The sequence below is a fragment of the Dryobates pubescens genome, chromosome 25, assembly GCF_014839835.1.
Source record: "Dryobates pubescens isolate bDryPub1 chromosome 25, bDryPub1.pri, whole genome shotgun sequence".
Lineage (NCBI taxonomy): Eukaryota > Metazoa > Chordata > Aves > Piciformes > Picidae > Dryobates > Dryobates pubescens.
The window spans coordinates 8,943,482-9,520,197 of NC_071636.1; the positions used below are offsets into that span (position 1 = coordinate 8,943,482).

At 44.0% G+C, this 576,716-nt stretch overlaps 6 protein-coding genes and 5 non-coding genes across 14 annotated transcripts; 3 read left to right on the top strand and 8 right to left on the bottom strand.

Moving 5' to 3' along the window:
- Positions 1-70,082: 70,082 nt before the first annotated feature.
- Positions 70,083-90,055, bottom strand: SCARB1 (scavenger receptor class B member 1). Of its 2 annotated transcripts, none has more exons than XM_054173045.1 (12): positions 89,861-90,055; positions 85,675-85,832; positions 84,084-84,225; positions 83,420-83,623; positions 83,042-83,137; positions 82,402-82,514; positions 80,657-80,823; positions 79,975-80,093; positions 78,271-78,344; positions 77,015-77,066; positions 76,405-76,551; positions 70,083-70,573 (listed from the first exon to the last, which is right to left on the bottom strand). In XM_054173045.1, exons 1-12 carry the CDS (start codon positions 89,996-89,998, stop codon positions 70,451-70,453), a joined length of 1,533 nt encoding a protein of 510 aa, XP_054029020.1. In that variant the 5' UTR covers positions 89,999-90,055; the 3' UTR covers positions 70,083-70,450. The 2 variants fall into 2 exon arrangements, with proteins under 2 accessions (XP_054029020.1, XP_054029019.1); XM_054173044.1 differs by lacking the exon at positions 70,083-70,573 and adding an exon at positions 72,965-74,076.
- Positions 90,056-94,211: 4,156 nt separating this feature from the next.
- On the bottom strand, positions 94,212-96,257 carry UBC (ubiquitin C). Of its 2 annotated transcripts, none has more exons than XM_054173211.1 (2): positions 96,161-96,257; positions 94,212-95,635 (listed from the first exon to the last, which is right to left on the bottom strand). In XM_054173211.1, the coding sequence occupies exon 2, from the start codon at positions 95,628-95,630 to the stop codon at positions 94,257-94,259; it is 1,374 nt and encodes a 457-aa protein (XP_054029186.1). In that variant the 5' UTR covers positions 95,631-95,635; positions 96,161-96,257; the 3' UTR covers positions 94,212-94,256. The 2 variants fall into 2 exon arrangements, with proteins under 2 accessions (XP_054029186.1, XP_054029185.1); XM_054173210.1 differs by lacking the exon at positions 96,161-96,257 and adding an exon at positions 96,112-96,154.
- A 3,676-nt stretch (positions 96,258-99,933) lies between these two features.
- On the bottom strand, positions 99,934-100,005 carry TRNAA-UGC (transfer RNA alanine (anticodon UGC)). Its single transcript has one exon. It is a non-coding gene; the product is annotated as a tRNA-Ala (tRNA).
- Positions 100,006-100,367: 362 nt separating this feature from the next.
- Positions 100,368-100,439, bottom strand: TRNAD-GUC (transfer RNA aspartic acid (anticodon GUC)). The gene has a single exon. It is a non-coding gene; the product is annotated as a tRNA-Asp (tRNA).
- A 223-nt stretch (positions 100,440-100,662) lies between these two features.
- TRNAF-GAA (transfer RNA phenylalanine (anticodon GAA)) lies at positions 100,663-100,735 on the bottom strand. Its single transcript has one exon. It is a non-coding gene; the product is annotated as a tRNA-Phe (tRNA).
- Positions 100,736-101,162: 427 nt separating this feature from the next.
- TRNAD-GUC (transfer RNA aspartic acid (anticodon GUC)) lies at positions 101,163-101,234 on the bottom strand. The gene has a single exon. It is a non-coding gene; the product is annotated as a tRNA-Asp (tRNA).
- A 255-nt stretch (positions 101,235-101,489) lies between these two features.
- Positions 101,490-101,561, top strand: TRNAA-UGC (transfer RNA alanine (anticodon UGC)). Its single transcript has one exon. It is a non-coding gene; the product is annotated as a tRNA-Ala (tRNA).
- A 1,734-nt stretch (positions 101,562-103,295) lies between these two features.
- Positions 103,296-122,484, bottom strand: DHX37 (DEAH-box helicase 37). Its single transcript, XM_054173042.1, has 27 exons — positions 122,374-122,484; positions 121,070-121,239; positions 119,878-119,990; positions 118,686-119,013; positions 117,844-117,992; positions 116,990-117,082; positions 116,449-116,545; positions 115,974-116,087; positions 114,645-114,746; positions 114,016-114,130; positions 113,547-113,645; positions 112,778-112,854; positions 111,888-112,026; positions 111,574-111,650; positions 110,759-110,991; positions 109,968-110,079; positions 109,278-109,384; positions 108,685-108,873; positions 108,453-108,577; positions 107,502-107,618; positions 107,217-107,389; positions 106,718-106,832; positions 106,158-106,295; positions 105,716-105,810; positions 105,264-105,337; positions 104,273-104,370; positions 103,296-103,681 (listed from the first exon to the last, which is right to left on the bottom strand). The coding sequence occupies exons 1-27, from the start codon at positions 122,477-122,479 to the stop codon at positions 103,599-103,601; spliced, it is 3,438 nt and encodes a 1,145-aa protein (XP_054029017.1). The 5' UTR covers positions 122,480-122,484; the 3' UTR covers positions 103,296-103,598.
- Positions 122,485-126,852: 4,368 nt separating this feature from the next.
- BRI3BP (BRI3 binding protein) lies at positions 126,853-129,362 on the bottom strand. The gene is made up of 3 exons (XM_054173068.1): positions 129,156-129,362; positions 128,111-128,213; positions 126,853-127,465 (listed from the first exon to the last, which is right to left on the bottom strand). Exons 1-3 carry the CDS (start codon positions 129,345-129,347, stop codon positions 127,047-127,049), a joined length of 714 nt encoding a protein of 237 aa, XP_054029043.1. The 5' UTR covers positions 129,348-129,362; the 3' UTR covers positions 126,853-127,046.
- A 6,990-nt stretch (positions 129,363-136,352) lies between these two features.
- Positions 136,353-178,526, top strand: AACS (acetoacetyl-CoA synthetase). The gene is made up of 18 exons (XM_009909547.2): positions 136,353-136,505; positions 139,569-139,672; positions 143,917-144,037; positions 146,916-147,029; positions 155,416-155,513; positions 160,256-160,370; positions 161,405-161,486; positions 162,152-162,299; positions 165,896-165,976; positions 166,366-166,490; positions 169,116-169,180; positions 169,381-169,503; positions 170,830-170,943; positions 171,437-171,562; positions 173,051-173,120; positions 174,101-174,159; positions 175,056-175,258; positions 178,360-178,526. Exons 1-18 carry the CDS (start codon positions 136,388-136,390, stop codon positions 178,495-178,497), a joined length of 2,004 nt encoding a protein of 667 aa, XP_009907849.2. The 5' UTR covers positions 136,353-136,387; the 3' UTR covers positions 178,498-178,526.
- Positions 178,527-202,484: 23,958 nt separating this feature from the next.
- Positions 202,485-462,815, top strand: TMEM132B (transmembrane protein 132B). 2 transcript variants are annotated; one of them, XM_054173165.1, is made up of 9 exons: positions 202,485-202,538; positions 278,374-279,253; positions 320,919-321,059; positions 386,826-387,012; positions 420,633-420,776; positions 450,051-450,256; positions 458,034-458,307; positions 459,520-459,711; positions 461,134-462,815. In XM_054173165.1, the coding sequence occupies exons 2-9, from the start codon at positions 278,397-278,399 to the stop codon at positions 462,286-462,288; spliced, it is 3,156 nt and encodes a 1,051-aa protein (XP_054029140.1). In that variant the 5' UTR covers positions 202,485-202,538; positions 278,374-278,396; the 3' UTR covers positions 462,289-462,815. The 2 variants fall into 2 exon arrangements, with proteins under 2 accessions (XP_054029140.1, XP_054029139.1); XM_054173164.1 differs by lacking the exon at positions 202,485-202,538 and adding an exon at positions 202,877-203,008.
- Positions 462,816-576,716: the final 113,901 nt, after the last annotated feature.

The following is a 576,716-nucleotide window of genomic DNA, read 5'->3' on the forward strand; positions in this document are numbered from 1 at the left end:
TGGTTCATCCTTGGTCCCTGTTCCCTTGCATTATATCTTCACACCAGTCACCAGCTTTCTGTCTCCAAGGGATCATAGAAACACAGAATTAAGCCCAACTGTTAACCCAGCACTGCCAAATCCACCACTAAACCATGTCCCCCAGAACCACATCCATGCATCCTTTAAATACCTTCAGGGATGGAGACTCCACCACTGCCTATTTGAGGGCTTGACAATCCTTCTGGGGAAGAAGTTGTTCCTCATGTCTGACCTAAACCTCCCCTGGCACTACTTGAAGCCATTTCCTTTTGTCCTGTCACTTGTTACTTGGAGAAGAGAACAGCCCACACCTTGAACAACCTCCTTTCAAGTCATTGTAGAAAGTGAGAAGGTATCCCCTCAGCCTCCTTTTCTCCAGACTAAACAACACCAATTCTCTCAGCCGCTCCTCTTAAGACTCATGCTCTAGATCCTTCATAGCACCCTTTGGAAGGGTTCTACAAAGTGTACCAGCTTCATTGTTGTTCTTTGGACGTGCTCCAGCATGTCCATGGTGCAATTAAACAGAGGTTTTCTAGGGAAGGGAAGAGGCACACTGGAGATAGGGAGGGAGCAGCTTTCCACACTGTGAGCAGTCACACCATCACAGTCTTTGGGACCAAGCCACAGGCTTTGATCTGCATCTGTGCAGCCAGGACACTGCTAGAATGGGCATCAGAGGAGGGCATTGGTGCTCTGCAAGTGCACAGGCATGAGCTGCATCCCCCCTGCAAGAACCACATTTTTTTGTTCTTGGTGAGCCAACTAAGAAAAGTGATTCCATAGAAGTGCTTCATTTTGCATCTTGTATTCCCAACTTTCCCAAGATATTGAAAGTGCTTGTGTGTTTTTACTTTCTGTTCTAAACAAATAAAGATTTTTGTCCCCAAGAGCATGTCACCACCCTGTTTAGACCTCTAGCCTGTGCAGCTGAAGTGGCCTTGAGGAGGGGACCTGAAGGGATGGCACCAACAGGGGCTGATTATCACCTTGTGATACCCACAGGCACTGCCATGGCCACTTGCAGAGCTTCCCCCTAGCTACCACCACATGGATGGCAAATGTAGCATCTTAAGTGGACGATGGCCTAAAGAGGAGGGGAGAAAACTCTCTGCAAAGTCACTTCCTGCTGTCTTCTATTATTCTGATGGTGGAGTTTCAGGAGTTTCAGGTGTGAGTATCAGGAGGCTGGAGCCAGGCTCTGCTCAGTGATGTCCAGTGACAGGACAAGGGGCAATGGGTGCAAGTGGAGCACTGGAGGTTCTGCTTAAACATAATGAAAACCTTTCTCACTGTGAGGATGGCAGAGCACTGGAGCAGGCTGCCCAGAGAGGCTGTGCAGTCTCCTTCTATGGAGACATTCAACACCACCAGGATGCGTGCCTGTGTGATCTACTCTGGGTGATCCTGCTCTGTCAGGGGGGGTTGGACTGGAGAATCTTTCAAGGTCCCTTCCAGCCCCTAACATTCTGTGATTCTGTGAGTCACCATCCCTGGAGCTGTTCAAAAACCATGTAGACATGGCACTTTGTGACATGGTATAGTGGACATGGCGCTGGGTTGATGGTTAGACCAAATTAGAGGTTTTTTTTCCCAACCTTTGTGATGCTATGATCCTGTTATCTTTAACGTTATTCCCATTGAATTTATAGGAGAAATTGTCTGGGAACATGACTTTACCTCTGGTTCCTTCTTAAATTTTTTAATAGGGCAGAAATGGGATTTTAAAAAAAAATAAAAAATAAAAAGAAAGAAAGGAAAAAAGAAAGGGAAAAAAAAGAAAGAAAAAAACCCCCGTTAGCGGCAAACTCTGGCTCTATTCATAATTAATTATACTTTCAGGGGGAGGGGAAAAAAAAAGAGGAAACATAATTACAAGCTTCTAGTGAGAACATTCATTATCATGCTAATGCAGAAATCAGTACTGCTGTGCCTGGGTGTGTGTGTGTGCTGGTCTAATTACTCCGCAGTGATGTGTGTCAGTCCCACATTTACCTCCCTGCAGCCTGGACTTGGAAGGACGCTGCACCCCCAGCAAGACAAGGGGCTGAGGTTTGCCCGGTGCTCCCCTGGAGTTCCTCAGCATCAGACCCTCCCAGCCCAGGTGCCCATTGGCAAGTAACATCCTGGCTTCAATATTTTGGACTCACAAACCATTAAAGGGTGTGAGGAAGCATTTTGAAGGTGTGAAGAGCAGCACACAGCAAGGGAGGGAGAAACAAGCCAAGCTGGGGAGGAAAGAGGCCAGAGGGAGGTGGAAGTGAAGAAAAACAAGGCCATATTTCAGCTATTTAGTTCCTAACAAGTTCCTGGATGTGGCATGCCAAGGAGATGCTCACCTTGGGAAGCAGTTCCTGAGCATTCACCCCCAGGAGAAGCATTTGGGCTCAGCTGGGCTGCAAAACTATCCCCAGCAGGGTGATCTGGCTGGACCCAAATGCTAGGGAGAAAGGGCAATTTTCTACAGAAGAAGAAAGGCTCAGTTTAACCCTAGAGCACTGATATTGCCAGCAATAGGAGGGGTTCCCTTTCCTATCCTGTTCAATGCCAGCACAACCAATGCCAGCACCAAGGCTGGCAGCTTGCCCCAGCCTGAGACCTGACTACCCAGCTTCCCCCCAGCATCCATGTGAAGAAAACAAACTAGAACCACAGAAAAACACCTTCCCTGTCATCACAGACCCTCTGGTGGTGTCCAGAGGGGTCAGGCACAAGATGAGCCTGGGCACATCCTGCTGTCACTGGGTAAAAAAAGCTCCATCTGAAATCAGGAAGGAAAAATCACCGACTTGGATCCATGGCTCAAAAATCAGGTTCAGTCCCAGACATGTTTATAGACATGAGTTATCTTAATTATATTAAACCTAAGTTAGGCATCTGCACAATCTGAGCATTTCTGTGGGATAATTAAACCAGTCTCCCATTATTTCTCAAGCTGCCAAGCAAATGTCCTACTTCTGTAAGTCACAGCACTGCATTTCTCCAGCAATAAATCCTCCTGCAGACTGCAGGAGACACAGCCTGGCAGGCAGAGCAGAACCAAGGGGACAGGGTGGTGGCAGGACATTCAGCCCTCCTGGATGTCTTAAAAGCCTTAGAGCAAAAGAACTCTAAGGGCTGTGCCACCTTATGTTTCTGCCTGCCACAGCCAGCCAGGGAGAGTGCAGTAATGGGCAGCTGGAGAAACCTGGGGCCAGGAGCAGCCAATGCTGCAAAAATCACAGAATCACAGAGTCGTTTTGGTTGGAAGAGACCTCTAAGATCATCATCCAGCCGTTAACCCAGCACTATACTACATCCCTCAGCACCACATCTACATGCACATCTACCTCCAGGGATGGGAACACTACTGCTTCCCTGGGCAGTTTGTTCCAGGGCTTGACAACCCTTTTTGGGGAAGGAAGTTTTACTAATCTTCAATCTAAACCTCCCCCGGTGAAACTTGAGACCTTTTCCTCTTGTTCTACTGCTTTATATTTGGGAGAAGAGACCAACTCCCTGCTCACTCCAACCTCCTTTCAGGCAGTTGTAGAGAGCAATGAGGTCTCCCCTCAACCTTGTGTTCCTCAGGCTGAACAATCCCAGTTCCCTTAGCTGCTCCTCACAAGGCTTGGGCTCTAGACCCTTCTCCAGCTTTGCTGCCCTTCTTTGGACATGCTCCAGCACGTCAGTGCCAGTGTTTGGAGTGTGGCCTCACCAGTTCCAAGTATAGTGGGGAAAAAAAATGGTATTAAAGAGGAGAATAGGTGTAGCTGAGTGTCTGTGCAGTTCCATCTCTAATTCCACGATCCCCTGCTTGGAGAAGGATGGTGATAATTAAAGCAAATCATCATTTCCTTTATTCACATGGGGAAAGCAACTTATTTAGTAAATTGGAGGAGAGAGAAAAAAAATGCAGCCAGGGATGAATCCTCTGGGATTCACCGTGTCCCTGTCTGCCCTTGGTCCCCTGCAAACACTTTGTTCCCAAAATATCCTCCAATGCAGGAAAAAAAAAACCCTCTTGGGCACTGCCAGGATCTGGGCTGTCTGCCAGGCATTGCAGCTCCCAAGTTGCAGTGATACTTCTGGAGAGCTGCCGGGAAGGGCCAACAAAACTTCCTTGGAAAGATTCTCTCCCCAAACCTGGGACAAGGAGAAAGTGCTGTCCCCAAAACCAGTAGGTGCTCCAGCACCCACAAGCCTGTGTTTGAGAACCTCAGAGCATCCCCAGCAGCTGAGCATCCAACATCTTAAAAATTAACCGAGTTCTCTTGGTGTAAAAGCAGCTGCTGGCACAACAGGATGAGCACATTCAATTTAAGTGGGAAAGTATTTTTAAGAAAAGGGGGTGGGGTGGGGAGGGGCATTGTTTGCATAAAAAGCCATCATTACCCAGGCACAACAGAACTTTCCCATCCAAAGATGCTCAGCTAGCAGCGTCAAGACTGCTGTTGCCATGAAGGGTGGAAAGAAGGGAGTTAATTCCTGAAGTCCCAAGAATAAAATCAGACTTTTTAACAGAGGTGGGCTTAGCACAACATCTGGGAGCCATTCCCTTTCATGTGGGCTTGGGCAGCTGGGAAAGGGGCTTCTTGGCCTCCCTTGAGCTCCAGCCATGCCTAATCGCAGGCTTTAGGGTTGCCTGCGAAGCTCCCGAAAGACGAGCAGACCAACGTGGTGTTTCAGACAGTGCCCAAGCTCAGGGCTGTTCGGGAACCTGGACCATAATTGTCCTCTGAAGTCTGCCAGATGCTTTAAAAATATCCACCCCACCCCTGCAAACCAACGTGCCCACTTCATCCCAGAATGTGCTTGGAAGGCAGAGGCTAAGACTAGCACCGGGTGCTGTGGCCTTGACAAGTGCTGCTACAGGCACTGCAGGGAAAATAAAGGGTGAAAAGGACACTTTGGCCATTTCTGCAGCACTGTGCAAGCGGTGGGGGGCTCAGTGTGGCACGTGGTTAGTACTCACCAACCTGCCTGGTCCTGGAGCAATGGCTCCTCAGCATCCCCAGCCATAAGGGCACCTCCCCAAGTCATAAAGCAGATGTCAGGTTTTATGTGAGGGTCTAAAATGAGTTATCACACAAGGGAGAAACACCCCTGCCATGCTCCCCTCCCCAAAAGCCCTTCCCCAGCAGATAAAAGGGCCTCACTGTTCTTCAAAATGCTGAAATTGGAGCCAAATCCCCTGAAAGAAAACAGATGACCCTTGTTCTGGGAACAGCCACAGTCCCTCCCTTTAACTGGATCACCCACTGAAGCCTGCCCAAATGAAAAGCAATAAGCCGTGACACGAGCATCCGTGTCCCAGCTGCGGGAGGGATGGAGGCCTTGCTTACCCAGCCCCTAATGAAGCCCCTCATTAGGACTAATGGGGCTAATTCACCAACCAGTCTGGCTGCCTGTGTCCCCATGGTAGGGTCAATATTTGCTCTTACGGTTCAGGCTGAAGTTTAAGCCGTTTGTGCAGCCCTGGGTGCCTGCAGGAGCTGTGGATTTATGTGGAAAGGTCACACTGAGCATCTCTGCCCCCCACCAGAATGTTGCTGGCTGCAGAGTTTGGCATTTCCACACCCATATTTCATGTGAAGTGGGTGCAGCTTACCACATTTCAAGACTTTTTGTGTTTGTAACCAATGGGAGAATAAAACCAGACTGCACACACACTTTTTACAGATGTCTTATGATGCACAAAAATAGCTCTAAAGCTTTTCCCAAAAGTCTCCCTGATGGGATTTGGGAACAACCAGCCAGGGATGGTCTGGCTGTGCTGGGGAACCCATATCCACTGAGCATCCCCATCCTCTGCTCTCTGGGCAATGGCAGCAGTTAGTTTTCCACCGCAAAAACTGTGCTACCAAGAAATGGTGTTGGGAGTAACTCCCAAAATACCAGCTCATGATGGGTTTTGGCAGGACCACGGGCTGTTTGGAACAGGATGATGTGCCCAGGCTGCCCCAGAGACAGCATCCTTCCCGGTGCAGTCCTGTCTCAGCTTCCCCATGCCCAGGCCAGGACATCCTAATTAGGAGGGCATGGCTGGCTCTGTTTTTTTCTTTCCTGTTGCACTGTCTCCATCTGTATCAAATAGCAGGGCTATGAATATTCACGAGCAAAACATGTTAAAGACTGGTGACATTTCCAGGATTGGCTCGTGCTAGCCAGAGAACATCATGCGCAGTAACTACAAATAAAATCCACAGCCCTTCAGAGATGACAACAAATCCAAATGGCCTATGTACACAGTGAAAATATTAGCCTTAACACTTCCCCCCCCCCCCCCCCTTTTTTCTTTTTCTAAATATCTTCCAACCAGTTGCTGCTTTCACAGGCACCTCCAAAGGAGCCGACGTGGGGAGAACTTCTCCCGCTGCGGTTGCGTTCGCTGCCTCGTACAGAAAACGAGGAGCACTCTGCCGCTGCTGTCATCCCTTCCTCCCTCTCGTTGGTGAGTTTTCTTGCTAGGGATGAAACCACGAAACAGAAGGCTGCCTAAATGAAATTATTAACCCAGAGAAACCACTAAAGGAGCTTGATTAATTTGCCAAGTAACAGAGCCCGGTTTGTTCTTTCAGGCAACACATCTTAAAGTAATTGAATCGCCCCTTGAAAAAAAAACAGTAGATGATTGAGCCCTGAGGTACGCTCGTCCGCTCTCCTTAATAAATCTCTCTTTATGAAGGAGGCACTGTGCTTTCCTCATCAGAAACCTGTTAATTTCCACCACCCCCAGCCCCAACTTCTGAAGTAATTGAATACAAAGTTCAAAATCTATCTGCAGCATCCTTCAAGTAGGGGGAGAAAAAAAAAGTTAAAAAAATCAAAGGTTTATCTGCTGTTTCATCTCAGCAAGTTAATTATGCTCTCATAATTGAGTTAAACCAGCAGGTTATTAAAAATACCACAGGATCATTGTTAGGCTTTTTTATAAAGTACTGTGAGCTCCACATCTTTGGCAGAACCAAGGATCCCCAAACCTACATTGCGCCCTGCGTGCCGCAGGAGGTGCCCAGGGAGGACCAATCCAACCTTGTTTAAGTTTAAAAAACGTGGCTGGAGTGGGTTTTTTCCTTTTTTCCCTCCTTTTTCTGAAGCAGAAGGACAAGTCTGTCCTCAGCTGTGTTATCATAGCCTCCACTGGAGCTGCAGAGCCACTTGGCATGCCCACAGCCTGATGGTGGCTTGCTGAAGGCTATGGTGTCCTCTCCAACTCTGGACAAGCACATCTGGCTGCACAGGTTCCTACTATGAAATGGAATCATAGAGTGGTTTGGGCTAGAAGGAACCTTTAAACATCATCTAGTCCAATCCCCTTGCAGGGACACATTCAAGTAGATCATGTTGCTCAGAGCCCTGTCCAGCCTGATCTGGAATGTTTCCAGGGATGGGACAATTACCACCTTTCTGGGCAACCTCTGCCAGTGCATCACTACCCTCACAGTGAAGAACTTCCCCTTTGTAGCTAATCTAAATCTACTCTTTTTCAGTTTTAGACTGTTACCCCTTGTCTATCACTACGCTCTTTGATCAAGAGAGTCCCTCCCCATCTGTGTAAACATGAGGGAAATGTTTTTTCACTGTGAGGGTGATGGAACACTGGAACAGGCTGCCCAGGGTGGTTGTGGAGTCTCCCTCTCTGGAGATATTCAAAACCCACCTGGATGAGTTCCTGTGTGACCTGGTATAGGTGATCCTGCTTTGGCAGGGGGGTTGGACTAGATGATCTTTCAAGGTGCCTTCCAGCCCCTAACATTCTGTGGTCCTATGCTTCTGTGATCTATCCCGCAGCCCCCTTTAAGCATTGAAAGGCCACAATAAGGTCTCCCTGAAGCCCTCCCTTCTCCAGACTGAATAACCCAACTCAGCCTGTCCTCATGGGAGAGGTGCTCCAGCCCTCAGATCATTTCTGTGGCCATAACTGAAATACATTTTACTATCTCCCAAGAAACCTTGAGTTTTGCTGTGCCCTGGGATGGAGGAGGAGCACCCAATTCTCCACCATGACGTGTATGGTGCTTCCAACTCAAGGATATTTCTAATCAGCATTTCACTTCAAATTTTACCCATTCAACTAATTCCACTAATTCTAGGGAATTAGAGAAATAATTGCTATTTTCCAATAGATACAGGCCTGCCTCCCGAGGAAGGGAAAAAAAAAACAAGGAAAAAAAATCAGTGAAGCACTGTTTAAGGAAAGTCAAAATAAGCTATTTCCATCTCCTCATTTGCAATTCACTTCAGAGCATAACACAGTGGGAGGTGGTTCATGGGAAAAGTACGACTTCATTGTAATCCTCCCTCCTTTTAAAGTGGAAAGATCGGTGAAGATAGGATGTGCCCAGGCAGCTGCTGCTCCCTGACAGGCCACAGCCACCTGCTCCCTCCTGGAGGAGGTGGAGATAACTAAAGCTGCCAGCCCCACACTGCATCCCTCCAGTGCTGCCCTGGCAGAGTGAGGGGTGGTGGCTGGGCTGTCTCTGATTGCCTGTGGTCATCACCTCCACTATGGGACACAGTGGTCCTGCGTGAGATGTTCCATCCTCATCTCCATTCTTGTCCTTGTCTCCATCTTTGTCCCCATCCTCATCCTCAGCACCATCCTTGTCCCCATCCCCATCTCCATCCTTATCTAGCACCATCCCTGTCCCCATCCCTGTCCCCATCCTCATCCCTGTCATCGTGCACAACTCCATCCCCATCCCCACACAGATCCCACACCACAGTCCTCAGGGAGCATCATCCCAGTGCCAAAAGAGGAAAGGGGTGAAAAGCTGGTAACAGACTGGAAGAGCAACCATTTCCCCTGGGCAAAGTAGGAGCTGGTGTGGATGGGGTTGGAGCTGGCAGAGCAAGCACACAACAGGGTGGCAGGATGGAGCTGCACTTGCTCTTGCTGGGCAAGACTTTTTCTCAGCACTGTCCTTTTCTTCTTCCCCACCAATGACAGTACCACCCTGAGAAGTGGCCCAGCATTGTGTCCTTCCCTGGAGAGCGCTGGGTACCCCTTGTAGCAGAGTCCCAGCAGGACTTTTGCTCAGTGAGGCACTTTGGCACCACTTTGCCTTGCATCAGCTCTGCTTCACCTGAAAAAACCTCTCCACTTATGTGCCTTTCTGCTACATTTCCAAAAACCTAGGCCAAGAAACCATTTGAGGGTGAGATGGACCTGAAAGAGCTGGTTCCCTAGCATTGTCTGGCAGGACTGGGAGCTTTTCTCTGCCCTCCATGCAAATGTTCCCAGGAGGAGGAGTCACAGACCTTGCCAAGTGCTGGGAACCTCTTGCCAGTCTTTGCCCAGAAGCAGAGAATGGAGAGGAGGATGCTCACCGTGGGCCTCATCTGATTTCTGGATTGTGAGTGCTCATTAGCAGTGACAGCACCCGGCCTGATCCTGCACCATGGCCCTGCTGCAAACAAGAGCAGAAACTTGCTGCCATTGCAGTAGCCATCCTCAAGTTCTCTTTCAGTACCCAGTGACCTTGGCTGGAGAGAAGAAGGGTGCTCCATCCTCCAGCAAGCACTTTCCATCCTTTGCCCTACAATATTAAAAGCTCTGCTGACGTGGCAACCTGCTGATCATGCATTAAATATTCACCTACGTGCTACTTCTTTTGAAGAATTTTCCTTTTAACTGTTCTATTTTCATCGGTGTCCTTATCTCTCCATAATGCTCCTTCTTCTGCTTAAGTGTCATCTTCAGATTTTGTTCCCAATTAATATTTCTATGGCAACTGCATTTAATTTTGAAGTGGCAGAACTCACTCTGCATGGGGACTGGAGCCTCCTCCCCACCCACAGCTCGGTGCCCAGGGTGGGCATTTATGCCTTTCTGTGTGTTTCCAAGAGCCTTGCTGCCCCTGCCTTGCCTTCTTGATGCCAGCCTGGGCACAGCCAGCAGGTTGGTCCATCTGTCATCTTGTGGATAGCTTAGCACCAAGGATCTTGATTGGCTACAGCACAGGGTAAGGCACAAATATTTGGCAAACACATACAGTAGGAAGGAGATTTGGGGAGCAAAATACAGATGCATGTGGTACGCCCTGGGGAGCAGGGGCTTCTCATACAATCAGGGAATTGTTTCAGCTGGAAAAGACCTCTAAGATCAACATCAAGCAGGACAGTCAGCATGCTGTGAAACAAAAAGTGTTGGGGGATGCAGGAAGCGGCAGGAGGAATTGCTCTATCTGACCCAATATCTGACTCAGCCTGACCAGATGTCTAGCTCCAGATGATGACCAGTGCTGGGTGGAGGGCTCTTGCCCTGCCATCCTGAGTGGTGAACTCAGTGTGATGTGGCACATCTCTGGCCACTAGACACAGCCCACAGTGATGGGGAAGGAAGCTATTCATGTCACATGTGGATCTCCTTCTCATTCAAAAGGTAGAAGTAATTCATGAAGGTGACCAGCAGCAGTGGGATGGGGAGGTCTCCTCAGCTCAACACCACTAAATGCAAGCCAGGCCCCTGCTGTGGGTTCTGTGCTGGCAGGAGGATAAAAATGGGCACTGAGTGGTTAAGATGACCACTGGGTTATGGCCTGGAATGAGAAGCATTTCTGTGTGCTGGTTTCCCTGACACAGCTGCCTTTGGGCTGCGCTGAAACCTTGCAGGCATCTCTGGAATGACAGAAATGCTGAAGGTCCTGTAAGGGGTTTTGCATCCTCAGCAGAGCACAGCCCGGCTTGTTTGTGTGGAGGAACCTGTCCCGGATCTGCCGGGGGGGTTGGCAGCCTGACAGATGTGGAGCTGGGCTGCTGCATGTATAACATGAGAGTTCAGAGATTAATCTGTGCAAATCCACCTTCAAAATCGTTTTGCCTGAGCCAGCATCCCTGCCTTTGCCAGTTACCTCCTGGCATTATGAAAGCATCTCCTCTGGGGATGATGCATGTGCAGAGGACACTTTGTCACCCAGCTGCTCCTCCAGCAAACCTCTCCCATGGGGCAGCCACAGGGATGCACTGGGCCATTGGGATTGTAAATGCACATCCCTGATGGTGCATGAGCTCAAACTAGAAGAGGGGACTAGATCAGACTAGATCTAAGACAGACATTTCTTACAGTGAGGATGGTGAGACCCTGGCCCAGGCTGCCCAGAGAGGCAGTAAATGCCCCATCCCTGGAAAGTTTCCAGGTCAGGTTGGATGGGGCTCTGAGCAACGTGATCTAGTTGAAGATGTCCCTATTCATGGGAGGAAGGTTAGACTAGATTACTCTGAAATTTCCCTTCCAACACAGAATATCCCATGGTTGTATGAAACAAACCCAAGGAGCTTATTTTGCCCCTTTTGTTGCCACAGATGGACCAGGGCTTTCATTCAGTGAGCATAGCCAGCAGGAGGCTGGTTGGGATGTTGTTGCTTATGTTCTGCCTACATTGCAAAATGGGACAACATAGCTTGTGTCCTTTTGTTGTGTGCAGGCTGTTTTCTGCACCACCCCTGGCAATTCCCTGATCCTTTTCTTCCCAAGCCATCTCAGACATCCACAGGGCAGATTCTGGGGGTTGCAACAGTTTGAGCCCCATGTATAAAGATAGCATCCATCTTCCTCATCCCAGACTCTGTTCCCTGAAAAGTCGCTGGCTGAATTCCTGCCTCCACCTGAAGCCTCACAGGCTGGGACACCCACCTGCCTGCTGCTCCCACTGCCACCCACCGAAATGCCACCAGCAGCACAAGTGCACCCACCATGGCTTTGGTTTTCTGTGTGCCTCCCGGGCAGGCTGTGCTCACAATATCTCCACTATTCCACATTCAAATGAGGGAACCACAGAAAAATGTCCTTTTGGAAGCCCAGTAACTTAACTCCCTGCAGCTGTGCCTTGGGCTGGGCTCCAGCTGCTCGGCCACAGCAGGGCTCCTCCACGCTCACACAAGGACCAGATTCCTCCCCAGATTCACTTCCCAGGACTGGCACTTAATGTGAATGAAATGTGGGATTTGGGTGTCTGTCCTGGGCCAGCTGGGCCGCCCCGCGGCGGTGGCACGAACGTGGATTTTACTGAGCTCACAACTGGGAGGCAACAGTGCCGGCCGCTGCCCTTCCCCATAACTGCTGTTACCCAAGTGAGCCAAACGAGATGCAAACTCTGGAGAGGAACAGCTTCCTCCTCTGTGCTGGTTGAGCATGTTTTTCCCCTCTCACCCAGCCCCGCACCACCAGGCAGGGAGACGCCTTGCAAAGCCTGTACCTAGACCCTGGCCGTGGCTCTGACATTGCCTCCTCTGCAAAATAATTATTGTTACTGCAGTAGCACACCTGGGTCCTACCCCAGATTAACCCCTCACACCACAAGGCCCTGTGTTGGCCTGAAATTGTGCCAGGGGAGGTTTAGGTGTTCAAGAGGGGATTGGATGTGGCACTTGGTGCCATGGTTTAGTCATGAGGTCTTGGGTGACAGGTTGGACTTGATGACCTTCGAGGTCTTTGCCAACCTTATTGATTCTATGAAATTAGGAACAATTTCTTTACTGAAAGAGTGGTCAAACATTGGAACAGGCTGCCCAGGGAGGTGGTGGAGTCATCATGTCTGGGGGAATTCAAGAAATGTGTGGACATGGCACCTGAAGACATCGTTTAATGGCCATGGTGGTGTTAGGTTGACAGTCAGACACAATGATCTTGGAGGCCTTTTCCAACCAAAACAATTCTATGATTTTATGTGCCCTGGAGACAAGACACAGCCCAGGGCAGGGTGACAGACGGGGGACAGCACTTGGAAGGTGAGGTCATGCCTCCACAATGAGCCCCTCTCTCCTTCCTCTGATACCAGTGATGATGATGCAGCCTGGAGCAGAATCACTGAGGTCCCTGAAACACTAACTGCCCTTCTCATCACATTACCCAGCTTGGTGGTGAGGGGCTGCCATCCTGCCCCAGCTTCCCAGAGTAATGTGCCCACCAGCTCTTGCCTTGGGGGAAGGTTATTAATGCCTTTCTCCTGCCGCCAGGTTCCCAGGCAGGCTGGTGGCAGCACATGTCCCTCAGACACAGTGCCACAGTCAATCAGGTCCCACATCAGAGGCACGGCAGGGAGCGTGCCACAGCACCCTGTCCCCGTCACCTCTCATTAGCCTGAAGTGAGCGTTCATACAGCTTGGTGGGTCGGGAGCTTGCCAGGTTCCTACACCCAATGTCATCCCTGGAACAGAAGCACATCTTCCCCCAGGGCCCCATGTCAGGACATCTCTCCAGATGCATCATGAGGGCAAGCACAAACAGAGGCAGCTCGCTGTGATGTGAAAGGTTTTTCTCTGCTGTATTTTCAAGTGTGGTCCATCCCTTCTGAGCTTCCCAGAGCATCCATGCCCTGATGCCTCTGCTCTGGCTCACGTGGGGATGACCACGACTACGGTTTACCCATCCAGCAGTGTGGCACTGGCACCCCATCCCAGGGTTGGGGTGCCACTTCCCAGACACTCCTATGAGTTTATCCATTCTGGTGACCACAGCGAGATGCCACTGTGTGTCTGTGAGAGCACAAAACCCCAGCTCATGCATCAAAACCTTCCTCCACACCTTCCCTGCCCAGGAGACAGCCCCATAGCAAGAGGCAGCAGCTTTCTTTTTAACCTGAGAGCCTCAGAGTGATCAGCAACTTTGAGAGGCCAATTAAGGAAAATCAGCACTTCATTAGTTTCCTGAAATGTAGCCACCCCTGGACTGAGAAGCAGCAGAGCTCAGCAAAGTGCTAACCCTCAGCAGAAAGCAGAGCAAAAAAATTCTCCAACCACTGCAGGAGTGCCACAAGACTGTGAGTGGCAGAAGTGGGGAGTCCCGCGCTTGCCAGACACTCTGTCTCCAGGAACCTGCCAGCAGCCAGGCTGCAGACCAGCACTGGCGTAAAAGTGCAAAAAGGCATGTCTTGTTAGTGGTGTAAAACACTTCCCCACCACTTGTGCAGGCTGGCATCTCTCCATCCAGTGAGCTCATTCTCCATCCCACTTCCAAACCACTCTGCGGTGGCCCCAGCGTTGGGAGCTGGCAGAGCCACAGTGCCACCAGCACAAGTTAACCCCAGTCCAGCACCCAGCTCCAGGCATTGAAAAGTCCAACTTCCCCAGCAGACCAAAGGGAAAATCCTGAGGTTAAAACTTGGCAGCAAAGATGCTTCTCCCTCCCCTGCATCCCTTCCCTGGGTTATGGCAACACTTTGTTTCTAAGACAGCCTTGCAAAAATGGCATGCAAATTTAATCTCCTCGGCACAAAATGGAATAGCTGCTCCTCACATGCACTTCACCACCATTTATTCTTCTGGTAAAGGTTTCAAGCTCACTACTTGTTTAGGGCAGCTCTGCCATGCCCAGGGAAACACGGCACCTGCACCACCCAGCCCTTCCAGGGGCTGCATCACTGGTCCTCAACACTGGTGACAGAGCAACTCCAGTGCCACGGGAGGTGAAGGGGTCTTTAGGTGCAAAGAGCTTTTTGCACCTCTGTGAGTGTTGCTGTGAGCACAGTGGGGGGCTGGTAGAGTGTGAAGCATATTGGAGTGGGCCTGGACCACCCCAGGATAGTAGCATCTTCCAGGCAGGAGTCCCATGAATCACTCCTAGCCTGCCAGGGAAAACCCCTTTGTGGAAAGAGAATGTTTGTGGTGAGACATCCACTGCTGCAGGTGATGGGCTTTGGCTCTTTTACCTTCCCCTGGACTTGTGCTCAAAGAAAGCCATGACATTTATCACAGGAATATCCTTGGGTTAAAACCAGAGCCCCTGATCCTGTTAGCAATTTGGTAATGAATTAATGACATTTTCCAGCAGAAAAGAAACTGTAAAATTCTCCTGGGAGCTTCTGATTCAACCCAAACAATTTATCAAGTCAAGCCGGCAGCAGTCTGGCCACTTGGTGTCTTGCACTGGCTCTGAGCTCATCACCAGCCCAATGAGTAATAAATAAGAAACCACATTGGTGTTGGGCAGCAGGAATGAGAAGGGAGGTCTCTGGCTCCATCAGCACCCCTCAGCAAGAAGACCTGATGTGGGTGGAGATACAGGTTTGCAGGGGCTCAGTGTTGGACAGTGGGTTTCTTTAAAACACGGAGTGTCTAGTGTGAGGTGTCCCTGCCCATGGCAGGGGGGTTGGAACTAGATGATCCTTGAGGTCCCTTCCTAATAACTCTATAATTCTATGATCTCAATATCAATGTTCTTTAAAATATCAATAAACCTATGGCTGGGGTGGAGGTGCTGCAGTCCTTCCAAACCTGGATTGCAGTACATCCAAACCCAGCCCCATGTGGTGAGACCCTCAGCTTTAGAAAGGACAGCACTGGCCACTGTCACAATAATACGAAGCAAGAAAAGATGCTTATAGTGACTAACAGCTGGAGCTAAAGGAGATATTCTCATTATCCAAATTGCCTGCTCCTTGGAGAGGGATGGGCAAACTTCCATGTAGTGAATCCTGTTTCCCTGGGCAGTCAGGGGGATGCTCTGTGCTCACCTGAACAGGACAGCTCCGTGTTGTCACCAGGATGAGGGGATGAAGGGCTGAGTACCGTGACAAAGTAACACCCCATGAGATGCCCCCAAACCAGGAGGCACTCTGGGAGAAGATTTCTGGGCTCAGAAGAGGTTTGGGGCTCATTGCAATTCCTTAGCAGCACCTTGGTTGCATTAGGATGGAGTGAGAGCTCAAGGGTGCTGTGAATCGCAATGCTCAGCTTAAAACCAGGCCAATAAATGCTGATTTCTTGAGAAGATTCACCACTGTGTCAGTCCCCACATCCCAAGTCCCCTGATTTACAGTTAGAAAGTTTGCATTGACTGTGCTCGGAATCATTAAGCTACAAACCATGCACTAATTACGTTGCCCTCGGCAAGAACGTTAATCCAAAGAGCATAAAATTATAATGACTTTCTTGGCATAATTAGACCAAACAAGATAAACAGTCCAAACAGCAACTGCAGCTTTGGCACATTCACACTCCCAGCTCAATCCACAGTGTGTCTGCAGGATGGTGGTGGGGAGCACTGTGAGAAGTGACATCCCTGTGGCAAGGGGATCATGTATCATTGCTGTCTGACCCCATGGTGCCCATTCAAGCTCATGCTGAGCCCAGTGTGGAGGCATGGCGGTGGGGATGTCCCCATGTCTCACATTGAGAAGAGTTACCCCACAGTCCAGCATTTCCCCAGGGACAAACCCCAAGCCGCCAGGGGGGATGCAGGGAGGATACAGCCATCACCACACTGTACATCTCTTCTGCCACACCTCCACAGGGACAGCATACCTCAGCATGCAAACCTGGACCAAAACTCATATCAAGGCATGCATAGTTCACCCCATCCACTGAATTCCAGAGGGGCCACTCAGGTTCCTATGCCTTTTACCAGCTCCATGCTGAGGGGCTGGTGGCCGAGCCCTGGGACTCAGGGCTGTGGCCTCAGGCAGGGTCAGAGGAGCCGTTTCCAAAAGCACGGCTTAAGCGTAATGCTCATTTTATCTGCCTCTTTATTTATTTATTGCTGACTGGGAAGTGCAACACAAAAGCTAATTATTTGATAAAAGCTTTTGGCAGGGTATTAATGAGCCAGACTTCTAAGCAGATTTCTAAACCTCTTTTCTGTCTCTGGCTGCAGAGAAGAGGTCACTGAGTCAAAGCAGGTTGGGGTGGCACAGGCCCCCTTTCACACGTGGCTGAGGTTTGCCCTGCTAGGGCACAGGGTGGTAGGGCATGGGGATAGGAGTGCCCAGCTTCCACTGAAGCACCAAAGGGTTGTTATTCCTTTTTTTCTCCAACTTGGAGGAACACCAGTTATTCCTTGTGCCAGGGCTTGAGGGAAGAGGGTGGGAAGATGATGGGAAGTGATTCAGCGACTGAGCCACCAACGCACTTGTCTGCAGTGTGCCTGCTGCAGTGCAACAGGTCCTCTCAGTGCATAGCCCACAAGATCATATGTATTTATCAGGGCCATACACAGGTAGTAAGGCTGTTACATACAGAGCAAGAGTGAAGCTGGGTAGCCAGGAGCTGTGCTGCTGAGGAGGTCTGGTCTAACGTCAGCATCACCCTGCACTAGAGCATCACAACCTCAGCGCACAGGGTAGGGGGAGCATGGGGGCCCTGCACAGTCCGTAGAATCATAGAATCATTTAGGCTGGAAAAGACCTTTTAGATCATCTAGTCCAAATATTAGCCCAACACTGCCAAGTCCACCACTAAACCTAAGCAGGTATTGAAACACCACTATAAGATCTCCCTTTTCTTCTCCAGGCTGAACAAAGCAACCTGAAAAGTCAATTCCAGCTCCTGGGCTAGCAGAATGAATTGTTCTTTAAAAAACCAAACCAACTAAACCCCCAACAAAATCTAATCAAGAACTTTTCCTTTCTTCTTTTTTTTTTTTTGGTGTTTAAACAAGGACACTGTGTGATGTGTAGAGCCTCAAAAGGAGAATTTACTAGACACTGCTGTGACTAAGGCAAGATGTAATTAGGAGAGGGGAGGAACATTTATCATTCGCCAGAGTGAATTAGGCATTTTGACTTCTCAAAAGAATTGAACACAGAGGGTGAATTTTTTTTTCCAATTTCTCTCACATCTCCAATATTATTAAGTTCAGCTAAAAAACACTCAAGACAAATTGACTCATCTGAGCCCATCTCTTTATAATTGTTAGCCGCTCTAAATTGGCGGAGTTGAAGGAACGCTTCGCACGGCACTTGACAGGCTCCGTTGTCTGGATGCGATATTAAAAACATCAAAATCAACACGAGAGCTGGAGCAGAGCTTGGGGATATTGCTTTTCTGAGCGCTGTGTATTGCTTCACTTGAAATGTAGCATATATGTACAACTTTAAAGGTGCTTCCAGACATAGATGAAGAGATATTATTCCTTTCCTATTACCGGCAGGGCATTTTTTTTCCTCTTTTCTTTCTACTTAGCAAGAAGTTTATAAGCTCACGCTCTAAATGATTGGGCCATCAGCCATGGGTACGTGTACAGAAATCATCCCTGTAATGCATATTCACCCTGCAAGCCTACACCAAGTGCAATGCCTTAACCTATATTGCATTTGCAGTGCTTTGCGTGGGATACATTCCTCTTCTCTTGCAGCAGTCAGGAACCTCGAGCTGCCCAGGTTTTAATGAATCCAGCAAGTGAAGGATAGGGACAACCAGAGATGAGGGCACCAAGGCAGAGAGATGGAGATGCTCAGCATCTCCCCAGAGCCTGGCAAATTGTTTTCTCCAGTTCATTTCCCTGGTGTTGGTGTGCACATGAGATGCTTCACATGTCTTGTCCAAAGGCTACTGAAAGATTCAGAGAGAAGGGAAGAATTTGGGTCTGTGCTTTGCCAGCATGATCTCAGACTGCACTTGCAACACTCAAGAGCTTCATGAAAACCCTAAGCCAGGCAAAATAATTGCTGATACAGAAACATTTGAGCAGCTCAGGCATGCATTAGATAAGGGATCTTGTTTCTTCTCACCCTCCCCTTGGCTTGCGTGCTTCCTTTCCACATTGTTTTATCACGAACAGAAAATAACCAGAGAGACAGAAAGGGAGAGCCTGCCAACTGTGTGATTTATGTTGACTTTAGAGCTGAAACCCTTGATAAAGCATCCAAAGCCTTGGATGAGTCTGAGTGGGGGCTGCAGCAAAACCAGTACCAGTCACCCCTCTCACTGGCCATTGAGCTGGGATTGAAGGCAGAAACACCACAGCTCTGCTGGTTATGTGCGGACAGCCATCCAGAAACACAGCAATGCTGATCATGGGTCAGGCTGTCCCAGCCTCAGGGTCCCTTCCTGAACTCACACCTACCTCTGCCTGAGATGGCAAATGCCCCATCCCTGAAAACATTCCAGGTCAGGTTGAAAAAGGCTCTGAGCAACCTGCTCTAATTGAAGACACCCCTGCTTGCTGCAGGGAGGTTGACCTAGATGACCTTTAAATGTCCTTTCCAACCCAAACCATTCTATGATCCCAACTGATGATCCTATGTCTTTTCCAACCCAAACCATTCCATGATTAATAAATATCACCCAGTTGATCAATGTCTTGCTACAAAATCCTCCAAAGGTGGAGATGGAGACCACATGTCTACAGTTAGGGAGGGAGGGATGGAGGGATACCTCTCTGCAGGGACAGGTCAAGGGTGGGACTGAAGGCTCTGTAGCTTCACAGCCCGGTTTGCTGAGAGTTGCACAAATAAGCACGGTGGCAAATTTTTTCACAGGGCCAGGATGGAAGTAAATGGGTTACCAGAGCCTGATGTGTATTTATTCATTCCTAGACCAGCAGCAAGTTTTCTCCCTTATTTAAATAGTGTCTCCAAGGGCCTTCCCCTTACTCATTTAATAAAGCAGCGTGTCAACACCAGTTCTGCATTGCAAAATGAAGGGCACTCAGTGATTACCCCATGGGACACTTAAATAAAGAGAGAAGAAAACAAAAGATCAGCTCTGCACGATCAAAGGCAGCACTGCAGGGCCAGGAGGAGCAGGATTTAACCCTACCTGAAGTGGGCATGCTGGGGGAGTGCTGCCCTGCCCAGCTTGGAGGGCAGCAGAGCTGGATGGGGGAAATAAAGGCTTTAAACTCATGAAATAAAAGCTGAGGGCTAACCCTCCAGGTGGGATGGATGGGGAGCTCCAGCAGTAGCACAGGGGTGCCCAGCACCTCTGTGCTCACTGAGAGGGAAGTCAGCAGCACTTGGAGGCTTCAGTGCTTAAACAGGACTTAAAAGAAAGATGGGGACAGTCTTGTTAGCAGGGCCTGTTCTGATGGCACAAGGGGTGATGGTTTTAGACTAAAAAGAAGGAGATTCAGACCAGATATAAAGAAGACTAAGGGTAATGAGACACTGGCTCAGGCTGCCCAGAGAGTTTGTAGATGTCCCATTCCTGGAAATATCTCACACCAGGCTAGACAGGGCCCTGAGCAACCTGCTTTAGTTGAAGATGTCCCTGCTTACTGCAGTGGGGTTGGACTAGATGACCTTGAAAGGTTCTTTCCAACCCAAACTATTCCATGATTCTATTAAATGGGAATTTGATGATTTAGAGCTAAAAGCAGCAGAGCCATGCAAATCATCTCAGTTTTGTGTTAGGCTTAGTGACCCTCATCCTTACACAGCCTGCCCACAGCCCATGCACCCTTCCCCTGCCCTGCCCTTTCCCTGCTCCAGTTACTTGCAGGCAGGACCAAGCACCCCTGGGTGCTTGGGGTTTTTTAATGAAAACACTCAATTGCTTTTTGTGCACACCTTGGCGATGTTGGTTGCTCAACAAACCAAGGGCTCAGAGGCTAAAGCTGTCCAGAGACATCACCACCACTGGGAAATACAGCACTGGGATCCCCTTTGCAGAAGGGAAGGGAGGGAATGCTTCCCTTAAAGTGCCTCAAAATGAATTTAATTTAGAATGGATTTCACATTCACATTTGATGAATTAAACCCAGTGTGGTTTAACAACTATGTAATGGGTTATATATATGATCTGTTAAACAGGTGTTTGAGGTTTAGCAATTATCTAATAAGAGACTCATACATATTACAGTAGATAAACTTCAATAAATATGTTCTTAATCAACCAGAGAGCACTCAACATACAATTACCGTCCCTGCCACATCTTGTTGAAACGAGCAGCTGATTCAGTGCACGATGGGATTTTATGGGCTGCTTAAAAAAACCCCCATGCCTCTTCCTTGTGGTACAGGGGTTGGGGAATGCTGCTAAGGGAAGGTCTCTGTGCTTTCCACCCAGGAGCTGGGGCAGCTCCGAGACCTGGGGAGGAACCTCAGTGGCTGATTATTGTCCATGGGATATCAGTGATGGGGATCCCTGTGAGCAGCACTAGCTCCTGCTCTCCTCTCTCCACCTCACTACTCTCACACCTTCATTCACAAAGAGAAATGGAAATGGATACAGGAAAGAGAGCTTAAAGGCAGAGAAAGATGGGTTTGTTCAGCCTGGAGAAGGCTCCAGAGAGACCTTACTGTGGCTTTCAGTACTTAAAAGGAGGAGACAATCTTTTTAGCAGTACATGTTGTGACAGAACAAGGGGTGATGGTTTTAAATTGAAAGAGGGAGATTTAGACTAGATTAAGGAACAAATCTACACTGAGGATAGTGAAACACTGGCCCAGGTTGTCCAGAGAGGGTGGTACATGTCTCAGCCCTGGAAACATTCCAGGTTGGATGGGGCTCTGAGCAACCTCATCTAGTTGAAGGTGTCCCTGCTCACTGCAGGAGGGTTAGACTAGATGACATTGAAAGGTCCCTCCCAACCCAAACTGTTCCATGATCCTGACAAATGGATTTGCATTAGGAGGCATCAAGAGTGGAGCAGGAGGCTTAACACACACCACACCACCTTGAGATTTCCCCCTTGGCTAGCTGTGCCAGCGATCCATGCCACGCTCCTGCTTCCCAGGTTGCTCTGGGGAGGGATGCAGAAGCCCAGCTGTGTCAGAGGGTTGACACTGGGAGGCTTTGGCTAATTTGTCACATCCTCAGCTGGTGTGTTAAACCTAATTACCACCTTGGTGCTGGCTTTCCCATCCATAAACTAGAAGGGGAATCCCCATGAACTGCTGGAGACAGAGGCATGCATCACCTCAGGGTTTCCCCACATTCCTGCACCCAGAAAGCTGCTTTTCACCTCAAAGTGGAGCACAATAGACAAAGGCACTGGTTGCTCAACCTCTCATGCCCAGGAAAATAAACATGAACTGTTGTGTTGAGTGGGAAAGTACCCAGAAAGAACCATGGGGTAAGCAGAGCTCGTTTGCTTTTGTGCACAGACCTTGCACTAAAGTTCATGGTGAATCATTGCTGAGACAGAGCAAAGTTCAACCCAAGGGGATAGAATCATGGAATTGTTTTGGTTGGAAAAGACCTCTGAGGTCAGCAGGTCCAACCATCAACCTAAGATCACCATGGCCATTAAATCACATCCCAAAGTGCCATGTCCACAGGTTTCTTGAACACCTCCAGGGATGGTGATTCCACCACGCCCCTGGGCAGCCTGTTCCAATGCCTGACCACCCTTACAGCAAAGAAATTTTAACTAATCTCCAACCTAAACCTGCCCTGGCACAATTTCATGCCATTGCCTCTCATTCTATCACCTGATACTAGAGAGAAGAGACCAACCCCTCACTCCAATCTCCTTCCAAGAAGTTGTAGAGAGCAATGAGTTCTCCCCTCAACCTCCCTTTCTTCAGGCTAAACAACCCCCATTCCCTCAGCTGCTCCCCACCAGACCTGTTCTCCAGACCCTTCACCAGCTTTTTTGCCCTTCTCTGGACACTCTCCAGCATCTCAGTGTCTTTCCTGTAGTGAGAGGACCAAAACTGAACCCAATATTTGAGGTGTGACTTCATCAATGCAAAATTTTCACTTTGAACCACAAGGATCTTTTCACAAAGAGGCTTTTGTGCATCCTGACAGAGAAGCAGCACATCCCTGGGGAGCTGCCCTAAATCACAGAATCACAGAATCACCAAGGTTGGAAGAGACCTCAAAGATCAAGTCCAACCTGTAACCACAGACCTCATGACTAACCCAAGTCCCACATCCAATCCCCTCTTGAACACCTCCAGGGATGAGGACTCTACCACCTCCCTGGGCAGCACATTCCAATGGCTAATGACTCTCTCAGTGAAGACCTTTCTCCTCACCTCAAGTCCTCCTCTCACAGTATCACAGTATTATCAAGGTTGGAAGAGACCTCAAAGATCATCGAGTCCAACCTCTCTTTCCCATCCTGTAATCCCCACAAAACTTATGTGCAATGGGGGGCCCAAAGGGCTTCCTCTGGATGTTGCAAACATCCACAGCAACATCTCCCAAATTGCATCCACCCCTCCATATTCTGAATGGACCTCTGTCAGGTACTTTTCAGTCCATGTTATACCTGGGTATGCATCCCCTCTGCTGAATCAAAATCCTCCCCTCTGGAGCCCTTGCTGCTGAAACTGGGGAGGTTTGAGCCCCTGCAGAGGTTGCAGGAGCCCCTTTTCCCCATCTGCAGTGCAGGACCCTGAGAACAGGATGCTGCCAGCAACACAGGTGGGGTGGCATCACTCCCTCTTCCTGGGGAACTTTTGTCTCACCCTTTGGCTGCACAAGATGAGCACATTTTGTAAATATAGCCCTGGAGCTGCCTAGTAGCTGGCTCACTCTGACTCGGAAATCTGAGTTGCTCTCATTGATTTCACAGCAGCTAAATGCACAGATACCAGGAGTGCCCGGGGGACACGCAGCTCCTCTGGCACAGCCTGCCCCAGCTTAATGACCTCTGCCAGCACGCCGTGGCTGCAGAGCGCTCCCTCACTGTGCACAAGTCAGGGCAGCTTGATATTCTACTGGTGGTACTTTTTTCCCATCATTACCAGTGTAATTTTATCGATGCCTGTAGTGCTGCCTATTTAATTATTCCCTTTTAATCCCTTCAAGCAGATGAGACATAAAAGCAAAGGCCATTAGTGACTCAGGAGCAATGTGCAGGGGCATGAGCCTGGCAGGCAGAGCAAATCCCAAACCTGATCATGCTGCCCACCTACCATCTCCATGCTGGACAACCACGTGAGAGAGAGCATGCCAGAGGGAGCAGTGCTTTAAATAGAGATGTCAAAGGGGGAAAAACAAGGTGGAAAGTGCCAAGGGTGCCCTGACCCACCTTCAGGGGCACCCCAGCCTGCAGACATTACCCATTACAAAAAGCAGCCACGGGCTGAGCGTCTCTGGTGGGTTTTTCTGCTGAGCCCATATTCACAGCACCCAAACCCTTCAGTCCTGCACTAGAGACAGTCCCACATGGCTGTCACCCCCATAACCCCTCGAGGACAGCTGCTGTGGCCCCCCTAACTTGGAGCTAATGGGATCAGTGGAGGGAAAGCAAAAGACGTTTGCTTCTTTTTTTAGACCTGAGCAGAGAAGTTGTACAATTTCAGCTTATAAATAATTGAAGGCCTAATGTAATCTCAAACTGAGCACTTATTAAATGGAAACGTCCCTGTTGACAGATGAATTCCTGTAAGTTTTCTTTGGTTGAGCTCAGATGCCCATTTTCTGCTTTGAAGCAGATGAGGTCACCCTGGCTGGACAGCACATGCTGTGCCTGGCAGGGATTTAGGCCTATGGAAGGGGGAAAAAAAGAGAAAATAACAATAATAGCAGTCATAAAGGACAGGTTTTAAAGGCTGCAGGATAGCATATGCAGGAGATCAGCACGCTCAGCTATGTCCAGTTCTGTAGTCCTCAACACAGGAAGGGCATGGGTCCAGAGGAGGGCCACAAAGATGATCATAAGGTTGGAGCACCTCTCCTACAAAGAGAGTCTAAGAGAGTTGTGGTTGTTCAGGCTGGAGAAGATAAGGCTCCAGGAAGACCTCCTAGCAGCATTTCAGTATCTGAAGAGAACCTACAGGAAGGCTGGGGAGGGATTGTATAGAAAGGCTTGTAGACATAGGACCAGGGGCAATGTTTTTAATCTAGAGCAGAGCAGATTTAGGTTGGACATGAGAAGGAAGTTTTTCGCAACGAGGGTGGTGACATACTGGAATAGGTTGGCCAGAGTCGTGGTTGAGACCACATCCCCGGTGACATTTAAGGTCAAACTTGGTGGGACCCTGAGAAACTTGATCTAGGTGGAGGTGTCCCTGGTCACAGCAGGGGGGCTGGACAAGATGACCTTCAAGGGTTGCTTCCAACTCAATGCATTCTCTGATTCTATATCTGCTTCCTCTCTTCTCCAAAGACCCAAATAAAGTCCCCTGGGACATCTCCAGGCACTGGCAAAAGCCCAGTGCATCATGCAAGGGTTCACAGTTCCAGTGGTGTGGGAGGCATGGGGGAGGAAGGTCAGGACCCCTCACAGATGGGCAGCCTGTAGCCACGGCATGCCGTGCCCTCCCCCCTCGCTGCCACTGTGTTTACGTTCTGCCTTCCTTCAATTATAATTAATAGCAGCTCATTATCAGGAGGGGACCGTTTATAAGATTCAATTAGAAGCCATTTATTTTAATGCTTTTGAACACAAAATGAGTTTGATCTCAGGAAACATTTCATTAGCATAATCTTCCCATAACAAGATCATCTTCTGAGCTTGACATATTTACAAGCCGGTACCAGGAGAAGTCCAAGCAGTCATGGCCCACAGATGTCAGAACCAGAGGAGGTGAGCAGGGCACTGCCTGCACCCTGTCAGCTTTTCCCTCTGTTTGGGGATGGGCATCCTTGGTCAAGGTCTTGGCTCTTTTCATAGAATCATGGAATGGTTTGAGTTGGAAGGAACCTTTAAACATTACCTAGTCCAACCCCCTGGCAGGGAGCAGGGTCATCTTCAACTAGATTAGGTAGCTCAGAGCTCTGTCCAGCCTAGCCTGGAATGTTTCTGGGGATGGGGCATCTATCACCTCTCCAGGCAACCTGGGCCACTGTCTCATTAACCTCAGTGTAAAAAATGTCTTTACTCTGTCCACCCTGAATCTCCCTCTTTTAGTTTAAAGCCATCACACCTTGTCCTGTTGGAAAAGGCTCTGGTAAAAAGATTGTCTCCACCTTTCTAATAGGTCCCCTTTAAATCAAAGGCCACAACAAGGTGTCCCTGGAGCCTTCTCTCCTTCAGGCTAAACCACCCCAACTCTCTCAGCCTGTCCTAGCAAAGGTGATCCAGCCTTGGATCATTTTTGTGGCTTCCTCTGGACCTGCTTCAGCAGGTCCATCTCTTTCTTGTGTTCTTTTGTGGGAGTTTGGCTCCCACCTCATACTTCTTCCTTGTCACCAGCACCAAAGGTTGGCTCATCTGGCAGGCACCAGCACTGTCCATCATGCCAGAGCCACAAATCCAGAGCCGAGCCACCAACAACCCTTTGCCTTTGAACAAGCACAAACCAGGGTCTGATGGCAATGCTCCCATTGCCCTCCCTGGCTGGAATCCAGCCTGCTCCAGCTCTTGTGCAGAGCAAGAAGCTCTCAGCAGACCTGTGCCATGGCACAAAGAGGGAGTGAGATCATTTTATTTGACTGTTCAGTTTAAGGAAATTCAGTCATGAAGGAGGAATGAAAACTTGCATCTACTCCAAGTCAAGATACTCCATACAGCATGGCCATTTTTTTCCCCAAGGATAATCATCCTGGAGCCCATATGGAAGATGTATGGGTTTTCCATACACCGGATGAGTTATACATTTCATAAGCTACACTGCCTGTATTCTCCAAGTAATGTGGAATCATTCACTTACACTTAAGCTGCACACAGCACCACCACATATTTTGGGTATAAAATAATGGCATAAACATATTTTTAAACACTTGGGCTTTATCAGAGCCCTGTCTGGAGCTATTGCCTTACAGAGAATGATGCTCACGAAGCTCTGTGACATCCACAGTTGACTGAAACATCCCAACCCTCCTTGCTAGCACAAGGGGCAGGCAACAAGACCAGGCAGGACCTGTTCCTGGCAGGGGATGGTTTGGCTTCAGGGCATGTGGATATAGGGCTGGAGAGTGCAGCAAAGCCATAGATTGTTTGTTGGGTGGAGAAAGAGCCCCCTTTGCCCAGAGTCCTCTCAATCCCCTCTCCAGGCTGGGCTGACCCTGAGCTCAGATGTGCTTTCCCACGCCTTGTGCTACCTCCCTGCTCCCAGGGACGGGTGGGTTGTAAACAGGCAGGGATTTAGGTCTCCAAATTGCTGCAAATGGAGAGAGGAGAGGACAAAATGGGTATTATTATCAGAGCACTGGCATTAGAGAGCAGGTGTAGGCAGGGCCCATGCTGCCAGCCCCTTTGTGGCCCCACGCATTTGCATGCTGCCCAGCTTGGGCACGGGGCACAAAGCCAAGCACACCCTTCCCAGCTCTGCATTTCCCAGGATCTGTGTTTTAAAGCCACCTAAACCACAGGGAAATAAATTCTCCCCCAAACACATCTCCAGTGCCGCTGCTCTGGATTATCTGCTAGTCGAGGAGGCAGTTCTCCAATCTTTTAAACGTCTGGGCCATACGTTCTGGGAAACATAACATATACAGTGAAAAAAATATTGCTTCCCCATATGGGCTTGGAGAAACCTCGGATTACAGCGCGCGGAGCCAGATGGCCGCTAACTCAAGGCAGCTGAACAAAAATCTCTGGGCCAAATTCGTCCCCACCACAACCACGCCGAGCCCCAGGGGCTTACACTACAGTTTCACTTAGCTCCTCACATTTGACTCCTGCAGTATGTGAGTTATCTACTCGTGGAAGTCATCTTATGATGGGTAGCTGGGAATCTTGTTTCTGCAGTTGTTCCTCCACCTCTTGTGCAGATCTACCCCTCCTCCCCGAGGTGCAGGAGCAGATGGAGAACCCTCCTCTCTCCCACTGCTGGGCTGGGAGCAGGGCAATTTGGGTTCAGAAATGCTTTATTCCACCAAAGCACTTCATGGCTACTCTATGGTCTCTCCCTCCTTCTTGAGGTACTGGTGTCCCTGGTTTAAGGCTGAGCACATCCATCCCCCTGCATTCTCAGCAGCAGCCCCTTCAGCTCTGTGCTTGCTGGACACCCCCACCTGCAGCTTGTGGCTTTTCTTCGACACTTTGGCCAGAATAAATTAACAGAAAAATCTATTTTCACGCTCAATTTGCCACATAGCTCAGGCATTGAATAATCCCCAAGCAGGCCCTGAAAACCCTCTCAACACCCACACCAGACCCAGCCAGCACCTGCCTGCCAGTGGCACATGGCTGCAGTGGGACCCAGGCAGCGCTGGCCTGAACTCACTTCCTTGAACGTCCCAGGATGACCAAATCCATGAGGGACAGCTGGGCTCCTGCAGCCCAACTCTCACACCAACCACACCCCTGATGGGATTAAACAACTGATTGCACAAAGGGACTGAGAGCCAGGATATTTCATAAAAGGCGATTAAAATTCCCTCTGATACCACAAGAGATTTGTTTTCAGCTGTTACACTGATGAATAACTGGCTGAGGAAGGAGTGAAGGCTGAAGATGGAGCTCCCCAGGTGATGCCAGTGCTGCTGGAGCAGGCTAAACCTCCTGCTGCCTTCGAGTCACTGTTTTTTCCGTGGGAAGCCAGAGCACTCAGCGTGCCGCATCCTGCCTGGCATCTCGCCGTGACTCACCCAACGAGTCCCCCCATGGAGGCACCAATCCTGCACCTCTCCCTTTGCTCTCCATGCCTTACTGTTGTTATGAATCATTAGTCTGAAATAAGGACACCAGATGCAAGCAAAGATGAGTCATTTGAAGGAGGTGAAGGGAAAACCAGAACCAGCCACATATGAAAACTCTGCAACAATACAAAGACTGAGCACGGAAATTGCTTTGACTATGGCGATAATGCTTTGCCAAGAACACACCAACTCGTGGAGAAAACACCAAGCCCAGGCATGATTCTGCTCCCCAGCCAAGGACACTGCCTCAAAGGCCACCCAACATAGTGGCTTCACTTAATGTAGGGCTGAGATGGGATGCAGGGACCCCATGTGGTCTCAGAATGGGCACCAGGTCACACTGCAGTGCTGCCAGGATGGATTCTGCTCTTTTCAAATGGATACGAAGAATCTCCATGTGCATTTGGCACTTGTTAACACAACCCAGACACTTGGGCAATGACTTTACCTTAAAGCTGAGTTTAAATGTTACTTGGGGATGGAATGGATCCCTCGGTGCAGTGCTGGCGCATCCAGGTCCCATCGACACCATGCATGGAAGCCCAGGTCCTGCTGCGAAACCAGGTCCTGGGGCTTGGAGACAGCCATCAAAAAGCCAGCCAAAGAGAAAGAGCCTACTGGCACTATGGGTAGCTGCTGCTGAAGCCAAATATGCCCAGTGAAGGGAAGGCAGGAGCTGTGATCACAGGATTAAAGTCAATTTACTTTGTGACATGGATTTAGATTACCGCCTGGTTACGGTGTGATTAGAGGGGTTCAACGTCACCCCGGAGGGAAGGGAGATGCTGCAAGAGCCTGGCCATGCATTTAATGGAGAAAAAGTGGAATTTTATGGGATTTCTTGGAGTATTGAGCACATTCACACAGCAGGGCTCTCCAGCAACTCCAGGCCCTCAGTGCCCCATGTCCTGCTGGGTGTTTTGCTGATGCAGGGCCTTGGGGACCACAGCTGGCCAAGGGAAGCCTGGCCACGCCAGCCAGCACCCCAGTACTGCAGTCTGGTCCCAAATCGTTCGCATTCCTCCCCTAATCTCCAGAATACCCATCAGGCATCTTGGAGGAACTGGGTTAATTTTTCTCCCCTGCTCTCCCCAGCATTGTTGAAGGACCTTTTGCCCCAGAGAAAGCAGAGGATAGGATGGAAACTGACTTGAAGATCCAAAATGATGTGGGCAAACATGCCCTTGCTAACACTCTCCTTCCTCCAGCCAACAAAATTGCTAAATCAGAGCAATTTGCTCCTCCCAGACCATGGAGCCAAGGCAGGCACACGAGGCAAGGCTGTGTTTGCACACTCAGAGAGGCAGGGAATAACCAAACACGGCCCTCCAGCCCTCGCCTGCCGCCTGCGAGCGAAGTTCCAGGGAAGAGAGCTATTGCCAAGCAGCAGGATGCCAGGATTTGTGCCTACCCAGTTCTTGCATGGGTAAGACAGAAAAGAAGATGATTTCAAGCTGCAGACAGAGGTTCAGAAAGCTCTCTGCAGTCCCTCTGGCTTCATTTCACCAAGGTCTGTGTTTACCAAGCCATCTCCCTCTCTGCCAAATGCAAACATGATCCTTAGGGGAATAACAGAGTGAAGAATTTGGATGAAGGAGCTATTAAAACAAAAAAAAAAAAAAGGAAGACATCCAACAAATACTTAGGGGAACAACTGAAGGAAAGATTTCCAAATATCCAGAAGCACAAAAGGTTGCTCTTTGGGGAAAGCCAGTCTGAGTGTTCCCAGGAGCTGCTGTTTCAGCCCTGTGCTGGGATACCCCTGCCTGCTCCAACAGCCTCCAATGCCCACTAAGGCTGCCTTTATTTCTGAGTATGCCCAGTGGTTACCCACTAACAGAAACCACAGAAACAACTTCAGGGCATACACAGCAGCTTTTAAAAGAAAGAAAAGAAAAAAAAAAAAAGAAAAAAAATGAAGAAGGAAACAAGGCAAAACCAGTTCCTGCCCTCTTCATGTTGGAAGAAGTTTGAGGTCCTTTACTGCCCTGTCCTGCCCTTGAGCAAACCACCATGAAATGTTTTCTGCAGGGCAGACCACAGCACAGCCTCCCACAGAGTGAGAGTCCCTGGGGACTGTGGATAAGCCAGCCTTAATTACCTGCCTATCTTCCTTCTCCAATTTTCCCACCTTCTGGTCCTCTGTTTCTAGACCACAGCCACTCCTCATCCTTTGTGGCAGCAGGATGCAGTGGTGTCCTCCCCTGTGGCCCCATGTATAGGATGCTCTGTCTGTTGAGCACATGGGGGGCTTTGAAACATCAACATCCACCCCCAAGGTTCATTCTCTGCCTGCCCAGCTCCCAGCTGACTGACAGAGATGAATGGCCACCAGCCTGCGAGGCCTGAGCAAACAGGAGAGGGACAAGAGGAAGAGAGCCTGCCCTCGCTTTTATTTGCCTAGCAGCAGGGTCATGCTGGGGGTTTGGGACATTAACTCTGCACTGGTCCTGGCTCTGTCTCTCTGGTGCCATTTTCAGTGCCCCTGCACCACAGCATCCTCCTGCCACACATGCCCCCACCAAACAGACATTAAAGACCATCGTTCACATTCATTTAAATAACTGATGCTGCTGCAATATTGATTCAGCTGCCTGGTCCTCTGAATGCCACATTAGTGTCCTATTAGTGGAGAGAGAAAAACCTCTCCTTGCCCCCAGCTGGGACCCAAGAGCTGTAGAGCAGCCCGGCAGCCATCGTGGCTGCTCCCTTTGGCAGGGCTGACCACAGCACTCAGGAGGATTGGAAGGGAAGTCAGTTGTCAACTCAGCTCACTCCAGGTTTCTGAGTTTTCCAGATGGTTTGGCTGTCTGGGGATGTCTCTTGATACCTTTCACAGAATGAGCCCTCCCTGGAATACGGGAAATGTGAACTAACATTAAAGCCCAAAGACATATTGCAGGAATCTTTCCTGCTGAAAGCAGGAGACTGAAAATGCAGATGTCTCAAGCGATGGAAGGACAGCTTTCCCCCTTCACCACTATGGTCCTGGGATTCCTTTTATAGCCCAAATATTGATGTAAAATGAGTGTTTCCTAAAATGCCTAAAGTTAAGAGCCTGTTTCTGCAGAGGAAATTGCTATTTCAGTGCAGGGTACAACTGTGTGCAGGAAACAGGAGGCTGGAGCAAAACCAGGGGATTCCTGGGGAGGGCATCCCTGGATGAGCCACAGACACCAAAGGGATGTGTAATATTGCATGTGGACTAGATGATCATTGTAGATCCTTTTTCAGCTGAGCAACTTGATTCTGTTATACTAGTGCTGGAGACACCCTCTAAAGTAGCAGGAAGCATCTCCAGATGCTGGTACTGTGATTGGGGAAGCATGGGATGGGCTCACTCCAGACACAGCATCCCCAGCAGCTCCCACTGAGTACGTGAGGAAGCACACAAGCCACTGCAGTGTTCCATCTGTCACCCCTGGAGCTGGTAGTCATCACAGAATCATTAAATGGTTTGTGTTAGGAACCTTTAAAGGCCATCTAGTTCTCTCCCTTGACAGACAGCAAGGACATCTTCAGCTAGACCAAGCTGCTCACAGCCTTGTCCCATCTGACCTGGAATGTTGCCAGGGATTGGGGCATCAATCACCTCTCTGGGCAACCTGGAACAGTATCTCATCAACCTCAGTGTAAAAAATATCTTCCTTAGACCTGGTCTAAATTTCCCTCTTAGTTTAAAACCACCACCCCTTGTCCTGTCACAACAAGCCCTGCTGGAAAGATCGTCCTCATCTTTAAGAGGGACAGGGACCTGCTGGGGAGGGTCTACGAGGATGGTTAGGGGACTGGAGCACTGAGGAGAGGCTGAGGGACCTGGGGCTTTTTAGTCTGGAAAAGAGAAGACTTAGAGAGGATTTAATAAATGTTTATAAATATCTGAGGGCTGGGTGTCAGGAGGGAGGGGGCAGGCTCTGCTCACTTGCTCCCTGTGATAGGAAAAGGAGCAATGGATGTAAGCTGCATCACAGGAGGTTCCACCTCAACACAAGGGGGAACTTCTTTACTGTAAGGGTCACAGAGCACTGGAACAGGCTGCCCAGAGGGGTTGTGGAGTCTCCTTCTCTGGAGACTTTCAAGGCCCATCTGGGTGCGTTCCTCTGTGACCTGAGCTAGATTGTATGGTCCTGCTCTGGCAGGGATTTTGGACCTGATGATCTCATTGGGTCCCTTCCAACCCCTGACATCCTGTGATCCTGTGCTCTTTCTCATCTTTCTCCTTTTGAACCCTGAAAGGCCACAAGGCTGTGCCACCCCAACTCTCTCAGCCTGCCCTCCAAGCAGAGGTGCTCCAGTCCTCGCAGGGAACTTATTATGCACCCACATCCCTTGGAAAATCCTCTGCTGCTTTCAGGGAGAGTTTCTGGAGCTCCAGCATCAACCCCATGCAGAGGAGAAGGCACACTCACTGCCTGCTTTAAACAAGAGAATCCATACATGGTAGGAAAGTTTTTTAAAGGCATCATCATTTCGATCTCAGAGCCAGCATGGGATGGAAAGAATTTCACAATTGGCAGGGCAGAAGAATCAATTTAAGGTGTTTACACAATGCAAAGCTCCCAGTGTATAATTATCATTTTATAGTCAATCAATTGTAATTCTGATCCAGGAGTGGAGCACGGAAAAATTAGCATTCAGGAGCATCTTTGATAAATTAGTGAGGATTATGGAGTCTGTGTTTGCAGAGATTTTGGTCTGGCACTAGGGGAGGATTTTAGAATGGCAAAGTTTTTACCTCTGCAGCTGAATACACCAGGGGCTGAGGAATTTAAAGCTGTTTAGTTCTGGAAAAGAAGTAGGATTAAAGCTATGGAGAGGGCAGGGATCTATTCACTGTTTGATTAGGAGTTTTATGATGCAAAGAAGCTTTGGAGAATGCTTCAGCTCTCCTTGCGTGGGATTATATACATCACTGTATTAATTATTAGTATTAGAATAACACCTAAAAACCCCTCACAGCATGCAGAGCCCTCCTCTTCAAGGCACTGAATACTTTGGGTTTGATCCAAATCCTGCTGAAGTGACCCAGGATCTGAGGCCTGGAGTCAGGATAAGGCCCCTGGAAGGGATGGCTGGACCCAGGGAAGGTGCCAATGAGCTTCCCAGGGACTCCTTGCTTCCATTGCTGCAAGTCAGGGCAACCCCAAACCAGGCACAACAAGAAGGAACAGCCAGATAACTTTGAAATTACCCCAAATTACCTGAGTGAAGTCACAAGTCTCTCTCAATTGAAATCTCAGGCTGGGGCTGCTGAAGTGTTTCCAAACCCAGGTCTTGCCTCTCAGCATTTACCCTGCAAGCCTCCAAACCCCATGTCATACTTTGCCTAACACAACAGCTTTGCAAAAAATGAATGCATCCTCGGCAGGGATGGAAAGCTAAACCCTCAGAAGCTTCACTGGGGCCAAAATCAGCCAGCACTTGTTGTCAAGAAAGATGAGACAGACTCATGTCAGACCAACAGCCCAACTCTGGGGAAACCCCAGCTCTGCCCACCCACCTCACTGGCTCTCAGGACTGTACTTGCAAAAAACAGCATCAAACTAGGCCAGTAAAAATATCCAGTAAAAAGAGGTGGGTTTCTAGCAGGTGAAGAGGCTCACAGACTCTGTACATCAAAATGCAGCTTCCAAAAGCTGCTGAAGTGGAGGTGGGGTGGGTGTGTGTAGGGGGTGCTTTCAGGAGTGGGCTGTGTAGGAGCATTTGGGGATAGGCAATACCGTGCACAGCAGCTCTTTATCCACCTGCCCCTCGGAGCTGCAGAGCCTGTTCCTTTGGAAAAAGGAGGAATCTGGAAACCCCAAGCCCCAGAGGGGCCAGACAACCACTAGGCTTTGCATCCCTGGCCTGTCTCATCACACTCCTTTCCTAAAGAGTGTTTTCACAGCACAATCAAAAGACAAAAAGTGACCGGGGGAGCGGAGGGGGAGGAGAGGGTGGGGGAAGGAGAAGAAATAGGGCCCCAAGCAGCAGCTGGGTACAGGAACTGTGTGACCAACACTCCCTCATCAGCCCTGTCCTTGGGGAAGCCACTGTGGACTCTTTACTGCAGGGAGGGGAAGCTGCTCTGTATGCACAGCTCACCCCTCATCTTCTGTGCTGGCTTTATAATGGTAATATTGGGAGCCCAGTCTGGTGGCAATAATCTCCTCATTCTCTGCCGTTTCCTCAAGGGGGTAAAGATCATGGAGCATTAACACAACGGATGTGCACTTTGAACCAGAAGCTGTTCCCTGGGCTATAAATCAGAGCCTGCCACTGCAGCACAATGGCCCTGAAATTAATTACCCCCTCGCTTTGCCAAAGAGAAAGGACCTTGTGTCGCTGCGGATGCACACACCGGCAGGCACACGGACCTGTGAGACAGCCCTGGGGACATCCCACGGGGTGGCCAGACCCACCAAAGGTGCCCAGAGCCACCACCAGCTCCTGCCTGCCGGCTGGAGACAAATCCTCACTGCCAGCCCAGGGGTTTTTGGACATGTATCTCCTCTGAAATCCCTTTGAGCATGTGGCTGTGACTGGAGAGGTCCGTCCTGCTCCTTCCTCAGCCCTATGATTTTGTTAGAGCTCTAGGAGAGCAATAAAGATACCAAGTTGGGCCACGGAGCCCAGACATTCATCTTAGGTTAAACCCCTACAGTTTTGGTCCCCGTAATGACCCACAGAGCTCATCCACAGACTAGAGAGACCTGCTTTCTGAAGGCTTGACAGCCTGGGCTTACAGGGAAGGCTTATTCAAGAACAAGCTGATAGCAAAAAAAAAGGCAGGGAAGATTTTTTTTTTTCCATTAAATCCTGCAAAGTCCAAGACATTTCTAACCCTTTTCAGTTTAAAGTGTTATCTGCTCTTTTTTCACCTTTCCCATCTTTTTCTCAGAGGCAAAAAGAAAGGGAAGAGGGAGGAGGCAGCTCTTTGCATTAAGACTCCCACAGCTCTTCTGAGTGATTGAGTCCAGAGGAGGGTCAGGAAGATGGTCAAGGGTCTGGAACACTTCTGCTATGAGGACCCTTGAACAGCCATCACTTGCTGAATTTCACGCCCAGGAAGAGGAGGTGCTGCAGCAGGTGTGCTAGCATCAGCAGGCAGGAGACTGTCCAGCAGACCTCATCTGCAAAACAGGGTTACCCTTGGGATGCTCGGGGAGACACTTCCCTCTGCACCTCCTGCTGCCACACACGAGTTCACTGTTTAAGAGAAACACCAACCTGCTTTCCCTTCCCCACAGCCCAAAAGGTCACATCAAATAAGTGGTGAGATTTCCAGCTTGAACAGACTGTTCGGGGGCTGTTTGCAGTCTTGTCTTTTTTTTTCCCTATCTTGAGAACTGGCACAGCAGAGTCCACACACAGCGCTGAGTCCTCATCTCACATGAAACAATAGAAAGAAAGATAAAGTTGGTGCCCCATCCACCTAGAGCATCTCCTGCCTGACTCCAGAACCTCCTCCTGCCCACTGCAAACTCCCACCTTGGCTCTTCCCATCTCACCCCTGATGCCAGGGCTGGCAGTGCCATCCATCCATCTGTGCACCCCGGCAGGATGACTGCTCCTCCGAGACACGCCGACAGCAGGCATGACGAGGAGCCGAAAACATCACTGCCCTTGGGAGCCAGCAGAGCAAAATTTATGTGAAAACAAGACCTAAAAACATTGGTGCTAATGGAAGGCAGAGGTTGTGTAGCACAAATAAAAACGCAATCCAAGTGATGCACAGTAAAAAAGCAGCATCCATCAGCTCAGAGATGTTTGCTTGCAAAGCGGGGGTGCTGGCTGGTGGTTTTGTGACCATTACAAAAGCAAGAGGGGAAATGACCGTGCTTTTTCAGCCTGGCTTTCCTCCCATCTGTGCAGCACAACCTGTGTCTCTCTGCACAAAAAGGTGTAAAAGGACAAAGAGAGCTGAACCAGGCGACTAAAACACAAGCCAAGTCCATTTATTTAACAGACATTTATGTTTAGGAAAGGAAATTAAATCCATACCCAAACAAAGAGCAGTTTTTAGCTGCCGCTCCTCTCCCCAGCCCAGTTGCAGCCCAGTGCCCACAGCTCAGTAAAGAACACATCACATCCCTTTCTCAGCCATCATGATACCCAAAGACAAATCAGGTGACATCTCTTGGAAACTTCCAGTGAAGCTCTGCTGGTCTATGGCCCAGTGTTTGCCATAATGAATAAGGAAATCGTTTGATAGATCACAGGATGATAGATAGATAGATAGATAGATTATCTGAAAAAATTAAAATAGAAAAGATGGAAAAGCCAGCAAGGCAATGCCTCACACCCCTGCCCATGCAGGAACGGCAGTGCTGCGGAGCTCAGCTCCAAATTCACCACAACAAAACCCATTAGGATGTGCCAGCACGAGCTCCTCTGTGGAGATGGTGTCTCAACAGGGCAATGCACTGCAAAACTAAGCAGGGGTGGCCAGAACGTGGCCTTCAGAACCCGTGTCCATGCTATGAAACAGGGCAGCACCAAGAGGAAACCCCACTGTCAGCTGCCACCAACAGGACACTGCATCCTGGGTGCATCTTGGCCAGGCTGTGTTCAACATCCAGGAGCTTCCTGGAGATACAAGTTTTTAATTGCATACTGTTCTTCAATTAAGAACCACAATGTCCCTCAGAAACACCACCCAGCTCTGCCATCATGCCTGTTACCTACCACAGCATGCATAACATGGGTGGAAATGTCTTTAGCACGGAATCATAGAATTGTTAGGGTTGGAAGGGACCTCAAGGATCATATAGTTCCAAACCCCTGCCATGGGCAGGGACACCTCACACTAGATCACGTTGCTCAGAGCCACATCCAGCCTGGCCTGGAAAAACCTTCATGGATGAGGCTTCTACCACCTCCCTGAACAACCTGTTCAAGTGTCTCACCACTCTCATGGTGCAGTTCTCCCTAACATCCAGTCTGCATCTACCCATTTCTATTTTTGTTCCATTTCCCCTAGTTTAGAATAGAATACATAAAATACATAGAATACATAGTTCTATCACTACCTGACACCCTAAAAAGTCCCTCCCCAGCTTTCTCATAGCCCCCGTTAAGATACTGGAGGGCCACAATTAGGTCTCCTTGGAGCTTCTCTTCTCCAGACTGGATAGCCCCAACTCTCTCAGTCTGTCCTCAGAGGAGAGGTGCTCCAGCCCTCTGATCATCCTCATGGCCCTTCTCTGGACACACTCCAGCACCTCTCAGGTGCTGCAGCTCTGCACCCAGCAATATGAAGCCACCATCAAATACATTTTCAGGGTAATTGCCCTGTGTGGTGGGTTGAGGTTTCCCCCAGCATTAACTTTAGCCAGACTAACTCAGAAGCAAATGAAGCTGTATTTACAAGCAAAAACTACACTCTACAATGGACCTCTACCCTGGAAACACCTCTGTGCCTGACATTTGCTCTTGCAGCATTAACTCTTTCTATGCTGCCACTCTGTAACTGGAACAGGGACCAAAGCAGTTTGTACACTGAGTCTGTCAGGAGAATCTCCAGTAGCTGTTGACAGTTGATGCGCTGGAGTGAGAATAAACCCCCTACGCTCGGCAAGGCGAGGAACATCTCGCCTCTGCGCTGCTGCTTTTAGCTCTCTGAACACACATGAGCATTCAAAGGCAGAGCCTGGGGAAGGGTCCACTTCTCAGCCAAGGGTCTGCTTCTCAGCGCTGATGGAAGAGAGGAGGCCAAAGCCCTACCTGGCTGCGGGGATGCTGTGCCTGGGCTGTGACTAGCAGCAGAGAACAACTTCCAGGAAGAGAGCTTTCATTTAAGTTAAACTGTTTCCTGCTCCCTCATATCCATTGGCAACCTGAGCTGGTGTGACCACTTTATGAATTACTTTTTCCCCTCTACGTACAAAGGAGACCCCAAAGGAGAACAGTGCTGCTCTTCCTCAAGAAGACTGCTGTCACCTGTCCCCTCTTGCTCCCTGCTGAGTTGGACTTGATGATCCTCATGGCTTCCTTCCAACCCAAGCTACACTATGATTCCATGAGAGTTCATGCTGGTTTGGAGTCCAGGGAAGACACCACTGCCTCAAACCCTACCACCTCCTAGCTTGCACATCCAGACATTGCTATCCCTGTAGACACCTTGGTACTGATGTGCCTTCAAATAACCTCTCAATGGGCAGAGGGAAAAGACATTTTTAATTAAGTGTTTGCAGCTGAAGTTTTTATAACTGAAAGGCCCCAGAACAAGAACAAAGGCTTCCTTTCAGGCAGAATAAACTTTCGATGAGGAATTTAATCAAACCCAGCACAGCTTTGAAGAAAGGGAAAGGGAATGTGCCGAGATGGCATGTTGCTACATTTTGGAGGACATGAGGCCACCTGGCCCAGGACACACAGGACTCTTGTCCACTAGGGCAGTATTCCCTTGAGTGCCCAGTACCTCCCATCCCATCATCCTGATTTTACAAAAGACAAGCAACCAGACCCTGGGCTCCCCTCAGAAGCCCAAAGGGACCACAGCTGTTTGCTTATGGGGGACCCAGGACTGGTCCCACATAGGACTCCACTCCACAGGGCAGTTAAGCCCCACCAGATTCTCACCTTCCCAAACCAAAACTGTTACTTCAAAGCCCCAGTTCAGCAGGAGGCAGACAAAAGTGGGGAACTGACTCTCTGCTTACAGGGATCCCACACCCCTTTATCTACTGAATAGGATGATTCAGGCCTCTTTTCTACTCTAACAGGTGACCCATACAAGTATCACCTCATCCTGCTGTAGGAAAAACTTTCCCAAAACCCTGTATCAAAGACCTGCCTTGAAAATGTAAATATATATATAAATATATACATATAATTTCCTTCTAATAATAAAACTTTTAGTTCTAGGTCACTAAGCAGAGGAGACGGAAGAGGAGAAGGAGAGCTGCTCTGATTTCTTTTGCAGCTTTTTATAGAGAAATGTTCTGCTTAACTGCCTTTCTGGAGAAAAAAAAAATGTTCAAGATCTAAATGGGGGCTGGCCATCAGCCAAGCCTGCCCAGCTTTAACCTGCTGGTGTTACCAGCTTCGGGGTCTCGCTGATACCAAAGGTATGTAGTAATTTAAAGGAGTGGTGTAAAAGCCCATTTTCCCTGCCTGGAAGAGCTAGATACTCACAAGAGAACCGAACAGCAACAATCAGCCCCCAAAACATCCATCTGCAGCAAAGCCTGAGCAAGGAGATGGGGAGGAATGGCTTCAGATCAGCTCCAGTTGAGAGGAGTTGAGTATCACCTGGACCAGGATCCTCTGCACCACGGAGACCGAGGACCCAGCTCCATCCAGCAAACCATCACAACTCCCTGGTGACATGCTGTCCCTTTTCCCACACAGGTCAGTTATTGATATTCCACATCAGTCACACTCTTCTTCACTTCATTGTTTTTATAGAATCATAGAATTGTTAGGGCTGGAAGGGACCTCATCTAGTTCCACCCCCCCTGCCATGGGCAGGGACACCTCACACTAGATCAGGTTGCTCAGAACCACATCCAGCCTGGACAGAAAAAACCTCCAGGGATGGGGCTTCTACCACCTCCCTGGGCAACCTGTGCCTCACCACCTTCATGGGGAAGAACTTCTTCCTAATATCCAATCTGAATCTACCCATTTCTAATTTTTTTTCCATTCCCCTTGCCTAAATTTCCTCTGATTTGTTGGATTCTCCTGGCATGAAGGAATGGTGGTTTTCTCGCTGCTGTGAGCTGTGGCACATTGTGGGATTCTGGGCAGGAAGTGAGGCATCAATAAAGCAGACAGGGACAAGAATGGAACAGTAGATGTCAAGTACCAGACACAGGCTCAGACCCAAAACCCCACCAGGGACCATGATATGGTCACAGCCAGGTGCAACCTGCTGGTGAGACCCTGAGAAGCTCTCCCAGCTGGTAAGACATGGCAAACCTTCTCTGAGAGCACTGACCACAGCAAGCCTTTCACTAACACTTACATGCAAACACTACAAGAAATCAACTTGCTTTGCCCCAAATCACTGAAGGAATAACGCTGGAGAATAGGCTGTCAAAGGAGGTGATAGAAGCCCCATCCCTGGAGGTCAGGCTGGATGGGGCTCTGAGCAACCTGATCTAGTGTGAGATGGTCCTGCCAATGCCAGTGGGGTTGGAACTAGATGATCCTCGAAGTCCCTTCCAACCCTGACAATTCTATGATTCTATGAAATAAAGGGAAAGGGAGCACAAAGCCAGCAGTGGGATTTGGCTGGATTAAACAGAATATGAATTTAAAGTCTGGGAAGTTGGTATGCTCCTGCAGCAATATCCCATAAAGCTTCATGCATATTGACTTAGATAAAGAAGAGTTTGCTTATTTTTTATTCTGCATTATGAACCAATAAGCAAGAGAAACCCAAGTCATTACTGACAAGCAGGCACTCACGTAAAGCCTTACAGAAAATGTCTGTCTCGTGGCTTGATAGCCATAACAAAAATGATTAATAATCTGCTGCAGACACTTATAATTGCCATAGCTTCCTCTTGTGAATTTAAATAGCTTTCTTGAATTACTGCCTTTGACATAATCAATAAAGCTGAGTTATTGCTTTATCAGGCGGGTCTGAATGGGGGAGGAGGGGAGGAAGCAAAAACCTGAGGAGCCAAAAATCCCTGCAAAAATTCAAAGCTAGAGGTTTGTCCCTGGCAGGGCTGGGCCACCGTGGCTGCAGAGCCCCTCCAGGCTTGTTTATATCCCTTTAAACAGACTTGAAAGTGAGCTTGAGAGAGAATGGGAACCCATCACAGGCCAGCAACAAATATTTAATGACGACTTATAAACCCAAGCGATATGTTTAACTTTACCCATTCCTTATAAAAGGGCTCTTATTTAGCCTAAGCAGGCTCTGAAGTTACATATAGGGTGCTACAGCATGCCAGGGTCTCAGGGGGACACAGGGAGAGGTTCTTGGCCAGGATTCCCACCCTCTCGACATGGAAAATGGCATGAGCTTCCCCCAGGGTAACCTGCACCAGCAGCACAGGGCAGTGATGCTTCCACATTCCCAAATGAGATTTTTCACAACAACCAGCAGCAAGGAGAAATATTTTACTCTACAGTTTCAGATTAAACCCAGGAATTTATAGATTTTTTTTTTTCTCCTCCTCTGAAGAACATAATAATATTTCTTTCTAATAGGCAGGAAAAAAAAGCAAGAACTCATTTCGAGGTTTCAGGAAAGTGCTTTGATTTGGCAAAACACCTCTCTGATTCAATACCCTTTCACACAAACTTCATAAATTAAAATAAACACTCCAAACCCATCAGCTAAATAACTTGAAGGCCAGAGCAGAAAGTCCCACAGAGAAGCTGCCCACTGCACTGCCCCTCCCCACTTGCCAACATGACCATTACAGATCTGCTTCTCCTCCTGCCCCCTGTAAAGATGAGTCAGGATGGGTTCCAGCCCAACACCAATGAACTCCTCAAGCAGCTCAGTGATGCCTTGGGAACAGATCCTGCTTTCTGCCCTACCCTGTTCTGGCAGGAAGAAGCCTACATCTGAGATTGCCTGAAAATAACCTCCCTGAGGTCAGCAGCATCTTGGGGAGCAAGCAGTGTTGCAGAAGGGAGCAGTTTCCACTTTGGAGGCCAAACTAAATGTTGGCTTTTCATTAGTCTAGGGCTTTTTCAAAACCAGTTATCTCATTCCCTGACCAAGGATGGAAACAACCACCCTGGTGATAACCTAGTTTTGAATCTGGCTACCCATCACAAATAGATAATATATTGACAAGATTTTATAGTCAGATAAAGTAATTCCTTTTTCTTTCTAATTTCTTGCTTTTGATAGACTCTTTGAAGTGTAAAATATTTCCTTTTAATAAATGCTGTGCTATATTAGCATTAAACTATTTATTTACCCAAGAGAATCCTCTGCTAGATCTCCACAGCAAGCAAAAACATCCCCAAAATTAGGGGGGGGCTGGGGGGGTAAAATCCTCTTGAGGTTAGTGACTTCCCATAAGTCACTGTGACTCTGCCCTAATAGAGATGGATGAGTCACAGGTGGGGCCATGCACAGAAAGTCACATTTTTCACTTTGATAGCACCTTGTAACAGGAGCTCTTAAAGTGCTTGGAAAACTGTCAGTGCAGCTTCCCAGGCGTGGGTCAGGGGGGAAAATTCCCCTGCAGGGTGAGGACCAAGACAAGCTTCTTGGTTTTGCTCTCCCCCTGCTCAGCGCAGCCCAAACACAGCCCAATACCATAAAAGACTCATCAGTGCAGGGCAGGAGCTCGCTCCCTGCATTAAAAAGTCAGTGTCCTGGGTCAGCATTTACCCAGACATGGATGAAGACACACCCAAGGTTTCCTGGGATCCAAAAAACAATAAATAAACAAACCCGCTGCCATTCTCCTCCATCTCTACCCTCAGTACTGCTGTGGAGAGGGCACAACAAATACTTCCATTTCTATTAAAGAGTTAAACGAGCAAAGTCGTGTTAAGTTTTGTTGAGTTTTCCCATCTGGGAAGGAAATGCTCCTTCTTCTTGACTAGCCAAAATATACAGCATCTCCTCCCATTGCCTTAATTCCCCAGTCACTCACACCACACGCTGAAAGCCTTGCACAGCAGGGGAGCACCTACCACGCTCCCTGGAACATATCCTCTGGGGGGAAAAAGGGGATTAATACACATAATCAAATCTCAGTTCTAGCAGAAACCTTTCTTTAATTTAATCAGCATCACAGATATTACACTAGCAATGTGCTAAGCTAATAGAGGGGAAGGCTCTTGCTAAAGAATTAAAATGATCAAAAAGCAGAAGTGACACCAGAATGGTGAGGTGGTTCACGGAGATGCTCAGCATCTGCCCGTGGCTTTTCCCTGCCCACAGCCCAGGCAGTAAGTCTTGTAGTGCCCATGAAGAATTGCATGGATGGGAGATAACCATTTAGGAGCATTATTATGAGCAAGCAGATGGTTATTTCTCTTAGGGCTTAAGTACTAACACAAAACTGAGGTGTGGAACCCAACCAAATACCAGCTCAACGCCCTCAGCAACACACCCATATAGGGTTGGGTCCCACCAGAGGTGACAACCAGACCTCAAAACTACCAACTATACTACCCCAAATGCAGGCTTCTTTTGGCAAAGGAGGTCGTCTGTGCCCCAAAGCAACTCCTGTACTCCTAGCTCAGCCTCAGAACATCTCAGGAAATTCAGAATAATACAAATAAAAAGCCTACTGCATCAGGGGCTGCCACTGAGGAGGCTCGGCGGAACAGCGAGTGCTGGCGAGCAGAAGGCAATGTTCCTGTGGTAACACTGGAGTGATGACATCATCTTCAGGGACAAAAATGAAGATAAAGTTCCCATCCCTGGCCAAAATGATTGATGGTGGCAAGGGAAGGCAGAGATTCTGGGGAAAGGAGAAAAGCAACCTGAAAATGCCTGGAAATAGGAGATGCTCCCTCAGGACCGCTGCACAGAGTACGCCAGGCCAGATCCTGCCCCACATGGGGTCATCCCAGCTGTGAGTCTAGGCTTCTCCTCACTCCCCTTCATCCTGGCTTGTGTCCCCCACCATGGCCTCTTGGCACCAACAGCCTCTCTCTCTTCCTCCCCCTACACTGTATTTTGTGGGATTGTGAGTTTTTAGGTCATTTCCACAATAAAATGATTTAACAAGCAGAGGCCAGCTCCTGCTCTCGGCTGCACAGAGGAAATTCCTGTCCATCTCTCAGGGGCTTGGCCTCATCCATGTATCAGCAATGAAGTTGCTCCCACCACCACCACCACCTTTTAATCATTTTTAACTCTCACTCCCCCCCCAGCTCCTTGTTCAGCTGCTCTGATCACCACATTTCATGAATCCCCGAGAGCAACAGAAAAAAACATTCCCCCAAACCTATTAATGCTGAAAATAAACTTATTTAAAGGCTGCAAATATGGGACTGAGCGATGTGGAGCAGCAGAGGAACAGTCAACAGAGCCCTCCAAGTCCTTGAGCAAAAATGCTAACCATATGTAAGACAGCCCTGAACTGATATCAGAGCATTCCAGGGACCACCAGGTACAGCCAGGGTGAAAAGCTTGCTCTGAATGAGGGACAGACTTATGGCAGAGAAAAGACCTTGGATTTCAGGCACAGATACAGCAAACAGTACGGCACAAAGTCCTTCAGCTTCCCCCTCTGCCTCGTCCAAACAGAGGGGGAAAATGCAGTGAGAAGAGGCACGGTGCTGGATTTAAGAGGATGCCTTGGACCTCTTGCTTTCCCCAAATGAAGTCATCAGCTGAGGATGAGGGAGGAAGACAGGGGCTGAATCCAGGCCTTGGGGATGATTAAGGAAATATCCCCTCCCTCCAATTAGTGAGGCCTGGAAAAGCCCCAAGCACAGCTCCGGATGGAAAGTCTGGAGGTTGACGCATTGGGTTTCCTCTCCCTGCTTCATGTGCCTTCTGCCATACCGCCATCATCTCTGGAATGTTCACATCTCTCAAGCTGTAACCCACACAAATGCCAAGCAGGAATATTTTAAGCAACCTTGGCACCCAGGTGCATTCATACATAGAGTTATGGATGGAGGGGATGTGTAGAAATGACGATGTGCGGAACACTCGGCAGAGCCTGATGCCAAAACAACTGACAGAGTTATAAGCTGGCTGTAGGAACAAGCTTTCCATAGTGCCAGAGTTATCCTCTAAAGAACAGGCAGGGATCTGGCAGATCACACTCATGGACAGCCAAGCAGTCCTCCCTGGTCAGCCTGTTCCCCAGGCACCCAGCCCTGTTTGGAAGAGCAGCCACGTAACAAGCCTGTTTCTGTTTATTAACACATATAAACGGTTTTATGCTGATGTTTTTACAATCCCTTTAGCAGAAAAAAATGCAAACAGGGCCTGAAGATATGCAGGGTCTAACTGTCTGCCTCATGAGGTGGCTGCAAGGTCTAGTTGTTGCTGCACACCATGGCTTCATGTCACCTGTACACGTATCACTGAGTGCCAACAAGGGCACTCAGTGGGCTGTGTACACTCCAATGCATTTGAAACTTGCCAAAAATCCTGCAAATGTCCCAAAGGCCAAGGACTTCTGCCTTTGGCTTCTTGGGAGGTGGCTGCCCTGGGACACTGACTTGTTGAGCCCCTCTGACTCAGCCCAGACCCAAAGCACAGAAGAGTTAAGGGGATAGCTAAGGAAGCAGGGTTTGGGGGAGACAGTTGGTTTTTAAACCGCAAAAGGGCAAAAGACATCTTCCAAAGCTTGTCCCTGTGACACAGACTCTGGAGCTGGGGAAACACCCAGGCTTGATGTTTCCAAGACTCAAACACGGCTTGCAGCCCATGGGTGGACCATGGAAGAGCATTCAGGATTCTCCATAGCTCCTGTCACATGACCATGTGTGGGACCAGGCATCATGTCCTGCCTTCCCACAACACAGAAAGGGAGAATAAGAGAAGCAGCATCTGCCTGACAACTGCCATCTCCCATGGACACATCTTCTGCACTAAGAGCAATTCCTCCAGCAAACACCCACAGAGCTCAGACCACATAGTTAAAGGAGTAGATGTAAAGGCAGCACCTAGTAAAAGTGAGCTGGTTTTGACGAGAACCAGTTTCTCTGTTTCTTGGCTCTTACCCTGAACTTGAAGATATCACCTTCTATATTAAGCATGATATGCAGCTTAATGGCCAAAAAATGCAGCTCTGGCCTTCTGCCTCCTCTCCCACCCATGCTCCCAGCTCTTAAATAATTTGCTCACTTTAATGTTTTCATGTGAACAGGTTTTCAGGTATGGCAGAGAGCCACCACCAGCAGTTTCGGAAAGAGAAGTAGAAGGAGACAAAGAGACACAGAGACACAGACAAGTTCTGTAAAGCCAGGCAAACTCCTTCTGCAATACAAGATAGACAGGCACTGTATAAATACAGAGCCAGACTGTGAATCCCTGGCTTCCCACAGCTTTGGGACCTGCCCTGCTGTAAGGGCACACTCAGGGCCAGCCCTGACATCACAAGCCCTCTCATGATACGCCAGAAATTGGGCATCCCAAAATAAAGGCATGAAAAGCCTTTTGATTGCCATAGAAAAGGAGAATTCAGCCTCCAGCAGTGAGGATGAGTCTTCACAGCAGCTTCCCACATCCCAGGAGATGGGGAAGCAGCCCCTTCCAGGGCTTATGCCAATTAATGGGTTAGTTGAAATACAAATTGCTTAACCAGCAGCTGGAGGTACCAGGGGACTGGTGGGACTGGCGTCCATCTCCCCCCGCACCCTGTCAGCTTCAGGCTGACAAGAGCTTAATTGCAGCTGGGGGCAGAGAGGAGCCCTTCCTGCTGGCAGGGAAGCTGTGCATCCCTGGAGGTATCCTCCCTGGTGAGCACATTGGTTATTTAATAATCTGCTGAAGCCAGGCACGTCCCCAGGCCCATGAAAATCCTCTTCATTAAGGGAAGAGAAAGAACAGCTTTCCCAGCTCCCGAGCAGCACTGGGGCTCACACCAAAGCCCCTCTCCCATGCCACAGAACACGTTTTTCTCATCCAGGAGATCACTTGTCTCTGCTTTTCATCACTTCACTGGAGTTCTTTTTTTTTTTTTTTCAGGAAATAAACCAAGAGCATCAGTGCTGTGTCCCCGCAGCCATTTGGCTACACTGGATCATCCTCCAGCTCAGCACAGCCCCACTCCCCGTAGTGTTGGGCATCCCTCCTGCTTTGGCAGAAAGGAAAGGGAAGTCTAGGGAATTAATCTGTGTCAGATGTATTAGTGAGTTAAAAGGGGGAGGGAAAGGACCACAGATAGACCTTAATGATCTAAATGTATCCTATAATTAACAGTTAACATGCAGGGAAGAGAGCCCTCGGATGGAGTCATTGCTAGCAAGGAGAAACACGGTCATTTATATTCCATGTAGGTCCAGGAGCAGGCGAGGAAGCTCCCACACATGCCACAGGCACTTGCATGTGTAAATAATGGCTCCTTCCAAGGAGAGGAGGAATATACAGCAAACAAATTTTTGTGTGCTTGCTCAAGTATTTTATGTTTAAATAATATGATCTAAGCAATGCATTCTGCTCCAGCACTAATCACTGCCAGTGGCCTGTGGCTCCGTTAGGGAAATTGCCTTCCTCAATCATTTAGGACCATCTACAGCCTCTCTGGACCCAGGGCTGTTCATTACCAGCCTCGGTGCTCTTGCTCACACATGGGTTTGGGGGAAGAAAGTCACGAGTGGAGATTTAATAGCCCACACATGACTGACAGCCAGCCTGGCATGCTCTCAGCATCCCCCTGCCATGACACCAGGAAAGAGGAGATCTGGAGGAGATGTCATCCCTCACCTTCTTCCCATCATCCAAGCTTGCAACACAGCCCCAAACCTCAGTCACAGCAGGGAAGCACTGCAGTGACCTGTGAGTGGAGGTGAAGAAGTTTGCCCAGAGGGGACATAAAGACCAGAGTGGCTGAAAGTCATTTCCAGTGAATGCAGCAAGTGTCTTTTCCTCTGCAAGCACACTCAGGGCTTTCATTGCCAACCTAAACATTATTCTAACTGTGGAACAGAGACCATAATACATGTCATGGCTGGAGACTAGCAGCCTTTTATAACCAAATCTGGAGAACAACAGTCTCACACTTATTTTTAACGCCTCTCAGCTTTTCCCTAACCAGGTAAGAGGAGGAAATCCTTCCCCCAGGGCCTCATGAGCTGCTTGGAGATGGCAGATCCCCGAGTAAACCAGCTGAGGGGCAGAGAGGACACAGAGCCATCACACTGCTGTTAAGGCTTTTGTACTTTTCCAACAGCTAAAATTGCAAGTACACATTAAATATCTTATTGAGACTATCAGCACATACAATTTGTGGTCATTAAATGCATTTCCTTTATGTTTCCCTGAGGCTAGAACAAACCTTACTTTCAAATCATTTGCAAGAAAACTCTCTGAAGACTATAATTTACCTGCTGCCAGTGCCATAAATCTTTAAAATTAGTTAGTTGACTGCTTGCTAATGACCATAAACACATTCCCTAATACAGCTACTTTTTAATTAGCTCACAAGAAGAGATTTGAGTGGAGAGAGAACCTCAGATTCTTTAATGGAAGTCAATACTATCCCAAGATACCCAGGACAGCACAAGTTAAAGCATGAAGCTTCCTTCCCCCTCCAAGTCCAGTGGTTTGGGGGGTAACAGCCTCATCCAGGCCTGGCTAGTTGAATCCAGGCTTGTTTCACCATCCATGGATGGCAGCACACAGGTACACCCAGTGAATTAGGGAACTGGAGTGGTTTAGTCTGGAAAAGAGAAGGCTGAGGGGAAACCTCATTGCTCTCTAACAATTACCTGAAGGGAGGTTGCAGTGAGGTGGGGTCAGTCTCTTCTCCCTAGTATCAGGTGATAGAATGAGAGGAAATGGTCTGAAATTGTGCCAGTGGAGGTTTAGGTTGGATATTAGGAAAAATGTCTTTTCCTGAAAGAGTGGTTAGGCATTGGAACAGGCTGCCTAGGGAGGCAGTGGAGTCCCCATCCCTGGAAGTGTTCAAGAAACCTGCGGACATGGCACTTTAGGGCACGGTTTAACGGCCACGGTGGTGTTAGGCTGGTGGTTAGACTCAATGACCACAGAGGGCTTTTCAACTGAAACAATTCTATGATTCCATGCTTATGGAAAATGTGGGATGTTCCCACTGTTGGGAGGGACTTGGGAATGCGAACAGCAGCTTGGTCCAGCGCAGTGCTTGGGCACCAGCGAAAGGTAAAGGGACCTGTGGGGTTTCCCTCAGCCCCTGGCAGCATCCCCACCACAAAACCATTTGCTTCAGAGCTGGCTCCATAGGGTTGTGCTCCACTCCTGTGCAGGCCAGCAGTTCTGCCTGAATTCCCACATTTATTCTTAATTACCTGCTGAAGAAGTCAGATCTATTGACTGCTGCCTGTTCGATCTATAATTCATGTGGCTGGAGAGGCAATTTCCAGAAGTTCACCTTGTTGGATCCTTGCAGGGGAAGGGAAGCAGGGTGGTTTTTCCTGGGTGTCAGCAATTGCATGCCGTTAGCAGAGATGGGTCCCTGCACTCCTCGCAGGGGCAGCAGATTTCCACTCGTCCTCACACACACACACACAAGGAGGGGGGTGGGGGACACACACTGCAAATATGAAGGCTCAGAGGCATTTTGCAAGGCAGACATTTTAATTCAAATCGATGAGTTATTGATTCATCTTTCACACTGGAAGGAGAGAGCACACAGTGTGTATTTCTGCCACTCGATCTGGACTCCTGATGACCTCAGGCGTACAGTGTAAGCCTGATGTAAAATATTTCCTTTCCTAATAGGGGAGCTTTTTATGGCCTTGGACCTGAGCAGCAGAAAGTCATCTGGGAAAGGATGCCTGAATAGGAAACCGTGGCAAGGAAGGTAATTAATGTTCAGCACATACTCTCAAATTAGCCTATCCCTGAATAGGAAGGAAATGAATCACAAGTTCAACTTTTATATAGCCTCAGGGTCTTCTCAGACACTTACAAAATTTCCTGGTGTACTGAAGCTGATAAAGGACTTGGCTCCCCACGCCCACAGGCTTGGGGAAGAGCAGCGCAACAAAGCCAGGGAGGAGAAACCTGTTGCCCCTCAGGAAGCCACCCAGTGCCCACTGTTTGTTTCTGGAAATGAGGAATCTGGCATGGATTTTTAGGGGAGTATCTGTACTGGGAAGCTCAGGAAACAGAGGGAAAACTGTCACATGAGCAGAAATTGTCAGCACAATCCCTCTGCAATCCCAACCCAAAGCATCATCAACCCTGCACACTTACTGATGGGAACTAACTCCATGCCCATCAAGAGCATTGCTTGCATTCCAGGCAGGGTGCCATGCTGCATTCAGCTGCAGAGAAGGAGCAGGCACCTTTCCCTTGCCATACAGAGAGGCAGACAGCTGCAGATACAACGCTGTCTCCCAAACAACACAAGATTTGGGAAGACATGTGAAGACCCAGCCCAGCATGAATATCTGCTGGAGGAGATATCCAACCACTCCTGGGATGCTCAGTTAGCAAGTACCTACCCTGCATTTCCCATTCCTGAGCTGGGACCAGGGTCTGGGTGTGAGGTCCCTAAGGAACGGCAAACTCCCACCTCAAGGACCTCATCAGAAAGCCAAACCCCATCTGGAGAGAGGACATGATGCAAGATAGTTAAGATTCAGCAGTGCCTAGTGCTGCCTGCAGTGGGAGCACTGCCCAGCATTTATGGGAAAGACATTCCCCTTTCCAGCCATTTTGCACTTTCCTGAGAATTCTCAAGCAACAGCTCCTTTGTCTCCCATAAATTCACCCTTTTTGATCCTGAAACCGTCATCCAACATTGGCAACACTACAGTGATTTCTAAAGCCACTCCTGCCACATCATGGGGGATGAGAATGTCCAGGCAAGGGAGGGACTGATAACCACAGACACCAAAGACCTTGAATGATTGCAGTCTTCCAGAGAAATCAAAAATATCAATCAAAGTAACAGAAGTACAGCCCAGCTGTAGAACAGGCTCTGAAGAGCTGGGATTTTCCACAGTTTTCCATGAGATACCAGCAGGTCTTTGCCCAGTCTGCATAATTGTGTCCTTTGAAGTCAAGCTCATAAAACAGCAACAACAACAAACATCACTTTCATGTCTCTCATAAAGCAGAACTATAAAACCAGGAGCCAGCTCCCATGAAAGGCTGCCCTGTGCGAGTCAAGGCGCCAGCTGGGGTTGGCTCTTCTGGGGAGCCTAGGAGGAGCTGGAGGAAGCTGGGACAAACATGAGCAGAGGAGCTGTGCCAGGGGAACATGTCCCATACCCACAAGGGATGCAGCACAGCCCTGGGACTCAGTCTTACTGCAGCTGAGGGTGTTTACACTGGGTGCTGTGTCTTGGCCAAAGCAGTGGGCAGAGTGGGGCATTAACTGCCCCAAGGTGCTGGACACCTTGGAGGAAGGTGGGGCTTTGAAAGCCAGAGATGAAAGTCACAGTTTGAGAAGAGTGCTCAGCATTGTTCTTCTGGGTGCTGCCAGCATACCCCAGAACATCCCACACAAGCTGGTGCACCCCAGCGTGGCAGCCAGTTTCCCCTGCTGGCTCTGCCAGGTTTGCTTCCCCCTGGGTGCCATGCAACACCTCAGCACACATTTGCAAGAGCAAGTTGTCACTACCACGATAAGCGATGCGCATGGGGAGGATCAGGCTGGATGTTAGGAAAAAGTTCTATACAGAAAGAGTGATTGCACATTGGAATGGGCTGCCTGGGGAGGTGGTGGAGTCGCCATCACTGGAGGTTTTCAGGAGGAGACTTGATGGGGTGCTAGGTGCCATGGGTTAGTTGTTTGGGCGGTGTTGGATTGGTTGATGGGCTGGACACGATGATCTTGAAGGTCTCTTCCAACCTGGTTTATTCTATGTATTCTATGCAAGATCTGTTTCCAGGGACACAATAACCCTGTGCTAGCCCCCTTGCACCCTCCAGGGGTGTCCAGGCACCCTGGGTGGCCCTTATTCACCCCCAAATCCTTCCTCCATGGAGATTAATAAGGTTTAAGGAAATGTTTCCTCCAGCTGCCCGATGAGAGATGCCAGTGGGAAGGTGGAGTCCTGAAAGCCCCTAAGGCAACACTTTCTGCTTGAGCACGGGTGTGGGAAGGTGCCACATAGGGCCGGACTTGGCTGGTGCTTAATGAAGCTTTTTGGTGAAGGAGACATCACACGAAGGGCAGTTATCGTCCCCAGCTCTACAACAGAGACCAAACAGCCACAGAGAGAGACCTTTGCAGGTGAAGGGAATTGCTACCCAAGATAATCCAGATAATCATTTGGGGAATGTTTGTAGAAGAAACCCCTCTGGTAATATTAAATGACGAATTATGTGCCAATAACTTCCACGGCACCGGTCAAAAGACATTTCAGAGACGAGCAGGAGATGGGGCCAGGCCTGACAGTGACAAATTGGAAGCGCCGTCAGACACAGCGCCCTTCCCGAGGAGCCGCTGAGGAAATGCCATGTGTCAGCATTTACAAATGAAACCTGCGAGCCTGCCGCAGCCCTGCCAGCCACAGCCACCCTTCGCAAAACAAATCCCTCTGAGTCACTCCGGTTCAGAGGCGGCTCTCTCCCAAATTAGGCTGACTACGGGGCTCATTTGCAGAGGGAAATGCAAAAAAAAAAAAAGCCACATTTGTCATGCACCAGTGTCCCCAGCTGGCGGTAGGGCTCTGCTTTTAACCCTTTGTTTTCCTCTCCAGGTACCTTCTCAATGGGCAAGCTTTCAGTGTTGCGTTTTGACCGAGAACCCGAGTTTGAGGAAGGGTCTGATGCTAAGGAACAGTAAGAGATTTAACGCCAGAAAAGACATTAAGAGATCAAGCCCAAAGCTCGGGAAATCGTTCCCATGGAAAAAAAAATAGCCAAGGGAACTCTCAGATCCTGTCCCTGCCAGGGGCACTTCTCAGTGTAGGCTCACTGTGGAAAACTTGAGGTCTGTGATTAGACAAGGGACAAGAAAGAAAATCCAAGCAGTGCCTCTGTCAAGGGACAAAGGCTGCTGCAGACACACCTGCACTTGCCAGCAGAGCAGAAGGACCCTTGGCAATCCCACAGAGCGCTCCAGAAGCAGAGCTACCTTGCCAGAACACGGATTCCGGAGCAAACAATAGCTCTTTGTATTGCTAAAATGCACCAGATGGCTGACGTTGTGAGGATCCAAGTTTAAGAGATGCGCTAAGCTGTTGTAGAGGAGCAGGGGTGAGGAGCGGAGCAACCTCCAGCTCAGCCAGTGCCTGGGGTATGGAGCCATGAGGAGAAAGGGCTGCAGAGATAACACGGTGTAAAATTCACCCGTGGCTCACTGAGTACCCTTGCAGGGAAGCTCCTCCTCTGCCAAGACCTACAAATGTGTTCTAAGTCGGTGAACATGGTCTACAAAGGGACCCAGGGAAGAAGCAGAGCCTAGAGGAGAGATGATTTACCAGGCTCCATAGTGAAACACACTTATGCTGCATAAAAGCAGAATACAGATGCAGGAGAAGTAAACACCAAAGGAGAAAAGCAAAACAAAACAAACAGCAAAGACTGGTCCCCAGTGTGCTCCAGAGAAAAACCTCTCCTGGAGAAGTGCCCTGCCTGTGCTCCCCCCTACAACGCTTCAAGCACAAGGACATTTTGCCAAAGTTAGCAGACCAAGGCGGGAGGGAAAGCACCAAGCAGTGAGTCAGAGGGAGAGATTTTGCCTATAGATGGTATAAATGTGACACAGAGCGTGTGAGATGCGAAGGGGGCAAGCAGGGGGTGAAAACGGCCACCAGATGAGGTGACACACCAAGAGGAAAAACACGCCACCAAATGCCAGCTGTAAAAGTGGGACAGGCATGGGAGCTGGCCTGAGGATCTCTGCATTATGCAAGGCAGGGCAGTAAAACATCAGCCCAGCCAAGGAAGTTGCATTCTGCAGTGCTGTTGTCATTGTCCCAGCAGGCACCATAAAGTGCAGAACAGCAGAGGGAAAGATACTGCCAGATATTTTGAGCAGTGGAAAACCAGCACTAATATTAGTTATAACCAACTGAATTCATGAATCAGATGAGCCCAAAGTTAAAATGAGTGGTTCCTACAAAGGAAACACCAAAATTCACACCCAGAGCTGCTGGGATCCAGAGAGATCTGCACTAGGGTTTACCAGAGCATTGCTGGAAGGGCTGGAACATCTTTTAAGTGCAAGAAACAGTTTGTGCTGGAAAGTGTGAAACTGTGACATCAGCTCTGAAAGACGTGAGGTTGCACCCTCTGACACCTGGGGCTGAAGAGATGGAGCTGCACAGGAAGAGAGGACCAGCCTGATGGTCTTGTGATGCAGGGGAGGAGAAGAAAGGCATATGGACCACCCCCTCCAAGCACAGCCTCCCAGCTCCAAACACAGCTACAGAACAGAAACAAGCAGTTTTCGACCTAAACACTCTAGCAGAGCCACACACAAGTAGGAGCCTGGGTTAGGGAAAAGAGCTGCTCAGGATGGTGGGTGCAGCACCACACCAGGGTGCTGGGTCCAGGAGCTCTGCAGCCACTGCAAGGCACAGGAGCACCCTCCCAGCAGCTGGGTTTGGAGGATGGCCAGTGTGAGCTTGTGTTTCCACTCTCTCATACCTGGCACCCAGATAAACTCACCCAGAACAGCTTGCAAAGACTTTAACACATCCCTCAGCCACCAGAACACAGCAGGTTTGCACCCTCAGAGCTCCAGCTGGTTGGGGCCACCCAAGACTCACCCAGGACAGTTGTCCCTCTGCTCCTTGATAATAACCTTGAGTTCGTGCTAAGCAACAAGATGATGCTTTCCCATGAATTCATGTGATTTGCCCTGGCAGCCTGTTTGTGCTCCTTGCCCACAACATGAGCAGGACGGTGGCAGGGAGCTGGCAGCACCAAGGGTGCCACGATGCCACACATGCCGGGGCTGTCATGGGACAACACACTTAATCTCCTGCCAGCCTTTGATTTCTGCCTCCACTTCACTTTTCACCCCCAAATCAGGCATGCTGTGGCTTTTGCCAAGCTGATCTCTTAAAACAGAGGGGGGGGGGGGGGGGGGAGGGAGGGGCTGTGGTAAATTGTGGTGATTTATTTCTCAACCCAAAGCTATCCTTTTTGGAAGAGGCCTCCCATGCCAAGTTCTAACTAAAAAAAAAAGCAACACAAAACAAAAAAAATCACATTCATTAGTCAGCTCACTTGGCTGGATCTGTAATAAGAATGTAATAAACTTTCCATATGTCTCTGATAAACCAGACAGCTGAAGTTATGAGCAGAAAAAGGCATTCATTTTGTAAATGTCAACATTTGCCATCCAGCTTGGGCCAAGCACTTGTTCTTAACGAGCTGGTGGAAAGAGTTGGATCCAATTTAAGAGTCAAAGGAGCCAAGGAGGACATGTCAGCTCACCACTGGTGGCTCCTTTTAAAGCCCCTGCTTTCAGAAGACCACAGAATGCATTGGGTTGGAAGGGACCCTCAAAGGTCTAACCCCGCTGCCATGAGCAGGGACACTTCCAACTAGATCAGGTTGCTCAGGGTCCCATCAAGTTTCACCTTGAATGGCTTCAGGGATGGGGCCTTCACCACATCTCTGGGCAACCTATCCCAGTATTTCACCACTCTCATGGTAAAGAACTTCCTTATGTTCAACTTAAATCTACCCTGCTCCAGTTTCAAACCATTGCTGCTCATCCTGTTGCTACAGGCCCTTGTGCAGCAATGTCTGTGGTGAGTTCATTCTCCTGGCACTGATGGCTGTCTCTCCCTGCTCCCAAATGAGGACATGTCCCCATCCTCATTACAGCCGGGAGATGCTGGTGACTTTGTCAGGGCATCCTTCAGTACAGAATTCAGCAGCCCCATGGGCAAGATGGTGTCCCAGGCATGGCCAATCCTTTGTGAACACAAAGCTAGAGTCTGATGAAGAGGCTTTGCATGTCCAGTGGGAGACTCTACTCTTCATCTTCCAGCCCCAGGCACTGGGTGCATTTATGTTCACACTCATCCCATGGCGGGAAGAGGAGAAACAGTGACCTTTCAGGCTGATGCACACCCAAGGCTCAGTACCCTGAGCTCAGCTTTGATGAAACACTGTATTTTCATGTGCACAAAGCTTTCTCTGGAAAAGAGCTATTGAGAACTTCTGAAACCCTCAGGAACAGCTTAAACTTATTCTACTGGTCAGGCTAACACAGACATTCTGGGAGACTTTGGCCTGCCACATTCCTGATGCTGAGCCCTGTGAACAAGCTGTTAGAAGGATGGGGGAAAACCTTCAGCCTGGCCCCCAAGTGATGGGCACCATGAGTGGTATCACAAATGGCATCACAAGGCATGCAGCAGAGATGCAGATTGGGACCGAGTGGTCTATCAGCCTGTCGGGGGCACAGAGACTAATCCCCAGTTCCCATCGAGCTGTGGGGCAGCAGGAGCAGGATGAGAGCAGGCTGGGACCATGGCTTTATCTATTTTTCAACCTGCCCTGCTTGCAGCTAGGCACAAAGCCTGACCTCACCCAGGGGGTGAATCTGAGCACGATCAGCCTCAAAGAGTGATGGTCTTTCAGCACTTTAATTACAAAGCAGTAGGCGAGAACAGCCCGCCTGATGTTCAGCAGGAAATTGAACTGCACAAGCAGGGCAGACATATTCCTGCACGGCTCCCCTAGCAACTCTGGGAAAGTTTCCAAATTCCTGCACCATTAACATTTAAGGAATCGTCTCTGAACTCTGGTAGTTAAACAGTGAGGAGAAACAAGACACTCTAAATGGATTTGTTCGGTGGAGGTCAGTTACTGAAGGGGCTGTTTAAATCAGGGCTTGCTGTTTCACAGTGACAGCAGAGGTCTGGCTCAAAGTACTTCATCATCTTAAGTTTTCCACCTATTAATTTTTTTCTTTGACCATCATCAGGTAATAGCAGTGCTTTACAGTCAGACCTTCCTGCAGCACACAGTGAAGGTGAGTGGACACAGAGTCTCTCAGGTGTGAGTGGCTATTCCTATTCACCCCGAGGCCATGGTGACAGGCGGCTCAGAGCAGCGTGACTCCTCTGCAGCGACCTGGTGGTGACATCCCAAATGTCCAGGATGGGTCAAGTCAGTGGCGATGCACAACCACAGCTGGCAGTCCTGGTGGGAAGGAGCTGCAAGCAGCTTTGCCCAGCATGGGCTGCACATGTGAGCCCTTGCTCCCAGCACAGATCTGCTATCACACCTCATCTCTTCTCTGCTCTCCCTTACACCACACCAGAAGACTTGATGCTCTGGGCAGGAAAAAAAAAAAAACTGCTGTGATTTATTTCCCTGCACAAATCAGCTTGACAACTTTATTGGTGTTTGCAGCAGGAACAGACCTCGGCAAGGGAGAGGGACTGCACATACAGATCCTGACATGCAATCGTGTATCTCCAATGCCCAGCACAGGGTCCTCCAGGGTTTTGGAATGGCCTTGAGCATCCCTGGTTTGGAGTGAATCATTTCCTGGCTAAATTGCTGCATGGCTGTGGCTGCCAGGATAACAGTGTGTGCAGGAGCTCGCTGTGCCTCAGCCTGGGGTTGGCAGCTACAGGGCCAGGCTTCCTTCTGGGTTTTTTCTAGAATGCTTATTTCACAGCATCATAGAATCATTTTGGTTGGAAAAGACCTTTAAGATCATCAAGTCCAACCATTATCTAACTACCAAGTCTGGTGCTAAGCCATGCCCCTCAGTCACACATTTCTGCATCTTTGAAACGCCCCCAGGAATGGGGACTCAGCCATCTCCCAGGGGAGCCTGTCCCAGTGTTTGAGAATCCTTTCAAGGACGATGATTTTTCTTCTAATATCCAATATAAATCTCCCCTGGTGCAATGTGAAGCAGTTTCCTCTCATCCCACCACTTGTTACTAGGGAGAAGAGACCGATCAACTTGAGCTTGGTCTGAGTGCCTGCTCACTGAAGCTGAGTAGGTGACAGTGGAAAGTGTCCCTTTTCAAACGAGTTGGAGCTCTCTGCTCTCAGAGTTTAACACACCCACAGAAGATGCCTACTTTCTTCCTGTCCCTTTTTTAATTTGTGTGCCCCATGCTACATAATTACATTTACAAGTTCCTAATTCAATATCTTCAATCCCAGATGGAGAACCAGTTCTCCATCTCCACTATCCTTATGCAAAGGTACCAAAGTCTGTGGATTTGGATGTCTAGGTCTAGGAATCCTATTTCCTTATTAACCCTATTTCCCCAAGTGCAAAGAGACGCAAAAGCCACTTGCAGGTGGCTCCAGACTTGCAGCACTGACCATCACTGCATTGGCACAGCCACTACCTGACCCCTGAAGATCTCTGCTGCTGCTGTTCAGATGTCAAGCACGTTCATTTCTCCTTCCTGCACAGCCAGCTCTGCAGACCTCCCCAGAACAGGCAGCCTCTCTGCCAAACTCAGCTCAGGTGATCAAACCCACAGCTGGGAGCTGCAGGGAGACTAAGACCACCCAGAGCTTCATAAGGCAGTCTCTTCCCCAAACTCTATGTGCAGCCCAATCCTTGTCCTGTGTCCAAGCTCCTGACAGCATCTCAGTGCAATGTACTGCAATGGAGGACTGACAACCCAGGAAGAGATGAGGACAAGTTATCCTAGCAGATTGCTCGCCTGGACGCTGCCTGCCACCACGGTGCTTCGGTTGGGTTTGGGTTCTTCAGACCAGGGGACAATTTAAGAGCAACCCTACGTAAAGAAGTCAAAGTTAGCTGCAGTAAGTCCTTCCTGAGCCACCCTGTATATGAAATAATCTTTTTTTATGCTCCAGCCTAATCACCTTGCCTCTCCCACGAAAGGCCCAGAGCAGTGGAGAGCATACTGGCAGAGGGGACCATCCCCCGGTGTGGTGGGCTGCACCCATCCTGAAAACAGGGGGGAGGGCTTGTGAGAGTTTTTGCCCTCCCTGGAGGGTGTTTTCCCCCCTGGGAAACTGACTTGGGCTGTTCCACTCCCACCCACCCCCACCTTGTCCAGCAGGGGTACCCAGCTCGGCTAGGGCTTGCAAGAGCCAAACATGCCTGTGCCAGCCTGCAGCTTCTGTGCACAAGGTGCCAGTGGCTGCCTCACAACTACAAATTGGGCATTTGGAGATGGTACAAAGCACCTGTGCTCCACTGCAGCTCAAATGTTTGCTGCATGTGCAATTCTCCCAAGCCAAATATCCAGGAAGGAAAAAAAAATAAGTAATAATTATGGAAGGCTTTTGTATGCCCTCCTGGGACTTTGTTTCATGCCTAATTGCTACTTATATGTCTTTAATTTCAGGTGTTGAGCTTGCAACTCCTCCTAATGCACTCTGAGGCTGGACTGCAGAGTCTGCTCCCTCCTGCCTAGCCCCTGTTGTGTCACACAGCAGCAGCTTGCTCAACCTCCTGGCCCTCCACAGTGTCAGAAACAGAGCTGAGGCTGCCCCAGCCTCTGCTGAAGGGCCTGTATCCACAGATGCTCATCTTCACTGGGCTTTGGACATTTATATACAACAGCACTTCAACAAACACCTAAAACCAGCAAGGTGCTGAGCCCCATACCATGACCCCAGACAAGCCCCAGAGGGCACGGCTAGAGAAGGGCTCACAACCCCTCCAAAGCCATGTGCAATCAGGCCAGGGATAGGAGCAGGCTCTGTGATTAGCCCTGGATGGTTAATGAAGAAGCAACCCCTCAGCAGCTGCCACACCATGGCAGGCACAGCCCTGAAACACACCCTGGGCAGCCAGAGCCAGCAGGTACACAGCACTGTTCACCTTTAGAAATAAAAATCACACCTGCTAAAATGGGAGGCTGCCAGGATGACTGAGGGACTGCAGCACTGCCCTGTGAGGAGAGGCTGAGAGCCCTGGGGCTTTTTAGTCTGGAGAAGAGAAGACTGAGAGGAGGTTTAATAAAAGTTTATGAATATCTGAGGGCTGGGGGTCAGGAGGGAGGGGACAGGCTCTGCTAAGTTGCACCCTGTGATAGGACAAGGGGTAATGGATATAAACTACAGCACATGAGGTTCCAACTCAACATGAGGAAGAACCTCTTCACTGTGAGGGTCACAGAGCACAGAAACAGGCTCCCCAAAGAGAGGTGGTGGAGTCTCCATCTCTGGAGACTTTCAAGACCCATCTGGATGCATCCCTGCATGACCTGTGCTAGATTCTGTGGTCCTGCTCCAGCCGGGGGATTGGACTCAATGATCGTCAGAGGTCCCTTCCAACCCCTAACACCCTGTGATCCTGTGTGACACAGCACGACACGATCGAGCCCGCCTGGACTGACTGTGGTGCGTGGCCAGAGCTGAAAGCTGAGCTGGTGAAAAGCGCTGCCGTGCGAGGCCAGGGCTCAGGCGCGGCCAGGGCTCAGGCGCGGCCGCGGCTCGCAGGCGCGGCGATGCTTCCGCATCAATCACCAAGCGCCGCGGAAAGAAAAGCTCCGGAATATTGTTGTCCCAGGATTAATGCCTCTTGCTGTGAAAACAAACGTCCCAGCCTCGCCTCAACATTCATTTCTGATAAATGATTTGACTTTGCCTTGACACTCCTGTAGCAGCAGGAGACCATTATCCTGAGACAATGTTTTATTCTATTGACATTATCTCTTAATTATAATGTGAGTGATATCAAAGAGAGCGAGAGCCCACCAATTCCTCAGGCAGAGTTTCTGCAGTTTCTCCTGTCAGGGTGTCTGAGATAGATTTTACCACAGCAATTCACTGATCTGCTCAAGTCCAGCCTATAAAGTGCCTGTCAAGGAGGGGTAGGATCCTTTCCTGACACACCTCCATTGCAGCCAGGGGAGCTGCACCACGTCATTCGAGCTCAAAGACTTTATGTTTTTATCCTGAGGCTGTTTAGTCTTGAGAAGACTACGAGGGGATCTGATCAATAGGTACAAATATCTGAGGGGTGGGTGTCAAGTGGAGGGGGGCGAGCTCTTTTTGTTGGTGCACAGCAATAAGACAAGGAACAACGGGTTCAAGAATGAACAAGAAGATTGCACCTCAACAGGAGGAGAAACTTCTTCACAGTGAGGGTGATGGAGCACTGGAACAGGCTGCCCAGGGAGGTTGTGGAGTCTCCTTCTCTGGAGACTTTCAAAACCTAACTGGATGTATTCCAGTGTGGACTACCCTAAGTGATCCTGCTTTGGCAGGGGGGTTAGACTGGATGATCTCTTGAGGTCCCTTCCAACCTCTAATGTACTGTGATCTCATGATAGAGCAGCAAGTGGTTTCGCTTTGTTGTTCTGGGGCTTGTTTTTTTTTTTCACTACACAGAAGTAGGGAACTTTTTATAAAGACAGCAAGGATGCTTGCATATTTTAACATGAGATTTTTTAGCATGATTCAAAAGGAATTTGGCATTTACTGTACCTCAGAATAGAATTAATATTCAGATAAAGATTTTGGAAGGGATCATAAGCATTATGCTCCAGGATTTATGCCAGTTACTCACCGCTAGCCGGCGACTGAGGAGGTGATTTACACCCTCATCTTTCCTAATCTGGGGTTAGTTCCCCTCCCTGGATGCACCTCAGAGCAGGCAGAGCCTGAGTGCTCTAATCTGGGGTTAGTTCCCCTCCCTGGATGCACCTCAGAGCAGGCGGAGCTGAGTGCTGCTGTACACAGCCCATGCTCTGAGCAGCCAGGGCCAGGCTGTCAGCAAGGCTGATTGGCGTTAATTGTTTGCAAGGTTTTGTTTTCCAAAGCCGTTCTGCACACAGTGAATAAACAAGACGGGGAACCAAAGTGCTCTCTCATCCCTGAATCCCTGATCAGAGCAAGCGTGCCCGCTCCCGTCCGAGACCGCTGGACATCGCTGCTCTGCAAGGAGAGTGTCAGAGAACAGCCAGGCTTGTATTTGAACTGAGCCAACTTAATTAACTTGCAAGCAAAAATGGCACAGCATTTGGTACTGGGATGAGCCTTCTCTCCAGCAGAAAACAAAAGGCCCTGTCTGGTGGCCAGCTCAGGCTCCCATCAACACCTCGCTCCCAGCAGGGCTGGTGCTTGGGTTGTAGGTGCCTGTGTAGTGTGGCAAGTGGGCAGGCCCAGGAAAAAAAACAGCTGTGACATGCTCAGCCAAGCAGGATCAGAGGGAGATGATGAGGCTCATCATAACATCTTCATTCCTACTCCACAGCCTTAAGCCAAGGCATCTTTGTTGGTGACAAGCAGCAGTGCAAGTCCCCCATGTGCTGTGAGGCAGAGCAATTAGCGGTGCCCTACCAGCGTGGGCAGGGTCAGCATCCCAGAGTTACAAATTATGGGGAGCACACCAACAGGTAAGGACATCCCTCAGACAATTAGGAGCTCCATCACTTGTGGCTCATGAAGACCAAGTCCTGTCTCAGCATCACAGCAGCATTTACTGCTCTTGTATCTGAGCCATACCCTGCTCTCTATCAGCAGTTTGAAACCAGTGTGTGAAGCTCTCCATAGGGAGCATGTGTTGATTTGTTTCACGATTTCCATTAATTACCAGGTAAATGAGATCCCTGCACACTCCTTGGGCACCTTGCCTCATCTGTTCAGGCTTTTGACAGCTGCTGGAGCAGTAACTATGTTCTCATCACGTGACACCTGGCAGGGCATCCTCTTCTTTGCTCTGACCTCCAGAATCATCCCAGCTGCTTTATTTCAGCATCCCCACCTTGGAATTTATTCTCAGCAGCTAAACCTCACCCTGGTGCAGGCAGAGGAGCTCTGAGCCCTCAAAGCTTCCATTAACTGGGGACAAGCACCTTAGGCCTCAAGACCGACCATAGCTCTTGAGCAAATGCCACCCAGGACGCTGAATTTAGGACCTGGCAAAGGGCTTGCATCAGGCTGAGCTAATGCAGGTGAGGCACCAAGCGAATCGATCGCTGGTGCGTTAAACTTGCTCTGCTGAAACCTTTCCTGGAAAGCCCATTAACAGCACCTAGTGCCTGCTCCGGCTGCTCTTATTTCCTAATTAAAGTCAGGCCACAGCTGAGCAACAGCGACCTTCAGGGGGGAGGAGAGGGGGAAGAGGGGAATGATCTTTGATTTATTACACGAGAGAAAGCCCAGAGCCCAGCTGCAGATGGGACTTGTGGAGTCACACCAAGATCAGTGACTGCACAACGGGGGCTGGGGGTGATGTAGGGCTGCTTGCACAGGGCAGGGTTCCTTCTCTGGTCCAGAGGACTTTCAGTTACAGAAAGCAAACAGAGTAGGGTGGGAGGCACAGGAGGGGCACAAGTCTGTATCTGTACTCAGCCACAGAGCAAAGAAGCAACTGAAGGAGGTCCTGGGGGAGGCAGGCAGGGGTGAGCCAGGAGCACCCAGACACACATCCAGGCACCTGGAAGACACCAAAACCGTCCCCAAACTGCATCCCTAAGGACCTGCCCTGTGAGATGAGCGCCCTGCCCAATTCCCACATGGAAATGCACCTCCCAGGCCAGACATGCTCCCACCCCACTGCGTGTAAGGATCCCAGCAAGCAGCATTTCTGATTTAACAAGGATGATTTCTTCCAGGGGCAGGGGGATGTTTCAGCCTAGATGAAGGGGTGGGTGGGACATGCTCATGTACCCACTCATTTACAGCATGTGACATGCCCCAGTGATTTACAGGAACGCAGAGGGCCTGCAACCCACTGTGTATTTCAAGGATTACTTAACACAGGATGAAGTAGATCAAATGCAAATGGCTGGATGGTATGTGAAGTACTCCAGCCAGCCAGGGCTGCTAAACCCTCTGGTTTCTTTCACAAGGCTTTGAAATGGGGAAATGTAGCTTCAGATAATTTATTTGCTTGGGGCACTAGGGAGGGCAGGGGAATATTTATGAGCCAAAGCAAATCCACAAGGTATGTCTCTGGGGATGCACCCGCCAGCACACCAAGCAGGGAGGGAATGTGATCCCTGCCTTCAACCCTGGCTGCCAAGGAGAGGGGTCACCTCCTCAAAAGCCTAGCCACAGCCCCCCAGCCATGGGCACTGGGGGCATGGAAATTAATGCTGTGCACACATCATCTTTCAGAGAAGTGGGAAGAGCAAAGATGAGGCTGTTCGGCAGCTCCCTGCGGGCAGTCAGGGACTGCCCCTTGGTCTCTGTCATCCCTCCAGACCAGACAAATTAGCTTGTTATCAGGGGTGCAGGGGAGGGGGATCCACTCTACACCACTCCAGGATGCTCAGCACACCTGGACCCTATGCAGCGCTGCCAGAGTCCCATAAGTGAGGGACTGAGATACTGACACCAGGAACTGCTATTTGCTGAAAGAGTGCTCAGAAAAAAACCCTAATCACCACTTTTTTTGTTGTTACTGAAGGTAGCTTCACTGCTCCTCTTGGCATCCAGCACACTGGAGACATGATGCTCACAGGGGAGATAGCTGAAAGGGAGTGGCTCAGCCTTTTAATTAGGAGCACGCAAAGCAGATAAGAGCCACACAGGGTGAGCCTGGCCAGCACCGACCTCCAGCCCCCAACGTTCCCATGCATCTGCTCTGGTTTCTACATCCATGGCCCCAAGCCAGAGACTTACTTGGAAAAGCAGAGGAAGTCTGCAGTGAGGGGGAGAGGGTAATTCCTTGAAATGCTGTCTTTGGGGATGGGATCTGCAGTTGCTGGAAATTCCTTCCCTAGAAGCTCAGTTGCAAAGCTCAGCTCCCTTCCTCCCCACCCCGAGGGCTGCCAAGCCTGTGTGATGCCTTGTGCTCTGCCTTTTGTGCGGCAGGACACCACGACCCACAGCCCCACACTCCATGGGCAGAAGGCAAAGCCTCCTGTCCAATGCACCAGTGACTCGGCAAGCAATTGCCTGCAAAAAAAAGGTACAGAAACGTTCAGATGGAAAAGGTAGAAAGCAGCTGGGGCATGTAGGGAGGTGTGGGTTTTAACAGAGCAGTGCAGACACAAGAACATTATTAAGCCCAGAAATTCAGCTAGAGATCCCTGAAAATAGTGCTCAGCAGCAACATCTGCAGTCACAAGGGCAGAGAGCAAAAATGGGAAGGATGCCAGCCTGGGAACCAGGCAGGCACTCTCACGGTGGCTATCACCAGCTGAGAATTGCCTCTACCGAGGACGCCAACCATGTGGAACTGGCAAAGCCCCCAGTCTGGTATCAGCTGCTAAGGATGATCACTAGCCCTGCAGAGCCCAGCAAGCAGACACAGCAGGTCAGACACATGCAGAGCCTCCTCATCCTGCAAACACTGCATACATGCAAAGCAGCAGCCTGTACCATCAGTATAAAATCTGAGACCAGCTCATGTCTGGGAAAATCATGAACTTACAAAAGTGGAACATTATAAACTTATAAAAAGAAAAAAAAAAAAAAAAGATTAAAAATTCCCTCTAAAATAGCCTTGTGTGTCTATGTCCTAACCCCCAAGAACCATGAGTTGAGAGATCAAACCTTATTCCTCAAGGGACTGATATGACCATTTGGTATCCATTTTCCATCTGCCTGCTCCTTTTTAGGACTTGTTTCTCTTGCTCCAGAAAACAAGAGCTCCCAGGGAGCCACCAAGCACAAGGAGCCCTGGCTCTTTGCCAGCTGCATGTCACTGCTCCAAGCCCTGTGGATCTGGGTTGCAGTGGGACCAGGCACACACGCACACCATGGTGGGAAAGCGAAACAAGGACTCAATACAGGGCCATGGTCCATCCAATTTGCCCCAATGGAACTGAGGTCCTGTACGTGAGCTGCCATGGAAAAGCGAGGGCAGGGTGACCTGGGGAATCCCAAGCCCACCACAGCAAGGATGGAGCATTTCTGATGCTCTGTGCAATGGGCTCTGGCTCACTGCCAGGACACAGCAGCACCTCAGTAAAAGTAACTGCTCAAAGCACAGAGTATATTACATTTTTTCCTTCCCTTTTTGAAGGGCAGCAGATTTTCTGACAGCCCTGGGTGGAGGAGCTAGTGCATGCACAGAATATTTTCCCAGAAATGATCCAGCCCCTATTCTGGTGTCTAGAGAGGCAGTAAAATGAAGCTGCTGTGTTCTCACGAGCAGGACTAAGAAAGACATTTAGTCACACTCTTCAAACGAGGCATTGAGCACCATAAAGCTGAATGCCAACATCCAACACACACTTGGGAGCAAAGACTTCACTACCAAAGCCCAGCAGCCCTTATTTACCTTCTGCAACACTAACACTCAATGCAGGTCTCAAGACATTTGCATGGGTAAAGGCTGCACCCATGGCACAGCTCACGCTAGGGCAATGCCAGAGTCACCCACCACTGCCCCTCTGCCACACTGAGAGGGAAGGGATGAAGGGAGGTGAGTAGAGAGCTCTGTGGCATGGGGTGCCTTTTGGGCAGGCTGGTTGGCAGCCAAGGAAGCAGAAGGCTGCACAGAGCTCTGCACTGGCCAAGCACAGAGGGCAGCTGAGGGCCACGGCTGCTGGGCACTGCTCATGCCAGCACTGCGGTGCAGAGTGGAAAAACACTTTCTGCTCTGTGTCACACTGAGAAAGGGCTTAAACCTGAGCAGATCCCCATAACCACCCTAGAGATGAAAGGCCAGGATGAGTCCTCAGCTTACCTGCAGTTGGTTGCATGCACCCATTCGTGACCCAAGTCCTGCACCACAATGTGAGAAGGAGAAGAACAAAATCTTGCTGGGTCTCAAACCAGAGCTTTCTCTGACTGCTGGGGTTTCAATCCAGCACAATTAGTGACAGGCACCTGGGTGCACTGGCACACAGGTGAAAGCGATAATGTAGATGCTGCTCCCACTGCAGGAGATTCTGATCTGGGTCTGAGCCCCTTCCCCAGACCTGCAGCCCCAGAAGATGGGTGAAGGTACCTCAGGGAAAGAGAAAGGCAACCGTTCCTGTGTTGCATTTATACCATGTCCATAAAAGCCTCCCACCCTCAGTGCAGATGGGAAGGGCTGTGTTATCCCTGTCCTGTCTTCCAGAGGAGCTGGTGGAGGCTCTGTCATGCAGGGGGGGGAAATAAAGTAGGCATCAAAGCCTGACATTCCTCCCTCATCCCTTCTGATTTCTCTAACCTGTGCTGCTGTCCAGACCAAAAGTCAACTGCTCTCAGCTGGATACACTCTCACTGAGGAAGCACCTCACGGACAGAAAGGACTGCTTCATCTGCTATGGCTGTGCCAGGCTGGGTGAAAGGAGGCTCCCAAGGCTCTGAATGATAACATGGAATTGTGATAATTACTGAGCCTGTGGTGGCCAATTAAAATCCTTGGGAGAATATAAATGGCTTTAATATGGCTGCTGTGGGGGAGGAGGTGTTGTGCTGGTCTCCTTTGCAGTGATGGAGGGTGTTGCACCAGGGGGACTGGCTGTGTCTTGCTGGTGTTTGAGTTGTAACAACTCTGAACACCGTGTCCAAAGGCAAAGGGAATTGGCAAGCAAGAATGAGTCAGAGCCAGGAAAGGACTTGGAGGTTATGAGAAGCATTTTAAAATGAATTGGAAACTTCACAAGCAGCCAACAAGGTGACTGAAGCACAGGAGAAATAGAATTGGAGTGCTGTGAGCTGATGAATAACCATATTGCAGTGTGGCTGAGCAGCTGTGGCCACAGCCAGTACATGGGGAGAGGGATGAATGCTGAGGAGCTCTGCTGATCAGTCCAGCTTGGCAGTGGTGTCAATCAGGCAAGTGGAACACACACTGAGGATGGGAAATGCTCTAATTACTTGCTGTGCTTTCTGTGCTCATCCAAGCTCTTGTCAGTGGACTGGGACCTGGGGCTTTCCCTTCCCAAGTCAGTTTCCCCATCTTCAGGGGGGCACGTAGAGCAGGGCTTGCAAAGTGCCCCGGGGTTAATGCACGGGTTATACAGAGCCATGAAATGGTTGGGGTTTGGGAGAGACCTTAGAGCTCATCTAGTTCTAATCCCCCTGCTATAGGCAAGGACACCTTCCACTGACCAGGCTGCTCAAAGCCCCATCCAGCTTGAACGTTGCTAGAGACTGGGCACCCACAACTTCTCTGGGCAACCACTTCCAGTGCCTCCTGACCCTCAGTGAGGAACTTCATCCTTACATCTGAACCTAGCCTCTTTCAGTTTAAAGTCACTACCCCTTGTCCTATCACTACATACCCCTGTTAAAGGTCTCTCCTCGTCTACCCTGTAGCTTCTGAAGCACTGAAAGGCTGCAATAAGGTCCCCCCGGAGCCTTCTCCCCTCCAGGCTGCATAAGCCCAGCTCGCTGAGCTCACAGGGGAGGTCTCCAGCCCTTGATCATCTTCATGCTGCACTTTCCCCCGGGCCGCGGTGCTGCGTGGGGGCTTGTTCCCCGCACCCCTCCAGCTGGGTGGCTTCAGGACACTCCCGGGGACACCGGAGACAGCACCGACATCACACACAGGCAGGAGGGGGCACCGGGGACCGCACCGAACCCCACCGCCTCAGCCCGGGCCAGGCGCGACCCGCCTCGTCTGCGGCCCCACAGCGCTTCCTGGCGGCAGAGCTGCCGCACTGCAGCGCGCAGAGCTCCCCCCGCACCCCGGCTAATCCCCACGGGCTGCCAACGACTCCCACGACACCTCACCTAACTCCCCTGCACCCCGGATAACCCGACACGGCCAGCCAGGGTCCCCCCTGTACCCCAGCTACCCCACCTCCCCGGGCAGCAGGAACCTCCTCTGCACACCAGCTAATCCCCCCACCCTCGAGTAGCACCCAGAGGCCCCCTGCACCCAGCTATACCTCCCTGGGCAGCCAGGGACCTCCCCCCCACAGAGCCTGGCTGTAGCAGGTAGATCTGCATTAAAAAGACGAGGTTTTTGCAACGTACTTTCCTGCAAAGACCAAAACTAAGGCTGGCACAGCAACCTGTACTGCAGTGTTTTATTTGTTCTCACCTGTACAAAAGCCATCAGCACCAGTATGTCACTGGAGCCTCCAGCAGCTGAGCCCAAGGGCAGTGCTCCTGGATCTACCTTAGCTTTACTGATTGTCTCGCCATCTCAACTGTGTGTAACTTGATAGATACAATGATGGTTGGACTTACCTTAGAGATCTTTTCCAACCTTAATGACCCTGAGATGTGTCCTACAGTGCCTTGAGACAGTGCCTTGTTCCTGCTTCAGTCACTATGTGCTGAGGCTGCAGGTTCTTTTGGTGGGTAATTTTGGAATCAAGGCTGGAGAGTGTTTACAGCTGCAGTTTGAGCATCACCCTCAATGTGAGGACTAATGCCACAGAAATAATCTAAACATACTGGCCACAAGAAGAGGCTTGGCTAGTCCTGTCCTACCTGTGATACATGCTTTGGGCATCTGGGCAAATCCAGCCTATGGACCAAGTTTTGGGTAGTTGCTACCCTTTTACCTGGTGACCTGGGCTATATCACAGCTGCTTCCAGTAAACAAGCCAAAACTCAGCTGCAGCACTGGGGATATGGCCAGGCAGGCTAAAACTGCCAGTGTCAGTTTTAGCTCCTGCACTCTGCATGTCCAGTAAGAGGGACAGAGTGTGACAGGAAGAGTATTGCTTACTCCACTGGTAGGTCACAGGGCTGTCCTAGACTATTGCAACCGCTTCCAGACTTCAGCAGTATTCATGCCATATGGAGTACAACAGGTCCTCTGGTCCAAGAGTGACCAGTGGCTCCCCCAACTCTGTTTTGTCCTTGCCAGAGGCACCAGCCCTGTCCCCTTTCATTTTCCCAAGGTGTACTTTGGCTCATGGTGGGAAACAGGGAAGGCAAGTGTGGTAGCTGTTGGTGTGGGACTGAGTGGCAGCTAGCCAATAATATCCCTGGGCTTTGGGCTTCTTTCCCACTAAGGAGTGACCCCAGACCATCTACCCCCAGTTTAACAGCCAGGCCCAGACCCCCCAAGACATCATTTCAGAAATCTGCAGTATTTGAATCAAACTCTTCTAAGGCCATCAGCCCTTTCATGATTGCACCCAGCTGCCTCCAGCTCAGAAGCACAAGTATCGTTGTTAGTACTCAAGGTCACAGCCGAGCTTCTGCCAGCTCCCTTCCTGCCTGCAGGCAGCATGGGCCAGAGTGATGCAATGGCCTCCAGCACAAGGGTGCATGACCAGCAGCAGGGACAACTGTCAGTAGCTGAGTGACAAGCCAGCTGTACTAGTAACTTTTTTGGCAAGGCTCATCTCACACAGTCACCTAAGGCAAGGAGAGGCTAAAAGGGCTAATGCTGCACTGGAGCCCAAGGTCATGGCACAGAACTGGGTCCTACAGAACGGGGGCCATGAAAGTCACCACTGTGCTCTCCAGCAGATGCAAAAGCTGCAGCGACCCCATGTACCTTGGGAAGAGCCATCACTGAAGTGAGAGCACACAGAGCTGATCTGTGGTGTAGCCCAGTCACATCAAGAGGCAATAAAACCCCAAGTGGCTTCAGGCTAGCAAGCCCCACTGGTGTGAGATGAATGGTTGGCTTTTAAAAAGATCACTGAATCCCATCAGCACTACTTACACAAACCCCATTTATTTTAAGGTTCCTCTTAAAGTGCCTTTTATCCCCAGCAACAGGCAGGCTTATATTACAAAATAACTTCTCACATCAGCCAGGGATGGTCTTTATTCCTGCTGCCCCATGAGGAGACTGGGGCTGTGGCAGCAGTCAGCCCCGTGTGGACGAAGGTTCTTGAACACTGTGTTTGGGTGTCTGGAGGAGGTCTCTCCTTCCCTGGTGTGGGAGTGCCGGTGCAACTGTACTGTCCTGCGGCTTTGCCATGGCGTGCAGGGTCTCCACTGAGTTGCCCAGGATGGCTTCACCTTCCAGAGACCTCTCGGGCCTCACCCCCAGCACTGACGTGTCCTGGCAGGCAGTGTAGCAGGGCCGGTGGCTCAGGCTTCGGCACTGTCCTGGCTCAGCGTCTCAGCGTCGTGTAGGAGCGGGGTGGTCTCAGAGATGGGGCGTGCTTTGCTCTGTGGGGTGGGGTGGCATGGGCTCTTCTCGATGGTGGTTTCCTGAAGAGGAGAGGACAGTGGTTACAGCCACGCACTTGGCAGTGCCACCAGGCGCACCTACCGTGCACAGGTATCACCACATCCCCGCTTGGGGCACACACGCCCCAAACCTCTTGGACTTCCACGTGGCCAAGAACCTTTTCTTGAAGATTTTTGCATCTCTTCCCCTACCAAAATTTCCATTTCTTCCCATCTACAATTGAGACACCCCTGGAACGCTCAGCCTGAAGAGCAGTGTCACTAAGTGGAAGAGCTACAGAACAAAGTCAGCATGCTGCACAGCATCAGAGAAAATGCAGGGCAGATGGACAGTGACTTCTTGCAGACACGACAGCTTGAAGACCCCCAGATCCCAGCTGCAGTAGAGACATAGGCAGCACCCATCCCTAGTATAATGGAAGTGCAACCTCTAGGGAAGGTGCAGGATGGAAGCTGAAGGATGGAAGCTCGTGTCTTCTGAAGACTCCTGCTCCACCCAAAGGCTTACAACTATGAAGTATGTTCACTACCCTCAAAGTTGAAGAGGAGCCAAATATGCTTTCAAGCAAATCATGCGGGCCCCCCTCCTAACCCCAAGTCATACAAGACCCCCATGAGGAAGCAGTGAGTGACAGCAGTGGTTCACTCCCTGCTGCTGGGGACAGAGGCACCCATCTGCTCATCTGACTAGGTATCTACAGACATTTGCTGCTTGTTGAGGATCTGGATTTGGGGCATTGGGGAGGGACTGTCAGGTTTATCCAACCCTTTGACTATTACCCACTGCTTCTGTGCAGGCACCAAGCATAACACCCGGACCAAATGGAAAGTGACTACAGACCTCAGGTTGGGGGATATAGTCAGGGCAGAAAAATGATTGATATTCAAGAATCACCTCCTCTGTGCTTAAGAGTGGTCCATCTCAACAAGCATCCCAAGTCAGTTAAAAAACTAGCAGGGCTATGCAGATGAACAAGAAGTTCCAAGCCAAAGTCAAATGCAAAAAGGAAGCCTACAGAAGGTGGAAGTAAGGACAAGCAGCCTGGCAGGAATACAGGGGGACTCTCCCAGCATGCAGGGATGAAGTCAGGAAAGCCAAAGCTCAGCTGGAATGGAATCTGGCCAGGGATGTCAGAGACCATGAGAAAAGCTTCTATAAGTACACAGATACTTATAGAAGTAAGAAGACTTCTAAAAGCAGAAAAGAAAGACTAGGGAACATGTGAACTTGTTGCTGAATGAGGCAAATGAGCCCAGAGACCACAGGAAAGGCTGAAGGAAGGAAGACATACCCTTTGTGGAGAAAGAATGTAGTCAGAAAATATTTAATCAGCCTAGGCATATATAAATCCAGGGACGTTGATTAGATGCAGAGCTGAGGGAGGTGGCTTATACTCACAGTAAGGCCATTCCCCATAACCTTTTAACAATCCTGGCAACTGGGAGAGGTGCCCAAAGACTGGAGGAAAGCAAACTCCAGAAGTGAGGTGCCCAAAGACCGAAAGAAGTAAGTCCAAAAAGTGAGGTACCCAAAGACTGGAGGAAAGCAAGAAGTTCAAGAAGGAAGACCTGGGGAACTACAGACTAGTCAGCTTCCCTTCAATCTTTGGAAAAGTGATGGAATACCTAATCCAAGAAAGCACTCTCAGCCACATGAAGGACAAGAAAATCATCAGGGAGTCAATATGGCTTCACCAAGGGGAAATCTTGCATGACCAATCTGATAAACTTCTATGTTTAAGCGACTGACTCCATCATTTTAGTTGATTAGATGGTGTTGGATGATGGGTTGGACGTGATGATCTTGAAGGTCTCTTCCAACCTGGTTTATTTTATTCTATCATCATAGGGCAGAGCAGTGGATATTGAATGCCTGGACTTCAGTAAGGCTTACAACACTGTTTCCCATATGAACCTTGTGGAGAAGCTATGAAGTAGTGGCTTGATGAGCAGTGAGGTTGAACAGCCAGGCCCAGAGGCTCATGAGAAGTGGCAAGAAATCTAGATGGACACCAGTAACTATAGCGTACACCAGGGCTCAATACTGGGTCCAGTCCTGTTTAATATCTTTATTATTGATCTGCAAACTTGCTGATGGCACATAATTGGTGGAGTGAATGAAACACCTAAGTGTCACACTGTGTCCCGAAGGACCTCAACAGGGTAGAGAAATGGGCCAGCAGGTACCGCACGAGTCTTCCACCTAGAGAGGAACAATCCCATGTACCAGCACCTGGTGAGGGTCACCTAACCCTTAAGGAGTATGGCAGACAAGGACCAAGGTTCCTGGTGGACACAAACTTGAATATGAGCCAGCAGGACATCTGTGTAGCAAAGGCAGCTGTCTTCTAGGCTGTGTTAGGAGTGTTTCCAGCAGGCTGAAGGAGACGATACTTCCCCTTCTACTGATGAGGCTACACATGGAATACTGAGTCCATTTCCTGGCTTCCCAGGACAAGAGAGATGGAACTACTGGGAAGAGTCGAGCAAAGGGCCCCTAAAATGATTAAGGGAGTGGAGCATCTCTTTTATGAGCAAAGGCCAAGAGAGTTGGAACTGTTTAGCCCAGAGAAGAGACTGCTCTGGGGGGATCTTATCAATGTATACAAGTATCTGAAGGGAGGATGTAAATACAGAGCCAGGCTCTTCTCCGTGGCATCCATAGGACAGGACAAGAGCCAGTGGGCAGAGACAAGCTCTATCTGAACATTGGGAAATACACTTTTAAACCATGGAAACTGTAAAAAACTTGAACAAGTTGCCAAGTGAGGTTGGGGGTATCTCCATCCTTGGAGAGATTAAGAGACATCTGGACATGGTCCTGGGCAACCAGCTCTAGATGACCCTGCTTGCACAGGGTGGGTAGATTAGATGACCTCCACAGCTCCCTTCCAATTTCAATGATTCAGAGATTTTGTGATCCTGTAATACAAACCCAGATATTTCATACATCAGAAATTCCCTCCTGAAAGCCTTTCCCTCAAGTCTTGGTGCATCCAGGAGGAGAGTGACACCCACCAGTTGACTACCTCCATTATCCACAGAAGTTTATACTCATTCAAACACTTACCTCTCGCTTTCAAACACTTGGAGAAGGATCAATAGGCAAGGAAAGTGTTTCCTCACACCAATCCTACTTCTCACCCTGTTCCCTGCTGATATTATTAGGGCTGCACTTCAGGTACACCAGGAGAAACAATAAGAACACGTGCTTGCAGCATGGTTGAGTGTGAGTATTAAAACATCTAAGGCCATTAGCCAACATCATTATGTGAAAGCTTGCCAAGAGGGCGTGTCTGGAGGATATGGAGAGTAGATGTTTCCATTTGATTGGTTTAAAGCAAAGTTTAATCAAATCAGGATGAGAGAAAAGTGCATTACCTTGGCCGGGTACCCACCTACAGTCTGGCTTCCTGCAACACCGTCCCCTTAACCGGAGGCAGCTTTTTGGCAGAGGTGGCCTGGTTGGCCTTATTACTGTTTGAGTTCTTTTTATTGCTACTCCAAAATAAAGAGCATTTTTCCTAAAAGACAATCAGGCTAGTTTATGGTGCACTTGGACATAAATTCCATGAAGGTTCCAATTTTAGGAGATTTCAAATCACTGTTTAACTAGAATCTAGTTATTAATAAAGATTGAAAAATTTAGGTTAAACTAAGTCCTATTTAAGATTTTTGGTCAGTGTTAAGCCAGTTTTAAACTAGTCTGTTTGCCTTATAAATGTGTCAGCCCACAGGCTTTAGGCCCCATTAGCAGAGGACAGCTATGATGCTGCACCTGGGCTTGGTTTATGCCTAATTTGTTTAGAGCTGCAGGTCCAACAGATGCATTTCAAACTGGCTCCACTCTAACCTAGACTATGATTTTAACCTAGACTATGATTTAAGTGTTTCACAGGACATCATCTAGACTTGCTTTAGACCACACTGCTCCCTCCAGAAGCCAGAGGCACACAAGGTACTCCAGGGAGGAGCTGGGTTCAGGGAAGATCTTCACACTGGTAGACATGTGAAGGTGTGGACAATGCCCCTGCCCAGTGTCCCATCTGACAGCCTGTAACTTCAAGAGGGAGGACTGTTGGTGATTCAGCAATCATCACTAGATCAGCAACACTTTAATCAAATGAGGAACACACCTTGGCTGCAAATTGCTGTCTTCCAGTTTCTGCTCTTATCTATTCATCAGGCAGACTTACATGTGTTGTTGTACAACTTCCTTGGAGATATCTAGGGTCACTGATGCTGTTCAATTGCTTTCCAGGTAGTCAGGCACTTCTCGCAGTTGATTTCTAGTTGTAGCACTTCAGGGGGTATTTGGCTGAGCACCCAAATACAGGTGGCTTACAGCTGGGTTTGGGATATTTCACAAGCAGATCCTCAGTTCACTTGAGCCAATTTGAAATCCAGCTTTTCTTTCGCACCCTTTCTGTCATGGTTAAGGCTCTTTGATACCAGGAACTTAAGACCTGCACAAAGCAGGATGAGGAAATGCCAGCCCAGGGCTGTGTAAGTTCTTCTAACTAGCTTTCCCAGCAAATACTGACATTTTTCAGACGTGTACAGAAGTGAAACCTGCTGGCCAGTGCCCACTTGCATTTATGGAAGCCAAGAGCTTCAGGACACAAAGCCTGACTACCTCGGGGGTACAGTAAGGGTTTACTGCTGAGCCCTTGGCCCCAGCATCACTCCCACTCTTCGGGGAAGTGGATAGAGGAACAAGGGGATTTGGAATCATGTGTTTAAGTCAATTAAGCAGTTGTAGGCTTGGTTAAAATCCAATTACATGATACCCCTAGAACCCTGCTGCTATTTAAAGTGGGTTTGCTGTGGTGTTTCAGCACAGGCAGTCACAGCAGCTTCAGCAAAAGCAGTCCCTTGCACGTGCCCCCCCATTTGCCCACTCTCATCCCAAGCATTGCCTTTTCATCCCCACAAGAGGCCTCTTCACTTCTGCAGCTTTAGAGCCAGCTCAAGCTGTTTGACTACAGTGCAAAACTAACTAAGCTTCCTTTGATATAGGCTCGGGCAGGGAGCTAGGTCTTTACTTCAAGAGCTAAAGCTTTTAAAGAGCTTAGTGTTATCAGATGAATGTTTTACAGCCAGAACCACAGCTCTCCATCAAGTGTTTTAGCTGGTTTGTACTCTGTCCTTACAGCTCAGATGAGACTTGTATGCCAGCCAGGCACCCTCACTGCCTGCCCCATCACAGGCCAACTTCTGCCCAGCTGCCAGCAGGCTTCAAAGGTCTTTGCTTCTCAATAACCCCAGATCCACAAAGGACCTGAGGGTTTTACTTCCAGAGCTCTTTGGAGTAGTTTGCAGAAGAGACAAACGAGTTTCCAGGGAAAGACAGAATTCAGTATGTGTGCCCATGCCTCTTCTGCAAGAACACAGCAAATTCACTTCATTTGTGAACAAGCTGCATTTAAGAAGCTCAATCCCCTGGAGAAGGCTCTGTTCAGATTAGAAAACTGCTGGGGCCCCCCAGAGGTGCATAGGTCTGTGCAATGGCACAGCCCTGCTGCTTTCTGTGGAGGCTGGGTTGATGAACTAGGCTTGTTCTTGCATTAGCTGGATGAGGTGAGAAAATACCTCCTCTGACAGGAACTCACTTCCATCACTTGTGCATGGAGAAGGCCAGAAATGCTTTTATGTTCTCTATTTGCAGCCCAATTTCTGCATGGCTGAGGAGGTCCTCCTGCTGTGTGCTGGCACATGGCCCCATTTGGACATGGTTCAATGCATCAGCCAATGTTTCCTCAGGAGTGTTAGATTGTCAGCCCAATCTGCATCAACTGATTAAGTTTGATTTGACTAAGAGCACTTCCCATCAGGCATCTACAAGCTCTTACCTGACTCATTGCCATGAGTACAGCTGCTGAGATAATGAGTGGGACACTCAGCCCAAGGATGATATACTGCAGGTAGTCCAGCAAGGATGGGATCAGCACCAGGTTGGTGTAAAACTGCTTAAGAACTGAACCTTCGATGGATCCACTCTGTTCAAAAAAGCAAAGTGGTCACTGGCATTTCCCTCCCATCCAGAGCTGAGACACACCAGCTGCTTACTCAACTCCTCTCCCACAAAGATGATGGAATTTATGCAGGATTCAGTCAGGCTAAAAGCTTTTCCTGAATAGCTGCAGGCAGCTGGGCATGCACACAGCTGAAGATTGCATTCCCTGACCCACATTCACACAGGGATGCTGGCAGCTCTGTTCTGGGCCCTATTTAACCCCACATCTAGGACAGAGCCAGAGGTTTACTCAGTATAGTGCAGGGCTTGTGCAGCTCAGGGGGGATTAATGACAGAGCCAAGTGTTGGAAAGCCTTCTGTTGGTGCATAATTAGTCTGTCTGGCTTAAAGCTTTATCCAAAGTGGCATTTCCCCAGCACTGAGGAAGCAGCTCCCCCCTCCCATAGGAAAAGCTCTGCAGAATCAGGTCAAGGAAGGCAGCTCACCTCTGCAAACCACAGAAGTGGCAGGACCACTGGTTTAATCTTCCCTGTTTGACTGGATGGGGAGAAGGAGAAAAGAAAAAGAAATACACACTTAGATCTCTGGTTGATCAGGCTACAACTAGTGCCAGATCTCTTCCTAAAGGAACAGGCCTGACAGACTGACAGTGGCCAGGAACCAGTGTGTAAGGAGATAGCAACTCCTACTGCTTCAGTGAACTGCTCCTCCCCTTGAGGGACCCGGTCCAACTTGGATCTTTCATGCAAGAGCAAAGCTTATGCTCCCATTCCTGCTGAACTGCCTGACAACAGCAGCATGTGCTATCCCAAGTCTGGACTCCAGGGACATGAACTCAGTGAACTGGAATGTTAAACTCCATGCAGCTCCAAGACACCTCAGTCACCTGCTTGGGTACCAGAGGGTGTCAAAGCAGCAAGAGCATGCTCCCACCCCTGTGGGTATTTAACATGTGGCAGCACACAGCTTTGTTACTGTTTGCTTTCACAGAGCTGAAAGCCTCTTTCTGGACACAGGCTTAATCTGTCAGCCTGTAGGCGAAGGCTGGTTTTGGATAGCTTTGGAAGGCTATGGGGAAGATTTGCCTTTGTTCAAATTAGAGAAGGTTATGTTTAGTCTTTGACTCAGAAAAGAATGTAAGCATCATGTGACTGAGGAGAAGAAATTAAGCAGAATTTGGTTGGATGTGTTAAAATATTGTTCTGTTCTTTTAGCCTATTGTATGCCTTAATTACATGCATGCCAGTAGAAAATAAGCAATTAAGATGTGACACATGTGCCTTCTGACTGACTAACTTTGCTGTATCACATAATGAATGTCTTCACCTGCTTACATCTTGTCCTGGAAGCTGTGCTTGGGGTGAATTGAACATCTATACAATGACATCAGCCCTGTAGAGAGAATGTGTTCTGCTTCTCCATGTTGGATGCAACACCTTCTGAGCTGCTGCACGGGGCAGGTGAAGCTCTCCTGCACCTCACCAGGAGGAGCAGACTGCTCACTGGCCGGTGGGGTGAGAGGCAGGAACGCTGCAGAAGCCAAGCCAACAAGCAGGCACACGCTTAAGGTCACTGAACAGCTGACACTTCACCACAGGTGCCAGCTGGCTCCAGCCACCATGACAACTGCTGTTAAAGCCACTGCATCTCAGGGGAAAGTAAACTCTGCAGTCATCCCAGGATCAGCAGAACTCCCTGCTCAAAGAAGGGAGATAGAAGTCTCTAAAAAGTGACTACTTACATTATACCGGACACCTCCTTTATGTAGAGGTTCAGCTGGAGCTTGATGGAGCAATTCATGGGGATGCCTGTCATCTGCATGGGATGAGACCAACCAGTTCATCAGTAAAGCAAATGTTTGTCTGGAAAGCTTCGTAGAAGAGCAACCCTCTGCCTTCCATCACAGCTGATCTGGGTGCCACCTTCCAGAACAATGGATTGCCTCATCCAGAGATCCACTGTAGTCACCATGTAAGATGAGTGTGGCTGGGGTTTCCACCAAAGCACAAACATCAGGCAACCAGGCACTGTCCCCCAGGCTCTGGGATTGACTGCTCATAGAGGCACAGCACTGTCCCTATGGCAGTGGGGAGGCTGTCCCCTTCATCTGAATGCTCACGAACTGGTGAGACTGGTGCACACAGCAGCATCCAGAAGGAAGCAGCTCCCTTGGGGTGGTCTCAAGGCATAAAGCTAACCTGAAGACATGTGACTGCTGCAGAGGGCAGCACACATTCAGTGAGCAGACAGCAAAAGCCAGGAAGGCACTGTGTGAGCCAGGGCTTGCAGGTCTGAACAGAAGCAAGTTCTAACTACCAAGTAGTATATGCAACCTAAGTGACTCCCTAGGCAGGGTGTTCTAGTAGCACCTTTTCTGAAGCCACATAAGCCTCTTCTGTTGTTCATCCTACTAACAGCAGGATGGAAACACCAATGCAAAGACTGATGCAGACAAAGGACAAAACATTTCTTATAACTAGGAACCAATAGACATTGCTGTCCAGCAGCACTCCACACAAGGACACCACACTGCAGAGCTGGTCTTGTTGACACCCATTGAGGCACTGGCTTCTCATGACACTGCAGTTTTGTAACACATTAAAGACATAAAGTTTATATTGGATTCCCTCTGTTTGTACTCAGCAGGCTGCAGCTAGATAAGAATACAATTCACTGTACTGTTATCAGCAGATGTTTGATACTGTAATAAACTTAATTAGATTTTCATAACTGTGATAAGAAAAGCAGAGAGAACCCAATACCTACATAACAAGCACAGCTTACCTTACTGCACGAGGAAAATTGGTTTCTTGCTCAAGCAAGTATCACTGAAAGTTTGAAAGCTCTGACCACTACACAACACAGGCCGTGGGTAGAAGATCCCAAAGTCCCCTCCCCATCAACAGCTGGGACAATGATGGCTTAGGACACTCAACTTGTCACCTCTGGAGTGGTGACTTCACCCTTACACTCTAGCTATGTGAGAAGTATAACACAATAGCTAGTTAGATGGACAGACTGAGAGGTTAGAAGAAGACAACCCAAAAATGGTGGTGACAGCTTCAGTGTGGTCTTCAGACTTCCCCAGTCAGCTCTTGTGGCAGTAAGTGTTTGCAGCTGTGGGGTGTATCTGGGCTGCTGCTAGATACACCTCCTGGTGTTATAGACCTGAGTCAGTGGAAAGAATTGATTGTGCTTATCACAACAATTATGCTTATCATTAGTTCTGCAATTCTCTAGAAATCAGACTAATTAGTCAATTAGTGTATGGCTTTGACATTTTTATCTGCAGATGTCCTTGCCAGTCTTTGCACTATGGAACCTGCTCAAATCAATGCCACAAAAGCAGAAGGCAGTCACCACACAGCTGGTGACAAGTTCCCCCCACCACCTGAGCTGGACTCCCAGGGCAAGGCAAGACCAAGGCCCTGTCAGGTTCACTCACCGGGTGCACATCAAGGAAGAGCGCATGCTGCTCCTTGCTGGGGTGGAGGCCTCCAACAGCGCTCACCAGGGTTGGGTCAGCATTGTAGAAGTGAGGATGGGAAAGGAACATTGGTGCATCTGGATGAGAGGAAAACACCTTCAGCTCGTCGAAACACATCAGCAGACTTTGTTGAGGTTTCTAAGCCACTGCAGCATTCATTCTGAACAGGCTTTTACACTTATTCCCTCCCTGCAGTTATGTCATTGCTCTGGGAGGGGTAAGACCCAGTGCTGAAGCCATCCTCTGCCACCAAGCTCTACACAATGCCATGATAACCTGCTGTACCCAGGCACAGGTTAGGACACTGGGTCTGAATTTTCACTCCTGCACAATCTACACTCAATGTCCAAAGTTAACATTTAATTTGGCAGTTTTGTGGCCTGCCTCTTCCTACCCTTGCTCCTCAGTCCGTGGTACCTGATGCTCCCATCACATCCTTGGGCATTCCCACTATTGCTGGGTTATCTTCCCTCCTTGCTGAGATGCCTATGGGAGTCCCAGCCAGAATGCTGTGCATGCAGATGCTGCCAGCACCTCTTACCACTCCAGCAGAGCTGGCTGCCCAGTCAGCCAAGCTCTGATACATCCCCTCAGTTTTATAGTGGTACAGCTGGGAGAGCCTGGAGAGGAGATGACTTACTTAGCCTACAGGTACTGACGTTCTGGATGCCAGACTGCAAGCAGGGGCAGAAGCCTTCATTGGGTGGATAGTCTGTGCCGTTGGCAAAGAGAGTTTTTGGTGCCACGAAGCGATAGGTGGGCACACCCTTGAAATTTCCAGACTGCTCATACACCAGTGTCAGGGATCTGGAACAGAGTTTCAGTGGAGAAGGATCAGGATTAGCAAACAGGTTCCCAGAACAGAATTGGGCTCTTATCTTCCCTGGATAAGATGAAGCTGCAATGTAACTTAGACTTTGAGATCCAGATAAACACTCAGAGCAGTGCTTCAGATGGAGAATGAGTATTTAAGCCACTTGCTTTCCATGTTTTAAGCACAAATAAAGGATTGGTCAGAACTAGTTATGGAGAGAAACCACAGGCTTACAAGTCTGTTTGCAGTATCCAGATGAGATTTGTTTAAAGGCATGTAGTAATCCCCAGGGCTGCTCTCCAAGAGATAATACCCTCTTTGTGCAAGCCTGTGCTCCAAGGTGCTGTCACTGAGGATGGATACTGAATACAAGCCTTTTGCAGCACAGCTCCAGCATGTGGGCTGACAGGGGGATGGAAAATTTTGCCATGTTAGGCAGCAAGACATTTCCCTTAATATAATAGGCTAGTGATATTGTGCTGCTTTATAGCTACCAGTTGGCCAGGACATATGCAAGTTTCCAGGAGAAAGGTTCGCTCCTTTCACACTCCAATGGGACTCTCAATGCGGCACACAGCCTGGGCAGGCCAAGGGGATGCTTATTCCCACAGCTTCCTTCTGACACCAGGACCAAAGGAGGGGGATTCAGGGTATATTCAGCATGTAGGTGCACATCTCTTGGCTGTGTTCACCTTCCAGCACAGAGGCCCCTGCACCACAAGAAACTATGCTTGGTTTCCTCCACTTTGCTTTATGCCTTGCCTGGAAACATAGTCTGTTCCCTAGAAGATTTCTGTGTGTATTTAAACTTTGAATATTGGTAAACTTGCAAGTCCTTGGCTCTGGGTCGTTTTTGTATTTGCTGATGTCCCTTGTGTAGAGGAATTCCTGCACTAATACTTGGCTCAGCTGACGAGGTCATTGTTCTTAATTCAACACAAACACTTGCTTGTTTTGCACCACTATCTACAAAGCCTGAATTAACATTATCTTCCCCAAGCTGGGGGCCTCCCTCCTGGCCTCAGGGAGTTTTCCCACAAGCAGACTCTGCAGGGTACTTTAACCTCTGTACGATCAGCTCAGGTCAGGGTATCTCACACAGGACAGGCAGGCGCAGCAGTGAACAAACTCAGCAGCCAAACAAAACAAAACAAAACAAAAGCAGCAGCCTGGAAATAGTGGCATAATACCTCCCCTACAACACTTCTGCAAGCATTTAGTCAGCTGAAATAGTTCCACAGCTATAGCTCCATTTCCTTCTGCCAACTCTTACTTCTCCCTTTTGCTTCCTGCATTTTATCTAGACTGGTGGTTTTCTACTGATTCAACAGGGGCAAGTTAGACCTACCCTGTGATCTGGAAGGTATTTATGAATGCCACAAGATGCTGCTTATTAGACAACTGCACTGCTTGCAAAGTTCAGACATTGCAACACTGAGTTGCAGATGAACTTCAGCTGCAGAAATGAGTCACAAGTCCTCTGTGTCACTGCACAGGTACTCTGTGTGCATAGGATGACCACTGCACCTCCTGCCACCTGCATGAGGACAAGCTGGAAGCTGTGGCCTCACCTGCAGGCATCAGGGCTGTAGAACTCCAGGGACGTTGGGGACATGAAGGGTGGCCACATCTCCCCTGAGGTGCCGTTGATCATGTTGCACTCCTCGCTCCGCCAGTAGTTGACCTGCGTGACAGATGGAGACAAAAGAGCTCAGAAGGAGGAGCTTGCTACAGAGTTGGCTTCCATCCCTGCATGGGACATACACCACTCTATGCTGTTTCCATTGCAGCTTGAGATAGCAGCACTGAAGAGCTTTCAAGATCTCTCCCATTCAGATCTCTGCCTAATTCATGGAAAAATTAGGACAAGCTCCTCCTGTGCAGAGTGGTCCTGCTGTGGTTGATCTGCAGATTCAGCTGATTTTAGCTAGGAGTGGAATTCCTCAAGGGAAGAATAAGCATCCCTTTAACAAAGGCATTTAAAATAATGCCCTAAACACAGGCCACAGGAGTTGAGAACTTCAACCAGCTCCAACAAGACTTCAAAGGAGTCCAAGCCTACAATATGCTGAGCTTAATTCTCATAAAACTGCCTTCTGGCAATTTGCTGCAACAAAAATTGCAGCAGTTGAAGCCCTGTGGAAACTTATTTTCAAACCTACAACCCAGAGACACAAAAGCACTATCACAGGTTTGCTGCTCAAGATTTACCTTCTTTAGCCCATTCCATGTATCCACCATGTGAACTATACTGATGTCCTTCATGCCTGTGTTCACCGTGAACAGTCCTGAATCAGAGTTGTTAACCTGCAGAGAAGAAACTGATTTTTAATCCATTATAGACAGCAAGACTGCAACATGTTCAGGACTTTGCATGTTTTGTCAGCTCTAGGAGTGCTTCACACACAAAGCTACTGAACTTTAACCTATTGTAGTTGCTGGTGACCACTTCTAACACATTTTTCTGCCTAAAGACAGGAATAAGTTGGCTGTGTAAGGCCACCACCATCCACACATGGCTGCTCCAAACAGTTTGTGAGGAGGATAGCCCAAGCACTCACACCCAAGACCAAGCAACAGTTTACTTACCTCTACAAACAAGCCAAATTTGCCCTTGAAAGGGATCAGGCCAGGAACAAACATATTTAATGTGTCTATGAGTGGGTCTTCATATCCCCACATGATCTCCCCCACTGTCCGGTTCATGAACGCCTCCTGTTTCAGGCCAGCCAGGGCTCCACTCACTAAAATCTTCACAAAGTTTGGCAGCTTTTCCATCATCACAGCTGCTCCCTAGGAAAGAAATCTCAGATGAGAGCCTAACCTTTAGTAAAGAAGCAACAACGCATCTTCAGTGCTCAGCAAGGTCTCTGTGCTGCACCACTCTACAGGCCCTGGAAAAAATCCTTTGGACAAACGGAGGTTCAACATTTACCCCCAGTTTGGGAAGAAATCAGTTGAGGGCTCAAGGGCTACAATTCCTCAAAGGATGCTTAGACAAGGCTGTAGACTCAAGCCTGGCCACTTTGAGAGCCCCTCTGCAGGCTCTGATTTTGGAAGGGTAACAGCTCAACACAACAACCAACACCTAGAAATCAAAACACTGCAGAAAAGAGAAAGCTTAACCCAACTCACAGCTTGGTTAGCCTTAAGTTCTACAAGAAAGCAAGCTTTAAGTCAGCACTTGGCATCATCACCCTCCCCCCACAAGGTCAGAGCTCCAGTGATGCCCATCCATGGAGCATGTTCTTACCATCATCAAAATGTTTGGCACTATGATGTAGTCATCTTCAGTGCCATTGGACAAGTCCGGCTGGAAGAAGAGATGGCGGTACTCCCTGAAGGAAACGGTGTCATTGTCATGGAACGTGATATTGTTTTTAATCCTGAACTCTCTGCAAAGAGATGGGAGAGATCATGGGAACCCTTCCCCAGTGCAGTGCTCCTGCTGTGCCTGGGTGTGCTTCTGAAGAGCAGTGGACAAAGACCAAACTCCAGCAAGAAGCCATGGGACAGCAGGGGATGCAGCATCCTGGGAAACGGGTGGCACCAACCTCACACCCCAACCAGGGTTAGGGTCCAGCAGGAGACGATGGCAGCCTGGCAGTGAGGTACCCTGACAGATGGGATTCTGCAGCAATCAGCAGACACCATCTCTTCCCAGCTGACAAGAAGGGGCTATGATGCTCCACAGTAGCACAAGGTTGTCCCCAACATCATGAGCCTGTTACAGCTCCTGAAGGAGCTGCAGCTCAACCCACCAGCAAAAACAAAGTCCTTTATTGTGGAGCCTCTGTTTTATGGCCCACATTAGGGAAGGGCACTAATCTTGCTCAGCAGGAACACAAGGACACTAATAAGCTTTGCCCCTTTGTTTATTCTTATTTACTGTAAGTGAAGCCTTTTCCCCAAGCCAAGTGACTGATGTGATCACAACATACAGAATCCACACGGCCTTATGGTGTGACCTGACAAGCCCAGAGCAAACAAGGGCATATACATACTGCCAGATTTCTCCCCAGTACTTCTCAAACAGCTTTGGATTAAACCAGTAATCTCCCCACATGAGCTTGCTTAGGCTGCTGACCCAACTCTGCCTACATGTGTAGGCACCAATGTGCTGAATATTGCTATTTATGGGTGGGTTCACACACCCTACTCAACACCAACCATCATGTTTCACAGAATCATAGAATGGTTTGAGTTGGAAGGCACTGGCTTGGGTTGGGTTCCAGCTCCCCTCCAATGGGCAGAGAAACCTTCCACTAGACCAGATTGCTGCGGTCCAGGGAAGCACCTGGGGCTTCAATCATCATCCTCAGTCATGGCAGATAGAACCAGCCCTGCTGTAGGTGGACGTGACCAAATTTCAGTGCTTCATGACCACAGCATTCATGTTAGGCAGATTCTAGGTTTCATGTTGAGTAAGAGGTGTTAGGCCAATTCACAAAGATTGATACTGAGGTAACTCCAACACTGGAGCTGGACTCTTAAATGCACAATGAAGATTAAACACCTCTGCTCTAAAGGTGAGAGTTGCCCACCACCACACCAACACCCTCTATGTTTGGACAGTATCAGCCCAGGTCTGCCCAATAAGTCCCAGCACAGGGCTAAGCTCTACAACTCAGTAAAGCACAGACCAGCCTTACTATTCCAGCAGCCACAAGTCCTATTTGTGGCTTTAGTAAGATGTGAGCCATTAGAGCACTTCTGGGTCACTTTAAAATCCTGTATCACTAGACTCATACCAAGTATGGTAGTGCCAAAGGACTCAGCCAGAAGCCTGGCAGGCAGAGCAGTGGCCAGGCTCATGCCTAGCTGGACCACAAGTGGTACCTAACCTGTAAACGTAGGGTCCACGCTGGCTCAGCATCGGCTTCTCTCCCTGGAGGACCTGTTTGGGGTTCAGCACTTCAAAGAAGTACACTGACATGTAGAAAGGAACAGGAATGTCTTTCCACATGCTGAAGGAGATGCTCTTGGGGTCAATCCTCACATTCTGCAAGAAAGAGTAAAGAGACACAAGTCTTGGGCTCAGTGGCTGCAGCTGAGCACATCCACCCTCAGCTCCATTTCAGACCCAGCCAAAACAGCAGTTCCAACAAGAGGTCTCCAGAGGAAGCAGCATGTTACGCAGGCTGAAACCAAGCCAGTTCTAAACCAGCAACTCTTATGTATGCAGGAGCATCAAGTTCATGCCACAGGATGTCTGCAGGCTTATTCATTAAGGCTCAGCTTTCCAGATCCTACCCACAGGATTTCAGAGCTCGTTTGATGTGCTGCAGCCTCACTCTGTACTAAAGAAACCAATACTCAATTATTCACACCCCTCTGTGTTTGACTTGCCTGGAAGAAACTACCCTGTCCCCAAGGTCTCCACTTGCCTGCTGCGTTTGGGAGCTCCACACAGCCAGAAGCAGGCAAGGGCTGGAGAGGTGGCACTGCCATCCACACAACTGTTTGGGTACTAGCAGGGAGAACTTACTAGATTCCCAAAATGCAGAGAGAACTGGAAGGGTGACCCAGGTGTGTCCAGGCAGTATTGTGCAGGACAGCTTTGCTTCCCCTCAGCTGCCATCCTGCAGAGACTAACAGCTGGTCCAAAGGCAGATCAGAGGCAATGCACAGCCACAGTTTCCACAGGGCTGGCCTGTTCAATGGGAAGAGCCCTCCGGAGCCCGAGCAGAGCTTAAACCCCCATCAGCTTCCCAGACCAGGAGCTGGCATCTGGGATATGTCTCCACTCCTGCCCTGCCTCCTGGGCACTGTCTTAAGGAGGATAACAGCCTGTTCCTTTCTTAAAGCATTCTGGGAATCATTTATCCTTGGCAAGCACAAACCCTTGCCATGGTTAAGTACACCAGCCAGCTTAAAGAAGTGCTTTTGATCCACTCATTAGTGAAGGTGTGTGGGCATTAGCATGCAGCTCAGCAGCCCCACAAGCACCTCAATCTGAATGTGCACATACTAGCTGCCATGGTGGGCTGAGAAGGAAAGCTGCTGGAGGCTTCCTCACAATGCCCCATCATTCCCTAGCCATTGCATGGCCAGGCCATGCCACTTGTGAGCAGCAGAGCTTTGCAAGGCCCTCACTCAAACCTAGGTCCTCAAAGCCCAACCCCCAAGCAGACATCTCCACAATCCAGGGTAACCCACCTGGCAACCTTTCCCATCTCCACATCAATGCCCAAATGCTGCTGCCTGAGAGCCTACATCCAGCCATCCCCAAGGATTATACAGCAAAGCAACAGAAATAGGACAAGTTTTTACGTAGCCTGCTTTAGAATCCTTACTCCTGCGTGCCTAGCAGAGCATGAACAGCAACATCTGCCTTTCTTTACTTGCTTGTTCTGTCTTGCACTCCCTGTATCTCTCGTTGCATATGCACTTATTTATATAACATGCTCCCACTCAGAATCCCAGATCCCAGCTGCATCCCTGCTACCTTTCTCAGCCATCTTCATCTGGGCACAGCAGCTCTACATACTCCACAGATGTTGCCAAGTAAGATCTGCTTAACAGGGTAGCCTTTGAATTAAGCTACTTGTTGGTCTTATGTTTGATGTAACAATAGAATACTCACTTAGGTGTCACTGAGATGTTTGATCCCCCCTGACCAGGATGCTCTTTGTTCCCAAAGAGCTGAAAGAAACCGGCTACTGCTTATCACCTTCAGACAGGAGCAGAGGAGCAGCAGCTCCATCAATGATGTCCAAATCCTGCTTCTCCAGGAGGGAGGCTTCAGCCACCCTGTCCAGTAAAAGTGAGAGTTGAGGTTTCCTCTTCAGATTGAGAGGAGCAGTCATGCTGTGCGCAAGGGCAACCTCAGCCTCAGACCTCATAAAGCAGCAAAGACAGTGCTGGCTTCTCCTCTCTTTCAGGCAGGACGGTACAAGTTACAAGGTGGAGAAGAAATGTTGAGTGACAGGCAGGTAAGTTGACACAGTCTCACTGCGTTAAAGTTCCTGTCTTAAGAGGTCCATGGCACTCAACAAAAGCAGTGCTCCCAGGTTTTGCAGGGCAAATGCCATGGGCAGCCCAGCTGCCAGAACAGCTACCAGTGCAAATTCAGTTTCTGCAAAAGAAGCAGGAGATGGGCTACAAGTTCTCCATCTCTTTTCTGCATTCCTCTGCACACTTTACTCAAAGTTATTCCCCCAAACTACATTTTTTATTTATGTATTTTTTGCAACTAAGTGCTTTTCTGTGAGGGCATACAATCTTGATCCTCCATGCAGATCTTGGGAAGCCAGGACTAGCATGTCCAGCTATTCCTGTTACCCACCAGTCTGAAGACTAACCCAGGAGTTTCACTAAGGTCCTGGATATTTCCCACCACCCTAGATATAATCACATTTCCATTTCACATTAAGCCTCATAAGTGCTTAAGACCATTTTGGTTCATGTTGAACATGCAGAGATGAAGGGAGGAAAAACGACAGTTGGTCTTTTCCTCATCTTCTGTCCTCATTGAAAGTTACTAGGATTTAGCTAATCAAGTAGGAAGGATCAGGATTAGCTAAAAAGAGGGCAGAACATTTTTTGCACCAAAAAGGCCATTGCTGTAGGGGCCATTCAACCTTTTCTTTGCAGGAACCAGCTTCTGATGTCCATGAAACTGGACAAACATGGATTATTTTTTTTACTGCTTATGCCACAGGACTGTCTGGCTTTGCAGAGTCAGCAGCACTTTCAGAAGATACACTCAAGTACAAGCTCATATTCAGCAGGGGCTTTGCAGCACATGTAACCACAGCCATCTAGATATTGGCTATGGCCTATTTATTCAACTCTTTCATCAGAAGCATGCTTCCAGATGCTAACCTAGGTAGGTACAAGCTTGGAGAGATGCCCAGGCAGGGGGCACATCTCCTTTGGGCAGGGTGGAAAAAGGTTTGGCTAAATGTGGGAATGAGCCAACTGGTTAATTACAGCAGGGTAAGTGGTGCCCTGACAGCGAGGACAGGAGCGCTGGTTCCCAAGACTGCACAGCAGTTACTGAGCAGACCAACAACTTCATCCACAGCTTAACAACTTAAGCCTCAGGACCTCACTTGTTGGTAAAACAGGTTTTCAAGAGGCAACTCTAAGTTTTTGTTCTACAAGAGGATGACTTGGAGGTTGCCCCCCATGCACAAGGCTCCTTCAGAACACTCCAGCACTTCATCTGTCCCATTTCAAGTTTGGAAAAGGTCTCACTAGTATGCATCTGAGCCTGGTAGGCTGCATAACTATATGAAATGAACAACTAGCACTGCAGATAAAGGCAGGATGGACAGGAGAATGAGCTGGTGCTCTAGAAATGCTCAAACCTGCCTGGCAACTCAGTCCAGCACAACCAGCACCATGCCCCCCCAGCCAACTGTGGCTATGCAAAAACCTCTTTCTAAACAGGGATGGGAGCCCATTTGGCCCAGGCATGTTCACAGGGATGGGAGGCCCGGATTTACCCATTCCAGTACTGTGAAGCTGCTCAGAGCTGCAGAGACCACAGTGAAGCAGAAACCCTCGGGTGCTGATCTGCCTCACACTGTGCTGGAGCACGCTGTGCAAGAGAACGTGCCCACGCACTAGTCCTGGTTCCAGCACACCCTGCTCCGCACCACCACCACGCTGCACCAGTCCTATAGCAAGCCCCCAGTCAAACATCAGCTACAGCACACCTCACTCCTCACCACCATCACCCAGCACCCTGCACCAGCTCCATACCCAGCCCCCTGCCATGCACCAGCTCCAGCACACCCCACTCTGCGCCACCATCACCCCGGCACCTTGCACCAGCCCCACAGCAAACCCCTAGCCAAACATCAGCTCCAGCACACCCCACTCTGCGCCACCATCACCCCGGCACCTTGCACCAGCCCCACAGCAAACCCCTAGCCAAACATCAGCTCCAGCACACCCCACTCTGCGACACCATCACCCCAGCACACTGCAGCAGCCTCCTGCCGTGCACCGGCTCCAGCTTCCCCATGCACTAAACCCGCACCCCTCCCGCTTCCCCAGAAGCCCCTCGGCCCCGCTGACCTTCACCACCTGATCCCTCACGATGATGGGCACCACCAGCAGCAGGGAGACCCCCAGGAGGGCGCAGACCGCCCCGGCCAGCCCCAGCCCCGCCGCCAACCTGCGCCGGGTCGCGACCATGGCAGGGCACAGCAGCATAGAGCCGACCCCCAGCAGCCGCCGCTGCCGCTTTATGGCCCCGCCGTGCGGCCCGGCCCGGCCCGGCGGAGGGGGCGGGAGAGAGGCGGGCCGGGACCGGACACTGCCGCGTCAGGCCCCGCCCCGCCCGTGGCACACCCGGCCGGGAGCGGCGGGAGGGGCGAGAGCCTGGAGGCAGCAGGGCCCTGCACGTGGTGTAACCGTGACAGCGTGAGCGGGTTTACGGCGGAACAAGAGATGAAACATGAACGGATAAAAACATGTAAATAATAATAATAATAAAATATAAAGTATATCAATGTGTGTATGTTTATATATAACGTTCAGAGAACCCCAGAGTACCAGGCTGGAAGGGACTTCAGGCATCATCTAGTCCAACTAGCTATTGGTGTATCCCTAGGGATGCTATATACTTGCTTTCCCCTGCTATTTCATGATTCACAGATGAATCATTCAAAGATTCGTAGATCTTTCATTCATGATTCATAGATAAATCCCATGAGATTTCACTCCACTGTACTTGAAAAATACTACTTTTGCTCTGTTCATACAAGACAAAACAAGTATCTGTCTTCATGATTTTTGTCCGGTGTCCTTCCTCTCATTGAGAAATAAGCAGTTTTCATGTTATAATGGCTCTGCTGTAAAAATATTATTTTTGCTAGTGTTTCCAGAGTCACACTGTCTAGACATGTAAGGGAGAAACCACAAAGAATATAGCTGAAATGAAATGCAAAATGCCATTGTTCCCAGTAGACAAGTTCTCAGAGTTAAACTCCATTAGTACAAAGCCGGTGCAGCAGCCTTTTTTTATCCTCACATCTCTCCCATACCTTTAGGCAGGAACAGCAAGTTCCTCTCCCACTGTCTAGTTTGGGATGCAAATCCTAAAATATCTTGAGCTGAAAGGAAACTTAAAGCTCATCTAGTTCCAACCCCTCTGACACAGGCAGGGAAACCTTCCACTAGATTGCTGAGGTCCAGAGAAGCACCTGGGGCTTCAATCATCATCCTCAGTTATGGCATATAGAGCCACCTCTGCTGTAGGTGGGCCTAAGTTTTAGTGCTCTATACTGATTCTCATGACCACAGCATTCATATTACGCAGATCCTAGGTCTCATGTTAGACAAGAGGTCTTAGGCCAATCCATGAATTTTGATACTGAGGTAACTCCACCTCTGGAGCTGGACTCTTTAATGCACAATGAAGATTGAACACCTCTGCTCTAAACTTGAGAGTTTACCACAACCACACCAACACCCCTTATGCCTATAGGGCATCTACCACCTCTTCGGCCAATGTGCAGTGCCTCATCTACCTTGGTGTTAAAATATAATAGACATAATATACAACCCAGGCCACCTCAGGGAAGGGTTGGGTCCATTCACAGCCAACACATTAGCAAGAGAGCTATTTTGTGTCTCAGGAAAGGGAGCAAGCACAGCCAGCTGTAAGGGGCTTGGTAAGAGACAATCTGTCAGCTGGGGACCCAAGACTCAGTCCCAGAGACTCTCTGAGAGGAAAAACATTAATCACCTCCATCACCTCTTAGCCTGCCTCTTTTTTTCCAAGGAACCGGGGCTTTTCTGTACCTTGTGCACCTAATGTGGCCCTGAATAAAAACCTGGTTGAGACTCATCCCTTAAGTGTCTAGAATTCAGCAGAAAATAAAAAAGGGAAGACTTCAGTCTGTGACAGCCTGTTTTAAAACAATGACATTCACCCTCACACTGTCTACACTCTAAGCTGATCTGAGCTAAAGGGTCTGCAAACTGGAGTGCACCTACCTTCACAACACTGTCCTCCATGGCGTGATGTGTGGGTGCCAAGGGGAGACACATGCCCACAGTTCCATCCAGGCAGAGGACAGCACAGCAGAGGATCAACTCTTGCCATGGCCTTCACCTTGGTGGAACACCTGTGTTTGTGTCTTTAATTACATTATCCTAGACATTTTCCCTCATTTGTTGCCTCTGTTTAATAGCCAGGCCAGTTAACATGTCTTTGGCTGGGTCTCTGCAGCGGAGGCAGCTGCTGGCCATACCCATTCGTCCAGCAGCAAAGCTTTCAGACCCAACACAAAGCAGGTGCTGTGTGCTCCTGTGCTTTAAAATATTTTGCTAGAAAAAAAATCCTCTGAACAGTTCTCCTCCAAAACCAAATAAACCAAAGTAACTCTCAGGCACCGAGGGACACCATGAACCCTGTGAATTGATCAGAAATGACAGCAGGTACCCTCATGGTCAGAACAAAAGACATCCTTACCATTTCCACGATGCTTTCCTGTTTTCAACAAGTGTTGTTCTGTGGTTTACCCTACCCAAGATGTAGTGACCACTCATGAGTGATGTGCTGCAGTGTTTGTGCTGCCTCTCTTAATAGTCCCTTGAAGCTGGTGAAATCCAGCAAAGCAACCTGCAGAGATCAGCACTCTGACTCAGTTTACAAGACCAAGGTGCATGTTTCTCCTCCAACAAGCTGCTCTGCCTCGTTGCACCACATCCACTTGGATCACACTGCAGGCTGTTATGTATCTGCAGAGCACTGTCGGTTTCAGGTACAGCACTGCTGGTTTTGTTTTTCACTGAGGCATTTAAAATAAAATTCTCAGAACACAGCACCACAGTCCTGCATGCAGGCTTTTGACATCCATTGGGTATCCCCATGTCCTGCTGCAGCTCTGTCCCCATAGCAATCATGCTACCTTTAAAGAGCTGCTTGAAGCTATTTTTTACAGCTTCCCCCCTTCCTTTCCCAGTAAAAATCCTCCCAGGCATGTGAAGAGCTGCAGGACCATCCTTAAGCAGACTGTCCCAGATCAAACCCCCGTATTTAAGGAGCATTTTACTTGCTGCATAAATCCTGATGATTCAGAGACCAGCACAAGTTCTACTGTTTGTTGAGGAGTGTATAAAGTGAACAAGGATCCTCAGGGCCCTGCACCACCCCACCCAGCTCAACAACAGCATTTACCAGCCCATGCAGGGCCTAGGGCCAGTGCCCAGGGGCCACAGCAGTGGCAAGGTACCAACTCTCACCTGGCACAGGCTGGAGCTCAGCAGCATTCAAGAGTTCCTTGCAGTTCAGCACGTATCTTGATTATGCAAGTTTGTTTTTTATGGGTTACAGAGCACTATGAGCATCTTCTACTACTCCTTCAATCAAGAATAATGAAGTTGATGTTACTCAAATGCTGCTCTCCCACCCTTCCAGTTAGGCTAAGATCAACTTGGCTCCCACTGAATCAGCCAGCAGCCAAATCCTCTACTCCCAACTCCCACCACACCCTCCCATAATCAGGTCACACCACCATGCCTGTAAATGGCATCTTTCATGCCTTAGCTTCGCCTCCCTGGTTCCCAGCACACAGTGTTCAACTACCCATGACTTCCCACAGCCAGCAACCTCCACCTCACCACAGAACCCTCGGACTTCCATGTTTTCACAGTACATGGGAACCCTCCTCTGTGACATTTGGCTGATACTGTCCTATTGACACTCATTGCACTGCTGGGATGCAAGCATAGTCCAGACTCCAAGTACTTGTGTATTTAAAATGACAGTTTGCTTAATATGCATAGACTGATAAAAACAAAGTTTACCCCAGAACTGGATGATGAGACTCTCACTAGCCAGACAACTTTCCAAGGCCCAGACCCCAGGACTGTAGGACCATCAGTGAGGTCCTACCACTGCACACCCTGAAGCCACCAGAGCAGGCTGCTGGACCGTGATGCAAGTGGGGTTTTACTCTTTTGCTCTCACGTTATCTGCAGGAACAGCAGCCCCAGCAAATGTCGAGCAAAGCAGCACTGCCAGCTCCACAACTGCAGTCTCCCGTTACATATTCAAGCTTACACAATGCCACCAGATGCAGAACATCTGCAGCCTGGCACTGCACTTCAGCCAGTTATGAAAACACTTACACAACCTCAGGAAAACCACCGCTAAGGGCAGTTCCTCTTGCCAGGCATGTGAATGCCTTGCGTAAGGAGGTTTTGCAACACCTTTGGAAGTGAAACCCTGTCATTACTGCATACAAGACACCTACTGGAGGCGGAACCATGCCATTAATGTGTACTAGACAGTTACTGGAGGTGGAACCCTGTCATTGCCCTTCATTAGACAGCTACACTTGCTTAAAGGTGGAAACTGTTGTTCACAGAACTTCACACAAGAGCTTTTGTAGATGCAACAGCTTTATTAGAATAAGCAAGTGCACAGAAACACAGCACTTGAAAGCAAACAGCAACCAGTTCAGTTGCCACCCCTCAGGCGAAGGACAAGGTGCAGGGTGGACTCCTTCTGGATGTTGTAGTCAGACAAGGTGCGTCCATCTTCCAGCTGCTTGCCAGCAAAGATCAGCCTCTGTTGGTCAGGGGGGATGCCTTCCTTGTCTTGGATCTTGGCCTTGACATTCTCTATGGTGTCACTGGGCTCTACCTCCAGGGTGATGGTCTTGCCTGTCAAGGTCTTCACAAAGATCTGCATGCCACCCCTCAGGCGCAGGACAAGGTGCAGGGTGGATTCCTTCTGGATGTTGTAGTCAGACAGGGTGCGTCCATCTTCCAGCTGCTTGCCAGCAAAGATCAGCCTCTGTTGGTCAGGGGGGATGCCTTCCTTGTCTTGGATCTTGGCCTTGACATTCTCTATGGTGTCACTGGGCTCTACCTCCAGAGTGATGGTCTTGCCTGTCAAGGTCTTCACAAAGATCTGCATGCCACCCCTCAGGCGCAGGACAAGGTGCAGGGTGGATTCCTTCTGGATGTTGTAGTCAGACAGGGTGCGTCCATCTTCCAGCTGCTTGCCAGCAAAGATCAGCCTCTGTTGGTCGGGGGGGATGCCTTCCTTGTCTTGGATCTTGGCCTTGACATTCTCTATGGTGTCACTGGGCTCTACCTCCAGGGTGATGGTCTTGCCTGTCAAGGTCTTCACAAAGATCTGCATGCCACCCCTCAGGCGCAGGACAAGATGCAGGGTGGATTCCTTCTGGATGTTGTAGTCAGACAGGGTGCGTCCATCTTCCAGCTGCTTGCCAGCAAAGATCAGCCTCTGTTGGTCGGGGGGGATGCCTTCCTTGTCTTGGATCTTGGCCTTGACATTCTCTATGGTATCACTGGGCTCTACCTCCAGGGTGATGGTCTTGCCTGTCAAGGTCTTCACAAAGATCTGCATGCCACCCCTCAGGCGCAGGACAAGATGCAGGGTGGATTCCTTCTGGATGTTGTAGTCAGACAGGGTGCGTCCATCTTCCAGCTGCTTGCCAGCAAAGATCAGCCTCTGTTGGTCGGGGGGGATACCTTCCTTGTCTTGGATCTTGGCCTTGACATTCTCTATGGTGTCACTGGGCTCTACCTCCAGGGTGATGGTCTTGCCTGTCAAGGTCTTCACAAAGATCTGCATGCCACCCCTCAGGCGCAGGACAAGATGCAGAGTGGATTCCTTCTGGATGTTGTAGTCAGACAGGGTGCGTCCATCTTCCAGCTGCTTGCCAGCAAAGATCAGCCTCTGTTGGTCGGGGGGGATGCCTTCCTTGTCTTGGATCTTGGCCTTGACATTCTCTATGGTGTCACTGGGCTCTACCTCCAGGGTGATGGTCTTGCCCGTCAGGGTCTTCACGAAGATCTGCATTTTCCCTGGAAGAGATCACTGTACTTTAGTCACTCCTCCCGCTCTTGCCCATGTCAGTCCCAGCAGCACTCCAGCTCCCCGCGGCTGCGCTGTCCCCGCGCCACACCCTGTGACGTCACAGCGGAAGCGCGGGGTGTCATGGCCCTCAGCGGGCGGGGCCAACCATCCGTTCCTCTTCCCGCCGAAGGCGCGCGCCACCATCTTGCGGCCCGCGGCCCTTGCGCGGCCGCCATTAGGCCGCTAGCTGCCCGGCCTCCTCGCAGCCCGTCGCCGCCGCCCGCTCGCGGTGCTGCCACTAAAAGGGGCCGTCCCGACCTACAGCCCACCAGCTCCTAAGGCCGCATCCCCTTTCCCCTCAGCATACACACCCCTCCCGCCTGGCCGCCCGACACGGGTCCAAGCCTTCCGCCTCCACGACAATCAGCTCTCCCCTCCGCTCTCCCAGCGGAGAAGCGGTGCAGTCGAGCAGCGGCACACTTACCGAGAAGCTCACCGGCCAAGCCGACACAAACACACCCCAACGGATTTACACAACCACAACTGCGCCACACATTCCCTTCCCGTCCCTTATATGGCCTCCTGCGCCCCTCCTCCGCGGGTCGGATCACTCCGCCGAGCACTACTTTCCCTGTGGCGCTCGCTACAGCACTACTACGCGGGTGGAAATAAACGAGGTCCGGCAGCGCGGAGGAGTCAGCGTGTCGTGAGGTGGTTTGTCCGAACGGGTGGGCGGGAGCGACAGCGAGTGCGCAGCGCGCGTAGAGCGCGCAGGAACTCCTGGCCTGGAGCTCGCGGAGCGGAGCCAGGGCCCGCAGGGCCGGGGCCGCGGGGTGGCTGTGGTGCCTCAGCGAGCCGAGCCTCTGGAGCTACCTCTGTGCCTAGCTTCTTGTCAAAGCCTTACACTCTCCTCAGGGATTTAAACCCCTGACGCAGCGTCCCCTTTCCAAAAGCACTTCCTTGCTTTCCCTGCCTGGGGGAGGGGGAGCAGCAGCTCTGCCGTGGGTCTTGGTGGGAGGCAGTTCCTGAGGTGCCAGAACACACAGGGACCGTGGTTTTCCTCCCAAGAAAACCGTGCATTTCCATCCAGGAGGGCGTCCAGCGTGCAGGGGAGCGTGCTCTCCCTCACCGAGACCCAGGCCCGCGGCCACTGGCAGGGGTGAGGCCTGCAGGCAGGTTTCTGTCAGGCCCTTTGTGCCTTCGCGGCCTGTGAGGCAAGAAAGGCACAAAGCAGCAAGTCGGCGTCTAGCTGCCGTAGTGCTGCTGGCGCCTGAGGCCAGAGCAGCCTGAAGGAGCCCAGAGCAGGGAGGCAGAAGCAGACTCCTGCCAGCAGATGGAGGGCAGGCAGCCCCCAGAGGGGAGAGAAGGGAGGGACTGCTGCACAAAGAGATCCAAGACCTACAGGCAGTCTGTCTGCAGGGCATACAATCATAATCAAACAGGTTGGAAGATCTCAGAGATCATCAAGTCCAACCTGTCACACAACACCTGACAACTGAACCATGGCTCCAAGTGCCATGTCCAATCCTTTTTTGAACACCTCCAGGGATGGTGACTCCACCACCTCCCTGGGCAGCACATTCCAGTGGCCAGTTACTCTTTCTGTGAAGAACTTTCTCCTCACTTCGAGCCTAAACTTACCCTGGCACAACTTCAGACTGTGTCCTCTTGTTCTGGTGCTGGTTGCCTGGGAGGAGAGACCAACCCCCACCTGGCTACAATGTCTCTTCAGGTAGTTGTAGACAGCAATAAGGCCTCCCCTGAGCTTCCTCTTCAATCAGTGACTATGTACATGCACATGTAAAACAGTTTGCATCTGACATACAATGGAGCTTATAACGCTGGACTAAGGCCCTTGTCACTGGGGTAAAATCAATCATAAATGGAAATAATATATTTTTTAATTCTATTCTCGCTTGCACTTTGGTACATCTGTTGCCTCCTGTGTCATCCCTGTCAAACTACACAGCAGCTCAAGGGCACTGCTGAGAACAAAATGGAGCTTTGTTTGCAGGATTCAGGAGATACCGTTTGGTTCAACCCGCCCACGAAAATCCTTCCTTTGCCGGCACTGCCGCCTACCAAACGGATACAGATAACACCCAGGGCTGCACACCACTAGGAAGGCAGCAGAAGCCCAGCAACAGCTTTGTGATTGGTTTGAGGGAAAGTGGCTTGCATGGAGGGGAATACTGGGGGGGGGGGATGGGTTTCTCAGCCTGCCCTGTGTTAGTGTTAAAACTCATCATTGCAATAGCCATAATAATTTCAAGCACCCGGGGCATTTAGCCTGGGGGGGAGGGGAATATGTTTAACAGTCTTTTGGGTTTTTTCCTCGGGTTACAGTTGTGCTCAGTGGCTTATACTGTGTGCATGTGGAGGTGCATGAATATAAAAGATTGGAGCAGCCTTTGAGATTTAGGTCTTTCCTCATCAGAAAGTGAATCCCTATGCTAAATATACTACTTAATTTACAGAGTGAGTGCTCAGGACTGGTCTGGAAGTAGTTGAAAAGGCACACAGCAGTATACTTGAGGTGGAGATTTTTAACAGGAAGAAATTAAGGTGACAAAGTGCTGTTCTTATGTCATTAGGGTAGGCAGCCAGCTGCTGAGCACCCTGAGTGACTTTGTGCCTGATGTCTGAATCAAACAGTGGAGCAGCATGCCTCTAAAAGTGCAGGTTTGTGTTACATCCAGATTGCCAGGCAGATTTTAGGCTCCAGTGCCACTGAGCCCGTAAATAGGTCTGGCTGGCTGGCAGAGCCATGCCTTCCTGAGATGGGAGGGGCTTTCTGTGGGCAAAGCCACCCCGTGGTCCTCCTGCACTGTCTGTAGGAGTACCCCTTGCTATGATTTCAAAACGAGCTTGGTGAATAGTAGGAAGTTGGTCCTAGCAGACCATAACTGATTACACTGATGAATCCAGTTTTCCTGTGCCACGAAGTCTGTAGTTTGTGCCAGTTACTACAAACTCTGGGGCAGGAACCATCTTTCTTGTATTCAAGTGCAGGGTGTATTCCAGAAGTAAGCTGTCCAGAGAGATCCTGTCCAGGGAGCTATTTACAATGGGGATCTTCATGTTTAACAGTGCCAAAGCTAAATGCTTGGCTCAAAATAACAACTAGAGTAAATAAATAGCACAAGTTGCATTTTAACCACTGTGGCAGGAAATGTCATTTTCCATCTGTCACTAGTCATCTCTCTCTACCAGAGCAAGTTGGGTGCACCACTGGTGACAGCAGCAGAGATAAAACAACTAGTAACTGTGGAGATGAAAACTGCTTGAAGCTCTGCATGGGCTGTGGTCTCTTTGTGCTTTACATTTCAGGCAGGCTCTGAAGAGCTTCCTGGCCAACACAGAACAGTGTGAGCCTGGCCAACCCAAGGAGATCAAAGCAAGGAGCTTGTTTCCCAAGAGCTTTTCCCAACCTGCTCTGAGGCAAACCAAGAAACCAAGGTGCTGCCTGTGAGCATTTGGTTGGAGCAGGACAGCAGATACAAGTGGACGCCTCAAATCCAGGGAAAAGTTTCTGCACCACTGCAACCAGCAAGTCATTTGTGATGTCCCAGCTTTTGTGCCTTTCCACTTGGCTCTGGGAGTGTGGTGTAAGAACCCTGAACTATCTCTGGCCTCACTGCAGGTTTTCCTGTAGCTATATCTGCTGGTTCTGGGGTGAGGAGCTGTCAGGCAGGGCTGCCAGGCTAGTGTCCCCCCTGCATTTCAGAGCTTGGCTCTTCCTTTCTCCATCAAACTGTTTGGAGACTGCAAGGCCTTGATGTGGCAATAGAAGACCCAGAGACATGAGAATCCCAGAATCATTTTGGTTGGAAAAGACCTTTAAGATCATCAAGTATTATCTAACTCTACCAAGGCTGGTGCTAAGCCATGTTCCTCAGGACCACATCTGTGCTTCTTTTAAACCCCGCCAGGGATGTGGATTCAACCATCTCCCTATGGAGCCAGTTGCAGTGTTTGAGAACCTCTTCAGTGAAAAAATTTCTTTTAATATCCAATGTCAACCTCTCCTGGTGCAATCTGAGGCCATTTCCTCTCATCCTATCACTTGTTTCTAGGGAGAAGAGAGCAACCCTTACCTGGCTGTAACCTCCTTTCAGGGAGCTGTAGAGAGCCCATCAGCTGTCCTAGAGAGCAATAGTATTTGCAGAGTCCTGAGGACAACCAGGTGGGCGAAAATGAGCCATTTTGTGCCACTGGGAAATTGCCATCTTGGGCCTTTTGGGGAAAGCGGTTTTCTATTCAATACATATCAAGGGAGTGAAAAAACAAATTACAGAGGCCCTTGTGGAGATGCCGGGGATTGAACCCGGGACCTCATACATGCAAAGCATGCGCTCTACCGCTGAGCTACATCCCCCACCTCGCAAGATTTTTACCTGCCTGGTGGCCAGGTGCCTATCCATGGTGTACTGTCCTGCGCGGAGGTAACAGAAGAGTACCCGAGAGATTGTGAGCAGGTAAAGTAGGGCAGACGGTGCAGGTACGCGGACAGACCCCGCTCAGCAAAAGGACAGCGGCATCCATGTTCTCCCTGGGCTGTCATCAGGCTGTGAGCAGGATACGGCAGTACACGCCATGAGCTGTGAACGTCACAGACTCTCATGTGTACTGAACACTCCGTTGGCACACTCAGACCTGTGGAGTTTTTAAACCTTTGAGGATAAGAAAAATTTATGCAGAAAGAAAGAAAAAAATCCAATACTAAAAACACAACACAACCTCCCCGTCGGGGAATCGAACCCCGGTCTCCCGCGTGACAGGCGGGGATACTCACCACTATACTAACGAGGACGGCTTGGGACGTACCTCCGGACAGCCTGGGCCATGCCCGCGCAGACGAACCTGGACGTGGACTCAACAAAAAGCTCCACAGAGAAGCGGTTACCACCACACAATCCCTAGACGTGTGCGCGGCGCGGTGACACCCGGCCCTCTCCCGGCGCAGAACCTGCCCCCGCCGCATTCCGCGGCAAAAGCTGCTGTCGCCACCTTCAGTATGAAAGCAAAAAGGCTTTGCCGAAACCCGGGATCGAACCAGGGACCTTTAGATCTTCAGTCTAACGCTCTCCCAACTGAGCTATTTCGGCTGCCGCGCATGGTCTTTCTGACCGTCGCATACGACCCCACCCAGCCCACCCTTCTTTGAGTGGCCCCCGCGGCCGTCTGCCCACTACACGAGTGTCACACAGGCCGCAGTAGTAACCGGTTTCGGGGGCTGTCAGGAGTTTCTCCTTTCCCTTCCTTCACTCTGCTTTGCACACGCGGCAGGGCGAGCACGGAACCACAGGCATGTCCTAAATACCAGCAGCGGGGTGCCGTAGGAAAAGCGGCGGACCCTGGCCCCCATCAAGGACATACAAATCAGCTCAGCCCTCTTCCCCTCGCCCTGCCCTGGCTGCCCCTGTGTGGTGCGACGGTGACGCAGCCCTTCCTCCAGAGGTCCCGCAGTTCCACAGGGATCGCTTGTGCGGGAAAAAGCCCGGAGAAATGGTTAAAAGAAACAAAACTTGTTGCCTCCCCGTCGGGGAATCGAACCCCGGTCTCCCGCGTGACAGGCGGGGATACTCACCACTATACTAACGAGGACTGGCACAGAAAGCCGTTTTCCCGCCTTCCACTATATGACTGCGGCCGCCTCCAGGGGCATGGGACCTGCCGTGGACAGAGCTGTCAGTTCCGAGAAGGTAGAGCTGCCCGACCGCTCCCCGCAGCTGCCGCCGGCCACAGCGTGCGGAGCAGAGCTGCGCGGTGCGAGGGGTGGCACGGAGTATCTGTGCAGCGGACCTGACGTGCGGTCTGTAGTAGCTCTGTAGGAACTGCGAAACAACACTATCACAGCGAGGGGATGTAGCTCAGTGGTAGAGCGCATGCTTTGCATGTATGAGGCCCCGGGTTCAATCCCCGGCATCTCCACTTTTTCTTTGCTCTTTCTCAGTCCTGTGAAGCCGATCGATTTTATATGGAATGGACTAGTTCAGTTGGAAGGGATCTACAACGATCACCTAGTCCAACTGCCTGACCCAGTTAAAATGTGTGGTTAAGGTGTTCAATACTGACAGGCCTGGGGCACTGCCCCCTCTCCAGAAGGCCTGTTCTGGGGCCTGACCACCCTACAGAAATGCTTCCAAATGTGCAGTCTAAACCTCTGCTGGCACAGCTTTGAACCATTCCCAAGCATCCTATCACTGGATCCCAAGAACAGCTCAACACCTCCCTTTCCACATCCCCTCCTCAGGAAAAATCTGCCCAGAGTGCAGGTGACTTCCTGGGAGAAAACTGCTTTCCCTTGCCCAGTTTCACAAAGAAGCCTTAACCAGTAAGTAGGCTCTGATATTTTACCTTTTCCCCTTCCCTCCCCTAATAACAGGGCAGTTTGCTGCAATTCCTGTGAGAGAAAAGAACCAAGAGCTCCCAGCAACTTCCTGCCTTTGGTCAATGCTAAACACTACAGTGGTGCAGCATCTACATTATGAACACTCACCTACAACAGGCTGTTTTCCTTGCTCGAAAATGAAAGCTGATGTTTCATCAGCATTAGATGTTTTTAACACTCAATTGTGTCCTGGCCTGGAGTAGTGGGGTGCTGGCATCCATTCCTTTCTGTGCTTGGGTTGCTCCAGCTTCCTCCAGAGCATGGGAACAGCGGGATCACTGCCTACACCTTCGCACAAGCACCAGCAAATTAACACAGCATGAATGCAAGATTTGCCAAGGAGGGAAAAAGATTAGGTGGAAGGGAAGGTGAACTCAAGCTGTACATTTTGTTCTGGGACTATCACTTTCTTGCTGCAGAATGAATAGATGGAGTGGTTAAAGTTTGCCTCATTTCCTAAAAGCTGCAGCATTCCCAAAAATGATCCAGCCCAGGAGGTTCAGGATGATTCTGGAGCACCAGATGACACAGAACAAAACTGACAAACCCTGTGGCAGGAAATTAATACTCGGCCTGGTGCTGCAAGCACTTAGGAAAGATTTGAAGAAAAATTATTGGAAGCAGGATTAATTAATCCTTGATTAATTAGTCATGGCCACCTTCTAGATGCAGGAAAAGAAATACTACAGCTGTACTGGGTCTGCCTGGGCTGGTGCCAGTTTCCCCATAGCAGCCCACATACAACTGTATCTTGGATTTGTGACTACACCAGTGTTGATAACACACCCTGTTAGGGCTGTTACTGACCAGGACTTGTGCAAGTCACAGGTTTCTCTTTTTCCCCACTCTGCTTCCTCCATGAGTAGGCTGGAGGTGTGAAAGACACTGAGAGGGAAGAGCCTGGACAGCAGACCTGAGCTAGCCAAAGGACAGTGTGGGACATATAATGTAGTGCCCAGACAGCAGGTGGTTATTGTGTGGGAAGTGCTGAGGGACCATCTCTCCATCATTTGGATTTTTCCTTCTTCCCCTCTTCACTAATTAAACTACCTTTGTTTCAACCCACAAATTCTCTCACTTTTGCACTTCCTGTCCTGCCAGAAGGATAGTGTGTGAGCAAAAGGGTACTGCTCAGCTGCTGGCCAGGGTCAGCACACCACAAGAACCAAAGGTTCAGCCTGCCTTTGGATCTGCAGTCATGCCTGAGAAAGGGTTCACCCAGGTCTGAAATTCTGCTTGTTGCTGCATCCCACACCGAAAACATCTCTGCCATCCAAACCAAGAACTATACATATTTATTATCATTCACATGACTAATATAGTCCAAAGAGAAACTTCCAATAAAAATAACAATCTGTAAAATACAATGGATAAAATTATCCAAACATGAATATTACAAAATACCAGCAAAGCAGCTGGTAGGGCTTCTGGGAACACACCAAGCTTCCCAGAAAACCAGCATAACACACAGTTCATGTATAAAAAGGTACTGCTAACAGTTAGCAGGTCCATCCAAGGAAACCCAAGCTCTCCAGACATCTTGGAGAAACGGAGTCCATCAAGAACAGTTGGGCATTTCACAGTGCTACTGGTGGCCAATTCTTGGCTAGCTCATCATGCATAGCTTCGGGGATCCACTGGCGGTAGGCTGTGAGCAGATCTGTAACAGATGAGACAAGCAATTAGATAGCTACAGGACTCAAGAGAGTGGAGCAGTTTTGCTGGAAAGATGAGATCCTTTAGCATCACCACGCTCACAGGCCAAGAGCAAGAACCCACTTTCCCATCACTGAGACAGTGCTGGAGCTTGGACACCTGCATACAGACACAGAAGTACCAGGAATGGGAGAATTACTGCAAAAGCCAGCACTGCATCATGCCACCACTGCCTCTAGAAAGAATTCTTATCATCTGGTGTGGAACAAAATCCACTTTACCTAGAAAAAAATATTTTTCTGTATCCACTGACAGCTCCACCACAGCTTAATTTTTCAGAAGCCCAAACCAAACATTTCAACTGTGGTTAGAAGCACAGAAAATACAAAGAAATGTTGCTCTCCCAAGTACAGGGAACTTCAGTTCTTGACAAGAACCAACCAGGAGTACTGCTGTTTCTGCTAAGAAAACAGCAAATATTTGGAGGTTATCAAGTGAAAGAATCCCTTTTTAGAATTCTAATTCAGCAGTGCTCAAGGTACTACAAAGTCTGCACTGATGCCATGAGTAATAATTAAGCAAGGAGAAAACTTACACTTAGGGTTTTTCTTCCACGCAGCCAGCAACGCATCACGATTATCACAATTTTCAGCAACCAGAGCCTGCAGGAGGGATTCTGTCCTGGGCTGAAGTCTGCATCAGTCCAAAACAAAATGGTGCAATAAAACAATGTTTGTTAGCACAGTTTATCTGTGTTACAGCATTCAGCTTACCTGTCTGAATTCAATACTCTCAATACTTTTAAAAGGCTAACTACAGATGTGGAAAGACATGACCTCTGTGTGCAGAGACATGCCAATGGCTCAGGAAAGTTCACTAGAAGTACCACAACTTTTTGCTGCCTAAATGAGCAGCAGGTTGCTCTCACTGCTGACAGCATGAAAGCTGTCTGCCATGCAGCTGCGCAGCACATAGTAAAGCAAAAGAGAATCCATAGGCCCCATGCTCAACTCTGAACTGACTAAAACAGGAAAACAATTTGTAGGACCTTCACAAAGCATGTGTCATCTTTAACAAGGTCCTTCAAAAACCTTGCCTCTCTCAGCTCCATGAAAATTCACAGAAGCCTCAGAGAAAATTTATTTGGTAATCAGGAGAGGGCATCAGCAGGGCAGCAAGCAAAGCGACAGCTGACAGTCCCTGTGAGGGTAACAGTTCTGTAGATGTAACCAAAAGCAGGAGAGAAACAAGGTCTGTTGGAAGCACGTTCAACTGGCCAGACCACAAAGAACAGCAAGGAAATTAGAGGGGCTCATGTGACAGTTTCCTACAGATGTGAGTGATTCCTTTGTCCAAAGCAGCCCGCAGAGGTCAGTGTGGCCAGCAGGCTGCTGTGTTCTTCCACACTGCCCAATCCCCTTGAGGCACGATTTTTTTTGGTAAGAAATCTCATTTTCCTCTCCCTGCAGCTATAGCCAAGATCACTATCTAGAACACCCTTCCCAGCATTGAAATTTTTTAATCTAAAAGGAAGCTGAAAGTGTTTCGTGGAGATAACAAATCTGAGTTTGTTTATAGCAACTTACTTGGACCATGTCTTCAGCATTATGAGCGGACTGGACAGCAGACACTGGCTGTAAGAACTCAACTTTTTAATGACCTGGAAGATTTGTTATAACAAGTGTAAAATGAACAAGGGAAATTAAGTGTTCTGTGGAGACAGTCATCCATAAGCTTAGACCTCTACAGGTTCCCATCCTGTACCCTGTCCTGACTAGCTTGCCACATGACTCTTTCTTCTCAGAATGGACGTAGCATGAGCTATAGCTTTTATCCTTTGCAAAAACAGGACTTAAATTTGGAGGTCTATTTCATACAAATATTGATTTCAAATTGCTTCATATTCTTCTCCACCCCACCAACTGCAGCAGCTCCTCCAGCAGGTTATGAGGACCAGGCACAAAGAAACCACAAGGCTCATCTCATCTGAAAACTGGGCAAAACCATCAAATAAGTAAGGAAGCTGGAGCACACTCACCTTTCCTTCAAGCAGGAACCTGGCAAAGTATTTGTAGCGATCAATACCTTCTGGGTAATCAACTTCCACAGCAGGCAGCTGCCAGCTAACTCGATCTGGAAAGAGAAGATCACCCTGAGTCTCCTAAATGCTCCAAGAGGAGGGTGCATTTCCAGGGGAGATAGGACAACACAGGCATTATGAGAAGTGGAGAGGGCAGTACCACCACCCAGCCTTGCTCCTTCACAGGGGAAACACGTGGCCACTGAACACCTGTGCCAACGGGAAGATGCTGACATTTAAATACTACTAATCCCTTGAAGCTACTCAGACCACTGTGAAGCTCTCGAAACAGTCCAAGCTAAGCTTGACTTTTCTGATGGTCTTGGTAAAAGCAGCATTACAATAACTGCAGAGGAGCTCTTGGACAAAACTACCCAGTGACACTCTTCAAGACACTTACAAAAGACACTTGGTCTGTGGCATCGAACTCGGCCTCTTTCAGGGCAGTAAGATGGAGGAGGATTTTCCAGAGGCTTCCCAAAGTGGCAGTATGGTGGCAACAGGACAGGAATCCACTCAGGCTCAACTGCAGACACACCTTAGGAAGGGAAAACAGAGGCCTGAATACAGGCTTGCTGCCAAGAGGTGCCACTCACCAGCAGCCCATGGGTACAGAGCATGGTCAGGATCTCATCGCCACAGATTTACTCCCATCTCATTTTTCAGGTGAACTTCTAGGTTCCCCTGCTCAGAGACCAGCAGTAGGAAGCTACTGCTGACAAGGCTGGTACAGAGTGGCTATCTGAGAAGCTGAACTTGGCTGCAGCCAATCCTGCTAGACAAAGTCAGGCCAATATTTCCCCTGATCTAGATCCACAAAGCACAAGAATCCAAATCCCAGGAGGCACGACCACTCTGTTAGGAGCACATTCACTCACCACAGCAAGGGACAATTCTGCTGAGGCATTTCTGAACTCCTCACCACAGCTGCAGAATGAGCAGGGACCACAGCAGCCTCACCTTTCATGTACAGCTTTGTAGTCTCAACAATTTCTTGATAAACCACAAACTCTGGGAGTTGCTTGAAGAGGACTGAGCTTGGATGGATGAACACAGGGTCGTCCAGGAGAGCAGTCTTAAGAGAGCACAGAAGATTGAAGCAGAGTAAGAGGAGTTACTGGAAATCCAGCTTCTTGACTGCATTGAATTTCAGGCTCTCTCAGCTGGACATTTATATGAGTTCCTTAAGTGATGGAGGTTTTTAATAACCCCATCATTTTCTGCTTCACCATCTCTGGAGACATCTAGCACTGTGCAAGATGGACTAATGATACTTCTTAGCCCTTTCATAACAATTCCTACCTAAAGGCTGGGAAATCGCAATGCTGGACACTTCAGTTCTATTGGGAAAGCCATCACATGCAGCCCCAATGGTGCATTCAGCCAGGAGACTGGCCTCTGCACACCAGTGTCTCTCCCACACAGGAGAAGGAGAATTCAGGCAAAACAAGCCGTTTACCTTGTAGGCATTTTTCCACTTCTCATCCAGGAGCTCTTCTGCCTGAACCCTTCGGGCAATGTGATCCCCCAGCCCTGCCAGCACAATCTGTCTCAAGTATGTTGCTTGAGCTTCTGTTGGGGGTTTCATCTTCGGATCAACATAGAGACCAGCGTCAGCACAAACCGAGTTCACTGTGGGAAACAAAACAGGTGAGTTAAGATTCCATAGGAAGAAAGGTTGCAAAAAGCAGCCCAGGGGATTTCTGTCCCCACAGGCAGAATAAGCACAGCAGCTGTCACTTACCTGCAGTTGTCAGCTGCCCTCTCAAGCGCCTGACCTCCAGCAGGGCTTTGTATCGCAGTCCATTTTCCTCACAGAACTGCCGGCTGCACCCAGCGTACTCACAGGCCCCCACTGCTCCTGCAGTCAACAGTCAGGGGGAGAAAACGACTTAGCCCATCAGTTCTAATTAAACCAACTGTGGAACAGTACTGTCCTAGTCACAGAATCACAGAATCAACCAGGTTGGAAGAGACCTCCAAAATCAAGTCCAACCAATCACCCAACCCTAACCAAGCAACTAGACCATGGCACTAAGTGCCTCATCCAGTCTCTTCTTAAACACCTCCAGGGATGTCAACCCCACCAGCCCCCTGGGTGGCTCATTCCAATGGGCAATTTCTCTTTCTGTGAAGAACTTCTTTCTAAGATCAAGCCTAAACTTCCCCCTACACCGCTTGAGACTTGTTCTGGTGCTGATTGCCTGGGAGAAGAAACCAACCCCCACCTGGCTACAACCACTCTTCAGGTAGTTGTAGACAGCAGTAAGGTGCTCTGAGCCTCCTCCTCTCCAGGCTAAGCAAGCCCAGCTCCCTCAGACTCTCCTCAAAGGGCTTGTGCTCCAGACCCCTCACCTGCTTTGTTGCCCTTCTCTGGACACGTTTGAGCAACTCAACATCTTTCTTGAACTGAGTGGCCAAGAACTGGGCACAGTACTCAAGGTGTGATCTAATCAGTGCTGAGTACAGGGGCAGAATGACTTCCCTAGCCCTGTGTGTGTATCACAGCTCCCACTCGTCATAAGCCTGGGACACTTGGCAGGCTGCCCCTGAAAACACAGTGTAGAAAATACAGTGCTGGTCTTAACCCTGCAGCATAAGGATGCTTTTGGTTGTGTAGAACTGAGAGCTCAGGGTGATGGGGAAGAGAAGAGAATGGAAGTTAACAGCAGAGGGAAACTGCTGCCTGCCATACCTAACATCACCATGAGGTCTCCAAGTTTTTGCATTGGGCCCTGCCCAGCCCAGATCTTCTGCATCTGTAAAAGCCTTCCTTTCTTCCCCTTCAGTTTTGCTGTCTCTTCCTCACTTACTGCTGGCCTAAAAGAAACACCAAACACCATCAGTGAGCACTGTGATTAAATGGAGAGAGGCCTCAGCTGTAAGGTGATGCATCCTGTAAGGAGATGTCAGGCTGACTCACTCACCTGTCAAACTCTTCAAAGAGCTCCCGGACGGTCATGGCAGACACGATGGTGATGGTGTAAGGCAGGCAGTCCTGCTGCCTGCTTAGGGCCAACATCTTTGCATAGCGGGGGGCTACAGGAAAAGTGGCCATTATTCTGCCCAGGGGACTAATAGGGCAACTCAGCTTTGCTGCCAGCTGTTGCTTCAGCCTGAGGAAGGTAGAGGAAAGTCACGTAGTGAAGCAACTTCTGCACTAGAACAAGCTTGTGTTTCTGGTTTGGGCAGCCCAATTCATTTGATGTGTCTTCCTCAGAATTTGTTATGTGCTGGTCCCAAAGGCTGGGGGAAAGATTCCCCTTCCTCATGCAGCTCCCCACCTGCCCTGCATAGCACACTCCTAGCAGTCTTTCCAGCCCCCACACCCCAGGACCAGTAAGGACACAGGTTTAATCAGAGACTGCTAAAACAATTCCAGTCTCTGTACAAAAGCACACCCTCACATGCGAGGGCTGAGATGGAGAAGCAGGAAGCAGGGCAGCAGGGCCAGCTGCCTTGAAGGTGAATGCTGAGCAGCAGTGCCAAGAGGAAATTTTGGGGGCACCACAGATGTTACCTTCCTGTCATAGGGGGTTCCTTCAAGGCACCCAGGGCTATCAGCAACTCCTCAGCTGCTGCAAGCGTTTCTGCTGGAGGTGGTGTTGGAAATGGGAAGTTGATTACCTAAGAAAACCAAGAGAAAATGCCTCTCAGTACATCACTGACACAGCTCCCTGCAAAGAACAGTCTGAACACAGTTAAGTAGTCCTGGAGAGGAGCAAAACCTTCCCTACTGGTTACATATACCAAAGGAAAACATTTAGGATGTTTGCCAAGAGCGAGAGGAAAGGACAAATAATGGGAGGAAACACTTAGAACAAAAACATTAGGCAACAGGAATACCAGCAGCAGCCTCTGACCCCAGGCACCGCCTAGGGCAGACTGCTGGAAGGTCTAACTTCAAGCATTACGCTTTCTGAAAGTGCTCAGCTATCTCCAAAACACAATCCCTGTTTGGACAAGGATTTTTTCCACCATTAAGTACATAAGAAAGTTCTTATTATGTAAGCAAACATGTCTGTTAAGGCCTGATGGAATTCATAGCAGCTTCTGCAAGCTGCAGAACCAAAACTGAGTCTCAGGATCCTTATATCTAACGCAAGGCACAGCCTCAAGCAGTGATGACAAAAGACATTTGCGTTTGTTTCTGGCTCCTAGGGGCACCACTCTGATGAGTGCTGTAGCACAAAACAAATTTACACCTCACCTTTTCTATATTTAATGCTTTCATTTGCAGAATCAAGTCTTCTACTGGTCGATTTGTTATTTCTGGAGCAGAAAATTTCTCAAAGTCCATGAAGACTGCTGAGGAGTATAACCTAGTGGACCAGAAAGACTGCTTAGAGACTTAAAAGAAAGTGTAACTTAAAAGATATGCATGAAAAATTGACATGAGATTTAAAACAAAGACAGCTGTGGGTACTATTTGCATAATGGTGTAATGTTTTACATGGCTGGGGCATACCACCTTAGTCACAGAACACTGACTTGGAGTGGAATCCATGCAAATGGGCTGAAATTGGGCCAGGAGAGGTTTAGATTGGAATGATTTCTTTACTCAGAGTGGTCAGGCATTAGAACAGGCTGCCGAGAGAGGCAGTGGAGTCCCCTTCACCAGGGCTGATCAAGAAATGTGTGGCCACGGCACTGTGGGACATGGTTTAATGGCTATGGTGGTGTTAGGTTGGCAGTTGGACTCGATGATCTTAGAGGGCTTTTCCAACAGACAGTTGTATGATCCTGTGATAATCTGGCCACCAAAACAAGGGTTTCAGCAAGAGAAAGGCCCTTGAGAAGCCACACTGTCAAACCAGTACCACAGTGCCAGTTCATGTTTGGCTTCACCTGTCCAATCTGAATGAAGGGCAGACAAGCCCAGGCATTTCAAGCAGCACTAGGTCCTTGTGACAGGGGCAGCAGGACAAGGGAAGCTGTAATTCACACTGACACGTGTGGGGCGTTCGGGTCTCCTAAGCCGCTCCACGGCAGGTAGCTAACCTGTAACAGTGGCCTGGTTCTGTCCGGCCGGCCCGCCCTGCCCGCTGGTTGGCTGAGGCCTGGGATATCCAGGTGACCCTGAAAGAGGACACCCCGGTAATCCTGTCGTAGAAACGCTTCTTCACCTTTCCACAGTCAACCACGTATTTGATGCCTGGGATGGTCAGCGACGTTTCGGCCACGTTGGTGGCTACAACACACAGCCTGGTGCCAGGAGGAGGAGCCCTGAATACCTACAAGAGGCAGACAGACAAGGGACAGGTATTGCCAACAGCAGCAGAGCGACAGGCAGGCAGCTTGGATGGGTTGCAAAGGGATGACAACACATATGGCATTGCTGGTGAAACCCAAGAGTAAGACTTAACTCTTTTGTCTCCAGCTCTGGAACTCTACCCAGCTCAGCCAACCCCTCAAAAACACCCTCAGGAGCTCCAGGTGGAGCAGACACAAGTGTTGAGCCATATTTAGACACACGGCTGCCACCTCCAAAGCCCAGGAGAGAATGCAAGAGTTTGTATCAATTGCCTGTTGGCAGCGAGATCTGGACATGGCCTGGGGCCATGATGAATTTTAACATGCTGCAGGACTGTCACTTTTACTCATCTCTCCAAGCTGCAGAACTGCCACATCAGGGTGATCCCAGGCCAAGCAAGGCCTGGTCTGATTCCATCCCAGCTTGCCCACTGGGCCATTCAAATCTGCCTACTGCTGGACAGTCTGAGATGGAAATGTTAACACAAAGCACAGGTGACTTCAGACAGCAATCCCATGGATCTGTAAGGATGATTTACTCATTGTGACAATAAATCCCTTACCTTTGCTTGTTTCTCTGGTGCTAGCAAAGAATAGAGTGGGAGCACGTAGAGTGGAAGGGATGAATCAGATTTCTCATCTGTGAAAAAACCAAAGCCAATATTGTTAAACACGCAGCAAGCCAATTTCCAGGCTCAGTTCCAAAGATATTCTCACAAACAAAACTCCATTTAAAACCAGCCAAGTATTCTGTGCAAAGCTGAAGCTGTAGCTTTTACCTGGTGTTATCACACCAGTTTAGCAAGGACAACTAACTTACATCACACATTTCACAGGTGACAGGAGAAATGGAATTTTTATTTCAAAAGTGTCAAACCTTCTTCTGAGTCTCCATCACCTAAATCAAGGTCAATATCAGACCCCGCAATATCATCATCAGTATCAGCATCTCTGTCTTCATCTCCTTCATCCACTGGTACAACAGAGTAATTGTTCAGATCAATTTTGGGGAGTGTCTGAGAAAGACAAAGAAGACAAAACCCAAAACCAACAGAGCATTAAGGGGAGACACAAACAGCACCTTTCACTGCTTTGAAAGGAAAGCTGAGCTCTTACTCCATTTGCTGACCCAAGGGTGACAGAGGGATTGAGAGATTTCATTGGTATTTTAAGGCTGAGGTTCAGCATTTGGGAACTGTGAGGGTCAGGGTGGAATAACCCAAGTACTTTAAACACCATTTTCTGCCAGGCTATGCTTCTTCACTTGGAGGACAGTGGGGAAGGGTAAAACCTCTTTACTTCAGGCCCCTTCAGCTACCAGGATCCAGCATCAGTGGACAGTGTATCTCTAACCTCAAGATCTCCTGCTAACAAAGCACACACAGCACTTGGGTGGAACCCAAACACTATCCTTTGTCACAGATGTATCAGTCCCAATTTTGGGTAAGAAACAGCGAGATGATGAGAAGCCCTGGATCCATCATGTCTGGAACTCCTTCCATCACAATTTTAGTGGTGAGTACTCAGCTGAAATCAATCTCCTGCCCATAAGATCCAGGGAAACATTTCAGCACTGTGCTGCTCACAATGTAGCAGTTACCAGGGCGGGTAGTATTCCTGGATTTCCTGAGGCGATATATGTAGGCCACAAGGCTTCATGCAAGTCTGAAGCAGCCTACTGAGAAACAGCCACAGGGGCGTGCTGTTTTGCAGGGAGGTAGCTGCTCCTTCCTGTCCCTTGGACAAACTCTCCCCATCACACATTACCAGCATTTTCTTCCGCTTCCTCGATTTCTTAAATTTTCTGATTTCTTCCACTGATTCTTCTTTGGCCCCATCTGCTCCTACAAAAAAGGCCAGTGGAGCTGCTGTCAGCTGAGCATGCCTCCCCCACAGAAAAACTAAGAGGGACCAGAATCTGGTCCCACTCCCATCTTTTAGGGGATTCAAGTGTCACAGAGTGAAAAGAGCAAATAGTCACACTGAAGGCAGAGGGGACAGGAATGACACACACGTTTACAGTTGTCATTCCATTTAGGAATCATGCCGAGGATCAAAAGGAGAAGACATAGCAACTGCATGCCTTGAGGTTTGGGAGATGATTAGTTGAGCCAGATGAAAATTTGACTTTCTAAAGTCACCTTGGGATGTCCCAGTGTCCTGAAAATGAACAGTACCCACACGCAGCAGCATTCCCACTCCAGCTCACAGCTAAGAGAGTCAATGAAAAAATGCAGTGGATTCTGGAGAACACAAACTCTTTCCCCAAACTAAATCAGTCATCAAAATCATCCATAAAGAGTCCTGTCCCCAAACCCTTTTTTTCTCTCTTGTGTGTGTGGTGATATTTTTTGTTTGTTTGTTTGGGTTTTTTGATTTGGTTTGGTGGTGGTTTTGTTTTGTTTGGGGTTTTTGGTTTGTTTGTGGGTTTTTGTTAATTTTGTTTTAAACACAAGTTCTTCTTAACGTGCAAAGCAAGCTCACTTCTCAGTGGGATAAATTCAAAGCTTACCAGTCCCTTACTCTATAGCATTACCTGCAGTGTTGGTGGCTTTTTGGAATGGAAAGGCTTTTCTTAGCCTTCTACAGAGAGAGTGGACTTCTGCCTGGCCTGTTAAAAACACCAAAATCCCACCTGCAAGAGAGGACATCACTCAACCTCAGTAGGAATTTCACCTTGGAAAGCTTCAGGTTTCATTCTTGATAAAAAGACAGGTGGAATATATTGTGAAGTAACAAGGAGGAACAGGGTGTTTGACTGCATCTGTCTCCTACTATTGCCTTGAGAAACACACTAATGGAGCTGCAATTTCATTGAAGGGTAATTTTCGCAAGAAACCCCCTCTAAGTCAAAGCACAGAATATATCACTGCAGTCCTATCATCAGCTTAAAAAAACCCCTCATCCCAAAACTAAACAACACAAACTTCCCAAATAAAACAACCCAGAACACTTTAGGCATATTAAATGCAAAGAATGTGAGAGGTTCTTGGCAGTGAGCTTACCCGAGGGCAGCATTCGATGGATTTTGCAGACCTTTCTGAAGCACTCCCCACTGTAGTCATCTAAGGGAGTTTTCTTGTTAAAATGGACAGTTACAGGGAATTGCCTTGCATCTACCTAGAGAGAAAAGGAAAAGAAAAGGGTTTGTTTGCTGTTTTAACTCCAGCACAATCATCACAGCTTGCAGGGGAGAACTAGAAAATCTCATGCTGTATTTCTGTACAGTTTTGGGGTTTAGTAACCTGTGAAACACCAGACCCACAGAAGTTATCAGTGTGGTCTAGGCTGAACACCACAAACCCAAGCTAGATACCAACAATTTTCACTCTTTCAGATCACCAATTCAGACTGAGGCTTTCTAGTCCTCCTGAACTTTGACTTACAGGTTTTCAAGATAATCAGATTCTGCCAGGGCAGCTTTCTGATAAAAGCAGAAAGGAAAAGAACCAAGTACCCAAAGAAACAATAGCCTACACAAAGTAACTGTTTCTAAATTGCTATCTGAAAGATCTCAGCACCAACTGGAAAGATTAGATTGCCTCTATATTTTTTAACTGGTTGTATAAAGGAAGCCCTCCCCGTACTTTTCAGCCATTAGATTTGATGCAGGTCCCAGGGAGGAGGAGGATACCTGAATGACAGGAGGTGTGACAGAAAACAGCCTCTTGTTACTGGTGAAATCCTCCACACGAAGGGTAGCTGACATGATGATCAGCTTCAGTGGCAGTCCTTTCTGCAGGGACACAAGTGTGTTACTCTGTGCTTGAAAGCAGGTGGCAGCTCAAGCTACACAGCACACAAGCCCAGAGAGATAAGCAGGACTAGGTACAAGTTTCAGTAGCAAAACATTCAAAATCTAAGACAACAAAAGCACCGTGTCAAGAGACAGAGGATGCACACAGCTTCACATGCAATATGTCTTAAAAGTGATAAAAACAAGACAGGCAGTCCTGATGCTGACAGTGACCTGCCTCTAAACCACTCCATCCTCTCCATCTGCAATTAAAAGGAAAAGAGATGCCAAGCACCTCCCTGCAGTCCACCACTCCCCAGCATCAGTCAGGATCAAGCAGTTCATGATGTTTTGCCTCAGAATGTCTCCTGCCAAGTACTGCTGTTGATGGATTATTCCAGGGCAAAAATACACACCTTGCTTTCTAGTAGGCTGCTAATTTTCATTATGTACACTGTAAGTCTAAAATTATTTGCATGTTAACTGAACCATTATCTGTTAGTACTGCTATGTATTATTTTCCCATTGTGTTTTTTTAAAAGGCAAACAAGTTATCTGAGCTTTACTTTCTGGTGTCCATCAGAATCACAGAACCATAGAATTGTTAGGGTTGGAAGGGACTTCAAGGATCATATAGTTCCAACACCCCTGCCATGGGCAGGGACACCTCACACTACATCAGGTTGCTCAGAGCCACATCCAGCCTGGCCTTAAAAACCTCCAGGGATGAGGCTTCTACCACCTCCTTAGGCAACCTATTCCAGTGTCTCACCACCCTCACGGTGAAGAATTCCTTCCTAACATCCATCTGAATCTACCCATTTCTGGTTTTGCTCCATTTCCCCATGTCTTACCATTACCTGACACCCTAAAAAGTCCCTCCCCAGCTTTCTTGTAGGCCCTCTTCAGATATTGGAAGGCCACAATAAGGTTCCTCTGGAGCCTTTTCTTCTCCAGACTGAATAGCCCCAACTCTCTCAGTCTGTCTCCATGAGAGAGGTGCTCCAGCCCTCTGATCATCCTTGTGGCCCTTCTTTGGACACATTCCAGCATGTCCAGATCCTTCCTGTATTGGGGGCTCCGAAACTGGATGCAGTACTCCAAGTGGAGTCTCAGCAGAGAGGAGTATTTCCATCGACTTCCAACTCACAGAGTCCTTCCTCCCAGAGAGCCTCCTCACTCGAATACCCCCTCCCCAGCTCAACAGCATCCAACTGCTTCTCTTACCTTTGCACGGAGAGGCACGATGCGAGACAAGAGGCCTATTAAGATATCTGTGTACATGCTCCTTTCGTGGGCTTCATCAATAATAATGACTTTGTACTTGGAAAGCAGAAAGTCCTGAGAAGAGAAATCCATTGCACCACATGAAGCCTCACCCAAGGACACCTTTAATCAAGACAACCTACAGCTACACAAACACTGACCCCCCCACCCTCGAGGCTACAGTCTCTCCCACATATCTGAGCAGTTAATGTGTTTACCCTACATGAACCAGCCTCGTTCCTGAATCTCCTGCTTGCTCTCATTTCACACATCAAGGTAAGCTAATGTTTAGGGACTTGGACAAGACTAGAAAGGGCTGAGACAAAATACACCTCCAGTGGCGAAAGGGATTTTGCTTTGCAAGGCTGGCAACAAACCCATGCAAAGCAACAGGCCTCTCTTCCTACTTTTCATTACACCGAGGACAGCAGCTTACCTTCTGAATTTCTTTCAGCAACACACCATCCGTCATGAACTTGATTTGTGTTTCATCCGAAACGTTGCCTTCGTATCGGATTTGATAGGAAACCACTCTGAGGAAATAGCAAGGTAGCCACAAGAAAAAGCATGGGGAGAAACTGAAAATTCACATTCAGAACAGGAAGTAGCCTTCAGCCTAACTACATTAAGTCTTAATGCCAAGACACACAAAGCACACCATCAGCTCCCCAGAGCCTAGGAGAGACAGAATGCTACAAGCTGGGATATACAGCCATGTCACTCTGAATTATTTCACTGTTATGGGATGCTTTCTCATATGGAGACAAGCTAGGTCCACTTCCCACACACCATCTCCCTAAAGCTCACTCTAAAAAGTAACTTACGACCATCACAACAGAGGAGTTTGTAAGTAGCTTTCCCACAGCTCTTCACCAAAGACTAAACAAGCAAGACACAAGTCTTGATTTCAGTCTATGACATGCAGAGAACATTTCAGAGCTAGCTTCACAGCAAGTCTCAGGGCTTTTTATCCTCACCTGTGTGACAAGTTCATTTCCTTGGCGACTCGCTGGGACATGGACACTGCCGCCACACGCCGAGGCTCAGTGATCCCAATAGCACCATTTGAACTAAAGGGATGGAGGAAAGGAGGAGTTGTTTGGCTGCTTGTTTTAAAGTCAGAAACACTTAGGAAGATGACAACAGGATTGCTGATCATACAACATCCATTTTAGGTCAAGTCATAAGCAAAAGACAGAAAAGAAGCTTTGGGATTACCTTTCTTTTATACGTGTTATTGATCTGAAAATACATCTCTCACAGAAACGTTTTGTTGTCTCTGCATCCCAGCTCCTTGAACTCCAGTCCCCTTGGACAACCCTCTCACAATGGGCTTCATGTCAAAGGAGACTAAGGCTGGGACAGCAGCAACAGCACAGAAGCTGGATGCACCTTGATGCAGCTTGCAAGAAACACCTTATGAGGTGCCCAAGTCCATAAATATTACCAGTAGCACCAGGTGAGCTATGGCTCTTTAAAAAGATGTTCTTAAGAAACAGGCACATTTTCTTGCAGAGGTAAAAATGAACCTCTGAAAGCAGAGGTTAGATTATGTGAGATGGGAGACAATAAAGGCTCTCTGAGAAAAACAGGCTAGTGGCTTGGAAGGAAATTTTTTACCTTAGAGGTTTCAAGAGATTATGTGGAGAGAGTTTTGCAAGTCAGTCTCATTCCCTTCAGATTTTTTAAAAGCTCTTTCAATGTGGCCACTACCACTGCACAGAAAAGACCAGGTTCAGTTTAGCCATAGTAGAAGAAATGAAATCAGAAGTGATTGAGCTCAAGCTTGAATTTTTCCAGTTGTTTGCTGCATATAGAAGAAGCCTCATACCTGGCATAGCCAGCTTCATAGAGAAACTGAGGTACTTGTGTGGTTTTACCGCTTCCTGTCTCTCCGCATATGATCACAATGGGATTCTCATTAATGGCTTCCATGATGACTTGCTCTTCTGCAAGGATTGGAAGCTTTAGTCTTGCCTCCTGAAGAATATCAAACATATATTGTTTTGCCTCTTGTTCCCTTTTAGTTTTACCCAGGATTGAAAACTTGTTACCTTCCTCAGATTATAACACCCACAAAAAAGAATTCTGCCAGCTCTGTGACTCAAAAAGCTCTAACCCCCCTTATCTCACACCAGTATATCCAAAAGCTAGTCATCAGAGCAGCTTCCCAGAAAGCAGCTGGTGAGCCCTGCACTTTAAACTGGTGAAACTTCAGAGCCCCTTGAATTTATAATTACAGCACTTCAGGGCAAAACTCCTTTCACAACTGGCTGATTTGTGCAGACACATGCAGAGCCTTTCCCTGTTTCACAGGACACCCTATCTACAGCAAATGGAATGAGCTACCCTGCCTAAGATACAGCAAAATGTATAGATAAAAGGGACTTCACAAGATTTCCCAGCAAAGAAGACTGCTAATAGAGTCTGTATTTAAAACCAGGGACAAATGCTGATACCTCAGAACAAGACTAGTTTTCCTTCTGCTAGATAGGCCCAAAGCTCAGACATGTACCATGTCCCAGAACAAGGACCCTACATGCACACTGCTGCCATGCAGCACTAGCAAGAGACATGAGAGAATGCTACAGTGTCTGCAGTGACCCAATCTGATGAAGGACACCATCATTTCTAATCCCTGTGATAACCAGTTCACAGTTCAGAGAGCCTCACCTGAATCTCAGGAGACCTGTCCACTGGAACAAAAACTGCAGGCTTGCAGGGTGGTTTGTTGGAGGCTGCCTGGCAAAGCGGCACACTAGGACCTGCCGGCTGCTGGTTAGCCACTGCCTTCTTCACACCTTCCTCTGGCTTTTCAGCACTATTCAAATCACTGGCTGAGGACTTTTCAATTTCTTGTTTCTGCTCTTCCACCTCCTCCTCAGAGCTACTGGGTTCTTCCTCAGGCTCCAATTCTGAATCTGAGCTGTGTCTTCTCTTGTTTGCACCGCTGACGCTCTTGATCTTTTCAGGTACAGTAGTCTCTGGCTCCTGCATCACCCTAGAACAAAGTATCACTGTGTGAAATATGCTGTGGTCAATGTTCTCCTGGACCTCAAGCCAGACACGTCTTCCACACGAAAGGCCACATCATCGAAAGTCACTGCCTGAATCTGAACCCAGCTGTCACTCAGATAGGGAAAACTTCCACATCTTGGGTGCTGTGCAGCACAACGAGATGCTGCCCAGACATGTTAACCCAGTTCTCCAAGAATTCCATTCTGGGAGGTTTTCACAACTCTGCTAGGTAAAGCCCCAGCTGACCCCACTGCTGGATTTGTCCCTAAGCATGCTCTATACTGGTATTTATTCATTTCTTCAGAAGATATCTCTGGAGTTTCATTGATTTCAACACCTGATAAAATGCAGCTCTTGGTAAATCCAGTAAGGATGGGCTGCATCAGTTGATGTTTTCCAATACAACAACAAAGTAAATCCATCCATCACGTAGTTTAGCATAATTTGTAAGAGTATGCAGGTGCAATTGTCACCCACCTCATCCCTCATGAACCAGAATTATTTAGGTTGAAAAAGACCTTCAGGATCATAGAATGCACTAGGTTGGAAGAGACCTCAAGAGGTCATCTAATCCACCCTCTGCCAACCATTATGACAGGGAAGGCCACATTAACTTAAATAACATCTTCTGAAGGGGACAACAGTGAAACAAGACAATAACAACCACATTATCAGTTAAAAATAACTCGTTTAACTCCATCCATTCTAAAGAATCTATGCAGTAAGAATAAAAAAATATAAATCAAGAAAAAAAAACCAAAACACAACCCAACCCAAAGTCAGGAAAGTTGCCAAGATTTTAACCAGACTGATAAAGCAGAATGGTTCTTCCCAATAAACACTTTACCTTTTGGTCTGATACATGCGCTCCCCAACACCCAGTTTGGAAGTAGTGTAGAGAAGTTTCATTTCTGCCTCAGAAGCTTGGACCTCATTCAACTTGCTCAGCAACTCAGCTCGCTGTTTGGGAAGAACAACCAAAATCAGTGCTAATTGCCACCATGGAATAATGTCATTTCCAGATTGGTGCTTCAGTTCTAAAGGCTGTGCCCTGGTAGCTCTTGCTGTCAAGCTGTAAAGATGTTTACTGCTGCTGTTCACCCCTCAATGAAGATTTCAGCCCTGCACAACACCAAAACTAGAAAGGCAGAGTTGACCCCTTATGGCAGCAACAAAAAACTCAGCAGCACCTTTCAAAAGGCAGCAAAGAAAATGGATTTAAGCTCAAATGCTGGAGTGAGGGCTGGAGGGCTGGAGCAATGGAAGCTTCCCTTCAACTCGATCACATGGCACACAGTGCTAGCAGGAGGTCAGACAGCTGCAGTTTTAAGCAAGCTCCAAAACCAGAATCAGTTTGTCAAAAACATTATTCATACACTAAAATGATCAGGATTTTTGCCTGGAAAGCTTTCACTAAGACAGAAAAGCTCTATTTGCATAAAGAAAATAGACCAGAGCTGGAAATCCTGTATTTGGGCAGTAGCAGAGTTCAGGGTGCATCAAGGCTGGTATTTTGCAGCAGGACAAAGCTTCTCATACAACCTGTTCCAGAGAACACTTTTAAAATGGAGTATCAGTTACTCTGCTAGTGATGTACTTCACAATATGCATCGACCTGGTCAAAGAGAAAATGGGAGCCAGGACCCAGCAACAACGTAGTCCTGCATCACCCGATCCATGGAAAGGGAGAAGGCGGCTTCCAGAGTCAGACTCAAGAATCCAATGGCTTTGCCAGAGCATGCAGCAAAGGAATGACAAATGCTGCTGCAACATGAACTCTAAAACTTCAGCATCTGCATGTCCTTGAGATGCCCTGGACAGATCACATCCCAACACTGCTTGCTGGCACTGCAGTGCAGTCACCCCACCTCTGGTTTGTCACGATAGCAATGCAATTGCATTACACATTGGGGACTGCCAGTGCCAGCACAAGGGAAACCTTGACAGTTGCCTATTGGCATCAACCTTCTCCATACTTTTCTCATTTATCCTTTTAACACCAGTCACAGAGCTGGAGGTACCAGCAAGCAGCCACATACCTCTTTTTTCTTTTCCTTCTGCTCTAAAATTTTCTGCAGGTTTTTCTTCTGTTTCTTGCTCAGGGGCTTCTTTGGGCGTTGCACAACACACACTGCTTTTTTCTTCTTTGCTTTTTTTGCTGGCAGGACCAGGGCATTACTTTCATCAATTCCCTTCAGCGTTGCTTCATCTGAAAGCGTGTGTTTGATTATTCACCCATGCCAGGAGGATTATTTTCAGCACACTGCCTAACAGCCTTATCACAAACCATACCACATTTAGCTGGTTTAGACAAACACAACCCTTCTCCCCAGCCAAAAAAACCCCAATCCCACATCATCAGCAAGGGCAGACCACAAAACTGGGCACTAGATACCCTGTGCTCACTACAGCCAGGACAATTTCCCTTGACTTATGTAACAGCACTGACAAAATCTTTGCCTATTTCATTCCCAAAGGGTAGCTCAGGACATCACCCAGGACACAGCGTGCCTTGAGGTGACCCTGCTGCCTCCTGCCTCTCCCTGACATCAGTCATTTTTAATATTAAAAAGTGGTATTACTAAAGTTTGCATAATAAAAATGGTGTCCTAAACGTGGGGGGGGTTTAAAGGAACGTTGGACAATGTTAATGCTAACCATGTTTTTCATAAGTGCATTAGTAAAGAATTGCTGGGATGCAGTCATTGCTTTAAGAGCTCTTAATGCAAAGCCTGTAAAATACTTTTATTTTAATGCTTCCAATAAAGGTATAGTAAGACCACAGTAAGGATGTGACAATAACTCTCAGCAGCTCTACTGTCACTTGAGCAACATCAAGATCTCAAGTGTGCAAGAACAAACATAAACGCCTGGGAATCACAGAATGCTTGGGTTGGATGCAACCTTAACGATTGTCTAGTTCCAACCCCCCTGCCATGGCCAGAGGCAAATTCTTGAATGCTTCCAGGATTGGAGCCTCCGCAACTTCTCCGGGTAACCCGCTTCAGTGCCTCATTTCCCTCATGGGAAAGATTTTGTTCCTAATGTGTAATCTCATCCATCTTCTTCCAGTTTGAAGCCATTACCCCTCGTCCTGTCACTACATGCCTCTGTAGAATTCCCTCTCCAGCTCTCCTGGAGCTGCTGGGTCTCCCCGGACCCTACACTGCTTCTGGTGTTTGCTATTTCCCAATAGCAAGAGTCATCACAAAAGCTGGGGGTTTGATTAGATGACCTTGAGAGGTCCCTCCTAACCCAAACTACTCTAGAAAGAAAAGAACCGAACGGGCCGGGGCCGGGCCGGGCGGCCGCGACACAGCATCCAGACCGGGGCCCACCGCACCTCCCAGCTCCAGCGGCAGCTCCAGCGGCTCGGCGGCGGGCGGGGGCTCCGCGGTGCCCTGCTGCAGCCGCGCCTTCCAGTTGTGCCTACGGCGAGCTCGGCCCATGGCGGCGGCGGGAAGGACGCGGCCAGGCCACACGTGCGGCTACCGGCAGCCGCCGCTTCCGGGAGCGCGCGGGCTGGCGGGAAGGGGCGGGGAGCGGCTCGTGCGCAGGCCTGGCACGGAGGCTCCGCTCTCGGGGTGGAGCTGTGCGGGAGCGCGCCGAGGTTGACCGCGGGCACGGGCGCTGCCGGCCTGTCCCGGGGCCTGGCCGAATCCAGCGCTGCCGTCGCAGGTCCCCGCTACCCGAGCCGCCCGGGTGTTTCACAGCCATCGCCAGGCCCCGGCCTGCCAGCAGTCCGGGCTGCAGCCCTCCCCTCCCGGGAGAGGTCCGGCAAAGCAAAGTCTTGAATGCAATCCATTTCTCAGTGCAAAGTTTCAGTAAACATTTATTTTATGCTTTGTCACAATACCATAGTTGATTTGTGAAATTGGTCTACAAATATTTAACTACATAGTACATTGATTGGGTGGTCAGATAAGTCATAAATAAAGGCATGTATAGCTCTGTAAAAAATAAGTCTTGATATAGTCGTAACTACTTAACAACATTATCAGTAGAATCTATGATTCCCCTATGGATCATATGGCAAAAGTCACATACATCGTCGCTTCAGATCAGATTATTTTCTAGAGAAACACAAGTGTACAAACTTAAACACTACAATCCTGGAATCTGATGTACAAAACTGGAGGTGAAGTCACTAACATCAGTGCTGATAACGAGCGCTACTATAGCGAAGAAAGGAAAAGATCAGTTTTCAAATGTGCTGTCATCACAGGTCGATGGAATTATCCAAAAGTTTAAAATACATGCGGGTACAACAAAACCTCTTATTTTCCAACCCAGACAAAGAGAACTTATGGTCATTTACGTCATTAGCTGCCAAATACGGATCAGTACGTGAGGCAAATCACACTTAAGAAACTTCTACGCCATCAATGAGCTAAGATTGATACTGGTCTATTTTCCACACTAACGAGCAAACAAGTCTGTAAAAGCAGATCACGATTTGCAGGACACACTATTTAAGTACAGCACTGAATTACACCAGGTTGTATACGTTGTACTCTGACACCTAAAACCACTGTTAAAAGTGTTTACATTCCAAATACGACAGATCAGTTATCTAGAGGTGAGGTGTGGGCTCCCAAAGACACTGCTGCCCAAGTTAGCTTTGCAAAAATGTGTATGTATGGGAAAATACAACAGTAGTTTCAAATGTTAGGTCTTGGAAGTACGAAGTGTAAAACCCTTCAGAGTCCACTGGAGTTTCTGACACTGGACAGTCTGATGACCATCTTAAACCGTTACAGCAGCTGCTCTCACAGGGTGTTCTGTCAAGGCCAGTAAATCAGATCTGAAAGAGCAGCCCTTACAGGTGAGGATGCGTGGACCGCTGCCCCTACTGACAGCCTCCTGTATCACCCTGCCACCTCCTGAGCAGCTCATACCAGGTTGGACACCAAGGGAAGCAGGATGTTAAAGGTGCCACCCACCTTCCAGCAGTCAGAGCATAAGGCAGAGAGAGCTGTGGGAGCTGAGTTTTATTCTCCTATCTGCCACCAACTGGGGGAAACCTGTCAAATTCTGTCTTGGTTTATCAGTGGGCAACGCAGTGATATCTGCACACCTCTGCAAACTCATATGAGATACTTCTACAACACAACACCAGAGTGGTGCAACCACTGTCGCTGGAACATGTGCTAAAAACCAGAGCAGAAACCTCAGTGGATCAGCAAGATGGCTTGGTATGGAAAATACTTGTAAAAGGTTATTTACAGAAGCTAAAGAAGATTAAATACAATACCACAGTCATGTCCCAAAAGCGCTTTCACTACAGTGCATGTTTAAAAATACAGAGCATTTTTAAAGTGTGTGTGTGTGTATATATATATATTTATAAGATTAGATTGTGCTTTAAAAAAAAAAAAATCTTCATTTCTGAATTTGACTAATGTGAAAACTGAGCGCTGGGAAAAATACTGATTAAAAATATCCAATTTCATATATATATAAGCTTTTCACATAACATTTTGCTATACATGGGATGCCAGTAAATACAAAAATACATTTTCTCAAGCAGCAAGGTGATCAAAATGAAAGACTATTAATATAGGAGGGCTGATTTTACAAAACTAAGGTAAATTATTAGAGCGAGACAGGAAGAAACTATAATCCAAATTAACTTTTATATAGTATTGTAAAAGAAACCTTTCTCACAGACAACTCTTCATATAGAAACAACTCAGTATTTTTAACTTCAACATTAAATATGGATCACACAAAATACAATCTATGCAAACCCGTCTCGTGCTCATCATCCCACGGAAGCTGATGGCGCTGCTTACACAAGCGAGGTTTGCAGCCTTTGGTCCTCAGGCCTCAAATTCAGCAAACACACGAAGACCTGACAAGCTTTGCTAACCAATTCCTCATCTCCAGGCTGATGGTTTATCCCAGTCCTCTGTGCACAACCATAGGGAAAACCGTTTACAGGGAAGACTCTGTAATACTATGGAAAATGATCTGTAAAAAGGAGTATAGTGTCATTTACATTTCCAGCTCTATCAAGCAGGCTCTTTGTTGCCATAGCATTTTCCTGCTCAAGGGGAAGATTGCAAGTTATGAAAAGCAGTTACTTTGTAACTCTACACGTACATTTCTTGAAAAACAGGGTGCAGGTGAATTTACAGGTGAGATAGAAAATTAAAGTGGATTACAACAGTGCCAAGTGCATATGAACTTCAACCGTGTTGAACTGAAGTGATCACAGTTAGGATAAAGGCCATTAACATGGATTTTAAAATAATCCGTCATGTAAATGTCACAGACAGCCCAAAAGGGGCCAGGCAAGTAACAGACATTTTAAGAAGAGTATTAAACTTCAGCATAAAGAGGAAAAATAAATTCACCCCACAGTTACATTCAGTTAGGCGTCACATCCAACAGAAGCCCTACCCAACACAACAAGAAGCCAAGCTGTGCTCAGCCACCCCGGGCCGGTCCCGCTGGAGCCAGCACTGGCAGGCAAAGCACAGCACACACACCACCTACACTTATTTCCCTGCCTTCTCAGCCAGTCCCTAGCATAGGCCAAATTTTGGTCCATTTTTTACTGTACTTGTTTATTTTGACATTATGGACTATGTAGTTCTTCAGCTGTGGTCCATTTCACCTCTCACAGTACTTATGCTGTGCTCATTGCTATGGTTCAGATGCTTCTCCTCCTCCTGCCCCGTTTATAGCCATGACACTCCAAATTACCAAGTTAAGCCTCTTGGACTTCCTTCCCTGAGCTTACCTCTGTTTCAATGCATTTCAGCATACTGTACAAAGCCAGTAGTACTCTACCCAGCTAGTTCTCAAGGTTACAAATACACAGAATCCTTTAAATTAAAACTGTTTCAAAGTTCCTACATCACTTCAAAACACAAACGTTTAATCCACCCTTCTCATAAGGTGACTTCCCCAAACCCAAAGTGTTGAGAACACAGACTTCAGGCAAAAAGCTCCTATAAAACTATTACAACTTTAGAAAAAAAATCCAGACCTTCCTGAAGAGAATTTATTGCCGCTTATTGGTCCTGAGAAAGCTTTAAGCAACAATACGTCTGCAAATGTTTTCACTGCTGCCTTTTTTGAGAAGGTACACGGGTCCTGAGATCAGAAATCATGTTTTAGTCTGTGCAGTTATGCTTGGAAAATGCTTCACTGTGAGGAACAAATATGAGTTTCAATTTGCCATGCTACATCTTTTCCTTCTGTGTCAACTCACTAAATCCGATTTCCTTTCAGACACCAAATTAGCGCTCTCAAGATGAAATGCAATGAAATGATGCCACACGTGCACTTCTCAATTTCTCACACTGGACTGGCTTTTAAGGACTTCAAATGCATGAAATCTTCCATCTCATTCCCCACCTCCTGTTAAAAGCTATGGTGTGAATATTTTGGCCTGGATACCAGAAAATTCCTCCTCTGATACTCTATGCAAGGCAACTTCAAGGCAATGAAATAAGCCAACGTTAGAACAAAAAACATTCACCACTTGGGAAATGAAAGGAAAAAAAGAAAGCAAGTGGACCCACAGCAGTTACTTCTCCATGGAAGCATTTGGTAGCTTGAGATCTTTTTTTTTTTTTTTTTTTTTTTTTTTCCTTTTTAACTTTTTAAGTGTCAAATTTGCATATGTTTAGCTCAGTTTCAATAGTTGAAAGACTACTCAATTTGCCTTTATAAAAACTTTACAAAAGATGTTTTTAAATGCTTGTAAAAGTAAGCGGTTTTATCTACTGAGAAAACTCTAGTACTGGATAAAACTCTCTGAATATACAGCTGAATTCTTTAAATGTTTGGTGGTGGTGGTTTTTTTGTTTGTTTGTTTGTTTATTTCCTACAAGTATAATGGCTGAGTGTATAATCTAGATAAATTAGTCTTACACATGATGAAAAGTTATAACTCTCCACACTTTTTACCATGTGATGTTTTGTTGCTTTGTAACTTCAAATGAGACAGTGCTTAGGAATTTATTTTCTAGAGCTGGTGTACAGTGGTCTGCAGGAGCTGGTTCATTGGTCACTGCCTCTGTCCAGGTTTTCAATGACCCTGGAAAGACGTATGTTCAGAAGTCTGATCTGACTGTCGAGGTGGTCCATCTTCTCCTCGAGGCTGCTGTTGCTGTTTCTTCTCCAGTAAAATCCAACTGGCCCTGTCATAAAGTAGACTGCTACTACAAAGCAGAGAGGCAGGACTGCATGCTCTGGGTCACCTTCGTACTTCTGGAGGATGTACACACACGAGAGAGTGAAAAGGGCAACCCTTGCAATCCAGAAAAAGCGGCCAAACAGCATGTGCAGGAGATAGAAGAAGAATCCGAGGAAGAGAGATAAAAACCAATAGGCAAGTAAAATGGCACCAATCAGCAGAAGAGCACGGGTTGGGTTGTTGGCAATTGCAGCTGGGCTGAAATAATGAGTCAAGTTGGAGGCTGAAAAACAAAGGAAAATTTACAGAATATTAATGCCAAAGTGGCAAGGGGAGAAATGAAAACAGAGCTCTAGAGGGTCATGCAGCAGGGTCACAGCTCTGCTTTGTGAAGTCACAGGTAAAGCTAGTTCATCCTTTTCTGGATGGACCTTTTGCAAATCGCTGGCTTGGCTCCAATGATCCAGCTGAACTAATCACTTTAAAGTAGAGGTGCTGAAGGTTCTTCAAAGACAAACTACCATAGGGCCTAAGATAGAAGTTCATACACAGGCAGAAGATGCTGCTCTGTAAAAGTTATGTTCTCAAGGCGCTTAATTGCACATTTCCTTCTAGTTATCTTTTATTTCTCTGCACCGTGTCTGGCTATGTGCATCCATTTAATAATGACACCAAGAAACCAGCCATGATTTGTAAAGCATTCTATAGACAGCCTGTACATACCCACACAGAAATGGAATGTCTGATTTCAGTTCTTCTCATTTGAAGGTACTTACAGAAAAATCAGAGCCATGCAATGCAGATAGAGATACCCCTGATGGATGCGTAATGCAGTATGATATAATGCAATTATCTTCCCACTCTGCCTATGCTTGTAAACATTGATACAGGCTGATATAGTCCAAGGTTTAACATGCATCACACTTACCATCAATTCCAAGAACATCTAACAAATCAGTCCATATTCTCCAGAATGTGTCCATTAATACATCCACCCCATTCACAAACCTCTCAGTCAACCTTGAAAAAAACTGAAAAACAAAATCGAAAATTAACGAAAAAAATAAAATCCCCAATTCCTTCAACACACTTTGAGACTTGCTAGTTAGAAGTAAGCCATAATTTGTTAAACAAGAATTGTGGGCTACTCTGAAGTCCCCAAGGAAAAAACAATACCTGCAAAATGGTTTTTAACTCTGCGAGTCATGAATTTACTTGTTAGAATTGTCCTCAGTCCAGGTATTTTGGCATATACGTGCATTGATGATATTTGAAAATGTGCTTTATTAGCTTTACCTTTGTTCTGAAGTTTAAAGAGAACACTTACCACTAGCAATGAACACTGCTAAAGCAAACCAGAGATTTAGTTTGATCGAGCAACTGAGGGGTGTCTTCAGCAACACACCCAAATATCTCCAATGGATTTACAGGTCGATCTAAAAGTGTTATTTCTGCCTACTGACTGTAGAGAGAAGGAACAGAAGAACGTTCAGGTGCCTCTGCCCGCATGACTGATCTGCAAGTTCCTGTGTGGCCCTGCTACCACAGGATGCTCTGCTGATGCAGACAGACCGTGTTTTACTTGGGAGGGCTCCTCATCGACACCGGTTTACCCTGGCCGCCTCCCCCACCTAAAACATTCTTTATTTAGAGCTTTATTTTATAGATATTTTTTGCAGCTTGCTCACGTCAAGCCTCACCTCCTGATTTCTTCCCCAAAGCAACACTCCAGCCGTTCCCTCGCCTCACCCACAGCCGGGCTCGCCCACTAGACGAGGCCGCCGGCGGGTCCAGCACCGAGGAGCGGGCCGGAGAACCGGTAAGTGGAGGTGGAGCGGCCAACCGTGGGGCTGTGCCTCACAGAGCCGCCCGGTCACCTCCAGGAGCTACGGCGCGGGGAAAGGGCGCGAAGGGAAAGGAAGCGAATGGGTTACGGCGGGGGAGGGGGGGATGGTGAGGGGCCGGCGCCTCACCTTCTGCAGGGCCCGCACGTTGTCCTCGCCGAAGATGCTGCTGATGCCCTGGTAGAGGCCGCTGGCGGCGCGGCGGAGGCTGTTTTGCTTCTCGGCGCCGCGACTCCGCGCCGCCCGAGCGCCGGGTCCCGCCATGCCGACCAGCAGCAGGGCGACGAGCAACAGCAGCGCCGGCAGCCGCCCCGCCGCCATGGCCGCCCGCGCCAGGCAGCGCCGTGCTTATGGCGCCGCCTAGAGGCCGCGTCGCGAAATCCTTCAAGGTTCGGGGGCGGGACGAGGCGGGGCACTCGCAAAGGGACCTCCCCCCTCTCCTCTTTAAAGCGATGGGGTGGTTGGGATCACAACGTAGGGATTAAGGCCGGCCTGGGCCAGCTGAAAGTCTTTCTGGGCAGCCTTTCCAGAGCCAAAATAGTCTACTCAAGGTGTATTGCTGTGTCCAGCCTCCGAGCATGCTACCCTTGTGTTCAGCTTGTTCCATTCTGTGACCTGTCCCAATGTTTAACCTCTTCCAGTAGTGGACCTGTCACAGTTTCAGCCTGATACAGGTTCAGTTTTGTATTTAATAATCTTCCTGGAAAGGTTTCTTCTTTACTATCTAATCAGGTTTTTCCATCTCTCAGTGGAAGTCCATTAGCTCTCCTGCTGTCAGCAAGCACCTCCAAGAAGGTTCTGGCTCCATTTTCCCCATATCCCCCACTCAGGTTTGTGTAACAGAGATAAGATCTTGCCTTTGCCCTCTCCAAGCCCTCTCCAACTCCATGTGCTCCATCTCTTTTCCTCTCTCAGCAGCCTCCTCTGGACTCACTCCAGCGTCAATATCCATCTGGCAGTGTGGACCCCAAATCTGGGCACACTACTCCAGACATGATTTCAGAAGTGCCAAACTGAGGGAAAGGATCCTGTCCCTCAACCTAGTCTTATTAATGCAGCCCAGGCTGCTGTTTGGCTTCTCTGCTGCAAGGGTGCGTTGCCGACTCATGATCGACTTTCTTGGCCACCAGATCCTCTGCTGCAGAGCTTTTAAATTATTTAGCTGTTTGGGCTTTCAAGACTCATCACAATCTTTACAGAGGATACAGCCAGCTGCCGATCCCACGTGGGTATCCCTCTCTAAGGAGATTCCCAGGAGCAATCCCCAAATGGCAAAGGTACTATAGAAGACTAACATTCAAAAATTGCATCTACCTTTTCAGTGCACTGTCAACTTCAGGTTGAGGGATTCTGAAGGACCCTTCTGTCATTTACCCTTGAGAAACTCTGACTCAGATGAATATGCCGAAATTCAGCTCACTTTAGGTGTGACTCCCTCTTCTGGCAGGTTTTATGTTGATCTCTCCTGAGTAACCAGGTCAACCGGAGACCAGTGGGGAAGTATAAATTAGACATGGTCCTGGTTTTGCTGGGACAGAATCCTTGGCCAGCCATGGGGTGCAGACCATTAGCAATTTGCAGTCAGTCAGGGCTACTGACCTGAGTTGGCTACAGGTGTATCTCACACCCTGAATGTCACAGTATAGATGGGGAAGTTTGCTGAGGATGGGCCTGGGCTCCTTTTGACCTCACTGCTCTTCTTTTTTCTGCTCCAAAGGACTGCCTGCCCTTTTATTGTGACCACTATATGTTTGCTAGGTGGACTTTGTATACTACATATTTGCATTGGTATTGTTTGGCCATTTCATTAAATCAGTTTTCATTTTAACCCACAGGTCTTCTCTTCTTTTCCCAGTTCTCCCTCTCTGCTGCAGAGGGTTCATCCAGTGATGCAGCTGCTGTAGCTGAACCCCAGAGATAGGCTATGTGTAGACAAGACAATATTATCAGCTCCTGCTGGGCAGTGAAACCCAACCAAGTTGTCAGCAGAGTGAAGTAAAAATCCCTGGGAGATAGGAAAGTATTTTATTGCTTTTGGAGCACATTCCAATTCATCATTAGTTGACAGAAGCTTGAGAGCTTGAGTTAGACAAGGTTGGAACACAGCAATGGCAATATAAAACCAGACCCACAGGTTTGTAGTATGGGTCCTGCACTGAGCAATGACGTGAGCTGGGGCATAAAATGTTTGCTAAATTGCTCAACAGTAACTTCAAGGCACAGGGCATCCTGACGCCCTCCCCAGAGCTTCTTGTGTTAGGAAGGTGTGGGCAGCCCATGACCATGTCTATGCACCGTTCAGGATCTCTGCTCTGAAAATTACAGGGCAGAGCTCTGCTTTTACCTGCCCCTTCCTGGAGAGTTCCCAGAGAGTCAGGGGTACAGCTCACAACTCTTCCAGACACTGGAATAACCTGAAATGTCTTCTGATTTTATACCCTGTGTCCTTGGATGTGTAAAGCTCATGGCTTGGCCAAAGCCTAGTTGCTGATTAGTGGAGTAGACATCTAGAATGTAGACATCTTGGCTATGGCCTTTTCCCTTGTTTTAGTCTGGCCAAACCACTTATCTTCCCATTTAGCAGAATGGCCTAGACCTTTTAGCATTTATTTATATTAGGCCCTGAAAGGGCTGGGCCCAGATCCAAGAAGGTACTTAGGATCTCACTTGATATCAGTAGCAGATAGATTCTTTATATATTTATAAATGGTGTTTTCATTCTCTTTTTAAGATGATGCTGATATTGCCAGTATGTTAATACATGTGTATATCCTGAAGTCCATTTCATGCTCTTCCAAACTGGAAGAGTAGCTGATGGTAGCTGGGGACAGATACTGCTGAGGTTCTGACAGATTTTCTGGTTATCTGCCCTCCATGTTGTGCCATACCTAGACTCCCAGCACTCAAGAGTGTCAGCTTCTGGGGCACTTCTTGCATTGATGCAACCTTGCAACCAAAACAGTAATGTAATTAACTCATGTGAGTGGTTTTCTTCCATGCCCGTTATCATTCCTCAATTTGCTTCCAGTTGGCATGGCCTTCTCTGGGTCCTCTTGAGCTGTTTCTGGTCTGATGTGTCTTGTTTGTGTGAATTTGGGGATGTTTATTTTTCTCTAAGTGAGTTTCCATCACGGCATCCCCTCAAAATCACTTCTTCAAAGTGCTTATTGTTTCTTTCCACCCATTCTTAACAGAGGTTCAGAAGCCTCTTTTAGTGGCTACCTTTGAAAGTCTGTGCACAGGTTTGTCCCCTGTATGAGGTCAGGATAATTTGGGAATATTCCCTGGTATTTAATTGATTTCCTGACCTATCTCAATGAATCTGTTTCAGGTACATTCATCTCTCCAAATCCACAGCTCTTATGAAATTACACAGGATTTCACACTTGTTTAAACAGATGAAATTGCATCAGCTCAAAGAATACATTGCATTATGGCATGAAATATTGATCTCAGCCACAATGAACTTTTTAATTGGAGTAGCTGTGAGTTTTCTAGAAAGATCCTCTGATGAAGGTCTTCCTGCACAGAAGCAGCAGAAGTGTATTCCCCTGTTTCCTGATCTGCATGAGAAACTGTGCAACATGTCTTACTCAGATACAGAGATTTAATGACAATCTAAACAATATTTACACTAAATTGAGATCTTCTACATGTCACAGTTTTAGCAGGTCATAGGGTTCTATCTTTCTAAATCATTTCTATGCTGAAAAAAAGCATACAACAGCCTTAAAGAAAGTCAACTGGTCTGATTGTGGACCAGTCCTTAATCTCAGTGACCCTTATTTTTCTCTTTGCTTCATCTCACAACCTCAACTTGTCACAGCTGATAGCTTTATGACCTCTTGTAATTTGAGGCCTTTTCATGTTTTGCTGCTAGCTCTGTGAGGCTTTCTTTGTAATGTGTAACTGCTCCTTTTCTCCTTCCTTCCCCTTCCCTTTCTCTTTCCCTTTCCCCTTCCACTTTCCCCTGCTCTTTCCATTTCTCCTTCATTTTCCTTCTTTCTCCTTCTCTCTCCCTTTCTCCTTCCTTTTTCTTCTTTTTTTTTTTTTCTCGCTTTCCTGCTTGCTTTCTTACTTTCTTTCTCGCTTGCTTGCTTTCTCTCTTGCTTTCCTGCTTTGTTTCTTGCTTGCTTTCTTTTCTCCAACACTTTTGATTTTAATTCTGGCTACTTACTCTCCTGCCTCCATGTACGGACTGCAGAGGTCATGGAGGGCAGGTGAGCGAGAGGTTTCATGTTGGCACACAGACCCATTAACCAGGTGGTGGCCACTCTAAGCATAAGATTTTAAAAAAGCTTCCCAGAATCTTTAGATTTCCTAATCTAGATGTTGGATCAATGTTGGATCATGGTGTGATAGTGTGGGTGAGTTAAACCACCACACATGGTCAGGCCTCAGCACACTGCACAGATTACCATGAGGTGGTGTTACGAAACATCTCATAGATCCATGGATTTCATCACTCGGTTTCACAGACTGACTGCCGTTACCTCATAGACCACAAACGACGTAGTGCCATCGTCATCATCATTATTGTTAGTTTGCTCTGAAGCATCTTTTGAAGGCTTTCTAACCTAATCCAAAGCAGAAAACATGATTTATTTTGGAATCTATCATTACAATTACTAGGTATAAAGCACAGCTTAAAAAGATTTGAAAATGGTCAATTCCAGCTAATCTTGTTCAGGCTATTTTGCTCCAGCTAGTCTAATCTAATCTCCAAGCTATTTTTAGTAGTCACTGTAATCCTTTTAATAGCCATTTCCCTTCCTTTTCTTCCCATTTTGTCCAGTCATGTTAGAAAGAAGGAAAACCAAGTTTGGATAAGGCAAAACTGGAAGCAGGGGAAGGAGGGTAAGGAATATGAAGGCATAACCCACTCTAAGGATGCAACAGTGAAACTGCTGTTGCTAAACGAGAAGGTCTGTCAGGCTTTCCTAAAAGCCCAAGTTTTATAACCAAATTCCCAGCGCACACCCTCCTCCTCCCACAGTAAATGGGTCAGTTCATTTTAAATGACACCTTTTTCAGATCAGTGAGAGAATTTTGGGGTCCCTCCGCAGGTGATTTGGCTGCGCATTTTACTTTAGATGCTCGATTTGCTTTGGCTGGAGGAAGGCTGCTGCTCTGCTGCTGCTTTTTAAAATCTTAGCTCGGGTAATTTCGGCATCGAAGAGATACCGCGGGGCCCTCGCCCCAGCGCTGAGGGGAATCACGGCAAGACCTCACCCCTCCCGCTGAGCAGCATGAGAGCTCTCCTCTGACTGGGCACACCTCCTTCAGGTCCGGCCGCTCATTGGTCGATAGACAAGAGCGTTCGAGAAACCTCTGCATCAATTGGCCCTCCCTGGTGTCAGCTCTTCCACCGTCAGCTCTGCCGTGAGGAGAGCGGGCTCTGGGCTGATGTGGAGCCAGGCGCGCGGCAGCCAATCAGGCGCGCCGGTGTCGCGGCCGCCGTGCTCCACGCGGGATCAGTCCGCAGCGTGGGGCCGCCCGGTCCCACGCCGCCTGAGGGGCGGTGGCGAGACCTGGGGCCGTGGCTCCCTCGGGGTACGCGTGGGGCAAAGCGAGGGCGGTGTCGCAGTGGGGCCAAAATAAAGGGGAGTAAGGTAAAAATGGGAAATTGCAGGTTTGCCGGCAGTACTCGCGGAGAGCGCATCATGACAGGTTCGCCAGGTGTCTGCGTCAGGTGTAATTCTTGAGGAACTGCAGTAAACCTGCGCCAAATCTCACCTTCGTAACCCGTAACGGGACAGAGAGTAAAACATCGCGGGGTAAATCGCTGCGAGGGGCTGGGGCTGCTCTGGAGATCCCTGGTAGAGGGCTTGTAGTGTGGTATGGGAGGTAATGTCCTCATGAAATCTGACCCTGGGAGGTGCGCGGCAGTACTGTGTCCCAATATATCCACACTGGATAACGCTGTTACTGTAATAAATGTCACCACAACCCGAAAGGCAAAAAAAACCCCCAAAAGTCATTTTGTCTGCAGGCTTGCAGAGAAATGTATTTCTGGGCAGTTTGTTTCCTCTGCCACAGGCTCTGGCTCCCAGACCCAGCTGAACAGGCAGAATGCCCTGGGCCCAGGCACTGAACATGCATCCTGTGTTCCTCCCTTATCTCTGGGCTTTGACCGTGGATTTCACACCTCCACTGACCTCTCTGAGCACCGGTGCCAAAGCAAGGGAGGCAGAGAAAGAAAAAAACAGATAATGTGTCCTGATTCACCCATGACCTCTCCAGGTCCTCTGGGCTCTGGGGAAGAGTTGTTTAAAATTACACTACAGGTAAGGCTTTTCTTGAGAGAAGTAAAAACTGGAGATTGTTCAAATCATGGTGCCACAGCCTGTAAATTTAATAAGGTAGTATTCCAGTAGCATGAAAATCTAAATGCAGTTTATATTAAGTATACTACTGACTCCAGGTATTTTCCTATTATATTTTACACCATATACCTGTACAATTTGCCATCAAATTTGTATTTTTGGGGGACTTGTACGAATTGGAAGGGAAATGACGACCTTGACAGTAAGTTACATAAGCAGCATGTATATGTACACAGCTGGTACACAGGTGGGTCATCATTAAACACTTCATTACCACCACTTCTTGGCTAAGATCAGCTATTTCCATATGGTGACTGCCGGTAAGATGAAGACCTTACATTTAGAAAGAGAAGCAATCGATTTTATTCCAAGGTGCAAGAGACAGGCAGTGACTGTTACAAAAGCAGGATAGCGAGGCCGTGGGGAAATGCGCTTCTTGCCTCATTATTGGGTCAAAGACATTTCTCAGCGAAGGCTTCTCCAGACCGCTCCCGGATAAAATGATAAAGCGGTGGTGATTTTGCAGCGATCCGTTTAAAGCCGGGAAGAGATCGCCGCTCCCCGGTATCCGCAGGGGACAGGCCGCGGTCTCTCCTTGGCGGGAGGGGCCGGGGAGGCCGCAGCCGCCTGAGGTGAGAGCCTGCCAGGCAGACTGAGCCCCGAGGGGCCTCGCCGCAGCCCCACCGTGGCTGGACGCCAGCTACGCACCATTCCGCATCGATCGTTCCTTCCACCATTCTCCCGAGTGGGCCGGAGGTGTGTGGGGTGTGACCCCGCGCTCTCCAGACGAGGACCACTAGAGGGGCGGCAGGGATCAGCTGAAACGCCTCGGCGGGCGGGGCCGGGGCGCAACGCCCCGCACTTTTTTCTCTCCGGCGGAAGGTTACGGAGTGAGGCGTCCCGGTAGGGACCGGCGGTGCTTAAAGCGTGCGCTCAGAGGAGGGGCCCTGCAGTCAAGGCTGGGGGGTGCTGGGGTCGTTGTCGGTGCTCTGCGGGACGGACAGTTACTCGGTTCGCTCGTTTGCTGCCGCCGCCATGTCCCGGGAGCCCGAGATCATGGAGTCGCAGGTGATGTGGGAGCCCGACACGAAGCGCAACACCCACATGGACCGGTTCCGCACCGCCGTTGCCAACAGCTGCGGGCTGCGCCTGGGTGAGCGCCGGGCGGGAGGGGAGGCCCTCGGGGTCGTGCTCTGGCTGTGGGGGTTGGGGGGTCTCTGCATCCCCGAGAGTCCGCATGACTGGGAGTGGCTTTACCGCTAGAGAGGGACCAAGGTGCCTCTGGGGCGCTCGAACAGCTCCCCTCTCCCAGGGGCAGGAGGAGACAAAGTAGTCTAGGCTGCGAGATGGATGCTCTGCTTGTGCCTCCTACAGAGGTCTCGGGTGCAGCATCTCGCTTTGTGTGAAGGTACATACTGATGGGAAATGCAAACAGCCTTATCGGTTACTGCTGCTGCTGGATGTCAGCCCGGGCAGCCTCGGCTCTGGTACCAGCGGTGTGCTCCTGGCTGCTCAGGTGCACAGCTGAAGGCCTCTGTGCAGGGCTTTCTGGGATGAGCAGCAGTACTGAAGTGACTTAGTGTCTTAAGGAAACGTGGGAAGGAGGGATCATTGCCATCGTGGCTGTAAGGCTAAGGAACGCCCTAGTATAGTGCTTTGACAACCTGTGTGTGAGGCTTGAGTTAAGGCTATGCTCATCTGTATTTATGAAGGGTATGCTTTTTGTAGTATTTAAGTATGCTGGGAAGTCAAAGATGATGCCTTAGTTGGTTTGGTGGTGGAAATGAGGGTGTTTCTGCTGTGCATCTGCTTGAGGTCTTGAATATCAAGCTCTGCTTTGTACTCACTAAGATACTTACATGGTTGTGAATAGGTCTGCAGCCCATTGACTTGGCAACCTGTCAGCTTTGATTTAACCTGACTCTGACTATGGTGTTGGCCCCCCCGAGGTGTCTTTCAACCCAGAGTGTTTTTCTGATGTCTGTAGGTGATCTCGTCAGTAAGTCAGTAGTGCTGGCTGTGTGGGCTTGCTTACATGGTGAATCAGATGGACTTCAGTGCATGTGGGTGTTGAACCCTACAGTTCTGACTGTGCGGTCTGTTCTTCCTAAGTATTTGGGGATCAAGTTGCTTGTGTAACTTTCCTGTAACCATTTGTCTCACGGGGGGCGGGAAGGAGTAGTTCTGGCGAGTGTCCTGACAAGTTTGTCAGTTCAGTGGAAATGTGCCAGTGGTATAGGTGGCAACATTCTTGAGCAGTCGCAATGTATCTACTGCTTCTAGCTGTTCAAGTCTGGGAAACAAGCACTTTGACTGGAACTTAACTGCTTTGGCCAGCCAGATCTAACTCCTGCATAGGAAGCAAGTTACTACAGGATTTTAGCCAACTCCTCAGCAGGAACGTTATGTCATTGGTACTCATGATCAAGACTGAATGCAGTTTCATATGCCCCTGCTTATGGCTGTAATAACTGGAACTCTTTTCACCCCTTTTGAAGTGGCTGTTTCCATACAAAAGTGGACTTCTGTGCAAATATAGAAACCTTTATCGACTTCCATTAAATTTGAACTGATGTCCATTGGCCTGTGTGCTATTCAACAGCTAAGAATGGATTCTTTAATAATAAGATGTGGACTGACTGAGGAGAGCTAAGTGCAATATAATGCTTTAAGTAACCTGGCTCTAGAGGCCCAACCCTGAAAGTGTAGTAACCAGATGTAATGTTTCATTGCTGAATAACAGGCCTGCACCCTGAAGGGCTTGCAGGCTAAAGCTTATTTGCAGATGAACTGTACAGATAAGACAGAACCAACTGTTTGTATTGTAAGAAAGTGAATTAGTGCTGACTTACAGCTTCTTGGGTATATCAAATGATCTGGAGCACTGTGATACAATTGTGTTTTTGAAGGAGGAGATGGATGTTTGAACTTCCCTTTGGTAAAGTCTTATCCCCACACCGTGGGATATGCAGTGTACAGATTAGTGCAGAATAACTTTGAAGGAGAGTGAAAACAGGTATGTAGGAGGCACACAGAGAAAAGCTGAGTTATAGAGAAGAGTCTTTGCCTTTGCTTCTACTGTGTCAGTAGTCCCTAGGGAATGATGTTGCATCGATGGAAAAGATTGAGTGGTGTAAGCTGTGGAAGGGACAGACTGGGTGGGGAAATAACTGTAGTGATAAAGTGTGAGTAACAGTTTACAGACTGCTTTGAATGCTTTCAGTTTATACAGCTGGAAGGTGTGCTCCTTTTAGGAAGAGGGTGCAAAGATGACTTATGAAGCAGTCAGTTGGATAACAGGGTGATAAACCAAAACTAACTGGAGAAAATGAGTGGTTTAGCTGAAAGCATCAAATAGGAAACACAGTTGGCAGAGCAGGAAACTGTTGCTACTGTGACTTAAGGCATATACTTGTCTTCAGTTTGGTTGCTGGTGCAGCTTTCACACAGCATGGACATGACTAGGGAATGTTACTTAAGCTGCTGCTGAATAATTGGCTTCAGTTATTCATTCTCAATTGGGCTTTTTGATATGCATTCCTCAAGTTACTTTGTGTCTCAGTTGGGTAGGACTTAAACTGCTCACTTGCATGTTTTGATGCCAGGTCATGATTTTAATATCCAGCTAGTAAACATGTTGCTTCACTTTATGCTGGCTTAGTGTGAAGAGGTTAAGCTGTAATTTGCCAGACCCCATATTTACTGAGGAAAAATGCATGCTTCCTTTAACAGTGCTGTTGATTTTACAGTTAGGTAATAGGTTAGGTAATCTCAGGGGGTCTGTGCTAGTCCTGAAGTAGAACTGTACAGTAGCTGTCCCTTGTGAGGGAGACTGACTTATCTCTTACTCTATGAAAACAGTATGTTGATGGTGTGATAGGGAGTGAAAGTGTCAGCAAGTGTGTAGCCTTCAGTTTCACTGAATTGGGGGCGGGGGGAGGTGTTGCACAGAGCTACTAGAAAAGGGCCTTGTCTGTGGTGGCAAATGGCTTGTAAGAGTCAGGTGAAATGATGCCATCTGTTCAGATGTTCAGGCAGACTATTTGTTGATGCTACAGTCACTTGCCCTGAGCAGAAATGGTCTGCTCTATGTAATCAGTTTTATCTTGCTGGCTCCTTTAGCCACAAATTTTCTTTATCTGGGATATCCCTGTTTGTGGGTTGCCTTGCTGCTGCAGTTCTCTGCATAATGCTAACTGGTCTCTATTACTTCTAGCCAACTACAATGACTTGTACCAATGGTCGGTGGAATCCTTCTCAGACTTCTGGGCAGAATTCTGGAAGTACAGTAACATTGTCTGCTCTCACCTGTATGATGAGGTAAGTGTGTGTTTGTCTTTAACAATCACAAGGGGGAAATAAACCAGTTTTACTGTCAATCCTTTGACCTGTTCCTGGAGCCCTTGCAAGTGATATGAAGAATCTGTCAAGTGTGTTTTGTCCTGAATTTCCTGGTGTGATGGATGGTGGTGTTCTGTTGCAAATACACTTTAGGACAGTGAAATACTCACGCTTTGTTGTCCTGAACAGTTCTACTGTAGTGTCCTTCTGGTTGTTTGATCTCATATGCTGCCTTCTGCTTTAGGGTTATGCTGATAGAATATAGAGAGTCTGTAAGTACTGGCATGAAGTCAAGTTCATGTTTATAGTTCCTGAGTCACCTTTACCTGATTAAGCACACCTGTTTCACTCCAGTTTTGTAGAACTGGTTATGGAAGCCTCTGCAGTCAGATGTAGGTTTGAAATATCTCTGAGGTAATGATGATGGCTGAGCAGTCAGAGGCAGAGTACTAGACTGTGCCACAGGTGCTTTGAGATCAAGTTGACTTCCTCTTGCAAATGGAGGACGGAGCTGGAGGCCTTCTACAGTTGTGGGACATCAACATCACCCTGTGGAGTTCCATCTGAGGAAGATGGACTAATTACTTGAAAAGCTTGAGGTAGAGGAATCTTCCTGAGACTTAGAGATGACTGGACTTCTTTGTTAATCCCTGGAGACCATCTATTTCAAGAACACTCCGAGTACTGGCAGTTCTGCAACGGGAATTGGTAAGTTTCTTTGACCTTTTTCTCAAGCTACAAATGTTTCCACTGCATGATATAGATAAGGCACTTCCTCCTGCCATGAAACTGCATGCTCAGGTGTCTTAATGTGACCCACCCTTTAGAAGAGTGAATTCAGAAAGTATGTAAGAACTCTCCTGCTTTTTGAAGATTGTAAACTCTTAATTGCATTTCTTTTTCTGTAGCTGGTAGTTCAAAATCCATGCAGGTTGTATTTGGGTGCTTGCTGTTTTCTCTAGATACTCTGTGCTGTTAGTAAGGCTATTTTTCTAAATTTTCACATGGATACAAATTGCCCTGAGCAAGCAGTTCAGAGGAGCTTTTGTGCACCCTGGAGCAAGCTGGACAGTAACACTACTTATTCTTTTGTCTTGCAGGGCTGGTACTCCTGGAAGTCTGCCTCTCCAGACATCACCAATGGCTGGAAGGGGGACTGAAGCATGCAATGGTGGCCTAAAAATGTGTGTTTCCTGAGAAGCAAGAAGATGGGCATGTCTAGGAGGGCTTTAATTAGACTACTTGTGAGCTTCTAGGTTCCTGTGCACCCATTCTGCAAGGGTCTTGGTGTGGGATTTTTAAAATAGGAGAGGTGGAGTCAGTTGGTAGGCAAGTGCTGCAGAAGATACCTTGATCTGCTCTTTATAGATACTGCTGTTTGCCTCTGACTTTCCTTCAGTGTCAGCATAGTGTCAGCTTCAAGGTGTGACTCAGCTTTGAGCCTCAGAGCTGACTTGCTTTGATCTTTACTATTGGTCCTTCTCTGTTGAATGTCAGGAGGAAAGGCTGGCTGCAGTAACTGAGCTGTTCTGTGGTAGCTGAAGACATGAAAAGTTTGATTTGAAAGTGTCTCATTTTGATCCCTGCTGCTTGTTGGAAGTAAGCATTATGCTTCGAGGAAAATTTCCTTGTGAACTAGAGTTTAATTCTCTGTTCCCAGCTGGTGAAACAGTTTCTACTTTCCCAGGTTGTCCTAAGAAAGCATAAAACTTCATGTGTAAGGCAGGCAGCCAGTGTTTTATTCCAACTTTAGTAAAGGCTTTAAGTATTTGATGTAGACATGCTTGTGTCACTCTGTAGCAGTTGATATTCATGTCACTTCTGAAAAGAATGAAGATACTTGCACTGCACAAAAATCTACTGATGTGGCAGCATTGACATCATGTCAAGTTACAAGTAGCTGGTGATCTTGAATGAAGAGCCTAAAATTAGTTCCTTTTTCTACTACAAGAAGCACCTGACAGCTGTTGTTCCTGCAGAGGAGCTGGCTGCTTTGAGCATTCTGGTAGTATCTACTCCAGGTTTTCTTGGGGCATGCTATTCTGCTCATCAGGTCATGCAGAATATCACATGTATCACAGTAGGGCAATGATTTTCTGCCTCATGCTATTGATAAGATCCACTCTCCAAGGTCTCTGCTTTGAGCAAGCAGAGTCTCTGGAGCATGGTAGTGCATGGGGAAATGTGGTAGGTGTGGGCAGAGGAGATTGTTAATGTGGTTCTTCTTTGTAGCTGCTGAGCCTTGGGAAGGTAGTCACTGATTAGCTGCTGTGAAGAGCAACTGCAGAGCTGGTGTCATGGGAGTACAGTTGATGCTTGGGGTGTTCACCTAACCACACGCTGGCCACGCATGCCTTAGTGTACTGCTGAGTGGGAGTGAACCCTTAGTCAGTACTGCAGACTGCACTTCTTTCCTGCAGACTTGCTGAGCATTTGTTGGGACTGTATGAAGTGAAAGGTGTGTTGCCAAGCTCTGTATTTTTAGAGACTTGCTACAACTAGGATCTTCCACTTGACCTTGAATTTGTTTCTTGCTGAGAACTTCTGCCTAAGAGCTAGATGAAGTTGTCTGTATAATAAAGTAGCACTCCCAGAGAGATTAGGCTTGACCAGGAATCATAGGTGTTACCTGAGTAGAAAATAATGGAATCACCAAGTATGACTCCAGCATCTTATGCTTTGAAGCAGTGTTCCACTTTAGGAAAAATGAGTTATATTAGATTGTTGTCCTGGAAAATGTTGAGAACGTTCTGCTCACTTCCTTTCAGGTGAAGGAAGTTGGTAATGAGTCAGTTTTAAGGGTGCAGCAGTATATCTTAGTATAAAAAAGAAATTTCTGCAGCCTGAGATGACAACTTAATGTTGTAACTCAGTTCTAGCTAATTGTTGTGAGCAAATCAGGAGTTCCCATTTTAAAATTCCTTTGAAAGAAGGTAATACAACAGAGCACTTCCACATGAACTTTAACTTCTTTTAAAGTGGATTTTAGGATTGCCTGCAGTCATACACACGCTGCACATCTCAAAGGACAGAAATATTAGGCTTTCTGGAATGGGAAGCATTTTGAGGCCTAGCTAGCTTTCAGAATAGCCTTTTGCTTGGTCCAAAAAAATGCTCTTTCTGTATTGCATGCGAAATCCATGAGAGAACCTGAGGGTGTAGACTGAAGCTTTCAAAAACAGAGCTATAAATAAAGTTTCAATTGGAAGAGTGGGGCATTTTGGAAGGCATTTACCTATCTTTGTGGCTAATGCTAAGAGGCTCTTTACATAGTACTGTTATTAAAGGTATAGTCTTAACTGTGACTTATTAAGGGGTAACTTAATATTTTGAAGCTTAGTTATTTCAGGATGGGGGTGGGGAGGGAAGGGAAGTCCTTTCAGCTGAACATATTTTTGTGTTTTCCTTCCATTGCATTTTCCAGTTCTTTGCATGTCTTAGCCCTAAATGGGGAATTGCTTAAAATATGGGTTTATTAAGTGTTTATAGGCCTCACTTTTGAGAAAGCAGCAAATTGAGGATGGTGGAGTGTGAATGCTGAGTTTGTAATGCAGTATTTATTTGTGGAGCTTAGTAGCAGTACTTGTGAGCTGTGAATGAACCTATGAATATTTAAATGTTTTCTGCAGCTGAAAACAACTGAGAACTGGAATAAAGAGTTTGCACTTTTCTTGTTACATTTGCCTGTAGAGCTCACTTATTTAGTCTAGGGTTAATCTGAATTACCACTGTCTAGGTTCCTGGTATTCTCTGTTGTGGCTCATGCTGGAGAACAATGGGTGCTCACACCTTTCTTTGCTTGGGTTTGTATAAGAGGGTGGCTGGAGCGTATTCCTGGTAGGGAGCTGCAACATGGTGTAGCTCAGTCCCTCTTGAGGCAAAACCTCAGTGGGAGTTGTGGTTTGTGTATCTTGTGGTCTGGATGTAGTCATTGTGGTTTGCTTCACTTGTGTGTTTAAGGTTGGTCCAAAGGTAAAACCCTCAGCATGGAACTTTCTTGTTTTGTTTTAATGTTTTTGCTTGTGACAGTTGACAAATAATTTTTTTTCCAGGCCTGCAATTACCAGATCTAGTGTCTGCTTGCCATCTGTAAGCTAGGAGAGATGATTCTTGCTTAATGGAGCATATAAAGAGCTTGGAATTAATTAGTTGTCTGTACAAGACTGGAAAAGAAAGTACATTACAGTTTTCCAGGAAATGTATTTATCTTTTTCTTTTTACAGGTGGTTGATACTTCCAAAAGCATTGCAGATGTCCCGGAATGGTTTAAAGGAAGCCGTCTGAACTATGCAGAAAACCTTCTGAAGCACAAGGACAATGACAAGATTGCACTGTATGCAGCAAGTAAGAAAGAATTAATGGTTTGTATTTATAGTTCAGAGGGCTAGGTCTCGTAAATCAGCTCTGCCTTTTATGAAAGCTTGAAATAAACTGACTTGGGTGAGGAGAAGAGGAAAACGAAGCCAGTAACTCTGTGATACAGTGCTGCAAAACATGCTCTGGGAATACAGATCTGGAAAGGTCTTGACAAACTAAATGCTTAACTTGCATTAAGTTAGTGGAGATCATGCTGTGTTTGACATCACTCAACATTTGAGCTGTTACTTCACATTTGTCAAATACTTCTCATGCTTGCTTTCAGGAGGTATCTTTGGCACTGTTGCTCATTGTTGTTCTTCCTACCCTATTCGTAAGGCAAAAGACATGGGAAAACTAAGGGCTACCTGGGGTGTAGGTAGGAATGAACTCTGCTTTGACAGTACAGAGGGGAAGTACAGTTAGGTGTATGGGAGACTTGGAATTTCACTTTCCTGGAACACTAAATATCAGTCTTAATTTATGGTTACAGTGCTAGTAAAATCTGGTTATATACTCATAATGAGGATGGCAATGTTAGTACAGAGTCCCTTGCCTATGTCTGCTGACTTTAACTTAAAAAAAAAAATGATTCTAATCTCTGTTAGATGGGATTAGCTTCTGTGCAGGTATGTGAGTGTTTCCTTAGGGAGCTGTGTTCTGAGCTCCCCTTTTGCAGGACCTAATCCTTATCATAAGATTGAGCAAGGGGTGATGCTTCCTAATACCTTAACAATAAACAATGCAGTCTTACAATTCATTAGCAGAGAAAATTATGCAGAGCTATGGATTGATTGTGTGAAAAGTCTTTGTTTCTGATTTCTGGCACATGGAGCTCTGTTTTTTTGAATTACATGTATTGCTGTTCTGATAGCTCTTTAAAAAGTGAGACCACAGAATCATCTTCTGTAATCTTAATTCTAAAGAAGTACTTACCAGTTGTGTTTTATTGCTTAGATGTATTGGAAGAAACCTCTCAGATCATTCATCAACTACCACTTCAGAGAGAAATGGGGGAGGAGGGAGGCAGGAAACTGTAACCCATTTCTTGTAAGAATTGATCTAATGAAGTCTGATGGAAATGAGGCTTGTAACAGAAATCTGGCTTCAAAGTGGTGAACTCATTGCTTTCAAATGTTGAGGCTATTAGAAAAGCTTCTTAGGTATTATTTAATGGAGGGGGGAAAAAAATAAATCTATGCAGCTAAGTACATATTGTACAACAGCTGAAAGCCAAGCACTGATTAGTAAGCCAACTCTAAATGGCATGTAGAATTGACATGATTGATTTGTTAATGTTAAAAGCTAAACATGCAGCCTGGAGTCAAGCTAAAGACTTTCAGTTTAAATTATTGGAGAAATTTTGTCAGAGGAAATAATTCAGTAAGTTGATAATATGATGACATTGTCCCTGTAGGTCTTGCTGCTTGTTAGTAAGTCGTGGGGTATGTTGGACACTCACTACTTTGTGCCATGCAATCACAGGTGGTGGTACCAAAAGGACCCAAATTGTCTTCCGCTCGACTACTGCATCCGTACTGGAGCGAACACTGCTCTGCAGTGAACAGATCTCCACCTGCATTTCTTTCTGACCTTCTGTTGTACTTAATCTTCTTAAGATCTCTTAAGTCAGAGTATTTTTTGTTAACCCCTCACTGCTAGGTCAGAGTGGGGTTTTGGGAACATGTGTCAGGCTTGTGTATTCACTAGGGGTGATTCTGTGGGAGTGAGTGGCTGTAACAGGGCACAGGAATGTGAATGTGACTTTACTAAACAATTTCACTTGTCACTGGCTCCCACTATGAGTCTCTCATTTGTGCCTCCCTTCTCCTGGGGGTTTAATCGTGGAGCAAGATCAGAGTTCTGTTTCCTGTTGTTCTATGGGGACAGAGTCTGTTGGCAGTCTCTGCAGTGACTTTTTTCCTACCCCTGCCTGCTCTCTTGCTCCATGTAAGTCCAAATTTACTGGGATGGAAGTCTGAGGCAAAAGAGTAAAAATACTGTTCCCTGCTGACAGAAATGAGACTGGTGGCTGTTCTTCAAGGACCTGCTGTAGTACCAGGGCATGCAGTAGATTTTTGTTGTGATATCCTTGGTGTATGTGTTTCCATAAGTGCTGGATCCTGGGAACAGGACAGGCCAAATGGTTTGCTGGAGTCCTGCTGATAAAGTACAGGAAGGGACTTTTAAGATGACAAACGTTGCCTTTCATAACATTGAGGTTTGCTCATCTTGTTGCACCAGTGATTTATTAACAGCTTATGTAATATCTGACATTCAGTATGAAAATGAAAATCACTTCAGAGGTGAATGGAGCCCAGTTTAGTTTGTTTGCTTTGTGGTATGCTGGCAAATGCAGATGTTTAAAAAGCACATTGAATGTCAGGCCTTAAGAGCTGTATGTGCATGACTTTCTAGTCAACAGTGACTTGTTATAGTAAAGGCTACAGTTGGCACCTTGATGCTGCTTCCTAGACCTGATTAGAAAACTGAGCAACAAGGGAAAATGAGGTTATTCTTTTAAGTTGGAAAGCTTGCACTCACCAAGGTTACTATTTATCATGAATGCTCTTACAGAACACACCTTTCTCCAGTCAACAGTTTGTGTTTTTGTAGATGTAGGTTCCAGTCTTAAATGTCTTTGTGCCCACTGAATGAATGCTATTAATACTTGATTTCCATTAAAGAAAAGCTTAGTCTGGCATAAGAGGACCTTGACAAATTATAATTATCAGTGGAAACTTTTCTCCTGTAACTGTCTTGTATTGTTTGTTTGGTGTTTTTCCTTCCATAATTAGTTGTTTGTACTAGACACTGTTGCAATGCATGGTCTCTGACTGGTGGTTTCAATCTCTTTTTTTCTCAGAGGAAGGCAAAGAAGAAATCCTGAAAGTTACCTTTGAAGAACTGAGACAAGCTGTAGCTTTGTATGCTGCAGCCATGAGGAAGATGGGAGTGAAAGTAGGAGACAGAGTTGTGGGTAAGTAACTTTTTTAAAGGACAGGAGGTGAAGTTTTCTTGAAATATGCAAGGGAGTAGTCAGGGTTATAGAGGCATGATTATGGAATGCCATTTGACAGAAACATTCTGAAGAAAAGGCTTTTATGCTGCTATGTTTATGTTTGCATGAAATACACTTCCAGAGGGAAGGAAGGTGGGATTAGCCTGCAAGTTCTCTAGCACTGGAGGGAGAAGGAAAATACCTCATTCATAGCTTCACTGTCTGCTTCATGAGCCCTCTGTGGAAGCAGAAGTGATGGAGTCTTTGTATCTAGCTGAGCCTTGACTCCATAGGTCTGGCAGATCACCACAGAGAGAGTCTTGGAAATTACAGTCCCAGGTTGGTGGTTCTCATGCTAGCTGGCAACTACCCAGCCTGTGGCCCCAGGTAACACTGCACTGAGCTGCTGTTCTTGAGGGAGTGCACTTGCACTACCTTCTGCCACCAATGCTTGTGCAAGGAGTATCTTCCAGAATGGTGGGGTAGTGAACAGCTGTTGAGCAGTACCCATTCAAGTCTTACCAATGCAGAGAGCAGTAGTTAGAAACCTGTGATTTTTTTTCAGTGATTCCCAGAATTTTCTGGAGTTATTTCCTGTCATAAGACTGTCATGTGGATTTTTCTATATAAACACTTTTTTGTCTTGTAAACAGCTCTTACAGTATACAGTCCAGGCATAGAAAGGAGTTACTCAAGCTGGCCTCAGTCCATTTATTTCTAAGTGGCTAGGTTTGATCTTCCAGCTGAGCAGCTTTGCCTCTGTGCTTCACGTGCTCTGCAACATGCTCTGTAGTTCTGTCAGTGTCATGCAAGTCAGAGCTGCAATATCCCTGAGGCTCCTTCACTCCTACCTGGTAGTTCTGCTGATGTGCCTGTCCATCTTACTACTGGAATGATATGTTCTTTGAGCAATACTTGGTCATTATTCTAAGTATGTGTCAATTCTTATGATGCAACTTCTTATGATGAAACCATTTGGTTTGTTTTCTGGATGTTACAAACCAGAACTCAAACCCCTGTTTTCAAAAACATAAGGATAGGCATTATTGTTAAACCCACAAGTGTGTAATATACTGGAGAGCTCATGCTTCATGAATGTGGTGTGAGTATTCTCTAGAACTGGTTAACTGAACATTTCATTATCACAGATGGTGGCTTGTTTTTTACATAGAATTAGAGCTAAGTCCTTGTGTGTGAGCCACCCAGTGAAGTTGGGAAAGTTTGTTTGAATGAAGACTAACTTAAGATGCTCTAATATTACTTCCATTTTCAAACTTAACATTGTCATGTTCCTATCTGACTTAGTATCATAGTATCAGTCAGGGTTGGAAGGGACCACAAGGATCATCTAGTTCCAACCCCCCTGCCATGGGCAGGGACATGCCACACTAGATCAGGCTGGCCAGAGCCTCATCCAGCCTGGGTTTAAACACCTCCAGGGTCTTGTTAAGGAGCAGCAGCCTGGAACCAAACTAACGAATAGAAAAGCTTACACTTTACAAAACCTTGAATATTTAGAACTTAAATGTTGTTTCTTGCAATCTGTCCTTTGTGTACACCAAGTGGGAAAAGTGGGGTTTGTGTTTGCTGCAAGGACATTGGCAAAACAATTCACGGTTCTGCGTTTAGCTGGAAACTTGGACCTTAGGAAACCAATCAAAGTCCCAGTCAGGTTTTTGTTGAATCCTTCTAATGCTTTCTCTAAATGCTGCTTGTCATTGTGAAGCACACTCAATACACACTCTTTGCAGTGAAATTTCTCCCCCTACTGTGTACAAAAATTCACATGCTCTGTTCTGCAGACTGCATGTGGGGATTTAATCCACTGTTATTTATTGTCTCAAGAATAAAATAACTCGTATCAGTTCTTTATGTATTGCTGATTATGCTGAACTGAAGGGTTAAATCTCTTGTGTAAGTGTCAAAAAGGATGCTCTGCACCAGTTTCAGATCCCATAATATGATGAAATGCTGTGTAGGAACATCATGGACAATGCAGAAGAATAATGCCTGGGTATGTTTTTATAACTGAAGAGGCTACAATGTGGGGAGGACAGTAGCTGTGGACTTGTTTATGGCAACAGCTGTATCTTTGGTGTGTTCCTGGGAGTAGAAACCTGCTATCTTTGTTCCAATTCTCAGGTTAAAGTCTGCTGCTTAGACATTACATATTAATATCTGATGCTAAATTAGAGAGTTTTAATACCTGGGAAGAAAATACTGCTCACTAGGGTGACAGTTTAAGTATGACTGGGTGCAATCACATTTACTAGGAACACTAATGCTGAATAAAGAATTTTATATACATGAGACCCTAATTCACACTTTGGAACACAAAACAGTCCTGGTTTTACAAGCTGATTATCACCCCTAGAACACTTCTAATCAAACCCAGTTAGAAATAACTGTTTGGGGAAAGGCAGCATGTAATGCTGTCATCTTGTGCTCGTCTCATGAGCAGTTCTTAGTGTACTGTGCAGGGGAAATGTGCTCTTTAGCTGGAGACAAAGTGCTATTGGAATGCAGCTGTAGTCAGTGGGGAAAATAATTAAGCTAAAAATGCTATTAATATTTTAGTAACAGTTCCCTTTAACTGTATTTTGCTTAGCACAACCAGAGTGTGGCTGACTCTTGACTTTGTTTTGGCAGCTGGCTCACCTCTTGTTGAAATTCAAGACTTACAGTTGATAATTTAGAGTGAACAAAAGAGTGTGCTTTAGATACTGCTTGGTTTTATTTATACCAGATTTTTTTTTTGGTGCTTATGGAAGATAGCAATTCCAAATTGCTGTTAGTATTTCATCCTCAGTGTCAGGGCTTCCTTCCACAGAAGGGGCAGGATTATAACTGTGCCTTGTTTTTGGGAGTCAACACACATATTCTCTTCCATGGAAACCCTGGAAGGATTTTCAGGGATTTCAGGAGGAGGCTATTTGATGTTACTCTTATTTAAAGAAAAATACAAATCCTGAAACAAACAAACAAAAAAGTGAAAAGGAAAATATGCATTGGAAGCACAAAGAAAAATACTATCTGTATCCCAGCTCCCTAAATCTCTGGAGTTTCATTGTTTGGGTAAACTGCACCTTTTCCCCCCCCCCCCCCCTCTTCTTTTTTTGGTTTTGTTCCCTTGGCCTTTTTGTGCATTTCCTGAGCAAAAGTTTCCTGTCTGGCACATCCACACAGCCCTTTCTGCCCAGCTGCTGGGCAGAAGTATCTGTGCTGGACTCCTTGAGCATTTCAATAGCATAAGCACATCTTTACAAGCAGTTGTAGTTGTGGCTTATTGGTGGGAGCAGCCTTGTGCTGAGCTTGGAGTCCTTACAAAGCCCTTTACTTTTGCTAGCAGAAAGGATTAATGTATTTAGGCAACCTCTTTCCTTAAAATCCCTTTTAGGCTTTGGTAGAGCTTTTTAAATCATCTGTTTATCACCTATTACATTTTATTCTGGGCAATTTCTCACATTCTACTTTTTCCCCACTCTGCTCTCTTACCCTGGCTGGTGAGAGACTCTTTTCCTTGTAATCTTCAGTCAGATGAACCCATATCAACTCCCATCAATTGAGCTGTTGTGCTGTTCCCCCTTCCCCTGGTGCCCCCAGTTCTAGACTCCTGTGTGACAGATTGCTTTACCTTGGGCAGCAGCCTGTATCTAGGGAGAGCTTCCCTGTGTCAGAAATCCAGTGGAGTTTTTAACAGCAATTCATCTAATTTTATACATCCACACATATAAGTTGAGAACCAATTTAAAATATGTATTTCATACATTCCTTCCTGTACCAGGGGATATTTGCAGTCCTAGGAAGAGCTAAACCATAACACTACAGTCAGAGGTTGAGGCTGTGGGCTTTTCTCCAAATCCCAAATTGCAATGAGGGAGAGCTGTGAACTGTTGGATGGGAAAATTTGAGTGTGCACCCACTTGTAGTATTGAAGATCAGGTTCTCCAAAGCTTGCCAAAATCTAATGGGACCTAATTTGTTCTAAAATTTACAGCAGATGGCAGAAGGAAGGGTGGTTCTTCATGTGGTTTATAGCAGCAACGCAGGGCATGTTTTTTACTGCTTCTGCAAAATCAGCTTTTAAATAGAATGGAGATATTAATTTTATTACAGTTGCCTAACACTTAGTCAGCCTGCCAGGTTCTGGTGTCCTTTGTTGCCACTTTCCCTTACAGTCACCTAGTGCTGAGCTGTCAGAACTACACATAAAACCATTAACATTTTCTCTTGGGAATTTCATCTCTGTGCTCTACTGCATGTAGGACAAGACTGCTCTAACTTCACATTAGACTCAGTATGTCCCCTAGTTTGTTCAGTACAATTTATGGTTTCGTCACAACAGTAATTGTTAAAGTTGGAGGTGGGTGAATGTGGGTGGACAAGCAGCAGTGTCAGCACTTTTTCGTCTTGGTTTCATCCTAGTCTTCTCTTCCTGTCACTTAAGGAGATAGGGCTTACTAGTAAACATAACTGATGCAGGTGTGTGGCAAAACAGCTCTCTTCTAACAGCATGCAGTGTTGTCAGTGATGCTCTGAACCATTGGAAGAGAAGTACAATGCCTAATGCAAGCTGCACAGCTCCATGTAGGAAGTGCTCCTGGTCTCTCACTGGCCATCTCTTTGGCAAATAACAATTACTGCAGCAGTCATTGGGAGTATCCATGGGTCTCATCTCTGGATAGGTTGCTTTTATTATATCCCTGTAGCCAGCTTTGTTCTACTACAAGTCAGCAGTTAAACTAATCTTCCCCATGTGTTCACACACAAAATGCTCAACAAAACCTCAATGAATTACATTGTTTAAAGCTGGTATTTTATCTATAGTAACTGTATTAGCCCTAGTTGCTTACGTGGGTTTTAAAGCTAGCTTTGTAAGAAGATTAGCCTGTTACTCATAGTCTCAGGCCACAGTAATGTTAGGTAGGATGACACTTTTAAGTCCTACAGGAGCATGAAATGCCCAGTTAACATCAAAGAGAAAATGGAAATCTGGTCTCTGAATTGTCTGTTCTGTTTGAGGCCTGGTATAGATCAATGGTACAAGTTGTTGAGAAGACCCATCAGTTGCATCTCTCTACTTTCCTTCCTCCTGATACATTCTTTCAAGGCTCAGACTAAATCTTTGGTGCAGCATCAAGTTTGGGGTAGTGTTTTAGTTTTACTTTTCCATTCAGATGCCTCTGAATCTTTGGATGCCCCCAAATACACTTCTTCCCCCCTGCTTTATGAAGGCCTTAGGTGCTTGCAAGGAATGTGTTCTCTGCAGTCTGAGAAATGAGGCTTTTGACATAGTTTCCAGCATGATTATACCAGAAACTTTTGGACTATATTGTTTTACCAGAGGAGCAGACAAACACAATGGTGTAAATGAACAAACTAAATTTAATCTCAGCATTTGCTAGACTAAGTAAATAGCAACTGACAGAAATTTCTATGTCCTGAGAGATCAGGCTGGAAGGGCTTCTTTAAAAAAACAAACCAACCATAATGTTTTGAAGATATCACTTGTCCTGCTTAGATTTGGTTTATGTCAAAGTAAAGCTTTTGGTTTTGACTCCTTAGGGAGATTTTATATATATATATAAGGTAGGAAGAGTGTTGCTAGGACCCTTGGTGTGCCATGCACTGGCTTCTTAGTGTTTCTGGCATCTGTATTTTGAGCCCTTCATTCAATTGCTTTTTAGTTCACCTACAGAAGGTGTGAAGATACTTTTTCTAGAAACAAAAGGCAGTTTCCACCTATCTTTCCAGCTTCAAGAAAGGAGTAAGTTAAGATACAGAGACTGAAGTATCTTCTGTAGGCTTCACCCACGTTGACAAATGGTAGCTTTGATCCTTTGCTGAACTATTGTATCAAGGAACGTGGAGACTCTAGATAAAGTGTGATCTAATGTGATGAATGATTAAATTAGCTGTACCATTGTTCTTCTGCAGTGCAGAGCTGCTGTACCTAGGTCCCTGTTCTGTGACCTCCAATATGAGTCCAGCTACAAACACTGGAATTCTCATCCTTTGTTAGCAACATTCCTTTTTATCAAGTTTTAGGCACTTGCAATCTGTGTCAGCTTAACTGAATGCCAAGGCATCAGTTGGTATTTTGAACACAGTCAAGTGCAAGGAACTTTACCTACACGCCAGTTGCTGCAATGGATTTGTAGAATCTCTGATATGAGAAAGGGAGAAACAATTGTTTTTTCTTTTTTTCTGAGAATCCAGCTTTAATCTGAAAGACTTGACAGGAGAAGTAGTTTGTGTCACTTAGAGCTAGGAGCTGTTGAGAGAAAAAACATTAGTTCTTTGTGTTTGGAGGATCTCTGTCGACAGCAGCACTGCATTTTTATTCATAATATCTGGTGTTGGGGATTGGGACAAATAAAATAAGTCCCAGAGAGTGAGCAGACTGGCTGCCTGCAGTGGTTGGGTAAGGATACAGAAATGTAAGTTGCCTTATGTGTCTCATACCTTCGGACATCCTTGGCTGGTATCAGCCAAAACTGAAACTACTAAAACTCAACCACCAACCACCCCAAAGCCAACTGACAAATGAAAGTAATGATTTAATTGTCTGGCTCACAATGATAAGACTTAGAATATAATATTTATGCTCTTACCCTGAGATCTCATAGGAGTGGTGAAAAGAACTTGCTTGTAGTGGGGCTGGGGCATGTAAGCCGTGGCAAGGCAATCAGCATGGAGAGATCTCTTTCAGTTTTCACTGTACTCTGATCCCCTGATAATCCCAACTGAGAAATGCTCACCGGAAATCTTTGTCATCAGTTTAAAAATCTTGCTTTCATCACACAAAGTTACATTTTAGTCTGTTCTGATTCGTCTGTTTCAAATTCTTGTTCAAGGAGAAAGATGCCTCTTCAAAGAAAAATCACTGAAAGTTTGGGATACTGTACCTGCTATCATAAATATTGACCCCAAGGGAAATATAGCAAAATAAAAACTGCCTTTATGGGTTGTGAGGTTTTACTGCACTTTCTGTACTTAGACCTTTGCTAAACAAAACACCACAAACTGTGGGCTTTATTCATAATGCTGTTTTCCAAGTTGCTACTCCTGAAAGCACAGCATCTTACAGATTAACTGAAGTGGTCAAGCTGGTGTAAGAAACTGACCTAGCTCATTTTTCGACTGTGAAGAAAAATCTCCATTTCAAGGCTTAATTTTAAAGTCTGTTTATGAAATAGAGGATAGGTTTGATCAAGCTGTGTAGGCAAACTGGCAAACATGAAGCTCAGTAACCTTCTGTTTGATATGGTTAACATGACAGAAATTGCTAGTGAGATCTGTGATCTTAGTTCCTGTCCTGAAAAGTGCCTAGGACTGGTGGGGATTTTTTGCTGTCTACTTCTGGAGCACCTGCAACTTGCACTGCAGTCCAAGATCTGTCAGTGCCCTCCACTTTTGATAATTCCCTTGGAAAGCATTTTTATTGCCACGTAAATTTGCTTTCAGACACTGAATTCTAGGTAGGTATCCAAGTACTGCAGTTAGGCCTTTCGTGTGCCTTTTAAAATGTACTTAGACATCTTTTTAGTTGCTTAAGAGGGCTGATCTGAAAGTCCAGATTTTTATCATCTACCCCAGTGTGATTTGTGCGTTTCAGTTGTATGTTTTCATTTATGGGTTGCTTTCTCATCAGTAGAAAGTCAATCTCAACTACCCAGCACTTCCTAGAGAACTGTTGAAACTGAGCCCACAGAAAATAGAACATTCTTGGCATAAATCTTTTTTTCTGTGTGCCTTGATAAATTGAATTTAAATCTTGAAATCTTGCTGCAAGCTAATGAGATAAACCTGAAGAGCTGCATTTGTGGGGAAATATTGCAGGGCTTGTCCTGCTGTACTATTCCCTTATCAGCTGAGACACTGGTTTTGCCTGTTTGTGTTTGACTTTAACAGTGTCTGCCAGGCAATGCTTAGCTTTAAAACTGAATCTTTGCTTTTGAACTGAGTCTTTACACAATCTTCCCTTCCAGATGCTTATTTCTTCTGATGGCAGCCTTCCCCTGTATGCTGCTGTATTCTTAGTTTCTCTGTACCCTGTTCAATCCACAAACTTGCTCTCTCTCCCAGCTGCTCTTTTCAGCCTACTGCCCTTTTATCCTGGAAGTCTCATTAATTACGCAGAAACATTTGTAGATATAAAACTATTTTAATAAAGGGAAATATTTTTAATTCCTTATTGATTTCAGAGGAGGAGGATGTAGTGATTGTGTGGAAGACTTTAAAGGATGCTTCAGTCTAGGATCTTTTTTTTTTCCCTCAAGCTGGCTACTATATACACCATACTTACTGTAAGATTTGATACATGTTAGTTTCTTTCTCTCTAACCATTTAAATTCTGCCATAGGTTACTTACCAAACAGTATTCATGCAGTGGAAGCAATGCTGGCTGCTGCAAGTATTGGTGCTATCTGGAGTTCAACATCGCCAGACTTTGGCATTAACGTGAGTAGCTTTGTTAGTGCATGTTGCAGAAAAGCTAGCACCGTCTCAGACAAACGTGGGGACTGTTACGCTGTCACTTTAGCCTTACTGCCACCTCCTGGCACGGCCAAGTACCACCAGGGTTTGTTTTTTCCCCAGCTACCACAAACTGAAGGAAAACCCACGGTTTGATTTGTCGGTGACTTACAGTGTAGTAATTTGAGCATCTTCAGCCAAGTCACTGCTGGGACATTATCAGGCAGAATCCATAGTCTTGGTGGGCTCTTACTATATCAAATGTGTAGCTGAGCAGAAATGCAGCAGTTTCACAGATTGCATCGGGGTGGAAGGGGCCGCAAAGGTCATGTTGTCTAACTCTCCTGCAGTGAGCAGGGGCATCTCCAACAAGGTCAGGGTGCCCAGGACCACATCAAGTCTGATCTTGAATGTGTCCAGGGATGGGGCTGGGTCTTGGCCCTTTTGTTCCCAAATCTTTCCTCACGCCGCTTAGCCACACTGCAGTCTCTCTTTGCCTAAGTAAATCCCTTCTGCTTCTTGTGTGGGTGAACAGAGAAACACTCCAGGTGGTCTTTTCCAGAAGGCTTTGTTTGCCAACAAGATGAGGAACCCCAGACTAATGTCACTAACCTCTTTCACTCCCTTTAGCATAGGAATAAATGTTGCGTGTAAAACATGGTGTGAAAAAAAAGTCATCATGATATCCAGACAGATGTTACAATGTACCTTGGAGCTTTGGGAATATGCTCTGCTTCCTTTAGAAAGTCTTTAGCACACATCATTGCATAAGCAGCAGCAGATACAAATCACTTCTGAAATGGAGTGAACGTTTCTTGTATCGAAAAGTTTGTATGAAAGCATTTGCAGAATGCATTGTTGTGCCTCAAGAACACTGAAAATACTGCAGGTTTGAGGTAATTTAGCCCCTCAGTCTCAGTGTTTAACCTCAGTAGCTGGTTAAATGCATCAAAACTGTTGTCTGTGGAGCAGCAGTAGAGGGCAGCAGCAGTCCACTTTCCTCCACTCGAGGGTATATCATTGGAGGGAAAAAAAAAATGATTAAAAAAACCCTCATTACAGCATGTAATGATCAATCTGTTCTACAAATATTTTCTGCTTGCTCAGAAAATGACAGTATGGAGTATTTTCTTTGCAGTGTGATTTGAGCTCTCATCTGGGGGAAGATTGTTCATTTTTGCTTGCGTTCCAGAGTCCGGGTCTGCTTTCTGTCCAGGGTGTGCCGTTATTTTCAGTGCCCAGCTTTATTTAGCTTTTGTGATAGTTTTTAAATGAAACTTAGCCTTGGAGCAGCAGTGCCATCGAGATCATTTATTCTCCTTAGGCTTGCCAGCATGTGCTGGCATGAATTCAGATCTTACAATCTTGAGGGAGATCAGCAGAGGTCCTTAGGGATATTGGCTTCTACCCTAAGGAGAAGATATTCCTCCTCCTGAGCAGTTTGGATTAGTTCTGTTAACATAAATGAAGATTTTTGTTGTTGTTTGGGGAAGCAGTGTGGTGTTTTCAGCATTTCCAATCCAATTGTGTATATATGTTTTTGTGAAGCTTAGAAATGTCACTTTTCAGAGCTGCCTACACGTTGCAGGCTCTGAATGCCATACATCCAGTGTTCAGGAAGTCTGCTATCAGAGCACCAGTGAGCTCCCTCCCACGCAGAGTGCTGCTCTTGGCAGCTTCTGCTTCATTTCTCTACTCCCTGTTACCCATTTATGTATATTAATAGGAAAGTGGTTCTCTTATGCCTGTGCACAAGAAATTGATGGATATGTAAGATTAAAAAGCTCTGCTCTTGGAGCTATGTGAGAAACCTTTGGTGTAAGCCCTTGCAAAATCAGTGCAGCTCTATTCTTGGGGCCCTGCACAGTTTTTCATACTGGATTTGAGGCTCCTATAATAGAATGAGCTATATCTGGAATACCTGGGCTTTTCATGAAAGCAATTTCTTTGCTGAGCCATCTGGTTGGACTAAAGTTCCAGTGTAGCAATTACATGTTCCATCTGTTTGTATTGCCTTTGTATCATGCCAGGCAGCCCTGTGGGATTTGATCCTGCCAGTGCCAATGAATCCAACTGGGTGTGTTAGCAGGATCAGCAAGACCCTGAGAATTGTAGTCATCTCTGTTTCATATTCACACTTCTCTTCAGATTTGGTTCTCCTGTTAGACTACCCTTAGTCTTCTCATTGGTCTTCATTTTTCAACATCAGGCAGTGTGGGTATGGGCTCTGTATGCTCTGGGCTCAGCATGAACACGTACACACACTGTATATTTTGGCTGCTTGGTCTGTTCTTTGAAAAAGGTACAAAGTAGATAGAGAAACATTCCAAAGAAAGCAGGAAATTTGATTTCATACCTCTACTATGAGGACAGGCTGAGGAGGCTGATGTTCTTCAGCCTAGCAAAGATAAGACTCTAGGGGAACCTTAGCTGCCTTGCAGTACCTGAAGGGATTCTACAAGGCGGCTGGAGAGGGACTTCACATAAGGGTGTCTAGCAATAAGCCAATGGGGAATGGTTTTAAGCTGAGGGAGAGGAGGTTTAGACTAGGCATTAAGAAGAAATTTTTCAGTATGCAGGTGGTGGGACTCCAGGTTGTCCAGGGAGGTTGTAGATATCCCCTCCCTGAGGGCATTCAGTGCCAGGTTGAATGTGGCCTTGAGCAGCTGAGTCTAGTTGAGAGGCGTCCCTGCTCATGGCTGGGAGGTTAGAGTAGATGATCTCTAAGATCCCTTCCAAGCTAAGCTGTTCTATGATACCCTTTTAAAGCAATTTTAATGTACTAGGTAAATCTACAGTTCTGACTTTGCTAGCTACTGTGTTAAGGGCTTCTTGAAAACCTCTTCGGCCACCAAAACAGGCTCTGGTGTTTTTTGTTTTAAACTAATTCATAGTTAGATGTCAGTGTGTTGTCACTGTGTTTCCTTATGATCTGAGCAAGGAAAAGGAAATGCATCTTCAGGTGATAGGCAAGGAAGTGAACAGAATAAACCAGGTTGGAAGAGACCTTCAAGATCGTGTCCAACCTATCATCCAACACCACCTAATCAACTAAACCATGCAACCAAGCACCCTATCAAGTCTCCTTCTGAACACCTCCAGTGATGGTGACTCCACCACCTCCTTGGGCAGCCCATTCCAGTGGGCAATTGCTCTCTCTGTGTAAAACTTCCTCCTAACCTCCAGCCTAAACCTCCCCTGGCACAGCCTGAGACTGTGTCCTCTTGTTCTGGTGCTGGTTGCCTGGGAGAAGAGACCAACCTCTGCTTGTCTACAACCTCCCTTAAAGTAGTTGTAGAAAGCAGTAAGGTCACCCCTGAGTCTCCTCTTCTTCAGGCTAAGCAACCCCAGCTCCCTCAGTCTCTCCTCATAGGGCCTGTTTCCAAGCCCCTCACCAACTTCATTGCCACTGTTAAGTGACACTCATCAGAGAGAGATGCATTTCATGCAGCTAAACCTGACATTCAGTCATGTCCCTGATTCCAAGCTATGGTGTTCACTGAGCCTTCCTGAAAAGACAGCATAGAGAAGTTGTTTGGACAGGACCTCTGTACTTTAGCAGTAGGCTTTCTTGCAACTCTGGCAAGTCCAGCTTGCAAAGCAGGAGTTAAACAGAGATTAGTTGACTGTGATGTTTTTGCACTGATCTTTTGATTTGGTAATTTGTTTCTTATTTTGTCTGCAAAGTAGAGCACAAAGCAGGAGACAGAAGAATACAGAGAGGCAGGAAGAATAAGCATGTGGCTGAGGTCTGATTTTTGCAGCATGGTTTAGGAGATTGTTCCTGAGCAGGTAGCTGACAATTTTGCAGTATTTGAGTAATCTTGTAGTTCATAATGCTTCAAGTAATGTAGCTAGAGAAGGATGAGCATTACTGTGTGCTGAGAGCTTTTACTAAAAGGATTTTTTTCCTGCTGCTGAATACAAAAAGATCTGTTTCTGGTAGGCTGCTGCATGCAGTGTGCTTGAAAGGAAAAACCCTACAAATGCCAGAGGGGTTTTTCTGTCCAATGTGGTAATAGTTAAGATAACTACCTGAAAACAGTGTCAGCTGAGGGAGACACTGTCAAATGTAGCATTTGAAGGTGTCCTGTCCCAGAGGTTCTAAAGGAGCTGTGGTAGGTTGTTGCTAAGAGGCATGTAAGTGTTTTCAATATCTAGTTGTAAAAATCCAGGCTGCAGTTTCCTTTCGTTAATTGTAGCAGAACAAAGCTGCTTGTTTGTGTGAGGTGCCACCTTACCTTAGGATAAATTCATCTTCCAGAAGACAGATGCTTTTCAGGTTCCTCACATGCAGACTCAAACTACCAGTGCACTGTCAAAGGAGTACTTGGGACAGTTGACAAGGATGTCTAGAGCACCTGCCTGCAGATGCAGACAGAAATCTTGTGGACCTTCAAGTAAATTAAGTGCCTAACTCCTGCTCCTGTCACAGGTGCTTAACCTCTTTAATCTTGAGAATCAGACTTACAGACCCATCTAATTTTTAGCTGGTTAAAGAACTTTGTGAACTTGATCCTTTGGATATGATTGGGGGTCATGAAACAGATTAAAAACCTGTTGCACTTCAATCTTGGAGTGAAAGGCAAGCAGGCTGTCTTCCAGTTTTCCTGCCAATTCCTGTCCAAATTCCTTGCTTGAGTTGAGATTTGTGTTTTGCATCCACTAGGTTTTCTTACTGTAGCATTTACTTAAGGTTTTTTTTACCTTTGTCTCTTTGTCCCCAGGGTGTGCTGGACAGATTTTCCCAAATTCAACCTAAGCTCATCTTCTCTGTTGAAGCTGTTATATACAATGGCAAGGAACACAACCACTTGGAAAAGCTGCATAGTGTGGTAAAAGGTATTTCATTACACACCATCTAGTCTTGGTTAAGCTGAGTTTTGTGGGCACTCAAACCCTGCACTGCCACTAAGGTGACACTTCCCCCTTTACAGTATCTCTGCCCACTTAGAATTTCAGAACTGATTTGAGTAAACCCCAGGGTTTTGTGTAATTCTTAGTCTTTTGCTAGCTTAGCATAAATACAGCATCATAAATGAATCTACAGTATTAGTATGGGGGGGAACAGGGACTAGTGATACTGTTTGGGGTTTAAGTCCAAATGAAGTACTGCTGAAGAAAATGAAGAGGTATTAGAGCACTACAGCTTGCAGATTTACACATGTATTTTAAAAGGCTGTCAATACTGAGGTAATTGTATCTTAGTTAACTGTGGCAATGCCAGCGACGAGCAGTGTGAGCAATCTGGCAGTGCAGGCCTAGAGCCTGACATGGTGGTAGGCCGTGCTCAGCACAAGTGCAGAGCCAGCTAGCAGTGTACCAAACAGTGCTGTGCCTGCAGCATGTAACTAAAACAAGGCACTGGTAGCTATAAACATAGAAAGTTATCTTGGGACAACAGGACATGCACCTGCATCAACAAACCTCACGTGTCATCAGTAGTTGGACCAATAATGTATAATAGTGCAATGTGTGGTCACTCATAGGGAACCAATGAGTCCATGCCAACAAGGCACTCCGAGTTTATGTAAGTTGTAGAAGTTCCTTTGCTACGCACTTCTGCCTTTCCTATCCCTTCTTCTTCCATGCTTTACTTTACTGTGCTATACTTGCACCATAGGCCTGCAGTACTGGAACAATAAAGGAACAATACTCAATCATATTGGTCAGCTGTAGTGATTCCAATCACTGTTGTCCCATTAGTTAACAGCTTGGTCTCTTGGGGTTTCTTAGCATTTACAACTTTGTCCAAAACCTGGTGCATCAGATTTTTCTCCTACTTACTGTATTACTCTGTATGATCCAATCAGACAGGAAAGACCTTTGGTTTATGTCACAGAATGCAAGATTTCTTTTTGTTTTCCTTCTTCCAGGGCTTCCAGATCTAAAAAAAGTGGTGGTGATTCCATATGTCTTCTCAAGAGAAACCATAGACATTTCTAAGATTCCCAACAGGTAATGGGAGCTTCTGAGCAGTGATTCTCCTAACTGGGGATGAGATGGATGCTGATAGCTGTTGAAACTGCCTGACCTCTTGCACCCTGAAACTAGGATTTAGCCAGCTTGGTTAATGCTGGTCCAGCTTCATACTGAAAAGAGTAGTAGTGTATTGCTGCAGGTGTTTTGCATCTGCAGAACCACTGTTATTGGTGCTATTGGTTCTCAAGGGAAGGCAAAATTCAATCGGATATTACCAGGGAGAAGAAAGTGTCTTTCAGAAATTAGTAATTAAATGGTAATTTCAGAGATAATTTGTCTGGATCACATATTTACCTTAGTGGAAATGGTTGAGTTCCAGACTGTGTTGAGGATCACATTTTGTTCCAGTCTGCTTTGAGCTGTTAAGACTGGCAGCTGATCGTAGGTGCAGATTTATAGACTTCGATCATGTTGTGTTAAATCTCAATATTATGCTAATGCTTTATTTTAAAACAGGGAGAAAAAGAAAAGAAACAATCATTAGCAATTCAAAGAGCAGAAAGACTAGGCACAGAAATAATATACATAGCTTGAGTGTATGGCTGAATGTGAAAGAGCTGTTTAGATAGAGGGCTTGCAAAAGGGTAATGCTTTAAAAAAAAATAATGTTTGAACTGTTCCTTTTCCCCTCTCTTGTGCAGTATATTTTTAGAAGACTTCCTTGCTACTGGGAAAGGAGACCAAGCCCCCCAGCTGGAGTTTGAACAGCTGCCTTTCAGTCACCCTCTCTTCATCATGTATTCATCAGGCACAACAGGGGCACCAAAATGCATGGTTCATTCAGCAGGGGTATGTCTTCCCTCCTGGAGCTGCACTATCTATATTTAATTACCTGGGTTACATTTTTCTTTTAACAGTATCATACCATAATGCACTTTAAAGAAGACTTGATTGCTGACAGTTTTTCTCAGTAACTTGCAATGAAACTTTCAGTTTTAAGTGACTGAAACCAGACATGGATTAATAAGGATAAATAATTTGGTTTAGAGATTGGTGTGGAGACCTTTAAGATTTCAGCTGTTTTCTGGGAGCAAATGTCAGTCACAAAAGCAGTACTAATACTTGCAGAAGGACCAAAGAACTTGAATTGGGTGCTTGGCACTGATTTTTAGACACTGTCAAGCTGAGGCTCATAGGAATCTTTCAGGTTTTATTATCTAGAATATTTTTACCTTAAACTTTATCCCTTATGCCTTTCAGTTCAGGTCACATCATCTTCATCAATCCTTTAAGGAAGGAAGCTGGAAGCTTAGCTATCTGTTTGGGTATAGGTTTTTGCTTTGTATGCTGTAGGGCAGTGTCTTATTGCGTACATACAATGTTACTGCCAAAATCACCCATACTAGCAAGCTTTCCTCTTAGTGCTCATGTTCTTCACATTTTTCTGGGCAGTTTCTTCAAGTCCACAAAGTGACTCTAGCCATCTGGCTTAGTGTTGAAACTAGCACTGCCATTAGTAAAACCCTGAAGGTAGGGCTTCTGCCTTTTAATGCAGACAGAATGTGTTACCTGGCACATTTGTACCAACTTGTATAAAATAAACTGTACAATTATTAGCCTGTGCCCATTGTTTCTACTGCTTGATCTGAAAGTCAGCAGGAGCATTTTCTGAGACTGGCTGCAGAGCTGTCTAGGCAGCCTGAAGGCAAGATCACTTTGTTATACCTGTAGTGTTCTTGCCTGCCTTTAGCAGCCAGGACTGGAGGGTTTGCCCACTGACAAATCCCATGCTGCCTGCAAGCACCCTGCTTTGCGTTACCAATTGGAGATCAAACCAGGCAGCACGTGACATACCTTTGGGACACAAATCCTAGGTATGTGAAGAAGGAAGAGGTATATTTTGACACTTGACAGCTGTTTTGAAGCTGTATTGGCTATAGACTGGTTGAGTACTTGCAGAGATGGATTAACAAAAGCAGGACAGGTCTTTAGTTCAGTGATGCAGCTAAACAGTAGAGAAATGAAAAACATGGATGTCAATCGGGCAGCAGGACTGCTGTCTGTTGTGAAGTTCTTTTTATTCCCATGGTACCTGTGTGGCTGCCTAGCTTGGCCTTAATTATGCCTCTGCTTTCTATCTGGTCATATCTTTGGTTCATACCTAAACTCTTAAGTAGCTTTGTATGGACAGAACACTGGAACAAGCTACCCAGGGTGGTTGTGGATTCTCCCTCTCTGGAGATATTCAAAACGTGCCTGGATGTGTTCCTATGTGATCTGCTCTAGGTGGTCCTGCTCTGGCAGGGAGTTTGGACTGGATGATCTTTCTAGGTCCCTTCTGACCCCTAACATTCTGTGATTCTGTGTGACTACTCATCCTCGGTGGGGAGGAGAGAATGTGATGGTTTGAATGGGACATGTTACTTGTGAGCATTTGTTTCCACAGAACAGCTCTAATTCATGTATTGCAGAGGGGTTTATTTTTCCTTGACTTCTGATGTTAACACTTCTGGCCTCAGGCCCCTTTTCAGTTATTCCATATTCCTAACTGTCTTAGAGATTTTCTATTTTTTTTTTTTTTGCTAAAATCTTAATCAGTTAATTTGTGGTCAGCTTAAGGACTTGCAAGACCTGAGCTTGCTGCTACAGACTTCTTGTATAACTGTAGGCAAATCACTCAGGCCTTTTCATGTTGGGCTCTTTGAGTGCTGCCTGGAGATCAGTGGTGGTTTAGAGTAGGACTAGCAGCCCTGAGTAGCTGCTTTCTCAGCTATGTAACTGCTCAGCACTGGTCCCTTGTGTGCTGATAGTGTGGCTCAGGAGCAGCAGTGTCTACTGATTTCTTGACACTCCAGATGCTTGGTGCTCTGTCAGCCGTATGTTGAGCCCAGTGAAGACAAGCAAATCAGTAAGTTTTTATCTGCCAAATGTGTGTCATGAAATGCCAAATGCTTAGGATTTATTTTGAGGGTCATAAAAGTCCTATAAATAAGCAAGTCTATAAATAAACTTGAGAGAGCATCTTGGGCCATTAATTCGTCAGAACAGCTATGCCTTCTACTGCAATACCTTGGTTTCCAGACTGAGAGTTAGCTGTTTTTTTTGCAGGGGAGGAATTCATAGCCTCTACCTAAAGTCATTGTTAAATATCCTTTTGGTTCCAAAACTGTGGAAATACCAGCAAGTAAATGAAGGAAAAAGAAAGCACTTTTTTATTTTACTTGATTTTGACTTTGTTAATGTCACAACTTGGCATGGCTCCTTTAGGTTTGTCTGCAGAGGCAAAGTGCTTACTTTTTCTAAATGGAATAATTCTGTTAACACCTGCAATTCTTTTGGCAAATGTAACAGTTAACACTGTTTCTAAACCCCCCCATTTTCAATTTTTAACTGTCACTAAGGGCAGCTATGGCTAGGTGGCAGCATTGTGACGGCTTAGTGTATTCAAAAGAGCAAGTAAATTCAGACCTGCTTCCTTCTGAGTTGTAAAGAGAAAATAAGATTTACTCCTTTATTTTTACTTAATGTTTTCTGCCGTTTCTGAAGCGTGTGCCAATTTTATGGCTCTCCTTTTTCATTTCAAGTGTTTATCTGTAATCTTATTTTCTTTCAGAATAAATCTTGTTTTGTGCTTATGAGGCTCTTAATAGTTCCACTATAACTCCTTGCATAAATGCAAACCCCATCTTTTGAATCAAACACGTTAATTTGTCACTCCAATGAAGTGACTTAGTGAAGAATTTATTTATCCTAACAAATTATGCCTTGATGATCAGAGAGGTATTTCAGCAGCATTTCTAACAAAAGAGAGAAAGAAGTAGTGCATTTAACTGCTTTATTGTTAATGTTGATGCTTTGAGCATTTTTCATGTTGCCAGTCACTTCTGTGTTTACAAGAGATGTGTATAGTTAGGTCTTTCATCTCCTAGATGTTAATAGGTGAGATGGCTTCGATAAATAGTGTTTATATGTAACAGCTACTGCAGTTCAGAGCAGCTTTAGCTTCTTCCATTCCTCCTGGCTGCCTAGATATATGGAAAATGGAGTTCTGTCAAAGGGTTTATCTTGGAAAATCTGACTGGTAAAAGCATGCTGTTAAAATTACAGCCTGCATGGAGTACTCTGCAACTCTGATGGCTGGGCAGAGTTAGGAGTGAAGGAAGTTATTTATTCCATGGATTGTAAGCAATGTGCAGTGGGAATTGCTGAGGGCTAATGAGAGAAGCTGAAAAGTTATGTGAGAAAATGGAGGATGCAATTGCTGCTGCTGTAGATAGGCCCAGGGATTTACTTCAGCAGTGTTTAGAAGGAAATACTTTCCTGTAATCTTGAAGCACATCCTGTGAAGGATTGACAACATTAGGGGGTTTTAAGTCTTAATGTGCTGTCAGTTTTGCTTTTCATTTATGTGAACTTACCTCTTTCTTCCACTATCTTTTTTTCAGGGCACACTAATACAGCACCTGAAGGAACACATTCTTCATGGCAACATGACAAGCAATGACATTATTATGTACTACACAACGGTAAGTGTGGTTTAAGGCATTAAACCCCCCCCACTTTGTTATGTTTTTCTTATAAAGATGGGAGAGCTTTTTCTACAAATGCAGGTGTATTTTTAATTCTTGTTCTGCAACTTCACTGTGGTTAAAAAAAATCAGGAAGAATAATAAAATAGAGAGACTTTTCTGTTCAAAGGTCGAACCCATGTTAAAATGCTTCTGATCTAGTTAGTGAGGAAAATGGATTGTTTTTTACAGTTTCAGGTTTATTGATTGAACTGCCTCATCAATATCACCTGCAAAATAAGCTCTACCTTCTTGCATCATACTGAAGAATTTGTGTTATGTCTCTGTTTTGGTGTGAGTGGACAGCTGGCTGACACAAACTAATACGTGTATCTTCTTTTTCCCAGACTGGATGGATGATGTGGAATTGGTTAGTGACTGCACTTGCTACAGGAGCTTCAGTTGTCCTTTATGATGGGTCTCCTCTGATTCCTTCACCAAATGTGCTCTGGGACTTGACTGACAGATTAGGGTATGTAAATAACATTAAATGGAAGGATAATGGTGTTTGATTCTGTTTAGATGACCACATACAACAACCTCCTGAAAGGTGTCATTTCCTTTGTCAGAACTAGTACACAGCATACCATAGTTTATCTTCTGGCTTAGCCTTGAGTGGAGCTGCTTTTTAATGTTGGACTAAAGCAGTCTTTGAGGGAGCAGAAGAGACAATGAGCTGATTGTTTCAAATTTAACTGAAGCATTTGGATTCCAGGCAAACAAAGAATTTTGGTTCAATAGTCAGTTTTCAAGAGCAGCCTTTTCAAAAGGCAGTAATTGGGAGCAATCTGAAGAGTAATTTCTCTGCGCATTTAGAGCTTAGAAAATAAGAATCCTTTATTTCAAGCAGCTCAACATAAGGCTCAATATAGCACTCTGACTTAAACACATAAATTGGCTGGAAAAGCTCAACAGGGTTGCTTATATTTTCATATTTTGTTGTTTCATACCCAATTCTCCCTTTCAAGATGTTCCTTACTTCTCTCACCTGATTCTTTGCTCCTAAAGCTGCTCACAGTGACCTCTCTCAAAGCCTAGAGAAATGGCAGGTATCTGACAAACAACTGTAAAAACACTGTACTGGTATTTAGCTTTGTACACTGGTTAAACTTGGATTTGCTTTTGGTTTTTTCCCCCCTTGAACTTTTTATTTAGCCAGCTGGATGTGAAGAGTAGATCTGAATGATATTACTGGTAAAATGAATGTCATTTTAAATGGATAAAGAAAATGAATTTATTTATGGTTGAAAGTGGATGCCAAAAGGTTCACTTTGACTCTTGTAGTTAATTTAAGCTTCACTCAGTCTTTGGTGACATGTAATATTTAAAGACTGACATTTTGTCTTTGACTGTAACAATTGAAGGTTAATTCCTAGTCAGAATGTTTCCAGTAAAAAAAACCCACCAACAATCAAAAATCAAAGCAACAAACTCCAAGAGCCTCCCCCCCCCAAAAAAAAAACCTCACACCAAAAACAGGAGAACAAGAGGCAACAATTTTGAATTAAGAAATACCACAGCTTATTTTTAAGCATTGTTTCTACATGCCAAAAGTAAGTGAAGATAACTGAAATGTGTCTGCATGTCTCACTTTTATAATCTGGTGCTAAAAGTGGTGCCCATCTGTGTGGTGCTTCATAATGCAGTCTGTTCCCAGCTCAGTCATATGTTACATATTTGGAAAAAAAAAAAGGAGGTTTCAACATGTTAAGGCTACCTTCATCCTCAGAAGATGCACCATACTTTCCTTCAGATAGCATATTCTAGTATCAAGAGATCTTGCATGATGGGAGTGACTCAAGTGGACATCAATTGAAAATCTGTTCAAGTGAGCTGTTTAGTCACCATCCATCAGCTATGTCGCATTTGGAAGGAGCTAATAGCAGACGAGGCTCTCCATGTGCTGTAGAGGAAGTGTCAAAGCTTAAAAATAAACAGAAGCATTACGTACTCTGACTGTAAAATAAGCACTCATTTGAAGCATGGAAAGGAAGTGAAGTATTACATGGGACTAAAGTAGTTCATGGGGGTTGTGGTCTGTGCTAACTGGGGGAGCAGCGTACTTCTGTGGGCTCTCATGGTGCTGTTCCCCTGTACCTCATAAATGGCTCCGTGCACCAATGTGTTTGTGCAAATAGCATGTTGCTGACCCTACCCAAGAGGTGGCAGCCTCCTGGTAACAGTCATCTATCTGAATGGCAAAGGAAGAGTGAATAGCCCCCTCCCCATGTCTGGAGCTGTTCTGCCTTCCATCTTGCCAGTGGAGTAGAAGCAAAGACAGCAGGACTGTATTTAAGTTCCACTGCTGTGTGTATTGCCTGCCTTCAGATCACCCAGCCTGTATCCCTTATCTGTCTCTCTGCATTTTCTTGAGCGAGTTTATTGCTGTAATATAAAATGAATTAGCAGAAGGCAGGGAAGAGGATTTCCTGAAAGTCAGCAGAAATATTAAACTAGCACTTCCATAGACAGTGGGGAAAGGGGTACAGCCTTTGCTTCAGATTTTAATTGTCTTGTATTGGAGAGCTCTAAATACACTTTCTGCAAGGGCCAGACCAAATTTCATGTTCTGCTAAGCACCTGCCATTCAAGTAGAAACCAAACAGGAACCTAGGAGGAAATCACTGGCTGCTGTTTTCAGAAGTATCCTTTGTTAAACTGTGCCTTGAAACAGCAGATTTTTTTTAATGGGCAAAAGTGGCACAAGGCAGCAGTTTTGTGTTAAACAGCTTTGTGGCAATTATGGCCTATTAATGAAGTAAATGTTAGAGCATTTCATGAAGCCTTTGGGGTGTTCTGCAGGATGAATTCCTGTAAATGAAAGTGAATGTTTTCCACGAGGTGGGAAAGCGTTGCTTAATATTTAACTATAGAATTAAAAGTTCCAGAGCTGCAGAAATGACATGTGATCTGACTAATTGTGATTGCTCAAAAAGATGTGCCTTGCACTTAGGAAGCTTTAAGAGACTGCATTGCTCGACTAATCAATGTACAGAGTGTCTAACAGCCTCTGCTTGCTGCAATGGGAATTGCAGGTCGTTAGAATCTTAGCATATTTAAATATGCAAGACAGTCACACTTTGTTTTTCCCCTCTAGGATCACCATCCTTGGAACGGGTGCAAAGTGGCTGGCTGTGCTAGAAGAGAAAAATTTAAAACCACGTAAGCTTCACAAAAGCTATTGAGCCCCTTCTGCCCTCCCTCCTATCTTCCCACTCCAGGTATCTTGTATCTTGATACAGGCCCTGTCTCTTGTCACAAAGTCCTTTCTGTAATTACTGTGGATTGCAGTGACAAACAGTTGCAAGCTCTTGTAAAAAAATTCTTCCTTAACCTCTTCTGTTGGTTCCCTCCTTGTTAAGGTGAAACACACAATCTCCAAACACTCCACACTATCCTGTCGACAGGATCGCCGCTCAAATCACAAAGCTATGAGTATGTCTACAAACACATAAAAAGCAGTGTCCTCCTGGGATCCATTTCAGGTGATGCCTTTATGCTGCACACATCCTGCTAATCCTGTTCCTTGCCTGTGCATTTCCTCCTTGCTTGCTTGCTGCTGTATATTTGAGGATCTTAAGCCTTGGATCATTCAGGCTTGGTGATAGTTAAACCGGAGTTGTCTTTTTAATGTAGAGGTTTTCTGCATAATTCAGTGTGCCATAATGAAGCTTGTACACTTAAAGGCTTTTAGGTGGAATGTTTCTGACATGGTGGATGTTTTGGGTTTTAGCTCTCTTTTTTTTTTAAGCAGGATCATTTATTTTGACTGGCTGTCCTCAGGGGTAGCAGGGTGAGATCAAGAAAAGAGTCTCATAACCTGTAGAACATACTGCTCTGCAAATAGCTGACTTTAGCAGAAAATACCTCTTGGAGAGGTTTTTCCATGTTCCCATTTCAATTCTTTTTGTGCTAAGTAATTGTCACTGCAGACATTTCTCTTTTTTTTCCCTTTGGGGTGTGTGTGTGAATTATATAATTAGGAAAAATATCAGGCCCACCTACTGTGCAGTTTGTTGTGAGCAGTGCTACTGAGGCAACTTCTACTCACAAATGATCAACCACAGAATAAGTCATTCTGCTTTGTAATGAGGACTGACTTTTTCAAAGAGCTTTTTTAACTCAGTTTAGTTTGGCTTTTAAAGTCTGACTCTTCTGCTACAGAAGTTGCCTCTGACTTTGGTCTTAGTGAGAGTAGTGCTGAATCTTGAACGTGTTACTATAGAAATTTGTCTCAAATGCAGAAGACTATTCTTGAGTGAAGTTAACATGATTGATTTGTCTTAAAATTCTACTTCCTTGAAAACTTAGACTATAAATATTCCAGTTAAGTAAGCACTTCGACAGGATCTATTTTTATTAAGATAACTGTTCATGGCTTACCTGCCTACTAATGAGAACAAGATGTGAAAGCTAAGTAAATAGAGTGAAATAGCTTGCCTGGTTACTTCAATGAGAACAAACAAACATTTCTGAGTGATCTTAGATATTTAAGTCTGTAAACCAGGGCTTGTTTATTTTCTAACTCATATAAATAGTTTCCTTAAATGAGATTTAAAAAAAAACTGTTGGAAGAAGAAAAGCTTTGCCTTAAGGAATATTTCCATATGAAGAGAATACACTTACAAGAAGACACATAAACTAAGGAAAGAAACCCTCTTTTAATAAGTCAGGCAGCATCCCAGATAATACTGTCTGCTTAATGTGGATCAGAAGCATTTGGCAAAGGTGGAATTTGGCTGTTTCAGTTTTCAGGTTTCTTTTTTCCCCTAAGAGTACTCCATGTTCTAAATGGGCTTCTTTTGTTGTAGGTGGGACAGATATAATTTCATGTTTCATGGGTCATAATGTTACAATTCCAGTTTACAAAGGAGAAATTCAGGCCAGAAATCTTGGAATGGCTGTAGAAGCGTGGAATGATGAAGGTAACTATTACCCAAAGTACTGTGCACACTTGTGAAACTGAAGGTCATATAACTATTGTATTTCGTTTGTGAGATGGGTGAAGAGCTGTCAAATGAGTGATTTCCCTTGGAAAATATGTTCCACAAAAATCTTATCTGGATTGTACAGGACTCTAGTGAAGATAATCAATGTATAAAAAGGGTCTCCTTTTCCATCACTCTAGTGAAGCACCTCGAGGCCAAATTCTAACCTCTGGTGTGTATGCTAATTAGCTCTGTTGTTGTGGATGCCATGCTGGCTTCCACCCTGTGGTGTAACTCTCCTGAAGTTACTGAGGTTAAGGTAGGGATGAGTTTAGGAACAGAACACAAGCAGTTGAGCCTCCCAGTCACAGCTCTTCTCATGTCTGCATCAGTATCTGGCATGAAACTAATAACCATAGGTGCTCTTTGCTTTGGTGCCCTATTGTTTACAGAAGGGAAATGGAGGAAAACCCTTTTTCTTTGTATACAGGAAAACCAGTTTGGGGTGAAAGTGGAGAACTGGTTTGTACCAAGCCTATTCCCTGTCAGCCTACACACTTCTGGAATGATGAGAATGGAAACAAGTACAGAAAGGCTTATTTCTCAAAATTCCCAGGTATGTAGTGAAGGCCTTTGGATGTTGCTCAAACTGACCAGAGATACCAATTGTATTGCTGCTCTTGGGAAGATACAGGTTTGTTCTTGCCCAGTGATAGGCAGGTGCAGCTTTGAATCCAGATTTCCAAGGTGAGAACTCCACAGCATGTTCAATAATATCTCACTTTCTGTTTTCTAGCAGTTTCTTTTGAATATTGATCCAAATCAGTTTAAGAATCTCTGGAAAGCTCCAGTCCCATCTTGCTCCTGTTCTCATTAGGCAGATAGGACTGTAACAGCCTGATAATCTCTAGTGCAGACACAGGCTGTTTGGCATGGGTGTGAAATGAAAGTGCTGAATAGGTCAGGGAGCATTCCTGCATTAATGAGTGCTACTGCACCTCTGCCAGACTGCTTCTACCTAACAGGAAGAGTGAATCCTAAGGGATAAGTGCTGGCTTGCTACCTCATTAGCATGATGTTTAAGTGTACGCTGTCTCAGACATGCATATTCTGCATTCATACAGTCTTCCAATGGTGGTTAAGTGTAAAGGAAATGTGAGCCAGAGTCTTTCTTCCCAATAGTTGTGGAGGATTCTGCTCAACCAGAGCTTCTGCCTACGTGGCACAAGGATGATGAATTCCCTGCTGCCTACTGGCAGGGGCTTTTACAGGAGCAGGACCCCAAGCTGCTGCTTTTTGGAGATGGGAGGGCTTTTGTAGAAAAAGCAGGAATGTAGAGTGAATTCCCAGGAGAAGTGAGGATGTGCAGCAGGAAGTAATCATGGAAAAATGAGGGCATGTGGAACCTGCAGTCTGCATGGAAGTCTGTCAACAAGAAATGGGAAAACCTCAAACTTTTGACAGATGCTAGACTGAAATCACTGTGGTCCAGGGGTTCTGTCTGAAGCCCTGCTTCTATCTTTCCTTGTAAATGGGCTTAAGGTTGTAAATGAAGTTAGGGAAGGGTCTTATGTAGGCCTGCCTTTGAAAATAGGCTTTACAAAACTTTGAGTTGAATTGGCTGGTGTTTCTGTTTGTGGCAGGCTGCTCTGGCAGCATCTATCTTAAAGATAATACAAAAGTTACTCAAGCTCTGAAAAGTCAAATCAAGGACATTAAGCACAGAAGCTCCCTAGGGAATTGTTAAGACCTGCTGTGCAAGCCCAGGTATCTTCTGGCACAGAATTTAAATTCCAAGAAAGACTAGAGGGAGTGTTGTAACCTTTCTGGGAGATTCTTCCAGGTTCCTCAATGTGGTGTTCAGAGCAGCTGTTCATGTTCTCTAATGGGTGCTGTATAGTCATGCAATCAGGAGATTAGGGTCTGATCCTAATGTGAGCTAGCCCTTTGTAGCAAGTGCAGTGTAGATGGTCTGCATAGTTAAGTACTGCTACATTTGCTGTGAGTTGTTATGAAAGTATCTGAGATGTTAACATGAGTTAAACATCTGCTGTGACTGGGTGAATAAGTAATTAGCTGCTTAACCTCTGTCATTCTCTAATAGGGGTTTGGGCACATGGTGATTACTGCAAAATTAATCCCAAGACAGGAGGAATTGTCATGCTGGGTCGCAGGTATGGTATGGTGTTTGGAGTAAATGTGTTAAGGTTTGCAAGGGAACATAATGGACATTACTCTGTCATGCCTGCCAGCTTTATATTTATTTTGTGAAATCCAGTATGTGGGTTTCAACCCTTAAATTTTAGCAACTGGCTTAGGGGTAAGATAGCCCTTTCAAAGTTCTGCTCTACTTTTGACAGTGTTCAGCTATCATCTAGGGCAGCCTGCCTGGATGCATTCCTGTGGTGCCTGCCCTAGGTGATCCTGTTTTGGCAGGGGGTTTGGACTCTATCTCTGGAGGTCCCTTCCAACCTTTAGCATTCTGTGATTTTGTGTCTGTAGTTTTGTTTCATGGTTTCTAATGATCACCAATAAGTCTGAATTGAGGGTGCAGCACATTCAAGGTGCATCAGGGAACTTTGTCTTCTAGTCTTGGCTTTGCCATTGATTTGCTTTACAGCAAAATTTAATTATAGAAGGTAATGATCTTGACTTGTGCTTGTGTTGTGATCTTGAATGATCACTAGTTGTGGCTAAATTTTCAGCTTGCTGTTTGAAACCAAGTTGAGTGAATGCCTTGAGCTGTGACTGGCATTGTCATAAACAGACCTACTTGACAGACATACAGTGCCAGGCTGCTATGTATGAAGCACAAGTTCCAGCTATAAGAGCTGGAAAATAATGAGAGACAATTGCAATATGGAGTACTACAAAGATTCTTGGTCTGTTTTGTCATCAGTGGAGTGTGTGTGTATTTGTAGGCTACTGGGAAAGGGTGGGACTGGGAAAGATGAATGAATAATGTTGAGGTTCTCTGCACCACTTCATTCTAATGAGCAAAATGCCTTTTTGAATCAAATTCTTTTAAAATTTAAATGTGGCTGCATATTCACTGCACAAATGTAGAGAGCCTTGGTTAATTGCATCAATTTTTCTCTTTTCATCAAACTCTAATCACATTTTAATGCTGCTTTTTTGTTTGTGTGATTTTCAGTGATGGTACATTAAATCCAAATGGAGTAAGATTTGGAAGTTCTGAAATCTATAACATAGGTATGAAATTAACTTTCCACCTCTTTCAGCTATGATATTGTTGCCTTCTGATCTGAAATGCAGGCATTATAAAGGTGTTTAGAGGCATTAAGTAATAAAAGACTTGCTGTTTTTCCAATGAAAGTACAGACCATATTAGCATCAAGTCAAATTTGGTGTTGTAGACTTGAAATTGGCTGTCTTCCTGAAGCATCTCTAGGGCTCCAGATGACTAGTTGAGATGTGCTGTTCATAAGATGTTACTTTGATTCAATGAGTTTGTGTGGCCTGATTGTGTAATGCAAATTTATAAGAATACTTACCTTTTTTTGTGTGCCCCAAGACAAGCCCTTGGCTGGTTTTGTTCTTTCTTGATAATCAGGAGTTCTTGAGCTTGTACTCAAAGATCGATCTTCTATCTTGTGGAAGGTGTTGAAACAGTGCCTGTGAAGGTGCTAATCTGAGACTTAGTTATCTATTGCCTCTCCTTGTTCTTGGGTTTCTGTCTGTGGGGTGCTTGGTGCCATGGGTTAGTTGTTTAGGTGGGTTGGATTGGTTGATGATCTTGAAGGTCTCTTCCAACCTGGTTTATTCTATTCTATTCTGTGCAAGAAGAGGGATTGTGGGAAAAGCCAGAGAAAATGGCTGAGTGGGAAAGTTTCTATCCCAAAAGTGACAGCTTTTTTTTTATTTGGTCTTTCTTTTTTCTTTGATCCTGGACCTAAATATATAAGGTTCTTAAACCTGGATTTTCACCTGAGCAGTTCAATTCAGAGCAGCCAGAAGGGAAGCTTGTAGAGTAACCTAGCCAGGATGTCTGTGGTGCTTTTGCAGGAGGTGATACTTCTTGTGGTTGCACCAAAAGAGGTACCTCTAGAATATGCAAATGCTAATAAAGACTTTGCCTTTATTTTCAGTTGAAGCCTTTGAGGAGGTTTCTGATAGCCTCTGTGTCCCTCAGTACAACAAAGATGGGGAGGAGAGGGTGATACTCTTCCTGAAGATGACTTCAAACCATGCCTTCAGCGAGGATCTGGTGAAGAAAATCCGCGATGCAATTCGTGTAGCGCTTTCTGCCAGGCATGTTCCGAGCCTCATTCTAGAAACCAAAGGCATTCCGGTATGTCATGGAAAATGCTGCCTGCTTTTTGCCTTTGTCACCTTGAATAGTAATTAAGGAGCAGTTGTCATTGCTCTTCAAACCCACATGCGTGGAAGTTTTAGCATCTCAAAAGTGTATTTGAGCTTTATAAATAGTTTGTCTATGTTGCCTAGCAACATCACTTCATCTCCTTCTCAGCAAAGCGTGTTTTTGTGTTTTAACAATGCCTAAAAATGCTCATTCTCAATTTATAAATGTGTGGCATTTTCTCAGTAATATATACTTAAGCCTTTTAACAGGGAAATATTGTAAAGGTAATTTCACTTCAGCTTTGCTGGCTACCCATAAGCTTATTTTGCTTTTGTTTTCCTGTTTCGAGTGGCATTCTTAGGAAAGCTGAGAGCACTGAGCAAACTTGTGAAATCATTTTATAAGCCATTTTACTTTTACATCTGCTTATCCACTTAAATGGAAGCACTATTGCTGCCCAAACTGTAGCAACAGCTAAAATAAAATCTTTGTGCTTGGGAGGGATAAGGAGAGAGAAACTTGTATAGCTGAAGGTTCTGCATGCCCATTCTTTTGGAGCTGTGTTGCTCTGCAGTGCTGCTCTTTGCAGTAAGAGCTCTGCAGTTGAAATACCTGTTCTTGTAGTCCTCCCTGCTAGATTTTCCTGAACAGCCCTAAAAGAGCAGAATGAGGGTGCAGTGAGCTATTGCAAGTCCACTTGTGTGTGCTTACAGAGAAGACTTGAGACCAGTTGTTTGATATTCTGATACTCATTTACTGGCAGTGTACCTTTTACCTGTGAAGGTGGTCCTAGAGTTCAGGGCTGCCAGCCCCCATGGTGCGTGCAGCCATCTGGGTCTGAGCTGCTGAGTTGTCAAATAATACTTGGCTCAAATGTTGTCTTTGACACTAATTTCCCCTGCACCCATTAAATGTTGAAGTCTAGGTTCCCTGGGCTTCATCTGAGCTTCTGCATGAAGTGCTGAACTTGTAAACCATGTAAATCACCTGAATGTACAGCATGAAGTTGATGTGATGGGCTGCCCCTCAGGGAAGCCTGCTTCGATCATTAATTAGTTCACACTTTGACTGAATTTACAACTGAGTGAATTTTAATTACCTTTCAAGTAAATACACCAGTGGTAAAGAGATCAAAGCTGTCTCCCATCTTTCTTTAGAAGTGTTGCTTGGGAGGGAAACCTCTTTATATTCTACTTTTAGAAATGTATTTGAACCCATCTGAGAAAACAATCTAATATTGACTGCATACTGAAACTCTGCTGGTAGAAATAGTCAAGCTGTGTTGGAGTGATTAGGACTGTACATACAAATCATGGGGTTTAATGAGATATCCAGGTGCTGAAAACATACTGCAAGCTCTTGGTGCAAATCTTTCTAGTGCTGTCCAGGCCAGATAAGCACTCTGGTTGTCAGCCACAAGATGTTTACTAATGAAGCAAACTTGCTTTGAGCAGTCCGGTCTTCTTAAAGGATGCAGTTCCCTTGCAGGCCACTGAGTTGTTCTGGTTTCTGAGCACTTGTGAAGGTTGGGTTGCTAATCTTAGAAGGAAGAGTAGTTGACTAAGATGGTTCAGGAGAGTAGGGTTACACAACTTCAAGTAGTTGGAATAAGGAAGGGTTTGATTTAGTATCAAGATCAATATTGCAGATGTGTATTCAGTTGAGGATTGTTTAGCCTGCCTCAGAAAGATCTGTAATGGAGAATGGTGGAGCAGGAGTTCCAGTTGGCTTTGGAGGCCAGAACAATCTGGGTTCCCCAGTTAGCAGATTCTGTAATGAAGCAGTTCCTGTGCCCAGAGCAGACACACAAGACTAAGGAGATACTTGGAGGTCAGCTTTAGAAGTTGCCACCTCAAAAAACATCTCAGTGGTACTAGCCCAAGGGAGTTGGGATGAAAGTTTTGGTGCCTGTAAAACCAGAGGCCATTAAAAATGGGCTTTGACAGTTCCTGTTACCATGGGAGTAGTGCTTTACTAGTCAGAAACTAAAGTGGCCTGATCCCAAGGAGAGAAGAATTAGGGGATTCCCCCCACCCTGTGATTTTCTTACTTTCTGAGTAGCTTAAGATCAAATCTGTTTTTTCTGCTCCAGTGTGGAATTGGGCTTTGGTTGGTTTCTTGTATTTTTTTGAGCCCACATGTAGAAAATCTTAAAACTGCTTGAAAATTTGATCTGTCAGAACACAAACCAAAGATTCAGAGAGTAAAACTTACAGTTTAGATTCTGATCTGGTGTCGTTAGTTTAACTAATGAACTTGATCAGGTGCTTACAGTATGACCAAATAAAGAAGAGTTTCATTTTAGTTTTTTCCTCTGAGTCTTGAAGTGATTTTTACAGAAGAGGGATTCTGGTGCTGGCATCCTGGCCTGCATCAGGAACAGTGTGGCCAGCAGGAGCAGGGAGGTCATTCTCCCCCTGTATTCTGCACTGGTTAGGCCACACCTTGAGTACTGTGTCCAGTTTAGGACACTGTGTCCTCAGTTTAGGAAGGATGTTGACTTGCTGGAATGTGTCCAGAGAAGGGCAAGGAAATTGGTGAGGAGTGTGGAACACAAGCCCTATGAGGAGAGGCTGAGGGAGCTGGGGTTGCTTAGCCTGGAGAGGAGGAGACTCAGGGGTGACCTTATTGCTCTCTACAACTACCTGAAGGGAGGTTGTAGACAGGCAGAGGTTGGTCTCTTCTCCCAGGCAACCACCACTAGAATGAGAAGACACAGTCTCAGACTGCACCAGGGGAGGTTTAGGCTGGATGTTAGGAAGAAACTCTACAGAGAGAGTGATTGCCCATTGGAATGGGCTGCCCAGGGAGGTGGTGGAGTCACCATCATTGGAGGTGTTCAGGAGGAGACTTGATAGGGTGCTTGGTTGCATGGTTTAGTTGATTAGGTGGGTTGGATTAGTTGATAGGTTGGACGCGATTGTGAAGGTCTCTGCCAACCTGGTTTATTCTATTCTAAATGCAAAAGAAGGGAAGACATTGTGCTGATTTCTGATTGAGTGCTGGGGTGGTGGTGGGTTTTCACAAAGATTTCCATAAAGCTACTACATGAGAAGTGTAACTTTGTCATGGCTGCTTTTGTTTTTCAGTATACAATAAATGGGAAAAAAGTGGAAGTAGCTGTGAAGCAAATAATTGCAGGGAAAGAAGTTGAGCAGCGAGGAGCTTTCTCAAACCCAGAGACTTTGGACCTGTACCAAAATATCCCTGAGCTTCAGAACTTCTGAAGTAACTTGAGTGGTTTGTTTTTTTCCTTTTTTTTGAAGCTGTCTTTTTGTTGTGTGTTTGTTCTGTATATACCAATACTGTATGTAAAGAAAAAAAAAGCTCTATTTAATACCAGTTGTTATTTTAAAAAGAGTAAAAAATATGTCATGAAGTGCATTATGAAAGGCTCAAGTAAAGCTTAGCTCCCTTTTTATTGGTTCAACATGCCATACCTCTTGGAGTGTTTTCCAGCCTGGAAGGGGGAACCTGCCTGTTTTGGGTTTTGTGTGAGTGCATCTTTTCTTGTTCAGTTTCTTTCAGCAGCCCATCAGATGGGAGCACCAATACCATAAGTCACAGTTAAGCAAACATCTTATGAAAGAAATGTTCTATCTTTTTTTTACAACTGGATTTTTAGCAATATATATATGTATTTCACCCCCCCCCCCCAGTCCATGTGTTTCATGTCACCTGTAAGGAATATACTGTGGTTTTAAGTACTTAACCATGAAACATGGAGGTGTTCTGTATGTAGTGTGCACTTAAATGTTTTTATAAAGCCAAATCATAATGCACTAAGCCCACTTGACTTGACTCAGAATAATCTGTCTTGAAATATCTCACGGTACCCTTGAAGGTAATTGCTGCTTCATGTTGTGATGTAACCTTCCTATTGTTTTAAACTTGTAGCTGATAGACTTCTGGAGATTTGGAAAGTGAGGGAGGGATCACATCCTCCTTATTCCTGGTGTAACTCCAGGTTATTTCCCTGGAATTTACAGTCATTGCTCTGGATTGATGACATTGCAGCTGAAGACAGCGTTTTGCTTCCTCCTGTTGTTGGCTATAAAGCAACCATCCCATGTTACACGAGCTGAAGAGTTCCAGTCTGTTCATTTATGGAGAGTTGGTGGGGTTTGTAACTTTTTTTACTACATGTCATGTTGAAAGTGAAAGACTAAAATGTTTTCTATCTCTGTGTCCTTCCAGTTTATAAAGGGAAAAAAAAAACAACCAAACATTGTAATGAGCATCCAAAAAACAGCGAAATGGAAGCATTGAAGCACTGCTTTGTTTTTCATGAAACACAGTTGCAGTAGGAAGTACCCAGCCTCTGGTATTCACTCTCTCCTGCACTATTTGAAGTTTGGGTTAAATATTTAATGCATTGAAATCATGATGTACTTACAATTGTGTTTGAATGCATTTGGCATTGATGGAGTTAATGAAAATAAATTGATTCTTTATATATATATATTCTGTATTACATCTGTCTCAGCTTTCAGTTATTGTCCCTTTTTTTTTTAAGTTTCCTTTCAATTGAGTGTCATGGTAAACATTTTTAGCTTGCCCCTGATTTTAATCTACTGAGTCTACAGAATTACTGTTCTTTGAAAGTTTTATCCTGTTTTCTTATGCAGAGCCTAGAACAAATAGAACCTTGCTGCTAGTTGTGTATGCATGGCTGGCTCATTGAGAAGGTCACAGGTGAACAGGAGTGGAAGAAAGTGCTGAAAATATGCCTTGTGTCAGTACAGCAAGGAGTCATAGGTTGTAGTGTGTTAATGTTCCTGAAAGGGATCTGTGCTCTGTTACTTAGGGCAATATGTAGAGGTTCCTGTTTAGCTGCAGAGAGCAAGAGTGTTTACTGTATATTCCTTCCACCCTCTGCTAGGTCTCAGCTTGCTAGCTTCACTAAGCTGAAGGCTGTTGCAGAGTATGTCAAATATTGCTGCTAATAATTTGGTAGGAGTGAAACTGCTGGGGAGGAGCCCCTCTCAGGTGGTCTGGGACTGAATCCACAGTTTGCGTGTGGATGCCAGCCCCACATTCACTGCACAATGCAGAAATGCCTCATTAGCAAATGAAGTAATGAGCTCTGTCTGACTTTTTGAACTGTACCAATTCAAACAACAGACCATGCTGGTATGATGTATGTGATAATATAAATACCAAGCACCTGCTAGGAAAGTATAAAATGAGCTATGCAGCTGCCAATAACCTATGATTAAGAGTACTTTTAAATTCCTTTCCCCTCTGGCATGCTATATATAAATTTTACATTAACTGTGACTTTGTATTCATTAAAACTTCATTATATTGTTCTTTAATTCATGCAAAATGTCTGGAGTTTACAAAGCCCACAGATCCTTATTAATAAGTAATTTTGGGATATTTCATTAATTAAAGATAGTGTAGAAGCACAGATACATTAAGAACATATACAATGCCTACAGGCTGGGTTTTTTAATCCATTACCCTGATGGAACCACTGTGGAAAGTTTTGTGAACAAGTATAATTTGATCTCTTGCAAATGTCAGATGTTGCAAAGCTTTTCCCAGACTCTAGTTGCAAACAAAAATACAAATACATATTGATCTGTGGACTGACAGTGACTTTATAGCCACAAAGCCCTGATGGGTGGTGCAGACTGAGCACTGTGCAGACAAATGACCTTTCTGTGCTGTGCCAGGTTTCAGGGGCCTGAGTTTCACAAGTGCTGGATGCTGACAGCTCATGGAAATCCAGGCATGAGGTTCTTGCATTGGCTTGTAAAATGACTTGCATTTCAAAGGAGACTGTATCAGAACTGGAAATGCCATCCAGACTTCCCAAGTGTAGCTTCTTCATCACAGATTCTCTCCTCCTAACACCCAAGGTACATTTATCTTACCTGTAGTGAACATGACCAATTTCTTTGGCTGCTGCTGTGGGGCTGTGAAGGTGACTTCTCCACTGAGTTCAAAATGCTCTGGCATGAAAGCAGGGAGCTTAAGTCATCAGTTAGACAGAAAAGCAACTTGATTGTCTTTCTACTTCCCACCCCAGATTATAAACTAGCTTGTTCTTTCCAGGGTAATTGTCAGATGTGGTTTCAAGGAGGCCCTTGTAAACTGATATCACCCAGATGCCTGGCCACAGTAAGGTCTGGCATGGTGGTGCAGCTCCTAATACCATTAGGAGGCATTAGCAACAAAATCTCAAATGAGTGCTGTGCCTCTGTGATGCTCTGAAGGCTAAGCTGGGTAACCCTGGCAGAATGAACTGATGGAGTGCTGACCTACCTTAGGTGATGTCCAGGAAGTCTCAGTGCCTGCCAGTGTGTAACTGCTTGTACCTTGAAGGAGCTGCCTGCAGGAATGCCCTGCACTTTGCTTGTTTATAGTTTGGGGTTCACAGTATTCTGCCTGGAAAGCTGCATGTGCAGATTTTACTGCTGTGTGTGGCTTATTATGGAACTTGCTTTGAGCTGTGATGTAATGTTCACAGCAAAGGAGTTCAGAGCAGGGGTACTTCAGGAGCTTTTCTCCCTTGCTTTTCTGCAGATGAGTGACTGTTGAATTGTGGTAGAATCAACCCATTTGCCCTTGTCTCATGGAGGGACTTAGTCTCATTGCATCCCTTTTGGAGATTTGCTTTTGTTAGCTCCTGTTGGAACAGGTACTTCCCCCTCCCCCTACCTTATGGTTTCAATTAATTTCCCTGGTTAGTGGTGGTTCTTAAAGAAAGAAAATGAGCTGGTACCCAAGCAGGGCATAGCTAATAAAATGATTATGTGCAAGAGAAATTGGTTGTGTGAATTACTTAGTGGTTTTAAAAACGCAGGTAATTGCCTGATGGAATGCAACTTCCCTGGGGCCATGATTGTCTTTCCATTTTAAATGGGCATGCATATTAAAGGATGTCCTTCACAAGGCAGAGCTGTCCCTCACACAGGTAAATGGTGTTATAATAATAGTTTACATGCAGTAGTAAGGAGTACCAGTCTGCCAGCTTGGTCTTGAGACAACAATGCAGGGTTTTGGTTTGGGGAAATCCAGTGTCTATAGGAATGATGTGACAGGGAGATGGTGTCCAGGTCATGTCCAAGTGAATCTTTGAGAATGGTCTTCCTCATGTCACATCCCCGGATGCAAGTGCTGCCCTAGTTTTTTCATGTTGGTAAGTGCTACTGCAGCTGGCCCACACTAGGGCTTTGATGGGGCCAAAAATCAAGTCTAAGTATTGTCCTAGTAAGCCTGTGAATCTTAGGTGTTCAACAGGCTGTTAAGAGAGAAGGCTCATGGATAGTGAGTACATGCCTAGAGGAGGGTGGTGGTGGAGCACAGTGCAGGAGCAGTATGAGATCAGGCCCTGAAATTCTCTGGTTTGTCTCCTTGGTGCAAGGTAGAAGAGCTTGGGTGAGATGGGGAAAAATGTTTGTCAGTGAACATGTTTGAATCTGCTCATGCAGTTTGCTTTGGTCAGAGCATGGAATGGACATTGGTTTGGAACAAGTGGGGGGCAATGGAGAGGGACTCTTCCTCAGGGACAATAATGATAGCATGAGGTGTAAGAGGTTTTAAACTAAAAGATGGTAGACTTAATTGGATGTAAGGGAGAAATTCTTCCTTGTGGGGGTGGTGAGGCACTGGAACAAGTTGCCTAGAGAGACTGCTGGTGCCCTGTCTCTGACAGCATTCAAGGCTAGGTTGAACAGGGCTCTGAGCAGCCTGACTGAGTGGAAGGTGTTCCTGCCCATGGCAGGGAGTTTTGGAACTAGGTGATCTTTAAATTCTCTTACAACCTGAACCATTCTATGGTTTTCTAAGTATCATTAAGTAATGCTACACTTGGATTTCTGCACTTCCCTTTCATCTAGCAGGTCCCTTTACTGAACACTTAACCTCTGTCCACACTTGAGACTGATCAGAGATGTTCTGGTACACAGGAAGGCTTTGGTTTTGTTACAGGTGATCTCTGGAGCTCTGTGCAGAGAGCACTTTCTCTGCTTAAATCTTTTAGCTCATTACTGGTTTCCTGAGGTGTCTGTCTACAGGCTAGATCCTGTGTCCTACAGAGCTGAGATGATCAAGCCAAAAATGCTTGGTTCATCTTTTGCCCTTTGAAGATTTTTTTAGCTATTAAGATAATCAGATCTCAGACAGCAACAACATGCAGCTTATTTTTCTTCTACATCTTTTGTAGCCAGGAGAGGCTCCATGTTGTACACTGTCTTCCAGAAATCAAAGCAGGGTATGAATCGCTGTGCAGCGTGGCCAGAGTCCGGTACAGCAGCCGTGGAGCTGCTGAGAGCCTGAATATTTTCCTTGCTGGGAATTAGGGTCCTTTTTAGATTAAAATGAGACAATCAACATCATTTTGAGCATCTTGCTCTACATGATCTGTGTGCAAAGTGGGAGCAAATCTGTTATGCAAAGGAGAGGGAAGCAGTCTCTGAAATACTATTAGTGAGTCCAAGAGTGTCTCAGAACAATTTCAGTTGCAGAACAATAAGATGTCCCAAAGTATTAATGCAGCAGGCTGCAGCTGTCATCATTGCTTCTGATGGCCAGGGAAATTCTTCCAAACCACCAGTCAGAGATGAACTTCAGTGACAAAAGAGCATTGGTGGGGCTGGGAAAATCTTTGGTATGCTATTGTTTAACTGGGTTGTGTAGCACATTAGTGAAAGCTTAATTGGACCTTGTACTTCTTAATTAGAAGACCTTAATGAATTTGCATCTTCCTATTTTTGACAAGTGGTTTTGCAAAGTTCAAGAGGCTTATCAGCATTCAGCCTGAGATTCCAGCTGAAAGGGAAATGTGCCTTGGAAAAAAACCCCATCATCTCCAGGATGGTTAATTAGTTTACAATAGCATATTAAAGTGTACGTGTGGAGGATCACACCATTAATGAGGAGTCTGTTAAAAAAAAACCACCAAAAAGCCAGGCTTTTTTCCCCCAGTTTTCTTCCCTCTTCTGTAGTGCTTTCAAGGAAGTTAAGAATTGGCTGTTGCAGGTAACAGCCCCACTGATGGGCTTATTCCTGTGTGTTGTCTGGTTTAATTTTACAGGGAGAGTTTCTAACCTTTCTAGCCTGTGGAGGCTGCAGCCTGTGTTTTGCCAAGGAACAGAGTATTTCTTCTTCTCCTTGGACGAGTTTCATGCCATTAGAAATATGGCTTGGTTATACTGCATTGTGTTCTCCAAAGATCTGGGTATGGTATCATGGAAAATGGCTCAGACATCACCCTTTGAAGAAACAGACTGCTCTTCAAGGGCGAGCTTGAAGCTAGGCAGCAAGACCTGGGCAAAGGGAGAGCTGAAAGCAATAGTGATGTGAAGGTTTGAGAGGGGATGGATGGACATGTGTATCTGGGGCAGGAGGTCATGGCAGTGTTCCTCACTCTGCCATCCTTGAATGCTGTGTTTGGGAGCCTATAGCTGAACTTCCATCCCCAGGAGATGCTTGTTCAGTTTGGCTTTGGTACTTGAAAAAAGAACATTTTGGAAGCTATATGCAAAGCCTGGTCTCACTTAACCAATACATTTCCTTTCAGTGAGGACAAGAGCTCTAGGGTTGTCTTCAGACAGCCTAATTTTAGTTAAACCCCAGCTTGGCATGACGGGATTTTTCCCTTTCTAAATATCAGGGTTTAACTCAGGCTCTTTCTTCTCCAAGGAGAGTCCCAGTCTGTTTCTAACGCTGTTACCTCTCATGATCTCTGCCTGTGTCTGCAGCATCTTTCCTTGCCCAGGAAAAGGTGGGTTTTAGGAGCTCAGCGACATATGGTGCTGCATTTCTTTCCTTTTTAGTGGATTTTAAACTGATGGGACTTAACTGGTGCATCTGGTCCTGTGGGAACCTGGCTGACGGGATGGGACAGGTCCAGACTGTGGCAGTCCAACAAGCGGGTGGCTATACCTCAAGAACTCAACGGAACATTCTTTAGCACACGATGTAGGGTCATGGTGGTCTTGGGTTAATGGTTAGATTTGATGATCTTAGAGGTCTTTTCCAACCTTAATGATTGTGTGATTTATTTCCCTTTAAAGCAGGTGTATTTCTCTTCAGCTGATATTAGCTGCAAAGAGGTGAAAGTTAAATTGAAATAAATTGCTTGAAGAATTGGTGCTGGCTTAGCCAACTTGGTTTAAAAGGTGAGCTGAGCTTAAACAGGTGTGACTTCCAAGCCTCGATGGGCCGAAAGAGGAGGCCTTGCCTGTGCAAATGTGATACTCAGCTGAGAATTTTAATTTGCCTGGTTCTCATGTATAATAAAATAGGCTGGATACATGACACTTCATGAATTAATGCAGGAGTACAGAGCATGAGGAGAGCTTCTCGTACAGGATTTGTTCTTATGATGCGAATGCCAAGCAAGGCTTTAAATGGACCTGGCTGTCTGGGCTCCTGGAGCCCATTTCATGCTTCACTTCAGGGTTCCCATTTCCTGAACCATTTTATTATTAGAGGGTGTGTGCCTGCATGTGGGGAGGGAAGTTAGGGAGGAGATGCCCAGGCCAGCACAAGCTCATCTAAACCCCCACTTGTATATGTGAGCTTTTAGCACATTGGGGGCCCACGAGGCATTTATGAAGAGATGAAATAGATAGGAAGAAGCAGGGAGAGAGAATCAGCCTGTCATCCTTCGGTCCTCTGTAGGTGTGAAAGGCATTATTAAACTCTGCTGGTGTGAATTGGATTACTGGGGCTGTTGGGGTGGGTGGGAGGAAAGGCCCAATTGCTTTTGTCCAGGCATTTTGCCTACCAGGGAAAGCACAGAGGGATTTCTCTTAATTTGTTCAATGGAAAAGAACTGCAGGTCTGGCCAGGGCTGATGAGATGAGAATAAATAACCCAGGTCTGTGACCCACGGGGGTGATGTGCTGCTGGGTGGCAGCCCTAAGGCTGTTCAGCTTCAGAGGTGAAGTATGGCTGTCCTGTCTGGGGTGAGAGAGGGTTCTCTGGATGCCGTGGGGAGAGCCCAGCTCATTCTCTCTCGGGGAGACTCTGTTGGTCACTCTGTGCTGTGGCTGTACACAGGATGACAGTACACATCTCCTTCCTCCAACTGCCTTGGCTAGACAATGCTGTCTTGGATATATCAGCTGTGTTGTGCTGGCCCCCTCAGGCTTCCAGGGACCAGCATAAGGAAGAGATGACAAGTTCATGGGTGATGCAGCGTCATTAAACTCTGCACTCCTGCACAGAGGTTTGTGGGGGGTGAGTGGCCATGACTTTCTGCATCCTCCTCCCCAGAAATCTCTCCTTCCTGTGCTGAAGCAGGACCAGATCGTGCTCTGAGAAGCACCAGCTGGAGGGAGGGCAGCCCTGGTGTTAGTGTTTGTGCCAGCAGCTCCAGGATGACAGATATCATCTGCAGGAAAAATAACCGATACCAAAACAAAGCTGATGGTAAGGTGATGAAACATGGTGAGTGCCAGACACAGCTACAAACCCACACTGATACCAGGGTGTTATCACTCCCCTGGTGAAACCTGTAATTAGATTGAGAAGATGACAGCTGGTTCTGATGGCATAAAAATATTGAGACATGGCTGAAAAATGAAGATTTTCTCCTAATGCAGCTGGAATTAAAACTGGGGAGGGGGGAATAAAGATTGCTATAGCTCATCAAAACAAAATTCATATTTTCCTGAATCAGTTTATTTGTCTTAGTCTTTGGGAAAATAAAGCAGTTGTGGAAATAGGAAAAAGAAAGTTACTGTCCCTGGGGCTCCAGGTTGGGATTCTGGTGGTTACAGGTAGTGAGTGTGATCAGTCCTATGCTGCTTAGTATCTCCACTGCTGATTCTCCTCATCTTTTACCCTTTAATCTATCTGGACCATGTGTGCTTCATCCCTGCCTGGTGCATACAGCACTTGGCACCACAGAATCTTGCTGAAAACTGCTACTTGAGTTTGGAGCACAAGAAGTGCTGGAAACCCCTAGATGCATAAGAGAAAGGGTCAAACACATTTCCACCCTAGTCTGCCTTTATTCCCTGGTGCAAAACCTCAGTTCCTGCTGGGTTCTATATGAAATAATTACTTTCATGTACAAACTGGAGAAAAAGGAGTTTCTAAGTGTTGTGGAGTCTGATGTGACAATTCTATTAGGTTTTGATGGGTACCTGCTTGGCCTCGTAAATTGAAACTCCAGAAGTTCACTCTCTGTATCTTATCCTGGTATTTAATTTTCTCGCTTCAGCAGCAGGGGGTGAAAGGAAGCTGGAATGGCTTTATTCAAATCTAGGTAGGAACTGAATGTAACAAAAAATAACAGTATTAACAAAAAAAGAAAAGGGGAAAAAAGCCTCTAATCACACAGGGAGCGTTGCTCTTGCTGTTCTTCCCCAGTTCTGGAAAGGCAGGTTTGTGTATTGATGTGACAGATCAGCTTGTCAGGCTTTGGTGAACTCTTCTGCAGCACACACTTGTTTTTCCACTTCTAGCATTATAAACCCATCCTTAATGGAGACTTTGTGCCATGAAGATGGAGCTGGGAAGAGCTGTGGCATAATGGCCAGCTTTGAGCTGTCTCACTGGCAAGCTAATTCCTGAACTGTAAATGCCATGTGTGTACAATAAAGTCATTAATGTAATTAATAAGTAAGAAAATGCTAGGTGGACATGATTTGGGAATAGGTAATATGCCAAGAAGTTCAGCTCCTGAGAAGCAGCATTTTGGTGTGAGCGAGTGGAAGGATTTGCTAACACCTCCCATGTCCCCCCCGCCACCCTCCTGAACATTCATTATGCTTTAAATATTCTCACACTGAGGTTGTTTTTTTTTCTCCAATGGTCTAATTATGAACTTCATTATAATTGTTCATTAGTTTTATTTTGTTCAATTAGCTTAACAAGTTGCCAAATGAAATACAAGACTGGCAATTAGCTTGATCTAATTGTAATGAGCCACTCAAATTGGGTCACCAAATATGTTCCTTTATAGCACTTCTCTCTCTCTCTCTCTCTCTCTAATTTTTTTTTCTTAATGTTGATGAACAATAACATAAATATTCAGAGCACCTCCTGGAAATTTCCCACTTCTTTGTTAAAGTAAAACTAAAAATCAGTGCTTTTCCTCTTGGTTGTTCAGGGAGGTGCAGTCCGAGCACCTAGGTTGTCCTGGTTGCACCAAAATTTAAAAGGGACTTCCTCTTGTGTCCACAGAATGTGTTCTTTCTGCACAAAGACTTGGAGGGTTGGGCAGGCAGCTAAACTCTGGAGGGCATCCAGTTTTGGATTTGGATATGCCTGGCCTGCATCAGAAGTAGTGTGGGCAGCAGGAGCAGGGAAGTAATTCTGCCCCTGTACTCAGCTCTGGTTAGGCCACACCTTGAGTACTGTGTCCAGTTCTGGGCCCCTCAATTTAAGAAGGACATTGAGACTCTTGAACATGTCCAGAGAAGGACAACGAAGCTGGGGAGAGGCCTCGAGCACAAGCCCTAGGAGAAGAGGCTGAGGGAGCTGGGATTGTTTAGCCTGGAGAAGAGGAGGCTCAGGGGAGACCTTATTGCTGTCTACAACTACCTGAAGGGAGGTTGTAGACCGGAGGGGGTTGGTCTCTTCTCCCAGGCAACCAGCACCAGAACAAGAGGACACAGTCTCAAGCTGCACCAGGGGAGGTTTAGGCTGGAGGTGAGGAGAAAGTTCTTCACAGAAAGAGTAATTGGCCATTGGAATGTGCTGCCCAGGGAGGTGGTGGAGTCACCGTCCCTGGGGGTGTTCAAAAAGGGTTTGGATGTGGCACTTGAAGCTATGGTTTAGGTAGTCATGAGGTGCTGGGTGACAGGTTGGACTTGATGATCTTTGGGGTCTTTTCCAACCTTATTGATTCTATGATTCTAAACACCATCAGCAGCTGTGTGAGGCCACTGGCTTGTGTCCAAGTCTTTGTCCTGCAGAATAAAACACAGCGCTTGAGCTGCCAGGAGGGAGGTCAGCTCTGGCCTAAAGTCTGTTTATCTCCTCTGAGTTACTGAGAAATCTGATTTTAAGACACTTTACAAAAAGGTAAAATGCAGCTAATGTTCCTGTGCTGCCTCTGCTGTGCAGGGGAAGAGCTGCTGGGCTCTCAGAGAGGAACACTGCTGAAAACGGGAGGAACAGTCCTTGCTGTGTTGGGCTGTTCTTCAGCTTTATTGTGTATTAACTGCAGAAAGAAGTGTCTTACCAGTTCAGCTCTTCTTAGAATGACCTGCCTACAGCCCTCAGTAACTTTGGCCATATAGCTGAGGGCCAATGTGGTGGTAGCTCAGAGAGGTTCCTGAGGAACCACTGAAAAAGCCCTAATTCCAGTTTCTGTGATGTTTGCAGCAGCAGCTACCCATGTTACACAGTCACAGAGTGGTTTGAGGTAGAAGAAGCCTTGAAAGATCGTCCAGATGCAACCTGTCTGATGCTCCAAGGGATAACCACAACACTGCCTTGCCCTAATGCAAGCTGAAAGGTAAAACTGCTACTGAAGGAACAGAAAGCTCAGCATGAGCTGAGCTGCTCCATTTGGTGAAGGGTGTTAGGTGGGCAGCCAAAGACTTCACTTTGGGCTACTCTGGTAGGTGGAAAGTTTTGGGTGCATTCAGCCCTGCACAGCAGCTGCTTTTGCTGTCATTGTTGGATAACCCTGAGCTTTTATTTTTTCTGCCTGCCTCTCCTTTTGCCACACAGCTCTCAGATCTGTTCCTGTTAAGTAGCTGCTTAGCAGAAGCTCCTGGCTCCTACGGTCCAATGGATTTGCTGCAACTTCTTCCAGCTGCTAATATGAGCAGGAGGAATTAGTTGATATGAATAATTCCTCCTGCCTGTCAATGCACATTGTGTCTGAGTTGTAGGGACGAGCAGCACAGTTATGGTTCCTTAGCAAACTGAAGTGGTGGCATTAACAGGACTCTACCCTGGACTTGGATTTCTTGTCCTGCATCTGACCAATGAATATATGATAAAATATTAACCAGCCCCAAAACTACAGCTATGTGTAAGTAATTCATAAACCCCTGCTGTGCTGGCAAGTGCAACGTGTGGATGAAGCTGTGTGCCAGCCCACTTCTTTCCTGCAAAATATGGTCTACCAAACCCATCTCTGGGATGGATGATCTATTAACACAGCCTCTAAAATTTCAGCCAGAGACCTTGTTTCGCGTTGGGAAGGGGGAGAATATTAACTTTCTTGTCAGTCAGGCAAGCCCCTCGCTGCAGGCAGTGCTCCCGTAGTCACTTCTGGCTCTGCAAACTCCCTCTGATGCGGCGCTGTCTCTCGGCACCGTTTCTAATCAGTTGTTTGCCAGCTGGGACGCGGCCGGTGTCAGCGCTCAGCTCGTTCAGCGCCTTCAGCTGAACGGTGCCGACGGCGCCGAACGGGAGAAAATTCACACCTCTGCCTTTCACGCTGCAGGCAGCTCCATCAGCTCCTCAAACATCATCCCAAGGCATTGTTCGGCTTAATGAATGCCCCCGGCACCGCTGTCTGCATCTGGGGCTGCTGCAGGAAGGTGATTTTACTTCAAACGCATCCTGATGATGTTTCCCACTTTGCTCTCCGTGTCCTGACCTGACCCTAGGAGAGCCCCAGGGACTGTGCTGGCTGGAGGGATGCGGGGGCACCTAGGCTGTACAGTGGGATGTCTCCTGTCTGTGTGCTGCAAGTGACACAATGGAACAAATCTTGGGGCTGGGATTGCAGAATCACGGAATGGTGGTTGGAAGGGACCTCTGGAGGAGTGTGTCCATGTGAGCTATCAAAGTCTCCAGAGAAGGAGACTCCACAGCTTCTCTGGGCAGCCTGCTCTGGCGTCCACCACTCTCAAAATGAAAAGCTTTCAAGTTCAAGTGAGACCTCTTGTGTTCCAGTTTGTACCTACTGGACCTTGTCCTGTCACTGAGCATCACTGAAAACAGCCCAGCCTCCTCCTCCCGACCTCCACTCCTTTAGATATTTATTTGCTATGCTAAAATCTTCTCTCAGACTTCTCTTTTACAAGCTGAAGAGCCATAGATCTCTCAGCCTTTTAAGAGAAATGCTCCAGTCCAGGATGTGTCTGAATTTGTGCTTTTGGGTCTCCCCCTGGTAATTGCTGAGCTACCAAAACACCAGGATGCCCAGTGCCTGGAAATGGCTGCACTCAGGCAAGTCATGTTGAGAGCATCTCTGCTCTTAAGTCACCTTGTTCACTTTATTATTCCCCCCTCCCCCCTGCTGGGCTTAAATCAGGTGGGGACAGATGTAAGCAGGCTTGTAATAAGCTGCTGGAGGAATTGTGAAAAGGGCTGCATGACACATGGCTTTGCATTTGAGTCCAGGAGTTATGGTCATAATAACCATTAATTTTTGTAGTGCTCCTGGGGCAAAAGTCTTTTCTCTTCTCTTCATTAGAGAGACCTGAATTTCTAAAGACCTGGTATTAGCTACAGCCTCATGCTGTGAATAAACCCCTTTGTTTATACAGATGGTGCTTGGGGATATGGCTTAGTGGTGGGCATGGTAGAATAAGGTTAATGGTTGGACTTGATTTGAAGATCTAATCCTACCTAAATGATTCTATGATGGCCTGCAGTGGGGACAGTTTCTCTGTGTGGTTTGTTGAAGGCTCTAAAATGCTCCTGCTCAGAGCTCCCAAAGCAGTGCTGGGAGGCAAAGGGTGGGTGGACTAGTTAAGGAAAAAAAAAAAAAAAAATTCTAGGCAAAAATGTCTCAGTCTAAATGCTGCATCGAGGCAGTGCTGCAGATGACAGGTCTTCAAAGCCGAGCAGCAGCGGTGCTCGGGGAGGAAGGAAAGCAGTGGATCCCCTCCCCTGATTAGCCAGGTTTTCCAGGCGCAGGCTTTGCTCCCTTTCTGTCTCCAGGCTGCCTTTGAAACAGCCCCTTTGACGACTTCAGGCCCTTCTTAGTTTGGCTGAGAATGAGCAAACATAAGAGAAGAAATCTGTAAGAGTGACAGGTCCCGGGTGCGTCTTTTATATGCATTTCTGGAGCACAAAGACTGTTTTAATGAGCCAGCAGGCATGTAGCTTTGTGTCACTCCTGTTTTTAGCAACTCTTTGGTGGTGGAGCTACCTGAGAATTTTCTCAGCTGTGGCCTCTGGAGAAAGTGCTGGATTTTTGGGGTTGGTCTTGTTTTCTGTGGCACACCAAGTCTAGGCTGCTTGAGGAAGGCAGGAGCATCATCTGACCACACCTGCTTGTGGCGTTGGGGGCTGAGCTCCTCATCCTCCTCCAGGCATGGCTGTACTCCTCCTATCCCCATGCCCATGGTGTCTGCCCTGTGCTCTGCAGCAGGGTGCCATGTTCCTTTGCTTTTAAGCATCACCTTTTTTGCTTTGCAGGGAAAACTCAAAGCAGGGGTGAATGCCCAGGCTGAGTCTGGAGGAAGCTTGAATGGCACCATCCTGAGCATCTCTGCTCAGGCCCATGATGCTTCATAGGTGTGAATGGTCCTAAGAGTATTAGCAAAGATCTCCTCTTCACAATGCTCCCAGGCAGCACAGCTCTCAGGAGCAGAGCTGAGCCATCCCTGTGATCTGGGGTTGTGTGGCTGCTGGGAAGGCACTTAGATGATTTCTTGGAAAGGGCAGAATTGGGACCTATTTTTTGTCACTGCCCCAAGCAGTAAATGAAAGGCAGCTGGTGGACTAGCCATGGGCCTCGGGTTCACCAGAGGTACAGGGCTGGGTGTTTTGATTGGTTCAAAGGCATCAGAAAATGCTGCAAACAAACCAGGGTAGGAGATAATTTCTCATTTTGACAAAGCTAAGAGATAAAATCAGGTTCCTTGTAATTATGCAAATAACAGCATCTATGTGGCGTAAGGCTGATTTGCCTTGTGCACAATTATTTCCTTAAAGAATGTGTTTTGTGACTGGCTATTAGGAAAAATAAAGGAAGAATAATCAAAGGATGCTTTATGATATGCATTTCCAAGAGGCCGTGGGCTCCTGTTGTTTTCCTGAAGATATTAAGTTGGTTTGTGAGAAGTAAATCACCTGCCTAGAAATGTGGTACCACCTGGAGCAGCATTCTGCATGCTTCTGCCACATACACTGCCTGTGCAGCCCATGGAGCCACGTCCAGCACCCTTGTGTTGAGCCCCCACAGTGTTTCCCTTCAAAGATTTTCACATCTGCCCCTGGTAAGCTGTCTGTCTGCCGAGGGTCTCCTGTCCAGAGGTGGGTCCCAGCCTTGCTGCTCCTGAGCTCAGTGGTGAAACGTCTCGTTGAGTGAAATGGAAATTGGATCAGACCTTTCTCCAACCTGATCCTTCCACTGAGCTCTGCATCCAAAACCAGGGCTGCTCTTCTGGGAAACTGTCTTGGTGCCATGGGAAATGCCTTCTTGTGGGCAGACATCTGGGATGGAGCCTGTGGTGTCATCTGAGATTAACTTGTTTCATTTCTTCCGCATTTTCCTACTTCCCACCCTGGTGTGTCACAGCAGAGACTCTTGTTCCTGTCCTCACAGCATCTAAATACAAACATGGTCCTTTTGTTGAGCATGGGAAGCGAGGGCTGCAGCCCGGGGACTGCCTGCCTGCCCCACTTCATGCCACACTGGTCCCAATCTAGTGGCAGCAAAACCCTTCAGCAGCAGGTTTCTGCATAAGCCTGTCCTTGTACAGCAGGCATTGGGGTGCATCACTGGGGGCACAATTTTCAGCTTTTTGGGAAGGATGGGTGCAAATTGGGATGGAGCAACCTGGCCCAAGGGCCTCACTGAAACCTTCTGCAGCTGCACCAGCTCGTGCAGGCCCTAGGCTACCAGGGAGGTGCAGTGCACATAGGCAGCACACACTTTCCTTGTGGTCAGTTTTTTAAGAGGTTTTGTTCTGTATTTCCCCAGGGATGAGCAACTTCCAGGTTCTTGTGAGCTCCTGTTGTGGAGGCACCACAAAACACACACCAACAGCCACTTGAAAATGGGGGTTTTATTACAATTAATCTGCTCTCTTCCTGACACAATAAACCTACAGAATCAGGTGTCAGCTGGGAGTATACTGCTGAACAAGCAGTTAAACTGTCTAGGGAGAGATGAACCAAACTATGCACACATGCACTCAGAAAAGGAAAATCTCCTCCTGGGTACCCAAAACATATGTAGTCACCAAGGGGGTGAGGACTTCTTAGACAAGGTCCTGTTCTAAGGGGTGAAGATCTGAGTGCCAGACTGCTTCTGTGTGAAGAGAGCACTCCTCTCCAGAACAGGACTCCATTTATACCCTGCGAGTTGTTGTGTTGTGGTCCACCTCTTAATTAGTTAGAGAGCTGAGTTCTCCAAGCAACAAAATGCCATTTGGGCCCTGAGTGCCATGTCTGGGGCTGTCAAGCTGATCTTTATCAGCCTAACAAACCTAGGCCCTCCATGGGGGTCTGTCAGGACCTTGTGATTGTTGGGGGTGGTGGGTGGTGGGTGGTGGTGTTGTACCTGCCACAGCTCCCTGTGGCTCTGAGTTTGATTTGGTGGAGGGAGGGATTCCATGCACCATCCTTTGAACCTCCCTGGCTGGAGCCTGCAGGAGGATGAGCACATGTCCCACGGCCCTTTTCTGCCCCCCAGTACCCTGGAGTGTGTGATCTTCTGTGGTACTACTCCCCACTGCACCCTCCTGGCCCAGATTTGGCCATGATGGAACCCCTCTTGTATTTTTCCCCCCTCAGCCCTCTGAGCTCTCAGGGCCAGCAGGAGGAAAATCCCCTCCTTGCCATAAATAAATAAACCAGTTCTCTGAGTCAGATCCTTCACCCTCTTTGGCGCCTTCTCTGCTAGAGGAAGAGAGGAGACATCGTGATGGGGCTGTTGGACCTGGTGCCAAAGTCCCATCTCCTTTGCTGGTGGTGCAGGACTGGGGTCACTGATTTCACTGGCTGGGGTAGGGGGTTCTCAGCTGATTGCTCACAGATGCAGGCACCTGCCAGCTATGGGGCACTTCCACCTGGTGCATGGATGTGGGTTTTGTCAAGCATCCCTCCCTGCTCTGCCTACCCCCCAATGCAGGTGTTTGAAATTATACAGAGCACAATCAGTCAGTCCCCTGCTCAGACCTCTCTAAACCAATTTAATTAAAGGCAGGTGAAGGAGGGAGCAGAAATTATGGCAATTCATCACCTTTTAGTCTCAGCAGGTGCTCAGCTGCACAATTCCCACTGCTTGTGCTTTTCCTCCTGGGAGTGATCAACCAGCTCCGTTCTGGTGAGCAAAGCCCTCTCCACCTCTGGGAAGAGGCTTTAAGGATAATGAGAGAGAGAAGATGATTAAAAGCAAAAAAAAAAACCACCACAACCTAGCCCACCCTGATTCAGTTCCTGCCTTGCTCACAGGTTCCCTGCCTTATGCTGGGTGAATCACTCACCTACATGACTCATGCTGGCCCCATGCTGCCAGGAGAGCAGCAGCTCCTGCTCCCCACCCTGGCCCCCTGATTCCTCCATCCATGGATGATGCTGGGGCCCAGAGAGGGACAAATCCCCAGAGGACCCCATTTTGTGTATCAAGGTGCTGCATCACAGGCTGTGGTGCAGGTGGTGAAGTTCCTACAGTGTCATGGTAGGGCCAAATGGCCCTATCACAAACCCAGACAGACTCTAAGGTGTCTAGACATGGTCCCACTCTCTCCCTTCCTTCCTTCCTGCAGAAACCCAGGGTAACACAGGAAAAGGAACGAAGGGGACAGGACCATGCATGTCTGGTAAACACCCCTGTATCTGGGGTAAGGGCATGTGTTCTGGCCACAGCCTGGCAGAACCCCTGGGTAACTATGTGCTGGTTTCAATTGCCCTATTGGCCCAATCAATCTTGGGCAAGATTTATATACATACTGGTTTCTAGTTGCCTGTGTCTTGCTTTTGCCTTGCTGAAGCCTTGCGTGCTTGAACCTGCTTGAACCTTGTCTGGCGTGAAACTGCCTTGAGTTTTGTAGCCTCGAGTTGCCTGGTCCAGTGCCTGGGATAAAGCCACAAGCTTAGGAGCCAGAGCCAAGCCTGCTTCCCCTTGCAACTGGAATTTTGCTGTGCCTCATTTTCCCCAGGACAACGCAAGCACCCATCATGGAAAAGTGTTATTAACAGCCTGCCATTTGCTGAAGCCAGACCAGCTATCGATGACTGTGTGGCCTTCCTGCCGGCAACCTCCTGTGCCTGGTGCATGAGCGCCCCAAAGCCTCTAATACACAGCAGCAGCACTCCCCACTGGGTACAACCAGCTGTGAGTAATGAATTCACTGCCTCTTTGGCATAATGGTTCTTGTCGAGTCTCCCCCGCACTGTGGTCGAGCGCCATCTCCCTCCTGGGGTGTTCTCTTTCTGTTACACTCCTCCCGGTTTGCATAAAATAGTTAAATTGTTATAGTTGCCCAAATCCTGTACATTCCCATTGTAAATACATTCTAACTGTACAACAAACCTTTTGATATGTTTTGGCAATTTTCATATTAATAAATGGTTCTTAATATCTTCATTGATATTGCCATATAGTTTATAAATAGAGGAAATAATATATCCTTCTCGGCATACAGAAGTGGAAGGGCAGGTCATAAGGCTTGGGTTTCTTCAAAGCAGCCCTCCATGGGCTTCCCTGGCTGTAAAATGGGGACTGTGATGATTTCTCTGGTCTAGGTGAAGTGCAACAACTTAGGAAGCAGGGACAGCCTGCTGCTAGCAGCACTGTCCCTGTTGGCAGCCCCCAGCCCCGCGGCAGCCTCAGTCCTGCAGAGCCGGGGTTCCTTGCCCCAGTGTTTGCCAACACTGCAAAATCGATGCAATTACAGTTTTGCAAATTCTGGGCTTTCTCTGACCTAGAGCTAACACTCTTGCTTGCAACTTGCAAGCAAGCAGTTGCAAGACGTGCTCTGATGGGACAGCAGGCCTTAATGATGCTCAAAATGAACAGGGCTTTCTAAGGGGGCCAGATGGCACCACTGGCAGAGTTTCTGGCCACCTGTGCTCTGCACGCAGCACTCGGGAGCCTCTTGCAAGGAAACTGACTGAGTGGGTCTGCAGCTTCCAGGCGATGCCGGTTCACCACCGAGGCTGAGCAGGCTGGCAGCTCCTGCAGCAGCACTGCAGGTTTCCACATGTCTGCCTGATGTCTGTGGGGCTATGGAAACATCCATGGGGACTGAGTTTTGATTCTCTTCATTGCTGAGGTTTCTCTCCCAAAGTTAAATCTCAAGCCCTGCTTGAGCTACAGAACAAGGAGCTCTCGCTTGGTCTGATCACTTGAGGGGAGAAATGCTAAAAGAAAGAGCATCTTTCATCTCAGTCCTGCCAAAGCCTCTTCCCCTTGGGCAGTGACCAGTGGGTTTCAGTAGTGGTAAATCCACCAGCTAAAGTAGCAGTTCCTTCTCAGTCTTGCCATGTCATCAGGTCCGTTCCCTAAGGCCATGTATGGAGCCAGGCTACTCAGCTTCCAGGGGACCTTTCTGTAGGTTGTGGTGCCAGCATTCTCTGTACAGCAGACAGAACCTGGTTGCATTGCCTTTTTCCAAAGCTGCTCCCAGGTTGCCTCATTTTAGAGGCATCTGATGCCTTGAGAAATGCAGCCCCTCTGATTTCACAGATCACTGCAGGTCATGACTTATCCAGCTGTGAAAAAAGTGTTTTGCTTTCCTAGAATCTCCTCCTTTGTATTTAAAACAAAATAAATAACTAAGGTGGATTTCCAAACCCTGCTGGACATATAAAAATCAAAACATTTCCATTCAAAAGCGCACACACACATACAAATGTGAATCTTTACCATTTTCTTCCTTCAGCCAAAACTGTGGAGTTTGACTGGATTCACAAGCTGCTTTTGTGATCCCCAAAACAACCATTTAATGACGAATTTGGACTGGTTTTCTTTCAGAATCACCTGCCTGGTTTTAGGTCTGGTAGAGTTTTGTTATAAATGCTGATCTAGTGAGCTTAGCAACAAGAATACAAAGTGAAAAGGCTAGGGGGATCTTTCAGATATTTTAACACACCTCCCAGGGTAATTAAATATAATTCTTCCCCACCATTATTAAACACTGGAGGAAGAAAAGCTGGGCTAGGAAAATATTCAGCTCCTGTCCTCCCTTATCAGATATCACTCTGATTCTGATGGTAATTTTGCAGACTCTTTGCTGCAGATCCTCCCTCTCCTGCTCTCAAGCCCAGATGCAGAGCACCACAGCATGAGAGCCTGCTGGTTGGGGTCTCCAGGCTGGAGCAGGTGTCATCCAAAGGGTTTCACCCCAGCAGAGTGGCACTGATGCTGTACTGGGTGATCAGGATGAGACTGGGCAGAACAGGGAGGTGTGGCTGCCTGGCAGTGAGAGGGAGAGACCTCCAGCTTTCCCAGAGAGGAGTTTCTTTTTCACTCCAATTTGAGTGTGTAGAGACTGAGTAAAATCAAGCTCAAGCGATGGCATTTCTGCAATCCCCTGCGTGCCACACAGAGCCCCTTGTCCCCTCTAGGAAATGTGTCTAAACTAAAATGTGTCTAAAATCAGGATCTGGCCTCCATCCTTACCTCCCTTTAATTCCCAGCTGGTTTTTGCCTCCTAACACCCTCTAAAACATCCCTAAAATTCCGATCTTTACTGTTTACCTAGGGGCCCTTCCGGTTTTTGACATTTGAGTGATCTAAAAACCCAACAGCTTTCCGTGGTGCTGCCAAGTCCTTCAAGCTTTTCATAACACAGGTTGCCTCTGTGTACAAAACGAATGCCAGCACAAAGAAAGTGTAGCAACTTCCGAGCAGAATAATTTAAATCTCCTTTGGGAAAAAGAATTATTTTGAAGATCGCATATGGGAGACCCAGATTACAGCAGCGCCAGGCGGCTGGGCTGTCTCAGTGGCAGCTCCTCACTGAGCTCTCACACCAGAAGAAGATGGGAAAAGACAAGCCACGCTGTAAGCCAGCTAAGGAGCTTGGGAACAGCTCAGCAGCTCACACAGAAACCAGAAGCTCTGATGAATTGTGCAAACTCAGTCAATGAGCATTTATTGTCCCGTTGAGCTGAGGAGGAAGCTGCGCTTCATCAGCTGTAGCCATTGATTTTGTTGATTCACCTGCAGTTCTTATACTTTTTGTATTCCCCAATAATCCTCTCCTGTTTTCTCACACCTCCTCTTTTAGACTCACTGAGGGAAATCAATCCCAATTGCTGTGTGGTTAGCGATCAGTTGGATTCTCCAAGGGGTTTGCTCCCCCACAAACTGCCTGCAGCAATCCCCTGCAGCCCCCATTATGGAAGCGACTCCTCTGCCACAGGCTGACCCTGCACGGTGCTTTCTGGGCTGCAAATCTCTAATTGTGAAACCCTTTTGCTGTGATAACTTCTATTTTCTCCCATTTATTTGTACACAGTCCCCAGGGTGCACTGGCAAAACCTTCAAGTGAATCTATTACTGTTTGTATTTTACTTTGTTATGCCTTGTTTCTTGCAACAGGAACAAGCCAACCTGCAGAAAGGGGAGTGAAGCATCCATCTGACAACCTGTAGACATCACCTAATGCTTATTTCCACCTCATTTTTACTTGAATGATATTAGCTTTCATTAAAAGACCATAAAAGCATGATGTAGAGGAGGAAGAAATCTTACTGCTCTCAGGAGAGGCACCTGATGAATCAGTACAGCTTTGCTATTCCTCCTAAGCACGAGTTTGGGAAGCTATTAACCTGACTAGGCCTGTGTGGAACTGATGAGTCTGGGCTGAGCACCTGCCAGCCACTGTAACTGGGTCCATGTGAGTAGGAGAGGTTCCTTGTTAGCACTTTTTAAATCTGCCAAATGTCTCACTTTAGGTTTTCTTTCAAATGTTGGTTATAAAATTACACTTTAAAAAAATGTAGCAATGTTGGAATAAACCTGAAATGCTTTCCAATGCTGTCATAAAGGCAAGGACATGGTCAAGGTTCCTGGCTGTGTGCAGGACTCAGGTGAGGAAAGGGGGGCAGGAGGAGGTACTGGACCAGTGTGCTCCAGTTTGTCTCTGGTTTTGAGCTGCAAATGTGGAATGTCTTGTACTGACCTGTGTCCCACACAGCCCTGGTGCTGTAACCTGGGGACTGCTATACAGCCAGAGGGCAAAACTGGGGGAATGGCTTTTGGATGCTCTTTGCAATCTCCTGTGCCCTGCCTAGGGATACCGTTGCACACTCCTTTGCACGTCCTTTGTTCCTAGTGTCACAGGTCTCCCAGCAACCCTGTGGAGGCCAGGGCAGGATAGGTACCTCAACCTGCCTGCCCACAGTAAACCAAATATCCCCCACCACACACCCCAAGAAAAGAATCAGGGATATTACACGTAGCTAATTAACTTATTTGGATCACCAAGTTTCCACCAGCAGCTAAATATTCCCATTGTATTTTATTCTACCAACTAGCAAGAGCAAAGAGCTGCAGCTTTTAATTTAGTTCTTTCTCAGTTCTACCTTTGAGGAAACTAAACCTTTGGATTCTCTTGGGGTTTTTCTTCCCTTACCTGTGTGTGTTCAGATCCTCCAGCCTGAGCATGATTTCTGTGTGCATGGCTCTCATGCCACCAGACAACATTTCCCTATGTGTGAGATAAGCATTTATTCAAGTTACTGTTTGTGTGGAGTGGTAAAATATTAGACTTAAATTTTTTATGACATTCATAGGAGTGGTTATGGAAGCAAACAAGATTACAGCAAGTACTACATAAAAGCTTGTTTATGCAAGGAGGGAAAAAAAAAGTCAAGCTCAGAGACATGTTTGGAAAACTGTGGAAGAACCCAAGGGGATGGGGTTTAGTTTTTGCTCTCCTTTCCCAACCTCACTGGTTTTGCTACAATGACAGTAACAGCTCCCAGCTCTTAGAGGGCTGATGTTTTATTTTCAGTGAAATACTTTTTCCAGGAGCAGGTTATTTTTGGATCTGAGGGTAGAGGGTACAGCAGATGGGTAGCACTTGGCTTCCTAATTAAAGCCCCAGTTAAGGTGATTCATAGATTCACAGAATGGTTTAGGCTGGAAGGGACCTTAGAGAACATCTAGTCCCAGCCTCCTTGCCACAGGTAGGAACATCTTCCACTAGATCAGGTTGCACAAGGCCTCATCCAGCCTGGCCTTGAACACTTCCGGGGAGAGGGCACTGATGACTTCCCCGAGCAACCCCTTCTAATGTCTTACCACCCTCACTATAAAGAATTTCTTCCTAATATACAGTCTAAATCTCCCCTCCTCAAGCTTAAAGCTTTTCTTTCTCATCCTATCACTACAGGCCCTTGCCAAAAGTCCCTTTCCAGCTTTCTTGTAAGCCCCCTTCAGGTACAGGAAGGTCCCTATAAGGTCTCCCCTGAGCCATCTTTTCTCCAGGCTGAACAGCCCCAACTCTCTCAATCCTGTCCTCACAGGGGAGGTGCTCCAGCCTTCTCATCATCTTTGTGGTCCTCCTCTGGAGCCCCCAGCAGTTCAATGTCCCTCTTATGCCGGGGGCAACAGAACTGGACAGAGTACTCCAGGTGGGATCTCAGGAGAGCAGAGTAGAGGTGGCAGAATCACTTCCCTCGTCCTCTTGGACCCCAGGCTGGCCTTCTAAGTCCTTTACCTCCATACTGTTCAAGAGCTGTTTCCTCACCCAGCTTGTATTTGTGGGGCCAGTGCTGTCTGGTGGGGTCTGCGCAACACCCCCCCGTGCGTGCTCTCGGTGGCAGCCGCACACCTCATTGAGCTTCCGCGTCCACTCTCATCGCTCACCTCTTGGAATGCCCCCCGCAAAGTCTTGCCCTCGTTCCTTCTCGTATCCTTCGGGATGCTCTTTGTGTACCCCCTGCATAGCCCTTTGCAAGCAGCTCTGCACACCTCCCGGGACGCCCTGTGCACGCTCCTCTGTCCGCCCTTGCACACCCCCGTACCTGCTCTTAGCACGCCCCGCGCCAGCTTTTTGCACGCCCGTTTGCACCGCCCCGAGCCAGCTCTTTGCCTCCCCGCGTGCCCGCGTCTCCGTCCTGCCGCTGCAGCACTGACGGCGGCGGCCACGAGGGGGGAGCCGCGCTCTTCCCCGCGCTCCGCCGCCGCGAGGGGAGCCCTCCCCTCCTCCCCAGTCCCGCCGCCCGTTCGGAGGGTACCGACCCGGCCCCGAGGCGCATCGGCCTCAGGCGAGCCCCAGCCCAGCGGGGATGAGAAACTTCTTCGGGCCGCCGACAGGGAGGGGATGTTGGTGATGCGTGTTTGTGCAGAAAAAGGGCACACGGGGCATCTACCTGCCCCTGCCCCTTGCTCTGTGGCCCCGCTCCGGTTAGCGCGAGCCACGCGCCCAGGTGGTGGCAGCTGCCCCCGCCACGCGGGGGCTGCTCGTCCTCCCCTCAGGTGAGCTGGGCGGCACCGCCCCAGACCCAGCTGGGCCGTCTGTCCGCGCCGCCGCAGCCCCCGGCACAGCGCCCGGCGGCCCCGGGGGAGCGCTGCTGCTGCTGCTGCTGTTGCTGCAGCCGCGGTAGCGGCGGCGGCACCGGTTGCCAGCCCCCCCCGCCCCGTCCCCTCGGGGCGGCGATGCGGCGGGGGCGGCCGTGAGCGTGGGGCTGGTGGGGGAGAGGGGACACCCCTTTTCTTCCCTCCCTCCCTCCTCCCTTCTGCGGGGCACCCGGTGCCGCCGGACGGAGCCGCGGAGCGGGCAGGCGCGGGGGGAGTGGTTAAACGCACCACCACGACACCCCCCCGCCCCGTTAAGCCGCCCCTCTCCAAATAAATCAGCACCATGACTACTTCTGGGCATGGAACAAAGAGGATGCTCTCCCGGGGCCCCGCGCTGCTCCTGGCGCCGCTGCTGCTCCTGTGCCGAGGTAACCCCCGGATCCGCGGCCCCGGGCTTTGGGCTTTCTCCCTTTTATTTTTTTGTTTATTTTTTTTTTTAAAGTGAGCACACTTTTCATTATAATTTCTTTTCTTTCCTTGTTTTTATTTGCGGCTGTTGCCCCTTTCCCAGTCCTCCTACCGACGTGGCCGCGGAGGGTGGCCGAGCCCCCCACCCCCACCCCGGCGCGCTCCGAACCTCTCTGCGCACCCGCGGATGGGACACACGTAGATTCCGATCTCTTGGGCTCACAAAGTTGTCCCCATCCATCTCCACAGCCGCAGCCCCCGTGTTGCGTCCACAGTGGCCACCCAGGGTGTGTGGCCCCTCAGTCTCGGCCCCATGCCTCTTGCAGGGTCCCGGCCCTCTGCGCGGGGGCTGCCCCGCGGCTCCGGCCACTGCCATAGGGTCGTTACTGGGTTGGGGGGAAAATGGAAAAGTTTGTTTTTTCTGGAGCGCTGGGAGGCAGGGAAGGGTCGTAGGGCTTTAGGACTTCCCACGGGGCTCCCGACCCTACCCGACCTCCGTCCCTGATGCCGTTCGTCTCCCCTCACTATCCTCGGATGGAGGAGAAAAAGATGTACACGAGTTAAACCTCTGGTAAAATAATACTTGTGCCGCTTTGCACCAGCTTAATTATGAGGGGAGTGGGTTTCCCTGGGCTTGTGGAGGGCAGGATCAGGCCCTTAGGTGAGCTGAGCTGGGATTCCTTAATTGCGGCCAGCTGCGAGGCAGCAGCAGCCTGTGGCTTGGGAGAGCGCAGCTGGGAGCATTCCGCCCCCCCCCCCGCCCCCTCCCCCCCCCTTTTGTTTTTCTGTTTGTTTCCCCCACCCCGATCCCAGCTGAACTCGGGAACAGCTTTTTGGGTCTCAGTTGCCGGTGTTTGCTGGGGAAAAGCTGGCTCCTAGGCTGCCAAACCCAAGCTCTGCCCATGGGAAAGTCTTTGCAGGACTCTCCTGGCACGTTCTCCTTCGCTGCCTGGTAGATCTTGTCCTTAATAAATAGCGTTGTTAAAAGCAAATTAATTAAGGTGCATTGGTGCTGAAGTTGCTCAGCGGTTCGTTTCCCTTTGCTGCTGCTCGGGACAGCGCTGGCGTTTGGCCGTAGTGCAGAGCCTGGACTGCTGGGGTGACTTCACTGAGGTTTAGAAATCTGCCGAAATGTGAGAATTTTAGCTGAAAAAGGAGTCAGCTATGGGAAGGGGAACAGCAGCAGCTGTCGTTCCTGGGGAGGGTACAGGGAATGCATTGTGATAGGGATGCTTTTCAGTAAAGGTCCCTACGGGGACAGTAGGAACAGTTCGCCAAGGAGGCATCAGCCCTGGGGACAGACGATGGACAGAAGGGGCTTCTTGCTCTGCTTACTACAAAAAAGCACTGCTTGCTCCTGCGCTCCGGCTCCCTCCTTCCCTTGGGGTGTGTGCAGCCATGGGGTCACCTGGAAATCCTGTTGAGCAGAAGAACATGGGGACTGGGAGGCAAGGTATGGGGTGCAGGGTACAGAAAGTGGGGTGCAGTCTGTGAGGAGTCGGGTGTTGAGCTCCGGTTGAGCTGCCTGTGGGATCATACTGCCCAAGCAGAGCTGGGGCTTTCTGTTTCCCGTGTGATGCCCTGTACTCTCAAAGCTCTCCTTTTATTTGAGGAGAGAGCAGAGAGCAGCAAAGGAGCAGGTTTTCTATTTTTTTTCTTGGTTATTTTTTTTTTTTATTGCTTTGACATATTAATGATAATCTCTTCTCTGATATTCCCCCCTCCCTTCTCCTCCTGTGTGGGTAGCTACCATGGTGAGATTGGGCTGTGGGTGTAATTCTTCCAGTGCTCTGAGCGCTTAAACATATGGAAACCCACTTTCAAACAGTTCGTGGCTGCAAACCTGCCATCGTACCCATCCCTCTCCCCTGTTCTCCCGATGCCTCCCTGCACACTGCCTTAGGAACTCGCTGCGTGCTTTCAGCTCCAGCTGTGGGTAATGAATCCATGCCCAGCCTGCATCTCTCTCTCCTTTCCAGGCTGCAGCACCCCTTTCCTTTTGCAGCAGAGTGCAGCCCCTGCCCTGTCCCACCCCTAGCGAGGGGCTACACCGGTGTCCATGTATGGAGAAGGGGTTTGGGGAAAACCTCTTCTGAAATCTCGGGAAGCTCTTCCGAAAGAGGCGAGTGGCAGCAGTGCCCGGGAACGCCTCCCCTGGGGGCTGTGCAGACCTCCCTGAGGCTCACTGTGCTCCCAGTTGCCTCTTTCCTCTGGATGACAGGGGTTAATGAACCACATCTTGGTTTGGGTTGTTGCAGAGGGAGAGACACCTGCATGAGTCATGCGGTAGTGCTGCCATCTCTGCAAAGCTCCCAGCTCACACAGACGGGAATGTTGGGCACTTGCCACTTCTCTCTATTTATTTGCCTTTACTCCCTTCCCCCTTGCTGGGGCTGGCTCTGGGCAGGCTGTGTTTTGGGGACCAGAGGTGCGCCTGGCTGAGTTCCTCCAGCCTCTTCAAAGCAGGTGGCATTTGTTCTCCTGTCATGCAGGTCCCTTAAACAGCTTTGTGAAGGTCCAATTAAGAGATCACTCTCCTGTCCCCGGGTCTCTGTCAGTCTGGCTGCTGGCGTGCGTGTGGCTGTGAGCAGAGGGTGTGCGTGTGTGTTTGGCAGCCAAGGGCCGCTCACGCCGAGCTTGAGGATGTCTCTTGCTGGCAGCAGGCCCCTGTTTGTTACTGGCATCTACACAGGGGTTTTGGCTGCCTTCCTTGCTGGCAGCAGAGCTGTCTCTGAGGTTATAGCAATAGGTATCCTGTGAGTGACCTGGAGAAATTACCTGAATATTTTGTTTTCTTGCCTGGTGCCATATTGCTCCCTGCAGCAGCGTGCAGACTGGAGCAGCCCTGGGAACGTGGGGCTGGCTGCTGAGGGTGGGGGGGTTATGGCAGCATGGGGATGGGGGCGTGCAAAGCTTATTGAACAAACCAACGACTTCAGCCCCTGTGAGATGTGCTCGGGCTGTCGCGATCCGTGCGCCAGGAAGGACCTGTGAATTGCTTTTAGACTGTGGCTCCAGGGAGGTGTGGGTGGAGAGACATTATGCTTATTTTATGATGTGTCCCTGTATCACTCTACATAATATGGAGGCACTTCTTATGCAGAGGCTCTTCAGGAACAAAACCAAAGGACCTGTATTATCAGCTGTACAATAGATGTGCAGAATGTGGCCATACAAACTGTTGAAATGTAGGTTATTTCCCCCACGTTAGCACAGATCTCAATGTTTCATGCACTGACTGTCCAAACTGATGTGATTTGAGGGATAGTGGGGTGGAGGGAGGAGTCTGAAATTATTTTACTGGTTCTTGCTCCAGCACCCATTAAAGCAATATCTTTCAGATATTCTGATTTTACTTCCCATCAGTATAAATCTCAAGCAGCTCCTCTGAAGTGGGTGAAGCTGCTCTGGATTTATGCACCGCTGCTGCAATTGGCACTGGGCTCTCTGGGAACACAGGAGGCAACTGTGTGACTTGTGCATGGCATTTTTACTTCAGGAATCTGTCACTGGTACTGCAGCCTCCTTTGAAACTTTGCAGAGGGGAAGTTCACATTGCTTGCTCTTCTGGGGTTTTGATTATTTTCTTCAATTTGCCAGGCTTGGTTGCAAAGCTCCACTCACTGACACCTGACTTGCTGGCTGATCAATAGAGTCTCTTGAGGTCTGAATGCCAAAACAGTTACATTAAAAAAAAAATAAAAATCAATGAAGTGCAATTAATTTGCTGTATTTTATGACTGGGGATGATAGACGCCCCAGGACTTGCTCCAAGACTCTCTCCAGGTCCTATTATCTCTGTGTTTAAAGCAGCTTAGTATGGTGAGGAAGGTATGAGCCCAGGAGCAGCTGTAGGTCAGAGAGGAGGGTTGCTGAGACTGGGACACAATTTGTGTCTCAGGATGGACTTTGAGACCGAGGATTTATTGATTTATCATATCACATTCATTTAATTGTTGGAATGGATTTGCCATTGTGGATTTGGTAAGTCTGAGCCCAGGCAGTTGTCTGGTGTGTGCAGCATCTGAGCCAGGACTCCTGTCTTTCAAAGAGCCTGGAGCCTATGCGCCATGGGCCAAGGCAATGGTTTGGGCTACGGACTTTATGCTATGTGGGGTTTTGCCATTGGTGCCAATGAGATGGAGATTTCTCTCTTGGTGACCCCACCCTGACTTGGGGTCCTACTGCCCTTCTCTGCAGCTCCTCATAAATGTGGTAGGAAGCCAGGCTGCTCAGGAGACTCACGCTGGCTGCTGGCCCAGGAAGGTCCCTTTGCTGAAAGGTGGAGGAAGCAAAGGGCATCGTTACTCACAATAACACAATGCATGGTGTTGGGTTATGACAACTCATGGTACTGTTCTTCCTAGCCACAGCAGTTGAGGGTGATAAGAAGCAGGCATTTTGCCACAAGGGAGAGGTGGCTTCACCAAGCAATATGTCTTGCTCAATGCAATGGCTAAAAATCTGTCCTGTCTCAGAGGTCCTCCTTGACTGGGAAGCACAGGGGAGGTGGCAGTCTCCTGCCTCCTGTGGGAAGCGCAGGCAAAACGAAAATGTTCTGGCCTTAATAAACCTCCCACTGACTGAGAAGCCAGCCCACTGAAACAAATACTGTCAGCTCAGCAAATTAAATCCTCTGAACTTGATTTCCCCCTTCTCGCCCTGCCTAAACATAACTAATGCTTGTTAATGACAAGCAGTGACTTGATTTGTTGGCATAGCATTAGCACTTCCCCCTGTCGGTGGCTCAGCTGATGTGCTGGCATGCCATGGTGTCAGAGGCGCTTGCCTGACTGCCGCTGTCAAAATCCTCTCGCGTTAAGTGCCGTGGAGGCTGAGGAGTGCGAGTTGCCATGTAGTGCTCTAGATGTCGTGGAAGATGCTTCGATTTCATGCTGTCTGCAGTTTCTCAGCTGGCATTTCAGAGGAAGCTGTTCCCATGTGAGGATGGGCAGGCAGGAATTATAAGCAAAGAGATAACTTGCAGGGTGGACAGGGATTGCTCTGTGCTTGGCTTTCCATGGGTGTTTCCATTCCCCTCCTTGGAAGTGCCATCCACTGCAGACACTTCAGGCAGCATGTGCAAATTCAGTGTGGAAGGACTCCCCTGTTTGCACAGGACCTTGAGTGATGAACTTGAGTCTCAGGTGCAATGTAAATATTAACATTCCTTCCCTGTTCTCCAGAAATTCTCTTAAAGCACCCTTCAGCTTTTCTTGGTTTACATAAACGTGTTTGTTTCTGACAGCATTCAGAAAGCTTCATGAATTTATGATGTGTGTGCTCCAGATTCGAGCATACTTTCTTTTTTTCTTTCTTTTTTTTTCTCTTTAATTTTTTTTTCTGAAATGCTTTTTCTTCCTAAATTTTGGTGAATAAAATGCCCCCCCCCCAAATATGCATATTTCAGCAGGCTATCTAGAGGCAAGGTAAACACCATCTTTCACAGAAAATCAGTTTGCTCAAGCTCAAAAGGCAGCCCAGCCTCCCCACTTGATCAATTTGCCTGTCATAGGAGATGATTTTAAAAGGGGCGATTACATCTGATCTCCGCTCTTGCAACTTCAGGCAAGGAGAGAAAAATGAAGTGTAGCATTTGATTTTTAACTCTGTTTTTTTTCCTGATTTTTTTTTCCCTCCCCCCTCCCCCCTCTTATGATAGTGGTGGTAGTCAGGTGAGAAGCAGAGGGATGCCCTGAAGGGGTGAAGGGTAGTCAGGAGCACTGGGGTTTCCACGAGGCTGCCATCTGCTGAGTAGGCTAAATGGAAACTGTGTGTAAACCAGCTCTGCTCATCTTGCCATGCCTGCACCAACTGGTCCCAGAGAGCTGCTCCACCCCATTGCTTTTCCTGTGGTGGAGAAAGAGACAGAAAGATGAATTTCCAGTGACAGAGATGCTAAATCTTGGAAAGAAGGTGTTTGGGGCTCTTCTGTTGCATGGACATGTCCTCCTGCCCCAAGGCAAGCATGCTGCCCTCAGGTTAAAGACTGTGAAGGGACCAGAGAGATGATTATGGGAAGGGAATGGCGTAAAAGCACCTGTTAGGCAGCTCTGGCCTGACATCAATGACAGCAACACAAAACTGCCCTGGGTGGAAAGAAATGCTGGAAAAGCCCCACCGATGCAATGCAAACTGGGGCAAAATGAAGCAGCAGGGACTAAACCTCTTATTCTGGCCAAGCCAAGGGATTTGGGAAGCTCCAAAGATGGTATTCCCCCTCAATGGTGTGGGAGATAGTGCTTCTGGCCAAGCAGCTGTCCCTATCCTAAGCCTATTTCTCTGCACTGGGGTAACATGCCTTAAATATGCAATATTGGGAGAGTTTGGTCATGGGCTGAGCAAGCTCTGGAGGAAATCAGCTTGGAAAGCAAAAGCATTTCTGCTAGAGAGGGGGAAAATGTCATCCTCATTACCCAAGAAATAAACTCCTTCAGAAGATTAAATTAGAGGTGCAAATATCTTTGGGGGTTTTGTGTTTTGCTTGTGTGGGAACATTTCAAAAGCAGATGGCAAAGCCGAGATTGATTTCCCATGGAGTGCAGAGGGCTGGTGCGCAGGACTTTATCAGCTTGTGGGCCCTCTAATAAACCTGCCAGCAGGTGATGTAAATCTAGTTTTTCTGATTGGGAGAGTAGGGGAGGGAAAGAGGGTTTATGTTACTCATAGATTTTTAAACTGCAGGAATGATCAGGGCATGGCTCTGTAGCACCGGAGACTTTAATTCCTTTCATAAAGGATCTTCCTGGAGTCAGAAAAATGAATTGGTTTACATTATTTAGCAGTTGGGCTGCCGAAGCCAGCTGTTTGTGTGAGTGACAGACACAGCTATTTTGTATCTCAATTTAGGAGCTGTTGTCAATTAGCCACAGCTTTTGCTTATCAGCAAGACCTTTGCCACCTTGGGGAAGGAGGGCTGCTTAATGGAGGCTGCAGCTCTTGAAACAAACATTTCTGCTGCAGTGCAAAAGAAGAAGGGGAAAAAAAAAAAGATGAAACTTACACCAAAAAAAGACAGAGTCCATGCACTCTAAAAGGGAACCCTTGAGCAGATGGAGCAGGTTTCTATGCAACAAGCAGCAATTAGAAACTCAGCATATAGTCAGTAGCTGATGACTGTCTTTGGTACCCAAATTTTTGATTGGAAAAGAAGCAAGTCCAAGGTGAGTTTTCAGAAGGAGCTGGTCTGGATGTGTGCATGGGGCACATCCTTGGCTGGTATGAGTGCCTGGTGTGGTGAGAGACAACAGCCATCAGCCCTCAACGTCTGACTTTGAGGGGCTAGGGCAACCTGAGATGTCAATAGAGGTTTTGAAAGGCACTCAGAGAGCTGGGGGTAGAACACCAATAAATACAGAAAGTCTTGATTGTCTTTCATTGAGCGCAAAAAGGACACAACTCGGAGCCACACAATGAAACAGGCTTTTAAAACGTTGCAACAGAGGCATCTGGAGAGGATGGTAAAAGCCCTCTGGAAGCAGCAAAGCTGTGTCAGGGCAAGCATGAGGTGAGCTTGCCTCAGCCATTCCCAAATCCTGGGAATCATAGCTGGAAAAGTTGATGAATAAGCTGCCTTTCCCCTTTCTGATGGCTGTTCGGTACAGCCTGTTCCTGCGCGTGGCTGATTTTCAGTGATGCAGGCAGCAGGACTTCTGCTGCTTCCCTTGGCAGAGTGCTTCACAGCCTATTAGACCTCTGCCATATTCCGCCTACGTTTTTCTCTTCTCTGCTTTGTTCCATCATTTATTGGATGACCTGAATCCACAACTTTCCATCCTTATCACCCATCCAAAACTGAACCCAGGCGAATCTGCAAAACAAGGACAAATGGTTAAAGAGTGAGTGGGAAATGCTTAGAAGGAGGAGCTGGGCCTGGCATATAAATACATTTACAGTTGGAGGTTATTTGGAGAATAAAGGGCAAGGGCTTAAAATGCACATGGTGATGAGCCATAGATTATGCTCTGAAAGTGTCATGGTAGGAAGGTACTCAGAAAGCAGTTACAGTCTCACTATCTAGTTCATCTCCCACTAAGACATTCTCCTCCAAGGTGTTTGGAAATAATGGAGTAGCTTAGTTACTAACATTATTAAGTCCTCATCTCTGACAGCTATGAGAATTAATATACAAAGGTTTCCTCCCCCCCCCTTTTTTTTTTTTAATGCAGCTCAGTTGCTCATTTTCTGTCTTTGCTTAGGAGTAGCCCATTGAAAGTTATTAGCATGAGTATTGGTGCAAAAATAGGCTCCTCTCCATTAAAGAGGGAAAACAAGCAAGGGAAAATCAGAAGAATTTTATTGCAATTGAGGCAATCTTTTTCTTTTTCTTCTTTTTCTCTTTTCAAATGTTAATCATTCATCATTGTTCCATCTGTATATCTCAAAGTGCTTTAGAGAAGAGAGTGGGCACCATGGAAGACACGGTCTCTGCTCTCTCATAGAATCAACAAGGTTGGAAAAGGCCTCAAAGATCATCAAGTCCAACCTGTCACCCAGCACCTCATGACTAACTAAACCATGGTGTCAAGTGCCACGTCCAATCCCTTTTTGAACATCTCCAGGGATGATGGCTCCACCACCACCCTGGGCAGCACATTCTAATGGCTAACAACTCTCTCTGTGAAGTACTTTCTCCTCACCTCGAGCCTAAACCTCCCCTGGCACAGCTTGAGACTGTGTCCTCTTGTTCTGGTGCTGATTGCCTGGGAGAAGAGACCGACCCCCACCTGGCTACAACCTCCCTTCAGGTAGTTGTAGACAGCAATAAGGTCTCTCCTGAGCCTTCTCTTTGCCAGGCTAAACAATCCCAGCTCCCTCAGCCTCTTCTCCTAGGGCTTATGCTCAAGGCCTCTCCCCAGCCTCGCTGCCCTTTTCTGGACACGTTTAAGAGTCTCAATGTCCTTCTTAAATTGAGGGGTTCAGAACTGGACACAGTACTCAAGGTGTGGCCTAAACAATGCTGAGTCCAGGGGCACAATGACTTCCCTGCTCCTGCTGCCCACACTATTTCTGATGCAGGCCAGGATGCCATTGGTGTTCTTGGCCACCTGGGCACACTGCTGGCTCATGTTCAGCCAGCTGTCAATCAGTCCCCCCGGGTCCCTTTCTGCCTGGCTGCTCTCAGCCACTCTGACCCCAGCCTGTAGCACTGAATGGGGTTGTTGTGACCAAAGTGCCACACTTGGCACTTGGACTTGTTGAATGCCATCCTGTTAGACTCTGCCCATCTGTCCAGCCTGTCAAGGTCCCTCTGGGGAGCCCTTCTACCCTCTAACAGATCAACACCTGCTCCAACTTGGTGTCATCTGCAAATTTACTGATGATGGACTCAATCCCCCCATCCAGATCATCAATAAAGATATTGAACAGGATGGGTGCCCAACACTGATCCCTGGGGGACACCACTAGTGACTGGCTGCCAGCTGGATGTGGCACCATTCACCACCACTCTCTGGGCACAGCCCTCCAGCCAGTTCCTAACCCAGCACAGAGTGCTGCTGTCCAAGCCAAGGTCTGACAGTTTGGCCAGGAGTTTGCTTTGGGGAATGGTATCAAAGGCCTTGCTGAAGTCCAGGTAGACTACATCCACAGCCTTCCCCACATCAAAGGAAGAAAAATAACATTCCATGTTTCATTGTCCCCATGAGGAGAAACAGCACAGCAGTCCCATGCCTAAAGCCCTGCTGGCAGGAAGAGCAGAGGTGTTGGGTGAAGCTGGGCTCTGGGGTTACGTTTTGCAGACAACTGAATTTGGTTTTGCTGCTGCTCTTTGAGGAGGGAAGCTCACCTTGGATGGTGGGTTGGTGAGGTGATGTGGCCAGTCTTTTGGCCTTGGTGTACTAAGTGCTGCTTGGTGCCTCCTCCACGTCTCAGCCCTGGCTCAATTTAGTGGCTGAGCTGTTTGATGTCTCCAAGCCCCATTCTGGGCTTTGCTGAGGCATGTGGATAGGTGTTTGGGCTCCCTCAGGGTGCCCCAGAGTTGGCATTGCAAGACTGAGTGTTGTAAATTAACTCTTCCTGTTGAGTGTGATTTGCCCTAGCCTGCTGAAACTGTCGCAGGAAGTCTTAAGCAGAAATTTAATGCTAAAATCAAAGAGTGTCTACAGGGCAGAGCCCAGCCCACAGTGCCAACTCCATCACCTCTGGTGTGGCAGAGCCCATGGTGACTGGGGACATCTCTTCATGGATTGCACCGAGGAGCTGTTCTTCAGATGTGCCCTTTAAAACCCTGTGTTGTATGCCTGATTTCTCCACAAACCCCTTCACATTTGCAACACTATCGGTGTTGTGATGGGATTGCTGATGTCTACTGTAAGTCCAGGGGGATGTGGGCATTTGAGTATCAACTCCCGGTTGCAGCTTCAGCTGTGTCTTGTCACAGCACCCTGCTCATCCACAGGTGAAACATTTTCCTCCCTTTCCCTGAGCATATTGCAGCCCATGACATTAAATGCGTTGGAAAACTTTATTATGTTTAGCCAAATAACAAAAAGGGAAAGTCAAAGGGAAGTCATTGGTTTGGCTCTTACACCAACCAGAAAACTTTCAGATGGTTCCCCAAACTCCCCTAGGCTCTCTGTTCCCACACTTTCTTGCTTGCTGCACTGCAGTCCCCATTAGCCCTGCCATGGCTGTTGGTGCCAATAATGCCAGGTCCAAGTGTCTGTCAGCAGCTGGGCTCCCTGTGTTCCCTGGCAAGGGCCTTGGCCACAAGATGCTTGCATGTGCCCCGACAATGAGCCTCGTTTAACACGAGCAGTGCTTTGGTTATGGCTCAAGAGTTCTCAGCCCTCCCACATGCCTGCAGTCTGATGTGCTTAAAAAGCTGCTATAAACTGCATCTCTTCCAGCTGCTCCCAGTTCATGGCCAATGCTGAGCCCTAGATGAAGGTTAGGTGAGGAGGGGGTCTGTAGCTGGCCAAACTGTATCAACTCTATATTGCTGATCTTTCAGCTGGCTATGAGGACCCACATCTGAAGCAATGGCTGTGGGGGACTGACTGTTGGGAATGAAGGGCTGAGAACAGGAGCAGCTGTCAAAATGCTTGTCTCAGTTTAGGTGTGCAAGGTCTGCAAACTGCTGTGTCAGATTCCAGTCTGTGGGACTTCACCATCTGAGTTATTATCTCCAAAACACAGTTATCTCCCTGAATGGCAGTCTCCTATTGAAAACGATCTCTTTCAGCAGGGCACTTGCATTTATTTACTGCACAGCTTCTCCCATTAGTATAATCATTACTCCTTGGACTGGGTTTGCATTCAGAGCATCCCACTGTGGTACTTAAAGAATTAATTACAGCGATGAAAGAATTCCTCTAAAGACTTCTATGAATTGGTCTGGTTGGAGCGTTTTAGCTTTGCTTCAATCGGTGCAGCTCTTGTCAAAGGATTGTGAGCAAATGCACGGGTCAGTGATTTAGATTAGGCAAATTACGTTAGAAAAATTGATTTGATTTGGAAAGTGAGCTTTCAGATCACGGGGAGTTGCCTGCTTCTCCCTCCCTTGTGCTGCTTCTCCCGGAAGATGAGCAGAGGCAGATAATTCAGGGTTAAAGTAAGTGGCTATTGTAAAAGGTTTGTCTGAGAACAGATGAGAGATGGGTTGACACATCTTTAGATAAACTATTATTGACTCATATATTGCTATCTGTGCATCAGCTGGAGATATGGATGGCTGGGATCGCTTACAAACGGCACTCATAGGCAGTTTGTGTGGCTTGCTAAAGAACTGGATCCTTATGTTTACATTTGGGCTTGTATTTTCCCCCCAGAAATAGCATTTCTGCATGGCATACCTTCAGAGCTGGTGTGGATCTGGGAATGTGTACTGTGTGGCTGCCTTCACCAGCCTTCCCTGGCTCTGTGCTTAGTCATTCCTGGGGCTGGGAGTTAGCCTTTCATGAGGGTTTTGATTCAAGGAAGTTAAAACCGAGCGTTTCCTCCCATTCCCCATCCTCATCTTAAAGGGATCGCAGTCCCTGGGCTGCAGTGGGATGATGCCCAACAGCAGGCAGAGCAGGCAGTGTCTGCTCAGAGGATCAGTTCCTACAAAGCACCTTCTGAATGAACAGTTCCCTTCCCTGCACGATGAGGAGTTGCTTTCAAGTTCTTCTGCCAGCCAGCTGTGTTTTGCCTGTGAGAATGATGGATTGTGAATACAATGGCTGCTGGCTAGAGACCCAAACTGCTTGTGACCCTTCATGAGTCTCTTTCTGCTGTGAATGGGCTGGCTGAGTTCATCAGGGTAGCAGGGGTGGTGTTTGGCAGCAAGAGTTTCAGTTTCCACTTTGTAAAATTTCTTTTAAAAAAATTAGTCAAGGAGCCTGGTTTTGCCTGGCTGTGTTTTTTATTTCCTTGTCACCTTGCAGGATGCTTTAAATTCCAGCTCCTTTACTGGAATGCTGAAGAGATCTCGTTTTTGCTCTTGCCAGTGTTGGTGTTTCTCTCTGTTGCACCATCTCTCGGCACCAGAATCCAGGTGTGGGGCTTTGGGGTGCCTGTGCCGTTACCTCTGCCCCAGCACGGGCACAGAACAGGTGCAGAGCTTCAGTGGTGTATCCTTCAGCTCAGAGGGTGCATGTGCATCCCTGTGCCTTACAGAGAACCTCTTCTACACCCCAGCCTCCATCTGGGAAGTGAGCTGGGGAGTGCAAAGAGGGAAATGATGATGCTGGGGAGTGTTGGGCTGGAGGCTCCCACCAACAACTGAATTCAGTGCTGTAAAAAAAAAAAAAAGAAGAAGAAAAAAAAAAGAGTTGCAAAAGTAGCAATCCATCTGTCCACTTGGTGGGGAAACCTAAGATCATTTCACAGTAATCAGCCCCCTGGTGTTATAAAAAAACCCAACCCAACATACTGCAGGTTTGTGCTTTAATGTGGATAACTGGCAAAACGCAAAGCCCGTCACTGTGGGCAGAGTTTGCAGGGCCTTTTTGCTCTCCTTTTTGACCTGTAGAAGCTGTATCAAATTAAAAAGAACTGATAGAAGAAAGAATGGCTTGCCTGTTGTTTTTGTAGGTACCATGTATCTGCCATAAGGTTTTGGAGGCATTCTTTCCTCCCTGAAACTCTCGTTCATTACCAGCAGCGTTTTTGGCAAGTGGATGTTTCCCTTCGCCGCAGGTAGTCGGGCAGTGAATGTTGTCATCATCAGAGATCTCACAGCAATACATTCTCAAGGTGATGTATTATGCAGGTGTGTTGCCATGCTATAGCTGCTTGGCTGTATCAGCCTCTCTATCAAACCCCATAATATTCAGGGGCTTTCATCTGGTTGTGAAAACTTGCTCCAGGCACTACCTCAGATGACAAAGTCCAGGATTGTGTGTTTGGTTTGTTCTCCCCCCATTTTTTTCAGTATTTTTATTTCTTTCCCCCCACTTCCTTTCCCCCCCACTTCCTTTCCCCCCCCCTTCCTTTCCCCCCCCTTCCTTTCCCCCCCCTTCCTTTCCCCCCCCTTCCTTTCCCCCCCCTTCCTTTCCCCCCCCTTCCTTTCCCCCCCCTTCCTTTCCCCCCCCTTCCTTTCCCCCCCCTTCCTTTCCCCCCCCCTTCCTTTCCCCCCCCCTTCCTTTCCCCCCCCCTTCCTTTCCCCCCCCCTTCCTTTCCCCCCCCCTTCCTTTCCCCCCCCCTTCCTTTCCCCCCCCCTTCCTTTCCCCCCCCCTTCCTTTCCCCCCCCCTTCCTTTCCCCCCCCTTCCTTTCCCCCCCCCTTCCTTTCCCCCCCCCTTCCTTTCCCCCCCCCTTCCTTTCCCCCCCCCTTCCTTTCCCCCCCCCTTCCTTTCCCCCCCCCTTCCTTTCCCCCCCCTTCCTTTCCCCCCCCCTTCCTTTCCCCCCCCCTTCCTTTCCCCCCCCCTTCCTTTCCCCCCCCCTTCCTTTCCCCCCCCCTTCCTTTCCCCCCCCTTCCTTTCCCCCCCCCTTCCTTTCCCCCCCCCTTCCTTTCCCCCCCCCTTCCTTTCCCCCCCCCTTCCTTTCCCCCCCCCTTCCTTTCCCCCCCCCTTCCTTTCCCCCCCCCTTCCTTTCCCCCCCCCTTCCTTTCCCCCCCCCTTCCTTTCCCCCCCCCTTCCTTTCCCCCCCCCTTCCTTTCCCCCCCCCTTCCTTTCCCCCCCCCTTCCTTTCCCCCCCCCTTCCTTTCCCCCCCCCTTCCTTTCCCCCCCCCTTCCTTTCCCCCCCCCTTCCTTTCCCCCCCCCTTCCTTTCCCCCCCCCTTCCTTTCCCCCCCCCTTCCTTTCCCCCCCCCTTCCTTTCCCCCCCCCTTCCTTTCCCCCCCCCTTCCTTTCCCCCCCCCTTCCTTTCCCCCCCCCTTCCTTTCCCCCCCCTTCCTTTCCCCCCCCCTTCCTTTCCCCCCCCCTTCCTTTCCCCCCCCCTTCCTTTCCCCCCCCTTCCTTTCCCCCCCCCTTCCTTCCCCCCCCTTCCTTCCCCCCCCTTCCTTCCCCCCCCTTCCTTCCCCCCCCTTCCTTCCCCCCCCCTTCCTTCCCCCCCTTCCTTCCCCCCCCTTCCTTCCCCCCCCTTCCTTCCCCCCCCCTTCCTCCTTCCCCCCCCCTTCCTCCTTCCCCCCCCTTCCTCCTTCCCCCCCCCTTCCTCCTTCCCCCCCCCTTCCTCCTTCCCCCCCCTTCCTCCTTCCCCCCCCTTCCTCCTTCCCCCCCCCTTCCTCCTTCCCCCCCCTTCCTCCTTCCCCCCCCTTCCTCCTTCCCCCCCCTTCCTCCTTCCCCCCCCCTTCCTCCTTCCCCCCCCCTTCCTCCTTCCCCCCCCCTTCCTCCTTCCCCCCCCCTTCCTCCTTCCCCCCCCCCTTCCTCCTTCCCCCCCCCTTCCTCCTTCCCCCCCCCTTCCTCCTTCCCCCCCCCTTTGTTTTTTTTCCCCACCTTCTTTTTTTCATAGTGTAATCTCTTCCCCCCCCCGCATTTGCTATTTTTCCTTTCCCCTTGACTGTAAGGCCATAGAGGAAACAGGCTCTGAAGGCACTGCATGATTCTTGCTTATGTGAATTGACAGGCATTGAGTTGGAGGAAGATGGTAAAGATTTCTGCCTCTGTGAGTTGAAACAGTCATCCAGGTTAAAAGAAGGCTTACAAACAATGGAGTTTGAATTTAGTGAGCTGGAAGTTGTCTGTAAAGAGCTCTTGTTGCAAGAAGCAACTTGGGAGAGGTGCTCTGGGTGGGAATTTCTGAGGCAGGTGCAGGTGGCGTATCCCAGCTGCCTCTGGAGGGATGCACCCACTGTCCTCAGCCAAGGCTGAGCCACCTTGGCCTGTGCTGCTGGCTTGGCCCAGCATCTGGGGGGGACTGGGACTGTGGGGAACGGAGCTGGACACTGAGCACACGAGTGATGTGCAGTGGGATTTATTTTGGGACCGGAGTTGTTGAATTGTAGCAGATGCTTTGCTGCTACACAACAATTTGTAATTAAAACACAACTTGCCATCCTGATTAGATTAAGCAGTTAAATTCATTTGCAATATTTTTTCTCCCTGCATTGTGTAATTAGCAACATACGATGCTTACATTAGCTCAATTAAAAGTTATAATGATTAATTTGCACATCAAAGCCTCCCCATGAATCAACTGGTACAGCACACCAGAGCGAGCTCAATTATGGTTTGGTTGTGTGAGGTGCCCATGTGAACATATCCCCTGCCTGCTCCTGGGGCACGATGGTAGTGGTGTGATGGATGGTCAGGTGTAGCAGTTCCCGGCGTTTCGGTCGTCTGGAAGTCATCAGCAGCTGTGTGCCCGGAGTGGCTGAATAAACAAGAGGTTGAAGCTTGCCACAATGTGGCACTTCTTTCCTGGTGATGAATTCCAAAGCACCTGACTGGCCATGGATGTGGGAGTGCTTAAAAGTAATAAAGTTAAGGCTACTGGTGGTACGTTTTGTTGCTTTGTGAATACAAGCATCCTTCCAAAGTGTTTTGGCCAAATTCTGACTGCTTTATCCAGGTTAAATCTTTGATTAACACGAGCTTAGAACAAATCCTAAGGGCTAGGTAAGTCAGATTGGAGCCCTACCTAGTAAAGAACCTCATTCAAGCACTGTGAAACCAGCAAGAAAACTACTGTGAGCTAATTATAATGAATGATTTTTTCCCCCTCCCTTTCTTATATAGTCATAATGTTGTCTTTCTTTCCACCTTCTGCTGAGCTGTGAAAATATTCTGCAAAATGCTATTTTTGATTTGACTGAAAAGCACACCCCTGTCAACAATATTTTTCTATTGTTCATCAGAGACAGGCTTCGTAATGAAAGAGCTCCGTGCTGGAAGAGTACATCAGCTGCAAACAGTTTATTCAAAGTCTTCTCAAATAGCAGGGATGGTTTATGAGTTCCTGCTCCAAATGGAGATGAAATGCAGGACGTGGCTGCTAATCTTCCAGAGAAGTGGACGGGGCAGGGTGTAATAACGTTTTGCTGCGCTCACAAAAGATGGATTTTTATATTAAAGGTTCCTGTGGGAAAAAAAGGTCTGGAGGTGTTAAAATATTTATGTCTTGTTGGAGTTACTGTATGAGGGTGCCATCTCCTTCCCTAGAATGCTGTGGGGGTCGCGGAGATGTAAGGGAGTGGAAAACGAGCTCCTACCTTTCGTCAGCCCGCGTGTGTGTACACGCACATGCTGGCCTTCAGTGGGGAGGGTGTTAAATGTTTCACTTCTCCAGCCATCAGTTTCAATTGAATTTCATAAGCCATTAAAGTTCTCTGCTGCTTCCTTTGCTGTTCCAGTTACATGAGCTCCAGCCATTTAGCTGCAGGTCCTGGGGCATGATTGCTCTGTGGAGCAGCAAAAGTAAATTGGTTCCTGATGCAGAATCTTTTTGTTTTATATGTATATATATATATATATCTAACTCACTGTGAGTGATGCTGGGCTGATGATGTGAGTCTTCAAGCTTGCCTCTTTTTTTGGTCCACTTCTGGATTCCCCTCAACAGCATCATTTTAACAAAGCTATTGTGCCTAGCTTGAATGGGAAAGTCTTACATATAGAGGAAGTGGATTTATTTGGTTGTTTGTATATTTATCTTTAGAGTCACAGTGGAAAGATTTGGCTGAGGGTTTGAGTTTTCTCCCTGTAGATTTGAAATGTTTATGAGAAGGACACTTACTGAGATCAAAGGAGGTCTTCTGGCACTCCTCTGACTGGCATTGTGGCTAATAATGAGAAGGCAATCATTTCTCCTTCTCCTATTCTCAGGATAAGTTATTGGTTAAGATAGTTGCTCATGGCCCTCAAAAAGAGAGAAATCCCTAACACTTACCCTTTAAACAGATGATTTGATCTTTTCTCCTGGTTTATGTTTTGCACTGGTGAGTGTCTTTGCTGCCAGTCTGAGGCTAAACTTGACAAAGTTTATATGGAGGCTGAGCAGGTTGATTCTGTGGGAAGGAAAACTGGGTAAGTAATTTTGCTGCTTTAGAAAGTAGTTCCTACGGTGGGAGCTGAGCAGTGGGCAGGCAGCAGAACCATGCTGCTGTGGTCCACTGGTAGAACTATTCTGCACAGCATAAAGCTAAAGAATTTGCCTAAACACAGAGTGCAAGGGAAAAGGAGTAATTTTCATTTACCATGAGATTTAAAATAGCTCAAACATCTGAAATGAGTGTGAGTGGCTGCTGAGACCTGCTGGGCAGGAGGAGTTCACAGCTCAGCGTTCCTCTTCCATCTGCCCCTGGGGGTTGATGAGCAGAGGGAGGTGTCCACCAGGATTTCTCCTTTTTTTCTTTCTTTTCTTGATTCTGTGACAGTGGGTGTGAGGCTGAACTGCTGTATTTTGCATCTCTCTTCCTCTAGTAGCCAAACGGTGTTGTGCAACCTGCCAGCTTGGGTTTGCAATAGCTTCGTGGGGGGACTGAGCTGGCTGCCCAGACCACATACTCTGCACTCTGCCTTCCCATAGCATTAACCTGCCATCCTTTCCAGCAAGGCCAGGCGTAAAAGATTAGGCTGAGCCTGTAATCCTTGTCTGAGGGTAACTGCAGTGATTTCATTTCTTTTTCTTTTTAAAAATGCTGCTAATTGGTGCTCTCAGCTTCAGCTCCAGCTTAATGAAGGCTGCTGCCTGGGAATCATTGCAAACAGTTATGGAAATGTGTTTAAACGCTCACAGATCTGTTGTACTTTTCTCTTTATAGGCTTATTCCTTCAAAAAGGATAAATGTGCCCTGAGTCCCCACATGGAAGCCTTTCTGAGCCCTGCAGTGGGGCTCTGGGCACCTCTGCTGCATAGAGGGCAGTGCTAATGCCGTGCAGATTCCTAGCTCTGCTGCACCTGTTGTGCTGAGGAAGCACCATTCTCAGTCTGTTTGCTCCATCCTCCAGCTGGGGCCTTTGGATAAAGGGGATTGGGACTGATAAGACCATCCAACTTCCTTCCTGCCCAGGGAAGGAGAGCCTCTCTTTTCCTCTGACCTAAGTATCAGATCACTTAAGCCGATGGCCCTGTTACATCACCAGTGCTGCTAACTGGAAGCTAATTCTGTGTCTTTTATGGCTCTTGCTAATTCCATGGCTGCACCACTTGTGTTGGTCTGCCTGGCAATCAGTGCATGTCTTTCTGTTCTGCATGGTGGGGACTCTGCATCTGCATAAAGGAGGTTTCAGCTGTGTGTGTTCTAAAAGCAAAGGAAAAGAGTCACTTGATGGTTTTTCTCATCGTGGCTGTTGGCTGTAGCCATACATTGCCCAGGTTTGGAGATGTGTGAGCTGGTCCTGGGGGAGTTTGGATGAGGGTTCATGGTTTCTCCTGAGACAGAGAACCACCATCCAGTTGGACATACGGTCTCATAAGCCAGGCCAATTAATTTTGCTCCAGGCATGAAGCCAGCAGTGGTAGGAAGCAATGACGAATAGCCAGGCCATTGCTTCCTCCTCTGAGAGAGCATTTTGGGAGGTCAGAAGGCATCATGGTGGGTGTGTTTCCAGAACAGTTTGCAGCTCATTTCTGTTGGTGAGACACGGAGCTGGCAAAGGTGCTGCATCCATGAAGCATCCCCTGATGATAACACCTGAAGTTTGTTGGCTTTAAATGCCTCTTTAAAAGCTGGATCTCCACCAAAGTTATTCTGCTGTTACTGTGAGACCCCAGGGTAGTGACTCTGTGCCCTTGGCCTGATGTAATTTGGGATATTTTCTGGAAAGCCTCATCTGGTGCTACTCAGGGGTCAGCCACGGGAATGATGTGCTGGGCAGGGGTGCCTGGAGGTTGTCACCCTGTGGTGGCCTTGCCTTGGCTCATTCAAAACAAGCTGCAGGTCCTCAAGCAGGCATGTGGATCTCTGTTAGTTGTTGGCAGCTTTAATCAGAAAAACTGGATGGAGCATCAGCTTATCCTCTTATCCCAGGAGGTGGTTGCTTAAGGCTGACAATGAGGGTTAGGACCTACCTTGTCCCTCACCTTTTATTTGGTCTTTCACTGGCAGGAAATGCAAAATCCTTCTCAACCCCTACAGGGGAGATCTTTGGGACTCATGGTGTTTTTGGCTTTTTTTCCCTTGTTTTTCCTTTTTTTTTCTTTCTTTTTTTTTTTCTGTGAGAGAGCTCCTTCACTCAGAAGCCTTTGAGGTAGAGATTTCCTAGGTGCTTGGTGGAAGTTTTTCTGCCTTTCTGTTGGCAGGCAAAAAAGGGATTCTGAGCACTGCTGGTGAGAGGAGGCAACCAAGCAAAAATACAACAGCCACCTAAAACAAAACAAAAAAACCCAAACAAACAAAACAAAAGAGAGAGAGAGATTATGTATGGATGGAGGTTAAATTGTCCAGGCTGTCTCAGTGGCTGCTGCTGAGTCCAAGTACATGGAGCCTGAAGACCAAGAGAATGCCTAGGGCCTCCTGAATGTGGCTGTGAAAGTAAAACAAGTTTTTGTGTTTAAAGAACAATGTGGGTATTGTTTGTTTTTGCTCCTAATTAGGAGGGAGATGTGAGTGGTCCAATTCCCATGTTTTAAGAGAAACATTCAGCCAAAAAAAAGATGGACAGAGAAGATGAGAAGAGACTGCTACAAGGCAAAAGCAGCAAACCCCTGAAGCAGAGCTAGAGACAGCTTTAAAGCTATGGACATAATTGCCTGAGGATTCTGCCAAGGAGCCAGATGCTGTAAATGAAAGAATAACTTCCCTGGCTTGGCATCTGCCTACAATCCAGGGAGAGGAAGAGGAGCAGGGAAACTGCATGGAGGGATGAGCAATGGAGGAGAGTGAGCCTGTTGGAAAGAGGAGAGGTGATGGTCCATGTGCCTGTCTTCTGGGCTCGTTGACCCTGTTCTTCGTGTTTGGTGTCAGTGTTACGTGATTCATTGGCTACTGGGAAAATCCAGGTGTTGCAGCAGCTCAAGCAGGTGGTGATAAATAAAGAAGATGTGGCTGGGCTGAATTCTGAACCTTCTGGGACCCATTTCTGCCCAGAACTCTGCAGAGCAGTTTGCTTTCCACGCATGGACAGGCTCAGTTGATTTTAAAACTAAGTGGCTACACGTGACTTGTCTGAGGTCACATCACACTTGGCAGTGCTCTAGGTTTGAAATCCAAACTGTAAAGTTCCTGTTGGTTTTCCTCCCCAATTTATTTTTGCAATTACTGTTAAAATCATTGCAGTCCTAGCAAAGGTAAGCAGCTGGGTTTGACATAATCAGTACACAACCAAGTATCCACCACTACGTGGTATAAAACCCCTGCAACACAATGTATCACTGAGGCTGCATTTTAAGGAAAAAGTAAAAAGCCTTTGTGGGAGGAGAGCAGAAAATCAGCTGGGGTTTTCCTGCATTGAGGACATGTGGGTAATGACATCAACATTTGCAACAGCAACAGAGTTTCCTTTCTGCTTGGGCTTGAACCACCCCAGAAATGTGGCCCTGACAGCTCTGCGCGTGGGACATCTGACAGCCATGCAGGTGGTTCTGCCCAGTGTGCATCATAATGTGCCTTTCCCAGCTGGGGAAATCCACACAGTCATACTACTCCAGAGTGACTGGAGGTAGTGGGGGAAGTTAATGCAATTTCAGGCAAGGTCAAGGAGGATTGCACTGATTTTCAAGCCAGGGAAGGGAAAGAGAGCTTTGTTCATGGGTTTTAAATAGCCTTTTGTTTTCTACTCGCTTGGCTTTGATGGAGAAGTGGAGAAGAGGTTCAGCATGCTCCTTGGGTGCCCAGAAATCAGGAGGTGGGAATGGGATAAAGAGATTTGGGCTGGTGGGCATCCCTGGCATCCCAAAGAGGCTAGCAGAGAGTGAGGGAAGGTGTCTGGGGGTGAAGGTAGCCCCTGGCTCTGCATGCTTTTGGCAGCCTGCTGCACGTGCATCCGTGTTTGTAAGGAGTTGTGGATGTTTTGCCTCAAAACCACACAGTGTTTTTGCAAGGAGGGGTTGGGGAGAGGCCTTTGTATTGCCACAGCTTGGGGACACAGTTGTAGGCAAGTCAAATAGCCACATCATGTTGAGTGCTGAATGACTCTGCTTATTAATATAATAAACCAGAGGAACACGCTGTCATGACAGTCTCTGCAGCGAGAATCCGGGGGGTTATTCTAGCTGAGGCAGCTTTAAATCTTTCTGTCTCCTACAAATTGCACCCTGGAGGTCTGGGCTGAAGGGTAGGAGGGTAGGAACATTTAACAAGGGCTTGCAGGAGGGTTTTTTTTTTTTAGGCACATTGTGGTCTCCTGAAAAGTGCTTTGCTGTCTGAGGTTTTTGTATCTTGCTCATCACTGTAGTAAGTTCCTTGGGCATGAAAAGGAACTCTCCTTTTTTTTTTTTTAAACCTTCATTCTTTAGTTTCAAGATGAAATTTTCTCTACTGTGACATGGATACAGGAGCTTTTCTTGAAGTGTACTGTATGAAAACATGCTGCTATCCTCTGCCTTGGAAGCTGGGAAGTGTGTGTATGTATATTCTATATGCATACATACACACTATAGAGAAACAGGTGTTTGTGGGTATATATAATATATTTATTCCCCCTCCCCTCACTTCCCTCCCCATTCCCCCCCAGATAACACAGGATTTTATCATCTTTTTAACAAAAACTGAGTGTTTGTCAGGCAATGGCAAATCAAATCTTCCATGGGGTCCCCTGATGGGCTCACAGCCTTTATCTGCTACGATCAGTTCAAGGGCAAGAGTGTTCCTCTCCCATAACCCTTAGAGAAGACCTTGACCTAGGATTAGTTAATTCTGACAGCCTGGCTGTGCCTCCTTCAGAGCTCAGGAAGTCTCTGAATTCACTGAGAGACATCTGTGGCTGCAGACAGCCTAATCATCATGGGCCGTCCTCTGTGGACAGGGCATTCCGAGGAGGCTCTAGTCCCTGCTAGGAAAGGAGATGAAAACAAAAGGCAGATTTCCCAGAGAGAACAAGCTGAGGGTAGTCCCTGGAGGTTCCTCCAAAGTATTTTGCACCATCCATGTGCCACAGGCTGAGGACTTTTGGCTCACTGTTGACTTGTTCCAATGTGGGGCTGGAGTCCCTTGCAGCAGAGGATGGGACAGTCTTCCCTTTGTCAGCTTCTGGTGAAAAACACACCTGACTCTCTGTATTTCCTACCTGATGGCCTGACACAGGGGCAGCTTTCTCTTCTTTTTCTGATCATGGAGGGTTCAATACATTGTCTGAAATAACTTTTCTTTTTTGCCTTGGCAGGGAGGTTCCTTGAGGCTGTAATTGACTCTTTCTGTCTTTCAAGCAATGGCATTTTACCTGGGAAAGCAGCCAGTTGGTATTTTCAGCACAGCAGAATTCTGCCTTGCATTAAAAAGAGGTGGTTCCAGATCCTCCTTGGGTTTTTTTCCACTTACAATGATCTCATTTTCGATTGTACCATCTCTAGCATCCTGTGCACAGTCTCTCTAGCTCTGTCTTAGGAACACTCCCATTAGATGGGCATTTCTTTAGTTTCATAGAAACAGCACCTGCAGGACTAGCAGATGAATAACCTGGAGTCCTCAGCTGCATCACAGTGGGCAGCTGAAATCTCCTTTAAGTGACCCTGAAATAAGGGCTGGATTAGTACTGATGTATTTTTCGTTTCCAAGGAGAATGTCTGATAGCACTGAAGTAAATTGAAAGTGAAGAAGATGCTGAATACTGGCAAGAAATCTGAAGAGGCCAGGAAAGAAGAATTTCCAAAGCAGAAACAAACTGTTCTTCGTTGTTGGGTTTTCATGCCAATTTAATGTATTCATGAAAATTGCCTCAATTTAACTTCAGGGGAGAAGAGCAACTACAGGCTTGGTGTAGCTGAAAGGCTACATCCTGTTTTAGTAAGTTTGCTATACTTCAGATTTTCAGCTAGAATTTTTTGTTTTTTATGGTACTTTCTACCAGCACTTTCCCACACCTGGTTCTTCTTGAAAAGCAGTCTGCAGGAAGAAGATGCTAGGCACAGTTATCCCTGTTTCACAGGTAGAGAGAATTGGCAGAGATGTGCAGTAACTTTAGTCCTTGCCAGAACTAGGAATAGAGATGAGGGTTCAGCACCCATCCCATCTGATGCAATACCACACACCCCTGCTTGGGAGCTGTCCTGGCAGTGTGTGACTGGAGCAGGGGGTGTAGGGCTGAGCTGGTCATCCCTCATTTGACGTGCCTGCCCTTGGGTACTGTGAATTACCCTCTCTGTGATGAGCAATGAAAGCAGTGGTGAATATTTTGGCTTATATATATCTTATATAGCTAGAGGTATGAAGCCTTGACAGATTTGGCTGCTTGTTTGGCTTCTCTTGCCAGTAAATAATCTGGAGTATCTCCACCTCCCTGAGCACTGGTTTTCTCCTCCCTCCTCTTCATTTCTCCACCATTAATCTGCCTACATTCAGGTGGCTTTGCACAGAGGAACTGGGAAGTTGTGCTCACATCACTGAGGTACATTAAAATGCTCTACAGATGCTGCTGGCTTTACTGCTTCCTTTACAACATCCATGCAGCCCACCAGCAGAGCAGTGTTAACTGCTGCTCTCTCTCCAGGACAGCCTTGCTTGGACACACAGGGCTGGGAGATCTGTTGTCATCTGGAGTTATTAAGAATTTACTCTGAAATAACTTGTTAATGTAGCAACACCACCTCTGCTTGTCCCTCTCCAGAAGCTGCAGAATGTGAAGGTCTGGAACCATATGGGCACAAGCCTGATTTGTTTTCCGGAAGGTTTTGATGCTTCAAATACAGGGACAGAGGTTCCTGTCTGGTGTGTGGAAGAATATGATCCTCTGCAATTAATGAGCAATGCTGCCTTGCCTTCTGCTTAGGAAAGGGCTGCAAAGAGTTTTATTGTGCAACTTGTGCTGTTCATCTTGAGTATGAACTGGAGACTTTAATTTCTGGTTCTACTCTATTCTCCTCTAAATGAAAAAAAAAAATACAGAAGTTGATAAGAATTATTAATCTATCAAATTTTCATAGCTTGCTTTGTGCATGTGTGGCCTTGTTGTGGTGATCATGCTGCTGATAGGCACAGGTCCTGTAGTGTGCTTAAGCAGAGGCAAAAAATTTGCAAGATATGGGTTGTGAATTTCAAGGTCTTGTAGCTCAAAGGCATTTCTTTTCTGTCTTTGTAAATGTTTCTTGATGCTGTATAAATGCTGTCTTTGAGGTTTACCAGCAGCTAACATTATTGCATGCTTACATTTAAGGCAAAACCAGAGTGCCTGTTTTATACCTCTAAGAGAATTATGAAAGCCAGCCTTGCAGCATTGCAAACAAATGGAGATTGACAGTTATTAGTTTATGATCTAAGTGCTCTGACAGTGCTTGACGCAGAGGGATTTTCAGTCATTGACTGTGAGGCATCCCTCATATGCTCAAGAGGGATGCTGAATCTGTCATACCATTGCTGACCGTCTACCCGGCTCCCACTGGGACTCTGTAGATCCTGGGGGGGGGGGAGGGGTGTGAAGGTACTGAGCAAACCAGGCAAGTTGCCGAGCAGAAACCTGCTGTTTGCAGCAGATGCTGAAAAGGGACTGTAGAAGCTGGTTTTGCTTCCATGCCCTTGTCTGGGAGTATTTGGGAGCAAGATAGAAACTGAGGATTGTGTTAAGCACATTGCAGGTCACGTTCAGTAATAATCAGCAGCAGTATAGCACCTAATAAATGTCTAATACATCTGAATTAAATCTTAAATTGAAAGGCTTAATGTGCAAGGTAGCCAAAAAAAACCCCCAAAACAAAACCAAACCAAAACCCAACCAAACCACTTGAAATGCCCAACCTGTTCCCTTACTACTGCTCTGGTGTTCACAGTCCTGTGTGAGACAATGACTGCAGGTCATCTAGCTCACTTTATTTAAGTGTGAGCACCTCTGGTGGGGTAAGAGTCCAGGTAGTGTTGGCCCCTTTGCCCCTTTTGCAGGCATGGTGTGGGGCACATCTCACAACTCTGAGCACCACGCTAAAGCCCTGCCTGTCATGCCTGGCATGTGGCATTGCAGCTTTAAAATATGATGGTTTTCATTTGTCACAGCTGTCAGTGACTTGAATCAATCTCCAGTGCTGTTAATCCATCCTGAGTGGAGATCCCAGTAAAGCTTTCTGGTAGTGGGGAGAATTTTTCTCTCTACTGGCACTTTGCAACAGAAAAGGAGACAAGCAAGTTACTGATCACAAATGGCTGTGAATTTGCCCAAGCTGTCCAATTCACAGGATCACAGCATGTTAGGGGTTGGAAGGGACCTCCAAAGATCAAGTCCAACCCCCCTGCCAGAGCAGGGCCATAGAATCTAGCACTGGTCGCACAGGAATGCATCCAGATGGGTCTTGAAAGTCTCCAGAGAAGGAGATTCTACAACCTCTCTGGGCAACCTGCTCCAGTGCTCTGTGACCCTCGCAGCGAAGAAGTTCCTCCTGACGTTGAGGTGGAATCTACTGTGTTGAAGTTTATATCCATTACCCCTTGTCCTAGCACAGGCTGCATTTCAAGTCTCTTTCTGGGGAGTGTAAGCTTTGCAGTGAAGTAACTGGGATGCCAGGAGGGAAAGCAAGACATTGCCTTCATCAGCCAGCACCCTTCTCTGCCTCCCTGCTGGCTGTGGTGCTGCAGAAAATTTGGAGTTAAATTTTTGTAACTCATGTAGAAAAAGCAGGGCTCTTGTTTTTGTTTTGCGCGCAGTTTTTCCTTCTGCTTCTCCTCGTCAGTATTTTGATTGCTGTTGAAGTCTCTCTCCTCCCCGGGTGTAGGCAGCAGCGTCAGGATGGGCATGCCCGGGCTGTATTGCTAAGCAACACTGCCGGAGCGCCGCGCACCCCAGGCGCCGCCGTTGTCTCACATCCATTTTGCATTGTCCGCTGCCTAGCCGCCGTGCTCGCTAGAGTTCGATCTCCCAGACCCGTCGATATCATTGATTAGGGGAGATTACAACGATCCTAAAGCTAAGCAGCAAACGGCATTGCCTGTTGCTGGCGGTAGGCTAGCAGCGCAGGAATGCTGTGCGCAGGGATTGATGCTCCTGGCTATCGACTGGCAAAAGCTTTGCATTGCATCGAATGTCAGTCTCGTTAGTCCATAAATGTATGGATGTCATTCTGCATTTGGTACAGGCTCGCTGCTTTCTGTGTCATTTTTGTCTGGAGAATTTGACTAAAATGGCAAACATGATCTGCTAGGAACAAAATGGAGATAAGGGAATAAAGTACTAGCTTTATCATTACATCTCAAAGAGCAATGTTGAGCATACTTCTGTTTTCTAATTTGACTTTTTAACACTATTGGAAGCCCAGGGAGACTCATTATGTGTTGATAGAATGACATTGGTACAATATTGGTACAATATTGCTATTTGTAGATGGTTGTCAAATAACTCTCATTTTCCATGCACAAGCATGTAGTAAACACAATATTTACTTCATACTTTGAAGATAATTTTAAGTCTTTCCAATGTATGCTGGGTAATTGAAGACAAAATGTTGTCTTCTCTTTACTAGTGTCTCATAGTAGTCACAGTGCAGTGTGACTGAGCTTGCATTTTAGTATTCTTTGGAGACATTTGAAGTATGTGACTTCTTAAATCTGAGCTGACTTAGAGCATGAGGATCACTCTTTGCAGAAGATGTTATGGCAGTGTTTGGAGGAGAGTTGCAGTGAGCAGTGCTTGCCTCTCTGGGTCATGCCTGGCCTTTGCAATTGGATGCCATCCTTGCAGCCACCCAACTTTCTGGGCTGCAATGCGGTTGAAAACTTTGATGACAAGAGGCTGTCTTGTGGCATCTTGCAACCTTGGGGGGTGTTATGAGCTGTGACATCATGGAATCTTATTATGTCCCCTTCAGGGCTCTTCATGGGCCAGATCCAGCCCATGGGGAGCTGCATTTGTGTTTGTGTTCTGCAAGCAGTGAGGCTTGCTTGGAGGAGCTGACCTGCATTTGGAGCAGGGCTTGAGCTGCTGCATCGGCAGTGATCCTGTATACCATGTCCCTAGGGGGCCATCAGGCTCCAGGTGGACATTGAGTTGTCCTGCTGTGGGGACAGGACTTGAGAAGCAGCTTGGTTTGGTTCTGGAGTAAAGACCCATCCCTAGATTGCTGCCATATAGCTTTTCACAGGTAGTCAAAAGAGGAGCAATGCCATTTGCTCTCTTAAGCATGCTGAGTTTGAGCTAGTGATGCTGAGGAGGAGTGTGCCACATGTGGGATGTATCGTGTCTCACAATTAGTTATTTAAAAAGGGCTTTCAGTTCTCTGTTTAATCACTGAGGAGCAGTCAGCTGCTTCAGAGGTAGTTTGTCCTGCTTTGACCTATGTATCTCCCTATGTCCACGGAGGAGCAGGCTTCCAGGTCCCACTGAGTGGTGGGTGGTAAGTGTGGGTACAGCCATGGGACTGGTCTCCTATTGGATGGGTTTTCCACCCTGTGTGTGCCCACACCCAGCCCTTGAGCTGAGAGGCATCTTCTTTTCCTCTCAAGTCTTTGTGGGAACATTTCTGAGGTGCAGAGAGAACCGTCAAGCTCTCTATGTCCTGTGCTACTGTGGGAAGGGGGACCCCCATGCTCCTCTCTGAGACATGGTGTTTCTGCTTTTAGCAGAATAAACCACTGAAAAGTGGGACCTAACGAAGAGAACTTGAAGTGCATTTATCCTTTGAAAAGTGAGTCTGGATATAGTGCTGTGGAGTTCAGTATCTCTCGCTAAGATGTTGAGATCAAATGTACCTGTTTTGAGATTTTTATTTTGTTCCTGTCCTTTCTGTCAACCCAATGGTCTCCCCTGGGATTTAAATTCCAGCTGAACTCCTTTGGGTTCACGAAGCATTTTCAGTTACAAAAGCACTGTGATGTGGTCAGGACATGGGTAATTATGTTAGTGTTCAGCAGGGCAGAGTAAAGGCCACCTCGCCTCCCTCCTATTGTATCAGCTTTTGATGTTGTCCTGGGAATAATAATAATAGTTGTTATTATTATAATAGCAGCAGCAATTCAAGAGCCACCATGAAAGCCAGGGGACCCAACTCAATGCACACAGGCTGAGCAAGCATCAATCCTTCCCAAATGCTCCCCTGGCAAGTCTTTACTGTCTTCAGCCCGATTTTTGGATGAGCTGGGGCCATGATGAAGCAGCAGCTTCTTTTGTGAGACAGGTATACCCAGAAAGGCCATTCTCATATGCTGTATAAAAATGGAAATTCATCCCTAAACATCCACATTCATTTGTAAAACAGTTAAGAAATGAAAACTGTCAACACCTGAGACTGAAAGTCCATCTGGCCCCCTGAAAGAGCTCAATTTTCCCTTTGCTGATGGGGGCTAGGTATATAAATGTGATCAGCAAAACAGCGGCCGAGGTGCCTAGGCTCATTTCTGTTTGCATCCATCCACTAGAGACTTCTTTTTTAAGGATTTGCTCAGCTCCTGAATTGTCATCTTATCATAAAAAGGGAAATAAATCCTTTTGTTTGCCCTGTGCAGCCATTCTCCCTAGATCTATACCAGTATTGGAAAATTCTCTGCCTGTCATGGTGAAGTTTGAAAAGCAGCTTAACCTCTGCCTTGCTGTGCATCCCTTCGAAAAGGGATGCTGAAGGTTTGGTCTGTTTGTTCATTAAATAAATCTAGCAGAGGGAAAAAAAATCTCCTTCAGCTGAGATCTCATTTTCTGAGAGTGACATATGCTACTGACTCACACAAACAGGTCTCCCTTGGAGGGTCCCTCGTGCAAGAAATCTCAGAGAACTTTGTCTTCAGTCATTGATGAGAACTCTTTTCTTTTTGAAGAGCTGTTGAAGACACTGATCTGAATTCTCCAAACATGCACAAGATGCAAAATAACACAAAGCCAATATTGGATATGTTAATAACCAAAGAAATTTTAAGTGGCATGGTTTAGTTTATGTCGTGCTGTTAGGTCACAGGCTGGACTTGATGATCTCAGAGGCCTTTCCCAGCCTCAATAATTCTGTGATTCTGTGAAAATAGCACCTGAGGAAGTACATTGTCATCCTGGGGGTGTTTTTCCCACACACAAGTGAAATGAGATTTATTTTTGTTTTTTCCTTTTATTTAGTTTTTGCCCTGATATTTTTGAGGCTTTAGAAGTAATTTGCTGCCTTTCCTTGTGCTGTCATGAGGGTGGGTTTTCTGTACCACTCCCAAGGGCTGTGTCCTGTCTCCTGGTGGCAAGAGTTGTGGCCCCAGCTGTAGAGCAGAAACTGTGTTTTCCTTTTCATTTCAGCTGACAGCTAGGCAGCTTTTGGTGGCATGTGGCAATTTGGTTTTACTTCCTATCTGAAGTACAAGTATCTGTATCAAGAGAGAAAAGAAACACCTCTGAGGTGGTCCATGCTCTTTACCTTGCAGGATGCATAAGCAATAGATAACTCAGAAATCTGAAGTTCTGTCCTTCCTTTGGTCAATCTTTTGAAAGATTCAGTCAATTGCCAGCTCAGATGTTTTAATACTGTACTTCAGCAAAAAGTTAACAAGTGTTTCCTCCTTGGATCAGTGTGCAGTGCGAGGCCCTGACTGAAGGGATGGGGTGGGGGTTGACTAAACTGGATTTATCTTGGTGGTTAGGGGGATTAGTCTAAATGAAGCTGAAGCGTTTCAAATCCTCACCCAAATGAATTTTTCTTCCCAATGAGATAGTGCCCCTCTCCTAGCAGAGGGAATTACCATTTCAGCCAGGCAATTTAGGCAGTCAAGTCAGGCCTGCTCCATGCAGGGTGGGTTCAGCCTCACATTGATGGTTTTGAAAGTTCCAGTTGTATTTATGGTGCTGTACTGAATTGAACAGAAAGTAGTTACTGCACACAAATGGCAAAGAGCATAACAAAAGCTAAAATCCATTTCAAGTAGGTATGAAATTCCAGTTAGGTATTTATTTGTGCTCATGCAGGAAATGCCAGTACAGTAGTGATAGCAAGCCCCTCTAGTTCTCTGTACCCACTGTGAGCCATCTCCTCCTGGCAGGAGGTGTTTCCTAGATGCATCTGGGCTATTTTTTGATGCCACTCACAAAGACAATGTTAGCTACTAAAACTGATGTTTTTCCTGCAGGGAGGGCTTTCCACATTGTGCATCCAGCCCGAACTGGATTTCTTGTTGCATATCTCTTGTTGTGTTGCTCAACTTATTCCCATGAGCACAAGTGAGCACAAGTTTGAGTCAAATTAAAACAGGATCTGGTCTCTCTGGTGCAAATGGGAACTGGGCAGATTGCTTTCTGGGGTTGGTTTGGCATTAGTGTCTGTTTTAGGAGCTTTTAGAGTTACCTTCCTTTTAAAAAATAAGAGTGTAAAAAGCTGGGGTGTGAAGTTTTATGGAAAACAAAGACAAGATAATAAATCTGACAGGGTCCACTGTGGGAAATCTTTCCCTGTAGTCAGCTGTGGCGCAGTTCAGCTGCTGATATCTCTTGGGCTGGCTGCAAAAGGGCTGGATCTTCAGAAGCATGTCTGACCCTTTGGGACCTGGCTCAGTCCTGCAGGCTGCTTGTTTCCTTTTCTTTGCTGCCAGGAGATGCTTGCAATGACTTCACTTGAGCTCAAGTACTCAATGCCTTTAACTTCAACCAGATATTTTTCAGCCTGATGTTTCCCCCTGCTGAAGTCTGCTCCCATCGTGGGAAGAAGAGAGGGTGTGTATTGCTGAGCAGGAAAAGTAAAGGTGTATTAATCTTTTAGCTCTGAATTGGGTTGGTTGATGTATGGGCTCGAGGGCATTGCATTGCTGTGGTGGACACAGGAGAAAGCCAGCTGTTCTCTGCAGGCTGCAGTGGATGGGAAGTCTTTGGGCTTTGGATTTCAAGATGCCTTAGTCTGCCGCTTTTCTGGAGCTATGAAATACTGTACACATGCTGACAAATTAATGACTTGGAAAACAAGCTCTCATAAAGAAAATGTCAGGGTCTGGAGACTTGCTTGGCGGCTAGGGAGAGTCCCGTGTTCTTTGCCATTGATTAGGAAGGTGCTGGAATAGCTAATTTTGTGCTTTCCTCGGCAATGTTTTATGACATGTTATATACTTGGCATAACAAATTGGGTCACTGCCTTTACTATCTGCTTGTGCAACGTGTACCTCTTGGGACTGGAGGGCAACGTTTGAAATTTGCACAGAAATTGGAATTTAGCTGTGGGGATTCAAGACGCTTATTTTGTTTGGATTATGTTCCTGTTTATCAGCATCAGGAGGTATTTGAGAGACCTAAAAATTGAATTCTAGGTTTTGCATTTTAAAATAAATAAATAAGTAAGTAAAAAAATCTGTTAGAATGAGTTTTTCTTTGTGGCAGTCAGATATTGAGTATAGATCTGACTCTCCTGTGTCTGCAGAAAGAGGATAAAGGATAAACCAAGCTTATTCTTAAAAGACACATAATAAAAAAAAGAAATAAGAATTTTAAAAGAGAGGCTGTTCATAGAATTGCTTGGATTGGAAGGGACCTCAAGGATCATCCAGTTCCAATCCCTCTGCCATGGACAGGGACACCTCACACTAGATCAGGCTGCTCAGAGCCACATCCAGCCTGGCCTGAAAAACCTCCAGGGATGGGGCTTCTACCACCTCTCTGGGCAACCTGTTCCAGTGTCTCACCAGTGGTCTGCTTTGACTCAACAATACTGAAGTGACAACTTCAGAAACTTCTTAGAACAGATTGTGCTTGATTTCTGTCTCCATGAAAACCAAAACTCCTTTGTTTTTTTCCTTTAAAAGAAGAGTAACCCCTAATGCAAACACTGAGGCAACTATTAACTATCATTTTCGATTAAACCATCTCGTGAGGAGCCTGTGGGAGTTGGCTTGAAAAAGGATATCATTACTGCATTGCTTTACAGCAATACCAATTTTTAACCACAGAATATGTTCTTTAGGCATTAAGTACTGGGGAGAGCAAAGAAAATGAAGATCTTGAATTACATGAAGCTGATGAAAATACATTTATGGGACAATCTTTCTCTGCTGGTGAGAGAGTAAGTGCTGATTTACTCTTGCTGTCTAAACTGAGCTGGAGTAACAGGCACACCTATGGTGAACGTTATGACCTTTGTGTAGTGCTGCTGGGCTCCCTCCCAGAGCTGGTAGTGTTTCGTGGCTCAACAAAGTATTTTCCATTTACATAAAGACTTTTAAACTCCTCTCTTGAATATATGATTCACTTTAGAGATGTGCAGTTGCCTAACAGAGCCAAGGCTGTTGCAGTTAGTAATGTATTTTGAGATCTTTGAGATTGGAAGATGCTATCAAACTCTATGATGTCTGTTATTTTAATTTTATGTTCTGCTCTATACAGTCCTGAAGCCTAATATATCTTCTATTCTGCTAGAGGGAACAGGCTTCTTTTTAAGGTTTTACAGGCTGTTTCTGTTATGCAGTGGAATTCAAATTAGAATCTAGTCTGTTCTATTCAGAAGAGAAAAATCTTATCTGAGGATGGAAAGATAGGCAAGGTTCAGTGGCAATAAAATTGAGGGGAACTGAGTCCCTGGCAGCTAAGACAGCTGCTGTGAAGCCCTTTGCATCCAGATAATAGTGGTGGTTTTCAGTCTGAGTTTTAAAGAATACAAGCCTTTTTTCTTTTTTGTTAATGATTTGTGTGTGTTCCTTCTGTATCTTCAGCCTTTCTGCCCCATTCTTAGGGAACAGACTAGTTCAGTCAAGCCTTGTTTTGGCTTTGCAAAAGAGGAGGAGGGATGACTTCTGTTATGTGCTCAGGGCACTGGTGTTTGATCACAGCCTTTAGGGCCAATGGGTGTGTGCCTGACAGTAATGTATTGATGTATATTGATCTCAGGAAACCAACGGGGGGACCCAGGCTTGAGTGGTCCATGTATGTGGAAGCAGATGCAGTCTTAGTTCACAGTTTGATTATTGAAGGCTTTTCTGGCTTGCAAGCCAGAATGAGTTTTTACTAGATTTGGTCTTCAGCGACAGCAGAAATTACCTAAGGGCAGAACTGCAATGTTATGGCTTCTGAATGTTTACTGACTCCTCCCTTCCCTCCTTAATGCTGCTGAAGGTGACTGTCAAACTCACAGAAGGCTTTTCTGATGAAATGTAGAAAATGTATAAATCTGTTTTCTGCACACACAAGTTTTGGGTTTTTTCTTTCTTTTTTTCTCCCTCATTTCCCTCTTTTCTTTTTATCTCCTACTAATTGTTCCCCCTAGGATCAGCTGCATGATATTAAAGAATCTTTTCTTGTTGTGCAATTAGTTTCAAAATGGCATATTCTGCTGGTACATCAGTCTTGTTCTGTGGAAGATGGTGGCCATGGGCCAAGAAAGACCTTGGCACTGCTCCTGGAGGGGCTTTTTTTTTGTCCTTGTAGGCTCAGTATCTTTTAATTCTTGATGGTGAGGACTTGTGTCACGTACCAGGTCTACCTCCCATCTCACATGAGCACGTATGCTTGAGTGTTTACAGGTGGCTTTTCATCTTCCCTAAGAAGTGATGGCATATTCCTGTGGGATGAAATCAAGAGCATGAAAAAACCCTTCAGTTCCAATAAGATGTTTAAGGGCTCCAGGCCTATTAACATCTGCAGGGCTTCATCAAACCAAACTATTTGACTAATATTTGACCAGAGTTGCATAGAGGGCAGTTGGCATCAAGCTTGGATCTCTGAGCTCCAAATCTGGTTCCTTGCTGAAATTCAGTGTGGGTGGCCTGAACATGGAATGAATGAAATTTTTAAGGAGTGTGGCAGCTAGAAGTAACTGTTCAAGTATGGATATTAGAGCTGTTCTTTACGATTTGGAATAGGTTTCATCTGCCTGTGAGCTCTGGATCCCTTTTTTTTGTTTGTTTTGTTGAATATATCCTACCTGTTGTGCAGCAATCTAGCCTTGTTTTAATAAATGTTGCATAGCTCTGGTCTGTGGCTCCACAGCAACATAAGAAAACTGGCAAAAAGCATTCTAGCCTTTTGGAGTGACTGAGTTGCTATGGGTTGTACTCTTGCATGAGCCACTGTGAAATTAAAATACCAAGAAGACTGGGGAAAAAAACCCCTAACAACAGACATGCCAACCTTCTGATTCCTGTCTTCTTCAGCTGAGTTACAGCAGTGATAACTAGAGGAGATATTTTCAACTTTCTATCTCTTGTTCAGAAAAGCAAAGCTAATAATGTTGCTTATTAAAGAGCTTTCACACTGTGGAGGTTCTCCTGCACTCATCTAATGTTAATCTAAAGTTTGGACTGCCAGCCATGGGAAAGTGTTTAGTTAATGATCTACCCCCATCATGAGATCCCTTTGGACTTAAGGAAAGGATGTATGGAATAGAAATGAAATGTAGCAGAGGTAAACAGAAATTTAATAAGGTTCTATAGGAATTCCTGTCCAAAGCTAAGGAGTTTAATAGAAAAGGAGAGGTTATTTTTAATCATCCTCTGGAAGTCCATTGCACGGTTTTAATTAAATTGTGTAGGATGGCTAGGGGGAAAAAGAAAAACCTGAGGAAAGATGACTAATTTTCTATTAACCTTTATTCAACTTTTTCATAAAATGAATTAAGTTAATGACTCATTTCTGTTTGTGTCGCCTTGGTGAAAGCTCATATTTACAGAGTTTAAACTGTCTCCACTATTTCTGGTCTGTCCTTCTCCTTCCACCCTGGTTTGCTTATTCATTAGGAAGGTGATCCTACAGAAAACATGAGGCTCTAGGCCCAGCAGACTTTGATTTATTGTGGAACCATGGAGTTGTTTAGAACTTGCCTTGTTTCTTTCTGATTTGTGCAATTCTCCCTGGAAATGAGATGGTCTTGAATTCCAGGTTCTCCCAAGCAAGTTAATGGATATCCCAAAGGACCACCTCAGTTCTGCTCAGAGTGGACTCAGAGACCCCTACTGGCTATTGTTAATAATTGTTGTTGTTACTATTATTTTTGTTGCTATGTATATCATATCATATCAAGGATGATCAGAGGGCTGGAGCACCTCTCCTATGAGGACAGATTGAAAGAGTTGGGGCTGTTCAGTCTGATAAGAAGGCTCCAAGGTGACCTAATTGTGGCCTTCCAGTATCTGAAGGGGGCCTACAAGAAGGCTGGGGAGGGACTTCTGAGGATGTCAGGTAGTGATAGGACTAGGGGGAATGGAATGAAGCTGGAGGTAGGGAGATTCAGGTTGGACGTGAGGAGGAAGTTCTCCATGAGAGTGGTGAAGCCCTGGAATGGGTTGTTCAGGGAGGTGGTTGGGGCGCTGTCCCTGGACCAGGCTGGATGAGGCTCTGGCCAGCCTGATCTAGTGTGGGGTGTCCCTGCCCCATGGGACACCCATGGCAGGGGGGGTGGAACTAGATGATCCTTGTGGTCCCTTCCAACCCTGACTGATACTATGATACTATGATACTATCATACTATGATACTATCATACTATCATATCATATCATATCATATCATATCATATATCACAGTATCACCAAGGTTGGAAGAGACCTCAAAGATCATCAAGTCCAACCTGTCACCACAGACCTCATGACTAGACCATGGCACCAAGTGTCACGTCCAATCCCCTTTTGAAACCCTCCAGAGATGGAGACTCCACCACCTCCCTAGGCAGCCCATTCCAATGGCAAACGACTCTCTCAGTGAAGAACTTTCTCCTCACCTCGGGCCTAACCTCCCCTGGTGCAGCTTGAGACTGTGTCCTCTCATTCTGGTGCTGGTTGCCTGAGAGAAGAGACCAACTCCCTCCTGGCCACAAACCCCCTTCAGGTAGTTGTAGACAGCAATACCATACCATACCATACCATACCATACCATACCATACCATACCATACCATACCATACCATACCATACCATACCATACCATACCATACCATACCATACCATACCATACCATACCATACCATACCATACCATACCATACCATACCATACCATACCATACCATACCATACCATACCATACCATACCATACCATACCATACCATACCATACCATACCATACCATACCATACCATACCATACCATACCATACCATACCATACCATACCATACCATACCATACCATACCATACCATACCATACCATACCATACCATACCATACCATACCATACCATACCATACCATACCATACCATACCATACCATACCATACCATACCATACCATACCATACCATACCATACCATACCATACCATACCATACCATACCATACCATACCATACCATACCATACCATACCATACCATACCATACCATACCATACCATACCATACCATACCATACCATACCATACCATACCATACCATACCATACCATACCATACCATACCATACCATACCATACCATACCATACCATACCATACCATACCATACCATACCATACCATACCATACCATACCATACCATACCATACCATACCATACCATACCATACCATACCATACCATACCATACCATACCATACCATACCATACCATACCATACCATACCATACCATACCATACCATACCATACCATACCATTTATTTTATTATTGTTATTATTTCAGTGTGATTATTATTTGTGGGGTTTAAATTTTCCTTTTTGTTGTTTTTTTTGTTTGTTTGTTTTAAGCCTTGTTGGATGGGACTCACTGTGCTGCTTTAATAGCAATAATATGAAGTAATTAAAGAAAACTTGAGAAAGTTGTCAACCTTTTGGACACTTGTAATTTTTCGCTAGGCCACACCTGAGCTTGGTAATGATTGCACTCTCATGGGCCATTGGGCTCTCAAATGAAATTTCATTCTGTGTTTTGAGAAATGCTTGACGTTTCCTTCAGCACAAGGGTAACCAAGTTCAGAGAGACCCCCTTGGAAACTGCAATAGTAATTAATCCCACGAGGCTCGTCGATTTTGCTGGTGTCTCCATTAGTTCCATGCAGAAACAAAGACAAATGGCTCTTGTTACTAGCCCCAGGAATGCATAAATCTTGCTTGTTTATGGGACAAGGCAACACAAGGAGACATTATGTTATAAGGCTTTTTGTTCAGTTTGTGGTGTGTCGCCTGCCCCTCTGGTCATGGATGGAAGTCAGCGATGTGTGGATGAGTACAAAGCCCTGATGTTGCTTGCATCACCCAGAGGTGTCCTTACTGCCCTTGGGTATGAAGCACTTCTGCTGTAGGGCAGGGAGGCACAAGGATGTAGCCGGGTTCTGGGAGGCTCTCTGCTGGTCCTTTCCCTGGCAGAGGGTCTTGAGCCTCCATCCTCAGCTTGAGTGGGAAGGGATGAATGTGCTGGCTGACTGCTTTGCCTTTGCTGCAGGTCTCACCCTGCTGCCCTGCAGATCAGTTTCCATAAAAGATCAATTTTTGTAGAAAACAGGGCTTCAATCTCCTACACTTCCTCTTCTTCATGGCCTGTGTTTTCCTGTACTTGCCCACTACTAGATGCATCTTTTTAGTCTCACACACTTGGTGTCTCATGACACTTCAGAACTGTCTCAAGGAAGGATCTTCCGGAGATTTCCACCCCAGCCTCCTGCTAGGTGCTGGACAGTTGCCCACATGATGCCAGGACAGGAGTGGCTTTGCTGAGCTTCAAAGCCCACCCAGGATGGAGATTCCTCCAGTTTCTGGGGCCTCTTACTGTACTCCTTCCTGACTTCCAGCTTAAGTCCTCTAATCTGTGGCTTGTGGTCACTGGCTGTGTTTTCCTCAGGGATCCTTTTCTGGGATCACTCCATCTCATCTCCACTACACTCAGATCAAGCTGCTTCTGCTCCCCTCCAGTCTTTGCTCTGACCCATTAGCACTTCCCCTGCTCCCTGCTCAGTGCCCCCCAGTCCAACAAGGTGAACAATACAAATTTCATAGTTTTTCAACAGTCTCAGCTCACACCTTTCTTTGCCCCTTCCCTTGCAGCCCTAATCATCTCTTATTGCTTGTCTTATGAAAGCACCAGTCTCTTCACTGGGTATGGGCAGCCCTCTGATGAGGATGGATCTTACCAGAAGGCTGGATTTTTCCAAAAGGTGGTGGAGTCGCCATCAATGGAATTGTTTAAAATAAGATTGGATGAGGCACTTAGTGCCATGGTTTAGTTGATTAGATGATGTTGGGCAATAGGTTGGACTTGATGATCTTGAAGGTCTTTTCCAACCTGGTTAATTCTGTATTCTGTAGATGGGTACTTCTGTAAATCAGTTTGGATATCTGTCTTAGAGTATTTTGGTTTAATTTTCCTCTGTGACTGAGTAGTATTCTGTGGAGTCAGACTTCCTGGAGAGCAGTGATGTAGCAGGAGGGGACTGTGCCTGCTCACACCATCACTTGTTCCTTAAACAGCACAGGAAGGACTGAGGAATTTCCTCTTGATTTTGAAGTAGAGGAACAACCACTCCGTGTAGCTTGTTTTAACAGTTGATGTAATTAATTCTGCTCTTTTAGCTGGGGCTGCTATTTTTATCAGCCCTGGACTTCTGTACTGCTGTAGTAACAGCTCTGGGGCAGACCTCCTGTTCCTCCCAGTCCCGAGTGTGAGGTACGGCTCTAATTATATTTACAGTTAATTCACAGTTCACCGAACGGAGCTTGGGGCCAGTTTCACAAGTGCTTTGCTTTGTTATCAAACTGCTAAGAAATACAGGGAGCTGTTGTGAGTTAACACAGGCAGCAAAATCCTAACAAGGGTGGAAACTTGTGTGTCATTAACTCCATGCTACAGAAGTCGATGAAAAGCAGAACCCCGCAGGAGGAGCGCAGGGGATAGCGCAGAGCATCCATCACAAAAATGGTATTTTACTGAAACACAGTTTAATTGGTGTGTAGGCTTTCCTGATCCCTTTTGAATCTTTAATGATTGCTGAGGTGTTTGGATGGAGGAGAGTAGGAGACATTCCCGTGTTTCAAGTTATTAGGCTGTGATCAAGAGATGCGTGTTGGGTTCTGTGCAGCGGCTGGGCTTTGAGTTTCAGAGGATGCTTCGTCTGCGCCTGTCTCAATCCTCCAGCCATAAAGCAGAGATAATGTCTGCAAAATTAGGCTGCCATTGAGAGTCCTGCCTGGCTGCTTCCAAGCCAGATGGAAGTGCATCTCCTCCAGCTGACAGCTCAGGCTGTCTGCTCTCCTGCTGCCTGGCCGAGGGCAGTCCTGCTGGCTGGGTGACCACAAGACTTCTTGCTTTCCCACACTGAGCGGGCACCACGTGGGCAGTGCTGGCAGTAACTTGGGTGTGCAGCAGGGCTGGGGGATGCCACCAAACCTCCCAAAGAGTTGTTTCATTGGAGCATGTTAAGCCAGCTCCACTCTTGAAACTTTCCTGCCCAAGTAGCCCTGTGCTGTAGTTGCTGCTGGATTTGTGTTAGTTGTCCTCAGTATCCCATGAGTTTCCCTGTGATGGGACACTGGCTCTTGGGAATATCCCATAATACCTCCTTTTCTTTCCTGTAGTTGCATCCATGCACAGAAGCCACTCATTTGGAACTTGATTCCATGCAGCAAACTGCAGAAACAAGAAATATTGGGAGAAGAGGGGTCTTGGGTGGTGGAAGACTTCTGTGCACATCTCTCTACAAAGTCAGTAGACTCAATTAGCTTTTACTCCAACACTGCATCTCTGAGTACTGAGTTGTCTCTGCATTTCTTCATCAGGTTTTCTCCTCTCCAAGCTAGTTACAAGCTTTAACAGCTGGAGCTGCTAGGACAGGTGGTACCAGACAGCTGCTTCAGTCCAGGTGATACCAGCCTTGCCCATCAGTGGGGGCTTCCTCAGAGGGTGCTGCATTTTTTTCTGAGTCCCACTGGGGTTAACTATGAAGTGTTGTGGCAGGCACCATAACTGAGGTCAGGCCATGTCACCAGACTAGTTCATTCTGCTGTGGAAATATTTTCAGGCCGATTGAGAGCACAAAATGGAGAAGGAGAAAAGGTAAGGTAGAGCCTGGCATTCAGAGGAGCCATAAATCATTGATTTGTCCAGTTGGGACAGTGGATACATAACATGGCACTGTTATGCTTGCTTTCCTCCCGAGGATAGGTTGTGTATTGATGAGAATTTCATCTGTAGTTTCATATATTACCCAGGCTGTAGGGGATGAAGAGTTTTTTAATGAGTATCAAAGTTATTTTGTGGATTGAGCCCTCTGTCTCACCTCAAAATACTCTCCTGCCTTGACGCTCTTTGTGATATGGATGTCCGTGTTTATGTTTTGACTTTATTTTTAGATCACTGAGCTAGATCAAGGAGAGGAATTGGATGCAGGCAGTAGGCAAAAGGCTGGCCCCTAAGAGATAGGAAAGTCATTCAGTTTTCCTACAGTGGAGCTGTGCAGGAGGCTAAAGTCCCTGTAGTAACTTATTTTCCCTAAATCCATTCTTGGCTGCTTAGCTTGAGCATGGAGTTTAGGTCAAATTATGTACAAAATGCCAAAGAGTCCCCACTGTCCCTGCTTTTTTCCTTCTCAGCTGAGTTTCCTCCTCCTGCCTCCCATGGATCTTTGGCATTTTCTGGGAATCTGAAGGTGATTTGGCTGCGTGTAGCAGCTCTATGTGTCTCTGCTCACCTGTCCTGTGGTGGTGGGGCTGGTGTTACCTCCTCTGCAGAACTGAACAACACAAAATTTTCCTGCATTTTGGGGTTATTTGTTTCTCTTGTTAATATACCATCTAGTTTTGCTTGATAAAATACCAGGACCTAGTGGAAGGGAGGCACAAAAGACTGAATTCTCCTTACACAAAATTAGTGCTCTGTATTTATCTTTCCATGCTGTTGGCAGCTGTAGATTCTTTATTAGGCTTTATCCACTTAGTATCTGATGTATTTATTTGGATTTGTAGCAGGGTTTGAATGCCATTGCCCTCTACGTGCTGACAGAGAAAGGGCAAATGCCTCAAGTGCACTGGAGTCTCATTTCTGAAAGCCCTGGCTGGTGGATTTGTCCACCTGTGAGTTAGTGGAAATGAGGAGAGGACAGAGCTGAAGCTGGAGCAGCTGCTGTATAAGCTCTCCATCTGCAGACAGCTGGTGGGGCTGGTTGACATGTGTTATTTCCCCACAGACCAGCCCTGAGTAGCTCTCATGTGGGAAAGAGTGACCTTTTTCCTATTTTTCCCCTTTCTTTCTTTCTTCCCCCCCTCATCCCCCCCGTCTTCCTATAGTCTGCTCCTGAAGCAGATCATTGTAAATCACCAAAAGGACAGGGCTTGTACCAAGTCATACCTGCTGTATCAGTAATTAGCTGTTACAGCAGGAATTATATTGGGAAGGCAAGCTCTGAGCCATTGAGTCCTTGCCATTATTTAAACTCCTTAGGTGCTTATGCTGCTCTCAAGAGTCAGAGCTGAGCTCTTAAATCACTTTGAATCCTTTTGGACAAAACAGTGATTAGAGCTGGGGGCTTTTTTACAAGACCTTGTATGCGTGAGATTTCCCTGTGATGCACAGAGGTATTTGTAGAGTCATAGCCTATGTGTTTTAATGGAAGAGGCCTGGCAATGATTAATAACTTGGTCAGCCCACGCTGGCCCTTCTACTTCTAAGGCAGCAGAAGATGGAAAATGCTGTGCTGAGAAACACATCTCATCTTGGGATGCTGGGCTGGAAATGCCCAGTGAGGCTGAATAGGATACTGTGTAAATGGTGTAATAATGCTGCTCAACCAAGGGGTTTATGTGATTGCAAATAAAAATTTTGCAGTTGCATAAGAGCCTTTGTGAAACCTGAGACACTGAGTTCTTCCCTGACTTCAAAGGTTCAAGCACACAATGGGGTGCCTTTAATAAGCTGAAATCCTTAATTGTGATGCGCTAGGACTGTCCTCATGCTGTGAGTGCAGAGCTACAAGTTCTTGTGGGTTATGTAGGATGACAGTGACAAGGTGTTGTGAACACTGGAGTTGCCTGGGACCACGTGCCCCTCAATAAGGACTGGATTTAGCACCCTCTGGTCTAAAAAGCCACTGGCCCCGACCTGCTCCTGCTTGAATTCGTGGTTGTATTGTCATGGAGGAGATTTTTGCATCAGGATTTCTGAGAACGTGGATTATATCAGGCATTATGGCCTCTATCAGTGGGTAGCAATTAAGGGGTGTCAAGATCACTAATGCTTAATTAATCTTAATCTTTCTACTGCTGTATGTACTTAACAAACTAATACAGAAGCAGGCATCCGTGCGCTCGTTTTGACACCTCTGATAATAGAGGCCAGCAATAAACACTCACAGCATACTTCTGGATTTCCTTATAAGTAAGTTCTGGTCTCAAACCATTAAAAACGACTTTAAATTTTATTCCCATTAGAAATTACACTGAGACTGATGAGACTAGAAAAGGAAATGCAGTGCCGGCTTTTGGGCTCTGGCCTGAGGTATTCGTTTGCCTCTGAGTTACTGATTGAAGCACAAAGTAGGTATTGGAAAGGAAGTACAGAACTTCAACTTGTTTTGCTCCTGTTTGTGAGTGGCCCTGAGTTAGCAAATCACCAGGAAACTGGCTAAAAAAGAGGTGACTTCTTAGCAAATGATTTTGTTTATTATTGAGCTCCTGTAAATTCCTGTGATGTTCAAAATCATGTTGGCAACAGATCAAAAGAACATGTGGTGCCACAGTGTTAGAGTATTTTTATTTATATCTGATTCACAATTGTCTCCATGGCAATGTGAGGGATGAAGGCAGAGGAAAGAAATGAGTTATCACATTATTAAATGACCCAGTGGAAAAAAAAAAAAATTAAGACATGTTAAGGATTAATTTTACATTATGGAGCTGCCTGGCAAGCCATTACCATTACAGTTAAGGATTTGTTAGCCCTTCTATTATAAACGTGGTTTTGAAGTGTTTATTACTGTTTTCATTTGCATCAGGCTGCAACTCTGCATACAGGTTGCCTGAAAAATGAATTCTAATTTTAAAATGCACAGACTGGACCAGGTTATTAATTTTGAAACATTTCAGTGCTCTGTGTCTTGTAGAGAGTGGTAATCAGACATAATAATGACTTTTTCCTTTCCAAAAAGAATCCTGCCCCCACCTTCTCCCCCAGCTTCCCCCCCTCTCTCCCAGCTCCCCCCACCTTCCCCAACTGGAGAAACAGCCTTTACCAGTGGTTTCTTAGTGGAATTTGAGGCAAAACTCTATATGGGTTTTGTAGAGCTGAGCACAGCCCAGCTCTTTACAAAACAGAGCTGTTTCTGCACTGCTTATGTCAGAAATATTGTCAGGAGATGAATAACTAAAATGGAATAAATAGCTGGTGAAAGTGAACATCTCTTAGAGCACAAAGGCTTTATTTGGTTTGTGTGGGTTGGTTTGGTCTTTTATTTTGCCCCCTAGCAGAGAGGGGGAAATGTTTTTCTCTACAGCATGCAGTGTATGCAAAATGCCCCTGCTCTCAGTGGATTATTGCATAATGCAGGATAGCATTTTCAAGCTTGGCTAGCTGTGATTAGGAAGCTAAATGTGGGGGGAAAAGCAACAATTTTTGTACTTAGGCAAAAGAATATTTGAGTTTTTCATCAGGCAGGCTGCTGGTTGTGAGTGTTGAGCAGGAAAAGGCCAGAGGTGCTGGAGTGTAAGGCTTTCTCAGCAAGGGTGCTGCAAGTGAGAGACCCCACTTATGCCCTTAACAAAGGGGAGACTTCCCCACTGACTGCAGTTTAAGGTGTTTTCAGCAGGGTCTTGGCAGCCTTATATGCCCCAGAGACCTGGCTGCAGCTTCGCAGTGCTGTGGGGAGGGTGCTTTGGGGGTGTGTGTGTGTGTGAGGTAGAAGTTGCCTGGGAGCTGAAGTGCTACCAGTGTTTAAAATAGAGGAGAAAGAGGAGTCAGGGAGCAGCCCATTTATCTTGGATTTCCAGAAAATCTGTGAGGCTCTGCAGGGCTGGCTCCTGTCCATCTCTGTTCAGTATTTTCATTATCAATTTGGGTAATGGAATGGAGAGTACGTTTGTTAAACTGACAGGTGATATAAAGTCAGGAGGGACTGCAGATTCCTGGGGAAGAAGAACCAGAGCACTTTCTTAAAATAATCTGAACAGATTGAAATGGTGATCTGGAAAAAAGGATAAAAGGGCCAAGTGATAGCTTGGGGCAAGAACTGCTGCAGATGGCAAATAGCAGGCTAGGCAACACTTCAGGAAAAGGATCTGGGGTTCCAGTAGGCTGTCAGCAGGACAAAAATCAGCATGTCATGCAATGATAAAAAGGCACTCTGCAGGGCTGTGAGCAGGGAAGACACATGAAGTGATGCTGCTGTTCCAGCAGCCCTGGGGAGAGCTCAGCAGGATGTGAGGCACAGTGTGAGAGTCTGTGACTGCTGACAACCTGGCTGGGAGAGAGAAAGCCTTCCAATCTTACTTGAAATCTGAAAGCAATTCAGGTAGGTTAGATGGTTCAATGTGAGAAGACACTGGGAGGAGCATTGCTTTTCCTAGGAGATGCACCATATAATCCGGGACAGCAGGAGCACTGAACTTTGCTTTATATCTTCTCCAGAAGCTGTGATGTCCAGCTGGGATGTTTATTCAGGAGAAAAGATCAGTAACACACAATTTTCCTTCAGCTCACCCATTTTCTTGCAGGTATCTCACTTCTGGGCACTGACCTAGCTTGACTCTATCTCAGTTTTCAACTCCAGTTTTTGTAAAAGTTGTTATCAGGGTAACAGCACTGAGCTGGACAGAGCTATCTGAATTCCCTCTATGAAATGCTGCTTTACTTGATTAAGTCCAATGACATCTTTGCATTCAGCTAACTAGCTCTCTGCAGGTGACAGAATAACTAATCAGAGTAAAAACATCAAATGAAATGAAATATGGACTGTAAACACCATTCTAATTAGTAGCTTTATGGGACTCTGTCACTGAATGATCATGGAGCAGATTTCTTGTTTTCCATCTTGAGAATATTTGGGATATTAGTCATGGCTGAATGCTTGCTTGTGTCTTCCTATCTGGGATTTAGGATATTTTAATCTTGGTTCTCTGTGCAGACCTTCTGTATTATGAAGTACTGAAAGCCGTCCTTGGCCTCACACTGACCTCTGGTTTTGCCTTTGTACCAGTCAAATAAATCTGAAGAAAGTGTCCTGGATTTGGTGCCATCACCATTATCAGAGTGGTTGAGTGATTGCTGTTTTAGCTGAGGAGTCTCTTCCTGGTGGTTTTGTTTGGGATTGGGCTGGAAGTGCAGGTGAACAGAGGAAAACACAGACTCTGCAAGTGCCGTGGATGTGCTTTTACAACAGGACACAGGACTTGGGTGACCATGGCTGCATGGGCATTGGTCTCCATGAATGCTTAGGGCCATGGGTGGGGGTTTTGATGCAAATAAAACAGCTTTTCTCTGCATACCCTGGTATAATGTATTGATGAACATTAACATCCTCTTCATCTAGCCTTACTCCTAGTTTTTAGTAAATGTGACTGACATTGTAGTTGTTGAGCAGGGCTGCTCTCTGCAAGTGATTGATGTGAGTAGTTTGAGCTTTGTCATGCCCCAAGTCTGGGCACAGGCTTTGCTTTAAATGCTGTGAAGATAAACCCTCACTTTCTATTGCCTCCACTTTACTCCTTTATTGTTGTGAGACTAGGGTTGGTCTCTTCTCCCTACTACCAAGGGACAGAATGAGAGGAAACGGCCTGAAATGCCTGGGGAGGTTTTTGCTGGTTATTGGGAAAATTGTCTCTACTGAAAGAGTGGTCAGGCACTGGAACTGGCTGCCCAGGGAGGTGGTGGAGTCACCATCCCTAGTGTTCAAGAAATGTGTGGACATGGCACTTTGGAACGTGGTTTAATGACCATGCTGGTCTTATGCTGACAGTTGGACTCAGTGATCTCAGAGGTCTTTTCCAACCAAAACAATTCTACAATTCTATGATTCATTCCTAGCTCCTACATCTTCTCCATCCAGGAGAGCAGGAGATGGAGAATGGGAGACTGTGATCAGTCCACAACAGCTCCTCTCTGCCACTCCTTCCTCTGCTCCCTGAGATCTGTCCCTCATGGCTGCAGGAGCCTCTCTGCCCCAGCACCTGCAGCTCCCCCTGCCCTGCTCAGACCTGTGTGCTCACAGGACTGTTTCTCACACTTTTTTCCTCACTCCATGCAGTTTTTTTTTGCCTTTCTTAAATGTGTTTTCCCCAAAGGCCCACCAGCCTTGCTGAGGGGCTCTGCTGTACCCTGCACCAGGGAGGCTGTGTCCCATATAGTACAGACCCTCAGCTCCCCTCTGAGTGTCCCTGCAGCTCTCCACTGCCAGCGCCTAGGCATGGGCACCCAGTGTAGCATTTTAATGGGTTATATTTTGAGCACCATTATTTCTTCCTTTCTCTTTGGAGCCAGATCAACCCTGCTCAGCTTCTGGAACAAGCAGCCTTCATCTTGGAAGTTCATCAAGGGTGATTTTCAGTAATTAACTCTCCAGCCTGGAAAAACAAACAGAATTTCTTGACTGAAAAATTACTGCCTGTTATGTAAGCAGAAACTTCTAGAAAAAAATCCCCAAACACTTCACATTGAAGTCTGTGTATACATAGAGAAGAACAGAAACAGCAGTGGTTGTGGCTGTGCTCTGTGCTTGGTATATCATGGCGCCTCAGCTCCAGGGGGGTATTGCATGAGAAGGAAAATGGTGTAGCAAATCCGGTCATCACCCACAAGATGTATTCAAATGATACCTTGAGGTAGTGCCCAGATATTGAGGTCAGGCCAGCCCATGACTGTTGGGGAAGGGCAGTGGGAGATGTGTGGGCTTTCAGGGCCTGGCAGAATGAGCTGCTGGGGCTGTGGTGTGCGTGGGGAGGAGACCTGGTGTGGCTGATTGCGGGAAAAGTGGTAGAGCAGGGGGCTGTTGTTTTTTAAAGCCTTTCACTAAGATGGAGAGGAGGAATGATTTCCATGACAACAATTCAATTAGGGAGAGAAATGAAGGCTCTTGGAGAGGGAATCTGAAGGGAAGGTGTCACTGCTGTGAACCTGGAGGGGGCTTGGGGAAGAGTGGGGGACTGAGTACAATCAAAACATTAGAACACAAAAGCTTGATTACTGGTTGTGAATCAGCCCTTTCAAAAGGAAATAAATGATGGGAAGAGCCATGTGAAGAAAGCAGGTGGTGAGGAGATGGAGGGATAGAAGAGAGAGGGAAGGAGGAGGAGGCACACTCCTGCCTGGTGGTACCTGGATGTGGGAGAGGAGTGGGGATGGGAGGTGGCTGTGGAGCTGCTTTGCTTTGCTCCACTGCTGCAGTTCCTCAGTAAGTGTCAGTTAAATCACCTTCTCTGTGTTCAATGGACACGACAGGTCTGGGGTCCAGCTCTCAGTGTTCAGGCTCTTTCTCTGTTGCTTTGCACCCAGGGTCTCTGTGTCTTCAGGCTTCTTCCTCTTTCCCTGAAATCTTGTAGTTATGTAAGTCCCAGAAGTCTGGGTGTCCCTGCAAACTGCTCCCCAAGTCAGCCTCTTAACTATTTTCTGTTGTCACTCTTCATTAGCTGATTTTATTCCTATATCCTTGAAGCCCAGCTCCTCTTCATGCTAACAAGAACTGACCTGTCATCTTGAAATTACTTGGCCCTTGATTATGGTTATTCTTCTTTTTAGACACTATAATTTTGGGCAATATGTGGACGTGGAGACTTGATTCTGGCACTGACACTGTTGATTTTGAGAAGTTTGCTTGGCCTTAAGAAGCCCACACTAAGATAACACTGATTAGCAGAAAAAAACAAAACAAAAAAGTGAATCACTTACAAAAACTAAACTTTGGAAGAACGATTTTCATTGAGCTATTTGAATTCTGAGCAGCAAGAGCAGGCTTGAAAGGCACTTGGATGCATTTTCCTGCCGTAAACCAAACAGGTTGTCAACTTGAAAGGTACTTGGTTATTGCTGATAAAAGACGTGGCCAGTAAAAGGCAGGAAGATACACTGGGAATAAATAACCCAGTCTATAAACAATCACTATTTGTTTTATGTCTTTGTAATGCAGTGGTTTTGCAGACAAGTGTACTGAAATTTCAACTTATCAGATTAAAACAAACAAAAAGGAGTAAATAAATTCCGCTTGGGATGGGTGAGATAGTGTTCGGCAGGGTAATCGCTCTCCTCTGAAAGTGCTGGGGGAGTATGTGAACATGAAGTATTGTTAAGCTCACTGCAGCCCTGAGCTGCTTAAGGGCTATGCTGGATCCAGCCAGGTGTCTGCAGTGTAACCCTGTGTCTGGTGGCATTGAGACCCTCCCCAGGGTGATCTGTCTCTAGGGAGACTCACACCAGCATGGGGACTAGGGCAGCAGCAACTGGTTTGAATTAGAGCTGGATGGGATGTGGGGTGTACAAAGAGCCTCCTTCACAGGGGTATGCTTGTGGCCATGTGGCTGTGACTGTGATGTGATAATGGAAAGTGCATGGTCCCAGGTAGTGTTAATGCAGAAGCAGAAGCCCCATTTGCCCTTGGTAAGCCCAGACATTAGCACTGTCTATAATCAGCATTGCTACCCCCGTGGGTCTTTTCAGGATCTGGCTTTCAGCAGCTTTTGACTCTGCTGCTTGCTAATCATTTGGCATGGAATGATCCATGGGTGGAGAAATTGCAACTGAATGATGAAACTTCTCTCCCTGTCTTCCCCACGGATTTTTATGTGTGGTGCCAAGGAAACCAGCGCAGCCCACACTGCCATGAGGATCCGTGGTTGCCTTTCCTTGTTCTCCAAGGCCTCGCCTTGGCATTACCGATTCACAGGAGAAGCAAGAGGCAGCCTTGAAAGTGAGATGCAGAACAGCTATGATTTGAGACCATGCTGTTGCATATTGGAAATAAAGATCTGGATTTGAGGCAGACCAAATCATGTGCTTGGGTTGGCGGGTGATGTTTTAGACGTTTGCCTCATTCTGGATGTGTAGCCTGAGCAGAAGCCTCACTCGGAGCTGTGCAGAGAAGATCTGGTAAGGTTAGCTGAGCTCTGAGGTGCAACGTGGTGAAAGAAAAGCAATGAAGAAATGAGCCTTATGCTCAGGGCAGCCTGAGCAATGTGCTGGAAACAGAGCACTGACTTGCAGCTCTTTGAGTGAGCACCTGATTTGCTTCACCCTGAGCAAGGCTGGTGGAAAAAAACCTAACTGTCTATAGACTGCATCTTATTGTGCAACCAAGAAGAGTGCATGTCCTCCTCTTGGTGCTGTGACAATGTGTGCTGCTCCCTTCAACCAAAGTGGCTGCACAAGGAACCCAAATTCTTGATTTTTTTTCCTTGACTTCTGTAATTGTAAGGTGGTTCTGTTGTTGTTTGTTTTTATTGGTTGCTTGGTGGCTTGCTTTGTTGTGTGGGTTTTTGGGGCTTTTTTTGTTGTTAAATGTCACCTTGTGTGAAATGACCATTTAGGAGCAAAAGCTACCCAGTGCCAGAGTGAAAGTCCTGGACTAATGTCAGTTTTTTGCATCTGCACACAATTGTGTCTGCCATTCATTTGCACTTTGGCATGATCCAGCAGTGTATGAAATGAATGCCAGAAGGAGAACCCAGCACGTGGTTCTCCTTTTTTTTTAAACTGATATTTATATAGGAGAAGGATTTTCACAGACTCCTTGGCAGTGCAGCATGTGTCTTCAGAGAGCTGCAGAGGAGCAATGAAGCCACATGTCCATGTGGAGGGGCTGCTAAGCAGGAAAATAATTTGTGTAGGCTCCTGTACCTGGGGCACAGGGTGCATGTCTTCCTCGTTTTTATTTCAAACCTTCTGGGGTAGAGTGAGAAGGGAGGAGAGGAGAGCCAAGTGGCTTGTGTTTGAAGTACCCTTCAAAGCTGATAGGAAAAGCAAGACTGTGTGGTAGTGATGAGGTGTTGGGAGTGACTGATGCAGCACTTGGGCTGCTGTATCCTGCGGTATTTGCTGTTGTTTTCTTTCCTTTATTTATTTTTTTTCCATGAGATGGTCTTGTTTCTGTTTTCCATCCTCCTATTAGCAACCATCCATCTGTCTCCCACTCTGTCGCTGTTCCAAGTTTAGTCCCAGGTCAAAAAGTCCCAATAACCCTGGCAAGAGTGGAGGGCAGAAGGACAAAATGCACGCTCTCATTCCCAGCATTCAGCTTAGCCATGTTTTTCCAAGTGGCATAGTCTAGAAGTGGATAGGCTTTAAAAACATGCATAATACTGAAGCCTCAGTTTAATTGCTGGTTACAGATGCTGCTTTTGATCCAAGCTAAACTTCAGAGCCAAGCTGAAGTTCTTACACAGAAGAGTTTGTGAAATTCTAAAGAGGAGGAAATCAGCATTAAAATAGCATTTGTAGAGAATCTTAAGCAAAATGTGCACTTTTCAGTAAAGGCCTTTGCATCATAAATTAGCAACATCTGTCCTCCTATTCTATATGTTATTTCCTCTCCAAATCCCCTCCAGAATCTGCCATTTTTTCAGAAGTATTCTTGGATACATTGAACCGTGGTTGAAGATGCTTCATAAAATATGCATAAGCACTTGTCACTTTGATAGTGCTTCTCAGTCCTTGCCACTCTTCTGTATTTTAACAAATTAACCCTCCAAACATGACTGATAGCCATGGGGAATTTGGGTTGGGTTTCTGAAGGGCTTGGTACCCACTGTGGAGAAAAAAGAGCTGTTGAATGAATTCCCTCTTTTGTGGTGGTGGTGTACTGCTTTCCAGAGACCTTTAGCTCTTCAATGTGCTACTGCTCTGAGAACCTGTCCAGGCTTGTTCCCTTCCCTGGGATGTGGGCTGAGAGGCCCTAAAAGAAAAATGGTGGAAAAAATCAAATGTGACTTGTGACTGTGTTAATACCAGGGCCTGGGAACTACAATTGGATAGAGCTGGGGCCAAAACTCATGAGATTTTTTTGCAGTCTGCTGGAAGTGCACAAAAAGTTTTGCTATATTATGCACTGGAAGAGTAACAGGAGGAAGAATAACAGAAGGAAGAATTTTGTAGCAAAACTCATCAGGTTGTAGCAGTGTAGGAGTTAAGTTTAGAAAAGAAACTTCAAACCCTTAAAAACCCTAAAAAGGCAGCCTGTGTGTGCCTTGACTGGTGAAGGCTTGGCTCTCTCTTGAGAAGTATTGAATCAACCTGAGCCTTGACTGGTGAAGAACAGGATTTAATTGCATCTGTGGGGTCAAAGGAGGGTTATAGCCATACCTGTGGATGTTTGACTGTAGGTAAAGTTATGTGGAAGGCAATCTAGGTTTGGTCACTTGTGGTCAAATGGTTAGTGAAAAAAAGAGATGTGTTAAGGGGGTGTCATCAGGCAGCACCTTCCTGCAGTAAAGCCAACTTTCAGAGCTGAAGGCATTCCAGCAGCTGCTGTGCCCCACTGCACTGATTCACACAGTGACCACACTGACCTTATGAGAGTTGGGGGTGACATGAGTCTTCCTCTCATCGTTTCCTTATGTTGCCCTCAGGCAAAGCCTGCACAATTATCTCATATCCCACATCCCTCATGTGAGGGAACAGCAGTGCTGTTGCATTCTGTACCTGCACATTAGCCTTGCATTTAATAACACTGCAGCAGCAAATTGTGGTTAATTTTACCATAATGATCTCAAACCTGTGCAAAGCTAGGCAAGTGCACCTGTATTTCCAGTCTTGAGTGAACAGGCCAGTATCAGGATGAGACTATATTGGACCCAGGAAGTGTACTATGTCTTCAAGTTCTGAAAAGTTGCCACTCTTTTTGCACAATATATTGTGGTGACTGCTAAGGTCTGAGAAGTTCAGAGTATAGTCTACAGTTCAGCTCTGAGATGAGCAGATTTTAGAAGGATGACATAAGGTAGGGTTATGTATCCTCTTCCCCACCACTGAGAGGCTGTTCCAGTCTCAGATGAACTCTCTCCATTGTTTCAGGTGAGGTGTGCTTGACTGCTCATAGATAAACAAGGCTGAGAGGGAACATGAATGGTCATCTACTCCATGTCCTTGTCCCTAGGAAATCTCAGTGATACCAATGAAATTCACAGAATTAACTAGGTTGGAAAAGGCCTTTGAGATCATCAACTCCAGCCTATCACCCAACACCATCCAATCAACTAAACCATGGCACTAAGTGCCTGATCCAGTTTTATCTTAAACACTTGCATTGATGGTGACTCCACCACCTCCAAAGGCAGCCCATTCCTATGGCCAGTCACTCTTTCTGTGAAGAATTTCTTCCTAACATCCAGCCCAAACCTCCCCTGGTGCAGCTTGAGACTGTGTCCTCTTGTTCTGTCACTGGTTGCCTGGGAGAAGAAACCAACCCCCACCTGGCTACAACCTGGTGTGGAGGGCAATAAGGTCTCCCCTGAGCCCCTCTTCTCCAGGATAAGCAAGCCCAGCTCCCTCAGCCTCTCCTCACAGGGCTTGTGCTTGCAGATAGCCCATTCTTATGGGCTCCCGGTGATGCAGACCTTGTAGAGCTCCCAGGTAATCTGTTCCAGTGTTTCACTCTTCAGTGAGTAATATTGAAGTATAAAGTCCCATCCTGGAAAGCTGCTAAGTGTGAATGAAAATATTTAAAAATCAATACTGTGCTTTACCAGGAGAAAATAGGTGTGCAGTGACACTTGGAGAGAGATACCAGGCAGACTTAATGCCTGATCCAGAAGTCCTTACTCAAGCAGAAGTTTCATTTTATTCCTAAATTCTGTTATTTCTGCCTTACTAACTTAATGGCTTCACGCTTCCATTAGCAGCTCAGCCTGTGCTTTGGGCCACACTGTGGCCAGCTCTGGGATGGACTGACTGGTGTTTTGGGCTCTTTGTTATGAAACCACTAGTGAGTGTCCCCTGCTGTGAGTACTTGAGTGGGATGTAAGCCATCTTTCTCTCAGAGGTGAGCAGGATAGGGACTGCCCATCCTCAGTCCTTCCAGAGAGAGAGACTTCCTCTGTGCCTACCAAGCCTTTGTATTCCCTTACGTATGGTCAGTCTTGGCTTGCATCTTTCTGCAAGTGGAAATAGAATCATAGAATTGTTAGGGTTAGAAGGGACCTCAAGGATCATCTAGTTCCAAACTCCCTGCCATGGGCAGGGACACCTCACACTAGATCAGGTTGCTCAGAGACACATCCAGGCTGGCCTTAAAAACCTCCAGGGATGAGGCTTCTACCACCTCCCTGGGCAACCTGTTCCAGGGTCTCACCACCCTCATGGGGAAGAATTTCTTCCTAACATCCAATATGAATCTACCCATTTCTATTTTTGCACCATTCCCCCTAGTCCTATCACTACCTGACACACTAAAAAGTCCCTCCCCAGCTTTCTTGTAGCCCCCTTAAGATACTGGAAGGCCACAACAAGGTCTTCTCAGAGCCTTCTCTTTACCAGACTGAATAGCCCCAAATCTCTCACACTGGTCATCAGCCCTTCCTTATTGGTGAGAGCAGGGAAGCTTGAAGGTGTCTTTGTGCTTTCCTGACCCTTTGGCCCTGCTGGACTAAGCAGACATGATGAGGAACTACATGGCAGAAGCCAGCTGTGCTTTGCTAAAAAGCTCGACTTTGCTGTTTGGAAACCACCTTGCAACTGCTGTAAATCAAAGAAAGAAGGCAGAATGTGAAGTTGTGTAATGTGTGCTCCACTAGGCAGGGAAAGGTCAGCTGGCTTCATGCACATTAGTAGCATGCATAAAAAATTAATGAGTCTCACTAATTGGTTTGTTGTGGTGGAATTTTATTAACAAGGCACAATTGATTTTTAGTTTATGCTGAAAACATAATAAAGTGCAGTGAAGGCTGGTCTCCCCACGTTTCTGGCTCTCATTGATAAAATGACAAGATTGGAAGCTGGTGTGGGCTGTGCTGTTGGGGACAGCATAGGCAGTCCCAGAGCTGGGGGTTATGGTAGGGCAGGAATTCAGCCTTCACCACCTCCATTCCCCACTGTTGCTCCTGCCACCTGAGCACCCTGATGCTTGCCCTGATAGCAGGACTGTCAGGAGGCCAGATTTCCTAGGACTTAATTTCCTGCTGGGGGATACCTTTATATTCAGGAGGTGAAGTCTGGCTTATTTGCTTTACAGGTTTTGTAATGCTTTTTTCTTTTGGAAAATTAACCACTTTGGGCCTTTGTTGCAAGCTGTTTATGCTGGAAACATTGTGATTAAATGTTCAGGAAAGTAAGATAAGGCTGCTGATCAGTTAAAATCCTATTTTTCCTTTTTTTTTTCTTTTTTTCAGTCCTACACTTAGAAGAAGAAATGGATATTTTGGGGTTTTATTACAATCTATCCAATTAACTGCATGAATAAATACACTGCATTTCTGAAAACTAATACTCCTGAAGAAAACTATAAACACATTCTGTTGAATATATGATAATCTCTTGCAAATCCTGCACTTCTTAATGTTCAGGCATCTAAGACACTAATGTTATGGGGAAAACAGGGTGAGCTCTAGGGCTCTATAGATGTAACTAAATTGCTTGAGACAAAAACTACTTGAAGCCCATGTCACAGGTCTGGTTAAACACCTGCACCTCTCCTGGTGTGAAGAGGTGAAGCTCAATAAATCCAGACATGAGCCAGGAAGAGAAGGAACCAAGTTACCTCCTCTGGGCTGGCATCCTCACAGATACCTCCAGTTTCTGTGGACATGTGCTGGGGAGCTCACTGGCATGTGGACCTTGCATTCCTGGATGGAGTTGCTTTAAATATGATGCTTTCTCAGCTGTACTGTAGAGCCTCTCTGAGTGTGTTTGACAGCCCAGCGTCCTTGGGGCTTGGTGTGTAGGAAGACACGTGATCTCTGTGTGCAACCCTATGCCCTAGTCAGATGTGGTTATGCAAGAAGTGCTCTATTAATTTATTTTGGGAGAAATGATGAGCCAGGCACATAGGGGAGCATTGTGAAGCTTGTATTTGTATGAATAGAATAGAATAGAATAGAATAGAATAGACCAGGTTGGAAGAGACTTTCAAGATCATCACATCCAGCCCATCATTCAACACCATCTAATCAACTAAACCATGCAACCAAGCACCCTATCAAGTCTCCTCCTAAACAGCTCCAATGATGGTGACTCCACCACCTCCCTGGGCAGCACATTCCAATGGACAATCACTCTCTCTGTGTAGAATTTCTTCCTAACATCCAGTCTGAACATCCCCTGGTGCAGCTTGAGACTGTGTCTTCTTGTTCTGGTGCTGGTCGCCTGGGACAAGAGACCAGTCCCTACCCCTGCCTCCCTTCAGGTAGTTGTAGAGAGCAATAAGGTCTCCCCTGAGCCTCCTCTTCTCCAGGCTAATCAACCCCAGCTCCCTCAGTTTCTCTTCATAGGGCTTGTGTTCCATCCTTAATACTTACTTAATCCTTAATACTGTAATTTTTTTCTTCCCCATGACTCACTGGAACTTATTGAGAATTCATTTGGTTGCAGACTTTGGGAAGCCTTGATGGATGCCTAGCAGACAGGTGCATTTTTCCTTGCTGAGTTTCATAAACACTTCTGCAGCATCCTTGTTCTTCAAAGCAGGTTGCTGACAAGCAAAGTGCTGCGTTCTGACGGGTGGTCACTGCTGAGGTTAAACTGGAGTTTTGTTGTGGTCTTGCATTAGCAGCTTTGATTGACAAGTTCCCCCTCCTGAGCTAACTCATGCTTCGTCTTCACGTTTCTGCCTCGCCCAGCCTTCAACTGAAGGCTTGGATGGTGATACCAAAAGGGAGGAAGGGAGGGTCACTTACAGCCTGATGCCTTTAAATATTTGCCTCTAAGTTTCATCTAAAATTCAGTGGAGCTGGTGAGGTTCAAAGGGTGTGTCTGAAAAGCAGGAGCTGGGATTTTTTTTCTTTTTGTTGAGTCAGTCTGTATTTTCCTACTCTTTCTTTGCTTTTTTTTGAAGCTTGCAACAATTCTTAAAAGCAGGATTCTTAAAGAGAATTCTTAAAAGCAGCAGCACTCAGAAGGGACTCTGGCAGATTTTGGGTCTGGTGATGGAGTTTTTAATGTCAGGCAACAAAGGTTGCTGATCTGAACCCCTCTGCACAGAGCAGTATTTTCTTTTGTTTGCAGTTCTTACAGATTTTCTGTGTCAGTTAAGAGTGGCAGAGCATTCCTTGAAGATTACCCAAGAATAGATCCAAACTAGACTGCCTTTGGGAAGTAGTGCTTCCTGTTGATTAATTTAGCATCCCACCTTGGTGATCCAAACATACTTGGTGTGTATGAGACATTGGGTGAGTAAAGATGACAAAATAAGGGTTTCTTGCCAACAAGTGGATTTGTAGTGCAGGATGCATCTGGGGCTGATATTCCATATCAGCATTTGTGTGCAGTGGCAGAAATATCAGTGGCTCTGTATGTAAGCCTTGTTTCTGTACTCTCACAACAGGGCAGCAGTCATTCAACTCCTCACCCCTAGCTGGGGAGAGACAAGATTGTGCAGGTGGGGAGGGTGCCTGAATAAACTCAGTGGTGCCTTGGGGTTGAAGGGTGGAAATGGAGGTCATGGTGTGAATTTCCCTCCCTGGTGCGGTTGGTGCTCTTTTTTCTTGTCCTGAATTAAGTATTTGTGTCTTATCTCCTTGCTGATGCAGCTGACTGGTAGAGCAGTGGTGTGAATCAGGCAGCAGTTTGTGCTTCAGGGCTGAACACACCATGGTCCCCATGTAGCAATGGAAAAGGAGGTCTTCTCTTGTTGACCCATGCTTGATTTTTCCTTTTGGCTTCAAGTAGGAAGCAAGAGAGATTCAGATTTCTTGCCATGAGGTCCAAGTCATGAGAAGAAGGGTGGTAAACTTTGCAGAGGACAGTTTCCACCCAATTGGCATGATGCTTTTCATCAGTCAGATGCTTATTTTTATGCTCAGGCAGGTGTTAAGGCCATCAGATAAATATGCTGCCTAAGGTATCTAAATAAATTTTTCTGATCAAGGAACTGTGTAGAAGAACCAGGAGTAATGAATCTTAGAGTGCTTAGGAGAAGCAGCAGTTCTCCCAAAGCAGGGGGAGAATTAGAGGTGGAAAAGGGAGCGAGGAGGGTCCCACATAACCTGGTGCAAATAGGGCTCGAGACCAGTGGTGTCTCAGAAGCTTTACCTCCCTGGGATGATGCTGTGCTATTGGGCCTCCAAGACAGAAAAGCCTTTCTCCCTCCCTGACATTTTCATCCCAGGAGGGAGGGAAAGGCTTCAATGTGATTTTTAGCTTTTTTTGGAACAATGATTTATGGGTGTTGCTTGTTTTTTAGCAAGTTGTGGATCTTTGTACATTCAAGCTTCATTCCTGCTCCTGCCACCTCCTCTTTACTCACTGCTCTCTCCTGGACTGTTGCCTCCTGCTTTTCCTTGGGACTCTTTTCCCTGCCTGCATCTGTCTCATTTCTCCCTGTGCTGATTCACAAGCCCAAAGCCTATCAGCCTATCAGGAGTCTATGAGCTTGGGCTCTGTCTTGTGCCTCTCCTGCTACTGGCACGTTCTCACTAGGAAAGTATCGTGCTGCAGCTGGATATTGTTGCCTCAGTCTTCAGGTGTGGGTGTCTAAAAGGAGTGAGCCCTTTCCTTGACATCCAAGTCAAACCCATCCCAGCTAGCAGACGTGGGAAGCATCTGTATTTACCTCAGTGTCAGTGGAGGCTGCAGGTATTCAGGCCCTTCTGAGTGTGGCAAGCAACTTCTAAATGTGTGCAGAAGTATTGGATTTAGTCTGGTTTTTAAGTACTGGCATTTGGAATTTCTGGTCTTGCTGTTGTCTGTTTGTCAGTGGAAAACAAATATTATAGTTGGGAACTTGGATGAGACCAGTTTCCCACCCAGCCTGGGGGTGTCTGGCTTTATGCATCCCAGCCTCTCAGCACGGCCCATGGCAGCCACTGAAGGCTTTTGAATTATGAAGACCAATCTTGAATGAAATCCTAGGCTAATATTTGACTGCAGCCCTTTAAAGATTCAACACCTAGTGTTCTGTTAGTAGATTCCTGGCAGTTGCTCCTGGTATAAATTTGAAATGCTGATGTTAGAAATGAGCTCTGATCCAAAGTGCTCATCCTGCAGGTGAAAGTTTTAGCTCATAAATTCATTAGTTGTCAAATTGTCATGATTGATCAAAATGAATAGTTGTCTGACCTTTATTTTTTGCATGTTTACTGAACACTTCCTCCAGATTTACATTTCTGATCCACTGTGGGCATTGTTTGTACTTTAAGTCCACGTGCTACAACAAAAATCCTACCCCAGCTCCAAAGGAAATCATAGAACAAATTTTAATGACAGTGTACAATTGCACCAACATGTCCCAAAGCCTGGGGAAACCTGTCTGTTGAAAATTAATGGAGTAGGAAGTCCTGGCATAAAGTAAAGCCTTGAGTGAAATTCCATGGCTTCATGGACTGTTAATTCTTTATTAGGTTTTCCTAAGACTGAGATAAAAGGCATTTTATCTTTTTTAAGGTTTGCATTAACATGTCATTGAGTTTTATAGATACATTGATCTTCATTTGGCTAATCCAGAAAGGGTAATAGAATTGTGTGTTCTATGCTGGAGCAAAGACAACTCCATAACACTTTGGATTTTTTGGTTATTTTTATTTATTAACACCCCCCCTGCCCCGACACAGAGTGGTGATCAGTGTCCAGAGTTGAGAAATTCAGGTCACTGCACATTTTTATTTGCTAACCTGTCTACGTCTCTCTCTTGTTTTCACTGCCTTTATTTTCTAGCTAATTTGGCAGTAAGGTTGATATTTCTTCACTGAAAACTAGCAAAGAGGCTTGACAGTGGTTTTAAAAACTACTGTCTCTGATGGATTCTTGGCTCTTTTGGCTACCTGACAGGTGGGGTTTTTTTTAGTGTATTCCACTCTGAGATGGAATGAAGTGTGTCTTTGGATTCAGAGAAAGGACCTGAATCTGTCTGAATCTGTCTGCTGCCCATGAACCAAGATTAAGTGCTGGGGCTGCAAATTTCCAGAAAAAAAATATACCACATCATAGGACATAGCTGGGACATTGGAGGTGCCCCTTGAGGCATCTGGGAAAATAAAGACTAGTCCTATCCCCTTACCCTAACAGTGAAATCTTGGCATGGCAAATGTTAGAGGGACTTTGGTGAGTCAGGGCTTTCTCTCTGCTCTTTTGGTCAGCAGCCCTTAGGGACAGGTATCTTTTGGGAGACTGGGTCTTCCTGCTGGGGGCTTCTAATTGCATCTGTATTCAAGAGAAATGAACCATCCTCAGGAGGGTCACTGTGTGCATTTGTTAAGGAAGCCTCTATGAGGAAAACCTCACGAATAGCTGTCATTATTGATGAAGCTTGCACAGTGGTCAGTGTATTAGTGCTGTGTGTGAAAGGGGAACAAAGTGACAAATGATTTTTTTGCTTCTCTGTGTTGAAACTGTAGATACTTTTAATCAGTTTTGCATGTGCTTAAAGTAAGGCCAGGGGAAAGAAAGAGAGGGTGTGTGTGGATCTCTGCAGCTGGAGAGAGCTCAAAGCCAGGTTGGATGTTTGTCCCCAGCCTTGCCAGATCTTTGCACCCTGACAAACAGGACAAATCAAGCACCGAATGAAGCGCTCTGCGCAGTGCTGCGTGAAGATGACCTTCCCTGCTTGTTAGCTCTGAGGTGGGAAATCTTCCCTTCCTCCATGCTGGATGGACTGCAAGGTCTACACTCTGTGACAGGGCCCAGGCCAGTTGACTTTTGGCCATGGTCCCCTTCATATCAGGGGTTTATCTGATCCTTTCCTTGCCAATCAGTTGTGCCAAGCCAAAGCATCAGAGCAGCTCAGATCTCGCTCACTTCTCATCTTCGGCTCCCACCCTTGCAGCCTCTAGCAAATGCTTATTTTAGCACCAGCTGGCTGTGATCCCTTTGAACTCTCTGATACGAGATTAAATGTTAATTTATTACATATCATTATAGGATTATATGTTATCTCTAGGATAATGGAATCCAAACGTTAGAATAGCATGTTTGAGATTTAGTGCTTGCACACATTTTCAGGAAACAAGAATAGTCGAATGTAGAAGACTGGAAAAAGGGGTAAATTAATCTGACTGGTATCAGCTAGCTGAGAGCTCAAGCCCTGGAAGAATATAACCAGAGGTTCATAATCTTTTTTTTTTTTTGGTGGAGTTCAGAAGAAGTAGAGAAGAAGTTGACTGAATTTTCTGAGACGATAAATAAGTATGAAGAAATTGTTATCTGCTTTGGGTGTTCCATGGGCTAAATCCCCTGGATAAATTATGCAGTGTGAATTATGTGCCTAGCTCTAGTTCTAAACACCAGATGAAGCAGAGAGCTGAGGTGAGCTGTGTGCTGAGTTTCTGCAGAATGTTATTCTCCAGGCTATGGGTAGGTGAACAGTACTGGATGTAATAAGGTATGACTTGAACTCGAATTGACTCAAACTTGAACTGCACTTGTGATGTTTCCACAGAAAGGTTTATAGGGGATGCCAGTAAGCAGAAGGTGAAAGCAGCTTTTTGTTGCTCCCTTTCACTGCCCATTACAGCGGCTTGATACAGGCAAATGCTGATGTTGAGCTGTGTTGGAGCTGCATCCTCAGACTGAACAAATGCCATGCCCTGCCCTGCTGTGCTTGTGCCTGACTGCTGTCTGTCACATGTGCAAACTCCTGAGCTGACTCTTTGGTGACCTGAGGCAGCAGTAGGTGTGAGTTTGCAGGGTCTTGGGTGGGAGTAATGCTGTTGCCTATGGCAGGAGCATGACAGGCTTTTCATTCAGAAGTACATAGAATAGAATAGAAAGAATAGAATAGAATAGAATAGACCAGGTTGGAAGAGACCTTCGAGATCATCGCGTCCAACCTACTATCCAACCCACCTAATCAAGTAAACCATGCAACCAAGCACCCTATCAAGTCTCCTCCTAAACAGCTCCAATGATGGTGACTCCACCACCTCCCCAGGCAGCCCATTCCAATGGGCAATCACTCTCTCTGTGTAGAATTTCTTCCTAACCTCCAGCCTTAACCTCCCCTGGTGCAGCTTGAGACTGTGTCCTCTTGTTCTGGTGCTGGTTGCCTGGGAGAAAAGACCAACCCCCACCTGGCTACAACCTCCCTTTGGGTAGTTGTAGAGAGCAATAAGGTCTCCCCTGAGCCTCCTCTTCTCCAGGCTAATCAATCCCAGCTCCCTCAGTCTCTCCTCATAGGGCTTGTGTTCCAAACCTCTCGCCAACTTTGTTGCCCTTCTCTGGACACATTCCAGCAAGTCAACATCCTGAGATTGATGTTGATGAAGTCACATTGGATTTATGGGGTCTTATTCCAGCCAGAAACTGACTGCAGATCTGCAGTCATGTAAAAAGTGGCCCAGAGGAGCAGAGGGCAGCTGTTTGTATTTCTAACCTTTGCACCGAATTATTACTGGTCCAAATTCAGTTCCTGTTTCTTAAATGGCTCATTTTCCCTGAAATAGCTGACAACTACTCCAGGATAACCCTATGCATAAACACTTGCGGTTGGAAAGGTATTTCCCGCACTTGCCAGCTCTCCCAACCCTCAGTCTTTATTCTTAACTGTTGCAGATTGCTGTCAGTGAATTGTTTCAATTCAGAGGTAAATAGGACAAATTGAGAAACAGTGCTATAAATTGGTGTGCATCCAATTCACACCCTTGGGGTAATTTATCATGGTAGGTGAGCACTTTCTGCTCTGGTGAAGGCATTGGCCTAAACTAATCAGCATCCTAAACTAATCATCACATTGTGTGACCTGGAGTTTCCTAACTAGTGTGCTGGGTCAGGCTCTGATGGTGATGTCCTGTGACTCTTTCTCGATTTTATAATTGCCCTGTCATTGAGAAAAGAATTGGATCCAGCTTATTGCCTTCTCAGGCAGTCTCAAATCTGATCTAATTTACTACTCTTGACTCTTGAAGAATTTGAAAATGCTGTCAACTAGTGCTTATTATCTTTTATTACTTTAATTTATTGACACAAGTGAACCACACAGCAAGCATGACCTCATCTGACTTTCTTTGCCTGAGAATTTTTGTTCTTTTCCTATAAGTTAATAATTGTCTATGAGCATGATAAGCATCTTTGGTGCAGTACAAAAGCCAGAATAAGGTCTCACTTTCTACACCCCCCCCCCAATATTTTGACAAGATCTCCCTGAACTGCCTCCTACAGAGCTACTGGGAATTTTCCTTGTGCTTAGAAAATGGAACTCTAAATTGCTAATCGGCAGCAAAAAGAGAAACAAACACCCAAGAAGTCCTGGGTGAAGCTGCAGGCTCCTTCTTCTCTCCCCAAGAGGAGCTGTTCTCCATGTGTGAATGACAAGCTGCAGCCTTTGATCGCTGTAGTAAGAGAAAAGCATTACTGGGGGATGGTTATTTTGTCCTTTCTGACAGCATCTGCCCCAAATTTGTAAAGTATGTCAAATGTGTGTTCATAACATAAAATAATGCACTCGAGCAGGAGAAACTGGGCTTTGTTCTGAGCCATGGATGTGCTTGAGCAGGACTGTTTCAATAAGAAGTGAGCTGGGGAGGAGGTCAGGAATCACCCTAGGAATGCAAAGCTCTCTTACTCTGAAACAAATTAATGGAGTTGCTGGAGGCTGTTGTCATTCCAAAAATAACATGTTGAATCAAATAAAGGAATCTGAGAGAAAACAGAAACTTTTCTTCTGGATGTTTTGGATGGGTGAAAAAAAACCCCAAACCCTCCCCGTCATTGGAAAGGAAGGATTCATGTTTCTGTGAGCTCTTCCTTGAGAAGCAGATATAAATTGATAACTTAATGATATCTGAACTGTAGGAGGCGGCCTGTGTGGTTTCTCCTATGAGAGTCAAAGAGCACATATTGCTTTCAGTGTCCGGTTAGCATAATGTTGGATGTGAGAGCAATGCAAAGTGTAGACTGAAGACTGGGTTGAGAGGTGCAGATATCTCTGAACTAAAAGTGATGAATCTGTAAAGCTATGGAGCTTTTTTTTTCCCTGAAGCAGCAAAAAGGCTGGGTGACCTCATAGGTGTCTGTCCTGAAACTTCATATCTTGTGCTTAAGTCTCCCAGTGGGAAAACTCTCAGTGAGCCTGCACACAGACTTGATACATGTGTGTGCGTGTTTGCAGGATAGGGGCACAAATCTTGCTGGAGGCAACAGCCTGCACCTTTGGAGCTCAGTGGGGAAACCCAAGTGAAAGCTGACTTCTTTCCACAGACCTAGGCACTGCAAAGATTTAAGCAGGAATTTAACCACCCACATTGTTGACAGTCCCCAAAATCAGCATGTGTAGTCAGAGTGGTTATTCAGGTGAGAAATCCAACAGTAATGGGTAGTGAAATGAGAATTGCTCCCAGTGCTCAGGCAGAGCTGTGGGGCTGGTGCTGGATTTTGCGTGGCGTGTCGCTGCATCCTGGTTTGTTTCATTGTGGTCCCACAGCGGGGCCGTGTGTGGCGTATGCTCTTCCTGGGCTTACAGTCACAGTGGGATATGGATGAGTGCTAGTAAGACAGAGGATTTTCTGTGCATTCAAGACATATCTGTGTCCTTAATAACTTTACAGGGGGTTTATCATAAGCTGCTTTTGTGGTTTCCTGCGGCTGTTCGGGCACATCGGTTTGGAGCTTGTTTCCTTCAAGAGCTTTGAAACAACGGGATGAAGAATTCAGTGCAAGCCCATTGCTCCAGACAAAGGCTTTGGACCAACCACACTGCCTTCTGGCAATGCCTTTGAAGAATCTGCTCCCAGCATTTTCATGTCCTGTAATTTTTGGCTAATGCAAAGAATTTTTTGGTAACACCAAAGTCAGAACCTTCTGTGGGGAGAATCAGAAATGCTATGAACTGAAAGCATGTGCAACTAGGAATGTTGAAAATCTGCAGTATACAGAACTTTTAAGTTATTTTGATTCATTTTGCCTTTAGATGTTAAACTCAGGGCCATTGCCTGCAGTCACAAGCTGGAGTTTGCAAAGGAAAATGCAGTCAAGATTCAGGTCCTCCAGGAGCCAAGGGAGAACTGCCAGGGAGGCATCAACCCAAACTGGGGTGGAAAATACTGAAGCAGGTTAAGACAAAGATCCTTTTGAAAGAGTATTCACACCTTACATTGGGAACACAAGAAATACAGTCAGCACTGTATTCCTCTGTATTGTGGTGGTGGTGAGATTAATCTGAGAGTAATGGCAACCTGCATTTGTGATCTGGGGAGCAAAACAGGCTTCCTGAAAACTTGAGAAGTGAGTTGAGGGTGACATTCTGGTTCCTGGAAGACAGCTGTGCCATGGCATCACAGGATGTTTATACCAGTGACCATGGTTCCCTGCTCCATTCCTTTTGGGGTGCTGTTCGCTGGAGTTGTGAGACCTTTTACCCCATCCCTCTACTGCCAAAGCACTGGGTAACTTTGTGAGAGATGGGGATGCACTTTGCTATTCAACTTCAGCTGCTTAGATCACTATCTGCAGTGGGAGAGTGATTTTAATAAAAGGACTCTCTCTCAGCTTTCCCATCTCCATGACAGATAGACCCCAGCTAACATAAATCCTGGCCTTTCTCCTGTCAGTCACTTGGCTTTGTGTGACATAGATGTTTTGACATTGAATATAAATATTTCACAGTTGACTAATAGTTTAGAGCATATAGTTAAGAGATTGACTTTTGCAGTCACCTGGTGCCTTGTGTTTGCCTTGTAAGGCCTTGCTGTTGTTTGGACAATATATCCACACACTCCCTTGCACATATTCATTTTCTGTTATGAAATATCATTGAGGAAAAATGACTTTTGCTTTGGGTAACAGTAGTAGGAAGCCCTTTCCTAACCTCCTCTTTAGCAATGAGAACCTACAGTAGCTGTGACAAGCCTTATTCATCAGGTGTCAGGAGGGATGCACAGCGCTTTGCAATGCTGGCAGATGGAAGCACCAGCTCTGCACAGGGATAAGTAGCAATACCAGGACCAGTGCTGTGTGATGGGGAGCTGGGTGAGAGGTCCAGCAGTCCTGCTGTGGCTCCTGAGACTCTCACCTGACTTAGCTTCACTTGGGATGGATGTGCCTTTCAACTCCCTCGACAACTGGGTGTCCTTCCCTGGGTATGCAAATCACTCTTACTGAGTTGATCGTGCCCTGGTTTTCAGCATTAATTTTGGCTTCTCCAGCTCTGGCCAAGAAGACCTGAGGAGTGTCTGGAAGGGATAAGGATGTTTTAGGCAGTCCTAACACTGCTCATCCCTGCTGGAGGCACTGTGAGGCAGGCTGTGGTCATGGCTTGTGTTTATGAGGTTTCTGCCCACAACGCAGCAGGTTGTGCAAAGCCTCTGTGTGTGTGCACAGCTTTAACACTTTGGATCTCCCCTCCAGGTAGCTAGAATAGAAACTCTCCTTGGTTAATCAGGTATCTTTTAAACTTCAGTTGAGCTTGCAATAGTGGCTATGTCATTCGGTTCTGATGAATTTGTGACCTTTAGCCGCTGTGCTAATAATGCCTCTAATTGTAACTGGCAGGACAATTTCCCCTTTGCTGTTGTTGAGAGATGCAGAGAAACTTGCCAACAGCAGCCTGTGACTTTTAACTGCTGTATCAACAACTCTGATCGAAACTAAAATGGCAAGTTAGGCCAGTGATCAGCCCAGCAGAGCAACCTGAGTAATTGCAACAGCCACATTAAATGAGAAAACTCATGGGATATTTCATCTCTTGGGCACCCACCCTGCACTCAGACCTGGGCAGTTAATGCAGCTTTGTCAGTTACCTGCACTGAGGTGGCCTGGGCCGTGCTGAACATGTCATGGAGGAAAGCTCCCTTCTTGCACTCAAGACTGGTCTGGAAAATCTTAGTTCTTCAAGTACCTGAACTGGCTCTGGAGGCAGGAGCTTAAGATGGCTGATGAAGACTCAAAGGAAAAACCCTCATCTCATCTTGTTTCTGCTTGTTTTTTTGGAGAGAGAGTGCCACTATACTCTCTTCTTGCACACATTTTTCTCTGTGGGCTCACCCTCCCTGTTTGTTCTGTCTTTCACCCATTGGACTTTCCCCCTTCTCCTTAATGGAAAGGCTGTTTTTACACTCATGGTTGGACAAGGACTCAGTGGCCCTGGGAAGCTGCGAACCTTAGGCACACTGTTATCCCTCTGTTTCCTGTGCTTTGTACAGGCCATGGATGGGACTACATAGTGCTCCTGCACAACCCGCAGGTAGTGCTAGGGGAGTATATTTTATCTACCTTCCAGCACTTTCTAAGAGACACATTTGAATAAATGTTTTTAACAACAAAGACTTTGGCCAGAAGCATGTGTGAGAGTGAGGTGGAGATGAGTAAATAGGAAACGTGATGGCATAAAGATTTTATGGGGTATTGGGATAGGCACATTACTCACAGATGGTGAAAACATCCCAGTATGTTTCAAGAAAAGCTGTTTTAGGGATGTTTAGAGAGTTTTAAAAAATTTCTTTATTGTGACTATTTTTTCTATTACTCTAGCCCATAAAACCAGATGCCTTAGTTACCACGTTTCCTGCTGTACAAGGTTCAGAGGGAGCAATAAAAGCCTCTAAAACTTACCTGAAATAGCCTCCCTACAGTTACAGATGGCACAGATTTAATGTTTTGGATCTCATGGCCTTCCAGGCCTTGACAATGATGGTAGAATGTGGTGGAAAGGGAATCTCTCCTCCCCAGTGGACTAAATTTTCCACTTCATAACCTATAGAGATGCTGGATCTTTGGCTTAGAAGCTGTGACAAATTCCACTGTAACAGCCAATGTAAATGTCTGAGGAAGAATTTGCACTCCTTAGGTTTGGATAGCATAATTTGGGGCATTTTCCTATCTGGGTAGGAATTGTGCTCAAGTCTTGTGGTTGTCAAAAAGAAATGATGGTGCTGGGACAGCAGGAGGATGTCCTGTCTAGGAAAGTTAAACCCTCATGAGGGCTGAATTTAAGTTAATATGGTAGTGTAGTGCATTGCATACATACTCGTTTTTCATCCTAAGACATACTCTTATTTCATTCTGAAAAATGTTTTTGTTTGTGTGGGGCTGTGTCACCTTTAAGCTACAGAACTCCAGTCTTTGGAATAAGCTTATCAGCCTGGAGAAGCATTCACCTGTACGGATAATGATTCAGCTGTGTTTTATACCTGCTAACATTTTCTTATGCAGGCAAATCCAACATCTCCATGGGCTAGCAAGGAAATCAGAGGAAGAAGCACAGTAGCTTTATTGCTTGGGTTGCATGCTGTTCCCTGGCTAGGATAAATATATAGTCTACTTTGATAAGCAAGCCTAAACTCCTCCTTCCCAGTAATGAAGTCGTTAACAGCCATATTCTCACAGAATGAAGTAGTGGCTTAACAAGACACTTCCTCAACCTTTTAGAAGTAGAGCAATGTCTCCATGAGCAAAAAAAAGTAAATAAATAATCAAATCTCCAATCTCCTGGGTATGGTGGTGCTTTCTTTTCAACTAGTCAAAGAAAAACAAGCAAACAGGGTAAACTTTGTACAGTTTGATATGTTTGCCCTGTTTTGTTGTGTGTGTCTGCATGTGCTTGTGTAATGTGTTGTCTTGTTTTTGCAGTTGCTTTAGGGATCACCTCTGAGGTATCACAGATGAGAGAGCTGGCTGTACCAGGTCAGATCATAGACTCATCTGGCCTGGCAGCCTGGCTCTGATATCACCCAGAAGCAGATAGTTAAAAGAGTCAGGTCAGGCAGGCACAGAGGATGTTTCCCCTAGACACACTCTCAGCAGCCCATGGCAGAGGTTCTGTCTTTGCATAACACTGATTTAGGGAGAGCAGCGAGCAGTGTGATCTCTGGAGCCCAACACTCCACATAATTTCCTTGCCAGACTAATGGCAGTTTTGAGCCTTTTTGTTTTTCCTCCAGTTTTCCAAACTTATGCTGATAGAGAACCTTGAATTAATCTTCAGGCCCTTTGGGTATTGGATTACGCTCTGCCTCACTCCTTTCTGTGCCAGCAGTGCTGGAACTGGCATGAGATGCTAATCCTGCTGTACCTATTCACTCAGTCATAGAGGAAAATGTATGAAAACAAATTGCTAGTCCAAGCTAAATTTAGATTTATTCAGTTGGAGTTAATTATAATCTTTATTTAGTCCCAAGTGATGCTTTCTTATCATACACTTATTATAGCTGAGAAAATTAATTTTTATTCTACCATAAAGGTGAATGTAATAATCTGGGTTCAGGGAAGGGATTACTTTAATAAGATTTATAAGCAGCCTTTCAGACAGTATGGTTTTATTACTATCTGTAGGTGGCCTTGCGGTATGTATGGCTTTTATTATGGGTGACTGTGCAAAATGATTGCAAGCTAAAAACTCCAGTAAGCCCCAGCTCAGAAACTTCCACATCCAACTTAATTTTTTTTTGCCAGTGGTAAGCAGGCAAAGAACTTGGCTCGTTTTGGAACACAATAATGCCATTTATTACTGAACTCATGGCCTGATCAAGGGTTGCATTCATATGCACAATTAAATTTTGTGCTGAAATATATTTTGGTAGACAAAAGCAGACAAAAAATGTTGCATTCGAGCTTTTTGGAAGCAGGGTGATGGGCAAACATAGGCATGCAGTGTCAGAAGAAAAGCTTTAGTAAAGAGGGAGCCATCAAATGTGATGAGCTAGGACTCCTTTGTCCATAAACATCTAAACCTCCAGCATGCAGGTCTGCACTGGCCACCTTTAGCAGTCAAGTTAATGGATAGGAGCAGGCTCCTTCCAAGAGTGATTAATTACCTCTAAGATATAAGAGTCCAGGAGAGAAGGAATGGATTCTAGAGATACCTTTTCTGTGATTTACTCTAAGGGGAGGCTAGACTGTGCATGCTGTGCTTAGATACCTGTCTGTCATGAGATGGACTGACTCCTGCAGAGGGTGGCCAGGCTTTGCAGCTGCTGTGAAGCTTGGGTAACAGAAGTTTAAGATAAGTGTGTGAGATGTTGTCCTAAGCCTGCAGAAGTTAATTAACCTCCCTTCAGTTTTAGATGTTTGAATTAAATAGACTACTTCTTTTATTTATTCTTTCTTTTCCCCCTTCCCCTCCTTCCCCCCCCCCCCCCCCCCCCCCCCCCCCCCCCCCCCCCTTCCCCTTTCCCTTTTTCTGGTCTTTCAAAACAACCTTCCTGAGTAGCAGTGTTTTGCAAAAGCATCTGCCTCCACAAATGTGTAATCAAGATTGAAAGTAAGGCCTATATACTCTTTGTGCGTCCTACATCAAGTTCTATCCTTACATGAATCAAGATAAGGGAGAATGAGAAAAGCTTAAAAGGGATCCTGTCATCTTCTCTCATGCTACAACTTTCTATATGTTGGCAGCTTCTGAGCTAACTTTAATGTTAAAAAAAGTATTGGGAACTTGTTGTAGTTCTTTCTTGCAGTGTCATTTAGATCTTCAAATTATCCTGCTGCAGTTCAAAATGCTGTTTGTTATTATACATTTTTTTTTCCATGCCAGTGTAGCTCACTGTATAACTATTTTAAGGACTGAAGTAGTAAGGCTTGGTTCTGAATGATAGGTGATGAAAGTTGCTCTTCAGTGGGACTATGGAGGGCTTTTTTCGTGCTTTTCCTCCCTAATGCAAAACTGAGATGACTAACAGGATGGACTCTGAATGTGGGAAGTAAACAGCAACATCCTTCTTACATGGTGATTTTATTAAATTTTGAATGAGTCAGGGAGAGCATGAGGCGGGTGCTCATCAGAGCTCCTTAAATCCTCACACAGCCCAAACTTACCCTACTCACAGTGCTCAAATGAGGTCTAAACTTACACTGCATTCACATCCTCCTCATTTTCCTCCTGCCAGGAGTAAGAGTCAGAGTTTCCCCAGCGGTAGTTGTTCCACATCACCTTGCACAACCTCTCATGGCTGGGTTCCTTAGACAGCACCAGGTCTCACCCCTTGCATGTGTGAGAGAAAGTGACCTACATAGCTGGTCCATAATTAATTATTCTCCTATAATTTATCAGTTCCAGAATAGCTTTCCTTGTGTAGACACAGTATTCTGGGGTACAGTGTGTTTTTATTCAAGGATAATGCCTGCATTTCCAGAGCAAAATAATTATTATGAATAGAGCCATTTTTATAGTGGAATAATGTACATGTGTAGTTTGGTCTTTATGGTCTTTAGTGAGGGCTGGTGGGAAGGGCTGGTGATTTTTCTTCTATACAGACAAGCCATTGATTGCTTCTGCATGAGTCATGGATAACATCATAGCACTTACTGGCACCACATTACTTGAAATTATTCCTCTTTTACAAAGAGGAGTGTCTGTATGATGATGTACAATCTGATGATGCTGCAGGAAAGATGAGTTTTAACATTTGCACAGTTTTTCCACAGGTGCAGGACTGGCTTTCTTGTTTGTTTTCTGAGGAAAAGGATAGGGGAAAAATGTTGCAATTGTAAACACTTCTTGTTCTTTGCACCTCCAGCTTCGGAACTGCTGAGGGTATATGGAAGACTGGGCTCCTGTTAAGGAGTTAGCTAAAAATAGAGGGAAGACTTAGATGCAAAATTTGGATTTATGCTCCATTGGGAGTTATTTTCAGTTACAAAATGATGAATTTTAAAGACCTTCCTCTTACTACAGCTTAACATGGATACATTAGTTTTTAATATTGACCTGCCACTGCCATCACTATCTTCTAGTGGGATACTTGTTTTGCTTCTTATTAAAATGTATGAAACCTAAGAAAAGTAACTTGGATGTAATAATGAGTTACACCAATAGCAGAATTTTATTGGACAGTGTGCCTGCAGCTATGGTTTTGCATGTGCCTTACTCCTGTGCTGCTTTTTGTGGCATCAGTCGAGGGTCAAGAGAGATTAAAAACAAAAGTGATGGATAGTTTTATGGTTAAATAAAAAATTATCAATTATCAGAAATGAAGCTTTGCTTGAGGTCTGATCGGGTCAGAGTAAGGACCACGAAGGGTCATCCCCCTAATGTTCTGCATTGCATGGTTGGTTATATGCCTGGTGGCTTCCTTTCTTCTCTCTGTTCCTCAGAAACACCAGATGGGTGTTCTCTTTCCATCTGCACTCTCAGAATTTGCAGGATGAACTGGCTATAAGGTTACTACCTAACTCTGCAGAGAGATCCTGGCATAAAATGTGAGTGCTGAGGTTTTACAAGCTGACCTGTTGCTCTAGGGGTCTTGGTATTTTTCTGTGCCAAATAAGTATTTTAAAAGGGGCAAAGCACCTGCTGAAACCTGTTGAAAGTTACTTTAGAAATGCAAGCTAAATATCTCAAGTCATGTCCAACAATGTGTTGTTTCCTTAAGTGTCCTCTCAATGTCCCTTACAACACAGTAGTCTGACTGTGACTGTGTTGAGGCTTTCAGACAGCATTGGGCTCTGGAGATGCTCATTTACTTTTCTTCAACTCTTGATCTCTTTTGTGCCATAATTAGGACTAACCCACATTCTGATCTACTGTTCTACCCTCTTTTGATCTTTCTGGAGTGCTTATTAAAGGAGCAGGTACTTTGTTGCACACCAGAAAGTTGGAAATGTATCCTGTTTCTGATGGTTACTGTAAGGAGATGGATGCTGTGGTGCTGATGTGCTGAATTAAAAAGGTGGGGTGCTGGCCTGCCATCATATGATGTATCTCTTTTTCAGATGTTCCTTCAGCATCATAAAATGCTGCTAAATTCAGACATCATATTTTGTTGCAGGTTGGTTCTAGGACAATGCCCAGCCCTGTCTACTGGTGTTTATGGCTTGCCATATAAGCTTTCAGCCAAAATTTGTGTCTCATTTTGTTTGAGTTACAGCAGGCTGGTATCCTAGTCCTTGTATCAGTTCTGAGAAGAGGCACTGAATGTTGCCACTGTAATGAAATGGAGGAAAGGGAGAAACATAACTTTTACACCTACTGTAAATCACTGCTTGAGAGGAGAGAGAAAATATCTGCATAAAGTGGAGGGGGAAGTCCCATAATGTAAACACAAATGCATTTAAGCCTTGCCTCATTTCTGGTTCTTCTTTAGGCTCAGGAGCTATGACAGTTTAAATCTCCTTTGCAATCTGGTTTGTCTTGGGAGGAAGGCAAATTTGAGCTCTTCTCCCGGAAATTAGAGGGTACTCTTGCAGCTGTGTGTCCTTTGCTCAACTGTATGGCTGCACAATTTTTATGACAAATGCAACTTCCCAGAAGTATTGCTTTGAAATAGAGTTGCTGCTCTACAATTAATCCAGGAAGGTGCTTGTCTGCATTGGACTTCTCAGCAAAGAATCAACATCCTTCCTCCCCTTGCTGCTTGGGTTTTCACAGGAGCAAAGTTCACTTTCAGCAATGGAGTTGTGCAGTTGCACAAGAGCCCAGCAAGCTATGCTGTGTCAGGGTGCTCTATAAATAGCAGAGCAGTAATAGAGCTGCTAAAACATCCCGTGGTGACTTCAGTTCTAGAATGGGCATTGATCTCCTCTTTCCCTGCTTCTCCTGCTATGAGCAGAGTGAGGTTTGATCCACAATGTGTTTCCTGAGTGCTTTGTTGTCTGGTGGTGAGATAAAAACACTGGGGACTCCTTCAGAGCAGCATGTCAGGCAATAGTGGGGCATTACCTGATTTCTGCTAAATGGTGATCATCACCTTTTGGTCTTTGCCTTCATCCCTGCTGTGGGTTTCTTGCCTTGTGCAGCCTTCCATGCCCAGTGATAATGGGCTTCAATGTCCACCTCTGCTGCACAACACCCATTGCTTTCTACAATGTCAATCACACCTGTGCCTCCTGACCCTCCTACTGTTTGTACCTCTTGACTGGAGAGATTCCTTCTGTCTTTTTCCAGAATTCCTTGTCACTACTCACACCCTTCCCATGGAGAAGCAGAGCCTCTGCTTTCTGCATGCTGCTGGGAGTGTGCCAGCTACCCCTCATTCATACTTAAATACAACGAGATGTGGAAGAGAAGGACTAAAGGCAATTTTCCCCACTAAAAACCTGCTTGTCCTTCATGTGAGCCCAGGCTCGTGCTCACATGGGGAAGAGAGGGGAAAGTTTTCTATTTTCTGAGTTTCTGTATTTCATCTGGGTGCCCAGTTCTGTGGCTGTGTGCAGGTGGGGGAAGGTGTTGGCTGCTCTGTTGTGTTATGAGAGATGGGCTGAAATGTTTGCATGTGAGCACAAGAAATGAGAGGATGCCCAGGTGGAGCAATTGCAATTGTATTTGCTTGCAGAGCTGAGGGGAAACCCTTATCTGCCCCCCTATCCCCCAGTGTGGAGTCATGAGAGAGGAGACTATTGGTACTGTTCTCTGCTGAGAATTTTTTACCACCCCCCCTTTTAAAAAAAAGGTTTATTTATTTATTTGAATTAGTATATTTTTGCATATTTTCTTGTTCCCACATATCTCAATGTCTGCAGAAAAGCCTCGACTCAATTTAATATACAGCAAAAGTGAAGGCAGAAGTATTGTGATGCAGGGAGAAGCATTTAAATAAGTACAGATAGTACAAAACCAATGAAAATGAATGAGCAGAATTTCAACTGAGAACAAGAGTGGAGCAAAGTCAAATGGATGAGACTTGCCCTAGAACATGTCTTTGATAAGTGTAGGCCTTAAAAATACTCAACTTGAAAAAATACCTTTTATCTGTGCTCAATTGTGACTGCAAGTACCTGAGTCATCTGGCTTGTAACAGGTGTAATTGTTTCTGCAGTTGTTGTGTTGTGTATCTGCTCTCCCCACTCCTGACAAAGGGTAAAATCGCTGCTAAGCCTCAGCGAGTGACAACAAGAGCTTTGACCTTAGAATCTGTCATTGTTCCTTTGTTATCTCTGTGCATTATGGAACTGCTTCATTTTAATTCATTTGGCTTCTGTTTATTTCTTCTGTTGCAGTCCCAGGAGCTTGCATTCACTGGCTTTTTGTTGGAGCCTATGAACTGTTAGTTTGAAAGCCCCACCGTTTCTTTCTGGTAGAATTGCAGCCCAGACTGAATATATCTCACTATTAATTAGAGATTGGCCCAAACCAAAGATGTCTGTTTGATCCTTCCTTCCCTGTGGAATCTTTTCTTGCCTGGGAAAAATGGCTCAGTGCTGGCTGGAGGATTGACCATTGTGTTGTAGAGAAACATTTGTGGTTCCCAAATGTGTTCCATTCTCCTCTGGAATTAAACCAAAAAGATGCTTCTAAGCATCTGTGAACCTTCTGCATGTAAAGGATTCCTCTCCTTCTCTCAGTTTCACTCTTGCCTATATTTTTTTGTGTGGAAAGTTTTAGTTTCAACAACACAAAGCTTATCAGTTTGCTGCTAACTTCCAAACTGCTGACTTGACAGGTGACAGAACAAGAGAAAATGGCCTGAAATTAGATTGGGTGTTAGGAAAAATGTCTGTAAATAAAGAGTGGTCAGGCATTGGAACAGGCTGCCCAGGGAGGTGGTGGAGTCATCATCCCTGGAAGCGTTCAAGAAATGCGTACAAATAGCACTTTGAGATGTGGTTTAGTGGTCACAGTGGTCTTAGGTTGGTGGTTGGCCTTAATGATCTTAGAGGTCTTTTCCAACCAAAGAATTCTATGATTCAATGAAGTAGATTGGGAATGAATGCAGATTTGCAACCCCCCATTGCATTGTGGCTTAGCCAAGTTGGACTGAAGAAAATCTGGTTTGCTGCCTGCTCACTCAATATGGCAGCTTCTTACATGCAATAAAACATGGATGAGACAAAGTAGCCCTAAGTTCAATCTGACAAGAAAGGGACAAAACTCAATCAATCAGTAAAAGGTTTTGAAACTTAGATTAAGATCTGGCCAGTCAATCTCCTCCTTGTGTTATCCAGTGTCTGATTAATGGCTTTCAAGTAGGTAGTAGATTGGAGAAGCTGCAAAGGGAGCTCTACAGCTGATGCCATGGGATGTTTTCAGTGTATCATCTTTGAGCCAACAGTGTTGTTTCATGGTCCCCATTTCAGATTGTTCTGTAATTGTGGCTAACAGTATTGATCTCTGGTAATACATTGCTTTAGAGAAAAACTGAGGGGCATGCTAAGCAAACATTAGACCTGACTTTCTGTTTCCTTTTATCTTTGGACTGCAGTGGTGGAGAGCCGAGGAGGGATCATGGACAGCATACAGAGATTTTCAAACCTGCCAACGTATCTCCCCGCGAGCTATGACATCTTCAATGCTGATGTTTTCTTCTTCCTCAAAGAAGCCAACCAGGATATCATGAGGAACTCCAGTTTGCAGTCTAGGGTGGATTCATTCTTTATATACAAAGCCAAACTACCACCTGTCCTAAATGCCACGTACGGACCCTTTTCTGTTGAACAGGTTATCCCCTTGGACCTCATGCTGACTTCTACATCTTTTGGTTTCACAGATGAATTCACTTTTAATTGGAAATTAAAATCTCACATAATCGACAGCTCAATCTATTCCAACAAGCCTAAAATACAAACCTTGTTCTATATCGCGGGGAAGGACTGGGATGACTACAATTCTGCAGAGAGCTTGCCTTGTGTGAAGATGTTTGCTTTCTTGGAGTCTAGAGAAGTTGTGGCTAGCTGTAGATTGACAGGTCATCTAGGATTATGTGTTGCAGAGCTGGAATTATCCCCAAGCTGGTTCAGTTCTCCTCCACCCCTGATTTCAGAGGAAGAAGGCTCCTTGGAAGGGATTACTGTGGAGCTGTTCTACAAGATATATACAGCAAATGGGGAATGTTCTACAGAGGATGCAAAATGGGAAAACAATATCCATACAGGTCAAGAGAATGAACACAAGGCTTTGTCAGCTATGGAGAGGATTGGTAGCATCATTGTTTACCCAAATCAAGACAAACTGAAGCAATCTTCCCTGAGGCTGGATGAAAATATTGTTATTCGCTTACCACTCAACCCAGTCAGAGAAGGTGACATTGTGACCTTTCATGTTTCCCTGGCTGATGACTCTCTAGCAGACCAGTTTGTACTAAGGTAAGAGAATGTAAAAATACTGTATGCTAAACAGTCTCTGAACAGGGACAAGTTGATGTCAGGTGTAATTTCTTTGGTTATATTCAATGTTTTCCTGAGACAACTGAAGTGTTTCCTCCCCAGCTGGGGAAAACATTAAATAGCCTTGAATCATCTGTGTGAATGACACTTTTTGGATCATGGGAATTGTTTTTAAAGTGTGAGCTATAAATGTTTGTATGATTATTTTTTTTGGTTCAATTCTATTTGCTTCTAGTCATAATTCTGCCTCTTAAATTCTGCCTCTGCAAGTCAGTCAGGCTAACCATTATCTATTTTGATAGACAGTTTGCAGGAGGGATTATTGCTTCTTTGGTGAAGCTTCCTTTCCTTTTATCAATTTTCTTAGCTTTCCTAAGTCCAAGGGATACATCACACACAGGTTGTGTGTGGAGAGGAGCTATTTTGTTGCTGTGTAGAGAAGGGAGCCAAGAGGTGAGAAAATTAGACGTGCCTCGGCTTGCATAGGAAGCTGTTGGCAGAGCCAGAAGTTGGATCCAAACTCTGCAAGTTGTCTTTGGTTTTTCTGTAAGACAGCACATCTTGCTTCCCCAGGCTTTTGACTGCTTCTTGCATGGCCCATTTTTTTGTTTTAAGTTTTGAGACTTTGTGGTGACCTTTACTTGCAAATCTGCCTGTAATAGGAGAATTCAGGCATTTCTAACCACCCTAAGGGGTAGTGCTGCATATTTGTGCTGTCCTTAGCTGTCAGACTGTGGGTTCAGAGCTGCATAGAGACAAAATTCACAGAGAAATGTGAGCCAGACTGGGGGAATAAAAGGGCCAAAAGGTAATTGGAAAGTGTCATGTTCTGTGAGAATGAGACACGCTTGGGAAAGAGTTTCAGCTCACACTAGAAAACCTCAAAACAGATTCATGCCTTACTTCTAACTTTCTGATCCAAGAAGGATGGGAGCAGAACATGACAGAAGTACACTTTGGGGACAGATGTGGAGGAAACAGACAGAAAAACTTATGCAGCACTTTCAAATCATTCAACATTTGTGAAATAGCACCTGCATATTAATAAACTTACAGTTTTCTGTGTGAATCAGATCAAGTCGTTCCTAGTGCAGTGCCCAGGCACAGGAAAAGAACTGATGCACGGTATCCCAGGCACTTCCATCTATTCAGGTTGTGTGGGAGGAAACATATGAGAAATATCACAGGGTATAAGCAGGCTTCAAAAGGTTTGGATCAGGAAGGGTCTTCCTGTAAACTCAAATTATTCTTGGTTTTACCTGGCTTTACTGGCTTTTCTCTGTTAACTATGGTTTTGGCCTGCACCCGCTGTCAGTAGTTGGACCAACCTCATGGAGCAGTCAGGTTGCAGCAATTGTATATTGATCCTTGGTGCTACAGCAGAGAGATTATGGAATTTGCCTAAGGCTCTGCAAGGGTTTAACATCAGCTTTTAATTCTCATTTTTTTGTTCTCTTTACCACACCACAGATAAAATTCCCTAGGTATTAGAGACCACCTAAGATGAGCATGATTTGTTTCCATGGGTGTTTCTAAAATAGCATTTAGCTTGTAACAAACAGTGTGAGGGTAGAGTTTTGATATTAAGCATCAAAAACTTCTTGCAGAGATAGTTTTGAAATGCTTACTTTCAAAAGCAAAGCAGTATCTGGAAGTGCTGAGCACAGTAACTGATCTGGGGTTTCAAGGAAGCAGAAACCAAGGGCTCTGATAGCCTTGTCATGGAGCCCCAGGATGAGCCACTAGATCCTAGCTACTGCTAAGGTCTTAGTCTTCTCTCACAGGCCCCTGTGACCTGCCTGTCTCCAGACATCAGGTGGGAGTCACTTTGCAGGGCCCTCCTGACATGTGGAGCATGCATCTTGGTGCTCTGGAGCTGCTGGGAAGGCAGTCAGGTTTCCATGGGGATTTCCCCTTTGAAAAGTGTGTGGAATCAGTTCATCTCCAGGAGATGTTTCTGTTATAATAAATCAGCATGTTTTACGTGCCCAGAAATATTTCTTTGGAAAATTCACTATCAGCTCTCTCTAGTCTTGTCTGTCTGGTCTTTTATTTGGTTTTGCTTGCATTGTGCCTTTCATCAGAGAAACTGAGAGTATTTTTATTTAACCGTCAGTTGAATGCTGAAAGTAAGAGGCAAAATGCAATTCTGCTGATGGTTCACCTGTCCTTCAGGATGAAGAGAGCACCAGCAACTGTTGCTATGACTATTTCAAATGACATATGTGGGGCCTGTGGAGAGATTATTCAGCTGAAGTTTACACAGTTGGCAGGGAATTATGCCGAGGGAAATACAATCACTATAGTGCCTGCATCTAATTTATGCACTTTCTCTTACAGCCTTTCCCTTTTTCAGCTCAACGCTAATGCCCATAAAAAACCCCAAAGGTTTTTATATACATAGAATTTCTGTGCATTATAGCCAGAGAAAAATACATGGAAGTGAATGTTTGCCCTGGGAAATATATTTTTGCCTAATATAACTGATTGTTTTTAATCATATCTGTTCTAAGTGTAGTGGAGTGAATTGCAGCATGGCTCATACGAGACTATCGATCAAAGTCAAGTCATTCTCAACACAGTGTTTGATGCCAACCTCTTACAGGATGCAAAAGAGCAGATATGCTCCATTTTATGCACCTCTTTACTATTTCATGATGTCTGGTGTAATATTTTATTTTCTGTTGTATTTTGTTCTAGCAGAAGTGACTTCAGCTCTTGCACAAGAGCAGATTCTGCCTTGTTTTAGCAAAACCAAAACTGGAAACTGGAAAGCAATTTGAAACGGTTTCTTGATTCAGCAATGTGCTGTGTGGAAAGATCCTCACGTGTTAAACCTCTGTCCTTCCAGTAATGTCATTTACAGGGTAGCGGTCCAGGTCATATGTGAAGTCCCAGCTATCACTTCTAGTCCTTTTGATCAGTCCTGGCTTTGCTCTTTTTCAGCTGTCTTGGTTCTTTGTTTTCACTCAATAACTAGAATTCAAGGTTGAGGTGAAGCTCTGGTTGCGCTGTGGCCTGGGGATTTTGTTTCTTTTCGTACTCCAATCCAGCCGGTGTAGCCTGGTGTAATTGAAGGGCCCACATATGTCAAGGGGCAGAATCTGGAGGTTAAGTGTGCATTTAATGCCTTTGCTATGCCTGACAGTCATAGTGCTCACTTGATTGATGGATGGATGGTCTATGCATGTGTGCAATGAAATTCTTATGACACTGGAGGTTAATTTGTGGCCTTGACAGTTTGGTCTGCCCTGTAACATTTACCATCTGTGAACATAAATTTTGCCAATTATGTTAGGTGGGTTGCCACTAAACATAGTTTAACCATAAAGACAGGTGAAGTGGGCTCTCTTGCCACAATTAAAGGTTTTTCTAAATGGGCTACCTAGTTTTTTTTCTAAAACAAACAAACAAATAAAAAAAGGCAAAACCAAAGCAAAGCTTTGTTATCCCAGCAGGACCAACATATCAGTGTCACAATTTTCCAGGCACTTTGTCTTTTAATGCCCAGAAGTATCTCTGGTACCTTCTTTACTAGCAAACACTTAGATGAGAAGTGGTGAATGATGGAAGATGGAAATCATGACTGAAAGGGGCAGCACCAACTTTTGTGCTGTTTTCTAAACAGAAGAGGTCTCCTGATGTACATGGAAGAGCTATAAAAGGGACAGGAGAATACAATTCTTGCCGAACTAGGAGGATGGAAATCTCTTCCAATAACCCTGGGAATGGCTTGCATTCATTTTGTGGTGTGTGTTATTGTTTAACTCCATCTTGAGACTCAAAGGGTGCATTTAAAAGAAATATGGGAGTCATTGTGTGCAGCAGGAAAACATTGAATGTAATAAATGGACAATCACCCCTTGGTTATAGGAAAGAAACTGAGACACACTTTTTATAAATAAATAACAGAGTTTTGTCCCATTTTCCAAGGCTCCCCATTTAAACCATCAGTGAGGATGTGCTGGTAATGAAGGCTGGGCACCAACAGCAATTTGTCAAGTCACAGACAAAAAGTGGGTTCGTTGGCATTCCTTGCACGTCCTGAACATGAAAGACCCATCCTTCTTTTATACCCAATCAGAATAGAGACAGAGATTGGAGAGATTCCAGGAATAATAGGAAGGGGCTGAAACCAGGTAATGAATCCCAGGCTGGAGAAATGAAAGCGACTGCAGTTGGGATGCAGACCTCTGTCTGGAGGGGAAGGTTGGGACCGTGTAAAGAAACCTCGCTGTTGTTTGGTGCCTAGGCAACCTCAGGGAAAAAAGATGATCTGCTTCTCCCTGCCATGCCTCACATATTGCAGGGCAGAGATTACTTTCTGACTTTTGGATGAACCAGTACAATGTGTAATACATGGCAGTTGGCTTTTACTGATTATTCTCACCAGGAAAAATGATATTAAGGATTTATATTAATAAACACATATCCATATGGAGGAGGCTATGTCTCCTGCTAAGGAATAAAAATTGCACAGGCCATTAAAACTGACTTACAAGGCTTCTGCGTTAATAATGAAAGATCTGTAGAAGTCTGAGCAGTCGTCTAGAAGGCCAGAAAAAGATCATTAAGAGGATGTCTCCTGCCAATAGCTGCCAAGAGCAAACAAGGGAAAGAAAACAGAAGGTTTTAGATCTGGAAATGCATAGAAAATGAGAGCGTGCAGGCTGGGGAATGCAGCCTGGCTGCATCTGAGCAGGAAGCTCTGCGTGGCCTCCACTGCTTCTAAGCAAGCTGTGTGAGCAGGAAAGCAGGGCTGGGCTATTATGGGGGAGAGAGATGGCTGACTAACTGAAGCATCATTTTAGGATGAAAATTCAGCAGAAATGAAATTGTTGAGAAAGGGGAAGAAAATACACGTCTGAAATTAATCAGAAATGCTAGTTCAGACTTAGAAATAGTTGCAGAATTAAATCTTTGCTGGCAACTGGGGAGTATTTGGGTTTCACCCATAGATTTTAATAAAACCAGAATGAATGTTTAAATTTGGTTTGGTGTGTCCCCTGCCCCCCCCCTTTCTCTGAATGTACATTGAACTAAATGTGAAATATGAAACAGTGCTATGTAATATTAATAGAACATATCAAGCACTGCAAAGTCTGGAAATGCCACAGATGTCTATGCAATCTTAGCTCAGTCCCCATGCATCTACACATTACAGCATACTCCTCAAAGACAAATCCACGCTATTTTCCCCCCATATCTCCTGTTTCATTCAATGCATGCATTGTCTTCCCACTACTGTTTTCTTTTTGTCACTTAAGGGGAAAGAGAGTAGCATCCTTTCAGGACACTCTAGCAGAGCCTGGGGGAGCTGCCACCAGATTTCTTTTTTTTCAGCTTGGTCTCTTCTCCCAGGTAACCAGCACCAGAACAAGAAGACACAGTCTCAAGCCAGGGGAGGTGTTTAGGAAGAGACTTGATGGGGTGCTTGGTGCCATGGTTTAGTTGATTAGGTGGTGTTGGATGATGGTTTGGATGTGATGACCTCGAAGGTCTCTTCCAACCTGGTCTGGGCTATGCTATAGAATAAACCAGGTTGGAAGAGACCTTCAAGATCATCGTGTCCAACCTATAATCCAACACCACCCAACCAACTAAACCATGCAACCAAGCACCCTGTCAAGTCTCCTCCTGAACACTTCCAGTGATGGTGACTCCACCATCTCCTCGGGCAGCCCATTCCAATGGGCAGTCACTCTCTCTGTGTAAAACTTCCTCCTAACCTCCAGCCTAAACCTCCCCTGGTGCAGCCTGAGACTGTGTCCTCTTGTTCTGATACTGGTTGCCTGGGAGAAGAGGCCTATGCTATGCTATGCTATGCTATTCCATTCAGACAAGGTTCAACCATTCTTTTTTTTCCTTATTTCTATTGGAGACAGACACATGGTCCAGACAAAGTGGCTTCAACTGATGAAAGCCTGGCACAATGGTATGGAGTTATAAATTTCAGAAGGATGTATGAGAGAGTTAGACCTGAATCTCTGCTGACTGAAGTGAAAAAGGCATTCTCCTGGGTACCTGCAAGGCAGAGCACGGCTGTGCTACACCACGTGCATGAGCCAGAGTGTCCTGGAAGTAGTCCTACAATGCTGCCAGGTTTTCTCTCCTTTATTTTTGCTTTACAATGCCTTTGTCTGCCTCAGCCACACCAGGGAGGGAGAGGAAAAGAAACTACCCCCTCAAAAAAAAAGGCTCATTCCTAGAGTGTGAGCAGTCCTAAAAAGCTTAAAAACCAATGGATATCAGACAGTGAATAAATGACCCAGTGAATCCTGCAAGACCCTGCAAGACTACAGTCAATAAAGCTTTTTAATGGAATTTTAGATAAAGGTCAACTATCTGCTACAATAATCAGCTGTCCACGATCACTCTTCAAAGGGATAAAACAGGCAGAGCAGCAGCCCCATGCGACAGTGAGAAGCTCTTTTTCGTTGTTGGATATTGGCTTTGAAGCTCTTGCAGACAGGAGGGCAGCCTCGTGGTGATGAAATGCTCTTCCTTATTGAGACATTTTCTGACAGTGGCTCCTGTTGCCCTGCAAAAGGGGCCCTGAATGTGCTGCTGATTCCAGAAACACAACTGCTCATTACTGTGACGTTTTAGGGTGGTGTTGAGGAGGATGAGACTGTGCTGGGAGGCTATGGTGCTGAGTTTGGGTGACTCTGGCAAGTGTCTGCTGTCTTCTGCCCATTCCCTTGTCCTCCACAGCCTTGGCTTAGAGATGCACCCTTCTCCCATTGGTGCAGGGAGGAGGGATTGACTGAAATGCAGAATTGGAGTAATTAAAAAATTTTCAGCTGCATGTGTATCTCACCAGTGTTTTCCACTGGGAAGGTGAGTAGCTTGACTACTAGTTAGTTGCAGTGCTTAGTAGTTGCAGTGTTTAGTAGTTGCAGTATTTAGTAGTTGCAGTATTTAGTAGTTGCAATATTTAGTAGCTGCAATATTTTAATATTTAGTATTTAATATTTTAATATTTCACATGCATGGTGAGGGAACACCAGGTATAGCTGGAATGAAACAAGGACCCACTTTCCACTGGAAAATGTGTTTGGTTTGCCTTCAAACCCTACCGTTTCTTCTATTCAAGTCCTGCCAGCAGCACAGCTCCCTCATTCAGCTGCCCATCTGCATCTATGAGCACTGAGGGATGTGGCAAAGTTATGTAAATTAATTTGCTGTATCTCAGATTCAGAACATAAGTGGGAAAGAAGAGAGTTAGTTCTATTGATTTTAAGTCAGGTGGTGTGTGAGCAAGCACCTCGTCTCCGCAGCGCTGAGCTACAAGTGGGTGAGCAGTGCTGTGTGTAACTGGTGGCAGTACTTCTTGTTTGACCCATTAGATCATTCTGTGCATGTGGGACAAATAAAGTTCATAATAGGAGCCCCTGCAACCTCTTGTCTGCCAGCATGTTAGCAGACACTGCTATACTCTGCAACGGGGGATGATGAGAAAGCGCTTCCCGTGGATTTGGAAGGTGCCAGTACACCCTGTGATGTGACACAAACTCAGCCTTGTTGATGGTAATGGAAAGAGATTTTACATTTTTAAATGGTTCGGGTTCTACAAGCTCGTTTCTAGGCTGATCCCTGTCTCCAAAAGCTCTGACATGACAGCTCCTGCTAATTAACTCCAGGCAGCTCCTGCACAACTCAATGCTTGCTTCAGGGCCAGGTGCGGATCAACGGAGCACTGACAGCAGCTGTGGCACAGTGCACTGAGAGCAAGGTATAGGCTGTGGTTAAAATGTTTGTGATGCAGTGTGCCTGGGGAGGAGGCAAATGGATTTTGGAGGAGGCCACTACTAAAAGGACACCTTTGGTTTGTTACATCTGCTCAGACTCCCTTTATGCAACATGATATGGCAGGTGGAGATCCTTCTGTATGAAGAAAATCATCTAAGGGGTTGCCGAAGGCTCAGCCTCTCCTATCTGCACAGGACAGCGCCACTGTGCTTCTCCAAACCTTTCTTTTGCTGGGGGCTGTCCTGTCTGTAGTTATTGCCTTGCAGGAAGGGACAGATGATTTACCCCTGTTGCGGTTAACATCCGTGCAAATAGGAAATGGGAGGGGAAAGCCACCGAAGATGGAAGTAGGAGTTGAGTTTTGCCTGTGAGCACTTGAATCTAAGTTCAGTTCCCTCTGTGGATGAACACAAAGCCACTTTGAGGTGACAAGACTGCTTAAATACGCAGTATCACTAAGCACCTTATACTCAGGTTGGGAACACAGGTCAGAAAAGCTTCCTGTCTTTGAGTGATCTTTTCAAGTCTCAGGACATGCTGCGGCTTTTTGCAAACTGCGTGTCCTGGTGAGCGCGTCCCTGGCGGGGAGTTGGAGGGGAGATGTGTGTCTTTGTTTGGGACAATATGCTGAGTGGTCCGTGCTTTGTGCTGCCAGACAATGATGGCATTGATCTGCTTCGTGTAGGGCTCTTCATTAGCTGGCAGTGCAGTAAATCACGGTCTTGTTTAAACAAGTCAGACACAACAGTGATTGGGTCGTTGCAGCAGTTACTGCTGCTGTGTAATGAATGGTACTAAAAGAAAAGTATAAAAATGTCTAGTTTGAATTTTACTTTTCTTCTTGAGATTAATGTTTTGGGACGTGCATTGCTGTCATTTTATCCTGGCGACAGATTACTGTCCCATGAAGCTGATGAGGTATCACTTTGAGTGAGAACATTGATCTCAATTTCTTCATATTCCTGCTGATGCAACAAAGGGTTGTTTTTTGTCCTTGTGTCTGCCCCTAAGGTTTTGCATGATCTGATACAAAAAGCCCAGTGTGATGGTTAGTTGACAGCTTTGTGCAGGGAGGACTTTCTAAAAGAGCAGGAGACAGAATATTGCAAGAAAATGGTCTATGTTTCTTGTTTTGGGTGCTCCTCCTGCCCCTCCCCCCCCCCCCCAATTTATGTCAATAAAAGATTTGTAAGAAATGGTTTTGGACAAAGCAGAGCAGGGACCTGTGCTTTCTGTTGAGGTATTTAATGCTTCAGATAGCTGCTACATGTCCCCCAGATGCTGCACTTGGCCAGGGTATGAAAGAAATCATATTAACAAAGTTATTGGATCCCAGATGAATCAAAAGAGCTGCAGGAGAAGAAAACAGTGACAAATGAGTCTGCCATCCCAAGGCACAGCAAATGGTGCTTACAGTTAAAGCTATTTCACTTCTTTCATCATTTGGCTGCCAGCCCTCCAAGGCTGTATGGGCAGTGGGGAGCATGGCAGTGTGAGGAAGGTAATGCCTCATGCCAGCAAAGCTTCAGAAAGCCCCCATGCAGTGGGGCCAAGATTGTTTAACATTGAGAGACTGCAGCAGGAGCTCTTCACAAGGCCCAGAGAGCTCCTCCTGGGTGCTGGGTTCCATCTCTCTTTTACTCCCAGCCTTCAGCCTGTACTTAAAAGCCCCCTGCTCCGAGCAGTGCTTCATCTTGTGTTGAGAGTTACATACAGCTACAGAAGAGGAAAACATCTCCAAAATATCTTTGCTTAAGATCTCTGTAGAGATGCTGCAGATATTCCCAGCAAGGGAGGAACAGGTCAGAGCAGCTGTACTTCCAGAGGTATCCCAATGAGGAAGCTGCTGTTGGAAGGGCTGCATTCAGGCAGCCCCTCGTTTGTGGGACAAGTTTGTCAACCTTATCACTCTGAGCCATCAGATACAGCTACAGCAGGTCTCCCTCTGCTCCCGCTATGCTTTCTTTGAAGCTGCTCACTGGTACCAAAATACACATTCCCCCTCACCCCACTCCATCCTTTATAAAACTTTCCTGCCAAGCAAACTTTGTTGCTTTTTTCTCACTGTGTGGCCCAAGCTTTTGTGTTATTAATGGAGTCCTCCAGTGCATTTTCGCTGAATCCCTGCCTCTAATGGCAAGGGAAGGCAGCAAGTGGGAAAGGAAGAGAAGCAGAAGTATGGGATAGATGATGCCTTGTTCATGGGCTTTCTAAGCATCTGCTCAAGTTAATTAGGGTCTGAACAAGAAATGTGCCAAGTGGCCACAGGAAGTACACGTATGAGCACTTTGATGCAGATCTTTGGTGGAAGATGGCAATAAAATGCACCAAGAAATTCTTGGGGACAGTCTGAAAAGTTTGTCCTGTCCGTCCTGGGAGATGGCAGAGGGTGAGAGAGAAGTGGTAGCAGACTGTGAGAATCTGGACCAGGATCCAAAAACATTGTGAGTTTTGGGTTGATTTGGATCTGGGAGTTTGGCTGTGGCCCATCTCCTTAATTTGCCTGGCCAGAGTCTTCTCTCTCTTGCACAGAAAAGAGGGGTGATTTAATTGACTTCCGTGGAGTTGCTTAGCATCTGTGCCAGTAGAACTATTTGAATTTGGTTGTGTGCAAGGCACACATGTGTGCCAGTGTTCTGGCTTTGCAGTGCTGATAATTACTGGGAAATTTGTTCAGGGCAGTAGTAACCCTGGGTGGGTGGATAGGACACAGATGGGTAGGGAACCGTCACATTTTGGGTACTGTTTTTGATGATACACAGTTACACAAGTAATAGAGTCTTAATTATGGTATTTCCTGCTGTTACCTCCATAATGTGGCATAAGTACCTATGCTCTTCAGCTAAGATGACTTTTGACTCATTTACCAAAGCTAATAACCCTTCAAAAATAATTTAAACCTTTTTCAGAAGTATTTCACTGATGCTCTTGGGACCCATAGTCCTTTATTTGCTATGGAGCAGATACCAAATGAATAGCAGTGCTGTGGACTCCCTCAAACAGCAACCTTATGTGAGATGTAGTGATTACAGCAATTAAATCCTCTTTGCCAAGGCAACCAGGGCTTTATTTCAAACTGAAGTTAGTTCCCCCCTCCATCCCCCCCAAATGAATCTCTTCTGCATGCATTATTCATTTTTCTTTGGAACAAGCTCAATTTCATTATAATTATTTATTAATTATTGCATTGAGTTAATGTCTAGGACAGCCTGCCTCATGGGGTCGGAGAGTACAGAGCTCCCCCATGCAGCCAGAAGCACAACAAGGCCTTAACCCTTGTCTCGTGGTGGGGGCTGAAGGCTTAACAGAATTTCTAGGACAACTTGTGAAGAGTTTTCTCCTGCTTTTTGTGTCACTCTGTAACACATGCCAGGGAAGTATGGGCATTTTGGCCAGACAGTTTTGACCATACCCTTTAAGTTTTTTACTTAGGTATTTGGAAAAAAATGTAGGTCACATCAGTTCAGGCTTTCTAAGTCCAGCTACGATTGTGTGACTTGAACACTGAACTTCTTGTCATTGTGAGTCTTGCTTGGAGAGGGGCAGGTCAGTGATCAGAAATGATGGTTAAGATGGAATGTTTTCTTCAGTAGTTTTGGAAATTCTGGTTTAGGATGGTTTTTTTATTCCCCCCCCCTTTTTTTAAAAAAGAAAAAAAATAGTATTAAAGAAGTACTGTTACCCTTGCCTTGAATGTGCTACACCCTCATTTCATGGCTGAGCTCATTGTCTGCTTTTCCTACTATATAAATAGCATCATGATTGACAAGGAAACTCAAATGATTCTGTTTAAATCTGCACTGCTCTCCTAAGAAATCTACATTCATTATTCTTGGGATGAGTGAAAGATTTACAATAGTTTATAACCTGGTATCATTTCATTCTTCTTCTTGGTATTATTAATCACCTTGTCATAAAACATCAAGAGACCTTTGTTCAGCTTGCATGATTTGGGCTGAGAAAGCCATACTTTGATATTAATGGTTTTTAGGAAACTGGGTAGATATCTTTGCATTCTGGGAAGCATAAAATGGATGAGTGATGTTCTTTGACTAGACTAGGTGCTTACAGGGTGCTGAAGTTGAAGAATGGTTGAAAGAACCCTGCAGCTGTACCAACTTGGGAAGAAAAATGACCACCCAAAGCACATCTTTCAGGTCAACATTTGGCTGTAGACACCTGCAACCATGAGTACTGTGAAGGCTGGTGTTTGTGGTTGAATGTTCTCCACTTAGGTGCCAGACTAGCTGTCCTGGTGTGGCTGTGTCGGTGGCGGTGTTTTGTTGGCGCCAAACTCAGGCCTCAATTATTCAGTCATTTAAAGATTCCGGGTTGCATTTCACAAGCCCAGAGGCAGTCAACCAGGATCCTGGCTGGGTTTCAGCTTCAGTAATTACAACTTGCCAGTGCCGATTCTCTCTGCCTCTTAAATCACATCCACTATTTTTCCACTTCCTTTGCTGCACTGCCGTGTCCCCCGTGCTGTTGTTGATGATAATAGTTCTAATGCTCAGCCTATTTATGTAGAGCTATTTTATCTGAAACGTCTCACGGTGTTTTTACAAGAAACGTCTGTCATTGCTTTCATTTCACAAATTACTATTTTTATTGCTCATGTTCCAGTGATATACCTCAAGCAGTAGAAGGCAGGAAGGCAATTTCCCTTCTACTTCCAAACTGTCATTTTCTGGTGAGATGCGTGGGGTCGCAGAGATGTTCCTGACCTATCTGTTAGCTCTTTTTGCAGGGCAGATGTATTTGGAATGGACAAACAGGAGTTTAGCGGGCGGAAAGACGCTATCCAGTGCTGTGCCCCAAACGGTGATGCCCAACCTGTCATCCCTGGGGCACTGCCCCTCAGCCTGTCCCTTACAGGACCAGGCTTTCTCCAGCACTCCGGTATCCCCTTCAGCCTGGGGCTCTGCCCAGGGACTCAGGTCGACTGCGCAGGCTGGGATCTGTGTGCAGACCAGGAGAGGGCAGAGCGGACTTGGGTCTGGCTTGTCTCTGAAGCTGAAAACCCAGGCAAAAATCAACAGCACGTCCGGAGGGGAATGGTTTCAGGCAAGGATGTGATTTGATGCTGGCAGTGATATTCTGGCTGGGATAGCTGAATCTAGCAATGATCCCCCTGAGTGGACTCATCACCTCAAAAACGTCTCTGAGAAAGGAGGTAGAACAACTTGTTTGCTCGGTGTGGAGCAAGCCCTCTGCAAAGGGCCAGAGACCCAGCAGCCTGGAAGGCTCGCCCAGGTACTTCTGAGGACGGACAGGTCTGTGCTGTGGGGTCCACCACACATTCTGGGGTGGACCCTCACTCCCTGAACAGTAGACAATGGCTGTGTGCTCATCTGTGATGTCTTGTTACCCAAAATGAATATGCACGTAACAGGGTTTTTACTTTTCTTTTCTCCTCCCACCCCTCCTGCTCCCCTTTCCTTAAATCACAGAATCTTAGGGGTTGGAAGGGACCTCAGAAGATCATCTAGTCCAACCTCCTTCCCAGAGCAGGAGCGCTGTCTGAGAGCTGTACATTTTCTTTTCGTGCACGCACTGTGTCCCACCTGCGTGTGGGACGCCACGGATGTACTACCCGAAGCGAACTTCTCTGCTGGTCTGTAGTTTCAGAAGCTTTTCAGTGAGCTTTTGCCTCTTTGCAGAACAACTTTCTTTTATTTTATTTTTTTTCCCTTTCCTTTTTTTTTTTTTTTTTTCCAATTGAAAAACAGTGGAAATGTAGTTAATGTTCAGCCTGACAGAGTCTTAGCAAACATATTAAAGGCTTCATTTAATAAAATCATATTTCACTTTCATAGGGAAGAAGCTGAATGGAGTTGAGTCTTTTTTTTTTTTTTTTAATGAATGGAGTCCTTAGGAAGGCACTTGCAGCTTTTCTTTGTGAGGCTCATTCTCAGTTGTGGTTTTTTCTTTTTTTTTTTCTTTTCTCTTTATAATTAATTTTAGGAGCCAGAGACTTTTAGTGCAACATCTTTTAAGTGGTGTCGGGCTCCTTTCTGAACAGAATAGAAAGGAAAATGCATCTTAATCTCAGACAGGCTGGAAACAAAAGACAAAAAGTTAAAGATTCTCAAGAATTCTATTCTTCACGGAAGTTTCAAGTCTGTTAAAACCACATTTACCGTCAGAAAATAATGGTGCTGGAGGAGCTCTAATTGTGCACCAATTTGCGTGTACCACAGGAGTGGACGTTTTCAGTCTTTTTGTCGTAAGTCACGCCGGAAAGGCTGCCACTGGGCTCCAAGAGCGCAGATATTTTCACCCTGGGGTTTGCGTCTATTTGAATTATGCAAATAACTCTATTGAAATACATGTGGGAAAAAGATCTGCCACGTGACTGCTTATGGAAATACTACTTTTTTTCCCCCTCTCCATTCAGCAGCTCCATCTGTTTTCCTTTCAGACTTTTTAATTCCTTCCCCTCAGTTTAGGAAAGATGTTGACTTGCTGGAACGTGTCCAGGGAAGGGCAACAAAGTTGGTGAGGGGTTTGGAGCACAAACCCTACGAGGAGAGGCTGAGGGAGCTGGGGTTGCTTAGCCTGGAGAAGAGGAGGCTCAGGGGAGACCTTATTGCTCTCTACAGGTACTGGAAGGGAGGTTGTAGACTGGTGGGGTCTGGTCTCTTCTCCCAGGCAAACATCACCAGAACAAGAGGACACAGTCTCAAGCTGCACCAGGGGAGGTTCAGACTGGATGTTAGGAAGAAGTTCTTCATAGAGAGAGTGATTGCCCATTGGAATGGGTTGCCCAGGGAGGTGGTGGAGTCACCATCATTGGGAGTGTTTAGGAGGAGACTTTGATGGGGTGCTTGGGGCCATGGTTTATTTGATTAGATGGTGTTGAATGATGGGTTGGACATGATGATCTTGAAGGTCTCTTCTAACCTGGATTATTCTATTCTCTTCCTTCCCCCCCCGTCTTTTTTTTCTAAATACTCTCTGAGCAGTGCCTTGATCGTACCACACACACACACCACACACCCCCCGGTGCAAACTCCACACTCCTGATTTCTGGCTAGTTGGGCTGCTGCAGCTAACAAACAACATTAATGGGCTGTTTGTGAGCCGCTTTTGCGGGGCACTGGGGTTGCACAGCACTCTCCTCTCCTTCATTGATCCAATTTGTTGAGATCAGCAGGTGCTCCAAAGCATGCAAATTTCAAATTTGCTTTGAGGAAAATTGAGGGCTGCCTTTCCCTGAAACAAGCTGCTGCTCTGAACATCTCCGCCAGCAAGCTTGCTTGGGAGGGTATTTGCAGAAATGGATTGCAGAAGTGGTACAAATGCAGCCAAATTGAATACATTTAGAGATGTAAAAGGTGGTTGGTTTTTTTTTTGGTGTTGTTTGTTTGTTTGGCTGAGGACTGTCACTTGGTGTAGATTTATAGCATCTTACATAACATCTTACACAGGTTCCTAAATGTATTTGCCTTCAGGTGCCACTGCAGTCTGATGTGTTTAATAATGGTGATGGTGATAGCGCTGGTCCCACCCAGCTTATAGATAGACCTGCAGGTTCCTCAGCACAGGTACCTTTTATCCTCCCTGGCCCACAGTCAGTCATGCTTGCTAACAGTGTGAAAATTGGATTTGTCAACTAGTAATCCCTCGGTGATCAATAATTAGTTTTAATTACGCGCTGTTTAAGTGCTATGGAGAGAAAATGGAAGTTTGTGGCTGGAGTAGGAAATGAAGAATGGCAGGTACATTGGGCCATTTGCTATAAGAGAAATTCATTTAAAGAACTGAATTTGCACAAAGAATGGTGAGTTAAGCTGCCTTCTACAGTCTGGGCACATCACACATCTGTAGGCGTAGCAGTGTTTAGGCTAAGCAGTTTAATGTCGTCCTTTGGGACCTTGCTGACCATAAAGCATTGTGACTTGAGCAAGGAAACATGCTTTTCATTTATAGTCTCCCTAAAATATGGCCTGTTTGAATTGTTACGAAGGAGCCCTTATTTATGAGGAAATATCTGACACTTTATATAGCAAAAGATCTTCCCCCAATTCTGATCTAGATTTTTGCCCAAATATATGTGACTGAAGTCACAGCTTGAATATTGGGAACTCATGGAACTACGCCATCCTTTTGCACTCTCTGTGAATGGTACAAGCTTTGACAACATGGTTTGGTTTTGGACAGAGGAGGAATGGTCTTCATGCGCTTCTCTTCTGTTCAGAAGAGCGTGACAGACCAGGTTTCCAGATAGACAGAGGTGTTATTCCAGCTGTGCCTGTGGAAGGCGTGAAAATACAAGTGTGGGATTTCTGTACAGACTGGGAAGTTAACTCTGCCACCAGTAGCTCTTCTCAGTCAAGGAAACAGAGAGGCTGTCTTTTGTTTGTCTGTATACCCATGGGTGATTTCTGCTACCTCATCTGTCTAATTGGCATTCTCTAAATGGACATGTATAATGAAACTGTTTAACTGCAGGAGGTAGGAGTGAAATAGCTGGAGCAGACTTATTACCCAGTGGTATGTGAGAAAAAGCCAGCAAAATTTATGGGTTCTAAGGCACCAGTGTATTTTTAAGCTTCTTGCATTCCTACACTTCACACCAAGATTAGCAGATTGTTGACAGCTCCATGATATATTTGCTGTCACCTGGCTGGAGTCCGAACCAAGTGATAAATTTTCAGTTTGAATGAGCTTGTGTGACTTGAATTGACAGATACATTTTTGTTACTACAAGTATGTAGCATGTCCTTTGGTTGGAAATTTTGGTCCTATTCTTAGTGTGGCCGTGAGTGATTTTCTTGCCTTCCTTGTGCTTCTGTTTCACCATCCAAGAATAGATGGACAAATCTACACATTGCTCAGTTGCTGTGATGGCTCGTTTGTTTTCTACAGTGTTAGAGCCTGACATAAGGCTCAAACAATTTTCACTGAGTTCAGTAAAGTCTTTCTGCAGGTAGGAGGCAGTAACTGCTCTGCACAAGACAATTCAGCATTTCTAGTTGCTGTTGCTCAACTTCATTTATTTTGGATATATATCACATGAACTTAGATTCAACAGCTTGGTATGCTTTTGGAGTTATAATCTTATATTCTTGGAAAATTCCTCTTCCAGGATGCACATTCAATTGATTCAAGTGTGAATTAATTTTGTCCTCACATGACTGAACACCTAAAGGAACTGAAATTGCAGATTTTGCCATGAAGGTAAAACCATAGTAATGTATTGGTGAATTCTATTCAAACTAAGAAGAAAGAAAAATAATAGTTCATTGCATTCCTTCATCTTTTTAGAGTTTTTGTATTTAAATTTATCCCAGCAATTTTAAATCTGTTTTCTCCAGGCCTTTTTAAAGGTCTCACATATATTAGCACTAATAGGATGTATCTGTGTTGAAACTGATATTCTGCTGCTTGAGAAAAACTCTGAGTCAGGCAAAGTGGCTTTGCTTTCAGTGAGAGAACGAAGAGAAATACACCCCAGATCAGGGGGTTCTGTTTGCTGGGGGAACTGGAGCTGGCTACAGACCATGCTGGAGATGTTGTCAACCACGGCAGATCAGTGAGAGAAACGGTGACATAAATAACTTTCAAAACCACTGCAAAGAGTAACTGAAAGCTGAGAATTGTAACAGCTGCTTTTATCATCTTGAAACCCAGGAAGTTTGAAAAGCAAGGAATTACTTTATATTGGGCACAATTCTGTTTCATGTCTTTATTGATGATTGGGATGAAGGGATCATGTGTATCATCAGTAAGTTTGCAGATGACATCAAGCTGGGTGGCAGTGTTGATCTGCTTGAGGTTAGGGTGGCTTTACAGAGGGATCTGGACAGGCTGGATCAATGGGCTGAGGCCAAGTGCTGCAGCTGGGTCACAAGCACCCCAGGCAACACTACCAGCTTGGGGAAGAGTGGCTGGAAAGATGCCTGGTGGGAAAGGACCTGTGGCTGTTAGTTGATAACTAGCTGAATATGAGCCAGTGTGTGCCCGGGTGGCCAAGAAGCATCTTGTCTTTTAGCAGAAATAGTGTGTCCAGAAGGACTAGAGAGGTGATTGACCTGCCATACTTTGCACTGGTGAGGCCACACCCTTAATACTGGGTTCACTTTTGAGCCCCTCACTACAGGAAGGACATTGAGATGATGGAGCATGTCCAAAGAAGGGCAGTGAAGCTGGTGAAGGGTCTGGAGGTCTCAGAAGGAATGGCTGAGGGAACTGGGATTGTTCACCCCAGAGAAAATAAAGGGTCTCTGCAACTCCCTGAAAGGAGGTTGGAGTGAAGTGGGGGTTGGACTCTTTTCCCAAGTAATAAGCGGTAGGACAAGAGGAAATAGCTTCTATTCCATGAGTGAATGTGTAGATTGGACATTAGGAACAATTTCTTACCCCAAAAGGTTGTCAAGCCCTGGAACAGGCTGCCCAGGGAAGTGGTGGAGTCCCCATCCCTGGAGAGATTTGAAAGATGTGCAGACATGGTGCTGAGAGAGAGGGTTTAGCTGTGACCTGGCAGTGCTGGGTTGATGACTGGATTTGATGATGTTAAAGGTCTTTTCCAACCTAAATGATTCTATGATTTTATTCCCTGGGATAGAACAATGAATGTTCTCACTATAGACCGTTCAGCAATGTATGCACTCTAAATGCATCAGTCCTTCACCTGGAGGATGAAAATGGCAGTTTCCAAGCCGGGCAATACAAGGTCTGTTTGATGTGACTGCCAGGAGGAAGTGAACAGAAAAGAAATTGTTTGAGAAAAGCTGCTGAGTCTGCTAGGGAGAACAGACAGAAGTGAAACACTGCAGTGCAAAGGCATGTGAGAGGAATTCTACTTGTGCCTGTGCAGCACAGGGACTATTGGAACCTGTCCCTTTTCTTCAGTCACACACTGAATCAGGGTCCTGCTCCTGAGGGAATACACAGCATATGTGTGGCAAGCGGACTTGTGTGGGCCCCATTAGCTTGTGCTGTCTGCTTTCTGTGGCTGGCATGCCATGGGAGAACTTGGCAAAGGTTCCTTTCTGTGGAAAGCAGTGCTCTGTAAGGGGATTTTACAGTACAAGCTCATGTGAACTGCCTGGATCAGGCCTGATTTATGGATTTGGCCAGAAAACTGAAGGTAGAGGCCAGTTTGGGAAGTGGCACTGCATGAGTCTCCCTGGGAGCCTGGAGCATCTGTGCCCACCAAACTGCCAAGGAGGGAGCAGCAGCAGTCTTATCAAGTGATTAAAATAAGAAGCTCTGTTTATACAGTAGGTATATGTGTAAAAGAGCAAAGCCTCCGCTTCTCCTGGACTGTGTATTCTAGAGAAAGGTTCAAACTGTATCTAGAAATAGGTCTTCATGAATTTGAGAGTAGTTTAATGGTAGAACACAGCAAACAAACAAAAAAGAGTGAATATACATAAATAAAGAGCATACTTTAAACTTCAGGTCGTATGGCCTTGGATTTCCCAGACATAGGTTTTAAACTCTGGATACTTCCAGAGAGAAAAAATTTAGAGCCAAAAGTCTGTCATATTATAGGGCCTATGCCATTTTCACATACCTTGGGCTGAAGGGTGCAGATTATAGGGATTAATATCCTTTAGACTTGATGATCTTTGAGGGCTCTTCCAACCTTGGTGATTCTGTGATTTTAAGTATAACTATGCAAGGCAAATATATTTGCAGCAAAGGAAGTATCCATCTCCATATACCCACTTTATTTGAAATATCTTAGGTGTTTATGGAAATTATTTTGTCTTTGTGTCACAAATATGGAGTTGGAGAGTGATGCTGAGAAAACCAGAAGAGAACAGGGAGCAGAATTGACTTGAAAACATGAATCTTATTGGTGAAGACCGAGAAGCAAGAAGAGACAAGGAAGCTGCTCTTTCCAGATCAAGAAATCTTTTTGCTTTCATGCAGGCAGAGCAAGGAATTAAGCCTGGGCAAAAAGCTTGAGGGTTATGTCTGTTCAGCAGTATCTTGAGAGATGCCACGTGTAGCTGTGTTTCATGGGGGAGACAAGGGGCAGGAGATGAGGCACCTGTTCTTTGTGTTTGATTTTTGCCTCCATGGCAATTCTCTGCTGCCTGCTTCTTGCTCAGCTACCCACACATCCTCCTCTAGCAAGGGTAGAGACACTCTCCAAAGCACTTCCAAAACTGTGATATGCTTAGATATCAAAAATGGAAGGTGTACCTCTCTTGCTACAGAGTCGTGGTGATCGCTTGCCTTAGGGAGGAGAGCATATGTACAGCAAATGGACACTTATATAACCTTATTAGCTTATACTGTATGATTTGAACTGTTGGTTTGCCACAGGGAGTTGGAGAAGAAGAATTAGGTAATATAAATAGAAAGATGACATCCTCAGAAAGAGCACCATTCAGCACATATTGCTGGCTGGCCTCATGGTTCAGAGCCGTTAAGCAAATTTGGCCTGAATCCTGTTGCAACATTTTCTGATGGCACCAGCATAGCAGAAGAATTGGCAATATCAGCAGAGGTGGATGCTGTGGATGTGACTCCTGCCATCCACAGCCCACAGCTCTGACTGTGGGATCCTGCCTCTCCATGGTAGAAACCTAGGGCCAAATTAATTGTGATTAATTTTGATTATGGACCATTCCCTTTGAAGTGACTCTTGAGATGAATTTGTCCTGTGTGTGCTTTAAATGGCAAGTTGCTCAGAAGTGCTTCTACTAATGCATCTGCCAGGTTAATTTCCAATATTCCTTCCCTTTCTTTCAGCCATGGGTTCCTGGTACAAATGCAGACACTTTGCATTCATTCCCCACAGGACTTCCATGCCGTATTTTTAGGCTTTTGAGTGGCATTGTGGAACACATAAAAGCCTTATGGTAATGATCAGGGCAAATTCATGTGTTCTTTGTTCAGATATTGGTTAGGGGAAAAAATAAATCTGTGATGCTCAATCATGCACAAATCCTTCTGAGAACTCATTTTGTGAAGGATTTGAGTGGGGACCTCAAGATTTGGCCTGTAATGCAGGATGGGTTTTAACTATGGCCCTCTTTGCCTCTCCCATTGCTCCCATTGTTGGGCCCAATCCTATTCAATATCTTTATTGATGATCTAGATGAGGGTATTGAGTCCACTATTAGTAAGTTTGCAGATGACACCATGTTGGGAGCAGGTGTTGATCTGTTGGAGGATAGGAGAGCTCTGCAGACGGACCTTGACAGGCTGGACAGATGGGCAGAGTCTAAGGGCATGAGATTTAACACATCTAAGTGCCAGGTTCTACACACTGGCCACAACAACCCCATGCAATGCTACAGGCTGGGGTCAGAGTGGCTGAGAGCAGCCAGGCAGAAAGGGACCTGGGGGTACTGGTTGACAGCTGGCTGAACATGAGCCAGCAGTGTGCCCTGGTGGCCAAGCAGGCCAATGGCCTCTTGGCCTGCATCAGAAATAATGTGGCCAGCAGGTGTAGGGAGGTCATTCTGCCCCTGTACTCAGCACTAGTCAGGCCACACCTTGAGTCCTGTGTCCAGTTCTGGGACCCTCAATTGAACAAGGACATTGAGAATCTTGAACATGTCCAGAGAAGGGCAACGAGGCTGGGGAGAGGCCTTGAGCACAAGCCCTACAAGGAGAGGCTGAGGGAGCTGGGATTGGTTAGCCTGGAGAAGAGGAGGCTCAGTGGAGACCTTATTGCTGTCTACAACTACCTGAAGGGAGGTTGTAGCCAGGAAGAGGTTGGTCTCTTCTCCCAGGCAACCGGCACCAGCACAAGAGGACACAGTCTCAAGCTGCACCAGGGGAGGTTTAGGCTTGAGGTGAGGAGAAAGTTCTTCACAGACAGAGTTATTTGCCATTGGAATGTGCTGCCCTTGGAGGTGGTGGAGTCATTGTCCCTGGAGGTGTTCAAAAAGGGATTGGATGGGGCACTTGAAGCCATGGTTTAGTTAGTCATGAGTTGCTGGGTGATAGGTTGGACTTGATGATCTTTGAGGTCTTTTCCAACCTTATTGATTTTATGATTCTATGATTCATGGCTTGGTTTGTGACTTCTCAACTGTATATCTCAAAGGCAGCCTAATGGGAAAAAAGTGATGTGCAATCATTGGGGTGGCTGCATGCAGCTGCTATGTCACAGGCTGATGGCAGCTGGGAAGAGAGGGACTGTCCACCTTTATGTCCCAGAAAGTCCTGCACATAGGTGGAGAGGCTCTTGGGTGCAGAAAGTCCTTTACCAATTAGGAAATGTGATTTTGAATGTTATCCTTCCAAGTCCTCCTGACAAGTGTTCCTATTAGGAACTCAATCAGTAGAGCATTGTGAATTCAGTCAAGTTTTCCCTTGACATGCTATGAATGTATTAACCAGTGAAATGTCAGTCAATCAAAGCAAATTTGCACTTAGTCCAGAAAGAAATCTGAATATGTAACTATTGTAGTGGTGAGGGGGTGATCAGAGATTTTCACAGTCCTTTTGCTGCATATTGAAAGTCCAGAATAGTTGGATGGACTTCCCAGCTAATGGGGTAGTGATCTGGCCATAGCCAAACTATTTCTCATTTCTAACCATTTTTACCCAAATTGGTGTCATTGTCATGGTGTTTCTCTGTGGTCCTGGTTTGCAACTGAGTGATATATCCTATTAAGGGTGATGTCTCCCACAACGTATTTCCATGTTCTTTGTGCAGAACTGAGCTGTAGAAGGTGATTGGGGATGAAAATGAGGTCTTCTAGCATCCAGCAAGTCTCTTATTGTTTAAGCAAACCACCTCTTGTCTAGAGTCACCTTGAAGAAAGTAGGCTGTTCAGTAAACAAAGGGAAAATCTGCCTAGTACATTTTTTGGTTTTGATTAAGAACATAAGTTCTAGCAGGCTTTGCTGCTAATCTGCCTGATGGAGGAATGGAGACCTTTTAAGATGCTGCAGCCCAAAATTAATTTCTGCAAATGTATTTGCTCTTTGAAGAAACCCTGCTAAGGATTTAAACTCTGGAAATGCTGAGGCTGTTGGGAAGCTGGGCTGGCTCAGAAGGAAAGAACTGAGCTGTAGCATGTGTTGGACGTGCAGTGGAGTTGAGTGTATTGGGGTCGGCTGTGGCAGGCGGGCGGCGCGGCTGAGCTCGAGCGGCTTTCCCTTGCTGTGTGCTGTGAGGTTGTGCACTGGGGGCACGAGGTGGGCATGGAACTGCAATGCTGCCTCTCTTCAACTCGTTTCAAGTCCTTTCCTGGCAGGGAGATGACAAACCCATTATTCTCCCCATGTGCTGAGTTCTTCTGGCTGCTGAGCCATCAATAATGCACTCTGCCGTTTGCCAGACGAAGCTTTTCCGTACTCTGGTTTTTGTAGCAAGTTTGCACTCATCACATTGCTGCCACTTCAGTGCAGCATCGCCCGGTTCTGTGAGCCCTGCGTGGTGCTCAGCAGTGCTTGGGATCAACAGTGCTGAAAAGCAGATCAAAGGTGTTGAGGTCTCCTTGGCTTCTTTGCAAGCCTGCCCATCCTGAGACCTTTTTTTTATCTTTTTCTCCACAGCTCTGTTCATGTCAGAGCAAACTTCCATGGAAGGAAGAATCTCAGGATCTGGCTTTACAATTTCAATGCAGCTGGCTTTACTACATTATCACAGAGCCACAGTGTGGTGGCAGTTGGACGGGATCTCTGGAGATCCTTTAGTGGAGATCCTTTAGTAGAGGTCTTGTAGTCCAACCCCCATGCTAAAGCATGACCACCTGTATCAAATTGCTCAGGATTATGTCCAGACAGGTTTTGAAAGTCTCAAAGTAGACTCCACAACCTCTCCTAGCAGCCTCTTCCACTGTTCCAGCATCCTCACAGGAAAGTTTTTTCCTTCTTGTTTAGGTAGAACTTCCTGTGTTCTAGTTTATGCCCATTGGCGCTTGTACTATGACTGGCACCACTGGGAAAAAAAAAAAGCACTGATAAAAGCAGTGAAGCTTATCTGAGCAAGGGCTGCAGTGCTGGCTCCTTTCAGGGGTTCTTTTCTCCCTTATTCGTCTTCTTTCTCTGCAGTTTAAAATGCATTTGGAGCTCTCTGAGGCCATTTCCAAAGTGTTGTGATTCATCGATAATTACGCTGCTTTAAATCTATTGTTCATTCACTTTTCACACAAGTCCCCCAGCTTTAAAACCTGCTTTTAAACTTTTATTTCATTCAAGCTCATCTTGGTCTGCTGAAATAATAATAGTAATAATAATAATACTAATAATAATAAAAAAAAAAGATCCTATGCACTTTTATTGTCTTCTAGCATCTGCTTCATTATCCATTTATATTTCAATACTTATTTATTCCAGTGAAGGAATATAAATGTTGTGACATTCTGCAGAAAGCTGAACGAACTGGCAGCAGTAAATAGCATTTTTGATCACTTTAATAATTTTTCTTTCTGTTTGCAAATCAATTGTAAATATGCCTTGATTTTTATTTTATTTTATTTCATTTTATTTTGCAGCTATTTGGGTTGCTATTTGAATTTATGCTGCAAACAGATTGCTTAAATTGCTCCATGCCAGGTGGGTCTGCGGGATTTCATCTGGCCAGCTATAAGCTTAGGGTTTGGTTATTTGGAGGGGCAGGTCCTGCCTGACCAACCTGATCTTCTATGATCAGGTGACCCAGCTGGTGGATGTGGGGAGGCCTGTGGATGTAGTCTACCTGGACCTCAGCAAGGCCTCTGACACCGTCCCCCACAGCAAACTCCTGGCCAAGCTATCAGCCCATGGCTTGGATGGGAGCACACTGGGTTGGGTTAGGAACTGGCTGGAGGGCCGAGTCCAGAGAGTGGTGGTGAAGTTGGTGAAGGGTTTGGAACACAAGCCCTATGAAGCGAGGCTGAGGGAGCTGGGGTTGCTTAGCCTGGAGGAGACTCAGGGGTGACCTTATTGCTCTCTACAGCTATCTGAAGGGAGGTTGTAGACAGACGGAGGTTGGTCTCTTCTCCCAGGCAGCCAGTACCAGAACAAGAGGACACAGTCTCAGGCTGCACCAGGGGAGGTTTAGGCTGGATGTTAGGAAGAAATTCTATACAGAGAGAGTGATTGCCCATTGGAATGGGCTGCTTGGGGAGGTGGTGGGGTCACCATCATTGGAGGTGTTTAGGAGGAGACTTGATGGGGTGCTTGGTGCCATGGTTTAGTTGTTTAGGTGGGTTGGATTGGTTGATAAGTTGGACTCGATGATCTTGAAGGTCTCTTCCAACCTCGTCTCATCTCCTCTCCTCTCCTCTCCTCTCCTCTCCTCTCCTCTCCTCTCCTCTCCTCTTCTCTTCTCTTCTCTTCTCTTCTCTTCTCTTCTCTTCTCTTCTCTTCTCTTCTCTTCTCTTCTCTTCTCTTCTCTTCTCTTCTCTTCTCTTCTCTTCTCTTCTCTTCTCTTCTCTTCTCTTCTCTTCTCTTCTCTTCTCTTCTCTTCTCTTCTCTTCTCTTCTCTTCTCTTCTCTTCTCTTCTCTTCTCTTCTCTTCTCTTCTCTTGTTTGTGTGGTAGGCTTTGGCTGGCAGCACATGCTCTTTCTAGGTCAGATTTTAACTCATTTGTAGGACTTAAATGAATATCAATGTCTGTGCAGTTTTATTCCTAACTGATAAAATTCTAGCCCTTTGTCCTTGTGCTTAAAATTCAAATTTTTCATCTACATTCAAATCTGAATTACTTTTCCCTCCTAGTATTTTCTAACTGTTCTTAATGGGTTTGACCTGCCTGGTCCATTTATTAGCCTGTTCTTGTAAAAAGTCTTTACTAGGGCACTCTCAGAAGTTTATATAACATAGGAAAACCTGACAGCTCTTCTGCTAAGAGTGGATTTCCCTTCCAACCCCTTTGCCCCCTAGAGCACAGCTGACCTGTGCACAAGTTAAGCTCAGCAAAATTGTTCCTTGTGAGATATTTAATGAAAATGAAATCTAAACTCAATGGTCATCTTAAGAGACAACACCTTCCTAGAAATGTAAGAGTTGAACTTACTGGCACTTCATGACTGACATCTTTACATGATGGTCTTGCAGAATTGAAGGAGTTGCAGCATACTTTCTCCCCTTATGCAGTGCTTTACCTGGCTACCTAAAAGTAATTGTACCTGAAGTGCCATATTCAGCGTAAATGCAGAATGTGGAGGAAGCTGCACTTTTAAACTAGTAGCAGGAAATCACATTAAATTCAATGTAATTACATTGTTCTAGAAATGTGATTATGTGTTTCAACTACCAGCCTCCCACTAAATTACTTCAGATCAGTCTCAATCTGTGGAATGAAATCTGCCCAATTTGGATGTAAAAGATGTAATAAATACGAAGAAGTACATTTTGCATTTATATTTTATAACCACCTGTGCCTGTTTATTACATTTCCTAGGTCTAGCCTATCCCAATGCATATATCTCACCTGCTGCATGCAGGGAAATTGAACCTTGACTTCCATCAGTGTCATAATCTAATCTTTGCAGCACCACGTGTGTGATATTGGCTACTAGCTATTGATAGGACTAGGGGGAATGGAATGAAGCTGGAGGTGGGGAGATTCAAGCTGGATGTGAGGAGGAAGTTCTTCACCATAAGAGTGGTGAAGCCCTGGAATGGGTTGTCTAGGGAGGTGGTTGAAGCCCCGTCCCTGGAGGTGTTTGAGACCAGGCTGAATGAGGCTCTGGCCAGCCTGATCTAGTGTGGGGTGTCCCTGCCCATGGCAGGGGGGTTGGAACTAGATGATCCTTATGGTCCCTTCCAACCCTGACTGATTCTATGATACTTAATTTCATGTGAAATAGCAGAGAGAACTTAACTGAAGGAATGGCCTGTAAAGAAAGGGCTTCCCCAGGTGAAAATACAATGAAGTATTCCCAGTAGTCAGTACAACCTTGTTTTCAATGGTACTGCTGAGGTTTCACAAGTCTAAAAAAAGTGAGAATAAGCATAATATTTTTATTTCTGATAGGTGAGCTTTAGACTGTAGCTTGGAGAAACTCTTTTTGAAGCCTAGTGCTGCACTGGCAGGCAGAGTGTTACTCCCGAAAACAGTTGTGCCTGAAGTTAATTGAGGGTGATGAGTTGACAGTGAAGATTCAAGTCAGGAAGGCAGCACCACCAGGAAAGAATGGAGCACTTGCTCAGTGCCACTTAAAATCAAAGGAAGTCATCCATACATTTAGTGATTTTTTTGAACTGTGCCTTTGTAACTTGAGCTCTCCATCAGCAAATCAGATAATTTATAGCCTAACTATCAGATTAAAAAGCAATCTCAGCCCCAGTGATATACTGGCTTTGCTTTTAATATCTACAAGGTATTGACATTCGTAATTGAGAATCAGGTTTGCTATCAGCAATTACTTGCACAGAAGATATTGTCACTTTAATGCCTTGGTATTTGACTCTAGAATAAGGTCAGCTATAGTGACGGTAATTACTGGAAGAAATAATTACAACCACAATCAGGCATGCATCAGCAAACGCCACCTTTGCAGAAGGCTGATCTGAAAGCTGAGCTCTGACTTGTAAGTGTTGCAATTGGAAAACAGTTTCTATTTGTAGGTGCAAAATTGTATCTACAAAAACATAAGGCATTTTTCTTTGCTTTGGTTCTTCAGCAGTCGCAAGCAGAGTCACCTAGGCTGCATTTCTCAGCTCTTGAGTCCCAGCAGCATCTCCTGTGTGTAGTGCTGCAAGGATAAGTGACTATGTGAGGGTGGAGGATTCGATTTATGAATGAATCTTCTCCAACTGTCTCTTTAACTTAAGTACAAGATAAGTTTAAGCCCCCCCTGTCCCACCTCCTCTGTACTAAGTCTGGGTCAATGGGACTTCCCTTTGGGTTTAATGAGTCTTTGAATATCTCAGTAATACAATCAGAAGGACCCTGGGAATAAAGGTTTCACAGCTGTAGGAGCCACTTCGATGTGCCATGAAGATGAAATAGGGAGGAGCATAATTAATCTTTCTGTCTTCTTCAAGATGTGTTAAGATCAGACCAGGTCATTTTCTGTGAAGAGCTGGGGAGGAGCTGGAGGGGGAAAAGTGCTTGTCTCCAGGAATTAATCTTCTGGTCTCCAGGATTAGCCTCCCGAAATATGTCGGAAAGTGACTGCTGTAGCAGAACAAGGAACATTTATCTCATCTTGGGGCATTTTATAAAACATTTCAAATAAAACTAGGCCTCACCCCCAACCCAGCCATGGCAAATTATTTCCAAGTATCAATGGGCATGTGATGGGTGACTTTGTTCCACTAAAAATTGAAGGTTTTGTTTTTCACTGCTGTATCAGAGTTTTAATGGCCTGGGAAATACATTTTCTACTAGAGTTCACAAGAAGGCTGGGTTGATGAGACTGCATATAGGGTTTTCTCTGCTATCAAGCCTGAAGAGGAGAGCTGTCCTGCCTATCCCTGTGTCCCCAGCTGAGGAGGTAAACTGCTGCTCTAGATACCCTGGAAGAAGACGACTCATAAGGGATGGTTCTTCCCTTCCAGGCTCAGTGAAGAAGAGCCATGAAGGCACTTTATTTGCTTGTCCCCTTGAAGCAGGAGAGAAGTGGCTGCTGTTTTCCTGCTCAAGCATAACTATTCATAATTAGTTTAGCCCTGGGTTATTGATCCTTTGCTATATTAGGTCGAAACAGCATGTGTATGTTTCTCATAGTTAAGAACTTAGGTAGGAAACCACACTTGAATCATCCCCATTTCAGTCAGTTTTTGACCAGCCTTGAGTTTACAAGCAGATGCTAAACATCCTTAATGCATGAAGACTATTTTGTCCTGAGATGCCACGCTGTGAGACCATGGTGTGGCACCACTGAGCCGAGAGCACAGCATGCTGCCCCTTGTTAAAATGACTTAACAGCTGATTTCCTTTACTGAAAGTTTGGAATCCCCCTTAAGCACCGCAGATTTCCTTGCTGAATTAGATCATCTTTCTGTGGCTAGAGCCCGGATATCAGAACAATTTCAGTGTTCTCATCCTCCAAACAAGGCTCATTAATTGCAAATTCATGACTAATAGGGTTAGGGACTAGTTAGGACTGAAAAAGCAGAATAGGAATGGGAAGTGCTTAATACTCTGTGGGATAGGGTATCTCACTGTGAGTGTTTTTCACTGAAAACAGCTGAATGTGTTGTAAAGATTGTAGCCATTTTTATAGGGAGTTGATTTGATGCCCCCCAACTCCCCCAGTAGGGAAGCCTGGTTTTAGAATGTTTGTTATTGCAGACATAGTGTATCCTTTGAAATGCAAAAAGTGTAAGTGACTTTTTAGTAGCCAGCACCTAAGCATGTGTAATCTTCATGAAATGTGAATTGTTTTCTATTTCTTTGTTCTTTTTGTTCATGACCTTTTGTAGAGTCGATTTTTCATCTGCTTTTTGAGGATGTGTAGGAGTTTGGATCATAAAGACTGGTCAAGTAAACAGAGGCTAATCAAAATCAAAACTGTGAGAGTGGCTCATTCCTATCCCCAAAAGTTCTGTGTGATGTCCATTGATATTTCTCTTCCTGAAATTCCCTGGGGGCAGTTGGAGCCTACTGTGCTACTGCTTGTAATAATCAGCTCCTGGTGAAGGACCTTTTTTTTAGTCCTTCAGGCTAGACCTGTCAGCTAATGAATCAAAGTTACTTGCCTCCCAACTACTGAAATAGCTCATTTAACAAGGAAGTGACTGTGCTATGATGGAGGATCTGCTGTCCATTCACAGGGAATCCTGGAACTGCAGGTACAACCAGAACAGAGCAGTCCTGGTGGCATGTGGGACAGTTGCAATGATAAAGGAAGGTTTAGTACTGGTGTTAGGAAGGAAGTGGGGAGTCACAGAGGAAATGATCTTATCAGCTATGGGTGTAAGAAGTAAATTGACCCCCTCTACCACTGTACTGTTCTGCACATATAGACCACATGAGAGGACCTTCCTGTACCACTTAAAACTGTTACCTCCAGTTTTTGATTATGGCCTTTTTGTCCTGTTATTTCCTCAGCTTTTTGTGACATGCACAGTGTCAGGACTTAGGTCTTCATTAGAGATTAATAATCTACAAATGGATTTACCCCCCTTCAATCTGTAAACCTTTTACAAAGAAGCACAGTGTGCAGCTGCCTTCTGCTTGGTTTTATTGCCCTGCCAGACCTATCTGGCCATGTGCTCTATCATGTTTGAATCCATCCTGGAGCAGGCTGTTGCCTCTGACTGGTCTTCAGCCCTGTGAACACTAGAGTTTAATTTAAAAATCTCTGTAAGGATTAAAGAATCCTTCCCCAGTCCTGCTGGCCCAGGGTGAGTAATTCCATTCGACAGGCAAGTAAAATGCCATTAGTTTCTTGCGTTACCATCAATCACTGTGGTAAATGGCAAGCAGTTTCTGTGTGGTGGCTGGTAAATTTTCCTGACAGCTTTGCAAGCCTGGGTAAGCTGTCTGAGCTGTGGCAGGACTGTGAGCAACAGACTTTGGAGGGCTGAATCCTTCTGACCTTTTTGCCCATCTCAGGCTCTGGGGCTTCTGCAGTCTATCTCTCAGGCACCAGCTTGCAGAATGGTATTCTGGCCAGATCTGCAGAGCAAAATCTGGGACTTGGAGCTTCAGGGCATCTGGAGGGGAAAAACTGTCTCCTTGTCTTCATGGTTAGAAATATTGCAGGCCAATCCAGTAAGCCAGGGCTTTGGCACCATGCATTTGTGGGGCATTGTGTGGGCTGTATCACAGTAGATTATGGACACCGCCAGCCTCTGCCACACAGACTTTGTCTTGGAAGACAAACGTTTAATGCTTGAGACTTGCAAAATCCTGCCAAATCTGTTGAGAACCAAAGGAGGAGTCAAAGATTTGTTGGTGGAATCTCAATCTACCTTAATAGAGTCTTCAAAAAGCTTCTAAGAAGCACCATCTGAAGGAAGCAAACAAGGGCTGTCAAAGAGAAAAGCTTGTTGGGATGGTGGCAAAGGGCTACCTAGGGCTACCTGAGCAGCAGAGTGGGAAATGTCTTTGTGAAATGCTAATTCTCTATGAGCATTGTGGAAAGTTGTTGTCTACAGCTAGAAAAAATAAAGTCTCATAGTAAAGAAAGCAGAGGGGAAAAAAATAAGCCAGGGGAAAAACATTTTGGATGTTTTATCCCAGCTGGAGGGCTGATTCTCATCAGAATTCACACATTATTAGCTTGCTTGGTGGTCATTGGTGCCTAGAGTACAAACCACATAATCATAATGCTCACTAAAGTTTTCACTAGCAGTGGAAAAATGCTTTTTTTTCTGTAATATATGATGCCACCTTTTCAAGGAAAGTTGTGGTCTGAGCTATGCTGGAAATTGAATTCTATCTTGTGGAAAGGGAGATTATTTCCTGAGCTTTCCTTATTCACCGTCCTAGCACATTCTGCTCAAGGTAAAGGTGCACTCCAAGATGATTGATTGGCAAGCATGAGAGGACTACTGTTCCATGTGACAGGGCTATAAAGAATGATATTTTTATTTTTTGACAGTGAAGGGGAAATGGCATTACTAGCAATATTCAGCAATGTACTCTGCAGCCCCAGTTAGCTCTGCATATTTTATGGCCCCCATTTTCTTTCTTCGATTAAACAACATAAAACCCCATAAAATAATCCAATAAAAACAACAACTACTAGTTCAAGCAAAGTTCTTGGGGCCCTTTTAATTCTGGAAGGATATTCATTGCCGTGCTTTTTGTCCTCTTCCCTCTATATTCATCCATTGTGCTCAGGTCAATGTCTCCTTGCCACAGCTTTGGTGGAGTTCCTAATGACAAACTTTTCTCTTTTGCTTTTTTTAATGCAGACTATCAAGCAAGCATGGGAAAATGTAAGATAGATCCATTAAAGAGGGGAGGTTTAGGCTGGATGTTGGAAAGAAGTTCTTCATGGAAAGGGTGATTTGCCGTTGGAATGGGCTGCCCAGGGAGGTGCTGGAGTCACCACCACTGAAGGTGTTTAGGAAGAGACTTGATGGGGTGCTCGGTGCCATGGTTTAGTTGATTAGACAGTGTTGAATGATAGGTTGGACTTGATGATCTCAAAGGTCTTTTCCAACCTGGTCTGGTCTATTCCATTCCATTCCATTCCATTCCATGCTGTCAGGCAGTTGGATGTGCCAAGGGTTGTGACAGGTTTCCATAGAAGTTAGAGATGCAAAGATATTTTTGAAATATGCTCTTTTTAATGGTCCTTTTTTGTTGTTGTTGTTGTTGTTTATTTTCTTACTGGTGCAGTTTTAAGCTATCTTTTAGCTAAGGATGACCATTACTGAATATCTTGCTTTTGGCCTCATCTCTTAAGATGAGGACATGTGTCCATGTGCTATCTGCCCTTCAACCTCACTGCTGGTCTTCTCCTGTGGACTGCTTAAGCCATTGATAGAGGTGCATTTGCTGTGTGAAAGTCAAGGTGAGACATCACCCAGTGTGTGTAGACTGTTGTCATTGTGTACTTTCTTGGGCCAGTCCACACACACTGTCTTAGGACTAGCCACAAACTGACTACCACTGGCTTCTTCTGGGCATCGGCCAGGCAGGGGATTTGCATCTACAACCTGCCCTGAGCTGAGGGTTTTTCACCACAAGCAGTCCACAGAATACAACAAACTCTAGGGCTGACTGTAGCAGCATCCAGGAAAGTTCTTTGATCCTAAGCCATATATGTTGATATTTGGTAAAACATGATTAATTATCTTTGTCTGGATTGTGTTTAACTTTTTGCTTACAGGAAATGTGTGGGTCTCCAAGGTGGTGAGCAAGTACAGCCACAGTGATGGACTATTTAAAATGCTGTACACCCCTATATAGTGTTGACCAAGACATTGATGTGGAGCTCATTACTTGGTTTTGTAGGGAGACGGATGGAAAGCTTTTACTTTGTTGTTGTTTAGGTGTTTCCAGAAACAGTGACCTTCAGAGGGGTTTTTTGTCCCTTGCAGAGGTAGAAAAATGACCTCTTTATAAAAATTCTTTGTCTCCCAGGAGGCCTGAACTCTATCCAGGCTGCAAACGTATTTTTTTTTTCAGTGCTGATTTCTGAAAGCAGCCTTCAATAAAAAGAAACCTCTAAGTATCTTTGTCTTTGCAGGAGGAAACCTCTGACTTACTTTGATTTTTTCATTATAGTTTTCAAAGCTGAGTTTCTGCATGATTGCAAGAATTCCAAGTTCAAACACTTTGGACACTTTCAGACTTGTTAATGCATTTTCACCTCTACTGGGCTTTAAAGAAGAATTTCATCTATTATAGCATTGCATTTGTTTCAAGGTAAAGGACATAGTCTGAGTGGTTTAGATCTTTCAGAGGAAGGTTGAAGAGACTGAGCTGACTTTGATTTCTGTTCCTTAGACATGTGTTACAGAAAACCACTCCAGTGTTTTACCTCTTCTCTCTGCAGAGAAGGTAGACCACAGATTGCTGTGTTGGAGGAAAGAGGGCACATACTTCAATTCTTGGAGATGTCTAAGGCCGTGTGACAGCAGGCACTCTTGAGCTCTTTGAATAATGATCAACACATCATATCTCAGTTAACTGAACAGAGGCAGTGGAATAAAAGAAAATATTTTTCCCTTTCAGGGGAGGCAGAGTGTGAGCTGGTTGTGCATCCTAATGAGAGGGATGTTAGGCCCTGTTTGGTAGTGTGAGGGTCGTTTAGACTTGGAAAAAGTCTTGCTGCCTCCTTTTGATCAATAGTAATAATGGTTAGATCAGGTTTATTGGACACTTTGAATGTGCAAAGTGCCAAATGAGTTTTAGGAATTCTGTATTTATTTGCAAATTATGGGCAATATTTCCTGCCCCTCCAAGCAGGCAAAGCACAGAGGACGTGAGCTGTTCCCCCCACGCTGCTGTAGCAGAATTCACTGGAACAGTGCTAGTGGGATGCTGGTGTCAGCAGCCCAAACAACAGATCTGTTCTCCTGGTGTGAAGAGTTTGCTGGAGTTTAAGAGCTTTCAGCACAATCTAGAGCCACATTTGCTTCTACTATAATTAAGGTAATTTGTATGTCAAAGGTATAGCACTGTTTTCAGGAGGACACAAATTTTGGCTTTGAGTTTTATTAAGAAAATGCCAATTGTTGCAGAACTTTGACCTGCAGTTTTAAGCACCTGCTGGGAAATTGCAGACATATATTGGAATGCAGTACATGGACAATTCTTACAGTGTAGATTCCATAGGAACAGTTTTGTTTGACTGGGTTGTTTGGTTTTTTTAGCCTTAGATGAAGTTCTGAGCAAAGATGAATCAACATCCTCATTCCCATTTTGAACTCTCCCTGACAGTTAATGGCTAATAAAATGTCTTGATTCAATAGAATTGGACCCAGTGTCTCCTGCCCCAGTGCTTAGCAACCCCTTTTCTCCCAGAGGGACAAAATTCCCCCCATTGACATATTTCAGAGCAAAGAGTGTTCACTGTGGGAGATGGTGTTTTCATCTCATATTGCATAAAGACTTCAGAACCTCTCAGGTTTCCATAGCAGTGTTGGAAACCCATATAAACAGGTCTGGTTTGTGACAGGAATAAACAAGAATGAAAATTAGTAGCTTTAATTTCAAGCCAGTTGGGATCGCTTTCTGCTGGTTTCTCTCACGTGAGAGAAAGAGCAGATTGAAGAACGGAGTTTCTGTTGAAATATAAAATCTTAAAATGTCTGTTCTCCTAAAAAAAAAGAAAAAAAAAAAGAAGGTAAAGCCTGGCAGTTTTCCAGTTGGATATGGCAGTTTAACATTTCACAGATGTGAAATTTCACTTTTTGATACTAAACAATTGCTACAAAATTCATCAATCTCTGATGATTTGGAGCAGCTGAAGATCTCTACCAAAGTGTTTAGACATTCTTGGGGAAAATGTGGGGCTTTGGAGGAAATGTGCTGTGCTTTTTTTCTTCTTCTTTTTTTTTTTTTTTTTTGAGAAGTTATACATGCAATTTGGAAAGGAGGAGGGAGGAATTTTGATAAAATCTCCCCCCCATCATCATCTCATCCTGCCTTATTTTGATCACGCTTCTGCATAAGCTTCCTCCAAATCATAAGCCATTGTACTCAAGGGTAGGTTGTGTTAATTTATCTTCCCTAATAGTTAATTTATCACATAGAAAGCACTTTACTGTCAGAATCCAAATTAAAATCCTGTTTACTCTTTTCATTATTCAAAATCCAATATGCTAGTGAGCTCGATGCTTAGCATATTTTGAAACATTTGATGAGCTGAAAAGAAGAAAATGCTGATAGCTTCACCTTTTTGCTAGAAGAGAGATAATTGTATCATTCTAAACCTTTAACATTGATCCCTGCCACCATGCTTCCAAAGAGTTTTCTGTTCTCTGAGTTGTGGGTGTTTGGTTTTTCCCTTCACACGAGCTGCCATGTCTGTTGATCAGAGTTGCTCCTGCCTTGCACTGCGCCGGTCTCTGTCCCTGTTTTGCCCGTGTTGTCCTATGTGCTGCTTTGGCATTGACTTTCTTCTTGAGTGCATGTTGGATAGAGATATTCTGATACATGACAGTAATAACTGCTTTCATTGAAACTGCATCCCCAAATGCTTGACAGGGTTCAATAAAACAGATACAAAAGGTTATATAAAAATAACAGATGCAGAGAGAAGTTGAGGTGTACTGGAGGGAGGGAAAGGCAAATTTCCTGATGTGGTGAAAAGGTGAGAATGTGCTGATGTCACAGGTAGAGCAAGGACATTTCCACAGGGTGTGTGGTGGCTGAGAGAGCTTTGGCCCTGCAGTAGGGAGGTGTTTTGGGGGCCAAGGCAGACAGCATATCCATATTCTAGTTATGAAAGCAAGTTTGGGCCAATTGTGCATTGGACTTGCAATGAAGGAGCAGTCACTGGAGTATGTTTTAGCAGGAAAAGTAGAGGTCAAATCTTAAGTAAAACTCCAGTTGACTTTGGAAGTTGCTGCATCTGTCCTTTAAGCACTGAGATGTCTTTATCCCCAAGGGCAAACATGCTTTTTTGTCTCCCACTGCAAGTTCTCACTTTTTTTCTCTGATAACACCTATTGACACTGGCTTTATACCAGGGCGATGTTGATTTTGGTTTTTAACCACCAGTACCATTAGCTCAACCCTTTTATTTGAGGTTTTCTTCTGTTGGATGCCCTGCAGTTGTCCTCTGTTCTACATTGCCACCTGCCTGCCATCTACCTACACCCTTACATGGCTTTGCAGGCTGCTTTTCCTTTGTTTGCTTTGCAATCAAGCAGCATATAAATTGTACTTCTACACTTGTGACCCCTTGGAGAGGGATTGGATCTTCACAGGATCTTTGTGTATTTTGAAGTGTATTTTACATCCTTGGAAAGATAGCTTTACTTATGGTGACATTAATATGGATTCACGGAAACAAACACAGCTGGCTTAGTGCTGCTATTTTAAGGAGAATTGGATGGGGAAGTAGTTTGAACATAAATCTATGACAGGTCTGTTAAAATATGAAAGGACAGAGAAGTACAGTTCTTGGAAAAATGCTTCAGAAAATAAACACTAGCTTAGCTTGTGAAGATTTAGGTCCTGATCCTCTGACCTGTTGTAAATCTGACTTCCGTAAGAGATGAGGCTGTGCAGAATGATATCTGCTTGGTGGGGCACAAGCAGATATCTGCCTACAGCAGCAGAATGTGTATTTGCCCCCAGACTGGTCTTGCATAGCCAGTGCAGGACACTGTGTGTTACTAATGTCCCTAATGTCCCTACTAATGTCTGGGCTTATGGGGAATATCTCAAAATAGTCCTTGTCAGCTCTAGGCATAACTCTTAGTTTTGCCATATGTGTCATAGGCGACTTTGTCCTTAGAGAATTTTGGCCAAGAAGGTTAGGAAGGCACAAAAGAGGGAGATGATGCTTCTCTTACGTGGAGCATCTCAACCTCCCACCTGCTATTATGTCTCCTGAGTGGTTTTGCTTTCATGCACAAACCTCACACGCCAGTGAACTCCCGACTGTCTCCCAATTGCCAAGAAGTGCACTTGGATGTGGCAACTACGAATCAAATACCCTGTTCTCCTTGTGTCTGCCAGCAAACTTCACTTGCTTCCTCCTCTTACACAGGGATGCTCCTATTCCTTCCTCAGGTAGCTGAAAGTACCTACTACTCAGCTCACCACACCCCAAAAGTCTCCAGGTGTTATGTCTGCATTCAGTGATTATTTTAATTTATAGTGCTTGGCTTAATGTATCTTAAACCATATGTATTTTAACTAGAAGCTCCCCAGAGACCTTGTTCAGAGCTAATTGCTGGCTGTTTGTGCAATTCTTCAAATACATAAAATGCTCTGTGAGGGCTCAGAATGACTCAGCTCTGCTGTGGTTTGGTCTTACAGATGGGTAGGGGGTTCTCTAGCTGAAGTGTAAGCCTGTGAATTGGGATGCATCGACCCTCATACTGCCTCTGCAGAGAGCATAATTTTAGTCAAGTTAACTAAAGTGGCCTGCAGCTTGGATTTCCTTTAGGGGAAAGATAAGGGTTTTGTTCTTAATTGGGCTAAAAATGTATGTTGAGGGGCTGAATACAGAAATGATGGGAGATTACAAATGAAATTTGTTATCATAACAGTTATTATTATGGTGTCATTGACAGTGAACTTAGCTCAGTTTGTGTTTTTGTCCATAATGGGGGGATATAAGAGGGTTTGTAAAACAGCTCTGAAAAAAGTCTTTTTCTCATCATTCTGAGCATTTTCCATCTGCTGTGAGCACATTCCTGTTTATTTCCTAAATATCCTTTCCTTCTGTTTCTATTTTAAAGTTCCTTTTGCCGAGATTTTACTTCCCGATTACTGCTGCCGGGAGCGTTGCTGGGGGTGTATTGCAAGCAAGCATTTACCTTTCAGATTCTGCATTAAGTGACTGGGAGGCAGTAGAAGTCCCTGCACCACTTTCACTAAGTGCTCAGCTGTTTAAATCCCTCTTGCAGCTCTTAAGTTACTTCCCAGCCCTGGTGATTACTTGTGCCTTCTCCTTCCCTTCTGTTGTAATAACAGAGAGAAGAGGCTTAGAGTGGCCAATTCATGGGGTCACATACATTTAAGGCTGGGACTGCATTTTAAAAGAGTTTCTCTTCGTTCCAAGTTGGCAGGCTGGGGACATTTCTGCCTGCCCGCTCCATTCGGTCTGTCATGTTTCCATCTTTATATTCTACAGCAAATGGAGAGCACACTGTTCAGGGAAAAATCCACTGCCAGGGATACCAAATGTATTCAGCAGCCTAAATTGAAAGCAGCTTTCTCTGTTCTGCCTTTATAGCTGGAGAAGAGAGCTAAATTCATTCATGAAGCAATTGTTGCATTGATTCCCTGTTCTGAATAGCTTTGACACTTCCCAATCCAGGTACCTCCTCTTAATATCTTAGAGACGTAAGAATAGGGCAGTCCTCAGGGGGTGTCACATTCCTGTTGGACCTCCTCTACCTCTAAAGAAGAGAGTATCATGAATATGTAGTGGTCACCTTAATTGTGATACTGACTGCAAGTATAGGCTGTAATATAGGGATCCTGTTGCAGGCTGGATTTTGGTGAGCTCATTCAGCATTCCTCTCTCATTTGCATCTCTGCCAATTGCATTGTCAAAATGCCATGTAAGCTGTAATGTTTTAAAGGTGGACAAGTTCTTTCTAACAGGACAGTTTTCTGTCTAAAAATTCTGCTTTTCAGAAAGCAAGTATTTTGTGGAAATGAAATATCCATTTAGCCAAATTTCCAATTGGCTGTCATGTTTTGTTCCTATTTTCCTTTCCTTTCATTTCTGTTCCTTTTCTCTCTTTCTCTCTCTCTCTCTTTTTTTTTCCCCTTATTTTTTAATATCACAATTATCTTCATTAAAAAAGGAATGAAGCCATCTCAGTGATAACAGTTACTTCCTGGGTCATACTGCTGTGAAATACTTTGGTAGGTCATTTCCATGTTTTCAAGCCCAGAGATGGCAGAATTTTTGTCAGCTGGAAAATTTAAAGGACATCTCAAGTGACTATATTTATCCTTCCCTTTGAGTTGGAAGAACAGCACTTCCCAGTATTTTCTATGTAGGGAAGAGAGGTATAAGAAGACTAAATAATCTACCCAGGCTTGTAGTTGAAGCCCAGCACACAGAAGGGCAAAACCCTGAGCACCTGAGCTCACACACTAACCATTCACCATCCTTTCTCTGCTTAACGTCAGCTCTGGGGGGAATTTCTTACACTTTTTCAAAGCCTCACTCTGCAACACTTACAATATTTTTTTTTTTTTGTGCCTGTGGAGTCTGAGGGCAGATTTAAAGATATGAATCACTTATCTGAAGAACAGCAGGCTCAAACCTCCCATATGTAGGCTGGTTTAATTTGAATTTCTTGACTTTTCCTAAGTGAGAAGCCGAATTAGGTTTTTTTCCCCTTCTTTCAACCTTTCTGGCTCGACTGATATCCAAAAATGCAAAATGACATCTTGTCTCAGCCCACCAGAGCAGATGCATTGCAGGGATTAGACTGGAAATTTTCCTAAAATGCAGTATTCTGAGATGTTGTTGGAAAACGTGGCTGGGGAGCAGAGCATGCGATGTTCACTTGATGCTAACCCAGCAAGGCAGTAGATATGCAGCGAGCGGAAGTCGTAGGCAAAGTCAACAAGGCAGTAGTGCCAAAAACCAGAAGGCCTCCTGTAAGGGACAGTGCCCTGGAGCAGAAGCCAAGCGATGAACCAACAGGACATGCATCAGGATAATCTCATCTGATATCCAGGAAGGCTAAAAGCACCTGGTAGCTGTATTCAGACATAGGAGAAGAAACAGCAAAGCTCCCTGATTGAAGGAGGCAGACATAGCTCAGTGGGAAGCCAGTGTTTTGAGGTGCCATGTCTGGAGGGATTAGAAGAGCTGGCTATGGAGATAGATGTGACTATTTGAGGTTCTTGCATCCTTACCCCTATGCTATATGAGGGCCTCTAATGGAGGTAAAAAGGAGCAGCTTCCATGAAGAAGAGAGCTACAGAGGGTCCTGCATGGTTAAAGCCTGTTCAAGTGCATCAGGGAGTTGTGTCATGTTGCTTTTTGTGCTTGTAGGGGTAAACTGACCTGCTAGATTCAGATCAGAGTAAACAAAAGTGAATGCTGCAGAGTAAAGATATCTGCAGTTCAAAAGCTGTGTAGGAGGACATAAGCTCCTGACAGATGAAAAAAGGCTGGTGAATTCTGAAATCATGGGTGAAATCCAGCTGTCCTATGTGTGCTGTGCCCTCCTGCCTCATCGTGTCCTGCCCCTCAATTATCCAGGGCTTTGATTTGAGTGGAAAGTCAGAGCGGATGTTTCCAGATGTGTTGCCAAGAACAGACATGGGAAATTGAGGAGGTGAAGGGGAAGTGAATTCATTCAAAAAAAGGAGAAAATTAAAAACTAGTGGTTTGTGGGGGTTTTTGATAAGTTTTTTTTTGTGTGTGTGTCGGACCATAATGAATTTTTTTTGAGTGGTTAAAGAAAGTCTGAATCTGTTGCTGAAGGCCTAATTCTCTAGCTCATGTAAATTACAAGTCAGTCTGAAATGAAGCTATGTAGGTGTCTTGCAGGAATTATTTGGTCCAGTGTAATTACTGCAGAATAAATGAATGTTCCTCTGAAAAAAGAAGAGGTATTAGCAAAGGGGCACGTAGGCTTTGAGGTCTGTTGTTTGGAGATACAGATGTCTGTGGAGAAACAGGAAGGAGATAATTAGAAAAATATCAAGTGAAATTCTCTCCTTACAGGAAGCAATTTTCATCAGATTGGTTATGCCAGGCATGATTTTGGCCCATTAAGTTAGTAAAGCCTGACAGGCAAAAATACGGATATTATAAAAGCCGGGTGAATTAATTCCTTCTCAAGGAAGAAGACCACCCATTGACTCCTGAAGTTATTTGATCCAAACCCATGAACTCAGCCAGAACCTAAAGGAAATTTTTAATAGTGTAACATGAGCACCAACTGGCTATGGGGCATCAGGGCAGATCCATCACAATTCACTGTTAAGTAACACTTCAAGTCTCAGCAGTGCTGTTTTATTCCACCATACAACTAAGAGGTCCCTCTTGGCTTTGCTTTTAATTAATTAAGTCACAGCAGTGGCCAACATGGCGCTACAGCAGTTGCTTTCTGCCTAATTGTTCTCCAGGCATATCTGCAGCACTCCTGTTGGAATCCCAGGCTTGTTTCAGGAGTCAAGCTGCACAAATGAAATCTCTGCTATTAAGAGCAGTTTGTTTCCTATTCCTTGGCAACATTCCTAATGCTGAGCTCCACTGGAGTATGGACTTCTATTTTTTTTTTTAAAGTGAAAAAATGGTGACATTTACTAGCTACCAAAGCTGCTTTCTGACTCTAGCTAAGCTTAGGAAATCAAGGTTTTCCATGTGACCATTATATTATTTTCAGCACAAGTTTTTGACATGTCCAGTTTGATAGATCCCACTACAATGGCATAATTATTCTCATCCCTCAGTCCCACATCTAGGATAACATGTTCCTTCTCTCTCCTGCCTGCGTTATGGTCTTTGAGCAGTAAAACATACCTTATCCGTGTAGATGGCCCTAATATTAAAAGGCACCTTGCTCCCAAAGGTTTGCAAGCAGGCAGATGTATTTTACATTCACAGTGCTCTGATTCTTCATCTTAAACTGCAGGACAGACACAACAAATTAAATCAACTTATGCTTAGTCACATTTGTTTCATTTACACCAAAGTGGTGCCACCGAAGCAGAAAGCATTCTTATTCTCTCCACATTGTTCAAGCTGAAAATTAACTGGCTTTGCACATAAGGAAACTCATACTTCATGTCCTGCAAATGATTGGACCTGGTTTATATTTTTAAAGCAGAGTGACTTACAGTTGCAATGTATCAGTCTGCTACTAACGGAAGAGGGAATGTTTGCCTTTCGTCTTCCTTGTTTACTTCTCTGGATTTATTTGTAGTGGGTCTGTAATGAAAGCAATCCCTGTTGTTCCCCAACAGAACTCGGACAGGCCCAGGTGTGAAGATCTCAGACATCAGGGTGAGTGATGCAGACCAGTGGGGGGTTCAAGAGGAGACAGACAGCGCTAGGACCAGTGCCACCGTCACCTGCGTGCACAACGACCCGAATGCAGAGAGCAGGTAAGCTGCAAGCACTGCTGTGCATTAACCCTTGTTAAAGTGCTGTGAAACACACATGACAGCAGCTTGAAGGAATCCTATTGGGGTTTGATGAGTGGTTTTTTTCCCTCCTCAGCATGCTTGGAAAAGCTACCTGTGATCCGATGAGGACTTCTATCCTTTTGTTTCAATTCTGAACCTCAGAAATAGATTATCTAATTAAACGGAAGGCAGCCAACTAGTCCTGGCCCCCATTTGCTTTTCATGCACCTTCAGGGGAGCAGGAGAATCCCTGTTGCTAAAGAAAGGGAAAAAAAGGAGGGATTAAAGTAAAGAAATATGAAGAGTATTTGAAAGCAATACAGGACAATGCTGTCTTCTTTATTTGAAAAGCTATGAAAGAAATAACTTCTAGGTATTATTCATTATTGCTGCAAAACACCTGTGAGCATCTAGGAACTGTCTCCTGAATGCTGTGTTCATTTGTTATGGTGATGCTCCCACATGCATATCAAAGGTAATGAGAAATTTATGTTGTTAGTATTACGTATTTGACAATACAAGCAATTTCTCTCCATTACCACGCAGTTACTCTACACTTACAATACACTCTGCATAAATTTAGCTTGAAATGGTGTCCTAAATAGGAAATCACAAAACTTTTGTGGCAGAATTTTTTTTTTGAGGAGTCTTTTGCACCCATCTTTTTTCTGAAAGCTCCTGTAAGGGAGAAAAATGGTTGCTTAGTAATGGTTTAGATTGAGGAAGATTGTTGCCAGAGGTTTGGAGTGTGAAGAGAGTTTCTACTTTCCTTAGTTTCTGAAGCTGTTTTTGAGGAACAAATGAAAACCATTTAGTTCTGGGTACCTGTGACACAAGTGTTGAGAAGGAAGCTATTTAAGGTGAGCTTGCTCTTTAGCAACAGGAATAAACAGGCACTGCTAAGGTGAGAGCCCTTCTGGATGTGTAGAACAGTCCTGATGAATAGCAAGGGGAAAGTGCCTGTTTCTCTCCAATAAAGATGCAGAGTGGAGACAACTGAGTGGGATGCAGACATTTGCATTGTAAACGCATGAAGTGAGGGGAGGTGAATCCCTGCTCAGTGTCTCTGGTTAAGTCAAGTACTACAGAGCTTTCTGGCAGGAAATGCCAGGTCAACCTTCCAGTTCATTAGCTGTCCATGCATTTCCAACCCTTCATTTTGGAGTTATAAAAAAAGAGACAAGAGGGGATTTGATTACAAAGTGCATTTGTCAAAGTTGCAATTCTGAGGCTGTGATGAAGGAAGTTCTAGTCCCCTTCCACCATTATTTTGCTGGGGTTTCATTTGCTACTGTATTGATAAAGCAGAGCTCTGGCACCAGTATGTTTTGATTCTAAATCTTTCATCTTCTGGCAAGGTTTCCCAGTTCTTCCAAAAGCTGTGAAAGATGCCAGAGAGTCTCTTTGGTGGGGTGAGACCTCAGGGGAACTTTCACGCTTGTTCTGGAACTGCACAATGACACAAGATGGTTCCAGCAGGAAATCTCAACCTGAATTAGCGTGGGGTGCTGAACCGGGTGGCTGTGCGGTGTCTGATTTTTGCTGAATGCTGCAGTCAGGGTTTTTTTGCTAAACCAGCTGTGACCTCTCTTCAGTTCAGAGCAAGGGGGAAAGTCATCAATTTGAAAGAGAAATGTTGAGGTTAAAGGAACACTTAAGATCGTTTGGTGTTACAGAGGAATCTCTGTAGTGAAATGAAACAACTATTTTTAAAGTTAGACAAAAATTAGGATGATCACTGAAACTTATTGCCTTCCACGTGGTTTCACTAATCCATGAAATTATACCTGTCACAGTAACTTAGTTTTTATTAAAACAGATTTTTACTTTGTGTTGAACTGTTAAATTGCACAAAAGCAACGAATCTCAAGTTAATTAATACTTTGACCCTTTCCTTTGTAAGATTGCTTTAATATTTTTGGATTAATTAAAGTATGCAAATAGAAACTGCTGAGAGATGGTTTCCAGATTTGCAAATATTGCAGTGCTTAGAGTAAATATTTGACTTCGATCTTTACTCTAATTTGCCTTTTTGGTCATAATGGTGGGCCTCTTGTTTCTCTTGAAGAATGTTAAGTGTTGATGTGGAAGTTCTGCTGTTTCATTTAAATGACCAGAGACCTGAACTTGCTTCTGGTAAGGTGTGCTGGGTTACACCCCTTCTGGGTGGAGGGCTGAGAGCGCCTTTCTGCTCCCCAGCCAGGAGGATAAAAGAAACCTGATCTAGGTGAACAGAGAGAGACTTGGTTTTCCCCTTCCAGGAGTAGGGGTTCCCCGAGTCAAAGGCGGTCTATTCCAATCCCCCTTCCTGTCCAGCTAGCCTATGGAAAGGAGGACATTGGTGCCATTTGCTCTTTTCTTCTGCCTTTCCTGCTTGAAATGATATCAGCTGCTGCTGGTTTCCTACACTGACCATGTAGTTGGGCCTGGCTTTCCCTCTCCAGGCTTCTCTGAAGGACTGAAATCCACATACATCCAGGGAAATACAGGGCCATCCAGGCTTGGTTTTGTATATTTTCCTAGTCATCCTTGCCCTTCTAACCACCCCCCCCACCCTGTTACTGGGAGATAGATATATATATATATATGCACACACTTTGTTAAAAAATTTACTACTTCTACTTCCAAACTGACTCCAGATTAATTTCTTTTTTTTTGGTAGATCCACCTCCATCCCTTTTCCCTACCCCTTTTTTAATTTTCACTTTCCTTATCAGGGAAAGTTGGGGGGGGGGGGGGGGGGGTGTGGGTGTGAGGAGAAGGGGAGGAATTATCAATTTGCTATCATCTGAGCTCTTAAACTCCAGTTAAGGCTCAAACCAACACATAAGGTCAACTTGGCTAAACTGTCAGTAGACCTGATTCATCTGTTCCTCCTTTTAGTAATTCAAGGAGCTTCATTAAAGACAGTTTATGTATGAGAGTGCAGGATCAATGTCTTTCATTGCAGAGCAGAAGCTATTAGTAAACAGAATCATCTCTACCTCAGGGAGAAGATTTTGAATTTTTTTTTCTTTCTTTTTTTTTTCTTTCTTTTTTTTTTTTTTTCTCTCTTGGAAGTAATTTTAGTTCTGCTGACTTGCTAGTGTTGCACTGGTAGGGGAGAAGTGGGTAAGACAGGGCTAAGCCTCTGAGCCCAGGTAGAATAGAATAGAATAGACCAGGTTAAAAGAGACCTTCAAGATTATCGCATCGAACCTATCAACCAATCCAACCCACCTAATCAACTAAACCATGGCACCAAGCACCCCATCAAGTCTCCTCCTGAACACCTCCAGTGATGGTGACTCCACCACCTCCCCGGGCAGCCAGTTCCAATGGGCAATCACTCTCTCTGTATAGAACTTCTTCCTAACATCCAACCTAAACCTCCCGTGGAGCAGCCCGAGACTGTGTCCTCTTGTTCTGGTACTGGCTGCCTGGGAGAAGAGACCAGCTTCAGGTAGTTGTAGAGAGCAATAAGGTCACCCCTGAATCTCCTCCAGGCTAAGCAACCCCAGCTCCCTCAGTCTCTCCTCATAGGGCTTGTGTTCCAAACCCCTCACCAACTTTGTTGCCCTTCCCTGGACTTGCTCCAGCAAGTCAACATCCTTCCTAAACTGAGGGGCCCAGAACTGAGGAAGAGATGGTTGAGTTTGCTTTGCTTTTGCAACCTCTGCTGGGCTTTATGAGGGAGCAGAAGGTCCTGTCAGCCCTGCAAGCCAGCTGGACTGGCACATCTCTGGGAGGTTCGATGAAAGTGAGAAACTCCAGCAAGTCACAGCTGAATTCAAAGACATCTCTGACTATCCTTGTTGCCCTTAGCTCAGAGAGAGGTCTGTTCTCCACTACTCTGCGCTTTGGTTGCTCTTTCTTCCCCAGTGTGCAACTCTGATAAGAGCCACTGACAGACACTGCTTGCGAGGAGAACAGTGGCTTTGGACTGTGACGTGTTCGTAATCCAGTCTGCACTCCTTTTAGCCAGCGTTATCGGCTGGGGCCCTTTCAAATTTGCTTACTTTTCTAATCTTTCTCCTCCTCTCCTCTGCAGCATTATCAGGATCATGAGTTTTTCATCTCCATTTCTCACATTGCCCTACACAAATTGAGTGTTCATTAAAAGGCTTTAAATTAAGACCTTTCCTCCTTTCATGCAGGGTGCATCATGCCTTTCCCTGTGCATTACTTAAAAAAAAAGAAGTAAAAATTCCTTATCACAATGTTTCAGGCAGTTTACATTATATTCTATTAAAAGTCCGTTTTGTCCAAGGTTGTCACAATTCATAGATTAAAGCTTTCCAGAGTGTGTTTTGTTAGGAATACATTCATAAATGCACCCCTTTAGTAGTCCCATAAGCTTCCATTTGAAACCTCTTTTTGATAATGTAGTTGAACAAAAAGCCTAAAAAAAGAAGAGATTTATTTAAAATTCACACATGCACGTATATATATGGAGACATCTATGCTGATGTGTGTGGAGCCTTGTTTTGCCCCCATTGCTGCCGTTTCAAAGGACTCTTTTGGTAGCTCATTGAGTGGGGAGATTGATTGTTGCCATCTGCGGTTATTCTCCCTTGTATTGTCTCCTTCAGGCAGAACTCTGTGAATCTCATTTTGGTAGGGTTAGTTGAAGCAGCAGTGTGCTTTGTTTCAAACAGATACACTTTGGAGCACAAGTACTCTTGCATTATGCCTGCAGCTGGGACTTTGCATTGCCATTCCACAGAACAGAATAGAATTAACCAGGTTGGAAAAGACCTTCGAGATCATCAAGTCCAACCTATCACCCAACACCGTCTAATCAACTAAACCATGGCACCAAGTGCCTCATCCAGTCTCCTCTTAAACACCTCCAGTGATGGTGATTCCACCACCTCCCTGGGCAGCCCATTCCAATGGCCAGTCTCTCTTTCTATGAAGAGCTTCTTCCTAACATCCAGCCTAAACCTCTCCTGGTGCAGCTTGAGACTGTGTCCTCTTGTTCTGCTGCTGGTTGCCTAGGAGAAGAGACCAACCCCCACCTGTGTGCAACCTCCCTTCAGGTAGTTGTAGACAGTAATAAGGTCTCCTCTGAGCCTCCTCTTCTCCAGGCTAAACACCTCCAGCTCTCTCAGCCTCTCCTCACAGGGCTTGTGCTCCAAACCCCTCCCCAGCTTCGTTGCCCTTCTCTGGACACATTCCAGCAACTCAACATCTTTCCTAAACTGAGGGGCCCAGAACTGGACACAGTACTCAAGGTGTGGCCTAACCAGTGCTGAGTACAGGGGCAGAATGACTTCCCTGCTCCTGCTGGCCACACTCTTCCTGATACAGGCCAGAATGCCAATGGCCTTCTTGGCTACCTGGGCACACTGCTGGCTCATGTTCAACCTACTATCAACCAGTACCCCCAGGTGCCTTTCTGCCTGGACATTCTCCAGCCACTCTGACCCTAGCCTGAAGCACTGCATGGGGTTGTTGTGGCCAATGTGTATAACCTGACACTTAGATGTGTTAAATCTCATGCCCTTGGACTTTGCTCACCTGTCCATCCTGTCACGGTCCCTCTGCAGAGCTCTCCTACCCTCTAACAGATCAACACCTGCCCCCAGCTTGGTGTCATCTGCAAATTTCCTGATGATGGACTCCATATTCATAAAGATATTGAACAGGATGGGACCCAGCACTGATAGGAAAGAATCTTTTTGGATTTCTGCATTGAGTGCAGACTACATCTTGCAAGGAGTAGAGGAAGCCAGGAATGATGGTCTTAGATAAAAATTGATTGCTTTTAGCCTCTCATGCAGAGTATTTGTGAAGGACTGGGATCTTACCCTCTGGTGCAGGGCTATATGCCGAATTATTGTCAAAAATGCTTTTGAAATACAAGGCCAAAAGTTGAGAGTCTACCAGACAAAAACCCTTTCTAGTTTCCAGAAAATGCATTCTGTTTTTGTAAAGACCATGCAGGCTTTTTCAGCTGTTCTTGCCAAAAAGTGGATTGAGCCTTGCAAATCTCCTGTCCTTTGCACCTCCCTGGAAGCATCTCAGGAACATGCCACAAATTAGGCTGCAAGGGCAAGAGGTCTTGAGAAGAAGCCTTGAGAGCATAGTCCATCTTCGGCAAGCTGCAGTGCCTCATAACTCAGTGCTGATACCCAGAAGAATGGGATTTCAGGAACTATTCCAAAATGATTTAGCATTTCTTAGGATGAGGTTATTTCAAATCCTTCATGAGTAGAAGCTGAGTTTCCATGGTCTCCTTTGAAAGGCCTCACAATATGACATATTTTGTGGTCCTCAGTGTCTCCCTGCTGAAAAACTGAAGAACAAAAACTTAATGTGACCTGGCTTGTGATTCAGGAAGGATAAGGTAACACAAACACAAAAACTTTGCCCAGAGAATTGCAATTCTGCTTTGAAAGGGAGTACATGAAGAGATCATTTTCCTTACTCATCAAAACTGTCATTAAATTGTATTGGATTATTACCAGGTGAGGAGAGTCTAATTCTCTGACAAACTGGTACTTTAATCAGAAAGATTATAGTTATACTAACTGGCAAAGTTAATATTTATGCTAACTAGCAAAGGTAATGAAACTTATTTTACCTGCAGTAGTGAGTGTAGTGTTATTGAGACCAAACCGATTCTTCTCACTTAGGGATTATTTTATCTCCATATCTATAATACAGCTTTCATCTCTCAGGATATCCAGCACTGCATAAATTAAACTTGCATGAGGGACACTCAGAATGCAGAAGTAGGGAGGGTGAAATCTTCAGAGGGATTTTTTTTTTCCCCAAGTGTCCTCAGAAGTATTTATTCTGTCGCTTCAAAAAGTTTAAATCTATATATTTTTAACTGATACAGACCAGCTCAGCTGTCTGGCATTTGACATCATCTATCCTTAAACTTGCATAAACCAGTAAGATCCTGTCATGATCATTCCATTTCTTTAGCATTTTAAGAGAGGTTTACAGAATTCGAATAATTTAAGTGACTTTATAAATTGTAATTATAATGTTTATCTGTATTTAAATCAGGAAAAGCAGATATTTGTTGTATTGATAAGTGTACAAATAGATCCTCCTCATTTCAAATATTTCACTTTTTCTCTCCCCCCCCCACTGTGTTTGGGAATACCCTTTAAACCAAAAATATCACTCAAAGGGAAGATGTAAAGTTGGCTGCTAGTTAAGATATGTGCATATATTTATTTAAAGTAAATATGTGTTATTGGAGCTGATGATCAACTGAGCAAAGATGTGTCATTTGGTTTTGCTTTTAAAGCTTTGGGTATGTCTCCAAAATAAGAGCTGAGATTCTCTCCTCTCCCTCTTCAGTTTGACAGACAGCTTTGAGACTCTTATCCCTGCGTTGTGGGAAATGCCATTTCCCCCACTACATATTCCAGTCCCCACTTTACCGAGGGCAGTGAGCAAACACCACCTGGAAGCCCACTGGGTGCTATGAGGCTTCCTGGCTGTACTCAGCACTAGCTCTGCCAGATTTGATCTCTCTCTCACAGATTTTTGGAGGTGTTTCTGCACTGAATTCCCCACCATTCTGCTCCAGAACTACATACTTGGGTCCCATGTTGCCTCCAAGCGCATATGCCATCAAGAAATGGCAGAGTGGTGTAGAGAGTCCTGCTGCCTCCAAAACAGAGCCTGGTTGGTTGATGAGCTGATTTACTGCAGTGACTTGGCCTGGTGGAGGATGCAGCTTGGTTGTATCTGAAGTGTCTCTTCTCTGGGTCACTACATCACAGGGCATGCTGAAGCCAGAATAAGGAGTTTGGTTGCTTTTGTGAGATAAATGAGCCTATAAAGACGGGTGGCTGGAGCCTGTTGTAGCATACAGCAGTGTGCTGTTAACCCACAGGGGAAGCATCAGGACATGCAGTGAAACGCTTCCTGATGTGTTTATTGCCAAAGGAACTTGCCTGGCCCCAGGACAGTGAGTGTGTAAAGTGCCATCAGCAACAACAGTTGGCTGACAGAAGATCAATTGTATGTGTTGCTTTACACAAAAGAGCAGTAACTGGTACAGACAGACAGCCTTGCTCTGTCTTATTTTAGGCCCATGCAAAGGCAGTGGGCTGGATGCCATTAAGTTCACATAGTAGTAAAGTGAGTAAGAGGAGCAGAGGGAGCAAAGAAACACAAGGAGATGTGTAAAGCAGACAGGAAAGAATAGAAGAATAGAGAAGAGATGGGGAAAGAAAGCTGAGGAGATGGGGAAGGGAAAGCTGATGGCTGTCACTCCCCCGCCAGACTAGTCTGATTCAGCTGAAGTACTCAGTCTTCCTTAGGACCTCTTTCCACCATAAAAGCCATACTTCCTTGAAGCCTTACATCAGCTACTTTGAAAAGGAAGCTTTTGTATTAAAAAAATAGAGGTGCTTAAGGTGTGAGAAGAAGTCACAGACTATGTGGTGCAATGTACTGGCTTGGGTGTTTCCTTTCTATTCTTATGTACTTGCTGCTTTCTTTAGGTCAGAGGTGTCATGGGCAAAGAAATGTGCTTTGAAAGTAGAGTGTGCTTGGCCTGTAGATCCTGTAGGAGTTCATTCTCTGGCCTTTGGCCAGACCCCAAGACAGCACTGTCTCTTGAGCCATTAATGAAGAGGATTTTATCTTTAATGCACCAGTTTTAAGGTTGTGACCTCTATTATGAGTGATGGAGTCTGTTCTGCTTTGTGTAAAGAGTGTTCCAGTGAGAAGCATCCACATACATTTTCAAACATAAATGACTCAATGGAGTCACAAAGAAAACCTGAGTTACAAGAATTTTAACTAAGCTTTATTCTTGACATGTATGCCTTTTTGTGTAAAAGAACCCAAGTCTGCTTGGAAATGCCTCCGTGAGATAAAAGCACTGACACTTTGCAGGAGCTTGGAGAGGACACAAAAAATAATAGACAAATTAACAGCAGTAGGAGGGACAACTTATTGTAGAAAGCTCTGGTTCTAGGATCAAATAGGCCAAGAACAATGATATTATCTGTCCATCTCCCGTTGAGAGCCTAATAGCCTACAAACCACATGAATTATCTCCTGGCTAGCCAGCTCTTTTGGATGGCTGTTTCTTCCTCTTTCTTAGTTAGGCTCACTGCTGCTCTGGTAAAGACTCCAGTAGGGTTGGGTCAGAAGGATTACTGACTAGTAGTCAGTAATTACTGACTGGTTGCTTCTTGTCCCTAGTTCACCTGCCCAAGAAGGCAGTGACTTAGTGTCATCCTTTCTGTGCTGCTATCGTACCTTTATTATGACCCAAGGATATATATTTGAACACATATACCTTTGGTAGTTGGAAAAATCTGTTGAGTAGTGTAGCAGGGAATCCCAACAAAGTATATCTACTGTCTTGGAAATCTGGAAGAGTGTCTTGTTGGAAGAACTCAATGGAATGGGCTGCCCAGGGAGGTGGTGGAGTCACCATCACTGGAGGTGTTTAAGTAAAGACTGGATGGGGCGCTTGGTGCCATGGTTTAGTTGATTAGATAGTGTTGGATGATAGGTTGGACTTGATGATCTCAAAGGTCTTTTCCAACCTGGTCTGGTCTGGTCTATTCTATTCTATTCTATTGTACTCTACTCTACTCTACTCTATTCAATATTATTCACCCATATTCCATGGAGCAATACAATACAGGGGCATAAAAATGACTTAGGAAATTAATGTTTGATGAAGGTCTCTTAGCTTGCTATACTAGTAGGAAGCTGTGTGTAAATCCAGAGACGTGTAGAAAATTCCTCCTGAGAGCACTCAGTTGGCATAGAGTGAAATGAAGATGATTTTTTTTATCTTCTAAAATTTGTATCTTGCTTAGAAGGTTTGATTATGCCTCAAAAAATATTTGTACCTACCCTATTAGTTAGAGTAGACTCTGATTATATACTGCCTTTGGAGAGATTAGGCATGATGTTACTTGAGAAGTTTTAAACTTGTGACGAGAATGGAGACAGGGACAACACGACTCAATATGAGTGATAGAAATCATCCAACTTTATTGTTCCACACTTCATTATTTATAGTCTTATGCATACTTAATTCTATTCTAATTTAACACATACTATTGGTTTAACTCTAAAAGGCTACATTTGTTTATTTCACAACTCTGTGTTTTTTTCTACTCAGTCTAATTCCTCTTCTTCCCAGACCTCGCCTCCTCCTTATCTTGTTTGTCTCTTCTCAGGGACGGCTTGACCTCAGCATATCAGGCAATCAGCACTTTTCCACAACTCCTACTTCATTGCTATATTTTCAACAGAAAATCCTTCAAGGCCCAAATTGCACAGATGTTCCTGGGACTCATGTCCTTTTTCCTTAAGCCAATCCTCAACAAACTTGGACTATGTGCAGCATATCTTGGTGAGCAAGAGCCTGAGGAATTAAAAGACTCAGACTGAGGAAAAGAGAAAATTCCCTGAGTGTAGAAGGACAAGCGTTGAAAGGAGCAAGTCCCTTCTTGCATCCCATCCTCTTCCTTCTTGGTAGCAATTGGAAGAAAATGATGACAAATATCAGATTTATCATGAGAAAAGGAACATAGAAGTTTGACCACTTGGTCAGCTCAATGTCCAGTTTTGCATTTTGGCTCAAAAAAGCAAGTTGGTCAACTTGCTTGATGTATCAGTCATTTGTTTTCATCTCTCTTTGCAGTTTGTCATCTCTGTGGTTGAAGACCTCATTTCAGAATTCTGGTTCCTACTTTCAGAACTGGTTTGTCATGCAAATTTTTAGCTTATAATTTAAGCCCTTTCAATTTTGATCCCCTTTTTCTGTATTGGCATTTTGGAAGGTATAAGGGAAATGGAAGCCATTTCTTACTACCTAAATTTAGTTATGTATGTAATGTGGAGTTAAAGAGGAAACAAACCCAACAAAAAAACCCACAAAACCAACCAACCAAAAAAACAACCACAAAAAAATCATCAGTGGAACATGCATAGAAATGGCTTAAACAAACTCTTCACAACTGTGGGCCCCAGAATCTGATCCAAAGTCTGTTCTGAGTGATAATGCTTTTGAAAGATGAGCCAAATCAGTCTGAAAGAAATCTTGGTTTTGTTCTTTTCTTTTTCTTTCTTTCTTTCTTTTTCTTTTCTTTTCTTTTCTTTTTTTTTTTTTTTTTTTTTTGTAAATTGGACCTAATTAGCTTCATTTTGGGTATATCATTCCTAAATGTGAATCTTAATATTGATGTAACAGTTGGGAAAGTTTAATTTCAGGGTAGGGTAGTCTGCATAATTAGGACTGCAAGAATATATCAAGGAGGCTGGGAGCAAATTTCAAATGCATGCTGATGAGTAAATGACTGTTGAAGCAGTTACTCATGCATTGGTGCTTGCATTTTCTTTCCATATTAGATGTCAAAGGGACTGATGACATATTCAAGAGGCAGGGGGCTTCTCTGAGTCTCTACCAGTTTCCTGTCTGACGTTTCCTAATCAGTATGTTTTCCTGATCACGTGGATGATGGCACATGAGTGACTGCAGGAGAGCGATGGCAAAAGTCTGTCCAGTTATGGAAAACTTCTAAGGCTTTACAGAAACATGTATCCACATTGCAGCCATGCTTAAGCCCAAGTAAGAAGGGCTGCTGAACTCAGCACTCTCATGGCAGATGTTCTGACTCAAGGAACAAAAGTGATTATGTGTTGGATTTGGGGTTTTTCTTCTATAATCACCCTTTTTTGCTTCCTTGATGAGTTAAACTTGAAGAAGCCTTTTCTTTGGTGTACACTGGTATGAATACCCAGGAAACACAATTCTTAGTCATAATTAATCTCATAAATAAAGGTCTGCACATATTTAGGTACCTGTGCAGCACTGTTAGCTATCTAACATCACCCTACTGATGGGAAAGTTTCAATGAGCCTTATGGAGATTGCAGAGGGTGAGAGAAGATACGATCAAAACCATGGTGCCATAAAAGCATTACCTGATTTTTCTCTAAAGATTATACTTATTTATATAGTCCTGGATTCAAACCATGTTCTTTTGGCAAACTTAAGTCTAGATTCAGAAGAGCACCTTCATGTATGATGCCACTTAAGCACATACTTGGTTTTAAGTACCCATCTTGGTTCTGTTGATGCCAGGTATAACCATAAAGAAGGTGCTCAGAGTCAGCAGTTAGAGACAGCAATGTGTGGAAAACACAAGTCTGGATGTTAAGCCATGTGATATATATAATGAGAGGCATTAATGTGCCACACCTGAAATATTGTGGGAATCAGAAACTGAACTCTTCTGTAGTGCAGAAACCTTCGTGAGTACATTGGAAGTGTTGCTGAGGAATTTTTTTTTGGCAACTGTACACAGAGATTTAAGTACCATAATTGGATTAATCTTTGATATAATAGGACTGGAAAAGATTATTGAATGAATGTGAAATCAGGGACCAAGTGTTTGGGGTTTGTTTAATTCCCACTTTCACCAATTTCTGAGTTTAACTTGCAGCAGAGCCTGCTGCATATATTTGAATTCCATTCAGGATATGTTGACTTGCTTACTTAACAGCCAGTGCATTAAAGCACAAAAGCTAACAACTCACTTATTAGGCATTTAGCCAAAATTCAAATTCATTTTATTGTTAGGAGGTGCTGTTGCTAGACAGGGCAAATATTAAGTTTGTTACTTTGATTTATTTGAATCCTCTGTGCCAAACACAGTATAAAACATCCCAGCATTAACTTTGCATAACTTAAAAAGTTGTAAACTCTTGTAAAATGAGAAAGTAAAAATTGGTTGACGCTTCTGTCAGTGTCAGCATATGATGTTTATGTCTTTGTTATAAACCTTCCTGTTTCCTTCAGAAGAAGATTGTGTTATCTAAGGATTTAACTCCCAAATTCAGCTAAGAGCCCTCAGACATCACTGTGGCGAATGTATACCTGAGACTTGGGCACTTTTGCAAGATCCCTGGTCTTCTGAAGTGTCAAGGTCTTACCACTCCAGAGGGCAGCTTGTGCAAGTAAGAAAAGCCAGAGATGAACCAAGACCTTCCAGGGAGCAGTGATGATCAAGAAAGCCCTGTGGCAAGAGGCAAAATACTGGGGAACATGTTTGACCACAGCAGCTTCCTTGTCAGAGGGAACAGCTTGCATCAAGACTGTTTACCAGCTGATCTCACTAGGCCTGTAATGGGAGAAGAGTTATGTCCCCCTTGTCACCTGCCTGAAAATGTAGAACACCATTTTATTATAAACTGGGACATTCTGTCTTTGGGAACTTGCACACAGGTACTTGAAAGGTAGCTGTGTTTGTTCTTTCTAGGCTATTTGGTCTATGCAGATTTTTCCCAGGATATTTGTTAAGGGCCTTGCTGTGAAATATTGCAGTTAGTAAGGCAAATCACTAAAAGTTTAGCAAAAAAGCTGCCAATGGCTTGATCTTGCAAAAATTCCTTTTCTGAAATGGGTATAATCATTAAACTGGTTTGATTCCTCAGACTTTCTTGGATTCCCTGGGCTTGAAAGCTTGTTGCTTACATGTCTCATGAAGAGCTTTGTTGTTGGGGGTTGCTCTCCTGCATGTGTTGTCTAAGTGAGGTGCTGCATCTTCTGTTCTTCACCTGTGCCTGGACTGTGAGCAGCTTTGAGCTCACAGATCCTCTCTGATGTTTGCTGAGGTTGTGGTCACCTGACCTGTGATAGCAGGACGAACACTGTTGAAATCTTTCTGATGCTGTGTTTCACCATGATCCTGTGACTTCTGGCACCAGGCTACCCCCAGGAAATGTCCCTGTTACTGACAGCCTGGAAGATGGCTACCTTGCATCACCTGCATGCTTCATTTTAGCTCATTAGCTGAGGGGGGTGCTAAGCTTTGCACAATCAGAAATAATTATTTCATCTTTTCTGTTAGGAGTTTTCAGTGCAGAGATTTAACTTCAGAAGTTATTGACCTCAGCAGAGTGTGGATACTGGAGATATTGAGAGATAAGGGTTCCTATTTTTGCTCTCCCTCTCAGGCAAATTTTGTCCTTGCTGGTTTTCTAAATCTGTGACTAGTGTATCTTTTTGTTAGACAAGCACTCTTCTTAATGGTGTACCATTTAATTACTCTACTGACAAGAGGAAGAAATAAGTTATTCTGTGGTGGGTTTTTTTTTTTTTCTCTTTTCCTTAAGAGTGATTTAAGTAGGGAATAATGAATGCAAAATGCTGTCATTAAAAATCAGCAGATAGGCTGATGGATCATCTGTCACTCCCAAGCCTTGCCATAAAGGAAAAGCAGATAATAATCTAAAAAAGAAAGTGAAAAAGATGAGTGTGGAACACATTGACTGTGAATGCCTTAATAATGAAAGCTGTTATTTATTCAGTGAATAAATCCTTGTGAGTCACTGCTGACCATCCTGTTGTAAGAGAAAAGAGCTTCTTTCAAGAGCCTTACAAAAAAGGGGTGTAGCATGAGAGATGGGGTATTGTGGTCTGCTCTGTATTTCACTACTTTTCCTGGGGCAGTTACTAATTCTATATCCTAGTAACACACTGGCATGAAATTGAATTTGCCACAGTATATACTCAGCTGGTTTGGGTGGGAATCAACATGTCTGCAATGGAAGAGGCAGTTGGGTGCCTGCAGTGGGAGAAGCCTGGTTCTGACCTGCCTGTGTTCAGGTTCAGTGCTTCCAGGTATGATTCATTTCAAGGGGTGTACCTAAACCAGCCCTCCAGTAACAGTGCAATAAAAGTTATTTCTCTCTGCACAGAACACAGAGAGAGGCTCAGATGGATACATCTAAATTAGAGAAATATTAGCAGAGCAGAACAGGTCAAGTGCAGGGCTGCAGCTCCCTTCCTCTTTGCCACTCCACAATTAGCTCAACTTTTCCAGGTACTCATGCTTTATATATATTGTTGCCCCAAGCCAGGCGAGCATGCTCATGTTCTGAAAAGATTGTGGTGGAGGTAGAAAGAAAGAGAAAAAAAAAAAAAAGTCAAATGTGTTCTTAAAAGCTGAAAATACCAGCAGCTGCCTGTTGATTTGGAGATGCACAAGTATTTGTACCTGTATTCTCTGCACTGTAGGGCTTCTTTCTTTGTGTTTTACAGAACTAATTCTCAGATCTTTTATTTAAAAAAATATTATAGTAAAAACAAACAGCACAAAGAGGTGGCAAACTGGATGGGTGGGAGCAGGAATTCTTTCTTCTTGTTGAATGCAACAAGAAGATGATTACCTGCAGTGGGACTATTTGTGATATGATTCAGTGAATTCATGAAGCGTTTGGGTTGGCGTTGGTTAGTCCTAAGTTTTACTTCTTCTCGATGAGGGAATGTCTGCTGAACGTCTTACCTCCTCCTCTTCCTCTACCCCCAAGCACCAGCAGAGATCAACAGAACTGGTGTGGTGATGTGAGCTGTAATTCTGTTCCAGCCATGATTATATGTCAGCCTGCTACACACTGTAAGTGGTGCTTCTAGTTTCCTGCTGTGAGCAGTTGATTAGATTCTAGTACCTTTTATTCTATACATAAGATTTTCTTTTTAACAAAGCACAGGACCACACAAAAGCCCCAGTTTGTTCTTTATTTTCTTTCTTTTTCCACTAAAGCCTCATGCTTAAATACAAAACTAATTCCTTCTTTTTGGCATGCCTGAACTTCCTTAGCTACATTTGTCCTCCCATTCCATAAAAAATTCAGTTGAAAGGCTCTTGTTGACCCTAAATTGTAGGATAAGTTTGTGACCTAGGTAGAAATTTCCTACAAAATGTGAACCTTATGTTGAATTTTGAACTGTCTCTGGCAAAATGAGTGGTAACTGCAGGCTTATTTGTAGTGCTGCTTGTTACATTTTTCTCTCTCAGGACAAGCTTTATGCCTGCAAACATATTATTGAATGAAAGAAACTATTTTTTTTCCCCAGCTGTTAATGCTGATGCCTGTAATGCATCCTGTTCGTTTTCTGTGTTGCTATTTTCTTTGTGTGGTTCTTCTCCAGCTTGTGCAGCACAGGAAAACTTAATTGCTTATGTCTGATGTACTCTTCTATTCCTGGCAACAGTGTAGGTTGCTAAACCATTGTGGGAGATGCCTTCTGGAATACGAAGTGTGTGTTGCAGTTGGGATATGGCAGGGTTAGGGCCTGGTCCAGGAGGAGCCTTTTAATTAGCTCTTTGAATATTTTCTAGAGAGCTACCAATTAGATTGTCATTTCCTGAGCATTTTCTCCAAGTGGGAAGTGTTCTTTCCAGAGGTCTCATGTTACAAGGCTTTCTTAATGTATGGGGTGTCACCTCATTTTGGGAGATGAGGAGTGAACGCCCTGAATTTATACCAGTGGCTGATAAGCGACAAAAGCCAGGAAACAGCTCTTCATCTGGTGACATGAAGACAGAACAATTTCCCTTCATAGCTAATTATTTTGGATCTCTTACTGTTCAATGCTTTATTTGGTTCTTAATATTTGCAAATAATCATTTTGGTACTGGATAGTGCATAAAACTGGAGACAGACTGTGGCCCAGAAGGCTGGGCCAGCTTATGCTTAGTCATTTCTGCTCACCCTACTTCATTTCTTTCAGACAGAGCTTTGACTGCATCTCTGGATGAACACTTTGTGTTCATTTCTGGCCAAGTACAGAATGTTGTCTTGTACCATGATGGCTGTTCAGAAGCCCAGAGCCTGGGGTCGGTCAGGATTGAATTATTCCCTCATCTGCACCTGACTAATTTCAGCTGTAGTTCTAGTTATTGACCACAAAATACCAGGACAATGCTGGTACTCTTATGTACAGAGGAATTGTATTAAGTGGTGATGGTGATGTATGTTGACAAGACTTGCAATTTTTATCATGTCTTTTTGAGTATTTATGTTCTAAGTCACTGATTCCTTGAAGTCTGACAATTTTGGAGAAGGATTCCCCTTGAGACCTGAGGGCAAGGAATGACAGAGAGGCTGAGGGGAGACCTCATTGCTCTCTACAACTACCTGAAAGAACATTGTAGAGAGGCTGGTGCTGGTCTCTTCTTACAGATAATTAGTGACAGAACAAGAGGGAATGGCCTCAAGCTGTGACTGGGTAGGTTTAGACTGGACATTAGGAAATTTTTTTTCCACAGAAAGAGTGATCAGGTGTTGGAATGTGCTGCCCAGGGAGGTGGCTGAGTCACCAACCCTGGATGTGTTTAAAGGTCATTTGGATGTGGTGCTTGGGGATATGCTTTAGGGGTGAACTTTGTAGAGTAGGGTTATTGGTTGGACTTGGTGATCCTGAGAGTCTTTTCCAACCTGAATGTTTCTGTGATTCTGGGATTCTCTGTATTTAAACATAAATGTAAGATTCTGCTTGCTGTGACTGAGGAAAAATATTGAAAATTTAGCGAGGCTCAAAAGACAAAAAATGAACACTTAAAAACTTAGGATGACCTTGTGAATGTGCAGAATCTGATACAGAAGGTGGCTGCTCTTGGAGCCCTTGCATTAGGAGCAGTTGGATTGCATGCCGAGGTCAGAAGGGCTTCCACATTTTTGTCCATAGTTTACCTGTCTTCTGAAAGTGGTCATATGATTTTCTGCCTTGACAATTAATGATCAAACAGACAGTAGTTTTAAGATGACCACGTCCAGTCTACTTGTTAATACACCACGAACACAAACATTGTAAGTTCTGAGCATCCCTGTGCTGCTAATTAGTATTTCTGTGGTTTCACTAATCACTTGAACTGGGAATGTGGCCAAAACTAACAGAAGAGACTTCCAGTACAATAAATTGTTTTAATTTTGTGATCTGATCTTATGCATGGCTCAGTGTTTCTGAAGGAAAGGGTAGAATAAAATCTCATTTTGCATGATAACATATGCAAATCAGAACTTTTTGGTCCCAGATGAAGCTCTTCTTCTATTGACATGGTGCTAGGAAAATGCTGTTAAGAATAAAAAGCCACTAAAACTTTATTTTGCTGGTAATATTTCATTATTGCTTTGTAAGCTACCTTATCCATAGGGCAAAATCTGTCAGGGAGATAAGATCCTATTAACTCCTGTTTGCTTGTATCATTCCCTTTATGATTTATAGAGTGCCGTAGATGTTCATGGCATTTTGCAGACATATAAAAGATTGACATCTCCTTGCCTCAAAGAACTTAAAAATTCTGCAGTTTAGGTGCAGTCAGCAGTTCCTCCCATCTGAATTTTCCTTTTAATGGCACTGTATAAAATCAGTAGTAGACAGCCACCAAATGAAATGGCATTTTATTTTTAGTTACAAATGTAATGTTTTAAAAATGTGCCCTAAAGGTTGCAGGCTGTCTGTTTGAGGGGCTCAAAGTCTCTGTTCCTTGGCCTGAAGATGGAACACAAAGGGTACAAAATAGCTGCTGTGTTCTGACCAAGAGAGATCACCTGAAGTGTCTCAGTGACTGCCAAAGGAAGGTGGTGGGGAATGGGAGGGGGAACATGACACTGTGATGGGAACATTTATGATATGGGTAAGACTCACTGCTGAGGAGGGGACAATTCATAGCTCCTCTCTCAGCAGGAGCCAAACTGCATTCATGTGGTAATGACTCCTGGCCATCCCTGGTTTATGAGAGATTTGGACTAGGGACTGAGCAATGAAACACTCTGTATGCCATTGTCAACTTCTTAGGCCTCAGAATAGGGACTGCAGCAAGAAACTTGGGATGATTTCAGTAGCTCTTGCAGGGTTCAACCAGCTAATTCCTTATAAACTACCTCAAATATCTTTCCATTAGAGTTTAAAGGCCTAGATGAGTGAAATTTTTGATAGGGGTAATGCCCCTGTCTGAAAATACAGTCATCTAGCCAACTCTTTACTTAAGTATATATAAAACCTTTTCACTGACTTGAAACAATTGGATGTCATTTTATTGCCAGTATTTGGAATGTTGCTTTGCTACCTGACACATCTTTGCCTTCTACATTATGTCCTTACAGTAAAATGTGAGCGAAGTTCCACCTTCATAGCTGCAATTTTTAGGATTGCCAAGCAGTTATATAAAGTAAAATCCTTCTATATCCTGCCCAGGTAATTTAACAGAATTATATATATAAACATAACATTAAAAGCAATTTTCTGAACCTCATGATTACACTGATTTTGTTTGTCACACACCTGCATGTACTGGCTTACCATATTCTGTCACTCATGGTAAACTCTATCCCACAGCGTAATGCAACAGATGCTAATGAATGTGACACATCATCATTTTTCAAAGCAGAGATACTTGGAAAGGTCTTACTTTCACCTTACAAAATGCTTTGAAAAGGAATTTTACTGAAAACAAAGTAAGATTCCAGGGGGCTTTAAGTGGCTGTACATTTGACCCTAAGCTTAAACAAAATTCACTTAAATTTTATGGATTTACTTTGATGAATTCCAGCCTAAAAGATTGTTGAGCAGCAGACTGGTGGGAGGCTGGAGTTATTTGGAGAGGTTTTCTTTCTAAGGAGGTGAGTGAAAAAGCTCCTGCTAATTTCAGTGGGAACTCGAGCAAGCTGTTATGCTGTCGTCCGGTTACATTTTCTCAGTGCAAGACAGCAGCAGGGGTGGTTTTGTCTGGATTCTTGGGTATAACATAAGGATTGCAAGGTCAAAGCTACTTCAGTTTGTGAGACACCCTACCTTCCTCTTTGAACAAAAACTCGGCAAAGGGCACAATGTGACAGAATTAACAGAATACACAGTTTCAAAGGCAGCAAACTTTCACAAGGACCTTGGGAAAGGAAGGCTACCGTTGATTCTTCTCTCAGCCTTGAAGTGCAAACGGTGCAACTGTTCTCACGTGGAAGTGTGAAGATAAAGATAGGTATAACAACTGTCTTGTAATTCCCTGATACACTGCCTTTTATTCTGTATTTGCTATGCGAGATTAGTGGACATGCACTGCGCTGGGCAAACATCAACTCCAAATCTCTGTGCATCCATGGCTCTGTGTTTCCTTTGTTCCAGTTTCCTCTCTTTGTATTTCTTTGTTGTTTCCCATCTCTGGTTGCCTGCAATGGGTAATTATGCTCTGATATCAGCTTTTTTGTTTTGATGGGTAGTGACTTGTTTGTATGTTATCTTGGTCAGTGCAACGAGTGCTGATCTTGTTATCTGCAGGCTTTGCTTTACAGCTGGGGAGGATTCATGCTGAGCAGGACTTGGGTTTCACCCAGTCTCCATGTTAGCAAAACACCTTTTGACTCCTGGTAGAAACTCAGGGTTACCTGGTCATGTCCTTAGTCAAGGAAAAAATGGTTGAAATAGAGTTTAGTAAATTTTGAGCTGCTTTTCACCCGTCTTAACCAGAAGCGGGGTGAGATGAGAAGGGTGAGGTGCAGGCTGAAGGGCCCTTTTGTCTGATGAGGGGAATGATGAGGGGAAGAGTTGAAACACTCAGGAAGCAAGAGGAGTGCCTCCCAGGAGCAACATACTGTGCCTAGTTCTTGTCCTGGGGACTTGGGAAGAAGCACCAAAAAAACCCAGAGAGGGTGTGTGAGGAGATGTTCCCCCATGTCTGAGCCATGGCACCGGGACGGGCCCTGCCAGCACTCCCCTGTGTCGTCTGGGTGTCTCACTTGAGGCCACCATGGTACGGAGCAGATCAGCATCTCTGATATGCACAAACATTTCATCAGTCATGCTTTAAACTACAGGGATCAGCAGCGTTTCAGTCACACGCTCTGCTGGGGGGAGTTAATATCCTTCCTGACTGAGTACGTTGCCTGGAGGGACCATTTCGCGTGTAACACTCTGGTAGAGAGAGCGATACCAGGTGCCGAGCGGCACAGGGTAAAAGACTAATGTGTGCTGTGTTAAATGGTGTCTTGGGTTTTGCTGGGTCCCTATTCATAAAACACAACAAACTGGCGACAAGTATAAACCTTGTCAGCTAAAGGAACTGCTGGGAATACCAGAGAGTACTTAGTGACTAAAACAAATCAAATTTTGAAATCCTCCCTTCCAAAGGAAAGCACAGAGGGGATTTAACTAGAGTGAACAAGTGTATTTGCAGTCAAATGGCAGTGTGAGCGTGAGCAGGGTGGGAGAAGAGGAGTCTCTAGGGTTAGATTGGCTGTGCTGGGGCAGAGCACTCTCTGACAGGGCTGCTGTGGTGGCTCCAGCGGGCGCTTTGTGAAGCAGGATGTGGAAAATAAGGGCTGCCTGGCAGTTGTGGTCATCTTGACCAGCAAACCCAGGGCCTGAGTTACTGCTGTGCCCTCAGCCCATGCCATGGTAATGGCAGTGGCAGTTAGAGCATCAAGTGTTTTCCAAACCCCTTCTGGAAGGTAAGACCCTGCCTGCTCAGTGCAGGGCCCTACTGTAAAGGGTTAACTATACATTGTATGCTGCTACCTTATTTGGGTCTGGGAAGATTTTTAATTGTAATTAGGCTGTCCTTGTATTCATGGCTTGTTTCCATATGGGAATTGTTCCTGACAGAAGCTGTTCCAGGAGTTTGGCTGCTTGCCTGGTGCAGGGGTGCTAAACCAGATGCTCCCTCTGCCCAATTGCTTAGACTTTCTGTGCCTCAGTTTCTAATCATAAAATGGGAATATTAACATCTACCTGTCTCACAGGGGACTTAGACACACAGTAATTGAAAAGGGTTGAACACTTGGAATCAGTGCTGGGGGAATGTCACATGTTCCTCAGGCAGACAGCAGCATCCATGGATTTGACTCTGTCTTGGAAAGTCCATAGTGGAGGGAGATTAATGTAACAGTTAAAAGTGTTGACTTCATTTCCCCAGCAGAGTTTCAACTGAAGCTAAAATCTTTGATAGCCATAGAAAGCAGAATAGTCAAGAGAACACTGAAATAGGTATTCTCCTCTTCTTCCTAAAAGTGCAGGTTAATTTCCATGGGATTTTCAGAAGTGCTTTGTACCTAACTCTTTTTGAAGTTTGCTGTAGTACAAGAGAAAATTCCACTAGGCCCTTACTGTTTAGGTCTTCTGATACTCATTAATTTCACTGTTTAGTCAGGGACTATTTATTTCCTTGTGTAGTTCCTTGTGGTGCTGCCTCATGAGCTTCAGTTGCACCACCATTAGTCACCCCATGGTACTTGACTGAGATGTCTCAGTCCTCTGGCAGCCAGTGATTTGTCCAGCACAGCCTGATCACAGGTATACTTGTGCTGTGGAGACGGAACATGTGCTATGCAGGTTGGGACACTGAAGTCCTGCCAGTATATTGGGCTGGAAGAGTTTGTATCTTGCTTTGATTTATTGTTTTTCTTTCTTCTTCTTCCCCCCTCCCCCCCCCCCCCCCCCTTTATTTTTCCCCCCTCTTTTTTCTCTTTTTTCCCCCCTGAACTACATTGTATCCCCTAAACTTGTAGAAAATGGTGTTTCCTTTCACCATTCTCTGCTGTTGTATTAACTTATTCAAAGAGCTCCTGCAGGCAACTGAGTTTTCTCCAGCAGAGACTCTGCTGCCTCAAGCCTATCGTGTTAATCTCCCCTTAATTGGATCCTTCGTCCTGTTCTCTGGAACAGATGGGAGGCTCAGGGCTGTGAAATATTTGGGATCTCCTCAGAGACTGAGGAGCAGCCCTCCAAGGTCTTTCACCCCTGCACAAATTCTGCCATCACTGCCAGTCATCCCTGTCGAGGCTTTCTGTCAGAGTCCATTCAAGGTCAAATGTGGATATCCTTTCTGCTGCCTGTGGAATGCTGCAGGCTCACCTTGGCCTTATGGTGTTCCGTACCTCCTGCTGTCTCCATCCTCCTTCCTGTACCTCAGCAACTCTCTGGAAGAGTCAGGGTGAGCTCCCCCTCTCTCCTGCAAGGATTTCTGATCTTGTAATGGATTTTGGCTTAGCAGGAGCACGCACCATGCCTTATTTAATCTCCTGCTTTGTTACCAGCTTTTCACATGGCTCTGTGATGTGGTTTCTGTCCATTTTCCTCCCTCTCAAAAATGTGCTCTCTTTCTACAGTTCCACATCATAGCTTCAATGGGTACTGTAAGATCTCTCTGGTGTAACACATACAACATCACTGGCACTCAGTGGCGCTCACATCTTATAATAACGTCCTAATATCTGCTAAGGCCAAGTGGAGAAATGACCTTTCTCATTGCTTTAGCTTTTGCACTAACAGTGAATGGCTTGTTGGACTGACAAAGTGGGAGTCTGGTGCTTTCCTGTAAACTGTGCCTTGTTGAATACACTGCATAGCCCACAGGATTGCTTGAAATCCAAGTACTACAGGATTTCATGAGCTTCTCTGTGTGCTCCTTCAGTAGAGCATTGGACCATTTTGCCAGAAAGTCATAGCAAGACGCGTCCCTGTCCTGTCATAAGCTAAGCTAGATACAGCACAGCTGACAAAAGGGGATGTTGACAAGGGAAGGAAGCTGACACACGAGAAATCTGACCCATTTTCTCCTGGGTACTGTAACAGCTGATGTGCTGCTGTGGGCGCCTGATGACAGTTATTTTTGGTCATTATTGTAACCTGTTTACTTTCTTGGCTTGTCAGCCAAACAGGTGCTAGTCAGCAGTCATCCCTGTCTTTGGATCAACACCTGCTAGGATCTGTAGCTCCTCCAATAGAAAACCAGGTGTTTATCTCCTCTTCATCCCTTCCTTCACTGGTCTAAGCCTTTGGTCCAGCTTTGTAGATGCCTAAAGGTTTGAAATTAAACACCTGCATGCTTGGATTTTAGTCTGGAACAGAACTCACAGCTGTCAGCTGGAAACTATGGGAGATGGTTCAGACACTGAGCCCAGCTTGCTAAGACTGTGTATGTCAAGGATGAGGAAGAAGCTGTGACTAAAATCCCTTTTTGAACTGTTTTGTTTGTTGGGTCTTGGAATACAGACAAACCCATTAAAATGAGACCATAAACCAAGCCACTGGTTTTGGTACATGTACAAGTTTGGCAAGACCCAAAGCAGAGAGCAACAAGATTTAAAGCAAGTATCCTTCTGAAATTATAGTTTGGAACAGGGAGTTCCATGCCAATCGATGGGAGTCTGCTTTTGTTATGGTGACAAAAATCGTGAGTCTGACTCATGCTATTACAGTGATGCACAGTGTTGTCAAGGTAATGGATTTGGGCACTTGGCGTCTAGAGGAAGGGTGTAAAAGACTAGGAGGTATTCTGTGGGCCTCCTGGAGCAAGCTTCATATTAAGGATATTTTTTTCTGGCTGAGATAGAGAACACTCCATTTTTGTGATAGAACTAAGAGTTTTATGCCCTGGCCCATTGCTGTTCTCATGGACATCACCCATGGGAACGCTGCTCTTTCCCACGCATAGCAGAGTTTGTGAACTTCTCCTGCCTTGCCTGCTCCTGCTGGTGCCTAAGGAGCTTCTCTCCACAGGGCTCAAGTGGAAGTTAGAAAGGGGGAGAGAGTAGAGATACTATGTGTATTTCAGTTCCTAAGGAAAAAATCTCAACTGTAAAGAAATTGTTGGGCTGAATTTGGAAGAGGTAAGGAGCAAGGCTCCTAGGACCATGTTCAGAATGTGTCAAAGCTTTTTTCCTCCTTTTTTTCTCTTTTTTCTTTTCTTTTTTTAATAGTAGTAGCAAAATATTTTAAAGCACTGTTTAAAGAGAAGGTTGAAAAAAACCAACCTAAAAAGGCAAGAGAATTGGGGTTTCTATTATTAAAATTTGGCTTGTTTAATTGTACTGTGATAAAGAGAGAAACTAATAGGAGGAGGGGAAGAAAAGAGAAGAAAAAGAAAGTAACTATCTGTTAAAAATTATCAAGATGAGGGATTAGTGTCTATAAAGCTTCTTAAGAAAAAATCCTTCCTTATATAACTTCTTGTCTTTCTTTCACCAACTTAAATGAAATCCAAAATTGACAGTAAAAGTGAAATGTCTGTACTAAGGAGATCATCTGGTTTGTCAGGACCAGTAAGGCTGAGGATGTGTGAAGTATTTGAATAGCAGAGCTGAAGGCTTGTCTGGAGAGGTAAATGCCTTGTGGGAGTGCAATGCCAGAGCAGAGTCAGGGGCTCAGTCATTTCAAGTCAAGGCTGGGAGCAGAGTCTATCCAGACCAGTTTTGCCTCCTCTGTAGCATTTTCTATTTCCTTCTAGAAGAGACACAGAATGGCAAGGGATAAGAAACCCAGAGAACAGAGGGAGAGAACGAATCCAGAGGTTTGTGCAAACTCAGTGTGTATTCCTCTTCTGAGGGTCCTAATCCAAACCCCACCAAAGCTGGTAGAAAATCTCACATTTGCTTCTTGGGTTTTGGATTAGCTATTTGGAAGGTGAAATTCATGCTTTGATACAGGACAGGACTTAAGTGGAAAGCAAGTATGAGGAAAGCACTTATGCCTGTGTTTAACTGCAAGCTTGATGCTTATTATCATGAGCATTGTGGATGAGTGTTTATGAGATTTCTGTTGAGCAGAATCCAAGGTAATGGTTGTTTTTGTGGTACCAAGAGCATGCACACAGGTTCTCTAATAGCTTTTGATTTTGCCTGAGACAAGAGATAGCTGGAGGTAGCATTTGTTGGACACTTACCTTGTGAGAGGTGCTCTTTTCTGCAGCTCAGAGTGGATTAATTAACTTACAGTTTGAAATGTCAACTTTTTCCATGAGTGTTTAGGATTCACAAGCACTTTCATGTTGTAAAGCCCTTTGGGGGGCTTTTGTGTTTTGGCAACAGAAGTGTAGCAACTTCAGTCCAGTAGACATTGTGCCTGTTGGCAGTGAGTCTCGGGAACACTTACTGCTCTCTGAGGAACAGCCAAACAACCCTCCTAAAGCAGAGCTTGCAAATGTGGTAATGTAGTGCAGTAGCCTGTATTAGCTAGCAAATGATTCAGTAGGTCACCCCTAGTCCTCCTTTGTCCTTCCTTGTGTATTAGGAGATTTCTGACTCAATTTACAGTGTCCTGAACTACTGTTAACAATGACAATACTTTACTTTCCAGATCACAACACAAAATGAAGTTAGATTATACATGTTACAAGTCACTGAGGCTAAATAAACTGCTGCTTAAAAATAATACAGTGCTAGACATTTAATCATCACAACCTAACTGTAAGATATAGCAGTAATCCTTTTGTTTCAGTAAATTAAATGCCAACAAGAAGAGCAAAAGGAAGAGAGACTGAGACACCACGAGAAGCACAGCACAGTACATTAAAATCCAGCTATGGAGGAAGGTGATTCTTTAAGTTAAATGCCAACATTGAAAGAAAGGCTCTAACAAACTAGTACTATAAACCAAATAATAGCTCATATGTGGTCTTTGGCCATCCCATATTGTATCCTTTCTCCATTGTGAGGGAACAGAGAGATCTAGCAGCAGTGATGGAAAAGCTCATGAGTGGCAAACTTTGGAGTGCTTGGATGTTGTCAGCATTTATCAGCTCAAGTAAAGATGGTAAAAGTCAGTATGCTACCTTGAGAGGTAAAAGTTTGGTGTTTAGGCATCACTCTGGGCTTAAAGCTTAACCAGTGATGCCAAATCTCAGATATGTTGCTACTTAGCTTTGCAGAGCTGCAGAGACCCGTTAAGATTTATAGCAGCTGTATAAAGCTACAGGTTTTACAGGATGTTGTTTCTGTTTTCAGTGTTAATTGTGCAGGAAGCCTATTCTGTTTACCTAAAGACTTGAATTTTTAGGTGAAAATAGTTTCTCTAGCAATAATAATAAAAATCCTTCAGCTCTTCCTTTGTGTTGGAATGTCAACTTCAACATGTATTTCCTCAGAGAGGTGATGGCACACTGTAATATTTACATAGAAATACCTTATAGATCAGTGGCTTCTATTTTGAAGGACTCCAAATCCTTTACAAACTCTGACTCAAGTTTTCTTCTCTGCAAAGTGTTGTTCACAGCTTTGTGTTCTCTATAGAACTGGGAATGCTATTGATGTTGGTTTGCCATGAAGATCTGAAGGGCTGAGTTATATGTGTAGGCTGGGTCTCTTACTTCCTCTGCATAGCATATATGTATATTTTATCACAAGGGATACTTATAAAGCATCTCAGTTTCACCAGAGCAACACAGAGGGACAGTAATGTGGTCCTTTCATTCACCAGGGATGTATAGTCTTGGCTGTATTGAAAAGCAGCTGCTCTTACTAGCACATCAGAAGAGCTGCGTCAGTCCAGCTGCCATCCCAGCACCTCAGGAAGCAGAACAATGCAGGGTACAACAGATCAGCAATTGAGCATAGTTCAGCTGTAGCCAGGGGAAAGATGCTATTGTGTGTTCACTTTTGTTATTGTGTTGAGCTGATCAACAGAACATTTTACTGATTGCTGAGATTCTGGCCCAATGTCACAGTTTCCCAAACATCTTATGCTGAATACAGACTTTTAAAACCAGTGATTTATTGTGTGTGTGTGTGCATAAACATCCAACTTTTAAGAGCTTTCTCTGTTGTGAAGGAGTGAAATGTAATCTCTTGCCCTGGACAAAGAGATACAAGTGACTGATTGAAATGCTAGCAAACACAAGTCTCTCAGAGTAAACCAATACTCTGTGGAAAGATTTTACTTTCCCCCACCCCCCTTTCTTTCTGTTTTCCCTATCCTGGTTGACTTTGTTTCATCACATTTAATGTTACCGTATTTGACATACAGTCATGGGCTTTCTAAGGTAGTGGAACAGCAAATTCATGGTCATGTAAGAGAGCTTTTCCTGATTCATTCTGTGCATGTGGAGCATCCCGATGAGATTTTCCTGGCTCTTAGCTAAAAGGGACTGTGGGAATGGCCAAAGGGAAGGGGAAAAAAGTCTCTCTGCTTGTTGCCAGTGAGCAGACCTTTCCTTTCTACCACTGGGAGGAGCATGAAAACAAGAAAAACCACATCTTCCTTTGGAACAGGACACTCAAACTCCCAGACAGGAAAGACTGCAGTTGACTTCTGTATACATTTGATTGCTGATACACGGGAATAAGTGGCCTCATCTTCTGGGATGTTGGCAATTACAATTTCTGTGTGTGTGTCTTGAATCCTGAGATTATTGAGGCATTGTGCTTTCCCCCCTCACTTTCCAGCCTCACAAAGTATGTATGGATGTAGGATGTTTGTCTAAATGTGCCATTAAAAATGGATCAGTTGTCACTTTTTGCAGTACCAAACCTGTTACTGCTCCTGGGCTGGCCTGGAGCTGTAATCCTGCTGTCCCTGCTTTCGTTTTGAGGCTTCCAAAACAGTTTTGTGACCCCTCAGTGTAACTTAAACACTTTAGGGATTGAGAGGATGTTGAATTTAATATTTTTTAAATTATTATTACTTTCTGCTCTGTTTTTCTCTCTTGAATTAAATTAAAGGGGCAGCCATGAGTAAGTTGTAGAAAAATGGATATTCTCCAATAGGGTGAATTTTTGTTCTGCAGTCTTGGAGCTCAAGGGCAGAGGCTCTGCCCATAACAAGAATGCAGGAAGAACCACGTTTGTTGAAGGAGAGATGTTGCAAGTGATGTAGTCTTGCTGTGCTAACATTCATGTTTCTGGACCCCCAAAAAGCTGAATGCCAGTAAGTGAACGAAGCCAGACCCTTTTGGGTGCATAGAGGCTTTCCCACCTTGTGAAATAAACCCACATTGATTATTTAAACCATGACTGTGAGGCCTGTGGTTTTGGAGGTTGCCTGGGGGCGGGGGGGGCAAATGCACATGTATGTAAGGCAGGGTAACGAGTGGGATGCGTGAGGTGGAACACAACAGGATAAAATGTCAGCGCAGTTGCTTTGGCGTTCCATACGGTAGCAGGGCAGTGCTACAGGGATGTGGTCCCATAAAATGGAGGTTTAGAAATGACAACAAGGGTTTCTGCCTGATGCTACAAATTAACAATAAACCTCAAGGGCACATTATAATTATTTACTTTGCTAAATAACACGGAGGAACTATGGTTTAATTACGGTAGTTTAGCTGTGGAATAGAATTGTAGAGCCTGTAGCTCAGTGCATTGCATTAATGAGCCTTGCTAACGGTTACTTCTAATATTGGATAATGTTTCTTTTGTTTTAAATCATCCTTTTAAAATTAGTTCTATGCAGATGAGAAGGAACCTTTCCAGAGTATCACAATAGATTGTTTTTGTTTCCAAAAGACACAGCCCAACAAGGCACTTGGTATTACAATTACACTCTGTAAAGCCAGATGCATTTGGCTCTGCTTGTGTCATTGACATCCCTTTTGTGCTAGATTTTGATGAAATTTAAGTGAAAAAGGACATAACTGGGCATCTTCAGATGGCAAGAGTCTGTATTTCCCAATCCTATAATCAATCCAATCAACTCCTTTCATTTAAAGAAAATTGGAGAGGAGAATAATGCACGTTAAGTAATAGCTTTTCCTGAACATTTAGGGCATACTAATTAATAATTAGTTCATTGCAACTTTAAGGCCAAATTCTATTTTTATTAAAGTCAATGGGCCAACTCCCTTCACTGAAGAATAGTATTCACCAGTGCTGTGTAGTCTCCCCAAAAATAAATCCTTCCTCTTCTCAAGCCTTTTCTCTAGCCTGCCCATCCTGCCTCTGCTGCAGGATGATCTTTCTCCCCAGAAATACAAGCCCGCAGGCACTTCTTGATGTACTGGTTTCCCACTGACAATCCAAGCAAGTCACCTTTTTTGCGTGTGTCTGTGGTGGGAGATGCCATGCAGCCATTTGTGTCGCTGTCACTATATAATTATTGAAGGCATTTGTGATCTTTCCTCTCATTCTGCAACAATTTCTGCTCCTTGTTTTTACCTTCAGGCCTCTCTGACTTTTATACAAAAGCTCTGCTTGTCTCTTGTTCTCTGCTTTGAACTTTCTCTTAGATTATGCTGCATCAGTTTGCCATCCTGTACTATTTATTTTCAGGAAGGAGAAGGTTCCTTTGGTTTTCTTCATTTTCCCTCTTCATCCCAAGCTTTTATTTTAATTACTATCAGTGACTCCTCATGTGCCCAGAGCCTCCCTGTGCTGTTCCAGCATTGATCAACCTAATCTTTGCCTGAGGAGCTGTTCTGTACAGTACACACCACCAAAAATAAAGGACGTTGTTCTTACCCAGCTGGTTTGAGGAGGGAGCTCTCTTTTTACTGTCCAGGATCAATGTCATTGTTGGAGCTTGCTCAGGAAGGCTCAGCAAATTGTTTCATGGAAATGAGAGCAAAATCGTTCTAACTTCAGAAACTAGGCGTTACACTAATTAAATGAAATTCATCTAGACCCAAGTGATATCAAATAAACTCTATCATAGATTAAGATTGCACTGTGTACAAATAAAAATACTTCTACAATATTGTCACTTTTAAATTTAGCTACATGTCCCATGGCAATGAGAGGAAGGAATCTGGTTTGGTTTTGTTCATCTTTTCAGTGCCATTCCTCATTTTAGGTAGTTATGTCCCATTCTCTCTTTTTCATACCCCCATCAAACCTTTAAGCTGTTATGCTACGGAGCATATGAATAGTGAGTGGAGCAAGAAACTGCATGTCCAGAGTGTTGCCAGTTGGGTAGGACTTGGCAGTGATTGATGACTGCATTTCTCAGTCAAGCTGGCTGCCTGGGAATGTAGGGCTTAGGGGGGTGAAGAGTGAAGACTGTTCCTTGTACTTGTTAAAAATAAATAAATAAATAGTTATTTGTTTGTTTGTTTATTTGTTTAAGGTAGACTTTCCACTTGCTATCAGAAGAAAAACAATTCATTTGCCATTCTCATAGGACTGCAGGAGCATTTGGAAGAGAGAAGGAGATTCTGATGAGTGCCTGCAATGCACACCTGACAGACTGTTCTTTTCATTTTAGTTATGGAGGCTGACCCAAGCTGTTGCATCTCAATTACTCATGGTAAATTCATAGTTAGGCAAACTGTGCTTTCCTTTTCCTGCTTTCCTGTGAAGAGACTGAATGCTTTTCACAGACAAGCTGATAAAATACCTGTAGTGCTTTGTGTCGAGCAAGGTTGTATTAGCATGGAAATCCAGGTTGTTCACTGATGCAGCTGTCCAGGCTTAGTTAAGTTTCCTGTATTGGGAAATGGTAATTCTTCAAACTGTCAATTTTGGGGGTGGATGAGTGACTAAAACAGATGTATTAATGTCTGGCAGTTGGAATACTGTAGCCTGTGGTTATACAGACTAGGCTAGCATCTTGCCAAGATTCAGAAAATAAATGGAGTAAGTGGTGAAAAGAGGAATGTTGTGTATGCTAGGAAAAGCTCTGCTCTTTCCTCTCAGGAAGAAAAGGAAATGAAAGACTGATTTAGTGCTAATTTTTGCTGTCAGGGGTGAAAACAAGACTGTAATGCTTAAAGACAAAAAGGAAGTTGGCATTTTCTCCTCAGAAATGTATCTGTAAATCCCCATGTCCCGGTCCAGTTGTGGTTTGGGTAATCAGATTTTGGAGACCAAAATTCCCATTGCTGTTTCAGTTATCTGAAGTTATTGATTGCTAAAGGTTATGAAGTTAATTTTCATTTCAAAATGCAAGTGAATGACATAACTTATTTATGTTATTGCTACTGTGACTGTGAAATTTGGCATGGAAAGAGCAGGGTAGGCACTTGGGAACTGCAGTGGTATACTGCGAGCTAGAGAAAAGAACAAAGTTCTCTAGTCTCATTATCCTACTTTTGATTCTCTTGTTTTGAAATCGACTCATCTGTCCTCAATTATCTGCAGTTAATTGTGAAGCTGGGAAAAAAAATTATTTATTCACTGAAAAAAAGTGAATTTTTGTGTTAAACAAAACTTGTTATGCATTTATACAATTTAGGCTAAAAGTAAGGAAAAACATTTCACAGAATCACAGAGTGGCCTAGGTTGGAAGGGACCTCAGAGAGATTTGCTCCAACCTCCCTGCCACGGGCAGGGACCTTTCTCAGCTAGATCAGGTTGCTCAAGGCCTCATCCAGCCTGGCCTTGAATATCCCCAGGGAGATCTATATTTTCTCTAGGCCTTGGAAAAAAATAGATGGGTTGGATTTTTTTTTTTTTTTAATATCCTTGTTTTGAATTATAATTTATTTTTGTTTAAAATGTTCTTACTGTGGCTTGCAGAAGGGGCAAGCTCTGACCTAACAGGAATGATGGAAACGTTTTAATTTTGGTTGATCTGAAGAAATGCAGCAACTTGGGTTTTTTCTTTTCTTTTTTTTTTTTTTCCAGATTCAATCACATTAAAAAAAAAAAAAAGAGAGTTGCTTGCACAGCTGTATATATTAGGGACACTTACAGATCTGAAAGTCTATTTTCAGACAGCTGAGCCTAGGAGCCATCTAGGTGTGACAACAAAAGGCACAAAGAGTAAATTGAGCACTGGTGTTTCTGTCAGATTTGCCTGAAGAAATGCCAAGGGTTGTGTACAAGGGAACCTTGTGCAGGGGGGAAGGACGTCTGAATACACTCCAACTCAGAAGCAAACACAACAGCAGGGCTGAAAAACACAAATAGCATTCAGACAGGTCTAAAGAAAAGTGCAGCAGAAGCAGTTATGCCAGCCTGCCTGTCAGCAGGACCCCACTGCGTGCCCCATGCATTTCCCATTCTTGTGACCTGCAGCACATGACGTTCAGAGTTGCAGAAGTGATGATCCATAAGATATATAAATATAATAAACTCAGACAGCAGCAGCAGAGTTAGAGAAGCCTCATGCCACAATCTCCTGCTTCCTACTGCTAAAGATGTGTAGCCAAAGTATTGTTGATCTGCCTGGTACAATCAAAGATGTTTGCATGCTGCACTGAACATATGCTCTAGGTACTCTCCACAGGGGCTGGCAGATTGCTTCCTCTGTGCAATCATTTGTGTGGCTGCTGCTATTCTCCTGCCCAAACACAGGTCTGAAACCAACACAGTAATTTTCAGTTCTGCTTTAACCATTTCTGATGCAGGGACTCTAAGAGGGCTGCACTTCACACAAGTACCATTTCTGGGAGAGGCCTGAAAAAGCTGAAATGCCCAGAGGTCTGGGGACTTGTGTGTTTAAAGTTGGTTGTGGGGTTTTTTTCTCATTATTTTGGGTTAGAGTTTTGAGAGAGTAGTTTACCATAATAAAAATTCAAACCTACCTCTACTTTGGCTTTAAATTCAAGTTCTCATCCAAAAGGGATCTTAGTGCAGAAGATAGCCCTCTTTATTTAGCTCCTCTGTATGTGGTATATGAGCAGCTTATAAAGTATACTCTTTGATAGCAGCTTGATGAAAAATTTTGCCTTATGTAAATACTTGTCATGAACTCAGTGTGCCACTTTGCCTTTATTAGATGTATGTGGGCTGCTCAGATCTGCAACACTCACTCTGTGAACCCAGCAGGTCTTGGAGGTCCCTCGTTGTAGGAGGTTGAGCCCAGAATGGAGAAGGAAAGAAGGAGGAATTAGAAGGAATTGTTGTGCTGTGTGTGCTCAGTCTGTAGCTGCTGTATTGTGAAGCAGAATGATTAACTTTACATTTATGCTGCCCAGGTGTTAATCCACACTCTTCATGGACTCTTCATTCTTCCAGCAGAAACAATTCAACATTTTACTCTACCTTCCTTTTTTTTTCCTCTTTTTTCTTTTTTTTTTTTTTTTTCCTTTTCCCCCAGTAGCCATATGGGCATTTTGGCTTTGAGTTGAAGCACAGGACACTATCATGCAAACAAGCAAACTTTGCATATGTGCTGCTGCTTTGTTACGGCAGCTAATGTCTGTTCAACTGTGAGCAGAAATCTGCTTAAAGAGGGTATGAGATAACAATATGGCTGGTTAGGCAAAAGTTTCAACTAATTCCTGAGAGAAACTTCTTAAGAAGAAGAATGGTGTAGGTGCCAGAAGAACAAAAGAATGATCTTAACTGACATTGTATAATTAGGATAAAATCAGTTTCTGGATCCATTCAGGCAATGATGGATGGGATGTGCACACAACATTGATTGCTGCACGTTTTCTTTCCTTTGCCTGTCTGCTACCTACCAGGAGGGTGTACCATTGGATTCTTAAGAGATTTATACTTATCTGTGAAAAGGCCCAAATTTCACCTACACTGAAATGCTTTGCCACTATTTTGGCAATGTGAAATGATCTCTGTATGGCTCAGAATCAACCCCAGCATCTTGGCTAAGATCCTTTTCCATTCCTATCCAACATCAAGACAAAATCTGAATGTGGTGTTTTGTTTTTTTTTCTGAAGCGTTGGTATCTGTTTGACCCTTGGGGTTAGTCTCTTGCTCCCACTTACTGGAAATGGTAAGGGATCTGCAAAGGCACGGAGCCATTGGACAACCAGGTGTGTTAGGGAATGCTGCAACCTACCAAACAGATTAGAGTGGGAGTTGAAATCAGGTGAAATTACAGGAAGGTAAAACCTCAGGCTCTCTCACAAACATCCCTTGCATTCTGAAAGTTGGGTTGGCTTTTTTGTTGTTGTTGTTGCTTGATTTTTTTTTTCCAACCATTTTTTTGTCCTTTGAAAACTTACTTCTCTTTTCATGTTCCTTTTGGAGGCCTAACCCAAAGACCACCAGGGATTGTTTCTGCAGGAAAAAAGAACTTATTCTCCAAATAAAGTGAGTTTAGAGGTTGATTTTTTTTTTAGACTGTGGGTCAGTTCCTTTTAAAACAGAGTCCTCTGTGTCTTCTGGGAGTGGACTACAGGGAACTAAAGAATATCTTTTAATTCATATCGCTAGAATATGTTGCAAATAGTCCAGGAGGCAAAGAGAAAATTCCTGGGCGCTGTGCTGTGAACACCACAGAGAACCAGTGTCAAACAAATCCAGAATGTGCCAAATGTAGCTTGTTTGCCCTTTCTACTTTGGCCATCTCTAGTTACAGCACTGCCACTCATCCTGTGACACTGAAACAATCTGCTGAATTTTAAATGAATCCAGCCCTTCAGATGGTGGCTCTTGTTCGAGTGAAAGGCACAATTATCTCCTCTATTAAATATGCTAATGAAGCCAGAATGGGCTTGGGTGGGGGGCCATGCCATTGTTTGGTTTTAATGAAACATACTTTCTTTTTGCATTTTATTTTAATGAAAGATGTCCTATTAAGCTTAATGCAGCCAAATTTCTGATAAAAGCCCATATCAAACCCCATGCCACAGGAAAATAAATTAATTTAATTGTGGCAGCTAAACAAAATGGACCATTTTCTTGGATTGGAAGTGAAAAAGAGTATGATCTAATAACACCACACTTATTAGGATTTCTGATATGTAAATTAAAAGCATTAAATGAATAGCAGGATGATGCATAGCTTCCCTAGACAGAGTAATAAATGCAAGCCTCTCTTTATTTTTTTTCTTTAACACAGAAAACTGATGTAATTAGAAGACTGTTAACAGTACTTTTTTTTTTAGCTGTGTGAAATGAACAAGCCACAGGAGACCAGTTCATCATAATAATTAAAGTTCAGGAATAGTTTTATATTACCATAAGTGAGATTTGATAGATAGCTTTTTAATTTACTGTAAATAGCTTCTTCTTTCCTTTCTTCCTGCCTTTATTTATTTATTTGAGATAAATGTAATAGAAATATCTCATCCTTGGGTGATGGTTCTGTTTGTTTCAGATGCTCCATAGCCTGTTATTTGCCAAGGGCATACATTAAACAGCTTCCTGACTTGAGGAGCCATGTAGGTTACCACTTCACAACAGCAAGCAGGCACAATGATTTCTCCCTTATGCAGAGTACACACTGAGCATGATCATTGGATAGTGCTGAATTTCAGAATTTCTTTAAATTCCAAATGCATTCTTTACAATAAAAGCTTTTGAAGTGCTGAGTATGAACTAATGACAAGGAGACAGTGTCTGGGGTAGGCTTGTTTTGGTGGTCCCTTGTGAGAAGGGGCAGAGTCTCTTCTCTAAATCCTCTGGTGGGTGTAGAGGTAGGGAATTTGTACTGCTGCTTTGGCCTCCCCTCCACTGACTTAGTTTTCGAGATACAGCTGGAACTTAAGGTCCAAAGAAATGTAAGACTCGTGTCCCAAACCCTACCTAAAAAGCATGCTAAAAAGGCAGGATCTCTAAGACAGGAAACCATTGTAATGTTGAAGTTGGAACTGGATCTTCCAGTAGCTGTTAGTCTCTTAAAATCCCACCCCAAATACAACATCCCCATAGACTGTGTGGTCCATCTGGCTGGTGATGACCTGCTCTGGAAGTGAAAACTTCCTTTGTGCAGTGCCCTTAGGAAGATTGTTCTTGCATTCTAATATATGTTGCTTTCTTCACCTCTGGCTCTTAAACCTATCTTCTCTCATGTTCTTTTGGCATATTCAGGCCTAAATCCCTTCTTGATATATTTGCAGGATTTCTTTAGTTGTTCCTGTGAGGATGATTTAAGGCCAGCAAATAACTTTTTCCCACAGTATGCAAGTGTCTTCTCCAATAAATAAAACCCACATCACCTATCAGTGGGCACCTTGGGAGTTGTGTAGCAATTCTGCTCCTGTTTAGCTCAGATGGCATGGAGATACAGTCCAATTGTGTTGTATGTCACAAAAGCCTTCCATTTCATTGCAGGACTGATTTTCCCCTTTACTTTTAATAGACAATAGGACATCACTCTGTTGGGAGGGAAAAAACAAGAAGCCATTGTAACCTGCTTCAGCTTGTGACTATTCTGCTCTCTATAGGTCTGCTGTCCAGCAGAGGTTAAGTAAGCCATACCTAGAGTTAAAATGGTTACTCCACAGTCTCAGAGCAGCTGTGGTTGCTGTGAACCCATAGCTATTACTCTATAGGTCTGTTGTCCAGCAGAGGTTAAGTAACTTCGGTTATGTAGTGCAAGAAACCATAGCTAGAGTTAAAATGGTTACTCCACAGTGTCTCAGAGCAGCTGTGGGTGCTGTGAACCCATAGCTATTGTCTATTCCTAAACGTTGACATTTGATTTATTTTGGCTTTCAATCATCATTAAAAAAATACATATCTGTGTCAAGAATCCTGTTTTCTTGGTAGTGCCCAGGGACATACATCCAGAAACCTGAGCTGCAGACTATAGAAAGGGAAGCAGAGTGCAATCTTTCTTTGTGACACTTGCAGCACCTCCTAGACATGAGCTAGGGAGCAGCCCTTCTCTAGGAGCTGTATCTCAATAGCCTCTTTTAGCCCTGTTGTGGAATGAAGAGCAAAGAACAGCATGGATGGACCATAAATAAGAGAGACATTTTAGTATTGCTTAGGAAATGGCATCTAGACAAAAAGGTAAATTCAGGAGAAAAGAAAAATATTACTGGCAAACAGAAACTTTATCAGAATGTATTGATTTATCTGCAGATCATAAATGAGCTGGCAGTTTTGATCTCTGCAAGCACTTTAAATTGCCATAATTACTTTTTTCCTAATTGCCAGCACAGTAGTTAAGAAATGGTCTCAGCTAAAACTGTAGGGAAAAATAGAAATTATCTGGATTTAATTCCTTTATCTTTTGTGGACTGAAATGCTGTGCTGAGAACATGAATCTATTATTGTATTTTGCCTCAATTCTCCATCTTTACAATCAGGGTAATGGACTTTCCTGGGATATAGGGCTGCAGTGATAGGAACTGAAGCCATTCTTGCTAGGCTGGTATGTCCTAATTGACATGCACATTGATAAAAATCTCACAAAGTGGCTTAATAATCCTGTCCTCTGTGAGGCAAAGCCAGGAACTGAAGCAGATATTTGTGGTGAAGTCCCCTCCACTTTTTTGCAGTGGTATTTGTGCTATTAAAGTTCTGTCCATGTCACAGCCTTTGCTATAAAAACAGCTGTAAGATTTTGATTTTATGTTCAAACTCCTCATAGAAGGCTGACACTTGGGAAGGAGTAGACCTTGATTTATGTTATCAGTTTTGAGATGGGGTGGTAGCCCTTGCTGTCTTCTAGGATGATTTCTAGGTGTATATAAGCACTGTGCTTTCCAGTAATTAAAGTTGTGGTAGTGCAGAGCTGCTGCTGGTACCTTACCCTGACCTTTTTCTGGATGGGGCATTAATGCTGGAAGGGAAAAGGATCTGCATCCTCCCAGCTGCAGAGAAGCAGTTGTCTGGGTGGCCACTTGAGGACTGAATGTTTGAGAGCACACAGGGTTTTCCATATGCTTCACACAGGCAGGAGACTCAACAGAATTGTGTTTTCCAAGGAGACTCAGCAGAATTGTGTTATAGGTTCAGATATTTTAAAGGCAATTCATAGCCACCACATTGAGCGACTTTTGAAAGTCCAACTCTGGTAGTGAGAGGCAGGCTCCATTTCTGTAGACCTTGTGTTACTGTTAATGCTGCTGCTACCTGATTCAGAGAATGATTGTGAGATTAAATTTCTTCTTTTCATAAAGGCTTGGGAGTTTGGGGATGGCAGGTGTTGTGCAGTCATCGCTGATGGGATTAAGAAGATACTTTATTAACAAGGATGTATTTGGGGAGGGTAACAATTTACTTCTGGGCTCCCATACAAACTGGCTTTAATTTTCATCTGCCATCTTGAGGCACACTAGGGAGGAGAGTAAATTCCCAGAGTCAGACTGGAAAGAGCATTCCTATAATTCTGATTTAGTACCACTTCCTATTAGTCTCAGCCTCTCATCAGCTATACTCAGATGATAATTTATGTTCTAATGGGCAGAGCAGTTTACAGCCCACAGGGTTCTAAAGCAAGCCAGTATTTATGTCCTGCGCCTCTGAAACACCATTTATTTATTTCCCTGGCACCCAGGGGTGGTGGAGTTGAATCTGTAAAGAACCCAGCCCTGTCCCTGTGCTTTGTTGGGAGGGGGCCTTGCATGTAGTTTTTGTTTGAAACAAGATACAAGTGGTGGCAGATGCAGGAGGAAGCAGTTCAGTGCTGTATTGAGGGTGGATGAGGAAGAATTTTTTTGCATCCCAGCAGAAGACCAAACAGCTGCTTTGTGTTTTACTGGCTCAAAGGCAAGAATCAATTGCTTATGACTTGGTGTGCCACCATGTCACATTCATATGGATATGGAATGCAGGGGACTGTGTCAGTTGAAGGCTGATGGCTAGTTTGCTGTATTCTTTCTGCAGAGAAAATTTGGGAGATTATTTGTGCATAAATAATTGTTAAACCAGTTGCTAACACATAGACCTCCCCAGCTAAAACCCTGAGGTGCATGACTCACCCTTGCCTCCCCCTGCACCTGACTGCTGCAGCTGGGGCAGGCTCTGGGGTGAAGGGTGGATGCTATCTCCATCCTTGCAGGCATGGTGCAATAGCTGCTGAGCAACACAAAGAATTAATGAGCTCATCCCTTTCCTAAGAGCTCTTATGCTCACGTCTTAGCAAGTCCTATCTCCTGTAGCTGTGCTGGCTTGATAGCACTTCTGTTTCCCTGAAAGAGTGCTGCTTTGATCTTTCTATTGATGAGCTTTGGATTGCTCTTTAGACTCTTTTCTGGGGCTAGATGATGAGTCTGACCTGTCCTGTGCCTGTTACTGTGCTCAATGTAGCTGCTTTGAAGCCGGAGTTAAAAGGAAGTCAAACCTTTCTTTTGTGACACTGGATCATGCCCTTTTAATTTGAAAGCCTTTTGCATTTGTTTAATCACTGCTACCTAGAGGAATTCCTCTGAGCATTTAATACACATTATTGTTGAGAAGCTCTTGAAGAGGTTTTAATTCATTTATATTCATTTATGTTCTATCACAACAGAACATCCACTTCCCTCTAAAATTACATTGTGCTGAGCACTGGAATTTCTGTCTTGAAACGCTTGATTGGAGGCTTATTCAGTCATACTGTGGTTACAGGTTTCATAATATTTGGCAATCATTGTTACTCCATTTATTTTTTTTTTTTGTTGCTGCTGAATGTGACTGGAGCTATCTGCCTCTCTTAAGGTACATTAGCTTCTTTTAGCAAAGACATCTTTCCTTTTGTATCTTCCAGTTCTTTGCGAGACACGTTGCTTGGTTATCAAGCCAGCACCATGTTAGTCTTGCTTTGTGTGCTGATATCTCACCTTTACTTCCCAAAAGGAAAGACTTTAAGCTTTTGAACAGGTCTTCTGCAGGAGATAATGGTGGCAGTAGTGATACAAGTCCTCCCTGAGATCAGCCCAAGCTTGGCTGGTTTAAGGGATGGCTTGCAGACCCAAATGCACACATGCTGATAGATAGAGATCTTGGTAAGTAAAGTCCAAGCTGCTCTATTTCCTTTGATGTAAGAGCCATTCAGTTCTCCATCCTTACAGTTCTCCTTCATGAGCTGAATTAGCTGAAATTGTCAGGTGCTGGTCTCTTCTCCCAGGTTTGGATGTGATGCCTGGGGATATGGTTTAGGGGTGAGCCTTGTAGAGTAAGGTTATTGGTTGGACTTGGTGATCCTGAGGGTCTTTTCCAACTTGAATGTTTCTGTGATTGTGTGAAATGCTCCCATGTCAAAAAGTAACAGGATGTTATGTCTCTTGCAGCCACAGAAATAATGCAGAATTTGAAATAAATGATATTTTTTAACCATCTCTTTTCCAAGGTCCATAATTTCAACTGACTTTAATAGATAACTTGATAGTCTTTATTATTTAAAGTAATGTACCTGCTTCCCTCAGCTGAATTTCTATAAACAGCATTACCATCAACATATGGGACATTTAGTTATAAAACTAAGGATGCAGAAGGCAATTTCAATTAAGAAAAAAGATAAAAATTAGCAGCTAGTAAGGCAACATCTGTGCTTTCCTGTGGAAAAAGGAATACATCCACCGGCGTGAAGATGCCTATTTCAGTGGGAATGAGTCAGGTCTGAAGAAGTGAACATTGCATCAGGTGAACAGGGAAATTGCTGCCTTTTACAAAAAAGAATGGGTGACATCACTTGAAACTGGCAGCTGGCAGGTTCAGAATGAAAGGAGGTACTGCTTTATCAACTGCATCATTGTGGAAGTCCTTGCCAGAGGATGTTGTAGATTATAAAAGTTTATGTGGGTTTGGAAGGAGAAGGGGCACCTTTACAGAGGAAAAATCAATTCAGCAGTATTACATTTCTTCCTTCCACCCAGCCCCCTCTTGGAAAGTCCCAACTCTGCCTGCAGCTGCTGACTGGCTGAGGCCTTGGGACATGTGCCACTGCATGCTTGCCTTGTCCTCATGCTCTCCTTTAGACACCCACCCACAGGGATCTTTGGAATCATAGCAAGGAGAGAGATGTGCCTATGGTCTGACTGGACTCCTAACCAAAGCATTCATATCAGCACAAAACTGGTGTTGAAGATAATCCTAAGGTGAAAGGACTGGTCCCTCTTCTGTCTCTGCACAGCACTACCCATTTCTTAATTTATCCTGAGATGGTGAAATGAGCTGAAATGGGGCAGGGCTGTGATCTGCTGAACCCTGATCTGCTTCTTGTTTTCAATGCCTCCAGAAGGAAGGAGCAGTTCAGCACATGGGAGAGTCTGCTGTGTGTGGGAGGTTTTTTTCCCTCACCTCAGTCTAGCTGAGCAATGGTTATTTATAGTGTGCAGTTCAGTGGCTTGCATGTGCCCATTTGGCTGCAGAATTGGGTCTTGTCCTTTAATGTGTCCCTTAGCTAGAAGCCATCTGATAAACTGCTGACACAGGGTTTGAATGTTCCTAAGGCAAAGCTTCTGTCTAATTCAAAACCAGAATTAGAGGTGGTGTGGGCATGCCTTGGTTAATGTAAATCCCTAGAAGCCAAGTTTAAACTTTTCTGGTAAGTTGTCATGGGAAGATGTAGGCTGCAAAGCATCAAAATGCAAAGAATCAAAGTGATTGGTTGCTTTAAAGCACTTAATGTATGAAGCAGAGACAATGCACTTGAGTGAAGCTACTAATCTGCATTTCTTGCTCCCCCAGCACAGCAGGCTGCTGTGGAGATAAGCAGGGGTCGGCTTGCCTTTATTTTTGGTTGCAGCACTCTACAGTCACATCATTCCCTTTTCCAACACATCCTCTGTGGAGCCTTGCTCTTTCACCTGCCATCAGGAGAACAGGCTGTCAAATCACATGGCTGCCATGGCTTTAACTTCAAGCTGCTCCTATTTCCCCGTTAACCCTCTATGTTACATCTTCTTTCAAAGCCCTGATGCAAATCTTTTGTCTTCTGTGGGAATTAAGTCAGCAGATATTATCACCTACTGCAAAATTTCATCTGCCTTTGTTTCTAGAATGTCTTGGTCACTGAAGGCTGAGTTAAGTAGAAACTAAAGGAAGAGGAAGAGGTTGAGGAAGAAACAGATGGCCACTGGTGTTGCTGAACACTGTCATCCATGAAAATCTCAAGCTGGCAGTCACAAAGCGTGGTGGTGCCAGACTGCAGATGTACTGACACGGGCTTCAGGCTTTCCTTTTACTGTGAAGCTGCACTTGCAACAGCAGAGGGTTGACACTAACCCACAGAGACTGTATGCATCATCCTCACTAGTGAGTGAGAAGGCCTGAGCTGGCCTTTTTCTGAATGGCATTGTGTGTATGCTTCAGAAGATGGCTTTCTGAGGTTTTGATGGTCCTACTGAAGAAAGGTTGAAACAAATCAAAGGTAGCTGTGGTTTCTGCTTTTGCTCTCATACAATTCCTATGTGATTTTTAAAGTAAGTCAGGAGAGGCCCAATACTGCAGGCCCTACATCTTCTGGGAACTGTGCTAGCTTTGAGTAATTTGCCATCCATGTGAATGCCAGGTAACGATGCAATACTCTGCCCTTTTCCCTTTTCCATTCAACTCACTGGAATAATGTGGTTACTTTTGCTGTCACATGCAAATTGTACAGTCTGTCGTACCAAATAATTTCTCTTTTGGATAACACACCTCAAGTACTGATAAATTCCTCCTTCTCTGTCCATCTGTACTTCATTCTTTAATTTTATTCCCACTTAAGTCCTTCCAGTAGTCAACTTTGTTTTCAGGATTGTCTCACTTTTATGACTGACAGTCCCAGGAAAACATGCAGGCTTCTCCTCATGGTCCTGCTTGAGATCCTTACTTGTAGCTCTAAACATCAAACATTATCACTGCTAGAAGCAGGCACTATGCAAAATACACCATTAACTTCAGAAAGTGCAGTTACTTAGAAGAGACTGAGCTGGAAAGTAGAATCACTGAAGAGAATTAGTTTAGTTCTAGCTCAAACCATCCTTCCAATTTAATATTTTACATTTAATATTATACATTTTTATAGATAGAAAAGAGAGAGAAAATATATCCCTGCTCTAACACCTGCCTTGCTTTTCCCCCTGAAACTGAACTAATGTTTTGAAACTGAGTTAATAAACTGAGCTTATGAACGCAACTTCTTAAAGGTCTTCTGCTTAAATAATGACGTACTAAAAGTCCTTGAAGTTCATGTTCTCTTGTAATTTCAGCTTGTGTCCCTTTACAGTCTTCAAAGGCATCTTTATTTCAGCTCAGTAACAAATATGTATCTACTTTTTCTCTTTCTTTTAGAAAAAGTGGCAGTTTTCCAGGCAGAACCTGTTTTGTAAGACTCTTTATAGAGATCTATATCTCAAGCAGCGTGGATTGTGGTCTATATTTCACCCATGACCTACACCTGCAAATCATACCAAATCATTGCTGAATGGAACTCTAAACAGGATACATTCATTCTTCACTAAAGATTTTGGATGTGTGTGTGTGAATTTCAATCCCCACATGTGCTGTATCATAACTGTTGACAAAACAAAACGTAACAGTGAATTATTCAACATCATCTCTCTTGAGCTGGTTGTACAGTATGCAGCAAAAGCTTTGTTCTGCTTCTGCTTGTTTTGAATTCTTCACAGGTTGGTTGTAATCTGCCCACATGAACAGCTGAAATTATTTGCCATGAGAATTTATTCTGTAGGTTTGTGTGCAAGTCAAACGTTATGCAAGTAGGCATCTTGAGTAGGTAAGGTCGTGGCCAGTGCCATTGCCTATTGTGGCTCGGAATAAAATCCGTCTTGAAAAGCTTTTCACACACAGAAGTTCTTGTGAGCATCGTGAGCAGGCATTAAGTGTGACAAGAAGCTCTCCTGTGGGTAGCAGGGGTCCTGTGTACAGAGGGTTTTGGTGTGCACAAGTTCTTCTGTCTTGCTCGTCTGTGTCCAATCTACTTGTGGCTGAATGGCAGTGATATTTCCTCCTGGCACTGTGTGATAACTGATTTTTCGGTTTGCTGGTGAACAACTTCAAAGCCCTTGTTAAAAATGGTGATAATGATAAAAATGGTGAAATGATGATAAGTTAAAATTGAATTGAAGCACTCTCAGTTCAAATTAAAAGATCAAAAAGTTTGAGTTTTAAAGCATAGGTAGTTTAAAAAAAACAACACTACAAAAACAATCCAAAAAAAGACTTTTTAACTGATTTTGGTTTTCTTCACTGTAACAACTGAGGGGCAGACATCTGAAAAAATTGCTGCTGCAGCTGTATTCTTTATTTGCTCCACGTGCATTTTTCTAGCTTTAAACAAATGTATATGTATCTAGCTGAGTAAAACAAAAGCACATGTGTACTGTTGTCCCCTAAATGAAAATTACTACAGCGTGGTATGAAATACACAGAGAAGATGTGGCCAGTTAAATGGAAAATACCATGAGAGCATGTTGCCTGTAATGTATGCAAATGAATTTACTCTGCCAACAATGTCCTAAATTTTTAATTCATGAGTTTGTTAATATAGTGAAAGGTAATTATCCTTTTAATTATAACAGAACAGTTCCCAGATTGCCATGGTAATGGGTAAATGTATTTCCCATAAATTTCTTGTGCTGATTGTAATAGCTATTAGCTTTGAATAATATTTTTTTTTCCCCTTTTTCATTGTAAGACATGATTTCCACCCCCCACCCCCCCAGTGTTAAAGACCAGCAGTAAAGGTGCAGGGAGGAAATATGTTACATGTGTGAGGGAAACTATCATTTTGCTACTGATCTTAGTACTGATGCTTCAGTCGGTGGCAGTCGCTCAACTGTTAGAGAATTGGAGCTCAGTGCTCCAGGTGGATCAAGCACAACTTCCTCATAAATCAGAAAGTGATGGCCCTCCTGACTGTGTCTCATAGCTGAGGGTCTCTAGTACTTTTTGCAGAAACATTGCATTGTTTCCCATGTCTGATCTGATTGAGTGTACTCAGTCTCTCTAAACATGTTGTGGGGTATAATTCACTTGTGTTCTAAACTGATGTACAGTATCGTAGCATGGCTGTTATGGGGCTGCTGCTTCCATGGACAGGGAGTCCTCTGGTGTTTCCATGGCATGCTAAAAATCTAGGTAGCAGTGTCCATCAAGACAAAATACCAGAGCCCATGTACCTTAAAGTAAATAGCCAAACTCTACTGAAGGAGGTACCAGCCCTATGATAACTAGAACTGCTCAGCAATTCGGTTTTAGATTGATTTCCTAACAGGAAATCCAGGATATCCTAGCTTTTATGCAAGTGTTCAGTGCTAAGCCTGGAAACTATTAATGCAGTGCTTTAGCTCAGGTAAATTTGCTCTGAATTGGTGGATATAATTTTATTGGACTGGTTTAAAATGTTTCAATTGAAATCCATTCAACAAAACCATTTAAAAGCTTGATCCCAGCAGGATGTTGCTGTGCTTTGTTCCTGTTTTCTCTTCTGGGTCATTATTTCTAGACAGGAATACCTTTCCCATTGATTTTCTGGGTTGCCCTCGTGTCTGCAAGAGTCTTTTAGTTGGAGCAAGTACATCTGCTAGAGGGCCAGAATGATCTGGTGTTTGCTACCTGGCCAGGAGTCTCTGCAGAGGTTGATGTGCTCCATACAGCTCTTGTGGTCTGAGACATTGGCACTGATGAGTGCTGCAGGGTGCAGCTTATGTTTATGTGAGTGTGTGCAGCTGCTGCATGGTCAAGATCTGACCTGCTTTGTTGTATGAATGGGGTTTCAGAGGATGTATCTGATTGAGGACTGGATATAAATGAAATAATGTTGTGCATGTCTCCAAGAGTGACAATAGCATTGGGCCTTATCTGATCACTCTGCTTTGTGCAAAGTCTCCTGTACCCACAGGCCTTTGGAGCAAGTGGTCTCAGCTGTTTTTTATTTGGCAGCTGAGGAAATGAGCACATCTGTAGAGACTATGACCAAAGCACAGGAATCATTCTGAAGAGATTATTTATACACTTACTCTCATCAAAAGCATAACCACTTAATTAAGCACCCAGAGAATGCAAAAGTGAGGGGAAAAGTGGCTTTCTTGAGGAGTTAAACACCTCACAAGTTACTCATTATATGCAAAATAATGGCATATGCCACGTTTCAGCGAGTTCAGGCTGGAAGATGTGTCACCATTGCTGTGTTGTTCTCATTTCCTGTATATTCATCTAACAGGTACTGATTCAGCCTCTGTAATGGGCTTGTTATACACTTAAAAAAAAAAAAAAAAAAAAAGCCCCCCCCAAATCTACAACAAAACTCCTCAAATTTTTAGACTGAAATCTGTGCTGTACTTGTATGTGTTTCAATTTGAATATGAATTGTCAGAAACAAGAACTCGAATTGTCAGTACTTCAGTGGGTAGAGGAATAGATGAGTGAAAGGAGAAAGAAGAGTAAATAAAGAAACTCTTAGGTAACATAAAATGTTTGCAATAATCTTTGGGTTTGTGCACTGCTCTGGGAGCAGAGCTCTGTCCTTTTGCCTCAGACACCATCCCTTTTATTCACATGATCCTCTCAATTTGAAATAAAAGGGGGTAAAAAAAAGAGGAGTTTTTAGGGATGCCTCATTATCTTTATTTTCTTTATGGAAACAACTCCCAGTGCAACTTGATGTTTACTTCATTGCCTACTATCTGAGCAGGGGCTGAATGGCAAGGAAAGCCTTTTAGATGTATTTTGCAGCTTGCTGTTTTAATTAGAGCATTGTCATCTCTTGGCTGCTTGCAGATCTCCAAAGAAACGCTGTGGCCTGCTGGGTTATTCACTAGGCATTTGTGTGATTGATCTTCTTGCAGCCTTTTTCTTATCGTGGTTCTTTTATTTCTGGAAGCAGGTTTCCAGTTTTGCTTTGGATGCTTGGTAAATAAGACTTGCAATGGAGGCAGGAAAAGGTGTGGTCCTTGCCCAAGTGGATTATTTGTCTTTTTCATGCCACCCCTGTTTCCTTGGCAGCACCTGGGCATGCTTGTGGCCACAGATCTGAGATTCAGCGTCTATGTTTCATGCTGGGGAGCTTGTTCTGGTGCTTCTTGGGCCTGACCTGAAGATGATACCACCTAACCGTCATGGCAGCTCAGAATGTGCTGCTTTTCACTAACAGGAAATACTTTGTTGAGAGGAAGGTGACAGAGAAGTAAAATCTAGGAAAAAAAACAAGGAGAGGGAACTCCAAGAATTGGAAGCTTCAGCATTAAACTGGCTTCACTCAAACTTTTGTGTTCTCAGTCCCACAAGCCAAATGCAGTTTGTACAGGCAGTTTAAAGGCTGTTTAAAACCAGTGTGAGTTCAAGCACTGTGGAAGGGGAAAGAAGACTTTATCTTGGTTGTTTTGCTTTGTAGGTCTCTTTGGAACACTCACATTTAAACTTTCAAATGGAAAATTGTTTTGTTTTAAATTAATTTAAAGTAATAGCTCCTGCAATCACTCACAAATGATAAAAAATCACACCACAGTGTAAAGACAGTTTGATGAAAACAGGTGTTAGTAAAATGCTCTATAGATTGCCTGCAAATCTGCTTCCTGATTCTAAAGGTTTTCCTGTGTTTTAGCATTGCCTCTGCTGAAAATGATATGCAGAAGTAAAAGTCTTGCAGCTAAAGCTGATAATCTACACATACCTCCCACAGTCTGCTTCATTTATATGGTGTCCTGGTTAGAAGTGTTTTGAAGGGTTGGGATTCTGAAGGCACAAGGTTTGAATAAAAAGGGGTGCTGACTGAGGGTTTATATACATATACACACACATATATATATATATTCCAAGCCTTTTCTCCCTCCTATTCCTCACATTAAAAAAATATTCCCTTGATTTCTGAAACCTCTCCTTTCCACAAATTCCTCCCACTCTCCTCTGATGTTTCAGTGTGTCAGGGATTGCCAGACTTTCTCAATTGTTCCACCGCCCCTCTAAAGATGCCATTGTTTCACCTCAAAATAAATAATATGACTTTATTTTACCCTTTAAAAGCAGCAGACTTGTACACATGTGTTGGCTGCTTCAGTGCCTCCAGTCAAACTGGATAAAACTCATTAACCTGATGTTTCTGTGTTAAAAGCAATTTAAAAACAAATATAACTCCGAAAGCTAAGAATGCTGTTTAATAGCACGTTGTGAGAAATATGGTAGGGGTTGCTTTCCTCTTGCAACCCAGTGTCAATACTCAGCTTATGAGCAGAGGAAAACACCCTCAAGGTTTTTTTGTCTCTCAGAAGTAATTTTTGAAAATGGACTCTTTTTATTTTGTTTATTTATTTTTTTTAAACATCCTTCCTGCTCTTCAGACCAAATCTATGTCAAAAGCTCAGTTTGACCCATGGTACAAGGTTCAGATGCTGCAAGAAGCTGAACAAGGCAAGTAAAAAAGCATTTTTTTGTACATGCTTTATTGTCACAGAATCATAGAATTGTTAGGGTTGGAAGGGACCCCAAGGATCATCTAGTTCCAACCCCCCTGCCATAGGCAGGGACACTTTCCAGTAGATCAGATTGCCCAGAACCACATCCAGCCTGGCCTTAAAAACACCCAGGGATGGGACTTCCACCATCTCCCTGGGCAACCTGTTCCGGTCTCTCACCACCCTCATGGTGAAGAACTTCTTCCTAATGTCTAATCTGAATCTCCCCTCCTCTAGCTTGGATCCATCCCCCCAGTCCTATCACTACCCAACAGTCTAAAAAGTCTCTCACCAGCTTTCTTGTAGGCCCCTTTCAGATACTGGAGGGTCACAGTAAGGTCTCTTCAGAGCCTTCTCTTCTCCAAACTGAACAACCCCAACTTTCTCAGCCTGTCCTCATAGGAGAGGTGCTCCAGACCTCTGATCACCCTCATGGTGCTTCTCTGGACACGTTCCAGCATGTTCTAGTTGTCCATGTCAACTGCACTAATAATAGTTCACTTAATATGTCTGCTGAAGATATGGCAGCCAGGACAGCACTTAGGTTTGCTGCTGTCTCTGAAAGCAAGCTGATAAAGATTACCCTGAATTCTGATACAACATCAAGTATTACTTTTGATACTTCACCGTACTTAGCTTCTTGGTGGTGTTTCCTTCTGTGATCAGGATCCTCTGCATTCTGAGTGATGGTCACAGAGTGCTTCATAGAACTGCAGTTTGGTAATTGCGATTATAAATGAGATTTTAGGAGGTGGCAAAGGGGATGTGGTGCTGCTGGAGCAGAGCAAGAATGACAAGACAGGGTTGGCATCACAGAGCTGCCAAATGGCAACAAAAAGAGAAAGGGAGGTAGGTGAGAGGCCAGGGAAGCAACATGAAGAGGGATGTGGCAAAGAACAGTGGGTATCCTGGGAACAGAGGTGAAGTTTAAATTAGCAATAGCAGAAGAGAAACAATTTCTGTGTTTCTAAGGCCTCTGCAAAGGAGCAGAGCCAGAAGGAATAGATGTCACCACCTTCTCCTAGTACATGTTTGAATCCTTATCAAAGCAGTTTATCAACTGATCTCATTTTCAATTATAACCTGCAGAAGCATTCATGTAATTAGATGTGCTGTTGTAATCCTCTTGAAAACAAAATATGGGCACGGCGCAGCTGATAAATTGAAGCAGGAGGGAAGAGCTAATATATATTTTAATAAGCAATAAGTCTAAAGTGTGTCTCTAATAGACTCTAATGGTATCTCATTTATCTTAAATTTATTTTTAAAAAACAGAAATAAACTTTGAACTTGAGAGTCAAGCCAGAATTTATTATGTTTTGATAATTGCTTTGAAAAAAAAAGTTTATGGCCACTCCTCAGGAAAAGGGACTGGGTTTAGATGCACATAGATCTTCTGCCCACTGAAAGCAGCTGCAAAGCACACATGGACTTCAGAGAGCTAAACATCCTTCTTGGTCCTGCCCTGTACATTGCACATTTACTCGTGAGAGTAATGTCCTAGATACTTCTTGGTCAAATAACTTGTAGATCTTTCTTTGGTCAGTGTTCTGACCCCAAGAGGTTGCACAAGGATGCTGAACTGGGAGGCTGGCATAACAATCCAATAAGGGGATCTCAGGCCAGAGAGCTGGCAGTGTGACTTGAGCATGCTCTGCAAAAAACCTCCCAGGGAAGGGAAGATGTGGCAGTGCCGAGGGGCCATAGCATGGAGCTGGTGGCTGGTGCGGAGATGCTCAAGGGAGCGGGAGCAGGCAGCCAGCTATGGAAGGGTGTGGAGAGTTCTGCCTAGGAACCACCACAAATGGGGCAGGGTTTGCTGCACCTCAGCCTCCAGGTTAGCTGGAACCAAGTGTGGAGGACCTGCCTACATTGACACCATGATCTATAGGGAGACCTTGGTACAAGTCTTTTTTATTTCTTTCCTGTTTGATCCAGTTGCTTTGAGTTTTCCCTGTTTAAAAAGTTATACAGTTGAGGTTTATTGTGATGAAATCTGGCTTTATTTGAGTTACAAAGGCTTTTGGTCTTCTTTAGGGAACTCATTATGAAGAAAAAATTGTAGGCAGTGGATGTCAAAGCTCTGGCTGACCCAGGAGCTTATTATACCTGGTTTTAAAAAAAATAATAAAAAAGTGGTCACAGCATGAGCTCTCCCTCCTCATTTTGTAGGGGTTACACAGGAAGTGGGATTTCCTTCCAGCATACAGAATGATCCTCCCTCTTTAAGCATACACATTCTGAGCCGTTCATGCTGGCTTTATGCCCCCTCTGTCCAGAGACAGTGGGGCATTGTGGCTTCTCCTCCAGTGGGAAGAACTGGACGGAGCTCCTTCAAAAATCTTGCAGTAAATCCTTTAGTAGATAAATCCTGAGAAAACTTCAACACCTAATTTTCCCTCTGTGGGTGGAATGTGAGAACAAGAGCGATGAAAGCTGAGAAACAAATGAATTTCATTCTTCAAGTGATATTATTTGCAGGGTTGTGAGATGTTTTGCACTCCATCTCCCTGCCTGGTCCAGATTAGCTGGGAAGCACAAGCTGACTGGTTAAGGACTGTGCCGGAGGCTGCCAGAATCTATAGGACCATCTCTGTGGTGCCATCTCCCTAATAATTAATTTGCTATAGGGCTTACCTCTTGGGGTCTGTTATTTCCCACCATCCTTTTTTATACAGTGTGAAATATTGGGCTGCTCAGCCAAGACACCAGTTTTGCTTTACAGTGGTTTTGTAACCAGGGTTTTATGTTCTGTTCTACAATCAGGTTGCCCTTTAGATGATTTTTCCACCACCACTCCCTGTCCTTTCCTATTTACTTTCAATAAACACGTTGTTCTCTCTGACTATTTAGCAAAGGTAAACTATTTGGGAAACTGAATTCCCTCAGTTCAGCTGACTGTCCAGAATAAAATTATAAACACATTAGATAAGATTAATGAAAGCCCCAGACTCTGGGTGGATGATCTTACTAATGTATACAAGACAGACAACATCCTCCTCCACCAGTTTCCTAGTTTGATAAATGCCTTGAGCTGATTTAAAAATGTGTAGGTTATTTTTAACCATGGTAGCTGAGCCATCTGTATTGTATCTGATGAAGTTTTGTGATAGAGCAAATTGATTTATTCTATCTCCTTACAAGTTATACTAAGCTTTATGTTATAAATAAGCTGAAGCACATGATGTCATTGAGCTTGAAAGTCTCAAGATAAATTTGTACTTAAAGGGTTTGTGCTTTCTGTGTGAATTTAAATTGGTACAGATTGTTAACATCTCTTTTCTGTTTCTGTTTTGTGGATTGCAAGCTCTTGGGTCAGAGCTGTCTTTTATAGTTGTGTTTGGATGAAATACACAGAGGGCCCAAATCCAAGACTGGTGCTCTCATATGTTACAGTGATAAAAATAAGAGCCAGAGACACACAGGCAGGATTTGCAGAAGCCCCACAAGGAACCAGGTGCCTAACTCCTACCATTTGTTATAAAATACAGGGAATTAAAGAGGAGCTCATTTCACTAATGGTGGGAACTGTCCTGGCTGTAGCAGGGGCATGCCTTATACCATGACAGGTCTGGACTGAGGTCAGGTTTCAGGTCTCTGCTGTGATTTCTGTTCCAGGAGAAGAGCAGGGCTGCTGGTGGCACAGACCTGACACTGCTCCCTTTGTCTTCTTGGAGGTCAATGGGAATTCTGTGAAAGTCTGTGGGAAGGGTGTCCATAGCAGTAAGAAGGGAGCATTAATCAAATGCTGGAAAGAATACAATATGATACAGGATAAATCCCAACAATACAATAAATCTCATCTAAGACTACAATAAATCCTCTCTTAGTTGAGTGCTTACAAACCAGCAAAAACGGTGGCTTACATTAGAACTCCTGAAAGAGGTGGAGGAGTCATTGTCCCTGTGTTTAAGGATTGTTTTCTTGAGAGACTAGTACTGAAGACAGGATGCTGCCTAATGAATACCATGTATGGTGCAGATTTTTCTGTAATTAAAAAGCAAATGAGCAATGCTTTAATTGAGATCTGAAGATTACAGTTAAAAGCTCAGTATCCTCTATTACTCATTGTCAGATAGGAATTACGTTGCATATGTGTAACAAACCGTTGCATTTTAAAAATGGCACCATAAAAAAGCTGCTGTAATTTAAAAGCAGCCAATTTACTAGGAGTACAGTTTGCAGCTCTGTCACTTGCTAATCAGTCTGTTAAACATAATAGCCATTCTTGTCTGGAGGCAGTTAATCATGTTGTGAATGCACTTATCAGCGCATATTAGAAATACAATACAAGACTTTCCAACAGAGGAATGGGTGCAATTACTGCAATCAGTATACATTTAGCTACTGTCTTATACCATGTTTTTCTTTCCATTTCTCTTTTCTCCCCCCCTCCTTCTTTTAAATAGTCCAACAGTGACAGATTTTCCCTTAGAAAAATATAAATGACAGACTTGAAAGTGTTTTTAAACTCAGCAGACGTGCTCAAACACAACCTGTCGATCTACACGAGAGATGGCTGCTGCCTGGTTGAACAACTCCTGGACCCAGAAGCATTGGAAGCTGCTGGCTTTGAGTGTTGTGGTGATGGTTTTCAAGGCCTTTGAGCATTTTCACCGATGGGCTTTATATCTGTCTGTGGAAGCACTGGTTGGGTGGTGGAGAGCTGAAGTTGATGCATTTGAATCAGACTAAAGCAGCTCAGCATATGGATGAACTCATTTTTTCCCCCCTCCTTCCCCTCTCTATGCTTCTCTACATCTAAATCAATAGCAATGAGAGATCTCAAAGTTTTTGAAAGGGGATATTGAAAAAGCTTGAAAGCTAATTGCTTCCAGCATGACTACCCAGCATCGATGGGTGTAAATACAGCTGCCTCAAAGAATGCCAGGACTAGACAAAATCTAAGGATTTCAGCTTAACAATTTTCCAGGGTTGAGCACATTCTTGTACAGGGAGGAAGAGAGTTGGGAGGGCAGCAGGAGGAGGAAAGGGATTATGAAATCCTGAAAAGTTTCAGGAAGGAAAGGCATTTAAGGAGGATGATTTTGTAAATTGTGCTGTTAGGGATAGTTTATGTAGCTTAGTGTGATACACAGTGGTTGCAGAAACCTGCCTTCTTTTTCTAGAAATCATGGAATCATAGATCAGTTTGGGCTGGAAAAGAGCTTTAAAGGTTATCTAATCCAAACTCCCTCAGGAGGGACATCTTCAACTAGATCAGGTTACTCAGTGCTAAGTCCAACCTGACCTGGACTGTTTCCTGGGATGGGACATCTAGAACCTGTCTGGAGAACATGGCCCATTCTGAAAATATTTTTTCCTTACATTTAATTTAAGTCTCCCCTCTTTTAATTCAAAACCATCATCCTTTGTCCTGTCACAACAGGCCCTGCTAAAAAGTCCCTCCCCATCTTGCTGACAGGCCCCTGTAAGTACAGAAAGGCCACTATAAGCTCTCCCCAGAGCCTTCTTTTCTCCAGGCTGTACAACCCCAACTGTCTCAGCCATTCTTCAGTGCTGAATCTGACTCTTTGTTCTTCATGACAGCTGGTATTTTTGCTTAGGTAGCGCTTTTAATTGTAGCAAGGAAAATACAGAATGATCCTCAAATGATGTGATTATTGCAGTGGGTAAGAAGGGAGTCAGTGTAACAACACATCCATGGCAGCAGTATTTCTGTTACTGCTCTGTTCAGGTCATATATTGTCCCCAGTGTGATGTCCTTAGGGGTGATTCTTCTTTCCAGTACTACAGGTGTCAAGCCTGCCTCATACTAGTGAGCAGCTCAGCCTTGACACTGCCCCACTCCATCCACAGGTTGTTAATAAAACCTTTACTGCTGAAGAAAGTTGTAATGTGAGGGACATTTTCTATAAACAGGGGAGTGGGGAAGGTGAGATGAAACACCATTTCCCCCCTTTCCATTTCTAATTATTCCTTTTCAGAGCATAAATGGATTAACCTCACTTATATGACTCACTTGTGCCTGAACTCATTTATTCATGGTATGACCTTAGCTCTGAGCAATATTCCAGCAGCCCCCTATTAGCTGTCACTACATTTGAATTCATCACGTTGGGAAATCATTGTCTTAGAAGTGTGACAAAGTAGTTTTTACCCTTCAAAAAGGTGATGTAGAGACATCATCTGGTGACCCTTGTGTTGGCCTTACTTTCATACCATTTGAAAGTGATTGTGTAATGATTTTTAAAAAGAGAATTATTAAATCTGCTCCTCTGCTTTTGTGTGTGCATTTTTATTTTGAGTTATCTTTGCAAGTCTAGGCAAATTTGGAGTAATTTTTAGGACAAAAATAGCCTCTTAATGGAGTGACTTACATTATAATTGCTCATTTCTCTCTTGCTTTGAGTTTTGTTGTGAAGATCAGAAATTTCAGCTGATCTCAACTAGGAAAGGGTTGGAGGTACACAGAATTACTGCAGATGGCTCTTTCTGTTCATATACTGAATGCAGACCCTGATCCACCCTATGTTTGCTCAGCTGGATGAATTAATCTTGTTTATTAATTAAAATGTGGGAAACTGATGTTTATGTGCCAGTTTCACTTTCATGTTTTTACTGTCTTTTCAGCGAATATCAACAGTGAGAGGAAAAGCTTCCCTCTTTTTAAAAGCATAATTATCATCCTATAAAGCAAAACAATTCTATGCACACCATGTGTCTCTTGGGGAACTGGGGGAAGAGGAGGTCCCATTTATATTAATGACCATGGGCTACACTGGGCCCTGCCTTACCTTCTCTGAGGATGTTGTCATGGCCGTTTATTTCTTAGCAGAAGTGTGAATTAACCACACCCTGCACATTATCTCTCCATCTAAGAGTACATTAGGTTCAAGGAAAGCTAGGTCTAATTCATTAGATGCTTAATCTTGTTTAAATTTTAAGAGAATATAGGAGGAAGAAAATAATTCTTGCCCATGTTCCTCTTTTGACTTGTTCTTTAATTGTTCCATGCAGGTGGTATTACAGTATCTTCTGCAGCAGACTCTTGAGTTCTGTGTATTCTTGGCAAGCTTTGGAAAGAAGAAAAGCAGACTTGTAAAATTTCCCATTGTCCTTGCTAGCTACTTGGCGTTGTTATTTACTTGTTTACACTGTCTGCCCATTAAGCAAAGGATTAAGTTCCAAAGGTGTTGAGTTAGGCTTTAAAATCCTCAAGAGGAGAGCACCATTTGTCACTGTTTTCCTGTATCCTCCAGCACATTTGGTATATTCGCATCACAGTCTGCAGCTTGTCTCCCCTTTCATTCATAAATTCAGTGTGTGGGGAGTTTGCATCTTTAGATCCCCTCTGGTTGATTTTTCTCCCCAGGGAGATCCTGCTGTCAGCCTCAATTGTAATTCTGAAATCAAAACAGCAACTGGATCGCTGGTAACCTTCTCCTTCCTCTAGCTGTGTTTTGCTTTCCTTTTGCTTTTGTGTACACTTGGTGCATACAAAAAGGGCCTGATCATTAATGCTAATGTCAGGCATATACAAATCATAAGGTGTTCAAAATGCAACGGAAATACATTTTTGGAAATGTGGTTTGAGCTGTTAGGGTGATCCAGGTGACTTACCCAAGCCCTTTTCTCTATGTAGGAAGATAGGAAGCTGCACACACATTTGTAAATATAAGATTCAAGAGCCTTACATAGCAGTATGAATTCAGAACCTGTCACAGAGAGTCACTCCCAGTATGTCCTTCATTTCACAGCTGGCTGGGGAGAGTGGCAAGACTCTGAGTGAAGCATCTCCAGCTGTGCTGAGCTGGTAGCCAATAACCTAGTGCAGGAGCTGAATTGAAGGGTGGCCTTTTTCTTCTGCTTAATTACCTGTAGGAAGCCTGTTTATTTGGCTGCTGTGTGGTGGCATTACAGATGCACTCTCAGGCTGTCCCATTGCATGACAGCGTGTCACCAAGGATTTCCATCAGGTGACTTTTAGGGTACATTCCCTGTTTTCACCATTGAGTCTCTGGATGCCCCTGATGATCCACTCAGGTTTCTTTGAGGTCAAGTGAAATGTTTGCTGCCCTGACTTTGCATGGGGCTTGGCTTGGGTTATTCAGATGCAGCACCTGCCTTGGTAAAGAAGTGCTTCCCAGAGTTATATTCTTGTTCTTTTAAAGCTCTTTTGAGAGTCTGTGGAGGGAAGGCCTTTGTATGTAAGTGCCTGCTTTACAAAAGGGTTCTTATATCACTTTATTATCTTGACTTTTCAATTGTTGGTTCTTTAAAAATCCATCTTTGCCTTATAATCTATTTCAGCTGCTTGCACAGCGCTGTTGAAAATATTGCATGTGATTATGGTATATAAATACGTAAGAATTTCTGAATAGTTAAAGAAAAATTATAAGCACCATTTGGGCTGCTGGTACTTATTAACTGGCTAGCATTCAGCATGTATCTTTCATCATTAAATCATTCTTATTTTTTAAACAACAATAGCTCCCTCTATATTTGCATCCAACATCGGCTAAAGCCTGGCCCGAATTTCTTGCAGGATGTTTGTTCTATTCCCCAGCAAGATGCTTTCTCCCGGTAAAGAAGCTTTATTTTAAGAAATACACAGCACAGCAATAAAAAGGTTCTAAATAGGAGTCAGAAAAAGATTCTAGTGCAATCAAAATGCTTTTTTAAACCCCCAAAGATTATATGTTATCTCAAAAGGGGAGCGTCACGACAAAGGAAGAAATGGAGTCCTGGTGCCCAGCAGTACACGTTACCAGTGGAGCACATCAATTACTCCCATACTGAATTTGGTCCGAAAAGTCCTGTTTTGTTACAGGCTAACTAAAATAGCATCTAAGGCTTCTTTTACCAGAAGAATTTCTGTACAGTGTCACAAGGGTGGAAGCAAATAAAAATAATTGAAGCAATTGTCTCACTCGTCTCCAGGGTTGTCATGATGATGTTGATAAAATCAAATAAAGTGGAAGTTATTGCAAGTTGTTAGTGAGCAGCACCGTTGTGAATTGGCAGTGGGAGAAGCTGAAGAGCTTAAAAGGTTTGCTCATTATCTAGATTTATTGTTTTCAGTTGTGGGAAAATGTTGGCTAAGCAAAATAACATGAATAATATCAGGTCTTGGTGATGTGCTTTGAAGAAAAAAAATTTTCTTTTTGATTTTATGGCTTTTATTGGATTATTAAAAAGTGCTGTGTCAATCCGTCTCCTCTTAACAGATTTAGCAGCTTGGTTTTATCCTCTGTAGCCATTTGCATTGCCCATGCATCTGTGAAGAGCATGAACTTTTACAGCAGTGAAAGAAAAACAAGATCAGACACTAAGAAATGTTTTGAGAAAATCCTGTAGTTGGTATAAAGTGAGCTGGACAGCAGAGCAAGTTCTCTGTTAGACAGCAGAGCAAATTGCAAATTGTGATTCTGAAATGCAAGGTGAAGAGGCAAACTTTTTCCATCCCTACAGATTCACTTGCAACCTGCCATCCATCCTGGTCTCTTGTTCAGTGTTTGTGACTTTGGATGTTAGGAAAAATTTCTTTGCTGAAAGAAGTGTCAGGCATTGAAACAGGCTGCCCAGGGAGGTGACGGAGTCACTGTCCCTGAAGGTATTCAAAAACATGTAGACATGGCACTTTGGGGTGTGTTTCAATGGCCATGGTTCTGCTAGGTCAATGGTTGGATCTGATGATGTATGATTCTACCTTGCACCACTGTGCTGTGGCATGGAAGAAGACCAAGCAGGGCTTTTTCTCAAGCCTTTATTTCTGTCTTGTGCCTCCAACAGTCCAATTTCCTTCATCAGAAGAAAAATCGCTGGGACCTATGCTCTTAGGGACAGTGGCACTATGTCATCTGAATGTTCTCATTCTGATGCAAAAGCTTACAGAAGTACTGAGGATGTGCAGGTAATTTGCTTCAGCTTCTAGGGACGTCCATTCACATTGCTGCTCTTGATAGGAATACCTGCACTGATTTATGCAGGGCTCTAGCCAGAGCTGTCCCCAGTGCTCCTCAGGGTGAGGCCCCATTTGCACAAACTACCCCTGGGAGAACACTGTGAGTAGGCTGCTCCCAAGCTTGTATAGAGCTTTGTGTCCTTATAGCCTAATGAAAATTATACATACTTTGAGAAAAAGAGTGAGGTTTTAACACCCATTATCAAGTCAAACTTCCTACAGGAGACATGAGGTAGCTGTTTCACCCCACTAAATTGGATCTGTTGTGAAGGATGTAGCTCCTAGAAGATGTCCTAGTTTTAAAGCTGCTAGCCTCTACCAGTTCCTGTTACCCAGTGCCTGTGTTCAAGAAAGTGACACTAAACAAGGTGTAAGGGCTGCCAGTATGCAAATCGTCGTAATTCGGAACCTGGATGCTACTCTGTTAGTAGATATTTGCTCTCATTTCCTTCATCTTGGGCTGCTGGGATCTTAATTTCCTTAGGGAAAGAAGGTCAAGACCTTTAATCTGGATCTGTTTCCCAAGAGGTCCTGGCTGTCTGCTGCTTCATTTGGCTTCAGCAGGAAATTAGGGTCTTGAGCATTTCCAACCAGCTGTTGAAAAGCCTTCTCTTTCAAGTGTTTGCTCTTCAGTAAACTGCACTTATAAAATTAATCCTCTTGAGATCAAAGAAGTGAGACCTGTATTACTGAAATACTTTATAAACTAATGTACCTTGCTTATGAAATCCTGTTCTCATTGAATTTGGTCACAATTTGTCAAGAGAGAGTAGGAACTGACCATTATTAACCTTGAGAAGACTCTCAAGCAAGGTGATAGCAGACATTTTATTATTTCCAGTTACCTAGTGTCAGCTCCATATTTTAGAGTTTTGTTTACACTGCTGTGGGCCTCATAAGCAGATTGCCATTTACTGAAAACATTGGTTTATGAATGAATGAAATTCATGATTTCCTGTAATAGCCAACTGCACTAATAGAAGGGTCTGACTTTTATCAGCTAAATTGTCACTGAACTGGCAGTGGGAGCCAGCCAGCCCTCCATATAGCTGTGGCACACCCAGCTGAATGCACTGTGGCGTTCTGCATATTTAATTATCTCTAAAACACGTAGGGCAGGCTCTTCGGTTTGGTTAGCGGTGTAAAGCTTTCGAATGGCTAATGATAGGCGTTTGTGTATTTACCGTAACTCGTCACTATTTAGACAGTCACTGCCATCATAGCACCAATCACTGGGTGTCATTCCTGTACTTAATTCAATAATTCCATGTTTGACTTAGATAACAAATTAGGAATGAATCAAATTTAATATTATTTCAGTGTTAGGTAATTCTGAAGTACTTACCAAGGCCTCTAACGTTAGAGCCCTGGTGGACCTTCACAGTAATCTATTATCTTGTGAAAAAAGCCTATGCAGTTCTCTATATATAGTTCATAAGGTTATAAATCACAGAACCACAGAATGGTTGGAATTGGAAGGGAACTTTAAAACCCATCAAGTTCAACCCCACTGTCACGGGCAGTGACACCTTCTACTAGACCAGGCTGTGCAAAGCCCCATCCAACCTGGCCTTGAGTGCATCCAGGGATGGTGCATCCTTAACTTCTCTGGGCAGCCTGTTCCAGTGCCTCACCACCAGTGAAAAACGTCTTTCTAAACTAATATAACCCAATTTGATGTAATGTCTTCTAATCTAAATCTACCCTCTTTCAGATTAACATCATTACCCCTCGTCCCCTCATTACATGCCCTTGTAAAAAGTCCCTCCTCATCTTTCCTGTACATTTTTTTTAGATTCAAATTTGATGTATCTGTATTTTTCCTTCTGTTTACATGCACCATCAGATTTAGCAATATAACCAACCAGACTCTATGTCACAAGGTAATGTGATAGATAGCCCTCCAAAAATGGTGTGAATAGTTACAAAGCATCTGAATGCAGTAATGCAAGAGTTCTCTAGGGTGCTTAGGAGCACTTGAAACCTAGGACTTATTTTTCTAGTGGTTTGTGCAGCCTGTGATTAGTTCCACCGGGAGAGTGTTTTTAACTGAGGAGAGGCTCTGCCTCTGGGCTGTGTGCTCAGTGCTCTGTGGCCTAATGTACCTCCTGAGGAAATCCTTTGGGTTCAGCTTGGCAGGCAAAGCAGGGGAGTTGGGCTCTGCATACATTCAGCTCCCATCTGGACGTGTCCCTGGCAGGACAGTTCTGGAACTTAAGCAATATTTTCCTGTTCTGATTAGGTCCAACTGCTTAGTTGGAGCTAGAGTTTGCTTTATTTGGCATGGACTTACCATTCTATGATAAAATTCTGCTCTCTTCTGTTGCGAGTTGGGATCACAACCATGCCCGCTAACTGCAGGGTGCAGAATGAAGGCTGTGTTACAAAGCTTGTCTGAGCTGTTGGGGACCCGGTTTGAATGCATTAGGTATTTATGAGGCTAGTCAACAGGAAATCATGCAGAAATCTCAAGGGTTTGAGGTTCTTGTAGCCCCTAGAAGAGGCAGTGTTGTGAAAGCACACAGATAGGATTATAAATGGCAATTTGAAGAAGGGGCCAACTTAGCGAAGTTTGCAAGAGGAAATAAATCCAAACCCGTGGTTTCTTTTTCTCCTCTCACCAGAAAGAAAAATGTGTAATGAATGTCTCATGTCTGAAACACTGGGCTGGATTCATCAAAGGGAGTTAGTAATTACCAAATTGAGAGAATCATGAAGCGCTTTTCTAAATTTGAAAGGCTCATCAAGAATAGATCAGGAGCAGGCAAAATTAATAGTTATGAACTCATTTCCATAGAAATGGACTTATTAGCAAGCATGCCAGCTGCCTAAAATTATAAGGTCTTTTCCTTGTGCTTGCAGGAAATAATCTTTTTTTATAAAAGTAATTTTGACTTTTTATTTTTTTATTTTTTTTATTGCTCCTCTAAACTAGGATTTGGCCAAATCCTTCTAAACCAGGAAAAGACTTCAGTGGACAATAGAAATACTTAACTGAAAAGAGAAGAAAGATATGAAAAGGAGATTTATGGTCCTTAGATTCCATCAGACTCTTCCCAATAGCGCGAACCTATTTAAGAGAAAAATGGAATAAGTCTCAAGAAAAAGCTGAAAAATCTTTATAGGGTAAAGTTTGGTTTAGGAGAATTTAATGGCTGATAACAGCTTGAGTTACAGTCGTTGTCTTCTCTGCTAGTGGATTTTCCCACTGGTAACATTTTGTCTTTACCAGGCAGCTGCAGATCGACAGTCACTACAAAGACCAACGTAGTGGCCACCAGCTACAAATCAGACTGGGAGCTGAAGATTTGCCATGGCAGGGTGGAATGGCTGCTTTTACAAAGGGCTGTAGAGTAATGCTGCATAGCCAGGAGGGAAATTTATCTACAGGTGCTGTGATGTGGATTTATCAGCTAATGGAGCTGACATAAGTAAATGCTAACCTTTAAGGTCTTGATTATGGTTTAATTTATCTCTGGTTTTGCTTTAGCAACCTCCATCCATTTCAGTGGAAAAAGGCAGCGGTCTCCCACATGATGCTATAGAGGATGGTTAATAAATTGCAAGAATTATGAATATAGTACCAATCCTCCTGCTAAGGGAAGAGCTCCGGTAGGATAAGAGATGCAGCAGCCAGTAGGAAGGCACTAGTTTGTGCAAGATAATGAGATAAATTTATCAGGGGTTCATTATAGTTGTAAATTGGGAAGATTCTTGGAACAGAGAGGGAGGATTAGTCCCTGGAGTACTCTGTCCCCCATATACAGGAACATCTGGCATTACTTGGAGGCTGAAATTTTGTCCTAAAGAGGAAAAATGGAGACCATAATCTTAGGGAAAATCCACTGACCTGATATTCTGAAGGCAACTGGAAACTTGCTGGTGAATAAAGGAATCCAGAGTGCTGAATACTGGCTTGCTGTAGCTATATAGCCAGTGGAGAAACTCCACAAGTGATGGATGGTTAGATGCAGTAAGTCCATCTCTTTTGAAATAGAAGTCCAAATGAAAAGAGTTAGGTCCATCTTTAACTGCTATTAATACACCAAGCTGCATGATTAGCTTCAGAGACAAAGCAGAAAATGTTTGACAAGCCATGCTGTTTTTCCAGGTGATAATAAAGATTCTCTTTGGAACCAAGACCTAGAAAATCCTGGAAGAACTGGGAAATGAGCTTTTCTTTTTAGTTCAGGCATTAATATTAGTTAGATCTAAGGAGGGTTTATGCATGGGAGTTGCTGCTCTTGTCTAGGTGCACAGAGACTCATTTCTAATCCAGCAGTGTATAACCATGTCTGCCTTTAAATGTAACTTATGTCTTTTATAGCTATGCAGCCGTGCTAAGGATGCAGGGAAGGTCTTTGCAGATTTACAGGAACAAGAGTCGTTTTACTCCCTGGCAATTACTTGAGCTTGCTATATATGCAAGCCACACACATGCTTTTCTTAGGGAGATCTGAGTGCCAGTTTGTCTTAAAAAATAAACCCACTCTTGTGGTTACTTTTTGGATGTGTAAAAAGAAAAAGAGGGAAAGGAATAGTTGAAGACATGATGGACTGAGGTGAAAGAAGTGCCAGTCAGTGGGGCACATGGAACAGATTTATCAGTGCAGACATCTTATATAAGTGGTGAAAGTCAAGCACAACCCTCCACCAGTAGTTTTGTTCTGAATTTGAAGCCATGTGTGAGTGGCAACTATTGACTTGACCAGATTGAACCTAAACTGCAGATCTAAACATACCTTAACAGACTCAATACCTAGATCCATAGTTAAAGCTCAACTCTGAAAGTTAAAGCTTATCTCTAAATTTTATTTCTGTGTTGAGAGCAAATTATTTTAATGTAATTTAGATAAAACCCAGCCAGAAGTGGTGTGCAAAGACTATGAAGTTGAGTACTCCGGTGTGGTGCCCACAGTGGTTCTATTATTGACAGAAATGCTTTAATTACCCTACTACTGTGCAATAAAATTTGTCTTAAAAGCTCTTTGGCTGGTTGTCTGGTTGGCCACCCAAAAGATGCCTTAATAACTTCTAGTTTTGCTGGAGGTGGATATTATCTCCTGTCAGCATGGAAAATATTTATCCTCTAGGCATTGAAGCATATGTTTGTGGTGTTTGTTGTTGGAAAGAAAACAAGAAAATCAATAATTCCTGCTCAGATTTTTCTTTTTTTCTTTCCTTTACAATGTGCCTTCAGAAACAGATGGCAAAACCAGATTCTGCCTCTGTGCAGTTGGGAAGAGGAAAAGGATGTTTTAAGTCTCTCTTTATTTTCGAGCAACAAGCTAAAACTTTCTGTGAACTCCGCTCTTGGTGTCACTACTTTAGGGTAAGGGCACACAAAAAAGGTATCATGGGACAGGAGAGGAAGGTCCTTACTGAGGGGTGCATGTATGCACAGGACAGATCACTAGGTCAGGAACAAGCTATCTCACTCTTGCATTAAGAGCACATTGAAGTTGTGGAGTTCCTTCATATGCTGCAAATTCATCTTTTAACCCATTTTACCAGCAGGTACCCTGAAACTTCAGTAATATTGATAACATCAGCTGTATCTTCAGGGGAATATGACTAATGAGTTGGGTCTTCAGTCAGGCTTGCTGCCTTTCTATCCCTTCTCCATGTTTTGTAAGCTGCATTAAGTCTCCAAACTGCAGGTGTCTGTCTGAGAAATGGAGGCAGGAACTTGTATTTTGCCTTGTAAAGTATCTTCACTTTTGTGCAGGGAAAGTGCTAGATGAGCAAAGGTCTGTTTTCTGTCCCTGCTGTGGATGTGCTGAGTGCTGTTGGTTAAATCTTGGTATCTGTTTTCCACTGTGTAACATGAAGATAAGCCCTGTCTTTCTAACCTAAGGATTAATAATTAATATTTACATAGTGTTGGACCAGAGGAGAGTGCTAAGTGGTGTTGTTAACAAAAGACATGAAAGCTACTTTTGAATGCAGTTCTGAATGCTATGCATTTATATCCATGTCTGTACCTTGAAACTTTTATTTCCAGAGGAGAAATACATAAAGGTTGTCATAGAATTGCAAGTCTCAACCACTAACAAGAACTGAAAATAAGGTTAATCTACACTCCACCAACCCCAATTTTTTTCATGTATAATTTCCGCAAATCTGTTTGTTTGTTTGTTTTTCACTGAGCTAAAGACAAGTTTGGCTTTGAAATACATTTTTATTTTCCTTCCCCCCCCCGCCCCTGAGCTCACTTCTGCTACAGGACGAGGAATGGCCAAGCATTCTGTTGCTTCTGAGCATCTGTATTTGGAGCAACAAAATTATAATAATGCTATATTAAATAATTCAGCAACATCTGTGCAATGTTTGGGGCTTATTCTGGAAGTTCATTGTGATTACAGAGAATGAATGCCTGAGTTTAATGGGGAAAAATGTCTCCATTTCAGGAAACTGGAAAAATAAAGTGTCACCTTCTCTATAAGTTGTAGCTGTTGCCTGGTGTGTAGTTTGATTTAGGTTTCTGTCAGTGTCTTCAAGTTTGCTTGTTGAATGTAATGGTAAATTTTCTGGTGAATAGAAAAGAGAAATAAAAATGTATTGTATACATCAAAATATATTACAAGAGGGATATGGATGTGCTGGAACGTGTCCAGAGAAAGGCCACAAGGATGATCAGAGGGCTGGAGCACCTCTCCTATCAGGACAGATTGAAGGAGTTGGGGCTGTTCAGTCTGGAGAAGAGAAGGCTCCAAGGTGACCTAATTGTGGCCTTCCAGTATCTGAAGGGGGCCTACAAGAAGGCTGGGGAGGGACTTCTCAGGATATCAGGTAGTGATAGGACTAGGGGGAATGGAATGAAGCTGGGGGTGGGGAGATTCAGGCTGGATGTGAGGAGGAAGTTCTTCACCATGAGAGTGGTGAAGCCCTGGAATGGGTTGTCCAGGGAGGTGGTTGGGGAGCCGTCCCTGGAGGTGTTTAAGACCCGGCTGGATGAAGCTCTGTCCAGCCAGATCTAGTGTGGGCTGTCCCTGCCCATGGCAGGGGAGTTTGAACTAGATGATCCCAGGCAAGCAGTACCAGAACAAGAGGACACAGTCTCAGGCTGTGCCAGGAGAGGTTCAGGCTGGATGTTAGAAAAAAGTTCTATACAGAAAGAGTGATTGCACATTGGAATGGGCTGCCTGGGGAGGTGGTGGAGTCACCATCACTGGAGGTTTTTAGGAGAAGACTTGACAGGGTGCTTGGTGCCGTGGGTTAGTTGCTTGGGCGGTGTTGGATTGGTTGATGGGTTGGACGCGATGATCTTGAAGGTCTCTTCCAACCTGGTTTATTCTATGTATTCTATGTATTCTATGTATCCTTGTGGTCCCTTCCAACCCTGACTGATACTATGATACTATGATACTATTTTGATATTCATGTCCTACTGATGGGGTGTGAAATTTTGTTGTGTTTCTTTCTTATTTTTCTTTTTCCCAGAGCAAACATGTCCTCTTATGAGATCCTGCAGATGGACTTTGAGATTGACAATGCTAGCAGCCTGGCAGGAGCCCAGCAAATTACCTGGCAGGTGGAATACCCTCGAGACGACTCCCTGAGTGAGCTGGTGGTCTCTGAGATCTTCGTCAGCAGAACAATGTTTGTGGGAATTGTTCCTCTTGCGATGGTAAGAACCTGCTGCTGCTGCTGCTTTTTTGCTAAATGTTTCTGTTGATTCTCGTTAGTATTCAAGGGAATGTGAGGCATTTTATTATGTGCCACTTCCTATGCACCTGCTGCAAGTGATTTAAATGCAAAAAATACATTTCAATAATATTTTATTTACCTGATGTGCCATAATGGCTCCTTGGAAACCATTCGAGTCTTTTGTGAAAATCCTTTACCGTGTGTGGATTATTGGCCTGGTACATGGTAATAGCTCCTTAGGAGCCATTGTCTTCTGGTGTATTAATGTGACTGCCATGCATGTGCTCTAAGGGTAAATGTTGCAATTAGTTGGGACATTTTCAATGAAATAAATTAGCATGCATGTGTGGGAAACTTCATTGCTAAACCAAACAACTGGACTGGTTTTTCTTTGCCTCTCCCCAAAGAGCCACAAAGTCTGGTGAGCTGCGAAGTGTCAATTTAACAAAAGGTCCGGTCTGAGTTCCTGAGAAAGGACAAAATACTTTCTGAAGGTGTAGCTGTCAGCCATGTTTTGCAGGCAGGCTTTAAGGAGGATGTGTGCAGAAAGCTTGAAGCTGAGGGTTTATTTAAAATATGCAAATTTCTCATTCTAAAATCAAATGCACCTTTTCTAGGAGGGACCTTTGTCTTGCATCTGGGCTTGATGGACTTTTTGGTACTAGGGCTTTAAGCTTACACATGAGCTGTGATTTCAGTGGAGAGGATATTCTGGCACAAATCTAGAGAAGCAGCCAAAGACCCTGGATGTTGCACTAGTTCCCTCAGATATGCTCTAGTAATTTCTATTTACTTTCTCATGAACATTTACCCTTCCTTTCTGAGTTGCTTTCTGCTGGTTTTCTTCTATTACACCATATAACCAACAAATATTGGCATTTTCCTCTGTATGACCAATAGCTTCTCATTCTAGGATAGAAGCAAGAAAAGATGTTTGTAAAGGTAAACAAGACTCTAATTAATTTTAATTTCCAGTTTCTGCTGCCAAAGGCAGCCTGGAGAGAGAGGAGAAATTATGTGCAGTAAAAGTCAATAGAGAATTTTCTTCAAGTGCTTTTTTTTTTTTTTTCAAGCATGTGGAAGATGAAAAAAACCTCTTAAAAAACCCTCTTAAGTGTGTGGATGGAATGTCATCCAGTGGTAGTGGTGAACCAGATACAATAAATGACAGAAGGTGGTGTGTGGACAGTCTTGCACATAGTATCGCTGGTTTCAAATGGACAGCATGGAGCTCATGCTGTGTGGAGAGCCACGGATGTAGAAGAAGAACAAATCCAGTTTACAACCCCACTGTGAATGTTGGATTGGAGCTTTGCTGCTGTCTCTGCCAGGGTTTTGCTATGGGTTTATTTCATCTCTTTGCAGTAATGGCAGATGTTGGCCAATTCAACTGTCTCTGAATGTCTGGATACAATCTTAGGCTGAACCTGAATTCAAAGTGGAGCTAATCTTCTCTCTGACACCTTGTCATTGTAAACTAACCATGGAGTAAAAGAAAAAGCTGCTTCTGTGAATTTATGATTTTAGTCCTTATATGATCAGGTGGGTTTCATGTGGGCTTTTACTTTGTTGTTGTGTGAGCATCCTTGATTGGCTTGGCCCAAGGCTGATAGGAGAAGTGATGGCAGCAATGGCAGGAACTACATCTTGTATTTGCTTTTCTTTCCCTTATGTTTGCCAGTTTGCAGTGCTGCTTCATTTAACAATCACTAACTGGTACAGTTCTGGCACTGCATTGCCCAGTCAGGAGCAAAAAACTGATTGCTCTATGCATCATCCTGTATTGTTCAGAGAAACACGTTCTGAGGGCCAGAGTTCCTGATTGAACTAAATGCATTTTAACGTTCATTCCTCTTCCAAGATTTGCCTGGCTCATTGGTAAATACTCTTTCTCTGAGTGCAGGTGATATCTGTAAAGGATGATTTTGTCAGCTCCTGGACTTTGGTCCCCCAAAAGAGCAACACAGAAAGGCCCAGAAAACAGTGTGTTTCCATGCCTTTGCCATTGCACTGAACATTAATTACTTGCTGTTCCTTTTCAGTGTATCCACTCTTTCTTTGTAAACATTGAATATTTATAGATGAAAGCATGCTCTCCTTGGAGAGTTCAAAGTTTGAGCAAAACATTTAGGCCCTCATTTGCAGCTGTGAATGTTTTGGTGGGATTACCAAAGCCTCATGGTGTTTCAGTGGTAATGACACCAGCATTTGCATGAAGAAGTGCAGCTCAGTGTCACAAAGAGGAAAAATTTCTTTCCGGTAAGAAGACTGAGGTGGGTTCATTAAGAGCTTAGTGGAGGAGAAACTAGCTGTGAAATACTGCAAAAGGAGTATGAACTTTAATGTCTGCATCTCCTTTTGCAGGCCAATTTGATTCCTTTCATGAAAAGACATCCTCTTCCATCCGGTTTGGAATATTGCTGTTTGTTGCTGCAGGTGGTCGTGAATTTATCTTTGATTTCTGTGCTGCTTTCTTAAACAAACAGGAGAAAATCGAAAGAGCCCCAGATAATTTATTCTGTCACTGCATTGTGGTGACTCTGGAGATAGCAGTAGGGATATTTTTCTCATTACTAGCTTGCTTTTTTTTTTGTTTTTTTTTTTTTTTTCTTGTAGATAAAGATATGGGAGACTGCATGGTTACATTTGAATAATAGCCTGATGAAAAGAGCTGATTTTTGTGCCGTACTGAGTTTATGAAGCCCTTAAGATCAAATCTCATGTTCTTAACACTTACAGTGGGTAGAAAGCTTGAAAGGCTTTCTTCCGGTTGTTGGTTGTTGATTTCTGTCTTTTTTTGTGTCTTTTGGATTTTTTAAGGGAAGATGCAGCTGATTTTTTACATTACGTAGTAAAAATAACTCCTTATTAGCAGACAGTCTTGCTGTAGTGAATCGATACTGCAAATTATTTCTGGTTAGTTCTTTGGTATCAAATCAACAGAGCCTTTATAGGAGCTCTTTTGAGGCATTCAGAAGGAAGAAGGGCAAGGAAAACACTAGAGGTGAAATCCTGGCTAGGGCAGCACCCATCAGCTGTGCTTTCTGCCTGCCTTTTGTCTGCTCCTGAGATGAGTTTATCAGATGGATGGAACTTGGTCAAAGAACATTATGATACACTGCAGTGCCTATATGCTGTGACTAAAGAGGAACTGAGATTTTTTTAAGCCTTGATAGGGACATTGGGAAATAACTGGAAATTGGTTATCTTGTGAGAAAAGTTGAAATACTTATAGTAGCAAACCCAACTGTTCTTCCTTCTGTATAATAGCTGCAAAAACACTGGGGGTATCTTGTGGGGCTTCACATATTATTTGGAATAAGACTAAAATGCAATCTTGGAACATGAGGAATTTCTTCCAGAGTATCCATTTTTAATTTGAGTGCATACAATAAATCTTAGTCTTATTTATGGCCAAATTCAGTGCATTCAAACTGTGTAAATAAATAAGACATTTGCACTAACGAGAGAAAAGAAAACAAAATTGCATACTGCAAGACAGCCTGACTGCTTTCTGCATCATCTAACAGTTCTCCTCAAAGCCATGAGTTCCTCCTAATTGAAACATCCCCTTTCAACAACTGCACAGGGCCAAACAGTTGGGATTTCCAAGGGAACTACATCCAGATGGAAGCAGCACAGTCCAGTAACAGGAGTTGCTTTCTGAAAGTCTCCTCTCTACTTCTGGGTGAGCAATGTAGGCTGTGCACAGTGGGGAAGCGCACAGAGAGGCTGCCATGGGAATGCAGGCTGTTGCTAGCTGACATGGCAAAGAAAAGGATGAGTGAGCACAACTGAATGCAGCCTGCATTTCTCAGGAGCTGGCTCGCATGACAGATGTGATAACCCTACTCCTGCTGGAAAGATCTGCTAGCTTTGTGGAGTTGCTGTTACTGTTCTGCCTGTAAATAAGATGCCTGCTGAGAGACCTTAGTCTTATAGCACTTATTATAGAGGCATATAGTGGGGAATGCTCTTGTTAAGCTCTACTATCATTTCCATCATCCCTAGCTGCTGAGAACAGGGTGGAAGAGTAAGTGACCCAGTCTGCATGCATACAGCTAAAGCTGTGTAGGAAAACATGTTTGGTTTTAATTGGGAAATGTTGAGGTGTGAAAGGACCTAAGAAGGTAGACTGTATCTGTCAGCCTGTGCCTCCCCCCCAAAAAAAACCCCAACCACCCCACAACAACAAAACAAAACCCAAATAAAAACCAAGCAGCAGCAAAACCCCAATCAAAGCAAACTTAACCAACCCAGTTTTTGTTTAGACCAAACATGGCCTCATTACCTCTTAGCAGGTGACATGAGCACCAGTTCAAAATCAATTCAGAGTGCAAAGCGCTTATTGTCTCACTGGCACAGTTTCCAGCCTCACTAGATCTGATCCCAGATGGTATTGCTGTGTGCATTTTACACCAGTTTAGAAACAGATTGTTTATTTTGTCTGGTGTTCAGTGTGACTTATGCTGAGAAGATCTGACAGGATTTGGGGCCTCGCATACCTATCCTACCTAGCCTTTGTTTTATAAACCAACCAATCTTCCAAAGTGCTTATACCAATAGTCTGTGCTTTGCTCCTGGGGGCTGGATTGGGAAATTTATCCCTTCTGAGCATGATATACGCATGGTTGTCCTCTTGTATAGCTATAAAGGTATAAAAATATATGAATAGGGAGAAGGTGTCTTAAGATACCCAGACACCCAAGTATGCAGGGAATTATATGATTTTTTCAGACTGCTATAGAAGTGGTCAGTGAAATTCTAAGTTCCTTAGGCAGCAAGCTGAGAAAACACAAAGCTCAAAACGCAGCAACCTCTGAAATCCTTGGAGTGCTGCTGTTCTAATCCCCAAGGCTGTGCAGCTAGCATCCTGTTTGGAGGTACAGTAGGCTTGAAAATTAATGCAAGCCATCTATGTGTGTGTGTACCTCTGGAAGTTCAACTTTGCAAGTCATTCTTAATTCATTTTCTGTGAACTGTAGCCTCTTGCTGCTGAAGCAGTTTTTGAGGGCTAAAAGGGATTGGACAGGCCTGCTTACACAGGGTAAATAAGCACATGCTAATTCCTAAAACTCCATGCAAATCAACAAATTATTTTTTCCTTAAGTACTCTGTTAATGTTTGGTATTTATGTAATGTTTTATGTTTTCAGAACACTTTGCAGACATTAATTAATCAGACCTGAATAAGCCAAGCTTGATGAGAATGGAAAATTAAATGGAAATTAAGTCACTGTTATTCAGTTTTACCCGTTTCCAATGATTTGTTAAGTCACTTTTCATACTTTCAAAGGTACTTTTTCAAACACTTTAATGAAATCCTACAGTGCTGTTGCTTATTATCTCTAAAAACTGTTTTGGTTAGAAAACAGGTAGGATCTATACTGTGAAGAACTAATGACAGCACAGATGAGTGGCTTTGAAGAATGGAATTGCTATTTTCATCACCTAAAGCTGTGCTTAACAACTTAAGCCAATGTGAAAATACATGGATGGGAGGATTACTCCCTTAATTTGAAGCTTATTTAGAAGCTGAAATATTTGACTTCTGGAGATTGTCTTTTAAGGGCTATTTAGTTATATCTAACTTTTTGTCATAAACTTTTGAGATTAAAAAAAAAATGATGAAATACTGCCTATGGAAAATGAATGATACTGAAACACTGCAGTGAGGTGGCAAGTTTGGAGATAGCATACCGGCTTCCAGCTTGAGCATTATTGCACTGTCCTCTTGCAAAATACATATATGTCCCTGAATACCTTTGAGGATCTGGGCTGTTGAGTTTAATGACCCACCATGCACTGAGTGTCAGGTGAAAATGTCATCTGCTTTCCTCCTGTGAGGCTTATCTTGTTTTCTTTTTGACAATAAATGTCTCTGATAATTGATTCTTGCAACATCTGGTGTACAGATTAATGTGTGGAACTGATGCCCTGAAAAGTGGGAAGGTGATCTATTGTCATCACATTGTGTAGAACCGCAGATTGAGGTGAGGAAGTGGAATATATCCACACTGGAAGCCCTTTCTGGTTCCACTATTTTGTTATGCCACCGAATATCAGGAAAAGAATCTGCCTTCTGATACTACAATTGCTAACTACAAACACCACAGGTGATTACTTTAAAATAGGTTTATGGCATAGAAGTAGGATGCAAGTTATAAAATTGGTTGATATCTAATGCATCAGCAGGTGTGTTTTAGGCATCCAGCAGATCTGTCAGAACATTGTAAAGCTGGATCTAAACTAGACACCCAGTGATATAACAATCTCATGAAGTGGAAGTGTATTTCTTGCTAAGCATAGAAATGGGTAGCACAGGTAGATCTGTTCTGCTCAGGGATGATACAATTCTCACAGTTTGCTCTCATGATCTAAATAGACACAACCTGCAATTTTCCATAGTTATGGAAACTTGCTAGTAGCAGGGTAATCGGTGGAGTCTGACACTGCTTGGGTACAAGAAACAAACACTTCACCAGCTTTGAGCCTGCCATCCAGGTTTCTGTCACAAAACAGTGTGATTGGATGGATCTGTTATCTAACTAACAGTTGGGGGAAAATGAAAAAAAAGGAAAAAGAAGACAAATCCCAGTCTTTTAGAGTTTCCAGGCAACCAGGAACTTTGTCAAAGTAAAGAACGAGACATTGAAAAGATTTATTTTAACTGTTTTTATGAGAAGGCTCCAGCTGAGGCTGAAGGCTTGAGGAACAATAGGTTTAATAATAGACAAATATCTAACATTTTCTTCTTATCTAGGAAAGTGATGGCTTGGCCTATGACTGGCAGCACTAGTGTTTTAGATATATGAGTTACAGATCCTTTCTTGTATAGTAATAGAACTGTAATTCCCAGACTGTCATTATTCTGAAGTGTTTTTCAAATGCAACAATCAATATTTCACCAGTGCTCTGAGCCCCTCAGCATGAAATATTTCTGTATATCCTACAAGCATTTAATCTGTGTCTTCAGAAATCTTGTTTCCTCCTCAAAAATGTAAGCTATGGTTGACTAATGGTTTACTAATGTTGTGAATCACTTAAAACCACAGATGGCTTTATATACACCGGTGAGGTTTCTTTTAAATGGGAGGCTGAATAATAGCTTCTCCAGTTGCTGCTAGCAAACGTAGTGACAAGAACACCCAGAAAAATCATCCTTAAAGGTGGGCATTTCTCTGACTCTGCCTGAAAGGGGGCTGCTGAGTGCAACACTTGGCTTGTTTGGTTTAGAAAAAGCAGGAAGGCAGAGTGAGGTGGTTTTATCTTTCAATGCGGTGCTAGCTTTGGCTGCCAAGTATCTAGTGGGGAACAGGAGAGTAAGTGCAGCATAGGATGAAAGCCACCAAAGCCCTGTTTGCAGAGGAGATGGAATGGCCTTGCACTCTTATTCATGGGGAGTCCACCACTGTCATACTGAGATACATCTTTCCCAGTAAGGGTTATGTACCTTTCCAGTATAAAGGTTCAGTTCCATTTGTGGGAAGATTTTAAAAAATGATTGACTAAATAAAAAACATTCAGTTTTGTCTGCCCTGCATAAAAGACACAGGACTTGAGTGCCTGGATTGTATTGGGAATATTGTCCCATGCCTGAAAATAACAATCTCCATATGCAAGCCCTTGGGCAAGCTGAGGAGATGGCAGACCTATGTGCAGCCACATCCACCCATAGTCTGCAGTGGTTCTCCATGCTGAGTGATGCCTGTGTGACCCTTCAGTCAACAAAGTCATTCCAGAGGTTAGAAATCCCATGTTTCCTAGTAGAACTTCTCTTGTTTGGTAGCTCTTGCCTATGAGCTTGCTGAGGTTAAGTCCTAATCCATTATTCAGACCCTGCCAGAGCTTTCATTCATGATGACTCTTGTGCCCTTGTTTGGGGAGAAGATTTCTTCTGTGTATTCATTTTAATTCAGTACAAGTTAAAAGATGTCTGAAGAAATGGGAATTTGAGTGTCCATGTTCCTACATAAAACAATGCTGAATCCAGATATCCAAATGGAGTGTTTTAAAACAGTAACAGGCCCCACTTTCAGGAATTTACTTCTCCTATGGAAATAATTTTTGCTAATGGCAAGATAGGTTATATTTAGACACCAATTAAAGGAGCACATTCATGCCAAGATGGAAATTGACCCAGACTTAGGAAGAAGCTTTCCTTCACATTAAACTAAAATACGAAAATGTCAAGCTTTAGCAGCCTCTTTTCTTTGCTCTCTCTGGGGCTGGCTATAAAACCTGGAACACTTAATCCTGGAGTGTCAAAGCCAGCAGAATAGGATCAGTCATTTCTAGAAAACCCAGATGATTTACATGCTTTTTAGAGGTTGGTTAAAATGTATTTATGTGAAAAATGCCCCGAATGTGTTTATCCATTGCTCTTAATGCATATTTCTTACTTGAAATTATTTTGACCTTTGGCCTTCCAGTTCCCTTTCAATTGCAGTGTGTCACTATTTTACTTTACATGCAAAGTGAACTGCATGGAACACAATTTTGTCTTTCACAAAATTTACCATTTCTTACAAAAAAACATTTAAAAGTGAATTCAGTATCCAGTAGATTTTCATCCCATACATATCAGAGCTTATCAAGATTTTTATTAAACAAAACCAGAATCTTTGACTCCCAGATCACAAATTTCAGTGTAAGTTGTAACATTAATTAAAGGGAGCAGGATTGAGGCCTTGAGCTTCCCTAAAAATCCCACACTGGAAAGATTGATTTTAAACTCAAAGCAAATGAAATACTGGGGAGAGAGTACAGAGAAAGAAAAGAGAAATTATTTTGTATTATTATATTTCTCATGCCCATAGTGAGTGGTTTATGTCTCTGTAGTAAAGAGATTTTCTCTGCAATTGTTACCATCTTCAAATTAATTGTTGTAGGGAATTAAATGGGTTTTGTTTTGTAAGATTGTTCTGACAACCACAGGGTGAATTTTATGAAGAAAGCTGAAATTTTAAAAGATTTCTTGGAATATGTCAGCCAGACCAGAAATTTCTGAAGAGTTTACTAAGTTTAATGCAGAGGAAGGGTTGGACTCTGAAATAGGATGGAAGGGAAATGTGTGGCGTGTGCGTATCCTGAGCCCACCTGGGCTTTGCTCTGATCAAACCCAGGAAATTTCAAACTGTGTTGTGAACAGACACTCAGAAAAGCTATCAAGGATCAATAAAAATTGTCTAAGAGAGGAAGGTTTTTTCCCCTTAAATTAAAATGTCCCATTCTGAATATGACAGAGTAGGATCATTTTAATAATGGCAGCCTCTTTTCTCAGGGTTCTTCCAAAAGAGAAATTCTAGCCAAATCTCAGATTTATAAAGGCAAAGTGTCATAGAATGGCTTGACTTAGAAGTAATCTTAAAGACCATCTAGTTCCAGCTTCCTCTTCCATGGGCATGAATACCTCCTGCTAGGCCAAGTTGCTCAAAGCCTCATCCAAACTGGTCTTAAATACTTCCAGGGATGAGGCATCCACAGCTTCTCTGGACAGCCCATTCCAATGTCTCAGTACCCTCATAGTAAAGAACTTAGTCCTAATCATAGAATCATAGAATGGTTTGGGTTGAAGGGGACCTCTAAAGGTCATCTAGTCCAACACCCTAATGTCCAATCTAAATCTACCCTGCCCTATTTTAAAACCGTTGCCCTTTATCCTGTCACCACAGGCCCTCACAAGTGTTTCATTTGAACTGGACTGTGTTTTCCAAAGAACATTACATATTTTCTCTTTCAGTCTCATTTTGGGCATCTGAACAGGGTTTTGGAATTGCTCAGTGTGAACCATTATCCCTTTTCCTCCTCTGTTTAGTTGCACATAATCTCCCATTTAATGTTGAAAGCAAAAAAGAAAGAAAGAAACCAAGAGAATTTGCTGTTGGTGAAGGAAAATTAATGGCACTTTGGGTGTTTCCATGAAAGCAATGTGACATGACAAATTTTAAGAAGCTCATTGAATACTATTAATATTTATGATGCACTCAAGAAAACAGCTATTGTGTGCCACATCCATCAAAGATAAGAATTGTATTCAACTCTGTTGGATGATAAACACTGAATGACAATAGCTAGAGATTATATGAGGGATTTCATACTCATGTTTTATGCCTGCTTGAGTAAAAGCACCATGTTATTCCACTGTGAACCAATAATTTTCTTTCATGAAATTAGATACACTCGCTGATAGTTGTTGTGCAACTACAGTCCAAAACATTAGTGAATATGCAGGGAGTGCTGATGCCAAGTGGTTCTGAGATCCTGTTGCTAGCTACTCAGGAGTGGGTCCTAAAGGCAGCATTTTCTGCTAGCCCTCATACTGGAAATCACTCTGAAGCTTACCAGATTGCATTGATTGGATCACATATTGCCTGTTGTTTGCAGTTTGGATGAATGCTGATGATTACCCCATGAAACAAAGGCCTTTCCAGCACAATAAGCTGGCTTTTCATATCCCTTGTTTCTCTTTAAAAACTTCAATCTTTCCATCACCAGGAATGCTGCAGAATTGCCTGTGCCATGGGAATGCCTGCCCTGATCCCACACCAGCATCTGCCTTCAGATAATGTACCCACGAATGTGCTAAGTCTGGCACTGCTTTTCTTCATTGTCATTGCTGTAAAATGCAGTTCTGGAACTAATTTATGATCATTCAGGCAAGCAACTGCTGGGGAGAGATAAAGGGGACATCTCTCCCTACTCTTGCTCTTAAACACTGTACATCTCCTCCCTGGCAAGCTGCAGGGCCTCGTCCTCCCCCGCTCCCAGCTGATCTGTGTCTGCTGCTGTGATTAATCCCTTTGACACAGAGGCTGTGTGCATTGCCACTTCCACGTTCCTTCTGCCCTGCCTTCTTATTAAAAGTGTGCTGCTGTGGAGATAATGCTCTGGAGATATTTCTTGCTGAAAATCAGACTAATGATGCCTGAATTCTGCACTGCACAGCCCTGCCTTTGGAAGGAAACCAGTTCAGAGTTGATTGACAAATACCTGTAACATCTTTGGTCAGGTGTTTCTCAATAAAGCTGTGTTTGCAAGAGTTAAAATGCTGTTTCTGCATAAAGGATAGGAGGACATCCAGGGATTCCTGAAGCCAGAGCGATCTTGAGTCTCTTTCATCCGTGTGGAGAGTTACTATGCTTAGAAAACCTTCTCCAAGGATGCACAGACTGTAAATTCTTGTTAGAACTAAGTGGTTCCAATAATAAATGTGCAGAGGAAAATGCTAAAAGGTGCTCTTCTGCTGAGCTGATGGGGCTGTGCTGCCTCTGGAGGGCTCTTTAGTTACTTCTCTTCCTTTAGATTTGCTTCTTCTGTCTTTATGAAAAATCTGCCAGTGGGAGTTTAGTGCAAGCTGATGGAGGGATCCCTTGATAGACTGTCAAGAGTGGTAGGACTTCCTGCAGACCAGGAATAAGGACACAGTGAACCTCTTGACAGCATGATTGCAAAAGGGGTGAGCTGAGCTAACCTGAAGTGATTTTGTGAGCAATATAGACCATTAACAGGACAAGGAAATACAGCATGCTGGAGGGAGCTGTAAAGCTTTTACTTTGTCTACCTAAAATGAGACTCTTCTTGATCCTCAACAATTCCCCAATAATTTGGCTCATCTGACATTTTTTTCAGAAGGCTCGTTCTGGTTTTATTACCAATTAGTTAGCATTCTAGTCTTGGTCTACAGCTGATTAGCCAGTAATTTGAACTAAAGCCCTCATCAAAAGGGCATCATTTGCAAAACAGAAGAAATCTCAGAGATAATGAAATTACTGTTAATTAAATCAGCACATGAGTATAATAGGCACACGTGGACAAAATTATGTTTGTTTTTGAGCTGTTCTGCTAGTTGAAGAGTAAGTCTTATTAGAACCATTTAATTGTCAGCCTGTGTTTGTAAGATGTACAGCAAGCTGAGTCCCTTTTGCATTAATTAATTTTTTATTGTATCTACATCTTGTGAGGGAAATATATAGTTCTTAACTTATGCTAACAGACCATGCTCTTGCCAAGCAGATGGCTGTACTTTATTTCTTATGTACATGTTGCTCTGAAAGTTTCTCTTGTAAATGGTCATTTGTATTTAACACCACTCATGTTTAAAGCTGGCACTGGCCTTAATGTAGTTACTCCTGGTTCACATGGCCCCAGTATCAGTTAGGCAGAGGAATTATTTTAGATACAATTTCTATTTATTTATCTTAGTGGTGAAAACAGCATCATAAGCAGGAACAGAGCAGCAGCCAGGGAGCTTTAGAAGCTGTAATGTAGCCTATGAGAAGCTATGTGTATAAAGAAATTTTCTCCAAAGGTGTTTCAGCTTTACTGAAAATGCTAAACTGCAGCTTTATTAGCACAGTGCCTTGGGACAGCCTTGGAATAGTCTCTGTTGCTCAGCTCTGAAGTTCTTGAATTAGCAGTTTCACAACTCTGCTTCCTGTGGAGCTGGAAAGAAAAACTGCATTTTGCACTTCTTGGCACTGGTCTTGTGAGCTCTTCCAAGATCATTTCAAGGCAGAAGACAGTGCTCCCACAGGGGAGTGGCATGAGTGTCAGGGGTGGCAGAGCACAGCGCTGCTGAGGGCAGAGAGGAGCAGGTGATGTAAATTCCAGGTTATTTGAGAGGTAATAAATTCATCCCCTGCTGTGGCTAGGGCAAGAAATGGATCCAGCAAGTTTCAAGGGAGGATATGTTGGCATCATGCTGAAGTCTGTGGTCAAGGACAGGGGGAAGATAGCTGAGTTTTGCATGGTCTTTGGGACCTTCTAATTCTGGGTTGGTAAATACATTGAAATGGCAAGAACTCTGTTGTTCCGGCTGGCTTTCCACAGCTGGGAATACCACTGCCCAAAACCTCAGTGCCACCAGACCAATACTGGCATGGTTCCTGTAACTGTATCTTGGGAGAGAGCCCAAACCTGCTCTTCAGTTCCTGCAGAGGAAGAACCTTGCTTTGACTTACATGCTGATCATAGCCAGTATTTGCTGTTGCTGCTTGTACAGTCTCCCAGTGGGTTTCTGTAAAGAGTAGAAGGAAAAAAGGTAGAGAATATAACCCCAAAATCACACTTTATTCAGCCCCCACTCCTACACATGCCCTTTCTCTTCCTGTTGTTGCCTTGTGGTCCAGAGCAAGCTAATTCCTGTAGCATTGGCTTAGCTCTGTGAAAGAGAAGGAGCCACAAGGATTGAAGTTTAATGGGAAGAAAACATGGAGCCATTTGGACACTGCAGCTTTTTGGTGCGCCAGGCATGGGTTAACAGGCTGGATCTACTTCATGTGCCTAGAGATTTAAGTGACAAACAGTATTTGATCTCTGCTTCTCATTAGTGTGCCATTTCTTCCTTAGAGTATGGATATCAAAATGCATTTGATCTTCTGCAGAGTTGAAAACACTCATTGTTTCAGCCTCCATTTTGAAGCTCACCTAATGAAGAGCAAATTTCAAAGGGAAAAGTATGCCATTAAATTCTGCATCAGAATAGGCAGCTGTAATGGTTAATTAGCTTTTTGGCTCTAGGTTGCTAGCTCAGGCCTACCTTTGCCAGTTGAAAATCTGGAATGTTTGCCATGTAATATTACTTGGTTTCTAGGGACCAGCAATTTATGGGAAAAGCAAAACTCCAGCCCTGTGAAGAGTCAGAGCCCTGTGACTGTGGAGTACTGATTCCCAGGGAATTTGAGATGAGATTTTCAAGAGCATCTCATGGTTTGACTTCCGAAAGTTAAGACACCAGGAGTCACTTCATGGGATTTTTGCGTGGACCTTATTGTTTAGTTCTGTTAGATATCTCTCTGCAAGTTGTGGTACTTGCAAGAGAAGTGCATTTTCAGTGCAATTCCAGTGAGTTGTGTTTCACTCAACCCATTTATACAGAAAAAAGGACAGGACACAGTGGCTCTGTGATAGTGGTCAGCAGAAGCTCAACTGCCTCATGGTATCAGGATTCCTGAGCTGTTTCCCCAGCACCTCTAAAGAGCATCCTTCAGGGTGGTAGGCTGCAGGAGCTTCCTGATGGGGACAGTGATGAGAGCGGAAAAGGGAGTGTATCTTACATGGTGCTGGGCAAAATCTTCTAGAGAATCAGTGATGCTGTAGAGGTTTTAAAAGAGTACATATCTTAGGATGGTGAGGAGAGACACAAATACCTGCTTGCATTGCATCCAAATCACACAATTTTTCCCATGTTCCCCCACTGCAGCTATTGTTTATTGTTTTTTCCTTTTGCTTGTGGGCTTTTAAGCTTTTAAGCTTTTTTAAGGCTTGATGGCGTGCTTAGTGCCATGGGTTAGTTGTTTAGGTGGGTTGGACAGGTTGATGGGTTGGACGCGATGATCTTGAAGGTCTCTTCCAACCTGGTTTATTCTATGTATTCTATGATGATATACTTCCCACATCATCTCTAGTTTCTGGACTGTGAGGAGCAGCCTTTTCTCAGTCCCTCATTTTGAACCTTTCCTGCTCAACTCAAATAAGAAATGGGTATAACTGTCATGGTCATACTGTTATAACTGTCATGAATGGAACAAAAATAGAAATGGGTAGAGTCAGATTGGATGTTAGGAAGAAGTTCTTCACCAGAGGGTGCTGAGACACTGGAACAGGTTGCCCAGGGAGGTGGTAGAAACCTCATCCCTGGAGGTTTTTTAAGACCAGGCTGGGTGTGTTTCTGAGCAACCTGATGTAGTGTGAGGTGTCCCTGCCCATGGCAGAGGGGTTGGAGCTAGATCATCCTTGAGGTCCCTTCCAACCCTAACAATTTGATGATTCTATGATTCTATAGTTAGGGCTTGGTGGGGGGGAGACCTGGGACCCAGTTTCTCTTCCAGTTACTTTTCTAGATATTTATAATGCACATAGGTACCAAGGGACATTAGTAGCTCAGCTTAAAAGGAGCCTGTGCAAGGATTTTTGCTGAGGCATTTGCATAACAAGTAAGTCCTTTAATAAAACCTTAGATGCATTGGAAGCTCTCACCAAACATCCAGGTCTAAGCTCTCCCGAGGACTGGTGCTGTTCAGCAGCAGCTTCAGTGAATAAGTAGTTTAAAATAAATAAATAAATAAAGTGTGTTTGAGATCTGCAGCAGAGGTAGAAGTGTGGTGACAAATTCACTGAAACATGTGCATGCTTGAGCTTTTATAGACCACCAACAAAAAAAATTAGCATTCACAAAGACTCAGATTTATCAGTTATTTTCAGTTGTAAATTTGCCCTTTAAAATATAGCAATAGTTATTGCTGGTGTGTTGCATAAGTTGTTTTCTTAACACATAACCTATGCAACAAAATGAGCTGCAAACTGGGTTTTGTGTGGGCTTTGTTATTGTTTTATTTTGCTTTGTTTTGGTTTTGTTAATGTAAGAGCACATTTTGCATCGCTGCTAGTTACATGATTAGCTGCTCAAGAAAAGAACCACAATCCCAATGGTCTCCTTCACTTATATCCCATAATGTGAATTTCAAACCCCATCCATAGCCTATATCCTACAACATGCATTTCAAACCAGGAGTTAGAATAGCTTTGTTTGGTGGGAAAAGACTTGGGCTCAGAATTATTCACAGAAAACAGCTCTGATAAATGAGTACATTTTCGAGTTTTCCATGGTCATGATCAATTCACAAAGAGGAAAATGAATGCAAAATTAATCAAATAAATTATTCATTGTACTCACTCAACTATAGCTAACAGTGAATTGTCTAGACAGTAATTACTAATTTTTAACCTATGCATATTCACATAACACTATTGTGTGAATAGCTTCAGTATACAGTAGCTTGAGAGAATAGTAATGGATGTAAGTCAACGAGCAGGCGATTTTAATTGGGAAATTATATTGGATTTTTCTATTGAACTTCCATAAAACATTACATAAATATTAGATCTTCTCAATGTTTTCCTCCAGTTGAACATATAGGCACATGGAGTTCTCTGCTAATTTGATCACTGGGTAAGCAGACTTTTCTTTTTTTTTTTTTTTAATTCCTCTGTAAAATTCTCCCTGAAACCATCAAACTTAGGACGCAGCAAGAATCCACAAGGAATCTGATGCAATAACACTTTCCATTTCAGTGATGATTTTCCACTGCCTGGTTTGTATGGCTTCTTCAGGAGGGCTTATGTCTATCTGTTTCACTTTAGTGGTGTGCTATAAATTACTCCTGACAGAGCAAGGTAGAATAGCCTTAGTCCTTCCACTTTATTGCTATGGCAAAAAATCAAGACTTTGAGGGGATTCCCTTTGTTTCCTAGGCAATGCAAAACCTCTGCAGTGATGGATCTCACCTCCTGCTTAGCTACCAGCTGTCTGAGGGTTGTGGTTGCTGGGATTTGTGTAGTGGAGCTGGTGCTTGAGAGAGGCCCTCAGAACAGTTTCATACCTGGCCACAGCTGTTGGCAAATCCATGGTCCTGTAGGTTGGTTAGCACTCAGCAGTAGCACACATCTATGGGACTGATGGCCAGTTTTGTGAGTGTGGCAGTGAAGAAAACAGGGGTTTATGTGCATTCAACTTTTTATTGCAGAAATTTCTTTTGCTGTTGCAGTTAGTTAGAGAAGAGTTAGAGGGAAAATAAAGCAGAAAATCATAATCTTGATGGATTTGCTTTTTAAGCATGTTGGTAATTCTGCGGTGCTCAACTGCTCTGAATTTCACAGATTGCATCAGGTTGGAAGGGACTCTCAAAGCTCATCTTCTCCAACCCCCTTGAAGTGGGCAGGAACACCTCTAACTAGATCAGGCTGCCCAGGGCCACATCAAGGCTGACCTTGAATGTCTCCAGGGACAGGGCCTCAACCACATCACTGGGCATCCTGTTCCAGTACTTTACCACTCTTATTGTAAAGAATTTCCTCCTAATGTCCAGGCTAAATCTACCCTACTCCAGTTTGGAAACCACTGCCTCTCACCCTATCACTACAAGCCCTTCTAATCATTCCTTTCCCAGTCTTCCTGTAGGTCCCCTTCAGATATTGAAATGTAGTTATAAGGTATACCCAGAGCCTTCTCTTCTCCAGGATGGACAGCCCCAATCAGCCTGATCCTGAGTTGATCAGAAATTGTTATTCATAAAGCTCTTTCATTTCACTTAGGGTAACTCACCTTAGGAGGAATATAGCAGGAAACACAGGCAAGTGATTGGAAATGATGCAAAAGCTAGGACATGGTAAAAGAATATTTGCATAAAAATTTGGTTTTGTGTATATCAATTTAAGCTACATCCTCGAGGTATGGTTTATAGAGAAGTAAATTAAACACTAAGCACGTGTAGCTTCCATTAAACCTAATACAAGCTCTGATTCTGACTTCCTGTGTGCTTAATGATATCAATTTGACTTGGTATTTAATTGCAGTAATTTAATTAATGGTTCTGTAAATAAAAAGGCTATGTTCTTCCCTCCTACACACAGAGATATGCACAGCAAGCAGCTTTAGTGGCTCCTGTGAGACTTAAATTTATGTCTCTTGGAGCAGAATTTAACCCTAAGGACGTATGATAAAATGCCCAAATCCCAGAATAACACTGTAATGGTGTTTGCATTGGAAATGTTACAGTACTAGTTCAAGCTTATAGGAAGAGAGAGGCATTTAAAACCCAAACCTATAGATTCCTCCCTCATACTTGTCCATAAAATAGGTCACGGAATCACTTCTTTGTATAATACAATTCAATTTAAAGTAGTTTACAAAGACTTAGTTATTAATCAGTGTTATAAATTGTTATTAAAGTTGTTACAGAATCCTATTGGCCCAGTGGGCTTCTGAGAAACCAGACCTTATAGGTGTTTATTACCCTTCTGTCTGATGTGCCTCTAACCTTCTCTAACACATGCTACGCGTGTCCGTTGCACACTTAAAATGCCTATTAAATATTGATTAGTCTCCCTTATAATCCATTTATAAATAGAAGCATGTAATATAAATGCAACCTCAAATCATTAAGGCTACATGGTGTGCAAGTTAATAGTAGCAGTCTTGAGGAGTTAGGGAGGGTGGGAGTTATGGGAAGTGCATTCATAAACTATTTTCTTAGTACAAAATAGTGGAGTTCCTCTTTAAGCCAGGGATTTCCCACAGCAGCCACTGAAGATATTGCTCTTTAAAAAATCTCTTTATAAACAAGTTGTGACATGATGCAGCTTCAGACCTACCATATAAACTGAACTCTGTGGGTTGGTGGGTTTTTTTGATTGTTGATTTGTTTGTTTGGTTGGTTTTTTTGGGGGGTGTTTGGGATAGAGTACAGCTGTGTAAGCTACAACTCCAAATGTTTATGTAAAGGAGAAGCATCATGTCTTCATGTATGGAAAAGATGTCCACCTTTCCTGAGCTTGGTGCTGTGAAATGCATAGGTATTCTGCTGGTGTTAATGACCTTCAACAAGTTCTCTATAATAAATCTCAGCCAGCTGTTTCTGAATCAGCCCCTGAACTGAACTGAATTAAGCTAAGTAGCATCCCACTTCAGCATAATTGCCTGCTGTTAAGCTTGAAAGTAAATCACATTTATATCCCTTCAAGTCCATACCTGATAGAAGTGAGATCTGAATTTGCCTTGCCCTGAGTTTGTGTTGCCATTTAAATTGGTGCCTGACAGGTACGTCAATAGTAGGGTTTATTTTGGCAGTGGCATTTGACCCCTAAGGATAGACCACATTTGTTTGTACCTCTGTTCCATTGTAGTTAACAGGATAGTTAGGCAACAGCCAACTCTGTTCCAAAGTCTGTACTCTAGAAACCTTTAAAACGGGAAGATGACAAGTCCAAAAGCTCAGCAGCCCCAGCAATCCACAGTCCATTTTGTTATGCTAAGGGAAAAAGATCAAATGGATGGAAACAACAATAAACCAACAATGATTCAAAGTGCTTTCTTTCAAAACGTCTCTTGCAGTTTCCAGCTGCCTCTCTATGTTACATCAGACTTCTCAGATAAACAGCAGCACTGGTCAGACTCTTACTTTGCCTTTGGAGTTTTCACTCCTTAGTGTCTGTACCTGACCTCCAGCTTCTAAAAATCCAACAATCAAGCAAATTCCAAAGAGGATTACAATTGAGAATCAGAGGGTATAAATGTGATTTAGCATGCAGTGCTGAGCATGACAAATCATTTTTGTGCTGAGGCCTTACTTGCTCTGAAAGGAGTTTCATTTAGAAACACAGAACAGATTGAGTGTGTTCCAGTGCCAAGAGTTAGGTGCAGCTACGCTGCTTCTGCAGATTGGCTCTTCTGTGGCTTACAGAGGCTGTAAGGTTTCAGGCCAAAGTGCCACCATTTGTTGTCAGCTTTCTTTGCCTTTGAAGGAAAAACAGAGACATGCAGATACAAAGCAAACTCCTAGGTTTTTTCCTTCTCTTTGGAAGAGCTTGACTGAAAACATCGTTTTGTAGAGGGAAAGCACAAGGACATTGCAAGGTGGCTAGAAGAGAGAGCTGTTGATGCAAAAAGGTTCCAAAACATATGTCTAAGTGTACAACGGAAGGGAAAGGTTTCTTGAACGTTTTCCTACCATGAGTTGCTCTGTGAGAAGTTTGTCTTAATCTTTCACTACTACAGAAGCTGGCTAGTCTTTCATTGAGAAACGAAGAAATCTTTCACATCATAAAAGAGTATTAATAGAATGCACGTGTGTGTTTGCATGTGTCTGTGTACTGAGTTGCCTTGGAAACAAGGGGAGAGAGCACCGTGAACCAGAACATGTTTTCCATTTAAGGAACACTTGTGCTATTCTAAAACCACATTCAAAAATAATCAAATTCATTCACCCATGCTGTAAGCATCTTGCTACAGACAGCAGCGTGCAGCGTGAGTGTGTGCATCCCATGTAAAGATGACAGAAAGCCACTCGACTTTGGGTTTGAGCATATTGTTGAACAAATGGGTTGACATTGGTGAAGTTGCTAATAGTGTGGAAAGGAAATGCATGCAAATTGTGGACAACTTTGGCAATGCTCCAGGTGTACATTAAAGTTACTAAGATACGAAATAGACCTGGAGTATTCACACTGCAAAACAAAGTGGAGGAGTTTACCTTACACATAAGAACAGCTGCTTCAGCATATTGGCCTCAAAGACAGTATGTTGAAACAGCTGTCCAAGTGCTTTGGAGGTTAATCTACTTAATTAATCATTGAGTAGTTTTCCCTCGATTTATGATAATATTCATTCTGTTCCTTATGGGCGTGTGAACAAAATATTAAACATAAAGTTTTAGTCGCCAGTGAAATGCATGTCAGAAAAGTTTGTGTGAGAAGAAAGTCTGTCTTCAAACTGACATGGAGTCTTGGAGAGAGAAACATGATATCCAGATAGATATCCAGATGATGATCTCAGCAGCTAACTCATGGTGGGATTTTAAAACAAAATTCAGAGGAGAATAACTAGCAAAATTGATCTGTGAGACACAAGTAGACTGGACTTTTGCATGAAGTTCTGTGAAATATGTGAATAAGGACATCATCTGTTGGCTGTTTCATCTAGGTGCTTCCACCTTGAATAAGGTGCAAGCTGCAATTTCCTGGGGTTTAACCCAAAATTCTTTAGGCTGCAGTGTGGAAGTGCAAAACAGCTGCACCATTTTCGTGTATGAGAAATAGCTGAGGGCTGTCATTGTGGACACTGCATGGCAGTCTTAGTTGTGCTGCTCTGGTGTATATGGAAGTGTGATGTTTAGTGTCAGGTGCAGGACACCTGCCCACCCAAGAGCCCCTTGGAGCACCTGGAAGTTGTATGTCAGCCCCCTTCATGTCACGTTGCTGAGGTGAGAATGAGAGAGATGCTCTACAATTAATACTGGGCAGTTGGTATGCTGGTAAAAATAGTCTTCGTGAGCCCTAGACCTGGAGAGGGGTGTGTTGTCAGGTGTGTTGTACTTTGAATGCTGTGCACACACAGAAAGGCTGCTGCTCCCACCTCACCTGCATTGTTTTGCAACATTTTGTGAATGAAGTCCTAGAACCTTGGACATCTTCTGCATATTCACTGCCATCACGTTGCAGACAGCCACTATCAGAAGAATCCCCTGGGGATCTATTTGACCAGAAATAGATACAATTTGAACATAATTTCCAACCTTTCTAAATATCACTGCACATGTGGAAATAACAAAATCTTTATAGATCTTATCCCAGTCCACACAACATGTCGATTTTTTTTAATCAAATGTAAGGTTTCTGGCATTGTTTCCCCCCAGAGACCATGCAGAATAAGTGGGAAAAGTTATCATAAAAGCTGGTGAAATATAGACTCTAGCAGCCACACAGAGCTATGCTTAATGGGTTCTAAAGTCTTTTCCTCTGCACTAGTTTTCCCAGACTCTAGGTTTATTCCCCTCTGGACTGAATAGCAATACATGCTGGAATGAAGTTTTTTAGATTGAAAGTGTTTTTATGAGATTATTGGCTAAGAAAAGGGGAAAAAAATCCCAACAAACCAAAGCAGAGATGCTGCTGCAGAGAAAGAAGCTGCTGTGAGGCACGTCTGCCTGGAGACAGTGCTGTCAGATGGCTGCCGTGTGAAATCCTTCTGCTTAACGTGCTCATGGTTGATTCTCTCTGAGGCTGTTGCTGTTTCTCAGCCTCATCAGTGACGCAGCCCAGCATTACCTGGCCAGGAAACTTGCACATCATCTTCTTTTCCACTCCTGACCTGTGTCATTAAGAAGAAGTAACTTTGTAGTTTTATTCTGCATTGTTCTCCAAAACAGTGTTGGTCAGGTGGCAGAGTTTAATTACAACAATAAACCAACAACAGCTTGCACAATTGCCTTCATTAACAAGGAGGAAGAAAAACAGTGTTCAAATGCTGGGCACTGCTACATTTAAGAGGTTGCAGCCTTTGGGCAGTCAAATGTCAAAGTCATGTAGCAAAAACTAAAAAACAAATAGGAGGATAGGTTAGATGTCCTAGCTGTGGTCCTGTGACTCTAGGTGTTGGGCATTGGTTGACCACTTTGTATCATACTGGCCATGAAAAGAACAAACATTTGTCCTTCAAGACTAACCTGCAGTAAAGCAGGAGAATGTGGTGTGAATTTTTTGATCATATTTTTCCTGCTTTTTCTTGCATGGTGCCTTCTGGCAATAATTTTTGAGCTATTGGAAAGTGATGAAGTTGCATCACAGCAAAGGAGCAAAGATGTATCGGAACACAGGCTTTGTTTCAAGGTCCAATTTATCCATCCCTCTTGCCTAAAAAATAGGACATTTCAGTAGTGAGATATTTTACTTGCCATGTTCTCACTAAGGTGTGTAGACTGTCTTGTTCCCAGACCCAGGTTCAAGTTTTCCAGGTGAATACCCTCGCCTAGCTTTTGTATTCATGTCTCCATGGCATAGATTTAAGCACAAGCATGCTTCGTCTGTGAAATGGCAGTGGCTTTTATGCCTAAAGGGTTGTCCATCAAAAACCTAAGTGAATACTGAGGCTGTGCTGAGACAGTGTGGGAATGGGAGATGTTCCACCTCCGGTCCTCAACTACCTGTGAGGTTACAACACATGCAGAGCTGAAGTTCCTTTGCTACATTGATGTTTGTATTCTTATGAAGTAGGCGTAAAACATTAGTGATGTTTGAATGAGAGAGTTTATAATTAGATTTATGTAAGACCCTCCTTCTTGGAAGAATACTTCAAAAACAAAATGTGGGAAGTACTGGCTCACATCTGTGCCATGTGAGTGCATTTCAACCACCAAGAAGGTGACAAGTCATCAGAGAGGAAGAATGTGATTGAGTACTTCAAGGTGTAATAAAAGAAGGAAAGAGCTGAAATTATAAGGAGAAATGGAAGGTGAGGAGAGCTTGCTGTTTTCTGTGAGGTAATTGTATAGGGATGCTTTCAACTGAAAGCACTTTTGAGCTGGAAGTCTGTGTTACATTTATGAAGGTCTTTAGGTGCAACACTCTTTTCCTTCTTTGTCAATACTTTGCTAAAATGATGTGTCAAAATGTCAGAGAACCTTATCTTTTCCTAAGCTGTGTCTTCTGTAAAAAGCATCTTCCCCTGTATTGGTCTGTCCATTTTGCAGGAGCAAGAGGACCCCATCATCTGCAGAGCAAGAAGGAATATGGCATTAGACCTGACCTTCTCCCCACCTTACAACAGTAAACAATTTGAAATTGGTACTGTAAAAGAAGAAGTAATGTATTATCATTTGGAAACCTGCCGATTTTTAGAGGAAAAGTAAAGAATTGAATAGTTAACACAGCCAATTTTAAGGAAGATACATTTCCTTAATGGAGGTGAATAGCAAATACTCATTCCATTTGAACAGTCCAGGTGTGGTAATCTAATTTCTCTTTGACTCAGGCTGTGTAATTTTGTATCTCACATTAAGTAAAATAGCAGCAAATGGGAGATGTTTTCCTCCACCAAGAGAGTTCTTGGAGATGAGTTCTTCAATGTGAATTGGGTAATTCTCTTCTTCCTCTCTTGCTGTACCTAGTTTTTCTTTCTGGAAGATTAGTATGTATCTCATTACTCATGGTATGACAGGTTGTAAAGAAACAGATCTTAAAGTTTGAATTTGAATAGTCTTTAAATGACTTCTAAAGGTTAATTATGAAGATAACACTCTGGAAGCAAAGAGGGAAGTCTTTTTTCATTTTCCTTAAGTCCTTCATTGTCTTGTGCTGAGACGGAAAACCAAGTCAGCCACTACTTCATATAGTTTACAAAGAGTTTTAAATGCAAAGTTTTAAACTTGTCCTTACTCCTCAGCTCCAAACTCAGTCCAAGGAACCGTTGTTAAAATTCTTTATCAAAGAAGTATGCTCTTGATAGATCCTTGCTTTCATACAGAATGCTTTTATAGAAAGCCAATAATACTGTCACTTTCCATTTCTATTCCTGAGAAACACAAATGTCACCCCCACCACCTCCTTGTCTGTGATCACTTTCCCTCAGTTCAAACCACCTGTGAGATGACATTGGAAGCCCTCTCAGAGTGCAATAGTTTCATTTGAAGAGGTATTCTGCCATTTTTTCTCGTGCGATCAGCTGTCTGTAACGTTAGAGTATATATTAATATACCATTATCTTTTTCCTCTTAAGAAAGGTGACAAAGTAATACCATATTTCTTTTCCTTCCTTCCATACATCAGTCTGTCACTTGTTGCTTGATTTCTAGCCCTCTGTATTTCTTTCCAGCCACTGCTGAATTTCAGTTAGCCAACTGATAAATGAACTTCTCAATTCGTTGCATACTCAGCATTTGCTTGTTGTGCAAAGAGGAAAGATGTGAGAATCGGTATTTAAACTGCACAGAACCAAGAGCCAGAAGACAAGAAGTCTGAGTGTAACCCCTCAGAAAAAGGATGGACTTAGGACATTGGGAATATGAATTCAGTTTCTTGATCTGTCACTGGCCTGGTGGGATTTCTTCTACCTCAGTTATTTTAGCTGTGTAATGAACATAACTGTCCTGTTGTCCTTGGCAGAGCTGAGAGCTAGTGCTGGAGTACTGTGGAGAGACAAGATGCTATAAGGACTAATTTAAATAAATCATTCAATATGTAATTTTGAGAAGAGATGAAAAAGAGACAGGGGAAATGATGAAAAATTAAATAGCTTGATCCTGATTCCACATTTGTGTAACTTCATGGTCTTTATTAGAATTGCTCCTTCTTGCACCAGTCTAACTGAGAGCAGAATCTAGACAGTCTATTTTTTTTTTACTCAAAGGCTCTTAAAACATTCTTTAGTTTGAGGGACTATGTCTCCTAAAAGCCAACGGTCTCTGGAAAAAAACTGATGTTCTGAAAGCAGTGGCTCAGCTTTTGAAACACAGATGATATTGTCCTAGTCTGCAGGAAATAAATACACTGCACAAGAGTTCACCAAGAAATTCAATCATGACAACAAAAAGGAGATTTTAGTCTGAACCTTATAAAAGTTGAACAGAAAAAGGGAGAAATAAGGGGAGCCATAGAGGCATGCCAGCAAGGCAGCACTTCTGAACAGGTACAAGGTGAACAGACTGAAAAGTTAAAATCAAGAGCAAAATTCAAACCAAGAAGTAGAGCAAAAAAGAAAAGAAACCTTCAGTAGTACTTAGATCAGCCAGAAAACTCAAAAGCTCACATCAAATAAATCAGTATTCTTATCTGAAAAAAAAAAAAATCACAATTTTTAATTCTAGGGTTTTCAAAAGAAAATTTCCTCCAAGTTGTCTCTGTTATGCTTTTTGATTTTTGGCAAGGAACTTGTTTGTTTGTTTTTTCTTCTGGTCATAAAAGTTTCCGAGTTGTTCTAAACATAGGCAGGAGACATCTTCCATAGTGTTTGTGTAAGTAGAAGCTAAATGCTGAAGACTCGAAAGGCAACACTTCACTCAAGCCAATCCATGACACAGTATAAGGATGGGCAATGTACAGTGGATGGATGCTACCAAAAATAAACCACCAGGAAGCTCTGAGTGTGTAAGGAGAGCAAAGACTGGCCCCAGATATGATCTGCTTTTTATTGTCACTGCAGAAGGCAGCTTTATGAAGTGATGTGTACACTTTACATTGGACAGCAATTGAATGCAAGCCCATGAAGTTGCTTAAATAGGTAAAATAAGTAAGTACAGCAGTTCTGGGCCTGACAGATAAGACAGACCATCTTCAAGAAAAAAAGAAATAATACTTCTGTGGGTAAGGAGTGGGTCTTTCCTGACAGATCCATGTCTTTTGGAAAATGATATCCTTCTTTTGCAGAATAATGAGCATGAGCATCAAGTAGATCTCTCTGTTCCATTATAAACTCCATAATGTGCCTCTTCAGTATAGTTAATAAGTATATGCAGCTAGCTCTGTCCAGAAACTGCAGTTCTTTGTTGAATTTACTTGGTACATTATGAGCTCTGGAATTACACCAGTGTTTGGACTGTGCTGAGGGAGAAGATATGAAATCCAGTTTTGAACTCCCTCTCTACTGAATGCTGGACAACTTCATTGTATCAGGGAGTTTCAGAGGACTTTGCACAATGTCACAGTCACTTTGTCTTGTATCTTTTTCTGCTCATAAATAGGTGTTAAGCTTTACTTGTTCTGTGAATAGCTTAATGAGGCAAGTCACTGTGTCCAAAAGCAGAAAGAGAACCCACACTTAGCCGTGAGAGGCTGCTCCTGCAGGATGTTGTGAAGTCGTGTAGACATGCTTTAATTAATTTGTGCATTCTTCTATAGCATTAAACAGCTGTTATTACAGAAGGACATGGATTTCTGCCCAGGTAGCACTCATGGTAGAAGAGGAGCACACAGATTGAGGCAGTAAACTCATGTGATACACAACCTTATGTTTCAGTGTCTGTGGTTTTGCACTTGTGAAACTGGAGCCTTTTCAAGCCAGCGAGTTGCCAGCTCTCCTGTTGCACTGGTGGCTTAGAATTTCCTCCAGAAAGCCCCCCTTCCAGCCTGCTCTGAAAGAAATAATGATAACTAGGAAAGGAATTAGAGATGAGTCTGAAAGAAATTCTTCAGAACAGCCATCTACAACATTGTTAAATATTATTAAGCCTGTGGGACAAGGATGCAGAGCCAGACAATTATATCTTTGACTACTGTTGGTACTCAGATGAATCCAATGTTAGCCTGGACATTAGGAAACATTTTTACATGGAAAGAGTGGTCAGGCATTGGAATGGGCTGCCCAGGGAGGGGGTTGAGTGACCAACCCTGGATGTGTTTAAAGGTTGTTTGGATGTGGTGCTTGGGGATATGGTTTAGGGGTGAACCTTGTAGAGTAGGGTTATTGGTTGGACTTGGTGATCCTGAGGGTCTTTTCCAACCTGAATGGTTCTGCGATTCTGTGGTCCGTAAAACAGACAAAGCATGGCCTCCTGAGATTTGCCTGTGGAAAAGCAATACCTTTGAGCAGTGTTCATATTCTTATTTCTTTGCCATTTGAAAAGAATCATTAGTGTATCAGTTTCTACTGAGGCTTAGGTCATTGTTCTTGAGTTGACAGCTCTACCCAGTTGGTATGCTCTTGAATTCAGGGGGTTATTGTTTGATGTCAGTTGGAGGTGACCCACAATTTTGTTGAGTCAGAAACCGATTGTGTCTTTCTGGAATAAAAGGTGGTGGTGGTGGTAAATCTATAAATGAACTCTGAAATTCTCAATATGCTTAAAAATGGTTTCCTTGCTCTTCAGAAGAATTGTGACAAGAGTTTCAAATGAGTGCTCAGGTACTACACAGATCTCTAAATACAATGCAATCCAGTGTGAATGAATGTCAGGTTACCATACTTTTAGGCTATCCTTAGGTTCTGTATTTCTTCATCCTGAAAGGTCCTGAAACAGAAGCTGGGAGCCCTTGGTGTCTGTTCTATGTGCAGTCAGCTAAAATCAGATGGGTGATAGTTGCTCTTCAGCTGTAAGAATTTCCTTTCTGCCTCAGGTATGCCACTTCAGAGCAATGGTGTCATGATATTTAACACAGCAGGTTTGGAGTATAAACTCTACAGGGACATAATGGGCTGATGTGAAATAGCATGAGCCCAGATTCAGGAAAGGCCTTTTGCTCATGCAGAAGGCACTGGTACTTAGCTGAGGCAGTGGAGACTGCCTGACAGGTTGCAATTACTTCTGCCAAGTGCACAAGGCTGCATTCTGAACCCTTGCTTAATGGGGGCAGATCTGTTCTGAGTTATAAAAAAATAAAATAAAACTGCCTCAGGTCATAGATATGACAGTATCTGTGCTTCTAATCAGGTTTCACCTTCAGCAGCGGGTTTTGCTTTTTCATCCTACATAAACCTCAAAATGAACTGAATTTCCTTCATAAAAAGCCCCACAGAAATGGAATAAATCTCAGCCTTAGTTTCCGTGAACTCCCAGACAGAATTACCACTCCAGCTGATCACGCATGCCAGGTACACTCTGCCATGATAACAGCTTCCTTCAGTATATCTGTGGCAAATAGACAAGTAATGAAACAAGATCCCACTTTGGAGTCTCTGTATCATGCTTTTTTGTGCTCTAGCAAATTGTTTTTGCAGCACACACTAATACACATCTAGAATAATATTCAATTAGGCTAATGGTTGCTGCTTACATCGTTCTGTGGGAACTGGTGATTAAGAACCTCCCTGTACAGTTCAGTCTCCAGTAATTAATTTCTCCTGCAGAATATATGCACCTGTCTGTTCCTCCTTTGGGATCTCAATACAAAGTAAACCTATTATGCTGGTGAGCAAAGGGGTTAAAGAATGACCTTTAACTTTGACACAGTATCCTGCAGTATTTGTGATTTGCCATCTGTCATAACTGATCACTCCTATAATGATATGGTGGCTAGGAAGCTGGAATGAGGAAACAGCCAGAGGAAGGTTGGATCACAGGGTCACAGGATGTTAGGGGTTGGAAGGGACCTCTGGAGATCATCAAGTCCAACTTCCAAGGAGGGGAGCAGGAGTGACTGTCTAGCAGCAGGTGCGCTTGTCAGGGCAGGAGGACTCCCGTGTGGCTATACTTCAGACCTCACTCTGTCACCTGAAAACTTGGGAGCTGATTCCACAAGTGGCTCCATCAAAATAATGTTTGCAGAATAAGGAATTAGCTGTTGTTCAGCCCTTCATTAGGACTTGTAATGTAATTCCTTGCATACTCACAGCGTCTGTAGTCCTGAAGCAAGTCCTGGGCAGGCAGGGTTGTTGTTCAGCCTACAAATAGAAAGCAGCACTCTTGCTAGTGCTACTCTGAAGTCTGGCTCCTTGGCATGAAGTAAACTGATTGCATGAATGTAGGGAGGAAACAGGGTCAGAAAACAATGTGAGCTCTTTGCAAAACTGTTCATTTTTCCTAATGATCCACAAACACCTAATCCCAGTTGTTTGTTCTCACTGTTGGGTGACAAAATGGTTTATCTTACCTGATATAATGGTCGAAAATATAAATAGCTTTCTAGCAACCAGGCTTCATTAAAATGTATTGGAAACCTAAAACAGTGCTCAGCTATGAGGGGGGAAAAGTACAGAATTGCTTTGGATTATAATAATTTTAGCAAAGCATCTAATTTATATATTAAGCTTGCTTAATGGACTTATATTGCCTTGCTCTTTGATCTAAGAAAAAGGTGATGAATAATTTATCAAATAAAAAACCCTCCCCTAGCCCAGCCCACACATCACAATCTGCCCTATAATTTACATTTTTTGAAGAAATGCCATTCCCAGGCAGGAGAACAGGTTCCTAAAGATTCCTTCTAGTATTACAAATGTATTTTTGCAAGGTACACTCTGGGGAAAAAAAAATAATAATGAAGGAATGCAATTCTGCAGACAAATGTTTCAGCTCTCTACCTTCTTCACTGAAGACAATAATTTCAACTAAATGCCAAAAGGCATTTAGCTGTAGCATTTGTCAGTGGAATAGGGTTGGCTTTAGGTTTCCCTCCTGATTTACAATTGAGTGTTTATTGGGTTTGCTGTACTGTAGCATGTTGTGTTAACCTCTGAAAAAAACCCACATTCTAACTTGTGCATTAATCACAAGGATGATATCTGTCATGATAAACTGGTTGGCGTGGGGCTTTTGTGCTGTGCCAGACTTCATGGAAAGGATGCTGGCTGCTCCCAGAGGGGCAGGGAAGATGTGTTAGTGAGTTTGGGCTGGGGTCTGAGTAACCTGTGTCCAGCTTCTGAAAGGCTTTCTTATGAGATGTATCCTCTATTATTCCAAGCCTTTCATTTTTCAACCAGAAGAGGAGAGAAATACTTCATCATGTCTGCTCACACTAGCTGGATGAGCTGCCGTAGAGCCACACACCAAAGGAAGACTTGCATCAGTGTGGTGTTGTCTAAAGACTAATTACTGGGAACTTTGTGCCTGGAGTTCCTCAGTTGCTTTGTGTCTACCTATTTCAGTCATCTCTCAGTAATCCTTGCTTCTGGCCACATATGTATGTAACAGCAATGTAGTAATCACAGCTCTATCATGACTCTTGACATGCATTCACATTTCCCCCCGCCCCCATTTGTCCAAAGCAATGAGTTTTCAAACATTTACTATGGCTGTGTGCAGGGTTTATTCATATTTAAATAAAGCCATTATCCTGGCCTTGAGTTTCAGTAGTTTTCTGCTCTTCCTCTTGAGTATTTCTCTCAGTAGTGCCATCTAATCAGCTTTAGGTTTTAATTAAACAGCTGTCATTTGCTTCCTAGTTCTGTTGCGACCTGATGTTGTATTAAATTTTAATTTAGCCTAGGCTGGATAAGAAGTAGATTCCTTCAGACAACAAAGAAAGGCTATTAGCAGGTTACAGTTGTAATTAAGAAGAGCTCTGCTGAAGTGCTAATGCATTCAGGTACAGAAAAGGAGCTGAAGATAAACACGCACATAATTATCATTCAGGGATAAAGCCTGCAATATGAATGTGTAGCTTCCACCCTGGCTGCTTGAACTGAATGTTTTGGTCAAGATGTGACAGCTGAAACCCTTGACAAAAGATGTAAGAAGAGATTTCCAGTTTTTCACCTGGGACCTTGCAGGGTCAGCAGGTAGAGGTTTGTGCTGATTGTTCCCGGGTGTTGCTCCAGATGTTTCACTGATGCTGTGCCATGTGGGAGGACCTGCCTGTGTAAATCAAAATTACTACTCCTCTCTACATTTCAGATGCTGTCAGTAATAACCAGCACAGGTATCTTCAGTTTGGCAACACTTTTCTTCTGCAGTAACTCCTACCACAGAAATAGAAAACAAGCCTAACAGAGTTTAGATGAAATGCTCTTACTTGCTGAAGATGCACTAAAAAAAGAATCTGTTTATAAATCTAATGGGCAGTCAATTAGTTCAGTTCTGCTTTCATATTTCATCCTCAGAGGAAATATATTTTCCCAGTCTATAAATAGCTCTTTACACAGCCTATTATATTTGTGTAACACCTGATCCAGGCATTGGGCATCTGAAATATTGATTTTTATAGCAGAATTGCTTACCAGAGAAGTGTAGGGCTTGGGAAGCAGCACCAGTTAATTAGCATGGTGGGTACCTGTGCACGCTGGGAAGGATGGAAGGTTCAGGACTCTGCTGGTGTCCAGAGTAGGACAACCATATTTCAGAGTGCCCACAAGTAGTGTAACCACCAGGTATCTTGTCTAAGATCTCTTCTCTCATGCTCATCTTCACAGGGAATTTACAAAAGGGAAGCAAATGTCTATAAACTTTGCGTTATCCTTCAGAGCATCAAAGTCTGACTTCAGCCTGGTAGCTAAGCAGCACTCAAGAGTTAAAAGGAGGCTAGAGGTTTTGTTTATCCTTTGTCACACATGAGGGTCAACACAAGGGTGATACAAAGAGCAGTGCTAAAAACTAAGGGAGAATTTAGTTCAGGCCTGTTGTGAGCCTGGTTCCAAGTCCACCGGAGTCAAAAGAATCCTTTTGTCTGTGACTCAGTAGGGCTTTGGATCAGACTAATTGTGTACAAGCGCTGCCTGCCTCTGACATGTAGGAATGACACAGCTATGCTGAGAGCATTTGGAAGTAGAATTAGTCACTTGTTCCTTGTGACCTTGGCAAAAGTACTGTTGCCCCTGATGCACTCTCTGTGATGACTCTGTGATGAAGAATGTCTTAGAAACAGCATACTTACAAACTGCTTCTTGGGAGCCCTTTGACACAGGACCACCATGTCTTCATCAAGTATCTAGCACATGTTTATTCTGCAAAGAGGGCTCAGGATTTCTGGGATATTTGCTGTTGGTTTGATGCAATATAGCGACCTCTTCTCTGGACATGTGGATGAAGCACTCTCAGGTTCCTTTTGTCTGTCTTATACAACCTCTTTTCACCTGAGGTGGCTCTAAATTTTTTCATCCACAGGCATTGCATTTTCTTCTCAGTTTTGTTCAAACCCCAGGCTTTGTCAAGGCTTTACACTTGTTCTTTCACACTTTCACTTTTGTCACATACTTCTCCTTTTCCTAGTGTCCTCCTCTCTTGGATGGCAGCTGGTTATATATGAGCCCATTCAGCATAAACAAAAACTAGACAGTTATTTACTGAGTAAAACGTCTGGTTTGTGCCTCACAGAGAGCAGAACAAAGACAGTATATTTATTTCATGAGGTATTATTCATCTCTAGCATCTCTATTCAGGACAACACTTAAAAGCTTAAATCACATTGAAGACTAAGTGTCAAGTTAAGCACGTACTTTTAGTGCTGTTCTGAACAGAAATGGACTTAAGTAGCTGCTGAAATGCTTTTCTGGAACATGACTGCCCATAAAACTCTAGTAGACTACATTAGTTAGCTGGCACTAGTGTTATTAGTCCTTCAACTCATTTCATTCAGCGCGCTTTTTGTAGAAGTTTCCGAATATTGATTAATAATACATCTTAGTTGCAAGTATTTATTGGTCTTCTCCAGCTGTCCTTAGCTTGTGGTCAATGCCCATTATTTTCTATCAATCTAGCTAGCAGACAGAAGCAAATGATAGTGAATATATCTTCCTATGCAAGCTGCCATCAAATTTTTCACTGAAATCCATTTCGTCTTCCACCAATTCTAATAATGGAATTTGAAGTTAGATTAGTTTGAAGCAACTTTTTTTCTTTTTATTTTCTTTTTCTTTTCTTTTTCTTCTCCCCCCTCCCCCCCCCCCCCCAACAGGCAAGCAATTAGTTTTATGGAAGGTGAAAAATGAAAAGCGGATTGATTCCAGGCAGTGCTTCCTATTGCAGGTTTTTGAGAAGGCTGAGCTGAGGCTTTGTGAAAAACGCAGATTGCTCCTGGCCCTGGCTGTGTGACAAGGTTTGGGCCTCCAGTAAGCACTGCTGAAGTGGAGACAAGCTGCTCTGTAGGCCTTTGGAGACTGTTCCCCTCCAGCCTGCACACCCCTGCGTACCTGCTTACGCAAGGCAGGGACCTCTGTAGCAATCTGTAGTACTCATTTGGAGTAATTAATCAAACTGCAGCCACACTGAGACACAGAGGAAGGCTGTGCTAATGGAGTCATTAGAGTCCCAGCACTATGAATTCATCAGGATTAGAGATGAATGTGGTAAAACATCTCTAGGTGGGATTTTGATAGAGAAAGATAAAAAGAAATGTCTCTGGATTTCATTGCTTTGTTTGTTGTGCCCTACCTCGTGCATAGTTCTTCTCATCATGTATTTATGTCCCAAAAGGGGAAAATGGTCAACTCACAACACTGTTAGCTGGAACAGTAAGGAAGAAATGTTGTTATTGTAATGCTTGATAATCACCTCCTAAATCACTGGCATGGTTGGGGCCAAGGAGTGAGAAGAGTCACTGACACCCTTTGGAGACCATACTGAATGGCACCATGGTTCTGCCAAGCTCAGGCTGTGCCTTCCTGCAGAATTGCATTACAGATTTCATTGCCACAGCATCCAAACCTGTAAATGGGCTCAAAAAGACTAAATCCATGTTCGTCAGAACTAGAAATTGATGGCCCAGATGCAACTTTTGGCTTAACAAAATTGTTAAACCCCCAGCTGCAGGGAGGTTGAAGGGTCCGTGCAAGGAAGGGTCACTCCTTTGCTCCTGCCCCTGTGAGAAGCTGAGCTTTGGTTCATCAGCCTGACTCTTCTGGTACTCCCATTGTTTTATGCTTCTCTAACACCCATCCTTTGCTTGTGTGTGTGTGTGCATATAGGACACAGAAGTCCTCAACACAGCCATTCTGACGGGCAAGACGGTGTCTGTTCCAGTCAAGGTTGTTGCTGTGCAGGAGGATGGGTCTGTGGTTGACGTTTCAGACTCCACCGAGTGCAGATCAGCTGATGAAGACGTCATAAAGGTAAGGAACCCACAGGAGTTAGAGAACAGAATTTTCAAGCTTTACTCCTCCCAACACCACTGTACTGGGGCCTAGCCCACCTTTGGGATTTGATGTTAACCAGTTGTTTTACAGTCATGGCTATTTCTGCTATGGTGGATCATTTCCACTCTGTGATGAGGCAAGTGCTCTCCAGAGGCTGTGCAGGGTTAGCAGGTTTCCACAGTCTGATGCTGGTGTGTTCCTTAAAGGAGAGAAGACCAGGGGTGCTGAAAGAGCAGTCCCAGTCTTTCTTCACTGGCCAGCCAGTGCTGACAAGAAAGAATGTGTTGGCTGGTACATCCCCCTGGGGAAAAGCTAACTCCCCACACAGGGATCTTTGTTCTTGTGCGGCTTTTCTGCATCCATTATTTAGTAGCAATAATGCAATATATTGTAGCAGTGTACAGCAAGGATTCTTGCATGCTTCTGGCCACGTCACCTGCTTTCTAGGGAGGATTTTCTTATAAATAAAGCTACTGAACCATACCAGGAACTGCAGGAGCATAGCAGAAAATAGTAAATAAGAACCACATTGTGAATATTCTTAAAACAAGAAGCTGAGCATTTAAAAACAATGATATGTGGGGGTGTTTGTTGTTTGTATTTTTTGTTTTGCCTTTGCTTCTCTGTTTTGTTTTCCTTGTTCTCCCTCCCTGACACTGAGATGGAAATAGTGTTAGCATGACTTTATCAAGACATTGACTGCATGACTTTTGACAGCACCACACAGCTTTTAGCTCTTTCATTATTTTAGGCATAAAAGAGAGAGCTTTGAATATTTTTAATAGCTTGGGTTCTTTTGTTTTGGTCTTATTATGTGTTTGGGAGTGTGTTTTTCTTGTTTTAAATGAACTTGAAAATGGATTGTAATGAGTTCTCTATAGGGATTAAATTAGTACCTGTGGATGTTAGGGAGATGTTGCATTTCAAAATGATGCCTCTCTGAAGTCCATGTAGTACAATCAGCAGTTGTCCATGTGGATACCCTGTCAAACCTGGGCCTAGAGTTGTTCAGGTGCCCAAATTTAAAAGGTCTGCTAAACCTGGGAGCTAAATAAAGATCAACATGACCTCTGTGAGCAGAGACAAGATTTCCAGTTGCAGATTTATATACTTCAAGAAAGCAAAGCTTTTGCCCTTTGACCATCCTCCTTTTTTTTGCTTTTTCAAAAGAGGTTGTATATCTAGGTGGAATTAGATCTGCTCCAAAGCACTTTGAAACTGATGAGTATCCTCCCATTCCTTTCAGTCGTCTTGGATAGAGCAGTCAAAACCACAGGCCCAAAATTCTGCACAGGTTTGAGAAGACTTGCACTGTAATTCTTTTGTTTGGATTGTTTTGGATAGTGACTAAGTTGGTATAAATCAGGCCTTCATTTGACTGCTCTGTGCAGTTATTTGAATATCAAACACTGACAGAAGACAATGCCTCTGGGACTCTTTCCCAGACCTGATACATGACTCTCTAATACACTGACTTAAGAAAAACAAGAGGTCTGCCTGTGGTTTTCACTGAGTCCATCCTTCCCCATCCTGGTGTTACAAATTGGAGCAATGTTATTTGGGTGAAAACTGCAGCATCATTGTAATGGATTTCAGTCACAAATTATTGAGAGGTGCTCTCAGCCTGAATGCTGCTCAGGCATAATTTTGCAACTGGAAAATGTATATATTGGTTGTGAGATTGAATCCATAATGATTAATTAGCCAAGATAAAATTTAGTACAGGGTTTATGTGCCCATATTTTTTCCAGAAAAATGCATATTCCCTTTACAAGCCTCTTTGGTCAAGTCAGTGATTGACTTCTCTTCCAGATTTGTGTTGCCTTTTCCATGTAGGCTGTACTGCTAAACCCTCTAATAAGAGTTGTCAGGCATTTTGAATGTAACCGCTTAATCTTAACCTCCTTTTCACTCTTAATTCTGCCTTTATTGTTTTGTTGTAATTGAAGAGATTGGTTAGGGGGCTTGAGCACCTCCCCTATGAAGAGAGACTGAGAGACCTGGGGCTGTTTAATCTTGAGAAGACTGAGGTGGCATTTCATCATTGTGTATTAATATCTGAGGGGTGGATGTCAAGTGGAGGGAGCCAATCTCTTTTTGGTGGTGTGCAATAATAAGACAAGAAACAACAGGTTCAAGCTTGAACATAGAAGATTTCACTGCAACATGAGGAGAAACGTCTTTACAGTGAGGTTGATGGGGCACTGGAACAGGCTGCCCAGGGAGGTTGTGGAGTCTCCTTCTCTGGAGACTTTCAAACGCTATCTGCATGCATTCTTGTGTGGACTACCCTAAGTGGTTCTGCTTTGGTAGGGGTGTTGGACCTGATGATCTCTGAGGTCCCTTCCAACCTCTAATGTACTGTGATACTGTGAAGAGATGTTCATATTCTTTTGGGCAGAACAGAGAGTGTTGCATTCTTAACCTTTAATTTCTGTTTAATAGCTAATGATTTAATGGACAATTAATGAGATAATTCTTTGATCACAGCTCTAACACCATTGTTTTCAATTCAGACACAAGGAATTGAAGAATGTTTAAACACAAACCAGACTTTGGCCCAGGCTATTACACATTTATACAAAAATATGCATCTCTGGGCAGCTACCCTAGAGAGCAAGTTGATATAAACACTGCTCCGAGATGGGCAAACAGATGATGTACAAGTGATTTATGTGCAGGCAAGAGATGTGAATGGTTCCAGTTCTAAGCCATATATCCCCTCAGCCTAACAGTTTAATAGCTTCCCAGCAAGAGAATACTTCAGTCCACATATTTCAAAGCCTACCTAATTAGTGGTAAATATAATGAAACACAACTAGCACTTTTTGACCTTGCAGTTTCTGAGTTCAACATGACTTGATCCTTACAGGCATCTTACAGGTAAACTAGCTCAGGTAAACTTTCTCAGTTCAACTACAGTCCCTGCTCCCTACAGTTGGGCAAAGGTCATAACCCTGACCAACCATTTTAAGTTGAAATATTTTGATGGAAGCATTACTGTAAGGGAAACTCAGTGAAACTCTTAGGCTTATTCCATCACTGAAAAGGAACTTCGCATGCTGTTGGCAGTTGAGGGAAAAGATTGGCTTCATGATTAAGGCACTGAAATGCTTCTCAGCATTAATTTCCATATCTCATGCTGATTTCCTGTGTGAGTGTGGATAAATCACTCATTCCCCTTGGAATCTTGCTTCCTTACCTGCAAACAAGGGGGAGAAATGTGTCTTTTTCCTAGCCTCCATCCCTCTTCTGTAGTTTCTGAAGCTACTGTTGACTCTGAATGGAAAAAGTCTTTATCTCCTCTGGAGTCTCATTAATTCCAGCGGTCTCCTGCCATGGACTCACATGAAGGACTTCTCTCCCAGTGTTCCACTTTTCCTGCAAACCACAGCTAAATAGAGTTGTGAAGCTGAAGAGAAAGAAGCAGCAGAAACTTGATAGAATTTATACATAGATTATTCAGCCACTCTGGTGATGGGCACTACACTGAAAGATAAAGGAGCTGTAGGAATGGTGGGGATGAACCTTTCTATATGTGTGCTTAACCATGGGGCCTCAGGCTTCACAAGTGGGGGAAAAAAAGCCTGGAAGAAAAAAGACTAAAGCAGTTGTACCATAGCAAGGACCTCCTTTGCTCATCTATCCTGCCAGGAAGTAGATGGACTGCCAAAGTTTTGTTGGCCTGTTACAGTGGACTTCACTTTCTGCCCACTGACCTTCAAGTTAAAGGGAAATAGAGAGCTGGGCCAACATCAGCAGTGAAGGGAAGTCCTTGAGATGGTTTATTACAGAGGGAAGTCTAACCTGAGGGGCTTTGGCACAATCTTTACAGCTGCTTAGAAGCTCTAAACAAGGTCCATGCACTCCTTTTTCCTCCCTGTCGAAGTGCCTTTAAAGCTTGAACTTGAAGAAAAATTCTGTAAAGGTTGTAGTTGCATGGTAGTCAAACATCACCCACAAAGTAGCACCAAGTGAGGAAATGATTCTAAGGACAGCTTCCTTAGTCCAGTTGTTTACCTGGGTAGAGTGCCCAATTAGTTCATTCTTAGATTAGTCATGTTTTTATGTCCTTTGCAGGTTACACAGGAATTGACTGATGGTTCAAATTAATCTGTGCAGTAATTCACATGGCTTGCATGGAGTTACACCATGGACTAATTTAACCTTGGCTTTTTCTTTTTTTTTCCCTCCCCAACAGAAAGGGCCCTCAATTGAACAGTAGGGAGTTAGACAGCCTCATCCTGCCCATTTCTGCCCACATGTAAAGTGGAAGAGAAAGAGGCTCAGTGTGCCCAGGTAGAGGCATACATTAAGAACAATGGTGCTTCAATAATATACCATGAACTCCATCTGAGTGAGAACGCACTTTTCCTCTTGGCTTGCTAGAGGAAAGCACTTCAATGAATTATTTTTCACCTTTTTGTAATTTCTTGTCTAATTATAATGAAAGGAAAATTCAAACCATTCCTACCCCCTACTTTTCTAACACAAACCTTATCTTGAACTCTCCATAATTAATGTTAAAACAATAGAAGACCTAATTTTCCTAGCAGAAGCTAGGTGGGCTTTGTCTAATGTGCAGTAAAAATAGTGTAAAGGCAGGAAGGGTAAGAGCTGAAATAGATTGAATCTGAGGAAGGTTCTCTCCTCTTCCAGGCAGAAAGCAGATGAGTGACTGAGGACTTTATTCAATAATGCTGGGTGTGGTGATCTCTAATACCAGGACAGTAACTGCTACAGGGAACCACTGGGATAGAAAACCAACTAGGGAGAGGGAAGGATACTGCAGTTCTCCAGTTTAGATGGTACTGATTTTTTGAGAATGATTTCTGATGTAGGGGCTTGCAGCACATTCTTAGGACTGTTTAAAGAGAGAAGTGCCTGCCTGGAGTTGTTAAATGCAACTGTTTATGCAGGAGCTCTGAAAACAGTGCCAGAGCTTGTAATTTGCAAGTTCTGCAGCTGCTTCACTATTAAAGTAGGTGATCAAAAATGTAATGTCCTTAAAGTGGAGCTAATCTTATTTCCCTCTCTATATTTTTGAGCATCTATCACTGCATTACCTAAAAGCTTTCTTTTGTGGTCACTGGGGCAGAAATCTGTGCAGTCCAGGAGTCCACACTCTTTTTGGAAGCAGTGAAAATACTCTCTTCTTGTTGACATGATGGATTTACTTTGGTACCAGTTGGCTTATTACACAATTCATTTTGAACTAGATCTTATTTTTCAAGTGGTGTTTTTCCTCAGTATTGCTGAAAGTTTGAAGATTGACAGCTCTGGAGGCTTAACCACTCTGTCTTGCCCCAGAACAGAGAACAGGTTGGGGCCGTGGGCAGGCAGCTGATCAACCAGAAAGCTTTTGAAGTGTGAATGTTTAATTCGGTGAGTCCATCTCCCTACCCATGCTGTCTTTATAATCCCACCTGATTAGTGCCAGTGAATCAGGATCATCAGCTCCATGAAATCAGCTCTTAACAACCTGAAGTCACTGTCAGCTTCATCTCCATCCATGTCTGGGAGCTGGGAGGTAAGGACTCTGCAGTCCATTACAAAGGCCCTGAAATAATGACACCCCTGATGCCTGCCAGAAGCAAGAGGTTTACATCACTGAAACATTTCTCAGCTGAGCAGAAGGATAACTTAGAAGGTGAGGCTCCTGCTTGGGATGAAGGAGTTCTGGCTTACCTCTCAGCTTTACCCCAGATACTCTAGACCTCCTTTGTTAAGCTACTGATCTCTGTCTCAGTGGCACCATGGTGATGATTAAGGATGCTCCTAGCACAATAGGCTTTATTGACAAAAAAACTGATGAAGACTGTGCTTCTTGTCCTTTGTATCTGTAGTCAAGTATGTCTAAGTTAGAGCAACGATTAAATATTTTGAGCTGCTTGCAATCCATCAAACTAACAAATTAGAGCTTCTTGTGACTTCTGGTTATTTTGACCAGTCCCCCCACCTTCTTTGCCCTCCCTACAAAGTTCATCTTTATGAACCATTAGAGATAAGCAGGAGAGTACAGCTGATCTCTCTACACTGTGTAAACTGTTGAATTAAGGATTTTGCTTTTCATTGAAATATTAGAGGCTCTGATGTTCAGCTCACCAGACTCTGCTAACTAGTTTTCAAGCTGGACAAAGTATGGTCAGTAAAGAGTAAGGCAACCACATATGGCACATTAAAGACTTGTCTTAAACCCCCCCCCTCTTGTTCCACAGCAACAGGTTGAAATCTGGATTGTTTTATGACTGTGCCAAGCTAAAACTTTGGGTCTAGAATCATATTTGCACACAAACCAGCTCCATGTATAGCGATAATGATGCCAACGAGGCAGTCTCACAAAATCACATATTGAAGAATTAATATTCTGTACACAGTACACATTGTACACAGTTTGTAGCAAAATATATGTGTGTATCCTCCTGGAGCTATTTTTAAACACACCCAGTCTTCAAAGCCAGCTTGAGAAAGCAGTGTTTTGTCTGGGCGAGGATACGTTAAGAACAGACCACGCCGACATGTGCAATTACACAGATTTCGGCAGAGATGCTTATGGTGTCTTCCAAGAGACCAGCTGCTGCTTCAGAGGAAGAAAACAATTCTATGGCTTAGCATTTGGCTGCTCTGAGAGCAGAAATGCAAAGGGCATGAATCCCAGTCCTGGGAAACAATCATTAGTCTGAATCACTACACTGCTTAGGATAAACTCTGAATATTTTATACTGAGATGCAGAGAGTAAACAGCTTGGGCCAGGCTCAACAAAAGCAAATGTAGCAATAAATAGCTGTTGTCAGGAGACAATGACAAACTTCTGGAGGTTTTTCCTCGCACTTCTGTAGGAAATTAACTCTGCTTTATAAACTTTAATGCAGCTGGCCATTTAAATATTTTAATTGCGGATGCATGAACCTCATGGATTCTGAAGCTTTTATGCCTCTTGAACCATCATTCTGGCTGAGGAAATTAATTCAGGTTCCCATTGTCATCAAAACCCCTGGGGCCAAAATGTGCTCTCAACTAAAGTCATGTAACTGTGTGAAAGGCATTGGAATGACAGAGGTGTTCCACAGGGCAAAATTTGCTCCATGTGAAAGTTAAAACAGCCATTAGCTGTCAGCTATGAGATGAGAAAAAGTCCTTGTTTTCTGCCCTCTTCACTGATGTGATAGTTGAGGGAAGTGAGTCTGGGCAGCAGCAAATGATACTTTCCGGATGGCAGAGCATCCCATTTTGAGTAAGCAGTAGTGTTTTGGGCACCAGAAATGTACATTAAAATGGACATACAATGCTGAGGCTTTCAAGCCACACAGGGGCTTTATTTGCAGGGAACTTTGTGCTCAGCGGTGATCGGCACACTCGGCAGCCGAACTCTCGCCTTCCTCTGGCTCTGTGGGTCACAGGCAGATTTGAGTGTAGCTTTGGTGTATGTGTTTGTGGTTTAACTCATCCACACCTGTGTTTCAGTAACATGTTCTGAGATGTGTTCCCTTGAGATACCTAATTGGAACTGAGGATGGAGACGATGAGGCTGACATGCCACCGTCACTTAGAAGCACAGATAATTTATTTGACATAAGGAGTACCTACCATTGACAGGAACCAGCTCTGGGCTAGAAGGCTTGCCTTTTTGCTTTCTTTCTTTCTTTTTTAATTGCTGTGGTTTTAATTATTAGTTTTTTTGCTTTCTTATCATACAGAATTGGAAATCAGAATTAAAGCTATTTTGATTTCCTTCAGAGGAACAGCAACAAGAAGGGAACTAACATGCAGCTAGGCACATCAGTGCCTTTGCAAAACAGGACTGGGGTGTCTCTGGGATTTTGAGGGGAATGGGGAAAACCCAGTAGCTCAATATTGGATAAATGAATCAGACAACTCATTAAATAAGGATGAAGGAACAAAGTGAAGTTATAAATTATATTTCTCTTGCCATTTGCATGATGTACAGGGAAGGGTAGACACACACTGGGGTGTGGCTTTTTCCTCCAGCTGCATCACACATTCTAGTAGAGAGTGCCTGTCAGCTTTATTTGATTGCTAGAGAGGTAGAGAGTTGCCTTTTTGAGTCCAGTTAGGCTGCTGCAGAATGGTTCAGGCATGACTTTAAAGGACTCAAAAGTGTCAAGCAGTGATTAAAACAGGGTTTGTTCTGTTGATCCACTGGCAGCACAGTGACTCCCTCCAGGCCCACTGCTTTAATCTCCCATGGTCTCTGGAGCTGCAGAAGGAAGGGCTCCTGGAAAGGCTCAGCAGGTCACCCTTCAGCAGCAGTCTGAAATTGAGGTGCAACCACTGGACACCTGCTCTGCTTCTCAGAACGTGCCCAGAGAAAATGTCTGTGGCAGTGCCTGGCAAGTTCACTGAGTGACAGATCCAGGTGGGAGGTTTCCTGAGACCCAGTGTCTGTAATCAGCGCAAAGCAGGTGTGGTGTCCAGAAGAAGAGTGTGTCTGAGGGGTTTGGCCTGATGGGAGGCAGGCTTCTTAAAGACAACTGGCATGGGTAATGCTGCAAGGATGGCAAAGTCAGACCTGTGCTATGTATAGATTTGTGCAAACCTATGTGATAGACTTTACAGAGTATATAATGCTCACACCTGTTCTGGTTTGCTCCCATAGTGGCTGTGCAAATAGCCCCCTTTACTGGGTGGCATTAAGAACAACTCCTGCGAGAAGTATTGCAGGATATGACCTGCCAACACTGTAAAAATACATTTTAGTACCATGTGGTCAGCAGCTAATGAACTCTGCAGAGCCTTCAAATGGAATTCAGCCTGCTCCTGACAGAGAGCACCTATGGGCTGAGCAACACAGTTCTGCCCTGGGCTATGGAATAAAACCTCCTTTAAACATGAGCCTGAATCTGAAATCTTTCATGAGCCAGAGAAAAGGTTGTGTTGTAAATAAACAGGGGAATGACAAGCAGAGATATATGAGCTCTTGCAGGTGTCAGGAACAGGCAGTAAAATGCATGTATACTGATTGAAGAAGATTTGGGTGTTTATTTGACTTGCATAAATGTATTATTTCTGGAGTGCTGACAATGTGCTCAACCCAGTGTAAAAGTGGTACGCACAGAGATTCTACCCTGCTGATCTCAGAGCTGAACAGGGCTTGCTACTGTATAGACATTCTGGCAGGTCATCCTTTACTGAGTTACTTGTGCAAATACCCAGTGCACTTTAGCAGTGAGGAGGGGAATTACATTATGCGAGGAAGGGATATTAGAGGTTGCCCAGCAGGACTGCCAGCAAGGGGAGTTCTTTGAGATGCATTGTCAGAAATCAGAAGTTCCTAGCAGGAAATGCTATCTCCCATTTATATGCTTTATTTATTTGCTCTTTTCAAATTGCTTCTTCTGAGATTACTGTTTGGATTTAATTTGCAACCCCTCTCCAATGGCTCTCAGGTTTTCTTCTGAAGCAAAAAAAAAAAAGAGAAAATCCTGAAGACACACAGTTCTTCCTTAGATCTTTTACATTAAACATTATCCACTGCAGAGCAAAATTAATGCATGCCCTTCCTTATTGTTTTCCTTCTTAATTCATTTCTTTCCTTAGAGGCTCAGCAAGTGCCAATTTTCCAAGTGAGTTTTTAATCGCCTGAGCCCAGCATGATTGCTGTCTTCCAATCTAGTTGCCACTTGATACAATCAGTATTTCAGAATATAATGACCTTTTTTTTGGGGGGTGGGGTGGGGGTGTTTGTTCCCAGTCCTTCCCCCCCCCCCCCCCCAACTGAGCTCTAGGTGGCCAGCTGATAACACTTGACTGCAAAGAAACAAAAAACACTGTGTAAAAGAATATTACCTTTGCTTGTGAAGCTTTCCCCAGCCCAGTGCATGAAGGTGATGTGAAACAGTTCTGCAAGATGGGGCAGAAAGAAATTTATGATTCCAGTACTAAGAGCATAGGCTGGGGAGGTGGTGAGGGAAGGAAGAAGAGGGCAATGCAGTGTGCTGAAGTATGTTTTGCTGCTGGAATGTTTGCTTTGAAAGGGCCTTTCAAGTGTACATGTTGCCAGGGGAGATTTTTCTCTCCACATCTTTTATTGCCACCCCACAAATAAAAGATTTCAGTGCACCAGCAAAGGAAAACTGCAGGCTTAAATAGTCCCTGCCATGCAAAAACTGTAGACTTTTACATTTCCCCAACCTGTAGTGAGTTTGGCATGAGAGATTATCAGTGGACAATGAGAAAATCCTTCCTTGGTATAAATCCTTCGTTGCTGTGGTTTTAAGCACATTTTGCATAGCATAAATGCAAACATTTGCAAAATTCCCGAGTGAAGATCAGGTCCTGAGTACCATAAGTGAGGACAAAGTAACACTGAAGCAAATGAAGAGTAGAAGGGAAAGAACAGATGCAAAGTGGGGCAGTATTTTTTTGAAGTGCAAAATTCCAGAGTTGTGCCTGTTTCTTCCAATCTCCCCTGCAGAGGTCAGGGATGGGTTTTTGTCTCTTTCTGGAGTGTAACACTGGGAGGAAAACACATGGGTGCATGTGGCTCCTAAATAACTGCAGTCAACCAGGGTGAGAAGGGGAAGATCTAGGCAGCAGTGTTAGAGTGGAGAGCTGAGATACTGGGAGGCCTCTCTTTTCGTGCTCTTTGTTTAATAGAGCAAATCCCCACAATGAATGGCTGCTTCTCAGTGGATGCCATGCAACTATAACAAAGTTAGAGCTTGTTTGTTTGTTACAGCGTTGTTGGTGAGTATGGTTGTCTAAAACCTAGCAGACAGCCATTTGCTAAGACCTTCTGTTCTTAGCAAACTTGACAATGTGGCTTGTTTAATCGCCTTATGTTATTATTGATATTTTCATCTTGTGTAACTAATTTTGCTGAGGAAAAAAATGTATCATTGCCAACTTTGATCTCCTTATTTTTCATAAGAAAAAGCCTCCAGCTTTGGCCCATGTGAGTAATGCACAGATGGATTTGCACAGGAGCATGGCTCCTTGGAGAAGGTTGCTGACATTGCGTGACTGGCTGGGGGTCAGGATGGAAAAGGATCTTACTTAGCGAGACTGGGGAGACTTTGAAGGTGGAGGTTGCTGCCTGTCTTCCAAATAATTATTTTCCTGCCTGTCACTGAGTTCAGAAAGAACTACAAGCTCAGGGAAAAGCCTGAGGTACCTGAGAATGAAGGTGGTTCTAAATAAAGAAGGCTAGGATGACACTGAAAAGAACTAAGGGAAAGAAATATAAGGCGCACTGAAAAGCAGGAACCTAACTGGAGCAGTCCACCCCTTCCCAAATCCCTGAGTGCAGGATGTTAGTACAACCTTGCTTAACCTCTTTGCTGCAGCCACTGTGGCTCTCCAGGAAGGCAGAGGAGATATCTGCTAGTGCTGTCTCACTCTTGTCAATTGAGCTGGCCTTTTACCTCATGAGAAATGGACTCTTTGTACCAAACATTTTCCATGGCTTTTGAAGACTCCAGCAGTGCCTTTCACGTACTGTAACATGTGTGAGATGTAAGCCTCAAAGTGTGGATGTGTTTTCTAGATATCAGCCCCTTGAGCAGCTCAGGGATATGGGTTTGGTTATGCTAGTTTGAGCAAAATCTTCACTGAATAATGCCCTTGAACCCGAGCACGTAGCTGGAGATGGAGTATAGACTGGCAAGGCTGAATATATCTGCACAAGAATGGCCCTTAATGCTGAATCAATAAATGCAAACATCCTGCATTGAACAGGAGTTCACTGAGAGCTGGTGACCTGCACCAGCTGCAGAGGCTGTCGTGTTAGGCAATAAGGAAGGCAGCAAAGTGTAGGAAAACAAACATCTTACTACCAGAAAAAAGGGTGCTCTTTCAAGTTAAATCAATAGGACTACATCTATGACCTGCATAAAACATGAGACTCTGATGGAGTTACTTCAGTAAACAGAATCTAATAGCTTAGGTAGCCACAAACTGACTTCAGAGGTGCCAGCTGCAGGAGGATGTGATACTGTAAAGATGAGGTTATTGGCAAGCAGAAATAATTTCCTTTAAACTTGTGAGGTCTCCCTTCTTTGAAAGTTTGGAGTATTTACACTTATTGACCAAGTCTGTGGTGAGAACCTTTGTGTCCTTTTTCATGTTGCCCTTTAGCAAACAGGAAAGAAACTGGGCATATGGTACTCCCTGGTACCTGCCACATTGGCCAAGGTGATTTGATGCAAAGAGTCTTTTGGCTTGGTTTAAGATTGATGCATGTCCAGAATGTGTTCTCTCTCCAGCGTGTCTGCAGGCAGAGCTCTGACCAGGATGTTGTAAGCCCAGCTGCTCAAGCAGCGTAGGCAAAGGTCACAGGAACATTGTGACTCTGCACTGCTGCTGCTCAGATATTCCCTAGCCAGGCCAGGGGTTTGGAAGAGAGATTCCAGTTACTCTTGATGATTGAGAGCTCATCTTTTAAAGATGTTTTTTACAGTCCCGCCTTGACTGTTGAAATTTCTTCATGCACAAAGGGAGACACCTCCCTCATGGCTGTATATCCCAATTGGATCACAGGTTTCTGTGCAAGTGAAGCAAACCTTCTGGCTTTGAGACACTGCCTGTCCAGCTCTTAAATGTCTCAGAAGGGTCATTTTAGGCACTCGTCACCAACATAAATTAAGAGGACGTGAGTATCCCACTCTTGTAAGCCCCGTTTGAAAGTCTTTTTGTGTGGAGAATAAAACAGACAGGGGAAGGCACATAGCTGTAAGCTCTGAAAACTTAAAGCAAGAAAAATGAGAGAAGAGCTGAAAAGAAAAAGCAGAAAGAAATAGATGAAAGGGAAGAATCTGAAACCTATCAGAGAATGAGGTGAATGAACAGAAAAAACTTATGATTATTGGCAGCAGATGTAGTTAAAATCCCAAACAAAACTTCACTAAGCCCTCCTTTGCCCCAGAAGTAGGAGATCAATACAAGAAACTATTTGAAGATTTCAGGATGAGGTAGGAAATGAAGCCACAGAGGAGATGACAGCTATCCTATCACAGCATCCAAAGTGCACTTGCTGCGCAAATACTGTGGAAAAGGAATCCATGTGATGTCAGCTGAAAAGCTAGTATTAAGAAAGCTCCAAGATCAGTGGAGAGGGAACATGATTTTCTTAAAGAAGATAAAGGTAAAATCTAATCAGCCTTCAGTGCTGGTTTCACAGAGAGTAAAAAAAACCACATATAGCACCTGTTGCCCTGGGGTAAGGATGTCTGGGACACAGGACTTGCGTTCTGCTTGGGCAGAAATGTGGCAGTCATAGCACTGGGTTGTGTTTTCTCTGTGTAGTTTGTACCAATGGGGAAGGAAGTGTCTCCAGAGAACAGGAGTGCAAAAGAAAGATTAGACATTAATGAAAACATGAAGCCTGTACTTCCCATAAACTTGGTTTATGTAGATTTGGCAAGCTAGGAGATGAACATACCATAACAACTTAGGATTCGTGTGGAAGTAGTTTCTGTATTTTGTGTGTGGAATTCCTCACATCTGGATTGCACCTCCCTGGCTGTTCATGTTATTGTACCCTTGGAGCAAACCTGCTTGGGAGGGGCAATATAATGATTTTTATATTATTCATACCACATTTCTGGAAACTTTAATTAGTTTTTGGGTCAGTGCCACAGCAAAGAATTCATCTTGGGCCAAGGCACTGGAGCCTGCAGTACACGTAAAGCTGTAATAGACTCTTACCAAAGCCCAGGGTAACTGATGTACAGCTTGAACCAGCGCTGTCAGCCTGCTCTGTATCTGGATTACCCAGCTACTCAACTCCCATTTTGCTTTCCTTGTCTCTTCTTCTGGGGAGTTTTAACATAGACCTTTCCTATCCCTTCTTTCAGGGATTTTTAACAAAGCACCATTCTTGGCTCCTTTTCAGACACAATCTGGAAGTATTGTCTTTTCTTTTATATTGTCTACATCTTGATGCATTCAGCAGCTCATTGTGTGCCACAAACAGCAATAAACCAAACACATTTCCTGTCTGAGCACCTGTTTGCCCCAGTGTTCAAGCATCCTCTGACCCTCTGAATAGGGAGTGGTAACCTCTCCCCTGCAGACAGGCACCAGCCATAGGACCTAACAAAGCATCAGGTTCTTTCTATGCTTTAATCAATGGCAGGAGCTTTAAACAAATCCATACATCCTGAGGCCCTTACTACATGCTTTTAGGAAATATATCTGGGTGACCAGGCAAATTAAAGAAATACAAAGAGTTGCACATGATGAAGACAAAGAACCTCTCTTGGTTTGCTCATCACTGTTTACACCGTGGATTGAATATACTTCCTGTTAGTCCATAGTGTGCCTTTAAGCTTTCTGGCTGGGAAAGAGAAATCATAGCTGCTCATAAGAGAGCCAAATGGATTCATATGTTCTCTGTGATTCTGGGGTTTGGGATAGATTTTTATGTAGTATGTAACTTTCACACACTCTTGTGATGTGCTGAAGTGAATTGGTCTACCTTTAAGCAAAGAAAGAACCTTTTTGTTCTGTTTCTGTGTTTTTTACATCCTTTGACTGTGGCATGTTTTCCTGTGTCTACACAGCCCTGGGGGAAGATGTTTAAAAACAAACCAAAAGAGAAAAATCCAAAAGTACAACAGAAAACTTATGGCAGCACTCTGTGGTTTGTCACTTATCTTTCATGCATGAATTGGAACAGTTATTTTTGCCCAGATTCAATGGAGAGGCTGAAGAGCTTTACAGATCTGTCTTGGCATTTAGAGTTCATACAAGTACAGGCACTGTGGCTGTGGATGGGAGGAAGGCTGAGAGAAAGAATACTCACTTGTAGCTGGGTTTTAACAGGGTCTGTCTTATTTGGTGAGAAAGAAGCTCAGTCCTCTCTGGTCATATGGGCTTTGGAGCAAAGATGATCCAGAGAAGTGAGGAATGGAAGAGTCAGGTACCTCTGGACTGATTTTTCTGATAGCTCAATCCACCTTTTAGTCAAAGTCAATAACAAACTATTGATTTTTATAGGTCATGGTTTCTGAAAAGCTCTGTGGGAAAAGGCAGGTTTTGTGTCAACCAAAATGTAGGCTTTTTGACATTTGCTTTCATTGTGATTAGCAGGATTTAAAAAGATCTCAGAAGAGAAAACTGTGGTCTGTTATGGGTAGACCTAAAGTGTAGACCTGAGCTGTCCTTAGGTCTGCAGCCCACAGCACAGTCTTTCTGCTGGGATGTCTCTGAGCTTTGGACCTGGCAACCCCAGGCCGCTTAGTGTGAGGCCACCTGCCCAAAGGCTACTTCTGAGCCACACACCATATGTCCTCAGGGTTTCCTCTTCTCTTTGAGGGTTTTAACAAGCTGTGTTCTCTTTTTGGTAAAAAGGAGGATTATGACAGTTAATTCTCATTTGTAGAATACATGGAGATGACAAACAGAGAACCTCTAGAGAAATAAAAATGCTGTTCAGTGCCTTGTGGCAGGTATACATCATGTGGGGCTGAATTGCAGGTGTGGGCAGTAAAGTGTAGGGAAGGAGGTCAACCTTGGCCATGCCATTTCCTTGACATTCTCCTTTGCCCATGGTGGAAGACACTTAAAGGTCAGAAGCTCCAGCATGCTAATAAAAGAGGGAAAAGAAGGTGGGAGATTTTGCAGGAGATGCCAGCATCCCCTTAGTCCTGCAGACCCTTTACCCAGAGAGCACTTATACCTCTGGTGCACCTCAATGGGAAAACATCTCCATCTTCACTACAACACATTCACAGCTTTTGTACTACAGTTGCAGCAGGCATTTTCTTTGCTCTGCCCAGACACTAGTCAAGATGTGCTGCTTTCCCCCTTGTTGGAGTTTGGATTTATTGGCACAATAAATGCTAAACAACAGACAGCAGCAAAGCAGACTTCACCCTGAGTGCTCTCCCCAGGCAGGGCTGCTCCTGCAGGATTTGTTGTGTTCCATTCCCTGCTTCTTCCTGCACCAGAGGGACAAGTCAGTCCTCTCCTGTACCAGGTGGAGAACATAAAGACAGCTGCTACTGTGATCAGATCAGATTTTCATTCTCCTAACTCATGAGCTATCTGTAAACTCCCCTGTGACCCAGAAGCAGTGCAACTGCTGTCCCTGTGTGAGTAACACAAAGGGAGCTTTGCCCCAAGGCACTCTCGTTCAGTTGTCTCTGATCCCACAGATGCTGTTCCTCTATCCATAAGCTTCCCTTGGTTTTACCTTGAATTTCTCCTCTTCTGGCCTGGCAGGAAACTGTAGCTAGGAGTCAGATGATTTGCAGGTGTACAGCCAGGAGAAACAGTGGGTTACCCAGAGGCCTGTTTTCATGAGAGTCCATTTGGCTGAGGTGCAGCTTCTGTGTGTATGGTAAAGTCATTCCTTTGGATTTATATGCAGAATGGAAGCTTCCAAGCTGAGGCTGTGTCACTACTGAAGCATGCCATCTTCAGCACAGTCTTAGGCTTGTTTACATAGAGAAGCATATCTAGCACTTTGCATTAAGGAGTTGAGCTAAGTCTCCTGACTGTGTTGTTTCTGACATTAAAGAGAGGAAATATTTTCTTGGAAAAGATCTGCTCTGTCATTCAGTCACTTTCTGACAATTTCAAAAGCCCTGAGACTGTATACTTGAATGGAAATCTGGCCATATTTTTGATGCATTGAGACTTTTTTCTTTCCAGTGCAGTCATCCTAAAGGACCTCCCTCTCTTTTCATGAGTGACTGTCCCTGAGTATTCCCTGCAAGTGCTGGTCTGCAAGAGCACAGCTCGGCATGGACATTTGACAAGGAGATGACACAGCACAGTCCAGAGCCAGGGCTAGCATGCATGCTGGGACATCTGGGACAAGGAACAAAGATGATGGGAAAGAGCAGAACTCTCCTTCTTTTTGCCATCTGTTATTCTGGAGCTTATGAAGATTTCTTCTCTCAGCTTCCCTGTGCTGCAGATAAAGCCCCCTGTATTGCTGCAATACTGCTGTCATTTAAAAAGTGCCTTTTGCTGTGCACAATGTGCAGATCTATTGTAGTAAAGGTACCAACCTTAAGGGAATACACAGACCCTCCCTCCAGAAACGTGGCAGCATGGGCTAAAAAATCAGGTTCTACAAAGCTTGGGGGCCCTTTTGGAGGTTTACCTCCTGAAGTATTTTCAGCCTTTAGGGAGTCTGCAGTTTTAAGTTGTTTGTAGTACCTGCTACAGCTAGGTGCCTCACCCCACCCCACCCCACCCCTTTTTTTCCCCTCATTTGAAAAATGCATTTTAGTTGTTCACAGACTAACCTGACTCCAGGCATGGAAAGTTTCATAGAAAGCACCAACCATTTTGAGTGTTGTGCTAAACCAAGAATCACAGAATCACCAAGGTTGGAAGAGACCTCAAAGATCATCAAGTCCAACCTGTCACCACAGACCTCATGACTAAACCATGGCACCAAATGCCACATCCAATCCCCTCTTGAACACCTCCAGGGATGGTGACTCCACCACCTCCCTGGGCAGCCTATTTCAATGGCTAATAACTCTCTCAGTGAAGAACTTTCTCCTCACCATGAACCTAAACTTACCCTGGTGCAGCTTGAGACTCTGTCCTCTTGTTGTGGTGCTGGTTGCCTGGGAGAAGAGATCAATCCCCTCCTGGCTACAAGAATACAAGAAGCAATAGCAGGGAACACACTGCACAATAGGATGTGTGATGTAGTGATGTCTAGAAACTGACCAGCTCATGTGTGCACCACCTTTACTTATCTAACTTCTGTTCTTTGAATGACATCCCTCCATGTCACTTGGCTTTTTCAGTTTCCTGCAGAGGGAACGCCTAGTGCCAACCTTCTGAACATCAGCTGAATTAAGCATCCTAGTCTAGTCTAGTCTCGTAAGACCAGAGAGGAGGAAGGCAATTTCTCTCTATGTTTTTTTTCCAGGTAAAGGCTCTTGACATTCTCTCCAAATCATTTCATTGAAGCACTTGGCTGAATGAACGCAGGCTGAGGGTTGCTTTTCTTGGCTGTGTTTGCTGTCTGAACATCCCTCTTTCGCTAATTAATAAATTATTTGTTGCTCAGAGACTTAAACTAGCTGGGAAGAGTTATGAATGTTGATGCATAAGTATCTAGGCACGGGACCAGAGTTTTCTTTATAAGGTAAAAGTGTGCTGCTGTGCACTTAAAAGCTCTTGGTCTTTTTTGTCCTGGTTTTCTGTTGATTCATTGGAATAAGGGGGGTGTACCCTTTCGTTACTGGGACAAGCCTAAAGGCTAGATCAGCTTGGCTAACATTCACAATAATTCTTGATACTATACCAAGCTCACAAGTGTATTACTTGGCTGCACAGGCTTCTTCTGCACTTGTGGCTTTATGGTGCTGTCATAGTTGCCATAAATTCCAACTGCACTCCTGGGGAAGGGGTGCAGATATCTTTCCTCTCTGGAGGAGTCCAGGAGCACCACAAGAACTTGATATAGAATGGCCCTGGTGTGAGTGTCCTCTTGGTTACTCCACAGTGCTTCTGTGCAGCTGGGAAGGGCTGAGTCACTGGGGTCCTATGCAAAGGCTGCACTCATTTGGGATCCTTGAGCTTTTTCTTCAGCTGTGGTGTAGCATCTATATAACATTTGTAGGAGACCTGGGAATCTGGAGGTGACTTGCAGTCTCCAGGAATGTTGAGAAACCTGCAGGCACTGAAGCTTCTGCTTTTAGGCCTGACCTGCAGGGTTTTCTTGAGTATGTGTTCTTTAAAAACCTCTTTTTGCCCTGTTAAAATATCATTGGGGCAACTGAAGGCTCCTCAATACACGAAATTGAAGGAATAACACATGTAATTGTTTCTTTTAATTTCATGGAGCCTTAAATCTTAAATTTGACTCACGGGGATTAGAGCTACAAATCATGAACACCAAGTTTACTTAGTACACAGAAGATTACACTTTAAGCCTGCTACTTTGCAAAGAACTTCAGTGGAACTGAAGTATGCTACATCTGCCTGAATATTCTCCCCTCTTATTTCCTTAGCTGTGTGTAGCTTATTCTGTCAGCCTACAACCCCAGTTGTATAATTCAGGGTGGCAGGGAAGAAGAGGGAGCAGAAGAGAGGGGAGGGAAAAGCCCAAACCACCTTAGCTTATATCTGAAACATATGTGTTAGCTTCATGTAATTAACAGTTTTTACAGAACAGGTTCAGTGTTTGCAATTAGAATTGGTGCAAGAAAAAGCTGGCACCATATGCTAGAGTTTCACCACATAAACAACTGAGCCCTTCTGGGATACCAGCTGATGAATACGAAATGTGTGGAGGTTTATTTAAACTAGCAAGTGTTGGTAATGTCTAATGTGTGGAAGATTAAGGATCAAACACTTGAGCAAAGGATACCTCAGACAAGCATGTGCTTATAATTTATGCTGGTGAGAGATCCTTTATCTCAGTGCAAGGGATGAAGATGTCTGTCTAGAGATAAGCATGCCTGCCTGGGAAGGGTGTTAGCCCAGGAGAGGTACTCCATCATGGTGACATGGCAAGTAGAAGCCATGCTGACTTGCATACTAGATTGCTTGAAAGAAGCAGAAATTCATGGAGAAGAATAGGACTGGCACAATTTTGATTGCAAATGGATAAGGAAGCAGGAGAACTTGCTCTGAGCTCTGGTCCATGTATTCTTGTTATCAATGAAAGTAGTGGTTGGATTAAAAACCACATGAGAGCTTTCATATACACCTTCTCTTCTGTATCCTGGCAGTGAAACTGCTGCTCTATCAAGGCATTTCCCTGTTCCAAGCTTGTGACACAGTTGGCTGTCACTGCATTCCAACAGACAGTGAAGTTCTTGCATCCTTTAAAACTCCTGGTCTGAGGCCAGTAAATTGGTAGAAAGTCTCTCATTTACTTCAGCAAGGGTTGGATCAAATTAGTTGCATCCCACTTTTCTTTCACACATCAAAGTAGAGCTCCACCTGATTTCACAACCAGCTGCAGACATGTCTGTGCTAAGACCAAGAGCAACACAGCCACCACTGTCTGTGAGTTACAGGGATCAAGCACCATTTCTTCCTGTGCAGGGGAGCTGATGCTGCTCATGGACTAACCTCTATTCCAGGTACCATGAACAAAGGCATTCTGTTATCTTCCAAAGACATCAGCCTTTTAATCTGGCCATTGATTTCACCTAATGAAGATGATCTCTCTTGATCTGAACACAGTGATGGTAAATCAGTGGGGAGAGCAGACAAAAGTAACTTTGAATTTTGACAGAAATTCTCAGCTTGATTTTTGCAGAAAAAGTGCAATTAAAAGCTCAGCTGATTAGTAAAGGAATGTGGTACATGGAGCAGAGAACATTTTGGCAGCCACCGTGTCCTGCTATTATCTGCCCCCCAGTCACTTTCAGTATTCACTCTACATAATCAATAAGAACACAATGCCAGAGCATCTGCCCTTCCCAGCAGCTGCACCACCACCGTGGCTGCACAGCAGTTATTACTGAGCTGAATGAAATCAGGCTGAGCAGCAGGCTGGAGTCTGAAAGCATACTCACCTTCTTTGGTCCTCCCCTTTCAACCTGTGCATCCGCCAAACTTATAATCTCCAGCAGGAACGCCCCTGCACGGCACGCCGGAAAGGGAACGAGAGCAGCTGCTCTGCACCTGGGACTGAAATCCTGGCAGATCTCATGTGTTGTTTAATAATTTTGCATAGATCAACAGTTTTTGAATAGTGCACACTTCATTCAGTACAGCAGGTTTTTAAACTCCCGTTGTACATTCATGGATCATTGCACCTTTTCTAAGCTGCTGCAATTGTCTCCATTGTTAAACCGAAATGTTAATGTCTTCCATGCTGTCCTTCCCTCTAGTTCAGCGCATTTCAATGGGGGTTAAAAGGTAAAAACACTCTAAAACTTCAAATAGCCATTCACATTATCACAAGCCATACCTAGTCTCATCTCCCTCCCCCCCAATATCCTGCTTCTCCTCATCACTGGTGTTAAATGGTGACATCTACAGAGAAATGGAGCAGAGGCTTCTTCAATAAAACAATAGGGTATCACTAACTCTATTGTGCTAATTGCTGCTGAGCTGCCTTTAAAATGGCCTCACGTTGTCCATGTGGAGCTGTGTGCATCTGTGTTACTGATAATCCCTCCACAAGCCTGTGACTCACACCACCATGTTGTTCTGGTCTCTTGAACATACAGCATTTTGGTTTATTATCTGGTTTTCCGAGTCTGTGCTTTCCTGGACAAAGGGGTTTCTTTTCAATCCTGCTTCTGACAATTTTTCCTTACTTTTCAGACCTGAGTATAAATTATGGTTTTTATTTTGTACTACAGCCACAGGGAGCCTCCAGGCTCAGCCCAGCCTGGTAAGGACAGTTGCTGATGTTGCTCTTTGCTCTATCTGTACGGTTTTCTGTGTGGCTCACTGTAGCCATGGGGCCTTGAGCTGGGGCTGGGTTGGGCTGGTTGCTGAAGTCCACCCACTAACTCATCACTTTCAAAGGAAGTGGTTGTCAGATTGAAGTTTCTCTCATTATAGACAGAAGCACAAGTCTAGATAGGAGTTTTGAATCTCCCACTTAGTCTTTCATAGCAATAAAAAACAAAACAAAACCAAAAAAGGAGGTGTGGGGGGAACCCTGTACTCAGCCCCTGTACTCAGCACTGGTTAGGCCACACCTTAAGTACTGTGTCCAGAGACACAGTATTGAGACTCTTGAACGTGTCCAGAGAAGGACAACGAGGCTGGTGAGAGGCCTCAAGCACAAGCCCTATGAGGAGAGGCTGAAGGAGCTGGGATTGTTTAGCCTGGAGAAGAGGAGGCTCAGGGGAGACCTGAAGGGAGGTTGTAGCCAGGAAGGGGTTGGTCTCTTCTCCCAGGCAACCAGTACCACAACAAGAGGACACATTCTCAAGCTGCACCAGGGGAAGTTTAGACTTGAGGTGAGGAGAAAGTTCTTCACATAGAGTTGTTAGCCATTGGAATGGGCTGCCCAGGGAGGTGGTGGAGTCACTGTCCCTGGAAGTGTTCAAGAGGGGATTGGATGTGGCACTTGGTGCCATGGTTTAGTAGTCATGAGGTCTGTGGTGACAGGTTGGACTTGATGATCTTTGAGGTCTTTTCCAACCTTATTGGTTCTATTATTCTAACTCTGAAACTCTGGCCTTTGATGCTGGATCGTCCTCCATTTATTCAACTGGACTGACTTAGGCAGTGGTAGGATCAAGACTTTGGGTAATGAAACTAATCCAAACACAGCAATCCTCCTGCTGACAGATGATGGGACTGGCCTCTTGTCACAGGATGCCACAGGGTTTTGAGGACTGATATTCCTGCCCCAATCCAAATTTCTCCAGACAGCAAGATTAGGTACATCTCTCACTTCAGTGCAGAAGTATGTGGTTTTCTTCTTGGTAGATGGTGCAATTTAAGAAAATGAAGAGCATTGGAAATGCTTCAGGCTCACCTTGACACCTTGCAGAGTTTACATTTCCTCCAGTGGAGGCTGTTGGAGGGGAGTGGAAATCATTATATTAGTAAGTGTAGCTATTGGACTTCATTGGATCATGCAGCCCATGTAACATTATTATTCACTGATAAGACAAAAAGCAATTGCTTATTAAATACATGAGATGGGGAATGTTTGACTTAAACTCTTGCTATTGTTTCTAAATAGGAAACAAACCTTAGAATATATCTCAAGGGATTGTTCTAACCAGCACTTCTATCTGAAACTACATCAGCTATTCTGGAGAACAGTACTTGGAGACCTGATTTGCCAATAAAAACAAATTAACGTGAAAAGATAGTTTCAAAAATGACACTTCCAAGGCTATTCTGCACATGTCTAAAATTAAAAGGGAATAAAACTTCTGTTTTCATTAGTTTCAATTTCAGCTTCATGTAATTTGCCATCCTTTACTCTGCATATTCTTAATTTACCATTTGCCTCGAATTGCTTGGAGACAGTATCTGCCGACCCCAGCACACACAATTAGGTGGAGCAGGGAGAAGCAGAGCTATTGCCAGAAGTGACTGTGTACAGCAATCCCTGCCTTGGGGAGGAGGCTGAAATTAGTGCATTGCTGAGCCTGGCAGGACACATACAGCACTGAGAGGTACAGTGCAGGGACTGCTTGGGGAGTTGCACCTTTTGCAGCTTGAGTGCCAGAACTGAGGGCAATGTCTTCTCTTCACTGGATGCTTCTCACCTCATTGGGTCCTAGTAGACCATGCAATTTCTCACCTATACAGCAGAAACATGAATCTCATGGGCTGGCCCAGAAGTGCTTTGTAGAGATTTGTGTGCAGTTATCAGCACAGACTGAGTCACCACTGGACTGTCTCAGCCACACAAGTCCATAAGGAGATAATACGTTGTTCTGAGACAGAACTGCAACTCAGCCTTGGCCAATTAGCTTTGATTTTAAAAGGAAAATCAAATGGAATGAAAATTTCTGCTTTAATCACTTGACACATGCATGTGGGCAAATATTGTGCACTAGAATAATTAACATGTCATGACATAACATAACACAACACACAGCTACAGCCAAAACAAGAAGTCTGACATTTTCTAGACTGACTGTGATCAGGTGTAACTCTGAATTTAGATGAAACTAGCATTTCTTAGCTGAAAAGGGTTTGGGAAAGCTCTTTGTTTGTTTATTTGTCTCAAGACAAGGCATGTTCTTCTATCCTTTGTTGGTTTAGGAGGGACTCCATCAATAATAGCTGCAGGCAGTGCATGGTACAGAAGGGACAGGAGCTGGGGCAGGGAAAGAGGGAGAAAGAGGAGGATAGGGAGAAGAATAATCCCTCTTTTTGTCTTCAACTATTACCCAAGCACTAAGCCCGATTCCAGACTGTGCTTCTAAAGCAAACATGTAGCAATAAAAGAATAAAGTACCAAATTACCCAAACCAGAAAAACCTCTGCATACAGCCATGCTGGGGCCATAGGAAAAGATGCAGGAGGCAGAATAAAACCATGCAATGCAAAGGCTTGAAGTAGCTCAGCAAGTCCTTCCTAATGGGCTAACAAGACAATACCACGCACAATGCAGCAGAAAAGGTGGGAAAGGTGGCATTCAGGAAATACCACAAAATTACAGTTGTAAGATTATTATGAGAATGAGCCATTTACACTAGGCTCATTCACTTTAAAATCTTGTTACAACTGCTCTCTTTATAGCCTCAGCCACAGTAATGAGTCTTTGCATCCCTTACACATTGACTGCAGAGCAGCACTGTGTACTCCTCCTCTGACCTTTGATAAATATCTGCAATTTGATGGTCTGTCATACCTAGGAACCTCTTCCTCCAAAGAGCTCTGGTTCCTGAGACCAGTGGTGGGTGGGCCTCTTGACAGAAGACTTTGGTGGCTGCAGTCAGACCACGCTCAGGGCTCTTCCTCATATGCTGAACATCAGGAGCAGTCTTGTCTCAGGCAGAGGCTGGAGTAAGGTTGGAGTTTGCTGTTGAAAAAAAGAGGGTTACAAAGCTGAAAAGCCTGCACATCTATCCCAGTAAACATTAAGCAGTTTTAAATGCCAGTAGATTTTGATTCCAGGCAAAACCCTCCTCTTGTAAAGGCCAGCTCTGCTGAGGTACTAGTGAAGGCTCTTCTGAAAGCAAGTGCAGAAAGGATCTCTTTTCAGGGGTGCAGTTGAACTACAAACCTAAATCCTTTAAGGACCTGACAGGATAGCCAAATGGCTCTAGCTCTCTGCTGAAAAGACTGTGTCAAACCCAATTCTGATACATGCTGCCCATGCCTCAGTTTCCTCTTCTATAAATGGGTTGTTTAAATTCCAGCATCCTTTTGGACATTGTGTGTCAAGAAATTGAGAGATGAAAGTGCCACAAGATAGCTTGGCATTGTACCTGGTACCACTCTTACACCCACTCAGTCATTGTTGCCTCATACCAAATTAAACAGAAAATAAAACAATAATAATAATGATAATAATAATAATAACAACACAAGAGCAATAAAATATAAAAGTATTAATTTGGAGCTGAGGCATGGGCTGGGGAAGCCCTGAGGTGCTGTTGACTCCAAAGACCCATGGCAAGACTCTCCTGAAGCCATCTTGCTCTCTCTTCCCAGACAAGAGAGTCCTGGGGGGAAATGGTTGTACCAAGCAGGCATTGAGCAGCAAGATCTTCTTTAACTGGAAACCTCCAGGGGTATTAATGTGACTGTTTTCTGTTACATATCCTTGTTCAGCCTCCTTACAGAATGACCTGCAAGCTGAAATATGAGCTTTAGAACCAATCCTCCTGAACCAGGCAGCAGGCATTACTTGTTTCCTTATCATCTCACAGCCCCTCCCTTTCACCTGTTCACCCAAAGAGTGTATAAACCTTCACTGACCTGAACATTGAATGATTTCCCAATTACTCTTTTGGATTGCTGGCTACTTTTGTTCTGGATCAGTCTAAAATGAGGAGGTTGTGACAGTCTGTACTGGGCAAATTGTGCTTTTTACAATTACTTGTGAGGATTGGAGCCAACCACCTGCTTCAAAGCACAGAGAGGTTAATTGAGGCTCACTTTCTCTTGACCTGCATCCCAAAGCACATCACTGGCCAGCCTGCCCTCCAGGTTGTAAACTGCCTTAAAGAGCACTTTCTGATTTTTCAGGCAGTTGACAGTGGATGGTGACAGACTGTTTTAAACAGGCTTGCTCTGTGCTGGGTAAAGGGTGGCATTCCAAGTTTCTCACTTGTGTGTCTTCTCACTGTGTAGTGCTTGCAGGAGAGATTTAACAGCACTTTCACTCAACGCTCCTTCAGAACCAGCAGCCCCAAAGAAATGTGTTTTAAGTCACCTGCTAATGTAACTCTGTTCTGCTGTGTCAGAGCTTGCCCCATGGTGAACCAGAGTGCTTTCTGATGTAAGCAGCCATGACCTCCCCAAACTCCAGCAGCAGGTCATACCAGTTCCCCTTCCAGCAGCATAACAAGCCACTTCTGGCAGTCTGTGACTAGAAAAGCACAGGGGATACTTAGAAGGGGAGAAGGAAAGCAGAATATTTACTGAAGGCCATTGGCCAGAGAATGCAGCTGGCACTGAGTCCCCAAAGCTCAACATGTGTTTGTCATTCCCTCTTCACTTTGGAGGACTGTGAGAGTGCTGTTAACACCAGATCACAGCTCTCATCTCCATGAAATTAATTCTTCCTCCTGGGTCTGTAGTAGATCCCAAGCGAAAACAGGAGTGCTGGCCATTTTCTATTCATGCTCAAGGTTCTCCTTTCCTTCAGACAAAGCAAATCTACTTCTAAGTAACAACTGCTGTTAGGTGCAGTGAATGAACCAGTAATTAAATGCCTGGTGAGTGTAACAGAAGCTTCCTCAGGTAAGCTTTAGTCAGTTTCATAGGATTCAGCTGACTGCTGCAGTTTTCACCTTTATTTGCGCAAACAATTTTCCTTCCAACTCTGGTTTGTTTGTACCTAATAGAGGAAACCCTAGTTCCAGCTGGAAAGCTGAAACAACAATGCCTCTTCCCAAGCTTTGCTTTCAAGACTGTGCTATTTTCTGGAAGACAAACTGAAGAGACGTGAGCTCTGAACTCTACACAAGGTCATGGGTGGACTTCTATAGCATACTTACACGTACTGATTTATACTTACGCCTTGGTCAGTGTATAAATGACTGAATGACTCTGTCTAGACACATAATCTGCAAAATTTGTAAGCCTAGACTGATATTTTTACAGCTACAATTGAAGCCCATCTTTCAGCTCCTTAATTTAGCACCTTTCTTGCCTGCTGACAAGAATAATATTTTAAGGAGCAGATAGAGAATCTAAAATATTAGCTGCTGTCATGTCAGATATTAGTTATTCCCCTGATCCAGTCTTGATGTTTATCCCTCCCTCTTTGAGTTTTCTTAATGATTTCTGTCTTGAATTAATTCTTACAAAACTCCCTAGATGTAAGCTTTATGCTTTAGAATCTCAACTGCTCATTCAATTAATGGCCTCGCTTAATGTGCTTAAACTTTCCAGAGGCACTTGTGACACATTAGGAGGGGGAAACAAAGATTCTGAGTATGTTCCATCTCATTTGTGGTACTCCTGAGCCTGGAGTCCATTTGAAACTCTTTATCAAACAGCTAGGCTGATTTTTATTTATTTATTTATTTATTTCCCCCTAATTCTTGTACTCATTAAGCATTTCTGTGGGAGGAGGATTCTCTCCAGAAGCATGACTTGGCTTGGCTTCCTTTGCTCCATCCCTCACACCCTGGCTTAGTGCTTTTGTAAAAAAAGCAACTGATTGTAGTCTCAGAGCATTGATGGGGATCTAAGAAGCTGACTTGGAAATGACAGAAGTAGGAGTGAAGCTTTTTTACTTTCTATATGTATATTGCATATGGACAAACCCATCAGACAGTGAGTACTTCTAGCATCAATCTCAAGGCACATGGCAATGTTTTTAGGAAAGCTATTGCTTAGTAAGAAGCTGCACAGGAGAATGACCCTAGTTATACAGTGGTGTTATACAAGGGACAGTATGAAAAGTTTACCTGTGTAGAAAGTGAAACAGTCATTTGATATGGTCTGTGTGCAGTGCCTGTGTACCAAGAGATCAACTGGCACAACGCTTCCCAAATGTTTCTCCTTCCATGCTTGGCGTGTGAGTTGCCATCATTTAAAATGTTGTCACAATAATTCTGGAAATGAAACTTGTCACTGGATGACCTGCATAGAGCTTACTAAAGTTTACTGGTATGCTTTTGCTTCTGAAGCAGCTGACTCTTGGGCAAGTTGTCTATAGATCTTAAAAGCATTATGAGAGCCATTTGGGCAATAGTTTGTTGTTTGAATGTGCTCCGTATGATAGTAGACTTTCAGTACTGCCCATCTAACAGCAATACACCTTGTTACAGCTCCAGAGAAGAGTTAGTTTAGTCTGAGATTTAAAATGGGATAAACTTAATTTAAAAGTGAGGACTGCCTTTGAGGAAAAAAAGGCTGCTATACATTTTCTGTAATTTTTCTTGTCTCAGTAACCCCTAATTTCTGTTAATACTAGAAAAGATTTGAGATGTGTTTACAGAACAAAACCCACCTGTGTTTCAGTACATTCCCCACTGCAGTCTGCACAAATTCTCTCAGTAACTGCAGTAAATCAGAAGTTACTCACTGGCTTATCCAGCACCCCTTCAGATCTGAGTCTCACTGCATTACACAGTATTACAGAATCACAGAAACATTAAGGCTGGAAAAGACCCTCAGGATCACCAAGTCCTACTAATAACCCTACTCTACAAGGCTCACCCCTAAACCATATCCCCAAGTATGACACAGAACACTCCTAACAGAGAGCAAAGTCCATGTCAGGCACAAAATTACATCCCAAACTGTCCTTTTAAAAGAGTAAAACCACATTATATGGACTTCATTGGAGAGTACCACCTCTCTCTTGCTTCTAAGCAGAATGTAAACCTGTATATAGATATAAATACAACTATATATACACATGTATATATATATACATACATACAAACTTGTTATACATTAAATGTGTGTATACTATATATAATCTAAAAGTATACACACACATCCACACCTCATGAAGGAGGAGTTCCTTCTATCCAAGAAGCAGGTCAAATGCATTGCTGTCATGTTCTTCATATACATGGGATCCCTGCTCAGGACCTTGATTTTGTGCTAAAGGATCCCTCAGACCAAGAGGGTAGATGAGTTTGTAGTAAGGAGCCAACGTGCTGGTTTTGGCAGTAATTTCATTTAGTGACACAAAGCAACCATGAATCCATTTTGCTAAAACAATTACTAAGAAGTTCTAAAAATTAATGCTTCTGCTGCACTTCTGCTCATGAGCCATAAGGGGATCTTTGTCTTTCAGCAATGCAGCGCTCGAGGAAAAAAAAATCAAAGGATTCTGGTTTATGGGCCTGAGTCAGTCTTTTTCTTACTAACATATGGCCCCATTTTTTCCTGATTCTTTAAGCAAGTTGTAAACATAAACTTTGATGCACATGGAGTTTGATTCATGAAGAGTTTAATTTGCCTAGTATAAAAGATTCACATAGGTTATACAACACCATTAAATTATTTTTGTAGTTTGAGTAGTATCCACTGAGGAAAGCAGAACTGTTTCCCTGAGGTCCATTTATCACTCTTTGCTACTAATTAGAAAACTGAAAATGCAATATGCATGACTCACATTATCAGTGTTGTCTTTGGACTGATGTATCATTCCTCCTGCTTCCTCAGGAACTTTTATTCATTTCCCAATTAATCTTTTGTCTTTTTGTTTTGTTTTGTTTTGTTTGGTTTTAAAGGTTTCTGACAGCTGTGACTCCATCTTCGTTAATGGCAAGGAAATGAAAAGCAAAGTGGATACTATTGTGAACTTCACTTATCAGCATTTTACCACCCAATTGGAAGTGACGGTCTGGGTTCCAAGGCTCCCGCTGCAGATAGAGATCTCTGATACAGAACTCAGCCAGATCAAAGGCTGGAGGATACCTGTCACCTCCAATAAAAGGTATGCTCACAGCACCAGCACAGTCCAGATACATGCCCAGGCCTCTGATTTTGCAACACAACAAATTTTTAGAGTGTTTCATGGAGTTCAAAGTCAACTGTTTGAAATTAGTTTTACAGTCTGTCTTAACCTTCGTCAAACCATCCAACAGTGACATCAGTTTTATCCCGTTTTATAGAGTTTATAGAGTATCTATAGAGTTTTAAACTCACTGGCTTTGCCTGGAGCATTGACCAGTTCCACATAATCTCAGGAAAGGTGTGATGTGCAAATCTGAGGAAAAGGACCTGGTCCTCTCTCATCCTGTATGGAACATTGGGTGTGTTCAATATTCAGTGCTTAAGTTTCTGTCTACAGTGCCAAATAAAATAGGGCCAGAGCATCAGGCACTGGGAGCTAGCAGCAGTCTTGGACTAGATCTTTAAAGGCCCCTTCCAGCCTAAATCATTCTATGACTGTTACTGCAGATGATGATTCAGTTCCTGCCACAGATGCACAGATCTGGCTGAAGCATTACTTAGATCTGAATTAGGCAAAAAAAACCCCAACCCACTATTGAAAACTGTGTCTTGCTGTATGGATTCTACCAGAAAAAATGCAGAGGAGGAAAAAAGGAGGGTGCAGGGGTTGGGGACCGAGTTCTGTCTCCATCATTCCCTACTGAAAATACTCATTCTACAATAGCTATCACTTGGACAATTTGAAAAATTAAGAACTTCCAGGACCACTGCTGTATTGGTGGATTTCAGGATGAGTTGAAATATACTACTAGAGAACAAGGATTGACACCAGTTCAGATTTATAATACGGTGCAAAAGCACTTCTGGCAGCAGTAACTGTAGTACTAAACACTGTGGCAGTTGTAGCTAAAGCACTTGATTTGCCCAGGAGAACATCTCGGCTATTGAAGAGCCTTAAAGAGCCCAAACAGACAGCAGTAGAGTAGAATGATCTAACACTTTATATGAAGGCATAAAACTAAGGGTAATAGGACAAAATTTACAGGATACTCAGAGAATGAACTCCAAAGAAGGAGACTGACTCACCTCTTGGCTATGTGGACATTTTTTCCTGGCTATGACAGAAGAGGTGGTGAGGATCCACACAGGACAAATTTGTGTTTACTTCAGTGATAAGGGCAAAGCTGCCAGTTGTGGCAGAAGAGCTATGCTAGGTGAGGAATGGACATATACTGGCTGCTAAAAATCTCACTTAACTCACCTTCTTCTGCCTGTAATGTACCTTGTAACACTCCCTTAGGCACAGCTCCTACTAAAACTAGTGGGGATTTTGCTGAGTAAATGGCTGCAGGATTAGGCTGTTGGTGTTTATTACAGGAGTAAACTTCCAGCAGCAAGCTCCATGAGTTAGACATGCAACTGTGGTTAATAGTCATGGACATTCTGACTTTAAACACATTACACACAGTATTGGAAATTTTCCCCCTGGTGTCTAGTTCTGATTTATTAGGGCCAGCTGAAATAAAGATAATGATCTGAGAGGCCGCTGTGTTTGCAAGCTGGCAAGTGGCACGAGTTCACTGATGCTCATATTGCATTTGAACTGCTGGCACATCTTCAGCAACCATTTTCAGTGAAGGGTGGAAGAGAAAGCAGGGACACTGTAACGTTCCCCAGAACTGCAGCTGTTAGTTTATGACATTGTGTGTCAACAGCACATGCCCCTGTGAGCGGGAAAGGATTCCACAAGAAATAAATTATCTCTTGTTTTATGGAACATTCATGCAGATCATTTTTAGCTTTGGAGGGGAATTCTGAATCAATAGTCAGTCCAGGACGAGCATTACTTATGCTCACTCTGACATTTACTTTGCACTTAAGGTTTTTACATTTAGATTTGGATGGGATTTACCTGAGATGTAGTGGTTTCTCCTTTTGGGTGTTTTGGATTTTTCTCTTTTTCAGTCTGCTTATACCTCCATCTCCATCACAGCTGCCTGTTTCTCACTGTCCTAAACATGGGGGAATTTTTATGATCAGTTTTTAAATGGTAGCCTGAAGCACACAAGACACTTGGACTGTAGTCAGGAGCTGCAGGTTAGTTTCCTGAATCCTCATTCAGTGATGGAGCCGGAAGGCCACACTTGATAACTCTGATAATTCTTCATGGTGTCTTCCTGGTGTAAGGATACAGCATGAGTGCTGGGAGGTGAGAAGCTTGTCTTGTGTGATAACTGAGAATGTGTTTGAAGGGGAGAAAGGAGAGTGCTGCAATCTTTAAGAAAAACTCCACATCCAAGCATTTCCCAGCAGGTGTGGTAGCCACAGCACTGTATTGGTTCAACCTCACTTTCACATAAGGAAGAGCCATTATTTGCAATAACTATGAGGTTTTTGATATATCCTTAAAAACCCTAATTTGCAAAGAAGAGGATATCTACCTCATGGAGTCTTTCAAAAGTTCCTGCAACAACTTAGGCAGACTTAAACTCAGATTCTGTTGCACATGGCCCACAAGTCAGCTGAAAGCAGTATCACAGTCCTCAGGAAGGATTGTCATGTGTCTTCATTCCTCACCTCACCACAGGCAGAACAATTTTCTGCTCTCCTCCTGTCCACTGGGGTTGGTATCACCACAACACTCCATTGGTCTTCTCAGCAAGAACTAAACATTGCTATAAAGTAATTCAATATGCAGAAGGTAAAACTTTGGAGCATTTCTTACAGGGATTATGCAGAGACACCTCATCTCCTCTGGCTCTCCCACTCCACTCTCTCATTCCCATGTGCTCAATGTGGCTCTGCTGGTTCAGTTGTCTGAGGGGCTGAGCCAGACAGCAGAAATATAACTGGCTTTACAATAATCTTTTAAACATGTTTATTGGTGCTGTCAACAAAAGAAAGGTTTGTGAAACTACTGCCTCAGCATGGCTGTTCTTCATTTGAATATAGATGCTTCTATTTTAGACCTGGAGAAGGGTTTATATGCCCTAAACCACATCTGTTCTTTCCAACTGTTGATCTAATGAAATTTGTTGCTTCTCCCTATAAACCCTGTCATGTTTGTAACTGTAAAATACATGTGATTACAGACATGTTGCTTACCTAACAGCCTGAATAATTTCCATGAAGCAATGAAAAGACATGGGCTTCCCAAACATTTTACAAACACCACAAGCCAAGCTCAGCTTGAGCCATGGAACCTGAACTGCTGTAAGAGCAGGAACTTTCTAGAGGAACAGGAATCACAACCTGGCTGCTTTCAGGGCAGAAACTGAAAAAATAATCAAAACAATACTAGTGTCCCCTGCACAATTTACCAGATCAGTCTGTAAATACATGCCAAACCTTGATTATCATCCCAAGGAGAAGCTGGTCTGTGGTGTCTGCTGCTGTGGATATGAAGAGCCTTCCTTTCCAGATGAAAGTCATCTCCATGGATCCACTCATGACTAATGCATGGTACATGGTCCTTGAGCTAGCATGGGCTGACAAAAACTCCCCTTCTGCAATGGGCCTCTGCAAACAAAAGTGTGGATTTAAATTAAAGTCAAATATTAAAATGTAGAAGAGGTCCAGGCAGACTCTGCTAGCCTAACAAGAACATTTATTTTGACTCCTCATGCATCTGCAATATCATTACTTTTCTGAAGTTCTGCACTGGCTCTATGCACATGCATTTACATGGGATGAGTGGCTTCAAGTTGCATTAATAGGAATTGCCCAGCTAAAGGTTCACAGAACAAGCTGGAAACTTCAGCAAATATTTGCAACTGCAGTAGCACATGTTTCCATGAGGCTCCTGGGGAGGCAGACATCACAGTGTGAGTCCAGCAGTGCTTCAGTTATCAGGCACATAGTTTACTGGACTTGTACCAGCATCACAATAGCTGTTAAAGACATTGCTAAGTCATACTGACTCCAAACCTTTGAGAAGCATAAACCTTCAAAACAGAACGAAGCCAGAAGTAGTATTGCTTGTGAGTGACAGTCTGTGGAACTGGTGGTTAATTAGGTGGTAGCTCTGCTTTAGTCCTGTCTAGCACTAGAGATGAAAGCAGGAAAAGTAGCCTAAGTTAAGTGTGGGAACAAGATTAAGTGCTCTGTGTGTGCCTCCACTCAGAAATAAAGCCATACTTTAAGGCAAACTAAATGAAACTGGATCCAAAGCATTCCATTTGTGAATAACAACATCTGCACAAAGCTGGAACACGCTGTAAATTCACTCCTTTAGTTAATTGACTTTAATGTCCTATGGAGACAAGGCCATAGAGATTTTTGTTAATAGGTAGACTGTATTTTCAAGCTCTGTAAAGACAGCAAATTGCATTTCTTCCCAAGCTGTGAGTGAAGCTATGTGCAGCTTGTTTCTGTAGCTTCCACTAAATCAACTTCTAGTGGCGTGCATTTCCTATCCAAAATAGATTTTTTTCCTGCAATTAGAGGTGTTGCAAATGTTTTTTGAATACATGGCTCTCTTCAATCAGTATTGCAAATTCAAACCCATCAAACCTGTTTTCTGTAGGGTTTTTCTTAACAGAAAATTAGCATCTGGCCCAAGAATGTGATGCCTGGATTGAGAGTGGTACGAATTAAAAGAGACATACTTAAACTGCTCACAGACAGTGTCTATAATATAAAGTTGACAGATCACTGATTAGATCAGTGCTAGCAGGCACCCTTGTAACAGGGCTGCTGTTTTAACTTGGCTCTCTGGCATAGGCTTCCTCCGTGTGAAATGTAAATTAAATGTAGTTCTGGCAACCCTGGTTCACTCGAGAAAAGCAAAAAATCTTCCAGTCAAGTTTGCCAAGCAGCAAGAAACAGGATAAAAAGGATCCTGAGAGCAATCCAGAGCTAACCTTGGCGATGTCCATGGGGGGAAAAAGCACAATATGCAGCGATAGCTTATATTCATGAGGATATGTCTTAAAAGGAAAATGAGCTCGCTGCTTAATGAAGGATTTTAAGCCTACTGAAAACACTGTAACAAGAAGTTTAAGACTCTAAAGGGAACTGTGCAATTCAGTCAATTGCAAACATTTTGTTGTGCCATGGAGACAAAACACTGAAATGCTCCGACTTACTGAATCACGGATTTGTGGCTTTGAAGTGGAAATTTGTTTAAGAAAAGAAGGAATCCGAGTCAGTAAAGCAGACTTGCAAAGCTTGTATTGAAAATCTAAACACCTCACTTTTCTCTTTGCACCGACATCAGAAAGTGCCTTGCCCCTTCTGTGCTTCAGGGATGCTTTTCTGATGTTCTGCATTTGCCTGCTACAGATAAATGTTTTTGTAAGGAAGTGAAGCCTTTACCTTTGTTTGTTAGCGACACCATAAAAAGAAAGAAAGGGTTGGACCTGAAGCATCTTTGTGTGGTTGGTTGTGCTGGCTGTTCATCCAGTCTTAAGCCTGGGTGCTCCCTCAATGCCCTTATGAAGACTCATTATTTCTGGTTATCCTTCCACAGCTCACATTGATGAGAGCTGTATGTCACTGAGCCTGAAAAGTTCTTTCCCTCAAACTTGTTTTGAATGTGTTTCTTCTTGAACAGCCCAGTAGTCTGAAGTTTTAAACACTGAAATTAGAAATAAACAAACACAAAATTAACTATGAGTAGCAGTAACACACTGAATCAGAGTAAAGCATCTGGTTATGTAATGTAAACCAGAACTGTGTGAAAAAATTCAGTCACTGTGAATGTTGAACACGTGAACACATTTCTTCAAGCTACAGAACACTGGTTCTGGGGCTCTTTTCCCATAAGCAAACTGGTTCTGGGGCTCTTTTCCCCAAAATCCCATCAGTACTCTGACCTGAAAAGCTGTGCACATTTTCTCTCCAATTCTGCACAGGTACTAATGTCACTCTTCTGTATTACTAAAAGAGGGTCAAATCCCAGAGTCTCAGAGCTAACCCTGGGTTTCCCAAAGACAGGATATTCGGAGCTGAGTTATGGTTTAGATGAGCTGAAGAGGGTCAGAACACAGGAATAAACTGAAAGTGGGAACACTAAGGAGTGCCTAAACTCTTTTCTAGGATTACAAAGCCAAAAGCAGCCTAAATATTCATGTGCCACATAAGCTCCATATATTCCCCCTTCTAATACTTGTGGCTCTTCTGCTGCCTGGCTGGATTCAGCTTACAGTCCAGTCTGACGTTTTTGTAGGGAAGGAGAGAACAATTTCAAGTTTCCCTCCAGTACCCAGCTAGTCTGATTCTGTACAACTAATTTGTGTGTGCACTGTAAATCCCATTTTAGAATCCTGTTCTTTTCTCAACAATTCAGTGGTTATTCAGTGATCTCTCGTTCAGCAACTGACGATTGACACTTTTGTTTTACGCACATAAAACCTAAAGGGTAGTACCCAATACCATTAACTTCAGGCATCAGCTAACAAGGGATGCATTGAAAATGTATTTCCAGTGTATTAGAGTCTGTAACACAGGACTTGCTGTCATTTTGAAGAGTGCAAGGGCTTTTCTTAGATAGGTTTTCAGCTTACGGTTTGCCAACTTTGTCATGAAGCAATTCATAACAAAAGCAATTCTGTTTTAAAATAGCTTCCCATAGCTGGTGTTTCAAAGGAGAAGATAAAGGACCACAGTAAACACAAAACTGCTTCCTAAAACACTGTGGAAAATAAGAGGCTTACCCTATGTTTCCCACTCTTGCTGTAGAGGTGGCTTCAGGCTCAATAAATAAGTAAAGGAAGGAGGCAAATTATTTCTCTGCAATGAATTCCACAGCAAGGGGGCATAATGAGTAAAAGTGTGACCCCCTTAGTGCTTAATACCTGACTGGAAAGAGATAAGAGAATCCATGTGATTGTCCCAAGGAAAAAGCAATAGGAAAACCAACCACAAACCAAACCAAACCAAACCAATTATGGGAAACTGGGTTTTAAACCAGCCAACATTCTGTGAGGCATGGCAGCACTGTGATACCTTACATAAAGCATGTTTTAAGCTGTTATATTGTTATGAGGTTTATTTTGCTATAGCCACAGACAGATAGAACACGTTATAGAAAGCATGTCTAATGCTGCAGGTGTTAGATGGAGTGAGCAGTAGCTTCACCAGCCTGGCATGGTGTAACCTGACCCCAGGTATCTTGAGTGGTAACCTAAGTGCCTCATTGGGGTTTTGGAAGGTCCCTGTAATCATTACTTGACAAATATAGCAGATACTTTCATGAACTCTGTGAGATTTCAGATGAAATCTTGGTATATTTCTCAGAGGCTTAATGAATGTATGCGTTAGAGATGTGGGATAATGTGGGGTGGCATTGCCTAACAGGGAATCTCACATATGTTACAGTAGCTTTGATGAGATAAACAACATGATACAAATGCTATGAACAAAAGTGAATAAAAGGATGCAGAAACATCCTCTCCTGTCTCTGTTGAGTTGCTGCAGGGCTTTGTTCTAGAACTGCCCTCTCATAAGCAATTGATGCCTCTTTCCTTTGCCCTCTGCATGACTCAACTGCAGCTTGGAGACAGGGGGAGCAAGTGTCTCATGGGTTTCACTGAAATCTCAGGAACAGCAGACATTTTCAGGCTTCTGGAAGGTCCCACTCAAAAAAATCAGTAACAGAAGTGCCAGTAAGCTTTAAATCCTACATCGCAAAAAAGCTGTACAAGCATCTCACCCAGGCTTAGTAATCCGCACATCCAAAAATCTGCTTTCCTCTTTCTCACACAGGAGCAGATGATGATAACATTAATGAAACTAAAAATACCATACAGCTGAAGCCCTGCAGTATTGTAGGGAGGTCATGGCAATGCAGATAACAAACCTGGATCTATTTACAGGCCCACCCGTGACAGTGAAGATGAAGAGGATGATGAGAAAAAAGGAAAAGGTTGCACTCTCCAGTATCAGCATGCCATGGTGCGAGTCCTCACACAGTTTGTAGCTGAATCCTCTGAGTTTGGAGGCCAGTTGACCTATATGCTAGGCTCTGAGTGGCAGTTTGACATCACTGACCTTGTGACTGATTTCATGAAGGTAGAAGAACCCAAGATTGCCAAGCTTCAAGATGGCCGAGTTCTGGTTGGTCGTGAGCATGGCATCACCACGGTCCAGGTACAGCACAACATGTATCTGCAGCTTCCACAGAGAGGATCCTGGATACAGACACACAAATTTACATGTTAAACATAAAAGGCAGCTTGAATGGGTTTTCATTTTTACTGTTTGTCACTTCCATAAAATATCTTCAGGTAAAACTTCTAAAGGGATTTATCCATATTAATGTGACTAGCAGCACAGTAGGACTTGCTGAACAGTGGAACAGGTTACATGTTGCATATAACTAGCTTCTTTTTATTTAAGTGGGACCTTGTGAACCTGACAAGAAATTTTACCCCAAATGCATAGACATTTTTATGTGCTTAAACGTCTTTGCAAAATTACCCATTTTGGGTTCACAAAATGAAGCACATTAAATGGACAGGGAAATGACCTTCACAAATCCTTCAGGATGGTCATATTCATAACCTGTCTATCTAACCTCATGGATATTTCTTAATAAAAATAAAGCAATTTAAGCACTGGGGCTCTTACTAACTACAAACATCTGCCATGTTCCAGTCCCACTAAATGTCCTTTGTAGTCAACACAAACAGGAGGTTTGGGTGCAACCTGATCTAGTTTCAGATGTCTCTGCTTAGTGCAAGAGTGTTGGACTAGATGACCTTTAACAGTTCCTTGCAACCCAAAGCATTCTATGATTCTATGTTAGAAACAAGGTCTTAGACCAAACTGACAGGTCTATTTTGGCACTGAAAAATGCAGCCAGGCAGCCAGTGGAATTTTCAAAGTCCTTTTGCAAATCTCCTTTTGATTTCATTCAGATGCTCTGTCCCTGCAAAGGCATCAAGCCAAGTTCCTATCAGCCAGGTTTTGTACACTTCTTTACTCCTTCACTGAGTTTCAGCAGTAATCAGTGCCCTCCACTGTGTCTTGTGCTATGCTGCTTTCACAGGAGGTTTTATAGATCACACAAAAATGGCTTTCTAAAAAACAAATCAAAACCAAACCCAAACCAAATCCAATCTGTTGAATTCAATCTATGCTCCATTGTTGAGATGAAGCTGCAGTTTTGAAGTGATTGCTTACTTCATTAAATTATTTGTGTGAATAAAGTAATTCAGCAGCAAATGAGTGCAATGTCTGGGGGGGAACATCAGTTATAGCTCATACAAGGATGTAACAAACCCAAGATTAATCTGAAGTATGATGCCAATTAGAGTCTAATCTTGCTTTACAGCTCAGGCTTTTGCTTTCTGTTTCAAGGTTCTATCACCTCTTTCGGATTCCATCTTGGCAGAGAAGACAGTGATAGTTCTAGATGACCGTGTGACCATCACAGATCTAGGGGTACAACTAGTTTCAGGCTTGTCTATCTCCTTACAAATCAGCAAAGGAAACAAGAGAGCCATCGTCTCTACCACCTCTGCGTATGATATCCTTCATACTCCCAAACAGGTACGACCCACGCTGCAGTGCAGAGAGGATTTGTTGCCTGTGCTTTGTCAGAAGTTAGAGAGAAGCTACTTGCCTTAAATTTTAGGCTGTGAGTACCGTGCATGACTTTGTGCAAAGCAGGAACTTCCCATAGCAAGTTGTCTCCTGGAGTACTGTGTCCAACTCTGGTGCCCTCTAAACAAGGAGGATTATGGACCTGATGGAGCAAGTCCAGAGGAGGGCCACAAATATAATTAGGAGGCTCGAGCACCTATCCTAAAAGGACAGGCTGAGGGAGTTGGGGTCATTCAGCCTGGAGAAGACAAGACTTCAAGAAGACCAAATAGCAGCCTTCTAGTAAATGAAGAGGGCCTACAAGAAAGCTGGAGAGGGACTGTTTACAAAGGCCTGCAGTGACAGGATGAGGGACAATGGTTTGAAATTAGAGAAGAGGAGACTTAGGTTGGATGTTAGGAGGAAGTTCTTTAACATGAGGGTAGTGGAACACTGGAGCAGGATGCCCAGGGAGAGAGTTGAGGCTCCAACCTTGAGGATGCTCAAGGTAAGGCTTGGCAGGTTTCTGGACAGCCTGATGTAATGGAGGAGGCCACAGCTCACCACAGGGGGGTTGGCATAGATGATCTGAAGAATCAAACAGCTTTGCATGAGATCACAGAATAAGTTACATCTATCTTTTTAATTGTATTTATTACAGAACTGAGACTATCTCTAGAGAAAGTGTAACAGCCCTTTCAGCACTAGCAATTTGCAGCAGAAAGGCAAATTGTTTTGGTCAAAATGCCTTTAAAATGGCAGGGGCTTGAGCGTTTCTGTAGCTCCTAGGAAAGATTACAATCACTCTTGCATATTTCACATAATCTTGTCTACTTGGAAGCATGACAGAAAATTCAGAACACTGCATTACTTCTTAACCTAGATTGTTTCAGTGGGCTGAAGGGGGGTCACTGTTGTGACACTTACAGCTCCACAGGCTATGTTAAATACAGCATTAGAACCACAGTATTACAGAAATACCCTATTAGAGGTCCTTGATAAAATGAAACAACCAGGACTTTGAAGATATGATTATGTTCATCAAGAACCCCTGGCATTCAAATGAGGCTTCTCACTTCAGACTGAAAACAAGAATTGTCAATTTTATTTGTCAGCACCTCTTATTAAGTTTAGATGACTGTCTTTGGTAATTCCTCAAGATAAGTGCCTGAGAGGGCTAGAAAGTACAGATCTGCAAGAGGAAAATGAGAAGCAGAGCAGACATTTTAGTTTTCTTGTTTTAAATGAAATAAGCTGAAGTCAAACTGTGTATTTATATTGCCAGGGTCAGACTCTGACACTGAGTGTCTGATCTGTGCTTTCTTACCTTACATAGTTAATTTTTTTCCTTCTTTTTTTTTTTTTTTTTCCCCCCCTCTCATCCCCCAGGAAGCCATAGTCAGTGCTTGGATTTTGTTCAGTGATGGGTCAGTGACACCATTAGATATCTACGACTCCAAGGACTTCTCAATCTCCATCACTTCACTGGATGAGATGGTAGTGTCTGCACCCCAAAGCCTTCAGTCCAGGTGGCCTGTGGTAGTGGCGGAAGGGAATGGACAAGGACCTCTGATTAAAATCGAAATGGTGATCAGCGAGCCGTGTCAGAAGACTAAGCGGAAGAGCATTCTGGCTGTTGGGAAAGGAAGTGTCAAAGTAAAGTTTGGGCAGAAAGATTCTGACCAAAAAGGAAGCACTAATGACATTGATGATGTGGATAGAGATTTTAAAAGCCATGCAAGCAATTCCATAGAGAAACCTGCAGAACAAGAGAGGACAGCACAAGAATGGTTCAAAAACCATGAGGACATATCCAGTCATGAGGACAATGCAAACAAAAGCACAACTTTCATATCTCCCATTGATCAGGAGTCCCTGGAGGATGGCCAGCTCCAAAATAACCCAACTGCCTTCACAGGTTTCCCTACACAAGTAGAAATACCAGGAGAAAACAATCCCAGTGATCTCACATTGACTTCAAGAGGATTAACAGATTTGGAGATTGGCATGTATGCCCTGCTCTGTGTTTTCTGCTTAGCAATCTTGGTCTTTTTGATTAACTGCGTGGCATTTGCTTGGAAGTACAGGCATAAAAGGTTTGCTGTAAGTGAGCAAGGCAACATCCCCCATTCCCATGACTGGGTCTGGCTTGGAAATGAGGTTGAACTGCTGGAAAACCCAGTTGACATTTCACTCCCATCAGAGGAGTGCACTACAATGATTGACAGAGGAATGCAGTTCGAAGAAAGCAACTTTCTTCTTAATGGGAGTTCTCAGAAGACTCTTCATAATCATATCCTCAGATCTTCTGAGTATCTTTGTGAAAAAGAAGTTAAAAGTGAACCTATAAATCCTTCTGGGCCAAAGCAGAAGCGAGTAAAGTTCACCTCATATACAACAATACTGCCAGAGGACGGAGGCCCCTACACCAACTCAATTCTCTTTGACAGTGATGACAATATTAAATGGGTATGCCAAGATATGAATCTTGGTGATTCCAAGGAACTTAGGGACTATATGGAAAGACTGCAAGACAATATGTAAAACTACTTTCTTATGTTTGTAATCACCTTTATGCCTTCTGTTTATGGATGGTGGAGCAGTCAGTCCAGTCAGCAATAGGAACAAGACAGTCCAACCTTGGAGTTACTGAGATGATAACCTGGTATCACTGAGCAGGTACAAGAGGCTGGCTGAGTTAAACCTGTTTCACCCCAAACCAGGATGTGCCCCAAAACCAGCTACCTGTAGGTGTTGGAGGTGTCACACACAATGGCTGTTTTTGTATACTGCCTGGTACTAGCAAAATGCTAATACAACTACGCTCAGACTCAGAGGAGACTTCATTTGTTTGTCATCTCTCATGGTAAATGGCAAATCAGAAAAAGAAAGGGAGATTTGTTTGCATTGATTTTTCTAGTCGTCGTCCTTTGTAAAGCACAGTGGACATTTCTTGCTTACAGCCTGCACCAAGGCTTACATTCAAAGGGAGCTGAACGAGTCGGATTTTATTGCCTATGTGCAATGCGGCCAAGTAGTCTTATTATTTTTTACAGATATGACCCCCCCCCCCCCCCCGTGGCTAATTTCTTTTCCTATTGTTTACAAATTCTATTTGATTTAGGGAACATTAAATATTTTCTTTGAAGGCTTTTTGTTTTGGTTTGGTTGTACCAAAGTGTAGTACAGTAATATTTATAATGAGTTAAGTTTTCGATTCGCCTGCATCAGCCCCTGGAGGATCCTCCTTCGTCACCGATTATCTTTTCCTTTCCATATGGGTATATTGGTCCTTAGTATTTGATACATAGAAAGGTATTAGAGCTCTTACTGGGAAAGGGTTGTATCTTCTTACAGGGAACTGTAAATACAATAATAAACCCTGGAAAATAAAAATCAAGCAGTAGCCCTGGGTTTACTTTTGTCATTGCTAATGTGAGAAAGTAACCTGCAACCAAACAGCACATACCGCAAAGGCAACACTTTGCTGAAATAGCAGCTCAGGAGACAGTACACATTACCAGGAGGAGAAAGTCAAATGTGGTATCAGAACATATAGAATAGGAAGGATATGTCCTAGCAAATAAGCAAAATCTCGGAGTCCCTGGTACTCTCTTTTAATTAGTACATCAATGGCAGACTTTAGCAGGACAACAAAGTCCTTGCTCAGTGGTTAGAGCCCAGACATCTCTGACCATAAGGCTCTCGTCACAGGGAAAAACCTTACTCTGTGTTTCATTAAAAAAAAAAAAAAAGGAAGGAGGAAAGAAAAGACAGCCTGGGCACATTAGAAAGTGACTATCTCAAATGTTAATGAGGAAAACATGCTGGAGAGTCAAAGCTGCCACTTTTTTGGTTTTGTGGGGTTTTTTTTACTTTTTTTTTTTTTTTTGTAACTGAAGGAAGACAGAGCTGAGTTGAAAATTACAGCTGGGGAAAAACACCTGAATCTACATAATCCTTAACAAAACCAGTAAAGCACATGGCGTTTGGATCTTGTGTTTGCTGCGCAGAATCCATCACAAGAACAACTGCCTTAGGTAGAAGGGCCATGAGGATGATCAGAGGGCTGGAGCACCTCTCCTATTGAGGACAAACTGAAAGAGTTGGGGCTGTTCAGTCTGGAGAAAAGGTGGCTGCAAGGTGACCTTATTGTGGCCTTCCAATATCTGAAGGGGGCGTACAAGAAGGCTAGGGAGGGACTTCTTAGGATATCAAATAGTGATAGGACTAGGGGGAATGGAATGAAGCTGGAGGTGGGGAGATTCAGACTGGATGTGAGGAAGAAGTTCTTCACCACGAGAGTGGTGAAACCCTGGAATGGGTTGTCCAGGGAGGTGTTTAAGACCAGGCTGGATGAGGCTCTGGCCAGCCTGATCTAGTGTGAAGCGTCCCTGCCCGTGGCAGGGGGGTTGGAACTAGATGATCTTTTTGGTGCCTTCCAACCCTGACCGATTCTATGATTCCAGGTACAGCAGTTCCCAACTTTTAGGTAGATCAGGACAGGAGTTAAATTGTGTAAGTCAGGTCTGGTATTAGAACACACCAGACAACCTTGACTATGAGGAAATCTGCATTTGGATCCTTATCCACAGCTGGGAACATGTTTAATATAACTGCTACAAAACACAAGAATTTTAATGGGGAGATTAGAAAGTGAGGACACCAGGCTTATATAAGTGATTAGAGACTTAGGTTTGCTGGCACTGAACTGCATAGGGAGGGGATGGCATCTGTTATGATCTAATTTTAAGTAGAGAAAATAATAGAGCACAGAGATGCTTCTATTTCACAAGGGATGCAGTGCTTGTGCGTCAAATGAAATCTTGGGCTGTTTAACAAATGTTCTCTCCTTAAATGATTCAGACCTAGTAAGGAAATGTTAATTCCTACTAAGATCCTTATTACAAACAACATAAAAATGCCTTTTCAGAATTTAATATCACTTCCCAACGTGTTCTTTTGTATTTGGCCCAAATGCAAAGCCAGAATGTTGTTTGCACAAATGGGGGATAAATCAGCAACAAATAAATTCAGCCTTGAAATCAGAGGAAACGACCTGCTGCTGGTGGTTGCAAAGAGCAAACAGCACAGCTGCTTTCCTCAATGCTTATCCACTGGTTTACCAGTGAAACTATGATCTCATGGCAGTGTACCGGCCCCCATGAGCTGTCTTTTTACTGTGGGCCCAGCTCTGCTGAGGACACCAGCGGATGCTGAACTCCATCCCCATTCAGTATACACCTAGTGCCAAGGAACTTACATGTGTGCTTGGCTGCTCTTCTCACTCAGTAAAGGTAATGGAAGGCAACAGCTTTATTTACTTGCTCAGCAAATTCCCTTGCAAGGACTATGGCTTGAAAGAGTGAGGGCCACCCAAGTTAGGGTGCTCCTGATTGACATAGTGTGATGCATACAACAAAACTGAATCACAAATATAGAAAGGAATACAGCCACTACTGGTGGGCAGTTGAAACAGTGGAACTGGAGACAGCTGGCCAAAAGAGATCCTTCCCCAAGTCTGGCAACAGGAAAAACAAAATCTATGACTGCAGAGTCACAGGACCTTTCTCTTTGACATCATATATTGTGGCAGTTCTGACATGGAAAAGTGGCAACAGGAAAAAATAAGTGGGAAGAGAGAATTCTATTCTCAGTTAAAGGGGATAATACCAACAAGGGAGTTATGTTGGGTTAAGTACTTATGCTGCTTCTCATAAAACTGAAACAAAAAGACTTCAGATTAATGTATTTGCTTCAAAATACAGCATGAGTTGATCAGTCATTTTAAAATTAAATATCTCAGAAGTTCGTTTCAAAATGGCAACAAACTTTGCATGTAAGTGAATTTCACTTGTTTTTAAAACCCTACAATTTTCTGATTCACCTCAACCTTTTCAATGACTATTTTAAAATAAAGTATTTTATTCATGGAGTTGGTCATATTCCACTTTGCTGTTAAGTGAGCAGCATTTGTACATTGCTAGAAGGCTGTCTGCTTTTGAGAGTACAAAGCAAAGGCAGCCAAATGATCAAAAGGCACAAAATGGTTGTATGGATGTCTGTCTGAAAAGGGAACAATACTGTACTGATTAATTAGAATTGTGCTTCAGTAGGTGCCCAGGAAAGCAATACCTATAATTTAATACTGAGTACACAGCAGATCTTACTTACAGTATGTGCAGAGGGGACATTGTGAGTGAGTTCCATTGCCTGCCATCTGGGAGGGGCAGCATGTAGCACTGATACGTAAGGCAGGAAACATGCAGGACAACTTCTGCAAGCAAAGGGAGGATTATTTGACCATGGGGAGTTTGTGAACTTCAACACTAAAGCTGATGCCAGACCCTCAGCTTTTGTATTCAGGGCTGAGTGATTTATGGCAGCTGAATGCTGGTGTACAGAGGGTAGAGAAGCAAGAGCTTGTAGTTCTCATCTGTGTGGAACAGTTTCTTTCATTTGGCCGTTACACAAAGCCTGGCTCCATGTGGCCGGTCTACACCTTCCTTCTCATTTAACTAAGAGCTTGGGAAGCCAGTGCCCTGCTCTCCTCTTGATGTAGAACCACATAGATTAATGTTTTGAGCTGCTGTTTCTTAATTCATCAATCTTACAGCCATATGACACAGTACAAGAGGTCCATTGTAGAATGGAAACCCTGTATTTCAAGGTGGAGTACCCTATGAAGGAAACATCAATTTTTCATAGAGGATGTGCTCTGTTCTGAAATATAAATCATGTGCACTACATTGAAATACACTATAGTGTATTGTGAAATGCATACATTAACTGCTGAATCTATAACACTGGATATGTATATACATCACACCCAAGATATTTATACAATATAATAAGTCTTAGATGTATAACATAATGACTTCTGTACAAAATAAACTGTAAGTTAAGACAATGAAAGAGAACTTTTACATCTGTGTAATTTGTATGCTGATTAAGTTATTCAAGCCTCAGTTTTCATCTTTAAATGTGCCCTTAAAAAAGTACTTTTCTATAGGCAGATGTCTGCAATAAAGACTTCACTCTTCAGAAAGGATGGAACTACAAGACTGTGACAAACAGATTCTGCTGGAGAAATAAACATCATGTTCATGTGGGTGTTTTTAAAACCTGACTAAACTATTTTGTGTTTATGCTGGCGAGGGTGATCTGCTGGTTGGGGGATGTGAGCAGCAAACTGGCAGAATCACCATCACACGGGTTGCTCCTGTGCCTCTTTGCTCAAAGCGACACAAATTACAGACGGTCTGGTCCAAGGGTTTCACCCAGCCTGCTCCGCAAACACTGCTCCAGCTCTGTCCTCCTGCGGTTCGTGACGCTTTCCCAGCACCAAATGTAAAGCACATTCAAATGACCATTGTCTTGCAGAGAACAGTAGAGGGGTATGCTTGGATTTAAAAGAGAAGGTAACAAATCTAACCTGTCTCGCTAGCTCTCTGGTGGGAAACATCATACTCAGGTCTTTGATTCAAAGAGTCTTACATTAAGTGACCACAGACCTCACCTCAAGAGCTATAGAAAAGTAGCTTCCTAATGCCATAATTGAGCCTCAGTGTTTAGCTTTTGCTCAAGGTATTGGAGATGGTGGCAGAATGAGAAAAAGAGTCTCCTGAAACCTCCCAGGTAATCAGACCACCTACACATGACAGCATACTGGAGAGCAGCCCTGTGTCTCCACAGCCCTTCCGCTGTTTTCAGCTGGCTTATGTTTGAGCTCTGACTGTACAGACACCCTGCAAAGGTATGGGCTGCCTTTGTACTAATGGGAGCAATTTAATATCACCTGAATGGTTTAATGATCACCACTGCAATTTCTAATGTATTGAAACGTGTTTTATATGAAGTCAATTGGATTAATGGATTGAAAACTGTGATTTAGGAAGTGCCTCAGAGAACCTCAACTTTAATGTGCTTTGGGCACAAATTCCAGTTGGTCACAACTTAGTATTCTCATGAGTAAAATAAGAAACTTGGGGGTTTTTTGGTAAATTACACTTTTTCTGGTGCATGTGCAGGCAAGTCCATTTGGCCTCTGTTTGGCCATTACTATGACATCCCCTCCCTTCACAGCATCTTACTAAAGTGACACCAGAGGGTCTAGACACACCACAGGGCTAGTAAAGGTGGAACTAAAGGCATTGGACTATGAACTTTTGCAGAGAAATGGTTGTATTTTACACACAAACACACATGCACACACTGAAAACTATGACCACAGGTGCAGGATTTAACTACCACAGGGGGTGTGTGCTATCTAACCAAAAATAATTACCTGTAGTCATTTAGGAAAAAACAAAAAACCAGCCCAGCAAATATAACTATTTCTTGTTTGGTTTTTTAACTTCCAGAAAAAAAAAGTGAGCCCTCAGGATCTGACAGGCCAGAGGCCCACATAGAGGCATTTGTCACAAATTAAATTGGCCAAATCCTGCAGGCTGTCTCTGTTGAAAGTCCCACCGGTCTTGTTAGGAGCTGGACTGAGTCAGGACCACAGACAGATGATTACCAATCAGGCCTGAAGCCTGGGAGCTTCCATGTGTCTTTGGATTGCATGAAACTGAACCCTGCTACCTCCAATCAGAACCATCTCTAACTGGTACCAAACAGAGCAGTTGATGTGGGTTAGAGTTTAGAGAACTGTGGATATATTGCATTTTGTAACAGTCGTGAAGCTCAAGAGATTTTCTGTGGTGAATGTGCGGCCAGTGTGCAAAATGAGCTGTTCACTCTGCTCCCCTTCCCAGGACAGTCCTTAGAACATAACTTAATATTTCTTTTATGTTTCCCTGGTCCAGTGACCCATGGGGCCAGTGTCTGTAAAAATTTGGTTACTGAGGGAATGAAACTTAGCTGGCTTTTTGGAAGAGGCAGCTTATTTCATGAATTGAATCCAAGTGGATGACGTTTTGAGACCTGCTCTGAGATTCTTAAAATACACCATAGCATTACTTCCTTCCAAAAGCATATACATAAGCATAAGGATTTACAAAGCGATGCAGATGAAGACTTACATCATCCCTGACAATCTTGGGTTAGCCTATTTTAAAAAAATCAATGATGATTTCATATCTGATGATATAAAAACCAAGTTAAGGAGCTCAAGATTTACTGAAAATGAGCAATGGATATTTTTAATCCTCCAGTGTGAAAGTCTGGTAGGCAGAGCAGAATGCTCTCCTGTGCCTTAGTGTTATCTGTAAGATTACATATTATTTTTTTTTTCATCAGTAGGATTTAAAAATGAAAAAATCATCAACAAAATTCTACTCTCACTGAAATCTGTGAGTATTACAAAGCATTTGTTTTCACCTGGGTCTACCTCTAATATATAATTCATGCATTCATCACCGAGAATGATGCCATTGTACAACACAGTGCCACCAAAATCTTATCCATTAGCCATTTCCTGTGCTCAGATGACACACAAGCAGGACTCTCAGCATGGTATGAGCTGGGTGTCATCTGCTGGAGTCATGATGACTCTAAACATGGTCAGGATTTCCTGGTATTCTGGATACTGCTGCTACAAACCAAAGCCTACAGCAACTGTGAGCCAAAGTTTGACCCTGGTTAGTGGCACAGGGAACACATAATCACACCAGTACTTAACAGTATTAGAAAGCTCTCTTACTATGGTTCCATGCTTCCTTTTTTTCCTGAGTACATGTGTCAGTGGAATTTGCAGTCTGCTTTTTTCAAGCGTATGTACTCCCTTCATACAGTGAAGCTAGTACTTTGTAGAATGGATTTTTGTATGGGTTTAAGTTTTGCTTTTTTAGACACACATAGCTGAAACTGGAAAAAAAAGTCCATTAAAATTCATGCCAATTCTTTTGGGAAGGGATCCATACACTTTGCAAGCAATACTGAGCAAGGTATCAGATGAAATACAGTCAGGGCACATGACTAGCATGGACTTATGTCAGGCTTCACATAGGATCTGAAATTTGTTCTAGAACTGAAGTTCAGGGTCTTTTCAGGGATTCTCATCACAGATATGTCACCCATCAGGCCAGATGCTTAGAAGAGAGAAGTACATGCTAATTGCATCTTCTTTAAAAGGGATAAACAAACAAATGCAGAAAAGCCATACCAAAAGCTTAACCTCTCTGAAAAAGCACAAGGTAGCATGATTGTTCATTATGAGTGAGAAACTTCTGAAAATACTCAAAGAAATGGTAATGTGTATACAGATGCCACTTACTGTACTGCAGGCTATAAATCAACCTCTCACTTGAAGTAAAAAATATTCCTCCTTCCAGGGAAAATTGATTTTGACAAGGTACTTCATTTTATTTCCAATAGATAGATTAAGGGTGTGTTTTATCTTCACAATTTAGTTCAACATTGGTATCCAGTGAATGGTCAGAGCCAAACCCAGAGGGGCAGGCAAATAGAATAGACCAGGTTGGAAGAGACCTTCAAGGTCATCGTGTCCAACCTATCAACCAATCCAACCCATCTAATCAACTAAACCATGGCACCAAGCACCCCATCAAGTCTCTTCCTGAACACCTCCAACGATGGTGACTCCACCACCTCCCTGGGCAGCACATTCAAATGGGCAATCACTCTCTCAGTATACAACTTCTTCCTCACATCCAACCTAAACCTCCCCTGGCACAGCCTGAGACTGTGTCCTCTTGTTCTGGTGCTGGCTGCCTGGGAGAAGAGCCCAACATCTGCCTGTCTACAACCTCCCTTCAGGAAGCTGTAGAGAGCAATAAGGTCACCCCTGAGACTCCTCCAGGCTAAGCAACCCCAGCTCCCTCAGCATCTCCTCATAGGGCTTGTGTTCCAAACCCCTCACCAACTTCATTGCCCTTCTCTGGACACGTGCCAGCAAGTCAACCTCCTTCCTAAACTGAGGGGCCCAGAACTGGACACAGGACTCAAGGTGTGGCCTAACCAGTGCAGCATACAGGGGCAGAATGACCTCCCTACTCCTGCTGGCCACACTGTTCCTGATGCAGGCCAGGATGCTGTTGGTCTTCTTGGCTGCCTGGGCACACTGCAGACTCATGTTCAGCCTACCATTGACCAGTACCCCCAGGTCCCCCTCTGCCTGGCCACTCTCCAGCCACTCTGACCCCAGCCTGTAGCACTGCATAGGGTTGCTATGGCCAATGTGCAGAACCCGGCACTTGGATGTGTTCAATCTCATGCCGTCAGACTCTACCCATCTGCCCAGCCTGTCGAGGTCCCTCTGCAGAGCCTCTCTACCCTCCAGCAGATCAACTCCTGCCCCCAGCTTGGTGTCATCCACAAATTTACTGATGATGGACTCGATGCCCTCATCCAGATCATCAATAAAGATGCTAAAGAGCATGGAGCCCAGCACTGATGCTTGGGGCACACCACTAGTGACTGGCCTTTGCCTAATCATAGTTAAACCTCTGTTAATACTTCCCCTTAGTTTGTACACTGGGTATAAGTTTAATCTCTTCCAGTCCCAGGTACAGTAAATAACACCCATGTACATCACTTGTACTGTGCTACATACCCATGATATCATTACTATCATCCAGCTGATAGGACTGAAATGGCCAATTTAAATGAAGGTGTTGTGAGATCTCTTAAAAAATAAACAAATCTAAACCCCTTGTTCACTTCCACAAGCTTGATCTACAAAGACAGGTCACAAGAACTTCCTTCTCTGGAGTACTTTAGCAGGGACTGAAGCAATTACTACTCAACAGGATACAAAAAAAAGGGCAAAAATAAGAACTTTATCCTAAGCCAGAGGATGCTAATTGCGTTAACATCAGTTGTTGAATACAAGGGGACAGGTAAGATCCCTGCCTGCTCTATTGTAGACCCAAAAGGCTGTTTCCAGCAGGGTTTTTTTTCCCACTGAAAAGACACATTGGTGTTGCTCCTGTTCCACACCTTACAGCAGCCTGTCTACAGAACAGAAGGAGCTCACACAGACAGGAACACTGCAGTGTTGTGATCTCCTTGACTCACAGCTTCACAGCAGAAGGGAAGGGGCTCAGCAGGGGCTGGGAGAAATCAGAGATTGCTCAAATATCATCTTATTAAAAATACCCACAGCAGCAGTATCTGCTGGCCACAGAACTGTCAGACAGCATGGTGACCCTGGCTCAGGAGAGGGCTGTGTGTAGGAGTGCACCTAAGAAAGGAGTCAGAAGACCATTTTCTATGGGGCCAGTATCCATGAGAAGACACACAATTGTCCTTAGCCTGCTGAGGCTCAGTCTGGGATTTGCCATACCACTGTGCAAAGGAGCCACATTGGTCTGTCATTAAAGAGCACCCTATATGATGGTGACACAGAAAAAGGCAAAGACACAGCACATACCCATGAAAGGCATGACTCTGTTTCTTGGTCTTTGCCAGCGAGGGCCTGTACTGATGGTATTTCTGCAGCTTGAAGGTCTCTGTGTGTGACACAAGAGTGGCTCTGACAAAATCAGGCTTCAGTGAAAAAAAAATAAATAAATAAAATCTACCCTGAGCATTGTTATTCTGGCTCACAGGAATGGCCATCTGGTGCTGACATCCCAGGGAAGTCCACTAACACAACCAGATGAGGTAGCAAACACCAAGTAAACCTACAGCACCGGGTTGTGCAAGAACAAGTCTGTGAAACCAACGTGCAGAAAAAGAAGTTTTCAGCCAGTATCAGATAAACAGAGGCTGTGGTTCAGGACAGGGATGTAGTTACTTTTGTAAAACTGCTCCAAAAGTAAAAGCAGGGAGGTGTGTACCTCGGGTTAGCTACATGGTTACCGGAAATAAATGCATAAAATGAGCTCCTTTGACTTGCATGTTCATGAGTACCAACTATGGTGCCCATACTGCCTCCTGGTTAGGTCTGGCCCAGTGCAGAAAGATGTTGCTCAAGTCTTTTCCTGGCTCTGAGCCATCTCTAATGCATCATTCTAACATAGCAAATGGTTTTAAAGCACCAAATCATGCATCACCAAAACACAGACTAGCAAAGATATCAGGCTTTTAGGGTTAGTGCCAGAAGCAGCTGAGCACATAACTAAAGCCATTTAAATTGCTGCCACACAGGAGCTGCATTCCTCCAGACAAGGTTTCGAAAAGCCAAAGTTTCTGAGGGCATTGCCTAATTTGGAAAGAGTCCATCTTATCTTGCTCCATTTCTTTCTGTTGACATCACTAGCAGAAAACACATTGAAAATGAGAAGTTGGCAGGATCTCGGATCAGAGCAGGGATGTAATAAGCCATTTGGAATTCCTAATTATTTGTCAGATAGGAAAATGGTGGTGCCTACCACGAAGAGCACCATGCAACTGCTCTGCCTCCTGGACCCGGTTTGAGTGACACAGAGACAGGTGCCCTTAGGAATCATAGAATCAATAAGGTTTGAAAAGACCTCAAAGATCATCAAGTCCAACCTGTCACCCAAGACCTCATGAATTCTAGACCATGGCACCAAATGCCACATCCAATCCCCTCTTGAACACCTCCAGGGATGGCGACTCCACCACATCCCTGGGCAGCCCACTCCAATGCTTAACAACTCTCTGTGAAGAGCTTCTCACCTTGAGTCTAAACTTCCCCTGGCACAGCTTGCAACTGTGTCCTCTTGTTCTGGTGCTTGGCTATGCCAGGTGTGGGTGTGCAGAAACTGGACAGTGGCACTGTGGGAGGATGAAAAAAAAAAAAAAGAGAAAAAGCTGTAAACACAGAAGCCTTGTGCTGGAGAGGATTTTTAACCCCAGTAGCAAAGTATAAATCAGTCAGCCCTTTTCTTAACAAGTTTGTTATACGCCCAGAGGTGACTGTGGCATTCCTGAGACAAAGGCTTCCACTTTCAACTGAGCTTCACTTAAATAAGGACACTTGACAGTGTTTCTGAAGGCAAACAAGGATCAAAGCAAGGATTTTGCTGTCTGTTCAGCTGTTATTTGACTGTGCTGCTGGTTTTGTTTGGTTTTGCTTTTACTGTGGCTTACCTTGCAGTTTCTTGGTCACTCTAACTCAAGAGGCTGCTGAGTATTTTAAGAGGAGATGATGGTGATATGATTCAGCACTGCATGTACCAGCAACCTAAAGCATGGAAGTATGATTTTGTCAGTACAACACAGCTGGTTAGCCAAATAGTTCCCTTGACTTGCCAGTGTCCCTCCCTAGAGGCACATAAGCTCAGGAGGCTGCTTTTGCCTTCGTTTTCTGCCACCTCTAAACAGGATCATTTTGAAATTACTTCATCTAAGCACTTGGATCCATTAATTTGGATTCATTCTTAAAATTAATCCCCTGCTGCTTAAGTTCACAGGCTGGTTTTTCTTCAGGGTTACAGGACTCATCTGACAAGAAGTCCCCCTCTCACCAGGGCCTGAGCTAGCCTCTAGCAGACAACACTCCTTGTATCAATGATTCAAGCCAAAGCATGGATCATGTTGAGAAGGTGGCTAATGTGTCTCGTATCTAAATGCCTTGTATCTCCAGGTTACAGACATCAAATGTTTCTGCGGTTAAAGGATTATCAATTATCATGCATGGGGGAAAAAAAAAATAACTAAAAGGTATCTACCACATTTCTTGACAATCTCCACCAACACTTAGCACTACACAAGCTTGACTTCATTTATTTATCCCCTCTGCCAGTCAGGAAAGAAAAACAGAGGCCAGAAATGCAGAGGTGGCCACATCAGTAGAGAAGCTGGGAATAGCTGGCATTTTCTCAGTACAGCATCATGTACTCACTAAATGATCCATCATGCAATTATCTGCATGGTGTAAAAAGAGGAAACAGAAGAATAGATTCACAGCTTTTTTTGCCCCCCCCTTTTTTCCCCCTCAATGGGGCAATGTGCTAGAAAAGTGCCAGATCTCCTAATTACTTAAAACTACATGCTTTTTACTGAATCTATTTCTGCCTGGTTTAATCCTTTTCAACATAATTTCTTTATGCTAAGCCTGGCTTGTCTTTACTGTGAGACTTGTTTGGCTTAGCAGTCGAGGGGGGAAAAAAAAAGTCTCTCACACAAAAAAGTTGGACTTGTCTTCCAACTACACTGCTGCAGACCAGAGAGAGGCAGCAGCCACGGACCCTTCTGTTGTTCAAGGCAGAAATACAGTAAGTACCAGAGTCTATTCTTCCTGAACAGTGTTAACAACTATTTCCAGTCCAGGTGGAGAATGAGGCCCCAGTAAGAAGCTACTAAGGTTTTCAAACATTCTTTGCCATCTACATCCATCTTGATAGCTCTTGCAGTATCTAAAAACCTCAAAACATCTAAGTGGGGAAAAAGGTTAAGGCTTCCTGAAAGCTAACAGGTTATATGTTCCCAGGTGTGTGAGAGACCCTTGTCTCTCCTGGTGTGACTCAACAAAGAAAATCACTTGCTGCTTGCCCAGACAATATGTGTTGGGCCAAGCCACTGGAAGGAAGGTGCAAAGATCAGGTAGGAATCCTGTCCACCAATCCTGGATGCAAATCACCTTGCGATTGCATCATGATAACACTGGACTGCAGCTGGCCTACAACAATGGCCCAAGGACCCAGCCACCATGCCTTCAGGACAAGATAATCTCCACCCATCAAGTTCCCTGGAAAGGGTGAGACAATGGATTCACCACCTGTTTCCTGATGTGTAATGAGTGTGGGGGCATGTAGGTGGAGAAGGAGGAGGTGGAGGCCTCTCTCCTCCATTCAGACCCCTGCCCAAACACACAGGAATGCACAGAAAGATTTCCTGGGGAACGATACCTGGATATTTACCTAAGGCCTGGCCCCTGATTTCCTGAGGGACAATACTTGGACACATACCTAAGGACTAAAAACTGTATAAAAGACTTGAGCCACTACTGGCTTGGCAGAAGAAAAACGGAGATGAAGGAAAACACAGAAGGACCATGCCACTGGAGAGAGCATGAGAGAGCACGAGAGACAATGCTGCTCTGGAGAAAAGAGGCCATGGAGCCTGGAAGAAGCAGACTGAACTCTCTCTCCGTGTCCTAAGATCCGCCTGCTGCAACTCATGGAGCTGAAGAGGCTGCCCAGAAGACCACATCTCTTCTCCAGCCAAAGCCTCAGCACCCTTTCTCTACAGACCCAACATCTCCTGCAGCACCTTTCCTCCACAGACTCAAACTGTCTTGCGGGGGTGAGGGGTGTGGTAATATAATTCCTTTCCTCTTCTCTCTCGCTTTATTTTCTCCCTCTCCCCTTCTTATTTCCACTTTAGGTATGTAATAAATAGTCTAGCTGTTGGTATTTTGGCCTGGTTTGTGCCTCTAATTTCACAACATGGGAATATTCAAAAGAACTCGAGTCTCTTTCCCTCTCTGGACCGAGACAAGGTGCCACTGAGTAACATTCCCAATAGCATCATAAATGATTTATAACCCTGACCTACCAGTCAGACAGCATGACTTTGTCACATTTGCAGGTTTTTTGCTTAAGCATTACAGCAAGAAAAGCATATCAGAGCCTCAACAGCAGATACCTGCCACTCACTTTGCCAGCTATACTGAGAAACATTGAACAACATCAGCTTTGTTCTGCTTTCTGCAAAGGAGGGCACTTGTCCATGCACCTAAATGAGAAAACACATGCTCTGGCCGTGTGGTCATAATTTAGTGATCCATTAAACATGAGTCAGCTCACTGAACAGAGAAACTAATGTGGTAAACACCCATATTAGTAAAAAATTTAGAAGATAAAATAATGCTTTGGGCAACAGCTTTTTATTTCTAGCTCCTATCTCAAAGAATGCATTCAGTTAGTTTCAAAAGCACACACCTGCCACCTCCTCCTCCTCCTCTTTTCTTTCTTCTTTGCAATGGAGAGGTCTTTCCAAAGCCTAGAAAAGCTACTCAGAACTGATGAGACCACATCTGGGGTACTATTTTCAGTTCTGGATGCCCCACTAAAAGAATGATCTGGACATACTGGAGCAGGTCCAGTGAAGGGCCACAAAGATGACAAAAGGACTTGCGGTATTCAACAGGTGAGGCTGAGAGAGCTGGCACTGTTTAGCTTGGAAAAGCTTCAAGCTCTTAGGGGCAATCTTAACAGTGTTTGTTAAGTGGCTGAGGGAGGGAATAAAGATGAAGGAGGTTTATTCTCCATGCTTTTCAATGAAAGCACAGAAGGTGAAGGGCACTAATTGAAATAAAAAAAAAAAAGAAAAAGAAAAAAGGGTAGTATACACTTGGGGATATCACAGAAGGAGCAGAGCTGTGCCCCTAATGAACCAAACATGCTGCAGGGAACAGAACTAGGAGTAACCCAGACTACAGAAGGGAAAACATCATTACCTGAGCCTTGGCCAACATCATTTTGATGTTGAACTGTACAACAAATGCTTAGTTACAGAAAGTGTTTTGTGCAGTGCACTCTGGGGTAAGGAACATAATACAACTAGAGGTTTGTTTCCTGAATTGCCATCCAGTAGTTGTGTAGGTAATGTACAGACAGGTTTGGAGACAGGAAACCTTGTGGGACCTGGAGACTAAATGTAATGCTGAGCACAGCTCAGTCCATCCCACACTACACACAGAGGGGGTTTTTAGGTTAGCTAGACAGCAACTCTGGCTAGGTCAAGGCTATGTAAGCAGGCAGGTGAAAAATCCTGTGCACACAGGTGCTGGGCAGGGCTAAACACCTTTCAAGATGTGCATTATGGTCCCTGTTGAAAGCACCTTGAATCACAGAGCCAATATACAAGCCAACAGCAAAGGTAGCATCATGCAGCGCTGTCCAAATACTCTGTTTTAAGAGTGCAGTGCAAGTTCAGCACCTACTGAGACATAGAATCATAGAACTGTTAGGGCTGGAAGGGACCTCAAGGATCATCTAGTTTCAACCCCCCTGCCATGGGTGGGGACACCTCCCACTAGAGCTCTAACAAAGGACAGTATCTTGGAAGCCAGAGGAGCTTGGAATCATGACGGCCTGAACATGACAGTTCTATATAAAGCTAGCAGGACTTGTTTCTGCTTCCACAACTGCTCATGGTAAAGGTACAATAGATAGCATCCCACACCAACCATCCCTGGGGGAACACTGCAGAGCTCTCAAGCTTGGCCTACTTTTGACAGTGGCTTCCATGAAATGTTTTCTCTCCTCACTCTTTAGATGTGCACCACTGCCCAAGGGAGCAGAGCCCTAGCTGGCCATAAACCATCTGTCTTCTCTTGGCTACAGATTTCCCAGCTGCAGCAGAGTAGGACCTGCACTGCTTGGTTGGTTCCTCATGGCATGCTCTCACAGCCTGATTTAAGATGTTTGGAAAGGGGCTATTTTTAGTGACACATATTACACACACTGCCTCCTACTGAGGCTGCCCACATTTGGTGCTTCATTGACCCTGTTCTAATGTTGGAAAGCACCTTGGATGGCCCTCTCTCCTTCGATGTAATTTCAGGATAAAGAAGAGAAGGTGACGTACAGTAGATTTTTGCATCACTTTGGCAAAGACACAACATCTGAGCCTGGAGCTGCAAAGTGCCATCAGCAGACAATCTGCTGGGTGGCTCCTGCTTTTGTGCATGCTATACTCATGTGTTAGCTTGTCCCTTGCACAGTGGAAAAGGTGAGCAGGATTTTCTGCCACCTACTCTAGATTTTTCTGCACTGAGATAAGGCAGCCTTTTTCTTACACCCCTCACTTTTTCCCCCCCTCCCCAGTTACTGTAAGAGGCATAGCAACTTCACTAATTTATTTGCAGAAACTATTGAAGATTACATCTACTGTGATCAAATCCCCCTAAGTAAAATATCAACCCGCTACTTCTCTGAATGGAAAGCCTAAATCAATAATGGACATGAAATCATCAAGTTTAATCTGAAACACAGTGAACCTAAGCAATCACTCTTCTTGATATCAAACTAATTCTGTTTGACAATAAAATACTACTAGTCTGTGCCATAAAGCAATGGAACAAATAACTTTCTTAACCCTGACAGTTGCTGTCCAAAATCATTACATCTCCTCCCCTTAGCAATCAAGCATGTCACTGTAGTGCTATTTCAGCTCAATTCCCTTTCTGTAAAACATCATATATACCAGAACTTTGTAAGAATTTCTTTTTAGGCTAAGTGTATTTTCCCTTCTTCCTATTTGCCACAATTGCACAGGTTGCACAAGGAGCACACAAGAACAATTCAGCCATCCCTTAGCCTGTAGCTAGATTCTCTCTCGAGTTTAAAGGTCAGTTATGAATGAACCCAAGCCACAAATGCAGGTATCACAACTCCAAAACCAGTAGCAGTGAGGCTTCAGAGGTTTCTTACAAATGTGCATCAACGTAGTTTTTTCCAGGAGCTGCACATTTCCCTCCTGTGCTGGCAAACAAAGGCTCAGGATTCAGAGAGCTTTGCCAAGGGGTCCACCCACATGGGCTGCTTTGTAGCTTGGTGCCTAAAATGCTGCAGCATTTGTTAGTACCTAGGAGACCGAAACGTGTGCCAGCACCCAGCCCAGCACATATGGATGTCTACAGGCAAATACTAAGAGTACCTGGCCACATTCTTGTCATGTTTCTCAATAAGTACAGCTCCTTTTGTAATCTTGACACCAAGCCCATAAATTCCCAATGTTATTAATAAGTAATATACCAGACAGCTAAGATACAAAAGGTGTCTTGGCTGCCTATAACTGCAAGGCCTGCAATTACACAAACTGAGCCTAGCTGATCTTAAGGGTGATAGCCAAATAAAACCCAAACCACTATTGTCCTAGAACAGAGGAGTGTTATCTAAGTAATAACTTGTCCTTGCAATAAAATGGAAGGCCAGCCATCAGAGTGGGAACAAGGACCGAGTGAGCACACACACCCAGCTGCAGCTACAGACAGGTAGTGCTTTCCTGCTGCTGCCTGGAGAGGTACAAGGTATGTGATGTGTACACCCAAATATGTTTGGGAAGGCCAACTGTTTGCCAGAACACATGGCACATCAACAATAGGAGAGTTCAGAGGACATAATACATTCTGTTCCTTGAATTTCCTTGCTCAAGTAACTGAATCAGGAGATATGTTATTACTAATCAGCATCACTGAAGCTTTGCTGCATGGAGAAAGCTTTTAAAAAGAAAGAATTTTTGATTGAAGATGTAAATATGCATCAGCCTCTCAACTGAAATGATAGTAGGGGCACAACTCCTTTTAACTGTTGGCATTTAACCACTGGGTTATCTACCTGCAGTCTAAAGTCAGGAAGAAAATCTGAAATGACACCTGCAGGTCTCTGCCTAGCCCTTCTTGGTGCCCAGTTGCAACTGAAAGAAGTTATGTGAAAAATTATGTGAGAAGTCATCTTTTGAATTCTCAGGTTTTGGTAACATCTTCCATGCTGGTCATACTATTTCAAAACATGAAGCCACAACAAGTTTTTAAAGAATGAGCAACACCAGGGTTCTGTCCCACTCCCCTGCTTCTGTCAGAGCATTTCAGACTGAGCTCAGCACTAGGCAGGGTGGGGTTGGACTAGATGATCTCTGGAGGTCCCTTCCAACCCCTAAAATTCTGTGATCAGCACTGGACAGACCCTTCAGTCCCCCAAGCTTTCAAAGCTCTGAATTTTCAAGACCTCTGCTTACATTCAGACATCACATGAGTGCAGAGCTAATGCAAGGATCTGGACTTGTCTGTGATTTACCTGTCTAGCATACAGGCACTGCTTCTGAAAGCCTCTCTTGAGGGGTTATTATTTTTGTCAAAACTCTTCCAGCTAATAATGATGTAATAACAGGCAGGCCAAAGAGCAGTCTTATCTGAGTCAGATCCATTCCCATACAAGTCAGTGAAAGCCTGATTATCTCACTGCTGAAATTCTGAGGTGGAAGTTAGTGAACAAGAGCCAATGGCTGTTATCATCTTGTTAATGTCAAAGCTTGAATTCCCCCCTCCCCCCACCCCTTTCAGTCTTACTGAAAATTTATACCCTGTCACAGTCCTTGATAACAGTTTGGTATCTCTGAAGCTGAGAAGTTTTAATATTCTGAGGTTTGGTGGGATTTTTTTTTCCCCCTTCCCAGCATTTTTTTTTTCCTCCCTAAAAAGAAAAAAAAAAAACCTATTCAATATGGTCATTTTATTGTGAGAGGAGGAGCAGGAACATTTGCTATTGTGTGAGCAAAAGACATGTTCCAAATAAGTGTTACCATTTCATAATTATAAGTTCTTGGGTAACTGTAACAGGAATGAATAGCTGTGAATGGGCTTGACATCCTGTGCAGGTAAGGCTTTTAATTTCATTTTGCACTTGGGCTTTGATATTTAGATTCAGGAAGATCTTAAAAATGGAACAACCAATAGTTTAATCCCTTGCCAGGAAAAAAAAAAGAGATGATGTCAGTTTCTTTACACTTGCAAATGTATTCGGAGTGCTATCTTAGATGTATAATTATAAAGATTCTGAAAGGTAATGAATTTAGTATTTCAAACAACATGCCAGATTTTAAATGACAATTATGGCTTTTTGTGGTTCAAGAATCAACACACTGTTTGCCTTCTGTTGGAGAAATACTCATCAGCACCATGATGGCATTCTGGCAGCAATTATTTAGAGATTAGTCAGAAATAGATTTCCAGTATTACCTACCACAGATGAGGCAGAAAACTGTCTGGCACTGAGGTACAAAGCCTGAATCCTCTGCCTGGAAAATCATCCTTTGAAAAATAAAGATTCCCTTTGCTGGGCTACTTGTGACCATGTTGTGTCCATTATTTGCAGTCTGGGGAACTGTCAGTGTCAGGACTGCATTGTTCCACCACACAGTGGTTCAGAGAAGGGAAGGATATGGATGCGAACTGGGGATTGCTTTTTCCAGAGGCTCACTGAGCTCCTTACTGAACTGGAAGCATGTTCTCCAGCTTTCCAACTTGATTCTGTTTTGTAATAGGACAGGCTCAAAGCTGACAGACACCCAGATGACAGCATGTGAACACCCTGATGACTGCAGTGGGAGATTTGGATTCAAGGACTGTTTTTGAACTGAAGCTCTTAACTTCTACCTGATTCAGCTGACAATCCAACTGTTTTGTTCTAGCCTCATCAGAGAGGGATTCTTCTCCTCTGTGCCTTTCTCTATTTGAGAAAATCTCCCCAACAGAAGGTTAATCAAAACTGAAGCATCCCTGTAAATCCCAGTGTGCTCTCACAGTGTCCTAAAGAAAATGACCAAGAGAAGCTGCAATGGGATCTATGCAGGAAGATCTATCAGTTTTCTGTGTCTCAACAAGCTCTTTAGCCAAGTTGCTTTTCCCAAAGTGCCATCTGCCCTTGTCTAAACTGTCACAGCACATGGTTACACACTATTTTATACCGTGCCCAGTCAGAAAATGTGATGCTTCTTTGGTGCTTCTAATTACTGGTGTTGATAAAAGCAATTAGTTCTAGTGGGTGAAAATTACACACGGATCTGTAAACAAATGGTATGGTTACTCTACACAGTCTATCATTGTCAGCTGAAACTTATTCTCTTGAGAGTAGAAAAAGCATAAGTAGTACCCTGTCCTTAGCAATGATGTATGTTTGCTCATTCATATGGATTAGTAAATCAACTGTGAGAGTGACAAATAGAACCAAGCAGAAAAAAAAAAGAGTCTGTCCAACTCCCAGGTAATGTTTCTGCACCTGATAAACACCAGGTTGTTCATGCAAAACGTTCTGGTTAAGCATCATAACCGTGATGAAATTTCACTGAAAAAAAAATTACTTGAATGGGAATGTTTTAATTAGGTTTTCTTTAGAGATAGGAAGTAAACATATGTTTAAAGGTCTTTCAGAAATTAAGGATTTGATTTGATTTCTGAGTCTCAATGGGAGGTTTTCTATTTTCCTCCTTATTCACCTCAATGCAGTTCTTGGTGAGGGGGATATTTTAGAGAGAGATTTCTAAACCACATGGCTCTTTTCACTTGGGATTGTCTGAATTTCCTACAAAGCCCCAAATCGGAGTTTCAGCTAATGTTAATTAGCCCTTTTTAATTGCTGAGCCAAATTCAAAGCCTAGTGTAACCCTGCCGTGGTAACTGAGAGTTACCTTGTTCCAAGAGTAGATTTGACTCTGTTTCCTCAACAAATGAAAGGAACTAGAAGGCAAAAAAAGTCCTTTCCATAGTCTAGAACTGAATTTCATGCTGCTCCAGGCAAAACAGGTGGCCCATTACGGGTGGAATTGTGGGGATCCTCTCTCAACACCTACTTCCATGAAAGAATTTTCAGGACCTTCACTTGAGTTTTAGCCATGGGAAGCAGAAGCTGCATAGGTTACTCACCTGTGATTAAGTGGATTCTAGCACCTGCTGAAAGCTTTGCTCAAAACAGGATAAATTTTTAATCCCTCCAAATTGCTTCTGCAGCTGCAGAAGGTTTATCTTTCTTTTCTAAAATATTGATAAGGTGGGAGCAATATTCTGCAGGGAGAGAAGACCAGCATTAAAAATGAAATCTCCACCTCCTAAGCAGCTATCATTTTTATGCGAGTTAATCCAGGAAGAATAATCCAGGAACATCTTCAAAAGGTCTGTGGTGGCTGCTTTTCCTGAGGAGTATCCCGACGTTACATGGTGCTGATTGTTCATCTTCCTGTGGAATTAGTAGGGCTATGAAAATGTAGCTGAAACATCTTGTGACCTAGATGGCAAAGTTAATGACAAGCTGTGCTCTCACCCAGGGTAAACCCAGCAGACTGATTTCAGATTTCTCCTAAAGAGCAGCTTTTCCCCCTTCTTGATTTGCTTTTTTCTGCTAACCCACTGCCTTTCAAGGATCTGCATGGCTAAGGGACAAGGTAATTCAGGCATAAAAGCACTGCAACAGAAGAATTTAACTAGTGTTTTCCAGTGTTCCAGGAAAGATTAACCCAGATCTTAATCCCAATCAGACCCTGCAGAGATGTTTTTAAAACCTCACCTCATAATTATTGCAAACAGTTAATACCACACTAGAACAGAGCTGTGTTTCCCAAAAATTGTAACTTAAGTGAGAGATGGTTGGTTTTGATGAGTTCTATGGGAAGGCTGGTAGAGCCTGGTATGGAATTTCTGGTCAAAACATACAGCAAAACATGCTACCTGACTGTCCCCTAGCAGGGGCTACAGGAACTTGGACACTGAGCAGGCACTTGAACTTTGCTCTTCCACACTCACAGCAAGTCACAAAGCTCTAAGATACCAGGCATTGTGGCAGAAATTCTACATGTAAAATATTCAGCTGTATTTGGTTTCTTCTGCAACAGACTTACAACTTCTGTGTCTTCGAAATCTCAAACATGTTTTTGGCCCAGGCAAAACCTACAAGACACAGTTAAGAGATGGGATGTAGTAATGGGACTGTGCTAAGTGCTATGAAGACACACACCAAGAAATCAGCCTCCACCCTGAAGTTTTGTCATCCTTCTGTCCTAAGTGGAAAACAGGCTAGCTGACATGTGGTCATCAACAGTTTCAGCCACACAGAACTGAACCCAGAACTTCAGGACCCTGTCCCCATGAAACCAGCACCAAACTTCTTTCTTATTGACTGGCTGCCTAGAATGAGGTCATAGCCTAAATTGCAAACAACCCTAAGGACAAACCCATTGATCTTTAATCTCCAGTTTCTTATCTGTTACACTATCTTTTACAGTCAGATTTCTTCTGCTTTTATTACTTTGTCAAACAACACGCTTTTTATTTAAAACAAGGGAGTTGTTTGTTGGTTTTTTTTTTCTCCACTACTGGAGTAACATTTTCAATTAATGGTATATGAAAAGATTGCAGATGGGTGAACAGGTTTGAAAAAGCCAAATAAAAGAGACCTCTATCAAAATGTCCAATATGTGTGAAGCAATCCTGTCTTTATTTTGATGTTAGATAAAACTGTGGGTACTCACTTTGTCCAACAGAGCTTGTTAGAATTCTTTTAATTAAAAACATCTGAATTGTTTTTTTAAGTTTCTGTACAAGTGCTACAACTTTCCAAATGTCATCTTTAAATGATCAGATTATCCTTGAAACTTAACCTCTTCAGTTTGTTAATTTTTATCCACTTCAATGCTGTTCGTGTTCCCATCATAGGAAGTTACTTGTCATTGCAGTTGTACTTTTATGGAATCACCAAGGTTGGAAAAGACCTCAAAGATCATCGAGTCCAACCTGTCACCACAGACCTCATGACTAGACCATGGCACCAAGTGCCACATCCAGTCCCCTCTTGAACACCTCCAGGGATGGTGACTCCACCACCTCCCTGGGCAGCACATTCCAATGGCTAACAACTCTCTCTGTGAAGAACTTTCTCCTCACCTCAAGCCTAAATGTCCCCTGGTACAGCTTGAGACTGTGTCCTCTTGTTGTGGTGCTGGTTGCCTGGGAGAAGAGACCAACCCCCTCCTGGCTACAGCCACACTTCAGGCAGTTGTAGAGAGCAATAAGGTCTCCCCTGAGCCTCCTCTTCTCCAGGCTAAGCAACCCCAGCTCCCTCAGCCTCTCCTCATAGGGCTTGTGCTCAAGGCCTCTCCCCAGCCTCCTTGCCCTTCTCTGGACACATCCAAGTGTCTCAGTGTCCTTCTTTAATTTATATTTGTAGACTGAGCTGTTGAGAAACTGTGTTGAAGCTGGCAAGAACTGCAGTCCTCATTTAAGAGAGGCAGAGAAGGATCAAGCATAGATCCATGAGAAATTTTTCTGTCAGAATCACTTTTCCAATGGAAAATTCCATTTCAAGCAATACCCAATTTTCTATTTTTTTTTTGCAGGAAATGCTGTTTGCTCAGTGAAAAGCTGAACCATCAAAATGCAGTATGCTTTACATCTGAAATACTGCAATTATGCTCTGTGAGAAATGTAGCTCATTGCCTTTTTCCTGTTCTCCTCTATTACTGGTGCTTTCCTAGCCTACATCTTCCAGGATGTGGCAGACTCAATTCATTACCTATGCTCTGGTCATGAGCAAAGATGCCTCATGGGATGTACAGCCTGACCCTGGAACAAACACTACAGAGTGGCAGATTAAGACAGGATTTCACTGCCTATGGGGAATCTACACTGCAATAAAATACAGACACATAATCTTAAATCTAAATAATATAGATAAAAACAGATGATTTTTAACCTTTCACTGAAAATTCCACACTTGCAGAGCAAGACGCAATTTGTAATCTTTCTGTAACTCAGCAGCAAGTTGGGGGTTAGAATTCTGCAGCGAGATTTTGGATTGGTTTAATGCTCTTCCACTGCATTTCCATGCCTTGAGTTTTTAACCTGCTTCCTGCTTTACAAGCTATTGAAAACTTTCATTTTATTTTGAGTGCCCCAGATTCTGAAATTTGCCAGTCCTTCAAGGGTCAGTGTGGGTGAGTTACTTATAACCCTGACACACACGCTGCTTAATGCCCTTGAGTCATCTAATATCAAAACTACCCTTCTCCTTATACATTCTGCTGTGTTTCCACCTCATAACTCCCCAAATTTAAGCAGCAAGAAAATATTTTGGAAAAATAATTAGAAAAATCTCTTGATAGCTACTTATTAACAACGAATAAAGCTAAAAGTAAGCATGCTCTTGGCTATGCCACAGAGAATGAGAATTAGCATTTCACCAAGTATTAGCAAAGACTGACAGAGTAACTCCAAGACACAGTTATAATTACTAAAAACATCCCACTGAGAGACATAGTCCAATACAACTCCAAGCCTCTTTCACTACTTCTTTTGATTAATTCTGGGTATATTGATACAATAGCTTGAGCTAAACATGGATGGGAAGCCATACCAACAAAAAACTAATTATTTGGTCTTGTTAGGTTAGTTTTCAGCTGGATCAGCTCCCTACACCTTCTCATTTAACAGCTGTATACACCAGGGAAGATATGGGACTACACAAGCAGGGGCAGGAAAGCAGAGTATGTGGCAGCCTCCACCACTCAGTTTCAGCTGCTAGGTAACAGCAATTTAGAACTTGCTAGTTCTCTTTTACTTCTGGTTGCATAAGAGCAGACCTTGTGAAGCAGGCTGTAGTTTGGGAAGCATTTAAACTGTTATTGTTCAATTTGCCTGTTTTCAGCAGAAGTGCCATGGGCAGCAGGAATACTGACAAAAACATCAGGATGTTTACAGCAAAACACTATTTATCCAAGACCTGTAAATCACGTTGCAAAGATCATAATAGGTTTGCTAAATGCTAAACTTCTTGTAATACCTGCACCAGTAACTCTATTTCAGGCAGAAAATACTATGGCTAGCCAATCTGAAAGCTCCTGTTTTACTCATATACTACCAATGAGCACATACTGTCACACCACAAAGATTATGGTATTGAGAGCCTCCTACTCAGCAATATCTTGGGGAAAAGTAGCAAGTATATGGACAGTTGTCACCCATTGAAGGGAAGATTTCATTTTACATTAGGTCAGGTGAATGTATTTGTCAGCAGGCTCCAGGAACTAGTTCTGATGTTCAAGTAGTCCCCTGGGTTGCAATGAGTGCAGGTGTGCAATGACTGGTGCCTTGGTTTCACCACATCTGAACCCAAGCTTTTCTTTAGCCTACAGTGTGGGCCGAAGGAGAACGATTTCACTCAGATCTAGGTCTCTATTATAACTCTGCTGCTCAGCCACTTCCTTCAGCTGAGCCTGGTCCAAATGGGTGTATAATTGGAATCAGAAAAAGGAACATTCAGCTACGGTTAGCAGTCTGTTAATTATTGAAGGCTAAAGGGCCCTACGGTTATTAATATTACAGTGTGAATTTCTCTTCCTCATTTGGGGAGGAGAGGGAACTCTGCAGTGCCGTTTAAGAACTGACAGAGGTAGTAACACAATTTGGTTCTTTCTTCACTGTTGACACAGTCACCAAAGTAACTGTGTCAAACAGAAACAAAAAAGGATGTGCTTCTCTTTATCACTAAGCTTCCTCCAAGAGTTCAATGCAGCACTTACAAGAACAAAAGCACAGTTATGTATCCCTGGAGGGAATGCAGAAACTGTGGTCTTCCTCTGAGACATCTAGAGGTCCTTCTGTATGCCCCCATCTGTAAAAAACCCATAACATTTATGTACATGCTTACTTTGGATATCTCTATGGAATTTGTCTTGACCTATTTAGGTATCATGATTTCAGTGGGATGACTGCATATACTCAAGCATTTTTTGTGTGGTGCTGCAGCAGCTGTGCCACACAATCCAGAGAGGCACAGGCTGCTCATAATAGCTTACATGGCCACTGTTCACTTCCCAATTGAAACAAGGATATTAATGGATACTGAGTCTGGGTCCTCTAGCCAGTGTGCCTGTCACTGGTTTTATTCCCATAGGGCCCCTGTGTATGTCACTCCCAATCCTGCTGCTCTGCACAGTGAAGCTGTAGCAATGCTAACTTGACATGAAGTGGGCAGAATCTGAGAAGTCTGTAATAACTGCAGTAAATTTTGCATATGGCAGAACGAAGAATTTGGGACTCCTCCAACAAGACTGTATGCAAAGTCACTATAAATAACCCATGTTTTGCACATTTGCCATAACAAACAAGCCAAGCCATATATGAATAAATAGCATGGGGTTGTTGTTGTTGTTGTTGTTTCTTTTTTAATATACTTTGGAAGACAGGAAAAGGGAAGGTGTTCCCTCTTCAGTTCACTGAGTTCTATTTCCCTCTGCCTCCCAGTCTCTGCACTGCCTTTAGTTACTCTGTAAGCACACATCACTCCACCACCACACCAGCTTTCAGAGGCAGGTCCAGCTGGACCCCAGCAACTGGTTATTTTTTTAAAAGCAACAGCTACCTGAGATTACAGCCCCATGTCAGCATCCTTTCCTGCCCTTGACAGCTGACAAAGACACCAAGGTATGGTGTCACCAGAGAGTCTGATGGTGTCAGACACCATGGAGCAATGAATGGCTGTTCCAAGCAGGACTGACATGTTCTTGAGATTGAGATGTCCCTCAATATAATGCGTGCCCTGCTGGATAGCACTGCCACTCACAGGGCACCATGAAACCTCCAAGTGTGTTGTCTGGTCAAGACGACACATTCAGAGCAGTTCAAAATACAGATCACCTAGACCTCAAAAAAATTCAGACCTTCAGAAATATATTTTTGTCCCACAATGATGATTTTTTTTTTCCCCCTGGGACAGCATTAGAAAGCCTTACAAAAAGTATTTATTATAAAAACACCAAAATGTTTCTTTCCCCATAAAGGAAGACCATTTACTTTTTGAGAGTTTAAGTCACTAGGATTAAAAAAAAAAACCAACCAAAACAAAAAAGCTATAAAATTAAAATTGTATTGAAATGGCATCTCCATATAAACTAATAAACTGAATCAATAAGACACGGGAAAACAAACTAAATTGCAATTATAAAGTCAAATGGAGTCACTTACTTCCCCCACCCCCCGTGGCAGGTTAGAATAGAATTAACCAGGTTGGAAAAGACCTTTGAGATCATACAGTCCAACTTATCATCCAACACCATCTAATCAACTAAACCATGGCACCAAGCATCTTTCCAGTCTCTTCCTAAACACCTCCAGTGATGACAACTCCATCACCTCCCTGGGCAGCACATTCCAATGGCCAATCACTCTTTCTATGAAGAGCTGCTTCCTAACACCCAACCTAAACCTCCCCTGGAAGGCTGGGTGCCTCCTGCTGCTGCCACACAAGATACACCTCCGGTGTCCCGAGCATCCAGCCCAGTGGGTGGACACAGGAAACCGCATATTTCATACCCATAAGGTCCTGCACCCTGTAAAGCTATAGGCAAAGCCATTCACTCCCTCTTTCTTCCCCCTCTGCTCTCGTGGGAGATGCTTCTTATCTGGTAATGGTGGGGGAGTTATCTCAAGGCTTCTCAGGACTGATGCCAGGAGGAGAACAGGGAGGCGTGGTCTCAAGAACTGGCCAGTCTTGAGACCAGCCTAGCAGCAGGGTGGAGGAAGAAAGTGCCCTGGGGGTTTTGGGTATACCCTCAGGTGTGGAGAAGGGAAGTGCTGGGAGGCTTTTGGGTATGCTGTAAGGGACTCTATGTGCTTTAGGTTTCTTTTGTCACTATGCTTGTAGCTCTCTGTAAAACACTAATTGCTTTTCCATTTAAACTTTCCATCACTTCTGCAATCCATTTGTGCGAGTGTCATTCTTTTGCCCCTCTCAGGGAGCAGGAGAGGATCTGCCTGGCCTCAAACCAGGACACCCCCATTAAAAAGTCATTGAGAAGCAGCACGTGCCATGAAATGTTTCCATTTCGGCAAAACTGCTGTTTTCAATGGAAAACTTCCATCCAAACATTCCCGAGGTGTTCCAGGGGGCTTGGGTTTCCTTGCAACAACAGTGCCACCCGCTGGCTGTAACCCTGCTGGCTCCGCTCAGCTCCCGGCACACAACATTTGCAACTCTGTTTCTCTAGAGGAAAAAACAAACAAACAGCACCAACAAAAAACAACCCCAAACCCCCAGGGTTCTGGGCTGGTCCTGCAATCACCACTGACCAAAACAATGCAGTTGACAGAGCTGATTCTTCTCTTCCAGAGCCTACTAAACAATAGAAGTGTTAACCAGCTTGCTATAGGAGATGGGGTCCTGCTAATTTTCACCATTTTTTGCTACAGGAGACAACTTCTACCTTGTCTCCCATCTCCACAATAGAACAGGAAAGGCAGATGCAGTGTCATATGCCAAAAATAATTCGGGTATTTTATCTTAATCTTCATTGATCAGTTAGAGCCCAAACACATAATTTTTGGAATAGCATAAGAACAACAATATGGCATCAGATCAAAGGCACATCTTAGCTCAGTATCCTCCTCTGGGAGGGTCTGGGCTGCCCAGACAAAATGTGTAAGAAATAAGAGGAGTGATCCCAACCCTTTTACGACCTCTGAGCTTCTTCTGGCAGTCAATGGTTCAGTGACTTCTTCATCTGGAAGCTGCAGCCAGGCCATTATCTTTAAAAGCCACTTATACCTAGCCAATCTCTCATGAATTTGCTTGGGAATCATTTATAATTTTGGCTTCTACAAGAACTTATGGTACCAAGATCTGCAGTTTAATCACAATTTGTGTAAGAAATTAATTTTCCCCTTATTTGTTCTGAGCCAGCAGTTTGACAATGTCCCTGGGAACCCCTGCACCTTGTGTAATAAAAAGCTTTGTGTGCCTTCTCCTTCCCCTTCATCATTTTATACATCTCATACCTACTCTAGCTCAAGTTAGTAAGTTCTACCCTGTTCAGATTCTCCCTCTCTCTAACCCATGCTCTGCCTCCAAACATCTCTTTAGCACCATCCATGTCTGGTGGCAAGTGATACCCACAGCATTCCAGCCAGGTATGGGGACACAAGTCCTTTTCCTCTGGTTTCTCTATTCCTTCCTACAATTCTAGTTGCCTGTTTGATTGCAGCTGTCACTGGGCTCTATTTTCAAAGAGCTACCTTGACAACTGAATCATTGCTCTATTTTGCCCCTTCTGTGCTTTATGCCAGTGGTGTCAAGCGTCCAGCCAGAGTCTGGATTGGGTTCAGGACACTCAATCCTTGATTGGAAAGATGGCCGTAAGCTGCAGGCTGCCTACTATTCCGAGTGGATGAACCTACTATTGTTATCACCTTAATATATGCAAGAGGCAAACAGAACAAAACTTATAGAATCATAGAATCAATAAGGTTGGAAGAGACCTCAAAGATTGTCATATCCATCCTGTCACCCAAGACTTCATGACTACTAAACCATGGCACCCAGTGCCACATCTAATCCCCTCTTGAACACCACCAGGGACGGCGACTCCACCACCTCCCTGGGCAGCCCATTCCAATGGCTAACAACTCTCTCTGTGAAGAACTTTCTCCTCACCTCAAGCCTAAACTTCCCCTGTCACAGCTTGAGACTCTGTCCTCTTGCTATTTATAAGCAGCAGGTCATACTCAAGGCTGAATTCTGCAAACATTTTTAAGCATGGCATTTCCCTGCCTTAGGCTTTGATAGCTTGGTTGTAAATTCTTCCAGTATCAGAGATGCTTTTGTTATCATATGGTGATGAGTCTTCATTAAAGCAATGCATTGTATAAGGCAAGGTGCAGGAATTGCCATTTAAGTGGCTTTAGTGTGTTGATGCCTACTTTGTAAATGTTTTGTTAACTGACCAATAAGAACATGCAGAATGTCAGGTTTGATAGGGAGTTTGCAAGTATTTTCTATGAAGATATTACTCTGTTGACATTCCCCTGCAACTCAGTGACCTGTGGGGTGCCTGTGCATAGTGAATTGTAGTCTGGTTCCCTTCCAGCTAAAAAGCACTAGACAGGTGTGGCATGTTGAGGCTCGGTCCATTCACTGGGCCAGGTGTAAATCTACTTCAATGGACTGATGTCAGAATGAAATGGGCTAATTCATTTAGGAAAAGAAGTTGATTTTGTTAACGTAGTTGTTAATATTGTCATTTACAGGTTTCTCTGCTCCTGCTTTGCTGTTGGAGCAGCTGTTTTCCTTTTTACTAATTTACATTATTCCTTGTTGATGCCATGGTAATGGAAATTTAAACACAAATGTAAACCAGAATTCTGAAGCAGCTCTCCATGGATCTTAGGATACTTACACCATTGTGCAGCTTTTACCTTTTCTTTCTTAGTGCCTTGTGTGTCCTTTCTCTTACTTCAGTATCTGCATCAAACTGCAGACACTAATTTGTATTTTTTTCCTCTTTCCTATAGATTTCTGCATGTGCTATAACCATTTCTGTGTAGAAAGTCTGCCCTTCACCTGCTCATGCCAACAACTCCATAGTCAGATCCAGAATGGCTGACTGAGTAACTCTTTAAAGGTACAAGGGATTGCTCAAAAGCTGCCTTCTCTTGCTCAGGCACTTGTTTGTTAAAATGACCTCACACAGTGGATTAACTGATTTTCCAGATCACTTAGAGTCACAAAGCAAGCCAAGAAATGACATGCACAGAAGGAGGCTTGATAAAAATACGAATTCCCCCTTTCTTCCTCCCTTCTGTTACTACCCTTGTGGCAACTCTGCCCTCAAACTCCCAGCTCTGATACCTTTAGCACAGGTTACATACCTGTAAATACAGATGAGAATCACAGGGTGCATCTGTTGTTAGATGAGATTTTGAGAGTTGACTCCACAGCATTACCATTAATACATAATTCATGATTAATAGCTGCCACATGAGACTCACTCTATTATGGAAAGCACAGCAAACATTCTGGGAAACAATCCTTGCCTTGCAGAGCCTGGCAATCCAGGCAGCAAATACTAGAAAAGAGTAAACAGAAACTCAAAAGACTGCCCAAGAATTTACAGCCGGTCAGTGTTACAATCCAGCCTTTACCACTACTGTAATCACTTCCTCAGCTCTAACTGTGACTCAGGACCTGGTTTTTGTTCTCACAAAAAGCCACTTCATATTTTGCTGCTGTTTCTAAAAGCAGCAGGATCAAGCTGGAGAGAGGCAATCCTGGATGTCTGCATGTGAGTTAATGGGGCTACACACTTAACAGGAAGCTTTTGGCTCTTTCAAATCAGACCTTCAGTTACTGAGCTTTATTGCATACTACCCATAACAGAGTGTTTCTGATGTCTCTGCAGAAACTTTGTGATGGCTTTTAGGTGATGTTTTCTCATCTCACAAACATAAAAGAGAGGTGAGATTTCCTAGCCTAGATTTGCTTGGTGTGAAGTCTTCACATGTTGGTATTTTTTCCTTCCCATTAATGAAATTCCACTGTCAGGTTTAGACAGTTCTTTAGATTCATCAGATGAAGAAAGGGAACATTCTTGCTGACAGCCTAGATTCTAGCCCATCTCTTCAAAACTGAAGGCATTAATATTAGATATAAACAGATAGCTCTAACACTCTGTCACAGGAGGCAACTCCAGTGACATCTTTAGGGGACCCAATACTACCAGCTTCCTCTGAAGCTTTCTATACCATCCTGCAACATGGAAGCAAATTGCTTGGTAGCATCACACCTGAAGCCCCTAAAGGACATTAGTTTAGATTTGTCCATAAATCAGAAAAGGTAGTAGCCTTTCCATTCAGGCAGGTTTGGAAGAGCACATTTCTTTGACACAAAAGAAATTGTTCATAAAGAGGCAGATACAAAAGAATCTATCATTACCAGGAGATAAAACTAAAAAAATGCATCAGAATTCTCCAGTAACAGCATCATCATCTGTCAATTCCTTGGCCAGATCAACCAGCCTGTTCAGATACTAGCTCATATGAATCCTGCCTTTCCCCCCTTTCTCTTGCCCTCACACCCAAAAATGCACAAGCTCTTACCCCTAGAATGAATTCTTTTGCTCCCACCATACAAAGTAGCTTTGTCCATAGTGGAAGTGGCCCTTGACTACTCCAAACCACAATCAGGCACTGTCTGGAAATGGTCCAGCTGACATTGGCCATAACAGCATGAATGTTAAGGGTGGCCAAGCATCAGTATGAGAGCCTGTACCTGAGGCCCATTCAATTTTTAACTGTAGGTGTAGTCATGGAGTCTCAGGCAAAAGTTTGGGAGCATGGTTCTCCCTCGCTATTAATACTAGAGGCAGGTAATTATCTCACTGTCTGCAGGCTGGAAAACAAATCAGTTTCTGAAGTGTGTTCAGCACTTACAGCTGAGGTCAGATTTTTCAGAAGACCTCTTCATCGGTTTAGGTACTAAAATAAGTGACCAGTTACTCACCAAAGCATACCAGCTATTGAGCTCTTTTGAAGATTATTTCCAATTAGAGATCATGAGGAAAATGTGAAAATCATCCCTGGTCACTTTAGAAAAGTAACTGCATTTCAGACAGCTAAAAAAAAAAACCTGTGCTGAACCCCAGCCATTTCTCTAGAGCCACAATGGCCTAAAAAAAGCAGAGTCATCATGTCAAGAACAGAAAGGTTTTGCAGGAAATAAAATAATTATGTAAAAATAAAAAGGTAAAAAAAACAGGGGGCTTTTTTGTTAGGTGGGCAAGACAGAAAGAACTGCCTGTATAACTATATAAAGAGCAGATACAGTGTCAGTTTTAGGATTCCAAGAACCATTTGTCCCCAGCAAGTTTAACACAGTCACCTTCAGCGAGGAAAAGCTTCTAATTTTGATCCACAGAGAATCTGTGCTTAATTGGAAGCACTCTTCTGCCAGTTATGTCAGAAGAAACTCAACACAGGTTTTGAAGCCATTACAGAGAGACTAAATGGTGATGCTTAGGTAGTGCCTTTGAATCTAGGTCCTCCAATTTGGTTTTATTTCCCTCCTTAAAATTAATGATATATTCCACATGTCTGTGGAATAATGGGAACAGAAGTTAAGCAAAGAATATAACTGTTTCTAAACTATTCACTTACTCTAGAGATTCAAACCATCAATCTTCCCATAATTGCTATCATGGTAAACAGTTCTTTAAAAATACTGCATTGACTTTGCCTTCTGTCAGCTTGCATGACTGTATTTATTGCAGGTTCCTGAGATGCTGAGCATCTTATAAGCACAGAAAAAGGGTCTAGAAAGAGAAAGCTGTCACTGATTGTCAGGCAAGAAGGATCAGGCCTGGGAGATTTCTTATCTGGCTATGTAAAAAAAATGTCTCCTGGCCATTTTACCTGTTGGAAGAGTCTGTCTGGCTGTCACAATCATTTTGACAGTGAAGGCTTTTAATCGTCACATCTGCTTAACTAATAAGTCAAAAGACCTCTTACTGCTCTCTCCCAGTACTGCAGAATCAGAGACCTCAAAGATCTTCCAGTCCAACTCTCAAGACAACACTGAAGGGTCAACACCAAACCATGCCCCTAAGCACCAGGTCCACACACTTCTTGAACACCACCAGGGATGGTGACTCCAGCGCTGCCCTGGGCAGACAATTCCAGTGTTTGAGAACCCTTTCAGTGAAGAAATATTTCCTAATATCCAGCCTGAATAGAGAATGAAACCTGCTCTGAATCAGACATCAGCAACATCTTCAAAACTTTTCCTTAAGGCTAACAAGACAAGGAAAAAAAACCAACACATTTAAACCACAGTAAAAGAACACATTCCTGAAAAGGACTGCGGGGGGAAAAAAAGGGGGAAAAAATCCTATCTTGTTATGATAACAAGAAAAATTAACTCCTCTCTGACAAATTATATGCTAGTGCTCAGCTTGGCAATAACCAAGGCTGTGAAAGCACATAATATAATTACCCTAACACAATGATTAGCCAGTAATTAGCACTGGCCTATCTTACATTAGAATCCTAGCTTTTTGTAATACGTTTTTATCTTTACCTACATTCATTCAGTACAAAAGCTGAGACATGCACATCACGGCAAATAATTAGGGCATGGATTTCAGCTTAGTACTTTGGAACAGTGCACTACAGTCCAATAACTGGAATAGAATTTAATGCATAACATACAGGCTAATTCACATTATCTATATGCTAATTATTCATTTGTTTCTTTACCATTTAATTAAAAAGCTAATTGTTCTATTCTGCCACGAGTAGGCAAACTGCATTTTCCTTATTCCACGGAACAGTGCTTTTGGACGTATCTGCCAGGTACCACTGGAAGAGGCTTTGTTCCTGCAGATGAGGAGGGGCAGACAGGACAGATTCAAATCTGATTCAGCCTGCTGGAATCAGCTACAGCTCAAACAGCACGGGGAAGCACTGCTGTGGTCAACAGCAGTGCAAAAAATATCCTTGTGTTTAAGGGGTGAGAAGAGGAAAATCTCAGCTGCTTTCAGATTTTAAAGGGATACAATGTAGTGGAGAATATTAGAGAATCTGTCCCTTTCCTCAGCAGCAATTCCATTATCACTGAGAGAAAAACTCATATTCTAGCAGAGTAAATCTTTGGCTTAGATGAACTCTTCTGGTTCCATTAAATTTGCAAAATGACTGAACCACAATCTCATCTTTCAGAGTCACAGGCAAGCACTGTGGTCACAGACTCTGTCCTTCTGGGTGTCCCTGCTGTAAAGTCTTTTGCAGTTGTGTTTTTCAGCGTGTCCAAAATACGCTGGCTGCCTGAGAATAAATACCATATGCTGACAGTCAGGCTATCCTATTAAGGCCTGACTTTGAGAGTACCTCAGGGATAAGTCTGCTGTACAATTGTGCTATAACTTTTCCAACCTCTGCTCCCTCAAAATGCAAGCAAACATGCCTAAGAAAAGAACTTTCCTCTTATTTATCATAAATAGCATGAATCACTTCGACCACTATGTAGGTACTGATGGTACTAGACTTTGGGACCATACACACAGGGACAAACATGTGCTGAAAGCTTGCAAAGATTTTTGCTCATTGAAGTGGCAGGAGCCAGTGTTTGAGTATGGCACTCCCCAGATCTTCCCCACAACACAAATATGCAGTTTTCTGTGAGGGTGGCACATGGTAACCGAAATAATCTCACATTACTTACAATGCTTTACACTACTGAAGCTCTTTTGATTTTCAGAGAGCCACATAAATATTTTTGCTAAGCCAATCAAGCGCCTGACTCAAACATTGTGTCCTTATTTGGCTGTTATTCCCTTCTCTTCTTCAGTATATGGGTCACAGATGCTCAACTCTCTGTGGTTCTGTTACCCATGTGATTTACTGTAAGCAATGAAACTTAGGATAAAACCTTGGCAGATCCTATTAATACACAAAGTGACAAAAATTCGTGACCCAGAAGAGGATCTATCATTTGCTGGCAAACCCTTTGAAAAGTCTCATTCTCCTAATGTAGCTCCTCTCTAAGAATAGAGCAGCACTGAAAACGAGATCTGTCAATTTACTTCTGTGTTGCTGGTGCAAGTTTGAAATCCAGAAGCGTGGCTCCCAAAGCATCGCTTCATTGCGGGCACCAGAACAGTTCCCTCCTGTGACAGGAGGTAAGCATCTGCAGAAAAACAAACTCATGAGAGAGATGTTAATAATGATGATAATGAGCTCAGCTACCGGAGAACATTTTTGGCCCAAATGTTAAGAGCCATCAACTTGCATATAAGTTCCAATCACATCAGAGCAGGTTGTTTTTGGTGTTTTTTTTTTGAGGAAGTGCTCTAATATTTGACATTAGGAGTTTCTATTATGGTGCTGAAGAAAACATTCTCACTGTGGTAACAAAAAATGACACTTCTGATGACAGTCTTTAATTTCCATTCTGTCTGTTTGGTGTTTATCTCCACAAACAGCAGGCACATTGTTCATGCATCCCATGTTACATTTTTTCCTGAAACACTTTTTCTTGAACAAGGAATGTCTGATAAGGGGGAGGAAAAACCCTACAGTTTGTTTCCACTATAGCATACTGTTGCCCCTGAAGAATAAAAATAAACCTCCCTGCTATAACTTTGTCATCAAGCCACCCAAGTCACTACAGGAGAAAACATGCTGTCCTCATGCACAAAGAATGTGTTAATTGTATTACTTCACCTAAAAACGTCGCTGTGTTTATTACTTTGCAAATGCCACCAGACAAAAATCAAGTTGTTACCTTTTGTGCGTGGCTAGCTTCATTTTGTTTGGATATGACTAGAGGAAAACATGCAAGACTTCAACCAATTCATTAGGACAAAAAATAATGACCTTCCAGATAATTATGCTGCTTCCAAAACAGTTTGAGATGCTCCTGTCTAAACAGTTCCCAGGATCCTACACGTTATGGCAGAAACCTAATCTCCTGTAATAACTGCCAATTAAACAAATGGTGGGCCAACAGCCTGTCCATCCTCTCACTACACAGCATGTCCTAATCACACAGGAACTGGTAAGTAAGGCTGGGAGCATCACCAAGCACCAGTGGTCTGCATTAATGTCTCACAGGTAAGCGCTCTCAGAATTTGGCTCCTTGACTCCATATGCTTTAGAGCATCTTAATTAATTATTAATCACCTCATACCCGTGCTGTAATCCTTCAAGTGCCTACTTCTACTCTTCATTTCTGCTTTTTAAAATTTTCTCTAACAGAGAGAAACTCCTGTGAAGAAGTGATATATTTTGTGTATCTAATGTATATGCACACACCCACCCCACTGGCTGGGCAAGAACTGAACAATCCAGCAGTACAGTGATTGCATGACTACTGATTTTGGAGACACTTTCTCTGGGTAAACTGAGATACCCAGGACAGAGCTAGTCTGTTAGAAGGCAGATATTCTGTCCTCCCAGAATGCCAGGTGCTCTTGCAAATGCCTGTCAGTGAAGAAAAGGGAACAGCATTACCTCAGATTCCGCAGCCCTTTTTAAAGTCTTGGTTTATGCTTTACCGGTCACTGTCAAGAAGATCAGTCTGAAAAGTTCTCACTCTTGGATTTCAGCAGTGGGAAGTGTTCTGCACTGTTCTGCTCTCTCTGCAAGGAGGTGGTGAGAAATATCAGCAGCTCCCAAAAAACACATTTGCAAATTATGATCTGGCTCCTGTACAGCTCAGGCACAGCAACATTTCTTGTTGCAGTCCATTTAGCATGACACTGCAAGCTGTAGAAAAACAGGCCTTGGAAGTTCATTATCATCAGGATCCAGCTAAAAATATTTTGGAACAGAGACTGAAATAATTACAGGAGCATGTGAAAAATATTACAATTAACAGGAACAGGTTGGTGAAGTGTTCCTTTCCAGCTCACCACTAGATGAGGAGATATGAGCCTTTCCTTCAAAATCTGCCAAATGATATGATGAAAAATTAAAACTGAGGTACTCATTCAGACATTATTAAAGTAAATATATACATTCCTCTCTCTATGTGGGAGCCTCAGTCTCATTCCCAGTGGTGCCACCGTTCTGCTACATCGTTTTTCATCTATCTTGACGTTGCTCTTTGCTTTTAAGATGACTGGCATCTAAAATACAGGCCACTTAATCTCACTAAATTTTACCCTATCCATTCATCGTGCACCATTGTTTAATGAAATCTGAACTTTTTAATAACAGGACTGCAAAACCATGACTGATGAAGTCTTATTGGAGTCTTAGCACTGCAACACATGGTGGTGAATGCTAAATGGCAGCTAGGTGAGGAGGAGATCGGGATTTTGTTTTCCAAGGGCCTCACTCCTGTTGTGCGAGACTGCAGTCACCTGAAGAAACAGTAAGAGTTTTTCTTCCAATACAGGCTGGAAGGATCAGCTTCTTGCTGTGTAAAGCAAGTCATATTAGTACAACGTCAAATAGGTCAGAGTATCTGATGCCCTTCTGTAACCTCCTATATAGGCTCATAAATTAAAGACAGATGGCCTCAGAGCCAGCACACAGTACACAGTACTCTATACAGTACTGGAGTGGAGAAAGCAAGCTTAAAGGAATGACAGAGTGAGATAAATTATCTTTCCATTGTTGATATGCCATTTTAACATTAGAGTGCTGACATAGGATGAAGTTTTTGAAGCTTTATGATGAGATATTCCTATGGATGGTGACCACAAGTAAACAGCTGAAGAAACCTGGTTTAAAGATTCAGATGATTATTAGCCAGATTGTGCTTTGTTGTGGTTCAGATTTATAAAACCACTGTCAGTGGAATAGGAAGGAAGTGATGATGGATGCTGTCATTGGTGGCTTGGTCCTGCAGCAGTGAGGCTCTGTTTGGCTCATATGAAGTCTTCCAGTGTCCAAAATTCAGGGTGGATGGTGCAGGACTCAATCCACACCAGGACAATTCATATGCAGAACCATTGAGAGCTCACAGACTGACATAGCTGCACCCTGCCAGGTAGCCAATGAAAGGCTCTTTTGGACAAATCTTCAGAGAGTGACAGCTGGTGTTATCCAGTGGGGTGAGGATGATTTATACCATCTGAGGGTCTGGCTCATCATGTTTGTCATTTTTGAAAGCATTTACAAAAGCTATCAAAGAATACAGCAGGGTATGAAAAGGGCTTTTGTCTTCCAAATGCTCTTTCCAGAAGGATGCAGTAATAGGACACAGAGCTGTGATACATTCACTACTTAGTAAATATTAATAATTGAAGTTATGCTGTGAAGTTTTACTAATTTTAAAAAAATAATAAATTATCTGTTCACAACACAATTCATCACTTCAGGTCTAAATTCCCTGGCAAGAAATCAATGCAGCATGAGTCACGACCTTGAATACATCAATCTCTTCTTATAAGGAACAGAAGAAATGGTGGTAATACTTGCTTAAACAATTCCAATGCTGTGATGTGCTTTAAAGCCAGGAGCTCTTGTACTGAATCCCATCATCAAAGAACAGGCATCTTTTCTTTGTCTGGACTTGACTACACACAAAACAGACCCTTGTCTACACTGCAGCCTATGACTCTGCTCTGTTGAAACCTACATGCCAAGGTAACAAGCACCCTTCTGATCACTACAGCCACCTGTCATAGAGAACTGCTCCATACAGAGACCTGACATGAAAGCTAGCAATATAGAAGGGGGCCCATTTAACCAGCAGAAATGGCAGAACACACCAGTCCAGTTTAGCAAAACTATATCCAGAAGGTGAAGATGGCTCAAAGCCAAGAACCCCGCATCAAGGAAAGTATAAACACATGACAACTTCTTTTCCTAGGTGTTTCAATTTAAGGGTATGAGCCTTTATACTCAGCATGTAAGAGATGCCATAAATTTCCACTCATTCACATCTGTTGTGTCATTCAAAGAAAAAAAAAACTTGAAGTTAATTCCTAACTCATAGCTTCTCCTCATTTTTCCTGCCTTAGCCCATGTTCCCAAAGAGGCAGGCAGTCCTGTGCTTTATACATGGGAACAGTTCTGCCAGGTGCCTCCAAGAGTAGGAAGGATTGTTAGCCACCTATTCCAACAGCAGGCTGAGAGCTGGGGAGTGGTGAAACAGCTGTGCTTTTAGCTTTAAGACCAGCACAAGCAGACTGTCTGAACAAGAAGGGTCAGGCTTGGGTGTTTTAGTTTGCTATGCTGAACTACCTGTTGCTGGGGTATTGCATTTCCTCATTCTGTGTATAGCCTTAAGTATCGACAGCTATCTCTACACATTCTGAATGCTTAAGCTACCCCAAGGCTAGAGTAAATGCCAAGGAGGTCTTGCAAGGGCAGCCAAGTGCCACTATCCAGCTGGCTGAAATACTTTTATTTTAAATAAATTAACTGGCTGCCTTCCATGGATGTAGGGGAGGGGAGGCACTCGAATGCTCTCTGCCCTCAATCTTTTTTTGTGTGTTTAGTTTTGGATGGCTGTTCTATGAGACTTGAGCTGCTCTGGCTTGCTGACAGCTATACAATAACAGAGCTAAATGGATATGGGTAAGGATGAAGGATGCCAAAGAATTAGATTTGTTTCAGAGGTGGAACTTTTAGGGCCAAATTTGTAAGCTTGCAACTGCAAACATTACTGGGAAAAGGAAGATTTTTTTCCAGTAACACTGGGAGAAAGGAGGAAAACACTGCTTGAAGAAAAGAATTGCAGGCTGGGAACTTGACCTCTGAGGATGTGCAACTGATCAGAAACTCTGAGCACACACTACTAGACCATCTCCTCTCATGCTTCTCCTCTCTAAGCATTCACATTTACTCAACAAAGGGTGACTTTTTTAGGGAGTTTTTGAATTTAATTAATGGAGCTTTTATTAGTGGACAGTAACTCCAACAACTTAATTGCCTTTTTTCTTTTCTCTTTTTTTGTTGTTTTGTTTGTATCTCTGCCAATTTGTGTCTACCTCTACTAAAAGTTACTTGAATACCATGCAGAGCTGCTGAAGAGAATCCTGCTCATGTACTGTTGTTGATGTGATTGTGTATTGCTGATAAACATTAAAGGAGTATTTCAAGAATCGTGACAGTGAAAGGTAATTTTCTATACTATGGCTGAGATGACCATGAGGCCTTTCTCTAAGTAAATACAAACATTAGCAGCTGGTTTGGTGTTTGGCTTAAGTGTTTCAGTCTACCAGATCCTCTAGCAAAGATGGGTATTTCTGTTTGGATTACGTTGATCCAGGAGGCCCCACTAGAGAGAGCTGCTTCTCAGAAATAAGCATCACAGTGGCTATTTGGGTTCCCAGATATTTTTAGATGTCTCATTACTTGACACGAAGATTTAAGCTGTCATATCAATGAAAACTACCTCATTCCATTAAAAAAAATAAAAAATAATGGGGGACACCTTACAGCATGTTAAGAAATTTGTGAATTTAAACTGAAACTGTTTGCTATTGCCAAGATGAAAAAAGATGTCAGGGGAGATGTCCACAGGCATTCACTTTCATTTCTCCCCTCTTATAGTACTAGATGGATTTCATCTTCCCCTCAAAGACAGAAATTAATATCACACACATATAATAATGGAAACAAGAACTAGGATATGAACTGGAGACATTTTGGCCTCCAAACAATAACTTCTCTGGATGAACTAAATGCCTTTGACTCAGTCAATAGAACATTTCTATCTATAGAGGATAATCACACCCTCCAGCACAAACGATAACAGATGTAATGCTTGAGGGGGGAAAAGAGACAACAGGAAGGTGAACCCATCAAATTGCATTACTTTAATATACTGGTTAGTTGTTAGATTGAAAAAAAAAAAGGGGGTGAGGGGTAAGTTCTACACATTACTTGAACAGAATATTTCTAAAAGCCAGGACTCTGAAATAAGACATAAAATTTGTTTATCATTCTATAGGTACTGGCATATACTGCCCACTTCCTCCATTAGACTCCCATTCCAGTATTACAACAAAAGTTGTCTGAAATACTACTTCTGTAATAGACCTAAAAACTAAATGCCAGCTTGGCAGCTGGGACTGAACTTCAACACAACTTTGATTTAAAAGGAAAATAAAAATAATAATAAAAATAAAAATCTGAAGAGCTGAGCTCTCTGATGTGGCACCCAGCACACTGCCTGCAGCTACAGCTGTTAGCCTGCTTCCTCCCACAGTGAATAAAAGTGATGTATTGTACCTACTGCTGACCTCCAGCCCAGCTACAGCACTTCCCCTAGGAAAGAACACATTTTTTTTTGATTCCTTGCCCAGCTGGCCAATGGCAGCTTTAGGGCCAGTGTCTTCTATGTTACACCAAAGCCTGCAGAAACTCTGTGGTTTTTGATTTCAAGGATTCCTTCTATACACATCATCTATAGCTCATCTTTCTGTGGTGCAAGAGAAAAAACAAACAAGTTCAGCAAGTCTGTGTTCTTTCCAAGTGCTGTAAAGAGATCACTTCCATCGTTCACTCCTCCTAGTATGTCATGCCTTCAGATGTGTTGGCTGAAGATGTGCAGACATATATTCTCTCAAGAGTGTCAGCAGTGTTTCCTCAATGAGCACTAGCAGCCCTATCACTTAGGCTGAGAGTTAAAGCTAAGTTACAGAGAAAGATGAAAAGGAATCTGCCCAAAGTGTCTTCATTGGAGAGGATCCTAGCTTCTGACTCGACTCTGATGAATAAATCTTCACATATTAATAATAAATGAGTAAGAAATTCTTTTAAACAGAAGTGCTTGGCCAGGTAGAAATCTGGTTTCTCCTGCTCCTCCAATATTTCCTCTGAAGGATGGTGGAATCCAGCTGGTGATATATACATATCAAACAATTCTGATATGTACAGTGCAGTCCTAACTACTGCACTACTGTAAAATCTGGATGGAGTGGAGATGACAAGGTCACTGATTATAAATCCTTCATAAGATGGACTCCCAAACCATCATTCAGCTTTAACTGCTAGCTGCTATTAGTTGCTTTAATGCAGTAACAGTTATGGGGTTGAGAATTCAGCCAATTTTCCAGATTTTTTTTCTGCTGGCAAAATAAAATGAAACTTAAGTCAATACACATCTCACTTGTTTGGTATTTAGTGATGCTCTGTGTGCTTGATATGCAGAAATGGTAATTAAAACATGTCAACTTTTGCTTGTTACAGCCTTGGGCTCAAGTCTTCGATTAAAAGTCTGACATCTGACACAGGAAGCAGCTGTGCACTTACAGTATAAACCACTTCTGTCTTCTACTCCCTTCATTGCCTAAATTTGTTGAATTTCTTTGCCTCAGTCTCCTATGTGCAGAACAAGAAAAATAATTTTATATTGCTGCAATATTGCCACCCAACCTCTTTAAATAGGAGCACTCTGTTAGCTTCAGAGAGCTCTGTAACTGCTACCTTGAATTTGGTATGAGTAACAGCAGGTTTTGGAAGTCATAAGAAAATTGGGAAGCCACTCCTCAAAGACTTTCATCATTGATTACTCTTAGATTCAAAATGGGTCAATAGTTATGACAGAAGCTCAGCAGAAAGACTGAACATTCAAAAGCAGTGTGTGCCCAAATAGAAGGATTTCCAATTCCAAATGAAGTCATTCTTTGCCAGTTGCCTGTGTTGCACAGCTTTCTCCCAGAAGCTGACACACAAGAGCCCTGAAGATCAAATCAATAGGTGGTTCATCTCCTGACAGCTTTTCCTTAAGGTCTATATCAATGCTAATGATAAAGCTAGTGCTTTAAAGGGCTGGCAAAACAATTGGCTTGGCATCTGCACTAGGTGTTTGCCTGAGTTCATTAATGCACCATTATTTACCAAGTAACTATGACATCTCACACTTTCTGGAGGAGGCACAGAGTCATATTCTCTTTAATATTCAGGCTTGAAAAGTTCTTAACAAGAGAGTGAAGAGCAACAGTGCTTGTGAGAAGAGGTGTGGTGTTAAACTGGAGGATCTGAGAAATAAGCACCAAGTGTTTGTGTCCTGCTCCAAGTGACAACATTAATTATACCAACAACTGTTTAAATCAAAATATCAGCAAATCAACAGGATTAAGTTCTGAATTGCCCTATTTTCAATTAAAGCCCCCTGATGTCACATGTATTATTATTGTTTGTTTGGGGGCTGGAAGGGAAGGGGCAGAGGTTGGGGGGTTTTGTTTTGTTTTTTGTTAGGATGGCCAGAAAATAAAGATCTAGAGGAATGAAACTACTTTTCAGGGGCTTTTCATAAAAGACAAGTTCTACTATTCCTACCCTCTCTTATTCTCTTACACAGTATGCCCTCTTGTCAAAAAGCCAAGAATAATCTCAGATTGGCCAGCAAAAGTTAACAAAAATAAGAGCTTGGGAAAGGGCTCAGACACCAAGGTAACTAGCTATAAAATAATCATGTGGTTAAGTTGAGAGCTAAATGTTTCAGCTAGGGGTTGGAGATTAAGGTAGAAAGATGTAACAGGTGCAGGAAGGTTGTGAGGACCCAAGGCAGCGGTTGCAACTGACACAAGGACTTCTTAAGCTGAGAGTGTGCCGGCAGTGATGACCTACAGAAGAGAAAATAAAACTGCAAAAGGATATAATGGCAAAGACAGAGAGATGACATGATGTCTAAGAGGGATAGAACTTAGCAAAGAAAATAACAGCATGAATGTACTGAAAACAAAATGAAAGAAGCCTGCAGGCAGCAGTAGGGAGGAAAAGCCTACCAGAAAAGACAGGAGATGGAGGGGATGGTTTGAAGATTACAGAAGAATGATACCTTAGGCAACAGGAGCCTGATGGAAGAAAACAATATTCTGGAGAAAGTAAATGTCAGAGAAGATCCTACTGGGCAGAAAAATATGGGACTGCCTCTATACAAATTATAACAGTTCTTACATCAGCTAGCAGCTTGTTTTTATATAGATACAAAGTACTGGCATCAAAAACTTAGAGATGATCTTAACTTTGTTTAAAATCTCTTTCAAGCTGAAGTATTCTTGTTAAAAAGGCCTTTCACAGTTTCATTAAATATATATATTTTTTTTTTTTTAAATGAAGATTTAGTTGATCTTACAAGAATACAAAGTCTGCTTATAACCCACCTAGCAGAATGACGGGACCAGTCTTCTGCTTCAGAAGGCAGCTTCTATCAGGTGTGATATTCAAACACAGTGTCCCAAAGGTTCAGGGATCTACACTCCTTTCACAAACAAATTTTACCTGGATAACACAGAGAAAATATTGTGGCAATGTTCTCAAGATCTGGGCCATGTGCCAGGAATGTGCATGCCAGGAGCTCATACAGGCCTATGGAATATTTCTTTTAAAAAACATCAACGGGTCCCCTTTATAAGTATCTTTGATAAATACAACTGCCACTGTCAGACCTTTGTAGGAAAGCTTCCATACGTGGTTTCACTTGGAGGTTCAGGTCAGACATCATCTCAGCTAACTTTTCATAAGCTCATGAGATTATGGGCACCTCCAAGGAAAGAAAAGGCTTTCCTTTCACAGAGATCACAGAAACACTCAGGTTGGAAAAGACCCCCCAAGTCCAACCTATAAGGCTATTCTACAAGGTTCACCCCTAAAACATATCCCCAAGCACCACATCTAAACACATCCAGGGTTGGCTTTCTGTTTGCTGTCAGGTACAGAGAAAGGAAGAAGGGAAGGAAGACCATTAAAAAAAAAATCAATCTTCATTTTCCAAACAAAATTTAAAAGTTATTATTTTGATCTAGAATCTTTTCTTAAAGTCCTCATTTGTTATCCTCCTCCCCTCTTTGTTCTTCTGAGCCTGTTAAATGAATCTGCAGGCAGTGCTCAAATTGCATTGCCATGGCAAGTTTATTTCAGTAGTCCTCCTAATGTTTGCTCTCGATAGAACAGCATGCAGTTCATATTATTGCCTTTTTCTATTCTCCCCTAGCTCAAGAAGATTTCTTCTCTTGGGAGTGCCCTTTTAATCTGTGTGCTGAGATCTGATAACTGCTGCTGAAATTTTGCTATGGAGTTTTCAGCTCAACTAGAAGCACTTAGAAGCTTGAGGCTTCATTCTGATCAAACTTACACTGCCATAAATGAGGATTAACTCCATTAGGGCCCACAAAATTACACAAGGTGAGAAACAGAGCTAAGTGAATCCAAGATCAGACATTATATATTTTCCTCCTCAGAGGACAAAACAAATGATCTCCAAACACAAGTACAAAGGCATAGTCAAAAGGGAATCTAGGTTCACTATCTGTATCCTAAATAGAAAGATACTCTGTCAGTATGAACAGCTTTAGTGGAATGAATTCTAGTTTAGGCCACGTGAGGTTCTAGACTTACAGGATATAAATCCCACATTGCACTCTTGATTACACAAAAAGAACTTAGTATTTAAAGCAGATCAGTAAAGGATACAGTAAAGATCTCATTTAGATAGGATAAAAAAAAAATAATAAAATCCTTTTAGTCATACAACATTGGAACAAAGTGATCCAAACAAGATTAAATATGAGTATTGCATGCAAAGAGATAATGGAATTATGTTAATTAACAGGAGGACTGTGTCAGTGGTATTTAAAGACAGAAAGAATTGCTGTTAAGAACAAGACAACAGTATGCTTGCCATAAGAGATGGCACAAAAGCAATAAGGTAAAAAAGGGGCAGCAAAGTTGCTCCAGGGTAGATAGCTGGAAGAGCTTCCAGAACCACCTTAGCTTGGAAGAGCTAAGGTTATTTCAGCACTGGAATGAATTGGCTGAAGAGTCTGTGGCCTCCTCATCTTTGTAGATACTTATGAACAAGAAAGAAATATTTCTCTTGATGGATGCAGCGTACTTGTCTGAAAAGAACTCTCAACACCCATAGAGCTTTGAGGCCTAGAATATGGTCAAGATGGTACTGGAACAGCTTCCGTGAAGATGAACGTCATCAGTAGTGCCATTTATACCTCACTTTAAAAACTCAGAAAGTAACAGAAAGGAAGTAAAGCTAATTTCTTCCAATTTAAATTATGACTGAATGGTTCTGTATTGAAACCCTGATAGCTCTAGGAAATACAGGAAAGCTAACACTACCTGGCTTCCCCAGTAGCCTACACAAAAGAGCTGCCTTTGTACAGGGAAATGCATGCAAGGTATTTCATTCAGACAATGTTCTTTTTTTTTTGTTTTGTTTAAATATCAAGGAGAACAAATTTGGCAAAGAAGAAACATACCAAGTCCTTTTAAGTTACTCAGATTTTGACATGCTATTTGGTGAAACACTTTCCCTCATCCAAAATGATACAACTATATAGCAAAATCTGAGCCAAGTGAGAATGCTATTTTCTTCCCCCCCCCCCCCAGTTAAAATAAACTTTCCAGAATGAGCTGTACTCCATTTTCCATTAAAGCATCTAGTAGTTTAAGAGGTTAGGCTCAAAACAAAGTCCTTAATTTAACTGAAATGCTAAGCTGCCTTTTTTTTTTTTTTTTTTGCCTTTGTACAGTGGCACCAAAAATAAACATTTTTTTTCAGATGCTAAGAAAGGTCCTAGGAAGTGGAAAAGCCACCTTATACACAATTGGTTTTTAAGAAGAACAGAATGAAAATTTCCCCCCCCCCCAACCTCAAAGGTCTTCAACTTCGTTTTCTGATGTTGCAAATCACACAGGGGCTGGAAGGGCCCTCGAAAGATCATCTCATCTAACCCCCCTGCCACAGCAGGATCACCTACACCAGATTACACAGGAACGCATCCAGGCACAGCAGTTCTCCAACTTTCAGCTTTTATTTTTCTAAAATAAAAGGGGGAGGACCAGACTTCTATTTCAATCATATAAAACAAGGCTTAAAGAATGGAATCCTATTTCCAGGATAGATAACAGAAAAATTCTGCTTGCATTTGTGATTATATACCAATAACACACAAACAACACGACATAACCACTGTTCATAACATCACTCTAGGCTGTTACCTCAGAGCTATAAGGAAGCTCCTTTGGACAAATCATGCTGACAAGTACCACTCCTAAGTCTTTTAGAGAAGTCATGACCTTCTAACACTCAGGTGATGGCCCTCGCTTCTTAACTGCATTCTGACTGAGGTAGGATCAAACATCATGACAGCAGCCAACCCTGCCCATACACTGTGGTTGAAACAAGATTTAATTAGCATGAACTGCAGAAGAATAATGTGAAGACAGAAAGTTCTGAAGCTGGAGCATCTAGCAACCTCTGCTTCCTCAGGATCCTATTAGCCTACCACCTAAACACCCTTTGGCCATGAGAAGGTATTTTAAGACCCCCAGGTGACCCCCTGGTCAGCATGCTGTTGGGAGATTTCATGATAATAGAATAGACCAGGTTGGAAGATCATCGTGTCCAACCTATCATCCAACACCACCTAATCAACTAAACCACACAACCAAGCACCCTATCAAGTCTCCTGAACACCTCCAGTGATGGTGACTCCACCGCCTCCTCAGGCAGAACCCACATTGATGGCCCTTAACTTTGGCAGTTTATACCAACAGCAAATTGTATCCACAATTTCTTGCACATGTTCCTCAAAATGATGAGTTCTGCATTTTCCCAGCCTAAAATAAAAATTATTTTGTTGAATTGGAGAGGCAAGATAGCCAGTCGTACACAGGGCTTTCGAATGAGTTTTGCTTGAGTCAGATGTCTAGGGGCCAGCCTCACTGCATTTCATTCACTTAGAAAGCATTTGTTGATCATAATAGATAATTGTGATGCCAGGATTACATCAGTTGTCACAGTTTGGATGGCGTCCACCTCTCCTTTCATGAATTGAAATGTGTGAAATTCAATTGCTCTGGTGAAGTCTTAATTTTATACCAGTTTACTTACAAACACTGAAAAGAAAATAAAATTTAAAATGTGCAAGAGATTAAAGCACTCTTGTGCTAATGAGAGCCATCTGTTTATTTCTTTCTTTTTAAAAGCATTTTCAATAGGTGGAAATGAAAGGCTTCAGACACATTTTCATGTCTTGAGCCTCAGCAACAACAAAAAAACCCCACCAACAAAAACCACAGACTCATCATCTCCAGTCAGCAAACTTGTTTTAAGAAAATAAGCCAAATTCCAGCTTGCCAATTGCTTCAAGGCCAACTTTAATTGCACCACGGATGGGAAAGTGGCTTTGCCCCACAGTGGGATTCTTACCCATGTCAAGAAAGGCCTTATTTTAACTCTATCACCACATCTGAAAGGCCCCCTCCAGGCGCAGAATGGTCACTTTATGTTGCTCAATAGTTAGAGCATGGGTGGTATCAACAGAAGCATACCAGCCAGTCTGCCTCTCAAGTCTTGGCAAACAGGGTGTCATAAAGGAGACAGACAAACCAGGATGTTGACAGCCACTGATTTGTTACAATTAAATCTGCTCCCCTTCCAACACCATAAAATTGCAGGTTCAGAGGTCGGCTGGGAAAATGCTGTTGTACAACTAATTAAACTATCAAGCCGCTTGGAGAGATGACCCAAAATGTGCACACAACTCACTCATGAAAGGAAAATCTCCCACAGCTACCCAGGATATTTATGTATCTACACTTACCAAGGAGGGAGATGAGGTTTCTTTGGTTCCATTCTGAAGGGAAGAAGTTCCGAGCTACAAAGGCTGCTTTTGTGGAGCAAGAGCAAAAAGCTTCTCTTCACAGCAGAACTCCTGTTCAGGTGTGGTCAACTGCTCAATTAGTTAGAGGGCCACTTTCTCCAAGCAAACAAAAGGACCTCAGACTCGGGGGCAGCTGGGAAAAAAAGCTGGTAAAGATCAGCTCTTCACAAGCCTCACCTGGAGGACTTTCCTGAGCTGGTGGTGAGGGGGTGTGGTTACAGCTGCCACACAGGTGCAGAGTTGTTCTGCTAATGTTGTGGAGCCCATCTTTGGCTCTTCACCAGTGTAGTGATTATCATAAGTTCTGCCTATATAAACTCCACAACAGAAATATCTGTATCAATATAGAGATCTATCTCTAAAGACCTGAAAAACACGTTCTAGAGGACTGTGGGCATATCAGGCCATGTTTAAGTGGAACAGTATGAATCCTCTGAAGTCCAGCAGTGGAAAGAGACTGCACAGCAGTGGACCATTGGAGCCCCAACTCCAACCTACAGAGCAAAGAAAGAAATTAACTGTCAGTTCTTCACCCAATTTTCTAATGCCAATCTCATATTAGACATCTGTGTAGACAGATTTATAGGGCTGCCTGGAAATTGCATCACAGCAGATATATGCCTAGCATTCACCCAAAGTCAACTCTAATCAGACATATGCTGCAAAATGACATAAGTCTTAGCAATCAACTGATCAAGCAAAAATTACTGATTTTTTTTTTTCTTTTGAGGAGGGGTTGTTTTACAGTTAGATCAATTACCTCTTCCCAGAATAATTTAACAAATGGTGAAAAGCAGGAGTGAATGGCTGGTGACAGCTACCTGGAGAGCTGCAAAAGCAGTACCGTCCTCACACATTGTTACATTCTGGCCTAAGGTGTAATAGCGGTTGAGTGCAAGCTAACTAGTTAAAAGAGCCAGATAACCAATATTCAGAGAAAGATAAAGTTGATTTGAACTGCCATCACATAAATCAAGGATCTTTCCTATCCTCACAGAAACTTTGAAATGTCAGAAACCCCAAGATGCATAGAGGAATAAAGATTAAGGGACTCTTAAGAAACCTCGTTTTATAACAACTGCTACCTATACTCTGTTGCATAACTGGAGTTGCAGATTTTAGGACTATTGACATAAAGTTCCAAATGTTTTATAATTGGAGCAGCATCTGTGCTAAATGCTCATATGCTGTTGCTCAGGGAGAATTAGCAGAACATTTCCTGGCCTTCAAAGGCCCATTTCCTACACAAGCCTATTTGGACAGTGTCATAATACCCTCTAAGGACTGATAACACAATGACATTTGCTAAAGATGCCATATTAACATTGGAAAGAGATAGGGATCTAAGATTCTTGGACACGGCTTGTCAAATTTGGCTTGGGTCAATGACTTTTCCCAGGTTTGTTAGTATCTACCAAAATTCCTCCTAAGAGGATGCTCTGAAAGCGAAGAGCTCACTTCAGTTTACATGCAAATATTAATCTTTTGCATGAGTTTACTCCTATTGAAAGCTTTTTGGGGACCTGTTTAGCTAAAAAATTTCCTGTCTTTGGGAATTACGGTTGAATTAAACAAGGCAGGAAAAAGCATAGTAAGCAGTTGCTTAAGTACACACAAGAAGACAACAGCCCAGCGAGGGCTGAACCTTCCCTGAGTGTTAACACAATAATTTAACGTGGGCTCTGCTGAGTAAGGATGAAGAATCAAAAGACATAAAAGCATCATTTTGCAACATATATTTTGATAAGAATGAAACTATACAGAGAAAGAAAAGCTCTTGGTTTATTGCCAAGAAACTGCACCCACATTTGGCCACATGAAGATTTTACTCCACTGGTACTGTAGGATATAACCAACTAATAACGACCTATGGATTTTCAATGGTGGCCTGCTGTGTGAGATGTGACTGGCCTGTAAACAAGCATCTGGAGGGTAAGTCAGATGAATGAAATTACTTTATTTTTTAAAGCATATAATGTATCTGAAAATCCCTCAAACACTTAATATTTGCTGTAGCATTCCACCTTTTATTATTTTCTTTTTCCTTTTTATTCATCTTGGCATGAATAGCTGCCTAATAAATTAACACAACCTTGATTTGACAAGCTTTTCCCCAGTTGCATTACAATGTCAAGTACCAGGGCCACTGCCTTCAGCACAGCCTTGACCATTTGTCATTTTCTTGTAATTAATTACAGCTCTCTCAACCAAAGCTGCTACAGAAAGTGATAAGACTATTATGCAGCTTTCAACATTCATTGGCTATGGGATTTTCACTGTCTTCATTGTTCTCCAAGGGGGCATTGTCCAAAGTCTTGAATGTAAAATTAATTTTATTAATAATCCAAACCCAAAGCACAATTTCTTGCATAACTCTGATTTTCCCACACCCCCCCTTAATATTTTGCTAATAACTGGGGTGGCCTCAGAATATGCAGCATTTCCCCATGCTGTGTTGATTCAGCAATGATTTGACTCAAGCACCAGAAATTTCAGCTTGTAGAAAAACCAGTATTTCAAAACTTCTTTCTCATCTGAATCAGAATACATTTCTCCTTGAGGGTTCCCAGATGAGAGACATACAGGAAAAAAGTCTGTATGGCAAATCTTATGATCCGATGTTTCCTGTTGAATTTCATTTTACAGGCTTTGGTTGGTTCCACCTATTAATTTGCATGTGTGTATGTCAGCTTCTGCCAAGTATGGAGTTAAAGATTTTCACATTTTTTTCCTGCTTTAGCAAGACCTCTGCCACATACCTATCCCATGTTTTGAAAATGTTTTATTCTTATCTGTCCCATATTGTCTTGATATTTGGGCACAGATTTCTCAGGGCAAGTAATTTTTACTATATCATTATCTGGGATTTCCAGCTCCAGCCAAGACTCACAGCCACCTTCCCTAAAGATCTTCTGATTTACACAAGGCAGACAAAAGGTAAAAAGTGAAAGAACACCACGTATTGTGAAAAATATACTCAGCTTATTAGAAGCAAACCTGGAAAGAGAAAACAGGTCTCTGACTTTTGCAGTATTCAGCCTGCTACAAACTGTCAATCGTGACCTTCACCTGAAGAAAACCTGCCAGCCAGGTTTCCAGCAACACAGGGCATTATCACCTTTCCTTTTCTCTAACTGTGCCACACTTTGAATATTTTGTGCACAAACTTCTATTGCACTTCTTCAAGAAGTAAGATTTCTTTTATTTTTATTACACAATTAGGTAAATTGGACAGATGTTCTACTTTACTTTCCCACTCTTTACTGCTGGCATCTATCTGTGTCATTCCTCACTAGCTGCTCCTTCCCATGTTGCTCATATGGGTTACTAATTGTTCTATTTTTGCTTCAATGGCCCCAGTTATTGATTGTGCATGGTGGGAGTTTTTGATCAAGTTCTGCAGCAACATGAACACAAAATCTGTCAGGGAAGGTACTTCTCTCTCCGGGCTGTGTGTCCTGACCTAGAGAAGTAAAGGCAAATGGGTTCGAGGACCACACCTGTTTATACTACAGCACAACTTGCCCTTGTCTCTGCTTTGCAAGGACAGATGATAAATTCCTGTGACTTTCACAATGGGGTGTGGATACATCTGGCTCATTATTAGTTACCCTGAATAAATCAAAATCTGGCTATTTTCAGTGCAATATTTATTTCCTGAAGCACTTGAAAGACTATAAATATACTCATAGACACTACCATCTGTATTATAAATAGCATTTAAAGAGAACACATTTTAGACATCTCTATTTCTGGAAAACTTCATTCTGAGAAAAGTAAAGGGTAAATCTTGGACTGAAGTTTAACCATTAACATCACAAAAAATAGATAAGCTTTCACCACGAGAGCTTGTAAGTGCTTTGTTTTCTTCCTTAAAGCTTCCAATTAAAGTTTTTCCGTTTTTGGATGAAAACACAAACAAAATGATGCCAAATATTCAACTTTCTGTGAGAAAAGCTAGCTTTTATCTAATAAATTATGTTCTTGCCGTTTTAATGTGGAAGTTCATCATTCTAATTTGAATGCTGAACCTTATAAAATATTATTATTAGTAGTATCAGTATTAGCAGTAGTAGTAGTATCTTATAAAAGAACATATTATTTCCTAGTAGAAGTTCAGGAGGTGAGAGACCTTTTAAAAGCCCTTCTATAAAGGAAGAAGAGATAATATAGCCATAATAATTTAAAAAAAAAGTGACCTGAAATGTTATTTGCCCCATTGGGGCAAATAATTTTTTCATTAAGTTGGTCTCCTTGCCCAATTGCTTTCACACTTTCAAATTTTGTTTGATACATGCAGCCAAAGAGGTAACACAAGAATGTGGCAATGCCAAACCTTCCTGATCTGCAGCTCAGATTTGTTCTGGACATTCCACTCCAGACTCCACACAAGTGAAAATCATTTTTCTGAAGTTCTGCTTTCACCAGCTGATAGATCTGATTAATTTATATATATATATATATGTTTTTAAACCTTCTGGATAGAACTGCCCAGTATTGCAAAGGGAACAAGTTCTGCTGCAATTGAATTTATTAGCAAAACTTCCTGTGAAAGGGATAAACCTTTAACATGCAACATTTAACAAATCATGTCCCAAGCAAGTCATATTTCTTCTGTGTGCCAATGAGTGCTGCACCAGTGGTAATTTGCCTTTTTTTTTTTTTGCTTAAATCTCTATCCCACTTGTTTCCACTAATCTGTCTCTCATGAGACTCCCTATGAGACTTCAGGCAATTTGCATATATTTAATAAGACCTCCCTCTCCAATTAATCTATTGGTCTGTCAATAGCTTGAAAAACTGACTGAAAGATTAAAGGAAGAGGTGTTTGTATTCTCGTCTAAGCTTGTCTCTCCTGCTACTAATTTCCTGTGGCCATTATTTGCCACGTCAAAGTATCCCCCTACTTTCAAGTAAAGCACAATATCAAGATAGTCAGACATGGTGGCTTACTCCCAGAGACACTTGCTATTATTCGGCATCTCCACGGACAAGCAATTTCAGATCCAAGGAACACTTAAGCCTGACACCAGATCAGAGTTGCTAATGGTTACAGAATAATTTTCACAATAAAGTGCTGTTCTTCTTCAGTTGCCAAATTGTTACTAATTCAACCACTGAAGTAATACATGCTTTCTTTATCTTATACAGTGTGTGAAAATGCCCTGCTAAAAAGAGCTATTCTGGAAAGGTAAGGAGCGACCTATCATATACATGCAAAAAGACATCATAAAATAGAAGTTGCATGGAGCAGTTTTGATAACAAAACCATGTGCAGAATGACTTTCAGGGCTTTCTCTAGTTTTATATCTGGCTAATCAGGACCAACCCCTGGGTAGCAAAGGTGCAATGTGTAAACTATACCTGTTTCGATTTAAGTCCCTGAAACTTGGAAAGAATTCCATAGCTCAGAAGCACTGTTCTCACCTCATCTCATCTCTGAAAAGGGGCTGCAAGTGGTGGCTTCCATCTCCATCCTTAAGGTACAGCCTTTAATGCAGGTACTCTTCTGTATATCAAATGCTCCTCATCTAGTTATCATCAGCCCTATGAGAGGATAAAGGATTAAGTAAGAGCCTTTCAGTTCTTTGGAATTAATGGTGGCACAGGATCTACAATTTAAAGAGAAAGTTGAGTTTTGTAGCAGCCACATTTTTTTTCCCCAGAAAATATAAGGCTGCTCCTTAGTGAAAAGTTCCTTTAGTGCTGCTCATGGTCTAGTACTTCTGGCACAACAGAGCTCCCTCAGTGTAGCTAGTATTCTAGAGCTGAGGGCCTCTTTAGATTTTCCTGAAGTGCTGTGTAAAGCCTCACCCATTATTCCTACAAAATTTCCTTTTTGGTATTCAGAATTCCACTCCCTCTTTGGTGCTTAGCTCCTTCAAACATTTGTGTGCTGTTATGTCTCTCTGTAGCCACTGCACAGCCAAACTATATGTATTTCACTCTTTTAATGTCTGCTTTTCTACAAGTCCCCACAGCTCATTCTTTCCTCTGAACTACCTCCAACATTCAATGTCTCTTTCTGATTCCAGAAATCTGACAATGTTTGAGTCAGATTCCATTTCCCACAGTCAGGAACATTCTGTACTGAGTTATTCTTGTGATTTAAACTATTTCTATGAACATACTTTAAAAGTTTTATCTCCTTGTACATCTTTTTTTGGGTGCCAAACATGTGAGGGGGAGGCACTGATATGGAATTGCATTAAATGCCTAGTCTAGATGGGTTAGAGAGGCACAGAAGTCTCAGAAGGGAATGAGACTGGGTGGACGACACAGGAGATGGTGTAATTCTGACAGCAGGGTTAGATCTGTGTCACTACCTGAAGACTGGAGTGGGATTTGCATTCCTCCAGGCCTCAGACATCTCTCCTGTTCCCCATGACTTACCCATAGAGATGGAGAAATGTTCCTTTGTTTCCTGAAGAAAAAACCCAAAATATTAAGAATGGAATATAATAAAATATATGCATGGTCAGATTACCAAAGGAAGATTTTGAGGGACAAATAAATTCAGTTGACATGGACAATGTGAAAACCATTTTCTCATCTAACAGGTAAAAGATCTACTTGAAAATGTTTGGATTTGGGAGGATTTCTATTCTTACACTAGAACCTGAACCTGTAAAATGGAAAGATGGTCTGAAGTCATGATACAAGACACATGATACAAGGATTTCACAAAGTAGCATAATTTGCCCATTGCCCATGTGAAAAACTAAAACCCCAGACAGCAGCGACTAGCCTGAGGTAGCTCTGCAGACCAGCAGCAGAGCTTGTAACTGAATCCCTGAACTGCAGTCAGTGCTCTGCCTTTCAAGTTACATAAACTGTTGCTGATATATGTCTTTAAGAGTCTCCCATGTCCTTTAACTCTCATACTACAGCAAATTGCCTGTTTGCAGTATCACAGAAAATGTGACTTCCAAATACTCAGTGAGAAGGTGGATATAGTGATGAGAGAACAAGGAAGCAGATAATTCTTGATCTACATATCAGTTATCATTATCACTTACCAGAACAAGAGGACACAATCTCAAGCTGCACCAGGGGAGGTTTAGGCTGGAGGCTAGGAAGAAATTCTACACAGAGAGAGTGATTGCCCATTGGAATGGACTGCCCGGGGAGGTGGTGGAGTCACCATCATTGGAGGTGTTTAGGAGGAGACTTGATAGGGCGCTTGGTGCCATGGTTTAGTTGATTAGGTGGTGTTGGATGATGGGCTGGATGAGATGATCTCGAAAGTCTCTTTCAACCTATTCTATTCTATTCTATTCTATTCTATTCTATTCTATTCTATTCTATTCTATTCTATTCTATTCTATTCTATTCTATTCTATTCCTGTTCATGGACACATGGCTGGTCTGTAGTAAGGTATGGACCATGCACTAGAAGGCATGTGGGTCATTCTAAAATCTGCTTTGGGGAAAAAAAAAAGAGAATAATTGAACTTATTGGTGGGGCTGGGAAATGGAAATCAGCATAAAGAATATCAGGGGAGAACAGCCAGGGGAAGAAAAGTAGACCCCTGGATTGTGTTGCTTTCTGATCTGAAATATACAGTCATGAGCTAGTCAGGTGAAAAATCTGCACAATCTTGAGAATAAAACTCGGTTGTCATCTCAGAATAAAAGTGACTAGTGCCTGTGGGAATGAAGAACAAGCTATAGCTAAGCAAATTGCATTAGCTGTTTGTCATCACATAGTGTTGTACGTGCTTTTCATTTACATGTTACTTGCCCATCCCCCCTCCCCCCCCCTTTCAAATTGCACCCATAAGTCAGGGGGGAAAATCTCAATGTTCAGCTCCATTACACTAACTTATTCTTTGAAATTCAGGGCAAGGAGCATATGGAAATTCCTACAGTGAAGAACAGACACTACACCCAGAATAAAATTCAGCACTGTGCAGTATTGAAATGAGTGCCATTATGGGTTATTTTGAATCAGACCATGAGAAGATTGAAATTCAATTACCTCTTCTGCTTTGAAGGGCCAAATAGCTTGGAGAACACAAAGTTAGACCAAGAGGATTAAGAGAACAAAGAATCTGTATTGATTGTTGTTCTCAGTAATTCTCTTCTGGCTTGATGCTTATGATCTGTTCCCGGAGTCCTGAGGTTATATATGGTAAATGTTTTTTATGCTGTGGTTGTGCAGCTAGTCCATCCTTCTGGATGTTTTGGTCAAAGGCATGGCATAGGCAATTGTTCTCTTTGCATTCCACCTTCTTTGGAGAAGCAGCCTTGTTTATAATTTGCCCTGAATCTCTGGTTTATAATGAAAACTTATTGAGTAAACAGCTTTGGATCTAATTCACATATTTTGCTTCTATATTAGTTCTGGGCCCCTCAATTTAGGAAGGATGTTGACTTGCTGGAGCTTGTCCAGAGAAGGGCAACAAAGTTGGCGAGGGGTTTGGAACACAAGCCCTATGAGGAGAGACTGAGGGAGCTGGGGTTGCTTAGCCTGGAGAAAAGGAGACTCAGAGGTGACCTTATTGCTCTCTACAATTACCTTAAGGGAGGTTGTAGACAGGCAGAGGTTGATCTCTTCTCCCAGGCAACCAGCACCGGAACAAGAGGACACAGTCTCAAGCTGCACCAGCGGAGGTTTAGGCTGGAGGTTAGGAGGAAGTTGTACACAGAGAGAGTGATTGCCCATTGGAATGGACTGCCCGAGGAGGTGGAGGAGTCACCATCACTGGAGGTGTTCAGGAGGAGACTTGATAGGGTGCTTGGTTGCATGGTTTAGTTGATTGGGTGGTGTTGGATGATAGGTTGGACACGATGATCTTGAAGGTCTCTTCCAACCTGGTTTATTCTATTTCTATTTCTAATTCTATTCTATTCTATTCTATTCTATTCTATTCTATTCTATTCTATTCTATTCTATTCTATTCTATTCTATTCTATTCTATTCTATTCTATTCTATATTTTAGCTTGTATTTCTACTTGTCTATGGTCAAAGGCTCTCCTCTTCTTTTGTTATAGTGTACACCTTGTCATTAAATCTGATGTGAAGTTCCAGGGTGAGGCCATAATCAAATATTGTGGACCCAAACAGCATTACTGTCTCAGCAAGATGGGTAAGATACTGAGTGCTCAGAAGTTCATTCTGTGCCCTTTAACAGCAGTGAGTAAGACAAACATTCCAGCCTATTGGTTACTAGGAACTGCCTGCAGTAGCAATTTGTAACTTAAAATATTCTGTTAAAATTTTGCTATGGCTGTTGGTGTTTTTTTCCCCCAAATTACAATGTAGTCATTCTCAACAACATTTTGAGAAGGGCAAAGTGTATCCTTCATGCTAGTAAAAGCTAAGATTTTTGCTTTGTGTAGTTGAGGTTGCACAGTTTCTTTTACATCATCTCTTGGGGTTTGACAAGTTTTTTCCTTAAGTAAATTGCATTTCTTACAGTAAAAACTTAGGGATGTTGCACCACTGTGCATTGTTTTAAGTTTCAAACATGGAGGAAGTCCTTCCTGGGATGGAAGGGACCGTCAAAGGTCATGCAGACACAGAATCACAGAATATTAGGGATTGGAATGGATCTCCAGAGATCATTGAGTCCAACCCTCCTGGCACTTTGGGATCACCTTGGACAGGCCATACTGGAATGCATCCAGGTAGGATTTGAAAGCTGCTGAAAAAGGAGACTACACAACCTCTCTGGGCAGCCTGCTCCAGGCCTCTGTCACTCTCACCATAAAGAATTGTCTCCTTGTGTTGAGATAGAAACTCCTGTGTTCTAGCTTGTAATTATTGTTCCTTGTCCTGTCACTGGGCACCACCAAAAAGAGCCTGGCACCTTCATCTTGACATCCACCCCTCATTTATTTATAGAGGTTGCTAAGATCCCCTCTCAGCCTTCTCAAGCAAGACTAAGCAGCCCTATGTCTCTCAGTCTTTCTTCACAACAGAGATGTTCAAGTCCTGCAATCACCCTTGTAGCTCTCCATTGGACTCTCTCCAGCAGGTCCCTGTCTCTCTTGAACTAGGGAGCCCCAAACTGGACACACTATTCCAGGTGTGTTCTCATCAGGGCAGAAAAGAGTGGGAGGAGAACCTCCCTAGATCTGCTGGGCACACTTTTCTCAATGCACCCCAGCATGCTGTTTGCCTTCTTGGCTGCAAGGGCACACTGCTGTCCCACAGATAGTCCAACCCCCCTGGAGGTTTTTTCTTCATATGCTGCAGGATATGGCTGTGACACTCTGTAGACTATATGTAGGTACAAGATTTGATTGACTAGGACACAACCAGACTACAAAACCCACACCCTGGTTCTGTATTTCCAATTCTGTGAAAGTGCATCTTTTTGTTGTTGTTGCTTTTCCTTTTCCCCTTTTGCTCCTGTTTGAACAGCAGCTGTATGTTAACAGGCACCGATCCATTTTTATCAAGCATTAGCTGGATTCATTTTTCAAAAGAAAACAAGAAAGGCAGCTTATAGTGAATGAAACCTGCATGGATTTGTAAAAGTCAGATAAGCCTTTTAAGTTGTCAACCAGTTTGAAACAAAGGAGTTTGCTCTGTAGAACAAGACTATAACCTTTAGAACGTGTCCTTTGAAGGGGGCAGAACATGCCATTCAGCTCCAGAAGCAGATGAAATTGCAAAGGATTATTGCTCTCCCTCATTGCCATCAGAGTGGAATGAGTAGCTTCTTTGCTTTTGAAAGAATTTACTTTAGGTCAGTGCTACTTAGCTTTGAGTCTGTGCTTCAGTGGTGGTCTTGAGAGTATCCAGTGGTCTGTGAGGAAGCAGTTTACAAAAGAAATTATAAAAACCAGTAAATTCAACCATCCTTTTGCCTTGCAAATTTTAAATACTCTCATGGAAGGAAGTAAAGAATAGGGAAAGTATCCTACCTTATACCTTATTTTTATCTGGTTACAAATAAAAATGATTGTGTGGCATAGTAAATAAGGTTGAGAAGCACCACTTTAAATGGAGAGCTTAGGAGAGAAAAGAACAGTAGATAGCTATTTTCTCTCCTCCTCTTCATTGCCCTCTGAAAGCATTTTCATCTTTGAATTACTATAATTCAGGACATCCCCAAAGGGCTATGCAAATCAGACAAGTTCATGTATGATCCTCAATGTAACATGCTGCATCTGAAGCTTAGAAAGTGATGGAGATGTGAGCAGAGACTACTTTGTATATGCTGCCTTAGAATTTAGCAGCCAATTTGGAAAACTGTAAAAATCAATTGTACATAAATCTACAATTAACTGTGTGATCCCATCTGGACAGTCTCTTGTTCTTCCTGTTGAAGCCTTCTGAGAAAAGATGACCTTCTTGATTAAAGTTCATCTTCAAACAGCCTCATGCAGGCATGTGAGATGTCACATTAGCTCTGATTTCTGTCAGATAATCTCTGTGGTCTGTTATTTGGGCTTCTTACATTGCTGATCACCTTCTTACACTGCAGACTTGTCCTGAATGTCTAATAGGAATATGAGGTGAATTTTCAGTCAGTCAAAGCCTTATCTGGGAATTCTGGCTTGTTGTACTTTAACCTCTTGATATGCAAACACCCACTGTGCTGGGTGACAGACTGACCGGTGTTTAATTGAAGGACGGCAGCTAATTTAACTACAGCCTTTCTCATTTTCCCACAGCACATTCCACTGCTTTCTGTCAGTTATAAATGAGGAGAGGAGCATCTTATATCCATGTGACATAGAGAGGCACTTGTAGCTTTTGACTTCCTTTTTGGAAGTTATGCAGTGCTTACAAATCAGCACCTGCTCACATCCTGTTGTTTTGAAGCGTCTCCACAACGCCTGTGTGCTTAAGGACTTGGATTCGGGGTTGAAATGAGCAATGCAAATGGTACTCTGCTCCCCTGGAAAATGTAAGAATCCTGGCTCAAAGTGTTGATTTAGAAAAGATTTAAACATTATTGTTTGGACTTGGTGATACTGAGGGTCTTTTCCAACCTGAATGAATGTTTCTGTGATTATCCCAGCTGTTCGGGGTTACTTTATTATTATGAAGATATACAGTCCTTTTCTTCCATGGGAAATATATCTACCCACTGGGCAGAAAATAACAGAAGATATGTCTCCCTTCTCTTATAGTAATGTAGTGCTTAAAAAAAAACCTTTTCTTCAAAAGAATCACCTGTTCAGGAGTTCCACACTGAGAGATCAAACATGGAAATTACCTGCACTAGTATCAACTCATGGGTAAAGTTTGTAGATCTTCAGGTCCATTGCTGATAGCTTCCACTGGATGTTTTACATGCAAGTACTAACTTGCTGGAGCTTTAATAGAGGGAGTGCTTTACAGATGCAGAATCTATTTCTGTGCATTTTGTGACTGTTTGTCAACTAAAGCAGAGGACATCACTTTAATATCAAACTTTACCTTGTTGGTTGTCAGTTCCCTGAATGCCTCTGAGCCATCTTTGGCTACTTCAGAGTAGCAGTAATATTTTCCTGTAATTACATCATATAACTCAGCAGACTTTCTTGGAGCTGTGGATTCTCTTTGAATGACGGTGAGCTGCACCTCTCAGCTGAACTGTCATTTCCCATCCATGCAGGCAACTCTTTACACATTTCCATCAGGATGGAGAATTCAGGTTCCCATTTTCAGTGTGGAAGCAGAGGAGATCGTGGCTTTGCAGCCAACAGAACTTAGGCTTGAAGAGAAAGCTCAGGCTGAGGTTTGTGTTGCTAAGGAGATAATGCTCTTCCAGCCAGATTCATTCTTTGCTTGCTTCTTTGCAAATATTTCATAATTCACCTTTTTAATATGACTTCTTTTCCTTCTCTTACACACCCTTGCAATGCAAAAATGTGATTATCAATATTACTTTTTTTTTTCTTTTTTAATAATAATACCTTGTAATGATCACAGCACTGTTAACAGAAACAAACTGGATTTGAATTCCATTTTTGGACTCATTCAATATAAAAATTGGCTTTAGGCATCGATGCAGGCTTTGCACATGCCCCCACACTAACAGTGATATAATGCAACATTTTGTTAATGGCTCTAAAAGCACCTAGCAAAATAAAACCTTTTAGGATAGAGAGATGTATATAATTAGAGCTGTAGATCTCAGATTAAGTCATTTATCTTTGACTCCTTATGAGATGCATTGTCCAAAGCCTCTGCATACAGTCTGTACTCTAGCAATTACATAAAGGCAATTGCTATAAATGTCTTTGCCTTCTCTGGAAATTAGAATTCAAATTTTGTCCTTTTGAACACTCAGCAAAGAATATATCTGAAATTAACATTCAATAGGTAACACAGAATTATTGCCACATCCATGTTCTTCAGCTCAAACTAAAAGCCATCCCTAGCACAGCCAGTTCAATCACCATTGAAAATCTATAGGCTGTGAGCTGGCTGGCTCCTCTCTCACTATATTACCAGTCCTTTTTGTTTTAAAAGACAGTCATATATTCTGGAGCACAAACTCAGTGGAAGGTTGCTATGTTAGGATATACTGTGCTGTGGCTGAAAATGAAAAAAATAATAAATAGTTATTCACTACAAGCTCAGTAATAATGCCTTACAGATGGAGTGGGATGGAGTAACACGTTTCATTTGGGTTATTAAATTTAGTAGATGTTAGATAAGATCTTAATAAGACCTTAGTACAATTTACATGGGAGCCTGGCTCCTTCTGTCATATGAAAGGACATGGACACAGAGTCCCCCTCCAAAGCAAGACACTTACTTATTTCTTCACTGATTTGGGTAGTGTGTGAATATGTCATAAGTACTTAACCCGATCTTTGACCTCACATTACCATCAGTGCTCAGTCCATTAGTGCTGGCATTGATGAATTGCTTTCTGGGTCTCAAACTGCTATGAAAAACTTTTTGATGTCTTCCCTCTGCTCAGTTCTGTATGCAATAGAGCTCCAAGTATGTGCAAAGATGATAACTTCAGACTTATGACCTCTTTTACACATGTACTTGAGGGAAAAGCAGCAGGTAAAGAGCATCTGTAAATCCAGACCAGCCCTCTCTGAAACACAGGTGCCAGTGAAACAAAGATGCACATGAAGGGAAAACACTGAAGCTGTCTTACCTGTTTCCTAAATGATCTCCTTGCCTTTATCTATTCTATTATCTATTATCTATTATCTGTTTCCTTCACTTCTAGTTTTTCCTTGGAGTTTTGTTTGCTTGCTTTGTTTTGTTTTATTTTGAGTTCTCTGCTGAAATTGAGGCTTGATGAAATTCCAGCTACGTCACGCTTCTTGTCCTTCATGCTTTTCTCCATGACCTAATGATTCAATAGGCCTCTTTCATGCATTCAAGTATTTTGCTGCAGCAATCAGGGTCCATGTTGTTATTTTCAGTCACTGAGAATTCCCCTTATCACACTCTTTACCTGTGATTTATGTCCACTTATTTACAAGAAATAAAGCTCACAAGTCAACATAAAGAAAGAATTCCAAATGGGCTTATACTGTCCATTTTCCAGTCTCAATGTACCTCTTGCTGAGCAGCTCCCAGTGTCAGGTCCATTTTCTGGAGAGCTCTCAGCATGTATTTTAAAAGTTTTACTGCCTTTTGTTGTTGTTGTTCTCAGTGAATGCATAACAACTGGACAGGTATTATCCTTTTCCAGAAAATCTGAGAGCACACCAAACTGGACTAATTATCTTTAGAAGAGCTCTTGCTCCCTTTGTAAGAATTCCAAGCTATTTCTGTCAGGCTGAGAAGTAATCAAGCGAAAGACGGCAGTGTGGCTGAATACAATTGATTGTGCTTCAAGGATTACAGGCAATTTAAGGCATGGTAGAAATGCACTTCCTTTTTTCTATTTTCAGCTGTTTTCCTATTACAAAGTACTCCTGTCCTGGCATGAACATCTGCATTCATTTGGCAAAAGACACATTTCTTATAGGAGAGTAAATTCTCTGATGGTATTAAACCCTTATTTTTTCATTCCCAAACTTGTATAGACAAGAGCAAAAGATGATGCAGAAGACAAAAGTTATGGCATCTCTGATGCTGCAAAAACAACTTTTTTGTCAACTCTTGATTCCTCTTGTTCATTTCATCTCTGAGCAACCCTGCAGTGCCTCATGTATTCAAAAATTGCCATTTTCACTGAGAGCAGGACTATGACTAACTTTCCATTCAGTTTCTCCTTCTTACAAAGACCAATCCAGGCACAAGCTCATGTATTAATAATTTTCCATCAAGGCCTACTTGTATGAAGTTCTAGGCACCTTCAGTTCTCCATAAAATAGCTAGGAGTTGGGAGAGTCTTCAACTTAACTGATTCCAACCTTTCTTATGGTCAGTCTGCTTAATTAAGGCCACTTGCATCCCAGCTGGAGCTTCTTTGAAGCTGTCCTAGTCCTGTGAGAAGACATGAGATCACAGAACTGAAATGTTCCTCCTGCTAGCTATGTATGTGCATCCCCTGGGAGAATTATGTCCACAGAATGATAGAAAGCTGCTCTTCTTATTTTTGCTCTGTCTTTTCATTCTCTTTTCATGAATTCTTATGCCCACAGAACCTAAAGGTTTGTTCAGAAGAAGGGAGAAAGATGGAAGAAAAATATTTTGGTGATTTGAGGGAAAAAAAGAAAAAAGAATAATATTTTTTAAAATATGAAATATCTACTTAGTCCTAACAGCAGAACACTGCAGGGTACACATTAATGACCCATTAATGCACTTCTGAGGTGGTAAATGGCCCATTAATGCTCCCTTGTCATGCTGGCTTGTAAAATTTATTCAAATTCACAGGCAGGGCATAGGGGAGGAAGCGACACCACAGAAATGGTTTCTGACACACTAACATCACAGGTCTTGCTCTTTCTTGGAGTGGGGGGATTCTTTACAGATGGCTTTCAGTGTTATCTTTTCCCAAGAGAAACAGAATCTTGTAACCAAACAATGTCTCTCACTGGGACAGGCCTTAAGCAAAGAGGTTGCTTCCTTCCATGTTCTTATGCAGTACATTTTCACATCTGCACCATCCCTGCAGTGGATAATTTTCTTCCCGGACATTGTCCACTACAATTCCACTTGATAGACTCAAGACTTGAGAATGGTTGCGTCTGTTTTACTAAACATATCATTGTCCTGGTTGCAGAAAACTAGGCATCAAGAATGTTTTGTTAGTCATCTTTCTCTTAGTGGGGCATTAGCAGGAGGCTAAGGAGACCTGATTATAAGGAGACCCAAAGAGTGTGAGAGCTACAGACCACTCTGAAGTGACAGCAAAGCACAGAATGATATTTTACTCCCAATGTGCCTGTGTCTTCCTCCCGCTGCCCTCAAAATGTTTGGCTCCAGCATGGCACAGCACTGGTTCAAAGTGTCATCACACTCTCCTGCAGCAATAACTGTAAGCCCTGCAGAGAAAACTACCAATTGGCATCTTCACCTTTACCAAGACTGGAATTGCTGTGGCTGTTAGCCAGGCCAACAGTGATTTCCCAAGCCTACCAGGACCTTGAAGTGGTTTGGGTGCATCTATGCAGTATTGCCCAGATTCACTCTGTGTCATGGACAATCCATGGACTCCCTGCCCCTAGGCATGAGAAATTATACCTAGGCAATTTCTGTTGGATGTTTGCCTAACACAATATTTCAGATCTCTTGAGACAGGGATTCCCCATCTCCCCACACAACCTATTTCAGGATTTAGCCACTCTTTTGTATTACAGACAGTTCCCTCTGACAATCTAATTGTCCCCTGTTGCATATTCAGCCCATTACTGTTACTTTTCCATTAAAAAAAAAGAGGGCATTAAAAACCTGCTTATTCCTTTTCTCCCTTGCAGCAGCCTTTTATGTACTTTGAAGACTGTTATACCATTTTTATTTTTTTTTCCAGTCTGCACAGGCCCAGATCTTTCAACCTTACCTTATAAGTCTAGTACTTTGATCTTTCTCACTGCTGGAATGAGTCAACTTTTCTCCTGAAGTGTAGTTTCCAAAGCTCAGCGCAGTTATAGGTGAGTAGGGAATGACAGGGTATGTCACACAACTTGCAGCTAAACTGCTATTTGTGTTTCCTGTGTGGTTCATCGAGCTTTGGGTTCATATTCTCCTTTGGAATCCATAACCTCTGCCTTTTTCTTTTCTGCAGAAAAGGGACCAGCCTGGATGCTTCACTCTGTGCTTGTGAAAAGGAATGATTTTGAATGCAGAAACTTTCCTGATTAGGTAATATCAGCTTTACATCTTTGACACAGCAACTTTATAACTGTAGCAGTTCTTTTCCCAGATTCTTCAACTGCAACATCAAAAAAAAACAACCCCAAAGAGTGAAATCTTTTCACAGAAGTGTTGACCTTTAGTTCATTAGGAAATTAGGGGGAAAAATGTCCAACATATCAGGTAACAAATATTAAGTTTGGCTCATATTTAGATGTGACAAAGCCACTTGTTTTGCCTGAGAGGGTCTAGACTAACAGTGATGTGAATCCTGGTGATGTTAATGATTGTAGCAAATCTGCCATTTAGTGGCTCCAGGCTTTAAAACATCCTTATTATGATCCTACAGGTTATCACCTTGTCAGTGTGTGTGCAGATTTCGTGGTTACAATAGGGTAAATCTGCATCATCCACACGGAAAACAATGAGAGGGTGAACAAAAGGAAGAGGTCATGGTGGCAGCTGGTAGTGCTGCTGAAACACTGAGTATGAAAATATACAGTGCTCAGGAAGCATCCTCTTTCCCTTCAGATACTGAAGACTCATTTTTCAGCATAGCTTTACACTCCAGCTCAGAGCTCCTGTTCATTGCTCCAGGAGAAGAATATGCTATACCATCCTTACTGTAACAGTAACTTCTATTTTCAGTCACTCTGTTACCAGTAGTATTATCTCTGTTACATCTTCTGATCTGTGTCATAGATACAAACCGGGATGACCACTTCTGCAATAGATTGTGAGAGTGTCATGGGTGTGATTAAGCACTACAGAGAGATATATGTGTTCTTAGTATTAACAGTTCCTGATTTTAAGCACTTTGCTTAGTAACACTGAGCAGGGGTGTTTGAAAGAGCAGAATGTATTTGAACACACCTGTCCCCTTCAAAGCTCATAACTACGGAAGATGCTAAATCCATTCTAATGGATTTGAAAATATGATCTATAGCTCACTGCTATGCTGTGAAACTGTGGTAAATGGCCCATGACTCGTCTACAGAAGCCTATTAAATACATTTTGGCTTAGTTTTTTTTAGGAATGCCTAGTGACAAAGAAATATGGATGGATGACACACCCTTAGCACTTCCAAAGAAAATGAGGTCTTCTGTCAGCAGCAGATTTTTTCCTTCTGAGTTTAAATCAGCTCAAATAAAAATTTTCCAGATGAGTCCTGGTGGATCTCTTACTGTAACACATACTTGGGATGTTAAATCCTAAATCTTAATCCTTATCAGGTAGTCAACTACATGTTAGCATGTTAGCACTATAGATGACTGTGCCATTCAAGAACTAAGCCATATATATATATATATATATATACACACATTTAAGTGTATATAGCTCTATGTGATGGAGCTCTGGAGGATAATTATTTGAACTGCAGGGTCACAGAATCACAGAATTTCAGGGGCTGGAAGGAACCTTGAAAGATCATCTAGACCAGCCCCCCTGCCAGAGCAGGATCACCTACACCAGTTTGAGGCATCATATCCCTGCACTGTGATCAGCATCTTTTTGTTCTCTTCCTGTGCTCAGCTGTGCATGGTGCTGGCAAAGGGACAGATAGAAGGGTGCTGTGAAACCTGTTGGCATCTCTAATGATGTGGAAATGCGGGAACGGGCACACAGAGGCTCGGTGGAAAGCAGCGCCCACACACTCCTCATGAGGACAAAAGGAGGAGGGTGCACCAGTGCTAGCACAGAGGCAGCACCAGGCATCTCCTGTTGGTGGGTAGCCTGAAGAGAAAACAGTATTGTCTGTGTGGGATTTAAAGCTGTGTCAAAACCCTTTTCCCCTGAAATGTACTGTTCCATCTGCTGTTTAAGCAAAAAGTATTTGTGTAGGTGGGAAAGGAAGTTATGTAGCTAGGAAAAGCTGTTGTCCTGAGATAGTTTAAAAAACCTCAAGTGACAACGTAGGGGGCACTCCTGTGTGCCATCCAACAGAAGTTTGCTCAGGCAAGGAATGACAGAAAGTAAAATAGAGGAGAACAGATGCAAAAAGCCAGCCCGGGTATATCCTGGGTTGGGCAAGAAACAGGATTTCCCCTGACTCACAGCTCTGTTGGTTCATGCAGGAGCAGGATTCAGTAGGGAACCCACCTATAACCTAGTCTAGGCCCACTCCAACTGAAGCCATTTCAATAGAAACTGAGAGGCAAACTTACTATTCTGACAGCACTGCTAACCACTGACAAGGTGCCTTTTCTTAGAGGTTGAGGAGGGCATATAGCCAAAGGCATCCTACATTCCTTATGCTAAGTGTGAAGGTTGCCAAAATTAGCGAACATACACAGAGTGCACAATAAGCCATTTCCCGCTTGATATGCCAAGAAGGCTGAGGAATCTGTGAATTATGCTGTTAGAAGGAAGCACATACCCAGCATCTTGTCCATCAAAGCAGAAAACACCTCCAAACAGCAGTAGGAAAAGAACCAGCATGGCGAGAAATAGTGTTTCAAACCAGCAGCAGAACCTTGCAAATAAAATTCTGAGCTCGTGTAGACAGCTCCTATCTTCCTGCCAAAAGTGAAAAAGCAGTGTACACGAGACTGTAATCAAGCTCTTCAAATCTACTATGCAAGGGCCTCTGCAGTGGCTCTTTCTCCAAGAATGCTGAAGTTCTGAGAGCTGTCTGGAGGGAGACATTTCACACTACATCTGTAAGTACCGCAGCAAAACTGCTTTAGCTGTAGCAGCATTGCGTGCTTTTTTCATTCCATTTTGCAGAGGTAATAAGCATTAGCTGAATAATTTAGGCTGAAACATTTTGCCCCATAACACTTTTTTTTTCCCCCTGTTGACAAACAGTTATTTCTATCATCCACAATAACCATTTTAAAGGACAGCAGAATAAAGCTGAGCTTCCTGTTTAACACTTTCAAAGTTCTTGTGTTTAGAAGGCCTGATTTATTCACACTGTGTGCAATGCTTTAGGTGGTGTTTGGAGCCAGGATTTCAGGAAAAAACATGATCCATTGGCAAGAATGAGGAGAGTGGAGGGATGTGGGTTTTATTTTTCAAGCAACTCCCCTGCTGTTTTAGCAATGAGTGGAAGAAAGAGGCAACTTCTTAAAGAAATCTCACAGATGTAATGTATTCATTCTACAAGTCTGATTGGGAAGCTCCTGCATGGAGGAGTGGATTAGGGCCTGCTTCTCATCTCACTCAGACTCAGGTGGACAGAAAGTTTCTCTGAGATAATAGGATTATCGTTGTAGGAAAACTAATGAAAGATGAGGGCTTAGTTTGCAGACTGAGAAACAAAAGAGGTTCAGTGGTCATTGTTCTGGTCAGGTAAAATCCCCTGCCCAAAAAAGTGAGAGAGGTAGGCAATTAATTAAAGTATTATGGAAAATGATCAGGTTCTACACTGACATATGCGGTAGGTAAATGGAGTTCTAATGGAGAACAATAGAAGACCTTCTGTGATTAGAATTCTGGTTTTCTTCTGTGCATCATCCCACCTCATTTATTTACTTGAATATAATGCCTTGAATTGCAGACTGGAGCAGGTGGACTCTCCCTTTTGTATGACATCACAGCCTGCTAACACAGTGGCGCTTCTTTGGCCATCCAGATAGGATGGGTTGTAATGATCAACAACATGTGTTATTTCTTGGCTCTGCTTGTTTTTAAACTGATGACTTTATATATCCATCCCATTGCTTCTGGCATTGGCTTCTGGCATTGGCTCCACATCAGGCTATGACCTGAGGCCTCCTGGGTGTAAATAAGACCACCATACAATGCTGAGGCTCAGTAGAAAATATTGCACTTCATAGCTCAGTTTTTAGCGTAAGTGATAATGTTACTGGAAATATAAATGTAAAAATTACAAAAGGAAATGGAAATATGTATTTGCAATGTTCTCTTTAATTGCAGAGATCTAATACCTAACTGCATCTTTATTTTCATGGGTGTGAACCTAAGGAGAATTTTATTTCTGGGTAATACCTACTGCTAGCCAGTTCATGTCTTATGAAAGTAGATTCTTCACAATTATCTTGCAATTGAGATATTGTTAATCTATTGTCTAAACAGAGTGGTGACATTAAACCCTGCAGCCAGCAATGTCTTCCTTTTTGTATATATAAGCTGAGTTTTAAAACTGGGGCTGTAAATGCCTAATAACGAACATGAACATTTGTTTGTGTGTGTGTGTGTGTGTGAAAATCATGGCTGCAAGGTTGCGAGGCTGGTCCTGAAACTGCTATTGAGGAATAGGTTGCAGTGTGGGGTTTTTCTCCAGGCTTGCCATAATACCCTTATCTTAAAGGTATTGAAGAAACCTGAGTCTGGACCATCTGGCCATTATTTCCACTAGTTCAAATGCCCAGAAACACCTTAATCAATTATTCTAATCTAAACTGTTGTGTGAATATAAGCCAGCCACAAAGTCCAGTGCTGCTCATACCCAGCTGCTGGTCCAGTTCCAAACCTAACCCTTATCATCAGATTTATCCAACTTTTAGAATACATATAGAAAAGAATACATAGAATAAACCAGGTTGGAAGAGACCTTCAAGATCATGGCGTCCAACCCATCAACCAATCCAACACCACCCAAACAACTAACCCACGGCACCAAGCACCCCATCAAGTCTTCTCCTGAAAACCTCCAGTGATGGCGACTCCACCACCTCCCCAGGCAGCCCATTCCAATGGGTAATCACTCTTTCTGTATAGAACTTTTTCCTAACATCCAGCCTGAACCTCCCCTGGCACAGCCTGAGACTGTGTCCTCTTGTTCTGGTACTGGCCGCCTGGGAGAAGAGACCAACATCCGTCTGTCTACAACCTCCCTTCAGGTAGTTGTAGAGAGTAATGAGGTCACCCCTGAGTCTCCTCTTCTCCAGGCTATTTTGAGTAAAATAAGCCAGCATGGAGTGGGCAAAATGATGTCAAGGTTTTGGAAATGTTTCTGTGAATATGGACTTAATATCACATTTGTAACTAAGTGAAAGGCTGAGCAAGCTAATCGTGCTTGGCGCCCTTTAAATTATCGTGAGAGCTGCCAGAATATTAGAGGCCACTAAGAACCTACCCCACAGGTTTTCATCCAAGGTTGTATAGCACCTAATGGCACCTAGCTGGGCTAGGATCAGCTTCATTCTGTATCTGTGCAACACTAGGTGGGTGGGGGCAAAATCCTGCCCTAACCCCACCAGCAGCAGAGCCCTGTATTCTTGGAAAGAACAGGACTATTGAGCCAAGTGCAAAGCTAGGGTGCCTTTAGTGAATGATTTCTTTTTGTTCAAGCAAGCTCTGGAAAAATGAGGTGTCCTGTCTGTGATTCTGAGTTTCTCCTGCTACTGGGAAAGTTTGTGATCTATAGGAAATGTATAACATGAACCCACCAAAACATAGTCAGGAAGCAGAAGGAAATCCATGGCTTGAAGTCTGCAGCAAGGGCTGTAATCTGTCCACAAGCCACTTGAAGCTCTTTTTCCTCTTCATACATCTTTTCTTTTCCCCTCTTCTTAAATATGAACCAGCCTGTCAAAGACACACACACACATTAACTGAAATCTCAGTGTGAGTCTCTTTAGAAGTTTGATGGCAAAAAAGCCCTTTACTGTATGTATGCTTGCAACACCTCACACGTGGCTGCACTAACACAGGGTAGAGAGCAATGTGGCTCCAACTGCTAATGATTTGAGATTCCAGGATCAATGAACCAGGTTCACTTATTCAACTTCACGCAGCCCATGGGGTTGAGCAGCTAAAATAATCAAACCAGAGATTTTTCTGAGTATACAGGTTGGATGTGACCCAGTGACATTTTGTTGCAGAGAGGGCTACTTTAATGAGTGCATGAGCTAATCTTCATCTTAAATCAAATCTTATTCCCTTGTGTATCCCTGATGCCTGTCCAAGTCTGCAAATCTGTTTCAAAGGTTATTAGTTTGGAAACACTTTAGGGGGTACATCCCTGTACTAAACATTTAACTGCCTGCATTATTTTGGTGACAACAGACAAAGGGAGAGAAGCTTTCTATTTTTATTTCTTTTCCTGCATCTGCTGCATTGCAAGTATTTTTTTCATCCAATTAATCCAGCTAGGTTTCTAACATTAATCAGTCACCAAAAAAACATAAAAGGTCAGGGGCATGCCAAAGGAAGGAGTGGTGTATTTGTTATATTTGGCATATACTCTGATCTGTGCTGAGCTGTCATACTGTAAAAGATGTTGCTATTGTGTTTTTTTTTTTTCCTAGTGAGTGTTTGTTTACTTAGAGCAGCATAGGTAAATAAAGTATATAAGCATGTTGCTCTAATTCTCCCTTAATGCCATTTCCATGGGAAACAAGTGGCTATATATATTCTGTGTTGGTCTGGTCTCTCAGTCCCTCTCTCTTTTAATGACTGGAGAAATATTTCTTCACTCTCCATAGTGTAATATGTTGTGAGGATAAATAAATTAAATTCTTGGGGACCTTTACATGAAGAGGGGCCATATAACCTGCTGTAGGAAATTGCAAAGCAATGTTCTTGGCACTCACCTTGGCTACATAACTCCTTCGCTGCTGGCACATATTCGGGCTCCAAATTGTAACTGTTTCAGATGTTTTGTTTTACAGGATTGGCTTTGATTTCAACATTTGTGGGCTTGATCTGACCAACTGATTTCAACCTTTTAAATCTGATAATTCAGTTCTTCAAAAATTGAGGAACATTAAGGAACCAGTTAGGAAGGTGAATTGGAAAGGAAAGTTAGTTATCAGCCAGGTTAAGGCTTCTTTCTCTGTTATCAGCACTTAAGTATGGGAAAATGTGCTCCTGCACAGAACTGGCAGTCCTCTGGAACTGCATCTGGTCTATCAGTTCTACCCCCGCTCTCCACAGGCATCTTGGCTGCAACCAGAAACAAGCTGAGTGGTTTGATGAGAAAATGTCATTAGAGCTGCATAATGACTGGGTTCTGCAGGGCTTGAGACCATTGAGAATGTGAAACAAACCTCAGTAGAATGAAGGTATCTGGAAGTTCAGGTTATTTCATCATAAAGGTAGAAAATCCTTAGAGCTACAGAAAACAAATCCCCCCCCCCCGTTTAAAAACTTTATTCTACTCTTGGGACTAGACTGGAATTAGCTTTTCTTGACGACACATTCCTGTATATTAGTGGGAAGGCAGAATGCGATCATGACACGCAGGATGCGGTTTTATCACACAAAGAAAGGGACAGAATTGGTTGTCAGAAACCCAGTGAAGCTGGCTTTTCTGTCAGTAGTTTTCAGGAAGTTTGGGCAAGGTGGAGAAATATGACAAAATAAGTGTTAATACCTAAATGTTATGCATTGCTTTCCTCCCCACCCTTGTACACTCCCCTACTGCAGGAAGCACCTTCTCATTGATAGATCCAAGACACAGCCCAGTGTTGTGGTCATTAGTCTTTTCTGTTGCCACTATTCAGCTTGGTAAAGCTGAAGACACTGTTAAAAGGAACTTGCCAGAGGAAAATTGTTCTGATGTATTCACTCGTACCCTGTGGTGACATAAGACAGCCACATGGGTAACCAGGGAGCCCAGATACAATTTGAAAGGAGATGGGGGAAAAAATTCAATTTTTCTTCTGCTGAAATGTAAGGAGTTTTGGGGAAACAAAGGCAGTTCAGAGACTCTTGCCTTCCTTCAGGCATGCCATCAGCCATTGTATAAGCTTCAAAAGAAAACTCAACAAAATGACAGCGTTTTGTTTGCTGCTGCGGGGAGGAATTGGGCTGTTCCTGGGGGAAGTATTTTTAACATCCTTGCACTGCCAGGCTAGAGAGAAGCCTGAAACCATTGTGTGATGACAGCCGTTCCAAAACCTCAAACGTGGGAAGTCTCTTTGTTGTCTATCACCATGCGATAGTCACCTTTCAGGACATTTACATGGAAATTGCATAACAGCCAAAGAAAGCAAGCCAAGATATGATGGATCTTGTCAGCTACTAATCTGATATCTACACACATACATGTTCTGTGTCTCCTTGTATTAAATCATTCTGTGCAAGTGTTTAGCTACTAAACAAAACCATGTATGGACATAATCAGTAGACCAGTATCAGTTTTCCCTTCCCTGCATCCTTTGTCACATCTTCAAGTTATGACCATACCACTTCAAAGCTCAGTGCTTGTTATGAATAGATATGGGTAATCTATTAAGTAATTTTGGTTTGTTTTCAGGTTCTGTGCTAAACTCTACTACATGTTGTACCACACACACTGAGTTAAATTCAGGTTAGAGCTGTCAGTGGTCTAACTCCAACCAAAAGACAGTCCCTGTGCCTGTACTTAGAAAACTTTACAGACTTGCTGCTATTTGCTTAATAAGGTCAGAAGATAAAGCTAAGCTACAAGGGAAGCAATGGTTCTTATTGTTAGGAACAATCAAACCAACAACAGAAAATGTAGAACAGTCCACTGGGAAAGCACAGAGCTGAGGGCAGGGCAGACCTCTGGGCATGCCGGTTGCTGTTCGTGAGAAATGTACTTAAAATCCTTTCCCTCTGCCATCAAACCCTGGGAAGTTTTGAAAAGCCTCACTATTTTGTCTTTGTGGAAACCTCCTGGGGGAGAAGGAACTACAGTAGCTTGATCATTAGGTCACTCTTTAGGAGACCAAAGATGCAATTCTTTTGATCCTTGAAGACCAGATTTGAACCTGGGTCTGCACTAACCAGTGTGTATCTCTTTCACATGCCTAGGGAAGAATATAGCTCATGAAAACATTTCATGGCTTTGACAAATGTTCACTTACAGATTAAATAATTTTTTTCCCCCAAAAAAATTCATAAGCCATTTTTTTTCCCTTGGCTCTGCCAGTTCTTTTATTTCTCTCTGCTTTCATCCCCAAACCTCCTACCCTTTTCCTGTCTTGTCTGTTTTGATTCAATCCATGCCCTGAATGACTTCTGCCTTGCTATGTGCTTGCACAGCGTCTATCACAACGGGTTTCAATCTGTTAGCACCTAGAGGCATTAACATAATGCAGGTAATAAGGTCTAAATTTAACTTGCTCACAACTATTTTACCCACTCTAATATGCATCATGCTCTTCAACTGACGGGCTTGAATTGCATATAATAGCTGCCTGGATACAGTACACAGACGAAGAAGCTGATAGAAAGCATTTACCTCAATAAAAAGAATATTTTTCTCTTCCAAAACCCTCAGCTTCATTTTTTCCCATTGCTTTCAGAAGCTTCACGTCAAGATAGATCTTCCTCCCACTGTGATGCCATTAAATCTCATGGCTGGCATAAAATATGCTTTATGACTTATTAAAGAATGCTACAGTAGCTGAATTGGGCAATCATTAAATAAATATTACTAAATAGTTTATAAAAAGAAAATCTAAGTGCTTCTCATTTTTACTTATTCTCCCTAGGAAGGATGATTTTATAGTTTCTCTTCCTTTATCTATTTTTATGATCTGGAATGAACTCTATAAACTTCGTGGTTCACCCAAATACCTGTAAGAGGTTTAATTGGGAAAGATCCTTTGAACGAGAAATTACTAACCATCACATTCCTGAATTTTTGTTTTAGCTTCCTGACTCTCCCAAACTAAAACCTCCAGAAAATTGAGTTCAAGTCCTTTGCTCTGTAATTCTTTGCTTAATCATAGAGGTTACTATTAGTAATTAGATTATGTATAGGAAATTGGAAAGAAGGAATTCAGTTCAAAAAGTATTAAAAGGCTCAATCATAGTGAAAATGCTTAGGAGTTTGTTAGGACACTACACTGTGCCTTTGGTTCTTGGCAAAAACTTTTTCTCTTGCTCAACATCCATTGTGCACTGTCTGCAGTGACCCCCCAAAGAAGCCCCTTCATGAAGAGGAGCATGAGAAGAGGGAGCTGGGGTTGCTTTGCCTGGAGAAAAGGAGGCTCGGAGGAGACCTTATTGCTGTCTACAACTACCTGAAGGGAGGTTGTAGCCAGGTGGGGGTTGGTCTCTTCTCCCAGGCAACCTGTGTCAGAACAAGAGGACACAGTCTCAAGCTGTGCCAGGGGAGGTTTAGGCTGGATGTTAGGAAGAAGTTTTCCACAGAAGGAGTAATTGGCCACTGGAATGGGCTGCCCAGGGAGGTGGTGGAGTCACCATCACTGGGGGTGTTTAAGAGGAGACTGGATGAGGCACTTGGTGCCATGGTTTAGTTGATTAGACAGTGTTGGGTGATAGGTTGGACTTGATGATCTTGAAGGTCTTTTCCAACCTGGTTAATTCTAGTCTAGTCTAGTCTAGTCTAGTCTAGTCTATGAACTGGGGAAAGACACTGGGGCCAAATTTCCAGAAAATTTGGGATGTTAACTTCTTTAATGTAAGCTTCATCCAGCTGAAAATACAAAGCACAGCACCCAACTTCCTTACAAAGGCAATGACAGGTTTCTAAAGGACAGCATTGATTAAACTTTTGGAAGTATCCCACTCTCTCTCTTGACCATGGAGATGGCTAACGTTGGTTTAAGCTGGATCATAACTTGAACAACCAGTTTAGGAGGAACTTCAATCACATGTCCACAGAAGCCTGTGCTGGAGAGTTCTGCTTCCAGTTTTTTATAGTATGTGGGACTATACTGAAAAGGCATGATGCTGGCTTCAGTACCACAGAATCACAGAATAAAGGGGACCTCTGAAGATTATTTAGACCAACATCCCTGCTAGACGGTTCATCTTCATGAGCACAGTTTACACTATGCAGTTGCCTATTCTTTCTAGTGGGAGTCTCACTTTGCTTGGGAATAATGTGTTACAGCTTAGAAGCTTCTTGTTGAACTGGATAAAGACCAAAAGAACTTACAGTCCTGTTGTATCTTCTCAAAGATTAAGGCAAAGCACAAAAACACATGTAGTCAGTTTGGTTTCAAGCTGTTGGGAGCAGCTTGGTGATGACTAGCACTGAACTATCTATTCAGCAATATAGGTACAGCTGTGTACTGGTGAAGGAAGAGCAAATTCACTTCAAAATGAAATTCTCAGGCCAGGCAGCCAGTTTCTGTGTGTAGCAATGTCATTTTGTCTATCACAATTGGATTAGCCCACTGCTGCTGATATCTGAAACCACAGGTACTCTCAGCAAAATTCACAGATCAATGTCACACAGGCTACTAACAACCATTATGCTGGTTTAGTGTTTCCCAGGCAGAGATCACAGTTGCTTTCTCAATCTCAGGGCTTTAAAGACCCAAATATTACTATAGTTACCCAAAGATGTGCAGAAAGAAGGTTCATATTGTGATTTCTCCCTGTTATGGTTTTTTCCTCCCTAGGAACTTGTGCTTATTTCTTTATTAACTTTTCTCCTTTCTAACAGTCTCCTGGCTGTGTGTTCCATTTGCAGCTGCCAATATCTTTGCTAGCCCCATTTCTTCTTTGGTCTTGACCTAAGGTCCTGACCTTTTTCAAAATTAATACAATATGAAGATTGGGTCCAAACCCTTGATGTGTAGCTTCTCTTGTCCATCTCTAACATAACTGAATCTGTCCTGGCTCTTACCCATTCAATCCTTTTCTGTTTCAATAGGCTCAAAAATAGCTCCTGCATACTTAATTATGCTTCACTTCACTCTGTTCTTTCTAGTCCGTTCAGCCTCTAGTACCCTGCTTTGTCTGCTGACAGACTTTCTCTTTAGGCTGGCTGACGTTCAACCTATTATACCTCCAGCCCTTATAGACTGAAAGAGGTTGCTATCTTGTGAGACCAAAGTATTGTTGACCAAAAATTAGGTCAACAATGTCATACGAGTGCCTTACTGTTCATGATATAATTGATCATTAAGAGCCAGGAAAGCAAGGTAGAACACTGGACAGAGAAGTAAAGACATAATCAGAAGGACATTTCCCTTTCCTCTTTTAATAGGCTATCATTTATCCTTGCTCTATTTTGATCCCTTTGGGGCAGATAGCCTCAATAAGGAATTAAAAAAAGATATTAAAAAATGATAAAAGTAATAATACAAAAGTAATAATAAAATTGTGCATGTGTTTGAATATTTGCAGCTGAAAGGAAACAACACAGAATGTCTCACTAAATCCATGATGAAAGAACTACAGGCCTTTCAAAGTAATTATTAAGCTCAGTTCCAGAGGGACGTCGGTGCATAAATCTGCTAGGTTTTCTTCTCTGGAGGGTCCTGAATTCAGTGGCAGTTTCCCCACTGACTCAGATAGTCTTCCAGTAAAAACCCTAAGAAGCAGCTGGAGCTTGGTATGTGTCAAGGTTATCACCATGATAATTTGGCTTGTTGTAGCTCTACTGTCTACTGTCAACATTATATTCATAATCCAACTAAAGTAAATTATATATGAACACCAAACAAAGGACTGTTACTGTGTTGACAAGCATCCTGTCCAGAAAAAGAGCTTACCTTTATTCTATAAATAATCATATGTTTGTGAATATATTTAGCTCAGCACACTCGGATGCATGTCAAGGGAATGCTGACACACACATGAAAGTGCTGGAGGTGAAGCGAACCCTCGTTTAGTTCTTTGATTATCCTCTGCAAGGCAAATGCTTTCATATTTCATGGATTTGCAGAGCTTACCAGTAACATATAGGATAATGTAGAGTGAAAACAGCACTTCCTCTGTGCTCAGGCTATTTGACCTACCTTTCATTAGCTCCTCATCTCCAATATAGCTCATCCTTTCTTGCAACCTAAGTACGAATGGCATTTTAAACATCCGAAGGTTTTCGTTTCCTCTGAGATGCACTTTTCATTTGTTGCATTAGCAGGACAGATGATAGATGTCACTTCTTTCAGTGCTGTTGGATAAAATACAAAATGAGTGTGAGGGGAAGGAAGGAGCTGAACTACAATTTGATTCTCCTATTCAATAAATTTGTTACTCGGGACAGGGGAAAAATGCAGCAGCCCCCAGGCACTGGACATGATAGCTGGTAAACTGAAAAGATATGGCAGTAGCTGATAAACCTGTACAAAACAATGAATTTTTCTCTTACATGCTAATATATTGGCTAAGAACTGGGGAGACTTAAGCATCCTTCAGCGGATGCTTTATGGGCTTGACCTGATGTCTGCTGAATCAAGTCAAAGGATTCTTGTTGATGTCAGAGGATGCTGAAGCAAGTTTTAAGTGTTTTTCTTTTGTTAACTTCAACTTTTAATATCTTCTCTTCAATCTATGTGAACATCCCTTTACTGACGCTCTGTGTAAGTAGGTGCTGAGACTGAGAACGTTGTATGCTGGCCATGCCCCCCAGGCCTGACAAGAGTGTCAATTAGACTTGTAATATGACAATGAAAGAAGAGTGCTAAAGAGACAACACATTTTTGGAAAAAAAGTGAGAAAATTAGTGACAGAAGATACTTCTTTTTTAGCAAACCAGATAGAATTTGAAGTGCAAAACTGCAAGAAATCACTGCAATCATATCAGCCTTCTCAAGCTGCCAAATTCTGCAAAACCAAGTGTGTGGCGTGTGCACACACACAAGACCCAAAAAAAGAATCTGCTTCCTTGTCCCCTAGGAAAATCTATGGAAGATCTCCATCTTGAAAAGATAATAATCTTAATTAGTTATTCATATCAGCTGATTATTGTAAGATGTATTACCCAGAGTACCCATGTGGTGGGTTGAAATTACCCCCAAAATGAAACTGCCACACCAGCTGAGTTGGAAAGCAAATGAAGCTATATTTACAAGCAAATTAAAATCTAGAAATATGAAATGCAATGAATATGATATTTACATATATTTGCAATTGATAAACAACACAAGAACACCCACCCACCCCCAAAACCAAGGGACTACCAACAGCTTCACCCTCTCCCTCCTGAACAAGGGAAATAGAAAGAGGAGAAAAGCAGAGAGTAGTACTATTAGTACTTTGCCACAACAAGAACGCAGCCAAGGTCAGCAACAACTGAGCCAAAGTACCAGCTAGTATCTGCTGGAGCAAAGAAATCCAGAAAGGACAAAAAGTTAATTTATACAACTTTATACAAATTTATGATAGTTATCAGATCAATGGGATTATCTAGACATTATCATTATTTTTCTTTTGCATCCAATGGTAATTTATTTACATTCTATCACTTTCACTCAAGATCTGTGGAAAATTTTCTCAGGCATCAGGCTAAAACTGCCACAACCCATGTGGCTAAAACTGTTGAAGTAAGCCTGTGAAGTGTATTTGACCCATCTCTGACATTCCAAAGGTTAGGTCCTATTCCAAACCATCCATAGGGTCTTCAAATAAAGCCCCAAAAGATCCACTTTTAGAGAGCTGTTTGTGCTGCCTGTCCTAGACTGTGCCATGAGCCTGGCTACTCTGGAGCTGCTGTTTCTCTGCTGTGTCCCTGGATGTCCTCTCAAAGACATGCCTCTGTGTACCCTGCAAGGCAATCTCTAAGTACGCAGGTTTGCAGCCTGCCTGGGGCACTGTCGGGGCAGTTCTCAAGCACTCTGCACTGACAGGGCTCTGGTGGCTGCCCGGTGTCACCAGTAATAGCTGAGCTGCCCTAAGGCCTCTCACTTCCGCAGTGGAAAACTCTGCAATAATAGTTTTGCCATTTCTTGTGAAGTGTGGAGCACTCATCCCTTCCACAGCTCTGTCCCTATTTTACCCACAGAGGCTTACTGTTCTCTATGGGATTCACATCCACAGAGCATCATACAGCTCGGAAGTGCTCTTCAGACGAAGACTTAGACCTCAGCCAATGCAGGCCATGGCAAATTGCCTTTCTCACCTGCATTTCCCTTGGCACGGAGGCAAACAGCATTTGTTCCCCTGCTGGGGATCACAGCGATGTGCTGATGGACAGAGAAATGAAAGAGGCAAAGAAGGGCATGAGTGTGGGAATGGAAAAAAGTGAGCTGGCTGGGAGGAGAAGATGAGTTTTAAGGTACTCCAGGACAGAAAGATTAGGAGGCATATTCCATCAGCCACAGGATCTAATCTAGTGGGGACTTTTCAGTTGAATTTTGAAGACTTTCCTGGGCTTGATCCCGTTTTTCTCTGTTGTTTAATAACTTCTCCAAAACTTGACACTAATATCTCTTTTTTTTTTTTTTTTCTGACATGTATTTCAGTGTTCTTGGAGGAGATCTTGCTAAGTCTCTGGCTTTTAATGTAATTTATGTGTGTTTTGAAGAGGAGTAAGGCACAAGAGTATCTTTAGTATCCTAATGAAATGATGTACACTGCAGATACAAGGAGCATCATGCTGGTAGTAAAATGCAGTACACTGTGAGTCACAGAGAGCATATTTTAACTCCTGCCCTCTGTCCCATGTGCAGGCTGTCCTACACTAGGCTTTGTACTCCATGAGAAGAAATTGTGCTTGGTTCAAATGACATTCACTGCAATGTCTCCAAAACGTGATCCAATATCAGAAATCGCTAAGGAGTTAATTCTGTGCTGCAAAAAGTGCTCTTTGGAAACTGCTGTTTTTCAGTAATTGCCACCTTTTGATATAGTGAATATATTCTACCAAACCAGAACTAACTATCATACTTAAAACAAAACTGAGAACAAAGCCTGCCTGTGTGAAACCTAGCCACTTTAAACACAGCTGCAGGTGCCTGCACAATGTACACTTCTGAAAGGAAAGCGCTGAAGTTGGAAAAATAAAATTGCCATTGAACTATTATGCACAATGAAAATTCTTGGCTAAAGATATATTCTCATTCCTTTTCACAGTACAGCATATCTGTCCCTGGAGTGAAAGTCACAGTTGGTTATGAAAACATCATAATGAACTGCCTAAGAAGTGCTGTATGCATCTCACAGCTATCTGCTGGAAGAAACTTGGAGCTCTTAAGTGTGGATCTGAAAGAAACAGGCAGAAACTGATTTTTCTGTGATTCAGAACATTTGTATTTAAAAAAAAAAAAAAAAGTAGTAAACTTTTTCATAAGGAATAGCTGAAGACCTCTGCATTTCCTTAGAGCTCAAAATTTCTTCATGCACTTCAAGACCAAATAGAATAGGAAGCTTCCAGCCAGGTGGAAAGACATGTGCATGTTTATGCACCACAGCTCTTTTTATTTGGCCCCCTTTCCTAACCCCTTCCTTGGCAAAAGTTGGTTGGGCTCATAAACATTTCCCTGTGGGAGAAAACTTCATAAGGAATATCTCAGCTCACCTCCAATACCTAGCATGCTGTATGCAAGTAATGAGTAAGGATTCCTCCAGTCACCAAAATATTCTGTGACTTTGGAAGCACATGCAAGTGGATTTTATTCTTACTGCTGTACTGTGCCAAGGGCATGCAATGTCACTGCATCTGATCTGAGGGTGGTAACATAAGATGTGCTAACTTTTGAGTTTCAATTCCCTGACCATTTCATTAGCGCCAGTTGTAGAAATACTTCTGAATGGAAGGGAGGAAAACAGAAGAAGTATGATTTAAAACTCGAACATTTGGCCTGCCCATACCTCGTTACTGGAATACTCACATAGTGTGAGGGGAAAGAAAGCACAATTGTGATAGAATCTCTTTATTTAGGTGCCAGCTGCCCTTGAGGGTAAATCAGGTCTCTGTGGGTGCAGGAAACAGAGCTATCTCTGAAATCCAAGAAGCAAAACATTCTCAATGGAGCCAAAGTTGCCATTAACACTCTTGGTGAATTGCCAAAGCTTAGGTAAGGCTGAAATTGGATGCATGTTCCATCACTGAAGGAAAGAAAATTGATTTCTAATGATTTGGTGAAAAGCACTGCTATAGTTTGGATGTGTTGATATTAAAATAGCTTTTGATTTCTGATTTGTTCCATAGTGCTAAGATGGTGCTGCAGGCAATTAGCTGCATTTGGAAGTAGGGGAATGATTGATTGTTCTGCTTACTCTCAGCTGCTTTGTGGGTTTAACTTTTATCTACAGTTTTAAACCAAAGGGTTCTTTTATTTTTTTTCTCTCTCTTTTTTTTTTTTTAAAATCTAGTTTACAATCTGTTGACAAAAAGGCCTCCCATCTGAATAGATCTTATGCTTTTTTTTATCTGGATTAAAAGTGATGATTGTATTTGAAGCAAGGCACTATTTTCCTGATTCTTTCTTCCTGGGAGAAAAGAAAAAAACACTTCATGGTGTAATTTTTGTTTACACTCAATGATTGAGAGCCTTTTTTCATTTAGAAATTTCTTGACTCCAGCTCTGATAAACAGTAATAGGTCAATATTTAGTTGATTTGGTATTTAAATCAGTATAGGGTCTAAATTTGCAGCTGGAGGTCAGTGAGGCTCTGTGCTGACTTAGGTTCACGTGAACAAAGAGGGAGAGATCCACTTTGGATCTGTTCAGGCCTATTTTAAAGAACAAGCAAGTCAGTGAAGGGCAGTTTTCTTGTAACAAATCCCTTTTATTTGTAAAGCAATTCTCTCTGATCTTCATCAGGATGTGAGAGATGCTGGGGGACCTTGGTTCGAGCTCTTACGGTGTGACTGTTGCAGCTCCTGCTGACCTACACTGCAGCAATTTCTACTTTCATCAGCTCTTCCCTGGATTTCACAGTTCATCCAGGGAAGAAGGGACAGGATGCCAGAATTACTGGTAGCACAGTTAGCTTTCTCTTGAGACAAAATTTTACCAGAAGCCTCGATCTCAACATCCTTTTGGTGTTAAGACAATTTTTTCACACTCCAGTTGCTGTTCTGCACAAATGGTCTCAGGATTAAAAATGCCCCCAGGGTCTTGGGGGTGATCTCCAGAACAAGCTACACCTACAGCCAAAACCCAACAGGGATAAAAAGGGGAGTGTAAAAAGGCAACTAGATTTACAAACCTGTAAGCAGGAAATACTGTTGTAAATATTATTGTGTTGGGCTTAACTAGGAACCTTGATGAGAGCACAAACAAACTCTAGTCTCTGTTGAACCTCATTCAGCTGGTACAGCTCCTGAACAGAGCCAGACTGCTAAACTGCTGCAGATGGGCAAGGAGAGGTGGATGGGATCAGAACCTTGCTTCACAGTCCTTGTGCAGTCTGTTCAATTTGCTACATGCAGAAGATAGGTCAACTGGCCAACAGAAAAAGAGAAATGAAATCAGAGGGAAAAGACGTTGAGGTGTTGCTTGATCTTTGATTACTCTATCTCAGGGTAGATTGCAAAAGTGCCATCTGCCTTACCTAGATTACACCTGAAGAGAACACAAAACATTTAGATGGCATCTGGGTTACCTGCTGTTCACTGGCATTCACAATGCCCAACTATTAGACTTCATATTCCATTCTCAAGCTTAGCTTATAAAGAGGATACACCAATAAATTATCCAAAGAAGAGGGTGAGATGTGCACAGACAGGGAAGACAAAGAGGGAGAGAAATCTGAGATTTTAAGGCCAGTACAGAATTCTCTGTCTCGTTTTGTAGCCAGTGTGCATATTTATGAAGGATAGATGGGAAAGGCCCACAGAGAAAATCTAACTCACAAATCATACCTTTCAGCGTGCCACAGAGTTTGTTAAAGTTCACTCATGTCCCCCATGCTTGTACTCCATTAATCATTCTTGCTTCTGAAAACAAGGGTAAACTTGTATTTCCAATCTGCATTAAGATCATGTCCACTTCATCTCATGGTTGCATGTCTTTGGAGGCAGCTTGCCTCAACCTTTCTTCTCATAAAAATGAAAGGCCACTGCTTTCTTAATGGCATGAATAAGCATGAGAGTGGCATACAAACATCAGCTTCTTGATGTGAAGTTTCTCCTTAAAGATGTCTCCTCTGCCTCCAGTACAATCTCCAGAAGTGTTGGAGTGCAGAGGGATTTTTCCTTTGGTCTTAAAATCCTTTAGGTAAGAAACACTTGTCCTGGGATTAGGCTATTCAAGTATTTTCCCCCTCTACATTTTGACCTGTTGTGCAAAGTGGAATAAAAGTTGAAAGTTAGTATTTAAAAAATATTTTTACAAATGTCTTTGCCTTCAAATAAGAAGTTAATGACTGGTCAGTATGCCTTTTTCCCCTCCTGAATGTTCATACTCGAGTGCAACAAACAGCAGATCTGATGCTGCAATTAAGAGATCCTAATTTTATGCTGATGCACTTTTGCTGGCTCCTGTGATGCTGTTACTGACTGCAGAAGTGCCAGTGAGATCAGACTCATGAAGTTGGTTCAAAGCTGCAAGACACATTTGAAAAATGCAATAGAATAAAGCAGCTATTCACTAGCATAAGCTATTGCAGCTGAGTGCTGCTGAGATCTCTTTGCACTCTGTTCTTATGTAGCATATGTACTATAACCAAAAGGCATAATAGAGTGAATAAAAAGTAAATCATTCCCTTTCCCCCAACACTTTTTATCCACAAAACCTGAGATTTTCAAATTCAATCTAATTAAACCTAATTCTATGACTGGTTTCAATTGTGTGGACGTGAAAGTACTGCAGCCCTGCTCACTATTGTAATGAAGCAGAGCTCCAGCATCTGCGCTAACCCCGTGAAAGTGTTTTCCTACATTAGTTTGGTACTCCTGGCATGCTTTAGCAGTCCTCTCTGAGGAAAAATTCTCAACCAGTCTTGACCTTTTCAGTGGAACAGCTTTTTGGGGTGTAGGACATTATTCCTCTGCTGTTGGCTGACAAAAAGATTAGACTCTGCTCTAGGTAGCAGTGGAATTAGTCTCTTCAGGAATAAATACTTCTTCTGTAATATTTGGGTGTTCTCTGTGCAAAAGTCACTGAAAACCAAATGGAGGCTCAGCCATTCTAAAGATAATTAAAGCAAATCTTGAGAGAGATTGAACACATTCATTTCTGCACTAGCTGGGATTTGACCTTTCCTTTATACAGCTGTATGATTCTCATCATGGCTTTCTGTATTTTACCAGCTCTGCATTGTGCTGGTATTTATATTTATATGAGCTTATAGTAAAGGCTTTCCCAATTCTACAGCCAAATATGAAAGCCCTAAGAGAAAAAGGATGGAACATGAGAATATAATGCCTTCTGATGGAGCTGTAGCTGCTTTTTCAGTCTTTCTGCATAACATCTTTAATACAGAAGTCAAATACCTTATAATGCAGTCAAATGTTTTCTATTCTTTAAACACATACACATACCTGATATGTACTAGATCTCAGCATGAACAGGGAAACACTCTTGCTTTTAACATTCCCTCTTCATTCTGCTGTATTGATTTGATGGTAAGTTGCATAGCATTACCTACAATTATTTGTCATTTTGCTCTTTAAAAAAATCATCTGAAGTCATGGTATGGGCTGCAAATGAGATGTTCACTGGGATGGAACTGCAGTATTCAAGTTACACAAGTTTGTGCCGAAGGGAATTTGACTTGCATATTCACAATATAGCCCTCAAAATGTCTGTTGTTGTTTTGATTTGGTTTTGGGTTTGGTTTTTTAGGAGCTGGAAACACTGGAGATGTTATGCAAAGGGAGACTTAGAGCATAAAGGACTGGTTGAGAAATCAGAAACAGCTCAGTAAAATGCTTGGTAACATTTAATCCTAACAGTGTGAAAAACTGAAAAAAGGGGGAGAAACTGGGGGAAAAAAGTGTTTACAAAAACATTTGGAGGATGCATAATAAGAGGGATGTGTCAGGCCATAATTCTAAATGGTGATCACTCTCTTCCAAAAGTAAATGTTTGCAGCTTCAAGATAATGATCTTATTTAGATTTAAAGGTACAAAAGGCATCATCACAAATTCTGCTGCTAAAGGAACCATTAGCAAAGCCACTGCTAATTTCTGGGTATGCAGCCTTGATTATAACAGAAATTTCCTCTTGCCTTGGACTCCTTAGTGGTTTCCTCTGCAGAACCAGGAGGGTTTCCATACCTAATTACTATTAGACAATGCAGCACAAAGTCTGACTGTACAAGTAAGTAATGTACATCAACATCAGTTCATAAATCAAATTAATCACCCACAAACAAAAAACATGGAATATAAATGAGAAGATTGGAGTATGCATAAGTCAGAATGTAAAATGCCAATTATAAGATGTTAAAAGAGATTTCACTATGTTTTCATGAGACCACCTAGGATGATATGTGGGCAGAATCACACTGAACTCCACAGGGTTGCAGGAGCGAACCCCACCTGCAGCAGAGAGGAATGTGACCTCAGGTACTCCTTCACTGGTCTATCATGATAAAAAATACTTAATTTGATCTTCTTTTGATACTTTTCTTTTATTATTTTAAAAATTATTATAATCTTAGGAAATAGCTTTTCAAGTTTTTTGTAATTAGCCTTAACTAGAATGCAAACAAACATTTTGAGGCACTGCCTTCAAGAAACTGTTAAAAGTGGAACAGATCACTTATCATTGTTCAAATAGAATTTCAGTCAGTGTGAAATGAGCTGACTTAATAGCAGGTATCAACTCTCATCTCCCACATATTCCCCCACCTGCAAAGGTTTTCTGCAACAAATGGTAAAAATGCCTTCAGTTAAGCCATTGATATTCTTTTTTTTTCTGTACACCATCAAAACCAATAGTGCTGATTCCTGCCAAAAGCTCACAGCCCTGTTTTCTTAGATCACCTGCATTTCAATGTGATTCCAGAGCTTAACCACTGGTAGGAAGAATCTGGTTCTGAGTTTCTTATTACTCTTACAGTTACACATGCAATTCCATCTCATTATTTTAACTCACAAATAAGTCCCAGCCTTGACTGATTTAGCTCTGCACTGTGTCTGTTAATATAGAGCAACAGATCCTTCCTGTGTACTTCAATGAGAAGATCTGACAACACATAACATCACATGGGATAGAAACAGTTGTCCCTCATTCGGTTTAACCACTGATACAGATGGAGGTATGCTGTCCATCTAGGGATGAAATATGCTGGGTGTATGGTTTCTCTATTAGGGTGCTAAAACTTGTGCAAAGTCACAGTTTTAGCCCTTTGGGTGCTGAAGCTGCACTCTCCAGATGGGCAAAGTGTAGATTGCACCAGGGTAAACATCCCACTGCTGCCACGTTCCAGTGATTGGTTCCAAGCCACTGGCATCCCTTCAGTCACAGAAGTGAGTTCAGCTTTTATGCTTCCTGATATCACAGAATTACAGAAACACTCAGGTTGGAAAAGACCCTCAGGATCACCAAGTCAAATCCATGACCCTACTCTACAAGGTTCACCCCTAAACCATAACCCGAAGCACCACATCCAAATGACCTTTAAACACATCCAGGGTTGGTGACTCAACCACCTCCCTGGGCAGCCCATTCCGATGCCTGATCTTGGCTCCTTTGCTGAGTGCTATCTGGAATTCGTTTTTTGGTAGTCAAGTACATGTCTGCTAGAAATATGATTAAATCCAACTGCTGCTTTGCAGAGGCAACCACACAGGAAATAGATGGCACTGATGCATTTTTTTTAAGTATTTTTGAGCTCATCCCTGTCCTATACTGTGATCATGCAGCAGCCATTTCAAGAGAGGAAGAAGAAAAACTCATTTCCAGAAAGTGTGACAGAAGACTTTTTGTAATTCAGAAGAAAAGTTCCATCTCAGCAGCAAGAAGCAAGTTTGCAAAATAAGAGAGAGGCCAGACAAGAAAATGGTAGTGACCTCAGTCACAGGTGTTTAACAGTAGTTTGCTTCCTGCACATAAATGTTCTTTGCAATTTTTTCCAAATAGAGAAAAGATATGAGGAGGAAAGTTTGGAAACCATAAAGTAAATTAAATGAACTCTGGAGACTGCATCTGGGCAGAAGTGAGTTATATGATAGTTCTGAATGAAGGACAGCAGCAGGACTGATTACATGGCATTGTTTTTCTCTTTGCTCATAGCTTCTAGAACATTTATCTTTGTCTTCCTCTGCAGGAGAAAAATGGAAATAAACTCTGAATTGGAAAGGAGCATTGGGGATGACCTCTACCAAGCCACACTACTTGGGCAGCCACAGAGCAGCTTTGAATGACTACTGTTAGAGTTTTGATGATTGAAGCTAGAGCCTCTGCACACGCTGATGTGGAGTGTCCCTGGCATGGCAGTATTGAGATAGGTCAGGAATCAGTTGAAAGATTCTTATTTCCCACTTCATCTAGTGAAGACAGAGCATGTCAGTCTAAGGGCTTTTCCCTAGGGGCAATGTCCTGTGGAATTGTAGGCAATCATAGAAAATACATCTGAAAAAGAGCTCAAGATGTCATCCCAGCCTGAGGAAGGATCAGCTCTACCCAAATCAGTTCGTAAGTATCTCTGATAACTGAAATTCCAGAGCTTATTCATCCTGATGTGGTTTGTAGCTGTGACCGTTTGAGGCTGTGACTTTAAGGAAGGGACAGTTGCTGGGACACTCAACCCACCACAGTAGCATTATGTGATGGGCAGAGCCATACTGAGGGAGACAACCTTCATAGTTACTTTCAGCCAGGGTACAGTTATTGTTTAATGGATGTAAAGATTTCTGTGCATCTAGGCTTGGGGGTTTCTTCTAGATATTTAAAACTTGGTTTATAGATTGGATTGTAAAGTTGGTACATGGATTTAGCAGGCATGCATGGCATAGTGCAGTGTATCAAAATCAGAGTAGGACATGTTTTCCTTTAGTCTTTTTTTTTTTAGTTATTCCAATGTTGATAACACCTACAAGAGCTCAGAGGGGAATAATCATGTTAATCCTGGCAATTGTGCCACAAGCATGTTTTAAATTGTAAAAGCTCTTGGCAATGATTCACCTACTGAGAACTTCTAGGGGGTAGTAGGGAAATCTGAGTCATGAGCTGTGGCCATGAAGAGTATTATTTGCCATAAAAATAACAGTGGCTCATAAATACAATCCTTTTCCTCCCCTGCGCTTCTCTTACAATGAATTAAGATTGGAAGTGACAGAAAGATGTCCAAATTTGTCAGTACTAGTCTAGGAGCCTTCAGTTCCTAAATCTATCCCACTTCAAGGGGTCCCTCCAAGAGAGCATATTTAAAGTATTTTTGGAAAAATATTTTTGAAGTCCTTGTAAAGATAGTGAGTTTTCCCCACACATCTGTGGAATTGCACAAGGGATGAATTTGGCCCAGTAATTAAGAACTAAATGTTCTAGTGACCTGCAAACATTTCAAGACCCAAAACGAACTTGCTTCCTTGAGGCAGTAAATGACCTATTGGGGGATAAAAGTAGTCATCTTGTTCTTTGGGCAGCACTTTGGATCATGTGAGTGCCTTGTGACTAGGCTTTGAAAATTAGCTTCCAATGGAAAAGTCTGTTCTTATACAGCAGAACAAAATAAGCCCTCATTTAAGTGATTTTATGAGCTGGTAACATTAATACATTCTTTATATTCATTCCACTAACTTCTGTATCTTTTAAGTGACAATCACTGCTTTCCTGCTCGTGACAATCAACTGGAAATCCACCTTGTGGAAATATTTTTGTGCCAAATGAGGCATCATAAAAGGCTGCAAGTACCAACAGTTCCCCAAACTGTATGTCAGAAATTCATTCCACAGCCACAAATACAGTGCCCTAAATTAACAATCAATATTTTATTAGTGCAGCAGGATTCCCTCCCTTTAAACATTCCTTTTCATGTATTGTTACATTTAATGTATGCCTGCATGCATCTGGTTGTCTAGAGATAGGTTGGTAGGTTGAAGGTAATCACTTACTCATTTTCTACTAATGTATACAGTTTAAGGGGAAAAGTTTGCAACCTTAGGTGGAAGATTAAAGGAGTGAGACTCCCAGAGATTCCTTTAGCTAGAGAAATTGATTTATAGCATGCAGAAAAAGCTTTCTTTTGGAAACTGAGTGAGCAGGTGGCTGCAATTTATATAAATTAAACCTTGGGCTTGTTTTCCTGGCTTGAGGGGCTTTTTTTCTTGGTTTTAACAAAGCTACTGCTGCATAAATAGTGTTTGTTTCTTTTTCTAAATGTTGGTTCTGTAGAGTTGTTTTTAATCATGGAACCATTTGGAATCAATTGTAAGATTAATCTAATTGCAGGTTCATCTTTGCTCCTCGTTCTGCGGAGCACAGTGCAAAAGGAAAGCTGTGGTCAGGGACAAAGCCCACAGCTTTGCATTCCTGTCTCGTGTCACTTTTCTCAGACAGTCTCTCATCTATCATTACAATCAGAATTCTTTATCCTGAAAAGTGTGACATGAAAATTTAAAGCTTAAAATAGCACTTCTGTAATGCAGAGATTAGATTATGCAAAGTGTTAATGCAGCATTAACTGAAGAGTCCCAATTAAATAATTATAAATAGTTACAAGTCTAGCCTTTTTATTTCCAGAGCACTGTAGTTTAAAAGTTTGGCACTTTCCATCTTTCTTTCTCTGACAATGTTCATGCTAGTTAAGGAAGACTGAGATCTTTGAAACACTTGCTTTATATTCTTCTAATAAAAGAAGGTGTAAGATTGCAGTTATAAAACTAATGAGTACTCTTTTAAAAATAAAAAAAGATAGATCTCTGTGAGACACAGTCAGTGGCTTAGACTTATTTTTGGAGGCTGTAAAAGGTGCATGCTGACCTCCTATGGTAAAATTCCAAGTGGAAATCATGTACAGTAAATAAGCCACAGACAGAGAATCCTAGAATCAGTAAGGTTGGAAGAGACCTCAAAGATCATCAAGCCCAACTTGTCACCCAAGACCTCATGACTACTAAACCATGGCACCAAGTGCCATGTCCAATCCCCTCTTGAACACCTCCAGGGATGGGGACTCCACCACCTCCCTGGGCAGCACATTCCAATGGCTAACAACTCTCTCAGAGAAGAACTTTCTCCTCACCTCCAGCCTAAACTTCCCCTTGTGCAGCTTGAGACTGTGTCCCCTTTTTCTGGTGCTGGTTGCCTGGGAGAAAAGACCAACCCTTTTCTGGCTACAACCTCACTTCAGGTAGTTGTAGACAGCAATAAGGTCTCCCCTGAGACTCTTCTTCTCCAGGCTAAACAATCCCAGCTCCCTCAGCCTCTCCTCATAGCACTTATGCTCAAGGCCTCTCCCCAGCCTCATTGCCCTTCTCTGGACACGTTCAAGACTCTCAATGTCCATCTTAAACTGAGGGGCCCAGAACTGAACACAGGACTCAAGGTGTGTCCTAACCAGTGCTGAGTACAGGGGCACAATGACTTCCCTGCTCCTGCTGGCCACACTATTCTTGGTGCATGCCAGGATGCCACTGGCCTTCTTGGCCACCTGGGCACACTGCTGGCTCATGTTCAGCCAGCTGTCAATCAGTACCCCCAGGTTCCTTTCTGTTTGGCAGCTATCCAGCCACTCTGACCCTAGACTGTAGCACTGCATGGGGTTGTTGTGGCCAAAGTGCTGCACTTGGCACTTGTTGAATGTCATCATGTTGGACTCTGCCCATCTGTCCAGCCAGTCAGGGTCCCTCTAGAGAGGGCTTGGGCATGAGATCTGATTAGGCATCCTCTCGATTTTGTTTCTGTTGTTTGTTGACTTTCCATGGTCACATACACCTTTGACTGTTTCTTTTCACCCTGTTCCTTGCTCCACCCTACACCAGAAGGATACCAGCCCTTACATTCTAGAACACTTTTTTTTCTTATCTTGTACTAAAAACATTTTGTTGTTGTTGTTGTTCTTGAGGAGTGATTGTTCTTGCAGTCTCCTATTAAAATTTGGTTTGGATAAGATTTGTAAGTCAACCCCAGCAGTCATGTATGACCCTTTTCTTGTTTGTTTCTTTTTTTCCACCCTCTTTAATCTATGGGGTAAAATGAGAAAAGGAGTTAGTCATTAAACTAATAATCTAATCACAAAAGGGTCTTACATGTCAGGTACAAGAACCTACAGCAGTTTTATGGGCTAGAAAACTAGTTCAACACAAGAGATAATTTATTTTCTTTTTTTTTTTTTTTCCCCTCCAAATGCCTGCTTTATCTTCCTTTTCCCATGGAATTTATGTTTAAGCAACAGTGTTCTGAACAATTATATCCTGATCGTTTAAAAATGTTAGTGTTAATGTAAAGCCATAAAATTATTGGTTGTCTCTGATGCAGTAGCTGGGATTGTTTAACCTGGAGAAGAGGAGGCTCAAGAGAGACCTTTTTGCTCTCTACAACACCTGAAAGGAGGCTGTAGACAGGTGGGAGTTGTTCTCTTCTCCCAGGCAACCAGTGAGAGAACAGGAGGATACAGTCTCAAGCTGCACCAGGGGAAGTTCAGGAGAAATCTCTTCACAGAAAGAGTAATTTGCCATTGGAATGTGCTGCCCAGGGGGGTGGTGGAGTCAATGCATCTGGAGATGTTCAAAAAAGGATTGGATGTGGCACTTGGAGCCATAGTTTAGTTGTCATGAGGTGTTAGGTGTTAGATAATAGGTTGGATGAGATCTCTGAGATCTTTTCCAACCTGGTTGATTCTGTGATTTTTGGTTACATCAGCCATTCTGGTGCCCCAAAGGGAAGCAAATGGTTAGTAGCTGGATGCCTTGGGAAACACACAGCCCCCATGTGATTCCCAGGTGCTAAAGATGCTTCATGTTGATTCCTATTTTATCATGCAGTGATCATGTCTGCACTGCCAGGAACATCTACACACATGCAAGACCTTGTTCAGAGAAGCAGAAATACTTCGGAAACTCAGTTACTGTGCTCTGAACCCCTTGCAACCTGCAGAGTTTTGCTCTGTGGTGTGTAGAATAGTCAGTAGCCAACATACTATTTGGAAAGGTACAATGACTGCTGCTACTGTTGGCAGACTCCAGACAGCTCTTGTCTCCAAGTACTGGTCACTTCTTTCAATAATGTCCTCTTGTTCTTGCTTCTTGACAAATGCCTTGGTTCACCTTTGACTTGCAATAGAAAAAGCTATTATATCTTTGCCTAGTTAATGTTTCTCTATGGTATGCTCTCCCTGTTCTGAAGGGAAACCAATTTCCCTTCTACACCAGCCAGCTATGCCCTGAATAGACAAAGTTAATTATTTCACTAGTCTCACTAAGTGTTAGGTTAACACTCTCTGCACGAGATCACTTCCTAATTATTCAGCTAGTAACATCAGCAGCAGAACACCAACTTGCCTGGGGAATGGGAGGCAATCAGCCATTACACAGCCATTTGAACCACGATGCTGTGTACATGCTCAACTCCCTGAAGACAGAAATGTAATGACACAGATTGCTGAAATGATAGCTTTTGTACAAGCAGGACTTTGCTTTTTCCAGTGGTGAAAGACACTAGCTCGACTGATAAAGTTGTTACAACCCATTGCATTCCATCAGAAATTCTAGTCAGCTGTAATATCATATTTTCTTTTCTGTAGAGCCAGGAGAATAAAAACAAACAACAGGATGGGCTGTAATCTGTTTCTTCCCCACGGACATCTGAAGTTATGCTTGAATAATGTCTTTTACTGTAGCATGACAAGGTGCCTCTGATTCATACCTTGTCGTGACATAAGGTAAGAAGCTGTTTATTTACCTAAGCTGTTCCATGTCTCATTATAATGCACACAGCAATTTATTATGCTTCTTCCTCTCTAAAACACAATCTTCCTGAGACAGAGCTTTAAAGTGATTGAGAAAGACATAGTTAATCAGGAGTCATTATCAGAACCTTAGTATGGAAGGGACAGAAAGGAAGCGATCTGATACCAAAGTGAAGATGGGGCAAACTTGAAAATTAAACTTGCACTTAGCATTAAGAAACAGAGATATAATTCCAGACTAGCTGATCAAAGCAGTGGAATAAAAGGGCTTTGAACTCTATTAGGTCAATCTTACAAGGTGCTGAAATATTAGCTTGCTGGAAGACTTCTTGTTTAATTGCTGGAATGAAAACTATTTGTAAGATGGCCTTATTCCTAGAGGCATGAGAAAACCTCCAATATTTTGTGTTTTATAGATGTTTCACCACAGAGATCTTGATGTATACATTGGTGAAGGCTTTGTCTCTAATAATATAAGCAGAGCACACAACAATCAATTTTAGGACTAGCCTCCTGAGGGTCTTGTTCTGGTAGCATTGTACCTGGGAAGCCAGGAGTATCAGGCAGGTATTTTCTCAGCTCACTTCATTATGGATTGATCTTTCAGTGAGGATGGGTAAGTGTGCACCTGGCACATTTCTCAAACACAACCTCCAGTTGTTATTCCTGTAACACATCCTAGAAGGCCCCTCCACACCCACACACACACCCCTCTCCTATCTTATTTGCTTTTAAATTTCAATCCAAACCAGGAAAGAAAATGGGAAGGAAACCAAACGATACTTTTAAACTGATACCAGATGGCTTCTGGTTCTGAAGTGTGTACACAGGGCTGGTTACTGAATAATAAGCAAAGGAACCTATTACTACTTAGAGCTTTTTAAGCACAGTGTGACAGCCTGTTACATGTCAGAAGGATGCAGACTATGAGATGACTGTGGAGATGCGATGACTGTAGAAATTGTTTGTAGTAGTAAAAGAAACCCTGAAATACTAAATTATGTGCTGGAACATGTCCAGAGAAGGGCCACGAGGATGATCAGAGGGCTGGAGCACCTCTCCTATGAGGACAGACTGAATGAGTTGGGGCTGTTCAGTCTGGAGAAAAGAAGTCTCCAAGGAAACCATATTATGGCCTTCCAGTATCTTAAGGGGGCTGGTGAGGGAACTTTTAGGGTGTCAGGTAGTAATAGGACTAGGGGGAATGGGAAAATAATAGAAATTAGTAGATTCAGATTGGACGTTAGGAAGAAATTCTTCCCCATGAGGGTGGTGAGACACTGGAACAGGTTGCCCAGGGAGGTGGTAGAAGCCTCATCCCTGGAGGTTTTTAAGGCCAGGCTGGATGTGGCTCTGGCCAGCCTGATCTAATGTGAGGTGTCCCTGCTCATGGCAGGGGGGTTGGAACTGGATGATCCTTTGAGGTGCCTTCCAACCCTAATAACTCTGTGATTCTATGATTCTAATTGTAGGATGCTGCCTGGAGAGGAAGAGACAAGAGTCAGGATTATTAGCTCCATGGGCTGCTCTTTGTCATGTGAAATTATCTGATGCTTAACATTTCTTGCATTGCCACTTACTAGTATATTGAAGATTGCCAAACTAAAACAGTTGAACCAGTGTAGACCTGTGGCCTTCCCTTTTGCAACTTCTGGAACAGCCTTTGTGCAAAGCTACCAAGTGTAATTTGACTTTCAAGGCAAACACATTTAAATAGGCAAAAAGGCCATTAAGTTCTGTCCATTTGTTGGGTTTGTTTGTTTTGTGGGAGTTTTTTGTTTGGTTGGAGGTTTTGTTTGTTTTGGTTTTTTTTTGGGTTTGGATTTGATTTCTTTTTAGTTTTTCAACTAGAAAATATTTATCAGATCCTCTTATTAGGGATTATCTCTTTCTTTTTCAAATCCACATTCCTCAGGGGACTGGTGACCCCTTCCTCTCCTTCTAGAAAATGTATTTGCAAAGGCAACACATCTCTTTTAACACATCTTTCCCCTTGACAAGGAACAGTAATGACAAGATGAGAAAGCTCAGGCCTGTCACTTGTCTCTTCTGCAAACCAGTGTATGCTCATCAACCAGTTAACCTACAACTGGTATTTATTTCTGATGACAGCATTACCTAAGACATAAGGCTCTAGTGTATGACTCAGAAGACCTCAGTTCTATTTCTGATTCTGGTACCAAGACACTGTGTGACATGGGCCTTACCACGTCCCTTCTCTTTGTGGCTTTGCCTTAGCTCTTTTCATCCATTGAGAAATAAATTGAGTTACAGTGAAGGGGAATTAAGGTTATTTGGGATTGTGGTTATCACTATCACAATAATAACATGACCAAATATAGCATAGAGGATGGTATACAGGAAAAACAGGATATATGCTGTTCTGAAATGCAATAAAAGGCAATGCAATGACTGTGGCTTTAATATTAAACTAACCCAGGGTGGCTTTGTTTTTTCAATTATTATTATTTTCCACAAACATTTAAATTCCTGCTATTTACTTTACTAAAACTTAGCTGCTGCATCATCTTTCCTCTTGCCCTCTGGGCAGGACAAGACAAATGGCCATAATGTTCTTTCTGTAGTGAAATCTTAAGATATAGCAAAGTATGTTTGAAGGCCATGAACTGACTGACCTCTGAAGTGCTGTTTTTCTGGTTGACCTTTTTTTGTTTGTTTGTTAAAAAAAAAAAAAAAACAGGAAAAGAAAAAAGAACAGTTCAGTTGTGCTTAAACATCTCAAGCTTGAAGATCAACATTAGATTGCCATAATCTTTATTTAGTACAGGGTTGTGTTGAGTTATTTGTTTAAAGCTGACGCTTCCTGACAGTATTAGGTTACATCTTAGGGAGATACTGTGAGTTGTTTGAAGCTGCATCTCGGATATACTGCAGCTGTTGTAAATATCAGCTAAGCAACCTTCATAAATTATGCTAAAGGCATTTCTCAGTTATATAAGAATTATTCTGCTATGGAAATGAATTTCTGCCATCAGATACTTGTAAACTTGTAAATGTATGGCATTTAAAGTTTTCTATTTAAGGGTCACTCCAGTTTACAGTAATATGAACACATACAATTTACATTCTGTGCAACACACATGCCAAATTAGTGTAGATGTTTTAGTTACAGTCCTCCTATAGGTCAGCACAGTTTTCAAATGTGTGAGAAATAGGGAAGGTTTATAGCTGAGGTATTGTACAAAAGAAAGAGGGTGCTCAGATATATGTTATAAATGTGCTTTACAGTGAGCACTGTGCACACAGCCCTCACAAGGCAGCAACAAGCTCAATATTGCAGTGAGCAAACATGAATGTTTTTGAACTCAAGAAAACTGCTCTCCTCACAGATGAAGCCATGAGACAGAACCCACCACTGAAGAGAAATTACTTATACAGCCTTACCTTTGATTTTAAGGCAGGCAAGTCTGAGTTACACAAGTAGATTCTGCAAGGTAAGACCAAACGGTGTTAGGAAACTGATTTCAATTAAACAGGAGTTGTTAGCCAGAGTCCAGGCTCAAGCCCTGTGGTCAGTCATTCCCCATGGAAAATCCTTAGCTTCAGCATTGTGGGGTTTAAATGAGCAGTCCCATTTCTGTGTGCCATCTCTTTAAAATTCATGGCACTCAGCTGCAGTCTTTGATGGCTAGAAGTGCACGTACACGCACTCAAACTGTGCACTTTGTTGTTCCCTTGCACTGATTTTACTCCTGATCTTTCACTCTCAATGACTCATTTTTGATGAAGGGAAATGACAGGAAAGAGTGAGCCTCAGGTCAGCTTTTGCATCTGAAGATGTAACTGATCAGCTGGAAACATAAGTCCTCAAAATAAAATCTCCTCTTCTCTATCCCAGAGGAACAAGGCAGTTTTACATGGCTGCCCTAAGGTTTGCAGTGGCAGAAGCGCTTCTGCACAGGTCTTTGAAAGATTCCTTGTGGGACACATTGTCTGGTTCTGCATGTCACATGAGACACTAAGCAAATACAGGCACCAGGTAACTGGATTGAATATATTTTGGGCCACCTGGGAAGGAAACTACTTGCAAAGCCGGTAGTGGCAGAGATTGTAGGAAGTCTGTGATAGTCTGAGTCTCAGTGTAGTGAATGCTACCTGGCCCTCAATTATTAGAAAGAACAGTGTGAGAATGAGTAAGTGATTGGTGCAATAATAGACTCCCCAGTGACATGGTAACAATGGCAGCTTAAAGGTGACTGCTGGCTGGCTGGCCAGGAGGAGTAAACATATTGTAAATCATTTGGCTGCAGTAGTTCAGCTCTAGGCATGCTTGTCAGCTTAGGCACTCATATCAGTGTTTACTTTCACTCAGAAAAGCTCTAGTGGAGCTGGCTGTAGTGGCTGTATCATGAAGGCAGAATCTAAATTCTAAATCAATTCTAAATATTGTGCACATTTGGGCCATCCCCTATGCATAATCTTTGTCCCCTCCTTTTCCAGTGTCTGTTCTGGAACTTCTAAATAAATGTAGGTCAGTCTCTCCTCTTCTGCTCATTGTCTACCTTAAAAAATGAGGTTAAACCTCAGGATGTCCCTCCTCCCTTGATACAGTAATGGGACAGAGCAGCATGGATCTTTGAGTTACCAGCCCTTCATGCCACCAGACCACACTATTTTATTGCAAGGAGAGCTCTGTGGAGATGCTGACCTGCCTGTGTCTGCCTCTGCCAAAGCGAATCTCCGCTAAGGGAAAAATGAGATGTATGGATTACCTCTGCGATGCATTTCACAGCTGCCCTTGCACTGAGAGACTCCCACTCATCCCAGCTCAATATAGGTATATGAATTCAGTAATTAACTGTAGGGACACCAAATTAAAATTTTAGAGTCATTATGAAGAAACAACTGCCCATTTAGTACCTAGTCTACAGCAGCATCTAGTTCCGCCAGCCAAGGCTGAGCACATGGTGTGCAAATGTGTCTGTACACAGAAGAAGTGGCATGGGAAAAAATGGGAGGAAAACATGACAGTCAATTATATTTATAAAGGGCCTGATCCCAAGCCTATTCCTAAATCTTTCTATTAACTTCAACACTGTGGACTAAGGCCAGGCATAGTTGCAGCAGCAGATGACACCAAGTTGGGAGGAGATGTTGGTCAGTTAGAGAGTAGAAAGGCTCTGCAGAGGGACCTTGACCAACTGGACAGATGGGTGGAGTCCAATGGGATGGCATTCAACAAGTCCAAGTGCCAGGTGCTGCACTTTGGCCATGGCAACTCCATGCAGAGCTACAGGCTGGGGTCAGACTGGCTGGAGAGCTCCCAGATGGAGAGGGAGCTGGGGGTGCTATTGACAGCCGCCTAAACATGAGCCAGCAGTGTGCCCAGGTGGCCAAGAAGGCCAACAGCATCCTGGCCTGCATTAGGAATAGTGTGGCCAGCAGGAGCAGGGAAGTCATTCTGCCCCTGTACTGTGCATTGGTTAGGCCACACCTTAAGTACTGTGTCCAATTCTGCCCCCCTCAGTTTAAGAAGGACATCGAGACACTTGAACGTGTCCAGAGAAGGGCAACAAGGCTGGGGAGAGGCCTTGAGCACAAGCCCTACAATCAGAGGCTGCGGGAGCTGGGTTTGTTTAGCCTGGAGAAGAAGAGACTCAGGGGTGACCTCATTGCCCTCTACAACTACCTTAAAGGTGGTTGTAGCCAGGAAGGGGTTGGTCTCTTCTCCCAAGCAACCAGCACCAGAACAAGGGGACACAGTCTCAAGCTGCTCCAGGGGAAGTTTAGACTCGAGGTGAGGAGAAAGTTCTTCACTGAGAGAGCCATTCATCATTGGAATGGGCTGCCCAGGGAGGTGGTGGAGTCCCCATCCCTAGAGGTGTTCAAGAGGGGATTGGATGTGGCACTTGGTGCCATAGTCTAGTCCTGAGGTCTGTGGTGACAAGTTGGACTCGATGATCTTTGAGGTCTCTTCCAACCTTAGTGATACTGTGATACTGTAAAGCAGTGACTCTATAATTACATCTTTCTGCCTGTGAAGGCAAGCTGTAGGAATGGAAGAATTCTTACAGTGCAGAAAGTACTGAGCTATCACCTGCTTTTGGCAAAAGAAAAAAAATCTGTAATGTAGTTTCCCCATAATAAAAACAATCATAATTCTTCAGTCATAGCTTTATGATTAAACAACACTGAGGCAACGCTTTTTTTCCCCTCTCTTCTCAATTTGCATAATTCCCAGGCTGCAGTGCAGCAAAACCTTTGGAGATATTAACTAGATTATAAAAATGTCATGTCAGATTTGAAAACTGTCACTACCATGAGGGTTGTAATTATGAATAAATTAAAAAATAATAATAAAAAAAAAGAGTCACTGCTTTTCCTGTGGCAATAAGATCTTGCATTATGCACAAACACTAAAGCTTAGAAATGTTCAAAGGCTGGAAAGTAAAAGTGAGATAAGAGAATGGATTCTTCTGGCAAAGAAGTGAAAGGAAAACTGATGCAATGTCGCCATTCAAATGATCCCTCTCCAGGAGTCATTGCAACAAAATTAATGTTGTTGGGTTACAGAGAGAAGCAAGGTCATAAACCATTCGAGCCACTATGCCAGAGATTTATTTCAAGAAACAAATCCTAGCACTTGTCGCAACAGATCAGAGCCCCAGCCAAGGGGGTGCAGGAAATGCATGGAACCTTACACCACAAAGCACACAGACATAACTCAGCACTGAAGAGCATCTCGCTATTTGGCAGCAATAGATTACCTGAGTAGGTTACCTGAGTGCTGTGAAGGCTGCTGTGCTTTCACTAAGGCTACTCTTTTTTGCTTGCTTGGTAGTCCAGTGACAGCACTGCACAGGCATGACAACCTCACATGCACAACAACCTCTTGACATGCCTGACAAGCACTGTGTTGGTCTTCAACACGTAGCCTTCCTGGCTTGGATAATCACCAGCCTAGAAAGGATTGCACAATGCAGACATGCTGCAAGGGACAACTACAAGTACTCACATGCTGCTCAATACATTTCAACTGCTTACCCTTGGTGAAGTTTTTGCTAACGCTTCTTCACTGCCACTGCTTTCCCTTGATGCCAAACTAAGCATCTCCTGTGCTTCTGATACCATTTCTACTACAGTGTGGATAAACCTCTGGTGAGCATACAAGAGCCTTTGGAAGGCTGCTTAACTCTGAGTAACAGCATTGTTCAGCTACTCTGATAATCAGGGTGGAACACTTCTGCATCTAAATTAGATAAAATCTGTATTCTTTGTGGAGGCAGAGAAGATGTGTAATCAGGAAGATATCCTAAAGATGATTAATTTGAAGCCCCAAAATAAATAAAATCATTACCACCATCTATTCTCCTGACAAAGACTTTTCAACCTAGGAAAGCATTAGCAACTCCACATTTAGGTAGGAGCTGGAGTATCTGCTAAAGTGGTATTTCATGTTTAAACAGGCTAAAATTTACCAGATCTAATGGATAACAATATTTCAAAAAGAGACTTAATCTATTTCATTAAATTTTATATTACTTTGTTTAATAAATCATCTCCCACTAGAAGCCCAGTGTAAGATGAATTTAACAGACTTTATAAATGATGGGTCAATATCAACTTTGTCATAAATTCATTTCTGCTTTGGATAGGGGCCCACTGGGTACTTTTGTATTGCTTTCTTGCAAATGATCCATAATTCATAATTAACTTTGACTTAAAAATGTGACAATGCATTTTCTTTTGTCAAGTGTGGGATTTTTCCCTTTAATTTTTCAGTGAAGAGAAATTAATGCTGCTTTGATTGCAGGTTTAGATAATGCTAATTTCAATTTACTTTTCTGTGTGCCTGAGATGGTTTGAGATCCATCTAGCAGCAAGAACAGGATTGAAAATACACACTGGCAAACCCAATGCACGGAGGAAGAAGTTTAATGGTTCTCAGTGGCTCAGGGACCTGCAGGGGGAATTCATACTCTTTAATGCAGACAAAAATATTTGTTTCAGTTCTCTTATTACTGTCATATTGGCCTTTGAGATATTTACAGCAACCTTCAACATTTCTGTGTTAGCAAGATGAGCTTGAGGCAGGAGGAGGTTTGTTGTATAGATATGACCATTGGCTGGAAATATTCCATCTAAGTGTGGGACCAGAGGATGCCACGTTCCAAGAAACCCCCCAAAAATTCCACCCCCACCCCCCCCAACCCCCCCAAATAGCCTGATTATAGCAAGACATGATCTTTTGGAAAAGTCATGAAATTTCAATGTGAGCATGAAGGATGTCTCAAGGTTACAATCTGGATGGGAACAACTGAAACTTGATTATAATGGGGTGCTGGGTACAATGTGGAAAGCAAGTCAGCTAAACAGATTGAACACAGTCTCTAACTATGTGTTGTACAGGAGTGTGGAATGGGAAAAGAAAAAATGTAAAAGCAACATAGAGGAGCTTGTTTTAGCCTCAGAAACATGACAGCATGTGCTTTTCTGGGGTTAACAATTTACAACATACAGTCTAGCAGACAGGACAGTGGATCCTGTTGCTTATGAACAACTCCTTCTGATATGAGTGTCACTCAGGACAGCTGCACTACTGAATTACCTCTCCTATGAGGACAGACTGAAGGACTTGGGGCTGTTCAGTCTGGAGAAAAGAAGGCTCCAAGGAGACCATATTGTGGCCTTCCAGTGTCTGAAGGGGGCCTATGAGAAGGCTGGGGAGGGACTTCTCAGGATGTCAGGTAGTGATAGGACTAGGGGGAATGGAATGAAGCTGGGGGTGGGGTGATTCAGACTGGACATGAGGAAGAAGTTCTTCACTGTGAGAGTGGTGAAGCCCTGGAATGGGTTGTCCAGGGAGGCGGTTGAGTCCCCGTCGCTGGAGGTGTTTGAGACCAGGCTGGATGAGGCTCTGGCCAGCCTGATGTAGTGTGAGGTGTCTCTGCCCATGGCAGGTTGGTGTGGAGAATCCTGAAGCAGTCTTTTCGATAAATCTTTTTAATTCTGCAAGCTGCAGAAGATTACAGTGAAGGGTTTTATGAGCTCTTTGATCCTCTTCCAAGGTGGCAGCCTCTAGCCCCCATCAGCACAGAGAGGATCCATTCTTTCTGGTCTCTCTTTTTTTCTTTTCTTTTCTTTTTCTTTTTTTTTTTTTTTTTTTTTTTAAAAGCAAACCTGTGCCTGTTTCTCTCTGTACAGGTCCTCCATCTGAAATGAGGTCATTGTTTCCCTCATCATCCTATTTGGCTATGCTTACTAGATCACAACCTGGAAAAGGTTCTTGGTGGAGGCCTTTTGGAGGGGGTGATGAATGAATTGCAGAGGAAAGAAGCAGATAGCTTTAGAGAGATGAACTGTTGTGTGCTATCTTGGCTTGGGCATTGACACGTTTCAAGTCTTTTTCACAGTGTTCCCCTACCTGATCACTAATGCTCTTTGGAAAGAGCTCTCTTTTCCTTCCCATTAATCATCTCTGGCACATCACTGGCATTTCTCTTTTTTCTTGTGTTCAAGGTCAGCCTTATCCCATGACAGTAAGGCATGCAATGTGTCTTTCAATCATAGATCTGAAAATGTATGGAAGGGTATGGCTTTGATTTCTTAATCTGTTCTATGCAAGAAGTGTTCTTAACTGCAGTTTAACATCCTGCCTGTTAAATGCATCACAAGCATATCATCAGTCACTTCCTAGCTTTTTTTCCCAACATTCTTTTCTTTTCCAGTAGGTAAATGGGGGATGATTTGGCTGAGGTCAAAACTGACACAGTCAATTTCTCCCAGGCCTTCTATCAAAGCATGAAATGCTCTATGGGACCTTGGTGAATTCTGCAAGAACTTTCAGATACTGATTGGTTTCTCCTGTTTGAACTGGATATGGAAACACCTGGCAGTAATCATCTGTGCTCCTTTGCTCAAGGCTATCTAGTGGTTAGAGGGGCTTTTAATCCCTGGTGAGAGTTACCCCAAAATGCAGGACTTTAAAACCATACTCATATTCAGCTGCAAGCTAGGAAAATGTCTTCCCTGGGCCAAGGATCATTCCAGGGTCTGACATTTCTGTGGTAGCAAAACATAATGAAAACCAGCATCTTTCTAAGCAAGCAAATAAATAGACAACCAGCTTTAAGAACAGGCAATATGGGTGTCTACTTAACTTAGCAGGATGTCAAGGATGGAGAAGGAATGGGAAATACTTCCAAAATGTGCAGTATTGCTTGTCTGGAAGCCACATTTGTTCCTGCTAGAGTTGGTGGCAGTCATGAATTTAATTCTTCTAGTAATGTCCAGAGAAGTTTGGAAATAAGCAGGAAGGGGGACTAAGAGTCAGCCTTGGTTCCCTAAAGATTAGGCAAACATCAGGACTGTGTACATTAGAAAAAAAATTGTCTGTGCTTTTTTATTTAAAGGCCTATGATTGTTAAAAATCTTAGCACTGTTAGATTAAAAATGATGGCCAGGTCTGTGCTTTTTAGGAGTTACACTTCAGTTCCTGTTTAGCTGTTTCAGGCTTCTGCTGTCTAAATGTAGCTGTCCCCTTAAAGCAAGATTTCTCATGAAGAGATGAGGAAGCTGTTTCAATTGGTGATCTTCACAACTCTCCAAGCTAGCAGAGAATATCTTCAGAAAGAGCTATTTCCAAGTTCCCCAGGGAGATTCAGGGAATGTGCTTCTCATTCCAGAGGCCTTTGAATAGAGCTTCAAAACTGAATTACTAAACCTTTTTCCATTTCAGAAAAATGTTTAGTTCAGTTTCTTGGACAAAACCTCCAAGGTCTTGTTTTGTATACCTGTCACATTTCAGACTCACTTTGAATGTCATATTTAAACAAGAGCTTCATGTAGATTTGGGCCTGCTGCCATTCTCCAGGCAGAACTCACAATGATTTGAGAGGAAGGCGTAGTAGAAAGCTCTCAGACAGAGTCTTTATAGTTTTAATAAGTGACAGAAAAGATTTTTTTTTGCTTTTGGGGAAAGTCAGACAAAATCTTACAGATAAAAGATGAAAATGTTCTGCATGATAACCTAAACAATTGGTTTTACCAACTTTTCAGCAGTTGTAGCAGTGAGAAACATTTTATTGACAAGTCCTATAAGCTTCTTTTGAAAACTTTTCCATTTAATAACTTTTAAGCCAGAGAAGTAGAGAGAAGGTAGGAAAGAGACGTGATAGGCAACAGAAATGCTGACCCCTCGCTAAGGTAATTCTAATGCAGTGAAGCTTTAGATCCTTTCTCTTTCATTAATATAAATCAAAATCTACTGAATGAGTTCAACTGTGTTTCTGGATTTGATTATTCTTTAGCTGAATAAGCAGAGATAAAATGATTAAATTCATCAGTGACTTTTGGGTACACAGCTTTCCTTGTGCATTGCCCTTCATTAACCAGATTCATGTAGCTCATGGTATCAGGGAAATCAAATTGAAAACCAGAGAACTAAAAGTTTCTGAAGAATGGCAGGAAAGGTACTGGAAGAAGCTAGTAGTTGCAACTATGCTATTGCTCACTTGGCTTTTTGTGTCCCATTCTACAAATGTCTGTTGTTTTTACTATTTCCAAGCTAAATCCTGCCCTCTATGGATTCCACTTCCATTAATGGAAGCAGTAACGAGCCTTGCAATATTTGTATCATAACAGCCTTTGTTCAGAAGTTTCTCTGATATCTTGACAGAATGAACCTGCAAGGGAAAATTGGTTGTGCTTCTGAAGTACAGGACTGGATTATTTAGATAAGTTGCTACCTTTGGCTGCCATCTGCAAAATTGGGATATTAATAATAATTCCTTTTCTCCTGTCCTAGTTTCCTTAGATAAAAAACTCATGAGAATGCAATTGTCTGTATTGTCCTCTTGCACAGTGAGATCTTCAGAAATCCACCGCTTTCAGCCTGAGTCTGTTCAAACTAATGAATTTTACCAGTGACTTTAATGGGACTCAAATGACTTTAATGTGACAAAAATGACTTTAATGTGAAGAAAATTAGGCCAGCTTGAAACATATCTAGAAATCCCAGTAATGATGTATCACATAAGCTGCCTTCTGAGGTATCAAACTGGCCTTAAATGGTTTGTGTTTCAGGTGTGTGAACACTGTGCCCAGAGGTGAGTTTCGCTGTGTTCTAGCATTGCTAATCCATTATGGATACTTCATGGTTATAGCTTGTATGTATATATCTATACACATGTGAAGAATTCAGCCCATGTTACCAGCTGAATGGATTCTGTTGGAGCTGATGGGCATCAGATTTGAGTAATGCCTGTAGGATTTGGCTCCAGTGTTTGTATTTTTATTAATTTGCTGTTGTGTACAGCAAGCAATATTTCATCTTCTGAGTTTTGTGACTTCTTGCCATGTTGCCAGAGACAGGATTGATTCAGGAAAAGCCATTTCAGTTATTTTCTTTCTGACTGTGCAGCTCAGGAATCTGGCATTTCTGACATGAGTGAATGATAACAAAAATGAGAAAGCCTACACTTTTGTAAACAATATACTACCAACAGCAAATGGCAGATAAATTGACATATATTAAATTTCACATTTAATCATTTTTCTGGCCCTGTACTCAGCTGTGAAGTGGAGGAACAGCTGAGGATAAGGGTGAGATGTATCAAATGAATTGGTATATTGTGCAGACTGGTATTAATTCCCACACATTTACCTTTGTGATGTAGGGGATACAGAAGGGAAGGGCAGATGGTAGCATAGCACAGTTTCCTAGTGGGCAGACTGGATCCTTCACACTGTAGCTTTTTGCTTCCTAGATTTATAGGTGTGAGATTAGCCTGGAGGTCTCACTGTAGTACTAGCTTTGGCCTGAATATTACATTGTATGACAGAAAGTAAAGTTTAGTTACTGGGAGAAATGAACAAATCACATTTACCTTGTCCTGCTGTTGACCTTGTGAGCAACCTAAGGTACGTCATGGTATCTACCTTGTTCCTTGTTTATCCTTTCCCTTTGCTCCACAAATAATTAATAGTTGCACTATGCCTCCACTGAAAAGTTTAGCTCAGTTTTTGTTCAAGGACCTTAATGTTGGAGTATTAAGAAGTTGGGAGAGAGAAATAGTTTCCTCAGGAAAATAATTATGCAACACGGTATGTATGGTTCAGTGTAAAACCACAATAATTATTTAGGCATTAGAAGTAAGTTCACCAGATTTTTTTTTCCCCTCTGATATTAAGAGTGGAATGTGCTTTGACTAATAGCTTAAAGCAGCTGCATCTGCTACCGCACTATTGGTATCAAAGTGAATGATGATGCAATGTCTTGTCTCTGAAATGAATATTAATAGGTATCTTCATTTTCTGAGCTTCTCTCTTTAGTGAGTACCTTAATAATTGTGGGGTGATATGATCTGTTGGAAGACTGACCCCAGACTTAGAATGACTTTATCAAGGCATAATCTGAATGGCACAGACCAGCACAGGGACAAGTGTTTTCAGAAGAGACTAAAGAAAGGCCAGTGCCAGAGACTTCTCTGAACATTCTACCTTAAGTACAATTTATGTTGAGATCACTGTCTGTGATCTGCAAAGAACAGACTGATGTTTCAGAGAGGATTGCTTCTCAGCGTTTTCATCTCCTGACATTTGGGGAAATAGTATCCATTTGCTAAGCAGGTCATGGATTTAAGAGATGGTTTCTTCTGCAGTCATGAAACATCTGCCTAAGCACATATGTTTCTTAGCCAGAGGCTAGAGAAGGGTTTACAATTCCAGTTGTGAGCATAAATATAGCTCTAAATAGCATCTGGACCATGAAACCAAATTTAAAATCCTGAATTGTAGGCATTTAGGGGGAAGGCAACTTGACTAATGCTCAGCAATCACCAATTTCAGATGAAACTCATCAGGAAAAACTAGATGAGAGAGAGAGACTATGGAGTGATTCTGAATCTCAAAATAATTGTCATGAACATAGTATCTGGCAAGTCAGTTGTGTCAGTGACTGGAATTGAAGCATTTACTCACAAAATGTGAATTCTTATATCTAGCTTCATCTAGCTTCATACACTCCCACATCAATGTAACTTTCTGTCCTCAAGCAATGGTCTTCCAAGGGGAGCGTACAGCAATGAAAGAAAACTCAAGAAAAAGCCTTACCTCTTTTTCCTGAAATCACATACCCTGATTTTCAGAAAAAGAAGACAAAAGTGATAGCTTTAGGACAAAGGTAGGTGAGATCAAATGGAGCTAATTTGAGATATGATTAAAAAAAAAAAAAAGAAAGAAAGAAAAAAGAAAAAGAGAGAGAGAGGCCATAATGAGAACATTCAGCTTCTTTCCCAGAAGAAGGCAAAGTGGATTGAACAGAGTTGATTTTTCTATGTGGATATAAGCATTACAGAAATGCAGCAGCACCCATGTATTATGGTGGTGGCAGCATCTGGATAGATAAATTTAAGACCACTCCCTGCATGTGGAAGTTTATACCCAATAATGTCAGGGAAAAACTTTCCCAGGGCAAAGGAAGGGAGGGGAAACATTGTGCCTTGAAAAAAATTAAGGACAACAATCCTGACTAGTGCCATTAAAAGAAAGGTATCCTACTGCCTACCCACAGCTTGATCATCTTCTTACAGAAAGATGGACTCTTTTTGAAAATCTATCTGGAGATGTAAAAATATCCTTAAGGAACTTACTAGTGCTGAGACATTTATGCTTAAGCATGAGTAATTTCACCAGAGTTGTTGGGACTAATCATCTCCTTCAGATTTAACATGTGCTTTAGTTCTGTGCACACTGGTGTCATAAACTGCAGCGCTGCAAGGCACACACAGAGCAATTACTCCCTAAGTTCAAGCAAGACTGCCCCTTATGAACCCATTATTACTTTATTGTTGATGAGCATGAAGTTCAATAGAAAATCTTTTACAAGACACAGTCAGCTAAATAAACCTACAGCATCTTTTATTGCAGAACTTTCTAAAACATTTAGATATTGTGTAAAAAAAGCTTTGCTTAAACTAGGTGAGAGGCAATGGGATATCAGAGATTGTACACAGAATCATAGAATCATTGTGGCTGGAAAAGACTACAGGGGCACAATCACTTCCCTGCTGCTTCTGGCCACACTATTCCTGACAGAGACCAGGATACTGTTGACCTTCTTGGCCAGCCAGCTATCAACCAGCACCCCCAGGTCCTTTTCTGCCTGGCTGCTTTCCAGCCACTGTCCCCCAAGCCTGGGGTGTTGCATGGTGGTGTTGTGACCCACGAGCAGGACCTGGTACTTGGAGGTTAACATGAGGTTAAAAAATTAGAACTCATTGCTCTGAGGGATGATTAATAAGATTGCCTTTGAGGAGCTTTTCCTAACTCGTGGGTTATATCCTCCTCCAGCTACAAGTCCCTGTGTTGAATGTCAAATAAATAAAATGTCTATTAACATACCAATGTCCCACTCTGGTATTTTCTCTGAACATTTCGGAAACAGTTAGAGGAGTCTCTAAAAATCTCATTATATTAAAGAAAAAGTGAATTTACTTGCAAGATGTGAATTATATGGATGAGTGAACATCAGTAAACAAGCTCAGTTTAAACTGATACCTTGGAAAACCTATTTCTAGAAACAATTAGTGATGAATTGCTTTTAGGATTTGGGAAGGTCATTAAACTGTGTTCCCTACATTAGCAAGTGCAAAGAAAACCCACAGCTCAAAGATGAGGATGGAACTGTCCTGTCCAGCCAAGGAAATGAACCAGGTAATGCAAATTTTCAGCTTGGGTTCAGGAAACAAGCAGCATTCCTGCAGTGAGCACACAGAGCAGGAAAGTTCAAAGTGCCCAAAAGATATAAAATAGCAAAGCCTTTCAAATCCTCCAACAGATCTCAAGTGTCAGGTTCATCTTAAAGATATTTCAGCATTTCAAAGTGACTGATAACTGAGGTCAATGTTTTTTGTGCCACTCCAGCAGTTCAAAGTCTTAGCAATTCACACTTTCTTTCACTGCTCTCTCAAACTCTTTGGTCACCACCTTGCCACTTTTAAGCCAGAGAGGAGAAAAATTGAGAGCCCAACAATAAGTATAATAGATCTACTGTCAAAACTGTATTTGAGGCAATCAGTCTGTAAAACAGGTTAGGAGGGGTTCCTACGGAACCTCAGCATGTTGTATCTCCTGGGTTGGGATACTAATGCACAACTTAGAGAATTCAAGGCTGAAGCAAAGAGCTAGATGGAAATTTATTTATGTTTCTAATCATGTTAGAACTGGGCTGTACATTGTGATTGCACAAAGCTATGCTCTCTGGACACAAGAAATTTCAGACACAGAAGCAACAGCTTCACTAAAGTGGGCTGTGGATTAACAATGTGAATTAAAAAATATTAAAAGACTACCCCAAGCAAAGAGAACAGTTATGGTTAAAACAGGTGTCAGGAACACAGTCTGGGTTCTGGACTCAAGCTCTAATTTTTAATTCCCTCAGTTTGCATTTGTGATTTCACCATCAATGTGAACAGCTACAGGAACTGCATCATGAATCACACTAAGGCAATGATGCCTTTTATCACCCTCTGTCTTTTTAGACTGACACTATAAATCATGTCGCCAGTGAAACTAGGTCATCATTTCAACTTCTATAAAGTGCTACCAAAATACAGATAATGCAGGCTTCCCTGGGAGAGCTATCTCACCTTGGGGATGTAGAGAAAGGTGGAAGAATTTTACCTGAGGAACCTAGCACTTGGGTGTTTCTGTACCAGTACAGATTGAAGAAGAAAGATTGATTTGAAATGTAGATAAAACCTCAAACTAGTGCAGAAACTGTTCTCAGATATGATTTACAGGTCCATTTCTGATGGAGACAGGAAAAAATGAGCTAATATTCCTAAAAAATATCATTTAGATTTTCTCCTGATAATCCTGATGTTCAAGAAAAAAAACCCAAAAACAAACCCAAAGCTAAATCTCTGTTTGCTCCAAGCCATCCTCTATTTTTTGACTAATCCAGAAGACTTTGCATCTCATTTCAGTAGAATTTGGTCCCAGTAATCACCGAGTTCAGTTTAAAAGTAATCAGTTATTTGAAGGAAAGTAAAGCAAAGAGAGGAGACAAAAATAGATGAAGGTAGTTCCAAGGCCTGATATCTAGCTGAAGACATTTCCTTCTAGTTAAATAGAGTATAATGTCAAAGGATTTTCTCCTCTGACCATACATCAGAGCAGTGTGTGTAAAAAAGTTCTCATTACTTTAAATTGGCAAAGAGAGAGACATAAAAAATTTTTTCAGAGCTCCTCAGTGTGTGTAAACAACTTGGTGCCTAATTCTGTTTGTGCCTTTGACATTTGCTCTTGGACAGTTTTTCCTTAGGTAGAACACCCATATAAATCAATGCATGGGAACCAGAGGGACAAGGAGGAAGAATGAAATTGGGATCCTTTGGGCTACAGAGTATACGAATTCCTTTTAATGAGATTTTGATTACAAGCAGTACTGCCTTGGAGCAAAAACTACAGAAGTATTCTTTTGGAGGAGAAATTTAAACATTATAATGTTAATCCAATGAATGTCCATTTGGGCTAGCTAATGATGAAACACTTCATATTGCATAGTGCTAAGTAACTAGCAGGAGGAAAGATGTCTTTTATGGGATTACGTAAAAAGAGCTCGGTTTCATCAACAATGCAGTTACTCACTTGGAAAGCTTCCCATTTACTGAGTCTCGGGAATCATGGAGGATCAAAAACAGATATAATGAGATCATTTCCCCCAAGGAAAAATGCAATATGTGATTAGCCATTATTGACTATTACACAGAATGTAGAGGAGTGCAATCCCACATCCATATCCTCTCACGTGGTGAAGTCTGGCTATAGAACAAGACCCATAAACACAGTTGTTTTTTTTTGATTGGAGAAACTAGATTCTTTATTTAATGGTTTGAAATCAGAGAAGAGTAGATTTAGACTGGGTGTTAGGAAAAAGTTCTTTACAATGAGGGTGGTTGGGCACTGGAATAAGTTGCCTAGAGAGATCATTGAGGCCCCATTTCTAGAGGTGAGGCTCAACATGGCTCTGGGAGACCTGATCTAGTTGAGCATGTCCCTGCTTACTGCAGGGGGGCTGGACTAGATGTCTTTTAGAGGTCCCTTGCAACCCAGGTGATTCATGATTCTGGAGATGTGTTTTAAAGGTATAATGGTGATAGGACACCTTACTCTCAGCTTTATCCGAGAGGAATGCAAAACTTCCAAAACAAATCAGAAATTGGGTGAATCTATTCTACAGTGCTTCAGTATTGGCTCACAAGTCAAATCTCAAAAGCAGTTCATCAAACCATTTGCATAAGTTGGACTATGAGACAGCCTCAGCTGCCTCTTACAGACTCTCACCTTGCCTTTTCCATTTGGCTGCAGTCAAAAGCTGGTGATTTGGAATGTTCTGATCTAAATGTCTTTACATGAACAGAATCAAAATCAATGCTACAATCCTGGGCTGTGAAGCTGGTTGATGTAAAACCTTGCAGAGACCGAAGGAGTGCTCACCTATACAGACAGCTTTTCGTGGGTTTTGCCTTACCTGAAGTTCCAAACTCCTCTTTTTAAGAGGTCCTGATAGAAACCTCAAAGCTATAGTTAAAGCAGCCAATGCTAGCACTATCCTCAAATATGGGAAGCCTTAACAAGCCTGAAAACTAATTCCTTTATTTTGTTAATTTGCCTGTTCCTTCATCTTGTTTCCCCTCAGCACTAGGACCAGTTGCAAATTTTAATGATCCATAGCAGACTATGAGTTATGAGGCTAATTTTCTCACACCTCTACCATGCAGAAAAGTGGATAAAGGATCCAAGGACCTGGACTACATCTTGCAAGGAGGCAGTCTGAAGTAAAGAAGTTAGCTTTTTAATTTTTTACAACCCTCTCAAGCTGAATTATGTGGATAGAGGAGAAAACTACACATCTGCCACAAGCGAGTAGAACGAGTTGCTGTCTGTTGTGCCTGCAGAGCTAAGAAATCTGAGCAAAAAGTGCAGTCTCTGGACAAAAGCTGGAAGAAGCCAAGGTGTGTCTGGGAATCCTGGGTGGGTGTATGATAGGCTGAGCTTCTCTTCTTTTTCATGTATATAATTTCCCTCAACACAGGAAAGAAATGGCTTCCCCATGGTGGCTAAAGCAACTTCACCACAGGCTAGTGACTTTAGAAAAATATTCGATGCTTTTCTGATGTATTTTAATAGGGTTTAACTGTTGGAAATGAAGGAAGCGAACATGTGCCTTTCAGAATACTCAGTGGAATATCAGTGAGCTCTTCATGCTCCCTGTTGGAAAACCAGCAGTATAGAAACTGTCAATGCCACAGACCTGCTGTTTGAAACTCACTGCTCTGCTTATTTAGCAGATAAGGCACTGCCAAGACTAAGATACAGAGCCTGAGTTTCATACAAAACTCCATCTGCATTCTACAGCCCAAAATGTAGAGCAAACATATTCTGACACAGCTGAATGAAAACAAATACCACTTCTGTATTAAGAGGCACTCAGAGATGTATTAAAAAATACTCCTGTGCCTCTGGAAAAAAAAGTGCGGGGGGGGGGGGGGGGGGCGGGGAGGGAGAGAAGAAGGGCATCCTCCACTTTTATTGTATAGGTAGGAGGTGCAGTGGTAATACTATGAGCAGAAGATGCTTCAGGACAAGCATGGAGGCTGACAGCCATCAGCCAGCGCAGCCTGACTGTGTTTAAGTAACCTTCATGCAGCTCTCTCAGACATATGTTGCCACCACACAGGAAAACACAGCTTCAGCTCTGCTGTAGGCTGAGGTATTACCATTTAGGCACTAGGTGGGCTCCTTCAAGCACCTGCTGAGCTAGTAGGTGAAGAACACACAGCACCTTCAGAAGTAGGTTCACTGACAGAAGATATACAATCCTTTCATGTAAATATACAATCCTTTCATGTAAAACAAAAATCCTGGTCACCAAGCTATAGGAGGAGGAAGATGCCTTTGCCTTCAGCAGCTTAAAGAATTACTGAGTTCATGGCTTAATGACCATGGTGGTGTTAGGTTGACATTTGGACTCAATGGTCTTAGAGGTCTTTTCCAACAGAAACAATTCTGTGATTCTAAACACATCCTAAACATGATGCCTTTCTCAGCACAGAAGCTCAGGACACCTCAGGGCATTCTGTGTGTGTCTGGTGCTGGATTCAGAATGGGGTCTCTGTGTCCCCACAGGGCTGAATGGTAGTGTAGGAGAGGATCCAATAGCTCCTGATGGTCTTCTGGGCAGGGTTTGATGGGGAACCATCCACTGAAATAGCATAGAGAGATGCTG

What these genes read in the sequence shown, in the direction of transcription:
- BRI3BP (XM_054173068.1), bottom strand. Translation starts at nt 129,347, where the DNA reads ATGGCGGCGGGGCGGCTGCCGGCGCTGCTGTTGCTCGTCGCCCTGCTG. An exon ending in ACGTGCGGGCCCTGCAGAAG is followed by an intron (nt 128,214 to 129,155) that starts GTGAGGCGCCGG and finishes TTTGTTTTTCAG; the next exon opens with TTTTTTTCAAGGTTGACTGA. An exon ending in AGATGTTCTTGGAATTGATG is followed by an intron (nt 127,466 to 128,110) that starts GTAAGTGTGATG and finishes TTTGTTTTTCAG; the next exon opens with CCTCCAACTTGACTCATTAT.
- UBC (XM_054173211.1), bottom strand. Translation starts at nt 95,630, where the DNA reads ATGCAGATCTTCGTGAAGACCCTGACGGGCAAGACCATCACCCTGGAG.
- AACS (XM_009909547.2), top strand. Translation starts at nt 136,388, where the DNA reads ATGTCCCGGGAGCCCGAGATCATGGAGTCGCAGGTGATGTGGGAGCCC. An exon ending in GCTCTCACCTGTATGATGAG is followed by an intron (nt 139,673 to 143,916) that starts GTAAGTGTGTGT and finishes TTCTTTTTACAG; the next exon opens with GTGGTTGATACTTCCAAAAG. An exon ending in TTATTATGTACTACACAACG is followed by an intron (nt 165,977 to 166,365) that starts GTAAGTGTGGTT and finishes TCTTTTTCCCAG; the next exon opens with ACTGGATGGATGATGTGGAA.
- SCARB1 (XM_054173044.1), bottom strand. Translation starts at nt 89,998, where the DNA reads ATGCTGCTGTGCCCTGCCATGGTCGCGACCCGGCGCAGGTTGGCGGCG. An exon ending in TCTTCCTTGATGTGCACCCG is followed by an intron (nt 78,345 to 79,974) that starts GTGAGTGAACCT and finishes CATCCCATGCAG; the next exon opens with ATGACAGGCATCCCCATGAA. An exon ending in CACTTCTGTGGTTTGCAGAG is followed by an intron (nt 76,552 to 77,014) that starts GTGAGCTGCCTT and finishes TTTTTTGAACAG; the next exon opens with AGTGGATCCATCGAAGGTTC.
- TMEM132B (XM_054173164.1), top strand. Translation starts at nt 202,924, where the DNA reads ATGACTACTTCTGGGCATGGAACAAAGAGGATGCTCTCCCGGGGCCCC. An exon ending in GCAGACCAGTTTGTACTAAG is followed by an intron (nt 279,254 to 320,918) that starts GTAAGAGAATGT and finishes GTTCCCCAACAG; the next exon opens with AACTCGGACAGGCCCAGGTG. An exon ending in TCCTTCATACTCCCAAACAG is followed by an intron (nt 459,712 to 461,133) that starts GTACGACCCACG and finishes CTCATCCCCCAG; the next exon opens with GAAGCCATAGTCAGTGCTTG.
- DHX37 (XM_054173042.1), bottom strand. Translation starts at nt 122,479, where the DNA reads ATGGGCCGAGCTCGCCGTAGGCACAACTGGAAGGCGCGGCTGCAGCAG. An exon ending in GAACCAGGCCACTGTTACAG is followed by an intron (nt 110,080 to 110,758) that starts GTTAGCTACCTG and finishes CTGGTCCACTAG; the next exon opens with GTTATACTCCTCAGCAGTCT. An exon ending in GAACCCCCTATGACAGGAAG is followed by an intron (nt 108,874 to 109,277) that starts GTAACATCTGTG and finishes TACCTTCCTCAG; the next exon opens with GCTGAAGCAACAGCTGGCAG.